The following is a 576,716-nucleotide window of genomic DNA, read 5'->3' on the forward strand; positions in this document are numbered from 1 at the left end:
ATCTTGATGCTCTTCGCAAATATTAGGCAAGTCACTTTCTCTTATGAGCTATGTCTAGATGTTGCTGAAGCTGGTTTCCGTTAGCCATGAGAGCTCACATACACTGGAGGGCTTAAAGTAGTTATATTTGATAGCATGCATCCGCATAAACCACACTTCAAAACCAAAAGTGAATAATATTGCCTGGTAAGTAGAATTTGTCTGTTCTAGTGCAATTCTTTGAACACAGTAATGTTGAACGTTGAAAGTTCTTCAGCTCTTCCAAGTGTCTGCGAGGATGTCTTGTTTTGCTTCTTTTGGTTGGGGGGGAGGAGGTCACATATATGTTTTAATGGAGATGATTTTATTGAAACTGTTTTTCTTTCTCTGGCATTACTGCAATAGTAGATAAATATAGGTAGGAGGATAGGTAGGAAGTACAGGTGATGGTGGAGCAACTTAAGTTGTGGATGTTGGCAAATACAACCTAAGTTCTAATTTTCTGTTGTTTTCTTTTACAATGACCTCAAAAAAGTTTGAAATATATTTAGAAAAGGGCATCAGACTGACCTAGGAATAAGCAAGACTTTTAAAGCAGGATTTAATCAGCCACTTCCCAAACAGGAGAAATATTTGTACCTAGGTTTGTGGTTATTTTACCACCCTTTCTAATTGCACATTCAAAGATGATGTCTTTTTCAACAAACTTCTGTCCACATCCTTGATTAAGTAGATGACAGATGGCTGTGAAGCTGATCCATTATTATTCTGTTCATTCTTTGATTCTTTGTTAGAGGTGTCTTTATTTACAGTACTTTGATCATAGATATGAAAGCAAATTCAGGCCACACAGCATCAAAAAACAATAGGTCCACTGTAGTTTCTGGAAACAGTCAAGATATCATCTATTAAAATTTTTCTGCCTATAAAAACTTCTTAAGACCCATTTATTCAAAGTAGCACAGACAGTTATTGCAGTTAATATCAAGGAGAGGTAAAGGTATGAAGGCCAAGGCGCTGGCTCAGCACTTGCTCAGGCCCTTTGAATGACTCCTCAGAGATGACTGATGAATTTGCACTGCTCATGTCTCTCCTTATCAATCTCTTGAAGCAGTGTGTAAAGGAGGAAAAGCACTGACCCATGGGTACAGCGTTGTGCAGAAGGGAAGCACAGCTGGGCAACGTCACCCTCACTATTCTGCATTCCCCACCAGCTCACCCTGCTAACTGTGTTTAAAGGGGAGACTGGCTTCAGAGGCATGCAAGACTGTGGACCACTCTTCTTTGTGCCTATCCTGGTCCATGGCTCTGCCTCAGGCTTTTCCAAAGTCCTCCTTTCTTGGAGAGCTGACACCCTCCTATGTTACATAGGGAGATTTTTGTCTGAAGAATGACATGCAAGCAGTCCCCGAAACATCCATAATCAATTGTTTATCACAATTTCCTGAAGAAATAATTATTGGTCTGTAATTGCCAAATCCATTACCATTGTTTTTTGTTTGGGGCATTTTTTTTAAATAAGTATGTATTTGACATTTGCGACTCCCCTGGGCAGCAGTATTGAAGACTGCAAACTTACTGGGAACACTGAAACCTTGAATTAGTGTGGTCAGGAAAACTGGCAGCTTTTCTGTACGTTGAATTCAGTGGCTTGAGAAACACATCTTCTTTTGACATCTTTAAACTCTAGCAGTGAGTCAGGTCTGCTTTCTGTAAGGAGCAAGACTGAGCAAGCCTCTCTCCATTATCCTCTGGTGAAAATGGAGGTGAGTAAGTCACCCAGCTTTGCTATATTCATATTGCCTTTAACTGCTCCATTGACTCCAAGACACTCTACTGGACTTGCCATTCTTTGATTTCTACTTCTAACTTTCAGAAAAGCCTATCTGCTAAGGTGAATAGGAGACACTGTAGCAAATTATGCACGTCTTAAGATTCACAAGTTTTGCAAGTGTTAAAAAAAAATCACTCTCCCCACAGTGGATATAGTGAGAACACATTACTGCATGCAAGCTATTTAAGAAAGTGAGGATATTTTATATTACACTTTGATTGATAAGACTTCAAAAATTATGTATGTCCACATTGATAATTTCCTGGATCGCCCTCACGGAAGCAATAGCCAAACTGTCTTTTTTATTGAATTTTGCCTATGTGCAAATGTATATTTTTAGAAGCTCAATATTTAAACAGCCAATGGAGTAAAAGGTATTTCTTGCTAGCTAGAAGAATATGTTACCAGTCAGCCCTGCTTGCTCAACGTCTGCGCCAGCAGTGAAGCCTTGCTGTGCTCTGCTTTCTGCCCGGTGCCTCTTCACAGCGGCTCAGCAGCTGCGGCTGCTCCTGATCAACCCCAACAGGTGCAGAGGGCACAGTCTTGCCTGCATCTCTTCCCTCCCCTTCACATTCACCAGGCTGGTTTTCATCATCAGACCAGGCTGGAGCGATTTGGACAAGCACTGTTTCGCTGTTGCGTGGGCTGGCTTGGTTTCAGTCTCATCTATTGCAGGTCAAATTCCCAACTGCTCGTTCAGACAGGATGCCCGCGGCCCGAGGCAGGTGCCCTGCCCTCACACATGCGACACGGGCATGTACACTGGGTTTTCTTGACCTTGGAGGCCTTGGGTATACTTCTTGCTGCTCCCCTCAGTGACTACTGCTGCAGAAAGGCAGAAATTGGAGATCCGGACCAGATCCCTTCTGCACTTGGCATCAGACCAGCTCCAGAAGAGCAGGAGCCTCGATTTATTTCACAAACCAAGGCTTAGGAATGGGACGGAAAGCAGCGCTCTCCCTGCTGCCCTCTTTGCCCATCCCCAGACGTACCCTGATTTCATTAAAACCTCTCCTCAAAACGAAAGGAAGGAGGTCGGTGTGTCTTAAGGGTCATCTGTGCCCTTAGTACTTTCATTATTTACACTGAAATGGCGGCAAGAGTAAGAAGAACACCAGGTCATACCAGCACTGTTCCACCCCTAGCAGTCTGCATATTTTTAAATTACAAGTTTGAATCATAATACATCAAATATAACTCTTGATAGATGCTTACTAATGTTTTCTTTAGTCCTCTGCATAAAACTATTACAAACACTCTTCTCTGATGCCTTTTTTCTTTTTTTCACTAAAAGATGAACAGAACTCTTCCTGTTTATTCACAGCAATAAAGAAATTATTATATGTATATAATTAACAGTGATTTAAATATAGAAGCGTGTGGATACATGAAGGAAAATATTCCCATTACGTGCCTATTTCTGTATCTCAGTGGGTGTTTAGGTTACTTTAATCGCATTACTTTAAAAGGGGATAAAACATACCTAGAATTTTGTCAATTCTATTGCAGTTATTTGACTTGTATAACTGTACATAATTATGCAATTGGGGTAAATATATTCAGTATTTGCAATACATAAATATCTGGCAGAATGTTGTTCAGAAATGCTAGAATATCATTGCAGCATATACATGCGAGTTGAAATAATGCAATCAAAAAAATTTAGCTTTTTAACTCATTTCATATATGCAATTTACATTTGCTTACTGTAATAGAGCCTCTCTGTCACTTTTGTTCACTTTCTTATATTCATGTTTGTGCTTCTTTCACGTCTGCCAGCACCTTTGTGTAAGTTTCACTACTAATTCTTTCTTTTTAAAATAAGCAAGACCTCAGCAATTCCCAAGCATTTCTGATGTTATCTAATCACACCTTCTTTCTCAGCAAGCCTTCTCATTTTCCAAGAGTTTCCATTAATTTTCTAATCATCTCAGTCTGACCGTCCTGCACAGACAACTAGAGACCGAAACCAGTACTGACTTCTGTCCTTCATCTCAATCCAATAAAGCACAAAAATTGGCCTCTGACTTCAAAACAGTCCAACTTTTTTGTCTGTTTGTATTTTAAATCTCCCAGACCAAAGACCCTTTCCATCAAGACCAAAATTTCAGAAATTAGACTCAAGTCCTGCCTGACCTCTCTCCTTTTCTTACATATTAGATGTGTTTTAGTTTTAATGCAGCTGTTATTAAGAAAAGCATTTGGCCAGAACTGCAGAATTTGGGCGTTGGTGATTAGAAGCCTTTTTAATTTTCACAGCTAAAATTTTGATTCAGTTTTCTCTCTGCTAGTTGTTGGAAGGCCTCAAAAACGCACTGTATTACTCTTACTTAGCTTTTTCTCTCAGAGGACTAAATGTGCCCACACTTTGAGTTAACTCCCAGCACTCTCTATCCCAGTACATTCCTTTTCATCCAAATATTGCAAAAAAATTCAGTCATGTAAGACAGATCCTGTTCTTTTCCCATCATAAAGCGTCATATAACATTTTGAACAATTAAAAGATGTAAGTCCAAAAACAACCTGCACTCCAAATTCAGATTGGAAATACATCTTCTATTTTCAGGGAAAAGAAGGCATCATAAAACAGAGAGTAAGGGACAGGCTAGGCTCCTTAGGAGCTGCAGTCAGCTGCCCTGACAGACACGAACTTGGCAACATGCTTTGAGATACTTGAGTTATGAGGACTAATTTTGCTCTCCGGGTGTTCACAGAGGCAACTTTCTCACTTCTCCTCCGCATCCTAATTAGGCACATATCAGGGGACGCACACAGGTGAAACACAGGGCACCAGGGGGATCACGTTATCTCTCACACTGTCCTCCCAGATGTTCAAATGATATCTCTGACACGAGATGGAAGAGAGGCACTTGGACACACATACCAAGAAACAGTAAAAACCTACAGTGAGACCTAATAAACCATTGAACAGCTGCTAATGGGAACCATTTATTGGAAGATTTAAGGTCTGTTGTCATGAGCACGAAACGCTATTGCTGAGCCTGCAGAGATTGCTGGCATTTTCAGCGATCTGGACTCACAAATCTCTAGTTTGGGATCTTCGGTCCTGCAGAATTGCAGGTTTTAATTCAAAACAGTACTCTGCAATTAATTAGGAATCTTGTTAAGGGAACCAAACAAGGTTTTGCTTTGTAATAAAATTATGAAGTGACCGCATCATGTAATGGGCAGTCACTTCTTAAAGGGAACAGCATCACGTCTGCTCTGAAACCCAGAAAGTTGCTCTTTAACCTTTCAAACACATGGAGATAGCTAAGATTTATGTTTCCTTATCTGTTTCTGCTGTAGACAGTGCTGCACCTGCAAATTTTGACAAAGTAATATATGGATGTGCTCAGTATATTCTCCTAACTCAGAAGCCCCCGTGTTCTTAAAGGTGTGGAGATATTCTTGGAAAGACAGCTTAATCTGGCAAGCATGCACTAGGTACTTGTGGATTATATGCATTGTAAATGCAACTTTGTCAAGTACAACTCACCACTGGGAAGAAGTACATGACACAAGAAAGTAACTGTCATTTTAAAGCAGCTTCATATTGTAGTTATAGATTTCTAATGTACATTTAATTACGGTGATTACAAGCACTCATAAATTATCATCTAGGTCTTTGGGAATATCACTCCTTTTATTTCACTCTGCTTTAATTCATTGTTCCTAAATAGAACACAATTATCATTTACAGCCAGATGCTCCTGAAACACACTAGAGAAAAAGGATTTGTTTCTGAAGCTCTTTCTCAATTGTTCTTTTTTTCTTTTTCCCCACACAAACAGAAAGGTATGTGCTTTCTCTTTTGGGCCAAGAGATAGACCAGTCCTGGGGACTTCATTAGTCCCAAGACTAGTCCTCACAAGTTTCTGATTTGAGAAGAAAATTTGGTTTGTTCCAGGGACGTTTTTTCCCATTTTTTTCTCTTAGGAAGGTACCTGGACACTGCAACACACCATCCACCAGGCCTGGCAACAGGCTGTCCCAGCTCAACTCACTTAGAGGAATTTCATGAATGCGAGTAGGAGGAATGAGATGATTTAAGTCTTCCTGGGCTGCTCCAGAAGTATTCTTGGAAAAGGATTAGCAGATGCTTATCGCAACTGGTATTTGCCTGAGAAGAGCAAACAAAACCAGCATAATATTACTCCCCCATCATCTGCTGGGGCTTACAGAAGAAGGCCCCAAGTGTGACGTGGTTCCTCCCCAGCTACCCAATGTCAGTGCATGAGAGGGGTGTCACAGCTCGTTGAGAACTCTCGAATTTACAGGACAGCGTACTGTGTGAAATAAACTTTAGTTTTATGAGCTCATTAGGTAAAAAAAAGGAAAGCAAACAAGGGGCTAATCCCTTCTCTGTAGACTAGCCTAAATTGTTACTTTTCTAGTTACTTGATTGGCTAGTTCATTAACTTGGTAATTCATCCTTCCTCCTCTGCCATGACGCAGATGGCCCCTGAACTGCCCTGGGAGCACAGGAGCTCAGCAGTGAGGCTGCTGGTGGACCTGCTTCAGAGGTGGCTTGGGAGAGCTGGTGTATTTGCACCTTCCAGCTCGGGCATTTGGCCATACCATGCCTGCTGGTCGTTTCAGTCACTGGGCAAGGTTTTACTGAATTTCTGAGTTTCGGTCTTTTCAGCTGTTAATAAGCAGCTACTTATAAACCTACGAGGATGGCAGACCTCATTCTTTTTTGTCCTTGAATATCTGGCTTAGGCATTGCTCTTGCTTTAGCCTAACGGCACTGCTCCCAGGATGCACCAGGCCTTAGCATGAGCTGCATGCTAGTCCCAAAAGCTGGAGTCACACGAGCAGTCATGGGGGCCAGGTAGGGATGGAAATCAGCAAGAGGGATGCAGGAAGTAGAGCCCATGATGACCCAGGAAGCCTCTCCTGCCCCACCTCCACCTGGACAACCGAGCCAAGTCCTGTTTGGGGTAGGAGAGGGAGCACAGCACCCTGCTCCAGAAAGAGAGACACTCTTGTGTTCATCCAGCCAAGCAGAAGGAGGCTCTGCAACAAAGAGAAATGTTAGTGGGAATTTAATGGAAATGGCAACATGTTGTAGAAAACAAAAAAGAAGTTGTTTATTTGTATACGTTGTTAGTGAGTCTTCTGGTCTGGTCTGTTGTAATAAAACAGCAGTAATAGCATTCATAAACATTTCATCAATTCTCTATTTAATCAAAAAAGAGAGATTTAAAGCCCTGATCCCCCAAAGAAACAAAGCTTAAGTGCAACAAGTTCCTATCCACACGTTTAGGTGGCACGGGAGCATCATGGCCTCACGTGGGCCAAGAGCTGGGCACAGCACAAACTGGCTGAGTGCAGCAATGCACACAGTGACATGAATCTTGCCTGCGCCACAGACCACCAGCTGTCAAGAGAGCATAGCTGAAACTGCCAGAAAGGTAGTTTCTCTCACAGAGGCTACCCCTCACTTGGTCCGCTAAATTAAATTGAGCTTTGCAGTGTCACATGGTTTGTGTTCCTTCCCCCACCTTGTCATTAGGTAAAGCATGTCATAAACCTTGGCAAACTTGAGATATTCATTAGAAAAAGACCAATGAATGTTTTATCTTTATCCTAATAATAATCCTAACAGGCAAAGCTACTGAAAATTTCCTATTGCAATTTTAAATCAGCATAAAGGAGCAGAAGGATAGCTGACTTAACTGTAGATAAAATCTGATTCAGAGAAACGGGGTTGTGGTACAAGGTTCCCGGTCCCCTCAGGGTAAAAGGCAATGCATTTCATCAATTTTTGTTGACACAAAGAAGACCGGCACGAGTGAAATAAGGACAGCACCAACGAATCAAGCTTAATGTAGCATTATCAGTTTCAGTGCTGTGCAAGAATTAGAGATAGGTAACAAACAGCAGGACTGTGACAAGTGTTTGCACTGTACTCATTAAAGCCATCTTTGGTAGAGAAAAGATTAAGTAAAACTGTAAAATACCAGACTTTAAGACAATGGATTAAAGTCCGCCACTGCTTTTGGACACAATGTTGCTTCCTTTTGCTTCCAGTAGACATTGGTCAGCTAACCAAAGGACCCTTGATTGAATTTACTCCTTTGTTAATCATGTACAAAACTGCTTAGACAACCCAAATGGACGTTATTAGCACAGCCTTAATGATTCAGCTCCGCGGTACGGAGAAGAGAGGAAGGTAGAACGCATCATTTTCTCGGAAAGCTTTCTTCCTCTGTCCTGAAGTTAGAAAAGATAATCATGTAACAGAAAGCTGGTTTGATTCCTCCCCCTTCAGTCTCTAATGCTCCCCCTTTTGAAAGTGGGTATCTAAAGGAAGAGCTAGTAAAGCTACCACAAAGGGAGAAACCTAACCATTTGAAGATGGTTTTTAATCTGAGGTTCATACCTCTGAGACTATGGTTCTGTGATCATTAGTGCTTATCAATATGCCATCAGGTTACTCAGCAGTACATGTATGATCCAGAGCAGGCAGAAACAGATGGTCATATTTCTGTTGAATAGCCTCCATGTCCAATGTGGAATTTATCCTAGGTTTATGCAATCAGGAGTGCTTTGTGTCGGCTACAGAGAACAGCTGAAACCTAATCTTGTGTAAAGCTTCTCAGTACAAAATTAGCCCATCCAAGTTTTCTGGAACAAATCTGAAACCACAGGGTGAGTTCATGCCATGTCAGCTCACTGCATCACTTTGGGCCTGATATCAAGAGGCCTGAAGCTGAACTTACTGTACCATCTAACCATAGCCTTAGGTTTGAAGTCCAAGCAAATCCCTTCATAATCTCCAAAAGTTTAATTCACTCATGCCTGCAGCTTTTTAGGTGGAGCTTTGTCCATTAACTCTGACCTGTTTATATCAACACCAATCAAGGCCTAAACACAAGTTTATGAGGTTTCTGGTATATTAACACTAGAACAACCAAGGCTTCTGGTCCACATTATATACTACCATCGGTACTGTATACAGCGTTGTTGCATGTAACTTGTAGCAGCAGCAGGGGCTCCCTGGCCTGGACAGAAACGTGAGACATGATGTCTCCTGCATCCTCACAGTGTGGCCCCCAAGGCTGGACATGCTGAGCTACGCAGCTCACTTTGAGGTCTTCAAAAGTTTTCATAGTGGTTTCATTGCCTGCTTGCTTAAACCCGCTGTTACATGTGGCAGTGTGCTGATGCAAGACCTTGGCAACAGGGAAACCCGCTGCAGTTATCTGAGCCCAAATCGTAACATTTAATGTTTAATTACAGTGTTTTAGGTAAAGCTCATTCCTGCTTCAATGGCCTTTCATGGACTTCTGCTTTTGGATTGGTAGCGTATATTTAAACTTTCCTTGGCCTTTTCATTATTGGCTGATGTAGGTTGGCCTGAGGGGTATATTTCATTATACTTGTACACATATGGGGTGAAATTCAGTTAGAACAACACCTCAGAACCTCGTACATTTCACTATATCCCGTATTTGCTCATTTTGAGGGCAAAGAAGAGACATAAATGATGCCTAAAGCCCATGCCAGTGTGTTTTTCATCACTCTTCCCACAGATGACCAAAGCTCTCCGGCAACTATTTCACAATGCTATTTAACGAGGAACACAACTTAATTCCTTACATTTTGACTTATCGTCCTCGTTGGCTTCTTTTGGTAGGTTTTCCTGGCTCCAGGGAGAGCAGAGATCAATAACACGAATCTAATATTAGAAACATCTTCAGAGCAGCCATAGCCGTGAGTGCACTCCTCGCCTGCGGCATCCCCTTACAGCAGCACGCGACAGCACCTGGGGGCACAGCGCTGCTGACCCATGGGAAGTTGTGCACTGGGTGACGTGAACGCTCCAGCACTCCCTGCCTACAACTATACTCTTTGCAAATAATTTGGAAGAAGACATGGTGTATGATAATGTTCATATGATTTACTTTCAGTCACAGCTACTGTAAGGGTAGCTTAAAAATATCCTCAGAGTTGACAATAATTTTTTTTTAGTATTGCAAGGCCTAAGAAGCTACAGCAGTTTGAAAATAAGCTAGATAGATATTACTTTTTTGTGAGCACTGGGCTCATCTGGTAAACAACTCAGAAGACAGAAATCTGTAGTCTGCTACATGCACATGAAGTTGTATGGGTCTCACTGAGAGCATTTTGACCAATAACATGCCTAGTGCTTTTGTCTTATGTTAAATGTCCAGGTAGGTTTAACATTTTACAGGTTTAATATCCAGCCCCACAACTCACTGAGAGGAGACTTAGATGCCTGTCTACAGTCATCTCACTGTCACCAAGATCACCAAGGCCATATCGTATTTCTAAGTAGAATCATTCATTAATGAGATGTAGAAACGGCTAAAAATTTGTTTCTCTCACCTCGGTTCACAGCAGGAAAGACAGCATACAGGTCTGCAATAGCTACCTAATGCCAAGACAAAACCAATATCCAGCTGTTGCAAGGTTATTTTTGAGTGTCTCCAGTTTTCTGTGAGACCTTATCTTCTATCAACACCTTTCTTAACTTCTTAGTAGCATAAAATTCTGTTTGCAGCTTATTCAGCTCTACCTCCAGTGCTCAAATATTGTTTGATAAAAATAACTGCTTTGGAAACCACACAATCACATTTCTTGTCAGGTAATCAGAGAAGCATGACTTAAGGTGAAATGGCTAATAACATTCCATCAGGAACTCTCTGGTAACCAAAAATACAGATTGAGGAGAGAGACATTGCTTACAGACCTCATCAGCACCAAGTATTGCTGCAATCAGAGAAGACTGGCAAGGATGGAGAACAAAAGCATTCCCTCCTTGAACACCAATTTTAATCCAGAATGCCAAGGATTTTCCACAGACACCCTCTCAATACCAATAGAGCCAACATATTAGTGAGGGAAAAAAATCTGACCTCACAAGTGCCACTTTTAAATTAAAATTGACCGATCACTTACAAAAATAATGTGATCTGAGTTACTCCTAAGAACAATATCTCCAGTTAGTGAAAGAATACTGTCTGAAAAGACATTTTCTAAAAACAGACACTAGAATTAGTGGGGAGTCAGGAAGAGAACAGGGTAACGATAGCAGCCACATCAGTGGAGGCTCCTTTTCCCATCCCCTGTTAATTTGAAGAAGGCAAGAATGATAGACAGGTTCAAAGGGACCAAAAGGCAACTGAAACAACCTCAGAGAAGAGACCAACACTCAAGAAAACTACTATCCCAGTGGCAGCATCCAGCACAAGATTGGAGGAGTAAAGAGGAAAAAGCCCAGTTTATTTTAAGCTTACATAAGGCAAGAGGAGAAATCTTTATGAGACTGAATTCTGTATCTCCATTACATCCACCCACATCTGCAAGGAATGGATATATTCATCTCAATTTACTGGATTTTTCTATCAGATATACAGAGGGTGGAGCAAATGGTGCCTTCTTTTCATAAATCACTATCAACCCACTAATATAGTCAGAGCCTTCATATGTAGTGGGATGCATTTGATTTCCAAAATCTCTATTGCAGTTGCAATAAAATTACAGGAAGAAAAGGCAGAATTGTCTGTATGCAAATAAATGTCTAGCAAAATTGGACGGTTTTAAAACATGTTTCTAAAATGCAGAGCAATAAACCCATGCTCACATTATCATCACTGCTCAGGCATTTAAAGATTTGCTAGACACATTTGCCACGCCTGCATCCTTCTCCTTTTTTCCCCAGTACAAGCTCATTAAATGAGCAGGAGGATAACATTTCCAAAATGTATGCATAACAACATAGGGAAATATGTTACCCCAGATTCTCAGACTGTTATTCCTAAGGTATATAGTGGCCATCTTTGGTTTCTCATCTGGATTGTCAAGAGTCTGGAGAGGAAGACAACGCACACGAAGAATGTCTCTGAAAAGAATATTAGCAGGGCACAATATAAAACATCCACAGCTACTGAAAGATGGTGACACGGACAGATGGAGGCTGAGGGAATCTTGTACTGTAGTCAACACCTTTGGAGAAAGGTGGAGGAAGGCAGAGGCCCTGCTCCCAAAATAGCTGACTTGCTGAGAAGAAGCAAGAGCAGGGAAAAGAAAGGCAGAGAAGGATGTTGGCATTGCTCATGGCCCGCTCCTGGTCTCCCGCTGTCCAGAGACCTGCCAGTCTGAGGGACCTGGTGGACGCTGGGCCAGCTTTGAGCATGGACTTGGGGCAGATGGCCTCCAAGGGTGCTTTCCAACCTATGCGATCCTCTGCATCTGGGAATGGGATCCCTAACCACACGTTTTGTTTTTGTCTCCTTGGATTTTGGAGACGAAGGGGTAGGAAAGAGGTGCCAGTTAAGCTTTGTGCCCTGGAATGGGTTTGCAGATAGCTGTAGGCACAGAGGATCCCCTAATCCTGCCGGTGAAATTGGGCAGAATTGCTCTCTTCATCTGAGCCTGAGGTGCATTTTTCACACAGTCGTGCTGCCCATTAGGGCACACTGCCATGTGTTTCTGGCCAGCGCACGCCAGGACAGATACCTCTCCCAGATGTGTTGGCTTGCACAGACATGAGAAGAATCTCAGCTGCAGAAGGATGGCGTTTTCCATTTCCTCTGCGTTGATGCTAATGCTCACATAGCTCCAAGGAGCCCCCGCTAGGAAAGGGGTTCGCTCTCTGCTGTCTTTTGTGCAATGGGACTGGGAGCCCCGTGTGGGACTCCCCAGCTGCACTGTGACCACCACATCCATGACATACCACACTTTCTAACTGGATATCAGAAAGCTTCACAGGACACAAATAATACTTTCATTTTACAAATGACAGGCAGAGGCATGGGAAAATGGCAGTCACTGTGTGGACCCCAATTCTCCTGATTTCCAGTTCAAGGTTTTATCCGGCTGATGTTCTTCAGCAAACTACTGCTATTAGTCTACATGCCCAGCACTGCTCCAGAGCCACCAACCCCTGAAATCCCAGATCACTAGCAAAAAACAGTCTGCAGCTCAGAGATGCCCTTGAGCCTTAACCCATGAAAGCTGAGCTCCCAACCCAGCAATTTACTTGCAACACTGAATTTTGCTAGGAGATTCACAGTCAGCTTGAGATATTACTGAATACCTGATGATATTTAAGAATTTATATTAGTAGCCTTGTATTTTTTAAAAAAAACTGTTTCTTTAACTTTCAGAAAAATGACTGCTGTCAGAAAGATCATCATAACTGTCATAGAAAGGGAAATGAAAACAACGATGTGCCAGCAGATAGCTTTTGTAGGTAGTTTCTATGGATAAGGAGAGGAACAGGGCTGTTTTAATTCTGGAAGCAATTTGGTTGCTGAAGCTTGTCTTCATTTACATTTAAGTGGTTATTGCATCCTACTTATGTCCATTGTCTAAGCTTTAGAGTCACAGATAGTCCACAGAGGGTCTTTATGTTTTTCAGTCAAAGACTTCTGGAATATTTTCCTCAGATTCTCTGTCACATACTTTAAGCTTCAGTGTTGCACATCAGTTCAGGAGACCTGTTCTCTGCTGAGTGGATTTTTTTGAGGATTTTTGCTACATCTTTTCTTCAGCTTCTCAAGGAAATGGCACCAATTGACTAGCTTTCTCTTTAAAGGGTTCTGAAATCCTTCAAGGGAGTCCAGAAAAGAGGGAGTTTCTCTCCTTTTTGCACTGCACAAACATTATACATTTTCTTCATCCTTCTCCAGGGCGAAGGTCCTGAAACAAATAAAAAGTTATTTTCCTTAACAGACTTACAGGGCTAACATCAGTGCTTTCGATGGAACAGCTCTCAGTGGAACAGCTTTATATAATCCCTGGGCCTTGAAAAGATACCTTGCAATTACTCTGAACCTTTTGTGAGAAACTTAGAAAGTTTTAGTGCATCACTGAACAGTTAACATCTGTGATTTCCTACTGAGTTCTGAGGTTTAAATCAATTAGCAGTAATTGGGGCTGTTTACAGCACGCTCCCATGTGGAACAAGCATAAGCTGGTATTTTAAACCAAATATTTAGGTTTCTGCACCAACTGACCATACTGCCATTTTTAAAAAATATTTTGACCCTATGCTGCACTGTTAACTTAATTATTAACTCATTGCTCTTAAGATAAGTTTTTTAAACAAAACTGAAATCACCAGGTTTGGAGAAATGAGTGATTTTCTGTTTTATTTTTATGTTCTCCATTTCTCAACATCTAACTGCTTATGCTGTGCTAAAATTATATGAACCTGAGTTAATTAAATGTAACAAAACATCTAATTCTGCATGGAGTGGTCTGTAAAATTTTCTCCTGCCTATTAAGGTAATAAACCTACCACATCAAATTGCTCGCAGAAGTGCTATATGCAGTTTTTGTAAGGGCTCAAAGCCGCTGATAACAGTAGTTAGCTGTGAGGGAATAAAGCAGAATTATACTGCACAGTTTTAAATAAATCTGCTGATCTTTCAATATGGAGAAAGTATCAGAGTTAACTAAAAGTTTGCTGGGGCGTTTCCCTGGGCACCTGGAAGTGAATCCCCCGTGGCTTCCCAGGCAGGACACCAGGAGAGGGGGAGAAAGGTGCCAGCTCTCCAGCCCTTCAAATAAGAATGAAAATTGGGTTGATTTCTCAGACTCTGCCGCTTCTCGGTGGCTTTAAGTAGATTTACCAGTGCTAGCACTTCTGGAAACTGTCTTCAGGGGTTGGACTGAAAGTAGGTGCCTCAGCACCTGCAGGAGAAGGGAGCTGCTGTTTGTCCCAGTTCAGGGAATGGGAAAGGTGAAACACCGAGAAGCTGCGACACCAACACAGTGAGAGAGAAACCTCATTTGCATGAGCGATACTTGGGAGCTCTTTCACCTCTACGCTAACAGCAAAGCTAGAGAGCTGCTGTGGATGTAAAAATGACTACTGCATATTACAGCTGAAGCAGAAAAGATTAGTACAAACTCCTATTTCCATTCTGTTCTGTTGCCAAGGAAATCTATAACAAATACACTCATTGCTGCAGAAAGCCAGGTCAACAAGAGAAACGCTTGTAAAAAATGAAAGTTGAAGGGAGACACAATTATATTTTATTCAGGTCAATAAGGACTTTCACTCAACGGGACGATTATCGACTAGCAAACGCGAAGATGCAAAGCCATCGTTACTCTGTGAAGAACCAAGCCTGGAGCTGGTTTAGCAGCTGTAGCCTGAGGACAACACGACCAGCCGCGCATTGCTCGGGAGCCTGCACGCTACCCGCACTTGCCAGGCTTTGCGCCCAGGACCTCCTCCGCCGGCGCTGCAGCAAGACCACGAAGCCTTTGCAGTTTCCCCATGGTAAATTGGGGTTACTGAGGGGCAGAGCAAGAGCTGTCCCTCTCGGTGCTCCTCAGCCCCAAGGCCATATCTCTGCGACGTCTCTGGTCTTAGGAGTGATCATTTATTTTGCCTTGAAGAACGGAGCCGGCAGAGGCCGTTTTCAGCTCTGCCGACACGTTGCAGGCGTGCGTGAGTGCTGCTCGCCTAATTGCCTTGCCGTAATCCAATTCCACCCAGCTGGAGCCTCATTTACATCCCGTGACATTGCAAAGAGGCACGGACGGCTACCTACCCTTCCCGAATCTTTGATCTAGCAAACACAGCAAAGCAGAGGAAAACGATGCATAGTCATCCAGAAGCTTAACTATATACATTTTCTTTCATTCAGGCAACCGTTCCAAGTTCTTTCTTCATGAGTGTTACCATATTTCCTGATTTTTTTTTTTTTTTATCCTAGCTAATCTCATATTCCCCTCTATGAGGTTTCCGGATGAAACAGAGATGATGAAAATTTAAAAATAGGCTTTTCCTAAATTTGTCACAGTGTTGAAGTCAAATTCTTTCACTATGTTTTCCATTCTTAAAACCAAAAATATCTCTGCTTTGAGGAACTGAGTAATCTGTAATTATTGGGTAACAACATATCAGGACAACTGATGTACATTTTTTGTCCTAGCATCTTAGCCAATTCTGATGAATGAAGAAAAAAATGTTCAAATCACCTCTAACCATGTAATTTCATATTCAGGCTTCACTGTCTTTAGACTATATTGCAATGTTTTACAACAATTCCTAAGTCTTCATGTTCCATCGATCAATACAGGGCACATATTAAACAGTTTCAAGTGTATTTGGGAGACTAAAGGTGACAGAACTGATAATTACCTTGTTTCTCATTAAAGATGACTTAGTACTCCTGGGACCCATATTAGAATAAATATTGTGTCTCCTGTTTATTAACCTTTGTTCTTTAAGATGGTAAACGAGTGCTGATAAAGCTATTGCTGTTGTGACTGGCTCAGGAACTGATGATGTTTCCCTGGCTCCTAATATGATTTGGACTCACCTTACCAAAAATAAACAGAACTTGACTCTATTATGCTCCAGACTGTCTGTATTTCCAACACATACGTTAAACCTAAATATACATGCAATATCAACTGATGTCTTACTATCTACTATGAATGAAACCTACTATATATCTCATGCATAGTTTTATATATATGAAGCTGTAGGGGTGCAAGTACAGAAATATGCAGAGTCCTTAAGTTTCCTTGGCCCATGTTTATTTTGGAGTGTGGGCTCTTTTTAATAAGGAATGAATCCAAACTTTGCTATACTGCGTGGGAACTGTCATCTGTCTTGTTTCCAACGGTGGCCAGAACCGGCTACTTCAAAAGGAAGTTCCCAAAATCCTAAATTTGGCTGCTATGGAGCTACTTGTTTGTCTATCCCCAAACTAAATGTCCTGAAGCAGGAGAGTTTGTATAACTGATAATAACTTCAATAGCTGATAATTTTAGATCTGGCAATTTCCCCTAAATGCCAATGCTAATGAAGTATTATTGTTTTGACTGCAGAACCTCAAAGGAAACAGAACAAACAATGAAGAAACGGCATAAGCACCAATTTCATAACAAAACGAGATTGTGCCATGACGAAGAATAGGCAGCTGGGGCCAAGATAAAAGCGAAATATCCATGCGCTACCTTGTCGTATTGGGAATGCTTGGTAGGAGTAAGTGCAGCCAGTGTAAGAAGCAGCGTGCCTGGGATCAAGAGGACTAAACTATCAGTGGTTCAGTCACTATCTTCAGAGTAAATTAACTTGGTGACGTTTATTGCTCTTGTGCAAATTAATACTTTTTAGGCTCTGTGAATGGATAGCAAAAGGATGTTCTTTCTTAAGTCTATTATAATTGTACTTGCATAAAACTTGAAAATAAAACATTTTTTCAGTCCAATAAAGGTGAGAAACTGCTCAGACTTCCTGTGAAGATTTCAAGGCTGCCAAAGGGATTTAGGGTCAAGCGCAGACCTCCTACTATGGGTGCCTGCCATGGACACTGAAATTATTTTACTCATTGCCATCTAATAAGCCAAGACCATGGTCCACAGACAGTGGACACTCAGAAACGCATGAAGTTTCTAAACAGTGCATGTGGGGATGGACAGAGTATGGCTCCCAAATGTTCCTACTAACGGGTCTGGAGAACAGTGAGTTTTCAGTGACACTGAAAAAATCTCAGGAGAAAAATTCCAGCATTTATATTCCCTCTTTATTTTTTGCTATAAAGAATACCAGGAATGATGACAACCATTTTTGATAGGAACTGGAAGATATACCTGAAAGTCGGCTACATTGATTGCTTTGTTACTTTTTAACTTCTCTGCCTGATGGCCACACTGACAGGTTTGACACTTTATTTAGTGGGGATTGGTAGTAAAATCTTCTTGGCTAGACATTTGACACCTACCTTGCCTTATTATGTTTCTGTGCTTCTCCTCCCAGGGCTGATTCATTTTAGTAGCATTTGCTGCAAGCAGAACTCACTGGAACACAAAGTCGCAGATATCCGGGTAGCCGGCTCCATGCTCAAAAGTTACACAGGGAGCTGCGCCAGAGGCAGGCAATCAGGGCACTTGCTGAAGTTCCTGAAAGTTATATGCATCATTGGGTTTGGGAGGGAATACTCAACTTTCCTAGTTTACTTACTAACCGAAGATTATACACTGCGAATCAAATGAAACAAAAAGCAAATCAATCCTCCGTCTCAAGACCTGCTTGAGAAATCCAATCAATTCCCCGCTTCTCTTAGATTGCAGAAGCCCAGTCTGACTGGTATGACAGGTATGCAACTGAAATGAGTAAACTACAACTTCAAATGAAAAAAAATGAAATTTCACACATGACAGTGTGAAATACACGGCAAGAGAAGAGAGCCCATGGCTCATCTTTCCTAGATGAGCATCTTAACTACTAGGCTAAACAGCCCTTCTCAGGCTCAGGGAAATATTTTATTGTCCCATGAGATGTGGAGTGGGATTAACAGGCAGGGTCGTACGTGGTACGGAGGAGCCAGTCTGACAGCCCCCTGCCGCGCAAGGAAGGAGCTCCTGCTCTTCAGCTCCTGCCCCTTTTCTCCCCTTCCAGGAGAAACTTGAACCAAAAAAACCAAGGTGAACATCTTGCACTTAGTGAACATAGCACTTTGCTGTGCAGTCAGCGAGCCGTCAAGGCTGGCATGAGGAAGAGAGAAGGACTACAGGGCTGGCACGGCACGGCTGCACCTGCCACAGAGCCGTTAGGTAAAATACAGCTGAGCCAGCCTAATTTCTGGAAAGAGCCCCGGCTCAGAGACCCTGCATCCTGGTGTCTATTCATCGCATGCCGATAGTCAGACCTCCACAGGCAAAGGTGGGATATGAATCTGTGCCTCCTACCTCCCGGGTAAGTGCCCTGTCCAGTTGGCCAGTATGTAAAAGTGGGACTGATGTCTCCACTCTCGTTGGAAAGGAAGCCTAATATTCACCAATCCTTTTCTTCTTCTTTTTTTTTTTTTACTTTTCAAGAAAGAGGTCAAATGCCTGACTCCAGGAAAGAGTTCAGAGTTGTAAAGATGCAGGAATGTGTCTCCCACATGCTTGCCGCTCACTCGCTCGCTCAGGCAGCAGCCGGGGTTATTTCCCTGCAGAGGGGAGACCAGGGTCTCACCGTGCAGCCCATGGGCTCCATAATCCCCCTGAGCTGCTCCACCAGTGCTGAATGCTGCAGCATCTCATTTCCATCCGTCACACTGGATTTCAGCATGCCACTAGCCCTGAAATAGTTGCCGGGGAGTGCTTTTTTTTTTGCTTTGGAAAACAAAAAGAGGAATGTGAAAAGAATTGGATAAATACTTATGGATGTGCATTACTACATCTGTGCCTTTGCTGGGTTGTCTAAGAGATGGCAGCGATAATTTCCTTTGTTGGTTTCTGATATAAAAGTGGATATGGCACTAACAGATGTTCTGACATGATTGCTGCTAAACTACCTGTATTCCCAGCAAACCAATAGCTGTTCACGAACAGAGAAAGAAACGGAGAAAGAGAACTTCACTCTTTGCACTGAGGTTCACTCCTTCAGAGAGGAATAAAAACCCAGCATGACTCAAATGTATCAGTGACAAATTCCCCCAGGACCACTGAGATTCAGGTATGTTTCTCATTATCCTGCTAGAGATCGCACCTAACGATGCCCCACCAAGGGAAGAGACAACTTGCCTCCTCGCCCCTGGGATACCACCTGCCAGGCTGCCTATTAGGGCTGCAGCAGCCTTTGGCAAGGAAAGTCTTGCTTTTAAGCAGTTACTTTAACTCAGGCTGGGATAAAGTAAAATGCAAACAGGAGTATTTACTTACAGCATCCGAAATAGACAACACAGTAACAAAAGTGTTTTCAGGCTTAAGAAAGAAGACCACACACAGTCTGCTTACAAGAAGAAGTATAAAGGTCCTTTTTATTCAGTATCTCACTCATCTGCTGCAGATGCTCTCCTGGCACATCAGGGCTTCTGTCCCCTGGCATATGCTGTGTTTCCCATTGCTCTTGTTAGAGAAAACCTTTCCTCCATGGAGCACACCAACTTCTGTAACTAATTTCCTTTTCAGGGGCTGGCTCTGAGCAGATTTAATTTTTCCTCTTGAAGCCTACTTTCTTTCTGTCTGAAACTTACGTACTTCTAACTTACTCAGAAGATGATCTTGACACTTCTCCAGTTAAATTAAGAGAGTCTCACTTACCTGGAGATGCATATGTCACTTTGTCAGACCAGCTGCCATCCCCTGTTCTTCACTAGCCAACAAGCAGCTTCTCGACTCAGTGCTGCTTCACCTGCTTAACCTCTCCTTTGGTGACTCAATTGCTTTCATCGTGAAGGTGCCCCCGTGCATTGAAGTTTGTACCTGACATCAGTCAGAGCCCTCATAAACACCCTTGGCACAAACATCCAACGCAACAAGTGAGCACGGCTCGTTACTGTCCCCTGAATGAGATGGTAATACTGGGCTGCAGGCACCTGAAGGAGACAGAGCTGAAAACCTTTCTTCCGAGTACGCCTTGAAACTATCACAAAACATTAACAACAGAACAGCCCTTGGCACCTATAACTGATATTTTCCTGAAAACTGTCATGTTTTCAACTCACATTGACTCTCTATAAAACAAAAGCCTGTACAAACAACAACAGGAGGGAAAAGTCCAAGCCATTTTGCATGTACATTTAAATAAAGGTCAATCTTATTTTAAGACTCCGCTCTTGGGATGATCCGTTTCCTTTAAGGCTTTTTATGTGCTCCTGGATGGGCTGACGAGAGACTGACAGCGGAGCTGACAATTCTATTAGCTGCGGAGCAGGCCGGCGAACACCGCCTTGTATCACCTCTGGGTAATGAGCTGGGTTTCTGAATGCAGCCCAGATTCCTGCAGGACAAGCTGCAACGTGACAGGTTACTGGTAGATGAAGCAAGGCATTCTGAGGACTTGTTCTATATCCAGGGCCTTTACTAACCTACCTGCTATATATAGTGCAAAGAAAGCAGGAAAAGTCATGTCAAATGGCTCTAGGCTCAACCTCACGAGAACAGATTTCGGTTGCCTGCAAAAGGCTTCCCAGAGAAGCCGTTGAGGAAGATGCTTTGGGTGCAATCAGCCACATGTTTTCCCCCGGCAGCGCTCTGCCCTGACGTCTCTGCAACTCAGGTTGCTGATTCCTCACCTGTCCCTTCCTGCTTGCACCACAGCTCACTGGCTCCACGCCAGCGGCTTTTTAAAAGCGGTGGAAAACAGGCAGTTATCTCGGTTCCTGCTCCTGGGTCTCGCCGTTCCTTCACTTCAAACCAAAAAGGCGAGACAACAGCCGCGGGGAGGAGCCAGGCGGTCTTCAAGAGCCTCGGCACGCTGCAGGGATGGGGACTTGCCTGCACATCAAGGGACTAGCGTACAGCATGATAAAATTCACTTGTATCACCGCCTCAAAGCCAGCTGTGATGTTTGTGGAGACCTGGGAAGCACTCTGGTTGGGAATTACTGGTATTCAGTGCACTCAAACCAACTTTGTTCTTCCCCTCTTAAAACACGCAGTTGAATCAAAACAAGCTATCCAGGCATGGGCTGTTGCTAGGGCTGCCTAAAACATTGGTGGTTGGTCTTTCTTGTCTCATCTTGCTCGGCTGGCTGCTGTAGAAGCGTGTTTCTTCCGAGTTTTTCCAGGGAAACATTTAACTGGTGAAGATTTGTTCCCTTGTGCTCTTTTCTTTCCTCACACTTCGCCTGCTACAAAACTCCTAAGTAAATAGGATTTAACAGAAGGGAAAGAAAAACAAGTAAAACCAAACCAAAAAACAAAACAGACATTTTTGGTTGCTTCCTGAGGTGGCAGTGAAAGTGTGATTTATTGACAAAAGTGAAAAAATATCCAAGAGAACTAACATTTTCCAAGAAATATTTCGGCCATTTTCTGTGAGGAAAAGATGTTTTTCACAGAAAGCATTTAAATGTCTTTTATTAGGTCTTTAACATATGGCAAAAGTCCAGGAAACAAATAAAAACTTTGTTAGATTGCAGCACAGAGACAGACATGCACAATCGGCCCATATTCCTAATATTCCCGATGTTGTTTGCCATATTCCCAATTCAGATCCTTGTTGGTGCTAGAAGAAAGTGAAAACCATAGTGGGATTCTTTACATTCTTTCATATAACTTGCTGAAAAACTCTCAGCACTCGCTGTCTCCCTGCATTAACAGAATTCACAACACATTCAGTAAAAAAGTTATTTCCATTGTTTCATTTATAACTTAAGCCTGCAAAAGATGCAGAAGGGCCTCACTATGAAATGGTGAAAATAAATTTAATGGGGAAGCAGAAGGTGCAACTGGTTATCTTTCAACTGTTCTTTTATTAGAGGTACGGAATATACTTCTCAAAAATACTTTCAGATGGAGAGTACTGGATTTATTGTACCTCTGCTGAAAAAGAAGAGGGAAAAATTGCACATTGATGTGAGAAAAGAGGATATGAAAGATGATCCATGGACTAAAAAGTGAAAAGAATTTCAGAAACTGCAAGACATTAAGGAGATGTATCGATTTAATTAGCCAGCGCAACATCATTTACCATGCTAACCACAAGAGACATGCCCGTAAAAACTAGTGTTTGAAGGTCACGGTCATATGTAACATACCTCTGACGCTACACAAATGTTCGGCTGTATAGATCTGTTTTACTTAGACTTGGAAATAAGTCACATGCTACTGAGACTTCTAAGTAGGCAGTTTCTGAAAGATAGTTGTGAAAAGCCTCCACATGAATAAGATAGGGCTATGCATTGTAATTGGATCCATTCATCCTGTTAATAATCTGGAATTTCTGTATTTCCAATGTTTAGTTGATTTAAATGTCAGAGGTAAATAATAAAGACTTATTCAAACAGTGGTATCTCTAACAAAATTGGAATCGTTAAAGTTATGGAATATTTTATTCTTTTATAATAGTAGGTTCAGGCCCACCAGCCTTTTTCCCCCTACTACCTCTGCTTGTTCATTATTCAGAAAAGAACTTAAATAATGATAAGGCTCTGAAAGAATTCTCAATAGCAAAAAGCTTCTTAAGGGCTCATTTATAATTTCAGCTGCATTGGATAAGTCTCGAGTACCCTGATGAAGTGCACAGAGTTCCTGGGGATACACGCCAGCATAAAGGACAGCATAATTCGGCCCTGAATTAGAAGCTCTCTGTCAGCTGGGGGCTTAGATATCCTACAGCATTTGATGCTGCTCCTCTGACTCTTATTCCCTCTAATTGGAATGTGCTTACTTTTAGTATGCAATCACGCATTTAAAAAATTAAGCTTTTAATGTCATTTCCTTTTTCATTTTCTGATTTATAAAGTGCTCCTGAAAAGTGCTTTGCAATTGTTTATATCTGTTTCAGGTTTTAAGCAGAGCATGGGGAGTTGTTATGTTTTCCTGGGCATATATTTCTTTAATCGAAACTTCTATTTTAAAAAGGCACAATAGGGTCCATGTTTACTAATTTCCTCATCCACCTTCCCATTAGAGTTAGACAGGTCTCCTTCCCCCGCCAGGAGCACACAATTTCCACCCCCTGCTTATTGGCCTGAAGGCACAACTCAGCCCCTCATCCGATGAAGCGGGGAAGCTCACGTAGGTTGGAGCAACATAAAACACTGATTCACAAGCCAAAAGCCCTCGTGCACTTAAGGGGGCAGGAAGGTGTCCAACACGAACACCCACACAAGTGACAGTCAATGCGATTCTCAACGTGGCTGCAGCGACTTCTGTTTGCACACATTTTGGATGCCTCAGAGTTGAATGGTGATGTTGGAAATTAGAGCCTGCTCACAACTTTTTTAGTAAGTCTGTTTTCCTCTACTATATTTAAACTTCCTTTGCAATTGGTGCACAGGAGATTCAGTCTGAAGGATGCTTTCTGCTATAGATAGAAGGGGTTTTTTTAATGTTGTTTTTGCTCCATTATGTGCAGAACACAAAGAGCTTATGTCTTAACATAGTTCTTCTATTTCTTCTCTCTCTTTGTCCCCTTCACCCCTGCTTGCTACCTTTTTAAATTTCCTCTAGTGTAATTTAAAAATCTATTTTTTAAAGTTAGAACAGAACTGGAGAACCATTTCTAGCACAAAATGGCCCAAGTAATTGCCCATTGAAGCTGGTGCTATTTTCTGAGGTCGTATGGAGATTGCAAGCTATGATGTTCCTACTGACCTAAGAAATACAGTGCAACAGGTTGCGCAGACATAAGGGCATCTGCGTAGAAGTGTATTTGCAAGGTTCATTACTAGCACAAAGGGAAAATCCCTGCCTGATAGGCCAGTAGCTTTTTAGGGAGAATCAGTCATCAGGGCAGTCATCAGGTTTCACCACACAGTTCAGCCTTCAGCTTTCCAGCCTGTTTAATGTAATAATTTGCTTTAGGATCACACCCTACTCTTTAGCTTTTGTTTCTTTTGCAGGTTACTCAAGCAGCAAGGGAAGATCAGTAAATATATGAAATTTTGCCTCATCCTACCTATATAATGGACAAGGCATTTTTTTTCCTGCCCTCTGTTAAACCTTCCCACATTAAATGGCCCTCAGCACACATAATATAGCAATAGTCAGATTATACAAAAATAGTTTATACTTAAGTCATCTTGTACTCCACGGTCAGTGAAACAAGGGTGGCCCTAAGGAAAGACAGCACACCTCCTCGTTCTTAGCAGCTGCCTTTAAAAGAAGGGATGCCCCAACAGTTTAGCTAGGCATCTGCAGTGCAACGATGAGGTATACTTCATCCACTTAGGGAAAGGGGCCTCCTAGGATCCCTTGAAAAGATAGGATTGTCTCCCTTGCACAAGGCAAGCATTAGATTTGGAGATGGGAGAGGTAAAATTGTATCTTTAATGTTAATCCTTGCTCCTTTATCTGAGACAGGAACTTCCAACCCTATCATCAAACCAACATGCAAAACGCATAACTTGTTTAACCTTTTTTTTAAAAAAAAAAAAAAACAGATGGATTAGAATGAAACAAGCAGTGCACACTTTAAAGGGACCGGATACTATATTAATGCCAACTCTGTGAGAATATAAATAAGCTGCTGCAGTTTAATAGAAAGCAGAATTTCCTAAACTAGCATAAACTAATGGCTCATTGGCTAAAATAGATCTGCAGTCTCCATTTGCTGTAGAAACACAGCTACTCTGCTGATCTCAAAGAAAGAGCAACTGTAACTATAACAAACACCCCGGGATCTTGAAAAATATGGGAAGATGTCAGCTGCTGTTAAACAGTGTAGAAATAATAGAGTAGTGAAACTAATAAATAAATACAAACAGGTTTAAGGCATCCTCTTTGGAAACACTATCCTATGGGTTAAAGATGTGAAGATTTAGCTTTTCACAATTCTGGCACACCAGGAACCCCTCCTCTCCCCTGTGTAAGTGTTTCAGTTCTTGTTCCTAGCTACATAAATCACAGGCAGGGTAAATGCATTACAAGTTAAGAGAAGGAAATAATACAATCTCCCAGCAGATACTGGGAACAACAGCTTTTCACATATATGCCAAAATGCCACGCAATTATTAGTAGGGGATAAAACACACTGCCTTTTACAAACAGTCTACAGCAAATTAATATTTTGTCTATGAAATCCTTGACTGGTACCCAAAATAGCACAATTTGTAACACGTTCCTCCTCCCAACATCTCTTTTAAGGCTGGCCTGTGCTTTTCTCCCATTTTATAACTGCAGATCTGAGACACAGCCAGAGCTAGGTTTGGATCCACAGAAAGAACGAGGTGCCCAGACCCAAGAGCACCAGCTGCAAAGCCCCTGTACGACTACTTAGGTGCCCTGACTTCTTCCAAGCTCCTGAAGTCCTTCAGATGAGCACACCTAGAGTGTCATAATTTTCCTGGAGCCCAATCTCAGCTTTTAAAGGAGCTACGAGACTCACAAACCGAACATCCAAGAGCCCTGCTCCTTCTATGCTCAATGCATGCCTAAAATGCACCCACAGCACCAGTTCCATGTGGAGCAGCTCCATAATTAATTTAATTAAAAAAACAAGGCTACTAAAGGAGTTGCTGGTACCTCTTCTTGTCTAGCAGTGTAATGGCTGCAGTATCGTGGGGAGGAGGAGATAGTTTCACCACCTTCCCCAACCTAAAAATTTGTGTCCACAGATCTCGCTGCAGACCAGGCTGGGGTTGTGGAAAAGAGCCATGAGGACGTTCCCCAGCCTTCCTGTTGAGGCTGTGCCACTGTGCAGAGTCACGGGGAGAAGCACAGGAGTCATGGGGAGCACAGACAAAACAGAGCCTGGCTCCGCAGCTCAGCTACAGGGGCATGTTCCAGCGCAACAGCTGAGGTTTTTAAATGAAATAAGCTCTCCAGCCAAGACCCTGGAAACCTACTCACAGGATTTTTTTTCACAGTCACAGGAAAAGTAAAAGATTGCAAAGACTCAGATAAGTTTATTTCAAAGCACTTCTTAGCCCAAGCATATCCATTACAGCAGGTAAAAGCCATAGTGCTGAGAGATGGGAAAGGTCTCTGCTCTAATACAATTTGACAGGGGACAAGAGTTGACAGAGTCCGTAGACACTCCTGACATGTAACAGCTCCCTCAGGATAGTGGATACACCTGAAAGTGGGTGACCAACAGATAGGAAAACATAGACCACCTTGTCCACATTTTATAATTACAAATCAGTTTTCTGTTGACAAGGCTCATTTTTCACTGCAGCATCTTTGTCTCCCAGCCTTTGCCAAACAGTTATAACTTCATCAGTGCATTCGGGAATACATTTAACAAAATTGCTTTTTGCAGAAGTGAGATAGTACCAATGCAATGCAATTCTGAAAAACAACAAAACAAAGGGAAGGAGAAAAGCTATCGGGAAAAACCAGTGAAGATGGCCCTCAATTTTCTAATAAAACACCCCAGTGCATTGTTGCATGCCTATTATCTTCTTTCTGAATTACAGTAAAATGAAATTACTAGAGTTTTTCAATGTGTGCAACATCATTTCATTATAAGGATAGAAAGTCAAATTTGGCTTTATTATCAACAATCTCAGTATGCAGACTGCTCATACATGACCTTTAATCTTGAATTCTTCAAGAAATCAGATGAACAAGATATCATTCTTTGAAGGAGCAAGCCCAGTCCCCAAAGCTATATAAAAGGCTGTGTATAAACATGTGACAAGCTCAGAATTCCTTAATATTTTCTTCCAAATAATCAAAAGCCTTTTCATACATGCCATCAAAACCTTAAAACCACACTTAGGTTATATGACAAAACACCATAAGGCAGAAAATATCAAAAGTAAATTTGCATGTGTCATTTTGTGCGTTACCATATAATCTTTAATTACAGGATCAAATGGAATTAATAAATTCTAAAAGCCTGGGTTATTTTCTGCAGCTTGTTGCATACATATGGTGTTCCTGTGCATTTGTTACGTGTGCATTAGGGTAAAGGCCATTAAATGTGTTAATCTACAAAACAGTTGATTAAAATTTCTACACGAATTCTACTTCTTCCATCCCTGCTTCACCTCATAAAGCCATACCACTGTCATTAAGCTGCCTGATGTTTGAACAGCACTAGCTTGACACAAATTGTTACCTGAAACTGAATTTAAGCAGGTGAAAACAGCTGGGGTTTGTGGTAGGAAGCAGAGGAACGCAGAATCTGCCACCCTCGTGGCAGACCAACCAACTTCAGGCTGGCCAACGTAGCCTGCATTTTAAAAATGCTACTGCTGATAGGGCTAAGACTGCACAATCCACACTCAATGGACAATGTTTTTAACACAGTTTGTTGACAAGAAAATTCCTTCAAGCCTAGTTTCAATAAAATATGCCTGCCAATGGCCTAGTGTCTGCTCCCCATGATGCTGTCTCTTGGAGCTGTAAAGTCAAGTCCAAGATCCTGAACTCCCCTCTTCAAGACACCTGAAAACCTTGGCCCAGGAGAGCTATCAGACTGTCCAAACTTCCAGGATAAAAACTATGTTAAACCATTTTCTGCTTAGGCACAGTGTAGAGTTATCCCCCATGCATAGGGCTGATGCACTCAAGGAGAAAAGCTTTCCACAGTGGCCAAGGCAATTATGGAAGGATCTCGCATGGAGACATCGGACCAGGACAAACCCAACCACGTTCTCCTCCAAGGCACAATTCTGTCACCTGCCTCTTCTAACAGACACGCCAGGCAGGGTGTACATTTAAAACCAACAAGCAACTGCTCCCTCTTCACCCCACCAAATTAAACCATGCAGGCGTTTCGTAGCTGCTCTCTGACGAGAAAAGAAGGCGGTTAAGTCACACTTGGCAGGTGTTACCAGCGCTACACAATGCACAAAGCTGCTCAGACACTAGAGCACTGACAAATCCACATCCAGAGAATGACAGATCTGAAGAGATCACAGTTAAAAAAAAAAAAAAAAAAAAAAAAAAAAAAAGAGCTTACATAGGACATAATGCATTATCATTAGCCTGGGATATAAATAATATTACATACAGAAAAACTAAAGCACAGATCAGCTAGTGGTCTGTCAAATTTCTCTCTGAAAGTGTATACACTGAGGCAGGAAAAGTATGAATCTCCCAGAGTCCTGTTTACCGCCACAAAGCTATGGAGGCTAACACAAGTGTCTGAGCTCAGAAAAAGCAATGCTTCCCATTAATGACTGCTGGAACTAGACCAGGGTCTTGCTCCCACTATTTGACTTCGGTCTCAATTCATCAATGGGCTGTGTTTAATATTCACAGCTGGAGGGAGGGAATGAAACACTGTTTTTACATGAGCATTTGATCACTACAATGACATTCAATTTGTACCATAGATTAAAATTTAAAAAAAAGCTCCAGAATGCATTTTCTATGGACTAATGGATCCGCAACAGAGACCTAGATAGCAACAAAATAATCTGTAATTTTTGTCTAATAGCAGAAAGATGTAATGCACCAACACACATCTACAACAGACAGGGGGACTCTATTTACTACAGCTGGTATTTGCATTCCTGGTCAGGAACCGTCAGCGGGGTGTCAATGGGAGCTAGCGGACTGATTCTGGATGTAGATCAGGATAGGCCCTGGGATGGAGATCACAGCATAGAGATCCCGGCTCCCACTGAGGTCTTAGCTGAACCCCCAAGGGAAAAATTCTCCGTGGAAACCAAAAAGAGAATTAACTGCCCAGAGGGAACAGTAGTTCTCTCTACAAACCAATCCTGTTAAATATTTTCACTAGTGACTATGGCCCAGGCACAAGGCATGTTTTTAGAATATTTGCTGATGCCACAGTCAGAAGCATTGTTAGTAAAGACAAAGATCAGGAGAACTAGCAAAAGCATAAAACTTACAAAGCACCAAGTCATGCCCTTATGAAATAATGATATTTCCTGCCAGAGAATAATGGTATTCTCTGGGTCTCCACAGCTGGAAATGGAAGAAAAGCTGGGGTATTAGCTATGAACTATCAGTGTAATGCAAATGTGGAAAAAAGAGAAGTAATCTCTGATGCAAGTGAGGTATTTCTAAGAGAAGTAAGGGAGTATAAATGCCACTGTGCTGGGATCCACACCTTGTGCATGATTTGATCACACCTGCACAAGGAAGATTAATTCAAACTGGGAGAGATGCAGAGTGTAGTAGAACACAAAGTCTACCCTTCAGGAAGAAACTATTAATCAAATGAACACTGAGAGGAGACAGGACTGTTCCCTAAATGCAGAATGAGGTTTAAGAACCTAGCAAGAAAACTAAGTACTGATATTGAAGAATGCTGTTGGCACAACAAGAAATGGGTGCAGATTAGCCAGGAATACACTTAGATCAGGAATCAGAAGATTCCCTATCAGAGAGTGAGGCTCTGGATCAGTTTTCCAGTAAGAACAGCAGGACAGAAAAAGAATATTAGGGTGGATCAGGATATGAAAGGAGTCATATGAGACAAAACCATATGAAAAAGTGCCAGCAGTAACAGGATTCAAGTGATAGAAAATCTTCCTGGTTCTGAATTGCAATTCTTTTGAAAGTAACTTCAAATGATGTTCTATACTCAAAAAGAAAATGATTAATACAAATAACATAATAATTGTCTAGTAGAACAAGGACAAAAATCTGCTCTAAAATGTGAAATGGTACACAACAAAACAAATAGCTCATTTAAGGTCTTTCTTACTAGCATTCTGGCAGCAAGTAGCTCTAACAACAAATTATGCTATTGCTGGTTTCTACTTCAAACAAATATTTTCTAAATTTGGTGAAAGCTAATAGGCTCTTGTGTAAATGGTGACTCTTGCTGAGCAAGCGTCAAATCTAGCAGAGGATGAAGGTACATATTGCAGTGTGTACCCTAGTAAAGCAGCAGCTACTTTGAAATCTTTGTAAAATAAATCAGTATTATATAAAAGATGTTCTTTTGAGTTCATGTGAACATTGAAAAAGCCTGATAGGCTAGGAGATATGTTTTCATTTACAAAATTATGATGCCAATTCCAAAATCCCCAGCCCACCAAGATGTTTCTTCACAATGCCTGCAGCAATCTAAAAAGCACTTTTACAAACAGGAAATAATGTCCTCGAGGCAAGTGGTTAATGTATTTTCCCGTATGCCTTTTGCAGAGTGCTCTCCTGCGCAGTGCTCCCTGTATTCTGCTGGGCTCTCTCACGCCGTGTTTACCTACCTGCGTGGAGAGCTGCCAGCCCCATCACAGCTGTGTTTGTTGGATTGGAACAGACACTGTTCTGTGGGTGCTGAAGATAAGAGGTCACAACAGTCAAGCCATGTTTGCGCATCTCAACCCCAAAATATGATTTTAATAATTACTGTGAATCAACTAAGACAACAGCTCATATCTTCTTCGCAATAGCCAGTTATTCAAAAGGCACTCTTCATTTAGTGCATGTTCATTTTGCTTCATGTGTTTGAGAATATTTGTTCCAGCAATTTTACAAAACCCTTTATTCCTCTTCAGCAACAAAGCACAAGCTGTAAATTGTCCCATACCACGATTTTCTTTCAAAGCTCAAACAAAGGACTGTTCTTGCTCTTCTCTTATTAGGTCCACATAAATCAAAGCCTGGTAAAGGGCAAGTCTGGTAATCTGAGAAAACAGCCTACGCTAGCTACACAATTGGATCATTGCATGTCATGCTTCCTGTTAGTCACAGATAGAGCAAAACTTTTGACAAAGTTTGCAGAGAAGTTCAGAGAAGAGCCTTGATGCATTGCATCATGAATAATCTCAATTAGCCTATTAATCTAAGGCTATATCATGCAGCTGTTGATAGAGCATTGACTGAATTTCTTTCTCCCCTCTTCTTGTTTTACAGCTAATGTCCTTCTACTGCATTTGTATTCATGACTTGTGCTGAGCCTTTGCATTACAATAGTACGTCGATGGCTACAGCTATCCCCATGTCTGCCCAGACATGGTCTCAGGCCTTTCTCAGACATGTCCAGCCTCATTTCTATATGCATGCCCATTTAATTCTGCATTCGCAAGTGAGGATGAAAGGTAGAACTGAAGACGAGAGACTTCACCTCCCTCCTGTACACACTGCATGTCCTTGGCTGATGTCAACTGGCAATAGCACCATTAAAGTCAGGACAGCTACAGCAGTTTTATCTTACCTAAAAATCTGCCCCCAGTGTAACTCAGCTTGTGCCCACATGGGGACTTTCCTCACAGTTGCATTGCTGAGTAATGACCTTGTTACTGATAGGAAAACGATGACTCTTGTAGCACAGTCATAGTTCTATAGGTGAGGAGAAAAATGTTGGCAAAAGGCAAGGTATCCAGACAATTAATGTGTAATTAATTGGGGTAATTAATTAAGGCACAATGTTTGCTTCACAATTATTAGCTGATGGAGCTGCCGATGACACAAACAGAACCCGTCTGCTGCTGTCTTCTTGTGTGCACTACAGAAAACCCAGGTAGTGCAGAAAAAGATCATAAAATGCTTGCAATCTTAGAGAAGTCATTAAAAACATACAAATTAAAATGACATTTTATATTTTAAAATAAACACAGTTTCTGTTGTTTGCAATGATAAACTGATATGCGTTTATGTCAACATTGCATTCAAGCAGAGAGGAGGTGCATGTGTCATTCAGGATGCAGTATACGCACCTGCACAACCCATGTGTGCATTACATGATCGGATGGGATTAGAGCATATGCCACTGGACACAATCTGGCAGTGAGACAACATGATCACTGTCATGTTTAAAAGCGCATCCTCCGAACATACTGATCCACAATTCCACAGGATCTGAACACACCAATTGCTGTCCACAATAAGCAAAATGCCATGCTTAGTGTCACAGTCAGATATGGGAGGACACACACACTGCTAGCGAGTAATTAGCACGTGGACCAGTAGAGTTCCTGATATTTTGGGAAAACTGCCGAACACTGCACAGTCTTTGTCACAAGGCAATTTATCCTGCACCAAAGAAATAAACCCAAGAAGCCTAGTGAGGACACAGCTGCTCAATGTTTCCATTAATTTGTCCATTCGCAGATTTTGCAGTGCTTTTATGACAAGTGATACAATGCTAGCAAGAAAACACGTGGGGGAAAACCTAAAGGAATCAGGCAAATGAACTGATGCAGTACTTCAAACAAGTTACTTGCCATTCTTAAAGGAACACAAATGGCTAGGAGAGAAATGAAAGAATGCAAAGTATAAGATTAAAATTATAAAGTGATATCTTGAAGGAACAAAACTGGAGACAGCAAAATGCAAGAAAACCACTGAAACACATTTGCATTTAAACCCAGATTGCTAAAATGCAAAAGTATCTATTTTAAATTTTAATTAAAGTTGCTCTTTATATCTAAAAGGTTGTCTACACAGAATAGTGATATGGAGTTAAGCTAGAATTTGTACTTCAACTGATAGAGTTGTACCAGGAGAGCTCCCTGCATCAAACCCTTCATTATCATTATTCAGTTTATCCTGAAGTACTCTGGAGGAGGATATAAACTAAACTAGAAAAAGTCACCCTAATTTTGGCATTAAAATAACTGCATTGGGACTTAACTTGCTATGCCAGTCTAACTATCCCAGTTAATTACAATGGTCAAACTTGTTTTAAAAAAAGTAACAAGCCCTACAGTAATATAATCACCTACAACCCATTAATGCCAGAAGCAATACTGTTGTCTCCCTTTGTTTATGGAGAGGACAGTACTGGTCTGATAGATAGGCATGTTTTGTGCACCACACCAATAGCCATCTTTATAACTTGATGGCATATTAGAATTAAAGCTGACATTTTTAATATCTTCTTGTTGCCTTACACTATTTGGAAACCGCACATTAGGAAAGGATGCACATCTATCTCAGTTAATGTGAGATGGGGACTTCTTAATGTCATTGCTGATTTATTATTACTTTAAGACTAACATTGTGCTTGGCAATACAGAAAGCAAAAATTAAGACTTTCTGACGTGAAGAATGCCAAGTGTAACAGGCAGATACAAAGTACAGGGGAGACAGGGGAAGCAGTAAGTGGGACAAATCATTTTCTAAAAAACACAGCTTCTAGACCAATGCCTATTTTGCTGCATACTTTTCCATCTGCGTGGAGATACCAAATTTGCCTACATACTTCAAAACTAAACAAGCTTTCTGTTACAGATGTATCCAAACGTGGCATTTAAACTGTATGATGTGCCACTATGGATGCTAAGAGAATAGCACAGTAACCAACTGTACTTTGCACTTACACAACTTATCATCAGTCACTCTCGAAATGCAGATTTCAACAAGCAAATGCTGTAATGCTACTCCACAGACAGAAACTGAGGCAGGGAGCAGTGGGAGGCCACGGCCAAGGAAGGACTGGTGGGTAGCACTCAGGAGTTTTGCTTAATCCAGGTCTGCTGTTTATGGGGTAGTCCATGGTTCACTGCTAGGACAGCCCTGGAAAAATGGCCAAGCTTCCCCTGTGAAGTGGCTAGAATGGGGCTATTGGTAATCTGGGGAAGGAAAATGTCCCCAGGTGGGAGGACAGCTGGAACAGAGTATTTTATTCTTTTTCCTTTGGGCAATCTGCAACTTTCATTTCCAACATATTGAGTAAAAAAGAACAATGGAACATTTTAAGCAAGTGTAGGCAGAATGCAAGCGCCTAGAGAGCTTAGCGGTACAAGCGTACACGCTGGGCTTAGTGCTCTCTCAGCATTTGCTTCTCCAGACCTTTTTGAGCCAACTGCAGCACTGACACACTAGAAGCATGACATGATGCCATCAGCTCCTACGAGTGAGTGATAAACCAGGCAGAAAGGGTTGATTTGTGTTTTTAGTACTTCATCTCTGGAATACCTTTCCCCTCCGTCCCACCCTGAAAAGCTCTATACTGCTGGTGAAACAATTCAAGTAACTATCTGCACTTGTCATCCTGGAACAACATATGTTACTACAGGCAGATTAACTGTTTATGGCCACCACACCAGGTAAGGTAGCACACAACAGAGACTGAAACTGAAAAGCACAAATATTGCTTGACATAAGATCGCTCCATCAATGCAGAACCCCACAGGGGTCATTTAAACAGGCCAGAAAATATTTTAAAGTTGGATTATTTTTGTGTGATATAAATGTTTTCCCCTTGCAAATTGCTCAGTCATATTCTGGGAAACCAAAACTGTCATAGAAATTGAGCAGAATAAACAAAGTAAACTGATTTGGAAAAAATATTTTATTCATAAAATGACTAAACACTGCTGCACAGACAAAATATCTTGGAGCTAGATAATCTAGTCCCTGAATACAAAACTCGGAATATTTTTTTTCTTCCTTGAATACTGAAAACTAAAATAATAACAAAAAAAAAATGGCCAGGATTGGTGCTGAGAGGCCTCAGCTATTTGTCGCTGGATACCTAATAGCTCACAGAAGGTGCTCAAAACTTTGCAGGGTCATGTCCCACATTATAAAGATTTCATCACCAAGTGAATAAAAGGCATGTTAAGTTTCCACGAAATTCAGAAATTTTGGAAGAATTCCTCTACCAAGAATAACCTCCTCAAAATCAGTTCCTTTCATACAGCTGTCTTCCAACAAGGTAGTATCTTTTTGCTTTAAGAGTTCCATGTGCGTGTAAAAACAGAGCTCAGCTAAAGAGCAGCAAATACTTCCCCAATGGCTCAGGCAATAGACTTTGTCAAGACAGAGCTCAGAGCAGCTGCTGAATGGACAGAAATAACCCATTTCTCTCCCTCTCCTTAGCCATTGCACATACACCATTCTGCCTTCCTGGGCAAGGGGAGGTGAAAATTTTCGCTGCCAGCTAACAAGTGAGCAGTCCGCTCCAAAACTGAAAATAGCGAAACATTCTCTTTTTTATGAAAATGTGCTATCATTCCCATGAAAGGCAGGTAAGCCTGCCTCCACAACAGCGAAGGACAATTTAGGGAAGCTGTACTGACTTGCTACAAGTATCTTCTGTCTCCATCAGTTTCTGCAAAGCCACCCTTCACACTCTTTTTTGAAGTTCTATGAAAATTATTCCAAGTAACCATGAAAATTTGATTCTCCAAAACATTATAAATTTCACCAAATTCCCTATGAAGTGTAGGAATATGGAAACTGTCTTCCTTCTCTCTCAAGAGGAGAGAGACACCCTAATGTGGAAACATACATGATAAATATATAATTTTAACAAAAAACACATTTTTCTTATTTTAAAACTGGACCTCTAACTTTACCAGATCAAAAAAGTAAAGAGCCTGCTTTAGCATTCACAACATAAAATATTTTGGAACCTCTCCCTGTAATCAGTTGCTCATCTTCCTTAAGACATGTAAGTGACTATCAACCACTGTCCCATAAGGTAATACTGGGTACACAGATAATAGTATGTATTCTGTTGGCAATGAAGGCATCGTAGTAACAGTCATTCCAGCTTTCTAACATGCCAGATAAGTCACTCTCAGAATGACATCTAGGAATGTACTCCCTGTCTTGAGTTTTCTAATTTTGAAACACATCCAGATGTGAGGAATACCCCCTGCACCCCTAGATTTTGTTTTGTATTGCCAGCAGATTCTTTTCTAAAAAGCACACTATTGGAAGGTAGCTGTATGTTTTTGCTGAAGATGAATTTGAGAACAGTTTTCAACATATGTATCTGGATTCTTCACATCTTCAAAAAGGCAACCTATAAAAGGAAGCAAAAACAAAACCGTAGTTAGCCTCAGCACTGCAGGTAAAACAAAGATATTTCTTTCAAATCATTGAAAGTATATATTACAATCATCTTTTCACTTAAAGAAAAAAGAATAACATATTAATACAAAGTTGTTCAGTACTGTGCTGAAGGAGCAGATGCAATATCTGAAAGCAGCATTACTTTCCTATTACTTTTCTAAAAATAAGTATCTCTTAAAAGTTCCCAAACTCCCTGTTTTTGATCATGCACTGCACTTATTGCTGAACTTAGTCAAGAGTAGAAGTTTTCACATTTTGAAGAAAAAGATTACAAAAACACTCTGGTCTGTAGTCCTCTATAGGAAATTCAAGTACACGCATTTTTCTGCTTGCATGTCAAAAACTTTTTTCTCTCTCAGAATAACAAAGCACAAGGTGTTAATCTTGTCTATCTTAAAAGGCTATTTGACGGTATTTTTAAAGTAGCTTAGATTAAATCTCCAATACATTCCCTGTTTTGCCCAAAGTATTAGCTTGTTTGAACAATGTTGTTGCTAGTTGCTGTGAGTGAAATCCCAATTCTAGTCAATGAAAAAATGCATTTGATTTTGAAGCAACCAGGAACCAATCCAAAACTTTTGCCTTTATATAGAAAAAAATCCTGCTCAAAGTGAGTGTGGGGAAGAAGACATGAACAATTGCATGTGATTCAGAAGATAGCGAATGATCTACCCTTTTCTCACTAGAGCACTAAGTGGACTCTTAGGATTAACAGCTATTTAGACAGAAGGTAACCTACCAAATATAAAAAGCCTAAGGATTTCTGGTGTCTTAACTCATTTGTTCTTGGTCACAAGCATGCAGCAGCTTCCCCTCCACGTTTTGTGTTTGTTTAGCCTTCTTCAGAACTAGCAGTGACCTAACTCAGAAAGTTAAGTTAACCTACTGGAAACTGAATCATGTGCCAAGATTCTGATATGCCAAGGAGATTGCCTCAGATGCTGAATTGGGAGTAACTATTACACTTTGCTAATCACAAAGACAGAAGAGAAGATGACAGATGTCACCACAGAAGGACAAAAAAAGACTACCAGACTACTTTAACAGTATGCTGAAAATGGAACCTGTTTCTCCTTCCCCTTAAAACTCACAAGAAAAAAAAATGATACATACACTTCTCTTTTTTACTCTCCATGCTCTTTTCAATTGCAATGGATCAGTCACTTAAGTGAAGATTCAAATTATTATCAGTATCACTTTGGATTTTTACAGAAGACCCTCAATCACCAGCCTACTTGATACTGTAATTAAAGAACAGATGAAGCATGATCAACCAGAAGGAATTGAATTAAAGTATAAAATATCACCAAGTGTTCAGCACAGAAGGCAAAAAAGAGTAAAAATAACATCTATTTTGGATTCTATGGCCAAAGAATGTTTAAGAGGGAGTAGTATGTTCCTTTAGAGGATGCAAAGAATTAAACAAGCTTAAAATATCCAAGAGATTTCTCAGAAAATTATTCATACAAAGAATCCACATCTAAACCTGAATACAAGGCATGAATGGGACGTGACTATAGCAATTCTTGGCTAAAATGGAAAACAATCGAGTCATCTCACTTGCTTGGTGTCTCCTTCCCTATTCCAATAACAACACCAGTAACCTATTAGAAAGCTGCAACATTACTACATAGGAGAGCCTGTACAGACAGCATGGCTGCGATCCATGAAAGCTTCTGCATTTCTGAATCATTCTGTTCCTGTTCCAAACTGAAGCTAAAAGTCTGAAGTAAGAATTTTCACACAGAACATAAATTTCCAGAAATGTATGTAGATGAAGCTGGCCAGCAAGTAGCCAGCTGGCCATCCATGGAATCTGCCTAGTTTCCCTTAAAAATCTCACACTGACAAATTCCCATTGAGTGCTTTGACTCAGCTTAATCAGCATTTTCCAACAGGAATTTGCTACATCAAAAACATTTCTGTCAGCTCAACCAAGGAGTTCTGTAAAGGCTAGAAACAACTTATAGTGTAGGGAAATTAACCCACTAGGCCACAGACTCCCACTCTCAAAGACACAAAACGAGAGAAAAAACAATATGTTTGTCACCTTTCTCATGATTTATTCACTCATATGAATAGAAACAGACACATAATCAGTAACAAATGTAAAACCTTATCTATGCAGAAGAGGCCTAAGTAGCACAGGCTAGGGCTGAAATCCTGGCCTCAATTAAGTAAAAAAAACAAAACTCACATTGACTAACAGTGCCACAAATTTGTCCTGGCATTGCAAGGCAGAAAAAAAGTCAAGACAAACAATAATCATTTCAATATACCAGGTTCAAAACTTTGGGCAGCTTTTGCTAGCCTAACTATGCTGGCTCCTTTAATATATAGTTTTATGGTATCATTAGAGCAAATATATTTGTTTAATTTGTCCATTTCCTACATATTATAATGCATGAAATATGCTTTTTTGCTCCTTCAAGGGGTTTATTTGCAATATAATGTTTCTCTGTACTGCTAGGCTCCCCTACTGCTCAATAAAATGAAAAACATCAAAACGAATCATTTGTCTATGTCTATACTTGTAATTTCTATCAATGTGAATGAAAAAAGCACACTGGATCATCCCTGCAGTTGATATAGCCAACAATGATGCGTGGAAATCATAAGCTGTTTAATAACCACCTGTAACACACAAAAGATGGTCAAGAACAAAAACAACCCAAACTAAGCCACTTACGAAGTTCCACCTTGATCTCAAGTTCAATATGAAGCATATAAAATACTTATGTTAACGGTTATTCTAGATGCGCTCATATCTCTAAACACCAAAACTGCATAAATTACATTCCCTGGATTATACATTTTGTAACTGTACACCAGTTTCAAACTACAACTCTAGCAAAGTCAGAGAGAGTGGTTCTCCCCCAGTTCTCAAACTGTTAGAATCCCTTCTCTGCAAGATGGACAATTACTGGCATCTTCAAGGTCTAGTAACAACTCTTTCAGCAAACTCCACAAATGCAGTACTTCAATGCTAGTTGAACACTTTGAAAGAAAAATAAAGTCCAAATGGCTATCAGATCCACAAACTAAGGCTTATCACTAAATGCACAACAAATGTCAACCCTCTAATCAATTTATGCAAGGATGTTTTTATTGCTTTTAGCTCAGCACACTGTACCCTTTTTAAGTAACTTAAGACAGCTAATACTAATCCATTGTTAAGAATTGCTTTTTGTACCCTGCCACACTTACTTATATGACAGGAGACATTACTTTTCATTTTCTCTCACTTCTTTCTGAAGATGACAATCTTATTCTATCTCAGAGTATCAAGTGCACCTCTGCACTCCCTCTTGTTAGTTTTCGCAAGGCCAGAAGCTGCTAAGGGAGAATGAATGAACACAAATTCTACATTTTGAAGCCTTCTAAAGAGGTATCTCTATATATAGTACAACTGAACACCAGAGACATACAAATGATACATCTCACAAACTCACTTTTTCTGTAAATGATAAAATAGCAACAACAGCGTTACAAATCATCAGAAACAGAGCAAGTTAAGAAATGCAGGTTATGTTCAACTCTAGAATCAGTTCCAGAATCTGTGTTCTTTCAGATTTCCCAGGAAAACAGGAAAATGCAAAACATTAAATTGATAAATACACTCCAGACTACATGGAAATGACACTGAAAATCAGAAGAAACATCTAGACAGAGAGTGCATTTATGTCAATGCCACACATCAGACCTCTGCAGCACGACTGCAGTTCTCATGATCCTGGGTTATCTGCTGTTGCTTCATGCTGATCTCTTTCATCAGCTGTGCCTTTCCATTTAAGACCCACTGTCTGGCAACTACTTCTCTTTAGCAATGCCCACATCACACACATGAAGGTAACAAAGCAGACGCCCTCAGCTTTGTTTCCCCAGTGCTCTCTGCCGGAACACAGCACTGAGGAAATGCAGCATTCACCTTTCACGGCTATGTGCATGTGTGTGTGTATGCATGTATATGCTTACAGATATAGACATACATATATACCTCCAAATACTTCCCAAATGTGATTCGTCCACTGAAATGGTAGGGCACCCAGCAAAAAATGCAGGACACATGCTTTTTGACCAACTTTTCCAACTGCCCCATGATGCATAAATTGTTGAAGCTTCTTTTTGTTTAAGGTATTGCAGACAATAATACCAGGGCAATCAGTGGCCATCCAATGTTGAGAAAAGAAAAGCTCGCAGCAGATCTTATCAACGCATATAAATACCTGACTGGGGGGAGTAAAGAAAATGGAGATAGATTCTTCTGAGTGATGCCCACTGACAGGACAAGAGGCAACAGTCACAAATTGAAACAAAGGAAATTCCATTTAAAGATAAGAAAACACTTCTTCACGGTGAGGGTGGTCAAACACTGGAGGAGGTTGCCCAGAGGGGCTGTGGCGTCTCCATCCTTGGAGATACTCAAAACCCAACTGGACATAGCCCTGAGCAACCTGCTCTAGCTGACCCTGCTGAGAGCAAGGTGGTTAGGCCAGGTGATCTCCAGAGGTCCCTTCCAACTTCAATGACTCTTAAACAACTTAAAAAATAAAAATAAAAAAATAAAAAAATAAAAAAATAATAAAAAATAAAAAGCAGTATGCCAATGGAACTCTTTTTACTATAAACTCCAGAAACAGAGGCTGGCAATATTCCTTCCTAGATAGGGAGAAGGTAGTGATGGGGTTATAGGTTCAGCCTTCCTGAAACTTTCTAGTAACATTTTACTTTATAGAGTGTTTCATCAAGCTGCATCTCAATGCATTTTCCTACTTCATACAATAAAACTCTCTAAGAAATCAGGGTAAAGGCATTCCATAGTGAGTTAAGCATCCAGTCACAGAGTCAAAAAAAACCACTGAGGAGTAACAGGTGAAAGAAAAAAGTTGTAATTTTAGAAAATACTTGGAAAGCAATGGAGACCTGATGAACTAGGGAGATAAAACAAAGCTGTTCCAGACGGCAGAAGGTGCATGTGTCTACCCAAAATGGTAACACAGTATGAACGGGCAAAGCGGATGACTGGTGTAAAATAAGCAGAGGCGAGAACGAGCTAAACAACGTATTTTAAAGAAATACAATCCGCAAGTCCATTGCACACAATCTGTTTTGTGGAGCTGACAATAGACAGAGAAAGCATAGCACTAGGAGAAAATTATCTTCTCAGCTAAGCAAAGGAAAAAAAGTTCAATCTTTCAATCGGCAGCAAGAAATAGAGAAGCCAGATTCTTATTTCATCAAAGCAGGAAAACAACCCATATGTCAAAAGATGCATTCCCATGCTCTAACACAAACATCTAAATTGTTCTTACATTTATATTCCCTTCAAAAGGAGACCAAGAGAACAATGCACAAATAAAGATACCTGTGTGTGTCTCTCTAAAAGCTGAGGATGCTCAGTCTCTAATACCTATGTCTCTCCTAGTAGTTAAACACAGGTAGGCAGAAGATATACAACAATATTCCATATTACAGGGGGAATTGTACTTCTGTTTACTCCTGCGTAATTATAATGGAAATAGTGGGTTAAAAGTAGTTATATACGCTTCAGTTTCAGCAGAAACTAATAAACCTGTTTAACCTATGAATGCTTCCTGAAATATGACTGCTCTGGATTTGCTTTTCCATTGCACACTGAAGAAAACAACTCTGCCACCAGGCTCAAAACTGAGGCTTAAATATGTAAAAGAAATTTTACAGTCTTCCTGTTCTTTGAACATTAGGCCAATTTTTAAACACTACCACACACAGTTTATAACACTACACTGTACACAGCCTATAACGCTACGTCGTGGAACATAACTTACATGGCTATCTTAAATCATATCTAAGGCAAGCAGACAGTCTCAACATAAACAGATACCTATGCTTTAATCCTGCACATGTGCTAGTGTGAAATCAAGCATGCTTGAATCACCCTGTAGAGGAAACACTGATTATACACCTATGAAGCCACAGCGTACAAGCAGTGTCAAAAGCTGTATTCATTAGCTCTTATAACTGACAGGCCATCAAGCACTGCCATGTGGTGCACGGGTACAGGAAGTGAATAACCTTCTGAGGAAGAAGTGGCCAGCTGTGGGCAGACCACTGCTTCCACATCCAGCTGTGCTGGTAGAAGAATTTAACTGCACAGGTTCAGTGGTATCTCCCTCTGCTGCAAGTTACTGTTCCTCTCTCCCCACAAAACGTCATTTCAAGCTTTCTACATAGCACCTAGTGAAATCAGACATATAGGCTAAATTCTGGTCTGTGCTACTCTGATTGAGCTATCCTGCAAAAAAAAAAAAAAAAGGGGGGGAGGGCTCGCACAAACAATTCTCCTGGCAGATCACAGTGGAGAGACTAAGCGCTGGTGGCAACAACAGTGAAAAGCTGGGAGTAGCATATTCTTCCAGATTTGGAAGATAACATATGCTTCAAGCCTCAGACCAAAGTCTAATTCAATACAGATTTGTATTGCCACAAACACTATGGCTAGGGCTAAGTGTTATGGTTTTACTCTTAATAACTACAGCTAATACAACTGTTTGGGTGCTTGCCATCAAGATGCCATATACATAGAATACACCCATACCTTGAAACAAGAATCACACAGAGTGATATAAACACATTTGTGTGAGACTACATGGAAAAAAACCCTTATTTAATAACACACTGGTACAACTACAGCAATAACGTGCACAAACATGTAGACAAGGCCTTAATCCTGCCTGATACATTTTATGCTGCTGTAAAAAAAAGACAGATGAAGGAGTGAAGGATTAAAGCATCTGCACGATGTTCAGGCCACAGCTCTATAAATACCCATTTTCTGATAAACTCTGCTCAAGCTCTAGTGTTCCCGTGCCTGCTAAGGAGGGACAGAAGTCATCAATAGAATCTGCCTCCTGTGAGGCACACGAGCATTGTTCTGGTTCCTGCATCACCGTCAGAAACAGCTAGGTCTTATGGCCGCTACAGTTAACTTGTGGATCAGCAACTCTTGGCCATATTGACAACTGACTAATAGCCACAGTGAAACTTGGAGACTGCCTGCCTATCCACACTGCACAGTTTACATATTGGTTTTCACCCAGAGGTTAGGGACCAAGTCCACTGAGATGAGATGCACAAATACCTGTTCCAGAAAGATGTTTTGGCAACAGTGTGAATGAACAGTCGCAAAACAGATTGTTTTAGGTGAGCAGAGACTTGAAAGAACATTAACTGCTATATTTGTGCTTGCCCCCACTGAATCCCCAGACCCATAAAAAGCAGCTGTCTCTGCCAGACTGAATGCTACCAAGCAGTTATTTACTATCACTATACCTCTGAAGCTGCTCCGTGGGGAGTGAAAAGGCATTTGTAGATTCAAATTTGAGCGGAATAGGGCATATTCAATACTAGAAGAATAAGAGCAACACAGGAGTCGGGCATGCCCCCACCTTAGCAACGTGGGATTTACTTGCCTCAAGACAGCCTTCCAGCAGTCTGCAAACTCCCCAGATGGACTTTAGCTGCAGAGCTGCCCTCCATGCCACTGACGTTTTATTCTCTTTTTTCTACGTTCCAGGCTTGGCATGATTGCTGAAAATTATGACACTGCATTCCTGTTTCCCTTATGCCACACAGGTCATATAAGGAGACTTCGGTGCTCTAAAATCCCCTCCCCAGTCGATAATGGCAGCCACTTATCACAACCTATCAAAAAGTATTATTCCAGTTCTCCTCCCAGATAGGGAAGATTTCCCAACATGCTTTAAATGTCATGCAGTGAGAACTCTGGTTTTAAGTACGCACCAGAACATGAAAAAATTTTTTTTATGTAAGTACTCTTCCCTGGCATTCCTAGATGTAGAAGGACCACTCAGTGCTCATAGGAGCAGAAGTTCACACCACTAGGCTGTAAGTTTTAGATACTTACCTACAGACGTAATTTGAAACAAAAATATCACTAGAGGAATAAGAGTCCCTGCAAAAGTTCACTAAAACAGTATTATAGATTGACTGAACGGATACAGTTGGACAAACCAAGTTTCAGATATTACATCAAACAAGAGGCCACAAAGTCTAGAGTCAGTATAAAAGCATTCATGACTATCTCTATTATGCTTGAATTCCAGTGGAGATAGAAACTAAAATATTTCCAGTGCACTCTCAGAGCCAAACATGGCAGCACTGCACTGCACAGTACTATGCAGTCACGGTGATAATAAAGCCAACAGAAACAGAGGTTGTGGGACTATGTTATCCCAGTGAGTTAAAACCTTGCAAAACTGGACTGAGTAGTAAGGGAATGTGGAATGGCAGCTTTGCAGTCTGACCCACTAATCCCTATGGGGCTTGGATTTGGGGGTGGAGGAGAGAACATCTTGTGATAGACTCTTACCACATCAGCTCCATAAGAGCTGAAGGTGACCCTTTCACATACGTATTTGCAAGAAATTTCCCATCTTCAAGAGAAGCATCTTCAAGCAGCTCTAAGGTCTTACGGGAAACATGGTTTTGGTCAGTGCCACACTACTACAGCAGCTCAGAGGAAAACAGGAAGCAGTGCAAGCTGGGGAAAACTTGGCTTCAGTAGACCAATCATCTAAACAGCCAAATTCCCAAATGCTTCCAGGGGAAGGCTGGGGAAGGGAAACTCCCCCCTGTACCGTATGAAGGGAACTGCAAATTTTTGGGTTTTCCAGTCTTCACTACACAAAGAAACTGGTTACGAATATGTCATCCTGAATAATTATTTTCTTCTTCTGTCCAAGCTGGGAAAAAAAGTAAAATATAACCTAAAAAAAACAAGCAGAAAGGGAATTAGATTCCTTATATTTAATTGCCAGTAGAAATAATTGTAACCAAGGCAAGGATTCATTTTTTAAATACGATTTCTCAAACTGATGATGCCACTTCAGAATTTAAAAAAATAAACCCATCTATAAAACAGCATGCATTCTTTCACCTAATCGCTCCTAAAAGTTTTAATTTCTCATAAAAATGAAGCTGCGTTTGAAATGTGACACAGACAAAAAGATCCCTCCGAAGTCCCAGGCTGTATATATGCACTGCAGGCATCTTTCTCCTAACGTAACAGTTGCATGCTGAAGCTTGACCAAGCTTGAGGGGGAAACCTATAGGCAGCTGCAAGGACAGGAGAAAATTAATCTCTGGACATTTTTATTTTGTATGAAGACAACGAATTGTCTTGTTAAATTAAGGAGTTCTTGATGTGGAAGAAGAAAGATTGGGGGGGGGGTGAGTTGGAGAATACTGTTAGTCTTTCGTTTCTTTAAACCCAGATAAAAGAAGCCCCAAAACTTCATGGTTTTATTTTATCTTTTGCCAAGCCTTACTCATTAGCATATATGAGTTTTCTTTCCACTGCAGACATTATTTCTCACGGTACACATCATGAAGACAGGCACAGAAACAGCAGTGTTATTTATCTTTGTTAGACTGAAATACAGTTTCTCTCTTGAATGCAAACCACAGTGCAGGTTGGAAACTGGTACCAGTGTTGCACTGTAATTACTGATTTGAATCCAACTGTGATATGAAACCCACAGAATTTAGGAGTTTCTAACTCAACACCAGACGATGTTTGGTTTATACTCCGGTAATGGCCATGACGAACTTCAGCCTTAGCTAACCAGGCAATCTTAGCAGCACATATTCTTCTGCATCAAGTGGTTCTACACTGCTGTAGATATTTGTTTGAGCACATGCACGTATAGGCAGTTGAGAGACAGACATTAACCTAAAACGAACAAGACACTGCAGCTGTTACCCAAAATTTACAGCATGTTAGCTATCCCAAGGTAACTGTCTGCTCTCATCCTATAGTAAATACAAGAAAGCTCATCACTTCAGAGCAAGTCAAGATAAACCATTTACCAAGAAGTCAGAACGTTATGCGCTTACTCCAGAGTATCAGATGAACTGCGGACCCACACACGGCTTCTTGAGAACTTATTCATGTAGTCACATCCTAAAGCTAGAGATACAAGAACAGATTAATCCTTGGCAAGTCAAACTGGAACCTATCTTAAAACTCAACTCTTCAAAATGTTTGAGCCCCACCAAAAGGTGTTGCCCAAGGTTAAATCGGAGAAGACTGTGTTTGCCATCCTTTCAGAGACCTGCATGCCAATGCACAGCTTAGCCATTTCACACTTGCAACTGCGCAGCTTGCTGCCACAGCATGATTTGCTCCAGGCCAATTTCTTAAAAGTCATTTCAGTATAAGGCTCTGCTGTGTTTTCTCAGTTCCAGTATAACTACATTTCTTTGCACTCTTGAGAATCTGTTTGAACTGACCAGTATCGTCAATACCAAAGCACAGCCTTATCTCCCATAGAAAGGTGAATGGAGTGGCACACTGCTTCTCCTGTAGTACAGGAGCTCCAGAAACTACAGCCTTGACAGTATTTAAGCAATGGGCAAAAGAACAAAAAAGCCCTGAACAAGGCACTGCACATAGTCTCTTTCAAAAGAAAAGCCTAAATAAAGGGATTCATGGATACATTTTGGTGACCATGGACCAAATAAGCTGTACCTACTTCTAGAGGGACTAAACAGAGCCAAACGGAGCCAACACAATTTCTACATTACCAGTAAGAAAATAATACTTTCTATGATAGATATTCCACATAATTTGAAATCACTGTTTTCTTGGTTAGTATGTTAGTATTGCTAGACTTTGAATCTATTAATGTTATTTTTGCTTGGAAGGCATCAGTTAAAATACAACTTGTAAAATATAAAGAAATACTAGTGATCCATGAGCTCTAAAAACATCTACAGTGTCTTCAGTCACATGGGTTAAGAATATGGCACTGTGACTGCTGTCTCTTCAAAAGCCAAAATGAATAACTTAATGGTATACATATCAGGCATGGAAACCTTAGGCCTGAAAGACAGTATCATCAAATCACCTCTCTCAAAAGTAAGGTGATAGGGTATGGTGCATGTCAGGTGTGAGATCAGAGGAAATCAGCTCATGTTGGATTTGCTTCTTTCCTGACAAAATGTGTGTTTACAGAGCTGTGTGCTGTTACGTTCATGTGTATGGTTATTGCTCTAAACTAGATGCCATTTGGTGCTATCCTCTGCACATCATTCACAAAGTGTCCTCTCTCAACAAAATACACTGTTATTGTATTCCAACCCTGTTATGCCTTAAAGAGAGTGAAGCATTCACAAAAGTGAAAGAGAAGCATCACTTTTAGTTCCTTCCTACACAACACAATGCTCAGCTGGATTCTAGGCTGCCTTTTTCTCCTTCCTTCCTCTCCTTGTTCTCTCCCTTTCAGCCCTGAAGTATTGTAACAAACCATTTAAAACAGGAAGGAGACTTTCAAGTGCTGCATCATCCAAACCAGAGAAATGAATAATGCAATCTTCTTTTTCCTGCTCAAATCTTTCACCATAAACTAAGATTTGCTCTTTTATTCCCTAATATTGAATCATTCACCCCATTAACTCAAGTTTTCCCTTTCTCCTCCCAAACTTCCTATTTCTAACTCCTGCCCTAACGTTGTTCTCCTCACACCAACCCAGTCCTCTCCCCTAGACCCACACAATTAATGCTCCTTCAGTCAGGATCTACCTCCAACCTCTGCTATGGCTCGAATACTGTATTACAGTACTTACTACAGTAGCAAACTCAGTCCCCATGCAGACTTGAGCAAACTGTTTCCTTGGGAAAATAGAGAGCACTAAAAAAAATTATTTAATTATTTGCAACCAGTTCCAGCAGGTAAGATCTGCAAGACAGAATCACCTTCAGGGTCTGGCTGAAGAAGCCTGTTTCTTGTTGGTGCTTCCTGTCTTTCTTTTCTCCCTGTGCCGTCCCCCCACCCCCATCCCATCCCCAGTAGGAGAACAGCAGCAAACTAAAATCATTTTTATTTTAGAAGTAGTAAGGCAGAAAGCTGAGGAGAACAAGGAACTGCACTAGAAACATAGGGAGAAAGGAAGAGAAAGCAGGATCTCTTGCTAAAAACTGGAGAGTAGACAACTATTCACACTAAATACGGATATGCGAGTGGTACAGTGCATTATCAAGGTACCAAGCAAGTATCAACTAAAAATCTGATCTGGGTTTCCTCATGCTCTCCCCGCAGCCTTCAGTATAATTGCAATACAGTTATCAGCAAGATACAGCATTAGCAAGACAGCAGAGACATTAGATATTAATGTTGCAGGTCAATGCATTTTTGTATTTTGATTTAATGAAAATCTTTCTGACTCTCTTCATCCAACCTCAGCAACTTGCAAGGGTCTGCTTGAGGACACTGGTAAGAACCTTCTCATCTCTTACCAAGATGCTATAGAAAACCCAGAGGATGGATAACACAGATGTGATAGGCAATGGAGTAGCACCAGAGATCATCTGTTCTGTCTTCAAACTGTCACTAAAGAAAAGTTCTAATAAAAAGTGTTGTGGTAAAGTGCTTTAAAAATGAAGAGGCAACAAGGAAACAAGCAACTACTTCTGGTTGAAAGAAGTTCCAGTTTGTTTCTGCTTCAGTCTTCAAAACGTGTTTCATTTATACCCAAAAGTTTGCCAAAAAACAAAAACCAAACCAAAATAATGGTCTATTATCCTTCTCTCCTGCAAAGTTTTAGCCTTAGTGATGACAAAGAAACCAGTACACAGAGGCGAACAGTTTGCAAGAATATCCCTCAGCAAACGCTACACGAACACACTTGGAGGTAATGATGAAACTGCCTACCCCATACACAGTACAGCCACAGGGTGAGAAATGGCCACAGCGGGAGAATGAGCACATTGGTTTCTGAATATACCAAAACTAAATGCTACTTGAAAAACCATTTAAAACACCCAAAGAAGTGGGGAGGGGGCACAAGAGGCATGACACAGAACAGATGCATTAGCAGAAAAAAGATCTGCAGGGATGAATATAAATAACCGACTTTTTTTAATGAGAGGTGTTTGGTTGGGTACTCACATTTACATGGAATGAATAAGGTCCAAACAGCAAATCTACTGTGAGTCAAAAGAAAGGCAGAGCAGATTAAAGGAGAAAGTGACACTATTAGCAAGTACTTTGATACCAGACAGTTTGAACAGGTGTCTTCACTAAGTTATCTTTTGAAAACTTTCCAGAAAAAGCAAGTTTGGAAAATATAACTGCTTAAATTCTCTCTTTGCTTCCTGGCAGTTAAAACTGGAATGAGAATATGCACCTCCCTGCAGAGGTATGAGGATTCATTAGTTTGTGTATATAAAGGCGTATATGAGCATCAAGTACTATTTTATTTTTAACACCTTATTGGGACTACTGCATTCCTACGCTAGAGTTCAGCTTTTGGCAAGAGATTAGGATAGAGTTAAGGTGGCAACAGGTGTTTGGAAGATGATATGGCAGCAATAAAAGCACTAACCAAGAAGAGGAAGGGAAAAATAATTTAAATATGGCACTTATTTGTACCCTGTGAAATACAGAGAGAGACCCAAAAGAAAATACAAAATCATTTTTCAATTAGCTAAGGGTGATTCAGGAAAATGTCTGTGCCCACTGTGATCAGTTCATACGAAGACAAAGTCTGAGCAGGGTTGCCCCTTGGTCTAAGGTGAAAAGGACAGACCACCGATAAACAACAATTTCACTGTTTAATGGTGGTTGGGTAATAAAGCATTTTCAAAATGTCAAAATGGTTTAGGAGTTTAAGACCCCTGACAGTGAGATTTGGGCTCCTAAGTTATATCAGGTATTTCTACAGTGTGGATCTAGCCATTAAGACCCCACTAAAGCCATACTGGGTCAAAATGATTTCTCTTTCTAGTAGGGATCTAGCACAATCCTTGTCCAGCTTCAGTCAAAAGAAAAACTGAAACCATCCATTCCAAGGATCGAACTCAGGAAAACAGATGTTTTCCTGGCAAACAGAGGACTTAACTGACTTTGAAGCTTCATAATAAAATACAATATTCACCTTTTTTAGAATATTTTTCCCTCAACAATGACTAAGAGTAAGATAATTTAAAAAAAAAGCTTTCAAGTGTTTTAAACAGCAGACTATGCTCAAACCTCAACCCCACATGTTAAATCTGTTCTAATTAAGATGTACCAATAATTTCATCCAGTAGTAAAAGCAAATTAAGCAACGATTTTAAAAAGCAAAGATTTATGGTGGGAAGGTGTTGCAGGATTATGGTGTCTATTATTACTTTGTTTATTGCCAAACCCCATGACTGTTTCTTGTAAGAGTAGAATATAATGTATATAATCAATACATTTTAACTGATGAGATTTAGGCAGGCCTTTCTACATCTGCAGCATGGGTCCTCAGCTGTGGGAACCCACAGGCTTATTGACTCTCAAGTCAGAACTTTGAATGAGAGTATCAGAAGAATCTAAAATGGTTGTCTAGACTATATTAAAGTCCCTTGTGTCTTTCACTATTAAAAAGCTTTCCCGTAGCCTGCAGAACAATTGACTGAAGAATCTAGTAATATAATTTCTAGATGCTAGACGTTTATGTTGCTGGTATTAAATGATTTGTGCATTTTAAGCAGGCTTAACTAATTATCTCTGACTTCAATATGTTTAAGGTGCATCCTTTCTAGGTACTTTTTGTTAGTAGTCACCCATGAGAAAACAAGTCTATTACATTAGCAAGACAGTAAGGAAGGTCTTAAAATGACAGACGACGTGCATTCTGTCTTTGAAGAGAAAACCAAAAAACCAATTTCAACCTAAGACAAATTCAAAAGTCCTTTAGGTTCTAATGATTTTAGCAAAAATAACACAGTTACTCAAAAGCTGAACTTGACCTTGTATCATTTGAACAGCTCTAAACAGCTCCATTTAACTCAATTGTCCATAAGAGCCAATTATTCCTGTGACAAAGTGCTTATGGGACTCAAATCTAGATTCATAAATGGGTTGTGAATTCCTGTATCTGATAGGCATCACACAATGTAAATACTTACTCTTTATCAGGATAGAACTGGACAGTTTTGATGAATGCATCAGAATGAATGCTCATTTCTGAAGCCCTTGAAAGAACCCGGACTGGCCTTCCAAAAGGCGGGATTGGGGCAAGGAACCTAAGGGATTTTAAGATGGAGCTTGATTAATTTATGATATCTGACATGTTATCTGCAATACCAGGAGACTAAACCTGATGACACACAAGTTCTGCACAGTCCTAACTGCAAACCACACTGATTACTGCAAACCTCTGGAGTAAAAACTGTTCACGAAATCTCGGGCAGGCATCTGAGAGCAGAGAACCCAGAGCAGGGGGGATGCTGAAGACCTTTCTGAAGAAGTCTTTCCATCGGGTTCATGTGCCAGCCTAATAACACAGCAGCAACAGGCGGAAATGTTAATGTTCTGGAAACAGAGCGTTATGGAAATTAGGCTTGTCAGCCACCATAACAGGGCCCGACCCTAGGTTCCCGCAGAAAAGGTCAGAGCCAAATCAAAGCAAATTAAATAATTAAATTTTAGTTACACGCGTGCAGTAATTACAGCTCGAGTTGGGTGCCTCCTATGAGGGACCCCAAACAAAGAAATCCCTGGGCAATTATAGCTTTTTCAAATTAAGTTTCCCACCCCTCATGCGGTAGTTCACACCAATAGTAATTTTTAGGTCTGGGATCTCCTGCTCCTTATTGGGTCTCATCGTTGTTCCTAGGCAGGCTGTTTTTCTCCCTTATCTTTACTGTTGCAGTTTCTGCTGAGGATTGTACTTTTGTTTCTTGTTGGGTCTTACTGTTGTCTCTCAAGGTCCTGAGGAGGAGGAGGAGGTGATTCTAAATCATAACAATTAACACTGCCCCAGCAGTGAGCTGAGGCTTTGTCCCTCAAGGTCCTAATGCCCTGCACTGGTTTTATTTCAAAGCCTTGCCATCCTCCCTTTCGAAGTGTGAAACGCAGGAATGCAGACTGCTTGTAACTTCCTTATCTTCCCAGCTTGAACCAGCTCTGAGGTCCTTTTCTTACTGGACTAAGTAAAAGTTCATTATTTTATCTAAGTGCAGCCTAAGGCTTCAGCAAATTCAGCTACTGTGCTAAGCGGCTACCTCTAGACAGTTTCAGTTCGCTATTCTTTAACACAGAGGTAAGAATGAACTCTCTCTCTCTGCCACAGGGACAGTAACTTCCACTGTAGGGGCAGGACTGACTCTTTGGGACAATGATCTTTTCACATACCCTGGCATGAATCAGAAGATTCTGAGTCTCAGAACCTTGACATCCATCCTCTCAATAAATCACTGCTATCAAAAAGAGGAAAAGAAACATAGAGGGAAAGAAAGCTTAGGCATTTTATAATTCAAAAACAGAACCCTCACGCTAAGCAGAGCCCTTTTTCCCAAGTCCAGCAAAGGGCTATTAAGATGATTAAGGCAATGGAGAATCTCTCATATGAGCAAAGGCTTAGGGAGCTGGGACTGTTTAGCCTGGAGAAGAGGGGGGATCTTATCAAAGTGTATAAGTATCTGAAGGGAGGGCATAGAGAAGATGGGGCCAGACTCTTTTCAGTGGTGCCCAGCGATAGGACGAGAGGCAACAGGCACAAACTGAAACACAGGAGGTTCTGTCTGAACATAAGGAAAAGCTTCTTTACTGTGAGGGTGACAGAGCAGTGGAACAGGTTTCCCAGAGAGGCTGTGGAATCTCCGCCCCTGGAGATACTCAAACACTGTCTAGATAGGGTCCTGGTCAACGTGCTCCAAGTGACCCTGCTTGAGCAGGGGGGTTGGTCTAGATGATCTCCAGAGGTCCCTTCCATCCTTAACCATTCTGCGATACCTTCCCAAAGGAAACGTCAAAGACTACAAAGACCATAACAGCCCTTGCTGATGTACTTGGTCCTACACAGAAGGCAGCATTTCTTTGGAGGCAGTTTAAGCAATGAGCATATGCTCTTGCAAACTTCCTCCCTTGCTGTACTGGCACAACTGTTTGCACAGCTGCACAGTGAACTGGATCGTGCAGAAGAAGGAGAAGGAAGAGAGAAAGGACAAAATGACATGAGCAAGAGGCCAGGGGAGATGGAAGGGCTGCGTTAAACCAGATTAAATAGTTTGCTGCTGAATGTAAAACTACTGCCCTAGGTATAACAGCAACTGGAGCTACTGTAAAGCAATTAAAGTACTCAAAATAAAGCTACAGGCAATGTCATGTGAATGAACACTGGATGGACACGGTATTAAAATGTCTGGAAATACACCCTGAAGCAGCATGCCCTGTAGACAGCTTTTCATGTCATTCAGCCTTATCCTAGTAAGTCACTTAAGCAATATGGAAGGCAGCTTTCTCTTACGTCATATTCTACTACTTTGGGATGTTACTTTCACGTTTGATTTATCATGGAAAATATAGGCAAGTCATCCCATCTGGACTCCTTGATCTCCAAATAATGCTGCCTGGAATACCCCCAGGCGTTTGCTCTCTCCAAAGATCTCCACAAGTCCTTCTAAACTGTGAAAAAGGGTCCACGTACTTTGCAATGCAAAATGTAAGATGACAAGCATTTACATACATTTATTCAATAACACCAAACCCATATCCCCAAAAAACCCTCCAAGAGAGCGTTTGGATTTATCAAGTTGAGCACAAGCCCATCTATTCTGCTGTAACTCTTATTTGTCTAGTTCATTTCAAATAAGAAAGCTCTGAAACAAGGGGTTGTGTGTCCAGCATTTACCAGAACAGATATTTATTGAGACCTCTATCACACTGCAAGTAAAAAAGAAATTATTGTTAGTAATAGACATCTCCCTCCACAGACACATTATGTTGCTCACAAGCAACCTACTCCACTAGTATTTGTTTTCTACAGTCTCTTCTTTCTGTCCAACTTTTGCCATGCTTTGATTTAAATTAGAAAATAATCTCCTTGGATCATGTACCACACTTCTAATTTTTCAGCCAAGTGCTATGCACAACTTTTGTCTATAATAATAACAGATTGCCCAAGGACACACAATGAGTCATGGAAAGAGTCAGGATTTGCTGGCTCTTAATCCTATGCTCGGACTAGACCTCTCATGTTACTGACTTTGGGGGGCCGGAGGGGAAGTGGAAGAGAAGAGACAGAAAGGAAAAAGAGAGATTTTTTTTAGATAAGCAAATTCCATAAAATAGACAACCAGAAAAAAAACACAAGGTCTTTCCGTTTTTGGTTTCAGATGACTGATGTCACAATAATAGCAAAAACCGCTGAAGAATTTAAATCTGTTTTTAAAAAATGTAACAAAGAACAGAGGAAAGATATTAATGAGCAGCAAAAAGACAGAAAGATTTAAGGTTTCTTAAAGCAGAAACAAAATAACCAGTTTGCTCAACAAGCCTGGAAACAGAGAAGAAAGATTTTTTGGGGAAGCTTGCTCCTTTGGGACAAGCGGGGTGAGGAGAGCAGCATCAGCACTTGCCTGTCCCAGAACCGTGGAAAAATTTGGGGAGTATCAACAGACACGTAGGCCATAGTCAACTGTCTCATGCCTCATTTGAACACGCTTCAAAAATATCCTGTGTGTTACACTAGTCTATTTAACTCAGGAAGCCAGTTCCCTCAAGACCACCTATAATTAGCGAGAGATGAAGAACATTCAGGAGACAAATACAGATCATGCTGAGGTGATGCATCAGCAGCCTGAAAATAATACCCCTCCTAATAATGCCACCTACTCCAAAAGACTGTGCAACAGTTTACAAGACCCATAATGTCACAAAGGAACAGAAAAACCATTTTTCATCCCCACAAAAGTAGGTCACCCATCACATTCTGAAAAGGAATCCAAGCAAAAAATAAATGGACTTTGAGACAAGTTGTACACATTTATCACAGCAAAGCACCGTTCACACGTGGGCTTTGGCAGAACTCTGGCTAACTGGTCAAAATGAGACTTATTTCAAAACAAAACAGATGTTAAAGCAGTTGTGCCAATAAAAGACATAACTGCAAATACACATGCATACACGCACATATAGGATATTTAGGGACTGCTTGTCTCAGTGGGATAGGATAATGGGATTATATAGAGTCTATTGCCGCAGGATACAGAAAACTCAAAGTCCCTGCATGTTATTAATATCTGCATTATAGCAGCAGCAAAAAGTCTTGATTTATTTATGAGGAATATTTGTAGTCCCAACTTCACCCACACCGAAGAGCTCTAGCCCTACATTCGATAGATATTACAGGTACAGTCAACCCTGTGCTGGGAGTATGGAGATGGCCTTTTTGGGTCCCTACTCACCCTATGTAAATGATTAATCACAATAACAGCCATTACCATGACAGCAAGCTATTTTAGCAGAGCATGAGAACCAAACAAGCCAGGAGGTGGCTCTTTCCAGGTTCTCACAGGGGCACAAGCAGCAGGTCAGTACAGCATTATTCTGAACGTATTTCTATTGCACTCATTTTTAAAGTGAACCAACCCATTTAAAAAGATTAGTCATTAGGCATCCTTCAAGAAAAAAAATGTTCTGGTAGTCTTGTAAAACCTCCAAATCAGAATTTTTCCATTTTTAGTCACGTTTTATGCTCTTTTTTAAAGGGGTTTAGGTACATTGCAAATTTCACTTTTCCTCTTCAGTTAGCTCCCTAAGCTTCCTTTGATATATCAACTTCTGTCACTCACCTGAACTCAAGCAATAGACAGGAAATACTTCTAAGCTAAACACTATCTTGAAGCTTTGGTCAAATTTGTCTTCTCTTCCCCCATCACACCCTCTTTTCTTTATATTACAATATAGTATGAATCTGTCCTTTGGCTCATAGTTCCCTGCAGCCCATAGTATTCTTTTTAAGCTTTTTTTCCCCCTCTTTTTTATTTTGCTGTTTTTCTAGCCATTGAATTCTTTCCAGTTTCAGATGAAAATACCAATTAGATTTTACTGTTACAAGACAATGTCCTGTACTGATAAAAACCTTATCGTTCAAAACAAAGCTAGCATGATTTCTTTTAACAATAGGATTTTCATGTTCACTTTTTATTTTCCTTTTTAAAAACATTAATGACCTCAAGGATAATCAATTTTCCATCTTCTTTCTTCCTATTTTTTTTTTATTTAATATATCCAATTTTACCATCAAGGACAAGTATGTATGAACAAATTATACACTAGAGTCATCTCCCCCTTGAGGTATCATTATGGATTATTGAAGTACAATTATTTTAGCATATTCACCTGCTCTAAGACTTTCAAAATACTATTTAGAACTCCTTCCTTAGAGCAAGGCCACTAAAAGATGTTATTAAAATCTAATCTACCTGCATTATGCAAATGAACAAATGGAGTGCATAACAAAATTCAGTGAATGAAAAAGAGTGTATATCATGCAGGTAGATGATCATCAAGAACGTAGCTAGAAACATACAAGATCCAAAGTTAAAGGTACCAGCATGATCTTAAACAGTCTGAATGAAATAACTGGAAGTTGCTCAAAATTTTATCAGCTTTGTAAGATAAATATCAAGAACTAGCAAAGATTGAAAACCAGCTGCTTAAAAACTCTGTATAAAAAACTTTAATTCGACTGCACTGAATTAGTGAAAAAAAAGAAAAAACGTTCACCTCAAACTGTACAAATAATCAGAGTCTTGGACTTGCCAAATTCTTTATAACTAGTTCATAAACATTCAATTTGAATTTCAGGAACTTTATTTTGTCCATCAGTTACAGACAGGCACAGGCACTGACAGTATATTTCCTAATATACAAAACATATGCATATATTGTTAGTGCACAAAAGACAAAACAGAATACAAAGGAAGGACATCATCTGGCTCTTCAGGTGGTATATTCTATGACAGGGTAAATAAACTATAGCTCTTGGAATAATTGTCCTTACTGCCAGTGCAGTTGGGTCCATATTAAAGCCTACTATTCTAAATCCCAGTAAGTGATACATTACTCTGCAGTGTAACTTAACTGTAAAAAAGGCCAGCAGAATACGGCCTTTAAATATTTTCCAGGCACCTGTTATGTTGGTGTCTGAACACCAATTATGCTTTCAAAATGTCTGTATGCATCCATGCATTTCTATGCATTTGGGTGTATAAATAAATGCAAATGCATTTGATTTTAGGGTTTTGGGGTTTTTTTGTTGTTGTTTTTTTTAACTTTGGTATTAAAATGGCCTGTTACCATAGTATCTGAGCATCTCAGAGTCTTTAATGGCTTTACTCTAACAAAGGCTCCATGAGTTAGAGAAGAGCTGTTATCCTCATTTTGCAGGCAAGGAACAGACATTAAAAAAACGCTAAAATTTGAGCAGTGTCACAAAGAATGTCTGCAGTGAAGGGGGGACTCGCATGCCTCAAGTTTCAGGTTGCTTCTGCAACATCCTTCTGTACTAGAGTACTGCAGCAAAGTAATATTCAAAGGCTGGAACCAAAATAGATCTAAATTAATTTTTTACTTAGACACTACTAAACCTTCTACCTCAGCAAAACCACACCAGAAGCCTTTTCTCCTGAGAGATTATTTGAACAGATATTCTTTATTCACTGAACATTTGTCACATTTCACTCATTTTATATCCTCAACTTGAGGACTTCACACGAAATCCTGTTGTACTGCCTAAACATATAAACTCAAAAGACACTAATTACACTTTGATCCCAAACACCCTTACATGCCTAAGCAGGCCAAATTAAATGAGCATGGTTGCTTGTATGTGCAAGGATTCCTTTAAAGTATTAAAAGTAGGTAGGATCAGTCACATTACAAAGATCATTCATTTCCTCTTAATTGACTTTTTCAAAACAGGCTTTTAGCCTTTCAGTCTCAGAAATAAATCCAAATACCTTTTTTCTCCACATTACATATATTTTACACAGAGTCATAGACTTATGTTCACCATGTATTACAAAACCAAGCCTAATTACAGAAAAAAACATTTTGCACCCTTCCCATTGTTTTTTTTTCTCTGGCTGAACTTCTCTTTCCAATGATAAAACCTAAACAAACCCTGTTTAAAAGACAGACAGACAGACTGAAAGACAGAAAGAAAGAAAAGCCTAGACCTTGAACACCAGGAGTGAAATTAAATTAGCTAACTGCTAGAAGCATGAAGCATTAATGAAACAGAACTAGAGAATTTTCCCCTTACGAAGAACATTTATTCAGTGTTAATTAAATTCTTTTATTCAAAATCTATATTCACCCAAGTGTAAAATATTACATCATACCAATAACTGCAGTGTGTAAGCAAATACTATACTATAAGCACCTTTTTTTTCCCTCCCAGCAGAGTAAAGCCTTTAAATCACTCATACTGTTTGAAGTGTTCAAAGAAATGATTAAAAAAAAGAGAAACCTCTGCATGAACCGGCAATCACAGTTGTCAATCCATTTGTCTACAAATAGCTATCAGAGGCTAGCTCAAAGCATTTGCTTGCAAAGTTCATATCCAGTAGTGTTAATGAAGAACTTTCGGAGAGCCTGCAATAATTATTTCTCTACAATATATCCAGCTGGCTGCTTTATTCATTTGCAATCTAGTTCTGCACCACTGAAGCCAAAGAGTTCTGACATTAACTTCAATAGGTTCAGGTCCTTGCCTACAATGTTGAGCTGTCATCACAAACTCCGCAGATGCATTTCTATACTATGACACAAACTAATTAAAGGAAAGCTGAAACTATTAAGGGATCATCTCTAGCAATTTTAAACTTACAAGCTGGGAAAAGGCTCGTAAATCTTCAGGTGGATCCCCTAAAATGATTATCAAAACCACTCAGTGGTTGTTCATTTGAATGAGAACACTAGGTGATCTGAAGTACCAGCAATACTTATTTAGATGACCAAAAACAGTCAACGACAAGTCAGTTTTGCATAAACACAGCAGTATGTGAAACTAAGATAATGCACGAAATTCTTGGGACTTAAAGATTTGTCAAGTTGATATTTTTGTAAAAAAATTTTATGCATTGCTTTGGGAATTATTTTGGAAGATTTCATAAGGCACTCAACTATTTTCTAAATTATCCATCCAGCCATAGGTTGGGAAAGGAATATAATCCAATAGCTGCATTTTCAGGTGCTAGCATCTGTGTTTTTATAAAACAGTATCAGTACTGTTGTAAAAGAGCCAAACTTGACTTCTGTACCGCTCTCTATTAAGAATGCATGCTTTGCCTTGACAGGAAAGGTTGACTATGAAGTGAATAGTTAATAAATTTTACCAGGGTTTCTTCAGCTCTGAGCTACCTTTAAACATATGTAAATAGCATCTCACTTCTGGCAGTTCATGTTAACTAAACCACAGGAGCACAGCAATTTCCAGGTGGAATCAGAGCTCTGCTTCATCTAAATCTGATGTTGTGGTTACAGCACTGGTGACCCCACTGCCCTTAGAAGATGTTCTTCTCCCAGCCTCCTCACATAGGAGTGTCTTAAAAAAACCTACAGAACAAGGTTCAACAGCTCATCCAAAATCAATGCTAGCATCAAGCCATCTAGCACTGCATTTCTCATTCGCATTCCCATTCCACTTGAAATCTTCTCAAATTTTGGCTTCGACAATATCCTGCTTCCTCCTAGAAGAGTAGCAGTAGACTGCTGGAGCAATGGAGTACTTTTCCAGTTCCAGTTCTCCAATTCTAATTCTCCAAAAGCAACAGCAATTGAGCAGAAAAAAAAATTATCTAAAATTCCTACTTACTTATATGGACAAATTTCAGGCCCTGAGTATTCATTAGCTATATGGGATTTAACATGGACTTAATTTTATTTGCCGTTGACTTTCTTGTTAAAGAATTCTAGGTCAAACCCTTCAAACTGAAAAAAATTCTTACTTTATTCACTGGTTTAAGCCCAGGTTTTAGAAAGTGCACTATCTGAGAGGGCAAGAATGGGTAGAAAATAGGAGTAGATAAGGAGAGTAAAAACTTACAGAACAGAACATAGAAGGTTCTATAGGCAATACTCAGTCACATTCTAAATATCACCTTAAAATAGGAAAAGTAGTCACTAATGGAATATATCCCCAGGATACCCATGAGGAATAGACACTTTTGATTAATTTAAATACTCACTAGCTACTGCTCTATAAAAATACAGCTGAAAATGCATTTCCTTTCTGTGGAAGCAGAGAACGCAACCTGCAGAAAGTTTTCTGTGTGCTCAGCAGATCTCACTTTTTTTTCCCCTTAATAAGAAGAAATAGAGTTGATTCTACATTGTTACAAAGCAGATAAAGCCCAGCTGTTTCCCTCTCAGCCTCAGGTTTTCTACCTATCTGAAAAGAGGCAAATACAATCAGATAACCACAACTACCAAAAGATAGTTTCTAACAGCAAGAAGGGATAAGTGAATTACAAGGCTGCCTGCCCATAAAGTTGTGGTGTAGCCAAACCAGTACACCGTTGAGATGTAAGAGGTCACAGATCATGATCTCTCTCACAAATCTCACTAGTAAACTTCAGGAAACGAAAGTAAAATGGTACGTATTAGAAGTGAGAAAGTGACATAGAAACCTATCACTGCAGAAAACCTAAGCACGCAACAAAGAGGAAAACAAGGCATTCCTTGAGCTTAATGAGTTCTGAAAAGCTGGCAGATGATGAACGGAATGGAGTTTGTATGAAAACATCAAATAAAGAGTAAGCAGCAGGCTCTTCGGTGAGTTAAAAGAAAACGAAAACTTTTTAGCTAGTTGTCCCAGATTATACAATGATAGTCTTTTTTTAATTATATAGGGCATCTAAATCTGAAAAAAAAAGGAAAAAAGAAAAAGAAAAAAAGAAAGAAAATGTGTCAAAGATTGGAGCACCACGAGCAAGGACAATGTCTTTCTAAAACTGAATTATTCAGGCAAATAGTTATTGATAAGAAGATCCAGGACTAGACTCAATGGTTGGTGACAGAAGACACTGAACGTGAGAACAACTGAACGGTACAATGTAAGAGACGCAGTAGCCCAATCATGTTCAGGATCGTGTTTTCAGAATGCCACACATTCTGGCAGAACTCCTTACAGGGACAGAGCAGCCAGGATAGTCAGTAAGATTAAGATAACATTTTCAGTTGTCCAAGTTCACAGGCAAGACTCTCTTTCATGCAGCCAAGGTGCTTAAAACTCCTTTTTTCTTCCATTTTCCTTTTAAAATTCAAATTTTCTACAAAAAACAGAAGGAATATAGCTCCCTGATTTCTTTCATCAATTCACAATGCCACAGCTCACAGAGATAATGGAGACTGAGAACTGGCATGCTAAAATAGTCTATATATAGACTATAAATATATATATTTTAAATTTCAGTTGGAAATAATATGGAAATAGTGTTTTTATATTTGTTTTCCATAAGGCAGAATCAACTCCTACTTCACTTGCCAAGCATCTAGGAGACAGATAAAGAAATATTAAGCAGAATGCCTGGTGGAAGTCCAAGTAGCAATCACATTCTGCCTACCCAACACACCCCGTGATTTCACTTGGCTGCAGCCTCTTTAGATTCCTGCAAGTTTTTCTATACACTGTTAAATGGTTGCCAGGTTTCACCTTAAGGCATAACAGCTTTCCACTGAAGACTAAATGGCCTCTCCATTTCAGTAGGCTGTGTTAATACCTAGACGCCTTTTTGTCCTTCTCTTCTCTTTTCCTGTAGGAGTATTCCAAATGCTGTTTAGAGAGCATTAAAATGCATACGCTGAGATACCTTCTCATACACCCATGTGTAGAAAACTTCCTTTAATTCAAAAGTTCCCATGTTTTATTTTAGGTGCAACTATAGCACAAAAACATTTCCACAACTGATCTTTTTTTTACTAGTTAGACAAGTGAGCAATTTAGAAAACCTATTTTCTTTGTGGTCTGTCAAAATTTTGCTGGTTTATGTCAATGGGAACAGCAGCAGCCTATAGAAAAGGCAGCTGATCCATCTTCTCTCTTCCACTTTCCTTCAGGTGTTTCCTGGCCCCATGACAGATAGCAATTTGACCCTCCCCCTCCACAATGTTTCTTCCCATTCTAGCTTTCCTCAACTCTAAACCTAAAAGTTTTCTTCCTTAACAAGTAAGAGCTTTCAAGCACTACCATTTGTCACCAGCCATCAACCACAGATCAGAGACTTACGATTTAAAGACGCAGATTTAGAGCACAGTGCTGTCTTTACTGACACTGCAACAGAATGATGGACTTCTATTTCTGAGAGCAGGCAAACTGTATGTTTCTCACTGGAGGCATTACTGAATTCTTCACCAAAAGATCCATTCCAGACTCATTTTCAGCTGACAATAAAAAGCGGAGAGCTTAACAACCCCTTCCTTTTCGTCCACCATGTACTTTATCATAGTCAAGCCATGGATTCAATTATTATGCTTTGGCTTTGCAGACTTCTGTATATTCCTGCATTTGTCTCCTTGAAGACATCATTACTGTTTCCACCTCTTTAACACATAACACTCTTGAACTCCTCTGAGTGCCTTGGCAAGCTGCCTTGTCTGCTAATACAATATACTATGGTTGACTAGCATCCTCTTTTCAGGGTCCCTCAAAACTTCTGTAACCTGTGAAATATCATACCTATTTCAGCCTACGGCTGCAATCTGATAAGGCTGAATCCATCTATTTTTAAAGCACTGTAAGCATATTAAGAAGCACATTTATAAAACTCTTTCCTCTAGATCTTTCTGCACTTCATGAGTAGCTTCAAAACTTTCATACGGACTCCTAAAGAAAGTAAGAGCATGTTACAGTTTTCCATAACAATATCGATTTAGCAAGCACACATCATAATAATATAGAACTTTAAGGAAAAATGTCCATTATAGAATCATTGCTATCCAATGACTCAGTAATATATTTAAGATAACAACTGACTACCTCGCTCTATGCAGCTGATACCAGATTTCTGCACAATACTGGCTAGCAGATTGGAACTTACTCTTCATGTAACTCAATCCATTAATTATGAACTGGATAGAACTAAGACTAACTTAGAGAAATTAAGGTTCAGGGGGTAAGCGACCTGAAAGAAAAATAAATTGCCTACTGACCATGTGGTACATGCAGTATTATTTGGTTTTGCATGAGGCTAAATATTTATTTTGAGCAGAGCCTGTTTCTCATAGTCACAAATGTGACAAACTCAGTTAACAAACAGAAATGGATGTTCTTGAAGTGTACCAGCCCTCTCATATGAAGCCGCTGCGTTACGTATGCACTCAAGTATATAAAATATGGTTATCTGATTGGTCTCTTTTGTCATAACATATTCATGGTAAACATTCTTTGGGAGTTTAGCGCCTGTTGATAAAGAATGCAAACTCTCGGTTTGTGTCTAATAGCCTGTTACAGACACAAGTACTACATAATCAGGACATTACAAAAAGAGCTTCTTTTTCAGATTTCACAATGACTTCGGAAAAGCAGAACTTTCATTTTAATTCCTGTTTGCTTCTATTGTGAGTAGTATCAATCACACATTTCATTCCTCACTAGTTCTGTGTTCACCCTTTTTGTGTGGTTCATAACGTGGGCCATACCAGACTCTCTAACCTGGAGTTCTGCAATCCATCTTACATTCATGTCTAAATGGTGAATGACATATTTGAGTATGTTTTCTAAGCAAACTGCTGTGAAATGCATTACCAGGTGCTGATGTTACACTTCATCCCCTAGGTCCTTCCTCTCAGTACGCAAGCAAATATTTAGTTTTTAAGAAGCCCACGCAGGTGTTTGCAGCTTGATTCTAGGTAGACAGAACTGCATGCAAGTGGAGTTGATTCCTCAGGCAGGTCTTCCCTCTCAAGCAGCAAGGGCCTTTATTTCTAGAAGGGGCAATTACCTGTGTGCTACACGTACACTACTTCTCACTGGAAGCTCTTTTTTTTTTTAAAAAAAATAAACAAAAACTACTTATGTTTAGGATATGCCCAGATTCCACCTCTTGGAATTCTCTTATACCACAGAACTGTCTTGGGGGAAGAAAAAAAAAAAAAACACCAAGCATTTAGCTCTTCTCAGAAACAGATGACAAATTTTGGATCTCAATTTAGGATCACTGCTGTCAAGGTCCTAACTCTCCATCACTGAGCACTGAACTAATCATAAAATAGTTCAGTTTCAGCTTGAGACCCTGAGAGTTAGCCTTACAAGAAAACAAAAGTAGGTTAGTCTCAATTGCTCAAACAAATACCACAGACCACTTTAGAGATGCTTTTAAAAGATAGCTTACAGTGAGCACAGGGTAATATATCCTGAGTCACTTAATAAACATCACCTTAATAAAGGACAATTAAGTAGCAGATGCAAGAAAAACAGGACAATAATCTCTTAATTGAACCTAGAAATCTCTATCATTCTGCAAAGAAATATTCCAATTAGTCTCTGAAACACTAATTCTTTTAGTATTGCTTGCTTTTGTCAGCATTTGCTCAATATCATTTTATCACTTCTTTTCTACTTTTTCTGCAGGATTTTAATAGAGTTATTATGACTTTTAGTAAATGCAAACAAGCACAAACAAAAAACCCCATTTTTTGTATTGCTGTTCTTTGTAACTTCTTTTATCTTAAAGTCAATGAAATATTTGTGTGTATTTAAAAAAAATGCATCTGCTTGCCAAACACTGTATAAGCCTTGGGTCTTTATTCCACATTTATGGAAAATTATTTGAAATCAAATTTAAAAACATTTCCACAAAATTGTCTAAAACCTCACAATAAAGCACATATTTGCAGATGTAATGCAAAAAGAAATATAAACATTTGGGAGAGGGTTGGGGTTTTTAGATCATTTCCATAGGAAAAAGATTTGTTTTTTAAGGAAATTATAAAAGCATCCTAAGCAAAATTAAGCCATCCTGTGTCATCCTAGCAACCTATCAGAGTTGGTCAAAACCACAAAAAGCACTATAGCAGGCATTTTTATCCTAAATTACACTAATCAAAACACTATTAGTTTAGGGGAAATAGAAACAACTGATAGACGCTGACACTAACTACATCTGGTTTCCTTGCTGTAGTTTTCATTTTGCAAAACTGGTAAGTTAAGTGAAACAAAAATGACTGTATCCCAATAGAGACCGCAATGTATTTGCAGCCATTTCTCCATATTACCATCAATGCTCATTCAGAAATTTCAGAGACAAACAGTCTGGGAGCTTCAGGGGAAAAAAAGCCTAAATGTCAAAAAAGCCCTAAGGAACTTGGAATTTCATCTGTTGTCTGTAAAATAGTACAGAATATACACATCCAAATCTATGTTCCATTTTGTGGGAGATCCTCAGTAACCAACTAATAGAAAGTTTAATTTTAAAAAAATGCTTAAAAAGAAAATAAGCTATTTTACTACATAAACGGACTTACTTTTCCTTTCTGGGATAGATGTACTAGAGACACATACTGTTTTTGAAAGCCCATTATTTCCCTCTCCATGTTTTCATTTGTTATGTCACTGTTTCCCAAAACATTTTGAACAAGTAGAGCTGTTTCCCACAGTGCTCCAAAGACGTGGAGTCCAGCTTACAAGAATCTGGGTCCGTGTCACTTCTGCAGCTCCAAATGCTCAGAAGGGAACAGACGGAATCAAGCTGAGCAGATTTTTCTAAATTTTACTCAGCTGCTTGCTTCAAAAATGACTGTCAGAAGACAGAGGTGCATCTGCGTTGTCCTCAATTCCTGAAGCACATCTCAAGCTAACTTCATTTTGAAAATTTTTGTTTTTAAATAAGTGTCAGCACTGAAAAACCATTCAATGTCAAGGCACGTTTCAGCTCAGACAGTGTGTACGCCTGACAAAGTAATGTTTTATTTTGCCTTTCACGAGTCTTTTGAATCTGACAGCATGCTACTTACACACTAGAGGATTAAATTGTAATGAACATTGCTTTTATTAATTTTTATATTCTCTGAGCAACTTGCTTTTTGATATATCTAAATCTGTCTATTTTAGAAAGTTTTCTGCACTTGATTACAAAACTTCAAATGATGAAGAACTTGATAGGCTGTACTACGGGAAAGCTTTCTTTCTCCTTTTTTTGGAAGCAAGTCAATGACAAATGAGTTTTTCCTTTAGAGACACCTCTATGAATGAATAGTGTAACAACAGAATGAATATCTTTTTGTATCATTGGCTCTATTTCTCTTTACCAAAGTGGACAGTGTGCCTATAAACTCCCAGTGGCATTGGGAAACGCCAAAGAATATCAAGAGCTATTTCAAAAAAAGTTTTCAAACTGCTCTGCCATTCTTAAAACACAATCTCCTCTCAATCTCATGCAACTGTAAAAGTAAAAATAAAAACATGATGTATTTAACTCTGAGAGCGACAGTTACAGTCTGTGGCCTTATGAATAGAGGCTTGATATTGGGAGTAAAAATGCCTGGTTTCCCACAGTAACAGCACTGGGAGAGAACGTGCCGAACAGCCCCATATATCATCATAAGAATTCAATATCCAAGACATTTTCTGTTCACTGTGCCTGAATTCAGAGAAAGACAAGATAAGGTTAGCAAAACACAGCAGAGATTACTTGTCACTTTAAAGCATCTCCCCGTGTTAACTCTTTTGTGTTGGAAGCTCTTAAGTACCAACATGTTTACCCAGACTCTGCACTGAGAAGTAGCAACTGAACAGTTCAGTGATAAAATACATGATAACTCAAGTGGGTGCTAGCTACAAGTGCTCACAAGTATTACGAATAATATACAAAGTGAAGTCCAACCATTCCTAAAGCAAAGAGCTGTCAGCTCGTGTGGGAGGACAGCCAGAGAGATCGAGAGTCTAATAACGTTACACCGCTTTCTGCACAATATAATGGAGCTGAACAGAGAGGGGCAAAACAATGCTGAGAGCAGAAGCAAGCTAGGACACTTTCAAACCTTCGAATTAATTCTGGGAGCCAGGTCCTCTCGCCCACCTGACTTCTTTTTGCATTGCTCCAGGACAAAAATCAAGTGCCTCAGTCAATCCTTCCCTTGATCCTAGGCATCCTTAGTATGGGAGATGGACTACAAGTGTGGAAAGGTGGAAGTCCAGGCTGTAAATCCATGCTCTCCAGTAAACCTGGGAGCAGCCATCAGCCAGCAAGAATTCGTCTAACCCATTTCGGTCCCTCAAAGAGTTTCCAGGCTCAAGCTTGCCAAGATTTGTCTCTCTACACTCTACCAAAAAAATGTCAGGGTCCCTGCATAGGCAAAATGAGAGATGAGCTAAAGACCGTCTACTACCTTGAGTCAATAGTCTGTCCTAACAGCAAAGGGAGGCTTAAAAGTTGCAGAGAGCAGCTGCCCCCTAAGCTCAACAGGGAACTATGTTACATAGTCTTCTGCTGCTCCTCTCTCCCAGGCTGCTCCAGTGAAGCAAACTATACTGAAAAATTTTCACACAGTCAAACTGGAATGAAAAGTGATTTCAAATATTATGTTACTAAGCAGTAGCACACTCTTGGAAAATAAAACGTAATTTATTTCTCAGCGCAGATATGGAGTCTGTTAAGCTACTCCCAGAGAGCATTTCTAGAGCACAAAGCAGAACAGACTTTATTACTGAGATGATTAGCAACTAAGCACATTTTCTTTGTATGCTTTTTACATCCCAAATATAATCCAATGCATATGTATACCAGCTAAAGATTATGGGTCTTCAACACTGCAGTACTGTAATATAATAGAGAGCGAGGGTAAACACAGTCTCAAAAAACACAGGGGTATGGGCAAGATCATTTTTGTCTACCTAGTTATAAAAAAAAGAAAGGGATGTTTTAAATTTGACTAATACGATCTCAGGAATTAAGCTATAACTTTCAGATAACTACATACAGATTCAGCACCATTTATATGATGCAATTTAAAATACTATATAAGAACATAAAAAATGCTGTGCTGGGAACCAGTGGTCCATCTACACCCATATTATGTGTTCAACAGTTAACATTTAAGGAAAGCTCACAACTCTGGCCACTTTCTTCGATCCTTTCCTTTGAACTCCTGCAGCATTTAGAATCACTTGTTCAGCTGCAGAGACCCTGTCTTTCTGCTGAGGATGACTGCCACTTGAAACATCAGAGATGGATACAAGAGCAAACTCTACAGTTCTTTTCAGTTCAAATACAAGTATTATTTTAATGTAAATTTTTAAAAAATTAATACATTTTCCTATACTACTGCAGATCTACTACAAAAGAAAACAAAACTAATTTTTGCCACTGAATCCTTTAAGACACCTGAAGTATCACAGTCTTTGTTTACCGCCCTTTTATAACTCACTGTTTGACTCAAAATATACTTCAATATTCTGGATGTAGAGGAATCTTATGCTCAGGTAACAGCATAGTTTAATACTGTTGTTCAAATTCTCTGCAGATCTTGCCAACTTTTTCCAAGAAAAATAGAGGAAAAACTAGGACATTATTCTAATATTTGCTGTAAAAAAGGTGAATATCAGTACAAAGAAGCAAGCTGGGAAAAAGAAAAAAAAAAAGCCTCCTGATAAGGCTGACTGCACATTTTAAAGAATTGGTGAAAAGCTCAGGCAAATTTTGTTTCTGCTTCATGGCTTTCTTTGTTTGCAAACTTAGATCTAAACAAGGTACACAAGAATAAAAATAAATAATTTTTTTCCTGGATAACATTTGTCCTCTAGGACAAACACTTGATGATACTGTCAGGTAAGGAGAGTAGAGGTTGCAGTCAGAAGGTAATCAAAACAGCCATTTTTCACATCAGAGTGGGTTTCAGAACTTTGCCTTTTCAAAAACTGTGAAACTCTTCCTTGCTTGTTGCTCTGAAAAGGACAGTAACTGGGAGTCATTTTAAAATGATGAATAGTACCTTCAGCGCGAAATCATTTTCTTAATCAAGATTATAACAACTGGACGTTGTATCTACTTTGCCCTACAGACAGGATAATTAAGATCTGAGCAGGTCACTACTGGAAAACGTTCTCCACGGTACTTCAATCCAGCAAAGCACTCCTACATTTGCTTTAAATTAAACCCTCAATGGTTCCACTGAACTTCGAGTTTGAACGATCAGAGAAATCAGAGACCAGCAATAACAAATGAGAATTCAGAAAATATGACGTCTTAAACCCTAATCAGCATTATTAGTTTTTTGCCATCCCAGACAGATACATTTGAGAAACAAAATGAAAACCTCCAACTGAAAGTATTTTACAGGAACCTCAGGAAAAACAAAACACACAACTTTCTCTGGCTCCCAGTGGCAGAAGAGGGCATCCATGATGAGTACAGGCAAGCAAGGATAACACACACCAGGGCAAGCGCAAGCAGACTCCCCAGTGCCAGCTGACATCAGTACAGCACAAGTTAAAGCACTGGATTCAGAAAGGCTCCACAAAGACTCCTGGGGCCACCCCATGGCTGAGATAACACTACCACTGACTTGTGCTTGTGCTAGGCCAAGCACTGCACACATGTGAGATGACAGTTCATTTCCAAAAGCTGTCTCATGAAGCTAACACAATCCAGGAGCGCTCAAGTACAGTCATAAAGATTCTGACACAGGAAAAAAAAATGCTATGGTATTTTCTGTTCTCTGAGGTAAAGAAGCTTCTTGAATTTATTGATTCATATCTGCACAAGTTCACAGGCATTTATCACTTCCTATCTCTGTCCAGGTAAGAATCAAAAGAAATCTCAGCTATATAACCTCAGGCTCACTACATGCAGAAACAATACAAGATATATAGCCCCAGCTATTTAACCTAGCAGAAATAGGACTAGAAAGATTTTACCACAGATTATTAGCAATGTAATGGACAACAAATATGTTCTCCTACATTAGACAACCAAAACGTTCACTTCTTAATAAGAAACACAGATTCTTCAACTGTATGAACAGCTAGTATTAACCAACCTTTGAAACTTGTAATTTTGCGATCTCACTCTGCCGGCATGATTTTATCATCTACAAATGTACAATCCAATAACAATTCTTACCTTGGACACTAAAATATCATTTTGAAATGATCAATACCTGCTGTTTACTCAAGAGTTCACAGTACGCAGATCCCCTGTTTTCAAGCTCAGAAGACACAAAGGAAGCAAACAGTGCAGTTGCATATTTATTTTCTAACATCTAGGTGTGTTTTCTGCAGTTGTACAACAGTGTAACTCTATTAAAATCAATTATTTGATTTTGTTTTATGATTACGGTGTTTCTGGCCCCAGATTCTACAATAAGATTATTTTTCACTAAACATCATTTAGGAATATAAACTAAATATGCTCTTGCCTTAATTACAAATTGGGAGTATGCACAAATAGAAGGCAGTTTATTGTCAAGATCTCTTGCTATAAACTGCTTTAATGACACTCAGTTCTACCACAATGACAATTCTCGTATAGCTGCCAAAACCAACACAGATTTAGGTATGTCTTCTGTCCAACATCTGATTGCTTTAGATTTGTATCAATACATAACTGGCAGACTAAGTAACTACGGAGGGGTCAAAAGTATCATAAAACGGCTGAGTTGCTATGTTTTATGATGAATTAGACATGTCTATATGTTTTGTCTGTAAAAATCGGAAGTGTTCAGAAACATGATAAAACCCACACAAATCAGTTTAACATTATGCCTGTAACAGTGGTTCTATTAGGAATTTTAGGAAGAATGATTTCTGTGATTGGTGAGAACTTCAGCAGTAACTTTCAGTAGAACACTCTGGACAAACTGAATGCTTCACTCCTAATTTTACACACTGGCTTGCACATTTAGTTCCATTCCTCAAAGGTTTTCACCACTGTGAATCTTTATTTTTAGTTCAGCTGAGCACTTTTTTTTTTTTTTTTTTTTTGAAGACAAGAAGGTTTTTTTGTAATAGTGCATTTCAACAAAGTTGAATGATTCTAGCTACTCAGGCTTAAGTTTGGAAATTTGAGGATATCTATTTAAACATATAATTTAACTTAAACAGTGACACTCTGCTTAAAAATCCAGTGACATCTCCTGCCTTGGTCTAAATTAAATATAATTGAAAGAAACTGAGCACTAAAAGAAATTTTCCATTGCTATATTTAATATAAGGCAGAGTTATGCAACTCTAAAATATAAACCTTTACTTCAAAAGTATTTATGGGTATCCAGGGTTCTCTCTTTTTCCTAGAAATAGCACCTTTATATTGAAAAACAGCACTTCCTTACCTGGAAAGAGTTCATGCAGCGAAGTGAAGGTGGCAGAGAGGCGGTACTCAAACCCAGTATTAGCAGTAATTCTAAACACGTTTCTGATGGAAATGTTAAAGGATGAACTCCAATATCATTTTCCCATGCATCAGCAAGGCTGTAAATTAAAAAAAAAATTTTTTTAATTCTCTTAAAATACATCTAAAACCTAAGTTCCAAATAAATATTAGAATGTGGTGTAGTTTGTGATAAAAGATTCTCTTCACATTTTCCCCATAAAAGCCACTGATAAGCATGTTTTGCTGAAAATACAAGCTGTATTTAGAGTACTTCATTCTTACCACCAATTTTACAAAAAGATACATCATGTGACAGGAAAATTTAGCATACATCAGAACAATCCACTCATGTTTCTAATTCCAAGTTTGAATAATATTTCTGAATGAAATCTCAACTGCCACTGGCAATTTCCCATCAGACAGTGTTCAGCAAGATCAGCTCAATTCATAAGCAATTGTTCATCAGACTGGCTTCTTCCTTCATGTGAGAAGTCAGATTGATCAGTGATCCAGATCTGTAGCTAAGCAGCTAGCATCCCATACTCCACAGCAAGATTCTCAGATCAGGTAGTATCACTTTGGAAGACAATGACAACGTTTGCCACTCCTCTATGTCCAAGACTTGGAGATTTCAATACATAATTTTGGCATCAGCTTTCATTTTAAACTCCTCCAGCTCTTCTGGAAACATATTACTCAAACTGACTGAACTGCTGCTGTTGAACTCACCAGCTTGTTTTAGTGTCTCATCTAGAAACAGTTGAATTTTTATAAGCATCTAAAAGAGTAGGCATCACCCCAACATTCACCATGATGAAAACTGAGCAAATATTCTCCTCACAGTATCTGGACGGTTCTCATTCTCGCAAGTCTATCAAACCCACTAATATTCTTCAAAGTCCTGCTTGCATATGTGCTTTTTGTGCATATCCTCCCACTATTAACTGTTCCTAGCCCCTTCTTAGATCTTCCAGAGGTTTTACTTAGCAAAATTTTCACATCTTTTTTCAAAGAGCGGATGTATTTGCACTTTCTTGCATCCGTTTGTCTTAAACTGGCCTCCTGAATTTTAATTGGCTTTTTCTTTCCTAACCATTGTTTCCTCCTCTTTCCTTGTTTATCTCTGGGTAAGCAGGAATGCAGTTCTGTTTCAATACACAGAAGGAAGCCCCAAAACGCACACAAGGTCAGAGGTGCCTCTACCTCCTTAAAAAAGGAGTGCTTTCTCTTATTCTTTTTCTAAATCCACAATAAAAGACAGAGAGAATCCTATCACTTCTAAATTACAAAACATACCATGTCTTTCTCAGGTCTCACCACAGTGAGTGGGTCCTGTGACATAGGGAGCTTTGAACAGTTTGGAGGGAAGGAGAAGGAGGGAGGCTGTCTGGGCTAGGCAGCTTCTGGCATTCTTAATGGCAGGACATCATATAAGGTCTCCACACATAGCTGATACCATACCAAAGAACAGAGGCCAAAGCCTGCTGCACAGTAACAGCCTTCATAATGTGTAAGACGTAACTGGAAAGAACTTAAGACACTTATACCAACTCAGCTGGACCTGGAAAAGCTGCTTAAAGCTACCACACACAAAGTGTCTGGTAGGACAGGAAGGTGAGCAGTTCAGAAGACATCCTGGAGCGTTTTAACTATTGAAGGGTAAAAGCCCTCAGCTAAGCCCCAGATACTTTTTGTATATTAAAAGGAAGCAAGAAATTTAAGGAGAATAGTTGGGTGGCTGAGGCCAAGAGAGGCCGTGCTGAGTGGTTCAGTGATCCTGTGGATGCTCCAGGGGAGAACATCTAGCTGTAGATGACAAGCGCTGAGCAGCCAGCAACAAAGGAATCTTGTTAAGTGTAATCCAGAATTGAGTTTTACCTTTCATTACCTTTTTGTAACCTGATTTCCACACTTATGATTAAAAACTTACCTTTATACGTCCCTCACTAGGCCTTTGTTCTACATTTTTGATAAGCCTGTCTGGTGATACAAGCGAATTCAGGTGAAGCTATCAAAATTGGGGCTTTCCATTTTTCACAGGTCAGCAAGTCTAAATACAGCAGTGTGCAGGCACCTCCAAACACAGTAAGAGAAGCTAAAGACTGTGGGTGATGTGCATTACAACTTAGCACTTACTTAGAATCAGGATCCTGATTCTGTTTTCATGTTTTGACTTACGGATCTTTTGGAGCTCCCTCCTTATTTTAAAGTCCAACTTTTACAACACTGACACTGCCCTATGGCCTGTTTTGGTGACTGTTGTTTTTTTTTGTGGGGAAGGACTGTTTCCATAAAGACATCTAACTTAATTATATTGTAATCCTTGTTTATTAATGGCTTAGCTAGCAGTACATCCTGAAACAATTCCAGTGTATTCCTTTAGAGCAAACAAATGACATGTGTTCTAGCACTTACCAGTCCAAGAACACTCATGTTCTGAATTGGTCTTTAAATCTTGTGCTTTTGTAGCATTTAACATAAGTTTTTGTGGGCAGTTAGTGTTTATTAGACCATATGCCTCTTTGTTCTTCTTCACTCCTCTTATTCACAGGAGTATTAAAATTTTTTTTTCCTGTAATCTTCATTGTAGAGGGAAGAAAAAAAAATCTCTGCCTTAAAAGAAAGAAAAACCTAGTTTTAAATCTTAGTTTTACAGAGCCTGTCTTTACTCTGTATTAAGAAAGCTGTCTCACTTCCAGTACAGGAGAGGAGATTGCTTGTTTCTATTTACTAAAAGAGGCAGATAGCTTGGGAGCACTCCTCAGCAGAGCGAGCACCCATGGAGGACACCTCAGCCCAGCAGCATGGTGCTTCCTCCTGGAACTGCCCCATATGCCAACATTCAGATCTGGCTGAAAGCTCCTCAGCTCTGTAAACAAAACTGCATTTTGCTGTCCTGGTCGTTAAAAAGAGAAAAGAATCCAATCGACTTTAAGACAGGGCAAATTGTGGGAAGACGCTTTTGCAAGGTCTGAGGAAGAAGACTGGAAAGAAACCAGCAGGACGCAGATGTGTGGGGGGCAACTCTGGTTGCTGGTAGGACTTGCATGTGCTCTCTTCCCCTGCTTCCTAATACTTTTACTCAGAAATGAATCCTCACTTCTAAGCCCCCATAAGAGAAAACTGAGCCAAGCCTGCTCCTTTTGCAAGTAAAGGCAAGAGGCAGGACGATTCCCAGAGCATAGAGCTTACTAAACTGGCTGATAGAAGATAGGGGAGGTAAGAAGACTTATCAGCTAGAGGAAGGTGAGGGTTAGTAGAGGTGAAGGAGACAGAGCTCTGCCTCCAGAAATAATTTAATCACAGTGACTCATGTTACTTTGTGTTCCTCCTTAAGAAAACATTCAATTTTTCTACACGGCAAAGCCGCCTTGAGCTTCTGGAACTTCCAGTCCAACACAAAAACACTGTGAGCCTCAGCACCAAACACAATCCACAAACTCTACACAGATTCCCTAAATCATCATGGGCGAAAGACTACGTATCTATTTTGGACTGACTCTGTGACAGATAAAAGCTCACCACTAAATATTGACCTTGACATCTTGACAGTGTTTGAAGGAGATGCGAGTCAGGTTTAGAAACCAAACTTTAAAACAACAAGATGTAATAAAACATAATAAAGCAGTCCAAGCTAGGAACAGGCTCTGAGTTAAGAAAAGGGCATGTCAAAGTGATTTTTTTCACAGGACATTAAATCCACCTCTATAAACTGTCATAATTCAGTTAAGCCTGCCAGCAATCTCATCATTAGGAAAACCCTAATCACTCTAATCATTGCGCCTGTTTGTCCATCTTCCCCATTTGCTCCCTTGTTTCTCTATCCTCCTCCCCTCCCAGGAGTTTTGAAGCAATTAGCCTATTTCAAGCAAATTTTCTTAAGCTCTCACATATGTTAGGCTTTGAGAAGTTTCACGTTTTCCTGAAAATGGGTGTCTGAGTAGTGGAGAGACATCTATGGAGTTACCACAGAAAAAAAGCAGTTGATGGTGATCATCATAACTCACATTGGACAAACAAGCAATGTTTACTTGAGACGATATTAACAAAAACTCAATAACATGACATTTCCTTCTAGCAACATCAGCTACTATAAACAGAGTAAACATTCTTTTCAGCCTCTTATACCTCCTAATGCATGAGCCAGATTGAGAGACTTGGTCCTTTTACTTCAATGCATTTCATTGTCTGGATTAAGGACTACTGGGGGAAAAAAAAAATCTCATGCAGTTTTGGTCTGGGAAGACAGGTTGGTGAAAACAAAACTTATCTCCAATAAGGGCAAAAATCAGAGCTCTTTCTGGTGACAAATGGAACTTGAGATGCAGTCCCTACAGATTAAAGTGATACTTCAAACTCACCCCTTCTGTTCCAACTACAAGATATACCTTAGGTTCGTCCACAAAAATACAATAAACATACATAAGATTAATGTATTAAGTGACATAAATAAGACTTTCGTATAACTTTGATTCTGAGAATGACAGAACCACGTGATGAATACTAATCACATTGCTTAATGTGCTTTTAGCATACATTCCAGTAGTGAAAGGAAGTAATACAATACAGTGAATAGAGTAAAATTCTACTTAAGTGAGAACATATTTGGCTACTGTGCTAAATGCTGGTATAAAACAGCTATGTCATGCTAAGTGCTAAACTTTTAAGATTCAGCATTCAAAACAAATAAGAAATAAAGATGAAAGGCTAAGACTATTTTCCCCTGTGTACTTTTCAATGCTCTAAGGAAAGGACTGTTTGAAGAAGTTTAGAGCATATCATTGTCACGTTCCCATAATCAGCCAAAGAAATACAGCTAAGAAAGTGAGATTCCTGTAGGAATACGTGAAAGAATTAAAAAAAAAACCAACAAAATCAAACAGTAGGATATTTTCAAAGCTACTTAAATGATAATAAAGGAAAATCCAGGGCAACTGGAATTGCCCAGATTTAAGAATTATCAGCAAGTCTTTTGTGAAATTTAACCAACTAGTTCTTAGTGCAGAGTTGAGCAAAACTGGAAACAATTATCCAGATGAGACTAAAGATGAAAGTGCTCAAAACCTGCAGCAGAAGTAATTGATCACAGTGCTTTCAGGTGAGCACATTCGATTCACTGTTCAGGGAACAGTACCTCTCCACTGCTCATTAAGGAACTGATCTATGCCCCCTGAATTGCTGCAATGTCTGCATAAGTCAGAGTATGATTTGAAAGTCCTGTCCTTAAAAGCAAGGTTTGAGATATCAAAAAATCACAAATCATTTATTTCATAGTTCCTTGTCTCTACATACGAGCAGACAAGCAGAGTCACCCATCAGGTCGTGGAACCTGCCCATAATGCCCTAAGTCTTCATGAAAAATACATATTCACAGCATGTCAGTGAAGCAACAGAACTCTTTTTAACTTTCAAAGCCAGGAAAAATCATAGGGATTCTTACAAGATTTTGAGAAACTGCAGTACCCTTTTCACCAGATGGCATTTCTTTCAAAAGAAGCTGAGTTCTCACCTCTTCCGCTAATGCCAAGGCCATTTGTCTGTGACAATCATCCTCCACCATGGATAAGATTCCTTTCAAAATACAACCATCTCAGGAACAGAGAGCAGACAAAACAGTCTGCTTTTGAAGAGTGTCAGGTAAGCCCTTTTTTCCTTTGCAGAAAATCCCCATTACCACCTCTGATTTACCAGGCTACTTCTATAAATACATTAACCTAGGGCAGGCTAAGTAGATCAAAACTGGAAAATGAAAAAGCTCTTACTTGGAGCACTTCTCAATGTTACTACCAAAGCACTGGGTTAATTTGCCTCCAGTAGCTATGACCTAAGTAAATACGCTCTGCATTTAGGCTCCAAATGCCATGAAACAGTTGAAGGAAATTAATGAAAGTTAGTGATGGCTTCAGTGTTTTGTTCAATCACAGCCTTGCTGACAAATCTGATATAAAAGTTGACAGAGGCTCAGCCCTGACTCTCAGAGTTCACTGAATGTTAAAGCAGCTCCTTCCACAAGCTACAGCTCCGATATAAATGACAGATGACTTTACTGAACCAAAGGACAGACTTGCTAAATTAAATAACTATTCTTAAAAATGATTTAATCTAAAAACAATTATAAATTATGGTAGATGATGTGCCTATATACTTAATATGCCAGAAGGCTAAGTTATTTATACTTTTAAAATTTAATTATCCTTGCAGTGATCTGAAAATGACATAAAAATCAATGCACAGTCATTAGCTACTAAACTCTTGCCAAAATTTAAATAACATGGAATACTAAGAAGTGCAGTGCTTCCACAGCCTACACCAAATTCCTTTAGAAAAACTTTCTTCGCAGAATCGAAACACTGCTCCTCTTCCAAAACAGTCATCTGTAGTCTTGTTCTAATGCAGTTCATTATTCATTTTTTATAGTTGGGAGTGTCAACTGATTTTTCAATCAAACAAACTTTCCCTGGGATCTTAACTAATTGCATGGTATCCCAAATCAACAGATATTAAATCTTTCTTAAGATACAATGCAGGGAGGAATGGAAATGTGACCCACTGGTGTCCTTAGAAGAAGATGGGCAAGAGTAGCAGAACATACCAAGAGAAGGAGGAAGACAGAGAGCCGTAATCCAGGAACCCACATGGCGAGCTGCAATTTTATATTTAGTGCAATTGACCACAGTAGCCAACAACAGAAAAACTCTGGACCCTTGCTCCATCGGATTACATCCATTAAGTATTAAACTTTAAGTTTTTTCATGGAATCACTACGGAGACAAGACGAAGAACGCTTGTGTATCTGTGAATTTAGTCTTAAATATTCTCTCTTGTAAAGCATCCTTACAAAGTCACTGATACATACATTTTACACACACACGTGCACACACACACATACACACATTATGTATATACTCAACCATTATTACGAGTTTCTCTTTTCTCTGGGTAATACATATTTCAAATTGAGCCACTGTGTACTTCTGGAGTTTAGCCAAAAACAAGTTATCTAGAAATCCACTATAGAGACAATTCAGCAGGTTTGAAACATCTTATCCTACAAAATGAGAGTCCTGCTTGAACTTTCAGTGTGTCACCATTTGAAAAGGACAAGTTATTTAATACTAATAGGAAAGGCTTATGATGAAAATTCAAATTTAACCTCACCAGAGTACCATCTGCTCCTTGCCATAATATCTTTCAGAACAGCTTACATAAAAAGTATCAAATGTTCCTGTAACACTTCAAAGGGCCCTTTAAGTAAAATTATTCTGTTTGCTCCAATGAGTGCTTCTGTGATTTAAAACAGAGTCTACATGTCATTTTCTCATTTCTAACTGGAAAACAAATCAAATACCTCATGCTAAAAGATACTACATTAAGTTGTTTTGTTTGCATCAGATGATTGCAGGTGAATCTCAACTACATTCATTTTCTTTTCTTTTTATATTTTAAATTATTCTACTACTTCTTAACATATTGCAATTATTTTAAATTATTTAAGGGTAATCAGAGAGAGAAATTAAAGCTGCCTATCTCAACCTGTAAAGTACAGGTCCAGTTCTTTCTCTCTTTTCCTTCCCCCCCCCCCCTTTTTTTTTAAATTGCACGCCCACCAACATTTTTATTAGGCTCAATCCTCCTATATTTACTTAAATACAATTATGCTGGGTTTCATGCACTTCTTCAAAAATTTTATTAGCACAAATAAGGCCTGTGTTTAGACCATGGAACTCTTTTTTGCCTTAAAGCGGAAAAGGGGAAAAACAGAAAACCAAACAAATGCATTCGTATATCGTGCCAACACAGATATAGTTGTTTACAAGTAGATTACTCCTCTGAAGCACAGAAAGCTATCTCCACCTACTGCAACTTCTTGCATGGAAATAAATCTATAGAGTTCAATCCTTTCCAGAAGTAGCTTTGCCTTGGAGCATATAATTTCAGAGTAATGCTCAACATACTTCTCTGGACCAAAGATTTTTTGCTGTGCCCTAACTGCTTTTCTGCGTTGCCCTCCCTCCTCCAGCTGGCTGCTATGCAATTTCAAAAGCACTGATTTTAAGTTGTAAATCCTATCAATCATAAAATATTTTCATCCCACTGCAAAAGAGCCCCAATTGTACAGTATCTGCAGAAGACAAAACAGAAATTCAGCTGCAAGTCACTGTAATAAAGGTTAAACATCACAGGGCTGGATTAGCAGGTGTTCAACTTGACCGTAACCTTTATACTGATGATTCGTAATACCTAAAATAAACATATGAAAAGCTAAACCAGCAACAACGTGTAAGGCAGACTTATGTTCAATGGGCCACCTAGATGTGCAGGACCATACAAATATACCATACTTAAAATTCATGACAGTACTCAAAGCATGCACAGAAGACACTCCAGATGGCCAGTGGGTACAGCTAAGACACTATCATCTTACTTAGTTTGAGCACCAGGTAAGCAAAAATAGGCAGTCATAGAATGAAGAAAAAGAGGAATTTTGAGGGAACTGACCTTGGATATAAAATTCCAAGCCTGCCTGGTACTTCCCAGGACATGTTCTACCAGCAACACCACAATGCAAAAAGGTACCACAGGCAGCTGCATGCACAGAGCCAACCCATAACAGTAACTGCATATAGAGAAGAAAATTCTTTCTTCATTCATCTGCAAAATCAACATTTTGTGGCAAAAACAGAAGCTATAAAAGTAAAAAATTTCAGAAATTTTTCATCAGTTACAATATAGCTCTGCTTTAGAGCATCTGACCTTGAGGAACACAAATCCATAGAGAAGTTTGAGCTCCCTCTGGGCTTGTGACACCCGAGTATATGTAGACAAAATAGAAATCCTGGAAGACAGAATTCAACAGATTTACACTGTGTTTTCTTGAATCCACTTTTAAAAATTCCCTACATCATTTTTGCTTAGCTGGGTGCAAAAGCAGCTCACACTTTGTTTTAATTCAGTTCTCAGACAAAAACACGACAACACAGCTTAGCTCCTGCTGGGCACTGGCTGAAGTCTGTTGTCACTGCTCTTGAACACCTACACCATGCAAAACTGCTGGCACAGCTCCAAAGTACAATGCAATTGTGGACTTCTCAGCAGCGAAGCAATGTGCTCCCACTAAAAAGAGAAGCAAATTACTCTCATCAAAACTGCATGGACAATGCTTTAGAATGTGTCGCTTCAATTTAATGGCTATGCTAGGGTTTTAAGCTGAAACTTTTGAATTACTTATTGCATCCTAGGTAGAAAGATTTCCACTAATTTTGCCTGGGAGCAATAGAATGCCATAGCCAGACTATTGCTGAGGAACAATTCACCACAGTGGACACAGTTCCTCAAAATACTTTTCTTCCTCTTTACCACCTCTTGATTCTTTCCTGGATACATCTTATTCTAAATTAGAACAGATGGCTCATTATTTCCCTAACATACAGCAATAACTGTAGACTATTGTGCTTGGGATGGATGCGAAGGACACAGAGCAGCATGCTATTGGCATATTGCTAAAATCCAGACTGGGGCCATGTCACATACTCTTATGAAATATGAGCCACAACACCACGGAAATAAAAAGCTTCCCTTCCCAGCATGTATTAATGGAGTACTCAAATTCTGAGGTTCCATCTTTTTTTTCTTCCATCATATGCTTCAGGCATGCAGAAAATACAGGCCATGGCTCCAAACTGGGCAAATGGGAGTAAGCCTCCTCATACAGCACTCATTTCATGAAGACTAGAAGTGCATGCTATGGCTGTAGAGTAAAGTAGTACTGTGTAATAGCTACTCCATAACAACTGCTGATGGGAATGTGGTTACTCCATGGTAAATGCAAAGTAATTTAAGACAGATCACACTTGAAGGGGTCACGTAATTTTAAGGAAGTAGTTCCACCTGCTCATGGGACTAGTAACATCTGGCTTCCTATGGACTGATTGTCTTCCTCAATGGATTCTCTAAGGTCTTCTAAAAGTTGTTTTCAGCCTATAGCTATTTCTCAGCAGGGGCATTAACAAGGTTGCCCTCCTCTATGTAGCCATCTGTTTCACAGAAGTTGTGGGAAAAATATCATTGAGACTTTTTACTCTAAGTTTAACTAAAGCTGTTCAACGTGTTTAAAGTTAGTGGTGGGAGAAGGGAGGTGTGAGTAACCAGCAAGACAGCCAGAGTACTGTCACATATACTTCACCACCCAGAGAAATAATATATATTTGTATTCTTTTTTTTTTTTTTAAACAACGCTAAGAACTTATGGAACCTTTCTGGATTCAGATGCTATGATAGTGTGTTTAAAATGATGCCATCATGGACAAACGAGCACTACCTTGCTATTGGTACAGCCAAAAAAAAAAAAAAAAAAATCAGGCAACAACTCTGCTGGCTCCCCTCTATTTACCCTCACTGGATTGGGAAACCCTGTTATGATATTTCCACACATGCAGTAGGCCTCCTTCTACTTGTGTGTACACTGACACAGCATATCATCTCTCAGCCTCTCTGCAGGCATCCTGGTGCTAGACAAAAGCCCCAAAGGAAACACATGCAACATTTCTCTGCTCTCTCCTGGGCTACGTTTTCACCAAACTCTCATAGAGGACTGATTTCATGGACTCTCCCTCCTTTTCCTCCCAAAGGTTAGAATCTCCAATCAAAATACAGCAGGAAGACTCAGGATCAACACATATTTATTGTTATCAGCATGTCTTGAGTTTTGAATGCCAGGATGCTACCAATAACACTATTCTCCAGAGGTGCTTTTGCAACTCTTAATGGAACTACAGCATTTTTAAGTTAAAAATCATCAAAATGTGATACTCTATTAATAGCAGAACATAAGACAAGTGTTGAGTATCTTGTTACAAACACAAGGGCACCTTACCAAACCACTAAGATTCCCTATGCACAAATGCTACCGTCAATATCTGAGAACTATTTTGCACTATGTAAAATGTTAAAGGTTGAAAAACTGGCAATCAGAAAGCCTGAATCCATAATTCAAAATGTTGGCAAGGCAGCTCAGACACAAAAGCTAAATTCTTTAACTAGTTTAGTATGAATGGTTCTAGAAACGTTGAGAGCAGTCTATGCAGACTCCGTGAGGGGCAGAGAGGACTAGTCTCTAATTCACTACAGTTTTTCCAATCAACTTGCAGATGAAAAGATTATTCAAGGAATATTCAAGGACTCATCAGAAAAGTTTAAAGCCAGGAACAGTAAAGAAATCTTAGCTTTCGAAGAGGAATAAAAGTTCCCACAAAAATGAAAATGGGGACAGCTGACCAAACTGCACAACCTTAGCAAAAGAATTTTATGAATAAGTATATTTCAAAAGAAATTAGTATATGATTTCAAAGATTTAAAGACAATAACTATATATACCATTCTGGACCTCCTATAACAATTCCAAACATCACAAATGCAAGCTCAAGAATTATTTCAAGCTATTTCACTTCTAGTTTCAACTGTGATTGACTGATTCTTCAATTTCATCTGTTGCAAGCCCTTCTTTGCTCACAAAGATACCACTGAAGTCAGTTCAAGAGTATCTCAGTTCACTCACCCAAAACAAATACAAGATGATCTCCAAAGTGGTAAATCTGATTAAAATATTTACAGAGTATCAGCAACTAACCTCTTATGTGTGCCTAGTTACAATACACATTACTGATAGAATCTCAAATCTCACAGATGCTGCAGGGAAAAAAAGTCCAATTCAAGAGACCAAAGAAAATTATTTGGGACTTCATCAGATTTACAGATTGTCTCTACCAAGGTTGTTCTTCAAGAATTTTGTATCCAGACTAAATCACTCTACATTAAGTGCGATGAACACAATGATGTTCAAATACAATGTTTCCATTACTTACCACAAGGGAAAAGAGAATGGGCAAGATAAAGCACTCCTGTTGTTCCTATACAGTAGAAAGACAGATGCACATGCTGCTTAAAGGTTAGCAGCATTAGCTCAATAAATAATCTCAAACATCTATGCTTAAACATCCCTTCATAGAATATTCAGTGTCACTGCTGTAAAAATGGGAATATCTGCCCAGTTTACAGGCTTCAGGCTTACATAAATGTAAGTCTAAATACCTACATAAACATAAGCTTCAGGCTTACATTTTTTCTTCAATGCTTTTTGGGGTTGTACAGCTAATTTACCTGCAGCCTGCCCTGCATGGAGTAACCCTGCAAATGATTTTAATTTTTTTTCAAAGGAAGCTTATAACAAGCTCTGAAAAGCTGTACCATAAGAAAGCCTTGATAAATGGGGGCCTTTGCAAGGAAGAGGAAGTGTACTTTCCCAGTCACAGTTCCCAGTAAGGCTTCTGACACTCACCATATAAAATCCACCTTCTCTTGAGTAACATACACCCTTAAGGAATTACAGCAAATAAGCAGCATTAGGGATTTTTCTTGTGCTACCTAGAGTTTAAATCTGAGGAAAGATTCAGTCTAGAATGCCCTATACAATGAGATCTGGACACATCTGCAGAATGTGGGAAGAAACTGCAACATCATTTTCTCTTGATGCTTCAGTAGCCCCTCTGAATGATCTACAGAATGGAATTCACATATTAGCCTTGAATTGCTGGCAGAGAAGCAGAGTAAGTCAAAATCAAGACTTAATTCAAAACAGCAAACACTGAGAATGAAAATGGTAGAACGTTTCCCACAGGAGGATTGAATGAAATAGCATGGGAATTTATCAATGTATAACTTTTGAAACAAGGAGGAATGGCTAATTCCTTGAAGCAGAGAGTGCATTTAAGTTTAGAGTATAAACTTTCTATATACAGAAATTGCTCAGTTTTTCCCAAAAGGAGGGGAAAAAATGTAATCTTTTGTAACTTTTTACCAGTCACACTATGGCTTCTTGTAAAATCCTTTTCCTAAAAATTCTAGCCTCAATTTTTATAATTTAATTGAACCATTTAATTTTAGACCAGATTTGTCATTTCCAAGCCCTTAGAAATTCTTTCGTTTCCTGATTGCTGAAAGAAATCAAGAGGGAGTTGAAAATATAGTACCCCAGAAAAACACATTCCATTTAATTCTCCTTCTATACTTTCCCAGAAGAAGGCAGTAGGGGGATGCTAAAATGAGGTCCCAACAGAGGTATGCACGAGCAAAAATTACCTATAAAAGAGAAGAGTGTGTGACAAGATGAAAGGGACATCAGAATCTGAATGCTGAAGAAGGAGGTTAGAAAATCATATTAATTGTACAGGGGAATTAATCCTTCTGCTAGGGAATGAGGCAGACTTCTTTTATCTTCTGCTTTTTACTTCAGTGTCACAAGTAGTTTCCTTCTAAAAATGGTAACAGTTTTCCACCGCTGGTTCCTAATATAGTAAAATGGCCTTAACATTCAAGAGGTATTGTCACTACATTTTTCTTTTTATACTAATTGTTAATAATACTAACCTTGGCTTTGGGGTAACAGAACATAGAGGAAAGAATCTTCATACTTTTCTCCATGATTTCAGTTCTGCTTTTATCAAATTCTCTTCCTTTTTAAAGTGCACTGCATTGTCTGAAGAGAAGCTTTGCTTTGCATGGCTAAACATAGAAAAGCTTTTGTCTTTAATAAGGGCTAAGATAAATAATCCCAAATCCCAGTGGGCCTCGTTAAAGCAACATCATAAAATTTTTACACTTCCTTCTGAGTTTAGAAAAAAAAATTGTCTACATATCAGCCTGAGCTCATGCTGACTAATGTGGCCTTAGGGAAGTGATTGTTGAAATTCATGTGTCTACCATTAGAAATTGATTTATAGATCCAATTATGATAAATCAATGCAGAGGTTTATCAAGGTTTAAAAAAAACCCCAGTAGTTAAAGCTGAAAAAAGAACACAAAGTTTAAACGCTACTAAGCTGACAACATGTTGGGTCTGTGCATTGTGAGCACCCTGGGAGGTAATCACACCATCCAGTTTTAAGTACCCAATGACCTGATTGATGAGCAGGGATGGAATAGCTGATGGAGACAGAGCCCCCCAACAGTCATCCATGCCTAGATGCCTGACCTGCTTATCACTCATTTCCTGAACTGCCACAGCTGACAGTGCAATGTCTTAAAGCAATCCAAAATTGGCAACAGCTCCATTCAACCATATGCTCTGAATTACAGCGGCTGAGGAGTTGACTGAAAAGTGGCTCAGCTGCCTGTGCTGCCAAGGCAGGGCAAACAGCTGGGACAGTAACCTCAGCAGGCAACCCAAGCTAATGCTGCGACTGAAAAGCAAGGTTGGCTTAAGTGAGACAATCTGCCTAAATTCCTTATCTAGCCAGTGAAGGGAGAGGAGCAGAGAGGTGGTGTGTCCCATGGGCAGGCAGCAAACCCTGTGAGCAATGTGGTATCCCTTTGCCATGACACAATACTAGCAGTTACTCTAGTTACGCCCCAGTAAGGACTCTAGCCACAAACCAGGGGATCATGGCACTAGGCGGCACAAAGAAAATACAGCCCCTAACCCCCAGGGCACACAGCTGAGCTATCACTTATGAGGACAGAGCTGCACTTAAACAAGTCATCCTCAGTCAAGTCCAAGTGCCTGCTTCAGTCATGCACCCCTGCTGAATCTTCAAGGCAAATGATGTGAGCTGCACTCACATTAGATGCCAGTATCTTCCCACCAGGTTTCTCCAACTGCCTGCTTCCCCCTGCTCCTCACCACCACTGTCAGATCAACCAGCAGCCTGAACACCAGTAGCAGTACCAGAGGGAAGGAGTCTTTAAAACCCTGACCTAACGCTACCAGAAGTGGTGTGCATTCAGGCCCTGGACTAGCAAAAAATAGTAAAACTTACTTCCTCAGAATAATCAACTGAGGAAGCTGCAAAGAAAAAAAATTTAAATAAAAAAATCAAATCAAAGTTTAATGAACTGATGTTCTGCGCAACCAACGGTGGCACAGTGTTCCTCTTGCCCTGTAGCTGATATTCCAAATTTCCACGACCACAGCATTAGAGCACTTGCCTTGATGTCCTCATGCAGGTTACTCATACTAACCGTGCCACATGAAGATTTGCACATGCTTCATAAACCTTAATTCCCTTTTTCAGGTCTATTATACCAAGCCTGAGCCCATTTCTGAAGTTGAAATGCATTTTCAGTACCATATAGATGAAAATGTTTTCAGGCCTCTGATTTTTAAACCTTTGGGTAAAACTAAATCATCTCCACAGTACAGTTGATATTCCATATAGAAGTATGCACAAATACCAAACACTCCAGAACATTATGCCTGAATCCAAAGGGGAGAAGTTACCCTGCTGTACAAATAAAAGCTGTAACCACAGTTCACAAAAAAGTCTCAGCTTGCTGCTTTGAAGTCATGTGATGCTTTTTTTGTGATGTACTGACTTTAGAATAGAAGGAAATTCAGTATTTCACAATTTAATTACAAGAACCTGCAGCAAAGTAAGGAATACCACAAATCACAAAATCAGGTGATCCTGAGAATTCATTAACAGCACATACTCATTCAGTCAAACCACTGCCAAACAAAAGCCTAATTACTAAAGCTTTTACGCAAGCCATATTTTTCCTTTACCACCGAGACTACAATTTTTCTGGAACAGTTTCTTTTTATCATCATTTTCCTTATTCACTTATGTAGTTGCAACAAAATTTGTACTGAGTCCCACTCCACACAGGTAGTACAGAACACTGGCATTAAAATATCAGCTGCAGCTAGCTACAAGTCAGATATAAAGACCACCTGAATCCTAAAAAGATAAATAAAAACAGCAGCCAAGCCCACAACTTCCTTTCCTAAAAATAATCTTAAAGTTGATTTAAAACTGGCACAGTAACTTTTTAAATATTGGTCATAAGTGCCCCAAATGAGATTTTACTAACATCCCATAGTCCATTTGAAAACTCACAGCATCCTAATTGCAAATTTAGGATGAACAGCTTTCTCCTTGCCCCTTTCTCCCTGTCCTCAGCCAGTATGTGATCCATCAGGCTTCCTCCGTGCATGCAAATACGCCTCCACAAACAACCCTTCAATCCTCCAGAAATCTGTACCTAGTTAAAAAAAATTTCCTCACCTCAGAGCTAATTCTCAAGTTTTCCTTTCCTACTATCTTGACACAATCAGATCAGCAAAAACAGATGCTTCTAGATGGATTTAGTTTTCATGAGCTTTCTTCTTAGAATTTTATGGATCAAGGAGGAAAATCCAATCTCAGCTTGAACACATGAGGAACAGGAAACATATAGCATGGCAGCTGAGTCCTGGGCATGAGCAAGAGGGGCACTGGCACAAAACAGGAAGAGGGAGGGGATTTAAAAGGAAGATTAAATCTGTGTTTAGACAAGTTTAGTCAATGATGATCCAGGAGGTGATGTTACAGACAGACCAAAATACAGCTTTGATGAAAGTAAGTAGAGTAGGCATGTAAAGACTGATTCGCAGTCACCAGCACAGTGAAAATAGAAGCCTTTGAGTTGGTGAGGTCATTCAAAGAGGAGATGCAACAGCAGAAAGTAAAGCATCTGGAGACCAAGTACTAGAAATCCTTTGCAAAAGAAGTTAATTAGAATGGATTTTAGATACTGGAAAACATATCATAGGTAGAAAAACAATACCACATCTGACAATTATTAAATTGTTGCACAGAAGCCCAAATAAGACTGCAGGGCCAATGTAGCTTTCCAGGCATACACAAACTCATTCTGAAGAGCTTCCAGAGTGCAAGCGAGACATGATGGAGGTGAAGTGGGAAGCCTTTCGGCAGCTCAGTGATAGAATTACAAAACTGAACTAGAAGGCATCTCCAGACAAGAGAAATGGCCAGAAAGCTCATTTCCTTGCTAGAACAGGAATTATGGCAGACCATTCCTTTTACTATTTATCATGCTTCATTTTAAACGCAACTACATTTCTTGACAATATTATTCCTACTAGAAGGCTGTGCAGGAACCTCATTGCTCTGATACTGGAAACCTTCCAATCTCCAGTCTAAACGTCTTCATAATCAACAATATCTGTATCTTCTCTCCAATTTTTCCTCAAGACAATCAAGATCTACAGTTATCTGGTATCCAATACTACATTACGCTCTTGAAGCAATTTGCCATGTTAGAGTCGCATCATACATAATGGGTGATATAAGCAACCCATCTGGATAACTGTGTTGAATTCAATGGTACTACTCATAAAGAAAGCTGCAGAGGTGCTAAAAGTGTCTTTAGAATTGCTACTAGAACTGCTAGAATTGCTGCTGGGGGCAAAAACTGCTTTCCAATAACTGATTTACTCTTGCACAAGTCAGTGACAGTTTCAGGAAAAAAAAATAGTTTTCTATAAAACAACCTCTGTATCCATAAAACTTCTTCTCCATACCAAAGAGCTGGGGTTTTTTAATCATCGTGACATGTTCGAAAAATTAGAGACCTTAATATTGTTAATGACATGCAGCCACTTCTGTCTGAAATACATCAACTGAACAGCAGTTCACAGCAATAACATGCAGACAGCTGAAGAGAGGCAGTAGAGAATATCTATGGGCAGATTTTCAGGTATTATTACAACCAACAAAGCTAGCACTTGGTAACGATACTAAATCCAAAATACACTGAAGCATTAAATATCTGAAGATTCTTATTATCAGAGTAATTTATAAATCTCTTTTCAGAAGATGATTCTTCACATACCAGCATTAATTCCAGCTGGTCAAAACTATGCTGTATTTTTTTTTTTTTTGTAATAATAATAAAAAATCTTCTGGAGGAAGTTTAAAATCTGGAAAAAAAGGCTAAAAGATACTTAGAAATGCTTCCAGATGTCTTCTCTGTAGGCCATACTATTGCTCTCACCACAAACATCAACTCCACTTTTGGACAAAAAGTCCATATTGCTCAGCCATACTGCTGAATAGCTGGGAAGCCAGCTACTAAGGGAAAAGGAGTACATAAGAAAGTGAAACTACAAGGCCTGACACACTTCAAGACATTTCCATATTGAAATAAAACAACTCTAGAGGGTCCAGGAAAATCAACTCTTACTGGAGAAAGAAAAATTGTGTTTAGTTTAAAACCCAACTTCTAAGCAGCTCTGCTACTGATACTATGCTGCAGCCTTAATGAGTACCAACTCAGCTGAAAAGCCCCAGCTGCAGCACTGGGCAGCCAGGTAAAATAAATGCCTGCAGTCATTTCCCTGAAGACTGAGTTTCAATCAGAGACTGTACGATTTTGCTTTCCTCAGGAAAGCCAGGAGGGCCCTTGGGAGCACTCAAGTGATATCTGTATTCCAGAAGATAGATACGAAATTCCTGCCTCAGGAGTATGGAGAACTCCCATTTTTTCCCCTTTTTCTGCAGCAGAACTGAACACATTCTACTGTTACAAAGGCTTAACAGGTATTCTGGCAGTGCAAAGACTCTGGGAAGAATGAGTGGAGATGGGCATGTTCAATCCAAAGGTTGATTTCTAAGCAGTTCTGCCTTGGGCAGTTATTTGAATATATTCAACTGAAATTCTGCAGCAGTCTTATTCCCTGGAACAGTACCTTCCACCTTTCCAGTCAGATTTCCTCCTCTTCTGTCTCAAACATTCATGGCCACAAGAACATCAATTATTATGCCTATTACTCATCCAAACTATTTCATTTATACCTTAAGGCCAGTATTCAGAGGACTCAGTATGTGAACTGATAGTTCCCCAAAAGACTTTGAACAGACATGCTTGAAAAATACCAATGCCTGATTTTCTTCTTTAAGATGTCCTTCAATCTTTGAGGGGAAGTCAAAGATTTCTGTTTATCCTTGATGGTACAGAATTCGAAATAAGCAAATAGCTATGTCCTATTGTTACAACACAGGAATTCAGCAAACAAATGGAAATATCCCAAACAACTTCAAAAATTAGTCTTCCTTGGACTCAAACCTTATGTTCCCAATTTGCTTTTGCCTTACTGACATAAAAAGTATTGTAAGTAAAATTAGCACCCTTAATCATTTCGTTAATCTAAGTACTGTTAGTTTATGCAGCCTGGCATAGAGAAATACAATAAAAACACAAATGTCAATTAATTTAAAACAGACCAAGATTCCAGAATTCTGTAAATCAAGACTGGAGGTTCAAGCAGTTCTCGTCAGCAATCTGCCTAAGAGGCTTTTGTAAGTTTTATTTTTTCACTCTTGGCTCATTATACTTGACCCATTACGTGATTCCTGCTTTTTCAAATGGCTCCTGTCATTTGAAAGGCATTATAGGAGTTGAGTATTTACAGTTCCCAAGTGAACGAAAGAGTCTTTATAATTCTGTAAGAAACAAAGTGTAAGTATCTAAGTGAAAAGCTACTACAATTTGGCTTACAGTCATAAAATCATCTGCTATGGATCATCACTATCACATTTAGGCTATCTGGCTCTCAAAAAGGCAGTGCTACAAGAAAAGCAAAATGAATGTAATACGGATCTATACAGATCCTACAGCAGGATATGCATATATGTGACACTGCTGTCCCTCCAGCAAACTGGCTGGTAAATTTAACTCCTAAATAAAATCTGCAAGAGCAGAGCACTGCGTGCTGTAGTACCAGTTTAAAGTTTAGGATCCCCATGTCCATTTTGCCTGTATGAATGCAGAATTGTTTTTCACCAGATCCCCCAATACTGCATCTAGAGGGAACTCACTCAAACGAGCAGGAGATCAGTTTAAAATAGGTTAAGAAAAGTAGTTCTTCACAGCAATAGTGAACTTCTGGAACTTGCTGTTACAGGAGATTGTGGAGGTAGCCAGTACCAGTAAGGACAAAACGGGGTTCTTCAAACAGATGGTCAACAGACTCATTAACAGATACTAAAGGAAACAGAATAGGTTGTACCCTCTAATGTCCTTAGTACAACTACAGAAGCTGGCCAGTACAAGCGAGAAGCGAGGCTCACAAGCTTCCCTAAATAGCACTTCCTGACGTTGGAGTGAGAATACGGGGCTAGATGCAACAGTGGTCTGAACCAGTTTGGCCTTTCTTAAGTTTTTATGATCTTTGGACAGTGCAGCTGTTTCAGACTATGAATTAGTTTCAGATAACGTTGCTTTCAATTCACAATTTTTTCACATCCAATTTCTCTCACTGCAAACTCTGATACTTCCAAAAGAGCTACAGCAATATTAACTAGAGAGACATGAGAAGTAGTAAAACTGCAGTTACCTGAATTTGTGTTTCACTCATAAGTATCAAGAATTATAATGAAAATAATACACAAGCCTAAATTATATTTTTGTTCTGCCGTATTACAGAATCACAACTCCTACTTCAAAAGCATATTAAACGTGATAGATAAACATGCTATCGAGATTTCCTGTTTTTTCTAATAAAATTAGCACATAAGTAGTAACTCAGCAATATCATTAACAGTCAGTTTCTTATTTTTACATTACCAATTACTATGTATATAGCATTTCACACTTCCAATGAACAATGCAACAATAGTAGTGCAGTGCAAGATGAGTAGTGACACACTAAGAATTTTCTATTCTACACAATGAGAAAGGCAGACTATGGGTCAGATTTTTAAAAAATGATTAAGCAAATCAGAATTGCGGATCCATTTTTAACAAAGCAGTCAGAACCCTCCCTCCTTTGACTTCAACGCTAAATTTCAAAGGCAGACTTCATTTGAGCAAAACCATGCACTTAAGTGACCAGTCCAACTAGAATTACAATATGGTTAGCCTGCTCTGAGCAAAAATCCAAGAGACATCTTTTGGTGGACACGGGCTTTATCCCAACATTTCTCTCTACCTCACTTAGTGCTTCTAACACTACTTATATTTAGAAAGACTAAAATATGACAACTCTGAAGGGTTAGAAAGATGCATCACACCTGTGTTGAGGAACAGTAATGACAATCTTTAGTAATTACCATAAAAGGATGTTGCATGTGGCAGATCTATTTCCAATAAACAGGAGAGTCAGAATGTCTCTCCTGAAAGGTATACTTAGAAGTTGTATATATCTTCTCCTAGTGATGGGGAAGGATGGTACCAGTACATTCTGAAGAACAAATCTCAAGCTAAAAATGATAGCTCTCAGCTGGAGCTTTCAGCTCTTCCTTCAAAGTTCAGCCCAAGCATTCAAAGTTCAGGTGGCTTATAGTTTCCAGAATGTTTATCTTAAATTCTGAAACGTCTTTCCCCCTTCCCCATCCCAAATCTGCCCTCCAGTCCTGACTGGCTTTAGAATGTTTCTCTCAGTAAGCTTTGCTTGGCTGTTCAGTTGGCTCTTTTAAGGCAATTCACCTCATCTATGGTGTCACTTCTCTCCTGTACTCACCCAAGCAAAAGAATGCAAGAAGGGAGCAGAAAAAAAGCAGTCTGAAATAAAAAAGATCCTTTGCACTTCATTTACAATCATATCCACTCAATCATCCCAGATATAGCGCAACAAGCTTATAGTGCAGAAATAATCTTAAACAGACAGCAGAAGACTAAAACAATGGTCACTCCTCAGCCAGTCAGCTCTTGATCTGCCTGCTCCCACATATTTTCTGCAGACGAGTTACTGAGGCACTAGGAAAGAGCATCCTATTTCACACATACAAGAATCAATGAAATACTGTATCACTGAACAAATTTCAGACTGAATTAGAACACAGTTTGGAGCTTTTTTAAGAGATGACTTACTGTACAGACATATACAGAATGAAAGCCATTCTTGGGACAAATAACATCCTGGAATCCATCAGTAACACAGCTTCATAAGCAGCTCAGTATTCACAGACTCTGATGTAATCATAAAACTGTAAAAAAGGCACTGAACTCACAAATTCCAGGTTTTCAGCCACAAACTCAATTTTCTAGCTTTTTCTGACTCTCTAAAGCTAATAAAAACCATACAAACAATTTCTGAAAGTCACTTTTCAACTCTCAAGTGATAAGCAGCAAATTCTTAAACAGGAGAAGGCTTCTGCAAAAGCTGTAAACCCTTTAGAGAGTCTCTAGAAGAACAGAAAAAGATGAGAAACAGAAAGAGTTATCAATGACTTTTTGACAACAAAGCTTTGCCCAGCACACTACTATAAAAGGAAAGGTATGACTTCCTCTCATGTACCTTCACAAATCACTTTCCAAGGTCGAGTTGTGATTGAATTGCCATGCAATTTTATTTTCTTCATGCATTTTTACAACATTCTCACTTCAGCAGTATTTAAAATTATTACTCCCAGCAGTCAAGGCTGTTTGCATAAGGCATTATGTGCCAAGAACCTGTTACTTGACAGGAAGGCCTCTTTTGTTTGCACAGCATATTTGCAGGTGGATAAAAAGAGCCTTGCTGAGAGGAAAGTGGAGGACACCAACATAACATATACATCACTGTAAATGGTGGAGTTTGGAATCCTGTGAGGATGGAGCAGAGCAAAAAGCAAGATCCTGGCCTTCAGGAGAGCAGACTTTGGCCTGTTCAGGAATCTGCTTGAAAGAATCTCATGAGAGACCATCCTGGAGCAGAGAAAGATCCAAGAGAGCTGGCTGATATTCAAGGATTACCTCTCCCAAACTCAAGAATGGCCCATCCCAACTAGCAGGAAATTAAGAAAATGTGGCAGGAGGCCTCCATGGATGAGTAAGGAGCTCCTGACTAAACTCTAACATAAAAAGCAAGTGTACAAGAGGTGGAAGCAGGGACAGCTGACCTGAGAAGAATACAGTGATACTGACCAAGCACACAGGGATGGGGTTAGGGATGGGCTTTCACCCATCTGAAGTTTAAATTAGCCAGGGACATTAAGGGAAGCCAGAAACGTTTCTGCAAGTACATAGGTAGCAAAAGGAAGGCTAGGCAAAATGCAGGCCCGCTGCTGAATGGGGCAGGGGCCCTGGTGACAAAGGACACAAAGAAAGGCAAAGATACTGAAGGTTGTCTTCTGTTGCAGTCTTTAATGATAAGACTGGCTTCAGAAATCCAAGTCCCTGAGACCAGAGGGGAAGCGTGGAGCAAGGAAGACTTGCCCTCAGTGGAGGAGGACCAGTTTAAGGAACACTTAAACAAACTGGACATACACAAGTCCATGGGTCCTGATGGGAGGCACCCACGAGTGCTGAGGGAGCTGACTAGTATCATTGCCAAGTCACTCTCAGTTATCTTTGAAAGTTCATAGTGATCATGAGAGGTTCCTGAGGACTGGAAGAAAGCAAATGCTAACTTTATCTTCAAGAAGGAGGATCTGGGGAATTACAGGCAGGTCAGCCTCACCTCAATCCCTGGGAAGGTGATGCAGCAACTAATCCTGGATACCATTTCCAGATATGTGAAGGAAAAGCAGCTGACAGGGAGTAGTCAGTATGGATTTATGAAGGAGAACTCATGTTTAACCAACCTGACAGCCTTCTACAATGAGATGGTTAGCCTGGTGAATGAGGGGAGAGCAGTGGATGTTGTTTATCTTGACTTTAGTAAGGGTTTTGACACCATCTCCCATAACACACAAACAAGTTGATGAAGTAAGTAGGGGTAGATAAGTGGACAGTTAGGTGGAACTGAAACTGGCCAAATTGCCAGTTCAGAGCGTTGTGATCAGCAGCACAAACTCCACCTGGAGGCCAGTCACTAGTGGTGTACCCAACAGGTCAATACTGCTTAACATCTTCATTAACAATCTAGATGATGGGACCAAATGCACCCTCAGTAAGGCTGCCGACAATACAGAACTGCAAGGAGTGGCTGACACACCATATAGTTGTGCTGCCATTCAGGGGGACCTTGACAGGCTGGAGAAGTGGGCGAAGAGGAACATTATGAAGTCAACAGAGGGAAATAAAGAGTCCTGGGGAGGAATAACCCCAGGCATCAGTACAGGCTGAGGGCCAACCAGCTGGAGAACAGCTTTGCAGAGAAGGACCTGGTAGGCAGCAGGTTGAGCAAAAATCAGCAATGTGCCCTCCAGGCAAAGAATGCCAACATTCTTTGGCATTCACACTCCTGAGCTGCATTAGACAGAGCATTGCCAGCAGGTCAAGGGAGGTGATCCAATATCCACTGAAGCAAGATGTTGCTCATAGGAGATAATTCCTAGTTCAGGAAAACAAAACAAAAAAAGCAAACAGGTTTCCATATCTGAGGGAGTGAAATATGCATCATGTTAATTAAGAACAATGGGCAACTGTGCTCTGAATAAAGAAGGAATAAAACTGGTTTTGGGGTGAGAAAGTAAATCTCTCATGACTTCCCAGAAGTCTTCAAAAGGAAGATTTCATGTATAAAAACTACTATGTTAGCTCTTATACAAGAGAGATTCAAGGGCATCCCAAGGAATCTGAACCTAAGAGTTACCTTGAAAAGGGGGTGCCTGAAGGTGAGTTATTAGAGAACCCCAGTTAGGCACTCTCTAGTAGAGACAGCATGCCAGGGGAAGATTTCACAAAGCCTGAGACCTCAACTGCTACCACAAAAGTATTTATCCCAGAGTAAGCAGACTTACACTTGTGTAGGTAGACGAAGTACAGATTTTCTTTCACTTCTTCACACATATGTTTTATAAACGTTTATGACTTATATTTTGGATGTTACAAATAAATATTTTGATTTCTATTTTATCTTAACCTGTCTTAACCTAAGACCTAGCAGTACAGGTTCCACTGCAGTCCACAAGCAGGATGGCTACTTCCCTTCTCTCTCGGATCAGATCTTGGCACCGCAGGAATTAGATCAGACCAAAGTGTATTCCAGTTAACTTGCAACAACTGAAGCAGCTCTCTGGCATGCAATACTAGATAATAGAGTACATGCCTGTCCCTTGCAGGTATTGGGATCCATATCACAAGTGAACCTTTCGTTGACTCCCTCCTACACAGGAGATATCCTTGCTTACTCCTCCGCTAACAGGGAATAGAACAACGTTCTGGTCCCTAGAAAAAGAAGAGGGGCTTTGAATCCTTCGCAGTCTTTCAAAGGCACATGCTTTTGCAGAAACGAGCAACATAAGTATTACAATTATTATAGGAATGTGGACATCTAAAATACATTTGGAATCTGTACCATTCAAGAAATCAGACATTTTGTATGGAATTGTTGAAATAAACAACATGAGACCTAAACGCAAACACACTGCATTAAGTAAGTTACACTGTTTTTTGATATTTTTTTCTGCTATGTTTGCATTACTGTTCAATACAGAAAGGCTTCAGTCTTACTGCACATATTCAGGCACTACTGCTGGCCAACTGGTAAATGAGTTAGTGGAAATAGACTCAACTGAAGTCCTTTTTATTGCACTTTATTAGAAAGATAAGAACAGGAAAACAATTCTTAACCAACCATAACTTTGGTTTCTGAACTTTATAAACAAAAGAATACGAGATCATACATCAACCAAGGTCAAAAAAACAGTTCTCCTACCCCAAGAACATACATGCATAAGGATTTTTCTGGATACCTAGAACAGACTGAAGATATGCTTGTCATATTAGTTAAATAAGAAAAGGAGGTTTGAATATCTTTGCTTTTCTATCTCAAAGTCCAAAATTATATGTTTATTTCTGTAAAAGCACAACTGGGTGCTGTGTTTGCTTCACAGAAAGAAGATTAGTAACTACAATAGGAAGCTGCCTGCTAGAAGAATAACCAATCATTCCTCAGTTTCAACATCAAGCAGGTGAGTTTAATGGGTGTCCTTGTTTTTTAATTCACCTAACCCCCAGTATATTTGACTGGAGCAAAAAAATCCCCCTCCAACATGTATTTTGGATGACTATTTGTTTTTATATTTCCATTTTCATCAAGTACCACAACAGCAACCCATCAAACAAAAAGGATTAATCAAATCTGCAGGCAGTAAAGTCAATACTGTGCAAATAAAAATATACTGCTGCTAATGCCTATGAATCAGTGCCATTCAATCCCATACTTGTATCTAATCTGCAGTTAACTATGCTCTTTTCAGTTAACATTACAGGAAGTAACAGCAGTTTTGATCACACTAAATTAGATATACTTGTGCACTATACTTAAATTAGATGTAGTTTTATCATTCCCAATAATCCTTAACCTTATACAGTTATGCTAAAGGTAGAATAAATATATACAGTCGATTTAAGGAGACAAAGATATCTTTGAAAGCTTTTTTGAGAAGTACTGTTTCCACACAGGAAATCTGAAGTACTTTGGGGTGTAGTTACTTATTCATCTAAAAATTACAGGCAATTTAAATACTGTAGTCAACCAGACCCAGCCAAAAGGATCCAAGTTTTATTCCTTCATACACTGGTTTTATCACTGTACACTAGTTGCATCATTCTGTGCTCCCCAAAACACTTTGGAATACCACATATATGAAATGTGCTACAGCACAAAATGGTAATTCCAGCTTCCTGCTCCAGCAGGAAAGAGTGAATCAGCATATTTCATAACAACTTGCATACAGACTTGTATGGACATCCACAATTTTCTTCTGTCTTTTAAAATACTTAAGTGGAGCAGTTGCGACAAAAAGATGGCACCACGTACAGGGAACCTGAAGTCCTTGGGCTCAGTTAAGAAAAACAAGACAAAAAGTAACAAGCATTGTAGAGTTTAATCAGGAATAGGAAAATATTAGGAAGGGAGTAGTTTTGCAGAGATTTTATTCTTTTGGTCTGGTTTACAAAGATCAGTATGCTTATCATCAGACTGTGTAATAAGTTCTCCAGAGTTCAATTCAAGCTGTAAGAAGAACGTCACTAAAAAAAGAATACAACATAGTTCTTAAGCAATGAACAGCTCAGAAAGCAAGCAAGCAAGAAGATACAGAGGCTCAGAGACGTTCAGGTCTTATTTTCCTATACGGATTGTGCTGTTTTAGTTTTTCATATTGCACTTACACTTTAAATATATAAAACCCCCAAACAAATATTCTAATAGGAAAGAAATTAGAACAAGCCTTTCTGTTCTTTCTCATCTGTTTTTTGCATTTTAAGCCAGGGACTGGACAGGGAGGATGCCAATTACTGCCAGAGGAGCATTAAAATCTCACTTATGCCTTAGTACTGCTGTTCACTGCCAAATCTCAAAGATAAATACAAAGTAATCTTCAGAAACAAGTGATTTGTAACCAGTCTACCAAAGAAATGGAAAGAACTGAACATAGTCTCACAACAAAATTCTGCAGCTGAAAACTCCATTCAAGAAAAGCATTCTTCTAACACTTCCCTTTGACTTTTTTTTTTTTTTTATACAACAAAGTAGACAGGATCTTGATGTCCATGAAAGCTACTAAGCAGATATGAGTTCTATCTCAATAACACGTCAAAGTTACTAAGTGTGTGTCAAGGCAATTAGCCCTTCTCTGTGATAAAGAATGAAAAACTGAAAGGCAAAGCTGTAAGTTATACTTCTCCAAGACCTACAGTGGTAAATCAGGTATCTTTCATTTTGAGAGCTGGTACTTGTTCTTGAAATATCCCCCATTCTAAGAATAAGATGTTTAAATGAAAATATTTTAAAAGGTAGTTTGGAACACTAGAAAACATTTAAATTACAGAGCTTTTCCAATGCCAAGTTCTGAAGCTACTACATTAATAAAAGGTAATTCTATTCTCTTACAACAGTAATACTTCCTATTATAGAGTAATCTCCTCTGTACATGTTAGAACTTTGTACTCTCTCCATATGTTAGACAGTTTATTTCAACTATTCAGTACTAGATCTGTTTAAAAAAAGGGGGGGGGGCGGCAGGCAGGTACACTAAGCAATATTCAGGACAAACACTATGATGAATCACACCTTCTTGTAAGGTACACATTCTTCCTATGAAAATATTTAAATGCATGTGTGCATGTTTGAGTGAGGCAACATTCTTGTACTTTGAGCTCTTTAGCTATAAATTAGTTGTGTATTGGTACTGAGTCTGGAGGGAATGTCTTCTGAATTTTAAATACATACATACCAGTTTAAAACTGTCATCTAGTTTCCAAAAGCTCAAAGTAAAAACAACAAACCCAAACCACTATTTAAGTGTGACCTATACAAAAACAATGCTTTCTCTATAACTGCAGAGCAAAGAGCAATAAATTATGCTAGAAATCAGACTCTGTCACCTGCAAACACTGGAATCACAGGTGAATCAATATTCTCACATCTGTGCTCTCCAACAGTTACAGGCTTTAATTTGTTAGGCAGTTTCTTTCCCCCCGCCATAAGATAGAGTTCAAAGCTTGCAGAAACCAAATGTTCCATTTATGAGGGCTCCAGCAGAATGGGACAGAGCCACAAAAAAAAAAACAAAAAAAAGCTTCTATGGTATTCAACTCAACCACCTTCCTCACCTCTTCTCTTTCCTCTTCCCTCAGGGCCTAAATTATTTTTGAAATAATGCAACCACTGGGCTGAAAGTAAGTTACAGGTACACACGGAGGCTAATTTGGTAATTCGATGAACCTCCCTCTGCATCACAACCAGCAAGGACCCTCTTGGGGGAGCCCCCTCACATTACTGATATGGCATTATTCATATTCTTCTGCTAGGCTACATGAAATAACTTTTAACGGTGACATTGTTAGATGCACTGTACAGGTATACAGAGATGCTGCACCATGACCCTTCCAGCTTCTGTCAACATAGCCAGAAAAAGGACAAGGCTCTAGAAACGTACAGGTAGTTAATATGTGGGGGGAAAAAAGAATGAATGAAAAAGGGAGCAGATTACTTTACTTCATAAGTGAAAAAAGTTCTTATTTGTATCATTTACCTAGGTTATCTATGCATATGTCAGAATAACATAACTCTTCCACCTACAGTTTAAAATTACTATGCAAAAAATGTAACCACCAGATTCTCTCTGGCTATAACAGCAACTAAACTACTACTTTTCTGGCTTTTTGCTAAAAAAGAAAAAAAAATGTATGCGATTTCAAGATGATACACTTCGAAGATTAATGGACTGCCCCAAAGAACAACAAATATTTTTGACTAGGACAGCAGAAAGAAACAAGGTTCAGAACCTGAGATCAGAAAAGGCAATACTCACTCCTTATTCCTGCTTTTAATGCATGGCTGGTAAAGAACCTTGACAGCATTCCAGGTCGCCACTGGTCCAGAATCAGGCCTCAAACTATCTCCAAACAGTGTAAAAACACTGTGGGAGGACGAACTTCCTAAAGACTCCACCAGCAGAGTGTCAGAATTTAAAAGCCATACCTACAAATGAAAAAATCATTTCTATTACTGAAGATGACATCAATTTCAATTTGTTCTGTTACTCTGACCCTAAACCTGATGTACTATAAAAGAGCTGATACTAAAGTCACTTTCATAGTGAAATTTCTTTACATTTACTTGTACATCACATATTTGTTTCTAACAAAGTATAACCAAACATGAATTGACATTTTACTTTCACTATTATTTAGCACAGTTTGCACAGCCTCTACTGAAGAAAAACAAACTGATGCCTGATTTATCACAATCACTATTAAGATGATTATTTCCATGAAGCTGCCTCTTTTTGTGGCAGCAGCAAATTCCCTTTGATAGTAACAGAAAAAACAGCCCCAAGTCTCTGTTTCAGCACCAAATGGATGATTTTTCTGATTTTTTTACTTTTATTTTTTATTTATTTATTTTTAAGGAATGAGTCGAGCAGATGGTGTTGAACAACTGAGTGCTAAAGACAGAAAGGGAATTGAAAGACTGCCCACTGGAAGAGCCAAGAACTAAAGGGTTTTAAGAAAAAGATAGTTGAGACTGGACAGAGCCAAAACATGCAAGAAAAACAGACGGCAATTAATGTAGTCTAAAATAAAGATGGGATTTACAAAAGGCTGTAACAGAGCCTTACTTGAAAATAAATCTAATTCAAATTTGATAATGGGTTTGGCATTGTTCAGCACTAACTGTTCACACCAACTTTTTGAGAAATTTGAACTTTTTGCATCACATTAATAATCTCATTTAATCTTTGTGCGCTTATTTACCAGCATTCGAAACTGAATTCAGGGCTTTCATGCTAAGCACTGTACAAAATCAGTCAGGCCTTTCCCTTACACACTGCCTAAAGGAGTGGAATGATCTCAGTTACCAACAGAAATCAATTTCACAAGTCCTCAGCCTGTATCAAACATTTATATATGAAATATTTATCATAGAAAATAGGACTTAGGCAGTTCTGCTCACTAGAGACTAATCTTTTGCTTCTCATGACCTAATCAGCTCTAGGTAAAGCAAGTTACATGACATTAGGTAGCAGACGTACAATACCCCTGTGAAGTGAGCAAGTCACTGTTAACAGGACACACAATGCACATCACGTTGCTGAGTGCGACAGTCACAGCTAATCAGGGCCCAAGGCTCAGAACATTGTAGTGAGAGCTCCATAAAGGAGGAATGAGATGTATTGATAAAGATGTCTTGAGAGAGGATGGAAAGGAAGAGAATTCCTCTAGCATATGCACATAAATGATAACAAGGAACCGTACTACAGTGGCTTAGCAAGTTGCGGTTCATCAGTTCTGTTCTGGTAATTGACAGTGCACATTTATAGCCTCAACTGCAAAATATGCCACATTAACTTGGACCACTACACATGGTGCTTTAAGCTGAGTGTTGAAGAAACACTGGAGAAAATGGGGAGAAAAAGAAGTGACCAATGCACACATGCCACTAGCACTAACCTTAGCTTTAACTACAGAGAGTTCCTTACTTTTGCAAATATTAACACTCCCCACCAACTGCCCTTTGAAGGAGTCTGCTAAAATGCTTTTCAGAAGGTGAATGTCCTTCAAACTACTCTAGGGAACAACGCAGTAATATCTAGCTATTGCTTTCAGAATTCTTCTGTAGCCTGCATTAGAGAAAGTAACTAATCCGTTTCATTTACAAGGGGGCACATTTGAAAAGTGCTTCCATCACAAGTGTTGATCTGTGAATTCTGACAATAGCACTCAATCACTGGGTCAGAACACACCTTTGTCCACCAAATACCTGTTAATAATCTAGCACAAAATGCACAGAAAGCAATTAAGTCTTTAGGCGGAAAAGACACTTGGTTATGAGAAAATCTGTATACATTTTAGAACTATCAAATTCTGAACTAAATCTGTTTCTCTAGGCAATATTTTCCATCTCCTCCTCCTTCATGAATTATTTTCTGATCCTGCCTTTTGTCTGGATGAACAACCACACACTAAGGCTCTGATTTAACACATTTCAATATGTTATTTCCGGCTAACATAGCTTCAAATTTCAATCTATGTTCTAAACCATTTTGCTGGCAATATACAACCTTTTCTTCCTCTCTACTACCTTGCACAGCAGAGCCTCTACTACCACATTCCTTTGACATTAATTCCAGTTAAGAGAAAAAGAATCTCTACAGAAGCTCATACATAAAGTTTAGAACTTACTCACTGTGCACATTGTTGACCTTTTCTCAAATGAGAGCATCAGGAGAAAGCGGCCTTTTTAACGCCACCCTGTCAATATGCTTCAAGGATGTTGCTAAAGAGAAACACTGAAACAAGCCTCAGTTACCTTTAGCGGAACTTGATTTAGATGAACTACAGGGGAGATCTACGGTCTGCAGATTAGTTCCCTAAACCTCAACCTGTGTCTTCAGCATCACTTTGTGGACAATTAGGCATCAGTTAAAATTTAACATGGCTAAAAAAAAAGCCCTTGCTCTTTCTCATTAGTTCTTCTTCAGTTACTGCAGACATTACCATTACTTTTGTCATCACACAGGCTAGTAACATAACCATCATTTTTTGTTACAACTTCTGGTCTCACACTCAGACTGTACATAGGAAATGTGGTCTTCCTTATCCTTCACAAAACTAAAACTCTCAACAAGGTGTTCATCATCTCACATCTTGATTGCTGCAACTTCCCCTTCTCCAACCTTGTCAAATGCAAGTTTGTTCTGCTCGTGCCCTCAAAAATGTGACTGAAGAATCAGTATCTGACAGGTCTCTCTTATTTTGTTACTTACTTCTTTTCTTGGGATATCTTCCCATTCCCTCCCAACTTGCTGGTGAAACACAAGCTGCCTTACTTTCAAAGCACCCTACAGCCTAATCCCACCCCCAAAAACATCTGTCATTTAGCACTGGGAGACCAGAGTCAGTATTACAGTCAATTACATCAAACTCCACTGCACACTTTTAGATTTTCACAGCTGTATCTTTGGGGGTTTTCTCATGTCAATCCCATCCATGGATGGAATTCCCTGCATCTGTGCACAGAACAATATAAGTTACCTCTTTCAAATCTATCTTCAATTACAGTACAGGAAAAGAATGACATCTACTAAGCTGCTCCTATGCTGACCAATAATCTATCATTTTGCTTGTGTTCTCCCATCCGACTGTATCCATTTGCTGTCCTCATACTTAGACTGTAGGTCTGCTTTATGTGACTTCAGGGTAGGGAACTCTTCAAGAGTGGAGTAGAAAGAGAAGGCAAGTGGCTCTTCTTTTAGAGAATGTAAACAGAGCAGAGATAAAGTTAGTATAAGTAAAGAAATCTGTATAGGTAAATTTCATTTTTTCTGAGCCAAAAAGACTTTTCTATGTCTTTAAAAAAAAATCCATAACAAGCACATAGCTTTCAAAAATGTGGTTATCAATCAATTAAAGCAATAAACTCAAATGATGATCTCTGCAGATAAAGTAACTGGGTAACGTTCAGTGATACATGCAGAGGAAATCAGTAATGTGAGTATACGTAACACTTTAAAAAAATTTAAAAAGACTTGTGAAATACTTTAACCTTAATTATGATGTACACAGCCAAAGCTCTGTGCACTCAGATATGTAAGCACAAATACTGTGAACCAGAATCTTTGGCTCATTGTCAAAACACCAAGTGGCCCAGCTGGTCCATGATGCATCAGTGATGAGACCACTCGTCTAACTTGGCTATGTAGTACTCACAGCCTCAAGCAGCTGAATTTTTTACTGTTCAGCTATTTGCAATTATTAATATAAACAGTGCTTACATTACACTTGTGTCCACAGGACCTCTGAGTCCTAAGACTTAATCCACTATCCCCAAACATCTGTTGGTGTTTATTCATTTCCTAGAACCTCATCCTGGACACAGCTAAGGGCTTGTCGATGTTAAACAAAATATTGTTATTTTTTATTGTAACATCAACAATATTTCATTAATAAAAAGGGAAGGGATACCAATTAGAACCAGAAGCAAGTAAGCCCCTATGGTAACTCAGTCCATTCCAAAGACTAACACATTGGCAAAAATGCAACTCAGAACTAAGAGTAATGGCAATCTGCTACATAAGGTGATTTTTCTGTTAGAAAATGAAGCAACTCATTCTATATAAACTGCTGGACTTCAGTACAATAGGACGTTGGAATAATAGGTAACTTGGAAACGTATAAGCTACAACGGAAAACCACCAAAATTTTCAATGACTCTTCAACCAGATTAGACGTAATAATGACTATGGGACTGCTCATGAGACCTTATTCCACCATTGCATAAGCAGTATTTCTCAGTGGTTGCATAAATGCTATCCTGGCACTACAATTTATTTACTGAGAACAGGTATACACTTACCTCAGGATCTAGGCATTTGAAAATTATAGAACTTGTAAAATATATTTATAAAACAGTTTATTTAGATTGCCTATCTCACCAGAGTACATCTACAAGTTTATCCAGGAGGAGAAATCAATAATCACATAATTCCGACATCTCCTTCTTTATGAATCACTCACACAAACTGCAAAATTCCCAGTTCTGTGTGTATATTTAGTGCATGAATAAAAAAAGTCTGGTTATACTAAGTGCCTAATGTTAAAATAATTCCAGAATCAAATTCCTATCCATCTTAAAAGTTTGAAAAATTCAGCAGCCACTATTTATGTACAAAGCTTAACCAAGTTTAACAGCATTAGAACATTAAGTATAATTGGCAATTTTGTTTTTGTTTACACTTCATTTTGCAGCGCAATGTATTGACTGTATTAGTAAACTTTGCTGACTTAAGACAACATTTGTGAAATATACTATACAATTTGATGGACTTTAGTGATTACAGAAAAGAAGCACTGAAACAAGAAGCTGCAACCTGTATTACACAAGCCAAAACCTTAACCTTTAACTGTTATCCAAGTAGAAAACTGTTGTTTCTGTGCTGCTTATGGCACTTATGTAGTAATTTTATTACTGTATAAATAGAAAAGATTTCTGCATGTACATCTACTTAGATTTAAAAAATGGGGAAGAAGTTTCTTACGTGAAATGAACTCTTCAGAACTGCTTAGACAAAAGAATTTAGATTATTAATTTTATTATCCATATAATCAGGCATAGCATAAATAGGACATTTTAGGAGTTGGGATTCATAGGCATTTCTTCAAGATAAAAGCTTACCAAAATATAGACTTTTCCATCATCCCCTTTTATGCTGAACCTAAATGTGCTTTTAGCAGAGGAAAATTCCACAAGACACTGAGCTATCATGCTCTGTACGAATTGAGACCTGTTGAAGAATAAACCACATATTATATGTTTTGATAACAAATGCTTGGTCAGCTTGGATGACTTTGCCCACGTAGAAGTATCTAAGCAACACCGCATTGTCAATTCCACTACATACTACAATCATTTTTACAGAGATAGAGTTTTCTTTTTTATCTTTGTCTGCCCCCAAACCAAAGCACTTCCCCTTTCCTGCAACACGAACTCTGAATAGATCAGTAATCTAAACCGCCCCAAGTCCCTTATTTTGACCAACACCAAATGCCAAATGTGGAATAACAGCTTTTCCCTGTTGTATTTTATGTATATGAACACAACAAGGTTCAGAATGATGGCACATATCTCAAATACAGTTTGCAAAAAGAAAGAACTGTAACTAATGCATAGTACATGATGCAAGACAGCTAGAAAAAGTTGTTCCAGCTTAGTCACAACTTCAAATTCGATTACTTCAAAATTCAAAAAACCCACTTCCAATTAAAAGTTTCAAGCTTTACTTAAGTAGTGTAACCTTCCACTTGCATAATTAGTCACCTGAAGTTAAAATTTAAATAATTCAGAATAAATAACTAATTTTGGCTTATTGTCTGAATACTGAGAATCTTTGCAACAAGTAATTCCTACTCTCTTGCTGTGTTATATCCACATACACACACAAGCAAACAAAAATTATATAACGAGTGAATTCAGAATACATTTGCAATTCATAATTCTGTGATAACTGCATAAAGCTTAATAGATTTTAGTATACTTAATTACTCAAAAAAAAATTTTTTACCATATTTCTAGAATCCTTCTGAAATCCAAGCCTGAACAGATTTTATTTATTTATTTATTTTTTTTTACCTGGATACTGTGCTGAAACTTTCCTCAGATGGTCGAATAATCAATTCAGTGACATAATACTTAATGGTCTCTAAAATGACATAAACATTGGATTTTTAAAGTACAGCAACAGAACAGACTGTAGAGTAGACTAAGTCACCATATCACCATACTAATTAAACTTCTGTTCAGTACTCAGTTAAAGAGATGCAGCAGATGGTCAAGTTCCTGTTTTGGTTTGTGGGAGGAGATCCTGGGCAAATGATAACAGAAAGCATTCCTTGCCAGAAGGAAACTGCTCTGAGCTAATTACATGATCAGCAATTTGTTATTTGTATTGATCCTTGTTTAATGCTAGGAACAATCATCTTGAAACAAAGTAAGCAAGATCCAAAACACTTGGACTGAAACATTTCATGTATTAAAATGCTTGCTGGTGCCAATTAACTCTTGCCCATTACGTGCTATTGTCAAGCCAAACCCAAAAGACAAATTGAAAGAACTTTCCTAAAGGACCGAAATCAGCACAGTTTACGTAAGTATCTTAGTATCCTCTGCTGCTCAGTAATTCTGCAGTGAATCACAAGAGACAGTTTTAGTAACAGCACACACAGAGGACTAATTTTCCTCTTTGAGCAAAGAGCAGAAGGGAACTTCTCCAAAAATTCCACTAACTAAATACTAATATACGAAGTATATATTCCAAGTTTCAATATAAATGTTCCCCAAAACCTCCACTAAGACAGCCTTTAAAAATTAAGTGCAAGTGTTTGAGTTCAGAATTTAATTCCTATCAACAAATTCAAGTCAAAGATGATCATACTGAAGCTCTGGGTCTAGGCTACAAATACAGCCTAACCAGAGAGCAAGCAGTACAACAGATTGGGTATATAAAATAATAAATTCATTCCACTAAGCCTTAGCATGTGGACAAATAGGAAAGATTAATTAATTTCATAAATTTTAAGGGTTGAAGGGATTCTCGTCTGATCTCTCTACACACACACACAAACACACACACACACACTAGACGAAAGAAAGCTTTTCAGAAAACACCTAATACTGTTCTAACGATTCCAAAGATCTAGCAAACCTACTCACTCTCCAGTCAAGTATTTCACTTTTTAATTATCCTCACTGCTAGGAAATTATGTTTCACCTTAAAGTTTAATTTTAGTTTGCTCCATGCTGTGCCTAGTCCTGGGAGAAAGGAGGAAAAGCAGCAGCAGCTAGTTCACTCATGCTAGCTCTCCAGCTGCTACCTTGAGGAATTAGTGGTGCTGCTGCAAGTGCATTGGGAATTGAGGGATAGAAGGTGAGATTTCGCACAAAAGAAGAGTGAAAGTGCATGGAGATAGAGTTGAAGGAGGAATAATCTACAAGGGAACACCCAAAGCCAAACCCGGCCTCCATGGCTACACCACCCTGATCCATCTTCAACTTCCAGGCACTGGTATTTTTGCTCATACGAAACTACTACAGCATTACAGTCAAGCCTGCTCATTAGCCTCTTTTCACACAGACAGTTGTGTCAAAACTCACATCATACATTTCCAGTTCATTTGTGTCTGTTCTTTGAACCTTCCCTAATGGTCCAACACTAGTCATGAAACTCGGTCACAAGACCTGGACATGCTATCTAACTTTAGCCATGCACAGAGTTCAGAGCAAATCTCTGCTTCTACACAGTATTGCCCTTATCCCATATCCAGTGATCATATCAACTGCTCTTGCTACGACTGTGTGAAAGCTTTAGATTAAGGCATGTATTCATAACAACCAGTAAAGCTCTTTTCTAGCTACTGTCTTCCAAACACTTTACAACTTACTCGTGGGCTTTCAAAGGTCTTACCTTAAATCTGGTTTTATTAAAGCCTGTATTGTTCAAACCCTTCTGCAGGACAATCAGAATCTTCTGTAACTGTCTTCTGCCTCCTCATGATTTATTTCTTAAGCAGGCTTTGAATTTTCTGCAGAGATTTCATATTCTCCAGATCTCTGAACTGAACCAAACCTCACACTGATGCAGTGGAGTAGAGGGAAAATTAAAGCAAGAACCCTACTAATAAGTCTTATCACTGATACTCGCCTGTTAATAACTGTATTTTAAAAACCATCAGACTCATTTCTACACCACTTCAGATTCAGTATGACATCTTCTAAATCAATAATCTCAATCTCATGATTGCATGAGAGATAATGAGAGAGTTAATGAGAGATAACTTCTCTTATCAATGAGAGATGCTTCTTTGACAAGGCTTACTTTACATGAAATGAGGCTGGCTGCTGTTAATTATATCTTTAGCTTCCAGTTCTTTGTTGATCAAGTCCTGTTTTAACCTTTCCATTATTATGTAGGACTGACATCATGCTAAACTACCTGTAATTTCTCAGGTCACCTCTTTTACTGTAATTCCTAATAAACTGGAATTATGTTGTTGGTCTTCCAAAGCTTTGGAAATAGGCAAACATGCCACAGACACAAGGATGAGGAAAGTTCCTGCAATAAGTCACTTCTGGGTTCTGATAGTGCAAACAACAATCTCATCTATTCCAGAAGGGAATGAGAAAAATACGTAGGCATCAGCTCTATATCTTACTCTTAAATTATTTTTTTTACAGAGTGGGGTTTTTTTTGTTTTGTTTTTTTTAAACCTCCAGTGCTGAGCAGCTGAGGCAGTCAAGTCTAGTTTGGTTTGTATATCCCATACCTGATGATACTGTTTCTCCCAGCATTGTCTTGCAGCGCTTACAAATTACTCTGGTATTTTCCTTTGATTTCTGTAGGACAGAGAAATGTCATTTAAATGTCACTCAGCCACTCTGAACAAGGAATGTATAATTTCAACAGTCTCCAGAGTATATACTGAACTTTGTACTTTATTCTGTTCATTTTATGTTTACATATACAGAGATCTACATCAACTATTTAAGCCCTCTACACTTTTGACTTGCTTGCAAGTTTCATATCAGTTTTAAAATTTAGCAATATATACTGACCATGCAGCACAACCTGTAATACATAACAGGAGAATCTAAAAAACACTGAGTGACTGGGTGATAAAATGACAGAAGAAAGTCAGTTTTAATACGGGCAAAATAATACACACAAGAAATATTCCAAAGTATACATACAAATTATTACCCTACAGTGCAACTACCATCACTCAATAAAGAGTTCTAGTCACTGTGGACAGCTTTTAAAAACACCAGATCTGCAGAGAGCAGAAAAGGTTCACAGAGTGTCTAGAAGTACTAGGAAAGGGCTAAGGAACACAACATACTACAATACTGCAGAAAGACATGGTGCTTCAGTTCTTGAACAACCATCACTCCCTCTATTCAAGCAGAAACAGAAAAAACTATAGATAAAGCATAAGAATACTTAAGGTGCTAAACAGTTTCCTTATGTGGAAAAAGCAAACATAAAAGGAAAAAGCCTGAAAATGACAAATTTTACAGAAAAGCTGAACAGGGAACAATTATTTACTGTTACAACTCATGCAATCAAATTATTAACTTGGTTTTAATGAAACAAAAGGCAGGATCTTTTCACACAAAGCATGACCTAGTTTGGTTCTCACTGCAGGAAAATACTGTTCACACTGAAAACATGAACAGGTTCAAAAAGTCTTTGGAAATGGGGGGTGGGGGGAAACATTCACCAAAAGCTTACTAAACTCAAGTGTTTACAAACACATTCCAGTTTGAGAAGTCTCTGCACTGGCAGAAACATCACTCAATACATGCTTTACTCCTACGTGCCTTCCTAGGAGCATCCATTACTGCCCATTGAAAAAGTCTTCATTTGGGACTGGATGAACTGTGATCTGACCCAACAAAGCCTATTAATTCCCGTACTCAGATTTAAATTCAGTATTAGCATAAAGATACAAGCAAGCATAACTCTTACTTTAATCCAAAGTATAACTCCAGAACTATGAGATTATTATATGCCGGACTATTAGTCTGGATGTAGCACATTACAGCTAAGGTAGCTACATTACAGGTATAGCTCTGGTCTGGAAGCAGTATGTGTATACAAATGCAATGATACTCCGAGTTAGTAAACCCTTCCGGAGCTGGAAATCCTGGAAATGTAATGAGAAGACACCTAATTTAGATTTCTATTTGTGATCTTTGTACAATCAGCTTTAAAATTGTTTATTTGGGGTACATTGCGTATAGTTACCCTCATGTAATTAAAAAAAAAATCAACAGATTTGGTAAAAATCAAAGAAAGTCACTATCAAATCATAAGGCAGCACATGCCTACAAAAACAGTATCTAAATTTAGCATAAATCAGACTCATTGGGGACGGAAAGTTTTTTGCATTTACCTTTTTCTGTAACCTTTGTAAAAGATGGCCACTGTTCCCACTGATTCTAACTGGAGTGAATACACATGTGCTTCTCAGGGAGCACGGTCTTTGTTCATCACAACCATCACACTCCTCAGCGTTCAAATTTTAAAATGTGTGTGATGGGAAACAAGTATATGTGACTGATGTCCAGAACACAAAATGGTGCCCTGTTGCCTGCCACGCTACCCCTCTCCCCACCCCCCCCCCAAAAAAAAATCACAATTAAAGCTATTTTAAAGACAGTTCTGAGCTGCATTAAATAAATGCAATAGTCTTGCCTCTTACCTATGCCAGATACACTTTTCATCTAACAAAGTAAGTTTTATGGTATCTCCACATCACAGGTTGTCTTCAGAACACGGATCAAGGACTTTCAGATTATGCAGATTTCCAAGCATAGTTACGCTTGTCAATGTCAAATAATGCAGTGCTATCTGGTTGATTCCAATTTGCGTGCTTTGAAGGACATCTGGTCTGTGACTAGACCCGTGATGAAGGAGTATAGCCAAGTCAAATATACAGGTTTGGCCAATTTTTTCATTTACTCTATGGAGAAGTCCAAGTACTTACCGCCATAATGATAGAGGAGCGGTAAACAAGGGAGACAGATGAGTCATACACACAAGTCTGCATCACTAGGTAATGTATGCTTAATCTAACTGCATGCACTAAAATATAGCCAAATTCCAGATCATATATTCAGGAACAAAAGAAATAGCCAGTGATGACAAAATAAAGGAATATATTGTGGAAGACAGGGAAAGTAAAGAGGATTGAGATGCTGGTTGCTAACCAAACAGGTGTTACTGAGAGCCTATAGAATGAAGGGCAAATACAATCTTTGAATGCACAAACAACTGAATAGCGGGCAAGGATAAACAGAGAATATGACTTTTGCATTCAGAATTAGTGAGATGATTCCTGAAAAACTGTATCTTTAAAGGACGTTAAAAATTTGGAAAAAGTTTGGAAAATAGCTAAGAAAATAGTGTCGAGAAAATATACCTTAGAGAAGAAAAGTGAGACAGAATTGCAATTCTTAATTTTTTAACCTAATAAGACAAAAAAGATTTTCTCTAGATTCCAGGTGAATTCTTTAAGCTATCAAAAAGTGATGCAATAATATCCAACTGATGAATTCCAAGATGAATCAAACTCTGCCTGAAAAACAGACACATTTTTTTAAGAGTCAGGATGATTTACCTCTGAAACAGCTTACCAAGGAACATGGTAAGGTTTCCGTCATTTAAAGTATTAAATCCATACTGGACATCTTTCTAAAATACATGTTATAGCTCAAACAGAAATGATGAATTTGATGTTGGAAATACCTAACAAAGTTCTCTGATCTGTACTATGTAAGTAATAAAATGAACAGAAAGGAGCACTCTAGCTCCAAAAAAATCTGTAAGCGACCTGGGTGGAATCTGAGCTTATGATCAGAAAGTCCTGACTCTCTTCTCACAAGTTAGAAAGATTGTGATGGTTTCTCTCCCCTCTTCACAAACAAGGAATCGTCAACTAAAAGCTCCAGGGAGGGCCCTACAGCCTCTTCTGAAGCTTCGGAGCACTGACAAACTAAGTTGGAAGTACAGCCCCCCTGTTTCGGGGATAAGAGCATGGACAAAAACATGTTTCACATATACACAGTTATCCCATTTCCCATATCCCACACTGCTACTCCCATAGACATATACAGTATAACTACTTACTTACTGTGAAGAGCAAGGATATGGAGACTGGTCTTTGTGATACCCAACACGTGAGATTGGTACGAATGCTGCACAGTATACATTACTTCTTTGAAAGCTACTACTTGAATGTTCTTTTCCGATTACAATTACAGGTGCTAGCTGAGAACTGTGCAGTATGGTACCTAAAAATCACTGCAAACTCAATGTATCATGCTTCAACAGAGAAGACAATTGTTTTAGCTAGACTAATTAAATCAGTGTATCTATTTGACAACTTGCAGCTGCTGGCAATCTGCAGATGGAAGTGGATCGCCAACCTAATATTCTTCTGTTTCTACTCCTAAAGAACCTTGATATGGTGTCAGGGAAAATATTTTCCCCAAGAGATACTATTAGGATGCTGCAAAACCATGTGACATTTAAAAACTATGCTATACTGGAAGACTAACAGATGTGAGAAACATGTTTGCAGCAGAAAGATGCTGTCTAGGTCCCACAGGAGGTTGGAAAAGACTGTTTAAGCATCCCTGGTACATTCCTCATACTATTTTGGTCATGGGCAAACACTTTTCAAAGAACTGCGACGCAATTAAAAACGAACTTTCATACTGGGGCAGACTGCAAGAACATTCTCTAAAATGAGAACATTTATGCCAATAGCACCTGTCTTGCCTGTAACTTTCTATTACTCATATTATAGAAGAATCTTCTGTTTCGGAATACAGGTTTTTTCCTTATTAGTCCAGTTTCTACTTGATCTTACCGTTTTGCTCATTTGCTTGGCAATTGAGTGATGCTGGAAATAGGCAAACACAGAAATTAGAATTCAGCGCAAGTGTGAAAGATGCAGGAAAAAAAACATTTGACACAAACAAGGAAAGAAATTTCAACTTCAAGGCAAGTTTAAGGAAGCAAACGTGAAAATTCATCACACTGAACAACTACTATGGGCCTCTCACTGAGAATAGCTTCCTCCCTCATTCAGAAATTCTACTGTTATCCTGGCTTGACTCACATCTCAGTCACATCTTTTTATCAAGTTTCTGCCTCAAAAACAACCTTTCTCCAACAAATGCTCTTTAACTGATTTACCAAGTATGTTAGACAGACCGCTCCCCTCTCCTTGTACTGCAATATGAATTTCATACACTATACCTCTTCCCATCTTTGTTCCCACTGTTCTATGGTCTGTTCCAAGACTACAGAGATGTGAGATAATTCAGTTTTGGGACCGATGCAAAAAGCATTGTCCTCTTGGAAATTCAGTGGCTTCTGCCTAGCCTCTTTACTATGAATACTTAGAAGAAATACCTCCAGATGTCATAGAGTTAATCCATATTAATCTGTTTCTCCCACACTGATATCCCTTTGGAATATCAATTCTTCTTTGCCTCTCCTCAAGTTCTGCTTTTCACAGAACAATGGAACAAGAAACCAAAGAGACCATAGCTGCAAGACTTGCAGCTATAGACATTATGACAGAACTGTTCCCAAAACAGATGGGTCCGTGGTATGCATCACACGACCAGCAGTTAAAATGCTACAATCCTTATCATTTAGTCTGGGATAATACAAATGACCAATGATGATAAATTGCAGCAGGGACAAAAATCAGGAACCTCTGGTGTTACTTGCCAACAGATTAAAAGATTTTTGTTGGGAATCTGCGCATAGCAAGTAACCCGTTGTTACAGACACTTACGACTAAGGTAGCAATCATTCCCACAATTACTGAAGGACTTCAACAATTAGGTTTAATATTGGTATTGGAAAAAAAGCAGGCCCAACCTTTGCCAGCACAAATATAGACAAGCAGCACATTAACAGAAAATGCTTTATGGAAATGCAAGATTTGGTGAACTAAGATCAGTTCCTGGATTTTCTTTTGGTGGAAAAAGAATACTGTTGTCCAGATTTTTGTACCAGTGTTAGGACTTCCAAGGAGCGAAAGCAGTGCATTTTCTCTCATCATGAGTTTTATCCCACCACTCATCAGTATCTCTACAAACATGTTTTTCTCCTGTGCAAGAATAACAAACTCTGAGTGATGGATTCAGGTCCTCCCTAGAACACTTCAGGAAAGTCAACATGAAAAGTTTACAGCCTGGGGTGACAGGTCCCTTTTACTAGGCAGAGAGCAGTCAAACTAGTTACTCACCTCCTTCGTTTTATTTTAAGAGCTAAAGAGAGACGCAACTGAACCCATATCACATTCTGATTTTTACAACTCTTTCTAAAGCTAAAAAGAGGAAAAAAGGGAAAAAAAATGCTCCTTCTTTGGATCGTGCTTATAGTTACATATCCAGTCATACTTTGAAACGCAAAAGTATTGTTATTCCAGTTTTCCTTGCTCTTGGTTCCATTATCCTTTGACAAACACCTAACCCATTACGGTTACTATTTTAATTAACATTGTCCTTCTTCAGGATTTTGGGGGGAGGAAATATCTGTTTTTAGAACTGTATGATTAAATGATTTCTAATTCTGCTTATAGGGAGAGGTTCTTCTTTGATAGGTAGGTCAGTATCAAGACTATGTATTGTGCATTCTTCAGAAAACGTAAATCATAGTTTAGAATATTTTCTGGCTTCTATGCTACTGAAGACAGATACTGTCAAAGATTCTGTATGACCTCTAAAACACTGCTGTAATACATGTAAGTTAAATAAGCCAGGGACAAAAATGTTTTACATGGGGGAAAAAAATTCCGAAAACATTTGCTTAAAAATCATTAAAACAAAATACTTTACCAAGGTGGAGCCACTCTGAGAAGTATGACGTCCAGTCTCTGGAGAGTACAAAGGAGATCCTGGCACACACAACTCATTTCCCGAATTCAACAGAAAAAAAGTGTCTCCAAGAAAACAATCATGTTTCTGAGGATGCAATTTGCTTTTGACAAAAGGGTTAGGGTGGCAACACCACTCTTCAACTAAAGCACTCCAGTTTTCGCTTGGTAGAGGAAGAACTCTGAGAAATTTCCTTAGAGGAGAGAGGAAAAAAATATTTCAATATATCATATGCTTTTCTAAGACACTAACAGAGGGCCTGGACTCCTCAAAAAAATATATACATACACACACACAGCATTTTCTCTAAAAGGCAGTACTTGACTCTCTTCAGTCAAAGGCTGACTGAAAGTCAACTTTCTATGGATGAATTCTGACAAAGAAATGGCAGTGTTTCCTGCCAGTATTGTGATGAAGCATTTCCCAAGGGTGAATCTCCAATGATTATACAGCCGAACTTGGCATAACCCGCTCATGAAGTGAATCACATGGTAAAACAGATTCGTTCAGTTGTGAAAAGCATAACAATGGACATTTTGCAATTATTCTTATTACTAATTGTAAAGCTCGCCTGTGCCAAATATCCATATAAAAACAATGGAAACATCAACAGACTGCTGCCATTGGAAGGGAGAATGTGTCTTTTGAAGCCTCTCAAAATCAGATGATCAGACTTTGAAACAAAGTTAAATCCTGGCAAAAATGCTACAGCATAGCTTCATTAAAAAACAAAACAAAAACCCACATACACACAACACTGGCTAATGGAATCTTAATTTAGATTCAGATTCAACTTTCAAAAGTCACATACAAAACCCCCCAAAATCCCTTACTCCTATATGGAGTAAGGAAACCACTGTGGGCAATACCATACTTCGTCTTCTTCATCTGTGCTTTTCTTTAAAAAAAACTTCTTTTCTTTGGTTACCACGGTGTCAGAGGGTTTTTATAAGTCAGGGGCTTGGAACCACCGTTTTAAATTGCAAAATACACTGTGAAAGCTAAAATATATATATACGGCTATATAAATACAACTCCGTTCATTATAATGAATCAATGGTCAGCACTTACCTTCCTGGAGTTCCTGTAACCATTCTGTGATTCCAGGATCCTGTCTACATACTTAAATTTGTTTTAATCTGTTTTCTATAAAGCTATTTTACTAGAGAGAATTTCTGCACCTTCACCAAAACAATAAACAATGGCTTTAACTGTGTGCACTCCTCACACAGTTTTCTAGACAAACGGATCATTAGAGTGATGCTCTCCGCTCTCTTCCTAGTTTCCTTGAAGGTTTTCCTACTGTTCCCCTATTTCTCCTACTGTTGCCTGAAACCTTTACATATGGTTTCTTGATTACACTCCTTATTTAAAACTTGCAAATGCACTTTGCTTATGCTGCTACTTTGCAAATAATCACACAGCCACTGAGCCAACAGTTAGATACCCTACATTCCTTGCAGTTCACAGATGATTATTTTCTGAAAATGCCAGTTCTTCACACCATAGTTTCTTGTGCCTTTTGTATTGCTGGGTGAAACTAAAATCTTCTACAGAAACTTCCTTCTTTCTAGATCCACAATACATTTCAAACCGTGCTTGCTGCATCTGCAGATGAAAGTCGGAAGCAGTTAAAAATAACTGGTCTTCCCAACCAGCTACTGTTTCTAGTAAGATCACCTCTTGGCATTACCCATTATTGTCTTCACTCTCCACAGACTTATATGTTGTCTGAGAAATTATCATGATTCTGCTATGGTAGACCCTTAATTCTGGCGTTGGTCTAAAGACCGATTACTCTTCACAACTTCGTACAGTTAGTCCCAATGCCTGGACTCGCACTGAAAAAAAGTCCCTTCCCATGTGCTGCTCTTCACATTAGAGCAACAAAAAGCTGGTATTGCTTAGTAGTATTTTTTCAAGTGCTACACGCAGGACAAAAAAGAGACAGCGATTACCTTAAGCGGCAGGCCAACACTGTAGTTTCTTTATGCTACTCTTCCTTTACCTTCAGAGCCTGGAGTACCTCTTTGGATTGCAGCAAGATCTTGAATTTTTGCCAAACAAAAGCAGTTGCTACATCCAGTGAGAAGTTCCAAATAGGCTCCTACATCTACGCTATACAGAAAATAGAGCATTTCCATTATACATTAGGTGCTGACTACCCACAGGTGGGAAGCCATACTCTGGATCACAATCTGCCTTTAGAAGTGGAAAAACAACACCAATACAAGTTTAGTTTTCCAGGAAAATAATAATAATAATAAAAAGCTTACTGGGTGCTGACTCATTAAGGCTACTAAATACAATGACAAAATCTGGCTAATAATGGGACTCACATCTCCAGACTAGCCCCTAATAACAACTGGATTTCTACTTTAAGATAGCCATCTAGGCTAACCTCACAGTCAGACAGAGAAAGACAATTACTTTACGATGGGACACTGAAGAGAGACCTTCACCTTCTGAAAGTGACTAATACAGTCTGGCTGAATCCCCCTCTGGAAACAGTTCTCTTGCCTCGGGACAGACCCTAAAGGGCCTTGATGACTAGCTTAATTTTAATAAGTCAAAAGTTGGGCAATAGCTTAGAGAAGACCTGCTATAAGGTTCTAATTCTTAGGTGGAATTTCCTGCTAAGGTACAGATCTGACCATAGAGATTGTTTTAAGGCTGGATTAAGAATATGAGTCCTTAGCAGCATTATTTACTAATATCCAAGAACTCAGTAATATCCTATCTATTGAAAAATCCCCCGAACTGAAAATAAAGTGGACAGATTTTTAAACATATAACCCTTTTTGCTCCATCAGAGAAAAGCAGGAAGAAAAAAGACACCGCTGGATTCCTGTAACAGTAGTCTTATTTATTTATTACTAAAACATGAAAAGCCTGGCTTGACAGTAATTTTCATGCTTGAAGCAATTTCTATATCAAAAGTGTAATTAGAAAACTTCCTCTGCAATCAGTTTTTCAGCAGAGTACTAACAATACTAACACTAGAATATTAACAATTCTGGCGTTTTGGACTAATGAAAAGGGTTACTTCTTAATAGTCAAAACTCATGAAAATTAATTTTCATGACATTCAGCCCTCCAAGAACTTCTGCATGACAGAAATAAAGCCTTAAAGAAGTATTTTATTTATAAGCTACACTTAAGCAGCATAATTGGAAAGAGTAAAAGAAACTACCTCAAGTTCCTTGCAGCATTTAAATCATGAAGGGGGAGGAAAAAAAAAAAAGCATGCCACCTTCTGTAATATGGGTAATGCGGAAGAAGCAGAGAGCATAACTTCAACTGCTAAGAGCTACCAATGTCATGGAATGAAACAGATTAAACCAGTGAACCTCAGAAAATGTATTAAAAATCACAGAAAACAGAGCTGAAAAAACTCATCTAGTCCAATTCCCTGCCTCAAAGCAGGACCACTTACACATAAACCATTCCTGACATATTTCTCTAATCTAGTCTTAAAACCTGCAATGATAGAGATTCCACAGCCTTCCTAAGCAATCTCTAATAGTAAAAAAGTATCAGAATAACGTTGTTTCCATTTTTAAGCAAAATTTTTCTTGCTTGGATAGAAGACTATTATCACTACCTTTGCAGCAATTTCTTACATAATGAAAGACTTGTCTCCTTCACACTGTCTTCTTCAAAGTAAATCCCACTTGTTTTAATCTTTTCCTCACAGGTATCATTTTCTAGCTCTTAGCTTGTTATTACAGACCCTCTCCAAGTAATTCACACTTTATTAAAGTTTTCTTCACACATTATACAACTTCCCTTCTATCCCATCACCTATGCTGTCATTCGCATAATCCCTCTCTCTAGGCTCCTACCTGTGGACCAACACAAGAATACTGCTGTTTCTAAAATTACTGACTATGCCACTGTCTTCCTTTTGAAAAGACCAGTGATGAAATGGAAGGTGTTGGATACACTGGCAGCCCCATTCCTCTACCCTTATCTCAGCCAGTGGTTTTTTTAGTGATAACACCCATGGAGTTCAGGGATTCTCTGCAAGGAGAAACACCAAGTAGAAAGCCATTAACATGTTTCTTTTTCCTTTCACATAAGTTCCAACTGTGTCACATTGTAGACTGAAGAGCCAAAAGATGAAGCCTCTGCGCACATGAATTTGGTACACTGAAACTTAGTAAAATGCCTGCTCAGAGAAATGTAAATCCAAAAGGTCCAAAATCTAATTTCAAGTAAATAACATTTGCTTTCAAACGAAGTTTTCATTATTCTACAAATATATCAAAATAAAACAAGAGTTACTGCAAGAAATCCTGATGAGACATTTCATAATAGAGAGCTAGTAAATCATCATTCATTTACATTCAAGCGAGTCATAAATCCATATGGATGACAAGAAAGTAACAGAAGTCTGAAGCCTACACTACATTGGTATTACCATTTTGAGTATTAGGAGTGACACAGATCATAAAAGGCTGCAATTATGTCTCTAAAAATTTGTATATATTTAACTTAAGCGGTCAAAAATGCTCATCACAAGAGCTAGGAAATGCAGCAGTTTTGTATTAAAATTCTCATGCAATCTGTAAACTTAGTGAAGAAAAGAGATAAGGCTGAGTCACACAGTTAAGATGCAGCTCCTGTACTTTCCAAATCCAGTATCTCTTAACTGACCAGAAGTTGGCTTTGCTTAACAGATAGAAGGAAGTTGTTGTCAGCATCCCCTTTCTGACCAGCCACTCTGTGACCACAGCATGCTGACTGAGGAGAATTTATAGAGTAGACCTGAGAAGGATCCCTGAACTGCAGAGGAGGAAAGAAGTTTAGGCTCAATCTTTCAGTTATATTCTCTTCAACATAACAAAAATTATGTTAAAGATACTAATGGACTACTAAAAATACTACAAGTATTTTTAAAATCATAAAACCCAAAAATGACTGACTTGGACATTTTATCTGCAGTATTTCCAGTCCAAAATACTACAGCTTTTTGTTTATACAGCAAAAAAGAAGCTAATACAATCAGTGCAAAAAGTTGCTGTATGAATGAAAAGGCACAGACTGCAAGGCAGAAATGAGCAAAAGAAACATCATCTTCATTTTACACATCAGAAACAGCCACAAAAGGAAATGCCTCCCTCACAGCAGAGAACCACAAAAATAATCCAGATTTCCCAACTTCCAAAGCAATGCTCTAACCACTGTACAAAACTCTCTTTGTAAGCTACTTCTACTTTCCAGCTGGAATGACATAAAGAAGTAAATGAATAAATACTGAAAAACTGTTTCAAGTAATTTTGATTTTAGCCATCTGTGTGCTTCAAAAGTGTTCTCATCTATTATTTCTAAAATAAATATGTTTTAGCCTTCTAAGTACACAAAATAACATGAAGAGCAATCACTATGGCATTTATTGCTATATGTACAAGACACTGCTGCACTCACCCTTCTTTTATTATGATGTCACCACAGGCTTGACAGTAAAAGACATAACTCTTCTGGGGTTTCAGGCTTTCACTCAAAGTAGAAACCAATTCTACAGACAGAAGAGGACATATTAAACTTCACAGTTCTGCAAAATTTTCTCTCACTTGTACATAAAAATCCTTTCAAATACCTCAAACCAAAAAAAGATAAGAATCTAACAAACAAAGCAAAATGCCAAGACTTTAAACACAGACTTAGTTTATTTACTTGTAGAAACAAGCAGTTACATTCAGGAAAAAATTGCCACTTCCACCTCAGGCCCTGTACTGCTGAATAGGAATTGTATATGTGAGTAGCTACTTTAATACTGCAAATCCCCACAGCTGAAGGGGCTACTGAAATCATCACAAGACTGCCTAAACTGAAATTCAACACTAGTCTTTTGTAATTATAGTTCCGCTAATCAGCATCTCTGGACCATGGTATGGATGATGGTATATCCCAGCATATAACACAGAACAGATGGGAAAAGGAGAAGAAAGCAAGCAAAAAAAAAAAAAAAAAAAAAAAAAAAAAAAGCACTAGTCTTCTAGTCTTAAATTTTCAGCCAGGTAAGATAAACAGCCACTGTGGTGCCACTCAAGGAAAAGAAAGCAAACAATACCCTCTACAGGCCAAAGTGAAAACAGTCTCTCAAAAGCCAGCTCAAGACAACTTTTCCCAATTAAAAAAAGAATCAGAGAAAGCTCTACAAAACATTGAAAAAACATTAGGTGGAAGAAAAATAGAACTGTTAGCCTAGCTCTACATATGAGCAGGTTTGGCATTGTCCACTTCCTGAAACGTAAGGATAGCATATTCTCAGCACCGGCTTTCAAAATTTAAGATTTAGATTGCACTCACAAACAAAAAGTATTCTAAAAGGTTCCAGAATATAAAAGACGACTAGTTCTCCATATTAATATAAAATATTCAAAGTTAACATGAAAGGCTATCTAATGGTAAGGTTATACCAAACATGCAGTAGGAAGGGGGAAAAAGTTTGAAGTTCTATGGTAAAGCACGAGAGAGCATCAAACACAGTTCTCAAACTCCTACATGGCACACTTGTATTCAGCAATGGCATTTCCCTTTTATGTCATTCTTTCAGCTTTGCTTGTTAAAACAGAAGACTGATGAATTTGATTAGGAGCAGCATCAATCAGCTCCTGTTTAAATTTTCAATTCAAAGCTAAAGAGAACCTTTCAGAAAAAGTAAGAGTATATGCCTAATGCACACTATGAACTCCATCCAGTTGTTTTTTCCACTGCAGAACATAAATGGTGAAGTCTGTCTTTACATAGTAGTTAAAGTAATGACATTTCAGACTGCCCAAATCAAAGTTGCCTTTCTTAAACGATGGACTAGACTTTCTTTGCCTCAGAGTTTACTAGATAGCATTAAAACAAAACACAGCACCAGCTCTGATGCAGCCTTACTTGTGTCTGAGCCCGCCTGCACCTGCAGCCTCAGGTGCAGCCCATCACCAGGAAGGCACCGCAGCCCGCGGCAGGAGGACGGGGCAACCCTGACCTCTGCCGGGAGCATCACTGTCGTGCAGGCCTCTCCGCTTCCCACTTCTAGTGAGGTCGATGTTATTGAAATATCCACTGGTAAACTCCCAAGGTTTGCTTCCCTAGAAAAGTAAAATATAGATTTACTTCAGAGAGGAACTGTCTCCATGAGTTATTTCATACATATAGCATTGGCTTAGTCATACAGACCAAAACCATCCCGAGCAACTTTAGCTTTAAGATACATAAGTTGTATTGTAGCTCATGCAGTGCTGTGTTAAGTAAAAGAACAGAGAAATGATTACAGATTTAAAACAAATATTAACACATCATTCACAACACACAGTTACTGGTGTCCGAATTGGTATACATTTAACAAGGGTCCTTTACTCCCTCAATCCAGTAACTCACTCATATGCTTCCAAGAGCAGGGGTTTGGTGTTGATGCATTTTCAGAAAAAAATAAATAAATAAAAAATCAAGGTAGCACACTGCTAGGCGCAACTCCAAACAGCTATATTCCCAGACAACATTAGGCAAACGCCTGTAGTAAACACACTACGCGAGATGAAGGCGAAACGAGTCGGGGGCCGACCCGCAGCGGCGAGCGGCCTGCACCCTGCCAGGGCCAGGCCCGCCCCCGAGGCGGCTTCTCACTCAGGCCGCTCCGAGCCACGGAAGAGCGGGGCACACGCAGCTATATAAGCTGTTTTTCCCCTAATTTGGGGGGGGGGGGGGTGCTGGCCCGGCAGCGGCGCCTGCGGGCAGCCCGGGCCCCACTCGGACGCAGCTATATAAGCTGTTTTTCCCCTAATTTGGGGGGGGGGGGGGTGCTGGCCCGGCAGCGGCGCCTGCGGGCAGCCCGGGCCCCACTCGGCTCCGGCGAGGCCGGGGAGGCAGCGCCCCGGCAGTACCGGATAACCAGCAAGGCGCTCTGCGTCCTCCGCCGGACCTCCAGCAGCAGCGCTCCCGCCATGCCGCGGCCGCCAACGGCCCCAACAGCCCGCGCGGGAACGGAAACGCCCCCAGCGGCGCCGCGGCGCGGCACGGGCAGCGCGGCTGCCCGCCCGCCACAGCGCCGCCTGGAGCCGGGCGCCCGCCCGCTGCTCCTTCCTCACGGGTAAACAGCTTCTCCTGGAGCCTTACACGCGTCCAGCAGCGCTCCCAGCCGTGCTCCCCGCGCCCTTCGGAGCCAAGTGCTGCTTCTGGCGCCTGCGCCCGGCCCGGCCGTCACGGAGGGACCGGCTGAGTGGGTGCCTGAGGCTCCCGAATCAGAAGTTAGCCCTCCCCAGCAGCAGCCTGGATCCAGAGGTCCCAGAAGTGGTAGAAGCAGAGCCTGAAATTGCTGCGCAGACTTGCAGCCCCAGCAGCGCCCCGGGACCACCACCCGCCAGCTGCCTTGCCAGCTGCCCCACCGCTCCCCTCCGCTGTCAGCCCTTTCTTGCCCGATTACAAGCCCACCCAAACGCCTCCCAGTCAATCTTCACCCCACTCACAAATGCTCTTGCACCGACCGCTCCTGCCCCCAATGCTGCCCTCACCGCAAATGGACACCGAGCACAGGCGTTTGGTGCATACGGGTGATGCTTCCCACCACCCTCAGCAGGTCCTCTAGCGAGCAGGTCCCCTATATAAGCCTGCCCAAATAGCCCCCGAGCGCCTGTCACAGCTTGTGAGAGCTGTCACCGCCGCACGCTTCTCCTGGCCACACCACCCCCACCATACGCAAGAGACTGCTGATGGTTTGTATCTGAGGACACCAAGGAAAGCAGCTTCTGCTTCCGGAAGAAATGGTCTTTTGCAATGCTAAGTGTTAACTTTCTGTGGAAAGTTGCAACACCTTAATGCTTTTGTGATTGCAGAGAGTTATATGAAAATGTGATCTGCAAAGCTTCAAACAAATAGGCAAATTTCTACATCTTAACTTTAGAGCAATTTATTATCTAAGCCATGATTAAAGGAATCTTAGTCCTTTGAAGTAATCTTAGTCCTTTGAGTTGGCAATACTGAGGAGATTTCTGAGAAGAGCCTTGAAGAAGTAGATGGCCTAAGTTCAGATTTTTGTAGGAAAAACATAGCAGAAAACAGCCAGCCAAGTTGTCAGCCAAGTAATGTTTTTTAATAATGCATAAATTTAGTCAAATATTGTAAGATGCAGACTACATCCCAGGTGTCTTCATTATATCTTGTTGTAGTTATTGGGGCAGGGAAGAGAATTTTTTTTTTTTTTTAAAGAAAAAAAATACTTAGTCTACATAATGGTTTTCATTTCCAGCTACTTCACAAACCAACGTACATATCACAGATTAATTTGTTCTGAGCAAGCAGATCACATATTAAACTCCACTAAAATATACCTGACCATCCATATGAGAACGTACTCTCAGTATTTGTAAAGTCGGGGCCTGAGGCCTTTTTACTAAGGCTTACACAAGAGTAAAGTTATTCATAACTTTGGTATTCACAGGGTGTGAGCTTCATATATGCAGAACAGTCTATCACAGATTTCTCACCATCTCTGCAGTGAAATATTTACACAGAAGTTAACATAAATGCCCTACAGAGTCAGACCAGTGGTGCATCCACCTCTGTATTTTTACTCCTACAGCAGTGAAAGGAGATGCAATTTAGGAAGAGCTCATTAGCCGGGCCACTTTCTGGTACTTTCCCTGCATCAACCCCTGCATTGAGGATGCTGGAGGGTACATCCCTGCCGATTTCCTTCAGTGTCCACTTATGCTCCTGTTTGAAATCAATTTGAATAACCCTTCCCTGAACCAACAGATAGCGTCTGCATCCCCAACCTCTAGTGGCAATACGTTCAGGAATTTCACTAGGTGCTTTGCAGAAAAGTACATTTACGTGTATTAAAAATGATCTACTGCTTTCAAGTAGTTCTCATACTGCAGGATTTGGTTAACAACAACATTTATCGTTCATGACTTTATAAATTGTGGTCATACCTCTCCCCTACCTCCCCTTTCTCCAAACTGAACAGTCCCAGCCTTTACATCTCTCCCTGCAGGGCAGCAGCTCCATCTAACTCTGATATATCCTTCTTGAGCTGTGAAGACAAGAACTGATACAGTTCTCAAGCTGAGGTTGCACCAGTGTTTTATATAGTTTTATACAGTAAATGACTCCATCTTGTTCTCAATATCCTTCCTGACCATGTACAATGTTTTGGCAGGGTTTTTTGGTTGCCACTGCACATAAAGGTGATGAGATAATTTCAGACAACTGTCTAAGAAAGCTTCATGATTGAGTTGTAATTGCCATCACTAAATTCAGCAGAAGTTAAGCTTAGAAATCTCCTAACATCTTCATATGCTGGAGCATCTGAAGGTATGTAGTAGGTCCCACCACTTTTGTGGAGATCATTAGCATTATATAGCTCCAAAAGAACTTTCGAACCCTTGTTAAGGATTAAATCTCAAATGTATTTGTAAGTATCTTCAAAGAAAAATAAATGTCAATACTCTGTTTTAATTGGAAATAAAAGACCTGTATAGTCATACATAATGCTCCACAGAAACAATGGAAATTGTCAGCTTTCCAAAAAGTACTGTTTCTCATCTACTGAATCTTAAAGTAGTTTAATGAAAAATGGGAATCTTATCTCCTCTTTTTTATCCCAGGTCAGGAGAATAAAATCAGATTTTGTGAAAAGCTGGCTGATAACATAAGTCATTGAGTAGCAAATTCATAATGTTTTATAAATCAAACTTTCCAGTAAGGAAAGAAAATATCCAGTATGAATTTTTAGCACGTCTAATCAGGCTCCTGAAAGAGCCAAAAAACCCTGCTCAGGGCTTTTTTTTTTTTTTTTTTTAAGTCTTCTTGAAAGGTAACTTTTCCATGTTTTAAAATACATGAGTTTTTTTCCTTCTAAAGATTCTCCCCCACCTAGTCCGTATTATGAACACATCTTTCATGAAGGCTTTTAGCCTTTTTAGTGTCTTTCCACTGAAAGTATATACATTCAGTGTATAATTTCAGTATTAAGTCCCTTCACAATCTTTTTATTTTTACTAAGCTAAACAAATTATGCTCTTTAAGTCTCATACTATACATGATTTTCTCTATCCCTGAAATAATTTTTGTGGTTCTTTCTCACTATCTATGTTGCTCTTAATGTCTTTTAGAAATGTCACTGTGAAAACTGTTTGCAGAGTTATTTGTTCTCAACATATACAAGATAATGCAGAGCTCTGTATGTCTCACTGCTGCAACAATTCTGCCTCATTTATGAAACAATGGACAGTTTGGCAAATTCATTGCCTTCAAAAGTCTTATCTCCCTTCAAAGTTAGAAAGAAGCTTTAAACTTTTTTTAATGTCCTTTTTAACATCTCCTGTTCATCTTTTCAAGCTTTTGCCCAAAGAGGACTAGCCACTAATCTTATACATAATGAAAAAGGAGATTCTCCAAAGATCTAGGGATCCCTTCCCCAGGGATCCAACCTTTGCAAGGCTGAAGCTTCAAGCAAAATCACCCAAACTGTGTGCATTCACAAAAGTGGGGGCCACAAAATCAAATCTGTCTAAACACACATAGAGCTCCAAAGAATTTAAGACCACTTCCCCATATGTGCCAGGAAATCTGTTAATGGAATTCTGTGACAAGACATTGCAGGTCTGCTCATAGGCAGCTTGTGATTATTGGAAAGATCACAACTGATTTATAAATATCAGATTTTTCCCTTAGCAATGTTTTAAGAACTATCTTCAGACAAAGCCTGAAAGATTTCTTATTTATGCTAACTGCACATATTTTGGTTAGCATTTACTTAAGCCATTTATAATCAGAATTAGTATTTGCTATTATAAAGCTTATTTAAATCTGAGAACTGGAATGACAACTTAGAAGCTAACAGATTGCAATCTAAGAACTGCACACCTGATCTGAAAGAGCTGGTAAACTGTAAAGGAAATCACTCTTGCAGTGAAGAATTCCTTGCTGTCTGTGAGGGCTCCTTACACAGATCTTTCTGTGCAGTAAGGGCTCAAGAATATTTATCACAACAAATGCATTTATTTTTAGAAAATACTAAATAATAATAGTAATTTTTAAAGTACTGTAACTCTTCCATTTTCATCCTGAGTATATTTGGCTAAATATGTACATATACATGTGTGTGTAGGTGCATATATATTAAAGTTGTTTTCATTATCATCAACACATATGTGCATACTTTTCCCACCTGCAGCATTAAGACCACAGCTTCCATTAGGTCCAAGATCCCTCATGGAAACCTCAAAACCCACAAATACACAACCACCTCTCCCTTTGTGCAACATATAATTAGAAACCAGACAAACAGCTCCCCTGCTAACACCACTGTACCCATAAATACAACATTTTGCATATGCACATGCCAGCAGTGACACATCAACCAGCATAAGCCATCCACTAAGTACTCGTTTACACTGCCTAAACCAGACTTCTGCTGCGCCAGGCGCCCCACATCCGCGCGGCAGAGGTAGCCCACACAGAACCGCTCAAAACCATCGCGCAACAACAAAGGGCCCTGAGGTAAGACGATCGATGACGCTCTATTAAACGGCTGAGGCGTTCCCCCGCCTCTCGGGAAACAGCATATGCGCATGCGCTGGCCGCGCCCGCTCGCCCACGCCCCGCCCACCGCCCGCCCACGCCCCGCCCACCGCCCGCCCACGCCCCGCCCTGCACCCCGCCTGGTGCAGCCGCGAGACTGCAGGGGGCGCCGCAGCGCCGCGCGGGCGGGGCGGAGAGGCGCGGCGCCGGCGGCGGTGGCGCCGGCGCGGTGCATGCCGGGAGCTGTCAGGGGCGCCGGCGGCGGTGGGGCTCTTCCGGCGCTGGTCGCTCAGGTAACGCCGCGCGGCCCGGCCGCCCCTGGCGCGGGGCCTCGCCGCGACCCCTTCCCCCCACACTTCCCCCCACCCGGGCCGCGACCCCTTCCCCCCACACTTCCCCCCACCCGGGCCGCGCCGGGGAGCGGGGCGCCGTGGCAGAGCCGGGCCGAGGTGCCGCTGCCCTGCCCGCCCGGGCCCGGGCGGCGCCGGTGGGGGCGAGGGCCGCGCCGTGGCGGGCCGGGCCGGGCCGGGCCAGGCCGGGCCGCGCCGCGGCGGGCGGCGCAGGCGGGGGCCCGGGTGGGCTTCGCGGCTGCGCAGGGCCTCTCGGTGCCGGGGAGCCGGCCGCGGCGGCTGCCGCCCGGCCCTGCTGCGGGGCCGGAGCCGCTTCCCCGGGGGACCTTTTCCGCCTGGGAGCGAGGTCGGCGTCGGGCGGGCAGAGCTGTCCCGCTGTGACCTTGAGCGTGTGAGGGCTGATCGCCCCTGTTTGGATTTTGGCTTTTTTTTGGCTGAGCCCCTGCTGTTGGGGTGGTTGTGTGCGGTGTTTGGAGGGGTTTGTGGGTCACACGGCTGCCTCTGCTTGGTGTAGCACAGGGTTAAATTTCATCTGTTGATGGTGGGCTGCGCTTAAATCTTGCGATGCCCACTCGAAAAACATAGCATTTTATTCCAGAAGTAGTAGTTATCAGAAATACCATTTGCATACCTGTAATAAATCGAGTAGGCTTTACCGATTATTATCTCCTTAAATATCCTAAAATATGCTGGATATGGAGTGCAGTCTTTGAAGAGCTTGTTCTGGAGGACTCTGCCTGTGTAGTCCTTGCATTTGCATTGCTGATTAATTAGCAGGAACCCTTGCACACCTGCGTTTCCTTTCTGTATGCAGTAATTCTTAATGAATACATTATGTCTGCCAGATTAACTGGTAGCGTGATGCCTGAATTCCAGCTCTGTGAGTGCAAAGTGATGGAAGACTGTTTCAATAGAAATGTGCCTAGGTGTTTGGAGGAAATAAGGGGCTTAACATGCGGTCGAATATCATCGGTTTTAATTTTATTGCCAAGTCTTAGTCTGTTTTTATCTGTGTTAAATACTTATGTTAGTCTGGCTGTCACATATGTTTGTTTTTGTTTGAAATATTGGTAAGCTTTCACAAAGCAAGCTAAAATTAAGTAGTCCCTTTTATGCCAGTTTAATAATAGTGAGATGTCTGAATATTGTAATTATCCAAAAGGTATTTTTAATACACTGCGATGGGTAAATATTCACTGTACCTTGGAAACTGACATGATGTCAACAGCATAGTTCCTATTTTTGTTTTAACTGAAGTGAGAATAGGTGCTTTTGGAAACTACATAGCTGGGAAGTGAGAGGTTCCTAACTTATGCTTAATGTCTTACTCTCCAAGCTTGTTGGTAGCGTTAGTGACAGTAAATGTTTAAACAGCATCTTGCAAAGACTGGAAGTTATCCTATGTTTTTCAGTGGTGCTGAAGTTGTGCTTTATAATACATAATTATGTTTGTAGGTTAGACCGTGTTTACACTGGTAGTGCTCTTCATGTGTAAAAATACTGGCATGCTACACCAGCCACCAGAAACACCCATCATGTGCACAACAAACTAAATTAATTAGAATGCAGTCTGTCTGGTATAGTGGGCTCAGATTGTAGTCTTCTGCCGTTGGACTCCATTTGAATAGGGAGAGGACACTTCTATATGTTCATCTCTGACTTAGCTATCTTGGCCAAAGTTACTGCTGTAGATCTACCTGTAGTTTTCATGACTTCTTGCTTAGCTAGGGTAGACTTGCTGACTAAAAATGCTTATTACCATTCTGCCTTTTTTTTTTGTTGTTTTTAACTTTGGTGGAACCATGTTGATATTAAATATGGAATGTATAGAAGAGGTCCAAAAAAGGTTAAGAACTAAGTTATTAAAAACTATTTCAAAAATGGTTAAGGAAAAACATGAGATTACAAGGAGACAGAATGAAATAATACTAGCTAAAGCATGTAATGGAAAAACAGAACTAACTTATTTGTATTCATGTAAATTGTCTTTCAGATTAGTAATCATCTTCCTCAGACTTGTGGTTGAAAAGCAGTTAAATTGTAAATAAAAGAGTAAGAGGCATGTGTTTCACTCTAAGAGTTTTGGGAAAGGGAGAAGAAATGGTGCAGGACCAACCATTTCCACCCTCTTCCCTCACCCAATAACAGAAACCAGAAATGAGAAGACCTAAGCTAGTCAGTAAATGATTTCACTCATTAACACAATGCTATTTTTATTATTTTTATTTTAATTTGTTTATAAATGCTGTGTTAATTGTTTGTCCATGGTATGTGTTTCATTATTATAGAGATTTCAGAATATCTTTATGGTTGACAGGACACAACTGTGGAGATATCGATGGATTTTTCTCTCAGTAATGTCTTTCTGTATAAACAGGGAAAATGTATCAGAAACTTATACTTGAACGTAAATGTACTTTTTTCTTCATAAAGCTAGTTTTGTCTCATTTGATTTCAAGTATAATTTGTAAAGACTGTAGGGGATTTGACCTTAATTTTATGTCCTTTCTGGATTACTTCTGAGGATAAGGAGAGTGAACAAGTTTTGGTCCAACTGTTGTTTTCAGGACAGTAGAAAAAAAGATTTTCACTGTACAAATCCATTTGTAATCCATCTGCAGAATATGTGAAATCAAATACATTGCAAAATACAGCCACAACCTAGATGTATAGATGTACCCATGGCAAATGACACAATTTCAGGATTAAAATCACAATAAAATTGATAAAATGAATTAGTGATATTTTAGGACTTCAGAGTAAGTAAAAAAGGAAGCTGGACAAACTGTTCCCGAAATACTTGGGTAACCTTTTAGTACAGTGTTCTGCGAACACTGAAAAGAATATCAGCATTGCTTGGAGACAGAGTGTTAAATTCATCTGAAGCTATGTATTATTAGAATGATGAGTATGGAAAAATAAAGGGTTCTTTTAAATCTTTCATTTTAAAATTACTGTGAGCCAGGAATAAATGAATGAATTATCAAGCCACCAAATTTTTGACGTTGGTAGACTGTGTTGTGTATCAGAATAGTAAAAAAGATATCACCATGTGAACTCAGGCTACCCCTGAAGCAAGGGTACTTCTCAGTACATGAGAATAATGCATGTATAATGGCAGACAATGAAACTCATGTAGCCCTTTTTTTTGTTTACAAAGCTGAAATGCACTGGCAAGTAGACGAACTCTCCTTTAAAACAAAGCATAGTACAAATCTAGGATTAAACATTGTCATATTGGTGTGATTTTGTTTTTTTAATGTATGACTATATTAATATGATTTACTAGTTTACCGACAGGAAAAAACAAGCAATAAAGAGTAGCTCAAGATAAGTCTCAGTAAATGCTTGAAAAATATCAAGAGAAGAGGCCTAGCTAGCTAAAAAAGATTTCCCTTCAGAGAGGGTAGGTGTAGTGACCATTTGAAGGAATGAGGCTGAAACATTGTAAAAATAAATTGCGATTTTAGGAGAGCTGTCTTATTACTGTGTGTAGGCTCCTGCAGAGAAGGTAGCTCTTTGAAATCATTGGGATTGATTGACTTGACAGAGAGCGCAGTCACCCAAAAGCCTGGTCTGTGCGTGTAAGAACTGGGCAGTTCCTCTGTGGGACAGGAAAAGCCCAAAGCTTACCGTGGGGAGCAATGTAAGGGAGCTGCAGGGAGGCTGCACTTGCATCCACCCACGGTGTAAACTAAGTTGTTTCAGCCTTACCACACTTTATTTTGGTCCACAGAACAATATATGATGCACTATATACAGTTATACTAAAGGAACTTCTGAGTAAGGATTTGATGTCTCTGTTTGGCTTGGCGTTACGGAAGTGACTGGTTGACTTCAGGAGATCACATGTCGTGTTAATAAATAAATAAATAAATTTTGTCTTTGGAGTTGTTGGGATGTTGTCCTGGAGACTGAACTGAAGATTCTTCTGTTGTAGAAGACTGCCAAAATTGTCTTTACCTGTATTGTTTACACTTCTTTGATAGATGCTTTACTGTTACAATTTTAATTACATACAAAGATTGTGGCTTTGTGAGCTGAAGTGAAATGAAGTACAAGGGGGGAAAATGCAGTGCAAAAATGTCAAAACAGTGCAGGTTAAATTCTGGTATTTGTTTTGTTTTTCTTTTCTTCGAATGTGTAATTGAGTAAGAAGACAGTAGTGACCAGTTCTAGAGCTAGGCTGAACTACTGGTTGCTTCAAACACAGTGCCCATACTGTGGTCAATAGAGCGGAGAGGAGGAAAAGCACTTGTAAATGAGCATTGAAGGACAAGCACAGATTCAAGCAAGCATTTTTCCATTTTTCTCTAGGCTGTGTTATTCTGACTTGAAGATTGCCATCTGTTTTTTTAGTAAGACACTACGGATATTTTGCATAATTTGCTATAACAAATGTTGATATTTGGTGTTTGTTAATTTTATATCTAAAATGCATGATGGTGAAGTTTTAATAACAATACATAGATAATTCAGAACAGAATCATTTGTTAGTAGAAATGAGAAAAATAGGCAAACGTTCCTTTGGGGAAAAAAATTATTTTCAGTTAGTGATTGACCTGAGTGATAATGAAGAAGATACAAGCCCTCATCTTTAATTTACTGAGCTATAGACTGAGTTCTGTCAAACCTGAACATTTGATTTTTGTCGCAAGAAGAATATGATATTTTTAAAGTAAAAACTTTAGTGTAAGTAGAATTTGTGTAGCATAAGAGGATTTACCTCTAAAAGAGATGATACCTGTTAGTTTGAGTGTGCACTTTGTCACTTGAATTTGTTGTATGCTACTACAGTGCTTTTGTTGGCAAAGATATATTTAGTTTGCTTTATTCAGATTTTTGAATTACATTTTTTACTGTTAGATATGGTTAAAAATACTGATTTGGCATTGAGTCAATGAGTATTCTAACAGAGAAAAATATTTCATTACTTTATTACAGCAGTGCTTAGATGTTTATAGTGAACAGAGCTGCTTTTTTCTGATACATTGTTACAAATAATAAGGAAGTCCTGAGAAATATGCAGAAACAATGCACAAAGGGCAGAAGAAAAGGAACCCATACTATTCTTTTAGAGGGTCTGGAATCAAAGTCAAATTTTCAGTCTGATATCTTAAACTGCTTTTTAGTTCACCTATGATATATTAGAAAGCTATAATAAAGTACAAGTGGGTAGAGGGATTTAAATGTCATCCTAAACTCTATTTAAAAAAGGCAATTAGAAGAGATTTCTGTATTTACCAGCAAGGGTGAGAAGTGTTTGGTCACTTACTTTTCCCCTCAAGTAAACATAGATGTGATACTTCTTCACTTATTGAATAGTATGTTCTAAAGCAAATACATTCACTTATAGATTCTTAAATAATTATTTTAATTATTATTAATTAATAAATTTAGAGAAGTTGATTATTGAGAAGGTTTGCAGTATGGCTGTTATGAGTTTTTAAACTAGTTATTTATTATTCTTCATGAACACTGATCTAGTGTAAGTCAGACTCTGGAATCCTATAAAACAGCATTACCAGAAAGAACATTTTATATGCCTTATGTAGTACCACCTGTGTCCCAGACTGCAACTCTGCTCAGTGGTAGACTGAGTCTTTATTCCAGTCATCTTTCTCATGTTGACATCTCACATACACAAAAGAAAAAAAAGTTTATTTTGTTTCTGTTTATTGTCAGTTTGTTTTTAATATAATATACTAATAAATATAAATAAATAATAAACACGTTTTATAGGTTTTAAAGCCAGGAGGGAGTGGGTATCTAACCTCACTTTTTAGTACAGGCCATAGGTTTTCTCTCAATTCTTGTCTGAATGAGAACCAATTTCTCAGAATACCTCTCGTATTGATTTAGAAGTTGCCAGTAGAGATAATGCACAGATTGTTATACTGACTGAATTTGAATTCAAACTTCCAAGTTGTGGGGTTTCTTTTTTTAGTGGGAAAAATTTAAGAAATTGTTCCCACTTGTGAATTTTGACTGGCTAGAAAAGTGCACCGTGAAGTGATTAAAAAAACAATATTAAACCTTATTAGGAAATGCTCTGTACTACTCCAGGACACTGATGAGATAAGGTCTAATTATAGTTAAATATATGGTTTCTTTTTTGGTTTATTTGGGGAATGTATCTTTTTGCATTTTTCATTATTGTGAATACCAATTAGCCAAAATAACAAGCTCAGAATATTCTTATTCTTCAGAAATCGTTAGAGATGCCACTTTAAACAATTCAGACTATGAAAGGACTCTGTAGAAAGTCATTTTATAAATAGAGTAATTAGCTGTAATTGGAAAATCTGCATCTTTGTTGATAGAATATGTGTATTCCCAACATTTGATTTTTATCTTAAGAGACCAAGCTGGGATTTGTGGTATTTATTTTGCTGTTCCTGCTCTTAAGTGTTTCTGAGGGGAAGCAAAATATAATGAATTAACAAATGACAAGGCTTCTGTTTTCCACGTATTCAAATCTGTGTTTGTATTAAGTGTACTAAAATAAAAATGTGTTCTGCAGTTACCAGCTTGGTGTGTGAGCACTTAAAAACAAATAGTTCATTATTGCAATTTTTTTAATCTGCTTTTTCCTTATCTGTTGGTCCTCTTCCTGTATGTCCCATAGTCATGCTTTGATCAGTAAATAAATTTGGAAATAAATCTTGAAATATCACAAAGCTGAAGTTCTGAGGAATTCGTAGGGAGCGAGTATGTGACCCAAGGTCGTTAGGAGAGTTAGGACAAATCATGATAACTCTTAAAGTGAAATAATGCAAGCACAGTTGTGCTCCACGGTGATGAGCCCCTTGACGTGTTCCAGGAAGGAACCTTTCCAGTATGACAAATTGGAGGGAGGCAGCCAGATGTAACAATTTGGTGTGGCTTGGGGGAATATCAGGGAAACAGCAGCAAGTCAAACCTGAAGAAGAGCTTTGGGGTATAACCTGAGAATTTAGAAATAGTGGGGAAATCATAGAACCTGGTGAATAAGTTGAGACAAATTCTAGACAAAAGCTGCTTATAAGTGTAGCTGTTCTCAATCTAATTTCTTTCGCTTCAGTCAGAACCATTTGGAGCCTCTTAAGCAGGTCAATAGTTTGTATTGAAATGAGACATAAAGCCAGAGTTTGGAAAGGATGAACGTTAACTGTAGAAAATGTGGCAGTGAAAGGACCATCTTAACAGGATTCAAAGGAAAGTCAAAATCACTTTGGTGATGAGGGGAATTAAAGGCTGCACTGTGAACATGTGACACCAGACCCGCAGCGAAAGGGGATCCACAGTCCCAGATAACTGGTTGCCTTGTTGAAGTCATACTTGGCGACTTTACAGGCATGATATATCCAGAACTGCTCCAGAAATCCCCTGGAGAAGGTGAAGTAGAAAATAGTAAACATCAAGACCTATTTCAGCAATTACTTGTGATTTGAATGGGGATTTATGAAATAGTTTAAGGTTTATTGCATTTCTTAGGTAGTATAAATACTCCTCATTGATGTTAGGCCTCCCCTCGTCCCCCATCCCCTTTTGTCATCCATGAAGAGAGGCAAGGTCATCCAACAGGTTGCTGATTGCCCATGTCCTGACTCTCTATGAGACTGGGTGAGAAGTTTGCCCCTTCCTTGTCGTAAGATATGCCAAAAGGGGGAAAAAACAACAAAAACAAAGAACACCACTCTTCATCCTTCTGTTTAAAAAGAGAAATGACTGTAAAACATCTCATGGAGAGTTGGCCCTGATGCTAAGTGATGACTGCAGAATGACAAGATAAATGGTTTATCCTCTTGGTTGTTTGATGGTACAACAGAAACCATTTTTAATGGTTTTGGTCTACACATTTTATTATTCATCTGATTTTCAAAGTAGTCCATGAAACAATAAGGCAGGGTGTGATATTTGTAAGGAGAGAAATATTATTAAGCTTTAACATTGTATTGAGGTATCAGTGCTGCAATACTAAATATCGTTAAATCTGCAATTTCATTATAAATGAGGAGAACAGAAAAGTAGCTGTAAGATTATATGGTAGAAATGAGAAAAGATTAATTATATTTTGATGCGGTATCTTCAGACTAAACAAAAGGAAAACCTGGAAGGACAGGTATATTTTTATGTATGAGGACTAATAAAAATGAGAATACTTGTAGCTTTTATGATAGAAATGGTGCAAAGTTTATAAATAATTATTTGTATATAATATTTACATAATATCGCTTCTACGTCCTTGGCCTGTTTTGGCTACTGATATGACTTGGAAGATGTGCTGTTTAAAATAGAGACTCATCATTGTGAAGAAAAATGAAAAATGCAAGAAATTCATTCTTTCTCTATAACCTCACATTATATAAAAGTGATAATTTTTTAGAAAAAAATGAGAGCACAGAGTGGTAAGAAAACATAGAATGTGTTTTTTCTTCTCTGCACAAAACTTCATAATGATTAAATTAACTGATAGCATAGAGATAGCGTTTAAGTGTTAATGGCTTTTTGGCTTACAGAGTGTTTATAAAGAGTAATAAGACAAAGCAATAATGTGGATAAAGGAAAATGGCTTTCTGAGCAGCAGAATAAAATATGTCAGAAAGACTTCATACTTAAAAATATATAATAAACTGTAAGCATAACCATCAGTAAATATAATCAATTACAGGAATAGAGTAACTTCATTACTTTCAGTTGGTGGGCAATAGACTGTTCTCTAAAAATGTAGGTTATTCAAATTTGGGGTTTTTTTGTTGTTTCTAAGTTGGAAGAGAATATTCTGATCTGTTAGTAGGTCCTAAAAGACTACCTGTTTAACCCTGTATTCCTGCTATTTTTGTCTAACCTTTAATAACCCTCAATCAGTTAAAATTGTTAGCTTTCAGATTTTTCAAGCATTTGAAGAAGATAGAACAGTATTCCTCACCCAGCCATAGATGGTTCTGTTGCATTTATGCCTTAGCTGAATAAAAAAGGATGCTGATGCTTTCTTTGCTCAAAAAGGATTATTCGCTGCGTCAAATTCATACTCCATCCTTTGTGCCTAGAAAAATGAGAATTGTGCTGCTTTTGCGTGTTGGTTCTTTCTTCTTTTCTAGTGTTAATATTTTATTTTACTTTTGGAGATCAGTTGTGTAGCTGTCTATTTGAGAAATCTGTTGGCGTCCTATAGCTTCTGAAAGCAAAACTGATCTCTTTCTGGACTTAATCCAAAGCAAAGACGGTTATTTTGAAATGAAACTGCATGAAATAAACTTTTAAGTAAAAAGTGATATAGAAGTTCTTTATTCCTGTGGGGTATCGTGAAATCTATCAGTTTGGTACTCCGAATATACTTCTAAATATTACTTTCTATTTCTGTTTTGCCTTGAAGACAAAGTCTTATGAGTCTGCCATCAGGATCACAGGTGCAAAAGATTTATAATTCTTGACCTTTTTATTTGCTCCCACTCTCCCAGGTCTTTTTTCTCCTTTTTAATATAAATATATACTTATTTTCTTGTTTTTCTTCTTCTCTGTGACTTTTTATTCTGAAAAAAACAGAACAAGAACAGTATAAGGAGCAAGATGGTATAGATGGTATAGAGGATAAGGAAATGAAGAATGGGGAATTTTGATTGTTCTGGGGGACAGAAGATAAATATGAGGAAGGCAGAAAAGAGCAGGCCTGTCTGGTACGTTACAGTCCCTGTTTGTCTAACAGCAGAGTTGGGCGCTGCAGTCTTTGGAGTTCTTGAAAGGTCGGTGGTGAGCGGAGTCTCAGAGGCCCCTCACTGCTACCCACTGTGGCCCTGTGGTCTCTCTGGCTGAAGCACTTTTTTTTTCTTTATGTATATATATTCTACTAGTAGTGAAAACATGATGCTTGGGAGGATTAAAGCTGGTGCATATCACTTCATCTTCAGAGGCCCTTGCTAAGTGAAGGAATGAAAGGAAAGGAGCAAAAATCTGCTAGGTCACTTTGATAAATTAGACCGGATTACTTAAAGCCTGGTTTACTGCTGTCTTTATTTGGATAGTGATGAGATGTTGGATACAGCTCTCTTCCTTTTTAACTCTTACAGTGCTGAAGAGGTAAAACAGTGCTAGTAGTGGTGATGTTTGTTGGCTTTTAGGTTGACCTAGGAATGCAGCAGGGAGTTGGCCTTCAGGTAGCTGAAAAAACTGGGTAACCAGGCCTGGGGCTTTGCGATGTTTCATCAGTGATGACTCCTGATGATAACTGCAGATAAAGTTTGTATATAGCAGCTTCATAGCCATTTTGGGTAGAACTCTGTTTGAAGGGATGGATGGGTGGATACAATATAAATTAAGTAAAAATAAAGATTTTTACATACCATATAAAACATTTACAATTGATGATACATGATAAAAGGCAGAAAAGTATTCATGTTTTCTGATGCATCTTACCCACCTAGAGTGTGTTTATTTCCTGAAATAATACAAGTTGAATTTTTAGTCTTTTCTGACTAGTCCAGAAACATTTAAACTTAATCCTTAGCAGAGTTTGAAGATAAGTGTCTTTAGTTCATCAACTGTAGAACCATGAGAGATGGGAATGTCACTTTCTCTCTGTGAATTCTTCTGCTGTATTATTTCATAGACATTTATCTTTTCCAATATTCCCGCTGTTTTATCATATTGCTTCTCATTGGGAATAGGAGCCGAGGAGGCATGTTCTCTGGTCATTGTAGAAGGCCTCACTTAAGCTGCTGTGTTATGATATGATAGTTATTTATCATGCCTGGTAGGCAGCCTGAGCACAGTTTCTCTATCGTTACACCTGCAGTTTGGTTTGGTTTGGTTTTGACAACCATGCTTCAGCTCGCGGTTGTGCACACAATTTTCTTCCCATTTTCCTTTATTCAAGACAGAAGAGAGCAGCATTTGTTGAGTGTGATGTGTTTTCTGAAGCTGCGTACCAGAGAACTCCCAGGAGACTCCAGTTAAAAGGGGTACAAAAGCTTCTGTCACAATAGGGTTTCCCACTGTGGGTTGTAATTGTTTGGGGCTAAAGTAGCTTTAAAAACATTTTTTTAAATGACGGTTAAATTTCATGAAATAAATATTGTGTGCCCTATAAAAGTATGAGGTCGTGTTTCTGGAACCAACATACCTTAATTACTTGGTGTAGGCTACCGTGGGATGAAAACACAGAATGAGTTGCAAAAACCTCTGATTATAGAACAGTATTAAACTTATACTTCTGTTACGTGTGGACAATATTATAATATTTTTTAAAAAAAACAAACAGATTTGTGTTGCTGAATAGGAACACCAGGTCTTGTAAAAGCAAGTGTTGAGGCCTGAAGGTGCTGTTGAATACTGCGCAGCTGTCCTGCATGTGTCCTTTTCTCTTTTCTTCCACCTGGAAGTGATTCAGAAAGATTGATCCCATGTTTTTCAGAAATGTTCATTTGTGGACAGGTGGGTTAAAGTTTTGGTGATGACCCAGAGGGGAAAAAGAAAGCAAACAAACAAAACCCTTCACAGAAACACAAAAAAACCCCATAGCTGGATTTGTGTTTACTGATTTGTGGCAGCAGTGTGTTAGCTGTTGAATGTTAAGATATCTTCAGACTTGCTGCAATGTGTAGAATAAGCAGAGTTGAGGGGGGTGGTTTTCCTCATGAAGGGCAATACAGAAACATCAAACTAAAAACCAGGCTATTTACAGCAAGCCTTATACGGAAGCAAATGTATTGCATGCAAATACTAAATACACATCAAAGAGACTGTATTATATATATAATCAAGCCCTGTAAAAAACATTGGAAAATGTCCTCCTCTTTTATGAAATTGTTTTAATAATACACCTTCAGTAACAATGTTTTGTTTTGTTTTGTTTTTCTTTTTGAGTAGGTAATGGTTGTACATGAATTGCAAGCTGGTCTCTAGTGGGGACTCTGTGGGAGGATGAACACGGAGGAGCTGGAGCTACTGACTGATTCCAAATATCGAAACTATGTAGCAGCAGTTGACAAAGCACTGAAGAACTTCGAATATTCCAGCGAATGGGCAGATTTAATATCGGCACTTGGAAAGCTAAACAAGGTATGCCTATTGGGTGCTTTTGAAAAAAATTCAGGAATTGGGAACATTGCATTTAAAGACTGGAGTACTGGTGTAGTAATACAGAAAGGTAAGGTTCTAGCAGTCTAATATACTTGGAAAGATTGGAAAATCTAATATACTTGGATCTGTAGAGGGAACTGAAAAATCAGAAACAAATGTCTTAAAGACTTCCAGTAGAACCCATTGTAATCATAAGGGGGAAAATTCTTTTAATTTTTAGTGCAAATAAATGCAACTTCTTTTTTTTTCTTCCAATTACTAACATTTATTTTTAATCTCATTGGTTTAATTTTTTTTTTTTGAGATAATATGAAAAGAAGGAATCAGTATAAATATCAGCAAGATTTTTATATAAAGTATGGGTTATAGAATGAGGCTCAAAACATTGACTGAGCAGAGATTTTTAACATTCTAATTAGTGTTACCACTAAATATGTGAAATGTGTAATCTCATCATGATCTTTAATAGCATTTTACAAATACAGGTCCTGATATCCATAAGAATCCTGTTCTCATCAATTTTGTTTGTTTCTAGGGATCTCTGGTCAGGGTCATAATTTGATTTACATACACACATTTTACCAATGTGAAGCTCTACAGAAACTGGAACAGAAAATGACAGGGCTGATTCACATTCTGCCATTTAAATGTGGAAAATCAGGAGCGATAGTATTGTTGGCAGTGTTTCTGGGACAGTTTCTTTGTACAAATTGCCAGATTCTTTCTTTTTTTTTTTTTTTTTTGATCGTGACAATTCTTACAGCATGTGTGTATAAAGAAAAGGATATGCTATTCAGAAATAAAAATCTAAAGATTTAAATGCAATTCTGTGTTCCAGTTCTGAAGCAATTATGCAATTTCAGGCAGTTGTAAAGTTTTGTATGCTGTCTCACAGTTTCTTACACTGCAGACAGAGTTGTGTTTGGGATAACTGTAATAGTGATCTTTGAGCTACTGGGAATTCATTTTTGGCACCTGGAGATAGTAATTTTTGTCCTGACATATTGTAGCATGATTATGGCATAAAAGTACTAATAAAATGAAATGACAAACTGTTAAGTGAGGAGCCCATTGCAAGTGAAGTTTTTAAATACCTTGACAATTTCAGCTGTGTCAGCCGTACAAGTGAAAGGCATTGCAAACAAAAAGCTCCACGGTACACTTTACACCTTTTTGTTGTGCTGTCTTTGTGACTTAGGTGCATGTTGTAACTTACTGACCATGTTTGGGAACACACTTATAAAATACACATTTAACATTTAACTCATTTGTTTTGTGTTTTTCTTAATGTGTTGATTCTTTTTTTTTTTTTTTTTTTTAACCAGGTACTCCAGAACAATGCGAAGTACCAGGTAGTACCCAAAAAGCTGACCATAGGCAAGCGCTTGGCACAATGCCTTCATCCTGCTTTGCCGGGTGGAGTTCATCGGAAGGCACTTGAAACATATGAGATCATCTTCAAAATTATTGGGCCCAAACGTTTGGCGAAAGATCTTTTCCTATACAGGTAAAAGTAGTTTAAACAACTCCATTCCAAACACATAGTTGGGGTGCTTTTGGCTTTCTGCACTTTATATAACAATATTGCTTAGTTACACTGCAAGAACCAAGTGTTTTCTTTCCCTCATGTTCCTGGCTCTGGTTTGATACTCTTTCTCTGAATGTTGTATATCAGAAGATATGCAGATCACCAAAATTTTTCTTAGAACAAATTCTCTACTACTAGGAAACCTGGAATTTATTATTTTTTCATTGCAATAAACAGTTTTGTGCATGCATGTACAATAATTGTACTACTAACACTTATTTCAATATATTTGCATTACATGTTTCTATTGTGATTTAAATGTTATTGGAAAAGAGTTTGAGTATCATTTGTCTCAAGAAACTTTCTCTTCTAAGCAATCTAAGCAACAAAATAAAAAGCTTAATCGTATGTTTGGCTGGAAAGGTGGGCAAGTACAATTTTTCCTGACTTTGGAATTGATGGTCATGAAAAGAAATAATAATCTAGAGAAGAAAATGTGGTGAAAATATTTTGATTCCTAAATCTCTAATAGGTTTCTAGGTGGGTGGGGGAGGGGAAGATTTTAGGCTATTATGCAAGGCATAAAGGGGTGTTTGTGTGTAGATTTTTATATATGTGTATGTACACATGCATGCACACACAGAGTTGCATATTGTTCTTAATCTTTACTTAGCCCTAGAGATTAACATTTCATCAGTTTGAGAAATAGTAGAATAAAACAGAATTCCAATTCGGTAGCTAAGGTGCGTATTAATGCCTGGAAACAAACTGTATACGTTAAATTCAACTATTCTGTCTTGCCGTGGCAAAACATTTACAGTTAAGTCCTTGGGAGTTTCTTCTTCCAGTTCTGTTTTTGAGTATGCTTTAAAAGATTCTGTGAACTCGTAGCCCATGTTGTTTGCTTGTGCACCAATTCAGTAGCTGCAGTATCTGGTTAACAGTAAGTCTGAGCATAGTGAAAAATGTTACGTCGTGTAATGTTACTAAAGGCATTGTTGTAGATGCTTGGGGGAAGACGAAGACATTTGCATAATGGCATTATCAAAGATTCCAGTATTTTTAATAAAGGCGGAATGAGCATTTCTAAATATCAAATCTTGAAGGATGAGTAGTAGCATTACAAAGAAGGACTGTGGGGTATCGTGTTAGTTATTGAACAAAAGGCTTTTTTTTCCAGAAAAATGACTTGACAATGGCAACACAGTCTTCTAGACAGATAAAAGAAAAATAATTTTTACAAATACTATTGTACTTTGATAAGACTTTTTTCTGTGATGTGGATAGCACCATGTTAACAAATATTTTTTTTTTTTTTAATAGCAGGTATGCAGGTGTATATTTTAAGAACATTGTTTCAAACTTACCTTTTTTACTGTTCATGCATTTTCTCTGTGTATCACGGGTATTCTAAGCTGAGTCCTCAGTGCAAATAGCAGTTGTGTTCACATATCTTTCATTATTGGTACTATTTGTAATAGTTTGTGCTAGTTAATAACAAAAGCAAAAATGTTCTTAGTATTTAGGAAAACTCTCCTTTACTTAGCTGATCACATTTGTAACTTTCATGAACTTGCTTTTAGTTTCATAGTAACCTCAAAAACATACTTCTATGTTTTTTTTAGTCTTTTAAATGGTCCATCATAAACAATAGGTTTATTGTTGGGTTGAGAATATGTTTTCAAATAGAATTTCTGAAGTAAATAGATGCTTTGCTGCTACTGGTCATAGAATTTTGCACTGACACACACCACCATGCTCTAAGATAAAACCCTGCTATTTATGACTATACTGAACATGTCCGTTACAGTCTTTTATGATATAACTGAAACTGTCTCACATGAGCAGCTTCCTAAAAAAAAGGTATACTTTATTGTTCACAGTTCTGGGCTCTTTCCACTTCTTGCCAATGCTGCTATGTCTGTCAAGCCAACGTTATTGAGTCTGTATGAGATTTATTACCTCCCTTTGGGGAAAACATTGAAACCAGGTCTGCAAGGGCTGTTAACTGGGATACTGCCTGGTTTAGAGGAGGGATCAGAGTATTATGAAAGGTAAGGATAGATGTGTTTGTAAGTTAATACGACTGAATTTTTTGTTGCAACTTTTCATTAAACATTTTTGTGGTTTTTTTTTTCTTAAAGATGTATGGTATTCAATTTCATCTAGCCATGTTAAGTGCAACTGAACATCATGATGGAAGATTTCTAACATTAATTATGATAAATTAACTATTATTTTTCCTAACATTCAAAGGGAATTGAAATTATGTAGTCCAAGTATTGTGTTTATATTATGGATTGAGATATGTAATATTTAGGAATTTTCTGCTTGTTTCGTTTCAGTGGGTGTCCTCCTAAATGTTTGTGATGCTAGTCCTGATCTAAAATAGATATCTCAGTTGAATTAAAGATACACAAATCAGGCTTCCATCATTAAGATTCAGTAATAAAAATATCTAAGCTATCATTAACCCACCTATGTAAGAGCCACCTATCTGTATAGGTTAATAGTATGATTCCAGCAGTCTGGCGTGGGAGGTAGCATCTCTTCACATCTAGCACCCTAAGCTTGTCTGAGGTACTGAGGTTGAATCTTGACACTTTGAAGAATGAAGTTAGGCTCCAAAGCTTTGAGTTTTTGAAGCTGTTTATGCACTTACATATTCTTGGTATTTCTTGATATTTCAAACTCTGAAAGATTGATTTTTCACAACTTGCTTGAAAAGCATTTTGATCCTGTCTCTCCCCATTTCTGTATAGATACATATATATACTGTAGTTGGCATGCCTACAACAGTGGACAAGGACTACTGCCTTGCTGTATGCTTTCCATCCTTTCCCAAAAGCTGCTCAGCTTGCCTTCATGGGTCTGCTACAGTGTGTGGAGGTGCTGCCACATGAGTGGGGAGAAATGACAGCAGTGGTCAAACCATTGTTATGCTGCTGTTATGCCCTGTTATTGCCAGAAGTGCTCAGTGTAAAGAATGAGAGGCTACAGGGCTGTCTGCTTCATTCTTTTCTTCAGTAGCCATGCTTCCCTGCTGTCTCTCTGCAGCCTCTATCTGCAGCAAAAGTTGACTTTCAGTAGCAGATGAGAAAGTTATTTGGCACCTTGACCTGTGCTGAATACATAAGGAGAAGCTGTGGACAGGCAGAAGCGTTTTGCAAGGCAGGTTGTCCCACAGGATTGCTAGTTAGATCACTTTGCTCAGGCTACATTATAGTTTGGTATGTAATCAGGACTCCTTTTAGCCTTTCAAAAGAAAGTGTCTTTTCTGTAATTTTTATTTTTAAGGTATTGGGCGGAGGGATTGTTTGCAATGCACAAACTAATTCAATGGACTTGGTTTTCTTCTGCAGAACAAACACGCTGCTGGAGAAGGTTGCCTCAGCTGTGGATCAGTCAGCATTCTACAGTGCTCTCTGGGGTAGTCTTCTCACCAGCCCTGCAGTTCGATTGCCTGGAATCACTTATGTCCTCTCCCATTTGAACAGGAAGCTTTCAATGGAAGATCAACTCTATATAATTGGCAGTGACATTGAATTAATGGTAACGTTTTATTAAAACAATGAAGAGACATTGGTGTTAGACTTATTTATGTAATTAATATGGTTCTAGGGGCTTTTAAATGTCTTCTATATCTATAAACATAGCTTTTGATGAAATAAAAATACACATTTATTTAGCATGGCTCCAGTTAAACTGATACTTTTGTGCATGATGAAAGTGTTGCAAAGCTGAGTTAATGTTTCAGAACTACTTGTGTCAAATGGAGGGCAAATTTAATTCAAAACCCACTTCAGTTAAAAATGATTGTGTTTTGTTGTATTTTTTGAAAAATATATAGTGAATTATTTTGTCTTTTAAATTAAATATATCCATTCATGTCATGAAAAGGTAAAAGCTTATGCTTGTATAGCTCAGGGAAGCTATGCTGATTATATTTTCCTTACTGATGAAATAATTTTTTATTTTCTTGTTTTATCTTGTTTCATTATTTAAAATTTTAAAGTAACTTTGACTTCCTACACATCACTGTATTTGTAAGCAAATGTTCCTATTCTGTGAGCGCTTCAGTTATAGCTACCAACTTAAAATAATACAGCAAATAAATCTTTTTGTACCTGCCCTTACTTCAGGTGGAAGCAGTAAGCACATCAGTGCAAGATTCCAGTGTGTTAGTACAGAGGAGCACTTTGGACCTTATCCTTTTTTGTTTTCCTTTCCACATGAGCCAGGTAGGTTATTAGTATAAAAACACTAATTTGAAAACTCCTAAATGTATTCCATTTCTTAGTCAATAGCAGGCTTAGTTAATCTTTGTTCATGATTTCCTCCAAGTTTGAATAGAGCCATCTGTAACGGTTTCTCTCATAGGTCTGGCTATTCTCATGTCATGATCTTTGCCCATGTGCTTTTTAACTTGATATTTCTGTATACACAAAACTAATGTAAAATATGATGTTTAGGTTATACATAAGCTTTTAATTGGCTCTGATTTGATTAAAAAACAAATGATCTGTTCACGTGCCAGTTCCCACTTCTCAGTGTTCAAAAAGCAGTGAAAGTTAATTCTCTTAGCAGAGCGTAAATGATTCAGAACATTAGAGAATTTTAAATGATTAGTGGTTTTGAGTGAGTAGTCAGCCCCAGTCATAGTGGATGACAGACCTACAACTTCTAGGTCATTTTTCTTCTACTCCTGAAGGAAAATTATATGCATACATCTTGATTCTCACCTTTGTTAGAAATTATGGAAAAACTGAACTTTCCTGTAAAAAGAACTGTTATTTTTGCTTGTGAAGTGGTTTGTTCACATCTAGGGTTATTTGAAGTGTCTCTGTTGAGGTGTTAAGATGCTGAAATTATCAATGCAGCTTTCTGTGGGTTTTTTTGTGGGTTTTTTTTTTTTGAGTATTAACACTTACACAAATCTTTAAAACAGTAACAGATGAAATTTATTTAAAGTTTATTCATCTGATTTTTTTTTTTTAGCTGCATTTTAGCTGAATTTTCTTCCAAGGCTTCTGCCTAAATACTTTCTAACAAAAATGAGCTGTTAATTGAGTTAAGCATTTTTGCTGTTCATAAAGGAAACACACAATTACAACATGTCTGTTCCAAGTAATAAATGTGTTCTGGTTTCCTAAGAGCAAGAATATGTGCTCTTAAGCTATTCTGAATTCAGAAATGTTGGAACATTACATTAACTACTTCTTTTAGTGTACATTAAGCTGTTAGCATAAAATAAGAATTAATTTTCATAGTTAATTCAAGTAATATTCCTGATTTTTCAGGCAACACGTCCAGACATGATCAGAATTTTGTCAGCAGCGCTCCATGTAGTACTGCGCAGAGATATGTCACTCAACAGAAGGCTTTATGCATGGCTTCTAGGTAGGTTTGTGCTTTGTTTGATTGTTGTCTAAAAGTGGAGGAAGGCTCATATGTTCATTGACAGTGTTTTGCCATAATATGGGAAGAGACTCTTGGAAAAATGAAATGCTTGGGGTTTGGTTTTTTTTTTTCATCATAAGGGGAAAAAAAACCCCTCTCTCTATCTCTCTCTGTCTCTTTCTCTCTCCGGACATAAACAATTAAGAATGTCATGCTGGAACTCCTTCCTGTTATATTAATTATTTATGCATTTTTCAATAGCAGCAAGTATGGGCCACAGTCAGGGGTGGAGCCTGTTGCATGAGGCCTGCACAAACAGTCGTTGCAAGGCAATCTTTGTCTCTCTAGAAACGTAAAATGGTAAATATAGAGAATAGGTGTTACAGAGTATAAATGACATTGGAAGCATAATGGGATAGAAGGGATGAAAATAAAACACTCTTGAAATATGTTGATATTATATTGATGAAGGTTTGATTATGCAAGCCTTAACTTTAAGTTTCAGGAAATATTTGTATAGTTGAATTAACAAATCTCCGATCACTTTTTATGTCCCCTATGTCGTTAAAATCACAAAATCACAGTACAGCTGAGGTTGGAAGGGACCTCTGGAGATCATCTAGTCCAACCCCTCTATTCAAGCAGGGTCACCTAGAGCATGTTGAACAGGATCCCATCCAGGCAGATTACTTAAACCCCTTTCTGGGGTGAAAAATGCCTGTGTGACAGGACACACTGTCGCTATTCTGCCGTTTGGTTAGAAGTAAAATAAAACTCTTTTAGTCTTTTATAGTCAACCAACCTCTACTCAGAAGAGAGTAGTAGAGAATAGAAGCTATTTAGAAGACTCTAAGTATCTACATGGAGGATGAGAGTAGTAGAGAATAGTTACTTTTATTCAACCTTTGGTGGGTGTTTTTTTGTTTTTTTGGGTTTTTTTTAAGCAAATGAAATCTGTGATCATATCCAGCTGGTCTGTTACTCTTCTGAATAACTTCCAGCCATGCCTGAGAGAGTGAAGTCAGAATCTCAGACATGGGAGTTCCTAACAGTGTCATAAAAACACAAAGTGGTTTCTGTACCTGAGGAGAAGACTGTTCTAAGCTCAGCTGTTACCTATTTTGTGTGGCCTCCCAGCTCACCAGCAAATACATGTCTTCCCAGGCTACCCAGAACCCTTTCCAACAGGCATCATGTTTTGCCCAGCTGATAGTTAAGACATTGGAGGCAGGTAGCTGTGGGTGATGGGGGAGAGAGGAAGTGAGGAGTCAGGGAATGTGAGAGAGAACTGAAAGTACCAAGGGAGGAATAAAGTCAGCAGCAATGTTTTGGATAAGGGAATTGGAGTTGTTGCTGTAGAAGTTGCAGGAATTTGATGGATAAATGTGGAAAAAAAGCCAGGCTTGTTTAGTTTTGCTGTTCTTGGAATGATGTGGGGGTTTTGTTTTTAATACTGCATATTAAACTCACATTACTTCTTGCCAAATGAATGTAATTCATAAAATGACTAAAAATGTCTACTTCAGCTAAAAGCTTTCCATACCTTTATCATTGCTCAAGACATTGAATTGTAAATTACTTATCTTTTAAAGAAAGACAATGACATGCACTGTCATGTTACCTACATTTTCCAATTTAAGGCTATAATTTCCAGGTTAAACACTACACTGAGATTTCATCTTAATATCTTTGGGGGATTAGATATATCTTTTGCTGTCATTGAAACAGATATTTTATATAATTAAAATATAATGCTGCTTTTTTTTAATTGTGGAAGCTTCTTTTACAGCTATTTTGTGAGCAAAGTCTCCACTTAAAGATAATGGAATTTCAGGAAATAATTTCACATGATGAGTCCTGGTCCTATTTTGTGAACAGCTAATGCTTCCATTTTCTGTTTAATTGGTCAGACTTTCAGGCTGTGTACACATATATGTGTGTGTGTGTGTGTATATATGTGCTGCTTTTACATTACTATGATATTCTACTTGTAAATATAAAATATGGGGGAGTTAGTTATGTTGTAAGACTCTCTGAAGTCTGATTTTATGTACAGTATTATTTAATTCTGGTTTTAGCTATTCCTTCTTACCATTTTATAGCTGGGAACAGTCTTATTAACATTCTGTAGGCAAAAAAATCACATTACATCTCTTTGAAAACAAGTTAGCTTTTAGCTATAGTTAATAATGATTGTTTTAAGTTGCAGCTAAATGGCTTTCCTTCTATTTTTGTCACTTCAGGACAGAAACTGTGGAAAACAGTACTGTGGAACTGTGTGACTAGCTTCTTGTTTCTCTAAGCTTTTCTAGAGTAAAAATTTCACTTGCTAAAAGAAAAGATACAAACGAAACAAAGGTCTATCTCCTTCGTGTAATTTTGAATAATAAAGTTGCTTTTTGTGGAACATGAATGCTTACTGAGTGACTGATATTCTTCCTGTTGAAGTGTCTTATTTTAGTTGTGTTGGTGCATTTTTTTGGTAATCATCTGTTTACATTTAAAATACTGAACTTTGTTCTCATTTATATAAAAAAATATTGATATTGAAGTATTTTTATGGAACACAATTTTTTGACGATACCCTAGGACTATGTAGTTCATACTGTGTTTTTGAAGACTTTTTTCTTTGGACCGAAAAAAAAAAAAATCTGGTTAGTAGTGTTGCATAAAAACTAAGCTATCTAAATCTGTGTGCGAACTGCTTGCATGAAAATGATATCAGTTAGTTTCCTGTATTAAACTCTATAAAATCATCTTTCTCTTGCCAACATTACTTGGACTTCAACTTGGTAAGTTATCAGTGCTAGTGTGTTGATTTGCAGTTTAAAGAAATTGGCAAAAAAATCTATTAAGAGATGAATATTTATATGCCTTGTCTTTTGTTTGCTTGAAGGTTTTGATAACAATGGTGCCCTTATAGGACCTAGAAGTACAAGGCACAGCAATCCTGAGGAGCATGCCACTTACTATTTCAACACATTTTCTAAGGAAATGTTAGTCCAGGTAATTCTACGATGTTTTATTCTAGTATATATCATCGTAAATAATATCGATCAAAGTTGCTGTTTCTTTATCCTTTAACTTGCCATTTCAATGTGACTGTGTAATTTCTATCTTCTTGTGATATTTGTCCTACTCTTCTAATACTTTCTCAATGAAAAGCATAGTGAGAGACATGGGATCATATGTTTCTTTAGAATAACAGTATGGTCAGGACAAACATTAGACTTCTGTCTCTCCATTTCCACAGTAAATGTAGCATACATAGAAGATATTTGATTATGAGTCCAGCACAATGTAGCCTGTTCTTTCACAAAACAGTTGGAGAAGTTCTCTTCTACTTTTGTAGATATGGAAAACTCCCCTGTGTTTTGGGAATCCAAAAAATTTGATCAGATAGTTTCTACCCAGCAGGCTTGAATAAGAAAGGTCTTCCTCACCTCTGGGCAATGGAATGTTCTTTCCTCTGTCCATTGTCTGGCAGGGATAGCAGAGCAAATTGATTCTCATACTCTTTGACCCTTAACTTAAAGCCTTGCTAAGTGTGCTGAGATCACCTGACCTCAAGAACTGTGCTCCTTCCCTCATTACAGTGATTAAAGCATACAGATGTCTTTCAAGATGCTGTGAGCCTGATCTTGAAATCAGGAAGACATTTTCCATTAAGGCAAATTGATGACAGTGGGGATTCCAATATTAGCAGCTGACACAAGAATATTTAGCCATCACAACTTAAAGCTGATGTCCAGCATAGAGCTAGCACTTTCAGTTTTTTCTGCAGTTATTGAGATCTGGTATTTTACTGATAAAGAAGAGAGACCAGAATTCCTTGTACACCAAGGACTTTCTTGGCACTGTCTCTCACCCTTCTCTTATCACACTTCTGCCTCCTGCATGGCAGCTGGTTCAGATATTATCTAAGCCTAAAGGCTTGAATGAGATACAGCTTCACATATACCTTCTATATAAAAAATAGTGAGCTTTTAGTGTCCTCTAGGCAGGTTAATAAGTTGGGCTCTTCCTTTTAAATATGTTCATTTTTGTGTTTTAATACCACTAAAGCCTTTCTATCTGATATTACTTTTAATAGTGCAGAGTTGATATCATCTATTTGCTTTTTTGTAGCAGGTGCTACTGCTACATTAGAATAGAGGGCACCCATTTTTAATAAGAGGGGGATAATTCTTTTATTCTTTGTTTTAAAATATTATAAGGGCATTACAAGCATTGGCTTGCTCTGCTATAAATTACATATGCTTTCTAAAGCCATTTGCTGTCTTCTGAAAGACTTCAAAGATATTGCCCCTTTCAGCTTTTTTTTCTCTAGCAGTCTCCTTATAGGTGTTATTTTCCTCCCCTTTATGTTATTATGTACTGAAAATTCTTCCCTTCTAAAGGCATATTCAAGTGTAGAAGGTGTTTCTGTCAGGATGCTGTCTGATAATACCCTCTGTGTAGCGGATAACAAGGTCAGACCTGTTTTCCTGCCTCATTCCCTCTGTCTCCTCTTTCTCTTCTTTGTCCTTCTCTTTTTAGAAGCTGTAAAATAAATGAACTAGCTTCAACTCGGTGACGCAAGCAGCAGACACAAAACTAAGCAAAATCTGTGACAGTTCAGGGTTTCTTTTCTTTTTTTTTCTTTCTTTTTTTTTTTTTTTTTTTTTTAATTCCGCAGCTAGTTCCTTTTAACTACTTCAGTGTAGGAACTCAGTTTTCCAGTTTGTTTTAAAACTGCTGTTGCTAAGTCTTCCATTCAGCTCAGACAAGACAGTGGTCTGCCACATAGGTAGGTATATCCTGCATGGACAGATTATTGTTTATGTAGCTCTTAATTTCTGTGTGTCTTACCTTCTCAAACAGTTTCTTTATCACTTCTCATATGTTATTTTATTCTCAGAAAATTTTGAGTTGGTATCTATTTACAGTATGTTACTATGCATTCTCTGCTTCCTTATGAATGTTAGTATAATCTAGTTAGTATATCTGTGGAACAGAATCTGATTTCAAAAAGGAAGTTGAGAGACTACGTCAGTGTGGAGAGAATGAGCTGCAGTGAGGTGGGAAAATGACCTCCTCTGCCAAGAATATTCCCTTTACATGCAGCCTTTTTTTTGTATCTTTCTTTCAAAAACTATTTTTCTGTTTTTGTTTTCCTGTTATGCTTTTGCTCTTTTTAGGCAATGGTTGGAATATTACAAGTTAATGGACATGGAGAAGAAAGCACATTAATGCAAGACTTAAAGCCTTTTCGAATTCTTATCAGTTTGCTGGATAAGCCTGAACTAGGTACTTTTCATGTTACTTTTTCGAGTCTTGACTTCATTTTGCATCATTTTATTGACAGAACTTTTCTTTGTTATTGCACAAATTGAAAAAGCTGGGTTTTTAATCGCAGTCTTAGTATTGACAGGTTAGCCAGATTTTTAGATCTTCCAAGCTAATGATTTAATGTTGTCACTAGTTTTACGTTCAACCAAATCCAACTTCTTCTACTTTCAACACAGGCAATCTGAAGTTAAAGTGATAGGGAGAAGTAACTGCATTTTGAAAGAAATTTTGTTTGGATCTTTCCCACTTCTTTAATGGACTAGTGACTTTAACTATTGTAAATTTCAAACGTTGCTTTGGGAAATAATTTGCTCATTCATTGAATATACACATAGAGATGAGAAGTATTAACAACAAAATAATTACTTTTTTCAGAAGAATTTATTGCTAACAAAGCAAGTGTCTTTTTGTTTTGATTTTCTTTTTAATTTTCCTTTCCCTGTTTTAAGCTATTTAGATTCAATTTTCAATAGATAAGCCCAAAGGACTATGGGACAGAAATAGATAATTAAAAAGTATTGACAACAATGTCTTACCTTTTTCTTTGGAATAACACAGCTTTGAGATTACCGAAAATATCAAAATCATTTCCTAAGTGTGTCCTAAGATTTGGAGGCAGAATAATAAAAGCATAAAAAAACATGAATTTTAAGAGTACAATCTGGGAAGTAAGTGATTTACAAAGTGGAATGCGAAGAACAAAATATCTGACAAGACCTTGACTTCTTCCCAATAATTTGTGATTTCTGGGGGTCATATTTTCAGTCTCACTGTGCAAATCAAGATTTCATGAAGCAAGTGGAGTTTTGAGGGTTCTGGCAAATTGAGATGGAGGAAGGTAATAGGAATTCTACCTAAGTCAACAGCAATACTCCAACTGAAGGCAGTTCTATGAGGCTAGGAGAAAGCACCAGAAAGTGAAAGATACTTGAAGCAGAATCATTTTGTGAACTCATTTCAAAACAAGCTTTTTCTCTTAAAATTTAGGATTTGCTCAAATCTGAAAGGCGCACTATTTCAAAGAGTATCCTGCAAACTTTGTCCAGAATTAAAGAAAACACACCTCAGTGTAATGAGAATGAAGATGCTCAAAATATTTTACATTGTACTTTTTCACTTAAATATTTGAGTAAATTTTCTGTATGATAACAATGAGCTAGCTTTTGTGGCTGGATATTTGAAACTGGTCGGTCGGAAATTCACTTTCATCAGGAAACCGTGTAGTCACGTTTAGATGTTACTGAGCTGAGCCTCTTCCCTTGAAGAGGAAGGGTGTATTGCCCTACACATGGGTTAAATTAATGTGACTACTTAGCTTTTGAATGGCATGTGTTTGTATCCAGCCATCATTATACACATAGGGGCAAAGAAGCCTGTGTTTCAGTGTACTCTGATATTGCAATTACCTGTGTATTTTTGGAATGCAAAAAAAAAAAAAAAAAGCACCTGAAATTGGGATAGTTTATGAAGTTGAGCAAAAGGAGTGTTATGGCTTCAACAACCAAAACCAGCTAATGATTTGGTTAGTTTTCAGATGTGGACTGTTGCGGGGCCGTAACACATAAAGTTGTCATTGCTGGTATTTCTCTTTAGGCCCTGCCATCCTAGAGGATGTATTGATTGAAGTGTTTCGAACATTATACACACAGTGCAAAGCAGAACTGGAGCTTCAGGCAGAACCTTCTTTCAACAAAGACCACACACAGCTAAGCAGGTGGATAATAAGTATAATGTATTTTATTTAAAAAAAAAAAAAAAAAAAAAAGTGGAGAGCATGCTGTATCTAAGCCACAACTGTGAAACCTGTGGGACTGTGACCAGGGTTTTAAATGATTGATGTTAATTGCAACTTTGCATTTGATGCAAAGGTCTGAAGGGCTATACCTGTAATTTTTAAAATATTTAGCATACGTTTTACTCTTTCCCCACAGCAGAAATGTTCACTTGATACAGCTGAAGGTCTGTATCTCAGTGGTATAGATCAATTGTGGCATTCTTTACATCTCTGTTCCTTTAAAAAAAAAAAAAAAGGGGGGGGGGAATAAAACTCATCAAGAAAGCTCATCAGCCCGCACTGTAGAGTAAAACTGAGAAATGCTACAGGACAGCCAGAGAGGGGGATAAAAAGAGCGTTAAAGACTTGTGCTGAGTATCTTAAAAGATAGGGAGAAGAAGGAAATGCAAAGGGAGGAAAAATAACAACTGTAAGAATGGTCATGGGAAAACAGATCTAGTAAAAATATGTGGTAAAAAGACAAACAATAAAGGGAGGATAGACAGGAAACCTGGCAACTGTACAGAGACATTGATATGAGAAGCCTGCCAGTATACTGAGCAGCAGCTACCAAAGAGATGAAGGGGAGATGATTCATCAGTGTCAAATAGCTGTGGGTAAACTCATGGTGATGTGTAGTTACAGAACTCAGAAACAAGGTGTAACAATATAACATGTTCTTTTTATTTTCTTTTAGCAAACTGAGAGAAAATAAGAGAACAGCAGAACTGATTAAAACTGCCAATCTTCTCTTTAATTCTTTTGAGCCTTATTATATGTGGGATTACATTGCTCGTTGGTTTGAAGAATGTTGCAGGTAGGTTTTAATGCTTAATTACTGTATATGTAAAACTGAAGTTAGCTTTTGTTTTATAAGCTTCTGTTTTAAAAGAAATTAGTCTGATGTGATCATTCTGGCTGTGAGTCTTTTAGTTCTCCATCCCTTTAATTTTGACCCTTTGGTTACTATTAATCAAATATGATTAGTGGTCTTAGCAGCATGAGTTCTTACAAAATCAGTGTCTGGGTGAAAACAAGAGGCAGAAATTAGTGCCCCTGCTGAAGGAAAGACTCCAGAGTGACCTCAAAGCTTGTTTGTCTTGTCCTCTTTGCCCCGTACATGATTACTCCTTGTGTACCTATCCAACCGGTCATCTTCACCAAGAGTGAGTTGTGGAATATGTTGTCTCTTGCCCTGCTTTTTCAGGGAAGAAGTGTGGGAGGCCTGTACGAGGGAATCTAGTAAATAAGGGAGAACTAGACGTAAAGGGAGAGAGAGAAGGTCCGAGAGACCTACAGGAGAGCAGGGGTTGTTGTGGTGGCAGTGGATAGATGGAGCAGGAATTTCAAATTAAACCTGTAGAAAATGAAGCTTTTGTCATTGCTTAGGGAGCAGCTTAATAATGTATTAAGATATTTGGACACCAGGCTGACTATGAGCCAACACTATGCTGTCACTATAAATAAGGCAAGCAGCATCCTGAGCTACATTAGAGGGAATGTGGGCCACAGATGAAGGGAAGTTATTTTTCCCTTCGCTTGGTGTTACTAAGGCCACATGTGGAATATAGTGTCCAGCTTTGGGCACCTTAGTTGAGGAAGAGTGTTGAGAAACTGAAGAGGCTCCATTAAAGGGCTACTCAGATGGTCAGAGGCCTAGGATACATGACCTGCAAGGAGCAGCTGAGGGAGCTGAGCTTGTTTGGGGCTGACAAAGAGAAGACTAAGCAAGGGAGGGACTTTCATAGCAGTCTATGATTTCTTGAAGGGCATTCACAAAGGTCATGGTAAAACAAGGGGCAGCAATGAGCAGTGATTCAGGAGGTTCAGACTGGACTTCCAGAAAAGCTTTGCTAGGAGGACAGTGCAGCACTGGAGCAGGTTACCCGGAAAGGCTGTGGAACCTCCTTCAAAGTTTCTGGGACGCTGCTAGACAAAACTGCAGCTGACCTTATCTAGTGTTGTTAATAGTCCTGCTTGGCATGGACTAGAATGCCCTTCCAACTAACATTTCTATGCTTCGTTAAATTTTTATGTCTTGAACTGATTCTGAATTCCCAAAATAAAGAAAGCAGCCTACCACCAACTAATAAGGAAGTGAAAATTTGTCTATAAATAACTAGATACTACTGTGAGCATGGATACCTGGTTACCTTATTAGTAAACAAATGTACTTCTGGAATCTGAGAATGTTTATCTACATAAGCTACTGTGCTAGATAAGTTGTTTTCTTCTTGAACAGGATATGCCTTTAAGTGAAAACATACCCAATCAATTTTAAACTGTGAATTTATAAATTATCTTTATAGCATCTAGTCTGATTGCTAGCTCACGGTTGTTACTTTTTCACAACAGATTCTGATATCCATCTGAATTCATCTTAGTCTTTTTCTTATGCTTTTTCCCTAGTAAACTTTTTTCAAAAAAAAGAATTTCTTTTACCTGTTATTTTCTCCCATCTTAGTATCATTCACTGCAACTGAGCCTTCTCTCAAAGAAAAGCTCAGCAAGTTTAAGTCTTCTTTTGTGAGGTATTGTAGCTGAACAAATGTATGAGTAATTTATGAAATAGATCTTCCTGCGTAGCAGCACAGAATTCTAAAAAGAATTCAAGCGTCACATCATTTACACAGATGGGCCATTTCACTGAACTATACAACAGGGTACTAGTTTTAGGAGGAAGTATGTCTATTCTTAGAAAGATACAGTGATTTGTTGGGGTGTCAGTTGAGTACTTTTTTTTTTGAATTTAGATTCCTAACAGGATACAGTTTGAATGTTTTTTTTAAAAAAAAACTTCTGATAAATACTTTTTAATTGTTTTGGTTGACATTTATGAGGCAACAGTGCCAATCACTCTTTTGTCCACTCTGTCTTCCATTCTACGATCAGTGCATATGGTCTTGCTGTCACTGTTTCAGGCTTGGTGTTTGCATTGCTTCTACTGTTTCAGATAAATCCTTTTTTCAGTCCTGGAGTTATATGTTCATGAGCTCTTCCAAAACAGTGAGAAAGGATTAGCATAATTAACTGTTGTTGAAAAATGTGACAGGTACCTTCCCTCCCCCAACCACATATGCAGAATAAACGAATTAGAGAAAGAAAAACATTATTTCTTTGTTCATAGTTTTTGTTTCCAAAGTCTTCAGATTACAACATGATTTCAGATTGTGTTTGCATTCCTCCTAACTTCTCACAGCAATATAACTCCTCAGATTTTGAATTCTTGTCAATAATGAAATAATGCAGTCAATTGACACTGCAGAGGACATTTGGAAGAGCTTGTTTTGTTTTCATCTTGCACAACTTTAAAGCTTCATGGGCCTTTTATTTTGGTTTTCATTGTCTCAAGTGCTTAATGCCTTGGGTTTAGATCTCTTCCAAATGGCTGTGCTTCCAGTAAAATGATTCCTTACTGCTATTATTGGTGCCTATGCTAATGCTAGAAGATATTGCTGTATATGGTGGAGTCACAAACACAATTTTCTGTAGCCTGATTTTGTTTATTTTATGAGTGAATACTGTTTTACAATAAAAGGTGTTACTGATGGTATGCTTTCAGAAGAAGGAGCAATGGAGCCAAATAAAATACTTTAAAGTAAAAGGAGAGACTATTGATTTTTGTGTAAGGATCATCTCTGATATGTGCAGCTTTGCATTAACTTACAGAAACATGGTGAGTGGGGGGGAAAAAAAATTGTGAAATCCTATTTGAATTTTGCAGGAGGACATTACATGCCAGACTTCAAACTGGGCCTGGAGGTGGTAGTGAGCAATCTGAGTTACCCCTGACAAATTTCAGCTTGTTAGTGGATTTTTTATTGGATATAGTTTCTTTGGTAAGAATTTCTTTATTCATTGCTAATAGTGGGATTCTGTATGTTGATAGTCTACAGAAATACTGTATCTGCTTTAATAAATTTTGTTCTCAAAAAGATACTGCCAGAAATTGGTAGGCACCTTTAGAAGAAGTGTCGTTTTCATTGAATAATTTTCAATACTGATTGGATATAAATAGAAATATGTTTTTATGATGCATTTACCTGAAAATTTTTTGTTTGTCTTCAGGTTTTTTCTCTAAAACCTGTATTGTATTACAAGCATTGACTTTTGTAGTTCTATATGCTAGTTTAGATGTGCAATTTTCTTTTAAGGCTCTTTTAAATGTCACAATAAGATACATCTTCTTTCTCTATTGGCATTGCTTAATATAGTAAAAACTGTTGGAACTGTTTTTTCAATACCTGTCTTTCCTCAATTCTTTGCTTTCTCATTTCAAAGCCTACTAGAAGTATGAGAGTGCTTTGTCAGGTATGGCAATCAGCCTGTTTTCCCTTTAGTTATTAATGATTTTTTTTATTATTCATTCTTAAGTTTGTATGTTAAGGTTATTAAAATAATATTGGAGTAGCAGTCTTTAGCCTTATTGTTGCATTTTGTAATGTGTTTGTGGTGTAATGAACAAGATTTAAAATTCCGGGAGAAGCTAGATACATTTGTATTTGTTGATTACCCAGTGAAAAAGTTCCTCTTAACTAGAAAGTTCATTTCATAAAATTTTGGAAGTAAAGCATGCAGTTCTTATTCTCAGATTTTTGGATTTTTGTTTTCCTTTTTCCATTTTTCAGGTGTTTAGAATACAGTTAAGGAAATGATAGGCACTGCTGTTATAGAAAATAACTTGTAGGGTGGAATTTGCATTATAATTCATGAGGTTTACTATTTCTTTATTAGGAGACTTATATTGAAATACAGACAGAACATTTGCCTCAGCTGTTGCTCAGAATGATTTCTGCATTGACGAGTCATCTTCATACATTGCACTTGTCCGAGCTTACTGATTCTCTCCGACTCTGCTCGAAGATCCTTAGTAAGGTTCAACCTCCGTTACTGTCTGCAGGTACAGATGGTATCCTGCAGCTTCCTAGTGGACACAGCAACTCTATCAAAGAATGGGAAGATAAAAAGGTAACTGATTATATTTTGCAGCAGCTTGGAAAAATGCATTTTGTGTGTGATACATTTGTTCTGTGGGAAAAAAAAAGTGGGCTTTCTGAATCAATGTTGGACCACCTACAGGTCTTTCATTAGATTTAGTGCAATATACAGCATGTTTAAACCATAGAGTGCACTGCTGGCTCCTATTCAACTTGCCTATCAGGACTCCCAGATTCTTTATGCAGAGCTGCTCAGTCTGTAGTGTTGTGTAGGGATATTCTATTCCAGGTGCTGGACTTTGTCCTTTTTTGAACTTCATGAGGTTCCTTTTGGCCCATTTCTCCAGCTTGTCAAAATTGCTCTGTTTGGCAGCCTCACCCTCCAGTGTATTAATCGTTCTCCCCAGTTTGGTGTCATCAGCGAACCTGCTGAAGATCCATTCAGTCTTGTTGTCCAGGGTACTGATGAAGTTGTTAAACAAGTAGCAGCCCCAGTATCTACCCCTGGCAAATGCCACTTATAAGTGGCTGTCAATGGGACATCATACTTTTGATCACAACCCTTTAAGCCTGACAATCCAGCCAAATTTCCACCCAGCTTACAGTTCTCCTATCCAAACCACATCATTCCAGTTTGGTTATAAGGATACTAATGGAAGAATCCTTGCTTAAGTCAAGATAAATGACATCCACTGCCCTCTCACATCCACAGAGCCAGTCATCTCATCATAGAAAGCAATCAGGTTGGTCAGACATAATTTGTATTTGGTAGGTCTTTGTGGTCTGTTGTCAATCACTTTCAAGTCCTTTGTGTGAACATGGCTTCCAGAAAGGTTTGCTCCATAATTTTCCTGGGGACTGAAATTAGGTTGACTGCCCTGTAGTTTCCTGGATCTTTCTTCATGCCTTTCTTGAAGATGTTTTCCTTTCTTTAGTCATCAGGAACCTCTACCGATCACCTTCAGTGACATTGGCCAGGTTCCTCAGCATTCTTGAATGCATCCTGTCTGACGCAAGGACCCATGTATAAATGCTTCGCTTCTGTGGTCTCTAACTTCATCTTTCTCTACTGTGGGTAATGCTCTGCTGCTAGGCTCAAAGGCCTTGGATGCCTGAGAGCAGACTGTATGTAGAAAGACTGGCAAAAAAAAAGGCACTGAATGCCCTGTCCTTTTCCATGTTCTTTGTCAGTAGTTCCCCTGCCCCACTGGGCAGGTCGCCCACACTTTCCTCCATCTTCCTTTTGCTGCTGATGTAGCACTAGAAGTCATTCTAGTTGCCCTTCATATTTCTCACTAATTTTAACTCCTGCTGAGCTTTTGCTCTTCTAATTCTATCTCTGCCTGCCCAGGCAATTTGTCTGTATTCCTCTGAGGTAACCCAACCCTGCTGTGTACTTTCTGTTTGCATTTGAGCTCAGTTAGGCTTGCTTTCTTCAGTCAAGCAGGCCCTTCTGCCATGCTTGCTTGACCTTCTGGACATCAGAATGGACTGTTTTTGTGCTTCATGGAGTTTATCAACCAACTTTCTTGGACCTCTTTGCCTTTCAGGGCAGTCTCCCATGGGATCCTGCCAATCTGTTCCCTGAACAAGCCAAAATCTGCTCTTATGAAGTGCAGAACTGTAATTTTGCTATTCATCTTGTTCCTTCTCCCACAATCTTAAAATTCATTACACAGTGACTGTGGCCAAGGATGCATTCAACCTGAGCATTCTGTGGCTCAAACAGGCGTTTTGGATATCTTTTCTATAGAAATCAGGATACGGGGAAGATGCAACATTGTCGAAACTTAAGTCCTGCTTCATACAGAATTAAGGAGTTAAGACACACCTGGACCCAGAAGTAGAACACAGGCAGTTCCTACTTCAGGCAACATGTAGTCCTTCCGGTCATTCCCTTTGTATTGCACGTAGCTTTGAGGTGGAGACTTCCATGTCCAGGTCAACTAGCTTTTTTAACATGGAGCATCTATCTCTCAATTGCTTTACTGTGCACTTTCTGAGAGGACTCATCCATACTTTTGAGGGGGAGTATTCTTGATCTATTGTTTTGATTCACAGTTAATGGGATGTTCCCTCTGAGCGTTCAGCAGCCTGTTTCTTTTAACTGAAACTGATCTATGTGTGTCTGTGACTTTTGCTAGAAGACAGAGTGAAATTAAATCCCTCACATCTGGTCTCTTGTGCATCATATTTTGTAAGATAGTCACCCTTTATGTCTTGCCAAGCTTCTTTTTGGTATGCCTTAACATAGGAGACAGCAGAAGCTCTCTCAAACCAATTTTATTTCAGAGTCTTTCTTCATCTCTGGTAAATCAAGATGTAATGTGCTATATGTAATCGTGGTAGTGTTTTTATTTAGTTATGAAAAAGTTATTCAGATTTTTCCCTGGGAGAGGGAAACATAAATTACACTCAAACTCTGTATTGAGGACTTGTAATACAATGTTGGCCAGCAAGACAGAATTTATAGATTCTGTTAATGACAGCAGATGTTGCCTGAGATCTGTGATATGGCTAGTTAAGAAGTATGTAAGGATGCTATTACCTGCATTTACCTAGTATGTAGGGATGCTATTTACTTCCTTCCCCCTAATCCTTGCGTTTCTGCCTAAGATGCATCCCTGTTCACCTCATGTTCTCGCCAACAAACAGAGACTGTGCTATCAGTTACCAACAGGACTCTAAGGGGTTAGAAGGGGACAGAAAGCCTCTGTGGGTTTGTTTTGGGTAGAAGACATGCATCAAATGTGTGCATATTCTGACCTGATGTGAACCTCATGCAGATAATGCATCACGAAGAACCATGATTGCTGGAGCAACCCTTCCTTCTTGTTTTTAGCAGATGTTTTTTGTTGTTTCTAGATGCAAATGATTAGTATTTTAAAAATAAAGTTTATTTCTTGTTCTATAATTACAAGCTTTTATCTGAAAGAAATCCCCAACTTCAATATCTTAGGGTTGGTGTATAAAAGGAAAGATGCTAGTTACTTAATGTTATACTATACATCTAAGAATAACTAAAATTCCATCCAAATAGAAATTTTGTTATGCAATAATGAGAATAAATTTTATTAGTTTATTAGTATAAGTATAGCTTATTAGTATAAGCAAGTATTAGCTTATTAGTATGGCTTTATTAGTATAAATGTGGAAATGAGAAAAAATTCTTTTAGGTTATGAAATATTTTATTCTTCACTTACAGCTCTACAGTTCACCCCTTTATATAAGATATTTTGACAATGTGTAGTTGTAATATTAAAAGACAATGATCCTGCCTGCCTCGTGATACGTAACTTTGAGTTGTGGTTCTTGTATCTTAGATCTAGACAGTTTTTAGGTTAAATTAATTTAATCTCTAGTGTGATTGTTTACGTGTGCAGTGGAATCTTAAAAACTGTGGTCAGACAAGTGTATACATACCTCTTTTTACCCTCTCAAGTCTTCCCATTCTTCTTTCCTGAAATTTCCTTTTATCTCCTCCACCCAGAGGCATCTTGTAGTTCCTTATTACTGCAGCAGTTTTCCAATCAACAGATTGGAAATCTTTTCTTTTGTAGAAGAACATGCTAAAACCTAAAGTACTCCAGGAATCTTGCTAGCTAAAATGACCACAAGCAACAGAGTGTAGTGTTCTGCTTACTGCTGGAAGTGAGGACTTTTGTTTTCTGACGTATGAGCATTATGATGGCTGTATAAATTAATAATATCCTGGGTATATGTGCTTCAGGACTCTTTACATATTATTGCTTTTAACTTCATATCATAATCATGTCTCTTTTTTAATTGAAGTGTTTTGCTTGGTAGTTTTTTTTATATATATGTATAGATAGATATATAGTTGGCTTGGTCAGGGGTTCTTTAAGTGTTATTTAAGCTCTTTAAGTGTGATTTAAGCTGTTACTCATAAAAGGAAAATACCAAACATTATTTTGTATAAAATGTATTTATATGAATAGATATAATTTAAAACTGGAATAAAAATTTAGAACTTCTGTTGCTTTCAAACTGACAAGGAAATAAAAAATTTCTTACTAGTAACTAAATAACCCATTTTAAAGAATAACTAAACTTTTATCTCAATTAGGTGCCCTCAATTTCACTTGACAATCCTAACGATGTGTTTGAAGATGGTGAAAATCCTCCAAGCAGTCGGTCATCAGAAAGTGGATTCACTGAGTTTGTACAATACCAGGCGGATACAACTGATGATATTGATAGAGCGCTGAATGAAGGTCATGGTGCACCCAGCATCCCTATTATAGGTAGCACATCCTCAGAGACTGAGACAGCGTCAACTGTGGGATCTGAGGAAACCATTGTACAGCTTCCTTCCCTAATGACACAGGGGACAGCAACTCGAAGTGGGAAAACAATCCAAAAGACTGCAATGCAGTGCTGTTTGGAGTATGTCCAACAGTTTTTAACCAGATTTATCAACTTGTATATCATTCAGAGTAATTCCTTGTCTCAGCCATTAGGGACAGAGCTTCCAGTAGACCCCACTAGAGAGCAAGGGCAGACCACAAAATGGGATAGAGAATCACAAGGAGATGCTAAGGTGAAGAAAACAAACAAGAAAAAGACACCAAAAGAATACCTTCCTGCCTTTATTGCTGCTTGTCAGCTGTATCTTGAATGTTCGAGTTTTCCCATTTACATTGCTGAGGGAAACCGTACTTCAGAATTACATGCTGGGAAACCTGAAGTTGGTAAGCAGCACTCTTCTTTGTTCTTTGCTTTTAAAATATTTTCTTTCAAAAATATGTAAAGTAACAGTAGTCATGCTTTTTGTGTGTTGTTGCTTGTTATTCCTCTCAAACATGTGTTTCCTCCTGTATTAATTGGTTTGCTTTTTTGGACTAAACTATTTCTTAATAGATTTTAAGAACATTACTGGTTTTGCATGGAATTTGACACTAATCAGTACTGGGCTGACAAATAGAAATTACACAAGCTGAAGCCTGAGAGTGGAATCTAGATTTTCAGATGTTGCTCTTTACCATATGGATCCAGGAATGTTTTCTTAGCAACACTTTTCCTATGGCACAAAAAATATTTTCAACTTTGCCATATATATGTAATAGTCACAAGGTGATATCAAATATGGTTTTAGCTTCATTTTAGTAATCTTGGACTGATTTGCACATTGACTACTGTGTGGAATTATGGAAGTTATAAGCTTCTGTTGAATAAAGTTCACACCAGCTAAGAACTTCATTAATTTTACTTTCCTTCTATTAAAGTTAAAGTAATCATTTGCTTAAGAAACAACTGATACAAACAATTCTTCTGGCTATGATTGCATCAGAAAATAAAACAAAAAATGGGGGTTTTATGAAGTCTGTATGTGTTCTCAGGTAAGTGTCCTAATTCCAGCCCCACTTCTGGCCTATGGCTTTAGAATTGTTGCCTTAAAATGGTGTTATGGTGGAGGTACTAGATGCATGCAAGGAATTATAATTACAATAACACTGGCTTATCTCAGAGTCTTGTGTGGTTTTATTTTTCTTGGAAACTTGAAAATTGTTCTTATCCGTAGCTTTCAAAATGCGATGGGCACTGCTTGGAGAGGTGATAGTTTTCTGGCATTCAGTAGCAAACGCATTGATTTAACAAATGACTGCTTCTTCTGTTCCCATAGTATTTTAGATATATTATGTATGTCTTCATTACACAGTCAGGAGTAGAGTGTCTTTGACTTTGTGAGATCCAGATATGTCAAATACTTACATGCCAGTTAAAGGCAACTTGATGATGGCTGTGTATTAACTAAGGGTATTGCTTTTCTAAACTCTGCATTCTGTTGACCTTTTCCTTGGGCTTGCTATGGGACTCTGAAAGCTGCATCATCTCTGACCTTCAGATTCACATTTATAAAATAGGCATGCTACCTTTTGTAAAAGATCTAGGATATTTCTGCTTTTTCTGTGATATGACTCTGAAAAATATAACATTTTCAAACACTAGCAGCCTGCAAATGAGAGAACCAGGGCTGATGATAGAGAATTTTTAAAAAATCAATTGTTTGCTTATTATTATTCAGTAGATATAACTCATTCTTTCCATCACTGCTGCCTTCTAAACTTTAAAGCAGGAAGCCTGTAGAGCTTCAGTAGTAATGGCTGTCACCTAAGAAGGCAGTCATTCTAGGAATCATGTTCACTTTGTTGAATGTCTTGTTTTTGCATTGCTCGTTCTCACCTGAACTTTTCCATTTGTGATGTCGCATTTGCAATCTATTAAAGAGCGTCGCTTTGAATGGGGAATGAGCATAAGCCATAGGTGGTTGAAATCAGCTGGGAAGCTTTTGTTTCAGACACAGGTGTCTGGTGTACAGAACGGCAGGGCAGACTGGCATGGCAATGGGCATGGGCCTGCCACACTGTCCAGGGAGTCCTGCTTCACATAACTGCTGCAAGCGGAATGGGGAGTGGAGGACGGGCGATGGCAGTTGCCCTAACTCACACGCCAGCCTCTTCTTCATACACTGATACATTTTTCTGCTGCAGAGGAGGCTGGTTTTATTGAAGGGCTCCTAACTTCACATCATGTTTTTCCTATTTTTTGTGGGTGGTGTGACGCTTGCCTTTAATTGACGGTGAGAATCATCGATCTATTTATAGGAGTGAGTCCAGTTATTCTGATACTGGTAGAACATAATTGTGTTTAAACTTAGCTGTATGCTCAATTTCTCAAATAAATGCCTGCTATTTTTAATTGAAGAAATTAAAAAGGGAATTGAGTCAAGCTCCAAAGAATGTTTATATCTATAAACTCTAGGGCATTAAATTGGAATTGTATTAGATATATTTAGGTTCTAAATTCTATTGAAAAATTATTGTGTATGTAAATTATAAATTGCATCTTTTGGTTCTAAATAGATGCTGTATTTATGTCTATTAAGTAGCACTTTTTCATTTGTGTCTTGTTATGGAATCATTTACTTATTTTAGGATTGCAATCCATAGTCCTTTCAATGTTTTAACAAAAATTACTCTGGTAACACTAAAATAAAAGGGTGCCTTGTGCATGTGACGCACAAAGGGTGATTTGACTGTCAACTGCAGAGAGAATAACCTGCATTATCAGACCATTGTATGGTGATAAGTGAGGGGACAGTAAGAAGAGGAAAGTAACAGCCTACAGTGAAAGCAGAATGTTATCTAGTAGGGATAATTTTCTTGCCAAAACCATCAATTGCTGGAGATACTTTTACTCATCTTATATGTTTTGAGCAAAACAATTATATTTTGTGTCAATTTACACTTTATTTACATATAAAAGATACTGTGGAGTTATTCTAGGACAAACTGCAATGTTAAGACTTGTTTGCTCTTCAAGAATTTCCTGAAGGAGGAGAGCAAATGAAGGAATGTGCAGTCTTGCATAGTGTGCACAAATGTGCAGTTTTGTCTAAAAAATGAGATGAATGCATCTGTGAAAATGGATGCAATTCCATAAAATATATTTTATCTCTTCCTTGGTTAAGTTTTGATATTCGCTTTTAGTTACTAAATATTTGAAGTGATACAGTATTACATTCTTAAGTATATTATTCTAAAGGTAAAGATATAGGCACATCAGTAAGTATTTCTCTCCTGCATACATTTTCCTACACACATACAGTGAGAGGGTTGAAATATGAAAAGTAAAGGGCAATCATAGATGTGGTTTTGAGATACAAGAGGGAAAATGAATAGCATTTAAAATTGTTAAATGAAAATATTTTGTCTGGTTTTCATTTCAGACTGTGAACAAGTGCAGCCTCCACTGTGGCTTCAGACTCTAATGAATGCTTGCAAACAAGCAAGTGATTTCAGCATTCAAGGTGTTACTATTTCACTTGTGATGGACTTGGTTGGATTGACTCAATCTGTTGCTCTTGTTACTGGAGAAAATCTGAATAGTGTGGAAACTGCTCAGCCTCTTAGTCCTAACCAGGGAAGAGTGGCTGTGGTCATTAGACCTCCTCTTACCCAAGGCAACCTGAGATACATGGCTGAAAAGACAGATTTCTTCAAGGTACTGTGCATTATGCATACTCATTAATGTTTTCTTTAGATTGTTTTTTCTGGCTGGTGAAGACTGAGAGTCTCTGCTGTTTTCCTGTTCTTGATGTGGTAAACCAAACTTCCTTGCTGAGTGTTTTGACAAGTTGTAATCCATATTAGGCTCTAAATTAAAATGTTATCAACTTTCCAACTGTGAGTGTTTACTGATTGCTCAGGTGAAAACACTTAATTGAATCAAGATTTTGAAAATATAAATGAAAACTGATTGAATAGCATTGTTAACATCTAGGGGTAGCAAAGGTATGAGGCTGAGCTGTACTGCTCTTTCTACATTTGTAATTTATGTAAGAAATCATCTCCAAGAGATGACTAGCCACAGAGCCTATTAGGTAGTTAATTATATTCCAGTGGAAGTCTTCTACTTCTGGAGATGACTGAGTTCTGACTCCTAACAGGAATGTTCTATGTCATAACTTAACACAGTGTTTTAAAGAGTTGCTTACATTCATACAAATAGCCTGTAGATAGCCTGTTAGTCATACAGCATCATCAGATGCAGTGTCTCCCATCACTGGATATATCTCAAATTAGTTTAGAGGGGAAAAAAACAAAATATGATACTCATTCAGTTGTCTTTCTTGCAATATTTATTTCATTTACAAAGCATATAGCTTTAACTCTATGGGACCAGTTGGGCGATGGAACTCCTCAGCATCATCAGAAGAGTGTGGAGCTCTTCTACCAGTTGCACAACCTTGTACCATCTTCTAGCATTTGTGAAGATGTTATTAGTCAGCAGCTGACTCACAGAGACAAGGTGAGTTGTTCTCATGGTTACTGAAAGATGAGTTAAATATATGCTTACTTCTAGAGAAACATGTTTGGAAAAAGGACATGGTGCTTCAGTGGAGGGCATGAAGAACTCCACTATTTTAAAAATGTTGCATTGTATTTGTAAGACTGTTTCAAACATTGAAAATACTCATCCAACCCTCTGGCATTGCCACTCTTTCCTATAGTCACACTCACAGGAACACTTAACCTTATTTCTGTATTTGATCCCTGTTTTCATGACATCTCATGATTCCTTTTTCCTCATTATGCTTTTTGTGAAGAACAGGGAATAGTTTGTACAAAGAAACATTATCAAGAAAGATGAGGTCTTAATCAAAGCATAAAAAAAAGGCCTGGTAATGCTAGGAATTGGACCTAGATTTCCTAGATTCCATTCCAGTTATCCTAACAGCTCTTCTTTCACTGTGCAGCTCCTTCAAATTTAAACATTTATTTTGCTTTATCCTAACTGACTGTAGTCCAGCCCTCCTAGGTGTTCCCGCCTATTTCATCTAATTCTTGCATCCTGTCAAATAATTAATATAGCATCTATGCCCTTCTGCTTCCTTTCCTCCACAGAAGTTGGAGCAAGAAGTTTTTGCCATTGCCACACCTCAGTCACTTTTCTCAATAGATTTTCTTAAATCTTTACTGTCTTTGTGCCACCACCTCATTTTTACAGTCTGAGGTCTGTTTTGGTTCCTTTCGCTTGCCATGAGAAACATCCTTCTGAGTCTGCTGCATTTGACATTACTGGTTTGCTGCTTCTGCCTTAATTCACTTTCTCTCTGACAGTGAATTTTTCTTTCTGACCATTCATACATTATCTTGTTCTTTTTGTAACAGCTAATGTAAATATCAGACCAAAGAGCCAGTTGTAATTAATCAGATTTTACTTTATTTGCAGATCCCAAGAGCCGTGCTCGATATTTCTGAGCTCCATCCTCTGCAACTTCTCTCAGTTAACTATTTCCAGCTAGAGGGTTTCTGTAACCGTCTTTTCCTTCAAGCTCTCAGTGAAGAGGCTCCTGTACAATTCTTCCCAGTCTCATGTGGCTCCTTTCTTCTCTAGTTATTTGTCCTTAAAAGATTTAAATTCTGACCATTTCTGACCTTCTTGGCAGTTCTAGAGGACAATTAATAAACTGCTCTACAGTAATTGCTATTTTTCTTTGCATCTGCACCTTTGTGGAAATATGCATGCCTTATCTGCTGTAACTGACATGACAGCTGGGTTGCAGGTTGTCTGCACGTTTCTTTGGAGTGTGTTGCTGAAGCTACTCTTTTCTTGAAGGTCTATATTTTCTCTCTCTGTCTCCTGTCAAAAGCCATGGACCATAATCTGAGAAGAACCTTCTGAATGATCCAAGGGCTGCTTCTCTGCTTCTCTGATAATAGTGTTTGGTTTCTCATTAGTACTTTGTAATTTGTCCCAACTCCTGTTATGCAGGCTAAGATATTTGCTCATGAATTCACGTGATGTATTTCTCCTCTTCCTTACTGCTGCACAAAGGTCTCTTATCACACTGCTGGCTTTTTTTCAGAAGTGATCTTGGCTATCCTACTGCCTAGCTCTGTTTTGCTCTCCATTTAGCTAGTGCAAGTGCAGTAGTATTTTCAAAATCTTTTGAAGCTAGAAGATACTCAGATTGATGACAAACAATGTCTATTTAATATCTGTGATATGTCTCTGTACTTTTCTACTAGACAAAGGGAGCTTTTCAGCGTTCAGCAACACAGGCTGTTTTATGTAGGACACTTTTCCTGTATCAAAAGAAATGATCTATTTACCCATATATAAAGCACGTGCTTAGCTTTTACGATGATTAATAGGTGTTCCACTTGTAATGACTGGTGCGCTGTTTTTTCCAGAAATTTGTTTCAGATAGAGGCAGTCGATTTGACATTTGAGTTGAGGCCTTTGTAGTGCTTTAAATTTTAGATGTCCAAACTGTCTTCACAGCCCCTGTAGACTGGATGATACGAAGTTAGTTACTTGTTTACAAGCATTGGCAATTCATGCTTGAGTGGTTTCACAAGCAGTTGTCTTTTCTGCCTTTCTGCCAGAGATTAACAAGGTCAACTGAACTGAATATGAGTCAGCATGTCAATCACTGCAATTCACAGCGTGGCATATTGATAATACTGCTGCTGATTTATAGTTTAAAGTATTATGCTAGTCTGTGAACTGCTGTGTCTGAAGAGGTGGCACTTCTCCTCACCTTGCTGTGACGAGAGTAACTCCTTAAATCTTCACAGCATGGACTGCGAGGGCTCCCATGAAATCTTCTCCATATGTCTGAGAATTGGTTATTTTCTCTCTCTAATCAGCAGATGATGTTGAATTATTTTGCGTAACTGTGTATGTATTTGGCAGCAATTTTTTTCCTGTGATAAGCATATTTTTTCTAAATACGCGTTATGTTTGCTTTTCTTTGCAGAATGCTGCTGTTTCTCTGGTTTTTAGTCTGAGTCTGGTGTGATCTGTCTAGTGTTCTTTTTAAATTTTTCATTTTTTTTAGCTTTGACTTAACATTTGCATTGTTGTGGCACACACTAGTTGTATTAGCAGTTTCCAAACTTTAGCTATATCTTGTAAGTGAAGTCTGGAAGTGCGCCAGATTGTCAGGGACATTAACAGTTTGTGTTTTGGGTTCTTTTTGATTAGAGGTAAATATACCTACTGTTTATTTCCTATAAGCATATGTTTTAAAAACAAGCAAACAAAACCTGAATCATCTCTTTGTCTCCCTGTCTCCCTGCGTATCTAGCAATTTATCTTAAACCCTCATTGTATTTGAAACTAATTTTACTTGATGCTTTATTCAGTATGACCATCTTAATTACTGTGCTTTCTTTGTTCAGTCCTACAGCTGCTTAGTAACTTCCTTGTTTCTTGGATAAAACTGTTTTTTACAGATATACCCATGTATTCTTATCATAGTGTGGCATTTGTTATTGTTTTCAGCCTTCCTGGAATAACTTTTTGCTCTGATATGCCTTTATCTCTTTACTGTGGCTAAATTCTTAATTTAATACCATTTGCAGAATGAAATATTTTGCATGTTATTAGCAGTAATGTGCAGCAGATTATCATCTGCTGCATTAAGCATGTATTATTTGTTACAAAACTAAGCTGTAAGTTCTGGAGCAAAAAATAGCATCCTATTGATGAATTCTATCAATGTGTTATCTAGCTGGAGAATTCTTGCATCTCTCTCTCCAGCCAAACTATTTTCATTCCCTTATTTCCTTGGATATTGTGTTTAATCCCATGACTCCAGACACTACCGCTTGGCTGCTTATATCTAAATATTTCTCTGACAGTTCTTCTTCTTTATACCTTCATATCCCTGAGTTTTCCTCTTCAAAAGCTTGCATGTTTCCTCCTGAACACTTTTCACAATCTCTTCTAATGCCTTGATATTGATTATGATAAACTCACTGAAAGCAGAGCTGTGCAACTGGCAGGAGTAAAATGAGTATTCTTCAAGCTATGGCACTATGTATTCAAAATTTTTCCAAGCTATATTTGGAAACTGAGGCAGGAAAGATCAAGATGGGAGAAGAATCCTTTACTAAAATTGTTACTAAAATTGTTTGCAAAATGCTATTCTTGCCTATTACTGTTTTTCAATATTAAAAGATAAGATTAGAACTCATAGTCAAATATGTGATTTATAATAACTTCATGATATTTTTTAAACTTCTGTGTACCTCTTTTTTTCAGTACTTAACAGAGGCTAGTGGTATTCTGTTTGATCTAACATATAATTTGATCCACAGAAAGTAAGAATGGAAGCTCATGCAAAGTTTGCAGTGCTATGGCATCTCACCCGTGACCTTCATATTAACAAGTCTTCTTCCTTTGGCCGTACCTTTGACAGGTTGGTGATTGCAGCCATGATTCAGTTGAAATAATTTTGCTTCAAAATCTGCAACTGTAATACACTGACAACATAGAATATTTAGAATTTAGAGAACCTCAGTGTAACCATGAGAGCCAGGAAGGAGGGGAATAAGCAAATCTGAGTGTTTGACAAATTTATTTTCATGATGGTGATGTCAGTTGTAGATTTTTCTGACAGCTATAAAATATAGGACGGGAAAGGTCACCTGGTGCATTGACCAGCAGTGCATTGTGTATATTGAGTGTAGTATCTGGGTTGTCGCTGTGACTTTGTAAAAACAAAAGCAAGAGAGGGAAGTCAACACAGAGTTGCATTATATAAAAACAGAAAGTAAGGACAGAGCTAAGAGAATTTAAGAAAAATCTGCAAGTAAGCACTAAGATATAAAAATTATTTTGTGTAGTCTGTATGTTTTTATGTAAGATGTCACCTACTGACAAGCAAGTATATGAATAAGGTATTTCTTATTTTCCATGCAACTGCATGAATTGGCTTTTTAGGTTTGTCTTTTTGTAGTACTTAGTAGTCAACGACAACTTGTTATGCTAGTAGCTGTACAAATATTTTAACTGACTATGCTACTACTACTAGAGCTATCTTAACTGACATTATTTCTAGCTCTTCATGGTTATTTCTTCATTAGGCTAGACTAAAATATAAAATTTGGAGCTACTATAGAATATGTGCTAAATTCATTCTTCTTTTTGTTCTAGATCTTTATTTATTATGCTAGACAGCCTTAATAGCTTAGATGGTTCTACATGGTCAGTGGGACAAGCCTGGCTAAATCAAGTCCTTCAAAGACATGATATTGCAAGGGTTCTTGAACCTTTGCTCCTACTGCTTCTCCATCCAAAAACTCAGCGAGTTTCTGTTCAGCGAGTACAGGCTGAATGTTACTGGACTAAATCTCCCTGTCACCCTGAGGAAGAAAATGAAAAGCACTTTATGCAGAAATTTAGTTGTGCAGATGGTATGTACACTAGAGGACTGTAGGAAGTTTCTTATTTAATTGTGCTTATTATTTACAAGTAACATTAAAACATAGACATTTTTGACAGTAATTCTCAAAAGAAAGTTCTAGAGTAACTACTGCTTATATGTGCATCTGTTTATGCATGCATATTTTTCCTAATTCAGGTCTACCCAGGAGGCTTGATACCAAGTCTACCCAATATATCTACCCAAAGATACCCAGTATCTTTGAAGTTTCATTGCTTCCAAATTAAGAAAATACTCAAATATTTTAATGTAGAGTGTATTATTATGTCTTACTCACTTCAGTGGAACTTAAGCATATGTCTTGAAGTTTAACCAAGAGCTGAAATGTTTTTTTGAATTAGGATCACTCTGATATGAGGCTGACTGAAAACATACTGATCTAGTTTGGAAGTGTATGCACGTATAGTATAATTTTAGTAACATACTGTTAATTTATTTTTTTGAAAACACAAGCTCATAAGATTGCATAAGATTTAATTTGTAAATTACGTTGTTTTGCTAAAGTCTGCTACTAAAATAATCTTGCTTTGGTGAAGTGAACATGTGTGTTAGCTTATTAACATTTTTCTTTTCCTGTTTGGGAGTGAAAAGGAGCTAACTACCAAACCTTCATCTCGGTCAAAGTATTAAAAATACTTTAAATTGTTAATTTTAATTCTAAATTCTTATTCTTAATTCTAAGTATTACATGTATGGTTTTCTGTGTTTTTCTTTAAGCGTTTTCTCATGTGCCTTTAAGCCAAGGACAACTTATACCTAAAGAGAGCAATGAAAAACAACTTGCTATGGATGAAATGGAGAACTTCAGCCTGACTGTCAACCCTCTGAGTGACAGGCTTTCCTTGTTAAGTACCAGCAGTGAGACTATTCCAATGGTTGTGTCTGATTTTGACCTTCCTGACCATCAAGTTGAAACGTTGCAGAGTTCTGACTCTGGCTGTTCTCAGTCATCTATTGGAGACAACATCAGTTACGAGGTAGAAACAGAAAGCCTGAGTGCTCAGGATAGCTCTCAAACTCTGAGAGAAGACTCACCTGATGAAATTGTGCAGCAAGTGGTTACTGATCTAATATGCAAAGTTGTAAGTGGTCTTGGAGAAGAAACTGAATCGGTTGTGCATAATCTAAACTCTGAGGATACTTCATGCAAATTCAGTCCACTAGATAACTCTGAAGAGGTGACTAAAAGTGAAGATCAGAATATTCAAAGTAGCCAGAGTAGTTTGCTCAGTAATGACAGCTCCCAGTTATTATCGGCATCAACTGAGACTGGACTTGAGAGCTTACAAGATGAAATTTCAAGAAATAATTCTTCACCTTGTATTGATGCAAGTCAGCAGTCTCTCTCTGACCTCACTTTTACTTCCATGGAATCAAAGTCTAGAAAGCGAAGCCACAGTAGTATTCAGTTCAGCTTCAAAGGAAAGCCACCAGAAAAAATGTCAGAAAAAGAAACAATTGTTAAAGAGTCTGGCAAGCAACCAGGTGCAAAACCAAAGGTGAAAATAGCCAAAAAGAAAGATGAAGAGAAGAAGAAAGCACAAACAGAAAAGCTTAAACAAACCAATGTCTTCTTTAGTGATGGTCTTGATTTAGAAAACTGGTACAGTTGTGGAGAAGGAGAGATTTCAGAAATAGAAAGTGATGTCGGGTCCCCAGGAATGCGAAGATCTGCCAACTTTAATATCCATCCATTGTATCAACATGTGCTGCTCTATCTCCAGCTGTATGACTCTTCAAGGACACTGTATGCTTTTTCTGCGATTAAAGCAATTCTGAAAACAAATCCTTCAGCTTTTGTAAGTGCCATCTCAACCACCAGTGTCAATAATGCATACACTCCTCAGCTCTCCTTGCTCCAGAATCTTCTAGCCAGGCATCGAATATCTGTTATGGGCAAAGATTTCTATAGTCACATCCCAGTTGATTCGAACCATAACTTTCGGAGTTCTATGTACATAGAAATTCTTATCTCCTTGTGTTTATATTATATGCGGAGCCACTATCCAACTCATGTTAAAGTAACCTCACAAGATCTAATAGGAAACCGTAATATGCAAATGATGAGTATAGAAATTTTGACACTTCTTTTTGCTGAGTTGGCAAAAGTCATAGAAAGCTCTGCAAAGGGCTTTCCTAGTTTTATTTCGGACATGTTATCCAAGTGCAAAGTTCAGAAAGTGATCCTGCATTGTCTGCTGTCTTCTATCTTTAGTGCACAGAAATGGCACAGTGAAAAGATAGCTGGAAAAAACATAGTGGCTGTAGAAGAAGGTTTCTCTGAAGACAGCCTTATAAACTTCTCTGAAGATGAATTTGATAATGGCAGTACTCTGCAGTCACAGCTTCTAAAAGTACTGCAGCGGCTGATTGTCCTGGAACACAGAGTAATGACTGTGCCTGAGGAAAATGAAACAGGCTTTGAATTTGTCATAACGGACTTGGAGCACATCGGCCCACAGCAGCCCATGACGTCCCTTCAGTATTTACACTCCCAGCCAATAACCTGTCAAGGCATGTTTCTCTGTGCGGTGATAAGAGCTCTGCACCAACACTGTGCCTGTAAAATGCACCCCCAGTGGATTGGCCTTATCACTTCTACTTTGCCTTACATGGGAAAAATTCTTCAGAGGGTAGTTGTTTCTGTGACCCTTCAGCTTTGCAGGAATTTGGATAATTTAATTCAGCAGTATAAATATGAAACAGGATTATCTGATAATAGGTACGTGATGTGGAGATGTATAATTTTTTCAAGCAAATTTTATTGTATTGAATTAATTTACCATCAGATGAACTACTTAAAAACTGAATCTTTTATTTTAGGCCTCTCTGGATGGCATCAGTCACTCCACCAGATATGGTTCTTACTTTATTGGAAGGTATCACAACAATAATTCATTACTGCCTCTTAGATCCATCTACACAATATCATCAGGTAAACCTATTTGGGTGTCTGAAAGATTCCTCTACAGTACCCATCAAATTAAGGGGGATGTTTGTATTAACAGTGCTTGTATATAGGTACTTGTACAGATTTGAATGCTTGAGTGGAAAAATACTAAATATGACTATATTGGCTATAAATATGTTTTTCATTGCTAAGATATACATCTCAATTAAACAGAACGATTTTCTACAGATTAGATCTCTGAGAGAGTATTCTTAGATTCTTTTTTTTTTTCTTTTTGTTACCCTGAAAAAGAGCAAAGTAGGAATTCATTAACTTTCAGGCCTCTGAGATGCCACCTTTTAGAGCTGGCTTCATTTGTGGGACCTAACAGACTGCCTTTATTTTCTGGCTGGATTTTGTTCATCTTGCAATATGTCAAAATATCCTCTTTTTGCAGCTTCTGTATACTCACAATTTGTCTTTTTATTCAAGTGGTATTTTTGGATCTGATGCTCTGAGCATAGTGTATGTTAGGAATTTGGCCCAGATTCTGCAAGAAAATTTTTGTCCTGCTATCTTTTTTATTTATTTTTTTTTCATGTTTCCCTTCTGCCTTCTGTTCATTTAGAAATACCTGAAAAGTGTTTACTCTCTGTGCAAGCAAATAATTTTGCATAGAGTGTTAGTTTCCCCTCAAATTCTGAAAAAATTAAGTTTTGCAAAGGTTTTGGTAGATGATATAAAATTGATCACTGTAGACTTGAGGCTTCACACATTCAGAATACATTCCATACTGAATGATTGAGAGTCAAAAGATTCTTGAATTTATTCTTATTTAATAGACTCAAAACTGTATATACTATAAGAGTTATTAAAAATATTTTGAAAAAGAGTTAAAGTTGCAAACTTTGAAGTCCATTAAATTTCAATTCATACTATTTTACTAATGCTGTTTATGTAGACGTTTAATGCCCTTCCTCCCCTTCTTCTTTGAAATCCACTAGCTTTTGGTTAATGTAGATCAGAAACACTTGATTGAAGCACGCAATGGGATCCTGTCTATCTTGCATATGATCATGTCTTCTGTGACTCTGCTATGGAGCATCCTTCATCTTGCAGATTCTTCAGAGAAAGCAACTGCTGCTGCTGCTTCCATTACCACTATTAATCTTGGATCAACAAAGGTCAGAATATCAGGGATCACACCGTTTAAGTTGTTCACAAATACCTTTGTCAAGCTAAATTCACTTACATTCCCTTAAGTATAAGTTGTGCTTCAATACCTTTGTCCTCATCCATAACCATTCACCCCAGAAACAAGGCTTTTATACATGGGTATTGAATCTGCTTTTAAACTGAAGTGCATCACCTGACAACAATGTACCTCCCCTGTTGGCTTTCTACAAAGGAAATCACATCCACCCTGAAGAACAGTTGAAGCCATTTAAGGCTGCCCTTTTATGTCTCAAAGGGTATAAAATATTCATGTTAAATCTTATCAAAACAGAGCTCTACTTTTAAAACAGCTTGTACTCAGACATTTGTGAACTCAGACATTTAACTCTTTTACAGTAATGGCATTATACACAAGGAAATGTCAGAGCAAGTAGAAAGTTAGTAATTGTAAAGATGAGAAGCTGAGAAGGAGACAAGTAGGACTCTACTGAGAACTCTGCCTAGCCCTTTTATTGAAAGCAATTCAGACTTGTAGTACTTCACATTCTTAACTAAGAAATTGTCATTTAAATTTGAAGTATTTTAAAATATGATTTCCTCGTAGTTAATTTGAATATATCAGACACTGTTTTGTGATGATGCTGTGTTACAACCTTTTCAACCTTTGTCATTCGAACTGAAGGAGTAATAGATAACTCCTTATATTGTTTTTGCGCAGACATGATTCATGGTCATATTTGTGCTGCCAAGAAGGCTTTCCACTCACTGATGGGAAGTCTGTACTTGTGAATGGCCTATAAACATTATGCTGCTTCTGTGAAAATAAGATAAGCTTTTGTACTCTGATTCAGCATCAACTTTTTTGTAAATCCCAGATTTTTTTTATTTTGCCCCAATCCACATTATTCAAAAGAGCATGTAGGCCATATATGAAAAATCCTGGTTGAATTCAGCTAGTCAGTGAATTCAGGTAGTCACTTATTAGAATAGGTTTTTTTGCTTTTTCACCTCATGCCTTTTGTGTACTGCTTTAATAGCTGCCTCAGAACTGGTTGTTGTGGTTAAAAACACATGGAATTATATAGAATTGTGTGCCTCATATATGAGCGAGCTTTTTAAGCATCAGTCCAACAGGGCTGCTTTGGCAGCTGCTCTCTTGGCAAGTACATAAAGTGCACAGTCAAGCTCTAGGATCCTGTTTAGCAGTTTCGTGCAAGCTTAGAGAATTCCTACTGAAATATCTCAGATCAGAGTAGAAATGGCTTTCAGAAAATAGACAAGAAATAGATTTTTCTCTGTAATCCTCCTGTCATAGAAAACAGGGCTAGAAAAAGTCTCAGGAAATATATGCTATTTTTCCTGACCCAAGTGTGCCTAAATAACTTCTGACATACTTAAGAAACATAGTATTAAGAGTTTCTACAATGAAAATTTCAGTCTCCCAGAGTAGCTTGTTCTACGATTTTCTTCGTACTTCTTGATCTTTATCTTACTTGCTATAAATTAAGCCCTTCACTGTTTGTAGTGGACATGAACATCATCTTCCTTTCTTCTTTGTAATTACTTCATACACATTTGAAAACTGTTATATCCCCACTAACTCTCCTTCCTTTAAACTATACAAATTCATTTCTGTCCCTTATAGGTCATATTTTCTGTATCACTAATCTTGCTTCTTTTTTTATAGTTTGGGTTCTCTGAACTTGTGTACATTTCTTGAAGTAAGGTGTCCAAAACTGGACATGCTACATGGTATCCTCTTTCAGGGAAAATACTATTTCATGTCTTGCATGCAGCGCAGTTGTTTATGGATGCTTTTTTCCTTTCCTTGTTGCTGACTCAGTGAGTTTGTGATCCATTATAATCCCAAGATTTTTTTTTTCCAGCAGCACTGCTATCTACATAATTATTCATCCTGAATTGCTAAAGTGGTTTATTCCTACCTTTGCATGCAAAGCCCAAGGACATTCTCCCAGTTTGTCAGGTCACTTTGAGTTCTATACCTTTCTATATCAGCTGCTTTTCACTTCATTAACATTTGCAAATTTAATAAACAATGGAAGAGAAAATATATTTAAGTCATTAATGAAATGATTCAAGAGTAGCAGATGTAGAATAGAGCTTTATGAATGCACTGAGTGCATCCTTCCATTTTGACAAAAACTAATGACAGTTGCCATCTGAATATGGCTCGATAGCTAGTCATTTTGAACATAATGTTGAGGTGCTTATTTAAAGGCATACATGTTCTACTTCCATGTTTCAGAATTTGAGGCAGCAGATTCTTGAATTATTGGGCCCAATTTCAATGAATCATGGTGTTCACTTCATGGCTGCTATTGCATTTGTATGGAATGAAAGGAGACAAAATAAAAATGCTTCTAGAACAAAGGTATGTGTATACTACCAAGGTCACTTTGAATAGAGGTACTACCTTCAAGTGATTTAAAAGCATTAAGGGTAAGACTGGGCGTTCCAGTGAAAAATGCACATTACAGAATATGGAACCTATTTGTATAAATTGTGTTTATTAATTAGCAAATGTATGGTCAGGGAGCTACCAATTGAATTTTGAACTGGGTTATCTTCCTGAATTCTTCTGAAACAGAGTAAGTAAGTCCAAGCCCCCAGGTGAACTATTAGTTACTGGCATTTTAGCTGAAACGATGTGCCTCCTATTATGTCCGATTAAAAAAAAAAAAAAAAAAAAACCTGATTTCTTTAAAACCTGGTCTTTCTGTTCTGTACCTGTCTGGAATCTAGGACAGTATGGGTCCAGTCTGTCACCAGGTTTGCTATGCAGTACAGTAAGATGATAATGATGATTTATGGACAGGCTTAGGGGTATGGATGAATACTATGCCCCTTCATAAATAGAATGTATGAGCACTTTTGCTCAAATATAAATACTTTTCACTATTGGCATAACCTCTTAAAAGCATGATTTTTTTTTCAGTGAATTATTTAGTCCAGTGTATTTGTACTCAAATGCCTGAATTTATTCACCATCCCTTTTAGTCGCCTAAATTTGCAGAAATATAGAGCACTTGCAGCCCTTTTGTTTTTGAAGCCATGATTATAAATTTTAACTGAGCCTTTGGTATGTGTATTTTGTTGCAGGCTTTACTCATGTAATTATCTCACACAATGCAGGAAAATATATGTTCTTCACCTCACCACCCTCCCCAACCACTATATAGCTTTTTTAAGATTGTACTATAAGTTCAGTGATGACTTTTAGGAGCTCTTGACTCTCATCACACCCTAGATAGAAATGACTTCTATAAATTCATGTTTGACATATCAAGTATAGAATGTCCTATTTGAAGATAGTGTGAATATTTAGTTAACAGAAAAATCTATAGTGTTTTGAGAAGGAATATATTTCCAAATTAGAAACCAGATAGATAATCGAGGTCCAGCCTAAACTAATGCTTCCAACCTTGTGTTTCATATTTCCAGACTTTTGCATGCTTGGATGCTTGATTGCTCAACGTTCATTGACTGTTTTTATTGAAATATTCTGTACTAACCTGAAAACTGCCACAAAAGTAGTTGAAAGCAGAGTATGTTCTTGGAGGAAGCTTTTAGAGTTTTCTACTGTGACTCTTATGAATTGTCAGAACACTGTTGCTCACTTGGGAAAAGTCTTCTCATTAAGAGAAGGCAACTTCCTAGGATTCACTTTATGGTCTATAGTGACATGCTGCTGTAGGAGGCAGTTCAGATCTGGAACCCAAGTCTCCTCTGTAGCAGCAGATCTCTTTCGTTTTACTTGATAAGAACCCTGTGAGGCAGACTGTCTTAATTTTGGCGCAAGCATTGTCTGTGATGAAAATCTATGACATACGTTTGATTCTTTTAGGTTATTCCTGCAGCTGGTGAAGAACAACTTCTGCTAGTAGAGCTAGTTCGCTCTATCAGTGTAATGAGAACTGAGACTGTTATACAAACAGTGAAAGAAGTTTTGAAGCAGCCTCCAGCCATAGCAAAGGACAAGGTATGAACACTGTAAATGCTCTATTCATTTATTTAATATCTTTTTACAGAAGCTTAGGCATTAAATGATATGGATACTTCATTCACAAATTCAGCTATTCAGTACAGTGTGAAAATCTTGAATATCTAATAGATGGATGAACCTTTGGGAGGGAAAGAAAAGGAAGCCATACTTGCTTAAGTTATTACCATTTATTGAAAAATTCCAGAATCCCATTTACTCCTCTGTAAAAGATCATGTTTCATGAGGAGAGGATACTTACATGAGGGAAACAAACATGTAGCCTGGAGTCAGGTTGACTTTTTTCAGGTGAGAAGGGGAAGTGGGAAAAGGAGGAAGAAGCAAAAGAGAAGAATAGCTTTCTATAAAGACGCCTGAATGGGAATTCATAAGATACTGTTAATGAAATAAATTATCTTCAGTCACTGCCATACCATTTTAGCATTATCATTTTTGCAGTGACAAACAGCAACAAAAAAGTCAGTTGCTTCTTCCTAATCACACGTATTTCATATCTTCTTCCTAGAAACATCTTTCACTTGAAGTCTGCATGTTGCAGTTTTTCTATGCTTATACTCAGAGGTAAGACAAGAAGTTAAATTTTATTTCTGTCATCAAGAAGCAGATGAACAATCAGGACATTTTTATCTTTTATAACTCATAGGATAAAAAATTCCCTGTGTAATCTAAATAATGAAAAAAGAATAGTTTTGAACTGTAGGTATTATAATGAAGAAAGGTATTTTAAGATTTCCCCAGTTCTGCATCACCTTTCTTCCCCCAAGTGAAAATCCTGCAGGAAATCTGCCCCCTAGCTTACTGAAAGCTGAACTTAATTATGTTGTAGCTCACTGGTACTGCTCCAACCGTTGGCTGAAAAACGTGTCTTTTGAGTATACTGTTCTGCCTTCCTCCTTTTCTTGAGTCTGCATACTACAAGCTTGATGTAGCCACCTAATATTAAACCAGGTATTAAACAAGAAAGATCTATATGAATGTTGATTCACAATATCGGACAGGAGAACTGTGAAGTAAAAAGAAAATGGGGGATACCTGAGAGATACGATGCTGTTTTCATTGCTGTCATTACTTTCTCTTTTAGGATTCCAGTGACCAGCTTAGTAGATAGTTGGGCATCACTACTGCTTCTACTAAAGGACTCTATCCAGGTTGGTCTTCCAGCTCCAGGGCAATTCCTCATACTTGGGTAAGCACTTGATATTTGTGATTGCTAAGGAAGTTCAGATATAAGTGTGTGAAATGATATTGAAGTGTTAGTCTTTCCAAATCATTGTCACTTACTTTTGAGTGGAGAGGAATCCCTATTTATTAAGTCTATCAAATTAGTTTCTTCTCTGAGGAATGGTTATATGTATTAAACTGTATATTGTAATATGATGTAAGCCAAGATTTTTATTACATCACTGATTATTCGAGCCTTTCAGACTCTTTAAACAGTAGATTTAAGCTTCTGAATTTACTTAGAAAGTAACTCTAATTACTGTTTGGTAAGTATATGTATATTTATAGCCTACTAAAAAAGATTAATCCCCAATATGGAAACTGTTTGTGGAGTGTTAGAAATAAAATGTTGAATATGGTTTTCTGTATAAAGCATCAAGCACCATTTTCTGGAATTTAATTTTGCTAATAAATTGTCCCTAAAGATATTTTTGTGTGTTCTAGTAAAACATGTATTTGATAAACTATTGTGGTTAAGAATGCTTGGAAAATATTCTATTCTGGTTAAGAAACTTAGAAACACGTTTTCTAGAATGTTAGTAAATTAAAGAGAAATAACTGAAGATTAAGTAAATAAGTATTACGCATGTAAATTTCTTCGGAGTTGTCCTAATTGAATTTTTTATTATAAAAATAAAATCTATATCTACTTGATTATTTTTGCAGTGTTCTTAATGAGTTTATTATGAAAAATCCAAGTCTGGAGAATAAGAAAGATCAGAGAGATCTTCAGGTAAAAAAGAATATATATATATATATATATATATATGTATGTATGTAAGTAGCTTTGAAAATATTGAACAATAAATGCCTCATTTGAGAGAATCATACGAATGACAATAGTGCATTCAAATGATTTTCCCTGTAAAAGTATTTTTAAGCAACTGATAAGTGCTAAACAAGTTTAAAAAATGTTTATTGCTTGTAAGTTGACTGTTTTATTTAGTGTAGTTCCCTAAGGAAATGAGACCTTTGTGCTCTCCCTGTTTCGACACCCCAAAAACTGTTGGTGAATTTTGAACAGAATTTGAAAGATATCCTAAATGATCCTACATGCTTTAGAAAATTGGCAATTATGTAGAAAAGGGAGAAATTACTGCCGCTGCTGAGAGAAAGAACAGATGAAATTCCCCTTTACCTTTCTTGAGAAGGAGCAGCTGGATAGCTACTAGCCAGGTGCTGCCAGTTTTCCAGCCAAACAGCTTGGGAAGTGAGAGGGAGCTGTAAGGATGATACTGTGGAGATAGAACAGCTGAGATGTGCTAGAGAAATGGTCACAGGGCAAAAGTACTGTGGGGTTAGAAAGCAGCCTTTGTTAACCATGCTGTCCATGAAACAGTGTTTTTTGATGTTTAGATTGATATTTCTTTTCCTCTATTAAAAAAGAATTTATATATATTTTGTTCTTATTTAGCATTCTAGTCCCTGCAGTGATTTCTCTAAGCAGAGACCTTGCCTATTCTTTTATGTCACTATTTCTGATTACCAAACTTTTCTCTCTTATATTGCTGGGCTTCCTGAATTCTCTTTTTCTTGGAACAATTGTTTGAAAAATTCTAGTGAGGGCCCAAAAGTAAATTGGGTAACCCTGTCAGTGTTCTCATAAGAAGTCTATTGGCTTCAGAGATGTATCCTTCTGTACAGTTCATTCTGTTGTTACCATATGGTCTTGGTTATATGAAACTACTTCATTTTTTTGATGTGAGGTAAAATGGGAATTTGCTGGAACATTTTTTTTTTCTCTTTTAACAAATATTAGCGATTTAAATGAAACTGAAAGAAGGAGGTGCAGTGGAGCACCATGATAACAGAATTTTCACTGCTGGCAGCTTTGTATTCTGCACTAGATGTTTATAATCAAAGATGCATGGGGGTTTAAGGACGTACTCTGATTTAAACGAGAGTTGGGTGCTTGTATTTTGCATGGATCAGACTTAGGTGATTATAATTTATAACATACTTGGTTAGGATGAAACATCAATTGTGCAAACTTTTCAGTATATATGCTTGCCGTATACAAAGAGCAGGTTACACCTCTCTTCAATAGCAATCATGTTGCAAAATGGTGCAATTTTTGTTCCTTGAGTCTTGAATCTAAATTCCTAATGTCTGTAAATGTTAAGCAGAAAGTTGTAGGCAGAGTTATATATTCTCCACCCATAGGCATTAGCGAGGGGGAGGAACCTCAAGGGAGATTCATTTTGCATATCATAGAAGAGGATAAATCGTACTTTGGAAATTGCTCTCTCTCTCCACTGACTAGATACAAGCTAGATGGCTAATTTAGCTTTACTCTTTTAAAAGCTAGTAAACCAGTCAAGATCTGATGAATTTGATCCTGTGTATATAAGTGATATGATGTGAAAGTTGAATTTTTTTTTTCCAAGTAGCTCAGGATTAAGAAAAAACAGTTGAGGTCCCCAGGGATGTAAATTTCAATGGAATTGAAAATGTGTTTCTGATATGAGATGATATTATAATGCCTTGTTGAAAAACACGACAGAGTCCTGCCCAAGTTAAGCAATCATGTTCATACACAGAATATAACTTCCTTACTCTTCTCCAGATACTAAAGGTGCCTGTGGAGTAAACCTTAGATTTTAAAAAGTATATATATTTTAATACATATTTTGATATATATTTTAACAAGAAGCTGGCTGCCACAACCAGATGCATGTTTAGAACTGGAGTAGATATATTTGGTAGAAAGGACTTCTGCAAAAAAACTGTAGTCCTGGTTATTCATAGAAAGATATACTAAACATTTACAGATTTTTATTTTATTGAATCAGAACCTTTCTTGAATGTATTAGAATTTTCTTACATATAATTTATGTACTCTGAAATGGGTCTTTGGTATCTTCTGTTTAGTATATTTATAATTTGATTTTATCTGTGGGAAAAATCTCACCTTATCTTCTGGGGAGTTATTCATCACTGATAATATTGAACAGAAGTGATTCAAAAAAAAAGATTACTGAATTGCATTCTATACTCTGTAAGTTATATAGACTTCCTACAAAACCATGTCAGGACAACGAATGTAGCCTTCTGCGCAAAGTTCTTAGGATGTTTAGTTGTTGTTTTTCCACCAGGATGTAACGCACAAGATAGTAGATGCCATTGGGGCAATTGCTGGTTCTTCCTTGGAGCAGACTACTTGGCTAAGACGAAACTTGGAGGTTAAGCCTTCCCCCAAGATTATGGTTGATGGAAACAGCTTGGAATCTGATGTTGAAGGTGGTTTTGTTTTCAGCTTTTATTTTAAATAAAGCATTGTAATTAGTTTAATTATCAGGCCAAAATTAATGAAGTTTTAACTTATTTGAATATGTATATGTACATACATATATATATATATAAAGTGATAATACTAATTTAGTATTTTATATATTAAATATTTATAAAAGTGCTTCCATATTAGTATGTTCAGGTATTGGTATCTTATGTAGTGTATCTGACAGAGTCTGTACAACTTCAAAATATATGCTATTAAAATATGCTTGTAAAGTAAATAATGGCTTAAGAAAATTAACTTTGGACATTTTTTATTATTATTTTTGTTTAGATATGTTGTCTCCAGCAATGGAAACTTCAAACATAACTCCATCAGTTTATAGTGTCCATGCATTAACCTTACTTTCTGAGGTAAATGTCTCCTCAGGTGTACTAAATACTGATTTATAATAATCTTTTATATTGTAAAAAGCTTTGGATTAGAAGTTTGGGGAAAGAGATTTGGCTGGAAACATGATGTGAAAAGATAAGGGTTCCTGTCATATAGCATGTATAAAACTAGTTAAATAGGTTATAAAGATTCAGTGAGATGGATGCAAAGTAGTGTGTGCCTTTTCAGATGTGTAGGGTACTATAGGGGATATTTTTGGTGGCAAACTTTCTATGCTGTTAGTGATATGTGTTATTTTCTGCTGATAATCACACTCAGTCTTTGTATTTTTTTTTATAGCTTATTCTGTAGAATGCTTTGTCCAAGAGTTTATGCTTTTGTGTTTTTACCTAAGTTCCTTTTAAAAATGAAGGCATGTTTATACTTTAGATTTTATGTAGTACCTGGAGTTTGATCGCTTCTATTGTAAACTTGAAAATTCAGAGCAAAACACTGTACAAAAAATGGCTTATGGTAAGCATAAAGTAGCTTGGGAGTGAGCAATAACATTTTTTTCCTCACTTTTTATAGGTTTTGGCTCATCTCTTGGATATGGTTTTCTACAGTGATGAAAAAGAGAGAGTTATTCCTTTGCTTGTAAATATTATGCACTATGTTGTTCCCTACCTCCGTAATCACAGGTATCTTTACAATTTATTTAATTTATGTAGATCTTTATAGCTGATTGAAATTTGGTGCCTCTGACACTTCAGTTGAATCAGACAGGATAAGGATTGAATATCTGTTGAAAACTTCTTATAAAGCAACAGTTTAAAATTACCTTGTGTTGACTTTATTTTGTTTAGTGCTCACAATGCCTCCAGCTATCGAGCCTGTGTTCAGTTATTAAGCAGCCTTAGTGGGTATCAATACACAAGGCGAGCGTGGAAAAAGGAAGCATTTGATCTCTTTATGGATTCCAGTTTCTTCCAAATGGATGCTTCTTGTGTTAACCAGTAAGACTTTTCTTCTTGCTTGTATCAGTGGCTGTTACAAGTTTTATGTATGTATACTCTTACACGTGAGGATATGTAATGTGGAGCAAAATTTCCCAAGATATCTCTCTGTTGAGAGAAGAAAAGAGGGATGTTCTGTATTTTAGATTACCACATAAAATATAAAACTCATCTAATATTAATTTCTATGTGCCAGTACGTTTTCAACTTCAAATTTATTTAAAATATGTATTTTTTTAATAAGATAAATAAAATTCCTAAACATTGTATAGGTACAAATCAATCAAACTGTACTGATGAAATGGCACCTATGTAACAGAGAGATTAGATTAGAAGTTTTAGCAAATGGGAGATGGTTTAGTTAAAAGAGCAGAAAGTTTCCTATGAGGATTTCTTGCTCTTCTAATTTGTGTACAATCTTCCCTTCTAGTTGGAGAGCTATTATGGATAACTTGATGACACATGACAAAACCACATTCAGAGATTTGATGAGTAAGTATTATTGATGCAGTGGTGGCTTTTCTCCAAGGGAAACATAAAAAACAGAAAATAAATATCTTGAAAACTTTTATTCAACTCTGGATAATTCAAACAGACTGGAATAATTTTTTTTCTTCAACTATTTTTTTTGGAGATTCATAAGTAAAATCATTTGAAGTGAGGGAATTTGAGACCATCCTGGCCCACAGTGATTTTTGTTTATACAGCAAAGTTTGTTAACCAGAAGGGATTTTTTTAGAACTCGGACACTAACTCTGCTTAAGGAAAAATTGATTCTGCACAACCAAAACTTCTGACCATCTGTACATACAAGTTGTATTTAGAACAAACAAAGAAAAAGCTAGAGAGATTGTGTATATCTAAGAGTTTTCTTTCAATATGTATTTTTAAATCAGTGTGGTTACAAATACAAATGGCAATGGTATTTTCTTAGTGGCTGTTTTTGAACTACATTAATGCAACAAAAGTAAGAATTATTTATGCCGTAATGTGAAACAGAAGAGAAATGTGAAGTTCACCTCAGCACTGCTCACTTTCTCTTTCAGCCCGAGTGGCTGTGGCTCAGAGCAGTTCCCTGAATCTGTTTGCCAATCGGGACGTGGAGCTGGAGCAGCGCGCGATGCTCCTGAAGAGACTGGCCTTCGCAATTTTTAGTAGTGAAATAGACCAGTACCAGAAATACCTTCCAGACATACAAGGTTGGTTAAAATGGGTCATTTAATGGGATTCTTTCTCTTGAATCTGATTGTGGCTGAGGAATATTTTTATGACGAAGTTCTAGTGTTTTGGTCAGTGCCACATGCCATCTGTGAGAGAAATTTCTGGATAACAGCAGGTAAATTTGTCTGCTGGAGTATTTGTGTGTGATTCAGTTTCTATGACTGGATGCCGAGTTTCTGCTGATTTTAATGGGAACATTCTGAACCTTGAATGATTAAAAAGTACCTGCATTTCCCAATTTCCAGTTGACTTTTAGCTAGATTGTTTCACTGATCTGTCATTGTGTACTTCACTTAGTGTTCTTGGGTACCCTTTCAGGTGCTTTTTGACATAATAGCTGCTTATATCTTGAATGTTGAAATGGGGATAAGTACAAAGGCTGACCTTGAAGTGGTTTTTAAATTCTTCACTTCCACAGCTTCTGCTCTTCTGTTTTTCTGTCCTAATTATCACTGAAGAGCATCTCTTCCAGTTGACTTGTTTCAATAAGTGATCGGAAATGGGATATGTTTTGCTTGTTTGTTTTTCTTCCCTAAGATGACGCAGATGGTTAGGGCACCTTCTTCTAAGTATTGTCTTTTGGTGTTACCAAGATGAATACTTTGGTCTCTTCTTCCATATGGAAGGTCAATTGCATTATCTTCCTCATTTCATTTGTTGTAGGATTTATTCTTTGAGGTTCTTTTCCCAGTCAGTCAGTAGCTGGGCTCACAGTGTTCAAGATACCAGCTGATTTTACTGGTCCAAACTGAGAAGTGCATTGTGCTGGCTTGAGTGAAAAATTTCTTTATATATCTGCCTCTGTGCTGAATGCTTAATGATAGTTATGTTTAACTAAGAGGATACTGCCCCTGTGTGATATGCCATGTGATGCAGCCTTTCATATGCTGTGATGATGCAGCCTTTTAATAATGTAAATGTTGACTGTTTGAGCTGTTATTATAGGTTTTGGAATCTGCTAACCTCCTCTTTCTGGAATGGGGTGAAATTCTCCATATAAGGAAAACTTTCAGGTGCAATATTGCATTAATATGGACAACTTTAATCAAAATGTGTATTTGTTTTGTTTTGAGGTTTTTGCTTTTTTTATTCATTGCTTAGTGAAAGTGGTTATTTTGTATGTTGACAGAATCAATAAACTGTAGCAAAGTACTGAAATACTAGCATGGCAGATATTAAAGAAAAAAGTTTTGATGATGAGTGGAGGGTAGGAGAAGATACTAGTTGGAATTATTCTGAACTGAGGAATCTTTGTTCACTTTTTTGTTTCAGAAAGGCTGGTAGAAAGTCTTCGTTTGCCACAGGTGCCCACTCTTCATTCCCAAGTGTTCCTGTTTTTCAGAGTATTGCTTTTAAGAATGTCTCCACAGCACCTTACCTCACTTTGGCCTACCATGATCACTGAACTGGTGAGTTGGCATTAATATTCCTGACTTAGAAGACACTTGTAAATTTGAGGCACTACTGCTGAATGCTTTTAAGAAAATCTGTTACTGATACAAAATCTGTTATTTAATTGCACGCAGTGCATATATGTACAATGGGCACAGTTTGAACTGAATGCTGATGTATTTTCAGTCCTGATGTCTTTTCAAACCAGATAGAATATTTGTTGATTTATGCTGCTTAATTTATTCAAGTATCTCCTGAATTGAGTTTGCGTTTCACCACAGTGTTCCCTACTTACTCCTACTTACCAGTTCAATAGGGTACACGGACCCTTCCAACTGTTCGCACTCCCTCACTGCCCTCACTCACTTTTTCTTGTTGCTACTTTCCTGCTCATTCAGCCCTCCTCCAGCAATGATGATGAGAACCTACATAAAGAGGGAGATAGCATCCATGTTGCATTAGCAACTGGTGGTGATTCCTGCCACGCTGTTGCTGAAATTTTGTAGTTAGATGTACAAAAGGCCCGATGCTTGACTTCGTTTTTTCTTCTTGGGTCACTCTATCATAGCAAGACAGGATAAACATCTGCTTTCAGAACTGCTACCTGTGGAGTCTCTGGGGTTGGCTGTTTGCAGCCGTCTGGGTTTCAGTTTTGGTAGTGCTTTGGGAACGAGTACGGAGGGGGGTGGCTAGTATATCTTGCGGTCCATTTATCCTGGTAGCCAAGTAGTTCCTAAGGGACCAGCTAACTTAGAATGCAAATTAGAATCACTGCTGTGACTTTTTTTTTTTTTTTTTAATCTGCTGGAGGCTAAGTTAGCCCTTGGTTAACTGTTGCTCTAAGCAACAGAAGGAATAAAGCCACATAAAGTATTTTAAAGACTGAGTGCATTGTTTTGGCAATAGACATATCTAAATTTGAGCCTGCCAATGGCATAAATATTAGGAATCCCGTTCTACTCCATAAGGTCTGCTCAGAGCATGGCGCTGTGATCCCTCTGCTGTCCGCTGGCACTGATGCGAGTTACAGTGGTCTAGGAACTACTCTCAGTGGACAAGATGTTGTCATCTCTGGGGGCTCACACTTCAGCTTGACCGTTCCTTTGTATTATTCTTTATCTTGTTTCCTTTAGAGGTTCCTCTCCTTCGGGCTCCCTTTCTGGGTAGTGGAAGGGATTGGCCTGTGAGAGCTTTTCTGCTCATCAAATAGCCAGTTTATGTAGCCCTTGTGCTACTTGAGCTATATATGAGATGAAGGAGTTTCAGGATGTCAGTGTCCATTCATACTTCAGTGGGTTATTTCATCATCCATGAATGGAAAAAGCTCCAAACAGCAGTTCTTCCAAGGCTTATTCCTCAGACATCCCTGCAGAATTTTCTTGTGTCACAGTCCATAAAAAATGGTATTAAAATACAGCATTTGATTTTTCAGGTACAAGTGTTTTTATTAATGGAACAGGAGCTAACTGCTGATGAAGATATTTCCAGGTAAACTTAAGCTGAATTTCTTGCTCATTTAACTTGATAGTATTCTGCAATCGTTTGACATGCCGATGGACAGCTGAATCATTTTTAAAATAGTTTGTCTTCAAAAAACTTTCAAGTTCAAAATAAAAGGACAAGTGAAGAGTTTTTAGTTCAGATTATTTTTCTTGAACGGCAAAACAAACAAACAGAAAAGTACTGCTATCACCTTGCTCAAAAATAGCTAAGGTAAATCATGTAATAGAAGTACGCTAGTTCCTACAGTCCTAGTCTTGTTGGCTAAAATGATACTTTTGCAATTAAAATGTGTGTAGTAAGACATTATAGCTTTTCTGTATCATGTATATGTATTTGGCATAAGGTTGACAGAGTGTTTACGAAAAAAAATCTACCAAAAATGTGGTTTCTTCGAGTGTTATAATGGCATAAGAATGAGTTAAGTTTTTTTCTGGTTTCATTGTGTTTCCATCCCATCCATTCTCTACACAGTATGATCCAATTTCAGTCAATTTTAACAGAAGAGGCAGATTTTGCAAAAGAACAAAAAGGAGTTAGGTGCCCAAGTTCTGTTCTTCATTTTTACTTAGCTTCTTTTTGTTCTTTTGAAGATTCTTTCCCTAAAACACAGTAAAATCCACATGACTTGCAAGTTAGGACTTGCTCTTAATTTGGATGACTGATGGGAATCAGATGCAGCATAATACATTTAAGCATAAACTCCAAGCATAGCAAAGACTTGCAATGTTCTGTTTTGATTTGTGGATTTGGGATTAAAGTGGTTAATAAAGAGTTGTATGTCTATAAAGGCAAATGAAGAAAGAGGATCTTCCCATAACGGCAGAAGGCCATTATGACTCACCTGCCCACTCTACTCTATTTTAGGACTTCTGGCCCATCTGTTGCTGGTCTGGAGACGACGTACACAGGGGGCAATGGTTTCTCCACATCCTACAATAGCCAGAGATGGCTGAACCTGTACCTGTCTGCTTGCAAATTTCTGGATTTAGCCCTAGCTTTACCATCTGAAAACCTTCCTCAATTTCAGATGTAAGTAAAAGAGGCTGTAATTTAGGATCTTTAATGTTTAACCATGTTTTTTTGGTAAAACTCTAGTGTTTAAAAGCTTTATTTTCCTATTTCCTTTCTCTTTCTGGCCTTCACCCCAGAGTAGCCCACAGGGCATTCCCTCCCACTGTCAGTGTGGCCCCCAGAGCAAATGATGCTGTGCGGCAGATGAGTTTAAGCTGGTTTTGTGGCTGGAGGCTCTTCACACTTGTAAGCTAATTGGGAATAGTGGTGATTTACTAAAGTACTTTATTTTTAAAGTATTTAGTTGCAGTAATGTCCAAGAACCCAGAATAGACCCACATGTCTCAATGACTAAGGCATCAGATCGGAAGACTGTATGATCTCAGTATGACTTCACTTAATGCAGGATGACTCCTGCATCATTTTACTGGAAGACATATCGACAAACCTGCTTGTGAAGGGGGCATATGTTATTCTCAGCCAGTAGTTGTTTGTATCTGCAAACTACTTCCCCTTGCCAGTCCTGTTTTGTTGCAAAAATGGATGCAAAGCAACTGGCATTTACTGAAGACCCCAGAAATGAGACGTAGCACAGGACAGAACAACGTATCCCATCTCTTCCCTTACATTGCACAGCAGTGACCAGCTAAGGGCCGCTGCCCTGACACAGGTCTGTAGACATTTAGTCAGCTCTAAGTATCCTGTTACTCAGAAGATTCTCATGTAGGAGGAATGGGGTTGCACACACTATGTCAGTTTGTGCCCTGAGGTACTTCTAAATCTAAAAGTAATCTTGAATGTTCTTTGATTTATTTTATCTTCTGGGGAGTTTGTTCATAATTCTCACTAAACTCTCCATGCCGTCCTGCTCCCAATTATTAGCCAAATTGCTTTTATTAAGATATTTCTCCATAGTCATTACTGCGTATTTCTGGAAAGACCATAGTCATGCTGAATCACACTCTCTTTTATGGTGTTCTCATTGAGGCTTGGACTGAATTATTAAGGAAATAAACTTTGATTCCCTTTATAGTGTATGATGCAACTAACCAATGTTGACAGTGTAGTGAGGGGAAGAGGAGGGATTGGTCCATCTGAGCCTGCTGGCATGTGAATAGATAAAATAAATGAGTTTCTGTTATCAGCAGGGTACATTGAGAACATTTGATCTGTTAGAGTAAACACTGCACTTGTGCAACAAAATATTTTAGGTAACTTACATATTTTATAATTCAGTTTCCTTGTACACAGTAGAGATGTGAATGCTGCTACTTTTAGCTTCTCTGCCCCTTCTTGCTTTTGGCATACTTAAATATTTAAGAAATTCTAAAGGAGAAAGCAAATTCTCCTTTTCTCAACCAGGTTGTGTCTTCCTTTTCAGAATATGGCTTTCCTATTCTATCTTGACAAGGATTTTTTTTTTCTTCTTTCTTTAAAATTTAGCTTGACTGCCTCATCCTGTCATACTCTTAGATCTCTCAGAAAAGTCTGTGTGTTCAGTAAGGATAATGTCTGTTTGTGTTATCTCATGGCAGGTATCGTTGGGCTTTTATTCCAGAAGCATCAGATGATTCAGGCCTGGAGGTTCGAAGACAGGGCACTCATCAAAGGGAATTTAAACCATATGTGGTACGTCTAGCAAAACTGCTGCGAAAAAGAGCGAAGGTATGTCGCTTTCTTCCAGTTTTGCTTTTCACTGAAAACTTTCATGTTCAGTAACTTGCAGCACTCTTTTTTGTTTGTGTTTGTTTTGATGGAAAATGAAAAGGAGGTTATCTAGTGTGGGAGATTCCCACTGGAGTAGCCTCAGGTCAGCGTTAGGCAAAAACCATATGCAGGTATGAAGGAAAAAAAGACCAGGGTCAGTGGCTTTGGAGTATCCAATTAAAAATATTTATTTGAGTAGAAAGTAGAATATGCCTCAAGGTCTAATACATTTTAATGCAAAAATCATTTTCAGATGGACAGATTTCAAATCATATAGGTAGATACTAGTATAATCATCTTTTGAGGTAGAAAAACATTTTTGTTCCTAGTAATCCCATTTAATTATTTAGAAAATGACGTTGCATTTCCATAAATGAGAGAACCAAGAGTTTTGAAACTGTGCAGAGCCAGGGAGGTCTGGATTTCCTGCCCTGAAGCAATTGCAACGAAAGGAAGAAGGCAGGGAGCAGTGAAAACAATTCTGGGGGGGAAAACAGGCTCTATAATTTGTAAATTAGGAGCAGAATTAGAGCCAGCCATCATTATGTTGGTATGTGAGATATTGTCAAAACCCTTGTTTGGTTAGGGCTGGAGGCCCGATCAGCTAATGAAGCTGATGAAAGCTGTCCAAGCCCTGTCCCAGGGAGCACCTTTCTGCTGCCACAAAGAAAGAGAAATGAAACGGGATACTTTGCTGCTCCTTCTGTGAGGACAGAATCTCCCATGCAGGCACTTCACTGGCAAAGGCTGCCTGGCTGGGGCAACAAAAGAGGGAGAAAACTCAGTCATATGGGAGAAGTGTTTTCACTGGATAAAAAAACTATTGCTGACATGCAAGTGGTACATAAATTTTAGCGATAACTTAGCTGCAGGTGGACCTGAACTAGTCAGCCAAGGCTCACAACTGTAGGGAGTAAAACAAGTATTTGATGCATATTGACAGTCTTCATGTATACTGCCTTTGAACTGTGAAAATAAGACTAAAATGTTCTTCTTCTAACAACATGTAAAAGGGGGTAATAAGTTTTAACAGGCTGCTAATCAGGTGTAGCCTCTAACCCTGGTGTTTTATGTTGTGTGCTATACCTGTTAGAAAGTTGTCATGTTCCAAATAATGTCTCTGCATGAATTATAAAATATACATGCTGGTAAGTACTATATGCTGAGATAGAGGCAGGAAGGGAGGGCTTTCACAATATGCTTCAAGAATATACAAAACTTCCAGGATTTCTGAAACCCTATAGTCAAGGCAGCAGTTGCACATTTTGAACCAAAACTGGGGGTATGAGGACGAGATAAAAATGAGGTAATGAATACTGGTTTCCAGGCCATTTCTTCTTTGTGCAGAGGAGGAATATAGCTGTGTGTTTCTCTTAGAAAATACTATTTCTGAGCAAAATGTTTCAGTTGACCTTAATTTTACTTCAGGGCACTCTGACTAATACTCAGACTCGCACAGTATGGTGTTTATCAGGCTCTGTTGTCTGAAAGAAATGTACTTTAAGCCTCCTTTGGCACTGCTGGCAATAAACAGAAGAACAAACTGTCAATGCTATTATTGTCTGATAGTGTCTTGGCCCCACTAGCTCCAGAGTGTGATGATTCTGGATAATGGATTCTTTGGAATGGATGATCTCTTTGCTGAAAAACAGCACCCAGCCAACCAACTGCACGGCCTTCATGGCAAAGTATTACTTTGATATATGAAATGCAGTCTGAAAGTTCTCCTCTTTCCTTCCACAGGACAAACAGGAGGACTTTAAGACGATGGTTTTGGAGGGATTGGAGATGGCCAAGCATCAGGTGAGGGTGGCCTTTGATGCTTGAGTTGTGAAACAAACTTACCATAATACCATCACCTTGCAGCCCTGGGTAGCATCTAGCTTTCAGTGAGAAGTGAGAGAGATGAGTCTTTTTAGAGGACAAAGTTGAGAGATTGTGAAGTGAAATGATCACAGGTGCCCTTATTTTTAACTTGGTTTCCTACATCAAATAGATTACACAAAAATAGTTCTAAAACGACTTATCACCACAGATCATTATAGAATTAAAATGATTTCTGCCACATGTAATCCCTAAACTGGTCTCTGTTAAATTACCTGTTTAAGTATCTGACAAATTAGTCATGTTTTCTAAGCTACTGCTGTGAGGAAATGGCTTGGATGGATTGTATTTCATTGCTCACTTAGAGTGAGAGCATTGGTATTGGCACACGCACCCCGTTTGGTTGGCTTCTTCGTAACACTAACACTTGGTGTATGCTGGAGCTATTCCGCGTTCATCGCTGGGTTGTGCAAAGCAGTGCAGTGAGAACCAGTGCTGTAAATTCTTCTGTGAATCCAGTGCAAAGTGAATCCAATGTGAAATTTTTGAAGGAGAAATTTTAAAAAGAACTTTTTCAAAAAAATAGGCATCAAGTCTTTCTGTCATGGAATGCAGTATTTGTTTTGTTCCAGTTTATTATGTAGCCTTTTGTTTCTTGAAACTTTGTGGAGAATAAATGGTGCAGCTAGAATAAGTCATCTCTCATGACAGGGAGCCAGACAGAACCAAAATACTAACTACATTCATATTTAATACTAATCTAATCACTTTTTGTGAAACACATATCATGAAGGCACCTGAATTGGAAAGACGGTTCCTCTCACTTAGAGGGCAAAAATCATCTTTGTAAAAAAGCAGTTCCCTGAATAAATCTATTTGCTCAAAGGCTGCACAATCAAAAATCCTTACTTTACACTCTCCTCCCATTGGTGTTCTTTTTCCCCTTCATTCTCTTTTCCTCACAACACCTGCTCTTCAGTTTCCCCATCCCCTGGGCTGCGGCCCGTGGCCACAGCCATGCAGCCTGCGGGATTCTCGGGAGCTCCTCTTGGCTCCTGCCTCAGCAGATGCACTGCAGGAGCAGCGGGAGGAGGCGCTGCTCACAGGCACATCAGGACGTGGCTTTCACTGACGTGGCCTTTGTGCTTCCCTTTTCTCCTTCCTCCTGGAATAAAAACCAGCATTGCTGGACCTCTGCTTCATGGCATTAACTCTCTTGTACTGGTCTATCAATAACAGTCCAAACAAGGATTTTCTGGTGTTGATATTATCTTATTTTCTAGATTTGAATGTGATTTTTCAGTCAAAAAAAGGAAATGAGTAGATTGCCATGTAAGCAGCAGGATATTAGTGCGCAGATGTTTTAGTATACAGATATTTAAGGTAACTCTAACAGGATTATAAGAGTGTACTGACACACTCACCGTACGCACTCCCTGGTGTGTGACTGCTGCCTTCACTGGTGGGGTTCCAGAAATCTCTCCCTTGAAATTCTCCGCATGGGTGGAAGATGTGTAACGAAGGCTCTCAGAGAACCCACGATGAGTAACTGAACCATTTTCCTTTGTGAAAACTAATGTCTGCTCAGAGCCTTCGTGGGCGTTAATAGCGATGTCTTCGTCCTTCCGAAAACTGAGAACTCTAGTTTCAAAGCAAATATATTTAGCTTCTATTCTAACTTCTTCTAGGTTTTATTTATCATCAGTGAGGCTGGCAGTAAGGTGAAACATTAATGTTGCTATCGGAAATCAACCTGCTTTAGAAAGCAAGGTAGCCAGCACCTGACTTTTCCAAGCAGCTGTGGTGCTGGGTGTAACATCAGCTTTGGCTGTGTTTGTGCTAGCCAGCGGGATGTCGCAGCAGGAGCAGCTGTGTAGAGCGGCACAGCGGGTGCCAGGGCCTGACGCGCACTGCGGGGGCTGGTTCGCTTTGGGCCAGCTCTGGGCTGAGGCGGTGGACTGCAGTGTCTGGTGGCAGCTGGGCACAGCTTTCACTTTAGTCCAGCTGACCAGATGCCAGCCTGTGTCGTCCTGGCCATGGCCACCACACAGCAAAGCATGGTAGGGGGCAGGAGCAGGAGATCTGCTGCAAAAGCTGTGCTCCAGTAGATGCACATTTTGTTGATAGGACAAATACTTTATGGAATATGGAAAAATACCTATTGGGCATTAGTCTGTTTTGGTTGTACCTGTACTTTTTCTGTTCTGTCCTGTATTGTTTCATATTTCTCTGTATTTACAGAAAAACCCAGAGGAGGAAAGCTCAGGGAAAACGTTAAGTTGGGAACCAGGTCACTTACTTTTGACCATCTACACTGTTCGCAGCATTGAGCAGCTTTTGCCTTTCTTTAATGTACTCAGCCAAGTTTTTAACAGCAAAGTCACAAGCAGATGTGTTGGACACTCAGGGAGCCCTGTCCTTTATCCCAACTCGTTTCCCAATAAGGACATAAAAATGGAGAATCTAAAGACATTCTCCAGCAAAGCAAGGCAAAAAATTGAAGAGATGGTTGAGAAGGATTTTCTTGAAGGTGTCATAAAAACATGAGCTAAACTGGTACTATTCATATTATATGTAATGTAACTATTTAAATGAACTACTGTATCTTTCCCAGTTGTATAGTATTCTTTTCTTACTTTGTATGTAATGAAAGACTTAATGTTGTATTTAATTTAAATATTTGTAAATAAGAGAAGAGTTCTGGATGTGGCCTGAATCAAGTTTAAATATTGGTGGCTCATATTGATTATGGTGCCTACTATTTACAGTACACTTGTTTTGTTGTCTTGAGGTCTGTCTTAAAAAAAAAAAAATCCTAAAAAATACAAGGTGCACATTTTTTCAATTTGTTTCCACTTTATTTCTGTTGTCTGTTTTTTGGGGTTTTTTTTAAACTTAATAGCAATCTGGAAAATGTCATCATACTAGGACTTGATACAGGACTAAAATGAAAAAAAAGAAAACCTTTGCCAGAGGTAGATACCTGCAACTGAAATGTATAGATTTGTAATATGTGTATATTTAAAATATTACTTAGCCCAGCCCCTTCATACTGCTGGGGGGGGGGGGGGGTGGTAACAAAGTTCTCTCTGTCCCTCTCCATCTTAAAAAGCTATGATAAATACTATTATTACAAATTGCTTTAATTTCATATATATATTTCACATATAATTTCATAAAAACAATTTTTCTAATGAAGATATTGTAATAATATGTTGTTTGTTTTCAGATGCTGTTTTTCACTATATTGTCCTCTGAACTGAGCTGAACTGAATCTCAGACCTCTATACTTCCACTAAGTGATAATGATGAGCATGCAGTTGCTGTGGCAAAACTGGAAGTGATGTTTTTTTTCGCAGCAGTAAGGTAGTGCTAAAGCTACTGCAAGTGCAGTTGCAACAGAGCTAGAGTCAAACTCCCATGCCCTCAGTGCACTTTTAGTAGGTGTGCTTGATTTAGGCACAATGTGTCATTAACCAATTAAATAAGCTGGGGATGCAAATTCATCACTGTAACACTAAAATATTAAAGCAATAGTTACCCTGTTAGAGGGCTTGTAAACAATGAATGTGATAGGTATACCTTTTAATTAGTTTGCATTATGGAAAACATACTCTGACTATCAACTGCTGAAAGCAGCTGTTTCGTTACCTGTTTGTGACCACCTAGGGCTAGAAGAGGCATCTGTCTGGTGTGACTTGGCTGAAGGAGGTGGCTTGCTCTCACAGTTTTTTTCGGCTTTCCTGCTTGATAGCAGCAAGGCTTTAAGCTTCAATGAAGCCTCTGCACTAACCCAAACCTGAGTCTGCATGGCTCATCTGCCTTGTAGGCTGTCTGGGGAAGGGCTGGTAACCAGGTTATTGCTAGCAGAAAAGATGAGTCTTCATGCTTAGACTAGAGTTGTAGCCTCCCTTCTGGACATGACCAGGCCACTGCATGTCAAGAAGTGACACTAAAGGCACACATTTACTTGTATCTAGCTCAGCTTTAGAAGTTAGACAAATGGGGAGCAGCCAGCAGCAAGAGGTAAGTTACGAACAAGGTAAGAAATAATAGGGGGAAAATATTGTGCTCAGTCCCATTTAATCCCTTTTACAATCAAGAATGGCTTGGTATGTCCACACTAACAAATAATAAAGTAATATTGACTAAATCAGGTTAGGAACTTTAACTGCAGTTGTATCCTTTGTTATACAGGCTGGGGTGGTGTTCCTACTCCACCAGCGAGATGGTAAACAGCCAGGCTTACTTCATGGGCAAGGGCATCAGCATTCTCCTATGGAATATTAAAAAAGTTAGTTACATTATGTTGCAAGTATCATCAGTATTACAAATTCAGATTATATATGCAGTAGTAAGACAAGAGTTTTCTTGTAAATGCTGTGTTCCCTATATTGCTCTGTCATCTTCAGATATCTTCTGCCATAGTGTCTTGCTGGCAGGAAGACGGGGGTAGGAGAACATGATATGAGAAAAGCAGGACCACTGATTTTGGTGACAACTTTAAGCTCACATATGGACTAATTCTTAACTCTAGACAAAATTTATTTTTGATTCTGCCCCTTAAGAAATCATGCAGTTACTGACTGCCTCAGTAACTTACTTTTTTTATCTTGAATGTCTTTTGACTGTCTTTTCAAAATCCTTTAGTGTCAGATATGCCTTTATAAATATCTCATCTTTGCAGGTAAATATTAAAAACCTTAAAAATTATGATTTTATGTTTATAAAATCCTGAGATTTTTTGTGATCACTTTTTTTTTTCCAAATTTAGGAACAGTTACATTTGATTAAATGACCAATATGTAAACATACTTCTCCCTCCCACACCCAATGCTAATCAGAAAAATTGCAGAACTTAAAAAGATCCACTTCATAGATCTGCTGTTTCAGCTCTGACCTGTTTGTCTGCTTCAGCATATATCCTAACTATATCTTCTGTTCCTGATGGACGGACAAATGCTCGTGCTGATTTGTACTTCTTTACAAGTGCATCAATTTTCTCTTGTAGTCCTGGGGGTGCAACCACATGCCTTTCTGCATCTGTTGTGTCAATAAGGTGCCTGTCTGCAACCTACAACATCAGAAACAGACTTAACTTACTGTTGTGCTGTAGCTGTATGATGAGAGCCTAAGAAAACCCCCCACTGATGAGACAGACTGATGCATTGCATTATCTTGAGCAAGACCTCAGTTTGGGAGCTGCCTACTTAAAGATTTTGGGATCCTCAGGACTCCTGCTAAGCTATTGCTCATTATGTGTTAAGCAAGTCTTGATAGGATTCAGCCACTTAATCTGGAAAAGGGGTCAATTCTGGGATCAAGGGCTGAACTACTAGGCTGACTGTGCCTCCTTGGTTAGCCTCCAAAGTGAAGCTGCAATCAGAATCAGAATGCTTAAACTCTCTTCTCTGGTTAAGTAAGAGCCCAGGGCTCCCTTACTGTGTCCTTAGATCTCACAAAATGCCTCCACATGGCAGTCTCCCTCCCCACACCTGCAGAAAAAGACATGAGAGCTTGAGTATTTAATTTATATTTAATTTTTAAGAAATGACACACCAAGAAAAAAATTCATCCAGTGTAGGAGGTAGGGGCCTCTGAAAAATAGAGTAGCAGAGGTCAGATTTTAGCTAGAACAAAGAAAGAGACTCGAACCTGTATCACTCACACTAATACTCTGATCCTTTTAACCACAGGCAAAAGTGAAATGTAAGCACTGTTTGTTGGTTTGTTTTTTTCCCATAGGAGTGTAACTAGTGTGCATCGTCAAGAGACACATCCCATGTGGAAGTCTGAAAGAAAAGTTGCAGCAATGCTGCAATCCTCTCCCTAGCATTTAGAATTCTTCTCAGCCCACTGGGTTTTGAGACTATAAGGAAAACTCTTCCAATTCTCATTTTCCATGCAAAAAAAAGTCACCTACTGGGATAGAGCATTCCATATCCCTTTTGTGGTCTTGAAGTCCTAATCATTCAATCTGCTAGTTCCTTTGTGTGAAAAGTGTAACTAAGGATAAGAAAAAGTTTCAGATGCACTGTTAACAGACCCTCTTATCACTAAAGAGAGCATGTGAGACAGCAGATATTCTGCCAAACAACAGCACACCACTGTATACAATCACTGATGTTAATCTGCATTCACTCTTAATTCAAAATAAACAAGCCACTTTCCCATCTCAATTTTTTCTTAGGGTTTTTTTTCATTTAAAGAGTTGGCTGCTATTTCATCACATGTATAAGTCATATTTTATTTTACTCCAAGTGAAAGTCTGATCTTTTCTCCTTGTTTTATGCTTTATGTGGCTTATTCCAATAGGCCTTTTAAGTCCTAAAATAAAGGGTTTTTTTCTGAAGAAAGAAGAAAGAGACAGAGAGATTAGATTAGATGCAGGCAAGCTACTCTAGAGCAGGGCTGCATGATGCTGCTGTAACTGAGCCAACACACGTAACTAACCTGAACTTTGAGTAGCCGATTTGGAAGGTCAGTGTAGATGGCATCCCACTGTTGCATGGTAAGACCTTTCAAAGCCAGGATTGCTTCAATAACCAGCATGTCTGAGATAGCATCGCCAACTGTCTATTAATGGAGGCAGGGAGGAGAAATAAGATGGAGAAGTCAGTAGTGAAGAAATGTAGGCATGATCTAATCAGTAAGCTTCCACCTGAAGAGGGTGAAAATGAAGCCAGGCTGACTTGCTACAGTCCAGGTGGGTTTTGTTCCCATTACAGTATGGCAGGAGGAGCGCTGCAGAAGAGGCACATAATTTCATTGCAACAACAGCATAATTGTACAGTTCTGCCAGGGCAAGTGCTAGACATCTTCTTTCCTAATGAGGACTGGCACATCACCTTTGTTCAGGGGTCAGGCTGCTTGAAGCTGATTGTGATGTTTGATTTGGCACTACCCCTGAGACAGGGATTCCCATGGCTGTGTGGACATGGGCACTGGAATACCTCCCTTCCTCCATCCATAAGGGTTAGTGAAAAGCATTAGTTGAAAGACTACTTTTTAGTAAGTCACATATTATCACGACGTTTTGATGCCATCCAATTCCCTCTTTTTTTTGTTCTGAACCCAAAAGGCTATACCAGATAAAGGTATTCTACATTCATCCATGTAGAAAGTATGACATCTTTCTCAATAAGACTGTTACTGATGTGCCCTTTTTCTTGTCCCCTTTCATTATGGCACACTGCTTCCTACTTCAGTGGTCCCCAGCAGTAGCCTCACAGGTACTACTAAATAGGGTTAGCCCATGCCTGTCAACATACTGACTTGTTTCTCTCAGCTTTTACCTGATTGAACAGGTCAATCGTGTTTTCAAGCATCTTTGCTGCTTCTCTTCTTTCATCATCTTTTTCCTCTTTTGCCAGTTGTCTTATTTTAGTTTCAGCAGCTTTACTAAATAATACCTAGAACATAAAGGTCAGAGCTTGTCAGAGCTTGTCATCATCAACACACATCAATGGGACACATGCAACAATGAAGAGGGGAAAAAGCTTTTGCTATTAAGCCCCCCCCCCAAAAAAAAAAAAAAAAAAAAAAAAAATCAAAGTTTGCTTCCACGAACTCCCATCCCCACAGAAAATACAGAGGAGTTGGTAGCACTGCCAGGAAAAAGGAGGAAGGGGGAAAACAAGTCTATTCTCAAAGAAGGATTTTTTTTTTTTTTTTTACAGGTGCTGGCTGCAATTCTGACATGTTGCACATACATACTTACTGTGCCGTGTCCATTTGCCTCAAAGTACACACCAACATCGAACTCCTGGGCCTTGTGATGTAGGTGTTTCACTCCTGTTTTGACACAGTGAACAGGTACCTACAACCCAGAGACATACAGAGAACATATACAATCAGTCACAAGCAGCTGGTAACTGCAGGTGAGGTGACTGCTAAAAAACACAGTAATTCAGAAAGCGCCAGGAACCTAGCAACCAACCCAGGTGGACTGTTACTAACCAACCTCTGTTTCACAACTACTGATTCCCCAAAGCTCAAATTATCCACTACTTCTGCAGCTTGGATTTAAAGGAGGTTTTTCATTTCTTCAAATGGAAATAAAGGCTGATTTAAAAAAAAAAAATCAGAAAAAAAATCACACATATGTACATACACACACACACCATGAAAATCCCTACTTATTTAATGATTTCAGGGAACATAACAATTCTAGCCAAACTGAAATACTTCAGCTCAGTTTTGCCAACAAAGAGCAAACCACATTTCAGTAGCAAACAACATTCAGCCTGTTGCAAAAAATAAACAGTCTCAATGTATCAAAGAGCCTTTACTGACTCACTTCTTTGCAAAGCCATAAACTTCTGCAATTCCAGAAGTAACAGAGGATTTTGTTTAACTTTTGCCTACTTGTTTTTTTTAAACCAGTAAAATCTGGCTGGAACTTTTTCATCTTTGCTCCCATGGGTCTCCTCTACCAAGAATTTAATAACTAGTACAGATTTGAAAGAGTCATTTGAGTCCAGTATAAGTTTTCTTAGTGATCGCATCGTAACAGCATTTATTAAAAAAAGGAAACACTGTTTACACTAAACATCATTTGCAGACAACTACCAGGAAGAGACTGGGAAATACCTTCATTGTTTCCTCAAGGTAGCGTGTTGAACTCCCGTTGGCATATGCCGTCTGTATCACTGCCATCTTCAAAGTCTGTTCCACCTGAGCAAACCAAGAAGTGCTTTACTGTCTGATACACACGTACTCAGAGGAGCGGGATAAATGGAAAGATAATCAGAATTACTCAGTGGTGTGTAAGACTAAACTATGTTCTCTTACAAGATCAAACTCCTGGGCATCAGAGGAAGGTACTAGCTCGTAGACCAAAGAACTTATATACATTTAAGATAACGAATTCCATTTACGTGTTTGTGTATCACATTTTTAGTGTCTGGCTTGAAGCAGCTGTCCATCCAGTCACCTTCTTAGACTTTCCTCACCAGTTTTCAGATTCAGCAAGCTCAGTGCATTGACCAGACACATGGAGTTACATAGGGCCATATTCACAAGCAACAAATTCAAAGCTTCCAGAGCAAGCAAGCAAAGGCTGGTGGTAAGCACAAGTTCTCACTGGCCAGCATCTCCATCACAGTGCAAGAAGTGAACCAATATCGCAGAAACCAGAACCAGTATAACTTGTTTAGGTTTAGTCTTACAGACACCATCAAAATTGAGGAAGACTTCTGAAAAAGAAAATTTCTCTCTCTATCCCTTGAGAGGAGAGGATGGTATGCTACAAATATTAATTATGGAAGATGCCATGACAACATATAAACTCTGGGACCGTCACAAACAAGTTCTCAGGCAAATGAGTTGTTCCATGTTCATAAAGCTTCACAGAAATGCTGAGTTAAGAATTAAATCCAGAAAATTTAATGAAAGGTACCAAAACAAAGGAAATGGTATAACACTAGATTATGCATGGAAACGGGCAAAGTTCTCTCTCACTAAGAAAAGCTTCAAGGTTAAGATTTCAGTGCTCAGATTTTTATTTAGAGCGTGGAAGTCACTCCCTTGTAAAAGCAAAATTTTTGGCACACCAGTCAAGTACAAAAGTGATCTCTTTCTATATCTGACTAAAGTGAACCTAAAGCTTAGAAAGATCACAGATGTACAAACACACACAGCTTCTTTAGAGTATGTTACACTTTACCAAATTAAAAATGTCAGCATTCATTTCATATGTTTAAGTTACCTTGACAAGAAGTTCTTTAAGGAAGATACTAATTAAAGTTGCTATTTTATCTCCATCAATTAGATGAAAATGGTCAGCTGTATCCTTATAGTAATAAACAATCCTATCTGCATCTCCATCAAGTGAGCAGCATCTCTCATTAGGCTTCATATCTAGTCCTAGTGCACAAGTTAGAGACAGAAAAAGATACAAAATGTTTAATTCCAGTGTGGATCACATGCAGAGATTGTTTTTGTATGTGTCTGCACAGAACTAATGCTAAAAGGCAAGATATTGCCTTTACTTGAGTCTCACAACAGGGAAGCTGTACTGAATGGCAACTGCAAAGTACATATTCATTTCAAAAAAATGAAACAGTAAACTCAAAAATGCAGGTTCTCTGAAGATTTGTTATGCTGCACCTTCTCATGAGGTATATATGAAAATCAATCCCAGAATTACAACATATAGGAACATCTCAGTAAACTTTGGAAAGAAGTGGTGGACATCTGTTATGGCAGGAGAATAAAAATCTCACAAAAGAAAAATATCCACACCCCTCACACACACTTATTCACCACATCACCTGCGGCCAACTGCCTTCCTCCACAATACAGCAGAGCAAGCTGATGTTTGCAGAGTGGCGCACAGGGAGCCTGAAGCAGTGAGCAGCAGCTGGCTGACATCAGCCCTCCCCTGCAGCACCTCTGAGCGCAGGCCGCAGCTTGCAGCACACCCTGGGTGCGGACGCAGACTGCACTTGGGCAGAGGAGGGCCGCAGAGCGACAGTCACCTGCGTTTCCTGACACGTGGCAAATCCACTGTAGGCGCCTGATGTCATCCTATCACACACTTCACCCTCCAAGAAACATGTGAATTAACCATTTTTCACTTGCATCAAGAACCTTTTTCTTCAGAATATATTTTAGGCCTGTTTTAATTTTAACCTATTCCCACCTGCTAGCCCCGTGCCTCCCCTTTGCTTTTCACACACGAGACTCACTCTCCTAACATCAGACAAGCATGCATACCCACATCAGTGATGCCATCATCAAAGCGGAGTTACAGCAAGACACGGCAAAGAAATCCTACCATCACCACAGTCCCCATTGTACAGCAACCATCACCACTATATTTCAGAGCTGTACAAAACATATACAAGTGGATCTGCGGAGTATTAAACACCTCATGTTTAGTTTGCTTGATATTTAACGTATACAATCATGTATATGTGTGAGCCAGAACCTGCCTCAGAACTTCTTCCAGTGCTAGTCAAACTGCTTCATGCCAATAGAAAAACAGCCAGGAAGCAGTCACCATCTGACACAGCAATGTCACACAAAAATCATCTGGTCTTTTATTAAGGTAAATTTCGCTTTTCTCCAAAATCCTGGCCAAGATTGTTTCTCATGTCAGCCTCACAGTTCATGGCTCAGAAACTGCACAACTCGCCACCCCACAGGCTGATTTCAGAGGCCTTCAGGAACTCATCGGGGAGCACAAAGGATGCACTGCACCCTGCAGCTGCTTGTTAGAGAAGCATGTTTTAGCACACAACCAGGAGACAGCAAAAGGAAAACTGGGTAACGCCACACTACTGACACCTTCTGTCCTTCAGAGCATAGGAAACTATACCCCAATACTTCCCTCTTTCTTCTCCTGCACACCCACAACGATACAGTTCAAGTGCACTCAGGGAAGTATGCTAACATGCCCCACTACCTTTGAGATGCTCAAGCTGAAGTGTGAGGTAATGACAATTACAAGTTTCAAGAGGTTGCGACTCCCAATGATTTTAAGTTGGGAGCTGTCACTGCTTCATACTTCAGAGAAATCAGCTAGTTTATTTCAGTGACTGATTATGAAACCACATTTTCTTTTCAGAACACAACCCTGCATAGAAACGACAAAGGAGTCTCCCATCACTCCCCGTTCAAGCCAGAATCTAGGTACAATTCACAAGCATCCATTCCCAGCAGGCACTGCCACTGTGCCACTTTTTTTTCCAGCATTTCTCCAGTAAGCAAACAGCATGGCAAAACAGAAATGAAACTGTAGTTTGTTGTTCAGCTTTGGCTAACAGTTGCGGGGCGGATGTAACTGTCCTAATGGAGAACCCAGTTTAGCAATGATCTAGTACTCAAACTAGCTGACTCTCCCAGTTTGGGGATTTTATTTTATGCATTTTCCAGGAATATAGTTCAAGTCATTTCCTCATCAAATTCTGTAAATCAGTCTGTTTGCTAGTACACGGGTGCTATTTATCCCAGCTGTTCCTCAGGAACCTGAAAAAGTGCCTCCAAGCCCAGCCCAAAATTTAAACGTTTCTTGGTAATACAAAGAGAGGTAAAAATTAGTTAGTCCTCACCAATCTTCGGGCTCCACCAACTCTAGCATTCAGACCATACTGTCAAACATATTTCAGGCAGTTGGAGACACACCACAGTCCTCCAAACAATTTAGACTAACTCATTCCAGGGTTGTGCCAAAAACAGCAGTAGGACTCTCTTTTTCCATTTTGCAAGCAGAACCATTCATACAGTCACTTAGTAAGACATCAGGGAATTAATCTAATCTGACAACGATGTGCCATTGCTACATCCTGTACTTTCAGATCTGGAGATGAGGTTAACGGATACAGAATTACTGACTACATACCTGTAGGTGGTTTCTGATGAACTTTTACATAATCTGCACCGCATAAGTGATTAAGCTTCTCCTTGGTTCCATCATTATAGAGGTGAATTAGTACCTCCTTTGGGAAGTAGCGCTCCATTTCCATTAGTTTCAGAGCTCCTATTCCATTGGCACAGTCAATCTTCAGATGCCTTTGACTATCTCCAGAGCTGCTAGAATTAGCCTAAGGGAAGAAGGTGAAAACTGAACTTATATCCTAGCGAAACTGTAAGTTCTCTCACCACACCTACAGACATGCTGAATTCAAAACTTTAGACCTGGTTTAGGCTAACAAACAGAAAATACCCATTTTGTACATTTGCATGAAAACGACAATTAACAGTATTCACCTGTTTGATCAGTTCTACAAAAGCCTTGGACAGTTTTTGGTAATAACCTTCCAGTGTTGCTTTCCCATACTGTCCTTGGGTGTTTTGACAGCAGACCATGTAGTGTAGCTGTGGTGTTGTCACCAGACCATAATCTAACACAAAACAAAAGGCACAATATTCAGAAATATAATACCAAACTCATTCTTCCTGAGGGTCTTACAATATTTGCTATTCTACAGCAAACAGACAAATGAAGTGCAGGAAACCCATATAAAAATTTTCAAGCTCTGTTATGGAAAGAAGTACCACTCTGCATTATGCAATACAACTATCCTGAAAAAAAGACCGTTATAAGCAAAAACAGAAATGGTATCTGGGCTACTGTGTTAGATCTACATAAGGGAGTCACATTTACATAAAAACATGACATCAAACTAGAAGTGAAAGCTCAACATACCATGGTACTGTCCACCTAGAACAGAGATGCCATCTATCACTGATTGGGAAAGTTTCTTGCTGCTTGGTCTAGAAAAAAAGAAAACACTTTATGGACTTTGGAAAGAAGTGCATGTGGCAGATGACTATCTTTATATTGTAGGGTCCTACTAATAGAAAAGTTTAAAAGAATACTAAGGTTTAGAAGAATAGAAAAGTTTAAAAACACTACCCCAGAGAACTGCGGAGACAGGTAAACCTCTAAACACATGGATGTGACACAGTACCCACAAGAAGACTCAACAGCGTATCCAGTTCAGGAGTGCCAAGAAGTTTTCATCATTATCAGGGAAGCTACTGTAGTAACAACATTGGAAAAAGCTTGTTTTTATTGCAAAAGACATTTTCAGACTTGAATAATTACTTTAACAGGTACCAGACTAGGTGTAAAAATGTGTAAATCTGGTTGTGGAGAGCTAAAAATCCAATAACACCCATGAACAAAACTTTGGCACCTCAATAAAAGCAGCATACATCTACAGTATTTTGCAATTACCTGGTGTCTCTACCAATAAAAACCAAAGCATCTTTGTGTAGGTCCACCGCTTCTTTTTGGCAGATTTCAGTCATTACTTTCTGTAATTCTTGCTCCTCTGCATTTGCTAGCTGTGTAGCATATTCTTCCCACAAAGGATGCAACATTTCACCATGAGGATCAATCAGCTTTACACCATTATCTTCCTTAGAAAAAAGCAGAATAAAACGTACTAAGCCTAAGACATGGAAACTAAACAAAATTTCTTTGAAGACAGCCAAAACCTATGGATTAATCAAATTGCTTCTTCAAACTTAGAGCATTTCTGGGAAGAAATGGCTTAGCTACCAAACCTGCATCAAGCCCAAAGAAGTAATGTAATCAGCATATTAAGTCACCTGCCCCTCTCATTACCATTTTGCTACGAAATTTGTTTGACATTAAAATGAGATAATGGGAGGGCCCGTAGCCCGGAATACCCCACAACAGCAGAAGCCTAAATGCCTTATTTGTAACCGCTACAAGTTTTTATTTTCTAAACTAACAGATTTTGCTCAAAGGTCCGTCTCAAGAGTGCTCTAAGCTTGCCAACCTTATGAATTCTCTACATTTCAGCATTTACTTTTCCAAATGAAGTAAAACGACAGTGCTGTATACAAGGAAAAGCAACTTCAAACATGCAAGCGGGGTATCTGCAGGGAGCAGTCTGCAAACATGCTTTAATTAGGTGTATAAGCTGCAGGATCCGGTCTCTGGGTACTTTTTGCTCCTACCGTTACGAAGAGCTTTGGTTCCACCAGACTGATCACATCTGCTTTCTTTTTTTTTTTTTTTAAATAAAGGTTGCTCTTACCTCAGGATTGTGAGATGCGGTGACCATGACGCCAATGGTGGAGGCGGTGGCTCGGGACCTGAGGACCGCCAGTAAGCCCATGCGGAACATGACATGATCGAGCCGCTCTGCCTCGGTGCGGAACCCGGCGGTGCCGTACTGAAGAGCGAGCCCGGCGGGCTTAGGGTGCAACGCCGAGGATTTTTTAACCACTGCGAAATCCATCTCTAGGGAAGGAAGGAGTACAGCTACCAGGGAGAGGGGCCCAGCCAACGCAACGCGTTTTGTGGGTATTTCAGCGGGAAGCCCGTAGGTCTCTTAGCCCGGAGTCAACGCAAACGCCGTTCACACCCCTGCGGGGGGGAGCCGCGCCACGACCGCCCGCACAACGACCGCTCCTCCGCGCGATCCCAACGGCCACTCCCCGCCCGCGCACCCGCCCCGCCCCTCCCAGCGCGCACGCGCGGCCGACACGTGGCGCAGGGCGCCAACCGCCGCGGCGCCGCGGGGCGGGGCGAGCTCGGCGCCCGCACGCTCCAACGGTCGCGCCGGGCGCTGTGGGGGCCCCGCCTCCTCCTCCGCAGCGGGGGGAGCTGCCGCAGAGCGCCGGGCTGCTGTTGCGACAGTGACACCTCCCGGTTTATGGAGAAATCAGGGCAAGTTGTGTGTATATACATGTAGAAATATCTATTTTTTTAATGCTTGGGATTGGCAGGACTGCCCCCAACTCGGCATATTTCCGCCCTTTGTCGCCAGCCGTGACCAGATCTGCGTGGACGCCGGCTTTTCCTCCGCGAGCGGTGCCCGCGCGGCCGGCTGGGGTGAATTCCGGAGGGAGCCGGCTGTTCGCTGCAGCCGCCACGTAGGATGGCTGCGCGTGCCCTGTTGCTGCACTCGGGGGGGCGGGGGGAGAGCTGTTGGAGCGTGTCTTGGAGCTGACCTGACTCCCCTGACCGCAGTCTCGCTTGTCTGGAGGGAGCTTGCGCTCCCTGCAGCGCAGCGGCCCCGCGGAGGCGCGCCAAGAGCTACCGCCGCCCGGCGAGACGTGGCAGCGCCTGTTACGGCTGCTGCCTTCGGGGTCACCTGGTGATCAAACCACTATGAAAAAACGCTCTAGCATTCGTGATTACAGGGGAAAAAAAACCTAAACCGTGGAGTTTGACTCCAGGCTTCTCGTTCCAGGTGTGTGTGGAGGGCAGTGTGTTATGGCTGCTACAGTAAAGGAGTGTCTGGAGCTCCAGCTCCTGGAAGTGGAAATGCTCTTTTCGATGTTCCCGAAGAAAGGTGAAATAAACCTGTGTGATGAGGATGCCGTGCCTGGCATGCAGCGCTATCTGAGAAACTCTGAGGGAGCTCTGCCCCCGCAGCTCGGGTATTCGGTTGCTATCGATGTAGGGGAGTCAAAGGTGAGGACTTCCACTTAGAAGTGTTCATGTGTGTTTTCTTTACTGCTAGCGCAGACGCTTAAAAAACAAGACTTTTTCCCCCCAACTTTGCTCTAGAAAAGGAAAAAAACACATTTTCTATTTGCCATTTCAAAAGTTAAGAGTAACAAAAACATCTGCTGTGTTTTAGTTATTTATTTGAGTCTTAATTTACTTTGTGCAAGAAAGGCTAATAGAATTGCAGATAAGAATAAGTAAGTGATATTAGCTGTACGCACACAACATTCAAAAGAGCTCAGCTAGGGTTGCGTCCATATAAGGGTTGTTAGTTTACTGGTTTACAAAGAGCTGTGTATTATAAAGGTAAAGCTTTCCTCATGTAAATACAAATGTTGCACTTTATACTATTCTAATAAAACCCCTCTAATATTTCTCTCATCTGCCCTTTGCCATGCATGCTTAGTTTCATTGATTTGTTTTGAAAAGAAGACTAATGTAAAAATAGTCAAAAATGGTGGAACACTGTTAAGAGTAACATGAACATTAAAACCAGCCTAGGAACTGGGAGACAACATTTACAGTATAATGAGTTCCATTAGCTTACCTTAGTTGTCATGCCTAACCTTTTTCTCAATAAGTGATGTAAATAATTGCACAGAAAACAGCCGTTAGTGGAGGCCCGGGTATAAAATAGTGCAATGACTGCAAGTTGAAAGTAGACAGACTCAACCTAGAAGTAGATGCAGTTTCCTAGAAATAGCAATAATTAAACATTGGAACAAATTACAGGGTAAATTGGTAGACATCATTATTTGGAAACTTAACTACAAGATTAGGTATCCATCTAAAATGTACCCAGCCTTTTTAGAGAAGCTTAGTGAACTGTGTATGGACAGCTTGTGTTGTAAGAATTTTTTTCCCATGACAGATTTTCAAGGAACTTGGGAAGGAATTAGTCATTTAATGATTCAGTTCTCTCTGCAGGACTAATCATATGGTTGTATAATTTAGTGGAAGTCCCCTAATGGTAAATAAGAGCCTCAAGCACTGAGGGCACGTGAATCCTCTCCTGTTCTTTGTTACCACAGGTGAAGTTCAGTTTCCAGGGAACTGAAGTGTTCCATTTTAAGACACTGTAGGAATAATCAGAGAAATTCAACAGCCCGTGTAGGATCCAGTAGGAGATCAGCCTACGTAACTGAGAGGTTTCCATTTCCTAAAATGCACTTAGGATCAAAATGATTTTATTCCATGTAATTCTGAGAGCACTTCCTCTGTTAGGGTGAATACTTGTTTAAAATAGTAACAATATACAATATGTACAGTCATAAACACTTTTCCATCTAACTCTTGTTCCTGTTTTCCTTCTTGGGATAGCTGGTCATCCAACAACTGTGACGAGTTCATTGATCATATGAATTTGGTAAGGGGCAAGATTCTCAAAAGCCACTTGCCCCTTTACTCTGAGAGCCTTGTAGTTTACCGTTGAAGCAACACTGAGCGCAGCGTATGGAACGTGCAGTAGAAATATCCCTAGAGGATATCTATCCAACTTCTGTCAAGCCACAGTGTTATCTCAGGAAATAGAGCAGAAGCGATCAGCCTTGATAGCATTAGAGATGTTGGGAAAGTCCCAGCAAGGTGCAACAAAAGGAACAGGCAAAAGAATAGGTTATTCGGGCAAAAGGAAAATGGAAGAAATAATTCCAGTCTTTAGCATGTGGTAATCTTAATTACATCTCCTCATAATCTGACAGGAAAGAAGAAACTAGCATGGCTTTCAACAGCTGCAGAATTCATTTTCTTTCTTTGTGTTTGTGTGTGTTCTGTTTTTAAGGCAAAAGTAGAATTGCAGGTACTGTTGCCTCACATGTATCTTCATGTAGCTCCTCAACTTTTTGCAAGATCAGATGCACTAAACAGACAGCAACAGTTGCAGCTCAACACTCACCTCACTTCTCACATCAGCTCTTTGGATTTAGGTGAACTGTGTGTATGTGCAGCTGTCCAATGGGTGAAGGAAAACAGCCTGCCTTATTTGCAAAACAGTACAAGCACTTCTGAAGGTGCTTCAAAAGCAGAAGTATTTAAAGAAACATTTCATCGCATGTGGATCTATAGCCATCATATATATAGGCAGGAACTGAGAAAAAAGATTTTTGACTGTGCAAAGAAGTTAAATCTGATTGGCTTCTGTCTAACAGGAAAATCTGGTGTGATCTGTGTGGAGGGAATGAGAGAAAACTGTGAAGAGTTCTGGCGTGTTATTAGGTATCCCAATTGGAAGCATATTTCATGCAAGCATGTGGAGTATAGAAACTGAGGGAAACATTGATAGTCTTCGTCTCTTTCATACTTTTGAAGACCTACAGTTTCAGGCGCATGGTGATTATGGCCTGAGGAATGACTATCACATGGATCTGGGCCAGCTCCTAGAATTCCTGAAACAACATCAAAGTGGACATATTTTTCAGATTTTCTTTGATGTTGAAGGCAAACTTTCAGACAAATAAGAGAAACTGTGTAAGTTTTAATTTTGGACAGCAGGTGATGAAGCAAACATTGAAATACTGTGCCTTACAGCTACTGTGAAATGGGAAACTTTAACAGGCAAGAAGGACAGTTCAAGGAGTTAATCTTTGCTTCTGTTCTGAATTGTTGCATACACTTGAGAAATGTTTGCTTATTTTCTGAAACCCTAAAATCAGCATTTATCATTCTTGAGCCACATCTCAAAGAAGTAGTTACAAGATGATAAAAATTCCACCGTGCAGTATCCTGAATTATACAGTTCTGTCTCCTCTTATACTATGCTGTATGATACTAACCTGAGGTGCAAGCCTGTAGTTAACAGCTTCCACACAGAGCTACAGGAGACTGAACTGGCTGCTATCACAGATCAATGTGGTTTCCAATACAAAACCATATTCTGCTCAAAGAAATCTTACTGCTGTATTCATGATTTACTTCATGCAGTGTTTTGTACTGCTTCACAAAGCATGCGCTCTCACTTCATTCCATGAAATGCAAAGACTGTGCCCAACCACAACATCAAGCTTTGCTTTTAAATAAAGGAGTGTGTGTGTGGGGGGGGGGGAATCCCACGTTACCCTGTCACTTGTATGCTTTGGGTATTACCTATTCAATTTTACTGCCATTACCGACCATCATTTTCCAGCTGCTCTTTCTACTATCTCATTATGGTCTGTGTATGTTATTAGTAATTTTTCAGCTGCTCACCTCATGACATTTCGTATATATATTGCTAGGCCAAGCACCTTGGAAATGAAAGCATGTAAGAGGTGATATAATAAACAAAAGTTTAATGTTGTCTCTTTTCCTTATATAGTAAATAAAAATGCGTACAACTTTACCAGTCTTTGCTATGTCAAGTTAGTACTGAGATATAGACAATTTTCCAGGAGCTTGTTACAGGAAATAATATTATATTAATGTCTCAGTAGGGAGCTCTTTCCTTTTCGGCAGTGTACAGAGTCTGTGTTCAGATAGTGATTAGATCAGTTAGAACTTCCAATTTATAATGGATCATTATAAATCATATTTCAAGGTCATCGATGTAATATGTAGATGATGAATGCTACTGAAAAGTCCAAGCAGCTGTGCCTTAAAGAACCACGAGCTTGCTGCTTTTGTTGCCTTCCACTTTGTCACTGGAGCACAGTAATATGAAAACTGGTACTGAGCTAAAAACCAGACTTAACTGGTGAGCTGTAGAGGTTAGGGCTGTTCTAACCTAAAAGTCAGACCACTTGGACAGCTCCTACTTAACAACTGTATTTCAGTACACTCAGTTCACCACTATAGAATTAATAACAGAGATCTATTGTATTTCAAATAAAATACAAGAAAGTGTTTAATACCTTTTTCATAATAGCAATATATTGAAATACAGGTGATGACAAAATTTCAGGTTGTTCAGAATGACTGAAATATATTACTGTGGTAAGTATGAATATTGTTTATGTGGCCATAATTTTGGCCAATATTATAAAAAGCACAGACAAAAAAATGTTGACAGTTACCCATTATGTAATGGGGAGAAAAGTGTCTCTTCTTTGTGGGGTCAGTACTTGCAGTCTAGCCATAGCAGAACTGAGGAGCTGGACAAATAAAATTCTTTTTTTTGGTTTTGTAGAGCTACTGCTAAAGCGTGATAGGTTTAAAAAAAAAAAAAAAAAAAAAAGTGCAACTGCCCTTTGTTTCCAGAACTGTACATTACACTTTTCATGGAGTGATAATTCTATAACAGTAATTCTGGGGGGTTTTTTTTTTTTTTAGAACATTAGGTGACATGTCAGTATGCCAATGCATATTCCACATGATGCAAGTTTTATTAGCCCCAATAAAATAATTTACTTTCAGTCTTGGTGAGAAGTAGCTAAACAGTTTTAGAAATAGGCCTTATCCATGAGACTTCAAGCTGGCATAGAAGGTCAGAAAGGCTGTGTAGGAGGATGGTCAAACAATTCAGAGGTGGAGCTGGCTGAAGCTTTATTCTGAGCAAAAGCTTTGTTGTTTGTACATTTTTTCTAAAAGTGGAAATGACTGATGATACAGTCTGGTCAGCTGGTCAGTATATAAGGAAGATCACGGGTTCATGTTTTTTAATTCTGGGGATGCTAATCATGAGTCATGAGTAGTTCCCCTGAATGCTTCAGTTGTGCTTTGCAGAGGAAATAATTTTTTTTATACAAGGATAAGGGTAACTGCCAGTTACTACTAACTTTTCATAACTAGTTGACAAATTAGAAGGGGTAAGAAAAGTAAGCAAGGTATCTTCAAATGAAATTTAGTGTGTAGAAGAAGAACATAACATTCAGAATTAGCAAGTTAAGAAACTAAGGTACAAACAATACCAAAGAAATTGAGCTAAACAGATAATCGGCATCCAGATAACAGTAAGAGAGAAATGTTCAGTAAATATCAAAGCTTTGCTAAACAGATAATCGGCATCCAGATAACAGTAAGAGAGAAATGTTCAGTAAATATCAAAGCTTTAATAAAATGTGTTTGATCCCTCCATAATGATGGATTCTTTTCCTCATAATTATTCAGTAGGCCTTGGCTGGGTGATTTGGAAGTTTGTTACAAAGAATAATACTTTATCACATACGATGTGTGTTTAAAAATACATTGGCCTGTAATATTCAAAGATTTCTATGCTGTTTATAAAAACAGTAAATGCACAAGGTTTAATACATAAAAGGCCTACTAACCAGATGGCTGATGTGTGTAATAAAATACACAGTCAAAAAGAAGTCTTCTCTCTTTTTTTCGTCAAGAACATGAAGTCCAAGTACTTCATGAACTTTAAGCCAAACAATTGCTGAATATCAAAACAGCAGTTATCCTGCAGAGCGACTGAAATCTTCAAGCATCTACATGACATCAGCTTAGCTATTAAGTAAAATTAAAATGGTCTAATTATATATGAACAAAAGCTTCTGCAGATTTAGTTCTCATAAAAGTCTCAGGAATCTACACCACGGGAGACAAATATAAGGCTTTTCTCTGGAGGAAAGATAATCTAAACTTGTATTCTTTAAAGTTTTTTTTTTTTTTAAATAATGATCTGTCAGTTTATGCAAATTACATTGTGATCTTTAATGGTTTAAACAGTGCTCACATATATTTCTTAGATTATTTTCCATTGTATTATTTGTCTGTTTAAGCCTAGTATTGTTTTCATTGATGTTTGTGACAAAATGCTGAACTTAAGTTACAACCAGTTATTTTGATTACAAAAAGATCTGTAAGACTTTATTGTAGGATATCTGAGGTAAAATAATAATCAAAAAATGAACAACACAAATCCACTTCTCCAATTAATTTTTATTTTCTCATATGTAATTAATGACTTCCTAATCTCAGTTTCTAACCAAATATTGCAATTTAGAAAAAGTTTCTGCATCTTAAAAAAATTAACTATTCTTAGGTTTACTAGGCAGAAATGTTCTGAATATTGTAATGCTTTTAACTGCTGCTAGTTTTTTCATTCCCAGTTAAATATTTACATTTGCACTTTCATGGCTTCTTCAGGCCAGGTATATGAGTCAGCCACAAAGCTGTTATAATCGGTGTTGTAAATCTGAGAGCAGATGAAGGCTTCCAGGTCCTTGGGCTGAGGATAGGAGGAGGCGGTATTATTCCTATAGGCTTCTTCTGCGATCTGGAAAGACACGTTAAATTGCTAATTAGTGCTGATAAACTTTTTCAGTACATTTAACAGGATTTAAGTAGGAATTAGTTTAAAATCAGTATAAGACTTCACCTTCTCTAGTGCGGTCAGTCAGATGATTTACCTAAATTTACACTGAATCTGGGCTAGTATATAGTGAATAAGATTAGGAATAGGATGATGTCTGCATCCATTTAAGTCAGTCTTACTCATGCTACTTTTGAACTCTTCCAAGATTATCTGGTCTTTACTGTTACAAATACAGTGACTTGTTCAGTGTTCCTCCTCATCCAGTAATAGTTTTTATTGTGCAGCAGTGGTTAAAATACTCCACAAACCCCAAGCACTAGAGGTACAATTTCTGCTGTTCTGTCCTCAGATTACTCAGATTTAACATCTTCAAAGCACGGTAAGGAAAATGTGATTTTTTTAGAGCTTCTATGCTCCTTGTATATGAGAGAAGCTTATAGTATTTGCTATAGGTAAACTCACAAGAAAAAAAAGGCCCTACACACTAAACAGGTTTGATTCCTCAGATGGCTGGAGAAAATATATTTTGTGTGTGTGTGTTTGTGCACGTGCGTGTGCTTGCTTTTTTCTCCCCCAGATCATATCTAAGTAAGTGAATCAATTATCACAAGTATAGCTAGAATGAAATGAAGTTTTGAAGGGTTTGGAGCCCACTCAGCACATCAAGGTAGCCTCTCATGCCTGAAGAACACCTACTTGAGAAATATGTAACTTTTGATTGGACATTTATCTATAAAACACCCGAAGTTTGATGCCCTGGTTTGAAGCAGCAGCAATCTTTGGTAAGATCTGCTTCAGCTTTACTTGGCAGACAAATGCACCTACTTTGAAATAGAGAAAGACAATCTTCTTCCTGCTCTCCTCAGCCCTCACTTTAAAATAATTGTTTTAGCTTGGTGAGAAGCTAAGTCCCCAAATAGAAGAGTTACTATATTCAGACTTCCTTTCTAGGATTAATCTGAAACCCAACCTGATTTGTCTGAGAAGCACGTAAGGTGTTTTAAAATATAAGAGTTCATCTTCAGGTCTGTGCACATAATTATCACAGTTGAATGAGGTCTGAATTTATACCCTTGATTTGGTATTCCAAAAAATTTTCAAAGTATTCCTCCCCTGGAAAGGGCAGGGGCCATCACTAATGCTCTTGTGCTGTATGAGCCAGAATTGGTATTTGCAGGAAGAAAGTTTAAATAGAGGTCAGGCAGAAAAAGAATTATTTGGTAACATTTTCCTTTTTTGGATTATATGTACACACATGCAAATAACCTTTACAGGGTCAATAGAGATGGAGCCTCTGTTGCTGTCTTTCTGCCAAACACGGGTGGTTTGATTTAGACTGAGGAATGCAGGTAATATTTTGACTTCTACAGATTAGAGCTATTACTTGCATAAAAAAACCTGAACTGCAAGAAGGATTTTTTTTCTTAATACACAGAATGAATAAAGCTAAGGGAACTTTTTCATGCATGAGGGATCTCCATTGTTCTTTCAAAAGAATATTCAGTAAGTGGGATTATTTATAGTAAGGTAACCAAGAGAGAAATCCAAGAATTAGAGTAAAAGAAACATCCGAAAAGACCCACCAGAATGAGGGAAGAACTGCGGTTAAGTACAGTATTTCAAAGCTTCCTCTTCCTCCCCCTAGGACAGCCAGATTTCTTGGTGAAATTGCAGGTTTATCAATTGCAGGTTTAGGTCAGTTAATTAAAATCTATCCACATCAATTCTATATTTGCCAGTTTAAAAAAAAAAAAAAAGCCATAGACAAAAAAGCATCCCCTGCAGTTAGTTTTCTGATAGGCCAGGACAAAATGAAGCAGTGACAGGACAAAGGGCATTGCTTAGCCTCTTCACAGACAACCGATAATCATGGAGGAACAAAACGTGCAGGCTTTCGTGACTGTGAGTTTACACACCAACTGGCATAACATCTCCTAACCAGCAGACAGTGCAGTGTAGGCTCTAGAGACATCATTCCACTTTAACATCGGTAAATAAACAGTGAATCTGCTACACTTCCACCTCTTTCCTTCTTGTACTTGGAATAAATTTGGAGTTATATCTATACACTTGAATTTAATTTAGAAACTACTACTTGACCAAGAGTGATGTAAAACAACTTTTGTGAAGACAGATACATTAGTTCATCAAATCAAATGTTAAATTATGTAGAGAGTATAAGAAAAGAAAAAGTAACAAAAGACTGGAGTGACTTACCTTCACAGCAATTTTCAGTGACACATCCTGAATAGTGACTAAAGGAGGGTACAGACGACCCTCTGTTAAATGCTCCTCTGAAACCTGCTGAGCTATTACCTAGAAATAAAGTAGACATGTTTAACTTCAAATGCAGACACAGCTGTAGCTTTATGAGTGATCTAGTCTTAACAAGGAAAGAAACGGTTTCTCTTTGGCAAATCATGCAGATACTGCTTAATCCACCTAGGTAGTGTTTGTTAACAACCAACCTTACTATTAGGAGTATCTACAAAAGAGCTAGAAATTTAGGGAGCACAAAATGCCTTTTTCTCACTCAGATAAGACTATTTTGCTCTGATTGTATTAAATCTTTATTCATTTATATGCTTGTAGATAGGAGAGGAGAGAAAGGAAGACTAGTAATGTAAAATCTGATACCATTTTGTTAAGCATTTCCACTTAAGAGGAAATACCACTGTCTTCATGATACAAATGAGTTAAAAAGCTGTGTAGTTCACCCAGATCAAAAGAACAGGAACAGGGTTTTTAATTAGTCCATGATACACAAGAGCTGGCAAGTGCTTCACTATGAGATATAAATTGAGGAATCCCTCCAGCCATCAGTCTTAATTTGGGAAAAAAAAAACTTTTAAAGAAACACCTGTTATTCTGATAGTTGTTAAGTCAGCCTATGCAGAGAATACTGTAAGAGCTTCTCAGGTCAAAAGGGCAAAACACTTCAGAAAAAATTACCATTGGCTGGGCATGCTTGTTGTGCATCTAGCTCACAAATCTATCTGTATGGGATCATAAAAATATGATGGTCAACCACAGAACAAAGCTAAGTAAAAGCTGTTGATTCTCTAAAAGAAATATTATCCAGTGTCTTCTAAAGTCCTACAGATCACTGCAGTCAGATGTAGAAAATAGAAGGTCTAATGCTAAATTCTGGCTTGTTGGGACAACAAACCCACCAATGCTAGAGAGTTTGTCCACTCCACTTTAAGGCTGCAGTAAGTCCATCATCTCAACCATACCAGATAACTGAAGAAATTATTTTGCTCTTGGCTTGATTTTTCACCAGACTGACTAAGGGAAACAAGGAAGGATATAGAAGTTTTGATTCACATCTTGTGAAGAGAACGTCTCCTGCATGGCCTGAACCTTTCTAGTAAGACTGGAAATGTTGCTGGAAATCTCCAGCAATGAACAGGTCAGGAAAACATGACAAGATAGAGAAGCTGTTTGTTTGTGTTTCCTTGGTCATATAAAAAAAAAAATCTTTTATTGCCCTGAGATGTGAGGGAGTTCTCAGCAGAGTGAGGAGAGACACTGCATGCACATTCTGCTGTGGATTTACTTCATCAACTTCATCTGTTACTACAGCAGGCACCATTTAAGAACCAAGGGGTCATGGAGCTGCCTTTAGGTCTAATGATATTCTTGTTATCATTAGCTAATACTTATGCTTGTCATTTTGGGATCCTGATGGACATTTGATGAGCCTGATAATCAGCTTGTTAACCTGTCTTCTACTTTGTAATCTCTCTGTTGGACTTGAAGGTTTCATTTTTTTAATTGCCAACCTTTTTATCTTCTAGGGAGCTACTAGTTAGAACCAAATCTAAGTATCTTCTAAACATATTAAGCACAAAATTCATATATTAAACATGGACTGGCTTTATGTAGTTTTTAATAGTTACCTTCACTGTAATTCTCTACTATAGTTCTCAAAACAAAATATTAAAAAAATATTTTTAAGAAAGTTTTGCATCAGCAGAATCCAGAAGTACATTTCCATATGCTGCTTTGGGACAGAAAGGAAATGACTATGTGGAGGAGGTCACTTACCCTTCAAACAGTCGGACACCCCTAACTCACAGTAAAAGGAGGTTCTTTACACAGAGCAACTGCTCATGCCTCTTAAATCTGTTACATTTTATAAACAGTTTCCATTGCACATTGGGTATACGGTCCTGGAGTGCATCCTTCAGTTTAGTATCATCCAAAAGGAAACCAGTCCCCCCTCCTCTCCCAACACCATGCCACACTGTGAACCAAGGTACATTATATAGGGACACTAGGGAGATTAGCTCCAGAAGGACACTTCTGATCCATACCAAAAGACTAATGTAGATGCACCCTTCATGGTCCCTTCAGGAAAAATGAGAAAGCACTTTTAGATACATCTTTGTGTAATTAGATCATAGACAACAAAAGGTTAGAGCCAAAGCACTGACTAGTCTAAGAGTGATGAGGTAATGCTGAGTGATGTGATCCAGAAGGTTACTTTATAGATATGCTGGTCTGGATAATGTTTGGTGGAGCTGTGCATGACCAATGAGAGGTTCTGAAAGCACGAGGAGAGTCCTGGAAACACTGTGAAATGCAACACTGAAAACCCGGCCCAAACAGAAAGTAAAAATTTTGTGGACTTTTGAGATAGCATACTAACCTGAGAGCAAAAACTACTTGCCACAATTCCTGTTGTATGCAGGAAACTAGAGCTTGGGTGCATTGCTTGTAAATAACTAGTACTTCATCAAAAGAAATGCCTGACCATCATGAATTTGTCCTCCTGGCAGAAGGTGGCTAAAAGTTTGAATGAAAGAGAGCTAACGCTACGGTATCTCCAGTTCAAAGAGAAATCTTGCTCTCTTCTGTAATTTACTCAGCAAACTAGTAGTTGTAGTAAGTTTTTCCATTCAAAGAGGAAGTGTTAACAAGGGCAACAAGATGTTATATCCAAGATATAACAAGTAAAGGGTAATTACTTGCTTACATTTTAATCTGATATTGAGAAATACAGCAGTCACAAAAAAAAAAAAACCAGTAGAGGGAGCTAAGACAACATAAGATCTCCTCCCAGTTTTTGCTTTTTCCCATTAACGACAACTAGGTTAATTAACGATGGTTAATCCTCTGATGAAATCAAACAGGATTTGCAATTGAATATGTAAAAAGGAGCTTGTAACAGTGAATTTTGCTGTTAACAGTTTAACAGGGTTCTGTAGGAAACATGAAATCTGCAGAAATCAATAAGAAGTTGCTGTTAATGTAATGCAGCACTGAAAAAAGGTTAGAAAGTAGAATACTTCTTTTTTATGATGGGGATGGTACAAAGCAAGTCAGACAACATTTGAGCAAGAGTCTACTCAAAGTGGAAGCGGTAGCAAATTTAGACTATACAGATGCCATAACTATTTGTTCTGACAAACTCAAATAAAAGCACTTAAAACTGCAAAAGCACAGACAAAAAGAAAACTTTTCAAAGGGAATGACATATTCTTCAGGTGGTCTCTGAAAAAAGTTCTTGGAGAACATCAGTCAATGGGAGAGCAAAAAAAAAAAGATGGGTCAGTGTAGGAATTATTAAGAATAAGAGAGGTCCATATAGAAAATGTAATTATGCCAATGTATAAAACTGTACTGTACCATCACTTTGAATAGTGTGCATTTTTGCTCCACCTCATTCAAACAAGAAAAGGGTAGAATCAGATATGGTATAAAAAGTAAAAAGGATGATCAGGAGGTTAGTTTTTGTACAAGGAGATTTACTAAATAGAGTAGGGAAAGAAGATGAAAAAGAAAAGACTGAAAGAAGATACAAAAGACAAATGAAGGTGAACATTTCTCACGACAATATGGGAAACCCAAATCATCAGGCAGCAGGAAATCATAAAAGGAAGTAAGTTTTTTTTCCTCCAGAACTCATAATTAAATTGTGACGTTAATTGCCAAAAGCCGCTCAAAGTATAATCAGGCTTTAAAAGCCATTGGGCTCATTTATGAAAGAGAAATCCATACAGGGGTAGAGGCTCCAGCTCAGGAAGTCCTTAAAGCACAGGCTGCCAGAACCTGGGACACCATTTCAACAGAAGGATCAATCTATCCTTTCTGCTCACTTGTCCTCTTTCCCTCAGCTTCTGCTACTAATTACTTTCACAGAAGGATATTGGACTGCTTGGATCTTAGGTCTGACCCACTATGGCCATTTTCAAGTTTTAAAGTTGAATTATTTAAAGTTTTTAATAGAGAAATTAGCTTATTCCATGATCTAAATGAACGGCAGCCAAGACTGGGCAAATGGCATAAAGCAAGTACGGGCATCTTGGCTTTTTGAGGACATACTTTCTATAATGAAAGGATTTAATAGGATAATCTCTGGAGCAACTGAACTGTAGGTCACACATGCCAAGAATATTTCATTAGTTCATAATTCTCTGGCCTTTTTGTTGTGTTTGGTAGGACTCAGAAGACTAGGTAATGTCCCTTGTCATCACAGAGAAATTGCCTGCAATTAAGAGGCATTACAGCTTAGTACCTTAGATTTATCAACCAAAACCAAAGTTACATTCTATTTTACTTGGCATGAAGAAAAGAACACCTGAAAGTAGAATTTGTTGTACTTACAATAAGCTAATTGTGACTTTTATCAGATTTACTTGTAGAGGTGGCAAAGCGAGAATTCAGGAGATGCAGGCAAGCAGCCTGAACTGCTTATTTTTTATACTTTTCTTTTTCAGATATGTTACCATTACAAAATGAGAAGGTCTCTTTATTTAAATAATCTGCATGTTTTTGGCGTTTTAAGTTTTGTAGCCTCTTGGGCACTTCCATTTCAAATGGAGAATACAAACAACTTTTCTAACAACTATGTAAAATTACCTTCCTTTTATCTTCCCATTAAAAAATCCAGAAAACAAAAAAAGCACTTTTGCATTTGCTTTGTACTGTAATTTCAGCTAAGGGCCTAAGCTCTCCTGGCTTTCACATTCCTGATACCTTTTCTAGCAAAGCCTTCTTTGAAATCTATCAGTTTTCTCCTTGCTCAGTAGCAGACCTCAACTCACTCAGGATCCAGACATATGACTGACTGCCTCTAACAGAGTTAGGGAGACCACATGTGAATACGCTTAACTCTGAGAGTATTGTGAAGAGCTGTCCATTGACTTTGGAGCCAATAGAAACTTCCTATGCAAGAAAAAAAGAAAAGTGCACATGTCAAACTTATTAGGGACCTTCATGCTTCAGAAGACATTTATGTAGCAAAATCTTTACTGAAAAGAGGCAGGAGAGAACTTCTATCTTAAGAGAGAATTTAGATGCTTCCCTAAGATTTCCAATACCATTTTACTTCTCTGGATTTTTTGCTGACTTTGCATACTGCCACTTAAAACATGCTTCGATTGCCATGTGTCACCTTTCATCCATCCATCAGCATGCCAAAGCATTCTATATATAGGACCCATTTCACCCAAACCAAAATGAAGCAACTTCTAGAATGAAGTAAGACAACTGTTTAACACAGCAGTTTAGAGCAGCAAGCGAAGAACACCATATCCAACTGAAATTACAGGGGAAGACTGGAAACAGCAGGATATAATTACCCAAAGACTTATGAGATGGATCGTTGCCCTCCTAAGATGGTTAAAGCCAGTGGAGACAGTCTGGACTTTTTACTCATTTTACAGATGGAAATTGCAAATGTCTTTCTTATAGAGGGCAAGCTGCTGTCAAACTTTTTTAAAGATGTCACAGTATGCACCTTAAAAAAGCTCTCAGAAGTCCAGCTGGGGTAGCATGCAAGTGCCTGTCCTTTAAGAAAGCTTCATATCACACATATTGCCAGTCATAAGATCACAGAATCAATATTGCCTCAGTGATAGTAAAAGACCATCTTCTTCCCTTTAATCCTTGAAGAGAACACAAGGAGCAGGAGACCTTGAATGCAATATTCATTACAGAAAGCTGGAAGAGTTGAGTCAGGTATTCTCACTTTTGCTTTCTGTGCATCTTGTTTCCTCTTCTTTGAGCTTTCCATAATAGTTGATACTTTCACTTCGTTTTAGGCTTCCTCTGTACGCTACCTACACCACCCATGTATTCTCAAGCACACTCATTCAGCTGCCTTGAGGATTAGGACACTGCACTCTTGTGAAGCTTTGTGGATTGTAAATTGGTATAAATTCTACTGGGTAAAAATCACCAGTGAAGTGAATGTAAGTTAATTAGGGTTAACTCAGTATACTGATGCTAACCTCCCTCACTGCCATCCCCCTTAATAAAAGCAAAAAGAATCCAGTTTTTAATGACCTTGCATGGACACAGTCAAACCATCTCACACTGCTTAGGGCTTTCTGATGAGAACCACTGTCTGTGCTGAACGTGGGATGAGCTTGGGAGTGTGATGCTGACAGCCAAACAAGGAGCACAAGGAGAGGTAACTCCTCCTGCTGTGGGTGGGGGCCAGCTGAGTCCAGTGAGGCTCATTATCTGGATCTCAGTGTCAGCCAGGAGCAGAGTCCCCAGAGGTGAAGGAAGAAAGAGGAACTGCAGGGCAGGGCAGGGCAGGAGGGGGAAGGAGAAGGCCAGGAGGACAGAGTGGTAAGGGTGCAAGCAGATGATAGCAGATGGGGAGCAAAGATGCTGCACCCAGAAAAGCACAGAATGTTACAACTTTCTTAAGTAAGAAATGGCCACAAAAAGATCAACTTATTGTTTTGGTAGATTTTTTGTAAAAAAAATTGAATACATTCAATTTTAACCACAGCTATTAATTTATTTTGCTTGAGCACAGGATTCTGAATAATAAAGCCCAGATTCTTCTCCAACAGGTGTTGAAGATATAATCCTGTGCACATGCGATGTCATGCTGGAAGGGAGTGGGTGTCAGATTTTGAAAAATCACTGGAAGTGGTGAATGACTCCCCAGGACCAAATGTGCTTGCTCTCTGTTCATCTCTCTGCCCACTGAGTGGGGATAAAGGAGGAGAGGGCAAAGTTGGATAAAATCAGAACAGAGATCATGAAAAACTGCATGTAGAAAGAAAAGAACCAATGCAGAAAAGAATAGGAAATAAAATGGGAAGAATAACATGGCAATTGCATCAAATTGTGGTGTGAGGAACCACGGAGTAATACAGCACTTTTACCAGCTGTTGGCAAGGGAGGTCCACAAGAAACATGATGTTAACACCTCTACTCAAAAATAGCAAAAAGCTTAAAGAAATCCAAATAATATTTGTAAGCAAAACACGCACAAGTGTTACCCCAAAGTTACGAGCATCAGGATATAGCTTCTTTCAGTCTAAAATTAAGTTTATGTGCACATGTATGCAAACTGTATGTACTTGCATGCACCTGTGTTAATACAGCACTGAAGTCTTCCTTTCTCTTCTCTCCTTTCCAGCAGAAGGTGAAGTACATATCAGATGTCCTTCTGACCAAATATTAACTATTTAAAAATAACTTGCTCAAAATAGAATTTATGAAAAAGAACATACCTTGCAAATAAAGATCTTAAACAGAGAAAATGATATTTTTCTAATTTAAAAATATTTAGCTATTTCTGTTTAATTGCTCATTATTACCCAGTTACTAAATTAAGGAATTTAAATAATTTTTAATACAGTACCTCAGCAGTTGTGAGGAACACTTCCTCGCCAATATGTCTCAGTCCACATGAAACAACGCCGAGGGCAACTCCTGGGAACACATAGGCATTGTTGCCCTGTCCAGGATATAGAGTTTGTCCACTTGGAAGAGTGACGGGATCAAAAGGACTTCCACTGGCAAAAATGCCACGTCCCTAAATGGTAACGGCAGAGAAAAACAAAGGATGTTAGTCGAGAGAAGCTGTTGAAATATTTTGTACACCCTTTTAAATACCTACCACTGCGAAAGCTGGGTTACATCTATTTAATCATTCTTCTGAGAGGCTGTTAGAGCTATTTGACTGAACATGTGTCAAGAGCAACTACTTGCCTTACTCAGGTAAGGTAGATATTAGTATAATTTAGAAGAGGGAAAAGTGAAAACCAGCATTAATTATTCATTTTGTACTTCCATGCCAGATGTGCATGGGAAGAAGGTACACAGAAAATACCAAAAGTTGTAAAACTCAAAGTGGACAATACTGTTGTGATAGCAATGGGCGATGCTATTGGAATTTTTCCCAATACAGTAGGAGATCTTCCACAAAAACAGTGCCAATGCCAGTAATGTTGACCTGCTACGTTTGGATGAAGGGTCAGGGGATTTCTGAGGGGCTGTGGAGAGGCAGGGGTCTCTGCCTCTACCCAGCTCCCCTTTCCAAGCCACTCTGCAGCTCAACACAATGCCAGACGGGCAAGCTCTGTCCGTGGGACGTCATCCCTTGGTGCCACCTACAGCATAAGCTGACAACAGGACTGCCTCTGCCCCCACCTTTTGGCTACACGTAATATACAGAACAGGGCCAGGGCACTATCTCAGGCACTGGCATGTGATCGTCCAAACTGTCAGCATGCTCCTAGCAGATTTCTGTGTAGTGCCAGCTAGCACTGTTCCTGATAGTGTCCAGGCACCATGCACAGACTGGTCCCAACAGACAGTATGGAAGAGCCAACCTGTTTGGGGGAGTTAGAGAGTTTAACTGTATGGATACAAGTTATGCCACATCACTTGTGCTGAGGAAGGGCCAGGAAGGTGACTATGTTGAAACATAAGAAAATACTTTTTTACTGTGAGGATGACTGAACACTGGAGCAGGTTGCCCATAGAGGCTGTGGAGTCTCCACCCTTGGAGATGTTCAAAACCCAACTGGACACGGTCCTGGGCAACCACCTCCAGCTGACCCTGCTCCAGTTGACTGATGATCTCCAGAGGTCCCTTCCAACCGCAACTATTCTGTGATTCTGTGACCAGAGAACAGGCTCTAACTCATTTTACACTGTTGTTCACATGAGGCCTCTAAATCTTTTTCCCAGGACCCAAATACACATGCAGCTCCACGCTGGCACTGTACTGGGGAGCGGGTGCAGCACTGCAGGCCAGAGCCCAGAAAAGCGAGTGCAGTTGGCTTCCAGGCATTCTCCTGCCCCTCACTGCTGCTGGGGAGAGAGGCCAAGCAGGGCCAGCTCTGGCACTGGCATCAGACAGCTGGGGAGCAGGGACGGGTATGGGGTGGCCCAGAAGTGGAGACAGGGCTCATGTTGCTAATAGCTGAACATTAGGAATATTAGGTCTGGTATCATTCAGTAGCATGCACGTTTAGTGCTGTGATACTATCAAAGTGCTGACAGACAGCCCACAGCACGGCTGTCAATAAGTTTCAAGCCTGATGCAATCTCACTTTTCACTTCAGGGTTGAGAAACAGCTTGCTCTGAGCAGAGGCCAGCACAATCTAGTGCCGTTTAACAGTGACAGAAGCTGCAAGTGATCGCAAGCGATTCATCTGCAGCACTACCATTCATATTTTCCCCATGTCATTTCTGACATCTAGGGAGAGGGAAGTAATTTCTAAACTAGAAATGCAGTTTTAGAATAATAAGGTAAGTGACTTTTCAGAGGCCCAGAGGTCCTGAGCTTTTGATTTGCTGAGGAGGTAGTACCCTAGAATTTAAGCAGTAAATTTAGGTGGGGAAGAAAAGCTCATGAGAAGCCAGTCTCTCTCTAGGCAAACACTGCTAAAGTGATAAATGTTGCTGTTAAAGACTTAAGAAGTGCTTTGTATCAGAAATATCTATGCCTATTTTAGGGAACTGAAAAAGTGCATTTTAAATACACAACTGTTCCTATTCAGTTCTTCAAAGAGTATTCTGTTTAGTTTGGTGTCAGGCAGTATGATCGTGGCCCGCTTATTATACACTTTGGTGACAGATCAAATACTGCAGTGTATCTTTTGCTCCTTTTACCAGACGCAGCTTCTCATTATAACCATCCCTTTATGGAGTCCACTTCCCCGATTCTTGCGTTGCACTATAATTGCGTACTTCTCAGTGGGGAATAGGCATGCTAAATTTGTCTTCTAAACCCTGTGAAACTGTCACACTAACGGCCCTGTACTTGACAAGAAATCCACACAAAATCCACTATAAAATGCATATAGTCAACTACTCATATATAGCAAATTCTAGACTGAATTACAAGAGAATGTGCTTATTGGCACTTACATGTATAATTATGAAATACTTTAAATAAGCAAACACAGTTCTCTTAATTTTCTCCCATGTTTCAGTAACAGAAATCTTTGTAAGAGGGGTCAATCATTACCCCTATTCTTAATAATTATTTTAAAGATTCTATTCCCCATATTGAGGCATTTTCTTACCCTACACAGTATTTATAAAATCTCTAAGGAAAAGCATGCCACTGTGTATTTATGTTACACAGAATGGTACAACTCAAAAATAGCCTTAAGGCTTCAACAATTGACAATTACTGATGCCTCAGCTATAATAAAGAACTTCAAATCTTGACTTACATCCTACAAAAGCTATTAAAAAAATTTATGAGGGTTCAGGCATGTATTGACTTTAGTGAAACTGTGTCTTGATAGAATAAAATCCTGCTATTTAATTTAACTCATTTTTACACATACACAGAAACACAATTAGTATTTGCTTCATCTTTATCCCATGTTAAATTTAGTTTGCAATTTACTTTGCACTACGTATACTGGGCAGATGTTAAACTTTGGTTACCTCTGTATACTTGTAGCACTGCTCAGCAGTACACTCTGCTTTGCTGGTAGGATTGCTGAGAGCAAAAATAATAGGACGTTTGTTGAAAGCAGCCATATCCTGAAGAATTTGTTTAGTAAAAGCACCACCAATTGCAGCAACTCCTAAACAAGAAAAACACGCATGTAAGAAGCAAACAATTGCAATTTGTTCAAAGTAACTCATGAACATCACTTTTAAAAGAACAAAGTTTCTTTTACTGCATACCTCCCCATTTAAAATGTAGTTCAACTCCTTTTCTAACAGTGTTTAAAAAAAGTTCCGCAAAAAAAGATTTTGCTTCTTCAAGTGCTATAAATTACTGGGTTTTTGCATATGTCTAACTCACAGATTATCTGTAAAAATAACCCCTGTGATTCAGCAATAGTGCACATTATGACCTGCAACTAACACAGGGAAACCTGACCCGAGAGGTGCTTTTTCAAGTTCTGTCTCCCCAGTTTCCAAGGGCTCCACTCAGTACATCTGACCAATGTCCTTCCTGCCCCAGCTTTTAATTTTGTATGTATTATTGGAAGGTGTTAATTTCAAGTAGCAGTACTTCTAAAGCAGTGTGGATTACGTACATGCAAATATGGTAATTAGTTAATTCATAAAATACTTTGTAAATGTGTAACAGTGAGGTGCCATGTCATGTTCTTTTAAAAAGACCCTCTTGCTGCTAGAAGCTGAGCCCAGTACATTCAGATGCCTCATACACAACTTCACACAAGGTCTATACAAAACTAGCGGGTACCAGCCGAAAGGTAATTAGGCAGGAGGCCTGGGGAGAGGCCGGGTGCTGATATTCTCCAGCAGCCGGTGGGATCAGAGCCAGCAGTGGTGCAGCCTGCTCTCCAGGGGGAAACGCAGGGACCCCAGCCCTATGGTGCCAGCAAGCATGAGAAGCCTCTGATGACACTGGTTCTTGCAACTCCAGCTGCAAGGGTCACGCTTAGGTGTCGTCCCTGACATAAGGCAGGATCTCTACACCTCTGTGCAGTTTGGTGAATTTCTCACTCTACTTTTGTCAGGCCCTTTATATAACATAGATACATATCATCTAACTCCCAGATAAATCCAATAAAGAGCAGATAAGTGCAACTCTGCCTCCTGAAGTCTCATACAATAGACCGGATCATTTTTCTCAAATCCAGTGTGCCAGGTTTCAATTTTTCCTAACATGAGGAGAAGAGAATGAAAAAAAGTCTTTCTATAGCTCATTATCATTACCATCTCCAGCCTCAACTGATGAATAATCCCAGAGAGATGTTTTGAGTTTGAGAGGCTTCCCTGAGAGCAATCTTTCTGAATAAACCCCTTCCCATCCCACCAGAGATTAAAAATGATGCCTTTCTCTTCTCCATACTGTCCATGCTTATAAATGCTTTGCACAGGGATTAAATGCCAGTCTTGCAGAATAACAGCATCTAACTCAGGCTGGATGCTGCTGCAGCGTAGAGGTGTAGCCAGTACCACAGCTCAGACCTCAGATGCTCCACCAATCGCAAGGGGGCTTCCTCTTTTTGAGATGCCAAGTAAATCTGTATCTCTGCCTGACCTACAGGAGTTGGGAATCCAAGGACTTGGTCTTACTCCCCATTCCTTTAGAGAAGAACAGATAAATGTAAGGTGCTTTATTCCCAAGGGGGCCCCTCTCACTCAGCTTGTATAGAAGGTAGCCTCTTGCTCAGAGTCCCTGATGCCTGAAACCCTGCTCTCCTTTCCACACAGTGGATGCTGAGCTTCAACAGCAGGAAAAAGAGCTGTTCTTCCCTCCCTGGGAGAGCGGAAATGGATTCGAATCCAGTCAGGGAGCAGAAAGCCTGGAGCCCAGGAGTCTCTTGGGTCAGTTCTCAAACCTGTTGTCACTCACGCAAAAATGGGCATCTGGGCACAGCTTTACATGCACTCAGTGTTCAGGTTCCTCATGCTAATTTTGAGGTTGTTTGTATCACAGTGTTCACATTAAATCAGAAGTAATTTAGAAAAGTGATATGATTCTCCATTAGATGTCTACAACAACTTGGATTATCCCACCCGTGAAATGGATGCTTTGAAATGAAAGCACAGCTCCATACTTGGAGAGTTACTGCTTGTTCAGCTGCCTAATAGAACCCACTACATGCTTAGTGTTTTCTAAAACAACAAAGGTAAACTCTGTTCAGAGGAACTTGATCTTGTCTCCAGACAAAGCCACATCCCCATTTTTGTCAGAGAATAAGGTCACTGCTTTAAAGTAAAAGAAATTACCTATTAGCACAGAGGGTTTTATATCTTTAACGATATCTTCTAGATTTTTCATTTCATCATGTTCATGGGCAAAACATTTTTTCTCAGACGTTAATGAGGCACGCCCCTGAGGGAAGGAATAAGAAAAAGCATTTATTATAACTGGAACCATAATATCCTGGGATAATCAGTTACCAAAGTATCTGGTTTAACATGTCATTAAAAACAAATACCATGTCAGAAAAAGTTACATCGCGCATAGCTACCATTTTTAGGACAGCTTAGGACAAATCTATTTCTCTAAGAAGTAGGTAAATCAAATTCACTAATTTTCAACTTGCAAAAGCTCGAGAACACAACTGTAATAGCAATTGTATGAAAAAAATCATGCATTTCTTCTTTGAAGCGTTCTTGAAGTCACCATACCTATTGACATTTGGTCAAGTTCTTAAAGTTACTAATGATAAAGTATTAATAGATTTATATAACACAGCATGGAAGCGCTGGGTGGAAAGGAATTTCATAACTATTATCAAAACAAATGTACTATTCTTCTAGCTTTTTCAGGTTTTTTTCCGGTGTAAAAGTATATAGACTAAAACAGACATTATATGGCTCCACATATTTCACATTTAATTCTTTCCTTCTTAAGGATGAAACAAACTAATTCTAACCAGATGTCCACTTTGTCGTTTTTGCACTATCAAAACTGACTTACTGCGAAACAGATTTCAACCTGATCAATACTATCAAATTTCCAACTACTGCTGGCTAACGAGTGTTTCCAGTGCAACACAATACAGGCAGGACAAAGGAAGGGCTCGAGACTGATTTGCATTCAGTGTCTGCAAACAGGATTTGAGCTGAGGGTAAGCAACGTGGGGATGGGGGGCAAGAAGTGGCTGGAATTTGTGAAAATTATACTAGTTGCTTGAATATGTTAAATATCTCTGTATGCACGCATCTGAAAATTTCAGCAGAACAGTTTAAAATGGGTACACCACTAAGACTCATATTATCCTCATGCCTTAGAAAACCTCACTCAAAAGTAGGCACTTTTCAAACACAGGCCTAAGAGACAGTTCCAGAGCCTCAAAAATCTCACAATTTCAGACAACGTAATAACTGACACAGATGGGGAAATATATAAGGAAAATAAAATGTTAAGAATAATTTTGACTTAATAGCTAGCACAGATACATACCATGGCCTCCCTAGCCATATCTTGCCTGACTGATTTGACAAGAGTTTCCTTAATCTTAGCAAGTAACTAAAACTGAAACAGAGTTCATTCCCTGATTCCACTGAAGGCTATCAATTTGATAACTTTGACTGAGTTTAGAACCAGACATGCTCTTGGATTCAAGCAGGGATTATTCTTTTAATGGTATTTTTGCGTAATGTTAGCAAGAATGAAAAACCTTCAGACAAAGACTCTGTGATGTGGTGATGCGCTGCAGTGCAATTCATGTCACCAAACTTCCTCTGCTGGGCCTCGGACAGCAACCGCAAGAGCTGGTAAATGCAACAGATGGCTATTTTTTTCTAATCTTCGACTGTGAGAAAAGCTTCCACAGGCAGCCGTGTAGGTCTGCTGTGCAGTCAGGACCGACTGAGCTGCTCTGTCCCACAGGACAGCAGCTCCTCTTGACACACCCTTGATTACAAGGAATTTCCACAGAATTATCCTCCTCTACAGATTTCTTACGTGACCAAAATACAGAGTTTTCGAATTAAGAGGGTTATTTCGGCATGTACTTAAACAGATCTTAAGTGTTCTCCTACAACTGCTGCCACAGAAATATTCTGATACAAGCACCTGGTTTCCTTTGTGGGTAAAATGTAAAATCCTCAGCCTCCAGAGAATGCCGCAATATTACCAATTTTTGGCACATTCATGCTGGAATCACTCCACTGTCAACACAAAATTGAAGTCTGCTATTTTCCAGTACTCCGGCAGATGTCACCACAGTCTACGTATACATTTCTGATGCATCTCATTTTAAAACAGGAATTTCCCTTAATATATTCAGGGGGAAAAAATGAAATTTTCTTTTTAGCCACCAAAGAACAAATGCATTTGTTATTTTCAAACCAAAAGATCCTAGCTAGAAATACTTGAAGATATTATAATAAAAAACATTTGCTCTCATTAGAGTTGGCTGGTTTGTCGAAACAGAAATGCTCCACGGAGCCCAACATTGAGGAAGGTTTCGCAGGAAGCCGGGAATGGGGGCAGTGGAGACCTCTCTGATCTCCTGCCTGTGTCTCCCATCCGTTTCTTAACAGCTTCCCAGGCAGATACTGGAGAATCGAGTTTTAGAGCTAGTCTTAGAGGAGCCAGGGAGACTGCCCCAGGCTACCACGAGAGAAGAAGTCACCTCTAAAAGCTATGCCGCAGGGCCAGCTCAGAAAGTAAGCTGGATGTGATCCTCTACAACCCTTCATGAGCCACTGGCTAGAGAAACTAGCGAAGTAAATTGTGCTAGCCAGATGGGTCAGCAAAGCTCAGATACACTTCTTCCCTATCTTAATATCACATAGGACACTCTACCATTCTAAAAAAAAAAAAAAAAAATTAAGCTTTTTTCTTTATTCCGGCTTTGGTCTGAATTAGCTTGATCCCATTAGTCAGAATGAATCATGTCTCCAAGTAAATATTTTTCTAGTATATTAACTAAGAATGAAATATTCAATTCTATGGCTTAGCAAAAATAACAACAGTTATATATATACAGATTTTTGCTTGTTTGGAAGTTTTTTTACATTTTAAATAGATTTTGAAAAAATGATTTTAATCGTTAATTCAGTGATCCTAAAGGAGCTACATAAAACTCCCTAAAAACCGTGACTGAGATTTCGAGACCAGCTAACTGATTTGGTTACACAACTTCAAAAATTTAGAGGACAGCATTTTAGATAGTATTTTTTCTCCCCAATTTGGCAAACTTTTAAGTTCTGTTCTCCACAAAACAGAAAGGCCACAGCAAGAGCCCTGCGTGCTGCCTTCGGTGCACTGCTGACATGCAAGGAAGGAGGAGCTCAGCTCTGTGTGTGCTTAACCTCAAATGAGAGGGTTCCCAGTCCATCTAGTAAGGCTCCCAAATGTCCTCCTCCAAATGGTTATAGCCAAAATGAGAATGAGTTTTTGTCAGTCAGCAGAGTATGGACAGAGCCAGAACTCAAAAGTCTCAATTCCAGATTCCTAAATTTTCTGTATTCTCTCCCTCGTGACACCAGAGAGATGTAACAGTGGTGGATCTCTCAGTGTAGCATGCCTCTAACTAAAAAGATTTTCCAGTAGCATAGGACTGACCTTAAGACATTTGCTTTTCCAGCCCTGGCTTAGCTAGCTTCTGTACTCTGGCTATCCGCTGCTAGGAAACGAGCTGTAGAGGATCATCCCAAGAGAGCATAAATCCGGCGCTGCTCTGCTCTGCACCGCGTGTGTCTTCAGAACTCTAACACACTGACATGGCGTAAAGCTCATTGACATTTCCCTTCTTCTTCTCACGTGAACAGGTAAAATTTAAAACATGCTATACTAAGGAGGAATTTCTATAAACCCTACTGTCCTGTATACATAGCACTGATTCTTTTATGTGGAAACATCACCTTCAGTCACTTGCGTAGTTGTCTTCTAAGTAAGTCCACTGTTTTGCTCTTTTAGTATTATTAAAACATTCATGCAGTCAGGAAGAGCGTTTGGAAAATCAGTGATCTAAAGATGCATCCCTTTCAGCACGCCAAGCCCAATGCATTCTCACTATTTTGGGGAAGCTTGCCACACAGGAGAGGAATTTTTTTCAGAAGTTCCTATCAGAGGATGTTATTGCTTTGTTCAAATAGCAGTATGAAGACTCATCTAGGTCAGACTGCAGTTGCCTTAAGTTGTCTTAATAGTATACTATGACGTGTAACAGGCAACATTCCTACATCAAGCAACACTACCCAAACCCAAACCCAAGCAGAAAGTCTTTTCCCATTGAAATCAACAGATGAAACAACAGACTCTCACTTTCATCTCTCTCACTCTCATACGGCTATTCAGATGAAGGACACAAAGCCACTCAGCAGAAGGACGGCAAAGCTGGAAAAAGAGGTTATACACCCTCTTCTTGCTCTAACTTTCCAATGTATTTTTTCAGGCCTGATAACTGTATTTGTGCTTGATGGACTCACTCTTCAGACTTGACAACAGCATCCCAAAGTAAAAAAAAAAAAAAGGGCAATATTCCATTGTGTAATTTTTCTCATCACCATCTATTTTCATATCATTTTCTTAACTTTCACAGAATAGGTAATTTGCTAGATACTTGAACAAAAAAACCCAAACCAACTAAAATACTAGGAAGGCAACCATAGCATCTTTAACGATACTTGAGCTGCCTAGACAACAAACTACACAACACACCTTCACATGAATGCCGAAGGCAAAGAGTACTAAACACACTTGAAAAAACCAATAAAACCTAAGTTTTCAAAGACTCAGTGAAAATGTCACACACAAGTTCTGGGGGAGAAAAAATACCGTTCCTATCATAGTATCATTTTGTACCAAGAAACCTACTGGAGATTTTGGATCTGAACAAAAGAGAACAAAGCAACCTGAAAACAGATATCTTGCTATATTAGTAGCCACAGTGGTATCTCAGATGTAAAGTAATATGAGCTAAATTCTTTATTAGCAAATGAGTTACAATGTGGACTGTGTTAAGTCAGCAGATGAAGAATGGCGATACAGAAACAATAGCAGCATTCTCTGATGGTGACATTATGCATGAAAGACCTTGGCAATTCTGAAACATCTATACTCCCTAATGGATAAGAGAGGGTCACATTAATACGAAGACATAGATACTCGGATGCCAGGACCTTTCAATTCAAGGGGCGAAAGTAGTACAGGACTCAGTAGTTAACAGTTTTATGAAAAACTGTTTGTGTTTCTGATTTGAACTGATAATTTTTAGACATGTGTTGTCAATAAAGAGCACGACAAAGAAAAGAAATACCAGGATCAGGCTTTAAGTAAATGTGCACCACAATTTTCACAGAAACCTACATCATCATATTACAGAACCAAGTTGCGGGTCAGATAACAAAACAAAATTGACCCATCAATAAAACCCTGAGAAAACTCATAGGAAACAGCTGTAAAAACAGGAGTCCAGATTGCACACCAGACATCTATACAAGATATTAAAAAACAGGCCGTAAATCTTACAAATACTACCAACTGGAAGTTGAGAGGCATGGCCGGTGTGAGCTGGTTGCCCTGGGGTTGCAGCAGGTGCCCATGCTGACCAGCTTTCTGAGAGCACGGCCAAAGGGGCATGGCTGGAGGCTCTCCATGATTAGCTCTTGCCACCACCTCGGAGGCATCTAATGCCTGCACTGTCCTACATTAGACACAGCTCTGGCGCTTGGCCCGTCTCAGAACCAGGGAGGCATGAATCTATATATTCGACTGTGGCAACTGCAGCTCACTGAAACAAGATAACAGAGATCAGTACACAGATAGATTCATAAATGCACACGAGGTTCTTAAATACTGAAGAGATGAGAACCGCAAAAATAAGAGCACTGTAGACCAAAAGCAAAGTGGTTCATTAGTAAGGAGAGTATTTCCAACTGCAAATATTTTTATTTTATTTCGGTTCCTTACTGCAGAGTTAAAAGCAAAACAAACATAAAAAAGCAGTTGTTAAAGCATCATGGAAGAAGGAAGAAAAAAGCATGTAGGTAAGAGCCATGGGAGAAGGTGTTGGAAATACTCTGCATTGGGAAATTTTTTTTTTTTTTTTTTTTTTTTTTCTGCACGCAAATCCATGGTCTAAAGGTGTTGGAAAACTGCAGGAAGGACTGGAGGCAGCGGCTGGAGGCTCTGCTGAGAGTTGAGGGATGTCTCTGGGCACTCCCCCAGGAGCACCAGCAGGAACAGACAAGCCAGGTCTGAGACACACAGAGAGCTTGCCAGAAGGATTGCCAGGCGGCCTTGTAGAAGTTACAAGAAGTCACAAAATATATATATTAAAAAAAAAAAAGTGAAGGTATGGAGATGAACTCACAGGTTACTGAAGCCAAAGGGCTTGCAGGTGACAGGAGCTCTTGTTCAGGAATTAAAAAACAAAAACAAACAAAATCCTCCAACCCCCCCACCGGGGTCCTAATTCCAAACGTTTCACCTAACACGTGCAACTAAGAGTGAAGAGAGCAGATTCAGACCACGTAAACAGACAAGGAAACTTGGACACAGAATTAATAAATATTTTGCTGCCAATTGTGTGAAAAAACACAACGTTCTGAGCAGATAATGTCATAATGGTCAGCAGTAAAACATAAGATTTAGGTAATGTTCTTCCAGTGTCAACTTGAAAACACATTATTAGAAGATTATGGCTGTTATAGTTAAGTCCTTTCATGTGTTCAAAATACACTTTCCATGTATATAAGCAAACAGGGATAACAGGCAGGACAAAGTTTATAAATACAACTATTTCAGCAAGATAAGATCTGAGAAGCAGGGCAAGTTAGGAAGCCACAGAACAACAGAAACAAAATGGAGCAAAATGATTATTCCTTTCAATAATAGAAAATGATAAACCATCCAAATTAAGTTACCATCTCATCAGTATCTCTAATGTATGTCGTGTCCAATTACATGAACACCGAAAGAATTTAAAACCCAAATTTTTGATGGTGTCACTGTTAGAGAGAATAACATGGATATTACCTGACAATACCACACCAGTCACCTTTTTGCCCTGTCCTATCATACCGGTCAACTGTTTTTTATACTACTCTTCCGGTGTAAGTAGTACCACAAGCATTCAAAGACAAAGTATTTCCTCTCTGCAAACTTTATATTTCATATAGAGCAAGATAAATGTAAGATGTTACTGCACAGATTAATTAAAAGACCAGACATGGAAATAACTGACAAGGAAAAAAAGGATTGCTTCATGGGGATAGTACATTAGCAAAACGAGGCAGAAAATATTTTAAGGAACTTTGGTGACTTGGAGAGAGCCGAGACAACCTTTGCCAAAATGGAGGCTTTGGGCTCAAAAAGCCACAGACAGTTACAGTTGGCCATAACTGATCTGATCAACTGGGATTCAGTTCAGTAGTAAGATACATGAGCGCTATAGGCTTCTTCATGCATTATAGAAGAGCTCTGTTGACTGTAATGGGAGCGTCTACATGTATAGGACACTGAAATTCTGGTATCAGTCTCAAATGTCCTCTCTGCTCTTCATCATTCTCTAAGCAAAGCCTGAACCTTGTATCCAGCTTTGACCAGACCATGGACTTCAATCAGGGTCATGTCCACAGCCAGGTAATTGGTTGGGAGGAAGTTTTCCAGATCAGATTGCCAGGAGTCTTCCGGGGGGGAAGGGGGAGGAAAAGGATGATAGTTCACATTCCCATGAAAACAGTTCAGAGGATAACCTATAGGATTATCTGGGACTCTCCAATCTAATTAATCAGGACCACAGGAATTGCTGTCCTCTTGCTGTCCAGTGCTCCTCCTGCAACAAAATTTCATACTCTGAGGCCTAAAGCTATCTGACCTCAACTGATGTTTTTGTGCTTGTTATTCACTTTGGGTTTCACCCAAATGGTCTCAGGTCTTATAGGGGATAAGATCACACATCTAATGAATGTTTAAAACACAAGATATTTGATCAGACACAATAATGATCGTGCTGTACTAGCAAACCTGGAGAACAAAGCCATCAGAAGTAACATTGTTCTAATTTGACAAACTCTTCAAAATTAAGGATTTATCCCTATGTGTAGGGATCCCATTTGAGCTGAAAAGCACATATGGCATACAAAAATCTTATGCTTTCTTGCAGCTTCCAGGTAAACTTCACTACAGGAGAAGCAAATTGTATTTGGCAGCCAAGGAAGACCCCTGCAGCCTGTCACACATCACTGGGGGGAAGGGTCTACTGAGTCTCTTTAAATATCAAAATGCTTTATTATTTGCATGATGTCTCTGGGCAGTTCAAGAGCTATCTTGCCGATTCCCTTACCCCATCCTTGATAACTGCCTTAACAGAAAAAAAAAGAAAAAAAAAAAAAAAAAGAAGAAGGTTTTGCAATACATTACTAAAATATGCCAGCAACAGTAGAAGCTCATTTCTCATTTTTTGGCAGGGTCAGCCCCTACTAAAAGAACATCCTAATACTGTTTCTCACTTTCTGCCTTGTCAGCTACTTGATAAAAAGGAGTTTACTGTCTTTGGAGTTCATGGGTGAAGATTTGGCCACTAATATAGCTGCACATCACAGTGATGGCTTTAAAAGAAGACACAAAAAGTGTTCACCACACATGGCACATTTAAGTATATTTGTGTGATTAACAGAAAAAATGGTAACAGTGGAAGTATGGGAAAGAGGAGGAATGTGGGAGACCTCACCCATTAGTGTATTCATATAGTCAAACACATTCCTCAAGCAGTTCCTATGACAAAATTCAGTTAAATAACAGTCCCAACTGCTTATGCAGAGTCTCCAAGTATACAAGACTGCAAAAGCAAATTAAAAAGTGTAATTTAATTAAACATTAAAACTTCAGTGCAAATGCACTAGTATACCTAAATAGGCATTTCAAGAGGAGTGGTATCTATTTCAAAGAGTAAATTCATATTGGTCAAGTGGCAAAATTCTAATACTATTATGATCCACATCTCTTCCTCATCCTGTTTGGGGAAAAAGTAGTTTCAAAAGGTGTATAAAGCATAATGAACAGATTTTTAAAAAACTCTTAAATATAAACAACATTGTAAGGTCTCCAGAACAAATACAGAACAAAACTATAGACAGTACAATAAACACAACCTTCATCACAAGCTCTTTCACCACAACATAGCAGAAAAGCTGGTCATCAAACTCAGTTTAATGAAGAAAGATGGTTCCCAGGGCAAAAAAATCTCCATCCCCCCAAGAAAAAGAAAACACAGCTGCACTTGAAAAATTTAAAAGCCACAAAGGAAAAATCTGCTATAAAAGCTTGATAAGTGACTTCGTGGCAGTTTTTCGAGGGAGGGAGGGAGGAAGGGGGAAACTGCTCACACTCAGGTCAAAAGAGCTCCAAGGTCATTTTTCTTTGGTTTGCACTGGTTGAGAAATTATGCAGAGTAAATGAAAGGAGAAACAATGGTTAAATCTGTAATCATGTATTGCAACATTATTGATCAAAGGACAAAAGGAAATTATAATGTTATAAAAATTAGTTTATTTGGGCAGAGGAATTGCTGCATAGGAGTCCTCAGAGATCCTGCTATTTCTCAGCCTGCCAATGCAATAGATCCAAATATTTCTAGGACTGGAAGGGTCTCCATGCCCCAACTAAAACTGTTTTAATCAGGAAGTTTTTGATATGGCAAATTTTAACAGACTATCATTGCATGGCTTTCCTTTGATACACATCCTTAGTAGTAAAAAATAAAAGCCAGGTTAGTTTATCCAAGAGATCATTAACAGATGAGCTAGGCCTTGGTTTGATGAACCTTTTCTTTGCAATGGAAAGATTTCTAATATGCGAATTCTTCCCATCATCCAATTTTCTCACAAACCTTATTCCTTCTGCATCTCTTATCTCATTTCTAACAGTTTGCAACGCCATCCTACTCTTGTAGCACTTTGCTGCAATCAGCTAAACCCAAAATAGTTTCCTAAGTGCCCCTAAGAAAGGTGTTGCCTCTCAGACAAGCTGGTGAAAGTAACCAGAGGGTCCAGGAATGGTTTAACTATTTGCATGTTGTAAATATGACTTTCCAGCAGTTATATCATAAGCTTCAAGAGACTTAAGCTATACCTTTCTGTTTTTTGATAATCTTTTGACTTTTTTTTTGAACATTTAGCTACAGAAGAAAACCAAGACAAGACTTACAAAGGCCTACACCAAAGACTATCTTTCTTCTGCCCAGCTCTGGCCATATACTGAAATATTACTACTTTCTGGCTCCAGCTGGCTCCTCCAAAGCTCATGCAGTGCAGTAAGCTGCAGGAGGAGGTGCCCACGCATCCTTGCATGCCACAGGGCAGCCAGACTTGGCGACTCGTGCTGCGAGGCCTCCCAGGATAACCAGGCACGACTTGCAATGTGCACTCGAGGCTCTGACTGCTCACATCAACATCTGGACACAAATTTGCCAGCAAGCCAAGCTGTGGTCAGCCTTGATCTATCTCAGGCAGCTGTTATGTCTGGCCATCACAAACAGTTCACAAATACACTCCAGGCAGGACATGAAATTCAGTGGACTGCTTTTTGGACAAAATACAAAAGAAAACCCCACCAAAAAGAATAAGCAACTGAACAGAAAGGAACTTGCAGGCTATGCGAGACACTGATTGCTTTTGGCCCTGGACAACAGAAATACTTCAGCTTGCCAAAACTCAAAGGTGGTGAGGAAAGGATACAGTCACTGAAGCCACCACAAATTTTGAAACTGTGCAAGAGAACGAGTTGCTGTGTTCCGATAGCAACAACCAGCCTTCTCCGTTCACTAACAAATTAGCAGCAGCAGGAAGAGGTGTCAAATAGGCAGCCAGAGGAAATGAGTATTGGGGAAGAAAGGTTGCTCAACAGCCATAGCAGGCAGACATGCAACTGAGACCTCTTTTACTGCTTTAGAGCTGTGAAGTCCCTATACTTCCATCCTCCATGTCACTTTGTTTCTTTAACACCACCCGAAAGTGATTTTAGTCCAATTATATTATTTTACAATCATTTTCCCAGTCTCTAAGGTGCAGGAAATTGTGCAACAAACCACTCCTTTCTGGCAATCTCTAGGTTTCATCAACCACTGAAGATACACAGGCCTTTGCTCATCCATATTTGGACTGAAAGCACTGTGAGATTATTAGATGAAAAGCAAAAAGCATTAAAAACATTCATTTAAAAACAAGGGGGAAAAATGTTTATCTTAGACAAGCAGCAAGTAGCAGCATTCTTCTGCACTTGATCAGACTATTTTTGTGCTCTCTGGCAAGGGGTGTCCATGATGACCTTTATGACATTCTCCCACCTCAGTGTCTATGATCTCACTATTTTCCCTGTAATAGCAGGAGTGAACCGTGCTGTGATGCAGTTTAATAAACCAACACAGATAATTTTGGAGATTACACATCCTGATTGCAGAATGTAATCAGCTCCTGATGCAAGGGTACGCAAATTACAACATGTCCCAAATATTAGAAAGGTAAAGAAGAACACTGCGCATGGGACAGCCTAAGCCTTTCTTTACCAACAGAGGTGAGCAGAAACAATGTCAACAAAATGCTAGGTAAAAATCTGAAGCCAACTGGGCTCTCATGCATTTCTTTCAAGTAGCTCACAAACTCTTAAATGCATAACCACCTTTTAAAACATACCAGTTTCTTTATTTTGGCACTTGGAATACATATGTTTCTTTATTTTGGCACATGGAAAGAATGAGGTAAGGGTGACTGATGAAGTCTCTCAGCAACTTCAAATTCTGACCAGTGTTGATAGCACTGCAGACCACAGCATCTGCAACATGAGCTGTGTCACTGTGCATAGAAGCTATTTGATGCAATATATCTCCATTCTCACAGAAGGATGACATTTTTGCAACACCAGGAAAATACTCTCTTCAAAAATATTCTTACTCCCTTTTAAAAACACCCTTGAATGTTATCCTAATAGCACATATATACATATTCACCCAAGACTGTGCTAAAAAATAACAGTTATATTTACAGGGGAAATATTAAACCCACAGGTTGAACATTTCTTTCCTTACATATTTTTTAACTGAACTGCTCAAAAAAATCTCCTTACGTGATCACCCCTAATAAAAATGGTGCAGGAACTCCCAGCATAACCATGCTCCCACTGAAATAACTTAAGTGTCTGTCTTTGATCTAATGCACTTAGAAAAGCAAAGCAGCTCGCAACATCAAGAGATAGCAATTGCATCAGTATAAGCAAACAAAAGATATGTTCTTGCCTTTGTCTACAGACTGCAAATAACTATCCTGACATCTAGTGGAATGAGAAAATTGTATTACCTTTACTACTAATCCCTTTGAGTCAACCATCCATATCCTTTTGATAGCCGCATCTTTAGATATCCCTTCTTTTTCCATAGCCATAACAATGAGGTTTGCTATCCCCAGTGCAGCCTGAAGAAAAAAAGAGAGAAGTAGCCTACAAAACTAAAAATGAAAGCAATCCCCTCCATATTTGATTCACTTACCCATTATTTTAAGTTTTTTAGATATGATTTTATATAATTAAGTTTTTTAACTTTATTTAATCATAAAACCAGATAATTATTTTTTCATAAAGTAAATACTAATGAACAAGAACTACCATTTAGTAGTTAGAAGACAAAATGAAAGATATAATACATCCTAAGATGGCATCTGTAATATGGACAGCATAAGAAACAAACTCTAATATAAACTGTTAAAACTAACACTTATTCCACATGATCATGTGAGAATACATTAAGTATTTTTCTCCTTTGAAATTTAATTTTGTTCATCAGACTTTCTGGCAATTTAAACCAAAGGAAACTGCATTCTGCATCCCAGAAAGTAAAAAACAGTCCTAAAATAAGTCTTGCTCCCAATCTTTCTTTAAAATGTCCATCAAGAAGGTAAGTATCCTCTTACCTACTATTCATATGTTTTGTAACTCTAGACTGCTCTTGGCTGTGCTCCTGGTGAAAGCAGGGGCAAGAAAAAATTCACTTATCAATATTTTGCTGAAACATGTATCATTCCTACCAGATTTTATAAAATTTCATCGAACAGATCAAATGTCACACGTGCAAGGATTGAAAAACAGGAAACAGAACGAGCCAACAGAGCACTGAGTAATTCTGATTACTAATTCAGTATAAATATTTATGGGGTTGCTTCTGATTCTTGTTATTCATTTTTCAGTTTCCCTGAGAATCAAGCAAAATTCCCCCTTTCCTGCCTAACAATTAAGAAATACATAGTTTTATTCAATGTAAGCTCCCATGACAGGGATGATATCTACCATTACCTCTTTGCAGTAACAAGCACACTGACAATATTAATGGAAAAAAATAAATATTAGACCATGGATTCATCTCCATTGAGGAGGGAGAAAAAACAGGGAAAGGAACTTCAGAGACATGGACAGTCTTGAAGAGAAAAGCTCTGACACATGGCAGACATGGGTGCAGGTCTTTCTGCAAACTATGGACTCAGTAGCACCACATATAGAATCAAATTTAAAAAATCAGGACTACACAAAGCTGGGGCAGCACAGTATACCCAGAAAGGGGCTTGGTGACCATGAACAGTATTTTTCAGAAGCCTGCGTAGGGTAGCGGACCTCATATAACAGATGAGAGTTAACAGTACTGTAGGTAAGTGTGATCTTCACTTCTATGAAGTTTAGAAACAGTAGCTCAAAGTAACTTAGGAAAGTTTGTACTGCAACAATAATATCAAAAATCACGTGCATATAGATCTTCAGAAATGGATGATCTTGAGACGCAGAATACTGAAAAACTCTAGTAGTGATGGGAAAAATCAAAGGGGGACAGCATCTTATTAAGTAACACAGACACTGATAAGCATATTTTACTTAATCTTTCTTTGGTGACCCGATATTTTTCCTCATCTTACCAAAAAATTTTTGTTTGATTGCTTATATTGAAACTAGCTTGATGATTTACAGCTGAAAAGGAAAACTTTAAGTTTTAAAAAGAGAACAGACCTCCTCAAAATGTCTTCTGAAAAATATGAGGCTTGAGCAGATGATCTAGAGATTTTTTTCTAAGTTTACATTTGAATTAAGAACCGACTTTCAGCAGCTGTTAGTGATCATTGTACCACTTAATCTGCTTGTGAACGGGATACATATAACTTGATTAAATATTAAGAAAAGTCTTGGAAAGTTTTTCCTTAAGTATAAAACACACACCTCTCCAGCTCCCTGGAATAACACTGTGTGATCTGATAACTTGTTCTTAGTGATACGCAGAGCTGCAAGAAGACCTGCAACAGCCACAGATGCAGTTCCTGAAATAAAGAAAGAGTACCTTTGATTAGTCTTGAAATAATTAAAAAGCATTAGGCATACACTTTAAAAAATTTCACAGTATCTTTCAGCTAAAAGATACAAACACTCAGGCTAATAAAAAATATATTTGTTGGAACTAGAGTTTGCTTTACTTTGCTTTTTATGAAAAAGAAATCTAAGTGGGAATATCTTCAGAGTAACATTAAATAAAATATGATTGATTGATTAATTCTACTTAAAGGGTAAACGGCTGGTGCAATCAAACTATTACAAAGTATTCTAGTTAAGACCGTTTGCAGATGGAAAGCATGGGACAGCCCAGACAGAAGTATTTTGAAGGACTCCAGGTACTAAAAACTAAGAATGGTCTTCTTCTGCAAATAGGTATCTGTACTGATCCTACTGAAGGTGACCGACAGCTCTTGCGAGTTCTTGAGAAAGGAAAATCCTATAATAGCTGTAAGACTGCAATAAAATTTGGTGTCTCATGTGGAGGATGTAAACATCTACAGAGGAGCTAAGGTAGCTGAAAGAGCAGGACCGGCTTATTGAAGTCACAGACTGTCCTACTGCACCTGAAAACCACTCTGAACTCCAGTCCCCTATGAGAAGGGAGGGAGGGGGAGGCAGGGAACCAACAACTTCTAGGTAATCTAATGCCCTTTTATTAAAAATGCTATTTTTTCAGTAAAGCTTTTGGTGCAGCTTAAGAGCAATGCTTTTTAAGGAATACCGAGTAGACTGTGCATGGGAATGCTACCATTACAGCACATACTTTACCCAGCTGATTAGACAAAAGTAATAAGCATCAATACAACTTTTTGATTATACAATATACATGGAATACATAGGAGTGTGTGTGTGTATGTGTGTGTGTGTGTGTGTGTGTGTATACATATGTATAAAAAAACATATACTGGAATATAAGTTTCAAAGAGAGGATCTACCATTTCTAGGAACCCCATGTTCAACTTCCATGTTAGAAAATTCATCTTAGCTGTTAGAGCACAGAAGTCAGCCTTTAAGAAAGAAATCTAAAAAGCTACACATCATGAAATGCGTGACTGATGTGTGGATGCAAATCCAAGCGTGGATGAAATGGGAGAAAGGAAAAGGCACATTCAAACATAGGAACTTGTTTTATTTTGGTTTCTTAGCATCTAAAACACCAGAAGCACCTTTTAAATTATCTTTGAGTTATCCCATGGGGAAAAAAGCTTACATTTAGTTTTATGATTTAGCTTGTGGAGGTACTTCTTCCCCAAATTAAGACCTCAAAGAATGAGATATCTGTCTGTCTTTGAACGGAAAGAATTTGGCTCTAGTCATGAAAAAATCTTAATAATAAAAAGTAGGGCAGCATATAGTCCTCAAGGAGTCATCTAACCCAAACTTGTGCATAAAGGCAGGATCATTCACATCTCTTATTTCTGACAGATCGTTGCCTAACTTGTTCCTAATATCTTGCTTTGAGTACTCCTGTGAGTACTCCTCCTCAGGCAACCTATTCCATTCCTTCAATATCCTTTTTGCTGGAAATCTCTAATCCAAATGGTTTGTTTTCTACTACGGCCTCCTCTCTTACGTATCCTTGGAAAATCTATTATTTTCTCTTTGCAACAGACTTATATTGTACTTGAAGACTACAGGTGTCCCATCCCCGTCTTCTTAAGTGCAGCAATCCCCACTCTTCCATGCCTTCGGAAGGGTATGTTTTCCTAAAGCACTTATCACTCATTTCTCTCTTCTGGACTTTATCCACTTGTTTCACATCTTCCTTGAACTGCAGCACCCAAATCTATACACAACACTGCAGCTGAATCCTTACCACTCCTGATTCTAGCTGTCACCTTCTGTCATGCTGAAGAAAGTTGTACTTAGTCCCAGCACCCGATAACTGGCTGATGATCCAACTGTTCCTTCTTCCTGACAAAGACTATTGGGAGAGTGAAGATCTTTCTTCCTGGACACCAACTTCAGGTAATAGGCTTACTTTTTTCACAAACTATCATTGTCACTAAAGTCCAGGCACAGTGTGGGCAAAAAACCAGATTCCTTATTTCTGCAAGGAATTTGGATCCCTTAAGTACTGAAAAAATACCTGAGAAAGTGCAATAGCTATCAGCAAGTTTGCAGACCCTATAAAGGCATCCTGTATCTGGAAGGGATGTGGTAGTGAGATAGACAGTGCCAGCATAAATATTTTGCTAGATGTGTCTTTTTAGAGGAGATTCTGAAAAATTGATAGCAGACAGCACTGATTTTATCAGTAGTGAAAAGAGGTATCAGTCACTGATGGTAAAGAACTGAGAGGGGAAAAGTGGGTTTCAACAGTCCTTGAAGATTTATGATGCCCACCTGATTCAGAGAGAGCTGATCTGCAGTGAGATGAACAAGGGCCCTGAAGTTTCCCTCTTGCACAGTTCTGGGAATGAGAACCGAATTCTCCCCTCCTTAGGCAGCGGTGGCATTGACTGACCCAAGGATACTGAAGGTGAGGCTAAGACTTCGAGAAGCTGGAGAGAGCTTACCGGGAGGAGACTGCTGGCTTCTAGGACTCTGAGTGCCACAGCACTAACTGAAATTGTCTACAAGCCAACTGGCTGCTTTTGAGGTGAAAAACAATACTGATACTGATTTTTTCTTCAGAAAAAGTGTGAAATAGATAACCCTGAATGATGCACATTTGCTATTTACAGGCCTGCTTTTTCACAAGCAAAACAAATTTTAAAGCTCAGATAGCAGTAACCTCTATATCATGCTCAAAGAGATGTTCAAAGCATACATTTATATTGCAGGCACACAGAGTACATAAGCTTCAAATACACATAGCTAAGAAACTAAAAGAATACAAGCAGTAAGAAACACATACTGGTTTGAACCCAGACTCTCTTTGGGCACATAGGAAAACACAAAGTAGAAGTACACTCTTAACGTATTGACACCACTGATTAAAGCTGCTCCAGACTCCTGAGGACCGGATGCTCAGCTATCAGGAATCCACACAGACAGAGAAAAAAATGTAGAGAAGAGTCATCCAAACCCTCTAGAAGATGCTGCTTTATGCATCATCTCTTTAAAAGTAATCAATGAGGAGCTAGCTTAGTGCTTCAGCAGAAAACTTCAGCAATTCTATATCATCTTCTCAGTTATTTTTAGAAAATTGGCAAGTATAAGCTTCTAGCAATAAAACTGGTCTGAAGAGCAGGGTTTCTGTATCCCCATGGCTCCAGGCTACAGTGAATCTGCTGTGGCAGAGGCATGGATTTCTTTATGATTATAACCACAGAGAACTGGAATCTAATTGGAGTTAAGCGAGCTGATTCTTAGGACTGGACTCCATTTATTAAAGTTCTTTAAATTATCTTGAATTTCTCTGCAAATCAAAAAGGCACTGCAGAAAGAAACAGTAAGTAGAAGCTAGAAGCTTGACAACTTTCAGCTAAAGATTGTTAAAAATATGTATTCAAAACAAAGTTAATAAATGATGTCATTTCTCATGAAATGCGTCTCCTTCAAATTCCAACATTTGAGACTCCTGAAATCCAGCTGTTGCTAACGGTGACACTGCCAGTCCCATGAGGATACTCTTCATCTTTTGAGATACCACATATACCCAAGGAAGTTGTTCTCAGTGAAAGTTGTGGGCACTCACCACCTCACAGCAAATGCACAGCAAATGCATGGCGTATATGAGCATATACTGACAAACTGATTTTTGTAATGGATTTTGTTTGCTAGAGGAAAATACAATAATCTAATCAAACCGGAGCTTGAAAGCCATGAGAAGGGAAGTGTGTTCCTTAAAAGTTGCTTAAGAACATGGCAATCATGCTGTGGAAAAGATACTATGCATTTTTCCAGTCATTATACACACACACTGCTGTTTTAAAATAGATGAGACAAATGTATTTTCTACAAATCTAAAGCGCATTAAGATTCTTATATATGCCTCAAGTGACTCTACAAAATCATCTGCTTAAAATACATCAGCTGGGTGTTGAAAGTTGGGTTTTGATTAAGTTGTTTATACATAGGATCTTCTGAGTTTGATAAATGATTATGTTTTTTAATAAAACATAACCCTTTGTAAAATTTAAGAATACATTTTAAAGATAGGAAGTCCCTCATAAATTCACTTTTTGAAGTAGATCTACCTGAACAGTTCAAAAACAAGTAACATAAGGACTAAAAAAGAGAGCTTGTTACATGCTTTTGATGAAGAATTTTCCCTTCTGTCATTGGAAATAGAGGACACCTTGTTCTTAGCCCACTTAATGTTTAGACCATACAAAGTTGTCATTTTTGGTCTTTTTTATTACTTGCTCGGAGAGCTGAGATCATCTACTCTCTTCTCCCCCACTTCTAAAAAAAAGGGTTCCTCTGAGACATGGCTACAGGAACAATGACTGTCCGGCTGAGGCACTTCCACACCGCAATATCCAAGAGCTAGCTTCTTCCTTTCCCAGATGAAATTAAGTCTTCCTCTGGCAAGTGCCAAATTGGCAATGGCCAAAAATGAAGAAATAAAGAAGTTAGACTGTGCTCTAAATTTCCCTTGGTACTCTACCAAACAACCCTCGTAATCTCCAGCAAAATCCCACCTTTTGGATGCCAAATGCTTGCTTCTGTTTTATGTTACCCAGCTGTGTTTGCAGGAGAGGAGGAGGAAGCCTGTGTAACATGTCTTATTTCTCAGACCATCAATCTGGTCCCCTGAAAAAGAAAGCTGCCTCAGAAGGCAGCATTTTAAGGCCGTTTCCAGCCTCTGAAGCCAGTTCTGTCCGCTGGGAGCTGGCCAAGGCGGTGGCTACAGCAGCACCCTGCCATCATCAGAGGAGATCCCGGAAGCTGTGTAAGCTGTCCTGCAAGGTGCTTGCTGGTGGCAGGGACATCCAAAGCTATGCGTACAAAGACTTGAATGTGGTCCTACAGCTGTGAAAATGAATCATTGAATTTATCATGAATGGGAATGCTGGGATCCTACATATCTTCATGACCGATGTACTGCTGCTAAGCTTGTTAGGTAGCCAAATGCACTATCACTACGCATTAACAGTTGTAATACCTATACCTGCTACTTTTACAAATTCTGTTACCACACAATCTTGCATTTTAAGGAGAAAGAAAAGAGATACAAAAAGTGAACAAACTATTACAGTGAATGTCAGTAAGGTTTTGCACTGATTATTTGCATGGAACATGTGCTGGGGTTTCCTGTATCTTCTTTAAGAAGGGGAGTCACAACTAAGGTTATGATAGGAATACATAAAGGCTTTAAAAATATTGCATTTCTTATGAACCATGGTTTGTACAGAAGAACTGCTCTAAAAATGGTATTTTAAAAGTACATCTGTTTTATCCAGCCATTTGACTCTAAAAGCATAATAATCCAGTTTTATGAGAGTACTGAGTTCGCTGTCACTGTTTGCTGCTGGCAGTGACTGTCATCACTCCTCGTCAGCAGTTTGCCTGATTTGTTCCTCATGAAAGGGGGGAAAGCCATCAGAGTGAACAGCAGATCTGTCTAACCGGAACTGCTCTCACTAATGGCATGACCTTAAATTTCACTGTGAATACTGACTCAAGCTTTTGAAAAGAATCAAAATGCAATCCACATTGAACTGCCACAGACTGACCAATTCTCATGAATGTTATGAAGCAGAAACTGCTTCTTCTACTGTCATCGCGACGAGAAGGAGAGAAACAGCTTTCCCTCCCTCTGCCCCAGAGCACAGGTTAAATCTTTTGTGTGCAAAATAAAATGAAGCATGTCCAGTGCTATTATTTCGAAAACTGATTCTGTTTTCTTCCCCCAAATTCTAGAAGAATAACCACAAGTCTAACAAAGGAGGATATTTTTCTAAAGAAGCATAAGCTGCTGTGAAAACAAACACTAGTTTCCTAGGAAGGTGAATCCTTTTCCAAAGTCTGGGAAAAAAAGATCTTAGATGTGAAATTTCAAAGCGCGCTAATCATTATCACCCCTTTGTATTCAGTCTAAGTTTCTTTGGCCTTACTTGCTACTATAAGCAGCACAGCTGAGCGTGAATATGTCACAGCAAATCCTAGAGACGGAGGGCTTTTTTGGGTTGGCATGTTAAGCGCTCTGGAGCACAGCGTTTTCCTTCAGCAGATACGGCAATTAAAGAAGGAGGACAGGGAAAAAGCCCCAGAACACAAAGTACAGAGAATTTTTATTGAATGTAGTTTAATTTAGATGAGCAAGAAATGCTTTATGACTCTGAAATATTTGTCCATTATTTAAAGTTTCAAAAAAAACTAACTTGTAATCAAATACTAGTATTTGCTTCAAGTCATTTTCCCCTCATCACCTTAAAAAGCTATTAAACAAAAAGAGGGGATGAATCTTTGTAGCATATCCTAAGATCTGAGCTATTCTGGACTAAAAGATTAAGAAGTAGTAAAAGAAAAATTCCTATTTTTTAATATACAACTTAAATTGTAACTTAATGTTGCCATTCTTCCAAGTAACCATGCACAGAGTGCCAGAAAAAGCGCCATTCCCCTCTTTTATGCCTACTGGGAAAAAGGTGAGAGTAAAGATTGTATCTAAACTGTGTCATTTAAAATCTAGTGAGGTAAATCTGTGGGTAGCTCATATGGAAACTTCATGTAGAAATTGCATCCCTGCTCTCTTAAAAGGCACTTTCGAGGCTTGTCCAAAACATTGAGCCAGTGCAACTAAATACCAACGCACTATTTTTGCCTTTTCCCCTCCCTCCCGGCAGTTTTGGGGTGCACAGTAGCACCTGCGCCCCAGTCTCAGAGACGAGGGGAAGCAGGGCTGCGGGCTGGTGCGGTGGCCAATGCTGCGGCAGCCCGACGCTGCTGCGAAGCAGAGGGATGCTCTTTTAGGAGACGGGACCTCCTGCTCCTTGGCAGAAACTGCCTTTTCGAAGCTTCATATATGCAGAGCCAAAGGCAGTGCCCCGGTCTGCAGCCGCGGCATGCAGACAAAAGAGCAGGGAAGTTTCCAGCGAAGGGGAAATTGAGCCTTCTTTAAAGATCAGCCCTTTGGTATATTTGCACAGAACTATGCTTTAACATGTCATAGATTTATACTTGACTATGGTTTGCAACTATTTATTTTATGAAGCATGTGTAAGTGGAAACTCAGCTGCGGTGAGATATACGGTAGAACTGATTTCTTGATTTCTGCTGAATTTATTTGCCCCAAATGGAGGCTTTCTCAGGCCAGGACATCCCCCCCAGTGTGATTAATACTGGCAAAGTGTTTTCTGTCCCTTAGGGCTGCTGCGATTAGCATTTGGCAGTCCAAGTGCAAATTTACTGCATAACAAAAGCTCTCATTGATACAGAAACTTATCCATGATGAGGAAAAACGGAACAGGAAAATGCATGGAAAAGTGTACCAAAGTGTTCCATAAAAGCATACAAAAGCTACAATGGGGTATCTACCTGAAAGCATACACATTTTACTGTAAATTTACCACTGAATAATGCCACTGGACAGGTGATATCATGTACATACTTATAGTAAGAAAAATATTCTTCAGGTAACCCTAGAGTAAATGTCTGAATTGGATATTTTTTTTTAGTTATAAAAAACCAAAAGTCTGTTTCACTTGGAAGCATATTTCACTTTATGTTATAAGAGAGGTTTTCTATAGTCTACATTTGGTATCAGAATTTGAGATATAAGATATCAAAATAGGAGTGACTACATATCATCTAACATTGCAATTCCCACATTCTTGGTCAGAGAATGAACTGGAAAAAAACCCATCATCTTGAAAGAAAAAAAATCAAACCATTTTCAAATTGATTTCAAGAACTGGAATTTCCAGATACCATTTGTAACATTTCCAATGTTAAGAAAAATTAAATGCTAAAAAGTTTGTGATAGGGAAATTCTCATTTCTGAGAATTACACTGATTTAAGATTAATATGGTCATAACATAATTTTCAGCTAAAGTTTTCCTAATTATTCAAATGGTACAGTCTGCTAAACATTTAGCATATATTTTAAACCAAAACACCTATGCAAGATGAAATAATAATCTTAAATTGCATGTGCTCACCATTTTTTTTTAGGTCTGTTCCTTTAATAAAATTTTGCTGCAATTAAACCACACAGCTGTTAAAAATAAATGACATCTAAAGTCATGACGGATACTGAAGTTATTTACATGGAGAGATTGCACTGTTTTGGAATTATTTTTGTTGGCATTATAATACGGGTTCTGTGCCCCTAATGGAGGAAAGCATTGCATCTGTGGGCACAGTGAAACAGAGCTATAATGCTAAAATAAAAACTTGCAGAATTATACTGCATACAGAAACATTTTCAATATATTGGCTTATTGTCATTTTCCCTTGAGACAATTTTAACGTACTGGTGGGGAAAAATCAAAGCAATCAGCTGAAACAATTGGCCAGAACAAAGGCAGCAAGGCTAGGGAAAGTTTTGCCACTATTTCATATTTAGCCACGTCAGCAACGCCTATAAAAACCTGCCACGTGATAAGTGTTTAGAGACCCATGTAAACTAAGTACATGGTTACAGAGATGTAGAAACTTGCCTTAAGCCACTGACCGTGCCTGAGTAGCAAAAGCTGCTTCAATGGCCACATCAAAACCAGCCCAGGTGTGGAAAGGCACCGCTGTGGCACCCTCCTCTGCCATTTCCCGAGGAGCAAATATGCCCGGAGCAAATCCCCACCGGGAGCCGGGCGCACAGCTACCAGCCTGCAACAACGGCACAAGCAGAACCGCAGGCACCTGGGTTGTCCCTGAGCGGACATTGCTACGTGTCCCCTGCTTAGGTACTAAGCAAATGGAGTAAGGACCTCGGATGTTGCAATTTTGGACATGTATCTAGTGCTTCTTTAACCTCTTTTAAGAGCTTTCTGCAACACCAGGTAGGAGCCCTGCACAGGGAATGCCACAGGTTCGTTGCCCCAAGGGGATTTTCAACTTCCCAAACCATGGATCCCAATCCCATCTCCCTCCAGGGAGGCCAATAAAGCAGGGAACATCTCCCTTTTACTAAACAGCTTGGTTTCACGACACAAGTCCTGATTCATTTTCTGGGGTTGCTCCATGCCAACGCAGGACTTTGAGAGGGGAAAAAAACATGTCACTTCCTTAAGAAAAGCCCAATACTGTCCCTATGGCTCCTCACCCTAAATATACTAGGGACAAACAAAGTTTACCAACATAATTTAATCCAGGCATTTCTAAATGTTTGAGAGCTTGGCATCACAATATTAATACTTTTTCCATAGAGGAAATTACCATCAAAAAACAATCTGATGTTGGAAAATGCTGCCTAATAGTTAGAGAGAACCAGATAAAGGCATTTGTTTTGAACCCAAGGCCTCCACTGATCTTCATTTCCAAAAATCATATTCTCTATGTTCCAGAAAAAAAGCTGAAGCAAACTGATTTGTGGTCAGAATAAAAACAAGCAAGAATCCAAGAAAAGAAAAAGTGAATATTTTCTCCCTAAAGCAATGCTACTGTTATTGCAATCCTAGAAAGTTATTTCAAAAACATAAACATCTAAAAATGCTCATAATCACAGAGGGGGGAAAAAAGCCACCACTCATCCAAAAACAAAATGCTTTTCAGAATGATAAAGTAAGAGTAATTTGAATACTTTAATACAGGTTTATAGAAGTTGCTCAGCATCTTGTTTGCCCTTGTTCCTAATTCTTTGAGTAAGGAAATGGGTTACAGAGAAAGCTACAACTCTTCTTTCCAAAGTCAAGGATGTGGCCCCTGCTGTAGCAGGGATGGAGACAAAACTCTTGCAGAAATTCTCGAACATATCTATAGGTTACCCTTTGTGGACAATCTCCAGTGATTTTACGCTATCAATACTTTGGTGGATCCTTTCTTTCCAAATGCTCTGCAATGGCATCAATAGGGGCATGCAGACACCCTGCAAATAGTCGAAGACAACGGGAGGCAACTGGAATTGTCCCAGTTACTACTTGCAATAGGTAGTTTGTCAGGTCAGTTCTTCAGCTTGCCATATAATCTTCATATTTATAGTGTCTGGCAGGAATCAGAATCATAGATAAGGGTTTTTTTTTAGTTTTGGGGTACTTAAAGTTCTCCATTGCATCCCTACGATATATAGGAATCATTTGTCTGAATATCCTATGAGAATGCAAAAAGCCTCAAGTCCTTGTGTAAAACATATTAAAAATGCAAATTTCTTGCTATCCTTGAAGCAGCTTTGGGCTGTCAAATATTTAGACCAAGAGGAACTATGTTTAAATCCCCACATGAGCATTATTTTCAGAAGATGGTGGCACAGCAGGTGCAGCATTGTGTTTCTTTGCTTCTATTAGTCTGATGCTGCTTGTCAGATTTACTGCCTTAGGGGCAGAAAATATAACTTGCACGCTGAGATGGGCACTCTTTCAAGTAGCCTTGAAAAATCACTCCACTTTTAGAAATGGAGAATCTCTAAGGATTGCTAAAGAAGTCAGCCCCATCTATTCTCATTAATGCTGTCAGGTTACAAGTAGCGATCCTTAAAGACCTTTAGGCTTCATAAACCTGGGACAGAAAGAAGGACGAAAGATCACTGAACCTATTTTGGGCTGTTGTTTTTCCATTGCCACATATTAGGAGAGATGATGTCCTACAAAAAAGATGCTCAGGGTGTTTATGTGGATATGATGACAAATGGCAGAGAGCAGAGCAGCCTGAGCATCTGCTTCAACTGGAGATCACCTGAAAGTCCTGGACATCACTTATGAAATACCGAAAGACCCACAAACACAAATTAGACTGCAGAAACTGAATAAATTGTGGCTGTGCTTTTAAGGAAGACTGATAGCTGCTAGGGCAGCTGGGGCTGAAAGCCGGACAGATACTTTATAATACTTCTGAATGTGAAGACACCTCTTTCCTAGGTGTATTAGGAAAAAAGCAGTGGTTACAAAATGCATCTGGAGTCATTGAAGACTTTCTCAGCTTAGAGTAGCAACATTTGGTATACTTTTGCTGGAAAAGCCTCACTGCTGTGTATTTAAAACTATCTTCTAGTTGACCATCTCAGTGATTGATGGTCAGAGCAGACCTGTGTCCTGAAGGGAAAGAGAATTCCCTTTGGGAGCCGGGTCTCTGAACAGCTAGAGAAATTTCCAGATGCTGCTTGGTCTGCTACATTTGTATTGAACTGCTGTGGCTAGGGTTACCCACAAACCCTGCAGGGTGACAAGCACCACGCTTGTTATAGAGAGAAATGACATTTTATAATTACTTTATTTCCAATCTGGGAGTTTGCCCTCCCTAATCTGTTTCAGATGCAGGAGCAAAACTCAGCCAGGCTCGCAACAAAAGCAGAGTTCACGTAGCTTGCAAAATCCCTAACACTGTGAAGACAAGGGCTGTTTGTATCGGCGAGCCTGTGCGGCTCCCTGAAACGCAGCAGTAGCCCAGGTCCCAAGCATGACTCAAAAACGACTTCGGAAAAACCCAAGCCCTTAATGCCTGGCTCAGAGGGTCTCTGTAAACCATTAGAAATGAAGGCAGCTAGGCTCCCATATCTGATATTGTCAGTGCGGAGGGTCTCCACCACCTATAAAAACACGCAGGGTCAAGAGGCAGCCGAGCACAAGGGCCTTGGTTCCCCTCTCCAGTTCTTCTGACTTCAGCCTCCTTGCAAGCAAGCAAGCCAGTGTCCACGTTGCCCTACAGAAAGCTACTTCCCAGTACTCTCTTCCTGTAAAAATAAGGAAGTAAGGCAACTCAAAGAGTAGCATCAGCTGTTTCCATCCTGTTCATCTCTTCCTTCTTGGGAGCGAAGAGACACGACACCCATCTAGACTACGTCCTGAGGGCATCGCCCTCACTTGCAGACCCAGACAAATTCCCCAAAGCCACCGCAGAGCACGAGGCGCGCTATTCCTTCTGCTGCTGACTTTTCTCCTCCTGGATCTTTTCTGTACACCAGCTGCTACAAATGATTCAGATGGGAAAGCAGAGTCAAGGGGATAATTTCCCTCTAAAATTAAATGCAGCCCTGAAACTTCAACAGAAATTAGAGGGATATTTAACTGAGTTGTCCGTTTAAGAACTGAAAGAAAGTTTGACACTTATCAAGAAAGCTCTGAAGCATAGAGAAACTGCAGAGCAGCTGTCTCTGTAGTGGCAAAGAAAACTGAGGGAAATGCAGTCCAGGCTTGAACTTTGACCAAAGATCTTAAGTTATAATTCATATGAGAAAGTCATTCACACCCTCTGGTATAGCAACTGAAACTCGTTTTTCTGGCTTGTAAGCACCACAATAGAAGAAAGAGAATGTGTTACCTTGAATGTCATCATTGAAAGTGCAATACTTGTTACGGTACTTATTCAGAAGGCGGAATGCATTAGCGTTAGCAAAATCCTCGAACTGAATGAGGCAGTTCATGCCATACCTAGAAGGACAAAAAAATTATACATTTATATTAAGATAATACATAACTGTACACCAAATACTTCTTAACATTTGCAGTCACTCCCTGAATGCAAGTGTAATATGACTTATACATATAGTTACATTTCTGTTACATTCTGTATCTTTATATTCATATAGACTCACTAGAAGGCATAATCAGACTACTAATATGCCATACTGGGTTCTAAGTTAAGAATAAAAGATTGGGAAAAAGGCCTTCATCTTTTTGCAGACATCTCAACAGAAGTCTTCACTGAGCAATCCGCTAATGAGCAAGAAAACTTTGACTCACACAGAAGGTAACGAAAAGTAACACCTTCAGAACATGGATTTTATTTTAATGTCATTACGCAGGTCAGCAGCATGACATCACTCACAGTAAGCTGCTCAACCCTCCTTCTCACCACAAAAAAAGCAGTTAGCAGAAACACAGTTAATCTAGACAAGTGATAAAAATGTGAGAACAAATTAAAGGAAGGAAAACGACAGCTTTAAATTTGAATTGTGTTCCAGCTGGTTAACATATACTAAATCTTTGGGTGTATAAAGAAACTAGCTTACCTAAATTCCTTACATCTACTCTTTGACTGGATTCTCAAAATAGATTTTCTGAAATTAATTCTAAATGTTTCTTAAACAGTATGCTTAGAATCAATGTTATCATCTGTTTCAATGTTGTTCATCCACCTAATGAAATAATTCAAGCTGACATGTCCTATAAGACTGAAATCTTTTGCAAATACTGTATTTTGAAAATATAAGGTGTAGTTGCATCAGATGAATCTGAATCATTTGTATCATCTAGCTGACATGATTATCAAAGACAGTTCAACAACCTGGGTAAGTAACTCTGGATTAAGGCTGTGATAATAATCTCAAAATTAATGTCAGGCATTATATATCTTTAAAACAATTTGCTTATTTGCATGCACCAATAGTGACCACAGAATCAAAAGCGAACTAAAAGACCACAGAATTAAAAGAGAAACTTGCTTATGAAGGTTTTCAGTGAGAGAGTACTTGGCCAGTTTAATGTACCTGCTGCCAAATGATGCTGCACAGCTACTGCAGGCAACGGCATTTACAGGACGGTGCTACCTGGGTGCCTTGGCCCCACTGCACATCAAGGCTGTGCTATCACGGAGCAAACGGCAGGATTCTTCCAGTATAGTTAGGTGCCTACATTGACTTCAACAGGCATTAGGCACCTCAAACATCTAAAATCATCTAAATCAGGAACACGGAAGTATTAACAAAACAAACAAACAAAAAGTATGGAAACTCCAGACTCGTGGCACTAGATTCTTAATTCCTCCTGTCCTAGTATATCAATATCTAACAAATAAAATATGGACCTGATGTATTAATAAGGTTATTCCTAAAAGGAGAGTTAATTATAAGCAATTTAATATTCCTACTATGCATCCTCAGGTCCTTAGAAGCATCTCATAACAGCGTTTTCTCTGGATTTCTTCCTCGACCTTCCAATATGGCATTTTAAAACACTTGCTTAAAAAAAATCACAGACATTTCTAGACAAAACTATGTAAATATTGAATTCAAGCTCAGGACACATCAGCAACAGAAAACAGGATCACTGGAACACTGTCAGTTTCATATAGAAAAAAATCAACCCCCCAAAAGTTGAAAATTTGGGGTCGATACTAAAACTGCCTACACATGTTTGAATCTGGAAATACCCACATAAAGATTCCATCCTGAATTAACATTACAAGAAAAGTTATTAAAAAAAGTGTTTTAAACTTAAAGTGAATGTAGGCAAGTTATGCAGGCTAGAAACCCGTATGATTGTAACTAAAAAAAAATTTGCATGAGTGTTGCTATAAAAACGTACTACCTACAAGGACTAATAGGGCAAGATCTCAAAAGCACATGCCCTGTTTGTGCTAAAGGAGTTTACCTTTATCTGTTAACTGTACAAATCCAACAGATACAGTCAAGCAGTTTCTGTTTCATCCAGAAAAGCAACACATATGTATACTGGACAATTCACTATAAATACTCAGCTGTGATGTTAATATAGTTATTCTTTAAACCATACATACTTTTGGCAGGCCATGCTAAGCAAAGCCATCAATATAAAAAAAGCACAAAAAATCCTGTGACTAAATTAATTTCCATGGAAATCACATATTTACAGCCTTATTACAATTAGCCAAAACTACTGGGATTCCACTGTCGGAATGGTAATTCCTGCCAAAAATAAATACATCTTCAGGTTTTATGGAAAAATCTGGACTTCTTCAGCAGCATAGTGACAGAGAACTGTTTAAGGGAGAATTTGGCTGGTCAGTAATTCAGTACAGTAAATCACAACTGAGCTCAAATGGGAAATGAAATTGGAGCTACTTTTCAATAATTAATTTAGATTTCTAACCGGATTTACTACCTGACTTAAATTTCTGTGATTCCACAAGGATCCAGGAGTTGACAGTTGGATAATAATTTGAAACTAATGAGATTAACACTCTGGAATCCTGGAACTTGGTTAGAAGAGTTTTTTGATGTCATTAAGCCAATGTCTGTTACTTTATTTTGCCATATATAATATTCCATTTTCTCATCTGCACTTGATTTTTCTCCATTTTCTTACCCCAACACTTCTGTAGTCACCTATCAAAACTCCCTGTGAATTATATTAAATCAATGTTCCTGTAGAAAGCCTTCGTTCTATACTGGGCACACCACCCAAACTGATTTTCTGAGCAAGATAACGTGGCTGGCTAATCTAATTAAAATGGGGAAAAAAACAGAAAATCTAATTCTATGTCTCTGAGGTAGATTTTGGTACTAGAGCAGAAAAATTGCTAAGCAACATTCTTATTCACTGCAAGTGTTATATATATATGACATCCAAGTAAAAATATGAGATTTCAGTTGTACCCAAACCACCGGTACCTCATAAGATTCATGAATTTTAGGTCTATCTCCTCAAAAAAAGTCAATTAAAGTCCAGTCACTGGGTACCCATGATATTCTCAGCTGCACCCATCACTCAAAAACACTAATTTATAGGTGAGATAACCCAGAAAATCCCCTTGTAATAATGAATTGGCCGTAGAAGTGCCACACACTCTTCTGAAAGCAGTGACCACATCAAAACAGCCATGGATTTCTTCATCCTTTCACCACTGACTCTCTAACAAACTTTCTCAGATCCATTCTTCTGTGCCTTCCACATCTACCATCACAGTCACTTATAACAGAAACCTGCACCAAAATCTAAAATGATGTTTACAACCAACAACTCATATCCACTTTCTTTTCTGTATCACTTTGCAATAACCTTCTACTCTTAGAGTTTGAAATGATGTTCTTGGTTTGTGATTTCTCCATGATAAAGGGAAACTGTTTGAATCAACCTTCATGAAAACAGAAGACTTCCTCTCTTTTTGCACCTCACACCATCCTGTCACCACAAGTTTTCAATTTGGAAATCTACCTCTTCATAGGATATGGTCAACAAAAGATTACTGGATGGAAAGGAAGCCCATCACTTTATTGCTTGCCCACCTGAAGTCATCAAATGCTGTTGTGCCTTCCAAAGCACTGCAGCTCCAGTAACTATGGCGCATTGTAATGTTATAATTCATATTGTCTTTCAAACATTACAGAAAGAGAAAGCAGAAAGCATACAACTTCCAAGATGTGACAATCTTAACATCTCTCATCAATACTCTATACAGATATGGCACAGATTCACTTCACTGAATTTCCTCTGATGACACAGACTGACTCAAGGTCCAGAAGCAAGTAACTGAGATTTGCTACAAAGGGTATCAACAGTTTTAAAAACACTATTAAATGGTTGCGGTTGACTATTACATGGCACATGTTAAAGGCAAAAAGCCTGCAGTTGAGCACCTGCAGCTCCAGGCAGGACAAGAAATAGATTACAGGAGAACACAAGGACAAGAAACCCCATACGAGATATCCTTCTGCTCTCTGAGGTTCGCAGCTCCTCTCAGATGTAGGGCTGGCAGTACTTTCACCCTGCTGCATAAGGTCTCCAGTATTCCCTCCTCCAGAAATGGGTCATGCTGCAGAGAGGGACTGCATTTGGTGCAGCTCCCTGCAAGTATCTTGCACTTCACTAGACGCAGTCTTCAACTGCTGGAGGTGACCTATATTCTCCTCTCAAAGTTCAATCAATTAACATGGTACGGACAATTCAGAGAACTCAAGTTTAACCAAACAATTAGCTTGATTACATTCAAATCCAGTTACTAGCAAAAAAGACAGAGTGCACGAGTGCACTGTGCCTTCTATCACTCTAAAGAGTTACTGGTGTTCTTGGAGGGGTAAAAAAATTCACTCCTTTCCTCCTCACAAGACCTAACTGCTACTGATTCAAAATGCCATGTAGAATAATCTCACTTTCATTCTTAAAAGCCAATTCTCAATAACTTCTCTGCTTGCTCTCTGGATATTGGCAGATATGAATCAGGACTTCAGTTCCTTTTTTATTCTCCTAGCTTAAAACCTGTAGTTGATTCCATAGACAATATGAGAATATTGTGCTGAACTTAACCTAAGACCTTGACAAGGGCACAAGGATCAAGGAGACAACAGGTAGGGACAATCATAGCTTACCACTACACATGGTGTCTGTCAAGGCTGCATTCTCGACTCAGTTTTAGTCTGGCATGTCATACGGGTTCTTACGGAAAGGCTGTGTATTACTCAGAGATCAACAGCAGCAATACAGTCTTCACTGGTCTTCCCTATATTGCTCATGTTGCTGTCTTCAGGGAGTCAGCAGAACACCTGGAATTTGTACTTGAATGCACTGAGACAAAATCTGCCTCATTTGGTTTTGTATCTGTTGGACCAGGCTCAAATTTCACAATCTACCAAAAACAGAGTCATGGGAGCAAGCAGACGTTTTATATGGCAACAGTGCTGCTAACATGAGTCACATTTAACATATCACACCTTATCACTTGCCCAAAACAGAGACAACAATTCCCCAGCTATCACGTACTTCTGACTTGGGGATACATAGGGGATAACTGGGGAAATGGAAAAACACATAGCTAACACACATGTTCGTACAGAAAGGTGGTACAAATAAATTGAAGGGAGAACCTACCTAGGGGCCATGAGCTGTCTTAACCCAGAGCATTTGAAGAAATAAAGGATCTAGCCCTAGACTACCAAAACTAAGAAAACAAATGAAAACCAGGAACACATTCTCCCCAGTGGCAACCATAACAAATGCCCTAGTGAATTCGTAACTATTTTCTCGCTCTGGAACACACTTTCCTGACAGCAGTATCTTGGCTTCAGTATCATGGAAAGATTGCTGGGTTCTAGCAGGCACGAGTTTTGTAGCTGTGAATTCCTCTCTTCTGCTTGTTTTGCATCTGTCACTGTGGTAGCTGAGGAAACATAAATAGTCCCTAGAAAGCGATAATCCAGATCACTACTCTCCCTGCTAAGTCCTGTTTTGCCACCCACATCCTTTTGTGTACTTGGATCTTAATTTCTTGCTCAAAGTCATACAAGAAGTCTAAATCGGAACCAAACTGGACAGAAATTCAAAGCCATCTTTCCTTTCTCTGTTGTGGATAAAAAATGTGGACTAGAGTGATAGCAAACATGCAAGTTTATATTTGTCATCAAGTATGGAAGGCAAACATTGGACAATAGATTAAAAAGAACCAGCTCATCAGAATAACGTGTGGTTGCCAGAAAAAAAATGTTTCTAATACTACTCCTGACTCATTACATACTTTGTGTAACAGTCTTAGCTGTATTCATTTAGTCTGCCTGATTTATGAACAAATTTATATTGTCTGTGACAACAACATTAACCTTTCAAATAATTCCATAGATAATATCTGTATGTAACATACTGCAGAAAAGCGTCCACAGCTCCATAACCATACCAAATATACAGTACTAGCATTTTGGCAACCATATGCTCTTAAGAAACTCAAATAGGGAATATCCTAAAGAATCCAAAGGGAGCTATAAAATTTTGGGCATCATCTTGAATTCAAACCATATGATCAGTGAAATCCTTGCTTACTTTTACAGCTAAGGAATTTTTCTGGAAATGTATTTGGATCATTTGTTGTTAGTGCCAGCCATTGTTTTGGAAACCTTCCTAAAGGAACAAGTAGTTGCTTTTTAGGCTGTAGAGCTTCCAAAATCCTACTTGATTATTTTCTTTGTTCATGTGGGCTTGGAGCTGAAAAAGCTTTAAAAACTTCAGAAGTGGTTGCTGACACTCATTCCGAAGAAGGAGCAAAACCAAAATGATAGCAACACTGGAATTCTCTCCCTTTCCTTGTGCGTCAGTCAGCCACGCTGCCAGCCAGAGCCATTTATAGTGTACCAGGACAATGTGGAAATCGGCTCGTTCCTCCCTACTCCGTACACTTTAAGTTTGCTAGTTTCCATATATCCCACTGCTCAAAATAGATTTAAAGCATAATGGTCACTACCATTATCTCCTCTTCGTGCCAAGGCTTTCAGGAAAAGATGCCTTCCCACTTTCCCTCCTGACAGCTATTACGACCTGGATACCTTCTCTTCCTGCTCTCCCTCAAGCTACCCTTAACTTTGTTTCATATGGAAATTAAACTTCTGCAATCAGATCATGCATCCATCTTAGCACCTCTTCTCCCAGTACAATTTTAAATCCTTGGTTAATTTCAACCAAATTTAACAGAGGGGAATAGAGATTTCCACAATACTCACTACCTATATGTTTGGTGAAAAAACGTGGCCAACTTAAGAAACACTCCAGTGAGCACCGCATGCACCCTCTAACACATGTTCCTACTCACGCTGTCTGGGCAACAGCCTGATGGGCCACAGCTGCACAGGACAGAAATCTGTTCAAGGTGTAGTCAGCTCTAGCCAGTGCTACGACAAAAACCCCTTCCCAGAAGGCCTATCATTAAACTACAGATAATTTTCTCTCTCTGTCCGGAATCGGAACAGAAAGTCGGAGACATCACTTTCTTCACAGGAAGAGATTTTCAAAGAACTTAATAGAAACCGTCACCATCTCAGCCTGCCACATGAAAGGCTCTCTTTAAATTTCAGTTCTTTCCTGCAGGCAGCCATTGTTTCAATTTTCTCTATAGAAAGTCTTTTCTTTGTTAGAAATATTTTTCATAGCAATCTTCTGTTTCCAGACTAGTCCCTGCCCTGATGATCTCAATAAATCTCCAAACTAAGAGCAGGCATAGAGAAGACGAGACAGCAGCATTCAGCACCTGCCCTAGTACTTACCATAGCAGACCCCTGCTACATTCACATCCTCCTTAAAAGAAGTACAATTCTACAAAAGTCTTTCTTGAAATTACCAGTCAGACAAATAGGTACTAATGGCATAATAACAGCCCTGCAATTCTAAATTATGCAATTCTAAAATGCATCCTAAATTCCAAACACTGCAATTCTGAAATACAGGCAATACCAAATGATGTCAAAATTGTTATTCTGTAGCACAACAACAGTGCTACAGTGTCTGCAGTGCCAGTCTCCTGCCCAGCCCTGCCTGGTGCTGGTGCTCCAACACCCCTCCGCTCGCGCTTCTCTCCCCAGAACAGGTTTGGTTCTTCCTCACCATGGCCCTGGTAACCTGGAGGTAGCGAGGAGAAAGGGCTGGAGATGGTTCAAAATCTCTTTTTTTCTTCCTCCTCCAAAAGCACTGTTACATTTGTGGACTTTGTAGGTCTTGGAAGGAGCAAAATGGAGGAACAGAGTGGCGATGAATAAGGAAGGTTTTGTGTTTGGTCATCCTAGAAGTTCTCACACGTAAGCAGATGAGCAAAAACCAGATCCTCTGTCTACAGTCAGGCACCATTTACATAAAGGGTTTCTCTTATGCAAAAAAGGGAATTAAATTTAAGGCTTTGTGGTACAGAAGCATAAACAATTATTACTAGAAAAAGATGGTCCATTTTTTAGCTTAATTTTTCATAAACTTGGCTGCATCACACTTTGTATCACAGGACTAAGTACTACTTGCTCTTTAAACTGAACACATAGAATTGCATCCTACTGAAACCTTAAGCTGAAAGCCCTTATAAGATTAACAAAAATGGTATTTCCCAAAGAATTACTCTCTCTCTCCCCCAAGATTCCCATACTAAAATTAGTACTCTTGCTGCAGGGTCAAGATAGATCCTGTTCAGTGGCAGAACTACGGCAAAAGTACATTACCATGTTTACAGTGCATCACAATAAAAATAAATAGACATTTTTGGTTGATGTGCTGTCTAAATTTTCATGCATTTTTAAAGTGCTATTAAAGGAATAATATTGTCACTCACTAGAGAACTTGATTAGAGCAGGTTCCTCTGCTTCAATAGATGATTAAATTAACTATTAGCTATCTCAGGGAGACATAAAGGCTGTAAAATAATTAATGACAAGTTACTATTGATGGAAATGCATTTTATTTCTTACCGTAGCAAAAACACTTATATTTTATTTTGGATTTATATATTTGTCCTAAAGTACTTCACACAACAATGTGTTAGGAACTGGGCTTGATCATAACCTTGACTTTCCCAGTGCATGTGTGTCAAGTCCTGTAGCAGAAATACTAAGACTGGTATAAATGAACTACAAATGGAAATGTATGTGAAAGCATCCGAAGCAACTGCAAAACAAGGGTCAAAAAAATGGCAAGCATCGATAACGAAGGACGCAGCTGACCGCGGTAACTTCAAGGAATTTTACATCAAGAGCAGCAGATCCGAGCTCTGGTAAGACCTCAGCACAGCCACTCGTGAGCAGGACCCTGCACTTTGACAACAGGACAACAGCAACAAGGTCCCGGCACATCACATATGTCAGTCCTTATCCTGTTGGCGCAACAGGAAGCCAGAATACAGCCCAAGAAATTCAAAACAAGGGCACACAGACAAACAGGCAGCTGACTTTCCTAATAGCTATGGAGATGAAGTAAGCAAAATCCTGAGGCAAAAGGATCATGCCAGAGTAGCTGTTGGCTCTTAAAGGTATAAAAGAAGTGTCTAGAAACAAGCTTGTCATTGCTAATCACAAGGAAGCCAGGAAACACACTGCGGCCATGAGAGCGAGCGCCCCTTCAGCCTCTGGGCTGCATGCAAGTACTCCTGGCCAGACCCCTTGGAAATGTACCTCCTGAGGCTTGTGAGCATGCGAGTGTGAGACTAGAACCAGGTAAAATCAACTTGTTTAGAGATTTTGTTACATAAACCACCTTTCTTTTCCATAAATCTTGCACTGCGTGTTGTCAGATTAATTTCCTACATGTGGACATCATCAAGTTGCCTGCTCTCCACTGTAAAAACGATTCAAGTCCCCCAAGCAGGGAGCTACCTGCACGACACAGTACTGCGATACAGAATAACGTGTGTCATACAAAGAAATCTTACTCAGGAAATTTCATTAAAGCCAGACATGAGCCAGAACTCTTACACTCAGTTCTTGACATGACACAAACATCAGCACTAGCAGACTAGCTCTTAGGCATGAAAAAACATATCAGATATAAACTTCCACAAACGCAAAGGTATGAATGCTTGGCTACTGCTCAAGTTAAATTTAAGGAGGGAAAAAAAAAAACCCTATAAGGTAAATTTTGTTTTCCTCTTAAAAAAGAGGTCCGTATGGATGTGCAATAAGCAGCAAATTGAATTGCTGTGATGTTTTCTCATGAATGTGTATTGGCTCCCCAGTTACCTGATACTGACCCCACCTAAGTCAAAAGTAAAACTCTGGGAGCCTGAAAATGTAATTCTATCTCTCTTAGTTATTCTGCTTCTTTTTTCAGAGTTACCACTTCAACTGCTTTAACTGTGACTGCAAGCAAAGAACAATGTCAAATTACCTTCAGTTTTATATTCATTTAAAAGAGATGAGTGCAGATTTGAGACAGATGATCTGAGATTTTTTTCTATTCAGTCTCTTTGGTTCTTGTTTAGAGACTTGGCACTGTGACACTTTTGGCTGAGGGAGGGAAGGGTACTGAACAGATGGACTGGTCAAGTGTCTGAGTAGACTAAATCAGAAAAACAGTGAACCAAGAGAAAAACACGTTTCATCTGGACATAAAAAACAGCTTCATTTCTCATGAATCCTCAGCTGTAGCTAAAGGTGTGTGTCATGCCCTGCCTTCTCAAAATACAGCGGGGTCCTCAGTAAGCCCGTCAGCTTTTGAAATGTAAGAACTAGATTTAATTAAATGGCTTCACACTAAACCAAAAAGAAATTGCTGCTATCAAAAAAAGAGTATTATAAAATACTTTACAGTGTATCATCCTATCCAGCTTAAATCATTTGAATCTGTCTTCAAATAGGTGTTTCCTGGTCACTTCAAGAGTGGAATCTTTAAGCACCTGTTAAAAATTCAATGATTAATAGTAGCTATCCCAGATTTTCAGGAATTTTGTTTTGCCCCCAAAAAATCAGAAAACCTCAGTTCTGAGATTTCTCCTGTGCAGAGCATGCCAACACACTTTAAAAGTAGAACAATTTTAAATGTGCTAAATGTTGACAGGAATTATCAAAAAGAAGCAAGTACAGCAGCACTTGAACAGTGGTCAGCAATAAAATAGGACTGTCACAGAGAAGTCCTCTGTAGATCTTCCAGGATGAAATATGCTATACTATAAACATCACTATTAATAATCACTGGGATTAATGGAACCATATATTCCAAGAAGCCTGGCTGGATTCCTAAATCTGGGCATGAAATTTTTCTCTGCACGGGCTCTCAGATTTCTGTATTAAAATGAGAGCTGCACTTGGAAAATATAAAGGTTCCCACTTAGTTGCACAAATTATATTTGCATTCTCTGCTGTATTTTAAGGAGGTGTTTTGAAACTTAGTCCCTAAAACTACTTTTGCTTATACAAGTTAAATCGTATTTTCTAGAAAATAAACTTTCATATGTTCATTGCCCAGATAGTAGTTTTCTCCACCTTCCAAAAAGAGTGGGGGAAAGTTTGAGGAAAAAAAGAAAGCACTACAACAACAAAAATAGAATGGGATCTTTGGCTGGTAATTTCAAATCAAAGTTTTTCACAGTAATTTTTCATTTTTGCTTATGTATCTGGGTCTAATAACATTTAAAAATGCTTCTTCAATAAAAGCTGATTTATTAAGGTACTTAAACATATGAGAATTCCAGCTTGGGTCCAAAGGATTATTCCTCTTCTTTATGTTCATGCTTTGATACCTTACCAAATTAAGCCTGAGTGATTTATAGCAACTGCAGTGCCTTTTTGAAAAGATACTATACCTTTTGCCAGATCCTAAGGATTTCTAAGTAGCTTCAGCAGTTTAAAACAAGATATCTGCACTTACTTATATTTTTGATTATATTTGCATGAGTTTATAGATATTTTCTCTAATAGAAAAGATGCAATTGGATAGCACAACTGGTATGAAGCCTGGGGCAGCGCAACATCTGCTCTTTCCAGCTGCTACTTAAGGTATAATGAACAGATGGAAATCTTGCTTCCACTACTGAGAGCTTTCACCTTGACTGTTAAAATGCAGAATGTAACGACTTTTTGGAAATGTCAGAGAAGTTTGTAGTAGGAATTCTTCAAGTATTTCGAACGGATTAAATACACTGACATTTGTGTACTGTTTGATCATTTCTGAAGCACTCCACCCCTTCCCCAAACACTTCACTGTATTTCTAAGGCATCAGAATATCCTATTTACAGTCAACACAAATTATACTTGAGAAAAGAGGGAGTACAAAATATTGGAGGTTAGACCACAGAAATGATGAGTGTAGAATTTACTGTTTGACTTGAGGAACTATGAATATTACCACTGAATACTGTGGAACCATAGACTAGTTGGGGTAGGAAGGGACCTCTGGAGATCCAACCTCCTGCTCAAGCAGGGTCAGCTACAGCAGGTTGCCCAGGACCATGTCCAGTAGGGTTCAGAATATATGCAAGGATGAGACTCCACAACCTCTCTGGGCAATGTGTTCCAGAGCTCACTCACCCTTGGAGTAAAAATATATTCTCTTATGTTTAAACAGAATTGCCTGTGTTTCAGTTTGTGCCCATTGCCTCTTGTCCTGTCACTAGGCACCACTGAAAAGAGTCTGGCCCCATTCTCTTGACAACCTCCTTTCAAATATTTATAAATCTTGATCAGATGCCCCCTGAGCCTTCTCTTCTCCAGGCTAACCAGTCCCAGCTCTCTCAACATCTCTTCATATGACAGATGCTCTACTCCCTTAGTCATCTTCGTGGCCCTTTGCTGGACTTGCTCCAGCAGGTCCATGTCTCTCATGCACTGCGGAACCCACAGCTCAGATATGGCCCCAGAATAAGGAAGATAAAATCTAGCTTGCTTGATAACAATGTGTAGGGCATTAGTATTTGAGCTAATTTGATCTATTTCTTATTCAATTAGGTAAGACAAATAATTGCAGTGCGTCAAATAATTTATATATAGATAATGAGACTCAGTTAAAATGAAGTTTCAGGAGTTGGCTTTTTTCAGTGCTGAAGGCACTCACATCTATATTAATGACTTTAGAAGTAGATCTAGGTGAGCCATACTACAATTATGAAGAAAGATCTTTATTATATAAATATCAGTAACTCCATTATGCCTAGATTTCATGCTAGTCTTTATCCAACATCACTAAAAAAGGAAAAAAAAAATTCTTCTGTATACACAGAAGAACCTTTTATCTTTTAGAAAAGCCAGAACAATTACATTTCTAAAGCATCCTTCAGCTTTCTCTCTTTTTGACCAATGTCGACTTCCATGGCTTTCTATGTGCTATGCTAACAGTAAGGTGTTGAGTGCTTTTAAATTTCAAAGACGACTGAATTTGGAGGTACCTGACACATAATTAGATCTTAGGAACACACTTAGTTTTTCCACAGTGGTTTTACAGTAAACTTAGCATGCTATGCTGCACTTCCACTGTAATCTTAATTATGTACGAAACCTCTAACTAGAAACTTCTGTATTTCACAATGGAGCTACTATTCCATCGTGTTGAAAAGATTCACCTTTATTACATTTATTCCAAGATCAAATTCAATGGAGAATTGCTAGAATCTGACAAAATCCTGGCACTTCAGGAAGGACATTTCAGGAGCCATTTGGGACTACACACCCTCGTGCCATTTAATGGTAAAGAAACTCATTTGGTCTTAAAGTCTCTCCCCAAATTTCCCCAAGCCTGGGGGAAAGTAGATTATGACAGACTGTTTTTGTAGGTTTTACAATTATTGATTTTATTTTCAAGTTTCTATATCTAAAAAAAGAAAACTTCCAGTCTACCCAATCACACTAGACATTTTTTCCACAATTCTCACAGTTTTACAGTTTATCATCATTTACTTATGTGAAAACTATTCCATACTTCTAATTAGATAGCAGGGGATATTCTTTAAGTCAATCCTTATTTTTCTCAAGCATTTTCTGGAGGGGAGGGAAGGGTATAACCAAAATTCATATCAAGCATTCAGGAAAGAGATTTTTGAGCACCCCAGCAACCACTGAATTCTGTAATATACCCCACCAGCCGTTGAAAGCCAATATATTATAGCAACTATAATTTATGCTAGAAATTGTTTCAGCATGCAGCCTTTTGAAACCTGGGGAAGCACAAAGAGCTCAAAATTAATCTGGAATCCGTTCAACCAGAACCACTATTGCAGACTCATGAAAAGAGGCTCAGGTATATAAATAGGTGGGTATAGGCATGAGATGAGATCTAAAGTGACATTTAGGTAGGAGAAGACGGACAGGAGTTGAAAGGAAGTGTCACACCTCATCTTAAGCACACTGGGGGAAAATTCCGTCTTATGCCTGAGGTGTACAGCACAGTCTTAGGAACTGCAGAACAAATGTCCTTGCAATCCAGAGTAACATAAACTGGGAGAAAATAACAGCAGTATCTTCAGGAACAAATTACAGTTAGATGGACTTCCGTATTTTGGACAGAAATATGACAGCCTGGTCTCTCACGACACAGTTCCCTTCCCAAGGCAGTCTCCAGGACCTCAGCTTGAAGACATCAAGCTTAGAGGAGATGCTGAAGGTCCAAATCTTAAGAAACTGGCAAAACCTCTTTGTCTATGGTTTATCAGCTTCCCCAGTACGCAGGCCAGATACAATGTCAAAGACTGGAGCCTGGAAACACGGGATTAAAGGCTTCCTAAGAAAATCACTAACTTACACATCCTTGAGAGCACTGAACCTTAGAGGTTTTCTGGTACTAAAAGGGGAGGGAAGATGACCTATTTCAGGCAATTCTATACAGCTCCATTTTGACTCAGAGGAGAAAGAAAGAAGCATGGATCTTTTGGTAAGGTGGTATCAAGATTGCTTATGGCTTCATGCCTAGCACTGCATTAAAAAAATAAGTCTGGCCAGATAAAATCTGAACATGCCCTGAGCGATTTTTAACCTCTTCATAATCATGCTGTGATGATGCAATTTCTGCCACCATCCTGGTCAGAAATATTTTACATATGAAAAAATAACCTTGATATTTACAATTGCCTGAAGTCAATCTCACTGTCTTAAGGGATAGAATTACTCTGGAAAACAGCTGATCAGTGTCCACAACTCTTCTGTAGTCTTGTGTCAGATCTGGGTCCAAAGAACATCAAACCATCAATTTTCCTTTTGACTCTTTTCCAAGAACACCACCTACATGGGCTCTAGGATGCTTTTCTGCAATACATCTTAAGCATTTGATCTTTTTTCCATTCTGCTTTGTTTGCATTCTCAAGGTCACTCAGACAATTAAACTATATGACAAAATCTCTGCTCCCCATGCCATAAAATCTATCATGGCAAGAGAGGTACATGGGCAGCTAGAAGAAAGGAGATGATGAGGAAGGAGAAGAGAGAGTAAGCAGCTTTTATACCTCCAGTGAGCCCTATTGGAATTCATGTTTGGCCACAATGTTATTAAGTATTTTATCAATAACTTGGCAAAATTAAAATCATTACTAATAAGGTTTACACATGACAAAAACTTGGCTTGTTATAAATTGTGAAATTGGTTTTCTCTTGTAATCTGGACAAAGATAGAAATATATTCATTACCATTTGGCCAAACGTAAACTCATAAAGCAGGGAACAAAAGTAAAGAACTCTGTCCTAGAAAGATGTATTTCAAAGAAAGTTAAAAGTGATAGTATGACATTGTTCAGCAAATATCACGGCCAAAGTGTCTATTATATATAAAGACTGTACAGGCAGGGGAATATCAAACAAGGATAGAGTAATCTTACCTTTATATTCTGTACATTACAAACAGTACTATAGTACTCTGACCATGTCTGATGTCTGTAATTCCAGAAAATTGTTTAAAAATGAGAGTGGGCCACAGAAGATCTGTGCAAATTACTATAGGGCTGGAAAACAAATCTCATACTGAAGGACTTACAGAAACCGACAGGTGACTTGATTCTGCTGCAAGGGCAGCAATGTGAAGAACAAAAGGTAGGTGATCAGCATTAACTAAGTGCCCTATTTTATGCAGAAGGTCAGACTAGTTTACAGAAATTTTTTCTGGCTTTATAAACTTGTAGTACACTGAACACAGCTAGAGGAATGCTGGAATAATATACAATAAATCTCACATTCGTTTTAAAGAATGCAATTATGTGTACACACTCAGTACTTTAAGGAACAGTTCAAAGGACTTACAAAGCTAGGCTTAAAAGTGAAAAGTGAAAACAAAACTTGTGTTGCAGAAGTAAAGAGGGGACAGCATTCCACATTAAAGATAAAAGAAAATTTTTCTTTAATAGTAAGTGAAAAAAATACGATGTGGTGGGTAACTGAAGCAGAGATTAGCTGGAGGCAGAAGTTAGGTTGTGCAGAACCACGACAGGATGAACAACTGTTTTGATGTAGTAAAGCAGTGCAGCATCAATGAGGAGATTCATAAAAAGAGGAAGTGCTAACAAAGTGGAGGAAGGAAGACAAGTTTGGCAGCAACATTTGGACAGACTGGAAGGAAACCAGGTGTGTGTCAAGAAGGCCAGAAATAACTGCAATCCAAGAAGAAGATTATTCAAGAGTGAATATATGTGTTTAAATCTTTTCTGATGAAAGACAAGCGTAAAGAACTGCCCTCAGGGAAAGATATCAGAGATACACACAGTCTAGTGAGATGGAGAGCACAGCTAGCTAGCAGAAGCTAGATTTTGTTTCATTAGCTTTGCTAGTGCACACTAATTTTCCAGGACAGTGCTATCAAAGTACTGTGTGACTCGGCGGACACTGAACAGCAATAACAAGTAACACTACTGGTGCAAATCATGCAGAAGATACCCCAAACCAGAAAAAAAGCTCTATAAAGACATGTATAGATGGGTTCAGCCCAACTCTTCAGTTCCTGGGAACAAAGACCTGCTTTTCCATTGACAACATCCTTCCTTCTTTCTGTCCTTCTCTGAGCAGTTATACAAGACAGTGAGAAGTTAGATTATAGTATCCATACCATGCCTTGTCATAAGGGGATCAGAGATCCTCTAAAAATAAATGCATCAGATATTCTTGGGTCATGCCAGAAGATCACCATTCTGTATTAATAAAAAGCTTTTCAAATCTGCTTTTCCAATCCGCAGTCTAAGCGACATATTCCCATTTAACCTGCAATAGTTGATACCAGCATGCTAAAATAAACCAGTATCTTTTAGAAGATAAAACTGACAAATTAATCAAAGCTCAGAAAAGTTTCATAGGCTCTACATAGTTGCCTTTAGGAAAAATTCTCTTGTTCTCATGATGCTTGGCTTGAGCACTCCTCTCTCAACTATAAAGGATTTTGCAGTTCTCTAACATATGTGGTCTTCTGAGCAATCACAAAAACATTACAAAACCAGGTTGCAACTGCTTGGTTGCTCTCTGATTTCACAGGTTATGGAAGACTCTCTAGTTATTCTGGACCAGGAAATTGAGTTCACAGGAAAAAAAAAATCTTAGTCCAATGACCAAGGAAAATGAGTTCAGAGGCATATAACAAATTTTCAAACAAACTTTGTACTGATGACATTCAGTATTACATGTTTAAAGGAAAGAAAAAGATCCAAAACCAAGAGAATACTTTTCCAAAGTGCTTAAATAATTAACTGTTTTGAAAATACTAGTGAGAATTTAAGAGAAACTCGTGTTTTATTACCACCAGCTAAACTCATTTTTCTATGACTTTATTACAGTGGTTTATATGCATCGCAATATTAAGAACTTCACACAGAGTAAACCCTCACAGACTAAGAAAAGCCTTTCCATGGCCTCCTGATACTACAAAAGTTGCAACTACTATTAATATTTATATGAAGTCAAGATTGTATGTATTAATTTCAAAATTGTCCCTAATTGGATTTATACTTGGGAAAAACTGAAGGAATGTTTATAAATTTTGCCATAAAAGTGGAATACTCAAGCTCAATAAAATGGTATATTTATAACAGTAATGCTTTTTCCAGAAGTCATCATAAAGAAATAATAGCTCTTGCTCTCTTGCTTTCATTGCAGAAACAGGAGCTTTCTGAAACCCCTAGAGAGAAAGTAGAAGAATGAACATTGTATTTTATACTGAAAATTGGCAACACTTTCAGCTGACCTACACTGGACATATTACTGCAGTTCGTGTTAGTGGCTATGGCAGTGTTTTATCATCACAAATTCAGCATTCTTAAAACGTGCTTTTGAAGCATGTTCAAAGCTTTCAGTCCAAACTGTCTCACTTGTTAGTTTATATTCACGTACTTCTTAACAATGAGTAGAAAAAAGGTTAATTGGAGACTAAGTTAAAGTCCCAGAAGTGTTCTAACTCCATTTTAACATCTTAAACAGGTGGTTAGAAGTTCTAGATGGCTCCTCCTCATAGCCTCTTCAAATATCCAAGATCCTGAGGATTATATGTATGATGTCACAAGAGTAACATACAGAATTATCGCTCTTATAATTGGAGACCAAGTGAGAAAAGAAAGTGGTTGCACACCTCTTAGATCTGCTTATAATCCTAGCTAAACCCAATGCTGTGCTTTTCACAGGATTATTTAGGCCTTCCTCAGGGAACCTCAGACATCTATGAGGTGTTCTCCCAGTTTCTGGTAGAGTGAAGTAACTAAGTACTGATATTTAACACATTATTTTATATTATAGAGGCATCACACCAATGGGATGGAGGTTTTTTTCTGATTTTATTTCAGGCTGTCCAGAAACTAATGATATATCTGCACTGGAATCCTTGGGTAAGACTGTAGTATAGACACTTTAAGGAATATAAATGTGCTTCAAATTATCTCACTCGAGTACCAACTACAGTGTACTGTGAAACTAGGATGTACCAAATAGTTGAAAAGAATATTTTTATGTTCTTCCTATATTCTCTTTTTTGTATATAACTCCTCTTCACTTATTCCTTGGATTTCTGAAAAACAATCTAACAAAAAAGCTTTATACATATTTCAGTGGATATGGTAAAATGGATTTTCAGAGATGAGCTGCTGAAATTCCTGCTGGATTCAAATACTGGTTGCACAGTATTTCTGAAATTAGCCCTAGACTACACCTTTTTGGAAGGATTGGGGGGTCACGGAGGGAAGAAATTTATACCAGTGTCAGATTCCCTTATTTTGATGTTTGAAGCAAAAATCTCTCTATTACTTGTACTTATTGGTAAATTCTATGACTAATTTTTCAAAGTTACTAATGTATATGTATTCCCAAGACTTTAGAGAATTGCATTACTTTAATAAGTACGTTCAGGACGGATTGTTAAAAAAATACTTCTCAGTTACTTTAGTAATTTTAAGTCCTCTGTCCATGATTTACTGATCAGTGATCCATCTTTTGTCTTTTAAGAGTAGATACATTTAAAATGCCTTTTCATTAGCGAACAATCTCACTTTTGTACTCTGTTATCCTGGTAAATATTAAAGTGTACACACACATAATTACAATCAATAGGTCAACATGCAGTAATACTTGGAGTACTCTGGGCCTTATATGTAGGATATCTGTTGAGATCGGTCATACAGGACCTTTCCCCTTAAAAACAGTGTAAGTATGCCAGTTACAACTTACCCTTTTTTAAGGTTGCTCACTCACAAAACTATAGAGGTGGATTCTCCAGTCTGCTAAGGACACCCTGTATCCCAAAAAGCAGCATCTCAAATCACAGACGAAATTAAATAATTTTGTTTGTGTAGATGAACAGTTCCTGTCACCTCAAGCCAGCCAGAAACTTAGCTTTTGGGGTAAGGAAAAAGCATTTAACAGCTTTTTGCAGAAAGTACATGCAGATGTGGGAAAATACGGCACAGCAAGGCACTCAGTCTTCCACCAAGGAGATACACAGCAGCTTAGTCAAGCACCACTATTGCACAGCTCTGATTTGCTCTGTGACTGAATAATCCCCTAAGCTGGGAAGGCAGTCTCTCCCCAGCCTCTCTTCTCAGACACAGCAGAATTTAAGTAGGCCTTGTTAATGCAGGGAAGGTTCTGCACAGTAAGCCAGGATATGATTTACAGCTCATAACTGCATCATGCTAACTATGCATGCACAAGCTTACTGTGCACAAGCTTACTGTGCACTGGAACTGCCTTTGCATGAGCTAGTTAACTTGAATACGTAGTAAAATATCAAGGTAACTGCATGAACTAATGCTTCATGCACAACAGATGAGCAATTCTTAAATTCATACATTCTACTCCTGTGCGGTGCCTACATCATCTAATCAAGCCCAGAATAAAGAATAATGAAGTTAAAGTAATTTTTCCTTCTTCAGTGAAACCCAGTAACTACCTTCTTGAGAATAAACAAGCTCAGCCTGAGTTTCCTTAGCCTGACAACTATTATACAGGATAAAGTGGGACATCTGAATTGTCTGTATCTTTCTTACAACTGCGAGTTTTCTGGAAGAAGTCTGATAATGTGTTCATGGCATTAGATTACCGAGCCTGAAAAAGCAACCAGTGGTTAATTCTGCTTATTCCATAACATAAATTTGATCTATTTCTTCCAGCTACCTGTCTGAAAGCTGTTTTCCTGGTCACTCACTTAAAATACATGACCTTTTTAAAGGCTAGCAAACCATTACATGTTGGTAATAGCAAGCACGGACCACCCCATGTTAGCAGTGAGTGACCCGAAAGCCTGATGACTGCCAGTACCAGAGTGAGCCTGCTCTCCCTATTCCAGCTGCAATGGTAACATGGCATAACTTTCAAAGTACATATTTTTGCAGAAACACAGGGAGGAAGTAGATGCTTCAACCTTCTTCCTTCCAGTCATGCGCAGAAGCAAATACAAAGATGCACTTTAATGTTCTGGGAAGAAATATTGATATGGGAAGAAGTCTAAGAGGGAGTGTGAGTTAATGGTGTTAAGAAGGCTTCCAACTCGCACAGTATCAGCCAGATGTCTAAACACTCACTGTAAACATTCACTGTGGCATTTGAGGTGGCCCCATCACTCTGTGGTTGCAGTTCAAGTAATGTGTATGATCTGTAACACACCAAATATCATCAGAATTATGGTTCCAAGCGCTGTTCCTCATGTGAAGCCTGTCATGCAGTATCAAAGAAGCTTGACCTGGACTCCCTTGATGAAAAATCACTTACTGATAATTTTTTTCTTACAAAACAGACCTTGGAGTTTGACATCTGTCTCTCTCCTTGGTCCCTGCAACTCCAAATTCCATACCTCTGCAGGTATAAAGAGAGATCTAAAACTTGGTTTTATTAATATTTTAATTTTCTGGTAGGTTTTATTAGTTAGCAATGTAAGAAAGGGTGAGAGATGCATCACAAGATAGACGCGTACTGGCAAGATCATCTGTACATTAAAACAAAAAAGTAAACAGTAAATGTCTCTACTCCCTGTCAACAAACACAATGAAGTCTACAAACTATTCCAGAACCACATACCACATTCAATCATGTGCTCAAGTAACGTAGAAGATAATGAAGAGATCACTGCTTCTATTTCAAGAAGCTACAGAAGAAGAGGCTGACGAGGGAATATATGAGAATGGCACAACAGAGAATAGAATAAATATTACTTTGAAACCAAATATTTGAGTGTCTCAATTGCAATGTTCCATTTAATAGACTAAAAGAGAAACTCATAAAGCAGCAAATGGCTGGGAGTGTTAGAATGTCCATCTTCCTTGTTATTACAGAGTATCATGTATTTCAATAATTTATTTTCATAAACTGTAGTGGTCAGAGAAAGTTATGGTTTATGTGATTTATGTTAATGAAAAGGATAAATTGCAAAAAGCACTTTTCAGAAGCTTTGGGAAAGCTGCCATCTGACCCTCGCCCATTAGTGAAAGCACCACCAGCAAACACTGAGATTGCTTTCAGCAGGGGATTACGTTGCTGTTCAGTATCCCACTTCTGAATTCTGAAGGAAACTCCTATAGAATATAGGAAATTTTCCTCTTACACAGAAGCTCAAGTAATTTTTTTTAACTTGTCTCTGAGCTCTGATAGGCAATGATAAACTGAACTTCATCCAAAAATTAAGATCAGGTGGTGTGCTGAGATTAGCATGTAAACTTCCCACAGTTTGGTAATGCTAGCACAAGAAAGTCTCCCCTCACTCTACTTCTCTCCCCTATACGATTTAAGAAGCTAAAACACCTGGACTAAGCCATGAGCTACTGAAATACATTTTTTCTTGAATTTATTCAGCTTCTCATCCAAATGCCTAAAAGGCATTGACACTGGGGTGGATTTTTGGTCAGGAAATACATAGCCAATAAACTGGTTACCTCCCCCCACTTCCCTAAAGAAGTCCAGGAAAGACGTACAATAACTAGCTGTCTGCAAAGTCTCTTCCCTAGAGATGGGATTAATGAGTTCTTGGAAATGCTTAAAGTCTACTATATAAGAAAAGCATCTAGCAATGATCTGCTAAAACAGTTGTAATGCCATGAGATTCCACTCAATATCTCCAATACTATTATTTTTAACCGAAAAACTAGGGCTACAGCCAATTTTATACTTCTGGAATTACTATTGCTGTATAAATATATATATAAATGTATATATCTTAAAATTTCCACATTTCCAGGCATTCAACCTAGACAGCTAGTGCTTCAAATTTTGACAAAATTCAGCTAATAATCAAGTCCCCACCCATCTCCAAATGTTTAAAGTATGGATGTATGCAAAATAATTTCAGTTTCTCTCTGTTTAAGCTATTAAAACAGGTACAGTTATAAAGACTTTGCAAATTCATAAATACTATATAAAGTTTTGAAACAAGAAATACAGTAGGAAGAGGCTGTCTTTAGAGAATCCTTCACAAGGCTCCTGGAAGGGGAACTTCGGGAGCGTGGACAGTGCTGTGGAAATGGCAATACCATTCAAACCGAGTGAAGAGTTCCCAGCTCACGCACTCAAAACCGGTGCACAGTGGCCAGCAAATATAAACTCCTGCATAACGTAAAGCCTAACAATCACCACACAGAGAAACACTACAAACACCAGCTCTGGAAGTCCATTTGTCATCTTCCAGATGTTGTTTCTTATTCTTCCACAATTGACAAAGGCTATAAGCATCAGGCAAGCTAACATGCCCTAGCCCAGAGCTGGGCTCTTAAATGCACATCTCGGTAGCCAAACATTTCAGAAGTTTGGCTTGAGTTTCTAGCAAAACTTCTGGAGGACTTCTGAAGTAATGCTCACTCATGCCATGACCAGAGCTCCAAAGGCAGCTCCTCCCTGCAAGGAAGAGTGACACCATGGGTTTTACTGTGGTGCTACACAGAGTACTACCTCATTAGCTCTCACCTTTCATCTCTAGTTCAACAAAATCTCTACTGCCTTTTTTGTACTTTAAAGACCTCAATAGTTCAGAGTGTTTTTTAGCTGCTGGAATCTCATATTTTTCCTGAGATTCTTGCAGTGTTTGCTTGATACAAACTTGAATAACATCAACGCAGTAGGTGCTGCTGTAGAGAACTACCCTATCTTTACACTGAGAGACAGGCAACTTGTACTCCTCAAGGTAGAAGCTACACCAGGGCTGTCTGGATCACATCTGCTGTCTGACAAAACTGCATATAATACACCACAACTTTTCAAAATGCAGCACTAGAAACAAATTCACATTTACACTGAGAACAACTCTTCACAGTATTGCATCATACAAACAGAAAAATATGTATTCCAACAAAGGCAAAGCTCATGTAATGTATTTCTATTTGGATCAAGCAATAGCTTGGAAAGAGAAAGAAGCACAGGAGGGCAGAAGTAGGCCTTTACAAAACTTAATGTTTAGCTGGATCCCTTTAAACACATTAACTCTGAATGTCATTACTTGACCAGAGCAAACCCAACTGGGAGAGATCTAGAGACTTGTGAAAAAGGAGGCTGCATCAGAGGCATTAAGACCAGATGGTTGTTAGACAGAACAGGTGAGATCTATCACTGGAAAGGAGTAGCTAAATATAGGAAAAGAGAAAAAAAAACTGACTTTTCCAAATACATTCACATCTATTTACAGCATACTTCACTGATAATGACTATATGCTTTTGACCATAATTTTATGTTAGTGCATCCATGTTCAGGTATTATTATAAATTAGCTACACAACTGCTCCCAAGATTTTCACTTTTTGTTTTTGTTTAGTAGTAGAATATTTGACTAAAATCACTTTTAAACTAAGTATGACAGATTTGGAATGGTACCAGTAAAATTAATAGTAGTGTAGGAGCGGTCCTTGGGATAGCAGGATACGTGGCGAAAGTCCTATGTCAGTATTCACCACACAGTCTTTTTTTGGATATTTTGCAGAGTTTAAATCACAAACAGATGTTTGTGGAAAGAAGCTCTGTCTCCTCTTTCTTACACACACTGTATTAATCACTCTAAAATACGACTATAAAGATAATATCTTGCTGAGTCCTCAGTACTTAGCAAGGCTACTAAATTCTTCATTTACTTCCCTTTAGCACAAAGCCTAAGAGACAAAATTTGAGATGATTCAGTGATCTATAAAAACTGTTTAAATATTTATACTCTAGGGGCTGACAAAGGCATCGATGATGCTCCACTGTGCTGGAGATGAGAAGGCAGAACCTCTGCCTTCAAGGGCTAAGGGTCTAAAGGAATGAACCCATCCTGTGCCCTTCCTGAGATTGCAATATGCAAGCAAATTAGTTTGAGAACAGATTAACACAGTTTAGTTACATTATCACATTCATTTACTTTTAATGGGGATGGTGACAAAAAGGAAGTAGTAAAGAAGCTGAAAAGCAGTAGTTGTTGCTTATCCCCTGTTTAGCCCTCACTAAGTGACTGGGATTTTTTAGGCATTATGGGAGAGGAGAGGCATAAAAAGAATTTGAATAGTGATAAGACAACCGCTGAGTTTCTGTATACTAGAAATGTAAGAAAAGAAGTATACGGATGTTTAATTATAAGGGCAGTACATTGTGTGATCAGTGGTAAGAGCAGATGCCAGCACTACAAAGAAGTTACGAGGTCAGGTAGATAGACAGACTGTAAGCTATGGGACCTGAGGAATACAAGATAAAACATTACACTGACACAAAAGTGGATGTGGTCGGAGTTGTCAGTCTAAATAGCTTTCTAGCAGAAGCAGGACTAGTGGAAGAAATTAAGAGGTAGCTACCTTGCATCTCAGGTTAGGATGTGATCTTAGTGTGTGTTGTCCCCTGCTTGAGACTTAATTTCTGCTGGAAACCTAGGCCCTGGGAAGACCGGGACCTGTGCTGTGCTCCAACAGAGCCAGGCAAGGAAGCGAGGTCGTGGGACACACCGCAAAGCACATCGGTCCAGGCAGCAAGAGCAAGACAGAGAGAGCAGAAGTTAGAAGATCATTAAATGAGGTAATTAAATAACAAAAGCAACATTTCTGGAAATACACAGAATGAACACTCCAGAAGAATATGAAAGAGGGGACAGTCACAATGTAGAAGGAGTAGAGATAACTATGGGTAAGAACAAAAATGTGTAAGAGAACATGTAGAAGTAGTCTTCTGAGAGACGTAGGCAATGAAGGAGGAAGTGCTTATGAAAGTCAATGAAAAAAAAAGGCAGCAGTTTGGTGTCTTCTACAATAAATATGTTTTCCTTGAAGAAGAAGCAAGAGTCAGACTTGACTGTTTCTCTTAGAACGATTCAACAGCTTCAAAGTGACTTCCATAACCCAAAGGAAGTGAAACAGAAGGATTTGACTGATTGTTAATAAAAACTAAAGCTTTAGAGTCCTACTGGATAAAATTTAAGAAAAAAAAAACCCTAAAGTTATATAGTTTATTTGTTATTCATCCTTAGTTTTTAAGTTTTATCTAGAGAACTTGGCACGTATTTAAACATATCTTCCAATTTTGACTATATATTTATCACCTTCCTTAGTTTACATCAGCTCAGTTAAATTATATACCTGAAATCCCTTTAAAACACCTATATAAAAACAATTGTTTCAATGACATAAATACTAAGGCACAGCACATTTCTTAAAGCCCCACCCTCACAAGCTGTATTGCTATGTTTATCAGCCAAAAAAAAGTAATTTAGGTGGGTTTTTCTTTCTTTTTCTATCATAGTGGGATTTCTAATGAAGAAAGAAGGCAAAAATGACAAAAATGGAAGGTAACATTCAATAACTTCCATATATTACAGTATCACAACACTTACTGAAGCTGAAACTAGTTCAGTGGTTTTCTTTGGAGCAAAGACTATGTTCACTGTCAAGGATCTATTTTGTCATATATTCTGTGAAGTGGTTGTTTGACATTGCCTCTGCTCCTTAAGCTAAATCTGCTGCCAACAAGCATCAACTGAAAAAACACTATAGCCCCAGTAACCTTTTCAACTGTTTAAGTGCATATTAACTCCTTGTTCTCAATGATCTGACCTCCTTCCCCCAAACATACAAAGTAGAAACCGCCCGGTTTTACCACCAGCTTATAAAACAGAAATACGTTGCGCAAATACCTGATATCCATGAAATCTCTGTTTCTTACTCCCAAGTTTTCTCTACAACAAGCTTGTATACCAATAACCGCAAGTAAGGAACTCCACTCTTCCGAAACTTTGTAGTAGAATAAAAGCCCAGAGAAGTAGAATGATGGCCTCCACCCTTTTTTGGTGGCAGAACAGGCTTTCCAGCAACACTGAATATTTGCAGAAGACACCCTGAATTTAATGAGGGTATATTGAGATTGACTCTAAAGAATGTATGATTATTTACAAAGTCACTACAACAGGACTATTGTTGAATATAATTTCAGGACAAAGTATGCCAATTTCTTTTTGTGCATTATGCTGGAAAAAAATGTCTCTAGGAAGTCTACATAAAAGCCAAAATAAGGTTTTCTGTGAGCTGGGTAAACTCAAAGTGATTTTAGGCAAACCACTCATTGATATGTTTTAATGTTGCTATTGTTCATGTACAAAATCCAGTGTGTCACCATCATGTTTAAGATATTTTTGAAAATAAAACAAGTAAACAATACCACAACAGAATTTGATATTGATCAAATCTACCTTTTAAAATTTCCTTTATTAAATTTATTAAAGTTTGTGTTCTACTATTAAGGGAAAAAAACATGAACAACTATTTAGTTCTACAAGGACTCTGTGATACTTACTTATTAAACATGAACATCAGATTCAGACCTATCGAACTTGCCCCAAGTCTCTAAATCAAAGGACTTGAGAACCCGCTGTTTCCTGCAACAAAACGTTTGATTTCTATAAACAGCCCCACCTAGATTTCTTTCTTTCTTTTTTTTTTTTAGCATCACCTTTGGTGCAAAGGTGAGTCCTTCTTTAAAAAACATCTACCCCACACTCCCAGTGAATTACCACCACCAGCACCAAAATCATGTACCTCCCCGCTTCTTACCGCCTCCCACCTCAGCTCTCATCCGTGTGCCCCAGACCCACATCAGAGCGTACCTGCCTACACAGCTCGGGCAAGGCGGCATCTCGGACAAAAGCAAAGTGGCGCGCACTCTTTATGTCCGGAGACGGATGCACAGGAGCCGTCCGCTCAGACAGCAGTATCTGCTAATGCAATCAGACAGCACGGCTGAGCCGTGATTAACTCAGGTGGCAAGCCTGTTGCAAATGCACAACAGATTCTGTACACTATTAGCTCTATTTGGATTTTTTTTGAAACGAGTCACTCAAATGTCCTTAGGATGGGGGCCTACAGCATTTGAGGGCTGGTGCTTTTCGTAAGTGAAGACACTTTACAACCGAATCTGACATCAAGATCATATCCAGTATTCTCCATGTATATTATTTCCAAAATGGCCACAGTAGGACAATGAGCATATGCTGGCACTTTAGCAAAGAGCAATGTATGAGCAGCTGGTTCCCATTTTGAGATCCGATTTGGAAAATATACCAACCAGCTGCATTCAGTTCTCTTACCCTGAAAATACTGTTCTTTAAAAATACTTTCCATATATAATTAACAGCTTCTGTAGTTTTCTGGTAAAGAAAATAAAAACCAAATCCCAACGCTGTGTAGTTTGGCTTAAGCAGAAAAATCCTTTTCTTAAACAAATATAGAATCATTAACAAATTTGATAGAGCACTTCTTTGTACTGACATTCTTAAATTAGCTGGTATAAATGTGAAGGATCAATGATCTACTCTAGTTTTTTTCAGTACAAATTCACTAGTATCACTGCAGTCACATGGCTGGAGAACTGAAGTATTACCGAAGTCAAACACATGCTCAGATCATAATCAATTATTCAGAAGAAAGAAAACAATCAAAGCATTTTTAGTAAAAACTCAATACTGTAAAAAGATCTTTAAATGTCTGGACCATTACATCCAGAGAGAAAAATGGACTCCATAGTTTTCAGATGTCTCCACGCCTGACAAATGCAAAGCCTCTTATAAGACAGGCTTTTTACTGTACGTCTACTGAAAAAAGCAAAAAAAAAAAAAAATCCATTAATTTCAAAGTTGCAGAGCCAAAATATATGTAAACAAGTGGACTTAAAAATACTGATAAATTTGAAGATTCTCATATTTTGTTAAAGCACGTGAGATCTGAAATTACTGTGAGAATTCTAGTATATCAGACTGACATCAAAAGTGTTTTCTATCCCTAAGCATGGAACTACAAACCCAGATGACAACTAGAAAAAAATAAGCTGATTAAACATTTTGTAAACTTGTATGCAACTTAAAATTAACACAAGTTAAATTATTGTGGCAGCTAGTGGCTTATTATAAGTGCATTTTTCTTGCATTTTTGTCAATATGCTTTCAGATTTGCAGACTCTTTTTCTGATATTAATTACTGTTAATACAAGATTTCAGCTTATCTAATGCACAGAAATAAGCCTGCTCCCATGCATATGTTTCATAAGAGAAAAGAACTCTTGTGCCTGTTTTCTAGATCAGAGATCTATTGTGAGCAAGAACAATGGCTCAAAATATCCATTATTTGGAGGCCTTTAAAAAAAATGGAAACAAAACAAGTAATTGACTGATAACAGTAAGAAATAATCACAAAGCAACTACACTAAAATGCATTTTATAGTGAAATTTAACTAAGTATTTCTGGAAAGAATATCTTCTTGAAAGAAGCCTTAGTTTTTCTAGTACATACTACTGGTGTAGTTAAGTTTAACTTCATTCTTGCTGAAATCTGCATAGTTCATTTTTTAGCAAATCCTGCCAGCAATCTCTTTCCACTAGCCGTTTAGGCTTGCTACAGACCAGCAAGTAGATGAACGATTAACTTTGATGTTAAAATCCACCAATTCTGAAATAAAGTTAGCCAATTAAGTGATACTTCTCTTGATGTTTCCAAAGTATAATGTTTGAAACAGATAACTGTCTGGTTTTGTACTAAGCTAAATCCCATTTCTACAAGGAGAAATATCAAAGTAATGCTGTGCCGGAGATAAAGCTGTAAAGAATTTCTCTCTGCTGCAGCCAATGCAAGGATAGCAGTAGATATTCTTCTCCCAATTATTCAAACCCTAGCAAAATCCTGAAAGAGTAAAGTGTTAGGGGAAAAAGATCTCTAAATCACTAAACCTTAGTCTATTTTTCAAATATGTGTTGCCTGGATTTTTCTCTTACACTCTCCGAGCTACGTAAAGATGACCTATCTGTTGATTATATCTGGTTCTGGGGATGCAAACAGCAACCCTGTAATACTAGTAATCCAGTTATTGAAATAAACTCACACTAAAATTACAAAAAACTTTATTAAACAAACCCATTAGCTAAACAGATGACATGATATATTCAGGCTTTGTTAGCACTGGCTCCACTGTGGGCGTCAATGAAGTGTCAGCTTACTGCACTTACATATGGTAGTGGGTCTGATGTGTCATATTTCATTTTTCAGCCATTTCCAGGTTAATATTTTTTACAGTACTGTATCAACAGCAGCAATTGTTAATGCAGAAATAAGATGTGCATCTGGTATTTCCAAGAAATGCCAAAAATGTTGCAGATACCAAACATTGTCTCCTCACCTACACTGTAAAAAGACAATGAATCAGTAGAATACCTAAACTGCACTATCTTGTAATTCAAAGCAGCACTCCTGAGCTCCCTTCAATTAAGCAAGCTCTCGGTGTGCCTTACTTCCTTGCAACTGGTATAGAGAGACTGCAGAGTTAGAAAGGAAGAGGTAGTGCTAAGCATTCAAAACAAGTCAAGTGCAAAATCTGCATACATGTGAGAAGGTATTACGGACTCCCCGTTTGGCCAAGACAGTCTTGCTGGCAGAGCCTGTGGTAGTTAACCTGTTATTTTGCCAGGTGCAAGCAATAAGCGACCACTTCAGAATAACTAACAACCATGTATATTTCTGCTCTCTGTATATTTTCTAAACAAAAGAGAAACTGGATAATATCCCAGATTTTATGAAAATTAGGTTATTTGCAGAATTATGCATCTCAATTTACCATTTTTCAGAATTTGTTCTGAATCATGATCAAATGAACAGATGATGCCAGTCATCTCTAGTAACTTCCCTCCATCATCCTCATACATTTGTTCCAAGTAATCTGTCAGGTCCATGAATTATTAAATTTTTAGCTTAGTCCAGGCATGTAATATAATAGAGTGATTTATTAATAACAGAAAATAAAAAATCAGTTTTATTGCTAAATCAACCATTGGCAAAATGAGTTATTATCATCCAGATGATGCACTATGGTTATGTCAGTGATGTTTATTAATGGTATATTATCTGCAGGCAACTGAGAACCTGCAGATTTCCAGTTGCAGACATAAAAAAAAGGGAATTAGTTTTATGAAACACGCAATAATTACATCACTCCAGACAACAAATTACGCTTGGCTGTTCCACCCTACCAAATTCGTGGGGAAGACAGATGCTCTGAATCTGGTTAAATCATGCACCCTCCTGAGTAGTGGATCAGTTGTGCTTAACCAAAAAGCAGCAGGCCCCACCACTGCCCAGGTCTGTAACTATGGCTCCGCTATACCTTTGCTATCCTCTATATTGCACACATCCCTTTTTCTTAGGCATTTTGTATTCTGTGGTTTGCATTTTATCTGATAAATGCTGTTTCCTTTAAAAGGAGAACCGACTTAGATAATGACATCAATATTTTGCCTTATAGAAACTGCACTGCCTGAAACATTTTTCTATCCTGAAGCACAATGGAAAAAAAAACCAAATCTGCAATCTCAGGAGTTTGGTCAGGGTTGCAACACCGAAATTTCTTTCTTATCTCTGTGATTCTTATTGTGTGACAGTAACAAGCAGATTTAATTCTAAAAGTCGTATATGAGCAAGAGAGCAGGAATTTAAGACTACTAACTCTATCTGCCATTTATTAGGAACCGTGGATAGAAGTAGCTGTCGTTCAGGTGGGATACTTTGAATAACACAGGGCAGTGCCTCTGTCTGGCCAAGTTAAAGGAACACAGAAGCAGCTCTGTGGTATCTACTGCTATCAGTCAGACTGACAGTGAATGACAGTTCTTCTGAGAGTTGACATTTGGACAGAAATAATCCTTAACTTTTAATGGAAGAAAGACAGAGATGGCATAAGAGAAACAGATATCGCATTTCATTCTGATGTGAATTTCAGCCAAAATGTGATATTTTACTTTACTGTGGTTTCCAAAGGGAAAAAGAATAAAGCAAGCACTTTTCACAGCCTGGAAAACTACTATACTTCTGTAGCAACATTATAAACCTTGCAAAAATACTATACTCACACAAATAATTCAAATAAATCAACATTCACTCCATTTACAATACAGTTGCACCAGTTAACTTCTGTTGAGCATCCTCCCCACCATCTGTTGGAGCTATAAAAGAGGAAATAAAGTAACCAAGATTACCCAGACCTTTTCCATTTTAAAAGTCTGTTCTTAAAATAGTTCAAGGAAGAAAAGCCTGAGAACAGTGTGTCCTTCACTTGTTGGGTTTTGACTGACTGAAGCAAACCTAGGAGACAGTTGAGCATTATTACAGATACAGGCAATTCTGAGCTCAAAGTCAGTTTTGGCAAAAGAGAAGTAATAAAAATAATAACGATATTCCCCCACTCTGTATTGTCCCACAAAAACAGAACAATACCCTTCTCCCTTAGTACCATGTTTGAGTATGTCATTATTTTTCATTTTCTTTGAGGGTTGAAGGAGGTTTTCCTTTTTTCAAGACTCCTCTGTTGATCTTCACTAAGAACTTCTCCAAGGTCTCACATTACAGACAATAATAGGACTCTTTCTGCAAATAAACTTGATGTGATTAGAGTCAGTCTATTCTGCTATGATTTAGCTTCACTGACAGATTTACTTTTCTGTACGCCATTTACTGTGTCTGAAAAGTTTATATAAAAGCATGTATTTATACCATTTCCAGCAATCAGACATAATTTAACTTGGCCTGCAGCGCTGATTTTTGTTTTTCCTAGATATAACAAGTTTTCAAATGAATCACCAAATGCCTAGGCAGAAGTCTTTAAATCTGTCAAAAGTTACCAATCACAAAATCCCCCACAAGATTCTCTCTCAGATGCACAGTTGCCAGTGTAAGTTGAAGGCTGCTGCTTGTGCTCTGCCCATCCCGCAGAGCGAGGAAAGAGAGGTTCGAGGAAAAGCCTAGTAAAAGATGATGTCATGAAAGAACGAATAACATACATGCAAATAAGACTGGGCTAAGGTTTATATTTCCTATCTTTTCTGGGGTAGATTTTACAAATGGAATGGTGTTCATTGGCATAGTTCTAATAAAACTTTAGCTTTTTTAAAGGCAAAAAAATGAATCTAACACTTGAATGAATTTGCAACTGCAAATCTCCCCAACCTCCCACTGCCGAGGGCTGGAAGTGTGGGCATGTGGCAGGGCAGGGCAGGCTCGCACTGTTTCAGCAACTTACTGGACTATCTGACAGCAGAGAATCTCATTACAAGAGATCCAGAAAGATCTTCTAATTGCATTATAGACGCAGATTCACTCTCCACACATAGTGAAAACCTTGTGCAATGAGGCTTTCATTCCCATTTTTGCCATGGGGTGACCCTTAAAACAAAATGGCTACTAAGGCCTTTTCCATCTCAAAGCAGGCAGCGCATCCCACCTCCCAATTTTATCTGACACATTCCCAGCAGTATCCACTGCTGCTGCTGTTTTGACTGTCACCTAAACCCAGACGCTGGAATATTTATTTGTATTTATTTATTACTGCTCTGGCACGCTGTCAACATTTTTTGAGAGTCTGTAAGAGAAAGGAAACAATGAATCAGAATGGTTTATATCTCTGCAAAAGCTGAGTGTGGTTTCACATGACAAAGTGAAGCTTTCCCCCCCCACACTTCCCCTGCCAAGGACATTGATGGAGCAGGACTCCGAGCTTCTGCACAGAGTATTAGTACGTAGAGAAACGGCGAATGCTTCTCCTGTGACAAAAGAGACTGTCTTATTTTTAGCAGACATGTTGCTATTGACTATGTGTATAATGGAGCCAACCAAAGTCTTAATGAAGCTGAGCTCCATCATGCTAAGCTGTAAAACTGACAGGCCCAGACATGGAATAGAAACAAAGCTACAGGAGAGGATGGACAGAAAACCCCTACTGCAAGTAAGATATATATATTTTCTCAGTTAGCTGGGGCAGCAATCAGTCAAGCAACACCTGGTGTCTGTTTTCAGGCTACAGTTAATCAACGCACAACTGAGTTTCAAGAAAAATTTGAAGGTAGGCAATCTAGTATCATGAGTCAAATGTTTTCACAATTTTAAGTCTAGAAAAAAGAAGAGGCACAAAAGTTTATAGTTGAATTTGGCATTCGAGAAAGCAGGACACAAACAGGTAAAACAGTGCAAGGACTGAAATGAGTTTTTAAAAGAAGGAAGCAGAATTATGATTTCCCGCAGTAGAAGGTCAGAGTGGGCTGCTTGTCCGGGAGTGCCAGACAACCACCATGCAGCAACTCGATCTGGAAAATTTTACCATCAAATGAATTTGCAGAAAAGGGAAGAAAAGAAAGAGGGTACAGACACCAAGATCATAAAAAGAAAGGTGGTTTGTCTATGTTTTTCTTTCTGTGATGTTTATAGTATATCCACACTGGGGGTGAATTAATTAACCTGCTCACCTTTACCTGATGGGATATATGGATGGTCTAGAAGCAGACCCTGACTATCTGATCCTTTTTCCCCCATTTCACAGTTCCCAAGATTTGGCAATAGAATGAGCAGCAAATGTGCACAAAGCCATCTCATCTCAAAAAATGTAGTACAGCAAACTTACTTCTCCTTTTCCCTATATAAACAGACATGGATGACTCCAAGTAGTGTATCCCACCAAGCATCACTGCCTGGGGAAGGGTTCAAGCATCCTTAGCAGACTTCCTAGAGGTGGCATCATCTGGTGAAAATTTAAATGTTGCAAATGGCAATGGTTACAGATCATCATGGTTAATCATAAAAACTGAAAACTTTCCTCAGGCCACCCACTGAAGCCACTTGAACTAGGATAAAATGAACCCTGATTATAAAACTGTTTGACTTCTCTTCTGTAAGACCCTCCACTATCCAAAGCAATAGTCCCTGTTTCAAAACAGCAAAGTTTTTGAGTTTGGGGTCTTTTTTCATAAGCAAACAACCTAAGGACCCTCCTGAATAGCTGTACCTTGTCAGTATACAAGCAAAGTCCACCAAGGATTCTGGGTGCGCAAGCATGTCTGAGCCCTGGAGCCAGGTAGCTCCAGGAGGAACACAATGACATCAGTGACTGGAAAGGAAACTTCTCCGATGGTACTGTAGGAAGGAACTGAGCGTAGGTTCAAAGAGGAATTGTAACTGCAGTGAAGGCAGTATCCAGGGTTCTGCCTAAGGACCCAACTTTCTCCTATCCTGTTATCCACAGTGGTCTTCACTAGGAAGGTAATCTTCACTGAAAGGTGAAAAGAACAGATAGCCACAGGCTTGAAAAAATTGGCTCAAAGATCTAAGGACAAACCTTAAGTCCCACCGAGGGACAAAATCTCTGAAAGGAAAGATCTCCACCGAGTTTGCCATATGAGGGAGTCGGTGCAGCAACATTTTTCTGCACTCTCCCTGACAGCCCTTGCATATCACTTCTAACTGAAACAGTATGGGAAAACATAGGCATAATATGTGTCTTGGTCTCGCACCACCATAGTGCAAAAGAGGACAGAGGCACCAATGTTCTTGTATTCAGTCTCTGGCTGAACTTCTCGTCAGAACTATTGAGGGGTCCAACCATCTCCTTAATGATGCGCAGCTATAATCACCTTTCATGTGGATTTCTTGCCAGTATGTCTTCTTGCCAAAAGTAAGGGGTGTTTCAAATTAATTTATTCATGAATCGAATTACATTCTAATCTAATGAACTAAATGAAAACATTATTAAAATATTGATGTATTTTTATTTTGTTGATAGATAAATCTTAAAGTTGTTTTCAAGGTTACATAAAACTTACCTACCATAAGTTATTGTTTTAAAGTAACACATGATGTGAAATGACACCATCTGTGAATAATGTAATCAGGCAAATGAGGAGTAATGACTACCTCATGGTTAATCCAGTACAGAACATACTGAATTACAATTGTCAGCAGCTTGGTTTACAGCTCACAAACATAAGGAAAGCTCAGCAAAAAGAATGGGGAAGGGTTTATTTAAAATATGATTACAAAATGGAACATAAATGCTAGACGATACTACTTTTCAAGGGTCCACAACTATTGTTTGCATCTTGAAGTGAAACTGAAAATTATCACTATCACACACACAAAAAGGTAATGATTTCGGTGATACAGGGTTGCTTTTGTGCATCAAAAATACACAGGTTTTAGCTTATAACAGAATAATAATTCTGCCCAACCACTTGAAGTTGGAGGGGTGGGAAAGGAAATAATCTATCAGAACTACAACAGATTACTTTGCATTTTCTTAAAGTTTCCTGTCGACAGACCAGAGGTACAAATTAGTTTCATCCCTCCAACTCAGTTGTGGCCATTCCTCTCTGCAGTGCACGACGGCTTCCAGTGTGGATGGTCTGCAGTGGAAAGCCAGCTGTGGGGATGCCGTTCTTCTCTACTCTGACCTTTTTTGGAGGAATTCAAGGCAGGGATATCTTTACCGGATTTGTGAAACGGAAATCTCCCTCAAAATATGGAAAAATTTTCCAGACTCTTTAAATTACTTTCTGCATCAGACAAAGAAAGCTAAGTCTCATTTATTAAAAAGATGCTTTTGTCCTCTCCCCTCATCTCTTGATTAAATCTACATTCTACCTATTTTTCTCACAGCTGTTTCCATAGCTCCTTCACTGTTTTATCTGAATACCTCTCAGCCATTGATACATTCTCCTTTGCATCATCCCAGGGAAGTAAGGAAGAAACAGAAACTGGAACAAAAAGATTAACCATTATTTCCTATGGTTATACAGGAAATCTCAGTGGATCAACCCCAGCCACCAAAGACTTGTTTAGCAATCCCTCCTCTCAGAGTTTCCTCTGTAAACATAGCTATTTCAGAACAACTTGTCATCTGGAAAAATTTACTTCTTCCTATGAAATGGTTTATGATCCATTTCTTCATAGGGCAGAATGTAACATTTCTGAGCAAGCTTTTCAGTTTTATTTAAGTTCTTTAATTATGAAGATATTGGCCCATTTTTTTCTCATGCTGTAAAACATTCCTTCCATCTAGAAGATTTCTGTTGTCCTAAATGATTCCCTTTTACCATACCAACACAAAAGCAAGAAACACCTGGCAATGTCCAGAGAAATTATAGTACATGCCCACAGAGAGGGCAGCTGCTGGCACAAGTAATAAATTCATAAACAGAAAAATACATACAAAGATAAGTAAATAAAAGCTGTTCACTGGATTTATGCCAACAAAAATCCAGATACTTTCCATATGCTTCTGCCTTCCCACATCTGGGAAAAATCACATTGTACATGTTTCAGTCTGTAACAATAGCACATTGGATACTGTATCAAAATCTCTCAGGAATGGACATTTTCAGTTTTTTTTTAAACACTCGCTCTTTCATAAATAATTTGCTTCTGTAAGAAGAGCTTTTTGGGGCGTGAATGACAGGGCAGGCTGAGAAGTAGAAAGCATTGCAGTTGATGAAACTATACCTTCATATGACATGCTATTTTAAAAAGCATTTTTTATTCTGTGCATCACAGCATTTACTCTACCAAGGTGACATTTGAGCATGATACATTATAAATGATGCTGCATCAGCTTATAAAGATCTAAATATAAGATTAAACCTCTGAAGTTTAGTTAGAAGTCTTGCGTACTTCCTTTCTTGAAGTTTTACCATCTTCCCTTTTAATACAAAACAAAACAAAACCCAAAACAAGGATGAATATTCTTCTACTTCAACATGTAATTCACTCTGAAGAGAATTTAATACTATTCTGTTGATCACTACTTTCTTAAATCAGTTTATCAAACTACCTACAAATTGCAAAGGTACCCTACATTCAATGCATTATGAACATACAACTCAGGTGTAGAGGGAATCACTGCACTATGGAGCAACAAAAACAAAGCAGAGGACTGAAGAAAGAAGCTGTTCTAGGAAGGAATCCTGAATTCAATCTAAATAATGAAAAATTTGATTTATGATGCATAACGTAAATAAAAAGGTAAGGATATCGTTTTGCTGGAAGCACGATTTTTCTTTATTTCTCGGCTCTCGTTTACTGACCCAATTTAAAGCTCTTCCCTTATGGGCTACTTGCTATATTTTTCAGCAAACTCTTCACAAAGGAGAAAAAAATAAAGCCTCCTTACTTAATATTAAAATAATAGCTTAAATGCTAATTAAATACTTTAAAAAACGAATTTACATATATTTATATGATTTGCATATACTAATTTCTAATGTACATATGTCCAATGCTAAACAAAGCTCAAAAAACAATGAGCTTTTCAAGAGTTTCAATCTAAAATGCAAATATCAGTCCTACTAATCCACATACTACATGCCTCAAATCCTTCAATTTACACGACATTTTTACTGCAGCAGTTTCAACCATTTCTAGTCTTCTGACTAACAGAACTACTCTTTTTGCGATTCCTGTTTGATCTAACAGAGAAGATCAATATTCAGTTGTCTGTGTAAAAGAAAAAAAGGCAGAGTATTACAGTTTCTCAAAGATGAAAAGAATTCTCCCACAAGATTTTAAGATTCTTCATGTGCCAAAATAGTAAAGTGCCAAAGGCCTTAATTAACATATTCAACAGATTCAAAATCTTCCCATAGCTTTTGAAGCTTTTGCCTATTGTTCTAATACCAGTATTATTCCTTTACCAAGTAGCAGAGTTAAGAGTCTTTCAGGATGGTTTTTCACTGAAAATAAGTTTGTCTCTCAGACTGTACTACAAGTCTAATTTGTGTTATTTACTCATATACCAATATGATACTGTAAATGCAATGAAATACCTCTCTCAGCCTGATTCCTACAGATGCATTCAAAATCTCTTTAATCTGAGGTCAAGTTAGAACATAAATGATGCTGCTGCTTGAATAGCTTCTTCTACCAGAATCTCGCATTGCAATAAAAATTAGCAGTAGCACAAGCAGTTCTTCTAGCCTTAGAAGCTTATTCATTAATTTAAGCAAAATTTTAAAGACATCTAATAGTATTGCCTAGTTATCAGCCTTAACAACATTTTACCTGTCACTGAAAGCTAATCTTGCTTGTAGAAACCAGCTGTACCCCGTTGACATACCCAGGAGCACCACATTTTCAAGAGTGCAACAAGCTGCAGTAAATACTTGGAACTTCAGTACTTTCTGTCACTGTTTTAAACTATTAGAGTGGAAAAAAAGTTGTTCAGCTGGATTGAACTGATCTGCTGGAAATTCTAGTTATGGATGGAAGCTGCAAGGATGTGTAAAGCCGGGATTCTTCTGCCTTCCACAGCTAGAGCTGCTGGCAGATACAGCCACTGCCAGAGCAAAAGGAGACAGCTCTAAGCTGTACTGGTCTGGCCTGACCTGAAAGCCCTCAGTACCTCCTATTTTGTGAACTTCAGTTTATCATAGTGAATTGGGTCACACGTACTATTCACATATATTGGCCACTTCCTACACATTCTGTGGCTCTTCAATTTGCTAAAAAAGAACAACATACTCCAAGTTTAATTGATTTTCAAAATAGTTCTACCTATGTATTTCAGTATGAAATACAGCATAAAATACAATATATAGACACTGGGTAGTTTAAAAAAATACAAACATATTTCTTAGCTGAGGGGCCACTATAATTACATCTGACTATACACATCAGTCCTGTATCATACTTCTAGCCAAGTAGCTATATGACTGCATAGCTATATTGCTTTGATTATTTTTCCACATCACGTCTACTATTTATCAGAGCAACAAAAGCAAGATGAAGCAAGATGAAGATGAACTACTTACTACTAGCCTTGCTCTTATTCTTATCTAGTTGTTAAATTAAAAGAGCACCTTTTAATCAACTCCAAGTACAGAAGCTACTATAAAATTGCTATTGTACACAGGCTGCCTTATCAATACCTTTTTTTTTTTTCTAGTGGTATAACTTATTGACGGTCAAAAAATAAGGAAAATGGAATATATCATTCTTCATCCAAAAACTCCTGGAATTGGACAAGCCTGGAAACTGGAGATTATTTCACAAGTCTACATTTTCAAATTTACAGTCAATCAAAGTGATACGCACGTCTAGGAAGATTCCTCGGAAGCTAATGAAAAGCATGTATGAAGTGCACTGTGTTATATGGCTGGCTGCACCTCCCTGCTCTCAGGCAATGCTGCTAAAACCTGCTTCTCACTTTTATTAGCATTTGGTTTCTTTAGAGAAGTACAAGGGAGAAAAACATATAAAACAGAGATTTACCATAGTTCTCCAAACTGCAGTCTTTTCTCTTGAAAATACTTGTTAATACCTGAAAGCTTGTCTTTAAATTTGCTTATTAAAAAATACACAACAGCCTTGTGCTTTGTGATGTTCGTGGTTATGTATGTCTTGGAAATGATTGAAAATAAATCACTTTAGATAAATAAACCATGGATCTCAAAACACTACATGGATTTCCCCAGGACCTTCTCCCATTCTCTGAATTGATCAGGCAATGTAAAATAGGAAAGCCTCTTCTGGAGTACACTGGCAATAACTAACAATAAGTAGAGCTAACCTAAAATGCAATACAGAGAACATGTATCTAAGAAGAGCAGTGAAGCAAACAGTCCTCTGAAACCGCCAGAGAAGGGTAAGAAATGTGAAAGGAGGAAACAGAAACTTTCAAAAGGTAAAGATGACTAGCATTTAACCAAAGTATACAATTACCTGGAATCACCGCAATGGCTGGCAAGAGAAAACAACACACAATCAAGCAAATCATGACCTGCATCTTCAACAGTCAGGCCCACCCCACCAGACTCGGCTGGATGGGCCCAGTCTGCCTGTGGCAAGCTGAATATAAATTTGAATTTAGGAAGATAAGAAATTACTGAACAAACGGTCTTGATTTACTCCTAGGTACATCATTTTTCCCTACATCTTATCACAGAGTATCATAAATAATATAGCTGTCACACTACAACAAAAACTATTCACAAGTCAGCCATACAAAGTCTGAATTGTCAGTGCTCCACTTCAAACACAAAATAAATGACACCACTGCAGACCATGACAATTTAACTGAGAACAAAGTGATCTTTCAGAAGGTCAAGCAAACACTAATTGCTAAAAATTGTTCAAAATTATAGAGTTTTACAGATGTTTAAGAAAAAAGGGCAAGTCAAACAGATCTTCAAACATTAGTGAAATAAACTTCTGCTTGACACGGATGGTTTTCCTCAGTATAAAGAACCACATGGTTTATTTTAAAGAACGGGTGAATGAGGGAATATATTAAGTTAGTAATTCTAAAAACTTGGTCCACAGAGCAATTTTGAATGCTCCATACCTTCTAGTGGGAAGATGAGCACTTATCAACTTTATCTGAAAGAGAATACTAAAACGAGTAACACACACATTACAGGACAGAGCCAAACCAGCAACTTTCACTGGAAGATTAAAAACAAGGGAGTGTCAGCCATCCAGGGGTGATGGGGAAGTATAGTAACATGTGGAGGAATCTGTGCTTCAGGCAGGTATATTAACACCACCTCCTTGCCCAGCTTTCTTCTGCACAGGAACCAGGGCAGGAGGAAGGAGGCTTGTGCACATTCAGGTAAAGTCTCAACAGGGAAGCAAACAAATGAACACTGAACTATGACTGCAGATAGGCAGCAGAAACAGTCTCTGCCAAGTATGATAAGCGCTTTCAGACTGCTGACATCTCACACATGGAGTCACGGAGATAGAGAAAACCACGCAGGCACTCGGGTAAGAATATATGCATTCCTGTCACACTCACGAAGAAGCAGATATTTGTGATCATGTGGAGTGGAGCAGGGTGAAAATTTCACATTCTCCCCATAGTAAATCTGCACCTGAGTCAGACACTAAAGCAATTACAGAGCAAGAGATCCCAAATACTTCTGAATCTATTCGGTCACTATGTAAGATTTGAGGGAGAAAAAGCCACAGAATCCCAGTTTGAGACACACATGAGGATCTTCCAGAAGCATGGTTCATTCTGGTGCATATAAACAGACACATATGAAAATACTGTGTGTGGCAAATGACAGTTTAAAACAGAACTGAAGGCGTAGAGAATTTCTAGGCAAATACCTAATAATCCAAGTCTTGAAAAAATAGTTTGAATAACTAGTTCACCCATCTCAGGATGAGTTTTATCGCAAACTTGTAGTGAATTCATAAAATTGCAATATCCAGGGCAAGTAGTTGAGACAGTTGATAACTTACAAAGTACGGTGCTCAAAATAAAAAAACTTAGAAATCTGACAGCTCTGATCTCATCAGTCTCTCTTCCTTTCATAAGCTATTGAAATTTCTTTCTCCCAAGATGGAAGTTCACAGTGGAATTCACCAATGAATAGCACAAATGTATCACATACCTTGAAGTCACAGCTTCCATGAATTCATCAAGAAGATCATCATAGGCTTGACCTCTGACTCTCTTGTGTCTCAGCCCAATATACAAAGGATCTTTCAGCAGTGCCTGTTAAGAAAAAGGTTTGAACTGTTACATGAACAAGTTACACTAGTACATTCTAAGCTAAAAAGAAGAGGGATAAAGTGTTTGAGGATTAACCTAAGCATATGAAGGTACATATCCATTTATCCACGTCTATATAAAGACTGAAGAGATGCAACAAAGAGATTAAAGAAACACCCTTTTGTATTAAGGGAAAGGGATACCCTTGTATCAAAGGAAATGTATTGTTCCCAAGTGAAGAAATAAAACCTAGGAAGTCAGGTTTCAAAAGTATCTTTTAAAGCTTTACTTAGTGCTTTTCTCTTTTTCCTTTACATCCTGATGGTGCTCTGACACTTAAGAAAACCTATTTTCTTCACTTTTATCCTCATGTTTCATAAATCTCTTCGAAAGAGAAATCTTTCATTTTTTCTTCCTTCAAATTTATGATGCAGACCTTCCTCTAAGTCCACACAAACAACAGATCTGTATTTATTCCATGTCTTCACTACTGGAAAAATCTGGTTTTGGTCTGTTTTTTTTTCCAAAATATAGCTTATAAACTTAATAAATGTGTTCAAAGTGTTTTGGAAATTTTTTTGACAATTCACTACAGCTATAACAATTCTCTAGCTCTGGCTCTCCCAGGAATCCTCAAATAAAAACACTCTTTGGGATTATCTTTTATAAGATAGGCCTCTCAAAATGAGTAAGATCATTTCTCTCTTGTATCTAATGTACAGTTCTTCCATACATGTCCAAACAGTTTGGAGAATCAGTCAGGAATGTGACTAAACATTTTTCATCTGAAAACAACAATTTGGGGAGCCAATATCACTGCAAAAATTTGTACACCAGTATCAATTAGGAAAATGTCATAAATATAAATGTAAATGTAAATGTCATAAATGTCATAAATACAGATGACCTCTCCTTCCAGAAGAGAGTCTTCTATCTGGAAGATGAGGGAACAAAGGTGGAGATCTTGCTCAGCCTCATTCAAGCTAGGAATCTGAAATCCACTCTCTGTATTTCAGAAAAGTCCCTAAACATTCTTTACAGGTTTTCTATGTTGTAGAACTGAAAAATCCTTCAGGTCACAAGCCACAGCTGAAGAATGAATTGAATCAGCAAGAAACTTGAAGTTTTGCGGGTATTTTGTATCCCCTGAGAGCATTCTAATACAGGCTACTGTGCTGTAGACGTTTGTTTCTTCCTTACTCTTCTCCTTTCAATAAAAAGTGAAAGATGCCAGATTAGAATGTTAAAAAATCCAACACAAAAATTTAGCATGATTAGAAACTGATTTTTCTCAAATTATTGCTAAATACATCACCATTTCAAAACAAAATATTTCTAATATTTTATAGACATTCAGAAGATATTCACTGTTGGTTCAACTGTTTGAACTGGAGAAGATACAAAGTTTAAAATTAAAATTAATTTGTTAAAAATGATGCAGTCATTACATTGTAGTTATTTTGTCCCTTCCTTTCCCCAATTGTGTATAGCACTCATGTTTGAGGACCATATTCTTTGGCTGACAGTTTACTTCTATAGTCACCTTATAGTAGGTATTCCAGCAGCAAAATCAGAATCATAGAATCAGAATCAGAATTATTCCAGACACTACAGAAAAAACTGGCAAGAGCTGTGTTACGGTCATGTTGTCTTTTGTATGCTCTTCTTTTTTTTACAGCCATTTCTAATTCTGTAGGGAAGAACTATCTCTAGAGTAATATTTTATTTCCATTTTGAGTTTGCCTAGTTATTTAAAATAAACTCAGGAAAATTGGAAAATTTTACTTCTCTGGGAAATAAATTTACATGAATTGCAAATTAGCTGCTCAGTGGTGTGAAATCTGAAGTTTGGAAGCCCCGTGGGAGCTGCATGGTGCTTCCCACCAGGCTGAACAAGCAAGGCTGGAAAGCCGAGCTGCCAGGGACGAGAGCCGCCCTGCCGCGCATCTTTGGCAGGACAAGCACTGGGGAATGCAGAAACAGTGAGGAAAATCTCACTGCCAGCAGCTTTCCTTTTTGTTAATCTTATGTTACTCTGCATCCCATGCAAGCATACCACACACTCAACAGTCCAATTCTGCACCAAGTAATTTATCCCCTCTCCAGGTCCCATAACTCTTCTTCCCTTGTCTCTAACAGGCAAATTGACTTGACATTTTAACAGACTTCAGCAGGATTTTTCTTAAACAATCAATCTGTGTTCTCATTTTGTAAAATAATGCCAAAAATGAAAAAAACCAAAACCTTTTGGTCCTTCTATTTCTTAAATTATTAGGCCATGTTTCGAAAATGCTTCAAAGCCAGACTAAGCCATGTTGATTCCATCAAAAAGCCAGCTTCAGTTGGGCTATAATTCTGTGAAAATTCAAGAGAAATACGTGTTCATATTAATACTATAATAAAAGTGCTAAATAAGCTATAGGATTGCCTTCAAACATAGGCTCTTTTACTTCTTTTGCCACTTTTACATCACTGCTTAATAGTTGTGACCATTTTAAATCTGTAGCCAATTCTACACTTTGGAACTTGAAATCAGTTGTCCTTATAAGACCAATGCACAAATTTATTCACATATTTTCTACAGAGAAACTTAATGTGGACTACTTAAACCACAGTTAACTCAATCTTTCTGGGGTTTGTTTAAGCTTCCAGCCTGGGAAGTCTCAGCAGCATGGACAATTAAGTCAGGAATACATCTCTGATGAAAAGCTTGGCCAGCCACACCAAGGGTTTGAAATTCCTTTACAGCTCAGTGCATTCTACTTCACAAACATTACAGTTCGACAAGAAATAACCCAGAAGTGCCTTTATAGTCCTGTTTGGAACAACTTATGAAGAAACTCAGGGTGGAGACAAAAGAATTAAACATTCAACAAGTGAAAAGAACAGTGGTCATTTCTAAACTGTGAGGGGCAAACCATTGTGGAACTTCTCTTTTTCGAAAAGGCACTGGAGAATGAATAAGCTGCTTAAACGCATTATCCTGTTATTCAGGTCAACACCATGCAAACTAGATCCATGGTTGTTTTTTTTTCTTTTTTAGAGTGTTCACACATCTTAAGAGATTAACATTTACTATTGACTGTCTCATGGTTTTCAGAACAATTACTGAAAAGAAAGTTCTATACTACAATCAAGTATGTCAAGCTGACATGATGACTGGGTACTTTTCCTCAATGACTTGGGTTTCTTTTGTTCCCTAGCTTGTTGTCAAAGCTTAAATTTTGTTTTGTTCTTTTGGAAATGGAATATCCTTCAAAATATAACACTGGTTTTTTTTGTTGTGTTTGCTATGCATATTAAATGATACTGAAAAAGTTGATGCACGTTCAATTTTACACACACTTGTTCAAACATTAAAAAAAAGTTATGAATTATATTTGGGCTTAGCAATGCAGCACATTCAAGCTTTAACGGAGAAAAAAAAGGTTTACAAGAATAAAGGGCTTGATTGAGGTTCTGGTACTGGAAAGATCATATAGATCTACTCAGCATTAGCTGTGTAAAATAACAAACAGTTCTCTGAAGCACCACCTGAATGTATTAAAACTGTAATGACCTTTGGGGTTTTAAGAAAAAAAGCAAGTAGTTTAGACTGTCTTGCTATTGCACACTTTTATCAGCAAGCCACAGAAGTTCAAGCAAGTCTTGAGCTGTGCACCTGGCTCTAATTTATCTGCAAAAGCAGTGAGAAACAGAAAATTGCATGCTTATATGCTTCATCAATAGAGACCAAACATACTGAAATGTCATCTATTCTCAAATTTGGCACCAAGGAGTTTTGTCGGAACAGATACATATTTTAGTGAAGCTTCATGGAAAATTGGAGGTGAAGGACCAAGAACTGCATGACACTGAGCCTTTCCACTCACGAGGATGTCAGCAGAGAGCACCCAGGACCTCCTAACGCAACCTGCAAAAGGCTTGGTGTATGGTCATGCTGCAGAGCAGCAACTCCCCCCGTGCCATTAAAAGCTTCAAAGACCTCCAGTTCTGCAACGCAAAATGATTTGCATTCAGAGCCACAGCTATAAAACTCAAGGAAAACTGCATTTGGATGGTACATCAGAAGCCTTGGGACAACGAGGTGCCACATCCCAGGAATGAAAAACATTCCAGAGTATGATTGGTCTAACAGGCCAAACAGGCATCAAGAAAAACAGGGGAACTACTGCTGTCTTTACAATATTAGCATTTTCTTATGTTAATAGCAGCGCAAATGCTTTCTGTAAATCCCATCTCATCTAAGTTTGCACAGACGGGGAAGGGCTGGTCAGCAAAGTGGAATTTCTGTTCTCCAGAGAAAGACATTTCAACTTATGGGGGATTCCAGAAGACTGAAATTTTACTGTATATGAAACTTTTCCCAATAAAACAGTTACTCAGTCAAAAACACAATCTAAACTTTGGTCTTAACTTCAGCTTCTATCAAAATTAATCAATCTCCATTCATTTATATTTCTGGTTTGCAAACATTAACATGCTGAATCACGATTTTCTGTCCTGCAAGAACTGCTTACAGCTGCAAAGTGTTTTTTATGGCACTAGCAAAAATGAGTGAGATTTCAATTCATATTAGACTAGGAAGCCTTTTTTCTTTGACTTCAAACTTAATTTGAAGTTTGAAATACAAGACAATGCCCTTAAAAGACGTGTAACAGATTCTGTGCTTCTAAAATACTACCTGCAAGTCAGACGTGCCAAACCCTGCAAATAACACAGACATTAATTGGGTTTGAGGATGTATAATACATTACAAAAATAGGGTTCATAATCCAACAGCTTAAGAGTTCAAAATTTTTTTTCTTTTTCTTTTGACTACACTGGCCCTGTTACATACTTACCGACCTAAGAAGAGGATCATGGCCCTTCAGATCTGAAGTCCAGACCTTTGTCAACACATCTGCAAAGAAGTAAGGGGCTCCCTGCACAAGGAAAAAGGTGCCTTATCCTCCATTTTGCCCCAAAAGCAGGAGACCACAGCTTTGGGGGGTTCAGCTAACATGTTCTCCAGACATGCCCAAAAGAGAGAGACTGGCCTACATAGTATCTTCGCATCTCTTTGCACCTCCCGGTTCAGTTTCCAGATTCCCATATAGAAAATGTTGCAAAAGATCCCCAAATGGGAGGCCAAAGAATTGGTATCAGTTCGGCTTATTCTAGGTATAAATAAAGGAGGGGGGGGGAACTCACATGAGAAATGAGTTATAAAAGCTGAGTCCAACTGTGTAAGTGCTAAAATTGCCAAACCAAAGTGGCTGCTCTTCTATACTGTCAGTATCTGAGAGACACAGATAATGTGTATACGGATGATGATTGTACTATATTAAATATTCTTCCATCTGTAGCCCTAAAAGCATCACTGAAAACTGTCCATTGTCTATTCAGACAAAACTCTAGACCTGTAATAGTCAGGAATTTGAAAGATAATATATTCATAATGTTCCTTTGGCATCAACCTTAAATGTAGGCCTTGAAGGGAACAATTTCTGTGGAAAATATAGATGCTAAAGAACATTATGCATATTTGGCACAGTTTGAAATAGAAATCTTTATTAATACTCTAATAAAACAATATCCTTATGTAATACAAAGGGAAAAGTTACAGTATTTCAAATTATCTTTTCAAAATCATTTAAGACAGTGATACGAGATATGGAGAATGTGTCCTTTTCCATATGTGCCTAATCATCCTAACGTATGGTTTTGTACAGCCCAAATAGACTTTTTCAGATGCTTCTCCTTAAAGAAAAGCTTGACTTTTCCAATCCAACTTGTTCCTTCCTTCCATACGGTACTATATCTCTCAATTTAACCTTTGCGTCTCTTGCTTGCCTTCTGTTTAGGGAGCTCACTGATCTCCTAACCTGAAGGGGAATTAACAGTTACGACTTTGCACAAACACTTACCCCCATTGCTTATATTATAAAGTTATTTCCCACGCACCCAAGACAGCTTTTCCCAGCAGAAAAACTGTCAATCCCAGTGAACTTTAATTAAAAAAAAAATCACTGTAATGGCTGGAAAGAATGCTTCATGAAGGAATCTGGTAACACGCTATGAAATTACCACAACGTGTCCCTAAGCAAGAGGCCGTACAGAACGAAACAGTGCCAAGAACATTCTGTGGCCGGTTTCCGGCCTGTGTATGTGGTGGCACACAAGAAAGGGCCCAGTGTCCTCGGGCTGCTGGCAGCTGGGCACGACGTGGGGGGAGCAGGCTCCATCGCTCCTGCCTGCCTGCACAGCCCAGGCTGGGCACCTCCCTCCTTCCCCTGTAATGCAGTGTCTGGTATAGAAAAGGCTCTCCCAGGAAGTCAGACTCATTCCTCCGCATGCACACGTAAAGCTCAGGATCATTCGGCCCTGTAACAGCAACATTCGTAAACATGTGTAAAATATACACATGAAATAGCACAATTTATATAATTAGTCGTTGATGAGGGAACATGAAGTACAAGATCCAAAGAGAAAAAGTTACTGCAGCAAGAGGCAATGTACCTGTTTTTCTAAGGGGCTGTTGTGATATCAGCTCTCAATTTCAAGTCATGCAAAATGTTGGTGTTTTTGTCCAAGAGTCAGGTCTTGGAATCAAGTGATTTGTGAAAAGCTCAAGCTGGGGGTATGGAGGCGATCATGGTGTTGCCTTCTGGTTTGAGTCTATTAGGAACATCTGAGTCACTATCTCAGCTTACTTCCAAAATACTGGAAACGTTAAAATACTTTTTAGAATGCAAAACATTTATCTCATGATTTTTAAGTCTAACTCAAGATTTCTGAGCACTTCAAACTCTCAATACTGGTTAGAGCCAGGTGCCAATGAATGTTGCACTTGCCAAAGGAAGGTCCCTTCCGGACTGACTTCTCCATTCCCACCAACCTGGAATTCACAGTGACATCTGAATGCCTTTTCTGCATGGGTTCTAAAATTATAGGTAACACACAGCACAACTACAGTAAATGTTTATCTGACATACTTTATATTGAGGGCTTGGGGTTTTGTTTGTTTGTTTGTTTGTTTGTTTGTTTTGCAAGGGCAATGACAGGAATGATATCTTTTTCAAAACAATGAGGTTTTGTTTCACCTGTTCACATTTCCGGGATGCTATATAGAGATCATAGATGGTGAAACATTTTCAGCAACTCTCCACTTATTCTAATCTTTTTTTACAGTTAACTTAATTGAAGAATCTAGCAAAAATTGCCCTGTGCACCTTGTTCTTTACGGCAGTTTCCAATTAGGAAAGACCGGGGAGTACAGCTGGACATACTCCAGACTACAGCTTTGCTCAACAACAGAGAAAGTAAAAAAGCAATGGTCTTTCTCCAAAATTTAAATGCCACAGGAACTTCTTCTGGTAAACACCTTACATTGACTATTATCAACAAGGCCTTTAACTTCTAGGTACTATTAAAAGCAAATACCATAGAATTGCCATCACTGAACCTGCAATACAAGTTGTGCATTGTTCTTAAGGAGAAAAGCAAATGTTTTCTTCAGGACTGGATTAGACATTATTTATGAAAGTACTGTAATTGAAAAAGACATCTTCTTAGAAGCTGGTAAGTCAGTCTGTCAATTTTATAGGCCAGAAAAATGAAAAACTAAGAGTGCCCTCAAGGAGACACACGTAAGACTATGCCAACATCTTTTAACCGAATGTTAGCTTCAAAACTCTAAAATTTGTAAAATTGTTGTTATTATGTTTTTCTGGTCTTTATAGGTCATTTACTTGATTAGCACTAAGTTTGTTTTCCTAGTACCATGCCTGTGCACCACTGCTACGCAGATGCTTCAGATCCCTTTCTTAAACGTACATTTAACTTCTACACCAAATAGTAGCTATGCCAAACAGGTCATTACTAGGGCATTTGATTGCTAGGAGGAAAGGAGAGGAAGAATAATTTCCAGTCTTACAATTTGCTTAATTTGTACCAAAGAGAAAGCGGAGAATGATCCATACGCTGTGTGACTTGTGCCAATCTGAAATAATGGCATGCTTTGTACAAACAGGATGCTGGCACTATCGGCAGTTTCAGAGCCAACTTTATTACTGGGATGAACGTTAAGAGGACACAAGCAACATATTTACGGTAATACGCTTCAATGATCATTTTCATTTGCCTTTTACTGCAAAGCTCTCATAAAGTGCTGAAATTGCATCTCCCCAAAAAGCCTGAAAGTTTTGTAGGAATAGCACAAAATCTCTTTGAATTTTTTATTTTATCCTTGTTTGTTATTTGAAGGAGCTTAGAAAAATTTTAGTAAATTTTACCAGAACTTTTCTAAACCTCCTCACTCCTCACTACCACCTAGTTATATCCTGTTATTTTCTCTACAGACAGAAATATGTGATTGCATATAAATAATCAAATAAGTTACAAGTATTATTTCAATGCATATTTCTTGGTTGTGCTGAACAGCTGAACACACTCCACACTACAGCTTTGCTGGACAACAGAGAAAGTAATAAACAATGGCTTTTCCCCAAAATTAAAATTTTTAATCTAAAAAACTTTTCATTTTCAGTTCCTCAGCTTGACAATCACCTTTTTAAAGAGCTTTATAAATGAAATAAAAGCAACCCCCCCAACAATTTTCATGTAACAATGTAAAGTCAAGAGTGGCTGAAGCACAGACTTAGGAAGCCCTTAGGAGTCACTAATCTGGAACTCCAAACTAACCATGAGAAAACTCCATTCTGCACAATTTTAACAAGCCCTAAATAGTGAAGTTTTCCACAAAGAGAGTTCAGACAACAGCCTGCTCCTCCCCCTGCCAACTTCTCTCTCTTCCTTAGAGACAAAGGATTAGTCCCATTTAATACTGCTTTCTGCCTCTCCATTTTAAGAGGTTACAAATTATTTTGTACCAAAATAGCATCACCACAACATCTAAAGCAAAACTGTTGCATTAATTCAGGCTAACGGGCTTCCTATGATATGCCTCCAAAAGTATCTAGCAGTTAGTAAGGAGATCAGAGAGGCCTCTTTCATTGTGTATTTTAGGAAAAAAATTAAATAATCAGCAAGATAAATACACTGCATTATGTTTAATGGTCTTGGAGACCTCTCCTAACGTTAACATCTGTATGCAGAAATAGGGGCGATGCCAATTCCACAAATGCCTGTAATTTGAGTTTGAGCTTGGAACATGCTCAGAACCGTGGTCTCAGAGCACCATTTCATCAGACGCAATTTTAGGATGCATAATTCTTTCATACAGTCAAACTGAAAACAAATGGTTGTCTGCATGCCAGTGGCGTTTCTTGAAAAACTTAATCATTTGCCTACTGAGAAAACAATAGTTCTGAAGAATTTGACATTGTTTAGGACTTTAGCAGAGCACTGCTGCATATAATCATTAATATTTTAACACGCAAATAATAGGCAGAATGGACTAAGTCTGAAAGTGTCTTGTATTCTATTCATATAATTATCAGACCACATAACAAGAAATCTCCTAAAAACCCTGTCATCCACTTTCCATAAAAGCTTTTACTCAATCCCAGAAAAGGCTCAGACTAACCATTAAGCTCTCTACAGAACCAACCTTCAATAGGCCCCATATCTTCAATAACTATCATTTCTTCTCCACGAGCTCCAGCAACTAACTGGCTAAAATCTGAATCTGCATGTCCTGTGACACATCAAGAAGCATTTAACAATACCCACAATGCTACATTTCAAAATACATACGACAGCTAATGCAAATGACCTATAGAAATAGATTACCACAACCAAGATAGAATCAAAACTCATAAAGTCTACTGCTCTGAAAAATAAGCAGGAAGAGGCAAATCTCCATCCCAAAATGCTGAAGGAACTAGTACATGTACTTGTGGGCCCTGCAGTATGTGTTTAGAGTAAATCACAAAAAGCAATTTCGACAATAATATTTAGAGCCAAAAGAGTACCTATATTTACAAAACAGAAAATAAGTGATCTGAAGAACTACTGGCCTATGAACAACTCTAGCCTCAGTGACACTTTTTAGACATAGAAGTTGGAGATATTTTCCTTTTACTTTTCCCTTCAAAGTTACTAGCAGCTTAGCTATCTTAATAAATTATCTTGTTAGCTTAACCAAGAGAGTATGGCAAGAGATAGCTGCCCGATGTCATTCAATCACTTTGAATAAATCAAAATTTCCTGCATTGTTTTTGCAAAGCAATAAATTCACATCACTGCTTTTATTTTCATCCAATTACATTTCCAAACATTTTCTTGGGACAGGCAACTGAAATACCTGAATACAAAGAGCTACCTCCAGCTTTCTACAGCAGGAGAAAAGTTTTTTAAAAAAAGAAAAGACTCACAGAAGAGCAGAGACTTGTCCTTTCACAAGGGGACATCAGTAAAGTTTTGCTATTAGATAATAATATTCAGAAGAATACCATCTTAATGATAATTTAAATACTCAATCTTAAAGAGTTCATCCATCTTTAAAACTCTATTAATAAATAAAAAGGATTTTGCTAAATTGCATCAATTTTCAGTTTCGTAGTACACAAGGTGCATCCTGAGTACCCTCCTTTTGTGTTTAAAGCTTAACTTCTAGTCTCTCCTTACAAACTGCATCACATCAGTTAATTAAACAGAATTTTAAAATATCAGCAGATACACTCTTTATTAAACTAAAAATCTAATTTCACATTATCAGTGCATCTGCTTTCCGTATCAATAGTTCTAATATTTTGTTTTGATCTTTCTTCCATTCACATGTAACTATTAATCTCCATCACTGGTTGGGACCTCTTCTTCTCAGATCTATTAAACATACAACTGTTTGTTTCATTTACTCCCATGAACTACTCTCATGTGGTCCACCAGCAAAATTTCTTTGGCCCTGCCATCATTATCTCCTGTGCTGACACTCGGTCGTTTTCTCTACTAGCGCCAAAAGGGTTGGGCCTCTTTCTGCAGAAATAAGTCACACCAGCAATGTTCCTTTGACACACTCTGGTGGTTATTAACCAAGCCTGAGGATATTCTTTCAGTGCTGGCATCTCAGCTGTTGACTAGGTATCTGTCCCAACACCTGGGAGAAGAGGGAAAAATCGTTCTGTGCGCAAAGGAGACCTCCTAGTGGAAAGGCCAGCTTTTGTCAGAGCACCCTTTCACTCCACCGGTGACACATTTTGTCCCAGGCAGGAGGCATATTTCCATGGAGGCACAAATAATGCCTTTTATCCTACATTTTGTAATAGTAAGTATATTTGTGGCTGGTTCCTTCTCTTGTCTTCTCCATTGCCTGTCAAATTGCTGAAGAGGCAGAGAGCTAGCAGCTACTATATCAGAAAGAATGGAAGCCAACCAAAACAAACATTATCTGTTGCTGTCTTCTAAATGTGACAATTGCAAAGGTCTGATGCATCTTGAATTAAAGCCTGCCATCAGTTTGGTCTATGGATATTTATGCATACTATCCAAAACAAGCATTTCAAGATACTCATTTCTGCCCTCTTTTGTATGTCCCCCTCTGTTGAAAAGTGAAGTAAAAAGAAATGAAAGGTACTGACAGAATTCCTGGTAATATCCCACACAGCTCATTATTTTTAATATGAAATGAAACTGAGATTTAAATCCAGTCTCACTATTTATGTTCTGTCTGCTAAACTCCTCACCTCCTAACCTTCTTCTCTGGTCCTATCAAGTCATTGCAAATATGCTGTTTGGTAAATAGGCCAATCTGCAATACCATCTGGCTTCATCAAATTTTCCATGGTCTAAGAAAATAGAGTATTTCACAGAAGAAATATTCATAAATAGCTTATTTCATAAAAATAAATAAAAGCCTCAGAAAGAGAATACCATATATCCCTAGCCAAAATGGCAACATTTAAGGGATGACAATAGATCAAAAGTAGCAGACAATTGCTGAGGTCCTCTCACACAGTAAACAGTAGAATGGCATTTCTCAAAGATACAAAGACTTTGTTCAGTAAGAGGTGGACATATGTCCAAAACCAAGTTTTAATCTCTGTAAAACTCTTCTGAGCAACACAGCAGCATGTTCAATGTAGAGAGAGGAAAGTGAAATGTAGACCAAGTACAAGATTCATGTCATCTAACTCAAGAACCTATGCTGGATATTTCAACATCTAACCTAGTCCAAGCTTTTTTTATAATCCATGGACAAAACCAGGTAGTTTTGAGGTACAATTTGTCTGACTAATTTGAGACAGCTACTCTACAAGAACAAGTGTCTATTCCTCTTCATAAAATCAGCTTAGGATGATAAACTCGGGTTCAGATGGATCTTGAACTCTAAATCTCTTTTTCAGTCATTCAGTGCTTCCTGAGTCTGGTGATGAAGCCCCGAATTCTCAAGACTAATCATTTAAACACAAGATCATAATTGTCCATTCTGTGGAATCTTAGATATGGGAAAGAAAAAAGAAAACAGGCAAAAATATGACGCTTATGTGCATATATTGGAGAAGTCTAGTTTGCAAACTAGTAGCCAGTATGGGAAGGCTGCCTAGTTATAAGCAGACTAACTGGAAATACCACTCTCTAGTTTTTTTTATGAAAGTGTAAGAGGACTTCAAACAGAGGCAAGATAGCAAAATGGCAGAGATTAGTCTGGGGTCTGAAATAAATAATTATACATTAATACTTTGTACAGCATATACTTTAAAAAGAGATTATGAACCTGAAAATCTCCTTTAATTTGGAGAATTGTACTAAAATAATTGGATGGGTTTTCAACATTACAACACTGTTTTGTTGTATGACAACAATAGCAAACTCCAGGTGAAAAACAACATCAGTAATTTGCCCTGTCACTATTTTTCATTTAGAAAAGGACAGTAAGTATTTTTGCTACTGAAAGAAAATGTAAATTAAGACACTTTCAGCCCCATGTCAAGACAAAAGGGGAGAAGCATTGTAGTAGTAATAATGTAAATACAGAACGCCTTTCAATTTTATTTAAAAAAAAGCCCACAAGCAAATACACAACTAAACAGAATGTTAGTGCACATATGATGAAATAGGGTGAGAAAAATACTTAAAGAAATGTTTAAAACCCAAGCATATTTATGTTCAAGTGTTATCAGTAAATCTGCTGATACCCATAGCTACTGAGTTCTGCCTAAAGAAACATGAGAAAAACATCTGCATGAAAACAAGGGAGGTGATGTAATACATTCCCTTGGGAATACCATGGTAAAGAATAGCACATGATCTTCTACTTTTGTAAATGACTCAAAACAGTTAACAGCTCTAAATATGGTGAGGAACTGCTGTTCCCCTTTGTACACAATTATTTCATAAAAGGGGTGGCAATGTTTTATATCTTAGCTCTTGTCACACAGCATCAGCAGAACGCATGCATTAGGAAGTACAAACCATTTATACAGAGAGTCTTCTATAGAATGACAAATTAAAAGGCATAATACAACCAAGGAAATATGTAACTAGGCAGAAAGTACAGCAGAAATTAAGATCAAACTGAATTGTAGAATACTACGGGCAAAACAGAAGACAAGCACAAAGATTCTTCAAAAGGCAGTCCTTTAAAGACTGAAACACACTGCGAACTTCAGTATCTTGGGAAAATCCTGACTCTCCAGGTCCCTTCCCAGGAATGCTACTGAGTCAGCTCAACAACAACACACGGCAGGCACTTAAGGCAAGGCTCATTTTTCAATCGCCTAGGCCACAGAGTGTTAAAAATCTTCCTGACTAAAGCTGTACACAGCTTTGAGGATATATTTGAAAATTTAATTTGAGTATTCCAAAAAAATATTAACATTTCACTGTTCTTAGATTTTCAATTGTGGAAGTAAATTCTGAATTATAGCAGACATTCACTATTAAACACAATGAAAATAATTGTGCAAAATACACAGCTGATACACAATCAGAAAATTCATCTCTGGTTTCTTCCAACAAAATCATCATGCAGGAGGTCTCTTTGAATGTTACTGGATGGTATTTTTAAGACTAACAGACATCGTTGACTGATAAAATCATTTTCCTTAGCCTTCCCTCAAAGTTGAGAGTTCCAACGCAGCAGGACTCCCAGGTCTTACTGGCTCAAGGAAAAAAGCCAAGAGTGAAGAATGAGGTATTTTCCTTTTTTAAGACTAAAGAAAGCAACTGTTCAGCTAACAAGCTTTTGTTTTGTGGGTTTTTTTTTTTTTTCAATGAGTATCTCTTCCTCTCCATGAGCACTGATGCATCTTGTAGTCAGCATGTCTGTACATATCATACTGGATATGTTTGTGGAAAAAAGACAGTCTGTGAAAATTGAATAGAGCTCCCAGAATATATCTGGACAGAAGGTAAAGAAACATATGGAGAAAAAGAAACAGACAAAAGTCAGATGCAGACTGACACATTTTAACAAGATTAAAACAGGAAATGTGGTTTCCAAATAACACACAGTATTCCAAAATACAAAATAGTCTGTGCAGAAAAGACCTCTGTATCCAGTGACAATTTACCATTTCTGTAGAGGATAGGGCCCTGTGAAAATATGGAATTTTCTAACATCCAAGATATATTAACTCTATGTGTGATTTAATGGACACATCTGTCTTAACATGAAATGCTTCCACATAAATGAATGTAAACTCCAAATATCCACGTACGGTTAGACTGAGACGGTAATAACTAGCATTTACTATGACTATTGAGGTTAAAAAAATAAATATAGCAGAATTCAGTAGTATTTCAGTCCTCCTCTCATCATGTTGTAGACAGTAAGTTATTCAAGAAATACTGAATAACTTTGTGAGAAGCAATATAATAGAACCAAATATTAACAGGAGTTTTGGTTGAGGACTTGATCAGAGAGGCCTCTGGAGACTCTTATTGTTCTTACTCATTATTTGTAGTATTAATAACTTCTGTATTAGAATAAACTAGTCAGATATGTAGAAATTCAAATTTTATTTTTTTTCCACAAGATTCAGAAAAGCACACTAAAAATTACAATTTCTTCCATATCTGTGTTCTAAATAAAGTCAAAAAAACCTCAATCCATATAAGAAAACACAGAATGAAAATTCTAAGATGCTAGAGATGATCTTAGGTAAGCATTCACTTAACAATATCTACTACCACCATCATGGTGAGAATTCCAATATTAACTAATACCTTATTAATTATTTATATATCTATATATATAAACTAATTTAGCAATTGTCACCAAAAAGGCCATCACACAACTCTATTCATTCACTGAAAATGAGGGAACACTCCGAAACTGTGATGGAGATATGGGGGGGGTTTCTTATTTAAGTTGATAAAAAATTATGGTTTTGAAACATTAAATTTCCAAATGAAAACTGAGGTAAAATTGTAACCAGTCCTAAGTGTCTTCAGTTGTGAAATGTTTTCATGCTTCCACTCAACCAGTATTGTAATCTATCCGTAAGGCTCCATGCCAGTGCGCATATCCCATGGTGTGTCTCACCAGCTCAGCAAGAAGGAAGCCATAAGGCTTCTTAGGAACACAGTCAGGGAAAAAAGTCTGATCCACAGAGAAAAAAAGTGAGCCATGAGACACCCAAAAAAGTTTTGGAATCAGCTCTGGTATTTAAATAATACTCCTACCACCAAACACACGAAGTAAAACCCCAAAGTGGTCTATCAAAACATACTGGTGTTTTCAGAACTCCTGATAGATGTGAATGCTTTCAGAACATGCAGATTGTGCTCAAGTTCACAGTGGTTTGTAACAGAAGGACAGAACCCTTTGACTTATTAAAAAAAATTAAAATAAAGTCTATTATATCTTGGGAAATAATTACCTCATGCCCACAACAAACTGAAAACTATTCATGACATGAGAATACTAATGAGACTGAAAACACAGTGATAAGCTACAGCTCACAAAGGACAACACTAAATTTTTAATACACTTGAAGAAAATACAAAGAAGATATGTAAAAAAGCCTGAAGAAGATCTGAAGGCCATTGGCATTTGCCAATGATATGCTTCGAATGTGCAAACACATGAAACACTAATATCTAGCTAAAACTATACTGTAATTTAACTGAAAATGCCACTCTATTGAATATTTAAACATAATATACATGCATTCCTTCAGTTTTTCATGAATTACCTTCCCAGCATGTATACTACAAGGCTGCACAATTAATGTCCTTTGCTGCATATGCCTCCTAAAAATTATTAACAAGTGTCTGGGGTGTTTCTGACAGCAACCGAACTCTTAAATTAAAGAATGGATATTCATGACAAATAGTAAATATTTTTCTTCACTATTTTATACTCGTTTAAGAATAACTGTATCTCTAATAGCATGTATAAAGACTTCTACAAGCTGTGCTCTAGTTCTGATAATATTTCAAAATTTTTATCAATATTTCCTCCCAAGACTACACTAGCCTTGTGAAGTTATTGATTTGGATATACACCATGAGACCACAAATGTAAATCTTTCCTTCTTGATTTATTTCAAGTTTCATTTAAAGAAGTCTTATTTAAAATAATTGCTTGTCTGTTGACTCAGAAAGATATCATTTACTCTTCCTCGTCTGTTTTATTACTTTCAATGATGTGCTTTATTGACAAACCAACCTGGCTAGATTACAAGGCTCAGTAGTTGAGACTGAAGAGACTAACACAAAATAGTATTTTTGGACAAAAAAAAAAGCAAGCTATAACTTAGTCGAAAGACTGTTTGAGCTCCACATGTGTCAATAACAAACCAGCAGAAAATATACTGAGACAGTAAATCTAGATTTGTCATTACACTTATAAGTTCTTGACACTTCTGAGTTAAAAAACTTAATCAAAATAACTCCCAAAACTTTAAAGGTGTGGTTGTTTCTGAATGTATTATATTGTAATTATACATTAAGGGAACATTAAAGAGCAGGAAAGGAAAACTCTCCAAAAACCTATGAAAAAGATCAGCTGTCAAATAGTTGTGATCAACTGAAGCAAATCATTCAAAGGTCCTTGCAGTCCTGGGGGAAATGGGACTGTTCTCCGTACCATCCTTCCCCCTAGACTTTCTTTAGGTTTGCAAGTGTAATATGGATGTTGGCAGTTTCAAGCATTCCTGTTCTACAAATAAAACATGTTTAAGAGTGATGGGCAACGCCATATTTATTTTATGTGGAATTATTTAAGTGGAATCTCCTGTAACACGCTGGAAAGACAATTATTCTGCACTGAAACAGACAGGCTCCATATGTGACTGTTTTGTTCCCTTTTAAGTTTCCTATCACTATTGATCAAAAATCCCTAACTGTGGTCTCCACTAAAATCGCCATTTGAAGGACAAGTTCAGAACAACCAGCAGCATGCAATGTCCCTTCCTGCATTTTGGGGAAATGTCAGATACGCCCATATCTTGCCTCTTCTCCCCTCCACTGACTACAAAATCTAGACTTGAAAATGTTCCTCTTGCTCCTTGTTTTTCCCTCTCCCTTTGGCCTTTAGACAGTTAAATGCACTAATTATATACTCTGTATCTTTTCCACAGTACCAAAATACCGCTCATCTTAGAAATCGACGCATCTATAAACACAGATTGTACTGGTGCATTCCCCACTGGAATACAGGCTCAGTGTGTCACTTCAAACACCTGAATAGATTTAAAAGGAGACTACCAATTCTTGCAAATTAAAAAATATTTTCCCCTTGTGCACAATGGGCTAGACAGAACTACAATTCAGAACTGACCTTCCTTTTCAGTACTTCTGAACACTGAAAAGAAACGAGAAACAAGAAAAAAGGAAGTGTTAAAACGATTCATGCAACTGACCCTCAGAAAAGTCCCATCCTACCACAATGTCTTCTGGCCAACTGGAAGGGAGGAAAGGGGAATATTCATGTATTTTCTCATTTGTTATAGAGCTGGCAGCGTACTACCAGGGAAGGATCTAGCAGCAAGATCCAAGGCAAAAAAAGACTCCACTTGTCAAATAGCACTATATTTGTGAAAGACAGTGCAAGAAAAACGGAAAAGGCCTGGAGGTTCGCCCAATTATCTCATACCAGAATGGCATGGATAGGTAGCAGCTGAACCATCAAAAAAACAGAGAAGATTTACTCCATCAAAAGTTTAACAAATTTTAACATCGGCGGTTCAGTACAATTGGGCCATAGCATTACCTCAGAGCACCTTGCCTGGACTTTGCTTTTTGGACACTGTCTTATGGAAGTAAGTCCGTCTTAGCTGACCAGACTAATTTGACCGCTGACGTTTTAACATAGCTAAATGACAAGCTTAGATCGCACCTAGTGACATCTGTATTTCAGAAGTACTCAAAAATACTAGGGAACACATTGGAGAGCATAAACTAGAAATGAGATTCCCACATATGCACCAGCTACAAAACGAGCTCCTTTTTATATGGCAAGAGCAATTTCTATCTGTAGAATTCAGGAAGCAGTGTTATTATTTTACAGCAAAACTATTGCTGAAGTGCTGTTTAGTTCAAGCAAGCTTAATTCAGTGGCAAGGCAAAAGGAATATCACCTTTTTAAATTCAGAGGCACTGTTAACCTTTCTACAATACAATTGTTAAAAAAACAACGGTCTGAAAGTGCAACTGATTTACACATGAATGCCAATTGTGGCTATCTTCTAGTTAGAAATCCCTACAGCTGTACACAATGTACATGATTTGTTTGATACGTTTACAGGTTTTGTTTGATAAGTAACCAAGATTAGAAATTGCAGTGCTTCCCCATACTTAGCTTTTTTCTGCCTAAGTTTCTGTTTTGGTTGGAACATGAATTACAAAAGCAGGTTTGTCTCTATGTTTTATCAACAGTTTCCATTTTCATATTCACAAGTAGATCCTTCTCCGAGAATACGAACCTTGAAAAGCCGGTACCATTTCTTACGACATTTGGCAGTAACACGTAGAAATGCAGAGAGTTACCTATAGAACAAAGCTGAAGAATTTGGCCTGAATTTGCCCCTCAGCCTCTCTGGGTTCAGCCTCCTGGGAGGGACGCCTGTCGCTCCTCCCGAAGCCCAACCTGCCAGCCCGCCAATGCTCACTGACCTCTTCAGGGCAGCTGTGAGAAATGTCACATTCCTGCATTTAAATATTTGTTAGCAAGTTCAGGAAAAAACATTCCAATGCAAGCATGCAGGAAAGCGTCCAGAAGAGGAACTAACAGCCCATAGTTTCCTAAAGTCCCTGAAATGTGGCAGATGCAGGAGCAGTAGCTGCTCTAATTGCTGCTCACTATGTTTCTCCCTCTCACACACACACAGACTTTAATGTTTAAATTTGCAGTTGTATGACTAAAGGAACAGCTTCAGATATACATTTGCAATCAGTGAATTGACAGCTGGGATTCATGCACACATTAATGGCATACATATGTGACCAGCCAGCTACTTATTTCGCTGTGTCTGTCTGCTGCAATAGAAAGTCTACGCGTCCAGGTGCTTTGAAGCTAGCAAGAAAGCAACTTGAGGGGCTCCGGACACCTGTATCAGCCCATGCGCTGGTGGCCCTGCTGCCCCAGCCAGCAGAGAGCTGCCTCCAGGATGCTGAGATGCCTTCTGCTGCTAAAACATCCCTATGCAGAAAGTTGTTACGATGCCAGCTGTCTTGACTGTTCTGGGTGTTGAGAAAGTGACCTCCTACGACTTAAAATAGTGAATGCTTTCTACCTAAACTGAAGCTTATGATGAATGGTTTAGGTTTAGATGGTAACACACAATCAGTCTTTGAAGAGCTCCTACAACTGGCTATTGCCTGAAATTACACATGCAATCAGACCAGCGAGCACAGGATTGCTGTCAGCCCATAGCTTTTATCATATTTCTTATGCAAGATACTCACCAAAAAAACGCTTTCTGATTTCTCAGCTAAGCATACATTATTAGATTAAAATTTTATGATCAGAAGAAACCCTTTCACCACTAATTTGACTTCTACATAACACAATCTGTCAGTCTTCCCGGAATTCATTCTGGTTGAGTAATTATGGTTGAGTAATTATACTTTAACTAAACCAGGCTTCATCTACAACCCATGAACACTAATAATGTTGCCTCCAAGTCAGTAAAGGTATTAAACATTTAAGAGCTGAAAAAAACTCTGAAATACCTCAACACTGCAACTATTGTATTACTCCTCACAGAGATACATATTTTAGGTAGTGTTATAAATATTTAACACGAGCCTGGTTCATTTTTTTGTTGGTCCAGTTTCTTAAAATGAATAGTATGATTTGAAATGTGTTACTAAAGCTAAAGACAAGAGTCAACCAAAACTTGTAAACTCATTTCAATATTTAATTCATTTAAATCTGTTTTGAATAAGCCCATGCTAATCAGTAATAGTTACTTTACCCTCAGTTTTGATCAGTCCAACATTTTGTGACAACCAACCATTCCAATATTTTACTCAAGCTTTATGTCAGGCTACAGCAACCAGGACTTATTTAAAATAAAAAGCCTCTTATTTTAATACGGTTTTATTAATTAAATGTTGATTTTAAAATTTACAGTACTAAGTACATGTGTTTCAGGTAGGTTTACATTAATTAATCTAATTAAAAATTGCTTGTACCTTGACAACATTTTTTTTTCTTCTGCAATCACTTTCTTTAACAATTGCAAGGAGATTAACATACAGTTCAATGGCACATGAACGTCCAGAATCCAGAACTCTTGTCTCCTCAGGATTTCCAACAACAATTTTGCACCATCACTGAGACTGGCCCATGGCTTGAAATCCACCTGAGCAGGAAGCCCTGTCCATAGATCCAACAAATACATGGCTACTGGGTAAGCCATAGTTTTTACTGAGATTTTCATCATCTGAAATACTCCATATAATGACCTAGTAATTCTCGATATAATGTTTTTTATATATAATGATGTTTTAAATTCTTTGGGTAAAGATGTCCTAACAGTTAAGATTACTTGCCTACAATTTGTCTTTGACTTACAAAACAAGCATATTATTTTTGGAAGTGGCCAGCACCACTCCTTTTGGACACTCAGTCATTCCTACATTGATTATACTGAGTAATTTACTAGTTCAGTCAGGCAAGTCTTTCCACTAGGTCAATTTTTACTCATAAGCAGGCAATTTCCATTTCTCTTGCTTATTATCTAGACAATTGTATAAAAACGCTTTATTTGTTTCTCTACTCATTCCTTGGCTTTATGAGCAATGGAACAATTCCACGACTAAAAATACCTTTGCTAAAACTAACAGTAATGAAGCATTTAATACTTGCCAGAAATTGTGTGAGTAGCTGCTCAGAGTTTTTGTTTCAAAACCTGAACATAACAAAACAATACAGGATGAGAATTTGTGAAGTTTTTCCTGCAATCTGCTTTACAGTAAGATTTAATCATTCTGGAGAATTTGCAGGTTGTGTGCAACAGCATTATAGCTGCCAAAACACATATTTTAAAACTGATTTTAAAGCAGTCATTGGGGCCCCCACAGAAAGGGAAAAGGAACTAATCTAAATGGAAAACATCTGTACATTTCAAAAAATATGTTTAGCAAAATTATTTGTATGTGCTCAAGTTATGAGAGTGTTTTCTATTGTATCCTAATATGGAAAATCCTGGCCTGAATAAGAAAATAGAGCACAAAAATACAGTCATTTGTCAAAAAGGTTTAGATTTTAGGTTAACGAATTCCACAGCAGCTTGACCTAACATAACCAGCTTTGCCAGCAAAAAAAAAGTGATCAGGTTTTGGCCATTTCAGCTCCCTGAAGTGTCTCACCACCTGGTTGCACAAACACCGGTACAAGGGAGGCAGCAGGAACGTGGTGCCAGGGAAGAGGATCGGTGGAAGAGGGGTGAAGAAAAGGGAGCTGGTGCCCCACTGACTACAGCTGCCAGGGAACTACTCCCAAGCGCCAATTAAACACAGAATATTAGCAGACACATTGCAATCTCTCCAGTCAAGTAGTACAGCAATAGAGCCCAACCCATTAACACAATTCAGAGGTCTCATTCCCAGTTACAGCTCCCCTATGATAAAAGCTTAAACATACGAGGATCCACTCCCCACTGGAAAAAGCAAACGGACCATCTACTTGTTCAAGGGCAGCTCAGCACGACCCTGAAAGCCCAACTGTGCTGTCTCTGGAGCAGACCACAACCCAGCTGTGATTCAGAGCCTTGATTTCTCACATGTTCTTGATTTCACCTCACCCCTGTAAAAACCCAGAAGAACATAAATGGCACTGATCCTTATACTATTATAGTTTCTTGTGTCTGCTACAACAGTGGAAAAAAAAAACAGCAACAAACCTCTTTACTCAGCCTGCTACTTCTTCAAACTTAGTTTAAGCTCTCTCACACCAGTAAATTTACCTGGGGCGTTTAGGCTCTTGGGCTGTGTGTGCACATCTGAGCTTGATACACAGCCGGCCAGGAATGAAAAGCAGGCCAACAGCAGCAGTTCTTTCCTACGCTGCTAACCACAATGTTGTCCTGGGACACACGGAGCCTCTAACAACGCTGTATGATTAAACCAAAGTTGTTCATCATATGGTTCTAAAATAAGAAGCCATATTAAACAGTGAAACAACAAAAGGCATCCGAATGATACAAAGGTGAACGTCTAAGAGCACCACCAACCCTGAGCTCATGTGATTTTTTTATGCATCTTGTAATAGTTTAGATTTGCCACCTTTTCAGACACATTCAAATCATTGTTTACTCACAAGAACAGTGCCATGAAAGTTGAAATACTGGTACATGGATGCTTTTTTTTGGTATATGTATTTCTATACATTTGATACATTTAAAGAAAACAATACCCTGTGAAAAATAAAATTGATAACAAAACTAGGGCATAAAAGCAAAAATCAAAGACTAGTACAGTATCAGAAGTACCTGATGTAATTAGAAGCATTCAGCAATAGATGAAATAAGTGGTTCAGCTGGACAAACAAACCTGGAATAGAAACATGCTAGAGCTGATGATGCTTGTGTGTGACCTGACAGTGCTCGGTGCTGCAGCATTCAGTTACGGTTCACAAGTAAGTCTGTCCGCTTTCAGAAGGGTTTTTGGTGGGGCAGAGAGGGAGGGTGGCAGACTATTTCTGCATTCATTAATGCTTTCATGATGTACTGTCTAGATTATCCACCTGGGGCAGGGGTGGAAATGCATGCTCCCAGCTTAACAATCTGCAAGTCCCAGCTAAATTTACTTGTACAGGAGTGCTTTATTTAGCTTTGATTTTTTTTTTTTTTTTTTTTTTTTACTTAGCTCTGATACATCTATGTGGTCTCACACACAAATTTTCATGCTTGTACCATTTTTAGTCTAGCATTTGTTTACTTGTATTAAATCATGATGGTATTACTCATGATATTTTGTTTGTGGGTAACATCATTCAGTCTCACTAATTCAAGTTTTCTTTCAGCATAAAAAGAAGAACAGGGGCCAAGCAGTTCTTAACTAGTAATCCTGTGAGCCCTGGAAATAACAAAGCCATTTTTCAATGGCTAGCTCTCTGTAAATTCTCTGTTTCATACAAGTGGGAAGCCAAGTTATACAGGGTAAGGCCTACTTACTTCAAGCACTAGGAATTCATTTTGGGAAAATTCATAGCATGAGAGTGCTTTCTACAGCTGAAGTCAATATATAGCTGAAGTACATAGATGTGCATTCCCAGCACAGATCAGGCTACAGCTTCAAACTCTTCCTCAAAAATGAGGCACAGAAATCACATCTGAAATCACTGCAGAAGAATTGTACAGCAGAAATAAAGGAATGCTGCCTTGAATTAGACTTTTAACTATGTCCCCCTTCTTCCCGAAATACGTTACCACTTTCTAACATTTACAATGTATGCAGCACATTTTCCACAGACTACAGTTTCCATAACTACTCGAGACTTACAAAGCACGTCTACACCATGCACTAGGATGAGAATATCTACACTGTGTATTAGGGTCAGATATTTTCCATAAGACTTATTTATCTGCACATAATCAAAGACAGTATCATAACAAAGAAAAACAACTTTTAACAATTTAACTTTTATAGAGAGTTTTCTTAAAATAGCTAATATTCACTACACATCAGAAAAGTATTTACCTCATTTTCCGTTCCCACATCCAGCATCACCGGTAGACACTCATGAGGTTTTACTCCTCCGCATGCTGTATAAAGTGCCAATTTACCAACTGGGATGCCCATTCCATAACAGCCAAGGTCTCCAAGACCCAGAATACGTTCTCCGTCTGTCACCACGATAGCCTGGAGGAAGAAATAAAAGCACTGTAAAAATCACTTCTTTGCTAAGATGATACTTACATGTTCGAAGCATTTTATCGTCTTACCATCCTTCTTCATTTTCATTTTAAAACTGTAATGGGTACAAATTAATTGATAATAGAAAAAAGGCTCTGAACTGCTTTATTATATTTCACTGTGTTTTTGTTTCTCTATTTTAAACCCTTGCTTCACTGTTAATGGGAACCCCATGTAAAACTTTTAAGAATACACAAGAGAGGTATTTAGTGTTACATTACAAGGGAACTGGCATTGTTCCCTCTTACATTTTCTGTCAACAGTTTCAAAACAGAATAGGAAGGGAAAGGCAAGTTGCCTACTTTCTGCCTAACAAAGAACAACCCTGGACTCCTGGGTTTTGCCTTAACTGTTTCCAGCAGAACCAGAGGCCCCTATTACTGCTGGCCTTTGACAGGGCTGTCTGCAGCCACTTAGTTCTTGCCCTTCTATAATATGTATTTCTTCTTCTTTGGAGCAAATAACATACTTCACTAAATAAGGAATCCATTATATTTACACATATGAGGAAGTAGGTGTTTTCACTGATAGAAATACAAGAATGCACTAAAACTCACAAAACTGCACTAAAACGAAGATTTTCCTAAGTAATGGGCAGGAAAAGCAACTGCCCTAGCTTGAGCCAAATTGTCAAACTCTTGTTTTAACATTTCCACCAGCAACAAAGCATGTAGTCCCGCTGAAACGCTTTGTAGTAAGAGCTTGAAGTACACCTACTCTACTAAAAAAAGACCTGGACAATACTCAGAGAGCAGGTGAAATACCTGCATTCCTTAATAACGAGTTGCCAAATTCCATGAAAAGACCTCCTCAAACTGAAATATTGTACAGCACATTCAAAACGCAATAAAGATTAAGCATGACCAGAATCTGAAAATTAACCTCATAGCCTAGGTAAGCTGTTCAAAAATGTACAGTGGCTACTGCCAACAACCACTTTTTTCATATACAGAACACACTTTTCTAACTCAGTGGAACTGTTGAGGGACACTTGAGTCTATATATATTTCAAAATTCCATATACTGGTTACAAATGGACTTTTTTTAGAAGAACTGCGTACCATAAGCACAACTTCTAAATTCCAATTAATTCTAAACCTCAAAATCCTAATTAATTGAAATTAGCTAAAACAAAATCACATTCTGGAAGAAATAAAATTTCAGTAAAAGCTCTCTTTCTGATTTTGACCTGCGAATTTCAAACTGTTTTTATGAAGGCAGGTATGAACTCATTATTCTTACACAGCATCTGTACACTTCTCTCACTAATACCACACTCTGTATTCGATGCCAAACAAGACCCCAACTATTACTCACTGATGCTGCTGTGGTGTTTAAGATAGATACTAATCTTGTACTTAACCGCATGCAGCCCAGCACCACTCCGCACTTGACCACAGCACGCCTCTGCCAGCACACTCCCCTGTCTTTACGCAGTGCCCGAATGACACTGCTGGCTATATTACATGGCCTCTTCATTTCAGTAGTGGAAGAGAAAAAGAAAGGGGGATGTTATGCTCTTGGTCTCCTTCCTTTTCTCCTTTGCCCTTTCCCGCTCTCCTCCTGCACAGCCCAACGCCCGAGGAGAGGAGAGGTCCCGTAACCAGGGGGTGCAGGGGCCCCAGGAAGGCCGCGGGCTGTGCCGAGCAGTGGCATGCTCCGGGCTGCCGGCACCAGGCCGTGCTGCCGCCTTGCTGCCGGTGCCGGCCCCCACGAGCCCTCCAGCCTCCTGTTAAGTTCTGTCCAACATGACACTATAACCTCTTGACAGGCTGGAGAGTAACAAGAAGATAAATACACAGAACAGAAAAAGAAAATCCTTATTTACAGCAATGATTATTTCCCAAACCCAACTGCTTGTCTAGATCGTGTTACTCAGCAACCTGGCGTCTACCTTCAAAGCACAGTGTGGGAAGGATCTGACGACACAATAACTTCCTTGTCATAGTCTGTAAAAAGCAGCTTTAGTTGCAAATTTAGTGACACAGCTCATTACGTAATGTATTTGGAGAACTATTAATCCAAATGCAGCAAAAATATCCAGCTTTTTTCAGGATGCATAATATTCAATGTAGCTGGCCAATTAAATCAGTAACACAGTGCAGGATGCCAATAGCAAAACAAACAAAAGTTTAAAAGCCTCAAACTGTAGCTGCATCAAAATTGTTTCTATTAAAAAATAAGCTAAGAAATCACTGAAGTCATCTAATCGGAATAATATATTTGGTAAAAAAAAGGAAAAAAAGAAAAAAAAGAAAAAAAAGCTCATCAAAACATCTCAGTCAAATCAATCCAAACCAGTGTCAGCTTTGGCATGGAAATTAAACTGAACTTACCTTGATGACACTCTCTGGCCAGGACTTAAGCATTGTAGCGATGTGTCCTTGGTCATGGATAGTGATAAAAAGTCCTCTGAAAAAAATAAAAAAGCTTTTCATATAAACAGACAATTAAATATTTCAGTACAAATTATTTAAATAAGAAATTAACTCTACGTAAACATTTCCAAAACACATAGATTCAATTCAATAATAAGTGCTCAATTTTGTAAGAATGAGTGAATTACAGATATGCATTTTGTAGAAGTCAGAGAAAATGTAACTCGGTAAAGCTTCATTGAGCAATAATCTGTAAGAGTCATTTCTGAAATTAACTAAGTTCAATTTCAAAGCTCACTGAGTGCTTGAAACTACAGGGCCAAATGCGTTAGAACTATCAAAATACTTTTATTAAATGTACTGGTTAATTTTCCCTGACCACAAAACATGTCTAGTCTTATAACAGTGACTAATAATGTCTAAGCAATCCTAAAGTCTATACACAGGAATAGGCCAAAGTTGTAATCTATGAATCAGAACTGAAATACCCCATATATTATCATTACATAAAGTAACTGAAGAGCATTCAGTTCGGCATTTCAAAAACAGTTTGTCGATTTAATCAGACTCCCCTTTTGGTACATAGAAAAGTGGGAAATTATCTTGTCTGTATAAAAATCCCCTACATTTCAAAATGTATAGCATATCATACAGTGCTAAGCATACTGAATTTTTGCTTAGAAGGGTATTTGCAAATTGTCCCACTAATACATAGAGTTTAAAGCAAAATGGCACAAAAATTTGATTCTCATTTATTTTTACATGTTTACATACAGAAAATGAACATAATATCTTATCCTACTCATCAGCCTTTTATTCTTCATTTATTATATTCGATGCATGCAGATATATACCCAGATCCACTTAGATTTAATTTACTTCTGCACCTTATCTACATTTCTCTTTTGAGACAGTGGAAAAAATTCTCCCCCTAAAGTCAGTCTCTTCAAAAAACATAGACAAAATGATATGTAAGAAGTGCATGCCAAAGATGACTTCTTTTAAATGAACTTTGCACTAGTAGTTACAAGGAGTTATCCTCTGGGATTATTCTGAACCATTTCATGCACCTATTTCTAGGTAAAAATTATAAAGTAAAAATTAGAGAAAAGTACAGAAAAATAACTTAAATCTAAGTCTACTGCAGCATCTCCACTCATCCCATCATATTCTTCGAAATGGGTGCAGGTCCATGTGGGTCAATCCTAAGGAAAATTAATGATTCAAGGAAACGCTTGCCAGACAGGACTGCAAGTATTCCAAGACAAGCAAAACTTTCCTGCGTTGTTAAAAAGTATATTAGTCAAGCTATCAAAATGAGTCCAAAAATTATATCAATTCATAAACATAAACACACTTAATATACAACTGTCTTCTTTCCCTCTTTGATATACAACATCAAAACACACAATTGAAATTTTTTATTATTCTGAAGAAAAGACAGAGTGGTCTGTTGCAATTAACCAAAATACTTCTTAGTCTAAAACTAGTGATTAAGAAACAAAAACTCCAACCTGAAACAGCTAACTAAAGCATGATAAAGACTGTCATGTTCAGAAAGAAACATGCATGCATACTATACAAAGGTTAAAAAAAAGAGCAGCCATTTGTGGTTAGATATTTTAAGCTGTTTAAATTTCATTTTATGCCTTTTGTGCCAGCACTGGGAATCCACTGTTGTACAGCCTAGCCCCCTTCAGCAGAGCAAGCTGCTTCCTTTCCCCACACTCAGAATGAATGTACCAGCCTCGATGATTATGTCCCTCAGTTGGCTCTTAACTAAGTAATGCCCATCAATAAAAGATTTCCACCATCCCAATGGCAAAATACAGGAGGGAGGGTTAATATTTACAGCATTCATCAGAAGTTTTGGTATTTACAGACTACACGCTTTTCTAATTGCAACTTGGTTACCTAAAAAAGAAGGCCCTAACAGTGAAATACTGTAAATAAGCAATGCAGAAAAAAAGTAAATGCTTCCTTTCTGATGTATTGTAAATTATTTTATAAAATGCTGTATAACTATTGACATAAATCATAAATCGTGTATAAACTATTCACATAAATCATAAATACAGCTTATCAAAATGCTTGCCTCGGAGACAGTCGATCTTGAGAGATAATCATGCTAAAGAAAATGAAAAGTTTAAGAGAAGAGCTATCTAGAGACATCACCCTTGTTTTTCTCCCCGCCCTCCAACTGACACTGACCTAGTAGATTAGTGTTAAATGAAGCAAGATTTTGTACTGATTTTCTAAAGAGCCCGAGCCCAGCCCAGTGTGGTTAAGTGACCTCTTTCTTGCAAACTAGGGAGAAAGGTCTCCATGGAATAAATTCCACCGCACAGGAAAATAAATGCAGCCTGGCTGCTCAAGAAAGAATTTTGTTAGAACATTTGTAAGGATCTTTGAATAGGTATTCAGAGCTTATTTCAGAAATCTGTCCAAGCAGGATCACATTCAAATAACAATGAAAAATAGGGGTTAAAGTGTAAACAGAGTCATGTCTAAAACATTTCATTCCCTTTCTTCCCCGCTCCCTCCATTCTTTCTATACATTAGTAACACATTTCTGGAAACATTGTCCTGAGTGACAAGATACCCCTGGTTTTAAGGGTCCAATTTCCTAATCATTTATTCTTTTATCTGGATCCATTTTCCCCATCTCTCACTTCTTTCATTAAAACACCTTTCTCCTTTAAGGTTTCCTCTGCAAGAAGCTACATTGACCTTGAGGAACATCAGGTTTACAATGGCGTAAGCCACAAAAATATTCAGCCTAAACTGCTAGAATTGAAAGCGCTGACAACTGTATCTGCAAGCAGCCACTTAAAGGTAGTACTAAAAGCACCAGCTGCCCATAGCTGGAGTTTATTATAACTGGGAGAGTCTCAACAAACTGACAAAGTACCCAACTATTTTCAAGCTTCTATCCAAAAAAAGCTTACCTGGAAATGACTAACATCATGGGATACACTTAACACCATTAATATATATGGCTTCACCTTATATGCTAGCATAGATTTCATAGTAAATTAAAGCTCCACAATCTCCATAAAAACAACATTAAATAATTTTTAAAAGGACATTAGTCTTACTTAGTCACAGTAAAAGAAATCATCTCAAGAAAAAAAACTGCCCTAAACAAGCAGTCAAAACCCATGTGTTCACTTAAAACAGCTAAATACTGTTTAGATGAAATGTCATCATGACAAGATTTTTATCTTCATTAGGACCACCGTGGTGAGGAGGATACAAGTTCAAGTGTCAGACTTTAGAAGCTCATGAGTTTGGGTGCATGCACAGTTCCACGTATGCTTTATCTGCATTCAGTTTTAGGGAGACCTCTCCCCCATCCAGCTGTCTGACAGTGTTATCTTCTCACAGCACTTATTTACACAGCAAACCTAATTGTTACAAATTGTACATTTTATACTCAAACTTTACAAGCAAAAATCAGAAAGTAGGCCCTGCAGATCTCTGCTTGCAGTCACTATGAGTTCCCTGTGTGAATTCAAAAGCGGGCACACTCCCAACTCACCCTTCCTGCAAAAGCTTGGTGAGCCCGCTGTTGAAAGGCTGGAGTCCCATGAAGGCTACTCTGAGGAAACTTCTGTGTATAATTTCATCTGCACTCACAGTCGCATCCCTAAAGTGATCAAATTCTATCTTTTATGCCCCTATGATCAATGAGATTGACTGGCTTGGGACTTAGTCTGGTGAAGAATCAGTACTTTGTACCATTTAACATAGAGCACAGGTCCAGACTATAAAATTGCTGACAAAACAGAAATAGCATTTTGCAGCATTTTGGGCCATGCGGGTGAGCCTCTTTGTCACAGACATTATAGTTATTTTTTGGCTCTGGGATAGGACAGCCATGAGAAGCATCAAGAAAGGAGCATGGCATCAATTCCAAGCCACAAAACACTGCAGGCTTGAAGCTACACTATTTATCTTGGATCAGTATATTATGGTCTACGTATTTCAGCCTAGAAATAAGAGAGAATTATCCACTTGACTATAGTGTTAGTAATAATGGTGTCAGTGATGCACAGCACCCAGGTCTCAGACCCTATTCCGTCAGGAACCACACAGACTCAGAACAAGAGACAGCCCACGCGATGCAGATATGTGGTGGGACACAGCAGATCAGAATGGGGCTGCTACAGCAGGCGAACAACTCATACATTTCAGCTGGTGGGTAAAGATGCAAAATTCAGAAAAAAAATGCATACAGATTTGCTTTTATAAAAAAGCTGAGGAAAAATAGTTTCTGCTTGTTTTTCAGCATGAACATGTTCCTGTGGTTTGAATATCTAGTTAGAAGAGAATCTTGTGGGGAGTAGGAATGAGCTCTCCTGTACACATTTTAAGGGCAGCCTAGGTTTGCAAACTCACTGTAAAAGCATGTATAGGTTTTACAACATACTATGCTCCTTTCTACTTGAATTGATCCTGTGAAATCTCAGTTACACATATTATCTTCTCTTGCAGGGCAAGACATCAAGACTGCTGAGACTTAAAAGGCCAGTCAACAAAACAGTGAGTTAAATCTGACTCAAAGCTTGCAATAGCAGATTAGTGTTCAAATTAGTGTTGACTTTGAACCTGGCATGATGTAGATCCACGTGGAACACATTGGAGCACATACACACAAAGACTCACCTTCATTCATTTTGGCCCCAATTAGACATCAGCTCAGCACTCATTTATGACAGTCTAGGCAAAGGGAGCACTTCTACTTCATGCCCACTTCAAATAGTCAGAAGATATACGAAACTACAAGTTAGGAATACTTATGCAAAGTACTTTTCTTCTTGTCACAACACCAGTAAAATCAGAGCTCTGTATGAGCGAGATCCACGCCACAGCATTGGGTGGATCTAAGGAGTGGATCTACTTTGGGCCACCGAGTTCAGTATACTGTAGAAGATTTTACCAGTTATGTGGAGGTCGTTCCGTATCACATAATTTGGCTCTGTTTTATTAGAACAAAGTAAACAGAATTAAATGGAGTATTTGTTTATCACACTTAAAGGAAATAATGTTTCACTGGCAACTTATTTGCCTATTTTCTATCAAAACATCGTTTAGAAAAATGTGTCACAGAAACAGAATAATCCTTTTTTTCTCCCCTCTTATAATAACAGGAGGTACTTTAACATGTCTCAGAAAATGCCAAGCATTTTTCAATGAAAAAAGTTCAAATTTTTCTCACAAACCTTCATATTCAAAACCAGTATTTGAATTATGAACTGTATATAGAATTATAATAGAGGTGACTTAACTTCCCCATGCAGCCTAAATCAACAAGCTTAAAAATAATAATAATAAAAAATCTTAGGCAGAAGCTTCAGTTTATTTCTGAGCCTGCACTTTCCCAAACTCCTGCACTTCACAAGAAAGAGGCAAGCTACTTCCCTAGTTCCTCTGTTGAAATCCACTCATATTTGTATCAAAATTAGACAAACGGGGCAATATAATACAAATGCTGTACTAGAAACTAGGAGTATCTATATCCGCACAAAAGAATGGTGTGCACTTTTTTGACTAAGAAAAAATAACCTTTCTGATCCTAACTGTTCAGTAGGCCTTCTGTCATCATATAAAACGTACTCAAACTTTTAATTTCATCCTACCACATTAGGTTCCTTTTTTTAAGTGACACCCATTCCACACAGGTCACTAGACCTGTGAGGCCTAATACTAGCAAGGAATGAAGCTGCACCCAGAATCTTTTTTTTTAACCTTGCCCTCTCCACAGGGGTGAATTTCACTACTTTACACTGCACAGGTATTCCTTTCAATAAATACAATACTCTATGCTGAAATTACAACCACTACTGACTCCCATCCTAAATTCAGCAGTATGAAAGACACCTGGGCTTGAAAAGTTTCTAAACAGCACACGCTCAAAACATATTTAAACACAGAGATTTGTAAGAAGTAAAACAAAGACTAAATCAAAAGACAACATCAAAAACTGGGAACAGCAGCATTAAGAGAACAGTACATATTACTAATACCTTTTAAAATTCGGAGTTGTTTATGCATAAGATATTTCATAAAACAGGTAGGTAGTAGTAGTATATGAACGACAATGGAATATAAAATATTAACAACCTGGGAAAGACGTAACAGCTTATAACTACGACATGTTATTTCATGTTTGAGATATGATTTCCTAAATGATCCATTATATATAGTTACTTTGAGAAGAAACTAGCTTCAGGTATTCTGGAAGACAGATGATAAAATCTGCCAACTCCAGTTAGTTAACCTGAAAAGAATAATAGCGGCATCTCTGTAAATTTTTATAGTGACTGAAAAGCCCCATTTGGCATAGGAGTGTAGGGAGAGAATTAAAATAGAAAAACAGTACATATAGCTGGTCGTAATCACTGTAAAGAAGAACTGCTGATGCGGTGGGTCTGAACATTCAATCTTCAGATATAGGAACAAATGAGCATTTATTCTTATTTCAAGGCTCTGCTTTGCAAACACAGTTTCCTGATGCTATTTACCCACTGTTGGCAGCCTGTGTAGCGCTCTTGCAAGTGCCCAAGTCCATCAAAGCTACTTATGAATCCCTGTTACTATGTGGACTGTTTCAGCAGTTACTACAGTTAAAAATAACACCCGCAGAGCGGAGACTACAGTTCAGAGCACCTACCCAATGTTACAGCCTACAATGTAATTAAATATAGTCTTGAAGAGCAGAAAAGTGATGAAATTAACCTGAAAGACTACAGCTGTAAGTCAGTCATTTGAAAACATGACCTCAAGGGGGCTCAGAAAGGAAAGTATCACTTTGGGGGAGTAAAAGGCACAAAACTGTGGAAATGCAATGATTTAGATGTTGTGGGATTTTTAAGCATAGATGTTACATATTTAAATATAAATAATAATAATGATAATAAAGTCAACTGGGGTAGATAGCTACTTATCATTTTTTCTGGTGCAAGTGCTCCAGCTGCTGAGCATCTGGGGACAAAAGTAAATACAATATCCATGCTACGCTCAGGCCTTCCCAAGAGTTCCCATGGCTCTGCCTTGTCTCTTTGATGACGGACACTGTCTGCTTCAGAAAAGCCTCAAGCAGGCAGCACTGCAGTTAGAAGAGCTGGCCCCAACAGGCCCATGGGTTACACGAACTTTCCAGTGGACTCCCTTTGCCCACCAGCCATGCTGGCATTCACTTCATGTTTCCTTTCCAGCAATTTTAGTTGGAAAAATGTCCCAACCCAGTTGGACTGAAACTTAGGAATGCATCAGAAAGACATGCATTTTCAAATATATCTAGGGCTGCCAAGAGACCTGACTTCAGGTCTCAGCTCAGCCCCTCTTCAACCCCAGGAGAAGAATAGGGAAGTGGGGAACCACCAGCTGCTACTCAGTCATTCAGTATTTGCCACCAGGGCAAATCCTACCAGCCCCGCTCCATCTCTAGTCAGGGGACAGATCACGTAGACCATTGCCCCATCTACCCTTCACTGTCCAAAATGGGCTCCAGAGCTTGCATACAGCATTTATTTTACATATGTAACATAAATAGAAGGCAAATGAGAAAAGGAAAAGAGAAAAAAGCTGCACATGGGATACCGTCCTGTTACTTTTCTCCAGCACATCGACTCTCCCAGCTCTCTGAGCGCCTGATTCTTGCTGGCAAAGCACGTAATCTCTACATTGCTACTTCAAGTGTGCAAAGACTTGCACAAGGTACCCTTTTTGCTTGAAACATACTGCCTTTACTTTTTCCAAAGGCCAACTGGATAAACTCTGGCTCCATGACTGTGCAAAGAGCCCAGATGTATGAACAATAAAAGTCAACACAATGAAGTAATTCCTCAGCTGCTCTCATTCAACACAATAAATGTTTTATTGTAAAAATAGTCTGAGTAAAGCATTACAAGCCTTACACAGAAACATTTTAAAAACAAGCATCTTATGTGGTAGGTAAAGCAGTTAGTCTCTTTTGCTATATAATTCAAAATTCTCTGCTTAACTTTGGAAACCATAATGTGAATTGCAAACTATGTCAGATAAAAATTAAGAGCTGTTCTGTTCCAGAAGGTACTTAAATTCTTCTGACAGCTGCTCAATAAATAACTTAATTACTTACACTCTAAGAGGCACAAATAGAACTATTTGAAGATTGTGAACGAGAGAATACTTTACCAGAGCTGGACACATTCATTTTTAAGACAAAAAGTAACCTGCTGTTCTTCTTGAATAGCTTTCACGTTTGTTTTATTTTATACTGATATTAACTGCGTTGAGAACCACCAACAAACAACATCAGCCATGTACCTACTAGAAAACTTGCCACGCTAATGATGTTTTCAAAAAAAACTTTTAAATGTTACTTAAAAAGTGTGAAATACTCAAACAAGTGAGGTCACTATCCTTCTGTTTACTTCAGTGATTTGTGCTGCCCTGGCTCACTGGAATATGGAAAATTTCCAGCATTTTAGACAACGGTCTCATTTAAACCAGTTTTCGTTAACCTTTAAATCACCGTCATTTGCTCTCAATAACCACTAAAAAGGACAAAGTGAAGACTTATTCAAAAGGCTTCTTTTATGGCATATCCTACTCAATTTCCACTTTACTAAAGAAGTCATTCTGAAAACAGACCAAAAAAATAAATGGGAGTTGGTATGACACTATCTTCCATTCATAAATCTGACTTTATCAACTGAAAAGTAACCATGGAAGCTACGTTTATGTCACAACGCCAAAACAGTACTCAATGCGGTGAGGTCCAGCACTAAGGGGTAAAATGGCAAAAAGGAAGGCAGACTACAGTAGAAAGTATACAGGTTAAAATTGTAATGTAAGACTGTGAACGGGCTCACAGGCACAGAGCAGAGAGGTTTTACCCGCGCTCGAGCTGTCTGCGTGCTGCAGTCTGTAACACCCGCGGGAGAGGCGTTCACAGGGCACACGGGTCTGCCCTGCCTCAGCTCGAGCCACTCGCTATGCAGGGGCACAGGCTGCTCATCTGACCTGTCGGCAACACGCTTTCACTACTGCGGGCAACTGCATCATGCCATCTTTTAGATGCTTTTCATCTTATACAAAAAGGTTTTGTCCTCAAATGCCTGTATTCTGTAACTGAGTTGTCAGATGAAATTTTATAGAAGCTTTATACTCCCAAAATAGCAACATATTAATTTAAATAAAATGTTTATTATCTAATAATTGAAGTTGCCTCCAGGAAGTATTTCCAATTTTCTCCATTTATCTGCTTTGAAAAGTTTACCAGCATTACTGCTATCAATGAAGCTGAAAACTGCAGTATATTTCCCCCTTTTTTGATGTGCTTTATTGTAAAAAAATATCCTTTGCACGAATACCTTTACTTTATGTCCAATAAAAGGCAAAGCATCACTTGGTAACATATCTGTACATTTATTCTGCCCCATTTAAAAACAGGAGGTTTCAAAATAGCTTCTTATCCAATCATGATGTATTTTCCAAGCAATAAATAAAAAAAAAATGTTATAAAAACCTGTTCTTAGAAGCAACTAGATCATTTTATTTTTTTAAGTGAAATTGAAACTGATTCCAATCTGATTTTAAATAGTTAAAGGATGATTACAGAATACACAGCTTTAAAAAAAGCAATTTGTTTGGTCTTCTAATTTTCCAGAATTAAGTATTTCTGTAGACTGGCAGAAATTGCAGAAGTTTTATGTTGCCAGGACAGTCCAGTTCCTCCCCTCATCTTAAAGCAACCAGACAAACTAAAAAGTGTTTCAAATCTATTTGAGATTTTGAATAAGGTGCAATCACTGGGTTTTTTTTTTAATCATTTTTTATCAATTTCTCTTCTCCATGTGAGGACCACTGCTGTGTATTCCACATGGAGATTTCTGGTCTTAAAATAATTCCTGATCTCCCTGCCTTTTCTCCAACCACCATCAGGACAGGAAACATCATTCCAGTGGACTGTAAAGAATTATTATTTTTAAATGATACAGCTATTACGCTGTTTAAAAATGTGAACCAGAGGTTTCAAGAACTGCAAATTTATAAATAAAAGGGTTTTTTTTACTACTACAGCAAGTATAAACAATTGGCCAGATATGAATCATGAATTGTTACAGATCTGCGTATTTGGAAGGATGAAACACAAACAACTAACTGTGGGTGACACAAGCTGAAAAGCTACTGAAATATAGTTGCAGTTCCACACAGCAGCAGTGTAGTAGCTCTGTTGCCATACACACATGCACCCTAACTCATAACAACACTCAAAGTTATTTTGCTTTGGCTTCATATGAGGTAAATTTTGGCACCCCACTTGTATTTTCTCTAGTTTCTAGTAAGAAGTGTTAGTAATAAAAAGAAAATACTGATTCTAGTGCAGCTTACTGTTCCTAAGAATAAGGTTTTTGGATTCTGCTGTGCTCCAGCATACACACAAATTTATTCCTGCTTTCAGTGGAAATAGTATTAGCAGATATATCAAAAATAGGTCTCTCATATTTTATCACATAAAGGCAGGCATAAGAGTCTGAGAAAGTGCTGATTTTAATTTATCATTTGCACATTTTAAGGTAAACTGGTTAATCTTAGCACAAAGCAAAATCAACTTTTGCATAATTACTTTGAGTAAGAGAAGTAACATCAAATGCAATAATATATTTATAGGAAAAAATACTTTCTCTTTGCCGATGCAGTCATACTCTGTTATTTTTGAAACAGAGAGACAGTACTGAAGTTAATTGACACCATTTTTTAATATCCTTGCAAAGTGGACATTTTCTTCCATATAAACTTTACCACAAATAGAACTGCATATAGTTATAGTATGAGTCTTATGTCTTTCAATCACTAAAATAGTAAGGATTAAAAATAATGCAGTGTGAACTGAAAAGTAAACAATAATTCAGACTCAGTTGCTTCACAGACTATTGTTTTATTATTCACAGAAACAGCATTCAAACCATTTTCTGCCCTAAAGTTTAATTTCTAGTATTTGGTAACAGATCAGTTTCAGTCTTCCCATTCCCCAAAAAAAAAAAAAAAATTGATGGGCTTGAGTTTAGTTGCCTGCTAGAGCATGCAGCTTCTTCCTCAGGATCTCCCCGTGAATCAGGAGTTTCTTAGAGAATCATTTGAGGGAGAAGCATAAAGTCTTGCTAATGCAAAATAATCCATATGATTGAATTCTCATGCGTTCCACTGTTCTCATATTTGTTGCAGTGATTAATATTGTCGGCTTACCTATATGTGTCTCAGCTCACATTGTACAAGGTAATGGCAAACCTGCAGGAAATGTAACTCCCGAGAGAGCAGCAGCAGGAGGCAACGAAGATTATCTGAACTGGGTTTCAAAATCCAGCTGGTTCTGAAAGCAATTGTTATTTTAAACAGCTGATTCCATCAAAAAAGAACAAACTGCCTGCAACGCTGCTCTGATCGTGGGATCAGATGCCAGGAACACAGTGGAAAGGTACCAGCAAAGTCATCACGTTTCTCCCTCTCTTTCTGCCCCACTCCAGCCTGGGGCTTGCAACCGAATCTCCAGGGAGCACCCTGCGCTCAGCTCAGCTTTCTTGGAGCTGAATAGCTCAGGAGTACAGCAAAACGGGATTTCGAGGAGAGAGAAGAGAATTCCCTTTGGATGTTATTTCATTCAGTTGCCCATCCCTGGAGAGTGCGAGTACAGCACACCAGTGTATCCTGGTCCACTTTGAATGGTGCCGAGGGCATACGCATTCCCACACTCACTCCCTGCATATATCTTCATTCAGATGTTCACATTATCCTTATCTTGACCACAAGAAAATAATAATTTTCAGTTTCTCAGGATAAATAGGTGGTATTTTGTGCAAGACCTATAGCATTAACCTTTTATATGGCTAGCTGCACAAAGGGAGGGCATTTGAAAGCAAAACAATTGTTATAAAGAGGTGACAAATGTAATTTTCAGTTACAAAACTGTGTTGCATTGAATATAAATATCTTTTTTCTGTTGTAATTAACAATGTTGAGAGAATAGACGTAGTTTACTTCTGATACTAAAAGAAATTCATCCACTTCTTAAAATGGCATCTACAGATATATATTCAAATTATATTGTTAAATGTTCACTAACTATGAAAACTGTACAAAGACCTACTTGCTTATAAAATATAGTTGACATAAAGACAATGTTTCTGCAATAGTAGTTCCACATTTTGGGACTGCATAAATTGAGACCACAAACTCCTCTGTGGCAACATCATGATGGTCATTGAGCTGAGTCTTGGATATGTCCGATCCCATATTCTCACACACTTTTCAGTCAGCAGTCTAGATTTTTACCTCTGACTTTGAGGGACTATAAACTATTTGGTTTCTGCATAGGCTGAATTATAGTTTAAAATTCAGCACTTTTACAGTTTTGAAGAGGCTGGCTAGTTCTTGGAAGTTTTCAGATAATGCTTGTCCAAGTATTTTGTTTCCAATTCCCATTTTGCAGCCAGATAAATAATGATGTTCTGTCCTACAGTTTTGGCTTTGTCCAATTTCTACCAATCAAGACTAGGTATTTTTAGCAATCATAGCAGGGTTCTGAAATACAGATTTGTCCACTCTTGATTACATTCTTAAAACTGTTTCCTTCAAATGTACAGAATTCCTAAAAATAACCATATCATTTCCAGCCAAATATGATATGGTAATTTTCAAACAAAGATAGCTTTTGAAATATCACTAATAACATAAATGTCAGTTCTAATGCAGTTTACATAGTCAGCTTACAACTCTGTTGTATATGCACCATGTTATGACATTTATTTGCCTAGAATAAATTAACACAATAATTCAGACCTATTCTTCCAAGTTTGAGTTGCTTCTGTTGCTCTGCATGTATGAAGAACCTTAAAAGCTCATTTTGCTTCTTTCTGGAACAATACTATATCAGTTAGAAACTGATTCTAGAATTACTGCTTCTTGGTGTCTAACAATTTATGTTTTAGTCTCATTCTAGGTAAAGAAAAAAAATGTCTATGAGAAAATATGGCACTGAATTGAAACTAAGGCCTCAATGTTTTCATAAGTCAGTTTCTTGCTGATATATTTATGCCTCAGCTCCTCGGTTTAAAAAAACCTCAGAGCTGGCCAGTTAGCCCCTATTAGGTGAACACCAACAGCAGATAATAACAGCAGATAAGAGCACGACACATGAAAAAAATGAGCAAGCAAATAAATGACTATAAATATCAGATTATGTTATAATGCACAACATAGAGTACAAATCCAGGTTTCAGGAAATCAATCAAAGTTAACAGAAACTGCTACTCTATAAATAAATTTGAAACTAAGGTTTCTATGATTGCCAGCATTCTTTTAAAAATTGCCAAGTATTTTTCTCTGTGGCAATTTTTTCCAGTCTTCTCAACTGACAACCTGAGTATCAAAGAATATTCATTCAAGAAGCATAAAGATGGATCTCTTGAAAAATATTTTATTACACTTCTGCATGAGAATTTATTCTGTCATTCTGCCCTCATGACCAGCAAATCAGGTTTTGATAACCCCTGGGAAATACAAGCAGCCTTAATAGCAGATGTGGAATTTCAGGCCTGAGTTAGTGCTTTAAAGTAACACAAAGTTTCTCTGCTAACAAGTAATCCTATCACAGAACTGACTTCTCAGGTTAGCAATTTTTTTTTTCCACATGAGTAGATTATTGTTCATAAATGCACATGCAAGAGATTAAAAAATCATTGTCTAGCAACAATGTGACTAGCTTTGTACTAAATTTAGATTCCGATTCATTATATTATTCTCACTATAAGAAGTTAGACCTTACAAATTTTTTTTTAATGGTATCGTATTCATTTGCCTTTTGTTATTATTTTAGGGTTTGGTGGAGATCATTGAATGATTTGATAACATCATCATGTGACAAGCTTTTTATGAAGCTTAAAAACTGAAGTAGCTTTAACAATAACGGTTTATTTAGGCTACTGATTGTGTATCTATACATATCCAAAAAATACTGTATTTTTTTTAGTATTTAACTGAAGAATAATCAAAATGTTACAATCCTTTACTATCACTTTTTGTCTACTGAAGTATTATGTTATCAAATAAATACTTTTCTTCTCATTTCATGTAATATTTCTCATAACCTCTTTGATTGTCTACTGTAAGAAATAAAATGGAAAGAGAAGCTCAGAGTCATCTAATCACTAGCAGGACACATAGCATGTCTGTCCTGTTTTATTTCACAAAACCAAAGGCTGAATCATAGCCCTGATGAACACACAGCCAACCTACTTCCTAATCAAGCTAATCAATACCTCAGCAGAAACTACCCAAAGGCCTATTTCACTTGACACTACAGCCCTATTTCAGTTGAAGCTACAGCCCAGAGCAGACAGCAGCCTGGTGGTGAGGGCATTTGTGTGGAGCATGAACTTCGGGCTCAGCCAAGTTGCCGCTCTGAGTAACATCTCTCACTCCAAGCATGGCAGGTGTCTAGGACTCCTGGCCAACTTTTTTCTCCATAATTTCTCCTTCTGCCCAACCCAGGGATCCAGAACAGAATGAACTTCCATGAACAACATTTGTACAGGAAAAGTTTCAGCTTCTGCATTCATGATTTTCAAAGAATTGTTCTCCCGAGAGGTTACAGACCACAGCTCCTGGAGTCCAACAGGAATATGCCCCCCACTTCCCAATTACTGCCAGCTGACTTGAATTTTAAAATTGCTGCTAACAATCTCAAGGAAAAAAGTAACCTGCCTTCTCCAGATAGAGCACAGTGTACTAGAGCTAAACCTGAGGTAGTAGATTAAAAGAAATTATCAATCCAAACATTCAAATGATCCGATACATCATCTTCTAATACCAAATTTAATAAACACTGTATGTCGCAGTCATGTAATCTACGTAACACTCAGCAGCAAAGTCAAAACAATTTCTAACTTCATTTTTTAAATATATTGCCCTTCAATTACTGTAGAAACTGCATTTTCTTTTTTTCAAGCTGAAACAAGGCCAAAGCCAAGCTCAAATCTAGATAGCATAAAATCAGCTAAATCAATGAAAATGTTCCTTTTTAAAGTGTTTTAATCCTTATTAAAGACTCAGTAAGCACCTATGAAGCTCAGTACAGGATACATTCAAAAATAAGTTAGGCTTTAAAATAACAATTTAGTTTCCAATCTTATATGTAACATTTGTGTGGAAAACTCCAATTGATTTTGATTGAGACACTCCTCATTAAAAAGGGTATAGTAACTAAAATCTCCTAGGTTAGAATCTTAGCTAAAATATGAGTTAAACACAGAACTTAAGCTAAAAAATGGTTTATTTTAGAAAATTCAATGGAATGCCTGAAGAACTGATCGAAATGCAGATTAATTTTGTTTTAATTCCAGCGAAGAGTTGTAGTAGCCTGCCTTTGGCATAAGAAGGGTTCAGTCCTACACCCATCACACACCCAGCTTTTATTGTTTCCTTTGGCTTCTCAATTTTAACCTATTTGTTACAACTACTGTGCCTATACAACAGCTGCAGTGATTTCTGTCATTTTACCCCCACATTTTCCATTATCAAAAATACAAGCAAAAGAGTAAAATGCAACCAACCTGGCCAGCACTATTACTGCTCTTAATTTCCTTTTATCTGATGTTAACTAAGTTCCACCGGCCCTTCCCTGAAATACACTCAAGCATAAAACAGAGAGAAAATTTTAACATCGAAAAAAACAGGAATAGCGAATTTATATTATTTACATAATGTGTATTTTAATTATATGTGATCAAAACTATTTAAGAATAAATTAGTGATTTTCTGACCCAACTAAAAATTATCAGATGCCTTTATGTAAAATTTCAGGAAAAAAAGACTGAATGGAATTCCAAGGTAACATTTTTAGCATTAAACATCTGGAATGTATCTGGCTCACTGTCAATAACAATTAACCTCATATGTTAGAGAAAAATACTCTTATGCTTTCCCTCCTTTTTATATAATTGCTTCATGACCACAGATAATGTTTTTCATTTCATAAAGTTAGAATCAACAATTTGGAAAAAAATGCAGCAAACAATTACATCAGCTGACAGAAATAGCTAATATTATTGCAAGCCTTTACTATAAGCCTACATAAAACAAAACAGCACAGGATATGGAATGAACTTAGTGAGGAATCACTCAAGGCAGACTTACTGGGTGCAGAGGGTATTCAAAAAGTGTCATCTAGCAGTCACAGTAGAAGTGTTTCTGAAAGCGCTATTTGTGAACTTCCTATCTGTTCAAGGGACTTGGAGGCTCAAGTCCAATGTCAAGAAGAGGCATAGGCATACCTGAGACCATCGCCGCTGAAAGTCTATAGGGCATACGCTCACACGTCTTTCAAAGACAGACTTTGGCTTCACTACAAAGCTTGGATGCAATGTACCAACCACACATCAAACATCATCAACAAGAATTGCATTTCATGCCTGGCACAGTATGTGCACTGTGGTATTTTTACATTCTGTCAAGTGTGTCAAGGAGCAAACTGAATATAGAAACAGGTACGTTGCCTATAGCAAACTGCACTCAAACAGAAATAGGGCAGATTTTAAATCTTTGTACTCATGCTATTTACTTGAGAATTACAACCTCCCATGCTCATATTCTAGTTATTTGTGAATTAAGCATTAATGCATGGAACAGCATGCAAAAAGTGTTTTGTGTTTTCAAAAGCACACATGTACACATTATGTGCATGGATCTCCTCTGAATGGCGAAGGAAAACAGTCAAAAGCATACTGTTGCCTACAACTGGCAGCACGGACAACCTGCAACAAATCTGAACATTTATATGTGCTTAAGTTAAATCTAAAAACCAACTGTAGGAAAAAAGGTAACTAAAACAAAACATTCTCTAACATAAGAATGCTGTAACATGGTGAGCTTTTACTGTAAATGGACATGTGTTGCTGTGAACCTGTAAGCTACATTACTGCTTTATCTCAGCAGCAGTAAGCTGTTCCCCTTAGATGGAATTCTCCCCCACCAAAAAGCCCAAAATAGTAGTTAGAGTTCCTCAATAGAAAATATACTAAGATAAAGTTTGTGAGACCTCCTAAAGTCAGTAAAATTGCTTTTTTCCTTGTAACAGAAGTTCAGGTTAAACTTAATTGTTTAGGGAATAAAAAGGCAAAAATGAGAGCTGGCTTTGGTCTGTCTTTGTGTCAAATGCATAGGTCCTCATTCAGCGGAAACTAAAGCTTGCTTTCCGTTGTCAGTACATGCTTCGCTGGAGTCCAGCCGTTGTTTCTGCCAGTTGTTTTACACCTTCCCTATCAACATCTACTTCTGACTTCATTCAGATCAGTTTTAGCCAGCACTTGTTTTTCTTACCAGAGTTACTTGCTTTGTTTGGTTTATATGCATTCTTACTGTTTTGTCTATTTGACCTATGCTCCCAGCTGTCTCTCATATACTTACAGCTGTTTTTTAACAAATACTGTACTTCCTGCTTGTGGTTTAATCACTCAAAACTCCTAACCAGAAAAAGGTTATACAAAGCAGAGCTGGCTTGTAGTGCCACCACTCTACTCAGGGAGCAGTGGTCAGGATGACAGGAGCCTCACCCAGCTTTCTCCACCCAACTGCAGATCGCTATGCATAACGCCAGGTCCACCCTGGATTCGGTAAAGAAGTCGAAGTCTGGTCTCTGGTATGTCCATTTTAATTCTATTGTAACTCACACTTCTGCCATTGCTTTTTCATTGAACAGTGCACATGAAAAAAGTTTTATGAATCCAAGAAACTTTGCCAAAAGAGATTAAAATATCATTCAAGAAATAAAAGGGTTGTTTCTAACCCAAAACTTTTGTAGTTTGCAGAAGCTTCTTAACAGTACAGGCATATGGCTGTCTTGAAAGCAATGTGAAAAGTCTTCAAAATAGATAAGCACCTAGTAATAAATATAAAGAAACGCCATATATATTAAAGTACACAAGTTCGATGGGAGATAATCCCAGTGTTATGCTTTTGAAGACTGAAAATCTTTTTGCCATTTCTTCACTTTAAATTGTCCATTTTAAAACCTGACTATTTACTCTAAGTATTTAAAAAGTTGGTTGGTTACACAAAACTATGATGGTAGAATATCCAAGTTATTGGATATTCAGAGTAATTCCTCCGGGGTTTTTACTTCCTCTTTTGAACTTGACTAAATATGAACAGTTACAGGAATAACTGATTTTTTTAAAAATCACTATGACTTGTTTTAGAAATGCAACAATAAACTATCCTGGACTGCTGAGTAATTGCAGCATTTTTGAATGCAGAGGCTGCTGGATAGGTAAGCAGGGGATTTAGGTGATGCTGAAGGATGTGCAGCAAATGTACAGAAAATAAGAGGTGGAGAAGTTCCAACATAAGCATACCCTTAGAGAAAAACATCCTCTGGAAGTGTGCTAGGATGTACACGGAATGAGCTAATAAAAGCATTATAATGTTTCTCAGTTACCGGTGTTCTCTCATCTGAAATAATGTATTACTTGCACCTCATTTTAAAGGATTTTGCAACACTAGGAGCTAGCAATGGGAATTACTAGGAGCTTGGAGAAAGCTCTCTGCACAGAGGCAGAGAGAGCAGGATTCCTCTGCCTCAGAGAAGTTCTCAATACAAAGGAACATAATAAACACTTATCAATCAAGTGATACCAAGCAATAGGGTTTTTTCAAGAGAACAGAAATGCTTTTGATAAGAATACTTGATCTGAACTTGGATGTAGGTGTCTTGCAGGTCAAAAATCATATATCAATCTTCCCTGTGGACTAAACGAATCATCAACACTAGAACTGAATTTCTACTTTTGAGTAAGACATTAGGACCCCTTAAACCTAAAAATCTGCTATTAGCATAACTTTTTTATAACTAAATTACAAAATTCCTTCCCTCTAATGACTCTAATTACTTAATATTCAATAACTGTTGTGTTTCCTCCTAAAGCAGTCTGATTCAAAAGGGTTCCCAAAAAGGGATGTGAAAGGAGGTTCGAGAGGCAGCAATTCCAAAACCACAAGTCATACAGTCCCAAGGAACAATGTCAAAAATTTACATGGGAAGTTAGACTGCTGTGTTTGCTGAGTTTTATAGTCTTCTGTCCTTGGAAAAGTGTTAAACTAGGGAAAGTCATGGTGCTCTTATTGATGCAAGTGACTCTTAAAAGGTTTTAGGCTGAATGATGTTGACAGTTAGGGGGCTGTGTAAATCTGCCAGGTTGCCAGAGGCTGTTTCATGAGAAGAAAAATATTGCTTGTAGAGGAGAGGATAGAGCCAATAAGTAGACTTCTTCCTTATTGCACTACCTGGTAATTTAGTGTTGCTAACAAGTCTTTGGCCAAGTGAAGGTATGAAGACGGAATAAAATCTCTGCCCTTACAGTACATTTCATTAAGAGATACACTACTTCGGGAAATCGGAAAGCTTGTAACTAGAAAGCAGTTTGTCATGGGCCGGCATAGAGTCAAAAGCTTTCTAAAAATTCAGGAAAAAACAAAGACACCAAAGAGTAACATGGTTATACGTTAGTACAAGTGTTAATTATCAATATGAAAACATAACTTGCCAAAGTAATATCACTGTTTTAAAAAGGCATTAATATGTTCACAGTGTATTTGTTGAAAAGGATACGGCCTACCTTTTTATGTGATGTTGGCGCTAGAGAGAAAAGATTAGTCAGAGTAAAGACATTTAACTTGGGATCATGTACTTTCTGTCCAGTCTTCTGCACGTAGATCCACAAGATGACTGTTTTACTAAATCAAATGAGAAGAGTCTAATGAGCACTGCATTAATAAACATCACTCAAGCTGTTCTTCTCGTGCAGTGAAAAGCATCAGTTAGAAAACGCATTGTTTCAGAGCACTCTTTTAGTAGGATGCTTAGTGGGGAAGATAATCGTCATATGCCAAAACCCATAGAAGTGTAGTTCTCATTGGCTTAGAGCACAGATGCCCTTGAAAAGATAAATTTGAGTCCTCCTAATTTGTGGAGGACAGAGAACTTTCCCTAGACTCTAATCCTGCACACGAGATAGTGGAAAAGTGTAAAAATCGACAGTGCAAGCCAAAAGAGGGCAAAGATCCCCTGAACATCAAAATATCCAAGATGACGTGAACAAGTGGAAAAAGGTAAGACAGGCATGGCCAGTACTTTAGTATTGGCACTACAGTAGTGGTAAAAATGTGAAGGCAGCATAACTTCCAGGGCCCAGTTGAGTTTTCTGGGCTCTTGTGACAGTCTTCAATAGGGTCTAATGACAGTTCTTGCACCGAAACCACCAAGGATGGCTTTGTAGAAGAGCCCTGAGGCTTGCTAACAGTCTTTCTCATAAGACTATGCTCAGAGGCGAAAGAAAATGACCCAACTTTGGCTGCTGCCAAACATTTCGAGAAAGTCATGTTTGGAGTAGGGATGGCCTCATTTCCTCCTGCTCACAGCCCAGATGTACTCCCTCCAGAAAAAACAGAGTAACGCACTGTAAAGAGGTATGAGCTTAGGTCTGGAAGCCAGAAATTCCAGACTTCTGATGTGTTTTAGGACAAAGCTTCTTTTATGATCATGAAGAAAAGGCCCTAGAAGACTACCTGCACAAGGAAAATCATCCATACAGCTACTGAGGTTAGGAAGAAGCTAACAAAATAGGTAATGCTCCAACTCACGCTAGACTAAATGCAAGAATAGCTCAAAGCATACCTTTCTTCCAGTATTGCTGTCAATACTACTTACAGGCAAGCACTTAAATGCATACCAAAAAAACCCCACATCAAGGACAATGTACTTCATAATGCTAGATCAGGACTATATACTCTCTGCTTTGCATAGTTCAGTCATTCCTGATTTTATGTTAAGGCGCAAGTTTAATAAAAAGAGAAAAATTCACACTATGACCAAATGGTGAAACAAACTACTGCCAAAATGTCACCAAAAGCCATGAATTTAAGACAGTTCAAGAGAGACTGGATAACTACATAAAAATAGAACTTAAAGAATATCCTAATGTTACCAAAATCAAGATTTAATTTTTTTATACATCTGTTTCTTGGAGTTAGAGATTGGCTTAACATTTACATAGCACTGCAAGATGAAAATAAGGCCAACTGACATCTTCTATGCAAGACTCTCACACCTTTCTCTGCAGCATTACTGGCTGCTGACAGACTGAGCTAAGTACACTTTGGGCACAAGCCAGCATGGTATGTTTCTAGAAGACAGTCTAGGAGAACAGAGGAATTTAATATTCTCACAACTTGCCAATTCTCTTTTTCCAACTTTTCAGAGCAGGGCAAAAATATGCTTGAGAACCTACTAGCCTTACTTTTGAGCTGAGGAAGCAACAGTATGCTACATTTTAGCTTGATGAAGGTAACAGAACAGAGCAGAATCATGCCAAAGAGTAGAATTACAGGGTGTGATTAAATATCATGGTACTTCAATTTAATGAAAAGGCTATACAAAAAACAAGATAAAAAGTTGTCTGGAGAGTGTCAACAGTTGTCATCTTCATAAAAGAGAAAAGTAAAAATCTGACATACCAAAATCTGTTTCAAAAGTGCTTTGTGAGGGGAGGCAAATATCATCATCACTGGACATCTGAAGTCAATAAGAAAAAGATTGTCTAAAATAGGAAGAAATGCTACACCCATATTAATTCTCTGTCATAACACCACAGAACAACTTGCCACCTGAGCCATATTAATAAATACAACCTATACCACAGCCTGTTGAAGACTGGATCTCCAATGTTATTTTCAAACAGTAAGTCTGCTTTATTTTATGTCTTTATTGCAGTTTCAGTTTCAGAGACTGCCCTAAAGATCCAGCCATTGCAAAAGATCAGGAAAAAAACTCACAGATTTTTTATTTCACTTCCAGAAGAAAATCTTGCAGTAAGTTTTCAGAGAAAATACTATTAACTATCCAATCAGGTAACAATCAGATTAATATTAGCTCTAAAAGAATCTGTTCTCCTTGGAAGATAATATCTAGATGCTCTGAAATACCTAAGGAAGACAGTCATACTGGTGAAGACGTTAGGTCAAATAAATCCAGACCTTTTGATCCCAATCAGGAAAATAACACACAACTCTGTAAAACAGTCATTCACAAACAAGTACCAGGAATTGAACTTTCTTGGCTTTTGTAATCCAGGAACGCTTAACAAGCTTTTGGCCTCCTAGAAGCCAAATCTGGTTTCTGAAGAGACTTGGATGTCAAAGTCATCCAGTGGAACTAAGAAAAGGAAAATCACAGTCTCCAGCAAAAGCCTCGTTAAAAGCACACTAAAAATTATTAAATGTACTGCAGGAATCAACCTCCTGCTGGCAAACAGGCTGCAACTTCTGCCTCCAAGTTCTAAATTTTTCTAAGTTCTGCCACAGAAACAAATATTTTTCTCCTAACTTAGTTTCCTTATAAAAAAAGTTATACTATCTTGCAGCTGACAGCCTCAATATGTGTGGTAAACATTATTATATCGACAAAAACAGCTCACACTTAGAGTGCTTGTATTCAGTACAGCTCATCTGAACCATCAGTAAATGTAAATGCCCACCGTTCCCTTGGAAATACAAGTAAAGTATCTGTTTTCAAATTGGTACGTGATGAGTCAGACGCATTTCCCTAAGGTGGCAACCTAGTACAAAATCAGCACTTACAAACTGGGTATTTTACATGTTAAGCTGACTTCAGGCATTTTGCTCTGGCTTCTGAAAAGTTGGGGCTAACGACCATCAATAACACTCTACGTGTTTTTCAAAAATATTAAAAGAGCTAAAGCAATTAAATGTTTAAAATACTTCTAAAAAGCCAATTCAATAATGTAATCTTGCTTAGATTCAGGCAGTATAAGAGACCTCTAGCTTTGCTATTTCAAGAGCCATTTGTGAGGAAAAAAAATATGAAAAAAGACAAAGTTGAAAGAATTATTATTACAGATGGAAACTTCTGCGAGAACACTTTACTGAGCAAGCACTTTGAAGTTAGCGATGATCTGGTTCTATATGTTAAAAAAAAATCTTTTAAAGCTCAGGCTGACATACTTTTGCTTTTTAAGATACTACATCCAACTCTTCAAGATGAAGCCTCAATTTCAATTCAGAAACTTTTAAAAAGGTTCCTGCTCAGCTTGACAGCATGTGACTGCATCAGCAAGTTCTTTCAGAGGCACTTTGATATGCCTGGGTGGTGGCAATAGTTACTGGGGCTTGCTTTTTGATATTCTGTTTGAAATGGCTTTTCCTCCAAGGAATGGGAACATGTAAATAGTCACCTAACATTTTAACAACATCCAAAGCCCTCAGCATAGCAATAGTTGGCAATTTTTCCTCCTTTCTCTGAATGCTGAGTTTACACAAAAACCTTAAACACCTGGGTGTTCCATACACTATGTAAAAAGTTGATTTTGGATTCTTAGAGGAAATTTCCATCAAACTTTGCAATATTTATACTTTCTGGATGAATAAAGAAACTGAAAGAAGAGTTATATTTAAAAAATCCATTTATAGAAATAGATTGTTTCTTGGCAAATCAGCAAAAGTTGTCATATGTACGTACCTGCTTTTGTACAACTAAATAATTTTTTACTTTAATGATTTTTTGTTTCGAAACTCTTCATCAAAAAGTTACCTCATAGAGATTCTGAGGTAATGCTCTTCATGACACAGTGATTGCTGCAATAAAACCATGACTGTATTACATTTCCAGCACAGGTCTTTGAAATTTTCGTCTCCACCTTTTTTTAAATCACTGGATATGCACACACACAATCATAACAGTAGTGTGTGGGGATTCCTTACATGGATCCAAATCCCTCCTCTGATCTGTCCTTGGAGGAGCTTCTTTCCTACCTCATCCTCCTCAATTAGTTGTGAGGAAGACCAGAGAGACTGGTCTTCTAAATTATGCTTCTATAATTATGTGGTCTGTAGATGCATGTTGTACAGATCTGCTGTCAGATCTGTATTATTTATTACTAGATTATAAAAGCCTTATTTATTAAACTGATGGATTTTAAGCTGAATATTCACAATGAGCATGATGCAGCTAGAGTTGGCAGTGTTAATTTAACAAACAAATGTCAATTATCCAAATGAGCGTCGAACCAGTGAGTCAATTATTTTGCAGCTGGTTCACTTGAGAAATGTTGCTTAATCACACAGTTGGCTAAGCAGCCAAGAATGTTCATTCTATAATTGCAAAATATTGCTTCAGGACAAAAAACATTTAGTCTTAGATACAGCATCCTTCTACAGTTATAGAAGTACGTCATGTAGGCCTATATAGTCTTCCAAAAACATGTAAGGGAGGCATAGAAGATGACCTCATTTAATGATCCGATTAAACACTTTTTTTTTTTAACTTTAAATTAATTTTCATTAATTCCTTGCCTGAAGACATTACTTGTGAACCAAGGGCTTCAAACTCGCTTCACAACATATAGAAATCTAACTGAATATAAAAAAAAACCTTAAAGATTTAATGTGGATATTAAAACACCTTCCTGCAACTTTCAGTGTTATAAATAAGAAATATGATGTGCAGCAATTGGTAATTTTTAATTTATTTACCTATAGAGGCAAGTCTGTTTCTAATGGTATCTTTGTCTGACTGTGAAATAGCAAACATTTTCTGAGCTGTTAGAAGGGACAGTAATAAAAATAGCATCAAATTGAGAGATATTTTGAGAAAGAAAAACATTCATTTGACAGTAGAGACAGTATTTAGATATAAGTCTGCATAAAACATACACAATTCTTACACTTGAGCTTCTACCTAGAAATAACATTGCACATTTTTACTGAATTATAACAACTAGAGAGACTATGAGAATGTATACACTGGATTAAAATATAGCATCTTTTACTCCTTCTCTATGTTAACCGAAATCTTTATTTTTCTTCTGTCTTTATGCTTAAAAATAATGGGAAATGTATACATACTATCTCACCAGACTTTTCTCTTTTGAGCTAAAGGAAAGAAAAAGTATGAAAAAAAGAGCTGCAAGAAAAGACCCCGCTAGATTTAAGACATCACTTTGAAGTGCTTTAAGCATGTCATACACTAACTTCATTCATTCTCCTCTTACTCAGAGGCTTTCCTGAAAGCACGAAGTCTGCATGTAACGTGGCGAAGAAGGCCAACAGCATCCTTGACTGTGTTAGAAAGAGTGTAGCCAGCAGGTCCGGGGAAGTAATCCTTCCCCTCTTACAAGTGTTCAACACTTGTAAGACCATGTCTGGAGTACCACTGCCAGCTTTGGGCTCTCCCCAGAGAGAAGGATGTGGGCCTATGGGAGCGAGCCCCACAGGGCACCACCACGCTACTCAGGGCTGGTGCATGAGGAGAGGCTGAGGGAGCTGCCTTTGCTCACCTGGAGAAGGCTCAGGGGACCTGACTGCTGGCTACAGTAATGGACACAGGTTAGGACATGGGACATGGGAAATCCCAACCAGACATTAAGAAATCTTTTCTCCCCCCGCCTCCCCCCATGAAGGTGATTAAATACTGGAACAGATTGCCTAGAGAGCTTGTGAACTCTCTATCCTTGAAGGTGTTCAAGACTGAACTGGACACAGCTGTGAGCAACCTTCTCCAATTCGACTGTTTAGAGCAGAGAGTTGGACTAGGTGATGTCTGGAAGTCCCTTCCAACCTCAGTCATGATTCTACTTCTACCCCCTTAAAATAGCTTCTCATGCCATATACGGCCACTGCATCTGTAAAAGGCCCTGCCATACAGATATTCCAGAATAGGGAGGACATCTTTTTGTATTATTTTTACAACTTTGCATAAATATTTTTAAAAAGAAGTAACTCATCATTCCTTAGGCAAAAGAGTTGAATATATCTCAGCTCTCAAACTGAGACTGTGTTTCTGCAAAGTAGCACTAGTTCAGCCCACAAAAGGTGCTGTTCATGAGGGACACCAATATATAATGCCTAATACTAAATTAGTCACACTCTTGAATATAATTTCAAACCATCTGAAACTGATGACTATGCATACTTGCTTTTGGAATAATTTATAAAAGGTTTTTATAAGAAAACCCAGATCTGTGTTGCTCACAGAACACAGTGGAAGTTCACAAACTTTTTTAGTAGTAATGAATCTATCAAAGGTAATAATCTTTACAATCCTTTCAATCCTTTTCTTTTTTTTGTGATCTCTAATGAGTACTGCAGTCACCTAAGTGGTTTGGGAAGATAAGAGACAGCAGGTAGTGAGACAACTTGCAAGTAATAGTAGAGAATTTTCAGGAGAGTAATAGACATCCAACTTGGCAGATGATTTTTTAGTTTAAGAAAAAAACATGTTTATGAGATCCTTATTAGGCAGAAGAATATTGTAGATGATATTCAGACATCTTTACTTACATAAGTCATGAAAATATTTATTTGAAAGCAGTGAAAAAATCCAGCAGGACTAGAACTAAAATAGACTTTTATAAATATCTCACACACATCTTAAGTCAGTCACATATGTAAAGCACACATGTAGCCAGGGAAGCAACAGACAGCTGAATATAGCCAAAGCCGATTTCAGTAAATCTCAGTAAATACAGTAACTGAATATCAAAGACACTTCAGTTAAAACATTATTTAATATTGTTTACAACATCATTCATACATTAGTAACTCCACTGCAATGGGGAAAAAAAATTGTGTCAAATACCAAATAATGGAATGTCTTGTAAAGTTATGTATTTTTTAAGTTAAAAGATAAGTGAGACAATTTGCCTTTAATTTGCTTATTTTCACTATGGAAATGAACACTTTTTGGAGGAAAAAAATCAGACTACATTCTAATATTGGTAAATACAGTCATACTTTTAACAACATACAAGTGTCAGGACTCTTATAGAGCACTTGTTTCCTTCTCCTTCCTTGTATCATCACTATCAGTGTTTAGAATAACTAAATATACCATCAGAATGGAAGCTCATTATCTGTGTGCCAGCCTAGTAAGTTTTAAGTAGAACAGAAGAAAATCCACAGGAACACAGAAACTTCGTAAAATGTTACATATAATATCGTATGTAATATAAACTGTTATGTTTATTATTGCAGTCATTTGCTGAGTTGGGAAGATTCCGCTTGCTATTCCGAAGACTACACAATACATGTATTATTCCTACTGTGCATGGCCTTTGAAAATGACTTTGAAAGTTTTTTATGTCATACTTGAAATTAAAGGGAAAATAAGAAATAAACGTGCTGTGACATACGTAAGCTATGCAGACAAACCCACAAAGTGTTACAATCTTAGTCAATTCTCCTTGCAAGTCAGGCTAGAGAGTAGCCTAGTTGCATAGCGGAGAACTTGAAGTGCTTTTATCCTAGTATATTTTTGTTAACTATATGTCTTTAGTATAATTTGCTTAAACTAAACTAGATACAACCATAAATTTATTAGTGACAGAGTGATCTGAAGTAGGAATTTAGTATTAATATCAAAAGAAGTAAGATATAGGCAATCTTTCTAAGTACTCTGCAGCCAAAAATTGTACCAAAAGGAAAAAAAAAAAACAGCAAAAGAGTTTAAATATATTCCCCTTCTCCTCCCCCCAAAATCAGTTCTTTTTCTGTGCCTTAAATGTGCTTATTATCAGACTGAAGAATGGAGTTCAAGAGTTTGGAAATCTCTGAAGGGGCTGATGGGCTGTTTCCATTGATGTTGCAATCTGTGTCTCACCAGTTTTCAGACTGATGCTCAGCTGAATTGTCCTTTTTTTTTTCCTGCATAAACTGTCAACAAGTCTGGACAGAAATTGAAAAATACAGTATTTGTCTCCATGATCTAACATGGGCAAGGGTGCTTCTCATGCAATAACCTATATAGCAATGGATACTAAAACAAAGGCCAATGAGGTCAGCTTAACTCCAGAAAGGAATCAAAGACTTAATTTACAGACACATCTAGCACTTCCTTGGAGACTCATAAAATCACCATGGTGATAATACTGATGGGAAAAAAGGAAATCACTTCTCTAGCTAGGGGAGGCACCTAAAAGCTACCAATTGTTAAACAGGTTTAAGTATGCATTCTTGAGGTCTTTTTGAACTTGAATAATGAATATAGCAGTGGGAATTGTTGTTTTCTGTACTAGGCCAGAAGGCCTTGACTCATCCTGGTCACAAGGCCAAAATGATTTTTACATTAACAACAACAAATCCTTGAATCCATAAGTCTTCTCCCCCAGATGCCTCCTGCTGAAGAAACTGTGAGCAGTCATTTGTTCCTTTCAATCTTGCAAGCTTCTTATTTTTGATCAATGCCTTGAATGTAAAAAACCATTTCTGTTAACAGAGCTATGCACATACAGCTCATTTATCTCTTCCTTTGCCAGAAAACAGTACTGAATGCTCCCAAGTATTGTTCTACTTTGCTTTTGGAGCGAAAACGCAGCATCCTTCACCCTCTCCAAACCTCAGAAACTGTTTCTGACTGAAGCAAAAATATTCTCTTCGCTATACAGACTGCCAATTCCCACCCCCAAAGTCTGAGTGCCTTCACTGGTATACACAAGATTCTCAAATAGCAACCACTATAAATCTCAAACTCTGTGGGTTGATGTTGAAGAAGCAGCAGACAGAAGTTACATGTATCCCTCTTTCATACCACTTCCTCATCACTCTATAAATACAGATACTGTATACAGAATAAATGCACTCCAGTAGCCTATGAAATAACATTATTAAGCAGTGAGACAAGTGCTCCTATGATTGCTTATTTTTAAGATGTCTGTACATACATATCTAATATATATGTAACATTTAGCTTAATGTTGCAACTGTTATATGATTTTGCTATACAATAGTCACAGAATATTATGTTCATGTATGTGCTATACGTGTGTGTGTATGTGTGTATATATATACACATACATATAATACCTCTAAAATGAAAATGTATACAGGTAAAAGTCAATACTCTTTAGGTTGCTAAGATAAATTTACATTAAGGATCCATCCTTCTGTGGTCCTACAACCTGCAGCTAGGATTCTAAGAAAGTCAAATTCAGTTAATGAGATTATAAATTTATCCATGTCTGAATATAACTAAAACAACCATTTACCTTCTTAATGCAACACAAATTACTGTTTAATGCAGGCTGCAAGTGTAGTTTCAATTATCTCAATTATTCCAGTTTTGGCTTACATTCAACTATGTTAGAAACCCCCCTGCAGAAATCTGCCAAGAGGAAAAAAGATACAATTACTTTTACTTACATACCTTGGCCTCCGAAACGCTAAACCATATTGTTGGCAAGCCAGTCCCACAGTGGGAGTATATACAATAGGCATGAACCTTTCAATGTCAGAAGTCAGCACTTTATAGAAAAGCTTTTCATTTCGATCCTGAAGACTCATTAGTAGAATATATCTGTAAAGAATTAAATATAATTAGACAGGCATCAAGTGAACATATAAAGTCAATTTGAAAATAAAAAGATGTTTAAATAATTAATTAAAGTTAACTTAGTTTAAGAACAGCCTCTTTCTTGTCTAGAATATTTAAATTCCTCCACATCTTAACAAGCACAAATGTTTCAGACATAAAGGATAACAAACTGGCCGAGACAGACAGAAGTTGAAACCATCACAAAGCTGACACACTCTACACGCGCAGGAAGCTGATCTCTCTCAGGTATAAAACACTATGCTGCAATGGAATGATATTTGGTCTGTCAGAACCTAAGCCATACATACCAATTGTTCCATCTGAAATGGTATGGTTATTAAATTAAAATTAAACAAATGTACTCTCTTGCCCAAAAAACCCAAACTAGAAATGTCAGCTTTTTCTACTCTTGCCTCAATAGAAACTTCTCCCAAAGCCAGACAAACACTACTTTAGGACTAAGGTTTCAAATACAAGGCGCACACATGTGCCTTTCGACTCTGAAGTCTGTGTTTTTAATGCAATCTGCAATACTTTATCTGTTAACAGAAAACAATACTGGATAGCATTTGAGTAAGTTTCCTGTTTATTTAAAAATAAAAACAATGCAAAAAAAAATAAGAAAAATGAGAGTGGAGAAAGTTCTTGCTTCGTTTGAGCTACTTTTGTATATCATCACTCTAATTTTGAATAAATACTCTACTGCTCCAAATCCCAACCAGGAAGCTGAAGAGTAATTTCAATGCTGAGGATGACATCCTCAAATAATACAAGTCTACAAATCTAATGACTCCAAGCTATACTAGTTTATACCAGCTAGGAATCTGGTCACTGTCTTCTCTTGAGCATTTAATATTTTGGAATTTGATAAACCTAAACCTCATCTAGTAAGGTCAGTATTACAATTTTCAATGGATTGCCTATTCAAAAAGTTTTCAGTGTTCACCATTTTATTACACAAGCATTCAGAAAATTTACAGGACACATTCATCCCCCAAACCAGGAGGTTTGTGTGTTTAAATATTATTCATGTGAATTTTCCTTCAGCACACTGAAGCATCACATGCTAATGATACTAGTACATCTTTCCCCTCACACACAAAGTGCAAGTGAGAAAGATTCACATGAGAAAGACTATATGCATCTATATATAAGCTATATATCTTTTTGATACTTTTGAAATAATCTTTTGCACAATTTCCCCCACCTTATTTCCTTTGAAAGGAGATGAAAGTAATGGAAATTAGAAAGTTACTTTAATAGCACACTTCAGGTTTCACTGTTAGAACTGAAGGCCAATATGTTTTTAAATTATCGTTAAAGTAGCCCTCAGGTAAAAATGCTAATTAATATTTTAAAATACTAATTAATATTTTATCAAGACAAAAATACAGTAAGGTAACTATCTAACAAAGAAAAGTTTAGCAAACCTGCATTGGTTTTGTTAAAGCTTAGCTTTATATTGTCTATTCTTGTCTGTTCTTTGCTAATCAGCTATATAAACATGTAACAAGCACTGTAAGAAAGGGCAGTACAGCAAGTTTGGCAACTGGTTACTGTAATGGGGAATCAGAAGTGAGAGGCAGAGCAGCGTTCCTCCCCTTGCATTACTAAGTGTAACTTAGATCCTAAACAGAGAAAGATTTTGAAACCAGGGCTGAACAAGCACTCTAAATAGCATCATTAGACATCCTGAATCACCTCCCATCACGTACATAACTTTTGTATGTGCTCCAAGGTTAAATTATATCCTGTACTTTTTGTTCTCAATTACAAATATATTTTCTAAATTCTTCTTTCATATTATTATATTTCCCTACTATCCTTTAATTTCCTCAGTATTTTATCACAATATAGCATGTCTTTCAATGTTCTTTGTTCTCGGAGACTGAGAAAATTATCCCAACATTTACCTTGAAATACGAGCTCATTCCGATATAATTGTGAATACATTTGGAGACATACATTTTGTTTCCAGAGTATCCTGGAAATGACTGTAGAGAATATCATGCATATTCTGGTCTGCTGTCTTAGAGACTGCAGCCATTTATGCAAGCCAGATGACTGACTATATTTCCAAACAGTTTTTTTAATTTTAGGACTTTTAATTTAAAATGTGATGCTGCTATTAAAACCTTTAAAATACTTTTTTGTCATCCTGTCTTACCACTCAAAGCAATGCTGGTTTTTAAATGCGGCACAGCAATCTTTTACAGCAGGCAGGAATTAAAAGTTTAACGAAAGGCTTCTTCAAGGCTCCAACTCCAAAAACTACTTGCCAGAACTCTCTGTTTTGCTTTTACTATCTTGTAGCACAAAGTTAGGCATTTATTTTCTTACTTATATTTACAATGCCGCTTCTATACTCAAGATATGCTAAAGCAATTACAAAGAAAATAACAGCATAATACCTGTAATCATATCTTCAAATATTATGCACTTGACCATATCCAAATCAGCATAAGAAATGTAATTATAAGGTGAAAAATATTTCTTGAGAAACTTAATTTTGATCAGAAGGTTAATTTTCAGTGACAGATATAAAGTTTTTTTTTTTTTTTTTTTGGCACAGTGTCTCATTCAAAGCTTGGCTAGAATCAGCTTTCTCAAAAATTTTCTTAAGAGGAAAACCAAAAACACTTCTTCCTCAACATGGAGTTGGTTATAATGCACTAGACAACAACTATGCGTCCTTTAGCAACATCCTAGTGATCTACAGAACTGAAATCATGAAGTAGTTTTCAGCATTGCATTTTAAAAAAGACCTATTTCAAACATAGTAGTCCATGAAATCTTTTACTGAAGCCCTCATCTAATTGAAAACATAGTGAAAACAAGCAATAAAACAGTGAGAACAATCATTTGTGCTATAAAAAGGGAGAAAACTATTTTCTGTCCTCAGACAAGGAGTCTTGAATGAAGATCTCAGGGAAAAGGCTCAGAAGAGGAAAACCAAGAACTGGCAAGGGAGACAGTGGGGACTGCCAAGCATTCAAATGTCCGTATGTCACTTCTCTGCCTTGCATTTAGTTCACCTAAAAATTTTTAATGCTAGTCTGCTATTATAAAGGGAACTGATTACAGTAGCAATAAAAGCATATAAACTAAGTGTCATCTAAAACCCCAAAGAAAACTGATGTGGCTATCAGAAATTTACTGATAATTTCTTGGGGTGACTGGTCCTTACTACCATTGACGTGTATTTCACAAGGCAAAACAGAAAGATTAAAAAAAACAAAGTTGTCAGAGGCAAATAAAGTAAACTGGGAGGACACATTATTATTTTTCACTTGTATAAGACAAGTACCTCCATGAGCTTGAATCAGCAGCGTCTATATAGAAGTATGCTACTTAACACAGAGAACTTAAAAAAAGAAAAGAACATTCTCAGGAAAAGTGATCTGATGGCACTGCTCTTAATGTTCACATATCCAGTAAAACATTTTTACCAACATGACTCTTTGGAGGAAGAAAAACCCAAATAAAAGGTATGTCTGTGTCAGGCACAAATATTTCAGTGTCAATACAGAGGAAAAATAAAGACAATTAGGAACATAAGGGGAAAAAGAGATCAAATTACTTGCAGAATTCACTGCAGACTTTCCAAATTAAGTTAGAAGAGTAGAATTATTTTCTGTTATTGGCTTCCTTCTTTTTGCCAAGCATATCAGGCAATATATTTGCTGCCATATCACATTTGTTTTGTATATGAACTCTTGGCATTTTAGAGCATAGCAATTCCATGCTCCAAGTCAGCAAAGGAGTTTCAGCCATGCCAAAACACGTAATGCCATAGTACTGATAGCTTTGTTTTATGAATTTGCACACACCTTCTTTCCAATCAAAACCAGGGCCACAATTCTGTCAGTTTAAGATGCTGTCTTACACAGCATCAATGTTTCATCAGACACAACCCTTCTATCTAAGGCACTTCAACAGCTTCCACCTCTGCAACATCCAAATGCTTGTACTTAATCTTTTGCAAAGTATTTTGACATAAAATTATGGAGGAAAACAACTCATGGAAATGACACCAGACTCAGGTTTCCATTTGGTTTTGTCCTCTTCCATCCACACCTGCCAAACACACAAACACACACCCACTATCAAATCAAAGCACCAAGAAGAAAATAGAGCTTCCCTTTATTTCTTTCCAATCATTGCTCCTATGGGAGGGAAGGCTATGCCAGAGGCATACTGGAAGAAATTTTTTATTTCTAGAATTAGTGTATTTACATACACCAGAAGGCAATAACAGCATGCTTTTACACGATTGTCCTTGAGCACATTGTTGTACAGCACACAATGAAGTTTTCTTCAAGTTCCAATTAAAATAGTGAATGTCTTCTGACCTTCTCCATCAGTAAGAGCACTCAAGGAGTAACCGAGGCAGGATCAGAGTCACTATTCCCTTTAAAATGTTTTGATAAGAATATAGAAGGCCAGAGTTTGCATACTGCCTTGAAGGACAATATTTTTTAATTCAAAAAATAGTTCTGAGCTCACACACATATAATGCACATATTCTTAGTGCAGGATCTCTACTGACATACTCCAATAAAATTTTCAGACACTTATAAACACAGCTGCAAATCCCATTTTGCACAAGTATTTGTGCACTCAATTCACAAAAGCATTTTTATCTCTGAAAATTGGCTCAAGATGTTGCAGCTGCTAATCTTTGAAGGAAGTATCTTCTGCAGGCAAATGCAAACAAGTTTTTGAATCAGTGGTCTTAAATGTACACCTACACATGTAACAAACAAATTTATTTTGCTAAAAGCTGAGGAAAACAGCACAGCAATATAATGCCCCACTAATATAAGAGGAAAATAATTTTTTGTTAAATGAAGCATAGCATGATGACATGAACACTCAACTTAGACCTGCTGGGCATTCACACAGAATACAAATATGATTTCTCAATGGAACAATTTAATTGTTGTGGGACTTGTAGATTTATATAATTTTATGCACTTAAGGACCAACTTGTTTAAGTTTACACAAATTTACATTGATCCAAGATTACCCTTGCATGCTTAATTATCAACTCTGATAGATGTGCGTTATAAAATCATAGAATAGCTGAAGTTGGAAGGCACCTCTGGAGAACATTTAATACAATACCCTGCTCGAAGTTAACTACAGCAGGCTGCCCAGCACCGTGTCCAGTCGGGTTTTGAATATCTCCAGGGATGGAGACTCCACAACGTCTTTGAGCAACCTGTTCCAGAGCTCACTCAACGTCACAGTAAAGAGGTGTTTCCTGATGTTTAAATGGAATTTCCTGCTTTTCAGTCTATGCCTACAGCCTCTTGTCCCGTCACTGGGCACCACTGAGAAGAGTCTGGCCCCATCTTCTTTAACCACCCATCAGGTGTATTCATACACACTGATCAGATTCCCCCTCAGTCTTCCCTTCTCCAGGCTAAACAGCCCCAGCCCTCTCAGCCTCTCCTCATATGAGAGATGCTCCAGTTTCTTATCATCCTCATGGCCCTTTGCTGGACTTGCTCCAGTAGGTCCATGTCTCTCTCGTACTGGGGAACACAGACCTAGACCCAGCATCCAGGTATGGCCTCACCAGTGCTGAGTAGAGGGGAAGGATCACCTTCCTCCACCTGCTGGCAATGCTGTCCCTCATGCAGCCCAGTATGCTGTTGTCTTTGCACGAGGGTGCATTGCTGGCCCATGCTCAACTTGTTGTTCACCAGGACGCCGTAGGCCTTTTCTGCAAAGCTGCTCTCCAGCCAGTCAGCACCTAGCAAGTGCTGGCATGTGGGGTTATTCCTCCTCAGGGGCCAGACTTGGCAGAACTTCATCAGGTTCCTCTATGGCAAGTTCTCCAGCCTGTCAAGATCCCTCTGCTTGGCAGCACAGCCCTCTGGTGCATCAGCCACTCCTCCCAGTTTTATATCATCTGTGAACTTGCTGAAAGTGTACCGTGTGCCATCATCCGAGTCATTAAAGAAGATACTAAACAGTACTGGCCCCAGTATTGACCCTTTGGTACACCACTAGTCACTGGCCTCCAGCTGAACTGCAAGCTGCTGATCACCAACCCTTTGAGCCCAGCAGTTCTGCCAGTATTCAGTCCACCTCACTGTCACTGTTTACATACAAAAATGTTTAACATAAATATCTATTTTAGAGCCATCTTTCAGTAGGAAGTGCTGAGATGACATCTAAATGTTAAACATTGTTATTTCAGAATTGCCCACTTGTGAAAATTTATCGTGAAAATTTTGGTCTATAAAGTCAGAGCCCTCCCAGTGATACAAATTCCTGCTTTCACAGAGTCCCAAAGCACATAGCTGTAGTCCCATTCCTTAACTTTCTATCCAATCCTACTGCCTTGATCTCAACAACAGCTGAATTCCAACTTATCTCTAACACCTTTTCATCACAGCCTCCTTAACTCAAAAGCATTTTGCAGCTTCTGCAGCTCTGTTTTCTTAAACTCTTTCCTTGTGTACTCCCCTCTGCACCTCCACTACCCAGGGAAATGATGGATCAACCCTTCTCTCTGTGCCTAACGTTATTGCCTACATCCACTCCCTCCCAGGGTTCTTCCCATCCCATACAGTTACACTGTCTGTAACCATTTTTCCTCCTTTCTCATCCTACTTTTCATCCCAGTTACCACTAGCTGCTAAGTAACCCACAGTTCACACCAGCAGCAAGATGCCTCTATTCCTTCTAAATCCAGACCCGACAGTGGGACTCTTCTACACTAACTCCTGAATACCACTGTGTGTATTGCTGCAGGCAGTGAAAACCTAACCTAAACCAGGCCCAGGTCCAGGCATAGCCATTCAATGATCTGTACTATTACATGATTTTGACCCAGGCTAACTACCACTCACCCAGGCCATGCCTGGGCACAGTTCATGATCACAGGCCAAAGAACGACTCCAGCTGGCAATTTATGTGACCACCCAGTTGTGGGAGAGAAAGGTGGAAGAGAGGAGGTGGGACACAGGGCTGAGAGATACGTAGACTAAGCCATGCTGAGCCAAACCATGTAACACCCACTGGCTTCAAAGTCAGGTAACAGCTCCCAACCCCAACTGTCTACCAGCACAAATGCAGCCACACAGTTTCTTCAGTCTGTACAGGGAATAGGGAAAAAGAATCAGATAAAAATACCTGGACCAAAAATCATGTTTGAGAAAACACTACTGCCACATGCCGCAGAGTAAAACTAGATAATAAATACAGCTTTTCAATTTTGGGGAGGATATTAACTAGTAAATTCTTTTGTAAGATATTTTGACTAGTGATCAGATTAGCAAGAAAAAAATAACTTTTAAGACAGTTGTAAGTTATTTCTATGAACTAAAGACTGACTAGTTTTCTCAGCTGAAGTATTTTATTAAAATCCTATGAACAGCAACAAATTTGTACTTCAAACCTACACAGTACAATACACTCTTTATACTAAAAACATAGCTTATTTGGAAGCTACAATCCTCCATCCACATGTGATGTAATCTTGTAAGGTTTGTCCTTTTCTTTTCAGAATGGCTGATGACAGGAATAGGAAAAAAATTTTTCTTACCTAACTAATTCTTTGGAAAATAGAAACTGCAAAACAAGACTCATAGGTGGGAAATAATGAAAATGAATTTTTGTTTAATTCATTATATACAGACAGTAAATTTAACAGAGTAAGAGACAGATATGGAAAACTTTTTTCTGAGACAAATGGCTTCTGAAAACCCTTTTTATTTGTATTTATTTGTAAATATATCTATATATGTATTTATTTGTATCTGTGTACTACTTACATATATTGTATGTGGATTAAGTATACTTTTCAAAAACTGTTTCTTCCTTCCCTCACCCCCAAGATGGATAGATCTTTGTCTTCTATCTATTAACACAATAAAGCAAGTTGTCTGCAAAGTATTCAAACAATACTGACAATTGGTTCTTTTTATTTAATGATGCCCATTTCAGTTCGGTATACCTCATTTTCCTATGGTTTAAATGGCATAGCATTCAAACTTCTAGTACTCTGTCATTTAAAAGTGATAGAATTTTTTTCTTTTCCTGCAGAAATTTTCCATTTTGGCAGAGTTATTTAAATACCCAAAATTTTTGGCTGAAGAGCAAAGAATTAAGATTTGGGAATACTGTTACTCTCCTCTTAAATTCCACATACGTATACCAGTAACTTTCAATCTCTGTTGCCTTGAGAAGCACGAGTGCTCTTCTCCTGTGACCGAGCTAGGTGCAACAGTTCTTTGCTAGTTAAGATGCAAGAGAAAGAAATAGGACAACAGTACAAAAGGCTTTTTTTTTCATTTTGCTTTGAACATACAGAGGAATAGAAAATACAGCAATTCAAGTAGAAACAAACAATTTATACAGTCTTAAAGTCTTAAATGTGTTGTCCTGTGAAACAATGATCTGTCATCATGAATGAACTACTTCAAGACAGAGCTAAAGAGGGGATGGGGACAGAAGGATAGAGAATGTTTTCTACTAAGTAAATTGTCAAAACAGGTGGCTTGCTGAAAGTTTATGTCTTGCAATATGCAGGAAGTCAGACTAAAACATTCTAGCCTTAAAAGTTACTCCTCTGTGATAACTGATACTGATCTCTAAAAGGAGGATTGTTCATCTAGAAAAGGTACTCCAGGAAATGAGCTCTCTGCTTACACTGAAGGCTATGTTTGCAGTATTCTACCTCCATAAAAAAAAAAAAAAAATACAGAAACGTAAATAAAAAAAACCTGGCATCATCAGACAGATATCTAAAAGCCATTTATAATACAGGAATATATATGTAACAAGACAGCACACAACAGAGTTAAAACAAGACAATGGGAACAAACCTAAAGGAACACTCTTTTGTTCTGTGGCTTACCTAACACTTAGAAATAGAACCATGCTACAGGATAGCAAAGTACATATGAGTATCTTTAAAAATTAAAAGCCTCTTTAAACTTATTTCCTTTAAAAAATCTGTATTACATTTATAATGTTTCATTATTTTATACATTTCTTATAATTTATGTATTTTTATGTATCTATATATATATGACATTGATCTGTTAGTTTCACATCAGTTTGATTCCACTGAGCCTTCTACCATTTAGTCATTGAAAAAAAACAATCATGTGAACAGCACTAGAATATTACAATTTAAAATTAAGAGTTGAAATTTGGAAGAAAGCATTCTAGAAAAACCAAGAACCAAGACGTATATTATATATTTAGCTTAACGTTTCCCAGTCTTCAACTACCACAGCTCAATAAAAAAAATGAAAATCTCATTTGAGCTACCACCAAGGGGCAGGGGGGAAAGAAGTGACTCACAATTTGGTAAGTAGGATAAATTTTCATAGCAGTACTTTACCTGTCTAGGTCAGATGTCAGCCTTTCAAAATTCTGAAGAAGGCTGAAAACCTGGACATCTTGACTGAGAATGCAAGGTGGCAATAACCCGTGGATATTCAACTGTTGCCTCTCCTCCAAGGTAAAAGCCATGCCCTGCAAAAAAAGTAATGGTATTACTTTTAAGAACATTCTGCAGCAAAAAAAAGCACAGGTAAAACCAGTATTAAAAAATTATTAATATTAAACAAAATTAACAATTATGCAATGGTTTTGCGAAAAGATTTTATTAAATTACACAAGAACTGTATCCATCCCAGCACTGAATGAGTTAAGATCTTCCAACGCTGCAATACGATTCCCTGCAAAGTTAACGAAGATACAACTGAAGAGGACAGCAGCAGCCTGTGGGCTCTGAAAGAGCAGTGAATATTCTACAGGTTTCAAACACCCATTTGCTTGGCTGTCTTCTAAACACAAAGCACTGAAAATGTTCATTTAGGTCGTAAACATTATGCTTTGACTATTTGGAAGTACTTTGAGATCTCAAAGTTATCTCAGTTCTTGGTTATCTCAGTTTTTCACATGAATTTTAATGAAACACATTGGTGCAGTAAGGTCAGCTCTAGCTTTTTACAAAGGGCCTAATCCAGCACCTAGTGAAGTCAATCAACAGAAACATGGCCATAGTGAGTTCAAGGCAAACTCAGGTTCAGGTTTACTTTGTTTTGCAAATTCACCTTTAGTTATGCTAAGAAAAATCTTTCTACAGACTCACTGGATTTCTTTTTAGCATCCAGAAAAGATGTTTAAGAGTATTTAGCACATTCTGTGGATGGTCATAAAACACTTAACTGAACACTGTTAATTTAACTCGCTGACCAGTACGGATGGTAAAATAGCTGTTTTTTTTAATGAGGTCTGTCCATCCGAAGCATCTTCAGTAATTCTTCAAGCTATCATAGAAAACTGTGTGCTTTTCCAGTAAAAACATTATCATGTGTTTAGTACTTCTGAAACTCATATCAATCATTCTAACTGCTGAGGTTTTACTTTGCTATAATAACTATGGCCAGTCAGGACTGACAGATGAAATCACATCTCTGATAGTTTTAGGGTATAAAAAGGAATGTCAGAAGAGTTTCTTCCACACATGACCTACCAAATTTACACATTTGGTTTAAACTATAACCACTAGTTGGCAACTCCACAGACTTAATATTATGTTTACATTCTAGAATCAGTATTGACAATTCTGCAAGCAGCTTGGGATCTCTGTTAGGTTAACACCAAAAATGTCTATAATGTAGTATCTTTGTAACATGTTTATCACAAATATTCAAAAGTTAATGTACCACAGGTTAAACAGCATTTATTACTTTTACACATGCACACATCACTGCTGCTTGAAAAAAAATACAACCCCACCACACTATCTGCAATAAAATACCATTAACAAAGTTGGCACCCTTAACTGAAATGATGACCAAAGGAAAAGGAAAAGAAAAATATCATGAAAAACTGTTTACCGAACCCCCCAAAAATCTCAGTCTATTGAACACACTCCTTGCATACAAACAAATGGAGTGAAAACAAGCTTCATAAGGGTCAGTGATTGTTTTGCTATAGTTCTCCATGTATACAGCATTTTCAGAGGTGTACACAAACCCTCTTTTTTCTTGACCTTGCACGGATTTTCAGCGACCCTGAATGTCATGAACGTCTCGAACTCCCATTATACTTTGAAAGACTATGAAGCAAAAGTCAACGCTCCTCAGCAGTTTATTCAAAGCTGACTCCTCGATCTCCAATAGACCTTTTTTGGCTAAAACCAAACAAGTAAAAGCTGTGTGCAAGTGCACGCACGCACGCGCACACACACAATTCAGCACCAATTCCAAATGACTGGAATTTAGAGAGCTGCATACACAAGCAGATCTAACAGCACTGGCAATAAAGTGGCAATACAGTTACTCCCTTCAACTCCCTTTCTCCCATTTCTATTAGTCAAATTTTCTGAAATAACATTTTTTAAAAGTCTGTGTTTTCCTTCCCTTTAGGAATAAGATACGGACTTTAATTATTACTACAGGATTTGCCCTTTTACTGGAAACTATGCATTTTTTGAAAAGAGACACATGAAAGTTAATACATTTTGCCAAGCACCTTTTTTAGAAATAAATTTGTCTTGGAGTAGTGTCGCGGCCCGAAAGGAGTCGTTCAGGACGACCTCCCTCCCCTTGGGGCCAAACGACCAAGTTCGTGATGCCCTTGGACTGAATTAAGGTGAAACGACACCAGCCAACCAGTTTTAAGATTTATTAACACAAAGATAAGGCATGTGGTCAAATAGGATAATTCAATGGCGAATACTGCAACTAGCTAGACAAAAACAGATCTTACCAACATTCAACAAAAGAGAGGGGGAAAGAGAGAGAGAGAGAGAGAAAGATATCACCACCCGTGGATCCAGCGGCGTCCTGTTGGTCCTCTTCCTTTGGGAGTCTCGGCAGTGGGGGGGGGCTCCCGTCTGGTGGTAGGTGGGTCCTCTTCACCCTGGGTGTAAGTTTTGGTGGTGCGCGTGCAGTAATTACAACTCGAGTTGGGTCCGACCCTAGGTTAGCTCGGAATGACACGCGTGCAGTGGTTACAGCTCGAGTTGGGTACCTCCAAAGAGGGACCCTGAACAAAGAGATCCCTGGGCAATTATAGCTTTTTCAAATTAAGTTTCCCACCCCCCCACGTGGTAGTTCAGACCAATAGTAATTTTTGAGTCTGGGGTCTCCTGCTCCTTATTGGATCTCATCGTTGTTCCTAGGCAGGCTGTTTCTTTTCTCCCTTATCTTTTCTGTTGCAGTTTCTGCAGACAGGTGTGTCTTCCTTCCTATAGGTGTGTCTTCCTTCCTCGGGTCCCACCATCATCTCTCAAGGTCTTGACAAAGAGGTGGTAACTCCAGCAATTAGCACTGTTTCAGCAGTGCACAGGAATGCAAATTGCTGGTAACTCCCTTATCATTCCCGCCTGCACCAGCTCTGGGGCCCTTTCTCACCAAACTAGGGAGTGCGGCCTAAGGCTTCAGCAAATTTAGCCACTCATGCCAAGCAAGTTTTATAGAAGTTGTGCTAAAAACAGATCCCAAAGTCTCTGCCCGACTGTGGTCTCGTTCAGTGCAGGCTCGGTGTGTTCCGGGTGGTCGCAGGGAGACCATCTCAGGGGTCGCAGCAGCCCAGTCCTGTTTCCGCCAGGGACAGATGGCTTGTTCGGGGTTATGGCCTGCCTGCACCCCATGCACCAAGAAATGTTTAAGGCAAAAAATTCATTCATCTGTCCGCCACACCACCCCGTGACTTAAACATTGATTGGTACGTCTCCTTCCTGAAGTCTTCATCCACAGTGGTGATATGAGATAGAGAGAGAGATATCAGAAAGAAGTATAGAAAGGGTAGAACAAGTCATGGGAAGAGTAAAAGGAACGATACAGGTTCAGGTAAAAGGTGCTTAACAGTGGTTACACAGAGGTGTTGCCCAATGCAAGCTCATGCTTTAACAATTTTAGCAACTTTTAACTTCACAGAACACACATCAAAATTGAGTTAACGAAGGTAAGTGATTGTTACAACAGGTATAACAGCTGGCAAATGCGGTATGGATGTCAATATGCAATTTCCTCCTTCAGGGTAAACTGGGAATGGGTTTAAATGATGGGTACTGTGGTTGGCTGTGGCCAATAGATGGCACGGATTTTCTTTATGCCGTCGGGTGAGGTGGTAGGAACAAATTGCATGTCGGATTAATTGAACAAAGCAAGGAATTGTACAAGGTAAAAACATTAAAGCGGCAACTGCACCTAACAAATACAATATTAACTGTTTCACCCACGGTGCCCCCGGTAACCAGGACCACAAATTGCCACTCCAGCCGTTCCAGGTTTGGACGGGGACATGGGCTATTTTTCTGATATCTTTGGTTAACTGGAGAACTACCTCCCCTACATCATCTATTTCTAAACAACAGTTGGAAATATTTAATTTCCCACACACCTCTCCCTCTTCAGCTAACAGATAGTCTAAAACCATGCGGTGCTGAAGGATTGCCGTGCGCATCTGTTGGGACTGCAGAGTTAAAAGATCTTTTGCATCAGCGGTTTTGTTGGTAATAATTTCTAGAGCCACTTTTAGGTTGTAAATTGGTTCTCTTGCCCCCGATATTAGTTCATTAGGATTCCAGGTTGCAGGCCCGTAATGTTGAACTATTCGTTCAGGAGGCCACTCATTATTTCCCCATTTTTGCATCTCACCCAAATCTACCTTAATGGATCGCGTCTTACGGGCAACCCTTCTGTCTCCGAGGTTATCATATACTTTTATGCCTAACCAAGGTCTGCCTGTTTCTGGTAAAAGGAAAAACAAAGGTCTGATAATCCCTGTATAACAAATTCCCGACCACCCCGCGGGTAAAAATTTATATGCTGTGTGTCTGCAGATCCAATAATGCCCCTTCTTAGCTCCAATGCCCTGAGCAAATGGCCCGTTTATCCCTGGTGGGAATTGAAAGTAAGTTGTGTCTCTGTCGCCCAGAGGGCTGAAAAATGTGGTTGCCCCATCACCTATTTGGCCGGTATAATACCAAGCCCCAGAAGTGCCTTCCCATTTGCAGGTTTGCTTGTAAGGGGGATAATTGGGTCGTTGGAGAGTTAAAGTTTTGTTTTTGTTTGACCAGTATCCCTCAAGTCCCCGATGACACCCCGTTTCATTGAGCCACATCCATAGGTGGAGATTCCTGTTTTTGTCGAGCGGCTTATGAGTGAGTGTCCATCGACATTTACTTTCCCCCACTTCGATCCCTCCCTCCTGGGTACGAATTAAACAATATTGCTCCATGGCTGGAAACTGAATTGGCCAGGTCCCACTGTCGTCCCACATGTCGTCCACGGTTTCGCTGTAATTGCTTACGATCTGGTCTGGGGTGAGGGGTGTGGACGTCCACGGCCAGCTTGATAACCCTAGCGGTCCTCTGCACACCCAGCAGTGGCTTAAATTGAAAGTTTGGCTTACTGCTTTCACCAGCAACACGAACTCGTTGTTCTCGAAGAGATTAAATGAGTCGGGGGAAGGTAGAGGGAGTGGTCGTTCGTTGCCCTCGTGGATGCATCCTTGAATCAGGATGGTCCAGAGTAGTAGGTGCATCTTGGTCAGACCACCACCCTTGAAAACATAAATAAGAACAAACTCGCTCCTCGGGTCAGGAGGAGGGAATAATCCATTTTGTGTGAATCTTGTGGGTTTTCCCACTAGCATCTTTTGCTCTCCAAGTATATTTATTATTCTATTAACCTCCCAGCAGTTTTGCTCCCAAAAAGGAAGCCATTCCGGGCAGCCTTTGAACACCATATATGAGTCCAAGTAGATGTGTACAGGGGAGGTAGCCTGGCCTTTGCATTGGGATACGCTCCACACTGCAGCCAGCTCTCCCACCTGCGCACTGCCCTCTCCCTCTGTAATGATCTGCTCCTTAGTCCCCACTTGCAGCGCCACAGCCTGGTATCTCCAGGTTTTCCCTTTCTGCTTTGAGGAAGCATTTAGGATCTGATTGGAAAATGGGGGAGCTACTAGAATTACAGAGGGGAGTTGGGGGGTTTCTTTATTCAAGTCTGCCTCATCTTGTATATTTAAAACTTTAGCAGCTCCCTCTGTTACGGAGAAGACTTTGCAATAGTGCTGTATTTGTGTGTACCATTTTCGTACAGAGGCTCTCTGAGCCACCCCGTCAGGGGGCGGGGTCCCTGCCAGGACCGCTTTGGTCACCTTGAACGGACCTTGGAGAACTATGGGTTGCTTTCGAATAGTTCGTTCAGCCTCCCTTAGGGTGAGGCTGACTACAAACATCCCCTTCTCCCACGTAGTGTACTGTTTTTCAGCGTCATATAATGGTCTGGCAATAATTGAAAAATCAGGAATGTGCTTCCTCCAAAATACGAGCAGCCCTAGAGCATGTTGCAGGTCCTTTTTGGACTCCAGCATTTTAATTGAGTCTAATGAGGACAGGGTATCCGGGGGAATGCAGGTCATTCCCCCCCTCCACCAGATTCCCCAAAGTTTTACTTCACTGGTGGGAGTTTGGATCTTTTCAGACGGAATTGTCAGCCCTGTCTGCTCTAGGTGAGCAATAATGTTGCACTGTGTTCTCTCAACGTCCTCTACCTGGCTCCCTCCCATGAGCACGCCATCTATGTATTGATAAATTTTGACTCCCACCTGTATGGGGACAGTTTCGAGCTCTTGTGCTACCGTAGGGGGATGCTTGTACCCCTGAGGTAGTTGAGTGAACTTGTATTGCTGTCTCTCCCACGTGAAGGCAAAATGCTCTTGGTCCTCAGGCTGCAAAGGGACCATAAAAAACATGTATTTGACATCGATTGTTGCCATCACGGGGTGGGACTTCTCCTGGATAGTCGCTATTAATTCAGCAATATTTGGCACAGCAGCTGTCAGTGGGCCTGTATTGTTATTCAGATGCCGATAATCAATTGTCAATCTCCACTTTCTGTTTGGTTTACAGGCTGGCCACACAGGGGAGTTACAGGGTGAGTGAGTGGGAATAATTATCTCCTGTTCTCGTAATTCAGTTATTACAGGGGCAATTCCCTCCCTTGCTCCTAATGGCAGAGCATAGGGTTTGACATTGATTATTTTTGAAGGAGGAAGTGCGGGTGCTGACTGAAGTAGCCTCGTCGAGGCTACAGGGAGTCCAAACGTCCACTCTTTTCCTCCCAAGTCTACCCAGGTACGGCCTTTTAGTAGGTCAAGTCCCATAATATTTGTTGGCAAATCTCCTAGTATCATTGTGGTTTCAACTGGAGATTCATCACCTGGCAGCCAGCATTTAATTCGGGCTGTCAGTTGTGGTTTAGAATTACCAAAAACATCAGTGACCCAGATTGGTTTCTTATCGGCCACTATTCCATTGTTATCAGCAATATCCTTCCGAAGAGCTGATATCTGGGCCCCAGTGTCTACTAAGAAAGTAACTGGAGTTTTAAAGGGCCCTAGTGGGAAAGTTATCAACAAGTCTCCTCTGCTGTTTTCTGTGAGCCTCCTTAAGTGGACCCACTGGCCGTTCCCCGGCTCACTTAAAAGGGACAGCTTGGGGGGTTTTCCCGACTCCGGGCTTTTAAAATCAATCAGATCAATGTCCTGGGGTGCAGACGGGGTTACTACTCTAGGTTCTTGGGATAAGGGAGCAGGATCTTTGGGATTTGAGGAAGATGGGGTTCCCCTTATCCTGTCCCAACTTCTTACCAAACTTTCCAGGTTGGGAGTTGGTAACCTATCCATGACTTCTCTGGGAATTCCCTTTGAAATGCCTTCTGCCCACAATAATTGTCTCCTGCTACCCGACACCCGTACCGGTTTCCCAGGATGTGGGGGTCGCGGCGATTTATGTTGCCTCCCACCTTCCTCAACTCTTCTTATTTCTGCTTTATGCTTTGTTTCCCCCTGGCCAGTGAACCCCATACGCCTTCCGTAATTAATTAGTTCCTGTGCCACTTCCCCCCAAGTCATGTCAGGGGAGCCTCCCCTTCCCCTCGGTCGGAGAACTCGTAATCGGTCTTGCAGCTGAACAGCATATAGCTTTAAAGCATCAGGAAGTCCCCTGATCAGAGGATGTAACCTCTCGGGGTCTGCCACACACTGCATGGGGGAGGGCTGCTGCGGAAGCAGCAAACGGTCATGCATCAATTGGAGGCAAGCAGTTTTCTGCACGCTTTCCAAAATGTGGCCCGCTGTGGGTGTTTTAATAGAAAAAGGGTCTCCTCTTTCCATTGGGTCTAATCCTCCTGCCCAGTAGGCTACCCTCTGGGTCAAGGACCATGGTTCCCTATTATCATTTGTGGTTAGGAAGACTCCGGGTCCCCAATATCCTCTAGCCTCATCTTCGCTCAGCAGAATGCGATCCCCCCCAGTGAGGGAGACTCTCCACACATACTCAGTTTCAGTTTCCCGGGAGCCCCGGGAATATTTTTCCTGTATTTTAGCCAAGTCCTGAGGGGAATAGGGGATAATACGCGTGGTATGTTGTTGAATACCCCCTTGACCATTATCAATGGTTTCAGTTTTAATCAAGGGTCTCATTACTACGTTCCCATCTCCAGGATAAAAGAGGTTCCTGCTCTCTTCTAATTCTTTAATTGGATATATGGATTTTAGATCAGATGCCTGTTTTCCGTCTAGTTTTGCCAAATTCGAGAATCCCAGTTCACTATCATCAAACCCCCGCCTGTTTTCTTCCAGTTCAGACCGCAGGATTCTCTCTCGGTCTAATGAGTCCGATAAGATTGTTTGAAGTCGCTGAGTATGGTTGCGCTCAGCAGCGAGTTGACTTTGCAAGTTTCTCACCTGTTCTTGCAAAGACTCAATTGTCTCTTTGTCTCGACTCTGCGAGTTTCTTATCTGTTCTTGCAAGGACTCAATTGTCTCTTTATCACCTTGCCTCTCCCTCTGGGCAGCAATTAGTGCCGCCCCTAAAACAGCACAAACTGTTGCTTTTCCTTTCCCGGTTTGTAGTTTTCGTTCCTTTGCCAAAAGAGTGATCCTATCTGCCACCGCCTTTGAGTCATGCCAATTGTTTTGGGCCCAAGCCATGCCAGGAAGAGAGGGCAGGGCTTTATAGCCCTTCAATTTTTCAAAGAGAGGATTATCCTCCATTGTCGGATCCTCAAATCGATCCCGACAACAACTATCACACAACACAAAAGGAGACTACTCCAAATTATTCAGCCTACTGTGGGTTCACGTACCCAGTGTGGATCTTTACAACAAGATCCTCTGTTCTCCAAATTATTCAGCCTACTGTGGGTTCACGTACCCAGTGTGGATCTTTACAACAAGATCCTCTGTACTCCAAATTATTCAGCCTACTGTGGGTTCACGTACCCAGTGTGGATCTTTACAACAAGATCCTCTGTCCCCGCTCCTGGCAGGCACTTCCCAAGGAAGGGGCCACGCTAAGGGCCCTGGTCCCTTCTGGTAGGTTCAGTATCTCAAGGGCATCCTGCCGACTACGCCAATTATGTCGCGGCCCGAAAGGAGTCGTTCAGGACGACCTCCCTCCCCTTGGGGCCAAACGACCAAGTTCGTGATGCCCTTGGACTGAATTAAGGTGAAACGACACCAGCCAACCAGTTTTAAGATTTATTAACACAAAGATAAGGCATGTGGTCAAATAGGATAATTCAATGGCGAATACTGCAACTAGCTAGACAAAAACAGATCTTACCAACATTCAACAAAAGAGAGGGGGAAAGAGAGAGAGAGAGAGAGAAAGATATCACCACCCGTGGATCCAGCGGCGTCCTGTTGGTCCTCTTCCTTTGGGAGTCTCGGCAGTGGGGGGGGGCTCCCGTCTGGTGGTAGGTGGGTCCTCTTCACCCTGGGTGTAAGTTTTGGTGGTGCGCGTGCAGTAATTACAACTCGAGTTGGGTCCGACCCTAGGTTAGCTCGGAATGACACGCGTGCAGTGGTTACAGCTCGAGTTGGGTACCTCCAAAGAGGGACCCTGAACAAAGAGATCCCTGGGCAATTATAGCTTTTTCAAATTAAGTTTCCCACCCCCCCACGTGGTAGTTCAGACCAATAGTAATTTTTGAGTCTGGGGTCTCCTGCTCCTTATTGGATCTCATCGTTGTTCCTAGGCAGGCTGTTTCTTTTCTCCCTTATCTTTTCTGTTGCAGTTTCTGCAGACAGGTGTGTCTTCCTTCCTATAGGTGTGTCTTCCTTCCTCGGGTCCCACCATCATCTCTCAAGGTCTTGACAAAGAGGTGGTAACTCCAGCAATTAGCACTGTTTCAGCAGTGCACAGGAATGCAAATTGCTGGTAACTCCCTTATCATTCCCGCCTGCACCAGCTCTGGGGCCCTTTCTCACCAAACTAGGGAGTGCGGCCTAAGGCTTCAGCAAATTTAGCCACTCATGCCAAGCAAGTTTTATAGAAGTTGTGCTAAAAACAGATCCCAAAGTCTCTGCCCGACTGTGGTCTCGTTCAGTGCAGGCTCGGTGTGTTCCGGGTGGTCGCAGGGAGACCATCTCAGGGGTCGCAGCAGCCCAGTCCTGTTTCCGCCAGGGACAGATGGCTTGTTCGGGGTTATGGCCTGCCTGCACCCCATGCACCAAGAAATGTTTAAGGCAAAAAATTCATTCATCTGTCCGCCACAAGTAGCGTATTTTCCACAAGTTGCCACAGTTCCTACAGTAAGTGTTAATTTCTTTTGGGCAGTACTACAAAAATACACCAGCCATATATAACTAGTATGCTATACATGGTTTTAAAAATTCTTTACTTACATACTCTTTTCTTTGGCATAGATATTTTTATTAATTTTTCAAATTTAAAGGATAGTTAGACATTAGTTCCTTTCTTCTCTCAGGTACCATACATGGTCATAAGAAAAGAACCATCATTGAAACATACTGCATAATAATTCAATAAAAAAAAAAGAGAAATCCATTTTAGTGCAATAGATGTATGCTATTTCATCTGCTTATAATAGGAAGAGCTAGGCTATGTTAGTTTAGTGGTTTAAGTGGCAGATTTCTCACGCTAGCTTTTCATATTCTCTTTCCTACCCCAGATTATTTTTTTTTAAATATTCAAAGTGTTGCTTCCCCGTCGTCCAGCAGAGAGTGCTCTAAGTTCAGCTTGGCTTACATGCTCCATTATCTGCCCAAGAGCCGATTTTGTGCACACCTAGATGGGACAGACATCTAAAGTGTACCTCAACTATAATAAAAGATACGGACATTTTTATTTTGCACTCTGTATTACAAATAAGTTGTCCAAGAAGAACAGTAGTGTAACAATCTAAAAGATTAAGAGACTTGCTATTATTACCTATTTTAAACTTTGCTTGTGTTTTCTCCACTGATTATTCCTTCAAAAGATAACATATACATCATAGAGATTAGACAAATTGTTATTTTTAAGTCTCCCAAACAAGTGTTTGCAGGTTTTCAAGGGTTTTGTTTTATATGCTTCTTCATACGTGTTGCTCTTGGTAAAAAAATTCTTCAACCACCTCATTACCTTCCTTTCTCAAAACCTGTTGGTGGAAGTGGTTTTTTTTTTCCTTTTAATTCCCCGAATACAAATCCCTACTCCTATTGTCTCTTGTACAGAAAGCTCACTGTGTTTGGTTTTCTCTTTTTCATTTTCAGGAAGTTCAGTTCATTGCAAATATATTTAATTCTGAATCCATCTCTCCGTTTGTAACAAGGTGAAGTTACATGCTCATAGAAGTGATATCTCTACACGTTTTATTAGTATTCTTTCAATATTTGTCTTTATCAGTTTATCAGCTCAACTTTTAGCTACCATTTATCGCCTGCGAAGCCTCTCCCCTCTCCCCCCAAAAGCCTCCATTACATGGTCGTTTTATTGCAATGACCCATACATCAATCCTCTTGTTCAGTTGCATTACTGAAGAGCCATAAAACAGAATAAACAGCACAAGATCATTTTGTATAAATTTTTGCACTGCCAGTTTTTTGCACTGGCTTTTAACTGAGTCCTGAAGCAGTGCTTGAAAAGATAGAAAACACATTTAAAATATTTCAAGAGCTGTCTCAGTCTCAGATCACAGCCAAAGAGACAAGTCTTATCTCTTAACACAAATTAGATGGCATTGACAAATTTTTTGTTCAAATAGGGTATTTTGAACTAAGATTATAGATTATATAAGATTATGATTATGAGATTCATTGCAGGAATCCTCCTTCCATTTCCTAAAGATGTTACCCTCTTTTGTTCTAATAGACCAAGATTTCCATTTTTAGAAAATCTAGACCTCCTTCAAAAGCAGGAATGAGTCAAAGATACCACTACTCATCTGGGAAAAAAGCCAGTTTCCATCTGTAGGCCTTGCTGCAGGCACGTCCCAAAGCTACTAGCTTGGCAGCATGCAGGAGGATGCTCTCTTAGAATAAGAAACCACGTTCACTTCCAAGGCCCTCACAGACTCAGTGACTCTTTCCTCAGGCCCTGGTAAGGAGAGGACCAAGCCCAGTAAGACTTCAAGACTTCAAGTCATCCTCCTGGGACTCAGGAGAAAACCAGTAACAACAACATTCAAACTCAAGTACCAGTATATATATTTGAGCAGAATGGATCTAAGCAGGGTGGGGAGAAAGGAAGGAAGAGGAAGGTATAAAGGTGTAGCAAGGACGTATACCTAGAAATACCATCTATTCTACAAGAAAAAATGTCTATCTTAAACATTACAGCTTTCCTCTCTGTATTGCTGATCTAAGACAAATACTCCTGGAGAAAAACCACAGGCCCTGACATATTTTGAGGACAACCGGTAAGCAGGTTCACCACTGTCTTAAGTCCATCAAAACGTAAAAAAAACAACCCTCTCATTAAATAACTCATTACAAAGATTACATCATAAAACTGCAGTGAACTACTTTTAACAATATCTTGGAAGAACCACCCAAATCTGAGGGACTCAGATATTCACAACATCTGCTGCTGTGGCTGGAAGGAGGATAGCTGGCTCCCGGCCACCTCTTGAAGCCTCCTTCTGGAACAGTTGGTAACTCTGAACGGCGTACAAGAGGCAGGGAAGTGCTCTGGCAGGCAAAGCTCAGAGAAAATCCCACAGCTGTGTGAAATACAACCCTGATGAAGATTTGAATAAATTCTTTGAACAAATAATCTTACAGAATCCTGCAATTTCATACCCTTTAAGAAATGGAAAACAAGGCAAATGTTTTTGGTGAAAAATCAAAAACATTCTCCAGTTGTTGGAAAACAGCTTTTTCTTCAAGATTTCCCAGGTTGCAGCATCATGATTAGGTTCCAATTCCACACCATCCTAGACTGGTCATACCATTGTATGCACAAGATTGTTTCTATGAGAAATTCAACAGAACTACCTTGAATTAATAAGCTGCTGCTTAGATGCAGCCGTTAGGAAAACATGAACTTTGGTGTATATATAACTGTTCGTAAGCAAATCTTTTGCTGTTGAACCTTTTGCCTTTAGGAAATTTGGCTTGTCACACTATTCTAGTACTGTTAGTGAGGAATCCAAGTCAAAACCAAAAAGCAATTTTCTTTTTCTTTATCTTAAGGAAAACTTCTTATGCTGAAAAACAGGAGAATGCATAGTCCTGCTAGGTATAAGCGCCACAAAAACATCTTCAAGCACACAAAACATCATGAGCCCCTTTGAGATGAGAATATTAAAAAAAAAAAAAAAAAGCAAATTTTACACATTCAAACAAGTTTTTATTAAAAACCCCATAAAAATATGGCTCACATGAATTTTCAAATGATTTTAAACTACATTTAAGAGTCTAATGATAAATTCTTTCTATGAAAAACATGGTTCGTGGCAATATATTTGGGTTGGATCACTAGGTATGGCAAGAGATGCTACTGCTAGTTCCCTTTTCCATTCTTGCCAGGACTGCTACAAAACATTGCAAACACAGGCAATTGTTACACAGGTATCTCAAGCAACACCTCTTTTCTGGACAGCACTTTAGAACAGACTGGTCGCAGAGTACCCCTATAAGCAATCATCTTTTTAATGCTACAAACTCACAGTTTTCTGTCATCAAGGGTCGTCTTTCGGACTTCAGGGAAAAAAAGTCCCTACAAAATGTCAAATGACATTAACTTTGAGACCTACATTTATTTTTAGGAATGATTTATTGTAAAAAATATATGCAAAAGAAGGGCTTGAACAGAAGACTCCAGTTTTGATAAAGAAAATTCAGAATGATTAAAATTTGGAGAATAAATATAACCCTTTTAAAGGGTACTCATGAAGATAAGGGCGAGAAATGAGAAATACATTTGCGAGTTGGTAAGAGGGATGCATATGATCACCAGCAGAGAGGAAGCTACCACCCTTTGAAGATGTGTAGCGTGAAGTTAAGAGATGAATACTGAACACGAAAATATAAACTTTCTGTTGCAACCCTCTGACGACCCACACAGATCAGCTCAATGAATTTTCAGAAGCAAAGACTTGTAGCCATTTGTAATGCAGACAATACCTAAGCTAGCGTTGGACTGCAAGCAGAAAAGTCACTAATGAGACAGAACTGCTATATTTCAAAAAAGTGCATCTGCCTTCCCCCCAAACTTAGCTCAGATCTCAATTTGTGCATTTATTCAGGCACACTGGTTAGCTCTGGATTACGCATTTTGGATTAAGATTTAAAAATCAGTATATAAATCAGTGTTTTACAATTCATTAATTTATTTGGCAGAAGAACTGTGTTTTGGTTATGTCTTTATACAGTACCTAGCACAAAGGTACCTCAGTTGAGATCCCTAAGTTGAGATCCCTAAGCACAGCTTCCTATGTACCAGTAAAAGCAGCAGTGAAGACTGCTACTGAGAGTCTACACTGGAGTTTCAAAAGCCAGCCACATGCAGGCAACAGTTTCGGCTGGAACAGACACAGAGAAGGCAGCAAAAGAAGGGCTAACAGAACTCGAACAGCAGAATCCAATTTGGATAAAGCATTTGCACTCTTTTTCATGAGTACTTGTGCACAGGCATGCATCAGGATTTGTGATATTCTAAGACATACTGAAGGTAAATGAAAAGAAAACTACAGTTGATGGATACAGCATTAGCATCACCCATACAAAAAAAGAAGAAACGGTCCTAGTTTCTGCTATAAAATGTCAGAGGGACAAGGTTTTGTTTTGTGCAAGTTTTTAAATGTAGCTTTTTAACAACTAAATTAAAGAACTATATTCTGACATTTAGCGTTTCGAATTTCATAGTTGTTTTTCATAATGGTCCTAACATCTCTGCTGCAGCATATTGCATGTACAATTTCTTCAAGTTTTAAGGAAAGCTGAGAGACCTGAAGTATATTCATAGTCCAATTCTAAGTTAGTATGATTTTCAAATTGCAAACTTAAAAAGAGAAAAAAAAATTAAATCACGAGGGGAAATTGAAAAAAAGGCACAAACAGCTTCCAACAAATAATTCACGAATAAATACAGAAGCTAATAAACACACTCAGGACCTTATGACTCAAAACAAATGCAGATGGCCAGGAGGAGATCAGAATTCTCTTGGCAAGTTCCTCATGGGAATGTGTGGGCAACTTGGCAGCCACGCAGTGAGCTGGTAACGGTGATTGCATACAAGCATGACTCAGGCCAGCACATTAGAAAGAACACGTCATGGCATTTTCATTTTTCCTTTAATCTACTGTAAACAACTATCTGAAAGCAAGCTAGAAAAACTATTTTAAGAAAGTTATTGTATATATTCATTATACATACACACAATCAAATGCTACTGAGTTGCAAAAACTCTCATCACCTTAAGTTTGTGATGATGACTGTACTACACAAACAGCAGATAATAATAAACTGAGCTGAAGTCATCAAGATGATAATATATAAAAATATGTAGCATGCTGAGACATAATGTAGGATGGGACTGAGTCTGGAGTAAGATACTAAATTTAGGTGTTTATATGCAAGCTAAGATCCTCTCATTATAATTAATGGATATATAATCTTTATTAAAAAAAAAACCCTAAAGAATGATCCAGTTCAGCACAGAACACATACCTTGCAGCTGGTAATCCAAATTGCTCCCAAGACTCCAATGACTATATTGACTATAGACTGAATTCAGGTGCACACACATAAGCACTTACTATTATCCGGGAGACCCAAAGGTATTGGAGCAATCAACATGGCATTGCTTGACATGGCAATGGTGTCAACCGTAGTAAGCTATATAGGAGACTTGGGAGACTCCTATAGCGACAGATGGAAGCCAGGCAAAATACTCCTGTGTATCTCAAACGGCATAAGTTGCCTGTATGTGGACCACTACATCACATCCCAATCTCCTTTTGACTCCTCAACACACATCCCATTAAAATCACCTTTCTTCAAATCCCCCACATTATTACAGGAATTTCTAAACTCGAAAGCAACCAAACAATTGCTGGAGCTGGATTTGTAAGCTTTCAATCAGAGCCAGGTGCCTTAAAAGCAGGTTTAATGTAATTTTAAAGCCATAAGGTCATTTACAAAGTATAACATGTAAAGGGGCAGAAACCCCCAGCCTCCCTCCTCCCAAACCCATAGACCCTTATAGCATACTTAACAGCACCTGCAACTGAGGATAATTAAGATGCTCAGGGACAGTTGTGTTTGAGTAAGATCTGCAGAGATACATACCCTCTCACTTCTAATGTGAGAACATGAATTCTGCAGTTCAGCATATTGCTACACAGCAATTATGTTCTAGAATGAACTCCAGTTTTTAATCACTTCCTTTCCTCTACCTGTCCTTTTTACAACAATTGTAGTATAGTGTTGTCACAAAAGGCACTTCAGCATGAGTTGGAGCGAACGTGCTCTCTAGGTCCCTGTGACTGTCGATAAAGAAATAGTTACCAGGAAACACAAGGACATAGAAAGGAAAAGTAACTGCCAAGAGGTAGTGGGCAGTCTCCCAAGAACTGATAAGGTCCAGAGACAAGCTGTACTGATGAATCTGCAAGAACTGATACACTCAGGACACCAAGAGTCGCCAAATCTGTACAAGGCCACCTGCACAGGCTCGCATCAATGAGCTGCATAACTCTGGCCACATCCAAAAAGACAGTGGCTGCTACGTGCAGACAAGCCTACAAAAACAAACATGAGAGGGAACAGCTGGAGGCACCGCTCAAACAGGAACCTGCTTTTAACAGTAACAGCTGGGTTCTACTAATAATAACAGCCTAATTAAAAAAAGTTATAAAATAACTTTTAATAATCATAAATATTATAAATATTAATAGTAATTTGAATATAATAAATAATAATAATAAATATTTAATAATAAAAGTCTAACAAATATTCGTTGTGACTTGTGTCTCTCTGAAGTCAATCCACTATCAGGAAAATTTACAACAGCGTAGACAGACTTGCATCAGTTTGCTTGGTTGCTGCTGGCAGACAAGACCAAGCACGGCAGCATGAAACTCAGTTCAGACTGCAGACCCAAAGAAGCTGAATAAATATTCAGCTTTTTTTGTCCCTTCCTAGTTCTAAGCCACTTTTACTAGTTTAGAGCTACCTTAGGTATATCTATCCTCAGAGGTGGATCAACGGCCTGCTTAGGAAAGCTCTGGATATTGGAACCAGTCCAGAAGGAGACAACGGCCATTCATAACATTGCTTTTAAATTGGCTATGTTGTTGTGACAGGTGCCAATTATCAACACAGTTTACCTACACTATAGATTAAAAACAGTTTACAGGCCACTTACAACCAAGGGCTCTAATCCCCTGGTTGAATCAATGGTACCATAATTAATCTTGCTAATTACTACCTTACTAATATCATCTTTCTTCTACAGATGCATCGATGTATAGTTGTACGTTTAGATGTATAACTTAGAGTAACTAGAATTAAAATTTAACACATATTAGTGATTTTTCTTTTAATAAAGGCCTCACTAAGTTTTACTAGACCATATCTGAAATTCTTACTCCACTTAAGAAATGAAGTCATTTGTACAGTAGATGCTGTGACGCAGTACTGGTATAGCTATGGCAAAGGACACTTGCAGTGTTATCAGGGGAGTAACTAACAAGGAATCTCTATTTCTAAAGAGAATTTAGATAAGCATAAGATCAGCTGACATCTGACATACTGCCAACCAGAATGATTCCAAATGAAAATGACAAATAAAAGTTCTCTAAATATAATTATTTTATAAATATAGTACAGTACTGTCTCCAAGTATGCAGTCTCCAGTATGCAATATTTACATTTGCAAAATAATATATTATTTGAGATTCAGTCAAGATTTCCATGTAGGTAGAAGAGGAATTTCAGTGAGTGCCAAAAATTCCATCTGTTTAAAATATCTCCTTACCCAAATACAGGTTAGTAATCCATGAAATCCTGTGGGGATTTGATAAACCTGATATGCTTAGCAGATTTTACTGTTGCCTTTCAGAGACTAAACTGATTACCAGCTACTGCATTCTGTGCTTCTGACCAGACTAAGCAACACGTTTCTCTTCATCAGCATGAGAAGTAATACAAATAAATTTTTTAAATACTGTAACATACAACTGCTTAGCGGAAGACAGAAGACAATCATAATACCATGGACTTTGTCTTCTAGTACTACAATAGTAAAAAAGATGAAATCTAAAGAAAAAAATAGTCTAAAATATGTAACACAAAAGGAAGGGAACAAAAAGAAATAGCAGATGGCATATTTCTGCAGAACTACTGCAAAGAAGGTACACACTTGCAGGTTTATTCGGTCAACAGTTCCAAAAAGATAAGGTTTTCACACAGATTAGCATATTTTAAATTTGTATTTTTAAAGCATCTTCCGGATTATGGCAACTCCAGAAGATTCACTTCTTTCTCTGATGAGCAAGCTACTAAAAGTGCCTATTCGCTATGCAGTTGCTGACACAACTGAAGTCTGACTTCCGTTTTTCTTCTTCCCCCATTTCATCCCGGGAAGATGCTTTTCCTTGAAACTTTCCACCGCTGCTACTATTAGCGTGGTACTAAAGCAGGAAGATTAGTGCATTAGAAGGGCTCTTTGCACACTTACAACAATTGCAACAACAACATTGACAACAGCTTCTACCTATTTCATTGATACGGTGACAGGAGATTGGCCAGTCTGAAGAACTAAAAAGATTTGACCTGAGAATTGAGGCCACTGAAATGTGCTGACACTAATGAGATAGATTAGATTACTAATGTTTAGCATACTGCTTCACTGTGTCCATAAGTTATGTGCCTACTCTATATCAGTCCTCTGGGCACTCTCTCCAGCCTATGGAGAAGAACTTTCAGGATAGACTCATGTGCCTCTACGAGGTACCTCTTTCTCTTTTTTGGACTATGAAGTAATGTAAATAACTGTTTCAGACAAAATGCTTGAATGAGGTGAATACTATCCATGATCATAAATCACCAAGGATTTCTATTACCACAGTTCATCATATAGCATTTGCTTTAAAAGAGATTAACTAGGGGTTTTGGCTGTAGTTCTGTACAAGTATCGCAGTAAGAATTAACAGAAACCTTAAGAATTAACTTAAACCTTATTTTCTTTGATGCGGTATGAAGAGTTTTATGCTTGAAAATTCTGTATTTGGTAGCATTTATTTTCAGTATGCCAATTTCTAACCAGGCTTTAACCAGTTTTTAACAGGCACCATATGCGAGCCTCTTATTGTGGCACATGGTACAATAAAGTATCTCACCAACATCTGCTATGTGTTTCCTGGTCAAACCTGAATTCAAATGCAGATACTGAAATAGAAGAGTTACTCAAAAGTAGCTGCTCCATGCCTTTGACATAAAGGTATTCTTAATGAGACAATTCTGTCCAATATTTATTTTCCTTACTTGATTTTTCCATTCCTTAATTAGCATCAAAACTCACCAAAATAATGTGGTTCCATGAGCCGGGCTCAAGAAAAATACCATAACTGCTACAGAAATGTAGCACAGTCAAACTCTTCATGTTCACCTGTGACTAGGATTAAGGTGCAATTCATTTCCTGAGCAGTAGGAAAGGAAAAGGAAGGCTTCTGGCCAGGACAGACAGGAATCGCTGCCTGCTCTCCAGACCTCCCCAATCCTCTGTGTCTGAGCAAAGAAGCTACAAAAGGAGCGCCTCTCCCCTTCCAGCTCCACAGATGAGACTGGGATGAACTGTGAAGCAGAGCACAGGTGGTGTGCTCTGAGTCCAGCAGGGCAATACAGACAGTATGGCTATAAACCATAGATAATATAAATATATATAATATAATAATATCAATATTATATATGCATAAAATATATATCATATACATAATATTATAATAATATAAATATAATATAAAACATAAACAATTCAGAACTAATACTCCCCTTTCATGAGATATTGCCTATTTTCACTCCTTTTACCTGGTTCCTAATGAACTAAATTGAAACTAACTGATCTTTCTGTTCTCGGATAGGAAATCAAAGATGATTACACATTTTGCTCTTTAACAACATGAGCATCACATATAACATGTATTAACTGCTCAAGAGTTAGACTGTCTTACAGTTTACATGCATTACACATTAATAAAAAAGAGATATCATACTTTGTACTGGGTCATTCGCGCTAAGCAACCCTCTGCTCCTCTTCTTCCTCTTCTATGTGTGGTTTGTTTCAGGAGGTAGTTCCATTCCAACAGTATCATAAAACAACATTTCTGGCCATGGTAAGATCTACCCACAGAAATTTACATTTTGGGGTGGAAGTCAGTTTGACCTTGATGTCTAGGTGTCTTTAGGTGTCTACATATACACATCTACGCTCCACCTCCAGTTAATGTGTTATTGACTTACTGACTAGATCTCTTTTGAGAAATTCAGCTGACCAGTCACTTGATGTCTGCCATTAGTCCCTTTGACCATATAGGAGTTTAGATAGCTAGAATAAATGCAGACATGTACGTTTAAACATCTTAATCTCAGATAAGTCTTACCCTTTACTCTATATGGCTTTTGCCCATTGCATAATATAGTAGAGCTGTAAAGTCTTCAATATCCAATCAAAAGATGCCTTTATATCTGTTAAAAGTTCATTGAGCATTCAGGGAATTGATGCCACAATTTTTACCACTTAAAGCAAGAAATGCAACACAGCAAGAAGTAAATAAGCACAGTAAATAAAAGACATCTAGCTTTATCCACTGTGATTTTTGTAAGGACTTGCATACATTCTTATGTGTACATCAGCAAGTACTTCCTATAAAGGTTAATGTAACTGTGCATGTGCCTGAAATTAAGCATATGCTTTTTTTAAGTTCGGAAGAACAAGATTCATTCCTTGCATGTAAATTTTCTATTTGGTCACTTTTGCATGCAATTCTAAGAATACTGAAACTAAGGCATTATCTATCTTTCCAAACATATCTTCTTACTCAGGCAGACTCATTTCTAATTTCCAGTGTGGAGCAGCTTTGGCTTGTAGTGAATCTTATTCAAAGATCAATTTAAGTTTTGGCATTCATCTAAGCTTTAAAAATGCTTTAATTTAGTCTCCTTTATGATGCATTTTTGTTATTGAGAAGTCTGTAAAAAAGTAAGACAAAGCAGATTCTACACAGTGACTCAAAACAACAACAAAAAAGCATGGAAGTATTTAATAAAACTTTATCAGTGACCAAGCTTTCACTGCCTCTGGCTGAATACACACTATTCTAGATGTCTCAGATTTTTTCGGTTAGCCGAGGAATACTACTCAACCATTTCAGAAGTCTTTCCCCAGTGAAGAAGGTCATAGTCAAGTCACTTCGACTTCATTTTGGCTATGCTATTTAGACTGAGCTCCTTTATCAGCTTGAAAAAACGAGGCTTATAGATCTTGCTTAACCTTTTCAAGAAAATACAGACAACAGAAGACTTCTATGTTCCAGTAATGTCCTCACTGGTGTTCAGTATAGAAATATCCCTACTCCTATCCAGTATTTTTCTGTCTCCAGGGATAACTGCTTCCTTTGCCATCACCACAAAACGGAGCTCCTACAGATGATCCCCCGAATTTCTGTGTTCCCTTCAGCTTTCAGAGGTATGGTTTACGCTTAGTTACAATGCAAAGCACTAGTCAAGCAAGTACAACACACCATACAATCCAGATGACTCGATTATGCTGCCACTGTTACAGACATAAGTTTTCAGACCTTACAAGAACAAGCTAATATTTCTAGCAGTTTTCTTCCACATAACTGATGAAGTTATTAAGGGTAAGATTCAGCTCCCAGATTCAGATGCCTAAACTTAAGTGTCTGCAAATGATCTAGGTATCTAAGTTCCCATTGCAGTCAATGTAAAATGAGACAATAAAAATTGGGCTTAAAGACTGTGATTTACCTCACCTTCAAGTGTAGGCATCTGGGGCACAACACCACAACACATTTGAGATGCCCTAGAGTATCCTGTCTGGGTACGACCACTCCATAAAAGCACAGGTCCTGTGTCATGTATGACAGCTACACACAGACTTCTCAGATACCCTGGAGAATCTAAAGTAACATGATAATCTACAATGTGACTAACAACCTATGGTCCTTTACATATACCAAGGTTTAGGTGTCTTGATCTGTGAGAAGAATCACAGCCAACATTATTTCTGGTCAACAACTGATCCAAGACTCGATTTAAGAACCTTCCCAACATATCCAACCCCAAATTCCTATGTATAGCTAAGTAAAGTTTGTCAGTTTTTATTCAAACAAATTGATTTTTGTAGTAAAAATACTGTGTAGTGCCAATGCACTTTTTACTTTTATTATCCAAACATATATTTTGTAACCTGCATTTCTATAAAAGTCTCATCAAACTGGTATCCAGATTCTTAAAGAAGATCCGTTTTCTATATAATCCAGATGACTTATTTTACTAGTTCACGTATTGAATAGGAATGGACTGGGTACAACATAGACTTTTTCCCACTGGAATTTCCCTCATGTGAAACATTAACCATAGGCAAAATCCTAGGGATAGGGAGAAGAGAAGAGAAATCTTTTTCTTCTGGACATATCTAGGCTATGCAACTCATGAGCAGAAATGGCAGGCTCCAGTGATATGCATGTGGAAGCTAACATCAAACACCACAGACTAATAAAATTTATGTACAACTGATTTATTGTATAAGCCTCAGCATAACATCAACTATCCTAAAAATGTAACTAGCATGTAAGCAAGCAGTGCAGTATTGCAGTCTAGGAACAAAAGGGAATAGCTTGCAAGTAACCAGAATATCCTGCTCTCTAAAAGAATCATCCACAGCACCTATGTATTTCCCTTACTGTCAATGCATATTTGTCAGTCCTGAGAAGTTGACAAGATACAAATGTGCCTATGCAGTTCCAGACCTTTCCTTGATACTGTAACCACCAACCAGACTTTTGTTTCCCCATTCAGTGTCCCCAGAATTTACTAGCACTGCCACTCTGAAGAAGAAGATTTTCCTCTCTCCTTCCCAGGCCTCCCCCAACTGAAAGGGCTCTGTATTGCATCTGTGAAGAGAGAAACAAAACTCGTTGCAATTAAGACACACAGTAATGAGGGACATGTATGATGATACGCTGAATGATCTTGGAAAGAATCTATGTGTATATATATGCAGTATGCAATTATAGTATTGAACAATTCTACTAACACAGTTAACTTATATTACACTTGACATTGTAAGTCAAAGCAACCAGCCAGGTCTTCACACCTGCAGAACAAACTCCAGGCTTATAACCTAACAGGTTATTCTTGGACCAGCATTAGGCAGCCATTAATTTCTCTCTTCTTAAATGTAGTATTACATAACCAATAACTGCAAACATGAAATTGCACTGCTTTCTTAATTTGTAAGTAAAAAGAATTGGCTCATACAGAAAGAATTTTAAAAAATGATGAAAGATTATATTAATAGGTCATTATATCTTACTACCTGATAAACTATGCTAAATAGGCTTGTATTACCTAAATTCTCTTAAAATTTCCATGGTCATAACTTTTATTTTCCAGACTACATCAAATAACTACTCAAAAATATATAAAAGAAATCTATGTGGATATTAATTGTGAATGCGTTTATCACGTTTAAAGCAAAAAACCCTAAACTTTGTGGTAACCCTTTGCAAAATATTTAATCCTTGGGAGCTTTACAAAATTTTGGCGTCTATCTTACCACTTTTTCTCCTTTACAAGTGGAATATAGTGTACGTATAGAAACAGATGGCCAATATAGTCAAGAACGCAAATTCTAAGAGAAAAAAACAACTTCAGATAACAGACCCATCCCTAACGCCTCTGAAAATGTGTATTATGAAGAGCCTGGCAGGATTCTTACCATGCATAAATCAAAGCATTCACTAATGAAACAATTTTGTTATGAAGCAAGAAATTCTTCACTATATATACATATAGCCAACATAAATATAACAAAAACTCTGCATTTTATTTGCGTAAGCAGTTGATACCACATTTCCATGCTCCATTGACAGTGATACCAACAACTAGTGAAAAAATGTATGTTGAGTCAATAGTTTTCTTTTCTTTACATACATTGTCTGCCAGCCATGGTAGCTATGTAATAATGAAGCATTATCCATTTTTCAGCTTGAATACAGTTATTAAAACATACATTTGTTCGATATAATAGGTTTCTCTATTATGTATTTGAAGGTGTATTAATGGAACAAGAGTGTACATGCAACCCATCACAGTTTTGTTTCACAACAGGGTTGGTTTTTCCCCTTCTGAATTCTCAAACATTCAGAGCAGTCAGTTAACAGTAGCCATCTTCATTGCTAGAATCACAGGCAAAGACTATCTCAGCATCAGAAAATAGCAGTTAAGTGTGAGACGAGTGCATATAAATCTGTCATACAGCTAATATTTATACAATTAATACTTATACAACTTCCTCTAAACAATAAGCTAATCTGAATTTTGCTAGGCTGAACATTGATTTTGTCAGGTTCTATCAGTCTGCAGTTAACACAGAAGAAAAAAATCAAGGGCCAGATTTACTAAGGCAAACTCTTATAATGTAAAGTCAACAGAAAAAAAAGGATACAGTGACGCTGTTGTGCAAAATCAAGGTTGCTTGGTTGTTTAACATTAGAGGTACAGCCCCTTCCTTGCTGCTCCTGCCAAACAAAGTTTAGATGTTGGATACTCCCAAAACCTTGAGCTGCTGTTGTGGATCTCAACAAGCTGCCTCATGGCTAAAAGACTAACAGCTGATGAAAAACAGGAAAGCCAAATATAAAAGTACACTGTACTTTTAGTTCATCTGCTGCACCTAAGACAGTCGTGGCTACCACTGGGGATTTTGTTAGCTTCAGCATTTCTACCTTTATTAGAAAATATATCTTATTTCCAGGCTGGTAGTAGATAACCTTCCAACGTATTGGTCTCATCCTTTATGAGGGAAACTTGCACATGAGTATGTTAAGGATCTGTATTGCCTTCAAGGGCAAGAGAAAGGGAAATAGGAAAGAAACAAAAACAAAAAAAAACTAGCACATATTATTGCACAGCACATAATACAGCACATATATAAACAGCACCTAATATTGGAGGACACTATTCAACCACTTCATATAAAGGTATATGAGCCTTCAGATATTCGTAATTAATTTCTGATGACTAGGTACCTGGAGTTTGAAGGCAACCAAAAAATTTTTCTCATTTCAGCCTTGTTCCTGACTGTTTAGCCAAGTCTACTACTATTTGCTGTGTGAAGTGGTAGCGGGAATCTTCCAGAACAGCACGGGTATTTTCCAGAAGGGGTGGTCTGGCTCTTAATCTTCCAAAGGGTCAGCCTCAGAGAAGTTTCTGGTATTGTACAGAAGCAGCCACGTTAAGCCTCCCAGCATAGCAAAGGAATCCTTGCAGGAACAGATTTCCTCCATCAGTACTGGCACTCAAAACACCATATGTCTAAGCTATAATATGCAAAGTTTTCCAACTGCAGTTTGTTTTTCTAGTAGAAAATGTGATTTACATAGACTGAACTTTAGGATCTGCTTACAAGATTCATGAGAAAAACTGGTTTCCGTATGGTAAAAAAACACTTCTCACTGCTCACAGGAAGCAAGCTTTAATACTGCAAAGTCACTAGCCTTTCTGGGTACACGGATCCAGTTTAGATATGTCTATTTTCCTCTCAGAGGAGCCAAGAGAAGCTGCTGGCTTGTCTAGCAAGAAAAAAAAAAAAAAAAAAAAAAAAAAAAGGAGAGGCAGAAAAGATACAGTATGCAGTTGTTGGAAGCTGCCAAAAGAGCACTGCAAGAAAGCAGTAGCAGAGAATGACTGCAGAACTACAGAGAAGTGATGTGATTGAAAGCAATGGAAGTGGAAAAGTTAAGCAGATGGCTTAAGCAGAAGGCTCAAGCAGATGCCTTTAGCTGGAGAGTGAAAAGCCAGCTAAGCAAGTGAAAAAGTAGCAGGATTTATTTTCTAGGGATAACCAAGTGAAAGGAAGCTCAAAGGTAGGAGTCATGAACAATGTGGAGCAAGTCCAGCCTGTGCATAGAAACACTAAGATCAGGGAACAGGCAAGAATGCACATGTGAAGATTTAAGAAAATGAGCTCAGAAGAATGTAAGAATGAAAAACACGTGCTGTGAATAAGTGTGCAAAAAGAGCTGTCGGGCTGCTGCACCGTGTTTCACACAGAACATACACACAAAGCAAGGCACCATACTTCGCTGTTTGCTCCTGATTATGCCTTGAAGAAAAACTTGAATCACACCATAGCAGGCAGCTTTTCCTTTCCTAGACATGAGTAGGCAGCCTCAGCAGTGCAGGAGCTGGGCACTGCATGGAGAGTGAGGTAGGACTCTCCAGTAGCACTGAAGAACTGCAGCCTGGTGGATAAGCAGTTACATCGATTACACTTAGCTATAGGCATTTATGGAAACCGGAACTGAACTGGGCCTTGGCCGAGTTGCTTGCCTACCTCTCACCACCCCGTAATCATGGTGTAAGCTTTAAATTCACCACTATCAGCATCCTCCAATTTTTTTTTCATGTATCTGGACAGAACAAGTGTTCCGGGACAAATTTCAGTTTACATGTACACGCACCCTTCTCGCGCTGACTCTCAGTCGCAAGGTTCCGAAACAACAGTGTAACAACAACTCTTCTCCTGGCACCATACAGCCAAGCTACTGACTCCAGGCCCCCAAACGCAGCATCTCTGATGCTAAAACACTTCCTAAATTTGGCAAAAGCAACAAACTACTTTCTGAAAAGGTACCTCGGAAACAATTCCCATGGGTTGTACTATCCCACTGAAAGTTCACAAGGATGAACCTTGAATCCTGTGTGGCTTTCAGATGGAATTACAAACCAAAAAACTTAGAGGGAATATGACGGTGTCTTAACCAAAGCAGGTACCCAGAACATGCCATCCACGCACCAAAGTGTCTCCCAGCTTAACACATTTTTAAAGCTGGCACCTTTAAATTATTCCATTGAATCAGAACTATTTACTGGTCCACTGCAAAATGCTTTTGTCTATTGGCTTAGACAAATCTATTATTAGTACTGTATTTTGGAAAACAGAAAAAAAACCCTCTATTAGATATACTCTCATCTCTCCCACATGTGGGAGAAGGAGCTGAGCAGCACTCAGGGCATTCTAACCTTGCGTATTCCAAAGCAGGATACAGGTTGTGAAGGGTACGTATGCAACTCCAGTAAACATGGCTAATTAGAAAATTCCAGATTTGCATGCATAGAATCCACACCTTTATCCTGTAACATATACAGATATATTCTTGATGAAATAGATAACTAATTCCATAGACTTGTGTAATTTGCCAAAAAAAATCTTCTATTACAAATCAGAAAAGAAGAATGCAATTTTTTAGACTGCAAAGTATTTAAGTCCTGAATGTTTTGTTTGGATTATTACCTATGGTATCTAATGTCTATCATGTCTAATAAAGGTCAGCTACATTCAAGATATGGTAGTTAAAAGTGGGTCATCAAAACCTTTTTCCTGGGCTGGCATATTTCTTTCCTTTCTCTTCCCATTTTCATTCCCAGTTGATCTTGTATATGAAAATGCCTTTTCATTCTTTGCTATCAATGATGCTATTAAGGAAATCTATTTATTCAGAATTAAAGAACAGACAACTTACCTTTTTCTAAAAGAAATTCTGCATTATAGGAAATTCATAATCTTTCAAAAACAAAATTATTGTTTATTCATTTCAGATGAACACTGCATGAAAAAAACAGAACACTGGCAAAAGTCCGGCAACAAAACCCCGAAGATTTCAGCACACTTCCTAACCCATTAAAGCAAAACATTTACCTAGACAATCAAGTATCTTGCCGCAAACTCTTCTTCAGATAAATACACAACGGGTACTATTAATGGCCACTATTTGTTTATTTGGTTGAAAAAATTGTGCTTATTTCCTTCTGCTTTTTGCTTTCCACCAGCTTCGCAACAATTTGTATTGATTTTAGATGTATGATTTGAGTTAAGGCTTTTTTCTAAGAAATGGATTGGTCTATTGCATAAACAGTATTGTCAGTCAGCTTGGATAAAAATCTGCTTTCTAGATTATAAAAGCCCCCTGCCCCCACCTCCCCCCCCAGACAATCAAGTAGTGGATTCTGCGATGTCAGACTGATAATATCTGCTTAGTTTAGCAATATTTGATAGATAAATATCACTGGAGAAGGAACAGGTCTAGACTGCTTTCTGTTGTTTGGGTTTCATTCTTTTTCCTTCTAAAGAGAAGGAATCGCCAAAATAAATCCTGATCTTTCTTCAGAATTGGATGCCAAAAAGCCCACTTGCCAACATAAGATACTTTTAAGTGGTCGGCAGTTCGGATGCCTTACATACGCCTCGTCCTACGGGCATACATATTAACTGAAGAATAACTGGGATATACTCTTCATTTAATTGTGCATATATATGGCAGTCCTCACTGTGTGTATATATATGGCATCCCAGCTAAATCAGAAGTGAAAAGAGAGAAGCTGTTTTTAACCAGATAATTTAGAATATTATATTCTCATGCATAAAACCAGCAAGTGTATATCTAACAGTCTAAATAATCTTATCTGCTTAGTCAGTTTTTGTAGCTTCCTGGAAGTCAGATTTAACCAGTTTTAAATATGAAGAAATTTGATCAAAGTTTTTTAAAAATGACAGGAAAAAGTTAACTAGATATTATTTTAAAAGAATAAAATTTTACAATCCAGCTAACCATAAACCCAAACGATTATTAAATGCTTACAGTTTATGACAACCATGAAGGAAAAAGAATCATGCAGGTTGGAAAGGACTTTGGAGGCCCTCTGGTCCAATCCCCTGCTCAGAGCAGATCCAGCTGGGTCAGGCTACTCAGGGCCATCTCCAGGCGGGTCCTGAGTCTGCCCGAGGATGGAGATTCCACGTGTCTCCAGGCAGCCCGCCACAATGCTTGACCATCCTTGTGCTAACATTTTTTCTCTTCATACCCATTTGGGATTTCCCACATCATTTGGGATTCCCCATGTTCCAACTTGCGTCCCTTGTCTCTTATCCTATCGCCATGAACATTCATCTTGTCTACATCCTCCAGGTGGGTACTTGTAGACAGCAATAAGGTCCCCCCAGCCCTTCTCTCCACTGTTCCCTATCTGTACTGTTGCATGGGATTAATCCATCTGAAATGCAGGAAACTTCATTTGCCTTTGTTAAACTTCACGAAGTTCTTGTCAGCTCATTTTTCCAGTCTTTCTAGGTCACTCTGAATAGCGGCCTGCCCTCTAGCACATAGTCCTCAAGCTTGCTGAGAGTACACTCTGTCTCGTGATACAGCTCATTAATAAAGATGCTAAACTGTTCAGCCCATTACATTTTAAGCACAATCTTTCATTAATTGAATGAAAAATAGTTTTGTGCCACTTCCCACTGGAATGGAAAACTAAAACTCTAAACATTGTTCCTATGTCTCCTCTCCCACAGTTTGAAGTCGGGACAAGCCACATGTAAGTTACGCCCCTGTGATACGATGTGAGAATCGGACCCAAGATCATCCCTTAGTACAAGCACTTTTCAATTGGGAGCCCTGTAAAGCTGCTGTGGCTTACATCTTCTATGACTAGGAGTTAAGATTACCAGTTCTTCTCCATCCCACAACAAAATAATCTTCAGACTGTTTGTAACTTTGTCTTTAGAAAACCAAATGACTAGACAGTCCATCTTGGAATGCAGTCCCTTGATTCTGCTCTCCTTTTCATTTTGGATGTTGAGGGTTCTTTTAGTCTCTCGAAATCTATGTAGTTCCCAACCTAGATTTTTACTCTTTATTCTAATAATAAATGAGAAAAGGGATAATGTTCGCTTTCTCTTTGTAGGCACTTCCCATTCTGATGACACCTATTTTCTCTCCTTCTCTTCCCTGGATTTGGTCTGCCCCTTCCTTTCATCTCTAGTCCCCTGTGGCCCTTGACAGGCCTTCTGCATCCTGTTTTTCTTCCCCCTAAATACAGGTTTTTAGAAAGTGAAAAGATCAGTTGGCAACAATTTTTCAAAAAGGCAGACAAATGAAAAAGATGTAGAAATATTTGTGCAAAGGCAGTTGGAAGTGTTTATTTTCACATTTTCATTTTAGAGAATGAGTAATAGGTTCGAACAAATGCTTCCTCTTCTAATTGCATCATTTTCTGGGCAGAATCTAACAGCTCATTTGTTTCTCTGTTCAAGGAGCAAATACTCTTTGTAACCAATAAACAAAAAAAAAAAAGCGTAATGACTATCTGCTAATATAGTACTGGCAGCTTTTCTGGTTTTACTTGAACTGAACACGTTCATTTTATGATCACTGTTTGTAGTAGCATCTGCTGGTGTTCCATGGGAAACTTTTAGACAAGATTATGAAAGGTGGAAAGATTCATCTACTCTCATTTTCTCTAATTAACGATCTCATTTTATCCATGGTATAATGTGAATGACTAATGGCTGAAAGATAGTCATCTCTTTTTCTTTGGACTGCCCTAAAAACAGTTACTATTGTTTCTAAGTTAGATCACAGAAATATTTACAGTACCAACATGATTTTTTTGTTTCAGCATAGCACAGATAATCAGAGACCGACAGATATTTTTTCCTATTATTTCTAGTGTGTTTACTCAGCTACACTATTTGGCAATTTAAAAACAAAATCTGGAAGTCCAACCTTTTCAAGAAACACATTGTCAGGGAGGTTTCAATTCTCATTCTCAGATACTTCTTAGCAAAATAACCCAGAGAAGCCAGTGGATATTGCAGCATCTTTTATGTACGCTATAAGGGTCAGCAAAAGTATACATATTCTGTTGTTAAACAGCTGAATTTTTCACAGCTCAACACTTCCCTACAGTACATTTGTCAATTGATTAGTGTGAATCAACTTCTAAGGTAAACTAAAGAAATGAATTCCGGAAGGGATGATTCTCATTGGCATACAGATATACAGAAAATTAATTCAAAAATCAAGAAATTTTCAGTTTTTAAAAAATGCAAAATAGATGGTAAGAAGTGGGGGGGCAGGGGGAGAACCCTCTCTCTCACACTGTGTTTAAGCTTGAGCTTTTAAGTACCAAGATCCAGAAGGCCCCTATGCATTCCCCGACAGGCAATCACCAGCACTAGAGCCAAACAGCTCCTCATCGGCCTAGGGCCAGTCTACGTGAAAGGAACAGAGGCAGTCGCGTCGCCCTGGATCACGTGAAGCAAGACACAGGCTCTGGGCAAACAGTCATGCGGGCAACAACCCTGATGCAGATGCCAGCGGAGACACGCTTCCGTCAGACCAGCCCGCGTGGTCTAGGAGAGCAGCAGCGCTGTGCTGAGAGCAACCCCCCGCAGGCATACTCCCCATCTCCGGGAGGGGGCTCTCCCGGCACAGCTGCCTGGGCAGCGCCTCTAATGCCGCTCCCTCAGTCGCCCCCATCCCTCCCCAGGAGGGCCAGCAAGCGCAGTCCTTCACATCGCTTCCAAAAAACATCTCTCCGGTTAAATAATTTTGGTGAGTGTAGCTCGTTTGTGTTGAGCAGTGTGTACAAGCGGTTCTTTAAAAACACATACACGCACACACTGAAAACTGTTTCAGTTTTCAATCTGATCATTCATTTGTAAAATGTTTTGTACCAAATGGAATGGAAACTAATACACAACCCTGGATATATAGCACCAACGCTGATATTTAAAGTGTTCTGTTTTTCTCCTCACTGAGCAGTAGCAGATAGCAAGGTCATGCAGGTCCTTTCTGAAGTGGGGATGGGGAAAAGGAGAAGGGGAAGAATTATCAGTCAGGAACTATCCAAGCAGAACATATTTACAAAAAAAATGTGTTACTGTTCTTTGAGTACGGTGAGTCGTCCATGCACTTCAACCACTTTCTCTTGTAGAAATACAAGAGAAAATGTAGCTACTCTTTCAATATGAAATCTTTCTGGGATCGTCTCAGGTTGTGACATCCCAGGAATGCTAAGTACACTATTCGGTTTCTGCCTCGCTTTTTAGATCTACCTCAAAAACCCTATCCAGGCCTCTTCTGTACTCTTCAAGTTAACCTTTTTAATTTTGTCAAGGATTAGTGTCTAGTCATCAGAAAGATTCACATAAACATATAAAACCAATTTTCCAGGTGGTACCCACATACAGTTCTTCTAATGCTACAAAGTGTTTCTTCCTATGTACATACGCATCAGTGAACCATAATAAAAATCAGGAGATACATCACTGATGTTAATGAGCAAAAATACTCACTACCAAATGTTCTTTTCAATATTTTCTGGGAGAATTTATGGAAAAGCTGTCCTGTGGATGTTCTCATAAGCTATCAGGAGATGCTTTACCTAACAAACCGGTTCTTTACTCTTCATTTTCACATTCTGTAAAACAAGCTTTAATGAACTCTCTATTAATTTGCTTTATAGGTTTTGTGCCTTGAACACATACACAGAAAATATATAAAGGGGAGGAGTGGAAAAATTCTTTCAAAGCCAGGGAAGTTATGGCATTTAAACGATGCATCTGTCCGCTGGCATCACAGGCTGCAAAAAGAATAGCACCCTGGGTAGCAGCTCAGCCACAGGTAACGCTGGGAGAATCCGCCCCTCATGAACTTTAGTTCGGGATGCAGTTGCTTGCATCTTAATCAGCATCGAGCAACAGCATGAGAGACTTCGTAACATGACACTACTACCTTCCCAGCATAAAGGTGGATAGCTAAATTATTCTTTTTAATTCTTCATTTAGTATAGCACTTTATTAAAACATGACACAGCCACAGCCACAGGACAGTAGGAACAGCCATAGGAATTTCAGCATTAAACTTTGTGACTGTGTCACCTGCTCCATAAAAAGCACTTCTAGTTTGTTTTTTTCTTCCAAGTATGACTGGACTAAACACAAAAAACCACACTGACCCGAGAATTATCTACCCAAAGTGATTAGATAAGAACCAAGGAAAGGAAGCTGAAAATACGCTTGCTAGGGATTTAATACACATTACACACAAAAAAATTGGTCAGGGAGGAAACAGAAAAGAACTGTCAGCTCTGCTTTTCTTGAAACTGAAAGAGATAGGGGAGGGTCTGCTGGCACCACCAATCTCTAAGCTAGTCCTGAATCCTCAGAATCCAACATAACAATGCATTGAGTTGCACTTAATTTTTAGAACATTTGGTAAACCAAGCACAGGAGAAATACTTTCAACAGTGAAGACTCTGAGCGCAAAGTCTTTTCCTGGCTATTAAGAACTAGACCCTGTCCTCAGTCTATGCATACAAACAGTAAGCACTGCTCCCAACCAACTGAAATTCCCTAACCTATTCCTATTTATAAAGGGAAAAGACACAAAAGGCAAAAGCATGTTGCACATAGGCTGGTCCACATGTCAATTTTTATACTCTTCGGCTATTTCGTTCTATACCAAACACATTTCTATCTCAATGCACATTTGAAGGGGCAGGGAAATGACAGGACACTCCCAGGAAAGTGATACCTGCCTTTTGGTACATATCTAATCTCACTAATCTTATTTATTTAGAGGTGAAATTCTCTCATTTCTTTGTTACAAGCGTGTGGAAGTAAAATGGTTAATGCCTGTTCAAGTAAAACAGTTAATGCCTCAGGCCACAGAGGACAGAGTGCTCATTACTTGCATATAATTTGCACATCTGGGTAAGTGCATTACTTCAATTAAGGTGAAAGAGACTGAAGCGGAAACTACACTATTCTAACACGAGCACAGGGTATTGCAAGTGCTCTGCTTTTCCCTTCAACGGAACACAGAAGAGAAAAATGTCACATCCTTCTGTATGGTGTACTTGCTGTATTTTCACTGACATGTTAACATAAGCAAGTATAATATGATTAAATTATTCTGAATTGTGCGGTCATAAAGAATTACAAAAGACTCAGAAGAACTGCAAACTGAAACAGCACAGAATTCCAAGAAGAGAAACAGCAGAAGATTTTGGCTTTCTCCCTATAAAGAGGTTCCTGCTTAGTCTACATTCTGACTTACCAAGATGTTTTGTGGTATTTCTACTCTATTATCATTGATTAGGTCAAGTGCAGCCCCAATTTGTCATCTTTATCATTAGCCAAGCCTTATGGTTTCTGCAGTCGTTCTTACCTCTTGCAAGTTCCATAGCTAACTAGCTTCAACAATATCTGTAGAATGACAGCCCGTAGAGTTCCAGCACTGCTTGAGCAGGCCAAGACCACAGCAGGGAAGGCAATCAGTCAGCTAGTCAATGCCACAGAGATTGCTTTAAACCCTCCTTGAGGTAAATGGCATATTCAGCAAGGTTTCAGTGCACTGGGGCATGCTTTTCTCAGGAACCCAAAAAGTAAAAGTACAGGGTTCCACGTTTCCTAAGAACCGGAGGTTCTGCAGATTCATTTGATTCGATTTCATTCCATTCATACAAGTTGCAGTATTTTGAGGTCAGTCCTGCTTTGAGCAGAAGACTGGACCAGATAAGCTCCAGAGGGCCCTTCCAACCTAAATTATTCTGCAATTCTATGCCTCAGTTTCTAGGTGACCTCTGAGATAACTACCCTTCACAGATGGCTATTAGGGCATCCAGAAACCACTGCAGCACACTTAGATTGTGGCTTCCAGTTTAGTTTCTGTGCACCAAAACCTCTCAGAGACCTGAACCAGCATGAGGAAAATAAAAACTAGGGAATGAAAAAAAAAGTTACATCTAATTTGCTACGCAGGCCCAGCCAGAAGGTTTTTATCCTGAGAAGTAAATTTCTTTAGCAATGATGGGATTGTGCACTTAAAAATTATTAGAATTCTTTGAAATTAATATTAGTAACTTTGCTTTAGAAGCAGTCCCAGTCTTTTCTTAGGTCAGCAAGAATGGGATGGGCTCAGAACTACGGGGTTCTGCTAGAGCTTTCCCCGTGACAGTTGCTTATGCAAACACAATGAAGCTCTGAAGAGAAAGTACTCTTTGGTTTGTCTGTCTAAATATTTCCCAGTTTCTCAAGGAGCTGTTCTTGTTGCATTATCCTTTCTTTACAGAAGTGTTGATAGCTCTTGGAAAATTCCAGAGATAAGCAACAGAGAAATCAGAATACAAGAGCTTCTCTTTTTTATAGTATTCTACTTGTACAATGTTATCAAGAAACTTGTATATAATAGAATTTATGAGTTTGACAGAGGTTGTGTGCATGTGCTATTTGTACGCAGATACTTCCTCCTCCTCCTGTTGTTTGCATGTGGAGAATATAAATGGTTTAGCTGAATAACAAACAGAAATCTTTGACTGTTGTATATCCTGACAATAGTAACAGGATAGCAGGCTTACCAACTGTCCTTGTCAGATTGTAAATGAGCAATAACCACGAGACAGAACCTTCTGTTCCTCAAATTAAATCTTCTAGAAGCTTGGAAAAGTCTTATTTCCTGACCTCCAGTTGCCTCAACTGAGGGATCTTACCCCCAAGGATCATTTTTATTTAGTGTTCCTTCTGGAAATATCTTGGTATTGCCACAACTAACTCCCTCTCACAGTTCTAGGGCTTTCCCATAACAAAATTCAGAGTGCGGGTTTTTGCTGGACTGGTAGGCTGTTGGCTGTCTCTTTCTATTACTGATGCTAAAGGAGAATCAAACAACAACCTACTACATTTTCCTATATGCAATTAGCTACCATATTTTTTGTTCCAATTAATACCTACCATGCAAATGAAACAGAAAAAAAAAAAAAAGAAATGTATTGCCTTTGATTATGGTTAAAGAGTAATTCTATTACTGCTGTGTGAGGAGAGCTTTAAACTAGGAACATCAGAGGAGGCAGACTACAACCCACACTTAAGTGCAGAAGCAGTGGACAGGGTGAAGAGCAAAGGCTGCAGGCTGACAAGAACAAGAGAGACTTCAGGAATGATAAAACAGGACAAAAGAGGCCTGCCTCAAATATATGTACACAAATGCATGTAGCCTGGGAAGAAAGCTGGAGGAACTAGAGCTCTGCATGCATTCACAGAACTGCAATATTGTTCGAATAACTGAGGCTTGGTGAGACAGTTCACACGACTGCAGTTCTGTGATGGGTAGGTACAAGAACTTCAGGAAAGACAGGCAGGGAAGATGCCCTGTATGTGAAGGAGGAGCTCAAACGTACAGAGCTCTTGTATGGGACAGATAACAGGCAGGTTCAGAGCTTACAGATCAGGATCAGTGGAGGCACCAAATAAGGATGGCATTATGGTGGGAGTTTGTTAAAGATTTCCTGATCAGGAGGAGAAAGTAGAACACTTGAGAAAGTTCTTATGATGGACTTTAATCTCCTTGACATCTGCTGCAAGGCCAACATGGTGAGATGCAAACAATCCAGAAAATTACTGGAGAGTGTCAGGGATGACATACAGATACTGAGTGGACCAACCAGGGGCTATCAAGAATAAAGAGCTAGGCTGTCTGCTGCAGTACATGACAGGAGAACTAAAGACAACGGGCATAAGATGAAACATGAGAAGGTCCAACTGGATATAAGGAAGAACTTCCCCATGAGCATGGTTAAGCACCCTAACAGGATGCCTAGAAAGGTTGTGCAGTCTCTATCCTTAGAGGTTTTCAAGACCTGACTGAACACAGCCCCAAGCAACCTAGTCTGATCTCACAGCTGTCCTGCTGCTGTCCTGCTTTGAGCATCAGGTTGGGCTAGAGACTTCCTGAGGTCCCTTCCAACCTGAATCATCCTATAGTTCTATGACAGTATTCCACTCACTCCTAGCGATGATATTACAAGCTCCTTCTACTAAGTAGTAGTCGGAGAGCAATCTTCTTCACAGTTTAAGAAAAAAAGCATAATTCCCAGACACATGCAGTTTTTAGCCCTACAGCCACTGGAAATAGAGAACTTCATGTTGAGGAATGCCAGGTACTCTCATTTCAAATGGTTTGTACAATTATTGCTGATGTTGCTCTTTGAGTCAGGCGGGAAGAAGAAGTGAATATACATTTGAGACAGTTTCACGCATTGGTGTGTGCCAACTGAATCTGGGCCAAAGCATTTGAAAGACTTATTAAGACAGGCTGGTTGCAGTGTAATTAAAACACACAAAAACTCTTCCCCAAATTAAACAGGCTTTGACAAAACTTACTAGACAGATAAAATGTTAGAACACAGACTAAAATGGGTAATTTCAGTCATGGAAAAACCTTATAAAAATACTTTGAGCTCTTTTGAAGGTCCCTGTCATAGGGACCTCCTAAAGGAGGGGGGGTAATTTTGTTTAGAAGGGATTCTTTTATAACCCAGGACATGAGGTTGTGATTACCTGGAATATTTCAGCCTCATATGCTGGATCTGACAAAACCACTCAGTCATTACTTTTATTTTCCTTTAACTGCTCATTGCAAGGCACAGAGTAGAAGAGCAGCAGACATGATCCACAGAGGATGAGGTTTCCTTCACAGTATTATTCAAAAGAAGTTTCTAGCCAGAACAGGTTTTACTGATCCAGATATGTATGTGGTGTTGCAAACAGAAATTCTTTTGCCTATAGCAACAGGTATTGCCAACAGAAAAAACAGCCAAGAGAGGTAGGAAAACTAGCGTTCAAGTCATACATCACCTTCAACCCAACATAGATTTCTCACCCACAGCACCAAAAAACATTATTAATGAGATTTGCTGTAAATAGCAGATTCACAGACTCACAGTAAGAGATCCGACCTTGGTTTTCTATAGCTGTATGGGTAGATACTGCATTATTGCTCTGCCCTGCACACAGCAGCTTGGCCTATATAAAGTACTGAAGCGTAAGTAAAAGTCCAGTACAAGGTAAAAGGGGTTACATACATGTGCCACATTTACTCATAGTATCTAAAAGGCTATTTCTATGCATTTAAGTAAACAGATACATATAAGTATTTTCATGGCCACAGAGTGCTTATCATTATATACTTCGAGAACTGCACTGCTAGCAATTTGGAGCACAGACAGACAAGCACTACCTCTCTGTAGCTACTTAATTAAGTATTTTTAGGATTAGGTTCACAGATACTAATTCATCACGTAGGCTTTCTGTTCACTGTTGAAATCTCATATTAGAAAACAAGAATACTTTGAAATAATAGGTTATTACAAAATATGGGGGTATTAAGATATAACTCAATATTTTGATGTGGGAAACTATTGATTTTTGCTAACACTTAGACCTTAAGTTATCTTTTACAGACTAACATATTAGTTTGCATATTTACTCTGCATGAAGCATAATTTCTAAGACTGTCATAAAAATTCATATTAAAAGAAAGATGCTTTATGCAGTGCCTTCTGTTAGAGGACATAACACATGTATTTTTTAGCATATTTTAGGAAAGCAAAATAAAAAGAGAGCTCTTTGAGAGCAACAGCCACTTCCCACTACATAAAGTATGGCAAGAGTTTATTCAGCCTTTAGAAATACCAGTGCAAGACATTTTCTTTACAGAATCAACACCAGAATCCTAAATGTGCAAAAAGGAATTTACTTCAGATTTGTACCACCTATGCCTATTCAATATCCAGCAAAGTTTTCAGATAGCTAAATATTCACTTAAAAGGTCAGTTCTCATTCATACAATCAGAGGAATTTAGGTCCCAGAGGCACGAGTTCAAGTTTCTTGAAGAAATTAATTTTCACTGAGTTAAAAAGTACCAAGTAGTGGTTAGGTGAAGGTTGCAATACCTTTTCCTATGTGTAATGTATTGATCTGCCCTTCCTTCCTCAGGTATTCAGCTAACGAATACTGAAGACTTCCTCATCTCTCCTCCCCAGCCAGCTGGGAGGGCTGTAACTCCTATTAGCACTGCCCAGGAGCAGAAGACTCAGCGAAGGCAGTCAACTACCACTTCATCTAATTGGAACTAATCTTTATGTGCCACAGTCTGGCCTGAAGCCAGGAGCAAGTTTCGCTAAACAGATGGATGATCTCTTCCTGCCTATTCAGATCTTCCTTTCCTCTCACAGCATTCAGCACTGACCATGATTGCAGGCCTATCTAACGGATTTCCATGGCTCGAGGAGACTGCACATTCACTGATAGATTCTCTACTTTATTCAGTTTCTATGAAGAAATACAGAAGTAGGCAGGAGGACATTGATTTAGTGCATTAGCACCATACAGATCAGACACAGGTCTACTTAGACGTGACTTTAAAAGAAACTGCAGCCTGCTGATGATTACTGCAGAAAACGGAAAACAATTTCCCCCATCAAGGAAAAATACCATAAACAGAAAGCAGGGTTTAGTAGTGCAAAGAAGCAAAACATTATCTAAAAAGCTAGGAAATTTTGTAACAAATTTAGGCTTTCTTTGCTTTAGATAGAAGGTTATTTGAACTCTTTCTACATCAGATATTTCTAGGTATTTTAGGATTCATTGCATTTGTCAAAACATAACTAAAACAGTTTGCACAGCCAAAAATAAAAACAAAGGTAATAAAAATGTACAACATATTTAGCCATAAGTCATTAGCAAATAAGATAAGAAAGCATGGCATTTCTAGGTGCTGTTCGAGGATGGGATAAGAAAAAGACTTCTGCTACAATGATGTGAAAAAAATAAAACAGAAAAGCAATGGAACTCACTGGAAGATGAGGACTGAAATATAAGCTCACCTCACAGTACCAAGGACTTTATACTGTTTTTTCATCCTCAAGCTTTATAAAATGATGTTTGCTGATTCAAAGGAGAACACTAAATTACTAAGATTTAATAATCACCACAAGTACATGACCTAGTTTCTAGTCTACTGTCCAATATTTTGTCTCCCTTGCAGTAAATCCCTCTAATTAAAAGGGGAAAACATGCATGCTCATTCTCATTACATAGACTTGAAGTTTGTTATTGTATGACAAAGAAAGCTTCAATCGTATGTTTAAAGATTTATGAAATATACTCCAAAGAAAACCATTAAGGGGTGAAGAAGTAATGCTGGTCATATCCTCTGTTTATATTGTTATATGGAACGTTATGACTAAACTGTACTTTCCCATAGCCATCTGTTCTTCTTACCTGTATTCTACCTGCTGCATCTTTATTGCAAAATAATATTTAGGGGACTCAGCAATTACAGCATCAAAAGTTATTCCTTGAGACAAACTACACACAAGTTGAGAAGTTTAAGAAATACCATTAGTTTGAAGGGTGTGTTCCTCTATGGTATAGACAATTTTTTGGTAAGAATTACCCTACACCTCAAAAGGAAGCACTCAGTTTTTATTTTCCATTTTGAGTTTACCTGCACCTTTTACTCCAAGAAGCAGGAGAGCATGGTACTTAAAGCAGCATTTGTCTCCAGCCTGGCAGAAGAGCAGAGGCTCCGGTTTCCCGCAGCTCCCTGACCTGGAATGCTTTTGTTCTCCTGGCAGACACAAGGCCAGTGGCTACAAGGCAAAGCCGGACTGGTTCTGTTTCCACAGGTGAGATGCAAAACGAGATGTTCTCTTTATCCAAAGCCTAGATGAAGTGTTCCTTTCAAACAGTTGTTGAGCATGTGTGGAGAAAGCCACGTTTAGAGCAGAAACAAAGCAGTATAGTAAGATAAATTGACTTTTCTGATACATGTTTACCCAGACTCACTGAATTTATTTGTTCTCATCTACAATCTGTGTATTTAGTTCTCCCACTGCAGAGGAAAGTTCTAGATCCAAGAAAGAACTTGTACGTGCTATACAAAGTAAAAAATGTTTCAGAATTACCAAGCTATTTTAAGGGCCATGGCTTATTTCTTTATTTGACCCTTGAATGACCTAAAAAATAGATGACCATCGCAAATGCCCTATCACACTGAACAAGAGGAAGGCTTTATCTGGCCAGAGAAAATATGCAATGCAATTGAGAAGCCTCATCCTCAAACAATTTAGCATGAAATCTTCTCTTAAGAAAAAGCAACTACTGCAAAAAAGACAGACCACACTGCTTTTGCTGTCGTAAGACCATATAAATTGTGCATCTTAAAGAAGAAAAATAGCAGGTATGTCTTCATGTGTAAAACTCTGTTAGAAATTGTATTACCACAAGCCTGTGGTTACACCTACTTTAGGCATGGAAAGAAAACACCACGGTTCGTTGGCTTCATGAACAAATGTTTGTTACACCAGGACTCAGTAAATCTGACTGCAGAACTTCCCTGAATACACTGTGCAGAGGCAAGGTTTTGAAGCATCGCAGTGAACCACAACTCCTTCACCAGGCCTGAAAGCTTTAGATGAAGTCTGTAAAATGGCATCCACATGGAGCAGCCTGGAAAAAGGAGGACTCCAGTGGGACAAAGGTGGAAAGGGGGCATCACTAAGCTTTGAAGCGCTCCTCTGAGAGTAGCGCCGCCAAACATACCTTGATAGCGGCAACTCAAAACAACCCAGAAGCAGTTACGTGTTGAAATTAGAAAGAAGGCCGTCCCATTTGGGCTGAGGACAAGAACAAGGTAAGAGCACTGTATTTTAACACCTCCGATTTTTAACCTATTAACTAGATACTATTCCCTTCAGAGCTTGAGCAAAGACAGAAAATGGAGAGGAGTGCATTTAAAGCGCAAAGCTGCAGCAGCAGCATCAACACCATCAACCAAACCAACTATATACCAACTACTTTAAACCGGCCACCTCTGCTTCAGGTGCTCAGCCCCTGCCCTGCCCTCAAAAATCTCAAAAAATCTTATGGAAGGTGAGCAGATCCAGAGCAAGTGAAACCAGCATTCAGTGCCTCACAGATTCAGGTACTCGTTTTACTTCAGGGATAGCATTCCTATCTTTTGACTTCTATCTGCAACTCTTGGCTCTTTTGTATTACTTAGGTAAAGATGTTTACTGCCTCTTTCTTCTGCACACCTCTTATAATAATACACGTGAATTTGTCTTCTAAAGTTAAATATCTGTGCATCATTATTTTTCAACTGGCTCTGAAAAACAAATTAAATTATTTCTACAGTGTAAATTCAAGCACTTCCAATAAAGTTGACATAATAATCATTTAGTTTTCAATTAAAGGTGTAATGCTACTTATAAAATTGGCATTGAGGGGGACAGAGTGGAAGGCAAAGAAAAGTAACTGACATAAATGGCTCAATCTATCAGGGTTAAATAGAGTCAATATGGATAAAAATGATTCAGCTGTATTTTGACACTTTTTAAAATGATTAGATGGTTTCTCATGTATTGCTTGACTTCCTCCATGACTTAGATATTTTTAAAAACAAAAGTCAGTTCATAATTATTAAGAACAGGACACCCACAATAAACATCACATCTTAGTACGCTGATTGGATAAGGTGAATTTTTCATGTCTGCAGGTCCTACTAGGAAGCGCTGTTGCTGACTGCACTCTACCATTCCCAGTAAACAGCAAGGAAGAATATTCTAGCATCAAGCCAAAGTCACCTCCTTGTTTAAGAACTGCGGACTAGAAAGCTTCAGCATCATTAAATAAACAGCATATTCTTGCTTTGAATTATCTATTTCAGGTAAAATACTAGACACAAAAAAGCCTTAGCCTGACCTCTAACAAGTTAATGCCTTGTCTTGCTATTTCTGCCTGTTCTTTAGGAATTTTACTTCAAGTCTCATCTATCATATTGCCCAATTTGCAGACATACAGCTAGTATTCCAAGTTTGTCTGCAGCTCTGACTGCTGTACAAGAGTTTGGCTGTGATACATTATAAATTGCTAATCTTACAATGTTTTATATCCTTTTTTTCTATGCCAGATTTGGCTCCTTGATATGGTGTTTAGCTGGACAATGGAGCAAATTATTGTAGGACTTTTCCCAGTCATGGACCTGGACTGCACTGCCCTGACACAAAATAAAGAGAAAGCCCTCCATGAAAGAGGACATTCAACAAAACAAGATAGCATCACTCAGCTCAACAAACAATGGCCTACCGCCACCAAACTGCATTACGGTTTTTAATCATGGCAAAGGAGAGAATCAGAAAAACTTATAGGAGATGAAAAGGCCTCGATGCAGCCAGAGCCATGGGAGGGCAGCTATAGCGTCGCACAGCAACGTGGCACCTCACCAACCACACACATGGGCTACCCTAGTCTATATTCTAATACTATACATTTAGTCTAATAAATCAAACAGCACCCAAAAACTAGCCTAGACACTGGAATGCAATTGCCTGCACTAGCAGTCTGTGAGAACAGCTCCAAGCACATTTTTGGCCTGTGCCAGCTACCATGGTCCCAGGTGGCTTCCAAGCATAGCTCTGGAGTCTGAACAAGGTCTGTTCACACAAGGCACGAGACCTCCCTGCTCCAGGAGCTGAGAGAGGTTGCTAGCAGAGGTGGGAGCCGTGTCATGCCACACAGCCGCAGAGCTCAGGACACTCCAGAGGACAGGCATCTTGCGCCAGTGGGACACGCAGCCCACATGCCCACTTTTACATAATAAGCTAGCTCTGTGGGTGTTAACGGGGTACATTCTCAAAACTGGCACCTTTCTTGGTTACATGACAGCTTTGGTATCCACCAGACTTCCTGCTGAGGACAGACAGCCGCACGTGTTCAGCGCCAATAAGACTGAGCCTTGCAAGGGCAGCCTCAGCAGCTTGATTGAAAAAGTCTTCGTAAAATAAATTTATAAGTGAGCATATCTAACAAAAGGTCACATGCATATACAAGTGTGATCAAATACCGCACTATCCATGAAAGTTCATGGAGCAGGGTTACTTTATATGCACTTACGATCTAATTAATTGATGTCTGAGACACCTCTAGTACCAGTGCGATATCATAGCAATCACAGAGAGAAAAATACACGCAACTCTTGAAATTCAGTTCCATATACTAGAGCCTTGCAATAAGGCATGTACACACATCCCTGGGTCAGGAGTTCATTGGTGCATGTCTCAACAGGACAGATTTACTCAGTGCAGAATGAAGACTGAATACATATTATTCAAGCTGACACGTAACAGCTTTCAGTTCCATCCTGACCCTGTAATTGTGCAGACGGCACATAACTGGGTTGCTCATGTTTTTTAAAACATCCCACCCCATCCAACATTACAGCTCAACAAAATTAAAAAAAAAAGAGCACTACCAGTTCGAGCACACGCTAAATGTTCAACTCCCATTACTGTTCACAGAACACAATTTCTTAGTTCCTTGTTCCAGGTACAGGGGAGTGAACAGACTATCATTACACAGGCATATGGCATCACCAATAATCTTATTTCTGCTTTCTCCCCTCTCTCCTCTTTTGACACTACTCTGCCAACCACAGTGGCCCACCAAGAGGTCAGGCAACCATGGTACATTTGCTTCAGACAGGGAAGCCCAAAAGACCCTTTACCAGAGCTCTGCTGGTTTGAAGGGAGCACAAACCACAGCTACTGTGGATGAAATCTCAGAATCACGCTTTCCAGCAAATGCCTCTTTTAACACTTCTTTGAAGCAACTGCTTCACTGTAAAATTATCTAACATAAACTGGAAAATCCTACATGAAATACCTAATTGAAATTAATATTCGGTTTTGGATCATCATCGATAACCTATTTAGCACAATAGCAGTACATTGCTCCCAATTTGTAATTACAAATATTTACATCTGCAAATGATAATATTCTTAAGAATAAAGTGGCCTGTATCCTAAAACTTCTAAAGTTTGTGTGGAGCATTCACCTATTAAGTCAAAATATTAGTCAAATAATTTCAACAGTTTAAATTTAGCAAAAGTATATATTCCATATGTATGGGGACAAAAGAAAGACTGTATCTTCAGACTTACCTGTGGAACCATGAACCTATTGAGAGTTTCCCTCACCTCTGGAATACGATATCCAGATCAACTGACCCCAATCTATTGGAAAGCACAAAGCGTTCCAGAGCGTGAAGTTCATATATGAACACATATTAAATAAATAAATCCCAGAAGCATTAACCTCTGAACAAATTCACAAGTCTGAATATTTTTTTATATATGCAAATCAGTCTCTCTGAGCCTAGATTTATCGTTCATTTGTTGTTATCTGAGAAGCAACAATTTCTTTGTTTTCATTAGGCACAGGCTAACTTTGCTGACAACCTTTCACATCAGTACCTGAAGCAATGAGACCTTCAACATGAAATCCCTGCAGCAGTTACTACAGGCCTAGGTTACAGTAACCAGAAGCAAGTTATGTACCTGCTGCCTAATTTACTTCAGAACTACTAAGCAAAGAAGGAAAGGGTAATGTATGACAAAGCAAAGACTGCACATACAGCAGTGCTGAACCAACAACTATATTTTAAAATATATTTGAACCAGCAATATACACTGAACCAGCAAATATATTTTAACTTGGGGTCAGAGGTTATTAGTAAGTATTACTATCACATGCATTTTACTTCTTCCTTCCTTCAGAGAGGGAAGCAGGGCAGGAGGAAAGCAGCTTGTGCCTGCTACAGCCATAATTTCTTCCTTTTACAAAGACAGCTCACTACGAATGGCTGATACAGCAGAATTGAATGCATAAAATGAAAAATGCAAAATGCAAAATAAGAACTTATGTACTGAGGTGTGCTTTCTGCAGAAAAAACAAATACGCTTTTCTCTTTATTTTACCTAGACAGAAGCACAACTTCTCAGCAAGCTCTTACCCTACTTGCTATCAGCATCCATCATCAAAAAGCCCAGTTTTGTGCCATCCCAGGATCCCTATAAATCTGAGTGTAGAAAAGCACATTTAACCCACTTTAAAAATCCCATTTGCATGGCACTCTGTGCTAAGACTAACGTGCCTATTCAAGTAGTATTTATAACTAGTGAGCACAGGATTCCTCAACCTAAAGAAAAAAGGTCAAGTTTATCTGTTTGTTTTCAATTACTGAAGTTCACAAGAACAAGTAAACAACTGAAAAGTGTTCCTAATCCCTGAAACAGCTTCACAGCAAAACAACTTTAAGTTTCAGTTCCTCGTGAAAATTCATATTGGTTTTCAGTTGCTAGCATTTTATTGGTATATAGCTTACTACATAACTTCTTTATTTTACTTGCTTTTTATTCAAGTCACAGAACTTTGTTCCCAACATGCTGTCTCAGCATTTGTTCTCATAACTGCAAGCAAAGAACGAGGCCAACAGGAAGCAGAGAATATAATACTAACCACAGCATTTTACCTACTTGGTTAGGAATAAAATTACCAGGGGGCAATGAACAGTGCAAGCTGTATGCATAAGATAGACTATGATGGTAAAATAGTCTGATTAAAACATTTTCTGTTTTCCCCAAAAGACTTTTTCCTTATTAATATATTCTTCCCTCTACCACAGGCATGTTACTTCCCCTTTTGAAACACTTCTCAGATTTTTGTTGACAACTTGCATTCCCACAGTGGCTGCTATTCACTACCAGCCTACAATACACTTAGTGTAGGTTTCTACTTATAAATAATTTCTAAGTCACCTGGCCTACATTACTCTCGGAGCTCTTTCCTCTGCGACCCTTTGCCTGTGTTTTGTCTGACCTACAGACAACAAAGTTGTAGCTAGAACAACCAACAAACCCCCATCTCTATTCAGTTTATTTGATGCCAAGAAGAGTTCCTATAGGTCAGGGAGCCACTCTAGCAGACCCCTGTGCAAACAGGCAGGCGCTGCCACATAGAGCTTCCTGGAAAACTTTTGCTGTATTAAAAAAACGGACTATCAGGATCAAATATATGTCCTCAAACAGATGTTAACAAGCTTTTGGGAGCACGCCATCTCTGCCCTCCTTGTCCCTTTTTGTAGTGATCTACGTGCCACACAGTCATACGTATGCACCCTACCAAGACCTTCCCTAACTCTTTGTACTCGTACATCTACCAACTTCTTACCTTCCTTTGGTACTATCTATCTCCCTTTCTTCTCCAAAGAACAGGCAGGCTCTGTCCAGCTCAGCTGTCTGGACTATTTCACCTTCTAGCAGAGACTCTCTACAGCAGAAGATATGGTGGGAAAGGCACTTCAGATGCCAGCAGGGCTTCTGCCATATTATTTCTAGTTGCCAAGTTCATCTAGGAGAACTGCACCTCCAACTATGGCTGGCTCCTTGCTCTAGCAGGCAAGCCTCATTTCCCTCAGTGAGTGGTGCTGCAGCCGCTCCAAGAGCCCTCTGCTCTCAGCTCCATTCAACTCACTGCAGCAAAAGGAACAGCAAGTTAGGAGACAAGGAAGCACCATACTCAGGCCAGCCAGCCACTGCTTATACACAGCTCACTCCTCACCAAGCCCAAAACACAAAACAGGCTTTCTCTTGGCCACTGTTAAAGGCAGGATGCTGTACAGAAGAGCCTAAGGACAGGGTGCGTTTGTAGTTTTGCTTCCTCAAAACATCCTCCCAACATGCAGCTTGCAAAATTATGTGTCATCCCTCCCTCAGAAGTTGAGAAGTTTCAGAGGCTGAAAAACAAAAAACTGGTCCTGGCCTAGCCCACCCCTCATTCCCCAGGACACCTTCACTGTGTCCCAAGCAGAGAGGTTGTGTCTCACCTTCAGAGAGTCGTTCTGTTCAGGATGCGAAAGACCTCCTGATTCGGGTAAAACAGACACTACAAGACATCTCTGCTCCATGATTTTTAGTGTTGTACTAGAATAAAATGGCAGTGATAGAAAGCTACTCATATTTGCATGCATAACAAGTTGCATATGCAAAACAAACATGCCTTATATAAAGATCCATGGAAAGAAGCTCAGAACTTCTTTTTAAAGCCCCTTAGTACGTACTCTAAATAACAGCTCTCATACAGAAACAGTCCTGCATCAGAACTCCTACCCTACATCTCACAAAATTCAGTTTCCCTTAACTGCAGTAACATTGGGCAGGGAAAGATCAACAGAAAACAAGGACATACTAATCCCGTATGATTAGAGATCCAGGAGAATTTTATCTGCAGAGAAATCAGATTTCAAGAAGTATGTTACCGAAAAAACATTCCTTAGAAGTAAATTAAAAGGCATTATTTAGGAAAAATACACTGATAATGTCATAACCCCTTCACTCTATCCTATGATATCCACTGATAAGCCATCACTGAGTTCACACCATTGCCCAAAAGCCAAACACATTTTAAGTTAGCTGCAATTCTGTCAGTCTACAGCTTATGGCCGTAATTGCTAGAAAGCAAAAGACTATGATATGAATTAAATTCACATCTAAATAACCTCCTATTTTAGGTTGCCATTCCATGGAACAATAAATCCTGTTTTAGAGACTCTAATAATAGATCAAAAATGGAAAACTCATACAACACGAAGGACAGAATCAATACAAGTTCAAACCAAGACTGGACTTTATCTAGCTTTCTGTACTACCATAAACACTGTATCATTTACTCTTGTGAAGGACAGGAAAATAACATGTACTTATCCCTATCAAGATCAGAATTGTTATGTTAGGTGATCTGATGGAGATAAGAACTGATATCAACTAATAGGGAAACATTACTGTTAAAAAATAAAATGTTGTGAAAGGCAAAGGGACCACAGGAAAAAAGGAGGTAGAAGACAGAGTGATCAGCAACTACACTAAAGAAATTCCCCAACTTTTACCTTTACTTTCACATGGAGCTGATCATCTTCCAATCTAAAACACATTATCATGCCTACTGGCATTTAATATAAAATGATTCCTTGCAGTATTAGATAATCTCCAGAAAAGCTATTTTACAAGCTAATACAGATACTTCAAATATGCTATTTTAAGGAGCGTTTTCTTCCCCCATCCCCGGATTCATCAGTTTCCTTCTCAAAAGATCTGTTTACAAGGAAGGCAAAAGCAACACTTACATGAGCACTGACCAGGGCAGAAAACCTAGGCAAAGTTCAGACACATTTATGAAGTGAGAATATTAGCAAAGGAAGGAGAAAATATTCTACCACTCAGTGTTTGATATGAATTTATTTAGAGGAGCTTCTTAAATGTGTATTTTTCATCCTAAGGAGCTTTTTTCTCTTTTATCCAGCAAGTAGAAACCTCATAGGATGCTTTTGATTCTTTCACTGAGGACTGGTTTTTCTGATGCCTGTTACACCATTACCAACAAACACCAAAGTCATAAGACCTTTTTATATGTCACCCACACCAATCACAAGATAAATTGTTACACTTTCTCAAACTGGATTTTAGTGAAGCAACTTACTGTACGCAGAACAAAACATATTTATATTTCACAAGCATTCTCTTCCCATCGCCCGAGATTCAGAGGCAAAACAGGAAGTAAACACTTCTGCTCAGCTCAGATAAAGATTTAGCCCGAATTTAAAAAAAAGGGGGGGGGGGTAGTGAATTAGTACACAGATTCTCTGTAACCTGAAAAGGGAGGGTGGGTGTAATTTGCATCTGAATAATTGCCTAATAAACTGCTTGTTTTCTCAGCCTGGAATTGATTACTCTGGGAAAGTTCACTACAGGCTTGCTTCACTCTTTTACACATCCTGAGGCATCGACTTTGGCCACTGCCAGAAATAAAATTCTGGGATAAATGGACCTTTGGTCTGTTCCAATATGGCTGTTGTACAGTAAGTTCAGTAGTGAGTCTATGGATTCACAGCCAACAACTAACATCACTGAACAGTAAACAGTAAGCTGAGGATCCACTAAGATCCAAGGGCACCACATATAGGAAGTAGTAAGGATAAAACACCAACGCCAGCACGGGAGAGACTGAGATCTGGGACTCTCAGATATTCAGCAGCTCCCTCGCACAATCTGTTCCGATATTCTCCACTGCTTTAGTGTAGCTTGAATCATGGGGAAGAAAGAAGAGGGACCAACAGTTGCAAACATGCTACACTTAGTGACGATGACAGTGGGCAGTCAGAGGAAAGTGGTTAAAAATAAGTGGTTGGGGGAGGAGAGAACGCTCCAGCCCTTAGATTAAATAGGACCAGTTCTGGTTTCCCATTTGCTGAATTGTTCTGCAAGAATACGAAAGCAGTATGGAAGAACAGCACTTTCCAAATGGCAAAGTTTCTCAGTCAGGGAAGCATTCTGCCTTGGCAATTAATAAAGGCTAGTTGAAGAGTTCGGTATTGAAATATGTGTTTCCATATCTTCACAGCAAGATTCTGAAAATAAGCAGCGTACGGGAAACTATGATTTGTTTAAAGAATACAGAAAAGTAAAAAGCTAAAGATGAGATGCAAGTTTAGCTTTAAACATCTCTATGATCTATGTGCTTTACAATAGCAAATTCATATATTCAGTAAAACATAAAGATCTACACAAAACTTGAATAGAACCAATTACTTTTACATTTCTGTAATTCAACAGCTTAACGAGCATACAACTCACAGCCAAGAGTTTCTTATGCAATCTATTTCAATGAAAAGAAACAAAACTGTGGTTTGTTTGTTTGTTGCTATAATTCCTATTTACATTGTGTTTATTTGCCCAAGAAAAAACAAGGCAATTACCAAGAAGGTTCTAAAGACATCTGTAAACACTAGCGACCTAAGAAATCTCTGATAATCAATTCAACCATGATTATTGTCCAGAGATTTGGACACGTATCCTCAAGTAATTAAACTCAGCGTGGTCAGATCTGTCGTACCACATGCATCACTCCACTGAGCAGTTTGCCCCAGCTCAGCAGTTACCCTGTAAAGGCTGCAATGGTTTCATATCTAGGCAAGATGCCCAAAAGAAAACAAAAGAGACATTTTTCAGTAAGCTTCCCCTCAGTGAAGTTTGTACATGTTTATGTATTATTTACAAAGTGAAACAGAAGAGACCTAAGAACTACATTGCCTAGGGCTTCAACATACTTCAGTGGTTAATGTGCTGCTTCTTGTCTGGAAATTTTGCCCAGGTAGAATGGGAGGGGAATGTGGAAAAGAGGAAACTCAGCTGTTCGCCCTAACATTCCCCCAGCCATTTCCCCCACCCTCCCCAGCCATTATGGTTGAGTATAACAAAGTGGTATGTATACTGAGTGTGCAGAAATCCAGCTTTATTATTGAATAGGACACTAAATGCAGATAGATATTCAAAAAAAAAAAATCAAGCTCCTTATTTCTTCTTACATCAATCCTCAAAGAAGGCCAAGTATAAGTTTTTCCCTGTACAATTTTTCTCTAAACTTGTCTGAACTGAAGAAATAATATATTGAAGGAAAACATGAAGGAAATATGAAAGAAATAATATACTGAAGGAATATATTATTTGAGGATGCAAACACCAAACTTCCATGTATTGCATGCTATCTCAGTTTTGTCTGCTTGACAGGCCAACTGTCTTGGCTTAAGAGTCCCTGAAAATATCTTCTGTAACATTCAGTTTTGAATTGTTAAAGTTTTCTGCAAGCAAAATTCAGTGTGGGTAATTTATAGTGCAAAGGGGAAAGATTACAAGCATCAGACAGGATTCAGGTAGGGAGTGATTTGGCTCTTTTCTACAAGCCACCGCTAGACACCACTACTTAGTATTTGTATATACTTGGCAAAAGTTAACTATAAGTAAGACTATTAGAACTGGCACGGTATCTAAAACAAAGTGCTGATACCAAGCAATTCTACCTCTTAGAGAGGGCCTGTGAGATAGCAGAAAGTTCTGGCAGTTCTTCAGTCCTGCAAACGATCCCTGTACTTTAGAATCATTAAAGGAGGTAATCTGTCTCCCTAAAATTGAATTCTGTACAATCTGATATCTGCTTAACAGACTTAGCAATAGCAAGCAAACTGGGAATACCAGTTCCCATGCATGCACATCACAATTTATCAAACTGGCAATTGGCCAGTTCTCAGCACTTTTTATTTCCCCCATAGATATTGTAGGGTGTTATACATCCACACCCACCAAAACCAACCTGTCTCAGTCAACAAACTAGCTTAAGTGTGCTTCACTCTCTCCCCGCAGGCATAAAGACCAGAGATTTCAGCTGACCTTTCCTACCCCATGCAAAACTTTGCATCAGCTGGGTAGATGTGGCTGGTAACGAACAATTACTTTTTCCTGCTTCTCTACTGTACAGCACAAATCTTCATTCACAGCTGAGGGGGGAGGGGAGAGAAGAGGAAAGCCAAAGCCAGGAAATCAAACAAGAGCTTTCCTCTTTAACATCCAAACTCCAAGTACACTGCTCAGGGGCAAGATGTAAGATGCTTGAGGGGAAAAAGGTAGCAATGAGCTTGTTTTGCCTCTGACTGCTCTTTAGACATTTCAGAATATGGCCTACTTATTAAAACAAGCTTTTTTGCTTGGTTGGCTTTCCTTGGTTATTCTAAATCAGACTTTTTCCATGAATACTGCAATTGCTTAAAAAGAATCCCAAGTGAAAAAACTTCTCACCACTTTCTTCTTGGACTCTTACTTTTTAGCTTTCATTTCATCTGACCTCAAGAGACCTTCTCAGGCCTACACAGACTTAGACATATGACAGCCTCAGAGCAAGCTCTGTATTCAAGCACCAAGACTAATAAAAGCACTATTCATCTAACTAGTATATGGAGGTTTTAACGATGAATCAACCTACCCAGTAAAAATACAGAAATAATTTTTGTCAATTTACACATCTTGGCAATAAGTAAAATGATTATATATGCATTTTAATGCAGAGGTACAAATCAGAGCATAGACAGAAGCTAACCATTAAAAATCATGTCCAAGAAGCTGGGGCTAGGAGAACTTAACCAAGGCTTCGTGTGGATTATCACACCACCACATCTACCTTTGACTTCACCCATCTCTCCTTCTGGCAGCAAATACAGGGCTGGTCATGCCAACAGAGTGTTTCACTATCTGAACTCCGCAGTTGTATCAGAGCTGTGCAAATACTTACTCAGCTCCCCAGCTTCTTTTTTTTTTTCTAGACAGATTAATTTAACATGCTTAGAAAGTTTTATCATGCTGAATTAGCGTTCTTAAGTGAATTAGAGATGCGATAAAAAGGTTTCACTGTGCTACCGCATCTATTAGCAGCGGACTGCACTGGCTAAGCGCGGGTGGGGGGGGAAGGAGAGCCGAGTCTCACAGCTCCAAGTGGACAAGCGGTGATGAAACACCTCTCCTACCTGCCGGGGGGCAGGACAGGACAGGACAGGACAGGACACCCCACCGCACCCCCAGCGAGACCGGCCCCCAGGAAACAAGGAGGAGCACGCAGGGGAGGAAGGGCAAGCAGAGAGGGAAGGCATCGGGAAAATAAAGACACGGGACTGGGAATTCGCGCATCGGCTTAGGAACTTTTATCGGCATCTTTCCGCAGACGCTGCTTCGTCCTTTCTCTGGGAGGGGGGGGAAGGGGAGGGTTACGCCCGCTCTCCGCGACGGAGCGCGGCCTCGCCGGCCAGGGCAGCGGGCGGCGGCAGGAAGTACCGGGCTCGGCTGCCCGGCGCGGCGGGGGCTGCCCGGCCCGGGCAGCGCGGCTCGGCTCGGCCCCCGCTAGCGGCAGGCGGAGCCGCCCCCTCCTCTCGGCACGGCGGCAGGTGGCGGCCGGAGCCGGGGGCGGGAAGAAGCGTTAGGCGGGTGGGTTGCAGGCGGGGCGGGCAGGGCAGGGGGCTCCCGCCGTGCCTGCCTGCCTCCTGCTTTCCCCGCCGCCCGCCCCTACCTTGTTGAGGTGGGGGTCGCGCAGCACCTCGTAGCCCCTCTTCATGGTGAGCTGCAGGGGCTTGCCGCCCTCGCGGCTCGCGGCTGCCTTCCCTGCCTGCATGGCGCGGCCAGGCTCACTGCCGTCAGGTGGCCGCGGCGGCGGAGGCAAAGCGGCGGCGGCGGCGGCTCCTCCTGCTGAGGTGACCGCCCGGCGGGGTGGGATGATCCTGCCGGGAGGGAGGGGGCAGAGCCACCGCAGGGTGCCGCCGCCGCCGAGCCAGGGGTCACCGGCGCCGCTGAGTCACCGGGGGCCCCGCCGGGGCCACGCGGGGAGGCTCGAGGGGGCGGCGAGCAGGTACCGCCGGGGACGGCCTTTACCGCCTGGCCGCGGCCGTTACGGCCCGGCCGCTGCCAACCGCCGGCCGCCTCTGCCTCCCCGGAGCGGCCGTGCCGCCTTTGCCGCGTGAGGCCTAAGCCGGCCGCTGGGCGCTGCGGCTGGCGTAGGCGTGCGGTTAAGTCATCCTCCGCTTTTGCTCTGGTTTCTTCAGCGTCCCTTCCCCCCGCCCCCCTCCCCTGTGTGCCAGGTAGAAACGAGCCTAATCATCTCCTCGGGGAAGAGTGCACCAGAGCTGCACCCTTTTCACAATTTCGTGCAGGGCTTTCTGTTGTGCTGTCTGTGGAAAATAAAGTGTAATCATAACTGCTTCAGACTTAAAAGTATCCTGATGCTGCTGTTGGGCGTGAGAGCCCAGCCCAGCACGCTCAGGTAGGACCCCCAACCCCCTTCGCTCAGCCAAACGCAGGACCGGGGCCTGCACCTTCTCGCGAAAGCGAAATTGCGCTTGCTCTGCTTTATTAAATGGCCGCGAAGTCTGAGCTTCTCCAGAGGAGACGTGTGGCGTGGCTGCGTGCGGTCGGTGGTGAGTGCTCGATGCGGTTGGCTTGGGGCTGGGGCGCGGGTTCAGGCTGCGCCTTTTGGCGTTGTGCCTGGCACGTCTGTACCACCGTGTGTAAAACCTGTTCGTAGGCAATGTGATGTGTGCTGTGGCTTTACTCCTCTGAATTCACCTATATACGCAGAAATCGTTTTCATACAGACGTTGCAGCCGTGCTAGAGAAATTGCACAGATTGAAATGTGTGCCTGGAATAACACTCAAGGATAGCGGCTTTTGCTATCTGTCACCCGTATGTGTTGCAGATTAATTAAATGCCAGGCAGCAACATCAAAATTTTGCAGCTGCTTTAGATTTATCTCTTTACATTTAATCTGTCGGCCTTGTATTTATTCCACTTCCTCACGTTTTATAAAGAGGGCTTCCTCAGAATCTGGCCTTTCCTGAATTTGTTGTTCAGTAGCTTGAAAAAGTTCATTTGGGGTTAATTAAAAAAGGAAAGTTGGAAGGGTTTCAAGTCTCTATTTCTAGAAACTTGATTAGCAAGTCAGCAGAAAAATCAGTAAATAAACCTCTCCATCTCTCCGCCAATTTAGCAAGTATTAGGAAAAGCAGTATTAAGAAAAACTGAACAAAATTCTGGCCAGTCAGAGCCTGCATCCCAGTAACTAGTCAGGTGCCCTTAGATTTGTCCAGGATAGCTGAATAGCCACCTGCACAAGTCCTGAATTTTACCTTAAATAAAGGACAGGGATATCAGGGTAGCATTTTGGGCTTTTCATGATAGAAGTAAAAAAGCAACCTAGAAGCATTATCTTTTTTTCCTTTGTGGGTTACATTTAAATTATTCTGATAGAATGATAACCTAAGTGCTGTACTTTTGTCCAAGAGAGAGCAACGTGTATTGATATAATTTTTATCTTGGTGTTGCAACACTCTCTATAAAAAAACTCTCTGATTTGTGCCAGAAGTCAGAGAAATCACCATGAATACCTGTTGCGAGGTCAGCCAAGTAACTCAGAGTCTGACCCCTGCTAAGGACATATCCTGACTCACCTTGCTCCTGTTACTAAAAGTATTAGTTAAAATGGCTAATTCAGATAAAGTCAATTTGGAGATTATTTTTATGTAATCAGGCTACAGAAACAGTTTACAATAATACTTCCCATACAAAGGAGGACAAATTTACTCTTCCCCATCTTCCCAAAAAAGAATTTATGTTTGTTATGTTCAAACACTAATAAAAATCAAAATCATAACTATCTGTTATGATAAATGTGTAAAATGTAAAAATGTGTCTACTTTGGGCCTAGACCTTGACAGCTCAAAAAAAAAAAGAAGAAAGAAAAAAAGCAGAGTATTGTCTCCTGTCAGCTGCAGAAGTCTTCCAGTTGAGGCCTGGAACATATTAGCTTAAGACAGAATTAGCAGGGCTTAGCAGAGTTTATAGCCTCATGTGAATTTTGTTGCGCATTTGCATCACTTTAGTGGTGTATGTTTGAGCAAGATACAGAAGTAGCACTGAATGTGCGGGACTTCAGAGCAGTGTGTGGAAGATCTGGTTCCAATTCTTCTGTCCATATGAAGATGAATATCTGATTGCTAATAAGCATTTGATAATTATCTCTGACTGTACAGAATTTTAGAGTGATTCTTATGTGACCACATTGAGGACTTAACAATATTTGACCCGCAAAAACAGTTCAAAATGGGTCATAGGAATAATTTTCAATAGTTAGAGCTGCAGTTACAGGTGGTTATTCCAAAGGAAGACTGCATCACGCTGTAAAGTTATAGTCGCAAGTCTATAAATAAAGCCTTTGAAAGTGGCAGAATTATTTTGTTATGGTTGCATATGTGAGACAAGTATTTTTGCAAATACATTAGCCCACATTCAGATAAATGAGTAGTGATCATCTTAACATTGTCAAAGTGTTTCTGACATAAAATACAGTGGGTGATTTTGCTTTGCCCCTATGCCCTTCTGGCAGGCACCTTATCCTGTTTCTCAAATGGCTTTCATGTGGAGCACTTTTAAGACTCCTACTCCAGAATTTTCTTGTGTGCCTGTACTTAAGGCTTCCTCCCCCCCCCAACCCCCCCCCCCATATTTACAGTCAAGTGAATTCATTTAAAATTTTACTGGTAACTTTTTGTCTGTGTCAGATCTCCCCAGATTTATGAATATATGAAAAGCTCTGCATGAAATAGCCCTAGAAAGACAGACTAGAAGGAGCATTGGAGGTCATCTAGTTTACCTTGGGGTCTCAAAGGAAGATCATCAAGTTTTCAACCATTCCTGCTGGCAGTTTTCAACTAAATTTAACCGATTGTTAAAAAGCTCCAATAAATGAGACTTCCTGCTTTGGCAGCCTAAAAGGAAGGAGAAATAAGTACAGGGAAAAAAAGATCCTCCTGTTGCTGAAATAGTTATTTAAGAGGACTGATTTAGTTTAAGCGGTAAGAGTGGATCTTGTGGAATGCCCCTGTGTCATGCTGTGACTGATCAGGGGATTTGGGCCCTGTCAAGCCATCGTTTGAACCACTGCAGAGTCTGGGGTCCCAGTCTCCCGCAATCCTGGCATGGCACTGGCGAGAGGTTAGTTCCCAGGGCTACAGGTTTAGAGGAAGAGAAATTCGACATCCGGGTGGAAACAGCCCGTTAACTGCTTTTTTAAGGATGGTGCTTGTATTTTATGTCTGACTTGCCCCTGTCGAGATCTGTAGTCTATCTGTTGCCAGCTGATGTGGGCATATGTACAAGAAGTTTCTTCCTCTTCGTAGCAACCTGACATTTTTAAAGACTGCCATCCACAAATGCCATTGGGTCTTCTCTTACCAACAACCTCCCAATCTTTCAGTCTCTCCTCACAAATCACGTTTTCTACTTCTGACCAGCCCTGTCATGCTCCTGAAGCGCTGTCTGGTGCTCCATACAGGTCACAGTTCTCCAGCCAAGACCTTACAAGCCCTGAATCAACCGAGAGCCATACTTCACGTTTTTTACCAATGACAATTCTGTTTGTACTTCTCAGTACAATGTTTGCTTTTTTTTGCAATAGTGCAACACTGTTAACTCATGGTCAGTTTGTGATCCAATATAACTGCATGTCCTTTTCTGCGGAGATGTGGTCTGAATGAGTTGGCAATATCAAGTCAAATTTGGCAGAAGTACAAGGTTAGCTTTAAAAAAGCAGAATTGCTTAATGATTTAAAAATAGAACTGAAACATCTCTAAAGTTTGTATTACGTAAACATTTTACAGTAGCATTAGTAAGCCAGACCTAGGAACAAGTCTAATAGACTTGTGCTTGGTAATTTGAATGCAGAATTGATTTTTTAATCATTGCGAAGCATATTTTTGATTGTTTAACTTGAAGGAGAAACAAAAATTGAACAGACCCAGGTCCCCCCATCTCAGCTACAGCCCTGCCATGGCCCTGCCCCTGCCTGGCCATGGGACCCCTGGCCCTGGCCCCTGCCCCCCGCCCCAGGGCTGGGGCTGCCCCACGGCCCTGCTCCCGTGGGGCGGGGGGACGGGCCCTGGTGCCACCAGGAGCCCCAGCTGACACCGGTCCCGGCCTCACAGCACCCCAGTGTGATGGAGGGTTACAGAGAGGGCCGAGCTTCTCTCTGCTTGCAGGTGTGGAATGAAATGACGGCAGGCAGCAGTTGCAAGGTGCAACTGGAGAACATCCAGTTGGGGAGATAAAGAAAATATTTTTCTCCAGAAGGGTGGGTAAGCACTGGGACAGGGTGCCTAGAGAGGCTGTGGCATTTCGGCCCTGGAGATTTCCAAAACTTGACTGGACAAGGCCCTGAGCAACGTTGTCTACCTTTAAAGTTAGGCTTGCTTTGAACAGGAGGTTGGAGCAGGTGACCTGCAGATGTCCTTTCCAACCTAAATTTTTCTGTGATTCTATGAGTACTGCAATGCTAAAAATGACACATACAGACATATCTACAGGAATTTTATGATAGCCACCAAAGGCTTTTCCTCCTCATGAATTCACCAAGTTTCTGTGATCTTGCTTCTCAGTTTCTGGCTCTTTTTCTACTTAGGCTTATATCCCTTTGGCCTGTGGGATTTTTACCCAGAACTGTCTTTGTGTACCTTAACTTTACCCTTCTTTCAAGAACTTTATCCTAGATACCTTAAATCTAAATAAACTGTTTAATTTCCTACAACTGGGGAGAAATACCTTAAGAAGACCCCACAATTTTGGAATCTGATACTCTATTATTGTAAATACCAAAATTATTTCAGTACAATATATACATAAAACATATAAATATAATAGAACAGTACAGGTAGAAATGCCTGTTGCAACTTTTATTGGATGGCATTGCATAGTTTAGGCATTGCAGGAAAAAAGCCATACCTGGCCAACACATCTTGTTGGATGCATTGAAGCACTGTAAGGGAATTTCTACTTACAAATAGCAACTTCTATCACATCTCAAACTACTGTAAAATAGGGAGACATTTAAAGACAGAAAGACAAGTGGAAGTAGTTGCATGGCCATATAGCTATGATTGAAAATCTCAGGTTAAACCAGTTAATTTGTGCTACAAATTACGATTGTGGTAAAATGAGAATTCAGTTCTCCCACACCTGAGTAGTACTCTTTTGACTTGTAGACCACGGTCTTCTCATTGTAGTCATAGAAATTGTAGCACAAGGTAAGAAAGACATATATGTACACACCCACCCCCCCACCCACCCACCCCAGGGCAGCATGTTCTCAGATGAAATTCTGGCATTTTACATTTTACAGATTCAAAGAGACTGAATGAAGCCCTCAGAATAAGCATCCATACTTCTTTCATTTTTTTCCAAATAGTACAGAGTTCCCTAAGAATTATCCTATTTCTACAAAAAACAAAGAAATGTATTTAAGCTGTAGAGGCCTAACTATTGATGGTTTTAGTCAACACTTAATCACACAAGAATAGTTCTAATGTGAGCAGAGGCCTAACTATTGATGGTTTTCGTCAACACTTAATCACACAAGAATAGTTCTAATGTGAGCAGTAATAGGTTTCAAAAGCTGATGTAAAAAACTTCTGTGCTGATCATACAGATACTTCACAGTTATTCAAATGACCTGCATGAAGAAGTGGAAAAGTGTGTCCCTTCTCTTCAAACTTTACAAAAAAGTTTGAAGCAAATCTTCTTTGAAATATCTTTTTCAATTTAATTTCCTGAATTGGCTGGAGATCAGGAATGCAAAATATTTCTAGATTATTAAGCCCTCTTATCAGAAAGATGTGAAATCTTGTTAGTGCTATCTTTTCATCAGTAATGCAAGCACCTTCATTTTAAACTACACATACTTTTAGAAATCTAAGTGTACTCACGTAGTTCCATGTTAGATATTTTAGAGATAATGTGAAAGAATGTTTCAGATTACTAGAATTAGAAGTTTTAGACTGTTTTGTTAAGTGTCCAGGAACAAATGTATCTTGGCTTCATTTTAGTTGCACTAACAATGAATTTGGAGCTGAGGATTGTTCTGTGCCAAAATGAAATTGCTATGATTTTATGGCATGATTTGTATCTTAGTACTAAGAGTTTGCTATGTCTTGCTAGGAATAATAGGATTTTAGAAGAAGGCCCCAAACAGCATTTTTACTTAAATTACTGTATCAGATGTATGTTCCAGCAATGAGTGGTAATTCTATGAGTCTCCATCCATTGTTTATAAAAATGTGGTGAATTCTTTTAGCTCTACCAGTTGTAGGCTTAATACCAAATAACTTCAACACCTTTAGGATAATTTTGGAATAGTATTAGTAAATGTATTATTTCCATTGTTTGCTTCCATTTGCACCATGGTTATGTCTGGCACAGTAATTTTAATAGTTTAGCAACTGCCATAGCATGCTCAGAATTTCTTTTCTTTTAACTACTTCCTCTCCTATACAGAGACAGATGATTTGGAGAGCCTGTTAAAGCTTTTTCTTTTCCACTTGTGCTAATTACCTTAAATATTTTGTATTTACCACAAAGTGCATTTTGTTTTCCAGATCATTAGCAATGTTAAAAACAAACCTTCGCACAAATATGTTGGCATAAGCTCAAGCACAGTTCCTAGCTCATCAGAAACTCTTCCTTATGCAAGAGAAATTGTGTGGGGTCCATTACATGCAGTTCACTTGCCCCAAAGCACTGGGGGTTTGGTGCATGAGCTTCCAGCAGTGCTTTAGTTTTTTCATATACAAAGCATGTAGACAAGACCAATTAAAAGTTTAAATCAGCCAAATCAGCAGGGAAGAAGAATGAGGCATAAGCTTCTGATATAATGAATTGTTCCCTTCCAATTCAGATAATGGCACTCTGCTTTAACAAGAATCTATAGACTAGGTACAAGGAAATCATGGACATCACTGTCTATGATGCCTGATTTGTTAATATCTGTAAAATGCCTAGACAGCTTCAGAGTGAGTAGAAATGATCAGGAAAAATATTATTTATACTTTTACCAAGCTTAGCAGCTAAACAGAGAACATTTGAGTAAGGGTCCATGAGTAGTCCTGACAGGTGACACCTTTTAGTTCATACTTCATTAGAGTGAAAAGCATAGCATTTCTGTCAAACCTCTTATGATATCATCCTCAAGCTTAGTTTGCGGTCATTTGCGCAGTAGCAGTCAATGGCTCATGAATTTATTCACTGATGGGCCTACTCACCTTGTCTTCCAAAGAGCCATTGTATGCAGCTTTGCAGAGGCCCTCAGAGGTATAGATGCTATAGCTTTTATGAAATGTGTTATGCATACCCTAATTTCTTAATATGCAGGCCACAAACTTCTAACAAAGATATGTCCATCTGACTCCTACACAGAAAACAATAACCTGGCATACCAAAAATCCAACACAATGCAGCATTTCTAAGATAATATTTCTAAGACTAGCTAACTCAGTCATTTCAACTATGGACATTATTTTCCAAATAACATTAAGTTATGCCTTTTTACAGTTTGTTAATGATACTGCTGCTAAAACTTAATTTGTAAAAATTTGCATTTTTTTCTACCAGGCCAAAGAAATACATAATAGAATTTGTTTAAGCAGCAATTTTTCTGGTTTAAAGTAGTCATGCACAAGATATTTCACCATTAATGTGGATTTTCAGTTACAGGACAACGATAACAAGATTTCAGAGATAATGCAGAGTTGTTGCCTGCGCACAGCAATTAGTTAGTGGCCTAGTTCAGATGAGAGTTTCAGTGTTTTATAAAATGTCTAAAGAATAGCTGTCCCAGTTAACATAATTAACTGGGAGGAACAGTTGAAGGGCAACATTTGTTTATTTTAAGAAAATAATGCTGAAAAATTAAATGAAATTTGCTATAAACCAGCTGTAGGGAGAAGTAAGAGTACGTGGGAAATTCTAGATCGAGTACATGGACTAACAATAACATCACTATGCAGCACTAAATATCTTACCTGGCAGATAATCAAATGTCTTCTTAGTGAAGTTTGTCAGTTGTTTTATTGATTTGCACAAGCAAGAAGAGACACACTTTGTCAGACTAACGGGCCATCTATCACAATATCCTGTTTTTAAGAGCAATGGGTAGTGGTTGCTTTGGGAAAGATTATAAGAAACATAGCATTCCTTGGCATTCCCTCTCAGTTCATGGCAATAAATTGCAGGGACCAGGGACTTCCTGAGCCAGAATTTACAACTAGACCATCACATTTAAAGCCATGGATTTCATCTGATTCCTTTTTGAATCCCTTATGCTTTGGCCTGTATAATATCCTGGTGATACATGTTTCATAATTAATGACATGTTTGAAAATGTATGGTGTTGTGTATTTTCAGCTTTTGCCTGATAATTTTGGCAGATGACCCCTACTTTTGTGTTGTGAGGAGCAATGAATAATCATTACCTATTTATACTCTCCACAACCATCAGAATTTTAGAGAACTGTGTTATCTCCTGCTGCAGTAATTTCTTTTCCAAACTCAAGAGTCTTAGCCTGTTTAAATCTTTGTTTTATACCTCAGCCCACCCTTTACACTTTTTCTAGTTTCTTGCTAAAACTCTTTGGGGATGAGATGACCTCTAATGCAGGCAGTATGCAAGATGCAAGTATACTACGACTGTATACAATTTCACAGTGATAGTCTATCTTTTGTTTTCAGTTTCTTTGTCTAAATTGTTTCTGAAACTCCACTCACCTTTTTCACAGCCAGGCTGTGACACTGCCCCTAAAGTTCTGTGCCAGTTTTCAGAGAATTATCTACAATGACTCTGTGGCCTCTTTCTTAAGTGATATTAAGTAAATTAGGGTCATTCATCGTGTATGTGTAGTTAAAATTATTGAGATTAAATTTCATCTGCCATTTCATTACCCACTCACTTGGTATTGCAAGGTCTTTTGAAACTGCTTCTCACTCAATCTCCCTCCTGTAGCTGGTGAACATGCAGTCAACTTTTTTTTTTTTTCCCCAAAATCTCTGACATCAGGGCATAATTTTGTGAGTCAGAAAAGACAAGACCTGCTCAGCATCCTGACATCATGCATCTTTTCTGTAGTTCTCAGATCACTTCTCATGAACCTGCCCTGATGGTGAACAAAAGCTGCAGGTAACACACTATTTGTGGTAACTGAACTATGGGTACAAGTATTATCATTGTTCCTTATGAAATGTGAGCTCCCCATTCTCTGAAGGCCGGAAATCATTGTATTTCTAATGTCCATGATCTTCGGTCAAACCACACAAACCTCCATTGCCACAGCTGTTCTGGTGGTTGACAGGCCAACACTAATCTGGATTGCAGAAGACTTACAGAAGTTGCACATGACTGTACTTCGGAGCACAGCGGCAACTTACTTCTGTAGTAATCAGCTGCTCTGACACTTAGGAATCAACTGGTCATTTAAAGTCAGTATAACGCTGTGATCCTACTATATTATGCTCATTCTGCTGTACTAGAGGTACTGTGGGCAGTTATGAACTCATCATGTCTATCCAGCCTGTCATGAATTATGAGTTATCATTCTCAAGTCTTGTGTGTTGGTTAATCCTTCTGAAAGGCCATTCGTGGTCTCACCAGGTGCTTATTCCACCATAAATGTGTAAGCAGGAATAGCTCACGAGAGAGTTTACTGGTTTACGCTCTAGTAGAAACTTAAAGAATCAAATAGTAAACTGAACACAGGGCGATCTGACAAATACCTAAAAATACACCTGCTTCGAGGACTAGGAAGGACAAAGGAGTTCTTACATTGCTCACCACTCCTAAAGCAATTCTCGTTAGTGTAGCACCATAAATGTGGGCTATACTCCCTGATGTCATAGCATAGCTGAGGTGTCATGGCAGGGCATGGAAATGTAAGATTTAGTGTGTACCTTGCTTCGTAAAGCAGGCTCCAGGTGGATTTGCACATATGGAAACCAAAAAGGGATATAGGTAGCACTATTAACATATGTTTAAGAGAAATGTCATTATCCCATGTCACATGAAATAGTTCTCCATTGTACAGTGACAGATCTTGCCTCCCAAAACAGACATCCAGAGTGTTTCAGGTCCCCTCCCCCCCCCCCTTTTTTTTTGTTTCCCTTTGTCACAAGAATATCCATTAATAAAGAATTTCATTACTTCCAGTGCAAAAGTCCCAGAATTTAATTTTTTTTCACTGCATCATGCAGACAGAAGGTTAGCTGGTGAAATTTAGAGTGGATTGGCAAGCAGGTTTGCAGACAGCAGGAGGTCAGGATCCATACAGTATATCCATGAAACAGATACCTGAGTAGGCAGCATCTTTCTCTGTAATTTTTATTCTTGTAATTGATTATTCAGTCTTCCTTCTAATAAAGTTATACTATATATTTGCTTTGACTTCTTTGATCATGTATGTCTCAAAACTGAGCTAATTTGATTTGTTTCCTGATAGAAATATAGTTATTCAGACTGAGTCAAAGAGAATATTGTGTGTGCCTAAGAATTCAGATCTAAAAAGATCCAAAAGGAATTTTTTATTCTAAGAATTACCTATGTGGGACATGCAGTAAGTCCAAAGTTGGGGCTTTTAAAAAATTATTCAGCTAAAATGTAGGATGGTAATTTCCCCCATATTACAAGATACTGATTTTAACTTCTCTTTAAATAATTTTTCATATAAAGAAATCAAATGGTATAAGGTGGCTGCTGTCAGGCCAGACCATTTTATATTAAGTTTTAGCCTTAAGAACATTTTATGGTTGAGTCAGAAACAGAAGCTGCCAGAAATTTAATCTCCATGTCATAAGAGCACTACTGTAATTAATGTCATACTATGACAACACAGAGATGCAATGAGAGCACATGTTTGAGTAACACATAGCCTTCGCATAACATTCAGTCTCCAAAGTGTTTTGCAAAGACCAAGTCTTCATGTCACCTCTCTGGAAACATGTAGCTGCACATTTTTACTTCCATACTGCAAGACATCATTCCAAGTAAAAAAGTGCCCACTGCACCAAGTGCTGAGCACCCTGAATTTCTTCTGATTTACAAAATGAGCCTATGGCCCTCCTAGAAGCCTTTTAGCCACTGAACCTTTAAATGACTTAGCAGCTTTCATAGGGAATATTTTAGTGACCTTTCATTATTTATTTTAATGTGGCATCTAAAACCCTGATCTAGAGTCAGGGATGTATTGTGCTAGTGCATACTAAAAGACATAGTCCCTGCCCCACGGAGTTTTCAAACTGAGGTCCCAATCCGGCCAACATTTGTGTATTATATTTTTACATGTTTGAGAATTTCCCATTTAACTTTCACTGGGCAAAATTTACAGAAAGACCACACCTGCTGAGCTCCAGCATGCTGGCAAGCGCAGCACAGAGGCCGAATGGGAATTCACAGGGAAGAGAGGTTCTCTGGATTTAAAAAGGGTGTGAACCTTCCAAGCTCTCAGGGTATGTGCAAGTTTATATTTGGATAACCTAACAGCTATGCGTATAAATTGTCAGGGAAAATTAATGAATGGTGCATGTGCAGTACATCAAACGTCTTTGTGTCTCAACCAGTATTTTCACATGCACCAAAGTGTACATTCCTTACTGAGGGTTATATACAATGAGATACGTTTGAAGTTTAAAAAGTGAAATGATTTGAGAGTATATGAATGCAGAAAGCAGTAACTCACTTTTTAATATCTGGGAAGCACTTTTTGTGTTTAGTTATGGCTTTTGAAAGAAAGTAAAGGATTTCTGATCTAATAACAATCATAAGACATTTCATACTAGAATTTAATTTTGAAGTTTAAAAGGAATAAAACGGAAGTGCTGTCTCAGTCCTGGTTTTGCTTTCTAATGTGTTTCCCTTGGCTGCTTTTTTTTTTCATGGAACCTATTGCAATGTGTTTTTAAGCAGCTATGAGATGTTTTATATATGAAAAACACTATGAAATAAGTGTATATCCTTTATCTTGTCTGATGGATTCCACTCTGCAACTGAGTCACATATTTCTTCTTTATTAATTCTTTCTGACTGCTTCGTATTAATGTCTTCGTAGTAGCCTTAGCATAGTAGGTATTATTTATGCCTTAAAAATTGTTAGCAGTTGTCTTAACCAGACCTGAATGCTTTTTAGGCCTTGTCAGCTTTACAATGGCTCTCAATACCTCCCTTTCCCTTCCCACCCTAAACTCCTTAATAGTCTGTGACAGCTCTGTTATTTCATTTGAGGTTAAGGAACAGCACATCTCAGAGGTTTAGCTTCTGAATCTTCACATTTACACCTATAAGTGGTATTTGTACCGATTTATACCATGAGGACCTTTCCCTGTGCTTCCTAAAAATTTGTTTGTATGGTACTCAGGGAGACAAGATTTTCAGGAAAGGAACAGAGTTTGATCATCTAACTGGTGTTCAAACATCTTTCTAATGCAAAGCCTGAGCTTCAGAGAGAAAGAGGAACCTCTGTCTTTGCTTTGTTCTGCCCTGGAGTCAGGATCTCTATATCCTTTCCTAAGGAGCACCTGAAAACCCCAGTTTTCACTCCAGCACCCACTACATTACTCTTGTTGCTGCCAAGAGATGAATTCATCCTCCCCACGCAGTCTTGTAAATTGTTGCCTGCAGAACAAACCACTGTTGCCCTTTCCCAGGCCACGAGGGGAGGAGTGAACGTTGCGCCCTTTTGATAATCTCTAGAAGTGATCTACCTCTATAGGCACGCACTTACAGAATAGGTATATACTTATATAATAACGATGGACAAAAAGCAGTAGATGCACTAAGTATAGTAACTAAAGCCATGGTTTGCCATGCAGCAGTGTGGGCCTAAGCATCGTCCACAGCACCGCTGTGCTGCCAGAGCTGTTTGTGGGGCTATGCAGTAAGCTGGATCAGCACCTGAATAGGATTAAATTAAAAAAAAAAAACATTTCTAGGGAGAAGAGCTTTGCAGTTCAGGCCCTGAAAATGAGCTGAGTTGCTGCCACAGATTCTACCTGTGACCATGAGCAGTCATTCAGCTATTTTCTGCCCCAATTCTTTACCTGAAAAGCCCTCATTGTACACAGCCTGTTGCAAGGATACATTTCTGAAGTTTGCAAGGTACTACAGTGAGGAAAGCCAGCCAGACAAGAGGAGCTGGGATGGAAGGCAAAAACTGTCCAAAAGCACTCAAGTTCGTAAGGCATAACATAGTGCTGCACAGGGGTTTGTTTCTTAGGAAGCGATCTGCAGCTGGTTGCAAATATTATTTACCAGCTGTTCTGTGGAGGTGGCATTTGTCTCCTAACTGACTAATTTCAGTTTTCAGCTCAGTTTTCCAGTGATTCAGTACAATATGTTGTTAACAAGTCCTAATTTGTTTGCACCCAATAACAGATGAAGTCTCTGGAAATACTGCACTTACTATTTGTTTTCCTGTAAGTGCCTAGGTAGGGTCAGGCCTGCTGAGTATTTGGAAAACCTTTCTTCTATGGTAGCCCTAAGAGGCGCGTGAAGTGCTGTTGGTAGTCTTGGTGGGTAACATTTTCCTTTCTGAAACTCCCCATTCTGTAATCGTATTTGCATACATTGATCCACTTATCATTTCTATCTTATTTTAAGTGAGACAGCTCGGAGATGTAAGGTGTGGGTTTGGTTATCCAGTTGGACGATAAGGCACAGGGCTAATAAGATATTTTGCAAGTGTAATCTTAGGGCATATGACAAGAAAACATTTGTAATGTTATGCTGACAATTTGTAGTCATTTGAAATCCTATTGTAGTTCCTGCTTCTCTAGTTATATGATTTGATTAATGTCCAACAGAGCATTTAAGATTTCATTTGACTGAGGACAACTGAATTTACAGCTAGTAAAAAAAAGAAGTAAGGTTTTAAGAAACCTGTCAAGTTCATTTATTTGACAAATGAGTGTAAAGCTACTTACGAAAACATTTCATAATATAGTGACACCTGGATCGTAATATATTTTGTAGAAGCAATGAAAATGTGATCAGTTTAAGAACTGTGAAAACAATGCCAGGAGGTATAGCTGAGATGTAGCTTGCTGGGAATGCAGAAGCACGCATGGGCTTCCAGCTCGCTCCACAGTAACGCTGGATCCCATCTGGGACTGACCTGGCGGCAACAGCCAGCACTCAGAGGAACCAGCAGGTAGGTAAGGTATAGGGATATGCTGTACTTAAGAGCGGTGGCATGGTTTTGTGTCATTCAGCCTGGGTATTGGAGCGTCTTGTACAAGGGGATTGTGGTAGTTCATTTGTGTTACAACAGCAGCCAAAATCCTTAGCTATGTTTGAGGCTTTTTTTGGACGAAAAGGGCAAAACACATAAGATACAGTCCTTGCCTTAAGGCTCTTGAAGTGAACGGTCTTGGTTCAGCAAAATGCTCAGGTGTGTTATTCACTTTCTGCACAAGCTGAAGTTAGATGAAAAGGAAGCAGAGCAGCAGAGATGAGATGAGTTGGCAGAGGTGCACACCTAGCCAGCAGCAAAGCTGAAAGGAGAATTTAGAAAACTCTCTCTTCAAGAGCACCATAAACTCCTCCTCACATCCAGTGCGTACCTCAGCTCCTTGACAAAAGTGTATGCTATATGCATATACAATGAATAGGCTGTTATGTACTTTCTCAACATTTTTATTTGAACACACAAAGTATTTGATCAAAGAAGAAAGTAATGAAGAAAAGATCTGTTTGGGAAAACACATTTTCTTCATGTTCCAAAAACTTAAAGCTTATTCTTTGGGTTTTCCCCTTAAACTTGAAACAAAATTTATCTCTAGAATAATTGAAAACTGCCATTCTCACATTTTTTTGTCAAAGAATCTTCAAAGTTGAAAAAAGTTAACCAGGAAGTTAGATGCTGATTTTCTGTAGTACAAGTAAAAATTGAAGCCATAAGCGTTAATCCTATAACAACTATTGCGTTGCAACTTTACATAGGGATTAAATTAAGGAATTAATTGATGCTTTGAAACTGATGGGTTGCAAATGCCACGCTTTTAATATTTTCCAGTTTAATATCAATAATACTACAGTAATGTTGACATCGTTTTTTTAAAAAAAAACTACATTTCCTTAATTTGTTTATATTGGCAATATTTGTCATTTTGCAGATGTCTATGAAACACGTAGTGGTGACTGATGTAAACCACGCGCTGAGTGTTTCAGTTTGGTAATGATATTGCTTTGTCAACAGGATTCAACAGGATCCACAGCCTAACGTGCATCACTGCAAACTTAAGAATGCTATTCTAAAGAGTCTCCAGTCTGACTCTGCAGGTGTCATCTGTATCTATAGTCTGTAGATATTAGTTAGCTTAGGCTGTTGAGTTCAAGTGCTATGAAGTGTTCATATATTCCACGTCTATTACATACTTCACATAGATATTAAATGTTTGTGTTTTATAGATTTTGGCAGTCCTAAGCATTTTAGTTAAACTTCTGACTTTGAAGTAAATTGCTTGGCTGCTGACCACACTGAAGGGGGAAGACAAAGAGACAATAACCCACAGAGCCCACAGTATTGGATCTTTTCTTGCTTCCATTAAGGACAAAATGACTTTATCACTGACTTCTTCAGTAGAGGGGTTGTTCCCCCTATAGTTCAGATTTTTTTGAGTATCTTCTTAGCAGATGGGAAAGACATGCAGATTATGGGGAAGACAGTATAAATGGAGAGACTAGTTAGTCTTCTAACCTGACAAATAAACAAAGCCTGAGTTTTCCATACAGGCAATCTCTGCACTGCTGTTGGTCTCACTGCATTGTTGGTCTCCCTGCAAACACAACTCTGAATCTGTGATTCTCTTTGCAGGCATTGAGGCTTAATGACTGTATTTATTGTGACTCCCTAAAGAAGGTAGCACTTCTTTTTTCAATCCTTGACTTTAGTGGGAGCTGTGTTGCCAGGAAGGATTAGAAACATCTCTTTCATTAAAAGAGCTATGCACAATTCAGACTGTATCTAGCGGCTGGGCCAGATATTTTTCCCTGAGGTATGTTTATTTATTTATTTTTATTTCCCTAATCTTTCCCATATAGTTCTCCCTATTAATAAAGATAAAATGATAGAGATTAGTCAAAGGGTTCATACCAAAAGCAGACATGAACTGAAGTGGGAGGCCAAAGTCCTAAACTGTAGTCTGACTCACCCTCCCATGTTCAGCTTTTCCCTCAGCTGGTCAGAGCTCTCCATTAAATCTGTGCAGGGCACAGGGTGCTTTCTGCCTTCTCCCAGAACTACACCCCTCTGCCCCTGGGGATACTCAAGGATGTCTGGGAACCTGCAACGAGCCATTCCTCCACTGAAATCCTCCAAATCCACTCTGACCTACAGCTGTGGGTGCTCATAAAATGGTAGATACTGTTTTGAATGGTGCTAAGTACTCACCATCCGGATAATATCCTAGTGGTTACAGCAGCTACCAATGCCCTGTGAATGCATGGCATAATGTATGTTAAAAAAAACATTAAAGGCCTCATTCTGGATTAAATATATATATATGACAAATGGTGGCTTTCTTTGGAGGTACATCTTTCAGATTCATAGGCCCTCATCAGGACAGGTGGCTTCTGCGGCAAAATGATGTGCCCTCTCCTTCCAGAGTGGTCTTTTTATGCAGCTTGTCCCATTTTTGAGAAAACTCACTGAAATCATCTGTCTCAGTTTATGTTTCTATTGAGTGAAGTATTTTAATATCTAAAATCTATATATGTCAACAGACATCTTCCACTTTAAGAAAAACTCTGCTCTCTATCTCTCTTCTGCTGCCAGTAAAAGTCAGTCCAGGAAAAAAAATGAAAACAGTGCCTACTAGCAAACACCGTAGTGATACTTCCCAGGAAACGCTCCTGAGTGAATTCTGGCTCAGGAGCTAACTGAGCTTTTGCATTTAACAGTCTGTGACAGATTTTTCTTCCATGAATTTGTCCAAACCACTTCTGATTCATCTTGAACTTTTAGCATCTACAACATTATGTGGCAAGGAGATTCACAGGTTAACGATGTATGCATGTAAAAGTACTTCCTTTCAGTTATTTTGAACGTGCCACCTGCAAGCTTCATGTCATGTCCTTCCTCTGGGAAAAGACAGTGAAAAATCATTCCCTTTTCCCTATCTCCATGCATTGCAGGATTTTAAAAACCTTTACCTTTTCTTCTAGAGCAACTGTTTTCTAGATTGAATTTTCCATTTTCTCATATGGAACCCATTTGATACTTTGCATCCTCTTTCTTGCCATTCTCTTGTTTTATTATTTCTGAGATGGATGAAGAGAACTACATATGGTGTTCAAGATGTGGGCACATCTTAGACTTACTTTATTTTACTGTTTTCCATCTTTGCTCTAGTCTTTCCCAATAATGCCTAACATTCTATCTGTTTTGACAGCTGCTCAGCACTGAGGTGACATTTTCATAGCAGTATCTAATTAAATTGCAAGATTTCAATCCAGAAGGGTAAGAGTTAGCTCAGGGCCCATCACTGTATATATAAAGCCAAAATTGTTCCATCCCATACATATCACTTTAGAGTAATCTCTGCTGGATTTTATCCACCATTTTATTACCTGTACGCTCAGTGAGTACCATTCACTTCACACTTGTTACAGCCTTTTGCAGCTCTTCATAGTGGCCCTCATCTTTACTTCACTAACTCAGTATCACCTGCAAACAATGTCTGGGGTACCTGATTTGTTCCTGATGCCCATTCTTGCATTTAGCTTACATTGTAAGGGTTTGAAAGAAAAGGGATCCTGCTCATGGAAGGAAAATGTTCCCCTTCCCCTTCCAAGCTGGACTTGGGCTCCTTTTACAAATGGAAAGCCCCAGGGAAGCTCAGAGGAACATTCAGCTACCACTGGTAACCTTTCCCGTTTCTTCCCTAGGTAATCAGATCTCTTCTCAGGCCGGAGAGACCTGATACATCGGTCTCCAGATACCATCTCTACGAGCTAAATTGCCAGAAAAGTTTATGATCTAACTTCAGAAAAATGCCCCGAAAAACACAAAATTTATTTTTACAGATGCCTCCAGCTGAGAATGAAGAATGCAACATTCAGAGTATGTAAGCAAAAAGCTAAAAGCAAAGGCAACATTTAAACTTGCTCTCAGTGATTTGAATGGGAGTTTGGCTGTTTTCTTTAATGGATGACCAAATGCAATGGTTAACCTTGGGAACGGCACCCTCTCACATCCCGGCACCAGGGTGCTGGACTGCTCGCTCTCTCTGCAGGCACTCAGGTTCCCGGGCTCCTGGCTCACCCTCTGCAGCAGCCCTCGCAGCCCTTGCCCCTTCTGGCATGGCAGGAATGCTGACCTTGTGCAGGGAAGCTAATTCCTCGCTCCTTTTCCTTCATTATTCATACAGCTTGGCAGCCTCTAACCCACAACAATAGGGCAGAGATTTCCAGTACTACAAGTCCTTTTTCTTCTGGGGACAGGGGACAAGGGGGAATTTCCTACCTCTTCCTCTAAAGCAGGCCTGCTTATGGGCTTTAGCCTTTACTAATCCCATCCATATTCTCAGGCACAGGATTCCCAGACTCATTACTTTTCTCTGACTCCCTTGTGCTGGGCTGTGCCGCATTCAGTGCTTGATCCAGTATCTAATTTCGTTATCCACAGTTTTTCTTGGCAAACCTGAAAAGGGTCTTAATTTGCTGATGTAATTTGTTTGCTTAATTACTGTACTATTCTTTTTTTTCCTATCATTGACAACCGTGCTAGAATTTCTATACCTATTAACAGAATTATCGTTACTCAGTTCATTAAAATAAAAGTTGTTGAAACAGTTGAGAAATGGTATTCAGCTTTAGGCCTTAATTGTGCAAGTATTTTCATATAATTTCAGATCATTTACTATTATGTGAGAAACAGTTTGATAGCCTGATACAGTGAGAATAGGAAAGTATTCCAACTTCAGATTAAAACAAATGCTGTTTTCGTTTGAAACCTGAAAGTATTTTTGAAAGTAAATTTTTTGAAATTAAATACTGATTTGAAATTTTTGAAAGTAAATACTTACCCACAGAGATAACTAAAGGAACAGTTATTGTGTAAAACACTTGCATGGTTAATACAGCTTATGAAACTCTCTATACATACTCATATTGTGCCTTGCTTTCAGCTATGATATATGTATTGCTACAGCACAAAGATCTGGTTTCTTTATTTGTAAACACAGTCAATTCTTAGCTTTTTCTGATGGAATGGCAAAAAGAAGAGTCATTCCTCCTCACAATCAGCTGTACTATGGGAAGAATTACAGGTAGGATATATTACAGATTTCTGTATTCAATCTTGATCATATTAATTTCTGTAAGAATGCATCAAGCATATGTGATATTTATGTGGATTTTTTGCATTATCCAAAATCACATGACTGCATATGCCTATCAACTAAAGATTGCTATTTGATTTTCTTTTTTTAGCAGCTGGATGTTATGACATTTCTGAAGTTTATATAGACCTTTCACAGTTCACAGCGTAACATCTGCAAAAGTTATAGTATCATGGGAAGTTCTACTTTTGTTTTTCTTTTGTGCATAGGATTATCTTGTACGGGAATTCCACAACAGTGTGAAACAGAAAGATGCAAATGCAATACAAAACTAACATGAGAAATGTAAACAAAAAAAAAAAAAAAAAAAAAGGAAAGTACTGCCATTTCTGCTAAGCTAGAAAATATGAAAGCTCAAAATTTCAAGGCCCTTGCAATGAATTTGGATACATGGTTTGATAAAGAGTACAACAGACAGCGCAGAACACTGATATTTCACTTTTCTCTTAATTAAAGAGAAAGGAATTTGTGTCTTAAGTACTGGAATTTTTCTCCTCTCAATTAGCTCTTTTTTACTAGAAATAGAAATGTAAAGTAATGGCATGGGAAAGCACACCAAATCTTTAAATTTATTATGGGAGATTTAGTCTCAAGATACAATCTCTGCTACATGTTTTTAAAAAAGATAAAGACCTGCAGCCTGTCTTCCATAAAAGACAAAATTCCTGGAGAGAGAGATTTTATTTTATGTAAAGATCTTGGTTAAAGCTCCCATTAACAGAAATGGGTTAAAGTATCCTAAAAGCAAATGAAGCAGATCTTAGGAGGACAAAACTGAGCTTTTGGACTATAATTAAAATGTCTTTGGATTTTAATCCTTTAATTAGAGATTCATAGTCACTTCTCCGTAATATCACAACTATCTCAAACTATTAATAATCTAAACAATGACTATCACCTTGCTGCTTTGTTTTCTTTTAATCTAGCAGGAATACATATTCTTTATGAATCTCTTAATGCTAAAATTTTGATATAATTTCAAGAAAACAGGAGTTCAGGATTTTCCTTAATTTATTCATATCCCTGATCCAGCAAAAACCTGTTTATGACCCTCTAATTTTCATCAGTGGGAGACATGTGTATTAAAGTAGTTCATTATTAAGTGCACTACGGAATTGAGACCATACTGAGAATTGGATTTACCTCATCTAAATTTAACCACCTAAAAGTTTGGCATCTATGAAGGGTACTCAGAAAATGTAACTTTAGCCATTCAGACTAATCTTTCTAGGCTCCCTCTATGGTTTTTGACAGATTCAGAGCCAAAAAGCCTAATGTAACTACTCTGCACTGACCCTTAGAAGCCTTGGTTAATACCTCTCCTCTGTGCCATGTGCCTTGCTATCTTTCCCTGTCTCTAATCTAGTCATAGTTTCCTTTGATAGCCACCAGAGAGAAAAAAGGGACTATCCTCTCACCCTACAACAGATGGAAGTAGACAAAACTACAGAATATTGTGAGTTTTCAGCATGAGTCACTTTTCTTCTCCATTGATAAATACAATTTCTGGAGAAAATACAGAGAAAGTTGTTAAAATTTAACGAAAGATATGGAGAGTCTTTGCTGCAATTCAGGATGAAGACAGCTCAGGCATATGGAAAGTTTGCATTAGAGGTATTGACAGTCTTGATGTAGCTTATGTATATATCTCTCAGATTTTCCATCTTTCAGTTTTTCAAGCTTTCAGTTTTCACAAGTTTTCAATCAAAATTGAAAAACTGGGATTCTACTGAAGGAAAGGGTTTGCAATACTGGATTCTTGTTTTACCAGAAATACATAAGCAAATGGATGGATCAGGTTAAGGTTAAGGGTTCGTTTGCACTGAAATAGTTGACTGAGAACAATCACTAGAATGAATGATAATACCAGTGAGGAGTCTTATATTGGCACTGCTTACTTCCATATATTCGTATTGATGCATTAAAGTGGTATAAAAACAGTCTTAACAAAATGGGAAGAGATATCTGTTGTTAATTTTTAAATGAAGCCTACTGCACACAATTAGTTTTATTATATTCATTTTCAAGACAATCATTATGATACTATTGGCTCAGTTATTTTAACGTTTTTATGGAAGCTGTGATTTATGACACATATATAAATTCTATAAGCTTTTATTCTTTGATGCTAAAACTATTACAAGTTCAATCCATGTGCAATTTCATTTCTAAAGAATGCACTGGAAAACTGACAGTTATGATAGCAACAGGCTGTGAGAGGAATAGCTCAAATGAGAATCTTTCCTTGGCATATACTTTAATGATTTTATATTATATAGAGCTTATGCTGATAAAATGTAAAAGCAGATCTTTGCTATTAGTTCATTGTTTTTAATTGAGTATAAACCATACTGTATAAAGATAAGTGAGGCTCCCGCAGTTTTCATGCCTGGTGCTGTGATAGGGCAATTTATAGTGGCTTTGGTCAGTTTATTCGCAGTGTGTTTAGAGAACATAAGGTGCTTTTGGGGTGAATGACAAGACACAAGGAGGCTTGCAGCTATTTTTGTGAGCTTGTGAAAGCCCAAAACAGACATTAACGCCCAAAGTAGATCATATGGCCATCAACCAGTAATTGAAGGCAGGAGGCCTTTTTCTGCAAAGGCAGCTCCAGACTCCCTCCATCTCTTTTTTCCCCATGTTCAGAGACCAGAAGATTGCAGTAGTGAATGTCCCAGATGAGTCACCCGGAATGCAACTTTCCATAACTACTTTCTATCTCCATGAGAAGTGACAGTCTCAAGAGCTCTCCAACTGGCCTCTAAGATACGATTCTCCCTGTAAATAAGGGCCTGAATGCTCTCTTGATCAGTCAGCAATGTCTGAAACATTTCAGATTCATCATATAAAACACTTGAGAAAGACAAAGAAGTAGCTTTGTTTATGCAGACTTGAAAGCGTAATGTGCTCCATTGCAGGCTCACAGTCCTGTAAGATGTAGCAGAAGGATTAGAAAACCATAACACACAAAGCTTTTTTTTCCCTTTTCTTCTCCCTCTCCTCCACCCCATTCTTTATCTGTGTTTGTATTTGACGGAAAGTTATTTCGTTGTGAAGACCAGTAAAATACGTAAGTATTTTTAAAAAACTGCCTTAATAATGTCCGTGTTAATGGTTCTTCTGTTGAATCAACCAGTACTTTCTTCACTGAGGAAAGTACAATCAATCAGAGCTTCTACTGCAAAAACATAAGCATTATTTACTGAAACATCTATTTGGGGATAACTTAGTCAGCTTACATGCAGCATATATAGGAAAATTTTAAAAAAAGGTTTAATGCAAAGGTGTGATTTAAGAAGTAATTGTGTAATAGCACTGAGTCTGTACTTTAAGAAACTCCTGACTTTGTAAGACTAGCTAAATTGCTTTTATCACTTTTGGCAATATCTGATGCTGGTGCCAAAAATCAACATGGGTAGAAATGACCTCTGCCAGCTACTTCAATTTCACTGCAATGTGTAAGATGGAAATGAAAGAGGAGGAAGGTTTCGATTTGATTTTCTTTGATCATCTGATGCAGGGTTAATAATAAATAATTCTTTTTTTCCTTTTCCTTCTGTGATTTGATTGCCTCCTTTTTTAGTTTGGTGATCTGGCCAAATGATGATGTAACCATATAGCATTTTTAATCTACTGAACTACCGATTCAATATCAATTTAAACTTGATTAAAAAAAAATCTTAATTTCTAAGGAGGCTATTGAAATTTCTAGTGATGCTGTCAGTTTAGTAAGGTTTGCTTATTACAAAGCAATGGAATTTACTTTTTGCAAATGTTAACAAAACTGGATTATTCTTTGGATAGCAGAATAGGCTTCAATAACAAAAAAATAGGTGAGTTAGTTGAGAAAAGTTTGGCTCACTCTACAGGTTAAAACCTTTATCCAAAAGTATTTTACTATTTTAGTAGCTCATGGCAGTAATTCATTGATTTTTATATCTTTTTATAGTTATATGTTGAAAGTGAAAAAGAATCATTTATTGAAGCAAAATAGGAGCATTTCATAAAAAAAAAATTTCACCTCAAAAAGACCCATTTCTAGAATCAACAAACTGAGACTAACCAGTTGCAATTCTATACATTTTACTAGAAAGAGCTGAGTCAGTGGAACTGAATCCAGTGTTTCTAATTATTTCTGGCAAATGAAAGGAAAAAAAGCAAAAAATGAAGTAACTACTACACTATGTGAATACCATAACATTTTTCTAATAAATCTCATTCAGGAAAATATTACTTGAATATTTAAGAGTTAAGATAATAATGCTACTAAGCAGGAATGCAATTTGCTGAAGTCAACAAAGTATGCCTGTGCTAAAGTATGCTAGAATAATTAAAAGACACTGCATTTGCCCATCGGTTTTATCTTATTCCCTTTGGTTTGTATCCTCTGTGCTTCAGATTTTAACCTGAGTCACATTTATGTAGTACTAGAGAATTCCTAACAACGGCTGTTTAATAAACTTTACCTTCTGAATCCCAGTGAATAATCTGGATGAGTAGTGTACTTCCCTAGGGGAATTTTCCTATGGAGAAGGTGGTGTGACCTCCATTCCATTTGCATACATAATTGCATCTGTGATGGACTCTGCTTGTACACATAACCTGAAAATATTTAGAGGGCTGTAGTGAACTTTGTCTGCAAAGTTGACTCATTACATTTGTTTCTTTAGTTTCATATCACTCATGTTAGTAAATGCATAATATATTTCTGCGCCATGGGAAACTGAAATGAACCAAATGGCTTAATTAAATTGAGCTCTTAATGTTCTTACAGATAGCATATGCACGCATTATTTGGGTTTCTTTGCAAACATACACATTATATGCATTAAGTGTGCAGTGCTCCATCTATACATACAGCTAGGCCAACATGTGGACAGTGGTTTTCCTGTTGTACGCCTGTGTAACCATAGTGCTTGGGGAGTTTGAATAAATTACTGAAGAACTTCAATGGGGATTAAATGTATGTACAGAAGGGGGGTGCCCCCTTTCTAAATGCTGCTGCCTGCCATATCCCCATTCAGACTTTCAGCAGGTTCCAGGTAGCAAAGCAAACACATTAGTTCTAAATCAGATGCATCCAACCTTGGAAAATTTGGGCATTTAGCAAGTCTCTGGTCATGTGCTAAGTCCATGTCAAGCCAACCAGCCCGAGTCTTTCCTTTTTTAACTTCTCCCCTGTGATTTGACAGATCTTGCAGGAAAAGTGCAAAAGGGCTGAGACTGTACGAGCTCTGTAGCGTCTCTGGGTTTTGCACAACTCATCACAGGCTGCAGTAAACACTGTTGGGGCTTCCAGGGTTGAGAAAAAGGGAAATAAAATTGAACAAGGAATTACAAATGAACAGGGAGAGGAGCTCACTGACATGGGACCCTCGCCTTCTGGAAGAGCTTTGCAATGTGATGGAAGATTCCCTTTCGTTTATGTTGTTGTTAGCAAACGGGAAGCCTTTCTCCTGGCTAAACGTTTGTTTCACTTGGAAGGCCAGTGGCATTTTGTTCTGCTGTAAGCCTGTAAATTAGGCATATAGTCTTCAGCATTTATTTGCCAAAATAAATCAAAGGGACGGGCATTGCCAGATGCTCTTGGCATTCTGAAGTCCTTTCTTTAACCTATGAGACTGCAGCCAGTGACTTCAGCTGCTCATCGGCACTAACTGACAGAGGGCAAGGAAATGCAAAGCTGATACACAGTAAATAAATTCTATTTTTGAAAAGCTGATATTAGAGATAATTGAAATTCAGAATAATGTCATCAAAGTCAGTTTTGAACATGCAAAAATGAAAAAAAAACACTCTCTGGAACAGTAAAGGTATCTTTTGTGTTCTTAGATAAAATATCTGAACTAATATGTCTAAACAGGACTGCTCCTAGGCTGTAGTTTGCACGCCAATTTTCAACTGAGGACATATTTTTAGAGGCAGTTCATAAATTGCTAAAATCAAAATTTTCAAGTGGAAATGCAGAGTTTTTGCTGCAACAGAGTCCTATCAGTATGTTATGATTAAAACAGAATAGCTTACTGGCATAAGCAGAGTAACTGCACCTATTTAAATCTTTCCCAGAAAACACTATTGCGGCAACTGAAACAGTGTATGTACATGGGATATGGACAGAAAAGAGTTTACAGAGAGACAGTAAAATGATAACGGTCAGTGTGCTTGGCTTCAGCCCATCAATAGCCTGTGATGACTATTCTCAAGGTGTCACAGAACAGGGGAGCAGAGGAAGCATGACGGTGCTTGCTCAAACACGTAACGAGTGGAAGCTCCTGAATGATGTTACAGGCGGAGACGGAAGGCAGCACTGCAACAATCATCAGCGCCTTAATGAAAACGAAGTGGGGAGGCACAAACCGCAGATGAAGACAAATAGCTTATGCCTACTGATATGGGGAAGGATTATCCAGTGAATAGTTCCACAGCTTTTAGTAATAATCTACATGTGTGCAAATGTTTGCCTCTGCTGAAAATGAGGTGAGGTCTGTACAAATACAAGAGACAGGCAAACCCCACCTCAGGGAGTTTTGAGTAAACACGCTGTTAATAAGGATTTGGTAACTGAGTCATGTGCAATTGTTAGTTTAAAAACCTTGGCTGAGCAGAGGTATGTGGATGGGTGATAATTCTTAAGATGAGTATCAGTTTTCCATTACAAGTTGTGGCTATAATTTTCCATTTATTTAAACTTGCATGAAATTCATACTGAAGTCAATCTCCTCGCATCTGTTTTGCTTTAATATAGTCAAAGTATGCAAGGAGACTGGAGTTAATCAGGAGCCAAAAACTGTAATGGGTAGAGGAAGAGAATCTGTGCGGTTATTAAATCTCCACAACCATTTTTCTCTCTTGAGACCTGACACAAAGGCCTGTGAAGTGAACAAAAGGCCTTCCACTATCTTGCTTTGGCCTTCGGTTTGTCTCTCAGAGTTCATTAGTTGCACCAGCAAGCAGACTAAATTTATCAACCTGGATGAATCTCACATTGGTAAGAGATAATCGAGCTGTGTAAGACATCACCAAAGATGATTTCTGTGGTATGTTTAATTCAAAATGAAAAGCATGGGTGCGCTGGAATAATAAAAATACCAATATACTATTGTTGATTTGATGTGGTATAGATAAAACCTCTGAAAGCACTAGTCTGATGTAAACAGCCTCCCACTATTATTAGTGCCTTGCTCTGCACTGCTTGCATTGCATGTTTCACTGAGTGTTACAGCTCAACAACTTTACTAGAGAGCTTTGAGGTAGGAAGGATAGAAGCAGAACTTCAGCTCAGGTCGTGGTTAACTGAGCTCATTTTTCTAACCTGCCCCTCCAGATATACTCCAGAACTTACAGTTTTCCCAAGCACCATCTGAATGGGACAACAATCACATGCTTTCTAATTTTTATCTCCTTTTTTCCTAGGGCAATTAACGTATTCTGTCAATTCTTTGCATGCTTCAGGGGAAAAAAATGTGTGCTGTAACTTGCTCCTTTTGTCCTTCCCTTGTCACAGTACTATTCCTTTGAGAGAGGCACCAGTAAGCCTCTTTGTGACTGCAAAGGGTTGCACCTTGCCTGAACCAAGGGAGTGTAACAAGTGACAGTGAAAGAGGATGGGTTGCTGGAGAGTCTTAGGACATGTCTTGACTAAGATAAAAGTCAGATTTAGGTCAGGCTTTTCAAAAGCATGCTAAACCAGCCCTCAGCATCCATTCATGTTTATCCATGGGTTCCCTTGGAGGACACTTCTGCCTGTAACCTCTTGAGAATGACACTAGACCTTCAGAAATCCTTAGGGCAATAGCACAGCCCAAATGACAGACAGGATGCGGGCTTCTACGCCAATACTACTGCAGAAGTGGGTTTTGAGAAGGTGCAAAGGAGAGTCTGATCAGGGTGAAGCATTTCTGCGTTCCCTTTTCTTGTTGAACTATTCACTGTGTTGTTAGCATGTGGAAATGATTCCAACAGCAAGCTGAAAACGTACCAACAGCTTTAAAACTATTAGAAATATGTAGACATTTTTGAGCCAAAAAGGACAGTTATGAGTATTTGCTTGAATCTCCTGCATAGTATCACCCACAAAAAAGATCCCCTATTATTTTAGCTGCAGCTGTATTTCCCCTCAGTTAACAGCACAGCTGAACCCTGGATCACTCATCTCTGTGTAATGCAGTGGATGTCAGTGAGCGTATAGGAACAGAATAAACAGGAGAAAGCTATGTGAGGTGGTGAAACAAAAGATGTATTGCTACATTAAAAATGTGTCCTAGATGTTTTTTGGCCCTAGTTTCTCATGCCAGCTTCAGAGACCAAAAGATAATGTACACTTAACACCTTCTGGAAAACAACAAAGCATATTTGGCATTCACCGCAGCTTTTGGCAATAATTATAGCGTTGTTTGCCTAGTCTGCAGATAATAATTATGGTTCTGAGAGGTATAAAATGTCTGTGCTCACTTCAGTGGAATATTAAGTTTGAAGTCTAAAGTGAAACCTTATAAATTTCAACATTACAACCTATTAAACTGTTAATAATTTTAGCAGAAACATTCAGCTATATTGGGGTTGTGAAAGGAATCTTAAAATGGCATCACCAGATTTTCTTCAAATCTTAGTTCATAACTACAATTTACTAAGAATAAACAAAAAGATTTGCCTTCTGATGCAATGCTATTCTGCAGTGCGGTTAAGTAAAAGGTTCTTTTAAGGTGTGTTTTTTCTCTCGGGTTTGTATTCAGTTTCTAAATCATGCAGCTGTAGCTGAAAAATTAATCTTGTATGCTCCTGGCATGTTGGTGATGGTGGTAAATGGTTTACGGTCACCTTCAGTTAACACTGGCCTCACATAAATAAAGACAGTATTTCTTACTACCCATGGATTTAGGCCAATGTCTCCATTTCTTTTTGAGCTCTTGAAAATGCAATTCCTGTAACTGCTCCTTTTGACCGTACTTCTAGAGGAAGATTGCTTCAATCTCCTCTTTGGAAATACCTCTTTGGAAGCAGCATGGACTTGCCCCATGTCACATTATCTCAGGTAACAGATGTTGCTGTTAAGTCCTCTGATTTCACAAACTCTCTTTAAGATGTGCATTTTACTCACACTGAACCTCTGCTAGTTTGAATAGTGAGATTAGGAATCCCATACTCCTCTGTTCGGTCCATCATGCTGATAGTAACGAAAATCTTACTTTATCTAACATGTCAACATCACTCTATTAACTTTCCTCTGAGGTACACTGTTTCCATTATAAGAATTTAGAGGCTTGGGGAGAGAATTAGTGTTCAGCTTTAGCCAGGCAAAATCAGGCTTTTTCCAGAGTCTCTGGTCATTCTTTTCCCCTCACATCAATGTGTAATTTATGCATATCTTAGAACTCTGTATACCATCCACAGTTCACTGTATTTTCCAGTAAAACTGCCTGTGTGCTGTGCACAATGAGAATGTCAGTTGGAGGAAACCGTTTCTTTCAAAGTGGTATGCTCACAGAAATGTTTTTTTTTTCCTTAGAGTACCTGCCTGCAACCTGCCAGCACATCATGTGTACAAAAATATTTGCCATCTGACATATCTCCAAAAATACTTCTCCTTGTGGAAATTTTCCTTCAGGAAAATATTCCCTTTATATATATTTATATAATTTCCACGATGCAAAATATCAGGTAAGAGTTTTAGTTTTTGCGTTTTTTTAGCAATGATGAGTGAAGAACCCATTCTGCTCTTCTACAAAATATATGAATCTCAGAACAACAAGCCTGTCCAGCTGCCTTTTTAGCCCCTCTTGTAAGGGGAGATGAAAAGTAAAAAAGACAGGAATTACATGTTGGCTAGGCTCTTAATTCACTTCCACTGTTACAGAGCCTCTCTCCTATAGGTAGTATCCTTATACGTTTCCACATTTATTTTTGCTTGCTGCCTCTCTAAAGAAATCATTCTCTTGATCTCACCCCAAGCTTAACAAGTTTTAACTCAGAAATGGGAACTTCTTTTCTTTGTACTATTATAAAGTATTTTCTTCTAGTCTGTTATTTACCCCAAAATCTAGTCCATAGACTCTCATTGTGAAACTCAGGTCACAACTAGATGCCCTGAGTTTCACATTCCACTTTTTTTTTTCATCTGTGAGTTCTTGTGTTGACTACTTTGCAGTCATTGCTAATATCCCTGTTTCTGGCACCACGTTCCCTTGTACACCTATACCCAATTTAAAATCAGTAACCACCTCACCGGCCTGCACTGTGATAGTCCGTTGTTCTATGCACAGTTCTTCTGAGCTAGTGATGCTGTTACCGTCCTCTTTGTCCTCACCGGGTGCACTGTTAAAAAATGATTCAATTTATTGCAGTTCTTGCATCTTTTCCAAGTTGTCAAAGCCAGGGTCTCTAACAGAGGTCTGCTTCATTCAGTATTTTAGTCTAACTGGTCAGCATGGTGTCATGGCATCCTCCAAACAGCACAATAACCAACTCCAACTGGTCCACATAACAAAAGGGCTTCTGTGGCAACAAACTGCCACAGAAGAGACACTACCATGGAGACCATTCTTGATTTTCTAAGAAAGATCTATTGTATTTCACATCCCTTTGTTCTGCAAGCAGTAGGAATTATTTCACATCCATTCATCATGAACCAATGAGGTATCCCAAGAATAGTGTTTGGTGACTGGAAAAAAAAATAGTCTTGGGACAAGAGAAGAAGAAAGGAAGTGAAATACATATGATATCAGCTGAGCTGGAAAAGTACCCAGATCTAGCTTGAGAATTAAAGTGTGAAGGAAAGGAAGTTACCTGCACTGCCCACATCATCACTAGTTTTGGCATAAAGTACATGTGTGGAAGATAAGGGATTGAATGAAAGGAACCTGAAACTCACTCACTCCCTAATCATGGCATATGGTAGGGACTAAGCACTGAACTTTTAATTTGGTTATAGGCATTTGCATTCTTTTTATGATCTGTGCCCTTTTTTATGTTTTCCTGAATTGCACCTGCCTATTTTCTATTCCCATAATTCATATGTGAAAGCATATTTTGTGGGTCATTATATCTGCCTGCTGAGACATAATGCACTACATAGAATGCACTAATGAGATTGTGGGCAAGGCATTTTCTTGCTTTAATCAAACATTTCTCGCATGTGTGTGAGAGCTACAGTAAGAGCAGAACATGTTCATCCAGTGCTGTAAGGCCAGGCTACATTCCAGGAGCTGCTGCCCAGCCAGCACTTCCACGCCCTGCGTATGGTGCCCAAATGGAAAGTCGAAACTCTATCTCAAATTACTACATGTGAAAAATCTAGCAGAATCTTATTTGGAAACATTCTGTAGCTTGTTTGGTGGATTATCTACTTTAAGCTAAGAATATTATAGTTCTGTGAATTCACTCAAATCCAGGGCACAAATCTGATGGTAAAAACTTGCTTTACTCTATTTTCTTTTTTGATACGCAGGAAGAATTCTGATAGAAAGTCAATAGATTCTTGATGTTAGTGCAGCTTTGCTTTTATTTTTACTCTAACTTTATTTTTTTAGGTATCAGTCAAAGCTCCCTTCCAAGTGAACATCTTCCAGTTGATACATGAAGTTAAACTTATTTTTGGAACATGTAAAAATACCAAAAGGGCTTCTAATCTTCTAATGAGATAAAATTACTTCTCAAGGATAAAATTAGGATATTGGAAGCATTCCAGCAACAATTATATTTTTACAGCCCTACCATGCTTGTTATACAGTGTGTTTCGAAAAACTCAGTATTCTGAAATACATACTCTTTGTGCTTTTTATAAACTATGGTTATTTTGAGGTAATTTTTTTACGTGATTATTTTTTTTTCCTAAAAAATGGTCTCTAAATTTTTACTAAACTATCCAAAATGTATAATCTTATTATTACAAGAATTAAAACATCAGCAGAAGCAGTAAAATAGAATTCACGAATCCTGCTTATAAATGAAACAATATAAAAATGTGTGTTATGTTCATAAATGTGTTCTAATTTTTCTGAAACAATTGTTTTTATAGACTTTTCATTTATCTTGTGAGCTCTCACTGAGTAGCATCTGGGAAGAGATAGGAGTGTGAAGGCAGGAGTCAAATCTATTAGTATTAGCCAGTCTTTCAAATTAAAAAAAGAAAACATAAAATAACCTACCACAGATTCCGAAAGCAGGAGGGAGCAGAGTGATGCAGCAGAAACACACTGGGCCCATCACACCAAATTCAATAAACAGAAACAAATCTCTGTTAGCCTTTTTTTTTCTGAAAGATAGGAAACAAAAGATAGGAGTAAGGAATCAATTCTCATAGGTGGTAGGTTACCAGTAACAATCTTCTGGGTCTTGCACTATTCAACATATTGATAACTAATCCAGAAAAGGAATGAGTAATCAGATCACAAAGTCCGCTGAGCCTACTAAGTTATTTAGGGCAATAAAGACAGGAGCCAACTTTGAAGACCTGCAGAAAAACTTTATGAAACGGGGTGACTGGGCAATAAAATGGCAGACTAAATTCAATGTAGATAAATGTAAAGTAATGCACATGGGGAAAAGCAATCCTTATTTCACATATGAAAAGACAGGTTCTGATCTGGTCATTACTTCTCAGGAGAGAAAGTTTTGGAGTCATGGAAATGGTTTCATGAAAACATCACCGTGGTGCTCAACAGCTGTCAAAAAAATCAAATCAAATACTCTAAGCGTTAGGAAATCAACAGAGAACACACCACCTTTATGCTGCCACAGAAATCCATGTTTTGCTTGCATCTTGACTATGGTGATGGAATCATAGAAATATTGGTTGAGAGGGACCTCTGCAGGTCATCTAGTCCAGCCTTGTACTTGAAGCAGGACTACTGCCAACACTGGATCAGGTCAGCTGTAGCTTTGTCTAGCCAAATGTTGCAACTACAAGGGCCGGGCGATTCCACAACCTCTCTGGGCAATCTTTTCCAGTGCTGCATGACCCTTTCGGTGAAGAAGTTTTTCCTGATGTGCAATCCGACCCTCCCCAGCTGCAGTTGTTGCCCAACACAGCTGCCCAGTGCAAGTGGCTGTTGTTCCTTGTTTTCCATTTGCCGTTACCAAGAAGAGTTTGGCCCCATCATCTTTTTGGTGCTATTCTGGTCCCTGCATGGCAGCACTAGGACTGAAAAAAAGGATGTCTTTACACCTTTAATGTAAAGCACACCTACCTTAGACTCCTTCAGTGTGGGAAAGAGGCAGGGCATATGATGGAGAGCTATACATTTGTAAGCGGCATGTAAAGGATGTCTCTTCTGATAAAGAGCTAGTGAGCATCAGGAAGCTAGCAGCTGCCAGGTTGAAAATACACAAAAGGAGGCAGGTTTTTGCACAACGTGTTTGTTGACCTGTGGAACTTGTCACCAGTGACAGCAGGTTGTAGATGCTAAAGGTTTACACAGTTTTAAGGGAAGATGGACAAGTGCCTGCCAGAGAAATCCACTGAAGGTTCCAAAAATGTGTAGAAACTACATCTGCCTCAGAAAATCTCTGAGTTGGAAATCATCGGTGGCAGGGAAAGTGCTCAAGGGGACCATCACATGACTTTGCCCTGTACTAATGTCCTTTCATAGACCTCTACTTTTGGTTACTGTCAGAGACAAGATATCGGTGTAGCAAAGCCTTTGGTCTGACAGGGTATGGAAGCTCTTATATTCTAGAAATTGCTTATAAAACATAACTACCTAGTTATATTGTTTTCTATCTTTCCTTGGCTATTAGACTGGGAATTCTCCAGCTCAATTTCTGGGCACATAATAGTTACTATATTTTGGTTTTGAGTTGTACATATCAATGTTGTACATATCAATAACAAGAAGAAAGAGAACGGCAGAAAAATTTGCATTTTGAAGAAACCTACTTGAATATTTGAAATGAAGCTGTAGGGTGAAGTTGCTGTCCTTATTTCAGACCTATTTATATACTTGGGTTCCACTAAATTTCAAAAGTTAAGTCTTAGGAAGGATATTCTTACGGTCAAGACAACTAAATATCACTCTGGAAATCTGTTTGATCTCTAGCAATGCCACAGATTTCCTGCTGTTTTTGGCAAGTCAGTGGCCACCACCTAGCACGGGCCGAGGTTTTGGCAGACGAGCTCACGAAGACCCAGCCAGGTCAAGCACTCAGGTTAGATGCTTTCTGGGTGGTTTATCTGTGTTGCAGTGTGGGGGGTCTCCTGGGGACGGCACCCCGTGCAAGGGGGCACGGGGTGCCAACTGGGGCTCCCAGCCCCTCCAGGAGGCCCTGGTGCCCCAGTGCTGGGATCTGCAGCCCACAGACCACCAACCCACGGAGGTTTCTATTTCGGGAGGGGGCCAAAGCCAGGCTGCCGCAGCTTTGACGCTCAGCCTCCAAACCCCACAGTGTCTTCTTCCCGGCTACAACCGCACCGGCTGAGGGAAGCCCCTATTTCTGAGTGTCCCGGCCCACGCTCGCTGAGGGCCCGCCGCAGTTTCACGGTGGCCATCGGGTGCCGGGGGGGCTGCGCCAGGGAAGCGCGGCAGAGGGAGGGCGACGAGGTCTGCGAGGCAACAACGGCGGCGGCGTCTCTACCCTGCCCTCCGAGGCCGGGGGCGGCGGGGGCCGGCGGCCCCGGCCCCACGCAGGTGGCGCGCGGCGGGCGCCCCCCGCCATTTCGCCGCCGCCCCCCCGCCATTTCGCCGCCGCCCCTGCCCGCCCGGCACCCCGGCGGCGCACCCTTCCCCGGGGCGAAGCACCTCCCTGCCGGGCCGCGCTCTGCCTCGGCTCCCCCTCGGCCCTCCCCTCCCTGCCTCCCTTCCTCCTCCCTTTCGCTGCCTCTGCCCCCTCCTCTCCCCCGCCTGGGACGACCTGGCCGCTCCCCCTCCGCCGCCCGCAGTAGCCGCTGGTGCGCGGCGGCGGCGGGCGCGCTCAGCCGGCGGGGGAGATCCTGCGGCCGCCGCCGTGGCCGCTCCGCCCGCCTCTCGCCCCGCGGGGCAGCAGGTATGAGGCGCCTTCCCGCGGCGCCAGCGCTGCGGGGCCGCCGCAGCGCCGGGCGGGGCGGCGGGCGAGGGCGGGAGGGCGGCCGCTCGCACCCCGCGGCGGGGCAGGCCGGCGGCGAGGTCCTTTTTTTTATTGTTTTTCCCCCCTATTGATGTGACAGCGTCGGTGCGGCGATGTACTGCTTTCCACGCCAATTAACAATGCTGCGGCCGAGGGGCGTCGGTCGCCGGGGTCTGGCGGCTGCCGGGTTTTGCGTCGCCCGGTTTTTGGTAGGACGAAAAGGTGACACGTTTCGCCGCCGCCTTCCCAGCTCGTTTCACAGGTCGCTGACGGGGCGGACGGAAGGGGCGCGTTGACCGGCCCCTGGGGCTTTGCCGCCGTGCGGTGCCCGCTGCGGGGAGATGTCCGTCTGCCCGCGTTTCAGACCAGCCTCGCCTCTGATTCTGTTTCATCCCCTCAGCACTCGCGCTACCATCCCCGCTCTCTTTTGGCGCTGACGCTAATCTTATCCAGATTCGCCGCTGCTGGGAGCAGATTTATCTGGGAATCGCCAAAAAGCTGCGCCAAGGCATTTAATTCCCAGCCTCGGGAGAAGGGACGCTCGTTTGGGGCGGGGAGGGGAAAGCGGAGCCTCCCGCGGTGGCCTCCGAGGGTGGCTGAAGAGCTGTAGAAAGTTACGGTCTTCCCCTCCCGACCCCAGGCTTGGGGGGGTTCACGAAAGAGGCGAAGCTGAGCTGTCAGAGCCGCCGCGCTCCCTGCCTGCCCCGTCGGGCCGGGCCGGGCCGGGCCGTGCGGCCGCGCCGCCCAGCGGCGGCCGGGATCCCTCTGCAGCCGGGATCCCTCCGCAGGAGAGCCCGGCTTTGGGGGGAGCCCTCTCCTCCTCGCCATCCTTTCCTTTGTTTTTCCTTCTTTTTTTTCCCCTCCTTTCGGAACCCCCTGCGAGCTTTGTGCCTGCCTTGCTGCTTTTTTGCCTTCCTTTTTTTTTGCTTTTTCCTTACCGCGGTAGCTTGAATCTGGTGAGAGCCAGGGGCTGCTGTGGTCGTTGGTAGGTCAGGGTGCAGGATGTGCAGAGCAAGCGCCTCCGCGGCAGGGAAGGGGGCAGTGGAGGATAAGGTTAGGGTAGAGGTTTGTCCCCGGCAGTCGGAGATTCCCCAGATTTGTTCTCTGCTTTGCTTTGTTAGCGTATAACTGTTAATTCCAATTTTCAGGACATTTCAAGAATAAGACCCAAAGCAGTTAAGGAGCTGGTTAGTGTAGTAGCTGCTCACATATTGTAATCTGAAGAATGCACTTAAAATTACTCAGTGCGCTGACCTTCCTACAAGAAGCAAAGCAAAATACAGCAGAGAGGCTGCACTGAGCAGACTGAGATATAACAGTGTCAGATAGTTGGACATCACTTTTCTTCTGTCTGAGCTGTGCTGGCAGGTAAATTCAGCCCTGGGTAGCCTGAACAGAAACATGTTCTCGGACTGCTTGACTCCAAGCCTTTCCCTGAGCATTGGAGATATAGGTGCATCCTGCTAGAGTAGGATAAGATATCCTGGCAAAATAGGATATGGAGTATATTTTGTCCTGTGAATGCAGAAAGGTTTGTGCTGTTGGAAGCCGGGAGTAAGAAGAGCTGAAAATGCTTTTTTAACTATATACATATACATGGCAGCTGGAATACCACCAAAAAAAAAAGAAAAAAAAAGAGACCTCACAGTTGTCAGGTGCGTTTGGAAACTAGAGGGAGAGTTTGGAAATTTCCTTGGGGCCAGGGACCTCTCACTTCCTCTTGTTTCCAGCTTTTTTTGTCTTCTCCGAAGCAACTCTTCCTACCACAAAGGCAGAGCTAACTCCAAGCTTCTAATCACTGTAAGCCAAACCAAAATTTGTATGGGAAAGGAGCAGGGAAAAAGGGAGGGCAGAGCAACTTGGGGTTTGGAGGAAGGGTAGAGAATAGCATGGCAGAAAGGGTGAGTAAGATTTTGAGGGTCTCTTCTTGCTTCCAGCCTGTACCCTTTGCTGGGATATTTTTCCTTCTTCTGGATCACAAGGCTGTATTCTCCTCTTCTCGCACCCTGCAGAAGTGTCTTTGCAGCCCTCTACACATTTAAATCCGCACCCTCAGATAAGAGGAACCCCCCTTGCCAGCAGCCTGCACAGGGCCATAGGAGCTGCTGATTGCCTATACTTGAAGCTGGCCTTGCTTAAGCAGCAGAGTTCAGGTTAGTAAGCAGAGAGAGCTTAAATGTGTTCAGCTGTTAATGACAATACTGCCTCCTCGGACCACTGGTCTGCTCTGGAATGGGAATTTTCATCAAGTTCCTTGCCTTGGACTTCTTCCAGTTCTCGTGTAGTCCAGTTAATTCATGGGAAACAACAAATGGTTCATTATAAAAGATGAAAATCTTGGCTTCCAAAACTGCCGTTATAAGAAACAAGCACTTGAGTATAATATTTCAAACAGGAGGCTCCAATGCATCTATTGAAGATTTTTTTTAAGGAGCGGCTGCAGGGAGCCACAATGCTCCACCCATTTGGTTGCAGAAAGTTGCTATATAAAGGAAGGTTAGTTATGAGTCTAGCTGGGAGGACTTCAGCCATCTTGATGGAATCACATCAACCTGGCCACCTCTATGACTTTTTATATGAACTAGCAGTTAGAGAATTAACTTGCCTTAGTGCTCACAAAATTCAGCTACAGAAAAATATCAAATATCCAGATGCTGAAGAAGGGCTTAGAAAGGAAGGAGCATTCTAGGAAAAAAAGCCTAGAAAAGGCATTCTCAGGCCTGACAGAAGAACTGGGTTTCTTAATAGCTTGTATCTCTTCAGCAGCTATACTAGGACAAAACAAATTAAATCCAGCTTTTCCACATTAATACCACATTATTAACCATCAAAGCATGCTAGTCTGTGTCAGGCTAAAAATAAAGAAGAGGAGATGCTTTCTTACACATGTCGTTAAGCAGGACATCGTGGATACAAAATTTTATATGGGTTCAAGGGAACACTGGGCAACTTTGTGGAAGAGAGATCCATTGAGGTTTACTCACGCCATAGAAACTACCTCTGACTTACAGTCAATGAAGTGCAAATAGTTGTAAGCTAAGAGATTAAGGCGGGGGAGTCATATATAATTGCCCTATTCTTGTGCTACACCGTAGGCATCTGTGTTTGGACAGGATTTTAGGCTAGGTCAACTTTTGGTCAGGCCAAGAAAGCTATTCTTATTTTCTCCTCACAGTATTTCTTTATTTTTGACTTCTCACCACTTATCCACGAACATGGAAAACGATCATTCCTCTTCAAATTTATTACTAATTAAGCAATAACCAAAATAACACTTTGAAAGTAACTTTATATAGAAAAGTTAATGTTTAATATATGCATTTTAAGTATAGCAATAACCTAGACCCAATTGGCCTAGACTGGCCAATCAGTGTGTCTCGGGAAAATCTGGCTTCTGGGATGACTCTGCTTTGCTTTCAAAACCTTCAAATATCTTTTAGTATGACTGCATATACACAAGAACTTAGGCCTGTGAGTCACCCTAATCTCCAGATGTCTTACAAAAGTCCATATATCGTCTCAAAAACTGTCATCTAGCCGAAAGCTTCAAATGGGAGGGATAGCCCAGTTCTGAATCAGAGAAAACCCAGTCAGTGGTGCAGAAACAGTGAAGTACTGATGTGTTACTGGAAATCCGGTGTTCACTTCCATAGAAATGAGGGGAAAAATCAAAACCCTGTGGGGGGGCCTGGGTGCTGAACAGCCCAGCTCTGGTTTGGATGGCCGTGCTATAATTGCACTGGAGCTTTTCTACTCCAAACCTTAGGCTTTTTCTTAGAGCCGAACAGAGAAATACAGAAGACAATGTTAGGTGGAATAAATTAGAATTCTTTACGCTCCTGTATACCTATTTACACTCATCTCCCAGGAAAGAGAAAGAAGTAAAAAATGTTGTAACTTGCATATTAATGGCCTGGAACAAATTGTGCACTAAAGCAGAACCTGGGTAACCTTAAGGTTCATTTTCTCAGAGCCTCTTCTGTCTCTCTTTTATGGCTAGACGTAAGGATCAGTTTACGCTTGTACATACTTATGCACAAAGCGGTTAAAGAGAAGTAAAGGGGTGAAAGTGTTCATTGATCCAAACTTACTCTGTATCTATAATATTAAGATGGGAGTTCTGTCGCTTAATACAACTATCAAGAAAATGGATGTCTAGTCTTAGCTAATCACCTGTGCTCTTCTGTACTTGGAGCACAGTGGTGCAGAAGGAGGCTCAGTCCATTCAAAGCAATCCTCAGCAACATCATCTGAATTGTTTTTCTAAAATCTCTCTCTTGATTCATTACAGAGGAAGCACAAAACAGGCTAAGACAGAACCATAACTTTGAGATGTCTTAAGGTAGGTGAAAATAATCCTGTGCAGGACCTTCTGTGCTTTCAAAGCTGGGTAGATGAGCCTGCATTAAGCTCTGTACTAATATTCCTAGATATTTTCCAGAACCTGAGTTAGCTACTTTGAAGCCATGATAGGTATCTTCATACTATATTGTAAAATGTGTTTTACATATATCCTAGTAAGACTAGGGGTCAAAGTTGATGTTCCAAGCCAGCCAAAGTAAAAATTGTCAAAAATGCCACAAACACAAAATCACTAATCTGAATTTGGTGTCAAAAGCAACAGCTTGTGTTTGAACCATAGTGCTAAGCTAGCTAAAAAGTGATAGTCATTACTTGTTATACACAAGAGCTTAGTCTGAACAGTGCAGATGCCTCAAAATTATAGGAGTTAGTCCATTGCAGACCCTCTAAAGTGATCTTATCACTTACTTATTTCTCCATGTTACATAGATACTACTCTTTTTCATGCTATGCCTTTAGCTAGCCTGTAACCAGACTATTTCACTGCATGGCAATACTTATATTATTCCAAAAAAAACATAAGAAATGCAAAGCAGTTATCTTTATCCTGATTTACTCTGCCATTACAGTATAAACCAGAAATCTTAACCACATACATATCCTTGAATTGCCTGGATTTTAAAGTTTAATTATAGGCCCTTTCTTCCTACACAGCTGAGGTTTCTGTGTAATTGGAATAAGGGTTATGAGAATGAAGCTCAGCTTTCCCAGTGGCAGCAGTCGGAAGCTGGTTAATGCTGCTGACATCACTGCTGCCAAAAGAGGAAAATGGTCTTTTCAGTAGTGTTTGGAGCTGAGAATCAAGAGTTCTGGGGTCAGTTTCTGACTCTGCCACAGGCTTCTAAATTTCACATTCTTTCTGTGTGTTTCTCAACTGCAGATCGGAATAATACTGCATTTTTTTCTCTCTTGCCTATTTAAAGTGTTAGCTCTTTGTGTGGTGCATCACCCCATCTAGGTGGGGCTGTCGGCATGTGACCATAACCCACAGACAGCACAGTTTCTGTAGCCTTTGTGGGATCCCACAGGGGACGAAGCAGGCGATGATTCATCACACTTGTCCTTCCTGCTTGGCTGGGCTTTCCTGCATGTGTATAACCAGGACACTCCTCTAGACCACCCACCTTCTTCTTTTCTCACCCTCGTGTCCCCTCCGAACACAGCTTTTGAGGGCATCTGACATCCTGAGAGTGTTTGGTGGCTGCAGCACGTAGGGAGATACAACAGGAAAGCTGCAGGAAACCCGTGCTTTTCGCAGCAGCAGCAGCTGAAGGTACCTAAAATGGCACTGACCACCTTGTTCAGGTGTCCAAATTGCTCCATTTCTCACTCCCAGTAAATACAACTTTGAAAGAAAAAGGAGATCTTTTGAAGTAGGTTCCTGGGGAGAGCAATCATTGAAGTACCATTTTCCATAGTTGGCAGATTTACTGATCTCAGCTGGATGGGTCATGCAAAACCACTAGTGGCTTTTAGGTCACTTAAAGCTGCTGCTTTTTGGGCATTATGTCAAAGGCTGTGATCAGTGTGATTTCCTAAGGGAGTAAGTTTAAGGGGCTTAGTCTGTTTGACCATCTTTGTCTTCATCCCATCTTTTGAATGAGATTCTTGAATATATTGGCCATTTTCAACTATGTTCTACCTACAAGTAGTAGTTAGGAAAAGAAGCAGAAGTTTAAAAGATAATTACATTTCTGTGGGATAAATAAAAATAGGGGACTGTACGGAGTGGAATGACTCAGACTACTGCCCCCCTTGAGGGAAAAGCAGGTAAAACTCAGCCATTGCCAAGTTACAGCAGGTAGCGCAACATGGATGCTGGCTGACTGGTCTGCACCCGTCTTTTTAGAGACTGGTAGGAGTGTCAAAGGCAACACAAAAATACTTGATGCATTTCTGTTTTTTTAGCCAGAATTCTGTTCCACCAATGTTAGTGTTAATATTACATGATTATACTTTTAAGATACTAAGATAATTGTGTATATTGCAAATGCATATTTTTAAATCTTTCTTTCTTGTTTTAGAAAAAAAATAGACAAAATGGAGCACGTGTTACTGCTACTCATGTTTTTCATACCTATGTTGGGTCTTGCTAATGGAACAGACACTGAACAAGATTTTACTTGGCACTTAAAGAAAGTACCCCAGATTGTGAGTGAAAGAACTTTCTCCCTTGAGAGCCCTAAATTTGAAGCAAAAACCAAATTAGAGCTGAACAGTGTATGTGGAATTGAATGTCAAAGAAAATTGCCAGTGCCAAGCTTGTCTGACTTGAAGGACATCCTGTCCTATGAGACTGTTTTTGAAAATGGCACACGGACCCTAACTGAAGTGAATGTCCTTGGACTAATGCTTGATCCATCTGAAAACATGACTACACGAACATCTTCAAGAAAGAAGAGGCAGATATACGGAACAGACAGTAGGTTCAGCATCTATGACAAGCGGTTTATGACCAGCTTCCCATTCAACACAGCTGTGAAGATCTCCACTGGCTGTAGTGGCATTCTCATTTCCCCCAAGCACGTGCTAACAGCTGCCCATTGCCTACATAATGGCAAGGATTATGTTAAAGGCAGCAAAAAACTGAGGGTGGGCTTGATGAAGATGAAGTCCAAAGGTAATGGCAGAAAACGCAAAGGTGCTAAAAGAAGTAGGAGAGAAGCTTCTGAGACCCAAGATGATCCTGAAGTTGTCACAGAACTAAGACGGCACTCCAAAAGTGTTGGGAAAAAGCAGAGGAGATCGGGGAGGAAGCAAGGCACATCAGATGGCATGCCTGCCTTCCAGTGGACCAGGGTGAAGAGTACCCAAATCCCAAGAGGCTGGTTTAAGGGTGTGTCTGGGGATATTGCCCTGGATTATGATTATGCTGTTCTTGAGCTTAAGCGTCCCCACAAAAGGAAATACATGGAGCTGGGAATCAGCCCAACAATCAAAATGATGCCTCGGAGCATGATCCACTTCTCGGGTTTTGACAATGATCGCTCCGGGCAGCTGGTCTATCGGTTTTGTAGCATTTCTGATGAATCCAATGATCTCTTTTATCAGTATTGTGATGCTGAGTCTGGCTCCACTGGATCTGGAGTCTATCTCCGTCTTAAGGAGCCAAACAAACAGAAGTGGAAGCGCAAGATCATTGCTGTTTATTCAGGCCATCAATGGGTGGATGTCAATGGTGAACAGCAGGATTATAATGTAGCAGTAAGAATTACTCCTGTCAAATATGCCCAGATTTGCTTCTGGATACATGGGAATGATGAGAATTGCACACAAGGCTGAAGAGAGCTGAAGCTAACCAGAGCATCTGTATTACAATAGAGTGAAAATCTGCTGCAGCAGTTACTGAGAGAACATCATTCCATGTCAGGCTCTTTTTGAACTCAAAGCCCCCAAGTAATATTTTGATGACTTGCATAATGTTGAATTGTTGGGGAATGGGTAGAGTTTTCAGATGAATTATTTTAAATTCTAATCAACCCTAGATATGCACTTAAAAATCCCAAACTGTATTTATGTTTGCAAATGTGATAAATTCTAATAATTCACATTAGAAAAAAATGACTACCCCATCATTTTTTTCCAACAGAAGAATTGAAACTTCTCAAACTGATATTATTAAACAATTATTAAGCAACACATTTTTCCAATGGATTTGATTTTCTCAGGGTTCTGTTCCAATTCTTCATATGCGAGTTGTGCATACATCTCTTCAGTGTATGTGCAGAATGATCCAGGGAACTGGGTGAGAGCAACAAATGCCAACAAATTACATTGGCATTCTCTAAAGACCACATCTCCATGTTGAGATACAGCAATCTAGTTCATGCTTGTTACTTTGGAAAGCTTTCTCTTCTGGTTGCTGTAGGAACACTTCCATGGAAATCCCAAATTTCTGTAACTGACAACTAGACCTAAAAAACGAGTTTCACTTCATTGCTTACCAAAACAGCAAAGAGAAATTAATGAACATAAAAGTTTCCATGTTTGGAAGAAGGAGAAACATCAGAATGCAATTTAATGCTTTTAAATATTGTTTGAGAAGCTACAGAAATCTTGGGAAGGTTAAACATACGCATTTGCTTCCTAATTAATATTTGGATATCCATAGGTTTAGTTTCTAGTCAAACACTTAACTTTACTTTTGGGTAAAGTCACTGACTTTCGAAGTGGCCATTTGACAATCATTTAGAGCTTTACATCAAAGCCACAGATGCTAGATTTTTGGGTGCTAACCATTTTTGCAGGTTTTTAAAAGTACTTTTAAAAGAATTCAGCTTCACAAATAGGATACTATGTATTAGACTGGGAGATGGAAAGCAATATTTTGGTTTATCTGTATACAGTTCTACAAAGTGGTGGGTACTTCTAATAGTATCAGACTCCACCAACAGGAGTTGCAGGGATAAACTAAAAATTTCTCCCAACTAAATTATATTATACCACCTCCTGAATGGTAGAACTATCCTGTAAGTTATAACATATCTTGTTAGGTAGGAGCAATAGGTATCAAATAACTTGGTTCAATACTTTTGCTGAACCACACTTACTGGAAAGAAAGTGAGCTTGACTTCTACACATTTTTATACATGCATCACCCTTTTTTAATTGTTTGTTCTTGATTGCTACACAAGTTTTTATATCTTGTATTTTATATCAAGATTTTGAAGCACACAAGATTGTTATGGTGCTATGTTAATCTAATAACATAAAATGATGCTGTGTATTTCAGATCATACACATTGGGTTTCATTACTGTTAAGGTTTTTCACCATTCCAGTATGTAATTTTTTGATTATAAGTTTATACTGACTGAAATCCATTTTCTTCGTGTGCAGAAGAAAAATATAACATGGTTTTAAAATATTATTGGTTTGTTGGTATCTTTAAAATATGCTTGTAATATATTTTGATGACATATGGTCATTTTTAATAACCCATTATTCTGTAGCTGATTGAAGGTCTAAAACCTGGCTCTTTTAATGTGCAGGTGACTTTTTTGTCATTGTATTGCCAAAGCATAAAAATTTAAGACTTGTTTCCATACCATAACTCTTGCAATATTTCCTTAATTGGAAGAGGTTTCACTTTAAAAGAAAAAAAACTTTTTTTTCACTTCAGCCTTTTCAGGCTTTTGGGTTTTACTTGTGTGATTGTTTGCAGAAAAACTAGTAATAATTTCTAAAGTTTAGATATTAACTGTCTAAGATAGATTTCAAGATTAATTAATTTTTTTTGTTGTTAACATTCTATTAAGACATATGACTTCATTGACAATAGCTTTAAATCACCTCAGTTGAGTATTTAATACTCTTCCTCTATGCAACAGGCCTACAATATTCTTTAGCATGCTCTATAATGTTTTTCTTAAGTGCCTTTTTCCATACTTACTGTAACAAATACGGTACCACATTCTTAATCAGTATAGGTCAGCATAAGTCTATAGATTTTTTTAATAGTTACTCTCACTGTTGATCTGGGTCCAGAATTGATCAAGATAAGGTGACTTAGTAAATGCCTTGTTTTGGTGAGTCTCATTTAGGTGTACTCGTTAGGAGAAGAAATAGGTTCCATTTCTTTTTTAGTCTGGGAATCGAGGACAAGGTAAGAATGAAAAATGTTGATAGCACCTGTCAGGTGTCTTTTTATAATAATAATTTGCTATAATTACCTCAAGAGATTAAAGATGGCCAGAGCAACAGAAAAATTGATCAGAACTATATATACTGAAGAAACCGTGTCTGAGTGCTTGTGCACGAGCACATGCAAAAGCATAGGCTTGCTGAGCAGAGACCATTCTGCTTGAGTCAGCAACTTCAGGCAAGGAAATGCAGACAGAAGACATGAATGGACAAAGTGTTGCTTCCTGTGGTACCCCGATGCCATGCACCATTTAAATCTGCCACTTACTTAGCATAATAAAGAAGGAAATGCTTCATGTAGGTATGGTTACTGCTTACTTCAAGCACTTCCTAAATAGGTCATAAATCAACTATTTTCACACTGGCATGCACAACCCCAAAGGGTTGATGTACTGCACCAAGCTTTTGGCACCAGCAAATGAGACAAGAATTTCCGAACTGTGATAATCTCAGATTCCCTTAAAATAACTGCTGCTGGTATCTACTGCTCTATACAAAAACATAGGGAGAGATCATCTTTGGGAGTGGATCAGATCCACAGTTGTTATATAATACACAGGCTTCAAGGCTTGGTTCCCAGCAGAGGCAAGGGCAGAGCCCTTGCAATGCTTCCAAAAGGATTTTGTCTCTCTTTCAAGTATTGGATTATGCATCATTTGTTTTCATACTAACACTTTTTCCATACGAGCCGCCATAGTAGAGCTGGTTCTTTAACTGTGCTCCTGGCATTAGCTAAAAATAAACTCAATGAAATCCTTTTCCTGCAAAGGGGCTAAATAGCAAGGGGCTATTGGCAATTTGTAGAGTTAAAAAAAAAAAAAAAAAAAAAAAAAAAAAGTTTTCCCAGGCCAAAGATAAACCTCAGATGCAAATTTGTAACATCCTGGGGCAGCTTCTGCAAAAAAAAAAAAAAGTTGTGCATGTGTTTAATTTGGGGCTCTGAGAAGCACAGTGGAAGTCAACAGGATTATCTCTGATGTGAGAAAATAAGTTCAAGACTGTATTATCTTAATAAAGGAAAAGCAACATTAGACAGCAAAATTATTTCTGCCTTATGAGTTATAGAGTACATGAGGCTTTAAAAGGTGCTTAAAGAAACTCCTTTGCTCAGTTTATAACTTACTATTCAAATACTGCACTGATTTATGAGTCTGTATGGAGTGTGAATCAGCACAGAATATGGTCTTAAGTAATAAAATAAATCATCTACATGTGGAGGAGATAAGCAGCTGGGGAGTCTCTCCTGTTCTGCTGATCAGGAATCAACTTGCAGCAAACAGCAGTTACTCTAGAAAGAGCAAAATAAGTTGATATTTTGAAAGAATGGGAAGAAGGAGATAGTACACAAGGAATAAAGAAAGTGTGAAAAGTAACAGATGAAATGGCTGTGAGGTAGCAGAGGGTCTTACTGTAAGAGAGAGTAGGAAGCTGGCAAAGGCATAAGAATATAAATTAAAATGTAAAAATCATCAGTTACACCAGCAATCCCACTTTTGCTGTTAAAGATGAGGCTTCCCAGGCTCATGTGAAGGGCTGGGAGAGGGGCAGGTGCTGGCCGGCGGCAGGGCCCCAAGCAGGCGGCTTCCTTGGCCCCGTTGCCTGTCCCTGCACTGGGCGCTTGCCAGCCGCGTGCCCAACGGCTTGGAAACACAAACTTCCTGGCACGCTGGTCAAGCGCGTACAAAGCAAAGGAAATTTCTCTCATTTGAAAGTTTTGCAAACTTGATATTTTGCTGGGATTCCTATAAGGGCTGTTCCCTACTGGGGAGGAAAAAAAAAAAGAAAGAAAAGAAAAGCAACCCCAAACTTGAAGTTTTTAAATGCTGGTTCCCTTGTTTTGCATGTACCTACAAATCCTAGCCAATAAAATTTTTCAAATACTTTCGATTTTTGCTTGGTGTGTTTGTAGAAATTTAGTCAACTACTTCTAATTTTAAAACATGGAATATCACAAATACTTTGGTCTACAAATTCCTGGATCTACAAATAACGAATGAAAAAGAATACTTTTAAATTAAATTGAAAGCCTAAAATTGGAGCGCAATCCCTAACGATTTGGAAGTATATGAGCCCCATCGCTTTTATCTGTAACAGCCTTTTGCTCCCAAAGAGAGACAGCATTTAGGCTGGAAACTGCTCACCAGCCTCGAGAGGTTGCTTTTATGACTTTTTGTGTTAAGTTGTTAAAGAGCCACAGCAAATAGCCTTAAAAAAAAGTGGTTTCATAATATTTTAACGACACAAAACAACAGCTCATTTGAGAACATAAATGTAAACCTTTGCTCATAAAGATACCATACAATGCATATATCAATAAAGATGGTCTTGTTTTTTTTCTAGTGTTTTCCTCTGTCATGATGTAGTTTGTTAGCTATGTTGTTGGTGCATAACCTCAATTCTGTAAAGGTTTGTAGCAGGTTATCATTGAACCCTCTGGACATAGTCTTACAAGACGTTAACGTCTCTTTAAATTTATTCTGGAAAGAAAAAATCCATGTCTACTAATTTCTTCAAGATAATTACTTTGTGAGCAGATTTGATGAGTAAAAAAATTGGTTTAGCAAGGAAATGACTCACAGAATATCCCACAACTTATTAATATCCAACCAAGTCATTAGCTCTGTTTCTGCTGTTACCTGCGGGTGTATCTGCCACCCCGGCGTGTCAGCCCAGGGCGGGTAATGGGGGACCGAAATCCGGCCCCGTCCGCTCGGAGGCCACCCTTTGCCACAGTCCTGCAGAGGGGTTTGGAGCCTGGGAAACGTTTCGCTGGCCCTATCCAAGCAATAAAAACTGACTCGGATGAAATGCGTCTCCTCTGCAGGCCGCTGCTGAGCCGGGGAAAGGATTTGTTTGCTCAGCGGATGACACATTTCAGAGTGGCCTGGTGGGGCACCGGGGGAGCTTGAACTGGCGTCCTACCCACATAGCCAATTTGGGGTAGGATGGCCTTTAACAAATGCTCTACACGACTTAATCAAGTAATAGCGGCAAGAGTAATCTCAAGATACGACGTTGCTAGTGAATTCACGTAGGTTATGACTAGTATTCCTACTGCAGTGGTCATTCCTCTCGCTCAGAATAGCTCTTCGAGCCTCGGTGCTGGCTTACCATTCAGCCATGACTGTTAAGAAAAAGCATCAGATATACTGGAAGAGTTACACAGCTATTTTATAAAGATTGTGCCTCTTGGCAATTATATACACACCATATTTATTCTGGTTGCTATGGCTCTACTTTTCCATGCAAAAGAGTTTGAAAACATTGAATTAAACCAAGCTGGGCTGTTTTTCAGACAAATTACTCAGCTGCCCTTTGGCTACATTTCCAGCCTTCTCCACCCTGTGCCCCGCACCCCCCAGTTTAATTTCCAAATTTATGGATTAAATTCTGATTTCAGCTTTGCTTACTCAAAGGCAAAAGCAATTGAGAGACACCATTAAAACAAAGAAGGTGGCTCTACATTTTTGCTGGTATACATGAAGCAGGGCAGGCTCCAGAGGGAAAAGAGGACAGGAAAAAAGCGAGGTGAGGACCTCGACTGCAAAAAAAACCCCACAGTGCCTTATTCAGCTGAAGAAAATATGATTTCTGTTTTTTCTACAGTAAAACGCAACCCTAGTTTTCACGTTCCTTAGCCTGTTTCTTGATTGATTAACTCATCAGCTAACTATTGTTGGCCCTCGTTGTAAAGGAGAGAACAAAGCTGTTCTGTCCTGGAAACGCAACACGGGCTCTACGGCCAGAAGGGGTTTCCCCCCGCGACAAAATTCCTGCGGGGGAAAAAAAAAAAAGTTACCCAAACGGGGATTTATAATATGAATAAAAACCAAAAAAAAGAGTCTATATAAACAGTGATCTCTAAGACAAGTACCATATTTTTATTTCAATAAAACTTAGGGCAAATCTTTTGCAAAATATGTATGTATAAAAGCAACGTAGAATTTATAGAAGTGTGGCAAATGGGTTTTTCTACCCCCCTTCGCTATGCAGTCGGTGAATACCTTCCACAATTGCCGTGAGTGACATGGCTAGAAGAATTATAACTTGCTTGTTCTCTATCCCACCCTGTCCCTACAGGGGCAGTGATTTATTCTGCTATCAAACACTGCTTATTGTGGATTTGGGTTGAAACAGTCATCTTCACTGGTAGACAACAAGCAGAGGCTTCCAGGGACATGACAACTGATATTTTAGTTTTTCTTTTTTTTTTCCTTTCATCCTTTTCTAAGTTTGTCTCCAGCTTGCCCATCTTTCTAGTGTATTAATCTCTCTAAAAACAATTTTGTTATATATCCATGGAGGGTACATGAAGCCATTTTAAACAATGGTGTCTTGAAACTGAAGCTCTGTTTTGGAGAGTACTGGAGCTTTGTAAGAGCCAGTAATCAAACAAAGACTGCATCATACACTCTTCTCATTTACAGTGGTGAACACTAGAGGGAAATTTGACCCACCGCATATTATATGTATTTATGTGTTATAGAGTGTTAGGTACCGGCCATTTATGATCTATAAACAGATTTCTTTCTTTTAGGAAAAAGTGAACAGGAAAAAAAATGTTTAGGAAGCCACAGTCCAAAAGAAAAGTAGCAGTTTTGATAGTGCTCACTCTAGATATGATATCTTATTGCTTGTAAACTTTCTTAACCTATTAAAGCAGTGACCTGTGATCAAATAATGCTGCTTATGACTGAAGTACTTGCGTCCTTCACTTCTTGTATATTGATTTTTTCATTACCAATTAGGACCAAATAAAATCCAGCATCTGGGCAGTAATCACTGTGAGATTAACTTCATTTCTGTCCACTCTGTGCAAACAATGTCCACAAATTAAACAAAAAAATAGAGCTGACACTAATTGGATTTTATTTCTTTAAACTGTAGAGAATTATCTTTATGGGATTATGGCTGTGGATGCAGTTTTTGCTTAGTTATTTTGCCATACAAATCCACAGTTCACCACACACACACGAGGAAGAGCAGCTTCAAACTCCTCCTCTTCAGCTTGAAGGCTCATGAGACATTGCATTAGCCATCTCCAGGTACTAGTATCAAAGATATGCCATTCAGTATTTGTATGTTCCTTCTCAACTCAGGCTTCCCCTTGGCATCCTTCACATTGACATTGGCCTTGCCCCCATCCTACGCCCTACCCACTTACCTGTTTTGCTAACGCAGCATCTCTTCTCTCTCTTTTGCCTCCCCGACTCAGAGTCATCTTCTGAACTCTGCTGATGTGCTCAAGTCTCTGCCTTTGAAACAGCTTTTCACTCCTTCACCTCTTATCACCCTTCTCTATTACAACTATTTTTATAGCCACGAAAAGTCCTGGCTCTCCTTGTTCCAGTAACATATGGATGCGATACTGCTGGTCCTCTCCTCACGTCCACCAAGACAACTGTAAAACACGCGTCTCAGCCCTAGAAGCAAAAACCTTCATCGAGTCCCTGGCTGGCTCTGGCTTTTGCTCCAGACCGCTTTCCTTGCGGTCCAGCTGGGTCACCTCCGGGTCCTGCCCTCTCGCAGCAGCGCTCCTCTCCCTCGCATTAGTTCAGCTATTTTTAATTCACTCTTTGCAACATCATCTCTCACCTCCCTGCCCATCTTGGGTTCCATCTTCTGCTAACTCCACTTTTTAACATTTTTACTTGTGCTCAGTTTGGGGTTTCACCTCATTTTCCGTTTAATACACACCAAGTCTAAAATTAAATAAATAATTTTTAAACTAGAGCTAGACGCTGAAGAATTTGGCTTTGTGCCTGAGGGAGACCACTTAAAGTGCTATTAAGGTAATGACTGCAAACAAAGAACTATAAAGGCAAAATAACTGCAAGCAGAAAGGATTTGTGCTTCCAAAACAACACATAAATCTGGAATCAGCCTTGTGAAACTCTTTCCTAAGCTCTGAGTCAATGTAAACACGTGCTGCCAGACAGAGGAGCAACCTTGTGACAGCCCTCGCAGAACAGCTCCGGCAGCGCCGACAACTTCCCCTCGCCGCGTTCGCTCTCTGCTCGGACGCATGCGGAGGAAGAGGTCTGTCGCGCCTGGTCCCTCCCGCACGCGCCGTCTTCGGATGTTTAATCCTGTGGATTAAATGGCCTGGGCACCCCCCGACCTGCAGCGGTCGCAGGGCACCAGGACCAAAGCAGCAAGCTCTGGGTCGAGCCTCGTAGCCGCTGCCTATTCCCTGGGGGCCCTGAGAAAGCTTTATTTAACTTCATGGATTTAATTGACTGCAAAAATAAAAATGTGAGATTATTAATCAGATTATAACTGGACTGTAAAGGTCTCAAGGAAACAGGGCCCGATTCCCAGCGGGGCTGAGCAGCCGCAGCACCTCACACCTTCGGTGTGAGCCACATCTGCTCAGCACCTGCAAAGAGCCACCGAGCGCTTCCCAAGTTAGGGACCTTTCTGGTAGCTGGCTGCAGGTGAGGTTTGTCACACCAGTTATTGAAGCCTGCTGACAACTTAATGAGAAACGTCTGGTTGCAGCAGTGCAGCCTTCTAGGGCTAATCCAATGGCTAAGCCTGGGAAAGCAAAGCTAGAGATGCTGCAGGTATGTCTTATCTGCAGTATTTCTCTCCATATCACTCAGGAAATAGAAAATCACAACTCTAGAAAGCTTTCAGACCCCAGGAGTGTGTACCAAGAACAGCACCCATCCTTTTCCCCCCTCAATCCTATTTAAAAAAAAATGTAAATATCAACTAGAGCTTAGGAAAGGCACCCTGCATTCTCCCAGGCAGTTGCAAAGATTTTCACCAGGCCTTTTTCATGCAGATCCTTTATTTTTTCCCCAGTCAACTCAGCTGTGCTTTTCTCTTGCAGCAGCTACAAATGCAATTTCTCTTACGGCTGAGAGGCCAAAAAGCCTGCGGGGGGGAGAGCAGCTGACGCAGTAGTGCCGTGCACCCTTCAGCAGCCAGCGTAAGCCGAGCAAGCACATGAAAACCAGGCAGGCAAGCCTCATAGGGAGAGGTAATACTTTCTGTAAAACTGGATGACATATAGTTGGAAGAGGCAAACGAGCTTTCAGATACATTATGCAGATCTCCCTCCTTGCCTCATTATATCCTTTAGCCAACACTTCTACTTAAATCGGCCCTTATTTTAATGTGCAAGGTGGAGACAAGACTGTAAGGGCAAATAGCTTGCCGAGCCCAAACTGGCCCTCATGTGCTTGTCTCTAACCACATCAGTCACAGCCTGGTATACAGAACCAAAATTACTGAGTTCTGGGACAGATGGGTACAGCCACGTAATTTCTTTCTGCAGGCCACAATGAAGGCTTTTTTTTTTTTTTTTTTTTTTTTTTTTTTTTTTTGCATTTAGCAAGTGTTAAGCTTCAAGGCAAGTATTTTTATACATACAAGAAGTTGCATTTCTAGATCTAGAAGCCAACTCCTTCCTTATAATTTTAAAGCAAACTTTTAATAATTTTTTTAAAAGTTTATCTGGCAACGTCATTGTGGAACCACACATATCCTGGTAAAAATATGATAAATATGCAATTCAAAGATACAAGACCAGGGGAAAAAGGTAATCTATGAAGCAGATTACTGCTAACGTAATTGCAAGATTTAAAGTCATTCTTAAAAGCAGATCTGAAATGATTTTTTCCTCCAGTATGTTTTATCTACGTGTGTGCAAAGAACATTTTGAAGCAATGGGGGGTGATTTTTTGTTTGTTTTTTATTTTTATTTAAAAATGACATTTGCATCTCTTATCTCTCAGCAAAGGCAGCATTTTAGGCAGCTATACCAAATACAGAATTAGGGATTCAGCAGATAGTGCCATGTGCCCCGGGGTAACACAAAGTCAGTATCTCCCATTGGTGATTACAATCAAGCTTCTACAGGCGACAGGGTCTTTTGGCAGAGATCTAAACAAGATCCAGATTACAAGGTCATTAAAACCCACAAGACTTCATGAGAGCGGAGCAGTTCATACCTGTGACATGGCTAGATTACAACTGATAAATGTATTCTGCCTCTCTCCATTGCCCCTTGTAACGGCAGCGGTATTTGCAGATCAACTTTACTTTCTTCATTGCTCAAAGTTCACAGCATATGATGGCTGCTCAGCAGATCTGCTAATACTACCACTATCTGTATTTGAGATGCACCTACAACCCTCCCTTCTGCTATTTCCAGCTACTTGCATCATTACGTCTTTGGCAGACCCCTCTGGATGGGCACATCTGTCAGGCTGGGAGTGAGACCGCTCGGTGACCACCACAGCAAGCATCACAGCATGCACAGAGGGGCATCTCGCACCAAATGCACTATTCCACATGCTTTCGTATCAGGGACATCATCAAGTTTGCACCAAGCCACCCAGAGAAATTGCTGGTATACCAGCACTACCCTGGACAAAAAAAAATACCTAGTTATTGAATAAGCACAGGACTTTTATGGTTTCCAGCCTGCATGTAGCAGCTTGGTCACAAAGCACGCACACATTACTGTGTCTGGTGCAGAGCTGCAAATTTCAGAGACTGTGCTAAAATTAGCTATCAAGTTTATCTGTGTGTGTGTGTATATAAGTATATGTGTGTGTATATATACACACACACGTATATAATGTAGTCTGTCAGTGCATATATTTCATATAAATACACACACTGCATATATAGTAGTGTGATCATAAATGTTATACCCAAATAGTACCTGAAGAGGACATAATGACACTGTCACAGTGCCTAAGGCCAAGCACTGCACTGCCTCCTCCCTCACCTCTCTGATCCCCTTCTAGAGACCTGCTACTGCTTTTCTTTTCGTATCTCCTGCAAGGCACCTGAGCAGGGCTCCAGCAGGCGGGAGAAACAGGAGCTTGAGGATCCTGTAATCAAAGGAACGAGGGAGGATGGGCAAACCCATCTCCTGCAGGACCACCTTGAAGTGCAATCTTTGCCAGATGATGAATTCCCCCGAGACAACTCCCCATCCCCACAGAGATCAAACCAGCAGAGAAGCCTGAAGTGGGGAGACATTCACTCCCTGGTCTCTCTCCTCCCCAAACTTCTTCCCTTGCTCGGAAGATTTACTAATGGGCTGAGTCTTGTTAGTGTCACAAGGAGCCAAACAGCTCAACATTGAAATTCTTTAAGCTGTCAAATTTCTTCTTTTTTTTTTTTTTCCTTTCCCCTTCTTTTTCTTTCCTCTTCTGTTTTTCTTTTTTCCCCAAACAGCTTCACAATATGCATAAACATAGACTAAAGGACACTTGCTTAAACAGCAGTTCTTCAGGAAGGGCTTTGAGAGGACAGAGCAGCACAGGCTCACCATTGACCAACAGTGCAATCACGCTGGGAAAAATGCAGATGCCACACTTGGATCTCTAAATGGGAGCCTAGGTCATAAGCTATGAGGCAATATTTTGGGTGTGTCCTCGCTTGGCTGCTGTGTCCAGTTTCAGATGCCGCACTTCAAGGGAGGCAAGGACCAGTTGAAGAGAGTGCAGGGAATAACAAGATTGATCGGACATCTAGAAATCTTCACTATCAAGGAAAGATTTAACAAACAGGGACTGCTTGGCATAAGACAAAAGAATGATCATGGTAACTGTCTTCAAACACCATCTTTGCTGCTGCTGCAGAAAAGAAAGGAAGCATCTCCATGGATAGAAGAAATGACAGTTCAAGGTGCAGAATCAGGTAATACAAGAGCAGGAGGAGCTTTCTCAGGGTGAAAGTGGTGAGGCCCTAGAGTTGTGTTTGGAAGGGCTGGGTATCATGATTGAGGGAGGTCTTTGAGAAAAATCTGTTGGCAATTATATAGTTTTTGCTTTGGGACAAGGGAATAGAGTAGATGGACCTTAAATTTCTGTGATATCTATCTTATGATCTTGGCCAGCGCTTTTAACTGGAAGCTTCACGTTCTCTGCATGCAGGGCCTTTGCAGTGGAGCTGCATCAAGTTGCGCTGGTCTTGGTTATTCGTAGCAGAGGGCCAACTTTTAAGTGAAATAACCCACGAATATAAAAGTTCTGTGTAGCCATGCAGTAAACTGTTTTGGTCAAGAGAAAAATACTGTATTTCACAAACAGCCTGTCCCAAGACAGCATAGACTGAATCAGCTTAGCTTTTCAGTTTGGCTAGGGGAAAATGATTTCATTTTAGTCACATCTCTTCATCTCTGACAGATCTACCAAAATACCAGACTTATCAGTTAAAGTATCCAGCTCCTACTAAGTTCAGTCTTAAATAACAAAGCCTGCCTGGCAAGCTGAACTGCACAACTAGAACAACACTATTCTGGAATCTCTCCAGCTATTTTAAAAGGTCATTAAATGAGAGAAGAACGTCCACCACAGGCTCTTCACGAAATTGTGCTGAACTATATTGTGAAAGGTTCACATGCATGAGACTAGCTACTTCATTTTAAAATTTCCAGACAGATCCTTTGCAGTACTATGTTGGAGTAAGTGGTTTCCTTAAATTTTAAGTTAGGGCTATTCCTATGAGTCCCCAAAGGAGTGAAGGTACAGCAAATACAACATAGCAAGGGAAATCCCTCATCTCAAACCTGCAAACAGCTAAAGGAGTTAGTGAAATACATTCTGGTGAATTGCTACGACCTCCAGTGTTCACAATTTTTTTGCAGTTCTCTGTTCCTCTGAAATTTGCATTAAAGAGAAATATAGATGATTTGTTCGTTTTTCAGTATAAAGAGAGATGTTCGTTGTGATATGTTAGCAAATTCTTTCAGGTACTTTTAAAAATTGTTAGAAGCACAAGCAACCCAAATCCAGCCCTCAACAGTTGTTGGCAAAAAAAAAAGTTGTCTGAAAAAATCCGCAAGCCGGATCCGCAAGGATCAGAGTCAATCCTGGTGATCAATGATGAAGCCAAATGTCTAAAGAAGCAAAGTGGTCTGAGAGATACATAAGCTGCTATATTACAATAAGCGTTAACCATCTTGGATGAAAAAACATTCCATCCTGGAACAACAGAATAGCGTTAATAATTTAATAGATTACATTTGGCTATACTGATTACTTACGTGCAAGACATACCAAAAGCTAATGTTACATCTTATTAATAAAGAAAACAATCCGTAAAGCTATGATTTAAAAGCTCCAGAAAATAATTACCTCCCTTAGGAATCATATGTAGGAGGAGGAATAACTTTACTTAATAATGCTTTAAAATAAGCAGTGTGCTGTGCATTACAGACCCATGTGCACACATTAGTTTTATAATTACTATTTATAATCCTAAACAATAGCCAAGCACTTAAACAGATAAAGTAAAAATATAATTACTGTTGTAGTGTAATTTATTTACATTACTTTGAAAGAGAACAGTATTTTCGGTATGGTCTTCTTGCAAATAATTGGGAATCAGCTCTGTTTCTAATCCTCATGAGGACTGTGGTAAAAGAACATGTGTTTTCATCTGCATATCTTGGATTTTAAAACAAAGGGGAATTTTAGCAAAGACAGATTATTAGTTGAATAATGAGCTTAACTGAACTTCAGATAAGTTTAGGAGGATGCTTAAAAACAGCCCATGCACACAAACAGGACTACTACTGGGTGATATGTATGCAACTGGAGTTAGCGGAGCTCTTGTTTCAATTAAAAATTGGCTACAATAACTTGAACCCAGCCCTGCCTCTCTCCCTGTCCAGGATCAGAGCATGCTCTAGAGAGCAGAACATTTGAGCCATCCTTTAGGCTTCTCAGCAGGTCAAATACTTTAAGAGAGAGGCAAATTTCCAGCATAACTTGCCTTGGAGCCAAAAGCTCGGTAAGCAAATTTTGCATTGCCAGATCTTCAAGGAAGTATAATAATAAGATAAGCAGCTTGCTTTTCCACAGATAACATTTCTGAAATGAGAGCAGGAAAGTGTTTCAGTTGTGCTGCTGCAAAGTTCACAAGAAGAAACGCTGCCGGAGCTGTGATGCTGGTGGCACAGGACCTATGCAACAGAGCCAAGGTGCCACTGGCTGGCTCCACCAAATCTTTTATCAGCACAGCTCATGTTCTGCAAAGCACAGGGCTGAGCAAGGCCTGGCCTGTGTGTTCATCCCTCAGCAGCAGGCTTGAAAGCAAACAGATGCTAAATATTGTAATGATGGGGTGGAGGTATGCTGGGAACTGCTGATTTTAGCACACTGCTAAAAACTCATGTTCTTCCCAGCACAAGGAGAGAAGAATATTCAAAAGCATAAGCCCACAGAAAAAACAGACAGATATAGCTCCTAAACATTAGATTCACCTATAAAAGTGGCAATACTGGAACCTCACAGGGGCAGAAGACTTGCAAACAAAAAAGATAGCTTGTGTCAAGATTCAGAAAATATCAGTAGATTCAAAACAGGTCTAACACATGGGCCAGTATTTGTGTAGTACAGCATGACTTTATTTTACATATGCTAGTCTTAATATTAGTAATTTCCCCCATTTTTTAACCAAGAATAACAACCTTGCTAATCTACAAAACTCTGTCTTTCCACCTTTAAAAAGAAATGATCTCTTCTGCTCCTTGATTTTTCAAAATACAGCGAAGTTTTCAGGGTTTTGAAACTGCTCTTTAGGTAACCTAGAGAGACTGTGGGATTACTCCAATGGGGTTATACAGAAGAATCACTAAAAACTCTCAAAAACTGATTGATTGGGTACAATTATAGATATGTTACATACATAAAGTTTAGTCTTAAGACTAACTGTAGAATTTAGCTTTTTCTATACTTGGGTATTGCAGAAGCCCACGTTATTTATGTATAGACACACAGAGACACACAGTACAAATTACTGCTTCTTTTGAAGCCTGGTACCTGCTTGCACCTGCACCCTGTTCTTGCCAAACAGATTTTTGTACACATCTAAGTTGCACGCCTGCTGCAGCAGCTCCTTCCCCAGCTCCCAAGGCTGGCGGTACAGAGCTGCCCACCCTTTGGAGTCACCCTGCAACTTCACCTCTCAGCCGCCCACCCCTTCCATCTCTTACAGGCAATCTGCAGCCGGAAAATCATACCAGCTGCCCTCCAATTTCGGACTAAAAGTACAGCCAAGGAATATGGGAGGAAGCAAGATGATATTCCTAAGAGAGCACGGCAGGCCTAAGCCAAGTACAAGGAAGCTCCCCCTCTTCTTGCTTCCACAGTTCCCTAAAAATCACTCCAACCCTATGCAGAGATCCTACCAGCCTCTGCAGTAATTTCACAGCTCATCAACTAACCCGTCTCCAACTACCAACTTAACTCTAAGACTGACTCATCTTTCCATCTCTTCCAAGATCAGTTTTCCTTGCATCTTTGCCTGTAAAAGGGGAGTTTACCATGGAGAAAGTCCTTCCCTTAACATGTACCTTGAATGTACCTACTGTTGCTCAGTGGTATGAAGTTTCTGCTTCCAATAGAGTGGGTGAGTGTTTTGGAAAGACCTTTGAAAAGGCCTGAAATAGTCATCTTTCATGGTACTGAGATAAACTGAGCAATCTCTTCTGTCTAATATGACTAGAAGACAGCTATATTTTAGAAATGTGTCAGGTTTCACTTCAGTGACCCCACTGTGAATGTTTGGAAGTAGGTGCTTTATGCTGTCGCTGTGAGGTAGACATTCATTATACCCATCGCCGGTTCCTCTACACAGCCACAGAAGAGATTTACTCTACCTCATCTTAGCAGTGGATGTTTTATCCCACACCCCATTTCCTCATTTGTTTCAATTTCTGCTTCTTCTGCCCCATCACCTTTGGTAACTTCCAACAAGAATAACTATTCTTACATCCATAATAGCATCCAAAGATGCCTTGTGCAACAGAACAAGCATCAGGCTTTTGCTACCCACATGATTTACACAGTTTACTTAAGGGGAAAGAAGAGGAGGTGATGCTTTAGCAGCTTGAAATCTGGAGTAGGAAAAAGTAGCAGTGCTGGCTGCTTTAAAATATGTATAACCCACTCTCCTTCTGTAATCCCATCTCTAAAATTCTTACTTAATCCCCCCATTAACACTTAGTATCTGCCATTTCCCACATTGCTCACAGCACTAGCAATATACAACACATGGGAAAAAGTTTTTTCTTTTAATATAACTGCTGATAGATTTCATGTTCTAGAAGAGATAGACCAATAACTCAATGTATAATCTTTGTGTCACTGACACTATTTCTGCCATAGGAAGTTTTCATTTGTTTTTTTCTAGGTATTAAGAGTTTGTAGATCTGCACTGCCATTGCTGGGACCTGTTTTTCATGAAGAATGAATTGCCTGAGCAGACAGCTCTTATTTTGGTGGGAGGGATGGGGAAGGAAGAGCAGGAACAAAGATTCATATCAAAAAGGCAAAGCAATGTCAGCTATGGCTACTGGCCATTTCATGAATGCTGTTATCTACCAGTAGTACCTCATATCACTAAATCTTCAATTGCATTTGCAAAGCAAACCAGTTTTCCTTTTCAACCAATTAAAATGATTGATGAATTAATGGGGAAGAGAAGAGACACTGTTAACCCCAAACATTCAAAAGATGAATTGTCTCTGAAGAAAAACAAAGTTTTCCCTTTTGTTCAAGCCTCTACAGCAAACTGAGTTGATGTTCTCCAGCTCTTTGCTACCCCCTAAAGCACAGCTGCAAGATGCTCGTGTGACCAGAGGTGCCAGCTTCAAATAAACTGCAGCAAAGCAGAGCAGCAAGAGCTTGGAAAGGTTCGATCAGCTGGTTGAAACCTATCCTCCCCTTCTGAGGAAAGCCCCTTCTGAGGGCTTTCTCCCACAGACAGGAGCCCTCCCCTTCCTCCCTCGCTTTTTTCTATAGCTTGTACTGAGAAGTGTTTAGCGATAGTAAGACACAGATGCATTCACACTTGGATGGTGAAACTCGGATGATAACAAGAACATGTTCTAATCTACCTGCCAAGAGACAACTGCTAGTTTTCCTTGTAAGCCAGATTTTATAACTTTTTTTCTGATGGAAGGAACAAGAGTCATTTTTGTTCCGCCTCACACAGCATACAGGGGAAATGCACTGTTTTTACTTCCCATGGTGCAAAAACACCTTGCTCTCCCACCAAATTTGCTTTCTGTCCAGGCTTTCATTTTCTCACAACATACCAAACGCCATACACACTACACACTCGTACAACGCTGCATGCCACGAGAGCTCCACAAGACTGACAAGAACAAGAGCTATCCTTTTCTACAACCAGGGGTTGCAGACCTCAAAGCGGCAGATACAGAAAGGCAACTGCTGCACGGGTAGAAGTGTAGCTGGCAAAGAGAAGGCTCTCACACTGAGGTTTTTTCCCTTGAAACATTTAACACTGTGTCCTGTGTAAAACACTGAAGTTTGTTGTAGCAAGCATCAATTGCCTACTAAGTGCTTTAGTTCTGCATCATCTTAATTAGAACAGAATACTAATGAAGTGGTCTGACTGCACTCTTGCAACCAGTGTTTGGTTATGACTGTCCTCTGAAAATGCTCTCAATCATAACTTTGAGTGAGAAAGCATCTACAAGATGGGGATAAGTTTAGTGCTCCCTGCATTCACGTAACATAGCACAAAAGAAAGGAGAACAAAAAACGATTGACTAAACAGAGCCTGAGAACACTGTGAGCCCTTCTGGATATGCATTTAAGAACTTGATCAGCTCTTAGTGCCCTTAAATAGTGAGAAACAAAACCATAGAAATCTGCTGAGAAAGCTTCGGCTTAGCCTTACAGGTTTCTAACCCCGAACAGTCTGGCTTAACAAGGCACTCATCCCAAGGCTAAATGTGTATGAAATCAACTTTTCAAAGGCCAAGCTTGATAGATGCAAAATATCAGTGTAACAGCAAATAAAAAAACCAAAATAACACAAAACAAACAAAAACCCATCACACCACTCTTAAGCAATGGCACTCTCCTACTGGTTCAATTCAAAATTCAGAGCTTACCAGAGAGTGATCCAGTGTCAATTCTTTGTAGTTTATGCAGTGCTTCAAAGCAGCCCCAGGTGTGCATCACTGCTTCATCCCTTCACTTTATGAAATCAAGAATGTCTTCTGTAGTCATCTATCATCAGAAAGACTTTAAAGTAGCTAAACTGTATGAAGGATTTTCTCCTCTCTTCATGCTGCCATAAGATGAACCTTAGCATATGCAATTCCTATAGGAACTTAGCTGTCCTAGCTCTCAATAACAATCCCTAAGAGGAAAGAAATCAGGATGAGTATTGTAAGCTCTTGCACAACTAAAACTAATCCAATACTACTCTGGTTTAAGGAGAGCAGTAGCTTTAATGAGACCTCATTAGGTGATGACCTTATAGGCCACACTAGAGAATTCTCCTCTCATTCCCTCTACTTCACTTGCTTGTGGCTCCATGCTTAGTTTGACATTGCATGATTCTTTCCTGCACTGCTCAAAGATCAGCAAAAAAAGGTTGCGGCAGACTCAGCAACCTTAGTGCTAGGAACTATGCGCTCCCCCTCCCCTTTCGAAGGGTATTACTGTATTCAACATGTTAATGATCATGAAACCAGCAACAAGACATTTACTTTCATCAAGGTGTTTATTGCATCTCAGAGGGCACACATGCACTGGGGTTTTTTTTGTTTTTTGTTTTTTTGAACTGAAATACAAAGAAGAGCCATTTTGAAATTAGCTTTTTATAGAACTTTCCCATTACGGTGTATGTTATCCCCACAGCAAATTCAGATACAACCACTTTTAATGGTACCATACATTGATTAAATAGTTAATTTGAAAGACTTGAGGTGAACATCTTTCCAACCCAATATGCTTTTACAGAGAACTGCCAAGCCACTTGTAACACTGATCAACAGTGACCTCATTTAAGAGTCAAGATCTTAAGCCAAGCCATCAGCAGAAACAGTATGAGAACAAACTAAAAATTAAAGAAACACATTATGTACAGTAAAGGGCATGGTTCTCTGGATCAGAATTAAATCTAATCACCAATAGTACAAAAGCTACTCACAGCGCATTTGAGGAAATGGATAAAACACTAGCCTAAGGCATACACAGGTAAGCACTAAATTAAGAGATGTACATAAGAACTAAACAGAGATGAATAACACCACTTGTAATGTTTTGACTACAGATATACCAAAGAGTGCTCTCATATTTGAAATCCCTTAATGCCAGCACAACTATGGTTGCTTTTTTCAACTACATGGAGAGAAACTGACCCTTTACTTATTTTCAGTGCATTTAGCAAGAATTGATAAATATGCCAATTTTAAAAGAAAAAAACTTAAATAATTAAAATATATTTTAAAATAAAACCAGCAATAAATATGGTATTCTTTCAGATATGATTTTTCATTCTTGGTAAATCATTGAAAAGTATGTTATGGAAGTTTACCTTTATATTACTTTAAATCATCTTAACATATACAGTGCCATAAAAATAAAACATTTTTTCATGACAATTGAGATTCCTGTGATTGGAAAAAAGTGTATTCCACACAATTTCATAAGTGTTTTCCTTACTATCATCTGGTATTATCACACTATATTTTGTAACAGATAAAGAAGGAATTGAGTCTTAGGGAAATTTTAGGTGTCCTTGAAAAGTTATATACATTGAAACCTTCAAAAAACACAGACATCGCTCCAAATGGCTCACCAAACAACAGCTGCATAATCTTCCTCCATGGGATAGGTTCAGAAAAGCACTAGAAGGCATCAAAAACATACATCCATTGTTTAAATTGTAAAACACAAATAACCCAAGTACACAAATTTAGAGAGAGTAGGGATAACAGCTAAGGTAGTACACATTCCTAATGTTCACTTTCACAGCTGTGCTACACGTTTCAGGAGTAAGAGAAAGTCTGAATAAGCGCTGGGTTTGGTACTGGTGGCTCACTTTGAAACTCTGAGCATCAATTTGTAGACTCCAAACTCACGTTTTTACTATCCAGTCAGAAAAACTGCATCTGTGAAAACAGAAAGCATTAGATGAAAACCGGAATATCAAATCAGATAAAATATCTCCTAGAAAAAATAAGGAAAAGAACCAAATATTCTCTTCACTTTAGACCTCAAAGCAGTTACGAATCATTACCGAAGCAACAGTCTTCCCACAAACAGTTATGATTCTGCCTACCATGAACCCAAGCTGAAAGCAGTGAGTCCAGCAATGGAAGTGCATCTCCTCTCCTGGAAATCTCCACAAAGCCCTAGGTACAGTTACCCCACACTGAGATTTGGAAGGAGGAAAATGGAACTGGGTGCCATGTACTAAGATTAGCTTGATCCCATCCACTGCTGCTAACTCTAGTGTAGAGGAAGCTTAGAACAAGTCTTAATTTTAAGCTACAGGTACACAAAGAAAGAGGACTTCCAAAGAAGCTCTTAAGGATACATGATTATTGTCCTCTCCTTACTTGACAAGTTTTGTTCTAGCCTTAGTTTTAAATGCCTATCTTTTCTCTGCAATTTTTTTTTTAAAATTGTCTGAAGTGTTCAATCTGACATTTCTGCCTAGCCCTCCTCAAGCTCTTCTCCAAACCCTCATGGTAATACTTCTGCTCCCCCTGATTGCCCTACATACTACAGTACTCCTTTTTTGATTCTCCTCCATTTTTCATTTTATTTATTCCTTCCCTGCTCTTCCCCGTTCTACCATGGCATTGCTCAGCAGCATCTCATGCCTCAGCATTCAGAAAAGCAGTGTCTTGAAAATTGTAAGCTGGGGGAAGACATGAGACTGGAAGCAGTAAGAGATGCAGGCAACTTTCCCTTGATGCTCAGGATATATGAGTTTTTCTCTTTTAACCTCTTCATGCTCCATACACCTATCATACAAAATCTGTTTCCACATACAGAAGATTGGATTACTGTTTATGATCTACCACAATTTAAAGAAAGCTCCCATGAACAATATACCTCTGCTTGGGACAAGGTGGAACATGGCTTTTCAGTATGTTTTCTTCCCCCAATTGTAATTTATTATGATTTGACTTGCGTCAATATTAGTTTCAGGGAAAGAAAAAAAAACATGAACCCTTGGATTCAGTGGAAACAAGCCAAATCTGAAATTACAGATCCAAGATAACTTACCTGGTCAGTCACTTTAGGCCAAAAAGCAGCCAAAGTCAAGCTTTCAGATTAAAATAAAATGGTAGATAGGCAATTCAGCTTTCTGTTTAAGGTACCACATTAGTAGTGCATGTTTCTACCCATCTTTGAAGCTACAATTCTGTCAGATGTATTTCATTTTTTAAAAATATTTAACATCTACTGGACTAACCAATATCTGTGTGTCAGATAAGTATTACAGTGCAACATGCTTAGTCAGGCAGTCACAGAATACCTTATTGTTTACAAGAAATCCTTGATGTTAAGATCCGCTAATGGGTCCTTTGTTGGAGGTTTCTTGGGACTCTGAGTAGCAGGAGTTGGGCTTGGAGAAAGCTAACAGATGCCAGCCAGGAAGGCAGAAAAAAGAAAGCAAACAAGGATATACAAGCATTAGGTAAGTGCAGCAGGTACACACAAGTGCCTTGCAAGCACATAAAGTTGTAAGTTGTCTGTTAAGTTCAGCGTCTTGCCATTTTGCTCAAGCATTGCCTAAACTCCATCCCTACTACAGAATTCACAATGTTTGGCTGATACAATGGCTGAGGATTCAGACACCGAGTATTCTAGTTAGTGTAGCATTAAATCACTCTCTCCTTGTAAGACACAAATTTGTTAGAATCATTAACTCAGAAAGAAGTTAAGCAACGGTTAGATGCTAAATGTCAAGGTTAAAAACAAGCAAAGTGCGTGCTGCACAGTACATCTGAGAATCCCTGCCATTGGCAATTAAATGCAAGTTGTTCTATATCGGTAATGAGAAAAAAAAAGACTGTACTGCATACTTGGCTATATTACACATCATTCCGCCTGGTTTAGGTACCAAAAAAAAAAAAAAAAAAAAAAGAAGAAAAAAAAGAAAACCCAAATAATCAGTAGAAAGTGACCATTTTTCAAGTTCAATGCAACTCCTTTCACTCTGGACCCAAATATGTTTCCCCCTTCCTGTCCTTATCCCTCTCTTACTCAGGGCACTGGAGGTCTCATGCTCTTTTAGGTATTTAATATGTAGCCCTAGCACCTTGATGGCTACCCCCTTCTCCAAGAAAAAAAACTGTTTCTTTGCGTCTTCCACAATACTATTCTTGATACTCTCTGAAATGAAAAGCCCATTTAAGGCATGAGGAAAAGTAAAACTAAGCATCTACATATCAAATGCAGAGCTCTAGCATCTACAACCCAACTTCTCACTTTAAAAATTTCAAGTCCTTGCCATTTCTACAAAGCAAACGCAAAGATACTTAAATGGGAATGTGTTTCCTTACTTAAGGAGTATAGTTTGCTACCGAGTTTGGTCATCTGACTTAATGTTTGCAAAAATGGGAAGCGGATTAGTTTCACGTGTTACAAAGAATATTTAAGAGCCATGGCACCAGCTTGTGTCTGCTATTATTTGAAAGTCAAGAAGGACTTCTGACTTGTGCAGAAGCAGGATACCATAGGCAAGCATTCTCTGCCCCTCCCTCCAGAGGCATTTTCTGTGCCTTTCCTATTCAGAGCTATTATAAACTAATAGCTAGTTTCCTGGTTATTAGCTTATTGTGTGATGACCAGGGTGATCAAATAGTCACCACAATCTGCTCTGGAAGATTAGCCTAAACTGCTTTTTTTTTTTTTTTAATCCATTTAGTGCAATTGTCCTTAATCAGGTGCTACACAATTCTTGCCAAATTGAGCATTTGAGGCAGGAACGCTCAGATACTACTTGAAGTCTGCTGTGATTGTACTCCTCAGTGCAGCAAGACGGTAGGTAGGCAGCCATGCTGAGCTGCATGATGTGGACCAGTCAGTAGACAGGCAGTTGTCTAAGTGGCATAAGCAATGTGCTAATACTACAGAAGTTTACTACTTTGTGCTGGTAGCTGGAGACCACTCTGCAGTCCTTTACCATTTTCTGCTTCCTGAATGACAATGGTCTTTTCAGACTAATCTGTCCTGCTTTGAAGCATCACTACATGCAAACCTGCAGAATAATATCCAGAAGTAACTTCTATGTATGGTGGTCAAGCATAAAATAGGATAGGCTTACTCAGAATTGCTGCTAAGCAAAGACTTCCTCATGTAATGAACAGGTAACTTGCTGTATATAGCAACTACTATAGGATTCTTATGCACAGAAATTTATGCTGAAGATTCTACACATCTGCCAAACAACTTAGAGAATCAGCCCCGATTTTGTAAATACCATGCTAGTTCTTTAAAAACAGGCTTGCTTTAGCGAACCTGCTGTTGTTAGTAGCCAAAATTGTGTCTCCTTTGGGTCTACACATGTGATTGTCACAAAGTCATAGTAGGGGAATGTACTTTAAATACATGAAAAAGGAAGCTGTGCCATCTATCTACTGCTTACAGAAGATCACAGTGATTGAAGATCAAGACTAATGTTTATTTGCCTTCCTCCACATTAGGTAGGTTAGAAGAAATAAATTCCACTTGGTAGTATTTAAATTGGCACACTACAGTGCCTCCTGAACACTTCAATATTATATACATTATAGTAACTCATACTTGAATATAGTTATTTTGAAATAAAGCCAGAAAGCTACTAGCCTAAGATGGTTAAACCTGCATTCACTGAGAAACAGCTGTCATTCAAGAACTTAAGATCTTAGCTCATTCAAAAGCAGAAGGTGGGTTTTCCAGAGAATCTGTTCAGTGGACTGTGAGGGGAGATGCAGAGTGCAACTCCAGTAAATTCTGACAGGCTCTGGACAAAACAGGAATGCCAATCAGCTCCATTTCAAGCTTTCCATAAATCCCCCTGCAAAACATATCTTAGAAGTTGGTAGATGTGAGAGACTTTTCAAACCTACTCTTTCAACTGGTCTCATATAAGGCAATTGAAAAAAAATTCAAGGTGGTTGATGTGACCTGTTGGAGGTCAGGCAGAGCAGAGAATGTCACCGAAACACAGAAGAGTTCTCACTGAGTTTGTCACCGAAATCAAAAGCACTTCAACGTACTGGCTCTTCACTTGCCTGAGATCTTCCTTGGTCATAGCTGGTACTATAAGAAATCTCACTTGCAGATCTACAGCTAGAATCAAACTGAGATACTGAATACAAAAGCCACTTGCCAGGGAATCAGAGATCAGTAAAACATGCATGTAACAGTAACACTTACCTGCACACCAGGGCCAGTGGCAGCTCCGAACGGTGGCCTCATCATAGGCTGCCCGTACATAACTGGCTGCTGGGGCATCATGGGTACACCTGCTCCTGCTGGGGGCTGCAAATTAAAAACAATATGAGTAGGTTTCCAGATGGAAAAGGGAGAGCAGCATAAGAAAGATAACTCACCATCCCAAATGCTGCTCCTGGCTGTACAACAGGTGGAGTACCTCCTGCGGCAGGAACAGCACTTGCTGGAGGCACAGTTCCTGTCTAAATAAAATGCAAAAATTTCTATAACATCAACTGTTTGGAAAGTACAAGGTGTCTCTAACAGTCTCAAAGTTGTTCTGGAAAGTACCACTGTTAGGTAGTAGGTAATACCTAATCTCAAAACCACAATGCTACTGCAGAATGAGTTGAATGACTGTTGAATGACTGTTTGGAATAATGCTTAGTTTATTTTGTCATAAGAAAGCTAGGGTAACAGACTAAGTTGTCTTCATGAGTGGAGTCCATTTGCAGCATACAATTCAAAATGAGACCAAAATACTTTCTTCCTCCTTCTACAGAGTAGTATAACAGAGCCTACTGGCTTTATAACTGATAGCCAACATGCTATTGTGCTTATAGCATTGTACTTTACTAAGAGCTATAGAATTATGCCTAGCTTAAGCAGAGTGTAAAGTTAATTAAGGGAAATAATTGCTATAGTAATTAGTTTCTGATAGAAATTAATTAGTATTTTTATGCAGTCACATTCATTTAACTATACCTCATTCACACACTTAAGCCACAGTTACAACCATTATGTGCTTTTGTCAAAGAGAGTTAAGCTCATTTTAACTTCTTATGCAATGGATTTTCATTCAAGTAACACATAAGGGAAGAAAAATGACTTTCTGCTATGATGCACGAAGAGAGAACTGTTAGTTTAGTAGTCTGACTGGATGTAAAGCACACAGGTAAAAATGCAGCACCTTTAAACACGGCCACCCCACTTATCTAGTAGGACTTATACATCACGCTTTTTGGGTCGCTTGTCTGTCATTTCCCGTGCGTAGTCTTCCTATGACCTTGAAAGCACTGAAGTCTCTCCCTTTCACAGAAGTATATTCAATGCAAACAGTATTTAAACTCTAACAGCTCTAAAGAGAGGCAGGAAGCACTCAAGAAAATAATCCTACTACCATTTGGAAATCCTTAAGAACCTCATTATTGCTATTGTGTGTCCTAAATACTGGCACAATTTCTCAAGCTATTGCAGAAGTTGTAAGGTCTTGCCTGAGCCTTAAACTCCTTACTGTTTACCTGGAGTCAGTTATACCCCATCCATGCTTGGTGAATAGTTACAGTATTTTTCGGTTGAAAGGAGAGCGTGCCTCTGGAGATATGCAGTAATGACTCACTACAGAGTCCACTTCTGTGAACGTTGCATTTAGCGACCTTGTTTGGTCCTTGCTTCCAGGCTAAAACAGGCCAGTTTCTTCAGATTTATGAAACTAGTCAAGATAGCCTGTTCCAGATTTACTGGACAGCATGCACCCTACACATTCTGACCAATTATGAACCTCTTTACAGGTAGCTTAATAGGTAGCATTTTTATTTGTCTCTATATTAAAACTAACATCTGGATGCTCAGATACGGAAAGCAAGAAATGGAATGACCTGAGTTAGTGACATCAAATGAGCATCCTAAACTGATCTGACTGCAGCCAAAGGAAAAAGTCTTAGTTCCAAATTCAGTTAGGCAGACACCAAAAAAATGCCCCTATGAACTGAATCTGCTTTTGCTTCAAGATACTAGGGTCACTTGAGGAGAAGGATCTCATGAAATTCTGTTCTGCTTTTAATCCATAAAGTGAGAAGGGTCACGATGAAGGGAAGAAGTGACCAAAGCTTAAGTGGCTCAAATTCAGACTTCAGCAGTGATGTGAAGAAATGCTTCATTGCAGTATCCATATTTGTTTTTTCCTGTGGCTCTACTATTCTCTGGTTTCAAAGAGCCCTAAGTGCATGGATGTAGAAGAAAAACATAGCATCCATGTTTCATGAAATGCTGTCCCTCCACCCAGCTTTCCAGAAAGCCTAGTTACTCAGATGGCAAAACCACTACCAGACTGAATCAGTGTTACAGAAGTCAGAAAGTCCACATAGTACAAGTCACTAGATCCTTCACATCGAAGCAGAGCAGAGATATTCTGAAGCCATTGTTTTCAAACTTTTAGCACAGAAATGATTGATCACTATGTACTGTCACATTCAACACTGCCTGAGAGTGCTGCTGGACAGACATCTGAAAACAGTCATACTAGGTAGTTTCTAGCTAGTTTTAAGCCGGCTGTAATAACTGCAAAGCAGGTGAGGTGCTGTTAGTATCTTCGTGTTTAGTAAGTAAGTATAATAAGAGATCAAAAAAATTCACTTACATAGTACAGTATTGCCCAACCTTTCTATTAAGAAAAAAAGTTGACATTACAACTAATACATTCAATAAAGTATCAAGTTCGGTGAATTTGTACATCTACCATAACATTAAGAAATATGCTGGACCATGCTTAAAGTTATATTAATGTTCAGCTGTGGTAGTAGGGAACTGAACTGGTCTGCTCTCTCTCAACAGTCTCCCTTCGCTCTGTCTGCTGCCACCCCCCCTACCTTTTATTTATTTATGTTTTAAACAAAGGCTGTTCCACGACCTTGCTACTTTTATGAGGTATGAACTTTCTCCATATTACTATTATAGCCTACCCATGATCAGCTTTTTCTTGCACCAAATTCATATTTTAAGCTCAATTTAACTCCCTTCTTTCCCCCTAATCAGGGCCTTCTGATGTATTTTATAGGGCAATCTTAACCCCTTTCCAAAAGACAGTTTTGCTGTGCTAGACAAACAACACTTTTCTAATCTAACACCCAGTCACCTCATTAGTCCGAATACTGTGTGCTCTTTTGATCTACTGTGTTCAGGAAAGGTTGAATGAGGAACAAGCCTGAGAAAAATTGTTTTTTCTCACCCCAGTACCTCAGCTTCACATAACTACGTTTGTTTCTGGACAGTCTACCTGGACCTGATCAAGACCTATACTGCTACCTACACACTTCACTTTCTTAATAACCACTGATAGTAAGTGTATACATAGAGTCAAATCTTGGTATGTAGGCTACTGTATTTTCATAGACCTGAACTCAGTGATTTAGTTATGCCAGCTGAATATCTGGTCTTAAAAATTTGACTTGAAACAATGACATTGTTTATAAAAAAGCAAACTCTTTAGCAGAAATGGACACAGCAACAAATACATGTATGCTTGCATGGTCTCAGAAAACAGTGAGGTTTCAATACTGGTCTGCATGAACTACCTACCAATGGACCACTTGGCACTCCACCAGTTGACCATGTTGCAGGTGCTACTTTCGGCTGCCAGTTGGCTCCTCCTGTCAATTTTTTCTCTCCAGCGTTCCACTGAAGGTCTCCCCTAATAGACAGCATCAGAGATGGAGCTATTCTTTACATATTTTCACAGTGTAAAGGAAAACCAATTGCAGTGCATATTAACATTAAATCTGCAGGTACATTAGTTTATGGTATATACAGCTTAAGTTATTAACAGAAAGATACACTTTTAGTACCACTCAGTTTCAAGGGTTGTTAGCTGTTGACACCACTACACTCCACACTGAAGCCAGTTACACGGTTATGGCCTTCGTGGTGAGAATAAAGGAGAAGGTTTGCTTAGCATTGACTGAAGGTAACATATTATTGCATATACCCTTGCAAAGTAGGAAGAAGGACTGCTACAGCCTATTCTACTGGGACCAGGCAGTAAAGCTGCCTGCTAGAAGTCTTTGAACGCACACTTCATTGCTGGAAATCTTGTTCAGACAGCTGAAGGAGGAAAGCATTCAGTCTGAAAAAAGTCCACACATATGACAGAAACAAATCATTCACAGAATAAAAAGGGTGTTTCCAAACCAGGTTTTGCTAGAGGCTGCTCTATGATGAATAAGCTATACCTTTTGAACAAAGGAGACTGAAGAAAGGTAAGTTTTGGAGATAAACTTCATGATGTGTTTACACATATCCCTCCTATCACCTCCACAGACTCCCATCATATTTTCAAGTGCACACATCATAAACAGGTCTTGTACATAGAGGAGGACTCAATGCTGAAGCGAGCAATCAGATTAAGAAGATACATTTGAAAAGAAATATAATACTGCAAATATTAAAAAAAAAACATTTTTGTTGCATGGAATGAACTTCTTTTCTATTTTAGAAGTATTCCAATACCTACATAATAAGCACATAAAAAGCCATAAACAGATACACTGAACTATTACTATTAGTCTAGCTAACTCAGGAGAACTATGCAATATCATCTGGACTATTATTTCATTTTATGTTGTCTGGGAACCAACCTTCCAAAATGATGACAGTGATTTACAGAAATGTAAGACTCAGGTTAAAGGCAAGTTTAAAAGCTGTGTCAGGAAGAACTCACCTTCATTATTCAGTGAACCTGTAGAAAAATAATGACTACAATATTTTTTCCAGAATTTTTCTGAATCTGTTTTTTTTGGGGGGGTGGGGGGGCACGACTGGTGCATGTCCAATTAATTAATTCTTAAAAACACAGACAGATATATAAGATGGCAAAGCAGAGTGGAAAATCTTTAAAAAAAAAAAAAAAAAAATGCCAAAGCTACACTTACTTTTTTGAAGTGGTACCAGAAATTCCAAGATCTGAAAAAAAGAAGAAAAAAGGGGAAAAAAGGAGTCATGCTTAGCAAATTAAAGCATGTCAAAGTAATAGCTAATATTTCACTGATTACATATAATAGTAAAATAAAGTTTTCACCATCTTTATTTAGACAGCATCAAGGCATTGGCCAGACTTACGCCTTCTTTAGGACAAACTTTTCAGGAACCTAGTGGTTGTCTCATACTTGAGAAAACCAATTTTTTCCTCCACAAGAAAACCAAGGTGACAGTATCTTCAGCTCTGCAAAATGCTAAGTTATTTAAGAGCATCAATAACTATTTATCCCAAGTGACAACACTAGTTTTTTGTTCCTCCTTTTTTGCATGCTGAAATTAAAAGTTATTTTAAACATACAGATAAACCTGAAAGTTATCTGTGAGATCTATAACACACAGACACTCTTAAGTAGTTTCCTTAATTACTCTCTAGAAGGAGTTTCAAGCTAAATTTTGAAGAATACTCTTCTCATGCAATCAGTGTAAATCCTGCAAGCCAAAAATTGCTAAGTTTCACTATTATTTTCACCTTCAAATTTGGATATACCAACAGTCTTGCAGAAGAGGTTTCAAGTGATTAAGCATGAGAGTCCTGATTACTTCTACACATAGTAGTTTCTCCCCAACAGAAGAGTATGCATCTTACAATCAGTTATACATTTGCTGTGGTTTATTTACCTACAGTAACACGCAGAGCATTCTACTCATACAACCTTCCAAAGTACAACTTCAGTATTATTATATCTTAGCCTAGGCAGGCCTACATGAACATTGGGTTTGTATGGGGGCTAGCGCTACTGATCTCTAGTTATAAAGACTCTAGCAGTCTTCCTGCTTCTGCTGAGAGGCTGTTTTTTGTTTAGCATTTCAAGAAAAATTTTTGGCAAGGTCACTATCTAAGAGAAGATCTGTTTCTTGGCTATTGTGTACAACTCATCCCATTGCTACTCTGTTCTCACTAAGCAAAAAGTCAGTTATCTGTCTCCACTAGCTTTATTCCTGTTCAATGTTAAATTCTACTCTGGTACCAGATGCTTTGGACAATAACATACCATCCTTTTATTACACATAGGCAGATCCATTAGTGAATCCGACTGGTCACTGAATGTACCTGGCATATTCATATGTTACAAGTCGTAATTACCAAACAGATCCCATTAGTTTTCTCAGATTCTGGCACAAAGAACAAGTTAGGACCCTAGAATACAAGCTATCTGAATCAGGGCTTATTCCTGCCCAAAGCCTGGGCACTGGAAGGCACTGGAGGCACTGGAAGAAGAAAGCTAAAATGGACAAGTATTTGGCCCCACAAACAAATAATGTAGCTGTACACCATGCCACTTAAAACAAAAACTTGTCACTTACTGCCTACTAGGTTTGCAAGAGATGAATCAAGGTCACTTCCAAGGCCTTTGCTTGCTGCTGAAGGGGTGACTGTTGGTGCGGCCGAAGGTACTATAGACTGACCAGAAGGAACCATAGTTGGCATAAGGAGATCACCTAAGCCATCAAACACTGGAAGTGAAAGAAGAAGTGGTTTAGGATAGCAGCCGTGGTAAGCAAAAGCACTACTGGTCACTTTGCTGCTATTTGCAAATATAGCACAGACAACCACGACACAAGTCTTACCAAAACATGGCTTGACATTAAAAGTAATGCCAACAAGGGCATGCATGTCATTTTACTAGACAATGAATGTACAGTAATCCTGAAAGAACTATATTGATGAGAACTAATATGACAGGGCATGCCTAAAAGCAGTTTAATTGGAGAGCTGAATCTACATAGATAAAGCACTATTTCCACATATCACTGTTTTTCTTAAAGCCATCCTTACAGAGATGTCAGATGCACACATTTGTCAGGAGATATTCATTTAAAGGCTTTTAAAATGAACATCTTGCAGCAAACACCAGCCAGAATTACGTGGCAAGAACAGCCTTAGACATTGACAACTTATGGCAATAGGATTAGAACAGTCTCAAGATGTTACTATTCAGTTGCAAGCAGCAGCAAGTTGGGAAGCCTACTAACATCTTAAGAGATCAGAAGGAACTAGAACCATTCACACTGACAAATCTAGTCTCTTTAGTCCAGTCATCTCAGAAGTTCATTGTTCAGATCAAAGTCAAATTGCTTGGTACATCTCATTCCAGCATTCTACATTCTGATCTGTATTTGAGGTACATGCTAAAGACAGGTCAACAAAAAAGGGTGACATGTGCACTGGCAAGCAACCAAATAACTGAACAGCAGTCCTACTTTGACTTTCTGGGTTTTTTTTCTTGTACAGTTGCAGAACTCACCAATAGTAAGTTTGTAGCAAGGACCCAGCATGGAAAGTATAGAATGGAAGAGATACAAACAAAATGATAGCAGTGATGAAAGTTTAAGCTTATAGACAGGCAAAGAACACTATCTCAGCCTCAGTTCTGTGTACCTTCAGGTGCCATGCAAGCTTAAGAACAACTTCAGCAACAGCAAGAAGACTTAGCTATATACTGGATTTACAGAACAGTGTTTTCTGTGAGTAATGCAGTCAAGCACATGCAAGGACGATGTCCACACTAGTTCAGTTTCTACTGACATGGCAGAATAAAAAATGGGTACAGAGAGCTCTTGGGCACACACCAGCCTAAACACAACCCTGAGTTCTTCCAACAGGGAAAAAATAGGGAAATCACTTATCTCTTTTATTTAGAGCCTAAATGTGATGTCATTAACTCATCTAATACAGAACATATACTAGAAAATTCACGGGAAAAAAAACCTTTGGCTCACCTGATGCATCAAACGAACTTCCACTCGTTGGAGCTGTTGTTCCAAAAGCTGCATCAAAGTTAGGCTGTAGTAAGTTGGTTTGAGCTGGAGTGACTGGGGATGGTGACGGAGAGGGAGCAATAAAGGAACCTCCAAAGCCTTAAAAAAGTCACATAAGAGAGGTGTGGACATTAGAGTCAGTCTCGACAGGTTGTGTTAAAAAAAAAAAAAAAAAGAGAAAATTATAGAAGGCAACATGATAGAGAAGCTGCTTACTAAACAATTTTAAAGAGCTCAGTACTACAATGCACTTTAAAAACCAAGCATCCTTCATATGCCAAGGATGTATGTTTATCCTCTAGATATCTACAGCACTTTGCAGGGGCAGATCAATAGTTGAAAGGACAATTCTTCCAGTATTGCATACTATAGCTTCAGGCGAGTAAGCTCGCACGTAGAACGCAACAATAAGAATTAGTTCAGAACAAAGGGAAATAGAAGACTAGCTTGAAAAAGCATATGACGACGGTTTTATGGATGTAACTAATCAGGAATTCCAATTAAGAAGGTATTGTTTTACTAGTTCATTTTAGCCTTTCTCACCATCTTAACAGACCCTGGTCCTCCAGGCCAAGATGTCATCAAGCACCCCTTGCCCCACCCTCCATTCCAAAGCAGGATTGGCAGTATATAAAAAGTATAAATGATCCCTAATAATAGTAATTCTCCAACCTACAAGAAACTCACTCCCACCCTATTCTTAAAATCCCTCCCTCACCTACCATAAAAGTTAATCTCCCTTGCAATTTAACCTTGGCATTTGTATTATCTATAGACTCTGGAAACTGTTTAAATTGGAAATTCTGTAAAGACTCCATCAAAAAGAAATCAGACATATGACACCTTCTCAGTTCTCTTTAGCCTACAAGCCAGCCCTCTTGTTCAATCTCTTCTTGACAGTGATGCCTGAGACTGCTGCACACTTTCAGTATCTCAGCCTTGTTTTCTCCCAGATGGTCTACTCCCCTGGCCTTACAGGGGCCTCAGATCTGAGGCCACCACACCAACTGTATGCAAATACAGCAGGAAGATTACTCTGCACATCTTGCAGGCTGTAACTTTCTTTTTCCTGTTTATCACAAAGTTTATTTTGCCACAACTGATTGAAAATGAGACTTTGCCATGCCAGCATCCTACCACTATCCTAAGATTCTTTGTGAAGAATTTGCTGCCTTAGCAGTCTAATGTCCTTATTTATACAGCTAGTTATCACTGCCTAAGTGCAGAAGCTTGCACTTCTCTCTGTTTGAAATTCCTGCTTTAGACCATTTTCTCTGATTTGTAGTGATATTTTGAGTTCTAGTCTTGTCCAACATTAATACAATTCTTTTCATGTAGGGGACATCTGAATATTGAAGCATGCTACTCAGTCATAATGTTGAAATAAAGTATCAAATACAACCCACTCATTTAGAAGACATTATCTAATTACATTAAACCCTTATCACCACTTTCTCTCTTCAGTGAGATAGTTTGTGCCACTCATGTTTAAGCAGTCAACTAATTCCTGTCTTCCTTTCACTCATCTTTCCTCAGCTTTTCTTTAATTACCAGTTCAGTGGGGAAGTCAGCTTTCTAAAAATGACAAAATAAAAAATATTCTAAAGACTTTCCAACCACTTGTTAATTCTTATCTAAACTGTTTTCCATGGTCACACGGTATAACAATTACAGCACATGATGCAGATATCTTAAAAACAGTGACAACAGCACATTTCCCACTTATGAAATCAAGCATCTGCCAGACATTTAACTGCCAGACAAGCTAGTGCTCAATGTAAGGAATTTGCGCTCAAATTGTGAACCTCAATTATTTCAATGTTACTGCGAGATCTCAGATTGTCCCCCTCTCAGAAAGCAAAGCTCTTCAGGGAGGAAGTGAAGCTAAACAACGACCTAAAACTTGTTTCAAGCCCTCAGGACAGCATGACACACTTCTGTGTTTTAATACTCCTGCTTCTGAGCATCAGCTCCAAAGTGATCCTTTTTCTAAGAACTATAGCCATCTTAGCATTTAACAAAAGTAGAATGAATAGGAAAATTTTCACCTGTCAGACTTATTTGTGGATAAGGCAGATGCATTTTAGAAGAGAACTGAATTAATTCATTATTGCTAATTCTATTCAAACCAAAATCCTCATCAGGGAGACTGGAGTTGTGTGCTATCACTGGAGCCTGGACACTATACCAGCAACTTGCTGTACCATCAGAAGATGGACTTTAGCTGCAGAATGTCTCACCCATATTGACAAATAAATTGGTCCAAGACATACCTGGAAATGTGCAGCAAACCCAGCTAATCACTACACGTCCAGGAGAACACAGTTTGATCAGAAATACCTCATAAATTATGTCCTTCAGCTAAAGCTTGCCATGTTGCAGGCAGTGACTGAGAACACTTAGATCATAACTTAAACTGGTCCCTCTAGATGATACTGACCAATTGCACTGCCTGAAGCCAGGGAAGCAAGGAGGGAGAAACAGAGCAGCCTGTTTTCCTGCAGACTCAAGTGAAGAGCATTTCAAAAGCCTGCATGAGCTTCCTCATGCTTATCAGACCCACCTCAGGGTTCTGGCACCAAGAAAATCCTATTACCCAAACCTCATTCTGTAGTAAGCCACATGATCACAGCTGTTAAATCAGAATCTGGACAAACATACCAGGACCAGAGAGCTCTCATCAACTCTCCAAGGTGTGTTCTTGAAGTGGGAGGGAAAGACTAGTAAGTCACTGAATAATTTAGGTTAGATGGGACCTCTGGAGGTCACGCAGTCAACCCCCCAATTCAAAGCAGGTCTAATCACTAAGGGACTTCTCTAGTCCTGGACACCTCCAAGGACAGAGATTCCACAATCTATCCGAGCACCGTTCTAGTATTTGTCCGCTCTCATGTTTAAAAGACGGACTGCGACAAGTCTGACCTCTCCTCGCTCACAGTGCTAGTCACTTCATCCCAGAAAGCAACCAAGCTGGTCAGGCATGATTTGTCCTTGGCAAATTCACATTGACTATTCCCAATGACCTTCTTGTCCTTCATATGTCTATAAATGACTTCTAGGAGAACCTGCTCCATAACCTGCCCAGGGACATCAAGAAATTACCTCCAATTAATTCCAGAAATTTCCTGGATTACTTGCAGCCAGCTCTATTGCCCTTCTAACCGATTCTGGGATGGTTAAAGTCACCAATGAGTGCCAAAGCCTGTGATAGTGAGGCTTCCTCCAGCTGCCTAAAAAAGGCTTCTTCTAATGCCTCTTCTTGATCAGGTAGTTGGTAGTGCACAGCTACTACAACATCACCAGTGCCGCTCTGTCCTCTGATCCTTACCATATGCCCTACCTTGGTTCATCAGCTGTACCAAGGCAAAGCTCCATGCATTCAACTGTTTGCAAAATAGTACTAATCTCCAAAGAATCAAACCAGAAGTGGGATGACAAAATATGGGGATGACAAAGGCAGCTGACTCCAATTCCTAAAGCACCAGAATTACCATTGAAAGATCCTATTCTGTTAGATGCACTCAATTTTCCAAGCCAGAATGAGGGCCTTGGCAGCAGCATACAACACTATTATCAATTTGTAAGATTCTCTTCAGAGTTATGTAAGCTTTTAAAAAGCCACACAAAGTCTCCATCTTTCCAACCACAGGAGAGAGTCCTCCCCAACTTCCATGAAGTTTACATGAGGATTAGTCTTAATTCCATAGGTTTTGCACAGTCTAACAGCAACATCAGGCACAGAAGCCATAAAAATGCTTTAAGAGATTAAATTCCTACTCATCTAATACTTGCGCAAGATCCAGAGTCTGCAGAAACAGCAGCAACTGAATTCATGAGATGTGTTGTCTGTACATCCCCAACTGCCTGACTTTGAGGTTGCTTTTACTTAGAGTAAGGCTTCCTGTAAGAACATCCAATTAGAGTACATACCAGGGTATGCATGTATGTAGTCTAATTGGATACAGAGATCTAGAAGTGGAAAAAAGCTGGACTATGATATTTATCAGCATAATTCTATTCTTGTCTGCAGAGAGGCTTACAGGAGTATGAAAAAAAATCCTACAACATTTTTTAAGTGAGCCAAGAATAGTTTAGCAACTTATTTCACAGCAGAACATTTAGGACAATGACCCATAGTAAGTATACTCGTAACATTATGCATATAGACACTTAGTACAACTAAACATTCACTAACCATGAAGGACAAACCTTCAGCCACCATATGAAATCTAGATAATCTTAAACTTAAAACTGGATTACACTGCAGGCTATCCATCTGCCATTATCTAGGGTGAACAAATGCTTAGCAATATGCTGTGATGTTTATAGATTCTGTGTCTGTCAAATAGAGATTCAAACCTACTTGTGGCCATTTTAAATGCAAATAAGCAAAAAAAAAAAAAAAAAAAATCTATCCTCCCCAACAAGCAGGTCAGCTTGAGATTTTAGGCTTGTAACATCATTTTTTTGCAATTTAGTTTTTATATATATGATTCAGAGAGCACACTGCTGAAGTTTAAGCCACCTGAAATTAATTGTTACTGTAACTTAAGTGCAGTTACAGATCAAGACAGAAAATATTTTCATTTTTGCATAAACTGGATTAGCTTCTTTTTGACAACATCTTTGCACTCCATCCCCTAACAACACACACAATCACAAAGGGTAGTGACCAGTATTTTCCTTGCAATATTACTGGTATCGTGCTTCAGAAACTAGTGATGAAAGCTTGATTTCCAACCTAAAGCTATCCATAGGCTGCTTAACCAACACACAGAATTACTGAAGCACTATTAAAACAAAGAAGGACTTCTAACTTAAGATCCAGAAACTCTCTCTACTAAAATTTAGCATACATTTATACATTATATCCTACTTTAAGTAGCTGGCTTGCTGGTATTCAGACAGGTTCAGAACAGACATACACATTACTCTCTAGAACACTTGTACTTTCTTGTAGCATGATTAGGAGACACCAAAAAATCGATCAGGTACCAGCAAAATTGTTCTCTTCTGAGATGGTTTCTGAATGTAAGCACCATTTGTAGCAGCTCACAAATACTGAGATATCTCACTTGAATTATGTGTTTCTCATGTAATGGAGGATCTCTCAGGAGCTTATAGAAGGCAAAACATACACTTCTGATACACTGTAAGTTGGCACGAGAGATCTTTGGACATACAGGCAGCAAATGAGGCCATGGTCCACTCCAGCTGGAACAGTTAATAGTTGCATTAAGGGAAGACTTTTTAAATTAAAGCCACAAGGGCACAAGATTAAGTTTTCAATCATCTTCTAGCTTGTGAAGGGCAATTCACTGACAAATTTACCTTCTGGAAACATGAGGAAGAACGATCCTAGTCCCTTCTCAAATCAGAAATGCTTTTGTTTTCTTCAAACCTGAGGAAGACATGCTTGGGTCTTGTTCTCTACAAATTTCAATTTTGGGGCAGGGAAGAGTCGCTACTGTTTAGCAAAATCACTATAGCCACTGAAGTATGTGGCGTGGCAGAAAGTTCAGAGAATGGCAGAAACAGAATTCAGCTGAAGCTGCTCAACCTGTGGGATGCAGACTAGAATATACAAATACTCAACCTTCAAAATAAGCAAGACAGTCTGATGCCACATTCAGCACTAGCAGGGGCCTCACTCTATCCAGTATAAGGAGAGGGGCTCTATCTCTTCAGTGCCCTTGTGCTCAAGAACTGCTCTCTCCTCTCACGCCATTTTCCTTGGCTAAATCCAAGACAGTTGCTAATTCACTCATTCAAACTTCTAACAGGTAAGTGTGTAACCGGCCTCAATTAAATGAACCAAGAAACAAAGATGAGTTATCAGTGTGGAATAAATAGCATAGCTTGGATTACTATCCTGCTTAAGTACGGCTGCAATCAGTCACAGAAACTTTACGTAAACACCTCCATTCAGTGCACAGTACCGAAAAATAAGGCTTATGTAGGAGGTAGGAAAATGAAGAGCATTCGATGAAGATCATTTAGGAAGCTAGCCTGCATGCTTAATATAATGCTTTCATTATAAATTGCTATGGTTTTAACTTAAGAAGTCTAAAAATTAAGAAATCTTGTGAACAAGTATCTTATTCCACTGCAAAAGTCCATTTATATCCAAGGAACACACAGGATTTCACAAAGACTATTTCTTAGATTTCTCATTTAAACAGCAAATTAAAAAAAAAAAAAGTTCTTTATTACCAGCCAGTAGGTCTGCAGAAGCTGAGGAACTAGAAGCAGCCTGGGTTGCGGGCTGGGGTTCAGAAGCACTACTTCCAAAAGCATCTAAAGGGAATTCCAGAAGGCAGCAAGAAAAGGTGAGGAGTTCAACATTAAATACACCTATTCATCACTGTTATTTTAAAAAAAAGATGGCAATAGGATAGCCATTTCATTCATCAGAAGAAAAAAAATGAAAGTACTTGGCAGAGCAGTACCATGGACACAAAGCTCAGGTGGAAAGAAGGAGAGGTAACACACCAGCATGTCAAAGAAATCTGTTCTTCTGTAAGGAAGAGCAACATGGAAGAGGATGATATCAATACCAATCAGCAAGGCTTGCAAGTCCTCTTAGTTGGGCGTCTTCTCAGAAAGTCCATAGAAAGAGTAGGATTTTAGGCCAGAGGGTTAAAGCCCTTTGGAGATGAAAGCATTAAGTAAAAGACTGGAGTAATTCCAGCCATAACTTACGGACTCACATTAAGTTTTTTTAGAAGGATATTTCACTGATGTTTGAAAATTCACTACTTTAAGTAATATTCCTGTTCTACAACGCTTCTAGAGTTGGCTGTGCCCATCCTAATTTTCACCATGTCAAATCTGATAGAGATCCTATAATTCAGATAGCCAATTTCAGAAAAGCCACCCTGAAAACTTCAGCTGCTTAGAGAAACAAAACTAAGAGAAACCAATGTGAACATGGAGAGTTGCAAAGGTGGAAGGGAGGGAAAGGGAAGCACGTAACACACTTTCATCAGACCTCTGAGGTAGAGTCACACATGCACTGACTGAAGATAGAATGGCAAATGTAATGACAACAGAATGGAAACACTGACAGCTTATTTGCAGTTCATTATTTGTTGTGCAATATGAAGAGCTGGACAAGTTAGTCTTAGCTGCAATGCTGCACAGAAAAGCCATCAGAGGGGGAAACTGCAGCTTTAGCAAAGCGCAAAGGTAACTGAAATGAAGTGATTCAGCTCTGAAGTAGTAAGGAAAGAAAAATACCCACCACCAAATAGGTCAATCACACCTGAAGAATCCACCTTTGCTGGAGAGGCAGTGAGTAGAGGAGAAGGGGCTGCAAATGCATCCACTGCAGTAAGCACAGGATAAATAATATTTAGTATCAGCAAGGCAACAATGATAGCTAAATATTTCAAAACCACATGGGTCCATCAGTTAGAACTACAGAGTCAGTAAGTTCAGGTAATGTCTTCAGAACTGCAAACAGAAAGTGTTACATTTCTCACACAGCAACTGAAAACCACAGTACTTTTCAAAAGCCATTCTTGTTTAATAATTTCCTTATGTTTAAAGAAGGATTTACTCTCTTAACATCCACATCACTTACTCAACTTCAGCGTCAGCCACTTCTGGTTCACATCTTCAGCAACTGCTGATCTTGTGACTAAAGTATCAACAAATCCACAACTTGGTGTTTCAGCTTAAAGATGTAAGTTGGTAACAAGTCTTATTTTTACTCTTGAGAGAAAACCTGGAAGCCTGTAGGATGTCCTGTGAAAATAAGCACTCACCAGATAAGAGATCAGCAGTGAGAGAACTCTCAGGCACAGGAGAAGCTCCATGTGGTGGAGATGAAAAAGCATCTTCCAGAAATGAAAGAAAAAAATCAAGGAGAAATGAGTATCATTAAAGTCAGTTAACACCATAACAAAGCATCAAAGCAGCAGAGTATCTGAAGATTGTTCTCTTTACCTGTACCAAACAGATCTATGCTAGGTGTAGCATCTGGTTTAGGTGCTGCAGGTACCTCGGGAACAGACTCAAATAAATCTAAGACCAAGAACATATATGTCTTTAACTCATTTTCGAAAGACAGGACTGAAAGCAGAACTTCCAACTTTTGCATATCACATTTGGAGTTAACAGGCTTTCTCATTTGAAAGCCTAGAACACAGCATGCATACTACAATGGGTTTTTTTTTTTTTGTATTCCTGACAGATCAATTCACCAGAATCAAAGAGTTAAAAACAAAATTACCACCAAAGATATCTAGAGCAGGAGGAGCGGAGGTGGTGGCAGGAGCAGAAGTGGTGGCAGTGGTGGTGGTGGTGGCAGTAGCTGTAGTAGCAGTAGCAGCAGCAGCAACAGCAGCAGCTGGAGAAGGAGTAGTTGCAGGAGCTGGAGTGGCTGCACTAGTTGTAGGGGTAACTACAGGAACAGCAGACTCTGTTGGCTTCATAGCAAAGAGGTCCAGCTCAGGAGCAGCCTCTGCACTACCTTCGGATGGGGCAAAGGGGTCTTGTAAAAAGGAGAGGGGAAATATATGTGTGCATATTTAGGATCAGTAAGGGAGGAAGTTAAGAACAAAGCAACTACAGGCAATGCACATACTGCAAATACACACGCACGCACACAAATGAGATTGGTCTAACATCTAGGCTACTTATCCAGACACATTGCTTATGTTTTTCCAAAACAAAGATCATCTGAAAGGCTGAAGAGTCCAGATAATAAAGGGCAGGATTTTAAAAGACTGTTGGACAAGGCCAAAAAAAGATAGAGACATGATGAAAAAAATATCCAGTTTAACAGATTACTGCTTACAAAACTCAGTGCTGCCAGAATCATTCATTAGCACTATTGAATAAGCATAAAGTTACTGGCACTCATAAACTGGCAGTTTTGTTAAACATGCTCTTCAGTCTAAGGTTTGTTTCGACCAATTGTGAACATGATTAAGAAAATTTCAGAAAAACACACTGCCATGTAGTTTAAACAAAAAACAGCAAAACAAGAGACCATCTAATGACATAAAACCCACCATTTCCTGAACATGCATCAAGAGCTGCTGCTACAGGGGTTGGGGTAGCTGGTGCTGCTGCCCCTTCAGTTGCTGCAGGGGCTTCCCCAGGAGAAGCTGCAAAGGCATCTTGGGTGCAGTTTAAGAACAGAAATTAAAAAGAAAAAGGATAAAGAGAAGAAAAATATAGTAAAAGAACCAAGTTAAATTGCACAGGTAGGTCCCCTTATACAATATGAATGCTGCTACTCTGACCGCAAGACAAGTCATGCAGCACATTTCCTTTGTCTCCCCCAGTCCCACACAAGCATGTTCAAATAGGATTTGAAGACAGAACTTTTGAGGCTGCCAGCAGAAAGTTCAGTAAAGGGAAAAAAAAAAAAAAAAAAAAAAAAAAAAAAGCATGATTATCATTGTATAAGGGTTCAGAGCAGCACGCTCATGTACTACCCAAAATTAACTAATGAAGGACAGAGGTATGGCATTAAGTTGGTGTTAATAAAGATATTAAATTTTCATGCTCAAAGCCTGTAACACATGTATGATTACTTGGTAACTGTGAGTTTACTTGCACAGTGCTTTGCAAACTTAAGCGCTGTTACGAATAGCAATCCAGTTATATTGGCAGAGATCTATTCCTACCATTTCTAGCTTTTAAGCCACACAATATCTGAGAAATGGAACTTACTAGTTTCTTAAGAGTATTACAGTAGGATCCTTCTGAGGCCAGAAATCCCAATGCATAGGTTATATTTACTCAGCTTGCTTTTGAAAGGTCAAGAACACTGACCATAACTACTGGTCAGCCATAGCTAGTCTGTCTCTATTTCTTTGAGAATAACCTTCAAGGCCGACCAGCCCAGCCAATTCAGAGAAGGTAACTGTAATTAATTCTTGGGTTTTGCTTGGCTGGTTTTTGTTTTCCTCTTCCTAAGTGATACGTTTGAATTGCAAGCTCTGAACATTTACAGCATTATTCTTAGACTTAAACCACCATCTGCAGCTCTTAATTCCATGAAATAGTCCTAATGGACAGTAACCATTTGGACCACCCCTCATAAGCAAGCATTTTCTTCACAAAGAGATTGTGCAATCAAAATGTCATGGTTTAAGACATTCATAAGGCATTTTTCTATTGCTTCAAAGATAGCAAGTTCAAAAATTTCTATATGCAATTGCACTGTCAAACTAGCACAGGAAAAAAGCTTAGCATGCTTTAATTTGAATCTCAATTTTAAAATGAAAATGACCATTTTAAAACAAGTTTGTGCCAGTTAATCTAAAAAGCTCAAAAGGGCATGCATCTAAACTTCAACAGAAGAGATGGAAGCTGATTAGTCTTGTCCAATAGAATTAAAATGAGTTAAAAGCAAAAGAAAGGGCCTGCTAATAAGCCATTTCAAATATAATTCTATTTTTCATGTAATAGGGTTCAATAACAAAACTGGATGGCAGTTGTCCAAGTAAAATATCATAAATAGTCAAAAGTCACTGTACTGTATGCATACCAGGCACTGACATACTGGCTTAGAAGAAATTCAACAGAGAATTGGACTGAAGAGTTTTGAATTCAAATACTTCCAAATACACAATGCACACAGCAATGGGTTATTTTTTGCTCTACAGGGCTAGCCTTCACATGGAAAGTCACCCTGTATTCTTTCAAAACAACATATTTCTATCCATATATGCCTACAGGCCAGCAATACAGAAACTGGTAAACACTACTTAGAAGTGTTTCTCCAGATGCGGAGATATACTCAAGATTTCCTACGAAGTGGAATTTCAGAATACATAGGCTAGTCACAAGCCCTACATTCGACCACTGCACTTCAAAATAAGATCTATTCCTGTCAACACGCAGTATACTGAAGCTCTAAGGGCCACAGCTATAGAAATTCCGGCAGGCACAAATTCCTTTCAGCCCTAAGATGGAAGGGAACAGGTAGCTTGGCACTGTCTAACTTGATACTGGTTTTATTACATATAGCTAGAACCTTATTCAGGAGTAGCAAAGTATTATCATTTTCTTTAGCATCACACTTGGTTTAAATGGTAGGTGGTGTAAACAGCTAAGTTCATAATGGAATTTAAAAGACCACCACCACATTGTGTGCAGAAAAACACCACTCTAAGGAGTTCAAGAAACTCTATTAGCTTAGAGACAGACCCACCTCAACAGCTCACCCTATAAAGCACAGTTCACACCAAGGGTTTTAGATAAGTCCTTCCTGAAACTTGTCACAGAGTTAATGCTTATTAAGATTTCCATAGCCTTTCAAAGGCTCTGCTGTATCTGCACAGACTTCAACTAAAATCTAGCATCACATGCAGAAGGGAAAACAACTGCGTACTGCCTATTTCATTAGTCAAAAAAACCTGGACTGCTTATTTTCCTTTGTTCTGCAAAACTGGCTCAATAACTCTACATCTGTATATTCAGCATTGCAAGAGATCTTTTCCCTTTAAAGCAGTTACTGAATTTACTTAATTTATGCCACTTTCCTACACTTGTGCATCCTCTGCTTCAAAAGTGAATCTAACTTTTTGCTTCAAGAATCAAGCAGTCCATGTTCTTCAGTTCGGTTTATAGTCAGACTAGAAGGAAACTTAGAGAAACACTGCCAAAACCTTTGCCAGTCCATATGACATGGAACATCTGTCAGGGGTGATAGGTATGTATTATGTATTGCATGACACTTGAGTTGTTAACAGAAAAACAGTTCTTATTGAGACGATATGTAAAGAAAGGCATCTCTAAGTTCTGACGTACTGAAACAGTGCTTCTGTATATCTTGTCTGCAGCAAAATATATGTCACTGAAAAGTGATTTGTTTAGTTTCATAAATTCAGGCTTTTTATTTGATGCCATGGCATCAATATATGCCAAAGTATTTTGCTCACACATTATGATACAGCTGAATTACAATCATTTAATGTAATTTATTGTAATACTAATACACGAAACTTCACGTAAAGTCATGAGTACAGAAAAAAGAATCATACAACTAAAATGTGCAGGTAAAAAAATTTTTGGTTTCCATATTTTTTTCTTTTAAGTCACCCTACATTATTTTTTTGACCTGAGCGAACACTAAATATTCCACTAGGCTCAGTGCCAGCAATCATAGAAAAAAAATATGATTTTTTAAATTAGCACTAGTTTGCCTTTCAGTATTGGTACAGTAACAGCATGCTCCAGCTTAAAACAGACATTCATTAGCCCTCAGGTGCCAAAATAGTCTTGATGACTTTGGCTTTAGTTTTGTTAAAGGGAAAACCATAGTTCTGCTGCCTACTTATGATGCATGTCATCTGAATGCCTAATAACTGACATTTGCAGTGTCTGTCATTACTTGTTACTTGCACTGCTTATGGTATAAGCACATTACTGATGTGATCTTGCCTTAAATGTATTCAGTCACATCCAAAAATACTGTGTTCAAGTTCTTCGATTGAGATACAGGTCATATCCAGATATTTCACCTTTCTTCTACCTTTAGATTTCTCCCTCTCAGGATTGATCCCAGCTGCACTTTGAAAACACACTCTTGTTTCTCTTAGAAACAAGATAAGGAATTCCTCAATTTGGACCAGTTAATTGAAACTTGCTCATTAATCAGACTGAATCCTTCAAAAAGCTATGCTGGATCAATGCTGAATTTCTCATCTGCTTTCCAAGTCCATATTAGACAAGGATGTAATGCAGAACTGCTGCTCTTCCTAAAGACACTGCAAGTCCAGTCATCAGAAGCATATAGACTCCTATCGGCTAAAGGGCCAGGGACATAGTGCAGGAGAATACAAGGTCACGCCCACTGCTGCAGTCTCCTCTTGCTGCCTCCATCTACTTGGCTGCCTTTTCCCCGCAGCTTTCAAAGCCTCCTTTTCCTACCCTGACACTCCTTGCAGGCTGTTGTCATTCCTTCTCCAGAGATGACTCCTCTTGTTCCTTCCCACACTACACCTTATTAAGATAAGGGTCAGTGTGCCTAGCACCACAGAAGCTAGATAGCGACAGTGCCTGCCCCAAAAGTATCATCTCTTGCACTGTACATACACTCTGAAGAAATAAGGAACATATTGCCACAGGGCATTACTGATAGCAAAGTGTCACTCATCAGTATGGCACTCAGCAGACAGAGGAGGCTTCAGGAAGAAAAAAAAAGCAAGACTAGAAGACGGAAGTTCAGTACAGACTCCAGGATTTGAAAAGGCTCTGATCTGTGGGTGTCTAGAAGGCATTATATCACTACATCATCATACACACTGCTGAGGGTGTTCAGAGATTTTTCTTCTAGAGAACCAGAATTTTTCAATCTAGTAATTAGATGCTATTATAAATAATAAAACCTTGCCTTTCCCTGTAGTGTTCCAAGTAAGATTCAATACTCACCTAATATGCAACCCCCTGGAGATTTACAGTATTTGAACAACTAAATACATTCTCTTTAAATTAAGACATCTAGTCACTGAAGTTTGGATACCTTACTGCAGAAGTAAACTGTCTTTCCACATTGGAGGATGAAGGCAACTTAGTTCCTAATAATGATTTCATGTGTGCCACTAAATGGTCTAAAGAGCAGTTAAACCTTTAGATGCTAAAAGCATTCAGCTCTTCGCCACTTTATAAACACAGCAAGTAGAGATGGTATCTGGTAGTAGCTATTTTTCCAATCACAGGATAGTGGAAAAACTAACAAAAATTGAACATCTTACTGTTGTAGGACTAGAAGAATAGGCAAGGGCAGGAGTTTTTCTAATCCACTTTAAAATTTACAGTAATTCCTAGCCATCAGACTGCAGTTTAATTTTTAAAAGGTCATATATCTATGCTAAGTTAATAATGCAATTTAAAAGTGTTGTAATAAAAATGGGCTCACCTTCCAAAGCCTACACACTTGACGTTTTACATGCCATGCAGTTGAGCAGGTGCTAATGAGTACAGGCCTCAGACTCTTAGTAACATGCCTCAACTTCTGTTATACAGGCTTCTGACAATAATCCACATAAGACTTCCTAGTGGTGTACCCAGCTTCTCAAGATACCAGTTTTTAATTAGCCAGAACTGCTGCCCAAGTGGTAGATGATTTTAAATTGCTTCTCAACTGCCTGAATCTGTGGCACTCGGTCTATTATTCATCTTTATATAAGGAGGGATTAAGTAGCAGTGCAGCCGTCCTACTCCCTTCCTACAGCTTCTCAGCAATTTCACTGGGGATATCTCAAAGGTCAGTCCTAAACACAGGTTCTAGCTGGGAACTTTCAGGCTTTAGGAAACACCTCTGTAGTCAAACCGTGCATGTATTAGATCTCTCCTGTACTTCTGTCCTTAGAAGCAATAGATAACAAGCACACCCATACAGAGAACATACAGCAAAGCTCTAGAATTAAGTTTTGACAGCAAGCAAGTTATTACTAAATCTAGACATCCACTGTCACACTGGGAATAAGCTTCAGAGACAACCAGTTAAACAGAGTAGTCAGATAATCCTAAATCTGAAGTAAAATATGTTAGTTTGTAAATCAGAAGGTTTGCCCATCAAGCTGGGTTGGTATCATATTGAAAAGAAACAGAGGCATTTCTGACTTGATGTTGAGAAGCCTTATACTCCAGTAGAATAAGAATAAAGCTGGCAACAGACAGGGGAGACTTTATTCTTACCCAAGAGTTTAGCAACTAGCATTAGAGACAGAAAGAGCATATATAAGAAAAGTTGTAAGACAATGATGCCTACACATTAGCTGTATAGTTGGCATCCAGTACAAGTTCATTGTAACTTTAATTTACTGTTAGGAATCCTGCAAAATGGAGAATCCTGAAAGACAGCAATTTCAGGTCTCTCAATACCAAATTTCAAGGAAAGATCCAGAAAAACACAACACATCTGTGTGACAGAAACATGACATATAAGAAAGGGGCAAGAAGCTGCCAGGCCCATCCTCTCTAGTGCAGTAACTAGGAAAGCACAATTGCTTTTCCCCAGAAATTCCAGTACAGTATATAGTCACTAAATAAGGTGGAAAGAATACGTGCTTAACCCAGTGTGGACCTTAAAACTGATTTTCTTACTTAGCTGTTTGTCATAATGTACCTCAGTCTGAAGTGTACACAGTTTTTCATTTCCTATAATTGGAAATATGTAGAGGTAAATGCCGAATATGCAGAGGAGCCTATTAGCTAATAATACAGCAAGCAAAAAGCTAGTTGGTTAGTTTACATTTCCTGCTCAATATAGTATCCAACACACAGGTGTGTCTGCTTGAGCAAGTAAAACTAGACGCCTTATTACAAGAGTGGATCTCAATATTGCTTTGTCAACCATATGAACTGGATTAGATCACTAGAGCAACCAAACTAACCTCCGAAGAGATCCACTTCAGCAGTGGCAGCAGTAATAGTTGTAGTTGTAGCAGCAGCTGAAGTAGTTGCAGTATCAGTAGTTGCAGCAGTAGTTGCACTAGGCTCTGGGGCAAATGGATCTGAAATCTGTGGCTCAGAGGTAACACCGGGAAGTGCAGCCAGATTATCTATATGCAACCATATAACGAAGATCAAACAGGAAAAGTAAGGGGAAGAGGGAGAGAGACCACTAACACTCAACTCCAAGAATATGTAATAAGGAGTCTGAACTTTCAACAGTCTTAGAAATTAAAAATATTACTCACCCTCTCCCAAGAGGTCTAGTGATTGTCCATTAAAATGACAGCAGTATGAAAAAAACAGAGCAATTAGTAGAATGGCCAGGCAGAAGGTGTTCATTAGCTATACATTCATTCTCTAAGTGACGTGTCTGGATTAAATAGAATTTCTGCATTTAATTTTCCAATAGTCAAACAATTATTGCCACATAACAAAGCTCATGCTGTTTAATAACTCTATTCAAATCAGAACCAGTGCACAAGTCCTATGCATTTGATCTCTAATCAGCAAGTTATTCAAACACTGGTAGTATCTATTGCTTCTGTTTCATACAGCTGGACTTCATTCCCGTTTTTAAGCTACAATACAGAGGACAAAGTATTAGACTAAGCATTGACAGGAAGGTCTCCTACCCTTCACTACCCTAGGGTAAAGCCACGAATCACGTCTTTGGAATGTTCAATTTAACAGCATAGTAATTCTCCTTTTTCCCTCTCCCTGAACTTGCATTTGTCTTAGCAATGGGGGAGTTCCACCAGAAGCAGATGGACTACTTTAAGATCTAAAAATAGCTAATAGCATCCCCTAAGTACACTGAAAATTTTAAATTTACGTCTGTGGGTCTAACTACATGAAGATTCAAGACTTTCACAAAGTAAAAGTTTACATGGGAAGAGCGAGCCCCAATGAAACCCAGTCCTCACACATAAATACAGCAAACAGACAGAAGTAATTGAGATTAATACAAATCAGTGAGCAACTACTCAAGACTGTATGCTGGTAACAAAGCAAATTTCAAGATAATTCTGTTTAGTTACAAGTATTTTCTACACTAAAGTAAGGAGCAAGAAAGTAGTCAAAGTTATCATTAAAGTCAGTAAAGGTAGTCAGAATTTAGCTTACTGTTTTATCAGAACTGAGTTGCTGTGATCCACATATGATCCCTAGAACCACTCCCAAAACTGTTACTAAAGCCACTGTACTCTAGTAGACAGCAGCTTTCAAATACAGTGTTAAAGTACTTTAGGATACAATTCACAGCATCCCTACTGCCCCAAGTATTTTCTGAAAAACAAGTAGTTTGCAGTTTTTATATCTGAGATAACTGTATTGAAAAAAGATTTGAAAAAAAGAAACAGTTCCTCTTTGAGAGGTTTCCCTACATGTGTGATGGAATAAGCACAGTGTGCAAAAGGTACAGCCTCTGTTAACACTTGCTATGAAGACTATGAGTGATTGACAAGCAGGTTGGCGCTATTCCAACTACACTTCACTAGTTAACTGTTTTCAGAAACCAATGAGCATCTTTAATGTTAGGCTTCTCTACAAGTTGATGCCCTCTGAGAACAGTCAGATCGAGCTCAGACAGAGGAAGTTTTGCCTGTCTCCCTAATGTATTTACTAAACTATTAAATCAAAATAATTATTACTACCATCTCTGAGGAAGCTATCACTACATTTTAGACTCTGCAGAGTTTCATTATTCTGAAAGATGTGCTCAGGTCCTTCTTTTAAAGTGCATGCCCTTCTCTTGACTGAACAGTTGTTCTACTCTCATGGAAGGCAGGATTCTGAGGCATTGAATACTTCAGATTGTAGACCACGATCAGGTTCTTTCAACCACTGCATATATGCAATCCTATTCACACCTGTAACTAATCCATCTCTATGAACTACTTTGGAGATGACAGAAATATGCTAAGCTGCAACACTACAAGCACCTTTTTCCAGACAGTCCTTGACGTACCACACGGTATTATTTCAGGCTCACAAGAACTTGCACTTTGCACCTTAGGAGTATTTCAAAGATCAGCAGTCCATTCAGAATGACAGAATATGTAGCTGTACTGTTCTATTTGATACTCAGAATCTAGCACACACAAACACACATTATAGTTTTTTGCTGAAGAGTGCCGACAGTGGTCTAAATTGCATCCCAACCTTGCATTACCCTCAATGACAGTGTGTATGTGTCCCAGTAGGGAATATTCACCCTCCAATAGAATGCAAATCAGTACAGTGCTATTGGGGGGAGTGGGGGCACACGTTACCAACAGGTATGATCTTCAGTTTCATTGCATTTCACCCCTTATGTATGCCTCCAGCAGCACAGCTATTTATATTAAATGTTTGAATATTTCTAGAACTATTAGCATAGGCGACACAAAAGTAGCACAAAACCCTTTAGAGGTTGCAAAAACCTGAACGAACTAAGCAGTTTGGCCTACTTCATGTTTTATACTGCAGTGAAAGTAGTCTAAGCATGACAGCTATGTATTTACTTACCAGTAGCTTGATATTGCTCTTAGATTCATTGTACATCTAAGGGGGTCACGGGTTCATCTGATTCACACTGAACAGCAAGCTCAGAGTCTAGACATTTTACTACAGGTCAGTGTCTAGGAAGCAAAATGCTTTGAGCAAGCACAGCTTAACCTTCATGAATTTGTCTTTATCTTCCACATTTGTTAAAAAGGCACCGAAGAACATGCGCAGGTATTTTAGTAATTGGTCCCCTAAGAGGGCTCTACTTGAGACTCGCTGCATGAGCTCAGGTAAGTCAACATACTATTCCGAAAGAGCGTAACAGTGTATTAAAAATGCAGCACTCTGGTATCTCATTACTGCACGCCAGGTGGAAGTCTCACAGCTAGACTGAAAATACACAACTGTTAGCAAACTTCTACCTTCTATTAGCTTATCCTTAGATGTATTATTGTTTCCAGTTATGTTATAGATCACAACAGAGTGAAATTACAGTTATTCAGCATGGCAGTCTACAGTTACTGTTAATATGGGAAAGACTAAAATCAATGCTTCATTGTATACTAATACTAAAGAAAGAATACCAATACCAAATCCATGTTCTAAAGGCACACCACAAGGTAGTTCAGTATAAAAATTCAAGTCAATTTACTTTCACGTTTGAGTGTCAAAACTTAGAGGATGCAGAATTTGTCCTACTGTATTTTTGGCAATGCTACAGCCTAACTTGCCTGCCAAATGCTTATCTATTCACCTTACAATACACTGCAGGCAACTTTTTACCCTAACCTAATTTTCTGCTTTTAGCATAGAAGTGTATATTTTTCTCAAGTTACAGCTCATATGCTAGACAACTCATGTATACACAGAATCTACATGGCCTGTTTATACAGCTTATACCACAAAACACACAGTATCCTATCCAGAATATACAGCATACGTCAGAATATGCAGAATCCACACTGCCAGTGAGACTGAGAAGGCAGTATCATTCATTAGTGACAGCTTCCTCAGGTTGGCATGTGACATTCAGACTGCCAGTTGAGGCTGCATCCTGAAGTATTTGAGATTTACATTCTCATAGCTATTCTGAACTGAAGCAATCCTTCTAGCTTCCTCCTACTACAATTTCTTTCCCATGAATTCCCACATGAACTTGCTGTGTGCAAGAGCAGTTTTGCAGCTGAGAAAGAAGCTTGAGTAGCAGGGAGCCGCTGTTACACATTCTCACAAATGTCCAGCGTGGAAGGGAACTCGATGTCTTTAGTTCAAACTGCTGCCCGAAGCACAGCTAGTGCCAACACCAGAGCAGGTCAGCCATGACTTTGTCTATTAAAGCCTTAAAAAAAAGTCTCCAGGGATGGAGATTCCACTAGCCCACGTGAGACCTGTTCCAGTGCTACCCCACCCTCCAAGTGAAATAATTCTTCCTAGTGTCCAATCAATCTCCAAAGCTGCAATGTGTGGCTGTTGCCCTCATTATACCAACCATCACTATCAAGAAAAGTCTGGCCCCGCTGGTTTTGTAAGTCCCCTTCAAGTTGTTGTAGACCACTATTTAGAATCCTTCTTAGCCTTTATTTTGTCAGACTGCAGAAGTCCAGCTCCTTCAACCTCTCCTCCCAGGTAAGCGCTCTAGATTCCTGAAAATTTGGTAGCCCTCTGCCCACTTCTGTTTCTCAAAAGTTCCTCTTGAACAGGACAGCCCAGAACTGGATACAGTATTCCAGATGTAGCCTCACCTGCACTGATTAGAAGGGGAAAAACAGCTTGTCTTTATACCCTGGCTGTGTTCTTCCAAATCTAGCTCAGCACATAGCTTGCCTTAGTTGTGGTGAGTTCGCTGTTGATTCATTCCACTTGGCATTCACAGTGCCCTCCAGGTCACCTTCAGCAAGGTGCATTCAGGTAGCCACTCATCAGTTACAAGTTTATACTGCTAAATGCATGGTGTCATTCTGTCCCAGGTGTAAAACTCCGGGCTTCAACTTCAACAGGTCTCTGTTGGTCCAGTCCTTGAGTTTAATCAAGTCTCTCTTGATTGAAACTTAACATTTCCTTGTCAACCACTCCTAATTTAGCATCATCTACAGGATTTGCTAAGAGTGCATTCTTTCTTACCCACTAGGATGAAAGTGAAGATCTCAAACAATGAACTCTAATGGTACCAGAGGTCCTCTGCACATCAGCAGCTGCCAACCAGACATCAAGTCTTTCATGACCACTCTGAGACCAGGTGTCCAGCCACTTTGCAATCCATCTAACAGTCCAGTCATCCAGGTCACATATTTCAAATGAAAGCACTGTGAGATGTGTCCAAAGCTTTAGAGTCCAGGTATATTATTTCACTGCTGTCCCCTCACCTGTCTTGCGAGTCATTCACTGTACAAGGCAATCAAACTGGTCAAGCAGGATTTGCCTTGGAAAATTGTGTTGCTTATTTCTGACTACCTTTTTGTCCTCTGTGTGTTTGGAAACAGATTCCAAGATTTTGTGCTCTACAGTCTTTCCAGAGACCAGGGTAAGACTCCATAGCCTACAGTTCCATAGGTCTTTCTTGCCTTTAAAAGATGGGTCAGACATTAGCTTTCCTCCATATTCAGAGACTTCTCCCAGTTGTCATTTCTCACAGATGATCGAGAGCAGCCTTGGAATCACATCATTCAGTTCTTTCAACACCTCTGTGTGAATCCCATACAGGCCACATATCTGAATACTTCCAGTCTCTCCAAGCAGTCCTTAACCTGTTGCTCCCCCAATGTTACTGCTCCTCCATTTCCCAAACACAGAGGTCTGGAAAAGTGCTTGGCCAAGACAAAATGTCAGAGTACTACAGTGTTTTCCACAGGCTGTCACTACGTTGTCTCCCCCACTAACTGAAAGATGCACATTCCTCCCTAAGCTTCTTTTTGCTACTAGAATATGCATAAAGTCTTTGTCAGTCCTAGTGACCCTTATTAATCTTGGCTTCAGGTGGGCTTTGGCCTTCCCAATGTTGTTGCTAAGGTCCCAAACAATACTCTTGTTGCCTTTCCTTGCTCCTACTTCAACTAAAATACTTAAGTCCTTTACTTAAACATTACTGATTGAATGGAAGATGCTAGCATGTGAAGATTTACACTGAACAGTTTCTCTGCAACCATGAAAGATTAACATCAGTCCAACCCAACTCTCCATGCTTGGACAGTAATCAACAGGACAACTTTTTCCTTTTTGCTTGAAAGGTCCTTCTGTCTCTGCAAGGATTCAAAAACATTTTTGCAAGGAGAGTTTTCTACAGGCATTCCTTCTTGTTTTTCTTCAATCAGAATCACACTACTCTCCACTGAGCCGTGCTCCTGCAATTCAGTCTAACAATTCAAATTAATGGCACTGTTAAAAACTGCAAAACAAGAGTTTTGTTTTCCTGACGTTCCTTCTGAAACTTTCAGATGGAAAATTTCTGGCTTTCTCATGTGGCTCCCAACCCAGTCGGACATATGATCTGCAGCCACAATTCTTCCCTATTGCTCCCTGTCTGATGGACTACAATAAATATTAAGAACCTAATGAGAAGAGAAAGCTAAGAGGACCCAGAAAGAGAACTGCTTGAAGCTGGTTGTATGCAAAAGGCTCCACAGTACCTACGACAACATACAATTTAGAATGACTACCAGCTTCATCCTGCAGATTTAGCTTAAATAAAAGAACTTCACACAGGCTGCAAGGCTTTCTCATTACTAGATGAAAGGTGAATGGAAGTTTCAGTATTTTTACAACAAAGCCATTACAGTTCTCAATTTATGCATATCTAACACTGTGTTTGGCAATTACTGAACAGGAGGAGGAAAAAAAAAATTCTGATGCAGTAACAGTTCATCATACCTGGACTCCTGCCAGCAGCAAAGCTGACAAATTTGAAGCTTACTAAGTTAACAAAATGCTATTTTGAAAGATAAGACTGAACAATGCTTGATGAGGTGGTGATAACTCTGGCCAAAGGAAAAAAAGTTAGCTGCCCTTTTCCATTGTGGAGTAAGAGGAATAGGTGCATTACCAGGTGATTTTAAAAAGTTTTCAGTAATTCAAAGAATACAGATATAACATCTCTTCTAAAACACCTAAATTACAATGAGAATCAATACTTTAAGATATTAATGGTATTTAGTCTGTGTGAATGAGCAACTACTTAAAAAAAAAAAAAGTGAGCTGAGAAGCCCGAGTCCTTCCTGAACGTCTCAGAAAAGCTTGTGTTCCAATACTTGAGAAAGAGGGAGCGGGACAACAATGTAACTACCTGCTGCTAAAGCCAAATTACACAGAAAGGTCAAACAGGATGTAATCAAAACTGCAAAATAATTAATCGGAGGCACCGTAGGAGAGGTGGTTCCAGAAAGAACACTTTCTGGACAAGAATACAGTGTGGTTAATAAAACTGACACTTCTGCAAGAAAACTCAATTCGACAGGCTAAATATGGATATGCAAAACTCAGTCTATGTTAAAGCAATAGTTATTCTTTCACAATGCTGAAAGACAGACAGGCTGAGAGACAACGTCATCCTTGATGAACTAAATCTAGGAACAGAAATAGGGGGTGCAGAAGTCACTTGCATCCAATATTAGCATTCAGTAAAGCAGTCATCATGACTCAGTGTAGCATTCCTGCCATAAGAGGACTGATGAGTTCATTAAGGCATCACACAAGCGAAGATCTCTAAACTGACACCACAGTGGGTTTACTACTATGTAAGCTAAGTAATCATTTAGTGGTGTAATTCCTCTTCTTCACAGGGGAGAAACTTGCCAACACTGAATGGTGGTCCTCTTCAGATTACTAACAGCCAACGCTGTCTGGAACAACTAACCCAGTTTGTACTGCCTGGCTCATAGCCTGTTGGACTTTTTTGTTTGTAAGAGAACTGTTGATCCTTCCCCTCCGGATCTGCTTGCTTTGCTTTATGAATGGAAGAGTTGATGTCTGCCCACAGCCTGTCACACACCTTGCCAATAAGCACATAAACAAATCTAGTCCTACTTCCCCGTCTGTTTAAAGATGTCTACCCTACCTGTTCACCTTCAGACATCCTCTCCCCGCTCACTTTCAATTACATAATCCTGCTCCCCTCAGCTTTGCAGTCTGGCCTTCATAGGCAGCTTATACTGCTATGTGTATCCCTAGAAAAAGGAGTAGTCTTGTGCTGCAAAGGAATGTCTGACTGTCAGGTCAGCAGAATCCAGAGAGTGAGCTGGGAACATCCTGTGCTAGTACAGAAAGTGCCAGATTTCAGTTCAGCCAGCCTGGCAAGGAGAAGGAGATTGCAAGAAGAGATGCTCGTAGTGAGTTTCTTTACCTCCCCAGGAAGTTGCTCCAGCAGGGGCTGCTGGAGCCGCTTGCCCCGCAGATGCAAAATCTGGCTGAAGATCCAGAAGATCACTAGATGGTTTGGAAGAACTGCCAAGGAAAGGAAAAAACATCTTAATCTTGGAATCATTTGTCCATTTCAAGAACAACTAAGAAAAAAGAGGTTTTTCAGGCCTTAATATTAGAGGAATGACCATAAACACCTGCACTGCAATCAGTGCCAAGAATACATTACACCTCAGGATGGGACCTTAACTCATTTCTGTTACTAGATATTGACAGCAATGAATTTGAGACACTAAACTGCAACAATCCTGAAAACAAAAATGGACAAACTCCCCCTGCCACCCCCACATCGCAGGTGGTTCCTAAGAACAGAGGAAATAACTGCTGTCACTGAAAACAGCTCCATGCTACTTAAACACTTCATTGCATCATACCAGAAGGCCAGAAATATGCATCTACAGGCATTACGTAAAGGAGAGTTGGTAAAAATTTGACGACTTTAACCATCCAGACACTGGCTTAGGGGCCAGTGAACAAAGTCTTTTTTATCTGGGATGTTTAAATAGTAAACAATGAATCTTGAGGCTGTTCCTTCAAAGTACTACATCTGACATGCCAAAATGTTTAATCCAATTCTGGAATTATCATAATGAAGAACAGTGGTTTCTTCAGTTTTTGAGTTGAAAGTAAAGTTCAGAATTTCTGACTGATCAAGCTTAAATGTTTATTTCTTATTTTAACCATCTAAGTTCATCACATTTTTCTGTGCGTCATTAACTAATTTGAACAGCAAAAAAAGAGGAGTCTCAAATCAGCAGTTTCAGAGAGAGATCAGTAAAGGTCAGCAAAGATTAATCTGGCTTTGTTTTTACACATTACTTCAGTCTATTTGACTATAAGTTTATGCTGGGAACAGCACAACTTTGACACTTCTTGATACTGAAAGCAAATCAGAGTAGCCACAGAATTTTGTTTTTTGGCTAGGGCTCATCAGTGATCTAGACTTACAAATCTATGTAACCCACTCAACACTGAAGTACATTACTGGTAAAGTAAGCAAAATCTTTCAGGCAAGTCTCCTGTTACAACTGTGATGGTGGTATCTGCATCAGGCTCATATTTGCTGTTTAACTTACCTGACTGGAGCAGCTGTAGATGAAGTTGCAAAAAGATCAACTGGAGGAGATGTATCAATACTTTTTGCTGGAGTAGCATTAGGAGATGTAACAGTTGTGGCTGGAGAAGACTGGAGAAATATTTTAAGTACACATTCAATATACCATTATTTCATCACAAACAACCAGTGCATAGATTTGCATACTTAAGTTCAGTTTTGACATCAGGTGTTCTCAATGCAAGCTATTCTCCCATTTTAGAGAATTTAAGGACAACTGGCTAAGTTTTCAGAGGGCTAGCAAGTCAGAAGCTCTGAAGATTTGGTTCCTTTGCTAGAAGTCACAAAGAATATGTTGCATTGTCATGGAATATTGACAACTCGGTGTCTAAGCAGCCCTAACTCAGAAGTGAAGTTCACGATCTGGGGTTGCCTTACCTACCTTTTAAAATCTCAACTAGGACAAGTAACAGTTCCTATGTGTCAAAAGTATCCTCAGTAAGTTCCAGGAAAATGGTTTGCTCCTCAGCTTCTCCCTACTCCTAGTTTTGACACCATCCTGGAGATGGGAGTAATGAAATATTTTTGTGGTTTTGTTTCTACATCTGTAAGATCACTCATTTTGCCCAGGAGATAAAATAGCTATTTGCTAGTTCATAACAGCATCTTAGTATATTGATTGAAGCAGGGTGGGAGAAGAGAAATGTTCAGAAACTAAATTAAGTAAACACATAAAACTTCAGCCTGAAGAGAGTTTAAGAACCAACTTTTACCACTGCTAATGGCTAAGTCCTTGGGAAAGTATAAAACACAGCTCAGCCTATGTTTTTTCTTCATTAGCTCTACAAATTCTGGAGATTAGGTGTATCTTAAATATGGCAAGGTCAGACACCAGGATAGTATACTGCAATTGTTCTGTGCTCTTGAGAATCAACCAACTTTGAAGAGTTTCAATTTAAAAGACATTACTAGCTTTGTTACATCATGTCATGCACACCAGAGAAATGCTTTTCCTAATGAACAAAACCAACAAGAGTCCTATATTTAGCACTATTTACCATTCTGATCTTTCCAAGAAGAAAAGGAAAGACGAACTGGAAATACTTTCCTCTTAGTTCTGCTACTGCCATCCCACCATCAGAACTCTGACTGGAGATGGATGTAAGTTGTCTGGACTGTCCTCAAACCTTTACTAGAGTCTGAGACTTGTTTGATGTAAGCTCTTCATATAAATTGGGGACCAGGGGGTTACTCAGGGCTTTAAGAACACTGGCTGAATCATAAGGTAGTCATCTCACCAGCTGCAACAGCGTTGGACAAGAGTAGCTGTTTTTTTTCTTTCTTTCTTTCTTTTTTCTTCCCCCTTCGGACTAAGGGTGGTTTGGAAATAGTGTAAGAACTTTGACTAGAATCAAGTATTGAACCACCCAATTCAGAAGTTTTCATTTAGTTTCTCCTGCATAGCACTTGTCATTAGGCATCGAATGCACTGGTACAAATACCTATGGCCTGTCAGATTAGCGAGGAGCTTTCATGAGGCCACTATGAAAACATTTAAAGACGCACATTGTCACTTAGGTACCAGACAGAAGTCTACAAAGCAGATACACAAAAGGAAATTTAACTCTTTATGCTCTTAAGATGTTCAGAAGCCTGTCACCTGAGAAGGAGTTAGTTAGCACAACAATAGCCAGTATTTACCTTGCTCAGAGGAGAAGGAGCCCCAGATCTAGAAAAAAAGGGCTTGAGATAAGTATGGGTTTGGAAACTGTTTCCAGTCATCAAAACTCAGGCAAAAAAGACCAATAAACTGAGCATGACCATTTTCTGAAGATCTCTGCAATTTCATGCCCTCCCCCCAATTCCCAAACTTCCACGTGTTGCATTAGACAAAAACTGAAAATTACTGCTTCAAAGCTTAAATAAGTCTTTTAGGCGAGCTGATACCACAGGCTTATTCTGCCTTTTAAATAAGCTCTACTTAATGCAGGAAAGGCAGACATGCATACCAAGGTCTCACACTAAGGCCTACAGGAGCCAGTAGGAATGAGTTATTCAGGCAAGATGTAGCCAGGCTGTATGAATCTTCTGACAGCAGCAGAGTAAGACCAATATGGAAGCAGTTATCTAAGATGTCTGGGGATGCATCAGCCAATTTTCAAAGTGCATTGCTCTTTTAAAGAAAGTCAGGTTACTTTAAAATAATGAGATTTAAAAGTATGGAAACAGTTGTAAAATCCAAGCTAAAAAGTCGCTCACATGCAAAAAAAGCCATACAAACACTAAACTGCAGAGCCTTAATCATAAGTTAGGATGTACACGTCAGTGCACTTGTTTGCTTTCATTACTATGAGGTATGAAAATACTGCTATGTGCTTTTACAGCTGCTTTGACTTAAGAGATGAAAACTTACAATGGCACTGACTACGGAAAGAGAAGGTGAAGTTAAAACTTCATTGGTATTGAACTAGAGTCTGTCCTATATGTTAATTCAATTGGATAAATCTTGGAAGCTGCAGTACTGATTAGAAGATCTGGAGTCAAGACAGAAATGACTAAAAATAACTCAATGACTATATACAAAAGCAAGTAACAATTTAGGTACAATTTAATGAAGATATCTATTTCTAATTGTTCAAGCCATCTAAAAAAAATAAAAAATAACCATGTCTGCATGCAAGTGATACATAAATATCTGTACTTACCCTTCACTAAATTACAAGGAAAGCAACGGCGAAAGAAAAAAAAAAGAAAAAACAACACAGTTTTAGCTTAATCTTTCCTAGAGTTAGCCATGACAAGTATCTAGCAAGAGGATATAAAGCCATTAGAAAACAATTCAATTTTGAAAATAAAAGTCTCTGCAGCAGCAAAAACCAGTTCCTTCCAGGAGTGTTCATTAAGCCACAGTTAATTTTATTTCATTTTGGAAAGCGTCTAGATGTTTGTTTCCATTCCCCCCACTGCTTTTGGTAAGCATGCCATTAAGACAATTCTGAAATGGTAAGGAAAAGTCTAATCTTACCACAAATTCTTTTCCAGGTAAGTAGCAAAAGCAGGTTGGGGGAGATCAGCCTGAATATCAGCTAGTCTCAGACTACATTTTGACTTACGTTTCACAATATATACCTACCTGTTGCCAGGTTTTTTTCCTTCCAATGAGTTTAGATGTTGCTCAAGGGTCTCCATAAGACTGCTAGGAGCCTTGAAAGCAAAGACAAAAGATACACTTCTAAACACATTACATTAAACCAGTAATTTTTAGAGATCCAGCACAAACTTCCCTGAAGTACATGCTCATGCTGTTACTTTATCTACCACACTGTGAAAATAGTGTATTTCCATGCTAGAAGTATCCAGGCAAAGAGAACTTTTGAAGGATATTAAATGCTCGAATTTGCAGAGAGAAAACATTAAACTCTACTAAACAGAGTCTGAAGCCTAAAACCAAGATATGCTCATCATGCTTTGAGTCAGTGCTAAAACATTGACAACAGCACAGGCATCCACTGGGTTGAGTAACAGTAACAGGTTCAAGGTCATCTGTCCAGTTTTGCTTTTAGTCTGATCTCCAGTATGTCATTTACAACCAAAGCGTTCTATAATATTTGCAGTCTAAACAAAACAAATTGTCTCCCTAACTCCTGCAAAAGCTGTTACCTTAGTTTCAAGACTCTCAACAGCACAGAATCTCATAGCTATTATTTGTTCTCAATATTAAACTAGGCATAGGTTATTAAGCCCAGCAGCTAGAGTAACTCAAAATTCAGAAAAATTATTATTTTGGGGATTTACTTTTAATTAAAATTAGGCTTTTTCAAGTCTCACTGATCTTAGGTTTTACTTTAAGCAACCTTTTTGTGGCCAGGCAACATCCCCAGGCATGCATTTGCTGTTACAATGGCAGTTAAGAACAGTAGTAGTAAATACAAATGACAGTGTCTTTAACAACCCCAGTATAAAAATACTGCCCAGATAAGTAGAATCCTGTAAGATCAACAAGCAAGGAGGAAACCCTTGAGAGCCACAGTAGCAAATAATAGTAAAATTTTTTATCAGGGTTACCGGTTCATCAATGGTACAGTCTTTAAAAGGGGAATTCTCTTTATCAGTGTCTTTCAGATCAACCAGAATTCCTGACAGCAATACCTATGGTGTTTTCCATAAATAATGTCTTTAATTTCAGGATATACACATGCACCAAAGACATCAGTTTGCCATGACTGAAAGTGGAATTCCCACTGCCAATGTGTACAGTACACTGAAAACTCCAGTCATGCGGCTATGTTGGATGCTTCAGGAAGCTCAGTACCTGCTAGTGCCAAAGCACAGCTAAGTATATTTAGTGTACAGTGTCCACATATTAATTTTGACATTAAAACTGAGCAATAAAGTAACTCAACACATGCAGAAATTCAAAAGCTCAAAAATTCCTCAACTGATGAATTGGGTTCAAACATGTCCCATGTATATAAGCAATGCAGAAACAGCTCAACTGTTACTGCTATTTTATCAGCATGTTTACTCATTTTGAAATAAAGCAAGCACAAGCAAGAATTAAGTTAAACACAAGTGAGTTAGTTACAAGGATTCTACAGCAGCAAGAAAAAAAGACGACCAAAGGCTCTCATTCGCTAAAGAACAGATTCAGACTTCTACCTGTTCTAAAAGGCTATATCAAAAGACACAAGCTGTGCCTACTTAAGCGTGTAAGTAAAAAGCTGTTTCAAAAACTTCCACTATTATTTCCTCTTTGCAACTGCAGTTCTATACTTCTTAACTAACTTTCCAATATACTGTTCAGAGGTTTCTTAAAAGCCAATAAGAAAATATGAAACTCACCTAGTAAACAGAATTTGTAGAGGCAGCTCCAGAAAATTTCTACTCAGATACAACACTTTGTAAATTAAATACTGTATCCAATTTACAACTCTGAATATCACTTAATTTCTTCTAGACACTGCTTCAAAGTTAGCTTAATCTTTTGGTCAACATGGTGGTGGAAACTTAGATATCAGTTCCCCACTAGCTATCTGGGCAAAAATGCTATACTTCAAAAATTGCTTACTAAAAATGAGCCAAGCTCTCCAAGAGCCAAGAAGCCACCACAGCTTCCAAAGCCTTGCAGTCAAACTAGAAAGACCAAAGAAGGACAGCTGTCAACTTCTATTTCAGCTCCACAACTGCTTTTTTGGATCTACAGAGTATGTATACACACCAAACATCAACACAACCAAAGCTTCTTGTGGAATGCTATTGCCTATTTCAATGACTTGCTTTAGGCATTTAGGAATATCATCAATATTTCAGTTTTATTAGCTGAAATTACTATCATATCATAATTATATATGATTTATTGGCTGAAAAAAATTCAGCTTTATTAGCTGAAATTCAGTTTTATTATTCGGCTTTTATTTATTTCACTGAAATACACTGCCTAGGTCCTAGACACAATCTATGGTGTGTCAGAGACTAGCCTTAGGTAAGTGATTCCCAGCTAGGTGTAGTCTCCCAGAGTCTATGAGGGACTACGTGAGATTTAGTTTTGATATAAAATGCAGGTGTGGCAGTTGTGGCATCGAAGGCAGTGCTCCTGTATTATAAAGAAGTGTAGTAGAGTAGCAGTCAGCATACTCAGAGGAGCTTGCTCTGGCAACTCAAGTCAGATGAGAGCTTTGGCAGTTAGCCCAAATTGGGAGCTCTTGGTCAAAGTGTTGGTTCAAGAAGTGAAACACAGACCCTCATGCAGCAGTAACTAAGGTGTCACTGAACAACTGTAGCATTCACTGCTGTCGACCAGGGCTTGTGCAGTCCTAGCAAGCAGCATTTCCAGAAGGCTGAAGCAACACAAGCAGAAGCAAACAGAAGTGCTACAGGAATTTATAAAGCATATTTCATTAACTGAGCTTAAGTTGAATTCTTTTGGTTCAAGGACTTAGTTCATGAATGATTGGATCTTGTCAAAAAAAGAGAGCCTATTATATAAAGAATTACCAGAACACACTACTTGAGCTATTTAAGAATTATTTGGTATTTCATATGCTACTGCTCCAAGAAATCTAAGCTTTCGACAACTGCAAGAGACTGACACAGGCTTTGTAACCCTGTAGCATCTGAAACCCATAAGGATTAAAGCCCACCATCTTCACACCATGTCAGGGCTTATTTTGATGCTATTTTAAACCAGACTTTCAAGAGGTTTTACAAAAACTACACATTCACAGGCTAGTAACACTTAGGATTTACAACTGTCCAAGCAGGCTTCGATTACAGTTTTACTGGCATTGAAACTGCCATGAGTGCAAACTCTTCAGAACAGACTTCCTCCTCCAAGTAAATACCTTTTTCACATTAAACACAAAGCCAGACAGTCAAACCAATTTGCAATTGTTACTGAAGACGGACCAGAACAGAATTTAAGCAACTACAGCATTAATGAATCTTGATGTTAAAGTTTTGATACATAATGACAGAGGTTCAGCAATCAAACAATGACTTCTGGATTTAAACTTCAAGTTCACTGTAGCTAAATCAAGACAGCAGTGCTATCTACCACTGCTCTGAATTTCATCTCTGGACAAAGATAGTGTCAGAATGAGATCGTGTGGCAAGTCACAATACAGGTTTTGTGCAGTCAGTTGTCAAAGACAAACTTGTCCTACAAACTGTGGAAGTCTGCTCTTTAGCAAAGAAAGGGCAAGATGGTCTATTTTTCAACTACATGTTGGAAGCCATCAAAAAAGAAGTTATTCTACCAGTCTTCAAAAAAAAGCTTTAGACAGTTTTCTTCTTTGCAAGTTGAGAGGGCTCTAAGGCATTAGGTGGTGCCTACCAAAACTTAGACTCCTGGTATACTTTTTGATTACTAAACTTGTAATTATTACATAGATTTAAAGAGACCACAGAGAGGCTTACCTGCGTAAGATCAGGGATATCACCTTTGTCAATTCCAACTTGCTGTGGATTTAAAAGAGGTTGTAAAATATGAGTGTGCTATTTCCACTGCAGCAGGCATTGTTTGACTAGAACTGTAGAATGCACTTTGTCTTTAAAAGAATTTTTCAAAGGAGAAAAAAAAGACACCCCCCCCCCCCCCGCAAAGTTAGCACATGCAGATGCCCATCTTTCCAGAAGCCATTCCATTTCAGCAACTTGCAGCAGTCTTTTTCTCAGGTTCTCCTCCACCTTGGTAAAATTCATACCATACTCCCTACTGTAAAATAGGCAGGGTTTTCTGGTCATGTACTATTGTCTCAGAGGGCAGCATTAGTGAACTGCGATAGAAGTACTATCCAGACACTTTACTATCCTAGTGAACTTATTTCTGAATTCAGCAGTGAGCAACTTCTAGAAGAGACTGCTGAAAAAAGCTAAAGCTCAAGTCACTTCGTTTTTCTGCCCTTCTCTCCTGTCATTTCAAGTACAGCAAGATGAGGTGTCAGTCTGTAAACTTTTATGAGTTGCCCTGTGGCTTAACTGTTGGCTCTTTGTAGTGTCTGTTGGTCTAACTTTTGTAGAAGAGCAAACTCCACATTTAGTCATCCTGAAGTATAATCAAAATAATCCCGAATCCCCTGTACTGTAAAGCTGACCTATAGGTGCCTGAATTCTCAAAGACTCTAAGTTTCTAAGTTATTACTCCCTCAAGTCCAACATTCACATCAGACATTACATGCCATTCAGAAGCCTAGCAGTTTCCTTCAAATAAGCAGGTATACTACCAAAGGCATAATCTTGCTATCTAGCTCATTGTTGCTGCCCTTGACAATGAAGCATGAAATACAGCAATAAGTTCACCTTGTGCCTGGGAGCCAACCACCTCAAATGACAGGCCAGGAAAACAGTTAATTAACCAAGTAATATTTGCATTACCTACATAAGAGGATGGCAAAAACAACCAAAAATGGTAAAAATTCACATTGCAGGTAAATGCTTGTAGTTGACTGCAAGGACTTAAGAAGGAGACTTAAAATTGTTATACTTTTGTTAGTAATTGCTGTATTTTCCTCTAATGCTCAACCCTGCCCTAGAAGCATACATTTATTAAAGCACTTCCAAGAAACACTGTTGTGGTTGAATTCCTGTCATCTGTTAAATTACCAGGAAAGTTGAGATTGGCTGCACAACAGAGATATCTTGAAGGTCTAAGCGGGGCTTACTTGTCCAAGAAGTGCTGATCAAGCAGATCTATACTGCCTCACATTTACACATAGTGAGTCAGATGCTTGACAAGTTCAATTAATATTTTATATCAGTGCTAGAGAAATTCATATAAGCTTAAATGCCAGACTCCAGAAGACTGGAAGTCACTTACCTCTGCAACTTTAAGAAACTCTGATACTCTGGTCATTCGAGTAAGAAATCGTTTGTAGATTTCAAGAGCATCTTTACATTGTCCCTTTTTCATTTCAAAAAATTTCTCTAGAGAGATAATTTGTCAAATTTCAGTTAAGGAATCTTACATATGTATGTGTGCATTTATCACAACTCTAGTTTTCAGGAAAATCGTATTTCAAGAATATTGCGCTCCATTAACATTCTTCTACTTGGACTTTTTCTAGTGGCTTTCCCTTCATTAGTTGAAATTAGGATTTTGGCCCCCTGAGAAGCTAAATATTTACACAGACCGGAAAACTGCACCCAAAGCAGTCACAGCATTACATGTGATGTAAACTAGGTTTTAAAAGGCAAATGGTAAGCAGATGAAGTATCTATTAACCTTGAAATTAAAAGTAATTAAGGATATTTAAATGTATTTATACATTTCTTCCTCCAAGTTGTCCTCACACCAAAGAACAGTACTTTTTCCACTTTAGTAACTTTCTAAGATTGGTTCACACCCAGCATTACCAAGGAAGACTGCCATATACTTCAACCTGAACTTATGCTTGAAGTAGCTGTAAACAGTGAAGTCTCAATCCCAATTGTTACGCCCAACACGTCTGTACCTATTCAATAAACTTTCTATGCCTGTAGTTCAGTTAAAACACATGGGAGTTAGGTTTATGAAATTTCACCATAAATTGTTGTAACACACCAAAAAAAAAGTCCAAGTTTTACTGTTCGAGAACTTAATTTTGTCTATGTTCAGTCTTTTCAACTTCTCAGATTCTTCCTGTTCTCATTGCAGCCAGAGTTTTCAGTCAGTCATGCTAGCCAAGGAATCTGAGTTTCCACCTATCTTTACAGACCTGCTGAAGTGCTCTGAAGTTTTAACAGGTAAAGCCAAATTTCTACAAGATCCAGCCATGGCAATCATTCTTTCAGACAAGCTGGGAAGGCTATTCAGGAGGATGTTACTTAATAAAAGGCTATTACATAGCACATAGAACAAAAAGAGGAACCTGGACATTTTGGATGAGCAATCAAATAGCAAAAGCTGTTTTGCTAACCTCGCAAGACATATTATGCTGTACTTTTTTTTTCTGCAAGCACAGACAGCCTCACTGCCTGGCAGTAGGCTTCTTAACAATTTTATAAGCATATGACAACCAGCTTCAGATACGCACTAATTTAAAAGGTTATGACTGTGGCATACAGTTTTTCCCAACTTTTCACTTCAGTGAAAAGTCAAAACAATGTATTAAGTTTTAACGGAAAGATTTTTTTTTTTTTTTTAAAAGGTAGATTCGAAATTCATTTTTCACTTGCTTGTGTATGTGAACTATAGACATCAGGCTACTTACCTAGTAAGTTAATAACCCCATCATTGTAGCAAGCAAAAAGTTTGATAAGATCTTTAAATAGAAGCATGAATGCAGCATTTATGACGCCATTTGTCAGTTCGTTTGGATGAACCTACAAATAAAATATCAGTTATTTAGAACAGCTTTACTGAATGCAATCAGAAGTTTTAGCTTGCAATAGGAATCTGATACTGTTATAGATGGAACCTAGCACTGAATGCAAGTTTTTGCACAGAGAAATCAAACACAGGTAGCTTCTGTTTCTGTTAGCAGATTGAGAGTCACTTTTTTCACCACTTCAAAACAATACACTACAGGGGAGGAGTAACCCCATCAACAGTAAATGTCTTCGTCTCAACTCCTTCAGGCATCACACAAAGGTGGAAGGCAGAGAAGCTAAAAAAGCTTTAAGGAAATAAGTCTGAACAAAGCCTCAGCAGTCTACTACGTAATACAGTTGAATTAATGAAGTCAAGATCCTTCCAGTTCTCACACTAACTTGAGCAGAAAGTAAGTGCTAGTTTCTTAAAAAAACAGAAGGAGAATCTTTTCAGAGACCAGTATCACAATTTCTAAGTTGTTTAAGTAGGAAAAACACACTAGGGAGACCCTATACTTCTAAGGCTTTCCTCTGAAAGCTGTAGTGGGCCCTCTCCTCCCAGCAGGGAATGGGTCCTTCTGTCCACACAGAACACACAACCACCTCACAACTAATTCTTTCAAAGACCTCTTTGCAATGTTCCACTCTACCTTCTATACCAATTCACTCCTGGTTTTGTCCTTGAAATGTATAAATAATCTCACTGACATTAATGAGATAGATTATAAGTACCTTGTATACATCTGTATTTCTATTAACAGTCTAGATTGAAGTTTTTAGTCTATTCAGCTTGCAGTTAAAACACTGGATGATGTCTTTGGGGAAGCAAAACAATGTACATATGATATTTTAATGGTTTCCCCCCATCCAAGAAGTTTGTTGCCAAAAGAAAAGGGGGGCGGAGGGAGGCAATTCTTCTGTCTCCTCATTTTGCTTTGCTTTTACCCCCACTGATGCAAAAAATGAAAACTCCAAGCTCAGAGTCAGCATTCCCCAAGAACCCTCATTTCCCATTCCATTCCCCTACTCTCTCTATAAGAAAATCTGCATCTAAGCATTTTGTACATATAAGTGCCATCCTTCACCTTACCCTACCTCAGTGGGATACCAAAAAGGTTGTGGGGTTTTTTGCCCTCCAACTTAATTGGATGATCAGTAAAGCATTACCTACAAGAAGGGGAAATGTTAGTTTCAACGCAGCATTTAAGTCCCTGCCTAGTGTTCATGCTTTGTTTGCTGGGTGAACTTCAATACGTACGTCAAATTCAAGTAGTGCATCAATTTGTTCCTGTAGTATTGGCATGCTCTTCAGTAGCTTTTCTGGAGCCATTGTTCTCATTACACCATCAGCTCTGCAAGAGGGAACAGAGATTACAAGGCATGGTGTTCCTCCTCCACCTGCCAACTGATTTGCTGCCTGATCATAAGCTTAAAGCTGCTGTAACCCATTTCCAATATTTGGAGCACTCTCTGATTCTCCTGCCTCCCACAGCACCACAAGAGTTGGCATGGTAAATACTTCATTCAGCCGCCCTCCCCAACAGTAGGCAAAGAAGGGTTCTGTGTTAAAGTAATCGATGCAAGAGATCGATCTCTTTGAAGACAAAAGACATCAAGATTTTAAACAACCTGACAAGAAACAGTATTGCAGAAGTAGTTAAAGTGACCAACAGTCTTTATGCATGAACTTTAAGTGTAACTAATGACAAGTCATTGCTAGGAGTACTTTTTAGTCACATGTTTATGGTCACTGAAGACAAACTCGAGTTTTCTCCAGTAACTGCCACTGCATATGCCTGTCAATCCAGTGACAACATAAGTCATAAGACTTCCATTGACTTTGACCTGCCTTCATGAGTCCTGAACTATTGCTCAAACTAGACCATGCAACAGCCACAGATGCACAGCATTCCTTACATGCAGCTCACATGTCTTATAGCAGTCTTCATGTATGCCTGGTTTTGTGTCAGAGTAACAAACCTGCACATCTGTTATGAATTGCCCCATTCTGGCCACTAACAGATGTAGTATCTCTTCTTAGGGAAAGTATACTACCATTCTTACTTATTTTATGCTATACTATGAGGCAGCACCTTGTTCTGAGAACCAGAAACACCATACATAGTAAGGCCTTGCGTGAATTTTCAGCAAACCAAACCCATGTTTATGTAACATGAAGTGCTTGAAATCGCTAGGTGAAAAAGAGAATTTAAGATGCTAAGACTACAAGGGCCTGCTGGACCAAAGCCTGTCTAAAATATTGATCCAACTAGATATTAGTCTTCACTTTGAAAACTTCTTAATGATTCATATTCAAGATAGCTTAAAGAGATAAATATTCTGGTCCCTATTAAAGAATGGCATTTTGAAAACACAACTTGAAGGGACTCCAGCTACACAGTTAAGCTACCATAATAGGTCCTATTTGCCTAGCAGTTTGAGACAGTAGGAGCAAGAGGAAAATCCAGCAGTGATGTCTGTGTTAATAGCTCAGAATCCAAAGCCACAGAATACAATGAAGTCACCAGAACAAACTCACATGTAGACTCATTATTATTAGAAGAAATATCTTTAGCAACCAGTAAATTAAACTGCACCTTCACCGGGTGCTAAGCCGCTTGCTGTGTAGTTGATGCTTCAACAGAGATAATCTAGAACTATGGAGGTCCCAGTTACAGGAGTTAAGAGATCAAAAAAGATGTTCTGACAAATATCAACATACTACTCTGAGCTGAGTCTTTTGGGGGAGGGTTGTGGGGTTTTTTCTTTTTTTTTTTGTTTTTTTGTTTTTAACACAACCCTTATGGGAAACAAAAATACTAGCTTATAGCCTTATTCTGTTAAGTTTATAACTGTTTGCTGTGTTGCCTCCTGAAGAACTTCAGCTGTCCATTGGAATTTTTCTTCATAATTAGTCCTAACAGATCTAAACTATACGTTGTGTTAGGTATCTATATGGAAATGCAAAGTATCATGCAGTCTAGCTGCAAATTGTGATAAAAACAGGGAGACACTGTGACATCCATAGGCAACCTGGTATAGAAGAAATTCACTTTTAAGCTAAAGGGGAAAAAACAAGGTGTAATCTTGATATGGCTAGCTAGTCCTTTGATGTGGGAACAGCCCACTAAAGCTGCCGGAAAAAAACAAAAACAAACACAGTGTAATTAACCCCTCTTAGAACTTGATTGAGGACCCCCCTCTTTTACCCCCAGGCCACAAAAAAAAAAAAAAAAAAAAAAAAAAAAAATTACCTACTATTCCATTTTAGCTAAAGGGACCAGCAGTTGAAGTAGGAGAGAGCATGCACTAGATAGTCTTCAGCTTCTGGGGTTTTTTTCTTTCCTTACTCTGGCTCAAAGCAAGATGAGCCCATGACTGTATTTATTCAGATCTTTTCTTGGGGAATAGCTTGTGTAGACAAGATTTGTTTGACCTGAATTTTGAACACTAGTTTCCAAGTATCTTTGGTGAGAAGTGTTTTGCCTAAGTATCTTCCGCAAATTAAGTATTCAAGAACATACATAAAAACTAAACTGTTCACAGAGCAAGATTTATCATGCAACTTAAACATACGGCATGGCCAGAAGAAGCTGGTTGGACTATTTGAGTCTTTTTTAAGACTAGTCATTTATTACTTCATCATGCTGGACTAACCATTTTCCTTAGAAATCTGATGTAGTGCTGACTTGCCCTCCTAGGTAATCAAACATTAGAACTTAGGGTTTCCTTCAGGACACTATAAACTCCCCTAACTTCATTAGTTGGCTCTTGGTGTCATGTGTGCCTTCCCCTCCCACTGCCGCCTTGTTCTGTTACTTCAGAGGAACAGCTTTATTCCACAGACCTCTTCCTTCTAGAAGTTTTTGTTCCTTTTCTTATAGAAAGGGTCTGGAGACTAATGAAACATCCCAAATAGATTCAGAGTGTTTCCTTCCCCAAATTCTAAATGCAGTCTCCCTGCAGCATAATTTAGTAAGAGTCAGATTTAATACATAGCACTAAAAGCTCTCAATTCTGCCAGGCCCATTACTTTAATCAGGTGATATCCAATATTTGCTTTAGCACCCATAATCTTTCTTCTTCCCCATGTGCAATTCTTAACCAATTACAAATATTTAGGAAACACAACCATTTTCGTGTTTCAGTGTAGCTAAATAAAGAACTTAAGAGTAAAGTCATTAAGACACTAAAATTAAGCTTAATGCCATAGGCAAGATTTTATGGGTCAGGAAATCCTATTGGTTTATATATGTAAACTTTGCTTACCCTTTCTTCACCCTTGCAAAGTCAAATGCCATTTGTCTGTAGGAAAATGCTTTTTCATTCAAGTATCTACTATAACGCCTTATAAAGGTGGACATGTCATAACCTGCAAAAAAACAGTTACATGATTTACATTAATTATTATGCTTGTTTGGAGGTTCTTTAACAAAGGATAACATCCAGTCAAAACATCCCAGGACTGTGTGATCTCTATTACACTACAGAACTCCACATACAGAACGGGTACAACAAGTCATCTTCCAGCTTCTAAAGAGAAAGCAGTATTGCTGCATCAAAACAATCTACCAAGCTCTCCACTTCCAACAAATTCATCCTATGCACTAATGGCAGGATTCTTGTGGAAACCTACTAGTGGCTCCTACACAGTTATGTGGTGACATCATTTGATGGCCAAAATAGTTACACCTCTGTTAGCGACAAAAATATCAGTTTAACAGTTTATACTTAACTGGTACCTAGCTTGCAGGAAAAAGATTGATTTCAGCTTAAACACTCCCATTATTTTAGGTCACTCCCTCCAACTCTTACATGGATCCTCAAAATCCCCCTGAGTAGGTTTACTGGAACAAAAAAATAACGATTGTATTCCTAGAGATTATTGCCTTCTACAAATTGTTACCTCAGAAATCTTTAAGACATGCAACATTGTACAAGCAGCCTCAAACTGCAGCGACCTTATTTCAAGGCTATAAAACTTCTAAACAGCAGCATTATTACAGTCTATTCTTCAGGCGTCTTTCACAGTTGCTTCTTCTAAGTCTAAGTTACAGAATTATGTGCAAAAAGCAACTGATCCTCCTCGTCAGTACGGGCCCCTTTTTGTTACCCTCATTAAAATTCATATCTCAGTTGCATTCTTCCATAATATATCTGAATATTAAGCATCTCTGCCAACTCAAGCTTACCACTACAGTCTCTGACATCTCATCATCTGTAACACACTGATGTGTTATCCATTAAATGGCAATTTAAGTTTTAAAAAGTGGCAAAAAACACGAAAGCATGTATGAACAAATTTCACAGTCACCAAATACCAGTATCTTTGAATACGCACAGCACAACAAACACAGGTTTAATATTTGCTTGGTTTTGTTCCTGCCCTGTGTTACTACTTCTAAGACATGCTTAAGTCTCTTGGGTGTTATGTGTCCTCAAGAGATGGAGTAACATGGCATTGCTTTGATCTTGCCCATCACTGTAGGATTCATGCATTTTGCAGTTGACAAATATTCTCAAACAGCTGCAGAAGTGGAAGTTTTCTTTCTTCTCTGCGAGAGAGCTACCATGAAACAAGCTTCCCCTTCAGTAAACGAAGCATCAAGGAAATTCGTGAGTAATTCCAGAGTCAGACTGGAAAAGCAGACTTAGTAAGCTTTAGAGAAAATAAGTCAAGCCCTCAACTCCTTCACCCCTTGCTCCCCTTCCAAATTCAGTAGCCAAATCAAAAACAGCTAATTCTTTGGGTGTCTTTTTGTTTTTTCAAATTAAGTACATAAGGACAATTCTGAAAAAAAAATTAGTGTTCCCAAGTAACCAAATTACCATTTAAGACTGAGTAAAAACAGAAAAAACAAATGGAAAGTTGTCCATTTCATCCTTAACTCTGTAATAAAAAGTTAAACTGATAGCTGACTTGGCCCTGATTTCAACCAGCACCTTCCACAGGAGTTGCAAAGTGTCAGCTTTTGAGGGAAGATTTTGCAGGAACTGAGAAATACTGTTTTGAAACCGTCCAGGTGTTCCCATTTCACTTTAGCTCCAGTATTCATTGAATACTTATAAAAATGTGTTACTGAATCCTTTTTACATAATTTACATTATTTGTTCATCCATTCATAAGAATCAATGCAAATTAGCAGTAGTATCTCATTTAGAATCTTGTTAAGATAATAGACATGAGTAGGCCTACCATGAGATCCACTTTTGTCCAGAAAATTGCTGAGGTTGAACAATGTGTTTCTAGATGCCAGGTACTGAATGAATCTCTGCAACACAAAGTTATTTTCTTATCAGAGGCTGTATCTGCAGACTTGCTACCTCCCTAGCAGGAAGTTTACAAATCTAACTCCAGCATACAGACACAAAAATCCAGATTTTTGTCTTGGCCTCCTATAGCTTCCTCAAAACCACTTTCAGCTGTTCATATTCATTATGTTCGCCTGAACCTCTACTAAACATCCTATCATTTACATAAAGATAGATTCTCTGCAAAGTACTATGTACATTGTTGAACAAGCAGTAAGAATAGCTAATTATGGAAGGGATTTAAGGAAGCACAAGATTTATCTCTTTGCAAAGCACCATACCGGTCCCAGACTTTTCCTTCTAGCAGCCCTCAGTTTCAGCCAAGCTCAGGGCCTATTTCAATAATGAGTAGGTCCCATATCAAGTACTAGGACTAACAGACCGAAACAATTAAGGAAAGCAAGTCAGAAAGTTGGCTGAAAACTTGGAACAGAAAAATTAGTCAGGAGTAACAACTTACGCTGTGATATCAGAGAAATTCATTGCATGAAAACATCTGGTATATTGCCAGGGAGGAATTGTTTCATTGTAATACTAAAGCTCTTCAGGTATGCTTTTTATTTTACACAGACACACTAGTCTATTTAGGTCAATAAAACACAAGTGCTTGGAAAACATAACTAAAAAGATACCAAGTTGAACCTACAAGTCTAGGAAGATTTTAATAGTAATACAGAAAGGGCAGCTATCTGGATGGCAGCACACATATGCTAGAACAACAACTTTGACTCTCACTAATCTCAAGTATTTAAGGCCACAAAAGGCTATTAATACCAGCACCAGTTACCATGGACATGGAAGGCAAAGACAGAGAGAGAGAGAGAATCAAGGATGCTAAAGCAGTGTCAGAGCTGCTTTTTTTTTTTTAATCAAAGTTCTCCCTAGAGGATTCTGTCAGTCATTGACAGAAGTCCCAGGTAGTCTTTCATCCTGCATAGCTCTGTTTTCAGATGGTGGATAAGTTCTGCCAAAATACTGAAATAGGTTGCTGCTTGCTCCTACACTACAGCTAAGTAAATGAAGAAACAGATAATCAGCACCCTTCCAACTTAAACCACATTGGAAAAGGTAAGTTTGGAAGATTGTTTCTCATCAGCAATTGTTCTCACCCTTTGTTGTCAGGTCCTCCAGGTTCAGAAAGGTACCTTTGCACTATAAAGTTTTTCAGCTTGGTGTTTGTTCAGTGCCAATATGGTCTCATGAAAAAGCTGATCAAACTTACCTCATTGCCATGAACCATTAGATGATGCGTGGTAACTAAGGCTTTGAAGACAACCACCCAGCTACTATTTGTTGCTCGCTCAAAAAGTGTATCAGCCATCTGAGGAATATTCACATTTGTTTCATTAGTTGCTTGGATCAAGTCTATAAGAAAGACAGAAAGAAGGTGTTAGGTACTACCAGTAAGACAAAGAAGTCTGCAGCAAGGCCAGGCTCTCTGCCTACCAGTCTGCAGACCATGATCGCACCAAATAGAAAGCTCAGTGCTTAAGTTCTACATTTAAAAAAAATCTTTGAAATTATATGAGTACATGCTAACAGCAACATTAGTCTGTCTCTTTTGCCCAACAGTACTGACTTTCTAACATAAGCTATGTCCCAGCCTCTTTCTGTCTTCATCCCAGATGCTGTTAGGGTACACGACATCACATAAATTTACAGGTAGTGAATTTTCAAGTTGAGCGTGACGGTTCCCTTTCTCTAGGTTAGATTAATAAGTATTACTGAATTCTTCATTTATAGATAATACTTCAAGCATGTGGAACACAGCTACATCAGCAAAAATAGGTACCACCAGAAACACTCTAGTCATCTCACAGGCGAGAATTTCATTAACATGCTGCAGCACACCTTCTAGAGTCCCTACAGCTCTAGGCAGCAGCAGAGTGCCCTTAGGCATGCAAGACGGCCACTTCAACATTGAGAAACAAGGTAAAGATAGACATTAGTTTATACTGAAGAATAAGAGTCCTTTGCCAACAACTGCACCTTGTGTAGAAAGAATAAAAGATTAGACTGCTTTCAGAGAAAGGGAATGAGAAGAAAACACGGCTTTGTATCCTGTACATTTAGAAATTGTAGACTTGCCCAGGAGAGTACCTGAAATGAAAGGTAAGTCCTTGATCATCAGCAGGACGGCAGCAAGCTTTCCACCAGCTTCTCTTTCCCACATCTACTGTGGAACCTTCAACTTACTACAACACCAATTGCCTATAAACACTAGATATCTGAAATCAGCTTTCTACAAACTATTACCTACTTTTTTGGACACAGCTGGAAACTGCATACTGCAGCTGTATGACTAAACCCAGTGTAGTGCCAGACAGCCCCAGCAAGTCTTTGGTAGAAGACATCATGCAACACAAACAGTGCAGAACACAGACCTAATTATAGGGCTGAGGGTTAAACTTTCAAGACCTATGTAGAAAAAGTTAAAAATTAAGAAGTTTAGCTAGAAGACTAGTCTGTATTTCTGTTACAAATGAGAACATTCATCTTTTACTTTCCCTGAGATGGCAGTAACCACTGTTAATTATCTTTCATACATTTCCTCACGCTCTCCCAAAACTAGAAAGGTTCATCACTACTCAAATCATCCAATGATGACAGACACTCTACATTAGGAGCAGATATGCTAATCTGTGACTGATCCTTACTCAACCTAAACTACTTGTGCCTGCTGCAAACACTCTACAGCACTTCAGTTCACTTGGTTAGGCAGGTCACCGCTTCACACACTCGCTTTCCCTCCCCAACACAACACTACGCAGTAAAGGCCATTAATGCTACTAAGAGAGCAGAATGCCAAGATCCAGGTTGCTGTGAAGCTGTTGAAACTTGCAGGGCAGGCAAAGTCCAGAGACCTGTCCAACAAAACAGACTGATGAGTCAGCCTAGCTGTTACAAACCACCTTGTATGTTCAGATACCGATCATATCAGAGGTATTCACAAGTTTAGTAAATATTTTTGAAGTGACAGCAAATGATTTTTTACATATATAAAAAAGACTCATTTAGAATACAAGAAGTCTATAGCTTAGAGCCAGAAGCCCATGAAAACTGCAGTACCTATATTTAAAATTGTCTTTTGTATGAGCTTAAGACCTGCAAGCTGCCTTCAGTTTCCGCTCAGTGAAATTATTTTCTGCAGTAAGACAGAAAACAAAAAAATTACGTGACCTGTTTGCAGCTACAGAGAAATAAACTATGATTTTAAGGTGTTTAATTTGGGGGCGCAGGGTAGAACACTTTGTCTGATATACAGAGGTAACATTATAACCTCAGTAATGCTACTCTTGAAAGGAGAAGTTCAGCAGCTGAAGTATTATATTTGTAAAGACATGCCACTGAAGGACAACAGCTCTGCGGAGAATGATCTGAGGGTCCTGGTGGACTGCACACTGATCATGAGCCAGCAATGTGCCCTTGTGGCCAAGAAGGCCAATGGTATGCTGGGTTGCATCAGGAAGAGTGTTGCCAGCAGATGGAGGGAGGTGATCCTGCTCCTCTGCTGAGCCCTGGTGAGGCCATACCTGGAGTGATGTGTCCAGTTCTGGGCTTCCCAATACAAGAGAGACATGGCACTACTGGAGAGTCCAGCAAAGGGCTACCAAGGAGGGACTGGAGCATCTCTCATATGCGGAAAGGCTGAGAGAGCTGGGACTCTTCCATCTGGAGAAAAGACGACTAAGGAGAAGCCTATCAAAGTATGTAAGTACCTGAAGGGAAGGTATAGACAGGATGGGGCCAGACTCTTCTCAGTGGTACCCAGCAACAGGACAAGAGGCAATGGGCACAAACTGGAACACAGGAAGTTCTGCCTGAACATGAGGAAAAACTTCTTTCCTGTAAGGGTGACAGAGCACTGGCACAGGTTGCCCAGAGAGGTTGTGGAGTCTCCATCCTTGGAGATATTCAAAACCCACCTGGACACAATCCTGGGCAACATGCTCGAGGTGACCCTGCTTGAGCAGGGGGGTTGGACCAGATGATCTCCAGCAGTCCCCTCCAACCTCAACTGTTCTGTGATTCTAATTCAAGCTCATAGAGCCTATAATCATTATCCTTCATCTTTTTGTAACAACAGGCTAATATTCTTTTTTTTAATTCTGTGATGCTGATTAACGCATTATGGAAGAGTACAGTTAGTAAAAGCCTAAAAGCAAGTCACAAGTGGCTTGCTCACAGCCTACCCCCTTCAGAGGGTTTATTTCAGACTAGAGCATTTGTCCTTACGACAAGGAAATACAGATCAAATTTGCAAGCTTTCAGTCCTGAGTTTCAGTACTTCAGCTCATTATGAAAAAGGGGTGGTATAAACTGTGTATTTTATTTGCAGATGTGAAATAATGAAACCCCAGAGGAGTCCACCCACAGCAGTGCTGGCAATGGAGGCTAGAATGCACTATTCACATATGCTACTGTAGCATTGTTTCTAAAATCACTCAGTTATTTCTGCCTCCCCTCCAAATTGCTGGAGGGTACAGTATCTCAGTCTGCAGCTCTAAATGTTTTAGGACATGAGCAATTATAGTATGCTGAGCAGGGAGGCATGATTAAGTTTAAATCTTTCTGCTACTTTCAGCAAGCAAAAAAACCCCAAAAAACAAAAAACAAACAAAAAAACCACACACACAAAAAGTATTTTAGTCATCTTCAGAGGAAACAAATGGTTTTAATTATCGCACGGCTGGTTCCTGTTCAGTCATATCAGACCTAAGGAATTTAAGCTTCCCAGGCTTCTTTCCCCAATACCTTAGAGTCCCGGGTTAAGTTACCAATGTCTGGAGCAATCAACAAATGTAGCCAACTTTACTGAACTTTGAGCAGCAGAGCTTGTTTGGTGGCTAAATGGAACTGTAAGACAGAGTTGATAGAACTAACTTGCCTTCACTGTGGTAGGGAAAAATGGATCTGAGAAAAAAATAATAATCCAAGTTTCACTCCAGTATATATGTGGGCTAAACATTAACATACACAAATTACATTTTCATAAGCTACACAGATTCAGACATTTACTGGCAGGGCATAAACTTAGTTTTCAAAAGAGACAATGAAGTTCAGACTCTTCTAAGCAAGTCTCAGGTAGACTCGTTAATATGAAGTAGAAGTGTATTTGTTCATATGAAGTACATTAATATTAAGAACTACTGTATGAAGACCAGTCCATCACAAGCTGTATTAAATAGTCTTCAGAGTTGATCTGGTTTGGGGTATACAACAGTAGGACGAACAAGGATTAAAGTATGTTCCTGATCAAGTTTCTGCTGTAGTAGGCAACCATATCAAGTACACTGACAGATAACCCCCAAACCCAGAAATTGAGTTCAAAGCCCAGGCAGAGTAATAAACTGGGAATTCTATAGCAATAGCAGCAAGTGTTTTCATTGCTACTTTCCTACAAGTGCAATAGATGGAAAATGAAGACCTATACCCTTCATTTTAATTTGTTCACTGTGTAACTAAATTATAATTGCCAAATCACAGTATATGATTTTCCTATTTCCTCTCTTCGCATCTCATTGGCTGCTATTTTGAACACTTATTCAGTGTAGAGATCCTTGTTTAAACTGCACATTTAATTTGGACTTGAATGTATGTTTTCTAGTTAAGTTTTCAGATGCAAATCAATGCACATATACAAAAGAAATAAATGGATGTCAGTTCTTTAACACTAACTCAAATCTAAATACCTGGCCTTTAAACTCCCTGATTAGCCAACTTTTTGACCCAGTCTTAAGATAGCTGCAACATATTCAGCAAAGAAAAGCAAGGCTAGAATATGATTAACTTCCTCAGCAGTAACAGGACAAACCTGCCAGTTTGAGAAAGACGCATACAGTACAATGAGAAAGACAGAAGAAAGTTAATACACACTACCTCTTTATGACCTTTTAGAGACACCATTAAAAGGTGCAACTAATTTTGGTGTTCATTTGTTAAGTTGATAAGAAGGGGGGGGGGGGAACAGCAAGAATGTTCCACTGTCTTCAGAACTTCAGATTTCTTTAGTCTCATTAAAAACTACTTCTTGATTTTGAAATTGTTCTTGAATGAGAGAGTCTACAATACCTTAAAGAACTTTTCTTATACCTTTACCTTTTCAGACTGTATTTTGGAACTGAGATTTTTTTTTTAATTCAATTCTTTAATAGAACTGGGGAATCGCAAGTCTAAGTTAGTTATTCAGAGTTTTCACTCCAGTATGCAGAGAAACTGAAGCAGAGTAAAAGAATTCTCTATTCAGAGGGCTATTTGTGCCAACTGTACAGCAGCTGTCATTTCAGGTTGAATTAACATTCAAGCTATCTCAAAATTTGAGCTGTCTCATACATTCAATTCTTAAGCTTCATTGATTCTCTCCAAGAGTAAACCCCTTACAGACCTTCATAACTATTACACCAAACGTTAGAGTAATCTTAGCAAGTGATTTTTCTTGCTTGTATTTGAATAAATTATTGAACCTACTGGAAAGGAAATGCAGGATTTGTTCTGAATCTGGGCTGTTTAAGAATGGAAAGAAAAGGCTTAAAGTAAGGGTTTAAGAGCCTTCAACTAAAGAAATTAATTGGACAATTAACAGAAGTCTTCCTTTGCAAGAAGTGAGAGTCATATCAGGAAGCTATTGCACTGTTATGCTAGCCACTGCAAGAGCTGAACTTCCAGTTCAACAGAAAATTGAGAAGAACTGTATAAGAAAGCAGAACAAAGTTGCCTGTTTCTGCTTCTACAGTACTTGTTTGCTAGAACATTAAATGATTTAATGTTGTTGGCTTTGACTATTATGCGGTTCTGGAAAGGACAGTCTGGAATTTAAATGCAGGATAAAGTTTAGCTTTTCCTCGTCTTCCCCCAGTTTGCCTCATCTCCACTAAACATACACCATGATCTGGCTTGCAATAATCTCCCTAGGCACAACAGCAACCCTTGCTGTCTCCTTTCTCCCCAAAAGCCTGCCCCAAGACCTAGTAGCTACTAGGTCTCATCTTGACCCAATCAAGACTACCCTTTGTCAAAGCCCATCATCTCCCACATATTCACTATGCACTTTCAAGCTTGTACAAACTCTACAAACCTAAATAAAATCTTCCACAAAGCACATGCTCTCTAGGCACTATAAAGATTTGCCCTTTAACACAACTACAGTCATTGTGCCAATGACACAAATTCCCAGGGAAACTGCTACCTGCTCTCTCCAGCTTTACCTCACAGACATCCTCCTTCCTCAAGAGATCTCAGACTCTTTAGTCAAGACAAATCTTCGCTGCATATCCTGAAGTTTGAGTACTCATGGCAGTCAGTCACTGAATGCACAATTGCAACGTACACCAAAATCACCTTTGTTTACAATTTCTTCCTCTCTGCCAACACATAGTATTAAGAGTTTTTCATAACAAGAAAAGAAAGTTTTTTTCACTATCATCCACCACATGAAGAGGTGGAGGATAGGGCAGTAGTTTTAGAGTAGCAGCAGACTTATCTTGGAGCAATTATTTCTCAAATTGAGAGTTTAATCAGTTTTAGAATCATCTTACTCTCACACTACTCCTTTTTAAATACAGCAGAGCACAACTTCCTGTATGAAATACCCATTTTGAAAACAAAGCTGAAATCCACCTCCCATATATATTGCTGCATCTTATTCCAACTCACTTTGATGTTCTATACCCTTCCTTCCCTCCCATATCAAAGCAAGATATTTAGCCTTTAAGTCATCTGCAAAAACCATCCAAGCTCATTAACAGTATTAAGTCAGTTCAGTTAAATTTATGTTCCTTCTGGTCCTTAGTGATTTATATATACACACAGTTTTTCCTCATGAAAGGTTCAGTTGAAGCTCACTTGCAAAGGGGAAAATAAAAGATAACTGTCAAGCAGTCTTCTATTGGATCTGAAAGGGTACAATCAAGGCAGTTGCTTCCCTAAGTGTTAATAAAGGTGAAAAGTGCGATTATCCATGTTAGAAAATTCTTACCATAAGCAACTCCGTGAAGTCCTGTGAGTTATGAGTAGTTTTTACTTAGAAGTTCCCCAAACTTAGCCTCACTGACACTGTAGGAGAGTATATTTCCTTTAGTGTTCACATGCAAGTTCCCTCCTTGAAGGTAACACAACTGAAAGATGAAATTCAGGCCAGCTGCAGAAGCTCAAGTTTAAGAAGCAGTCATTGATGTACCGAGTATTGTCTTCAAGACTGCTAATTCATTAGTGATGAATATATTCTATGAATGAAGTCTGAGACCTTACTGACACCCAAGATCCAACTATTCGGAAAGATAAAAGCCTCAATTCTACTCAGGAATTAAATATCTGCAACAATAGGGGGGTGTCACCCAAAACATCGGTCAGAGGCAAGCTCTCTAGTGCAAATGTACTAAGGAAAGCAGCTTTTTAGCCTCTCATGCATGAAGCCAGAGCACAAGCAAACAGGAGAAGGCCCACAGTCAAAGGATACTGTTCGTTTTCTTCCTCACAGTAGCTTTTTCAGGCAGCTTTACTGTGGGGAAAAGCCATAGTTATTAAGCATGGAATCTTCTTCCCCGCTCACAAAAATAAGCTCAGTCTTGAATGCAATTTTTACAGAACTTTCTCACTTTGAATACCAAAGAATTTCTCTCAAGCAAGAATGCAGGTTCAGCAAAGGAGGGGAAAGAACAGAAATTCCTGCTCTGATGCTCCCCTCCTCACTTTCAGAGTCCCAACCCCAGACCTTCTCCCCATCCAAATCCTGTTGCATAACAAGGTCAACAGCTAGATGTATTTTTATGCTCAAAGACAAGAATCAAGTAGTTTTACTTATGCTGCTATGAAACATCAAGTAATTTTAGAGCCTGAAATGCCACTTCTATATTATACTGGTTTGCAACAAACAACTAAGCAACAAATCACCTTTTTACTAGACTTCTTGGACAGCTCTTAATAGTTTAAGAAATACAAAACACCACTTAAATTTGGTGGACACTGAGTGATAGCGACAAAGTTACAATATAAGAACAGTTGCCTTGGAGAAATGCTGTTACCCCTCCTATTTGAATATGGAGTCTTAAACTCCAGGCTCAGTATGGAAAGGGCGGCATGGAAGAAACCTTATCATTAGAAGAAGAAAGCTTTGTGTTAAACATTTGACCAATAACTTTTTGAATAGAAGAGTAAATTCTCTAGCATAGCAAATCTCAGACTTCATTCTACAAGTTCCTTCACCAGTTCAAACCTGGAAGCCTTAATCAGAATACATATTAATTTAGAGAAAAAACACAAAGACATCTTCTGGTTTGGGTAGTTTTTCTTATGATACCTTTTTAAGTGAGCTGCAGCCATCAGCCAATCTTCAACTCTTCAAAGCATTTTTTAGATCTGCCCTTAAGTGTCAAATTGCTCTCTCCATAGCTACAAAAATTAGAGCCACAGTTCCGTTGATCTCTGCACTACATTACCCAGCAACTTCGCTCTTCCTGTATACAACAGAAACAAGTTTAAAGAGGGTATAAATGTTGTAAGATCATCACTTAGAAGGATAAAAGCCAACATGTTCTAGTTAACTGACTGCAGTAAGTGGATACCAGGATTCCAGCTGTGGCTTGTGATTATCTTTCCATAACAATGAGCAACACCTAACATTATCTATTGGTTGTATCAACTCATAATTCTTACCATTTAGCTGTTTACTGGAGTATCAATAACAATGTTATTGAGAACAGCATTGCTTCACTAAGTAAGGATGCCATTGTCTACCACAGCAGCATGCGGTAATTTACAGTAATCTCTGAACTACAGTATTTTCTAATTAACTTTTACATTTTCTGTTGAGCTTATACCCCAACTACATCTGGCAGAAAGTGGTAATTGAGGCATAGTACAAAAGCTATCTGAGCTGCCATGCTGTTGTTTTTATTCTGGGAAGAATGAACTCTGTTTAGTGCTTTCCACCCCCACGATGGTCTGCTTTGCCAAGAAGAGTTTGTTTCTAGTAAACCTGTGGAAGTGAAACTCTTTGACCAGATTATCAATTCTGTCTAAAACAGCTGTCTGTAATCCACTACAAAACTGAGTTAGACATACAATGGATGCAGTCTGATGTTTTAGCCACATTGCTTAGCTGTTACACATTGTAAACACAAATCTGGGGGGGGGGGGGGAATGAGACAATATGCAGGCAACTTCAGCAATATGTCAATTAGCTGAGGCCTGCATGCTAGAAACAGGTCAGCTGTTGAGTACATGATCTCAGTGGCTGACGGATCTAGCTTTCAATATCTAAACAACCACCCATATTTGTGCTACTGCCTCAGTAGGATTCTTTTAAGAGTCCAACTATTTTGTCAGTGGATGTCATGGGAAGAGATACAGTCAGCCTGAAAAATAACCAGACAAGTTGTGAGAACATATGCACTTCATTGAGTTTACAAGCCACTAAAAGCTCAAAATGGATTGAAATGCTTAAATGAAAATGCCTACAACAAAAACTACATAGACAGTCCTGCTGAAAAATATTAGCACACCTATAGGAAAAAAGATACCAAGCATAATGCAAACCTGTCCTTGCAGACAGTATAAGAGTATGACCTTCTACTTTTCTAGAGTCACACTGAAGCAGTTTCAGTCAGCAAGCACTTTATAACATGGATGCAATGGTTTCAGTCCATTTTGTCTTGTATCTGTAACTCACTGCAGAGTTCCTAACTCCAGGATGCGCTGTCTCAGGTGTGAATATTGTACATAAAACAAGTTTTACCAAACTGGCCCATGTCCAGGGTTAGGAGGAGCTTTATTCTCTCCCTGCTCAAACCAAATACAGCAGGATGAAACTAAACATGCAGTTCCTTGACGTTAATTCCCTTACACTGAACAAGAAGTTAAGCAAGGACCCTTTGCTTCTGCCACACAGACAGCTGAGCTTAAGTCTCAAACTTTGAGAAACAAACATCAGCTACCAGAAGACTTTACTACTCAACAAGAGTCTACAGCCTTTCATATACTGCAGATTTCTTAACACTGCAAAACATTCTGCTAACAGATTTAATGGAACATATGCCTGAGAGCTGGAAGATGCTGTTAGGACTACTAACATTTTAAAAAGTGACAATAATTTGCTACCCAACAGTTCCCAATCACCACTGCATCTGGAAGATGCTTTTACCACTGGCAGTAGAAGCCCCATTTCAAGCTATTAATGAGCGGGAAAGTGTGATTCTATCATACTGGCTTACATCCAGTCAGCAAAACTTTATACAGGGTCAGATCTCTAGCCTGGAACACCAGGAAGTGGCAATTATGCTAAGCATATTTTCCAGCTTCCTGATAAACAAAAGGAAGTTCTTTAAGCTCACCTACACCAAATACAGTAACTTTTGTTAACACTCTTGCCATTCTGCCAAATAGCAGAACTATTCAAAGTTTAAATAAAGCTTAGCAAAACCAGAAAGACTCTACATAGTTTAGAATGAAGGAACGCATCAAAAAGTCACAGGCAGGGCTCACATGGGAAAGAAGTGTTCTGATGTTTCATTTCTGCCATTTAAAACACATTATAAATTGTGCATATTTTCAAACTACTTGCACACTAGATATGCTGACCTCCTCTGGCTTGCAGTCCCTTAGCAGAATGTACATTCTCCCATAACTAGGCTTAGATGAAGCTATAAAACTTAGAGTGACCTATAAGCACCACAACTGTACTCTGAGTTCAAAAGTCATGCAACAAAATCCAAACCCAAGTCTCCATTTGAGAAGGCTGGGTTTTAAAACTCCCAGGCTGCTAAAGAACTGATGCAATGATACCTTAAACCTTGTGTCTATATTCAACCTCTAATGAGAAACAACAGCCTTCAGAGCCAGGAAAAAAGCCAGCTGGCTTCCCCCCTTCATACAAGTCCTTCCCTTTCTGAAGTGAGAGGTGAAAAAAGAAGAGTCCTTTTAAAAGCAGTTTGAACTCCCACTTAAGTGCATGTATGTGGGATCTTTGATTATGTGTGAAGATGTATGTTTTAGCTGATGGAGTCCTGCTTTGTGGCAAGATAACAGATCACCGCCTTATTTTGAGACCCTCCCCCCCCACACACCTCAAACTTCTAGATGTCCATAAGCATAAAGTGGGTGACAAGTTGATATGTTTTGTGCTTTGAGCAGTCACATCTTCCTTTCATTTCTGTGGAGTACCATTTTAGAACATTCTGTAAACTATCAGCTAGACTTAAAGAGATAACGAAACTATGCCAGAGCAACTAAGAGCCTGCCAGACTCTGCAGGCTAACAGCTGACCATCTGTTATGGAAGCATCCGTTGCAATTGTGTCATCCATGCTTGTGCCAAGCTAAGACTCAGTTTGAAGTGATCAAGTACACTGTCTGTTGTCATTCCACAGTCTTGTCCCACCTCTTTAGGATAGCAAAGTTTAAGACACTTTTCTGCAAAAGCCTGTTTTTGGTCCCTTCAATACACAGAAGAATAATCTTAGCTGAAGTGGACACCAGACTTCCCAGTCTAGCCTAACCAATGTCTCAGTCATAATCCTAGTCTCCTAATACCTAGAAATAACTTGCAAACACTGCTTTCTTTCTCATTCCTTCTTTGAGAAAATAAAGCCACCTTGGCAAAGTACATAGCTTTGCTGTTTTGTTAGAGCTCCATGGCCCAACTACAGCACTGGAAGTTCCTGCCAAATTGCTTTCTACCTGTCATAGTTCCACGTAGGCAGCTCCTTCCCTGGTCTTAAATCAGTATCACTAGTCAGACCCAAGCTCCAGGCATTTCTTGACAGCAGTTTGCGGTTCTCAGTGCATATATTAGAAACCAGGTGTATTTTCTTCATGGCCTTCAAGCATGAGCATACCTGTGTATTCCTACTAGCTCCTCTGCAAGTTTCGAGTTTTATCAACAGCAAGAAAAAAAACAGACTCTTTATGAAAGGCAACTGATGCTTTGTCCCAGCACAACAGGCCAGAGTACAGATTACACAAATACACAAGACTAGCACAACATCAGGACTTTTCAGTGTCCAGTTCCTTTCATTAAACTAAATTAAGATACAGATAGAATCTAAAACAAAGCATGACATCACGTTATCCTGGACAGGGAGGAGAAATAGAAGGGTATTTAGACTTGGTTAGACTGGAAGTCAGTGGCAATATAGTGTGTTACCAATTGCTATGCTGTGCCTATAAATAAACTGTGAACCTCAGGTGCCCAGTGGATGCTACCATTTACCAGCAGCACAGAAAAAAGCACTGTTCTAATATTCCACCTACCTCTAAGGACACATGGTCAGATTTTCAAGGCTAATGTCCAATACTATTTGTGGCACTAGACCAGACTGCTGATATATTCCCTCTCCTAGTGGACTACAACTCAACTGCTTCAGCAGCTATGTCTCACAACCTAAAGGGATGAGCTTGTGGGCACAAGCGGCTTACTGGCAACTAGCTGTATTTGTCAAATAAATCTGAGCCCATCCTTGAAAACTTAGTTTGCATTGTTTCTCAGTGTTTTCATGCAGCTTTGCTGAAATAAATAAGATCAAAATATCAAGATTAAAATTATTAAAAATTGTTTTAGGGTCTATCATGAGGTTTGTAAAACTCCAGAAAAAGCAGGCATAGCATGTGAAATGACAAGCTATTCTCTGCCAAGTATTCTGATTACTTTCTAGCAATTGCCAACATCTGTTTTATTCAGGTTTTGTTTAACCTGTCAAGCTCTCATCCAAGCCAAATTTTAGCCAGTTGGAGAAGCTAAACCACCATGCCAAATCTCATGGTGTGGGAAACTCTAATGTCAACATACCAATGGTACTTCACATTAAGATCTTACTGCTACTGCTGAACGGGGGAACAAGACTACTGTAGCAAATGCTGTGCTGTGTATCAGCACTTGAAAAGCTGCTAGGAAGGCTTCCTGTATCATGCCATTTAGTTTGAGTTCAGAGTTCAAACTAGTGCTGGATTACTCATTCTTACAGGACACTACAAGTCCTGTGCTAAGATTCTTACCCAGATTGGTTTTAAATACCATGAAAACTAAAAAGCAGGGAATAATAAGCCAATCCTTCCAATCCAGGCATAATATTTTTCCTATTGTGCATGCCATGTACTTGAAGCCCGGAAAATCAAGTTTCATCAAACAGTTGTTGGTGATGCTACTTTTATGTCTGAGGTATATGTGCACATGCAAGAACTTGTGCTCTTTCACCACTACCCACGTTCTGATCTGTGCCTTGAGAAGAAGCTCCAAAAAGGAACAGCACATGTTAAGATATTGATACTGTTTGGCAAAATTGAGTGCTCTGTAGACTACAGTAAGACTAAGGGAAGGGATACAGGGTCCTTGCTTCCTCTCCCCAAGAGACTGGAGCCAGCTTCTTCCACCATGCTATGCATCTGCAGCTGACTAGGGGAGGTTCCCTTTTTGTGTGCATTTTTGGGGTGTTTGTTTGTTTTATGGGGTGGAGAAGGGAGAGAGGGCAGGGCTGGGTAGGAAGAGCATAAGTAGTCTCAAGTACCTTGAAAACAGACAAAAAATACTAAAGGCAGGTGTGTCTCTGGTATATTACTATTTTGTTAGAAGTGAAGACTAACCTGGCAGCAAGTACTCTTTTTCACTTAGGGTTTCATCCCAATTTAAAGAATATTCTTGGAAAGGAAATTCTTTAGACTGCCAGTGAGCCTCAAGATACCAGAGGTCTCCAGGAGGGAAAGGTATCACACACTGCTGCTCATTTCTCCATTCAGCAAGCACCGAGGACAAAAAAAGCATCAAAAGTGCTGTACACCCTTCAGAGTTACTGTGACTGCCACCTACTTTTAAGCACTTCAGAGAATCCTGCACAGGGCAGACACACAGAATGACCGATCTACTACACTAACAGAGCACCTTCTCGAAGGCCTTACACAAGTCCTCACTAATGGGACAGGCCCAGGTAAGGTACACAGTGGAGATGCAGGGTTTACGAGCCAAGCTAGGGAATCAGATCCACCGACCAAATTAAACCACAGGAAACCAAACTGTAGATCTTTAAAGATGTTCAGTTGCTGCTGCCTGGGATACAAGGCAGCAACACTGAGACTGTGATGAGACCACACTCAATTGCTAAATAGAACTGATGAAAACTATAGATAGGTCACTATTATTGTTCTACTCTTCCAGAAGAAAAAAATCCTTTTCATTCTTTCAACCTGTCCAGAACAACAACAAAAAAAGCAAGACTGTATTTATGTAAAGGAAAAGTAGCCAAGTGTCATGCTGACCATCGCATGTACAAGAGCCCTCAAAGAAAGCAGAAAAGACATGGCTACTCCATTATCAAGGTCCATGAATGGAAGTCAGCACTGCAGAAAAACCTGACTTGCCCCCACATGTCATTCATGCCCTTGGCAGAACATTTTTAATGGAAAGATCCTAATGATTATTAGAAGCAGACTAAGAATATATATTTCCAGCCAAGGAAAACCTAAGGGTGGAAGGTAGGATTCACCAACCTAGTTTTATCAAGTTGCACTTTTTAGTGTCATATTAAACTTGCTGTTCTGTCATCTAACTACCCACTGTGCTATCCCTCTTTTCCTTACACAGTATACCTTAAGTAGGCTTAATACAGAATGGTTTAGATGTACAAGATCAAGTGATCCCACCCAAGTTTCAGTCTTTAAATCCTAACACGAATTCTAACTTCTAGCCAGTTTCAAACATATTTTTTAAAAACACTACTTAGCCAAGTAATGCTTTTCCACCATTACTCACATGCCACATTGATCTATTAGTCTCAGTTTAATTAAAGGGCATCCTTCTGTTGGTATGATCCATGCCTTAAGAATAACACTTAAATGGGGCAAGGGTGGGAATTGAGAGTTATGCCATTGAAATACTCAAGATCAACTAACCCAAAAGCTTTCTTATTAGCTCCCCTTACCCATGACAGACATTTTACATTTGCATTTGGAGGTCTGCACACTCTCAAATGAAGCAAGTTTCCAATACTATTTTAAGCAATGATGTGAGGGAAGTCCACAGAAACTGAAAGCTACTCAACATGGAGACTGATGGCAACTCCTTACACAAAAAAAGATGTGCTGATCCATTAGTAAATAAAAAGAAAAAAAAAATCACATGCTTGTATTTTTCTTTTTTCTTTTCAGGTGTGAGGTGAGAGATTCATTCAGGTGACAAGGAGGAGTTAGCAATTTAGACTATACCCCAGCTGTGACAAGATAAAACAAGACACCACATTACAACTAATCTTCAATGATAACTTTTAAACAGTCTGTTGTCTTGTATATGGAAATTGTGACAAATTACTACAATACAAGATATATTGAGACATGCAAAAGTAGTTTCATTAGTAAAAATCTACAGAGATTGATTATCTTTTTTGAAGGTACTTCCACAGCCATAAAGACAAAGTGTAGCTTGGACTGCAGAGCAATGCAGTACTAGTATGTCTGCACTACTCCAGCTGGAGAAAGGACACAAGTGCCAACAGACTTGGAATGTTCTCCAAATCACTTCAACAGCAAAAAAATTCCAAAATACACATTTGAGTTAACAGTAGAGTCACTGAGCCTCAGTGACTCAAGACAGAGCCAGTGGCTCCCACCTTTCCCAACAGCCAGAGACAGAACTACAAACATTCCCAAGAATGGAGATAGATGTTTCTAATGCTGACGTATGGGCCCTAGTACCTTTATCTGTACTAACCCTTGGGAATGAAGTTTAACCCATTGCTTTTGGTCAATAGGCCCTTCTGATTCAACACTAGAGACCACAGTAACTCAAATATGTTCAGCCATTCCTACAATTTGCAGGACCAAGGCAAAACACTGCAAGGATAAGTGTCTGCATCAGCAAAATACTGGCACCAGTCCTGCATTTCAGTTTCCAGCATGAATTAAACTACGTATTTCCTCTTAGGGCCTTTGTCAGCTACATCTCAACATGCAGATTTAGACTTCAGATAGAAATATGCTACTACAACTGCTTATAGATACACAGGTCAACTCCACAGTCACAGAAAATTGAGTCCTGATCTTCAGCTGCTCTGTTTCCACATTTCATGAAAATCTCACAGCCTTCGGTGAGGCCTCTGGAAGGGCCTTCTACCTAACATGAATTATTTTGAAAAAGTAAAGAGGCATTACATGGTCTTCTTAGAGTAACCACCCCAGAACTTCCTCCTGCTTCACAGTAGTTCCCTTGACAAAGTCAGTCAAGGAAAAACCCAGCCATTTTGAGCATTTTCAGCAACAGCAACTTGTGTTACAACCAACTGCAGATTTAACAGCCTCACTGGTTTCCAATTCACTCCTCTAAATGAAAGACTGATGATCTGTTTCTGAGTTAGCTCCTTTATAAAAAACAGTGCTGTATTCAGATCTACTTATTTCTCTCATGCAACTTGTGTTCTGTCATCTGAAAGTCTTCTTTCCTTTCTCTGAAAGCTTTGCTCTATTGATACAATCAGAATCACTAGTATTCAAGGCTGGAAGATGACTTTTACTTGCACCACACAGTTAAACCCTCAGTGAAGCCTTAATACTTCTTTCAGAACAACTCTAAGAATAAATCTTCTATGCTATGTACAAGGACTGCCCTCCCAGCTGGATCACCACAGGTCAGATATCTTTAACATAACCCATATATATCTCACTCACTCTGCAATGGCCTTTTCACTGCACAAAAATTAAGTTGCTAATCCCCACTTCTCCATGTAAATGCCTTCCTTACATGCCCAATCTTCCTATAATTTGTATATCACAACACGGTTAGCTAAGGGAGATGAACCCATACCATTGTGGTAACTAAGACAATATACCATACTTCTCTTAGAATGAAAAAATTATAGTAAGGATTATAACAGTTTGGCAAGTCCGAAAGCATCAGAGCTCTAATGTGCTAACTGCAACGGCTTGCCCCAAAACATCACAGTCATCCTGTAATTACAGTCCTCCTCTCCCCATAGAGACCAGGGAATTCATGTAACATCATGCAGCACTAACTTCCAGCATTTGCTGGAAATTCACTAGTATGAGAGCTAGAATTCAGAAAAATGGTAAGTCATACTAACAAGTATATGATAGCAACCTAATCATGCTTAAGGACTTCTGCTTTGTATAAGGAGTCTGGTGTAGCACCCAGAGACCACAGTAAAAGACAGCCACTACTCTGCATCCATATTAAAGATTGCACTCATAAGCCATGCAAGTACAAAAAAAACCCCACAACATACAAAGGTAAATACTTAGCAGATCAACTTCTGTTCGTAGAAGGCACTTAATTTTCTTGTTTTCTCCCTTATACTCATGCACACATGCTCTTATCATGCTTTGTCTCCTCAGAGCAAGTTACTCTAATTAGTACTCACCCAAAAATTAACTTTTCACCTGTCTTCTCTCTATAACCCTCCAGAACTAGTGTTTTCTGTAGAAAACATGTGAGGACAGACTCATTGGTGTCCCATCCTCACCAGCTGGACACATTGCTATGAGTTAAATACATTCACCAATCTCTCTCCATTTAACTCACAAAGCCCAGCTGCAAACCAGGGCACCACAAGTAGATAGGTTATATGACATGATACTTGGCCACTAAGATACTAAATAAAACTACAGAGTTCCTTACAGGCTGCAGAACCACCACACCATTACTATAATTCTGAGTCTGACATAAATAGCCTTTAAATGCAGTGCTCCATTTACTATATCACACCCTTACCATTCATCTATTACAGAGCATAAAAGACAGCTTAACACTCTAGTACTTGGTCCCCCACATCATTTTTTCTTCTCCTCTTCTCTTTTTGTCTCTTTGTAGAGCATTGCTCCAACCACCTCATATCATCTTTTCAGGTACTTCAAGTTTTAATCATCTAAATCCTTTGCATCTCAACTCAAAACTTATCTTAGGCCATCAAAAAGTTTTACCTTTCGGTCCTTTCTCCACATTTTCAAATGATACTTATCCAGCTTCAAATGCAGTCAGCCATGTGACTCAAAGATCTACCTGCACATCAAGTAGTACTTCCTGCATGCACTAAGGTATTACTCTTTCAGAGGACAAACTTTTAACTTTACTCTCTCATTACAATATATATATGATCCATTTCAATTCTTGTTCACAAATAGGATGTTAAGCAGTTCCTTGAACTCCAACAACTGAGAGTTCTGAGGAGATGTCTCAGGTTCAAAAACCTGAGTCTAACACATACCTAAGCAACTTGGCTCAGGTGTCATTTTTTACATGTGAATTTGCCTTTCATTCATAGTCCACGATTTTGAACATGCCATATCTCCTCCCACTGATGAGATCATTCTGTCTTTAGTGATAAATATATGTGATATTACGACAGACAGTCTGTTTAAATAAAGATTTAGACCCACGTAAGTCTTCAGTCAATGCTGCTTACATTGGCATCTCTTAGACATGCAACTCCAACAGATTATTTAGATATACTTGAAAACTGGTATGTCACATGTCACTTTAAGGGTTAGCTATGAAGTCACTAGCACTGAAATCTGGAATTATTTTCTAGAAGTAATACAACCTGTTTTTAAGAATTACATCTTCATTAGAATTGTACTTACCTGCACCTGCACCACTTTTACTTAGCAACAGACAGCAGCCAGGAGACTGCTTGGTGTAAGACCCTCTTTAAAGTGTTTTTTGCCATGTGTCAGCATTTTTAAAATAAAAATAAGGAAGGGATCGAGAGTAGAGTGGGTTGAAAAGTAGTAAGTAAAACTGTCAAGACAAAACATTACCAACACATGATAATTTCAGAAACACTGTGACCTCAAGCTTCTTTCATGAATTAACTAGTTGATGCAAGTCCAGAATAGATTGAAGATCTGAGCCAAAGCCACAAGCCATCTTCAAAAAAATGTGATGCAAGCCACCAGACAGGTCATGAAGTTGTTCTTAGACATCTGGGACCTCTACAGCAGCCCTTAAACTCTCCAGAGGCTGATCCAATCTACAGCCCTACAGTTGATCCAAGTGCATTACCATTTAAAGGTACCATCATCTAAACCTCTTCACAAGTCTGCTGTGGAAGTGGCCACGCTCCTGTCAGTACTTGGCCAGCTCCTGGCATAGCATTTGTGTCTCTGCCTAGCATAATCATGACTGAAGTAGGCAGTGACAAATGCGTGTCCATTTTGCCCTGTGGCCTCCTTGTCTCAGAGCCTCTGCTCTGCAAGGCACACTCTGCACTGCCTCCCCAGGGAGGAAACAAGGGGTCAAGACAAAAAAAAAATGGCTGAAAGAGCTGTATTATGCAATAAGAGAAAAAAATGCAATAATAACTCATCCTCTCTCAGAGATTTCTCATAACCCTTATGATTTGCCCTCTGGATTACAGCAACCACCACTTAAAGCCACATTAAAAAGCCCTGCAGGCAGCTTCCTCAGCCCCGGGTCTCCGCTGCCGATACAGAAAGCGATGCTTACAGTCCAGGTGCTTTTTCTTGGGCCCCATCACTTCATGCGTGGTGGCTTTGCAGACGGCTCTGGCTACAGCTGATCCCGTAACGCTGTACTGAGCAGCTGCGATGCGATCTGTCAGCGTCTGACCCGACATCTTCGCCTACCGCCGCCGCTGCCTGCTCTGCATCGGCGGAAAACACAGGAGAGGAAAGGGATATTCGGGGTTGAGCGCCGAGGGGAGCCGCACGCGTACACACGCGCAGACAGACACACGGACACACACCCACCACCACCATCACCACCCTGGTCCTTGCAGCAGCCCGGCCCTCCCCACGGCGCAGACCTCCCCCCTCCCCCGCGCCGTTGTGTAAGCAGCTCCCTCACAAGACAATTCACGAGAAGCTGCCCGAGGTATTTTAGGGTATTTTAGACACTGTGGGGAAAGAGGGGGGGGGGCTGGAAGGCGAATCGGCACACAAATGATGCAGAAACTCGGGGGGGGGGGGGGGAAATTAGCCACCCCCCCACCTGCCCCTGGCCCGCGGGGCCCACGCAGAAGCCGCTCCGCCGCCGCGCAGGGGGCAGCGGAGGCAGCCGGGGGGCGCCGCCGCCGCGCAGGGGCCCGGGGTCTGCCCGCCCCCGGGCGCCGCCGCAGCCGCCGCCCGCGCCGCCTCATCGCGCCATGTTCTGCCGGCCGGGGCCGCTCCCCGCCGCCGCCAGGCCGCCCCCCACCCCCCCAGCACCCCCGCCCCGCCGCTGCGGCCCCCCCCGGCCCCGGGGCGCCTTCACGCGGGGGCGGCGGCGGAGCGGGGGGATAAAGCGAGCGGCGGCAGACCTGTCAGCGCGTCCTTCCCTCCCGTCCTCCTCCTCCTGCCGCCGCTCCGGGGAGGGCACAGTCTCCGCCCGCTGCCCCGGCCCGGCTCACTGGTGAGGCGCCCCCGCCCGCGGTAGCCGCAGGTGCGGGGCGGGCTGCCCCCTCCCGCCGCCGGCGATGCGCTGGGGCGTCCACGCCCGCCCGCCAGCCGCCGCCGCTATTTCGAGCCGGCGGCTTAATCCTGCCCGCAGCCTAATCCCCGCGCTACTGCCGCAGCCAGCGCCGCCCCCTCCCCCGGTGCAGAGGGCGGAACGGCCCGGCCCGGCCCTGCCCGGCGCGGCCCTGCCGCCGCCCCCCGCAGGTTGGTGCCGGCGCGGTCAGGTGACGCGGCGCGGCCGGGCCCCGGGCCGGGGCGGCCAGCGGGGGCCGCTCGGTGCGGCGGGGCAGAGCAGAGCGGAGCAGAGCCCCTCGCCTGCCCCCGCCGCGCCTCTTAAAGGGGCCGCCAGCACCCGCCCCCAGCGGGCCGGGCCCGGCCCGGCCGCCCCTCTGCGCCTGCCGGAACGGGCTCATACGGACAGTCCTCCGTAGGGGAAAATAGATAAATAAATAAAGGAAATAAATGAAATGAGAAAAGAACCGTCTCGTACGAGCGGGGAAGTCCGCTGAGGCCGAGGATGCTTCCTCTGTCTGCAGTGTGGTCCTGTGGTTAAGGTTAAAAATAATGTGCTGAGCGATTCCAAAACTGCCCAAAAACAGATGTCCCCGTAATATATATTTTCCTTTTTTTTTTTTTTTTTGCTAGGTGATCTAAGGCACCCTAAGGATCCCATGGCAGCCCAGCGTCGCTGCAAGGCACGTATATTGCCCCTTCCAGCTCGGAAAACTTAAGTGCGTGAGGGAAGCCCAAGCCAGCGGGGCGGGGCGCCTTCAGCGGTGGGGCCAACATGTAGTAACCGAAATCCTCTGAACCCGACTTTGGAGCGAGTCGCTGAGGTGGGTGGGGGAGAGGTGAAATGGTGCCGCGAACAACCCGCTAGGCTGCTGCTAGGACAAATTTAAGCAGACGATTTGAGGGTGTGCTGTTAATTGGCTGGAGAAAGCAGTGTGTGGTCAGCGTTGAAGGGTTTTGCATATGAAGCGGTAACTGAGTTGCACACAAAGACATACAGCACCATTTATTATACCGTGAAGATAACAGTAGGGATTGTGCTGTATGGAACAGTCTGAAATATGATGCTTTTTATGACTTCCTTTTTTTTTTTTTTTTATACCAACCAAGAGATTTTAAAGTCATAGGTAGCCTGAAAGATTGGGAATCCTGTTAAAGCAATGCTTAAAAGTTCACATTACTGTTTATATGAAACATCTCTTCCAAAACAGCTGTTCAACGGTGCCTACGACCGCTGAAGAAAGGTGTTGGAATTTTCAGGCTTTCAATATTGGTTAAATTTACTTCATTTTTGCACTACAGAGACATTCGGATTTAAAAATTTGAATGTTTTCTCAAATGCAGTGTTTGAATACAGACAGAGATTTCATTTCAAAAAAGATATAAAGTGCACATTACCAGCTGTTAACAGTAAGTGTCGAGATTTGCACGCTTTGAATCTTCTGAGAAGTGAGACTAATGTATTGCAATAGTGAGAATGTATATAACCACAGCGTCCATGGTTGTTTGTCACTTCTGTTCAGTAACGAGTGAATGAATAAATGTTAGAGTTGTACAGAAGGATAGTTTAAGACAGTCTTCTTTAGCATTTCTTTATGCAGTTCATATACAAGCACATTTTACTCATTTTTAGAAATCATGTTCTGTTTAGTGTGATGCATTCGCAGAAATTCAGTGTTAATGGAATGATTTGGGGGAGCTAGAAGCATGTATTAGCAGAGGCATACAAATATTTTTCTGTGTATAGTTCACAGTCTGTTATTCATTTAATAGTACCAAGTGATTTGGGGAGAAGAAAGAAGTTAGGATCTGCAGATACTTCATGTTCCTTTACTGACATTAAGAATGATTACGAATTCTTCATGGTAATATGGACAAAAGTTTAGAATGGATTGACTTTCAAAAAGACAGTAAGTTTATTTTTAACTATTACCAAGAAAAAAAAAATACATTAAATGTGTAAGAGTTTGCTGATTTCACCCAGCAGGAATTTAGAGTGGCTTTACTTGACACAAGCAAAGTAGTTTTCAGCTTTACTGTAGGCAAATTACTGTAGTGATACAATTTTCTATTAATGTTCAGTGCACATATTCTGAACCAAGATAATGTGAGAGTCTGGACACATTCTGAACTAGTCCATATTGCTTTCAGTGGTTTCTGTCACTAAGAGTCTCAGCTGTATAACCAAAAACCATGTTTGTTAATACACAGTTCATTTTATGTTTTCATATTGTCAAAATATTTAAGCAAAAGATAAATTAGACAATTTGTATTATTGCTTTCAAGTTTATGTATTCCAAATGGAGTTTAAAAGAAAGGAGAAAGGGATCCTCCAATATATTCTGTTATAAACCAGGAGATTGCTAGGTCGTGCACTGGTTTACGTAAAAAGAACAAATAGCAATATTTTTTAAAAGCAAAAATACAGAAACATTTTAAAGATGGTAAATTAATTTATCTTCTGTTGTTTGCATATTCAGCAGGAAACAGTCAGTTTGAATTCAAACAAACCACTAGGAAAAGTTGTCATATTTACATCTGTATGTTTGGTCAGTACCAATCCATATGGCTTCTCTGGAGTCAGGTATATTTCCTGTTACATTTAATGGATGGACTTCTATTGACCACTGCATAAGAAGATCTGGTGAACAAAACCAGGATCTCTCGATGCTGAGAGGTGTCTGAGGTGACGTGGAGGTAGCTCAGACAAATTTCACTCTTGCCAAGCTTGTCGTCTGAATTTTTGGTGGATAGTGTGTAATCTTTCCAAAAAGCTGGTTGTTTAAGAGGGGAAGACAAGAAGAGGACATCAATACTCCAGATATTCAGAGTAAAGGGATGTGACCTATCAAAGTGGCATTGCTTTTGGATTAAGAAAAAAGATAAACAGGAGTTCAGGTTTGTAATAGAAGCCGCACAGGAAATAGGAACCATCCTGAATAAGAAAAGACCACGGAGGGAGATGCCCAGGCCTAAGTAGATTGGAGTTGCCATTTGACAAGGTAGTTGTGGACTCCGGCTTGAGAAGTCGCCAGCTGTGGTGATTGTGGGAATCCCCGATCCGCAGCTGGGCTGGTGGGACGCATTTTGGGTGAGAGGCAAATAAGCCATTAGAAAGGGTTCCTGCTGTTAAGGATAATCCAGAATTGTGTTTTATATTTTGACTTTTTGTAACTCTGCTTTCAACTTCATAATGAAGGCCCTAAAGGAGAAGATATGCTGATATCTGCAGAGCTGAACAGCCGTTTTGAGACAAGTGCTCAAAAATAGTTCTTTACTGATTTTGAAACACTGAGAAAAAAAGAGTTGATGTGTATTAATCTCACCTTCAGACTCCTAAGTGGAGGCATGTCTAGAGGCTGGTTCATCCCATCTGATGCCTGAATTAGGCACCAGAGATGTTATAAAGCATGTAGGACTCTTACTTCATGCACTTTAAGTCAGGGCTTTCTCGACATATTCGTGCTTATTATTTTGTTTCTCATCTGTTCTCCTGTTTCCCACTTTTCCTCACAGGTCTTCCAGTCCTGCATCCAGCACTGATGCACTTTCTTCTGGCCTTCACAGCCCAGCCAAAGATTGCAGATTCACCTCGCTTGGGCCCAAGACTGAGACGGGCCCAGCGCTGTTGCCCTGTTGTTGCCAGTTGCATCCCTGTTGCTCTTACAACCAGCGGTACAAACAGATCACCTGGAGAGGCTGGCTGTAACCATAGTGACAGTAGCGGTCCTGAAAAGATGTGTGTAGCTCTAGCAAGGGGAGTATCAAAGGAGGTGTATCCTCCTGACTTGGTAGAAGGAGCTGGCAGATAGCAATATTCTCCCTGCACTGCTACCTGCAGCAGAAGTGTAAGTGGCAAAACACAAGTGCCTTTTGGTAGCTGCCCAAATCATGAAATGCCCAGGAGTTTCTATGCTTCTAATGTTAAATATAACTCCTCACTTGGTCTCATGCAGCTTCTCTCCATGCAGGTCTTCATACTTATCCTCATTAGGCCAGTTGTTCATTCCAGTAGTTCCTTTGCTTCCTGTGATAATTAAGCACCAATGAGAAATTAAAGGAGGTGATCACTCTTCCAGTCAGAAGATGGCCTGAGAAGGAGGTAGCCTGGGTATGTTCATGCATACAAAGTAGATTATTCATTAAGTTTTGGAGACCACTTGAATTACTTTTCCTGCGTCTGATTATCAGAGAATAACAACACACAGGATTAGAGTACAAGCTAGGATGTGGGAGTACATACTCTACATCCCATATGAAATGCCTTTTTGGTGTTTGAAGAAATTTAAAAATTAGAGAATTTAGATAGGGAAGAAAATTAATGTGAGAGAGAATATTATACACAAAATAGCTGACCTGTACTGGTCGGCTAAGCCATCTCACACTGAGATAATGTTCTGTAGAATATAAAGTGATTGGCCCATGTCAGACTTGATGATTACATGGAAATGGTGATTGTCATATGTTGTACAGTTCTGTACAGAGCACGAGGCATGTTCATTTACCTTACCCCATATGCTGGTTCTCACAAGGACAACCTTAAAATCTGTATTGTCTTAGAGGAGATCTCTGTTGACTGATGCATTGGTGGACTTCACAAGAATAACTTTTGCTGTCGGAGTAGCTTTTGGATTGGATCTGATAATAACGCCAAGGTTAATAGAGCAGGAATGGGACAGATGCACATATATAGCGGAGTGGGACAGAAGTCCTGCAATCATGAAAGTGAGTGCTGGAATTCCATGAAACTCTCCACACAATTCAGTATTTATTTTGGTCATTTAATTTTATACTCTCAGTACCTCCTCTGCTGCAAAAGACTGGAGTTATGCAGTATATTATACTTCCAAATATCAGACTCAGACAAACTAGGCTTAAAATACTTTTTTACCTTTTCCTGTATAGAATGTACTGATAAGTAATCTTATTCTACAGATTTATTTAAACAAGTCTGTAGACCAGATGTCACCTAACTTGCTGCTTCTATAGATAGTGTGCACTCTAATATATTCAAGTGTGGAAAGGGCAGCTTTATATTGATATTAGGCAGATGTAAGAATTAATTTGAGAAAGTCTACAGGTCAACTTAAATACAAATATTTAATATTCCATTGAACTTGTTGGTAACGGGAAGGGGAACATCTGTTAAACAATTTGGGTGAAGTCATGCTAGATTTCACGGGCATTAGCATGGAAGAGATTTGAAATAGTATATAGAATTTTGAATACAGATAATTTGCTATTATTGACTTTTTAGATTTATTACTCATTAACGGTCCTGTCTTAGAACACAAAGCCTATAAGTAATACTGAAGAAACTGATCAAAGCTGCATCATACATTCAAAGAGGGAAAAACGCTGTCCAACATAGAGTCCAAATCTCATTTTTCTCTATGCTATATTTAACAAGAAATTGTGATCCATGGAACAGACTTTTCATCTACGTTGGCTTTGCAATCAGTAAGTTTTCTGCTCAAGGAAAAACTGTTCTGTTCCTGTGGTAAAGGTGCATCATTTAGCTATTCAGACCATAAAAGTGTCAGTGTTTTTTCTGGCAGTGGCGAATTGCTGTTGGCTAGAAGATGGAGAGGAAGCACTGGGACGGAGGCACACAAACTCTGCTTGGGTTGGCCCTTTGTAATTCTGGCTATGGCCATCATGTGTAGAATCAGGGATGTTATTTGACTCTTACTTGTCCAACTGTTGTTTGCTTTGCTAGTGCAAGCTCTAAGCTGCTGTAACTTGAATTGGGAGGAGGCAGCACAAGTGGATGAAACTACGCCTGAGAAGATGCAAAAGTGGCATCCAGACAGAAAGCGCCCTTTTTGTCTCTGACCGTTTTCCTTCTCTCTGTCTGTTCTTCCTGCAGTGGCAGTAGTGTGGAGAGGTGACATGAGAGACCTACATTTTCCGTTTGCTGAATTGTTTTCTCCGGTGATGATTGATGGTCCAGCCAGATTATGCCGTGATGCAGACCAGGCAGCTACAACATACAGACATTTTGGGCCCTTTCCCACAGACGCCATCAAAGGCAGTATTGCCGCAAATAATAAGATAAATCCCCCATGGATTTACCTGAGCAAAGCTGAAATGTATGGTTTCTGTGGATCAATTTAGCAAAGACTTGTCAAGGAGAAGGCTTCTCCATACTGTTGCAAAAAGAAAAGCCTGTCAGAAAAGGCAATTTCATTTCTTTACTGTGTTAAGTCAGTAAAGTACAGCTGCAGTAACTCCTGAAAGCTAAGCCTGGTTTCTCACTTACTTATCTGGCTCTTGACAGCAAATCAAGGCAACAAATTCACAAAATCACAGAATAGTTGAGGTTAGAAGGGACCTCTGGAGATCATCTGGTCCAACCCCCTGCTCAAGCAGGGTCACCTAGAGCAGGCTGCCCAGGACTGTGTCCAATTGGGTTTTGATTATGTCCAAGGGTGGAGACTCAACAGCCTTTCTGCGCAACCTGGAAACTGTCCATTTCTGTAAAAGGAGGGCTGTTGTTAAGCAGCAGCTATAACATACTAAATGCTTTACTGTAGATTATGTGTCCTTAAAACATGTCTTGATTTTACATGTTATCTGGTATCTGTATGAGCTGACTGACAAGAGAGTGTGTTAGGCAAAAACTATTTAGAAAGTGGGCTGGGAAGGACAACATACATACTGTTCAAGAAGGAAGAATGAGCTCTGCCATGTGATGCAAACTGTTCATTTAAGCTTTTCTGTGTCCTGGAAGCAGGTTTTAACGAAATAAGAACTTGACGTTTTGTAGAAAGAAGCTGAACTACAAGGAAGAGGTTATGAGGATTCAGCATAATGCAGTTTCCTCACAGTGAGTGGAAGTGTAATAACAGCCACGCTTCAGGACTACGCTTTCGACCACATACCGTACCCCATCTGCTGCTGCTCTCTGCTCAGAAATACACAGCTGTAAAGTAAAATGACAGCAAAGTATTGCCAAAGTCAGTTAATAAATTTCTGAAGTTATAATTTCAGTGACAGATTTGCTCAGCAGAGGTTCAATAGATGTCAGATACATGTCAAATAAAAGTACAATTTTCAACCCAGAGGGCAGAATAATTTTTAAGCAAAAAAATATAAGCATGCATTTAGAAGGGGAGGAAAGTTATAAGTTGTAATACTTTATGACCAAATCACACCTCTGTTCACCTGAGAAGCAGGAGGATTAGGCAATTAGCTACACGAATATATGCTAAAACTTATGTTTTTAGCAATACTTAGTAGCTAATCTTTTAATAGTTCTGGTGTCTTCAGTGTACAGTCTGCTAATATAAGACCAAATCCTTCAGCTGTGCTTCTGAAGCGGTTGCCTCACTGGTTTGACTTGCTATGCTCCCACTTCCCACACTTCCAAGCCTGAGGTGGCTCTTCAACCTAGCTAGTCCACCCACAGGAGGACACTTCCGATTGTACTGGCCCTCAGTGGCAACCTAAAGGCCATTTTGGCGATCGGATGTAATCAATCAACTCTTTCCTCTTGACTTCATGCATTATAAATTCCTTTGGTCTTGCACAATGTTGACTATGTCATGGCCATACAAAAGACTAAGCCCTTCTGATTTTGGATTGCTTGGAAAAACTGGGATCATTACTAACACTTTAATTCAGTCAAGTACATCTATCCAGAAGCAAATCCTATAAGATTACATGCTGGAAAGCTTTTGCCCTGAAAAAGGATTAGGGGTCAGAGCAGGCAAACAACATATTTGGACTTCCAGTGTGATGCTGTGAGGTATGACATAGTCAGACTTGTGGCTTTATAATCAAATGCCATCGACAGGACCAGAGTATGATTTTCATCTCCTTGTGCAGCATGGGTGAGACCAGTACTACAAGACTGCTTACATTCTCATGTCCCTGTCCTTTTTAAAGCATGTTGAGAAAATGGACTAGAGGGCTAGGAGGCTTCCTTTCCTCTTCCCCTGTCCCTTGTTGGTGGAAATGTGCTCCATGACTATAGGCTGCTTTCCAAGAAGGGAAAGCATTTTTCTGCTCCTCCAATTTAGTTAAATTATTTAATGACTGACTTGCACAGTGGCAAGATTGTAGTCAGGCTATTTGCAGTCTCCAGTTCTGATGCAGAGAACTGTAATGAGCAGTGTCAAATACGCTTATACTTGAATAGAAATATAGGACACCAGTCCTCAACTTCTTGAAAATCAAGACTATAAAAAACAGAGTCATGGATTTGGCGCTGAGAAGACAGGCGAGCTCACTGTATTCTTAAAAACAATCTCTGTGCAAGGGGGAGGAGTGATTCCTTGTAGCCTGCACTGTTAGGCTGTCATAGGGAAGAATGATACCCACAGCAGATGCAGGACCTGGCTTTAGCTGGTAAACTCAAATATTACTTAAAGAAAATGTGTCAGTTAATATGTCCTTGAGTTTAGTCCAGGTGCGTAAGCACAATGTTGAACTCTCACTGTGATCAAAATAAGAGTTTAACAAAGGGTACTTAAACATCATTCCTACCTAAGCCAAACTATGTTTATCCTGCTACTGTAGATTAACTTACTCTAAGAGGAAAAAAGTTTTGTGCTAATTACTTTGAATTTAGAAAAGGAGCCAAACATTTCTTGATGCCACGTTGAGTTCAACCTATAAGAAGGAAGAGGCCAACATTACTGAGACTTTTTAAAATCTTTATTTAGCTATCTGAAGGGACAGCCTATTTTCTAGAAGTGCTGCATACCAACTCTCTGCTTGAAAGCAGCAGTACTTTGAACATTTTGCACCTCTGAAAAGTGTTTCTTTTATTTTTTAAGATCCAAAGATTGACAGGAACAAGTTATTGACCCTGCTTCATATTAGAAATGTCATATGTGAGAGCTGATAATGAGCTAAATTTGGATTGAGATAGGGAAGTCAAGGCTAGAAAGTAGAAAATGTGATATTATTAAGACCTGTACACTTCCATATGAAGCATGCATGGCTTCCTCAAAAGAAAGTGTAAAAGAAAGCATAGTAGTACCTGCAAGACTAGGAGACTAAAGACTATTGAAAACACCTGTGCTTAGAAGACAGGAACAGCCCCTAGAAGCAAATGTGGAACAAGACCAAGATGTGAACAAAGATTGCCTAAATTACCAGGTTTACTGGGCTACTTATTTATATTCTTGGATATATAATTAAGTGCCTATATTAAAGACTTCAGTCTAAAATAACAACTGATTCCAGATCCAGCATTGATCTCATTTCCGTGTGTTGCTAATAGAAAAATTATGGCTATTATTGAATGGTATTGTTTGTTGACATTTTTGCTTCACAATGTACTTTGCTTTATCCTTTATTTCTATGGTGCCTTTCATTCAAAGTACTCCAAGTGGCTCACAAATGCTAATTTAACCTCACGACTTCACTGTGTGGAAGGCAAGTATTATTATCCCTAGGGACTGCCTTCTCTTTGTGTCTAGGAAGTGCTTACCACGCTGCTGGCACTGTTAGAGACCTTAAGCTGTTTGTGGCGCTAAAGACCTAAGGAGCAAAACCAATAAAGGGCTATCTTTATTCAGTGTGAAAAAAGTCTGCTGGTAAATCTCTAGGCAGTAAGTTTGAAAATGGGCAGGAAAATCTTTCTCAGTAAAAAAAAAATTTTTCAAGACATAGCAAGGATGTCATACTTCATTTATTTCAGTATACAAACAGTATTAAGTACATACATACATGTATCTTGTTCAATGTATGTGGCTTTTAACTGTGTGAACTGCAGTTATAAGTCTTACTACTGTGCTTAACAGTGGATATAGAAGTTTATTCTTTTGCATCTTTTTTACATTTACAGTGTCAGACTTGGCAGATCAGGGCAGAACACTTAGTATTTGTGGATGTTTCATCCTGATGGATTTGAGTGGGATTAAAGTAGAGGAAGGCTAACAAATTGCATGATACTAACAGATTTATATGTCTTTTTGGTAATTAGTGATATAAAAAAACATCCCTTTTGGTGTAACATGGAGGATTAGAGAGTGCTTTTTACTTGCACTGAATTTTGCTGGGATTGTAAAACTATTTGATAAACACTCATCAAAAAGGCAGAAGTTCATAGGTGCTCCTATTGTTTCCCAGTGACAAAAGTATTCTGTGCCTAGATGTGGTTAGTAAATGGTGTCTTTCGGTTTGCTGAGTTTGCAGAGTGCTGCACACAATAAAATAGAAAAGAAGGGAGAAGACATTGATTGACATATCTGGTATATACTACGTGTTTCTTTGCTGTAGACAAATGGAATATGTATTTGCAATAAGCGTGCTGAGCTTGTCTCCATTAGGAATGGAGGTCTACGCTGGACCACTGCAATAACAGTATACTTTAATATTTCTGATTGGTGGTGCTCTTAATAGTGTCACAATTAATAAAATAACCAAGCCTGATTAACCAAGTCTCCCGGGCTTTCTTTTCTATCAAGAAAAAATAGTGGCTTATCAGTAAGGAAATAGCATACCCTTCCTTTAAACCTGAAATGCATGCATTTTATATACATTAATAGTAGTATCAACATTAAAGAAATTAATTTCTTGATAGGGATGAATGGTTCTTTCTCAAGACTGACATGGGAGAGTTCACTGAATCCCTAAAAGCTTGAGATCCAGAATGCCTGATAGTCATCCTGATCTCCAATAATGACTTTGGAGTAGAAGTAATGAAGTGGAATAACTCATTTAGATTGCATCTTGTCAACATCATTATTAATTTAAAACACCCACTTCTGAAGATTAAAACTAGTTGTTTACAATCTACGTCAGCAAACAAAGAACAAAGCATAATAGTAGGACTGGATTTCTAGTCTGCTTGGCCCTTTTGTTCCACTCTGGTCCCATCAAGAGTCTGGAAACCTGCCAGAATCATCCCACAAGTGACTACTTTTACTGGCATAAAAGTAATATGGGGATGGCGCACTGTGTCCAGCCAGCCCATGGATAGGAAAGATGGCTGATCTCAACCATGAATAATAGTACGGGGACCCTCCAGACTTGCGTCATGGTTATTCCAACATACGTCAGCCACCAAAAAGAATTGTAGTGGTCACTGGAAGGCATCAAATAGACCATAGCTCAGCCGTATTGATGAAGCTAGGCCTAAATTTTGTGATAAGCCTTTTTTCTTAAATGTCAAAGCAGTTTGCAGTGTTCATTCAAACCATTATGGATTCCTGTGGCGTTTAAACTGTTCGGAGCAGTGTCGTAGATGACGTGAGACAGCGCAGGAGTGCCCCAGCATGCCCTCTTTTCAGCGTGTTGGTTCTTCACAGCACTTGCGCACCCTTGAAATACTATTAAAACTGCCACAGAGAAATTTGGAAGGAAGAAAAAGTAGTTTGCTCACAAACTATGAAAAAAGAGCCTGAACTCTTTGAGCTTACTTTCCTATTGTGCATTGTCAGCAAAAGATCATGAGCTAACCCCTGTTTATCCAAGTGCATCGGATATAGGCAGCCCTGGCTGTGCATTCCTCACGCACTTAAAATTCTCTGCACTTGTTAACTTGCCTTGTTTTATAGTACAGCCATACTTTGACCCACTGTTCCTGTAGAAAGTTATCATATAGATGCCTTATGAGAGCAAGGAATGTAAGAAGAGGGTATATAAAAGTACAGACCATGACATGTTAAAATCTGACAGATTTTCTCTACATATTTGATACAGATGTAAAGCAAGAAGTTGGGTCCTCTGGGCTTCATTTGCAATGGAAGGTGTGAATGACAAAAAGTGTAAAACCTTGCACAGTTTTATAACAGTGACTTGATTCTTCTGAGACAGTGTTGGGTTAACTACGACAGAAATCCTCATGAAAATCAAGCACATTCTCTTTATGATGCAAAATTCCATACAAATGCAGGAATTCTAAGAACTCAGATACAAAAATGTTTTTATTACAGTTACGTCATTTGAGGTTTTGATAAACCTTTCAGAACTTTCTTTATTCACAATTCTGGAAGTCAGTTTTAATACCCTTTGCTGTCAAACCTGACACTCAAAGCTATAGGCAAATAAAAATTCTCTCTGAAATTCACTGAGTCATCTTTAAGTTTTGCACATAAGTTTGCTGGTTCTGGACAGCTGGATGAGGTGGTTTCTTTCCAGTTGCTAAACACTTCGAGTTTGTAAACTTGGTTCTGGCTCATGATCAATCCACACATCAAGTAACTTCTTTTGGTATTTTAGAGGAAAATTAAATACCTGAGATATCATGCCCTGTGCATATACAACCTTCTTTTTTTTTTTCTTAAAGCAAGTATAACTATTTCTTCTCCATATAACATGCACAGTAAATAAAGAACTAGATAATATTTTTGAGTGGCTTTGGATATAGCTTGGGCCACTATATTTTTGTTCTCCAAAAAGGACAGTACTAAATTAGAAAAATTCAAAGCAAAGAAAAAACAGTAGGATATTCATAAACAATAAAAACTGCAGTGAACTTGCCTCAAGCACCCACTCAAGGGGCAAGTAAAAAAACCCAGCTACTTAACATTTAGTGACCTAAAAAAGATGAGTTCAGTCATACTCAGCTGGAAATCAGTTACTTTGGGGATAGTTTCTTGAGAGGAGGCTGCCTAAAAAAGGAAGACTCTCATACTGTTTTTTACGGTACCTAGTATGTAAATATTGTCTTCAACAAAGTAAAGAATGTGACATCTTCTTAGAAAAATAATCTCTGGAAGAAAACATGGGTAAAACATGGAAAGAAGCCAGACGCACATGTAACTGGAGGAACGCAAGAGCACTGCTTTAAGTATTCTTCCAGGAGCACTGCTCCCCAGTCCTCATGCAAAAAGGGTGATGGTAACTCTGTCCTTGTCTTTAGCTGTTTCTATATTCTATAAACATCAGTATTCTATAAACTGCAGGGGTATTAGTTCACATTTGCACACCTGTCATCATTACAGCAGGCTCCATTGCCCTGGCAGCACCACAGGTCCGAAGAGATGGAGGTACAGCTCTAGAAATTGGATTCATCTGTCGAAATGTGGACATCTGGATCTGGGCTATGTATCTAGGCTTGCTTTTTAGCCAAGATGTGGCACTTCCAGGATGCAATCCATCTTATCATAAAATAGACACCTTGATAAAGGTCAGATGAATCCTGCTTGTTTCTCTCCCGTGATAACAACAGAAAGCTGGGTAAGTGGCTCACCCGCAGCTATCCACGGCACGGGCAACAGAGGTTACGTATGGTTACTCTTATTCCTGCTTTCACACACATCACCAAAACTCTGCGCCCTTCACCTCCGAGTTACCTCTGCCGCTGCTCTCCCTGCATGCACGCTGCGAAGCGGAGCCGAGGGGCTTGCACCGCTGCAGCTCTGCATGGGAGAGCGTTCGAGGCAGAGAAACTCTTGCCAGGCAGGAGATAACAGAGCCATTCAAGTGCCTTCACACGCTCTCACGGGGGGTTTCAAGGGTGCAAACGCTTCCTCACGGCTGACGGTTTTCAAGGCCACCGAAGCACAGCGTGAGCACCTGGGCTTCAGCAGTAAAAAAGCCTTTGGGCCGAATCCAAGGTTGCAAAACCTGTGAATCGCTAAGCCTGCTGCGACCACTTCAGGTCATCCTTCTTCGCTGTCTCCTTTCAAAAGGCAAACAGATTTTGGGGCGGGGGGAAGCAGAGCTCTCTGGAAAGCGTGAGTAAATGGGCTTTCATATTCCTTCTGGAAGCTGAGTGGGAGAGGTGGGGAAAGCGCAGGGCGAGGAAATTCCCTCCGTTTCGCGCTCCCAGATGGATGGAGGAGGAAGAGGACATCTGCTCTCAGAAGCAGCGAGCTGCAGGCACAGCTGCTTCCTTGCCATCAGCAGCATTTCTCACCTGTTTGTGCCATGTCCTTTTATCTCTTGAGATGTAGAGGACCTCGGTAATACCAGAGCAGAGAAAGTAGCTGGGATGAAACAGCTGTCCCCACATACTGCTCCTTCTGCACCGCATAAGGGCTTGTGGCCACATAGGACTGGCAAAAGAATTTTACCTTAGTAACACCTTTCCCTTCCTCCAGAAAGTAGGCTTCAATATTACACATTTTACTAGAAGTACAGCACTAAGCCCTTCATCCCGTGTGAATCAGAGCGACGCTGCTGAGAGGTATTTTATCCCAGGAGAAGAATCTGTCTGCAAGCATTTTCAGAAAGCTCCGTACTGTCGTCCCAGTTCAGCGAAACTGAGAGCCGGTGGCAGCTCCAGGGCTTTCTAGCTAGTGGGGATCACACCACAAAATTTCGTGATAGACTTGTGTGTACATGTGCGTGCACACAAGCGTGCACGCATGCACACACATAATACAGCAGAGGTTGAAGAAAACAGTATTGCACGAAAGAACAGCAGCACAGGTTATTCGTTATCAGCAGAATACTTACAAGATGAAAGAATTAGCTGTCCTACACTGAAAAATTAGCTGTAGTACACTGAAAAATGCCATGCAAGCACGTGCCGGCACAGTGGCCCTTGGTAATTTTACTAAGTTCATAGAAACTTGGAAAAAAAATCCTTCTCTGAAGAAGAATAGTATTTGTTAATACTATAAACACACACACACACATATATAAAATAATACTATATATATATACACACACACACATATAAAATATATATACTATATATACTACGAAGCCTCTCATTGTGTAAGCAGGCCTGCTGACTATGAGACTGCTGGGGGAATACTTTGATATAAATAAATATATTAGAATCTGAATCTAGGAGGATATCCTGAATGTCTGTAGATTTCCTCTCCCCAATTTTTGAACTTGCGAAATAGTGGAAGACTTAGATGATCGCAATTTAAACTGCTCAAGCACTATCGCAACGAATAACTAACGCATAACCTTGCAGAACTGAAAATAGTCTGCATTTCATTCTCTCTCTAAGATCCTCTGTGACTTCAAAATGCATTTGATTGCTGACTAATGTAGATATATTATTGATATTTAGTCATTTTTGTTTAAAAAATCAGCGCATTCAGTTTCAGAAGTAAATAGCATTTGATAAATATTATTCTACGTCCTGACAAACCTTTTTTTGTGTACTAACAGATGACCAATAGGGTACAAATTTAATTCCAGGTTATGGTGTCATGTTTCTCTAATGAAATAAATGGGTATTTGAACCCCAGCTAGCCAGCAGTCTTGCTACAGGGTTTGAAGTCCAGTTAGCCTTTGTACTAACTCTGCTCTCAAAAAACAATTATGGAACAATTTATCACCGTAAGCCCTGAATTCAGCCCAATCTATGCACATGTGGGAGATGGATACAATTTTTTCTTTTAATTAAAAATCTGTAAGACCAAGGAACAGAATTAAACATGACATCGATTTTATATGCTTTTTTCTTGGCTCACTTGTGATGGCAGTGCTCAGAGCATGCCAAGCAGTGCTGGTTTAACATGATTTACATAGTTGTTCTTACTGATTTTTCCTCTGAAATCCTGCTTGTCCTCTCATTGGTAGGACAAAATATTAAAAATGTAAATCAGTGCAGTTGTTAAAATAAGGGTATATACATTTAAAGAGCTATTCAAATAAAATATAATTTAATTCAGCAGGGCTAGCAATCGATAAAGGCTAGGTCCTATTTGCCTTACTTACATGAGTTATTACACTGCAACAAGATTAGTCACCTAACAAAAGTGGGAGTTGGTCCTGTAGCAAATCTGCAAACACAGAAAAGAATTTGGAGTTTATACTGAAATGCCATTTTTAGCTTGCTCTCATTGTGTCTCTTTAATACTACAGAGGTCTCCTTATAGTGACAGTTTTAACCTTGGCTCTCTTGCTTCTTGAGAGACGAAGTCAGACCTTCATCTGAATGGCTTTTTCATAGGTTATTCTTCTCATCAGTTTTACTTGAAAGCCAGGCTAAAAAAATGAATAATAAATTTAATGAGAGCTGGTTAAAGAAAGCATTGCATTGAACCTGGATTACTCCCAGCTATCTTAATTGAATAAAGGGAAAGTTTCCAAATACACCTTCTGTATTGGCTGACTGCCTTAAAAGTCCTCTGAAGCTAGGAAAAAATATCCTTCCTCTCCAAATTAAAACACATGCTGTTAAAAAGTCCTATTGAAATCTGTTGTATGAGATTAGACCAGAAATCATGTAAAACAGATTACTTCATTACAAGCTGCTGCCATAATTAAGCTATTGTAGTATGTTATACTATTGATCTAGTTTGGCATCAGACTAGAAAACAGTGTTCTGATTTTTTTGTCATTGCGTAATTTTGCGTACGGATAAAGAACTGATTTTTAAAAGCAAAAAGTCCTGCTCTTATTTGGATAGGGGTAAATCACGAAAAATCCTGGAACGACTTCCTTGTGAGGAGGAAGCCAGCCTGCAAAGTCTGGCCCCAAGCTAAAACAGAGGCTGCCGATACACAGACACAATTGAAGGGAGCCAACTGGCGGCGTCCAAGAATTGCCTGGAGCTTATTTCACCGCCTGGAGAGGAGATACGGCTGGAAAGCAGCGTCCCAGCGAGCCCCGTCGGCACTTCAGAATGTTACCGCTTAATGTGTCGTCGTCACCCAGCTGCATAATCCGGTTTTCAAGGACCAAATTAAGGGTGAAGCAGTAGGTGGATTGATGACCATCATCCCCAAATCTCCAGCCTTGGCATTTTATTGGAGCTTTCTCTTCTGGGCTTTTTCTTGTGCTGTGCGATGGCGGCAGAGCTGCTCTGAGCAGGACCTGACTGAAGTGCCGGCCTCCGAGGGGCCGCGAAACCTTGATTTCAGAGGGGCTGTGCAGCACTGCCGGCGAGGGAGGAGCAGAGACTGGAGCTTCGGGCAGCCAGGGCGGGTGTCTGGGTCCCCAAAACTGCCAGGGAGCCCCCCGGGTGAGGGCAGGGGCTGTGGGGAAGCGCCGTGAGGCTCCTGGGGGCAGGGCCATCACCAGGAAAGGCGCTGGTGCCTTTAAAAGCAGCACAAATGGCTTGTTACTGCCTCCAGGTGTGGGAAACCGCTACACTGAGCGAACTTAAAAAGCATTACACTGATTTGCTTCCGTTTTTGTTCAACGGTGTGTGCCCTGCCTGACTTCACGAGTAGGATGTCAAGGTCCTTACGCAGATGGTTGGGTGCTGTTGGGAGCATGGGGCTTCTGCCACTGAAGGCAGAGGTTTGTGTGTCACTGGGCTCCCAGCAAAGACTTTTCCGTACAGAAAGTGTACCCGCTTCTCAGGACCCGAAGCAGTTGATTATCTACACATGATGTTTCAGTGTGCTCGTAAAAGCAGTCTGGTTTAGCTTTTGTGTACAATTCACAACATTTTTTCACACAAGCTGCAAGCTCATGGGAACTGCTAGTTGCTGTGGGCCGTACGAGTCAACTAAAAATTTAGTACACGCAGAATTTAGTGTGCAGAGACACCTAATAAAAGAATACTAATGCTTTTGAAGCGTTAATCAACCACTTCAAAGTTAGGGAATGCCGAAATTAAGAGAGTAACTTTATTTGAGCTCACTGGTGAGTGCAGTCAATAATAGCAGACTTCAGGACACAGTCACATCTTCTCCCCACCGAGCTGCTGCCTCGTTTTGTCTCAGGGATGGGCAGCTCTTACTGAGCGGCGTGCTAGTCAAACACTCCATGCTGAGTGGGCTCAAGCCTTCCTTACACGTTATTTGCACATTATTCCAGTTCTCTGTTGAATTATTTATCTCCCCGTGAGATTTACTGTGATGATTCTTTGCATTATCACTGTTTAGCAACATTAATTAACGTACCCCCCACAGCATTTTTTTTTGAGGTTACTATTACCTCCATTTTATGCACAGGGACCTGAGACCTATAGACCTGAGGAACTGCTGTTAAACCCAGAATTATCATGTAATGTTTAAATCTGGATGCCCAATTTTAGAAGCTCAGACCTTGATTTTTGTTGGTATATTCAAATTGCAGCAAGTAATTTTAAGTGCAGCTGTGAATGTTCAGCACTTTTGTAATGTAGACCCAGATGTCTCCTGTTGGGCCACAAGAAAATGAAAAATGACAGAGGCCAGATAGAATCAATCTCTCCAGGGTGGCATTCAATTGCCTGCAGTCCCCTGCCTTATTCACTGCACATCTTATAACTTTTGGAGCTAGTGAAGCCGGAGTCGCACTGACAATAGCTAGATTGGCTGCATGACCCTGAAACACTCTTTAATTACATGATTGCATATGATTTTTTCCAGTTGTGTCTGCTTTCTTACTGCACAGGAAGGATGATCTTCAGGAAAAATGTTATAAGGAAAACAGACCAAGTTGCATGTAAACCTTAATTCTGGCTTGACCTTGCAAACTCTGCTTTCTTTTACTGCATGCTGCCTAAGCCTTCTCTCTTACATTAGCACACTAACATTTTGGGGTGTGTGAAGGCATCTGCACACACAGTATTGAAATTATTTCTTAATAGAAGGAGTGATTTTTTTTTTGCAATGTTGTGCTCTTGAGAGAAGGAACAGTCTTGTGGTGAAAGCCCAAGGCCAGGAAGTGGGCAATTTAATTCCAGAATTGGTTCTGCCATAGACTTTCGAGGTGACCTTGGGCACTCCTTACCCTTTCTGTCATTCCATTTCATCATCTAAAGGCTGGGAATAGCACAAGGGCTGCTTCAGGGGAGTTTTGTGGAGCTTGACTCATTAATCTTGGTAGAGAATCAGATTCTCAAACAGGATGGGCTACGGAAGTGTGAAGTATTACACAACAGCATGCAGCAATAGAATTCAGGGTACAAAATACAAATTATGGTGTAATTTTGTTAGGAAATGTTAGGCCTTTATGTATTGGTTACATGCTCTACTAAAACTATTAATATCACTATTCCTCCTTAAACTGAGGACAAGGACTGGCAGTATGGTAAATGTAATAATGAGGTAAATATAATAATGATAAAACTGTCATACACAGTGATGTGAACTGTATGGTAAACTGCACCAAAATATATTTTAATACAGCCAGCTGGAGTCTTATATGTCTTGGAACAAGATGTTCAAGCCCTGTTCACACAAGGGTGAGATGTTCTGGAAAGGCTGTAAGGACCACACTGGACCAGCAACTTAACATGAGAAGCGGATACCAGGAAAGGTGTATTTGGATGGGGTTGCAGGTAGCAGAAGTGTGGGAAGATAACAATGCTGGAGGTAGAGCTGGTGAGATGGATATTGAAATACCACACTGAGTCCTTCGAACCCATTTTCTAAAGATATCGGAGAATGAAAAGAAATGCAGGCAAAAGCCACAGAAATGAGATGCTTTCTGGCAAAGTGCAGAAAGTGTAGTCATTACTCATGGTAGTTAAAGATGTTAGAATTTTTTAAAAAGATTTGATTACAGTGTATCAGCACCTTTTGGGGGAAAATATAACAGGTAGGAAAGGTCTCTTTAATGTGGGAAGGTAAGCTATAACAAAAATCAGTATCTGGAACTTAAAACAGGGCAAGGCTTAATAGGATAAAAGATACCATTTTTTTTTAGTGGGATGGTAACTAATCACAGGAACATGCCACCACCAAGGATAGTGGTGGAGTTTCTGTCCCTTTGGACTCGCACCTTGGATGCCATCTGGAAGATGGCAGTAGTCCAGTGCAACATCAATATCAATGACATAGAGGACAATCTAATGATCCCTCTTGGTCTGATACTCAAGAAACTGAAGTTTGCAGCAGTTCTGCCATTGACTTCAGTGAAGGCAGGATTTCATCTTCTGTTCCCAAGGCTTTAATAATAGAAAAGGTATTAATTACCTGTGCTCAGTTGAATGGAGACAGAGTGATGTGCAATACCGTGGAGGAAAGCTGGCAGCAGAAAGCAGCAATGATGTAACTTGAAAACAGTTTTTTATTATTATTATTTGCTACTTTTCAGCTGCATAGTCTCTTGAAGCACATCTGTGTGGTCAGGTCTAATTATACACTTCTGACATGTAACCCTAGAGTACAGTGTGCACCAGGGCTGCACTAGAGGCTCTGGAAAGCAGCAGATGACAGGGGAGACCCTAGCCATCCAGATTCCACAGCAAGAATGGATGCAATTTTGATAACTGAAGATGAGCAAAGTTGTCAAGGCTGGGGTAAATCGAAGGTCGTCTGTGTTGTCGGTGAAGGGAAGCAGGATTAACAGCAGTGGATAATTCTGGGCTTCAGAGATGACTGCATCTCTGTCAATGAGCCAAGTGAAATGATAGATATTTCTGCTTCAGCAGGGTTGACTATTGCTTCGACTTCACAAACTGGCTTATTCGTAAAGCTGCATATAGATGCCTCCCCAGAAGTGAAGCTGCTGGCTATGTACTGGTTTCCTTTAATAAAGAAATCTTCAGATGTTACAAATCTGCAAATGTTTCTTTCCCTTCTAGCTATGCAGCATACCCCCCACACAAGAGGCTGACCATTTATTTAACCTCTTCCACACTAAGAAGAGTTAGAACATTTGCTACAATAAATGATATTCTAGGCTTAAAGTTCAAGTACAGCAAATACTCTGATAAGATTGCAGTTATGGAAAGCATACTTTTGATTTTTCTGTTTTCATTTAGATTCACATTTTGATGCACCTGATCATGAAATGTAGGAGGTCCATCTCAGGCACAAACATGGTGCAATAATATAAATAAATATATAATAATAATTACACACACACACACACACACACACACACATATATATACAAAATGAATTTGCACTTACAGGCAATACCAAAACTGTACAACTGATCAGAAAGTCATTGAAATTAAGTGTTCCCTAAAAAGATTTTATCAAATATTTCAAATATTTTCGTAGCAAATGAACCCATCAGAAGAAATATTCAGACAAAAATGATCAATTTTATGTTGCAGCTCCTTAAAAATACCAATTCCTTCTATGAGCATGAGGAGAAAAAAATTGTATAAATGAGCAGCTTCC

General features: G+C 39.1%; 7 protein-coding genes and 1 long non-coding RNA gene across 39 annotated transcripts; 4 read left to right on the plus strand and 4 right to left on the minus strand.

Annotated features, from left to right (window-relative positions):
• Positions 1 to 34,345: 34,345 nt before the first annotated feature.
• Positions 34,346 to 123,117, minus strand: UBE3D (ubiquitin protein ligase E3D). Of its 10 annotated transcripts, none has more exons than XR_010388266.1 (14): positions 122,990 to 123,117; positions 122,001 to 122,197; positions 120,540 to 120,630; positions 115,071 to 115,302; positions 113,084 to 113,116; positions 108,974 to 109,043; positions 106,284 to 106,353; positions 105,330 to 105,438; positions 99,964 to 100,133; positions 70,962 to 71,100; positions 50,813 to 50,929; positions 48,825 to 48,862; positions 45,745 to 45,844; positions 34,346 to 35,824 (listed from the first exon to the last, which is right to left on the minus strand). XR_010388266.1 is itself a non-coding variant. In XM_026121069.2 (12 exons), exons 1-11 carry the CDS (start codon positions 123,049 to 123,051, stop codon positions 50,852 to 50,854), a joined length of 1,251 nt encoding a protein of 416 aa, XP_025976854.1. In that variant the 5' UTR covers positions 123,052 to 123,117; the 3' UTR covers positions 34,346 to 35,824; positions 50,813 to 50,851. The 10 variants fall into 10 exon arrangements, 4 of the variants coding, with proteins under 4 accessions (XP_025976854.1, XP_025976857.1, XP_025976858.1 ...); XR_010388270.1 differs by lacking the exon at positions 122,990 to 123,117 and adding an exon at positions 122,487 to 122,983; XR_010388267.1 differs by lacking the exon at positions 113,084 to 113,116.
• A 4,681-nt stretch (positions 123,118 to 127,798) lies between these two features.
• Positions 127,799 to 203,832, plus strand: DOP1A (DOP1 leucine zipper like protein A). Of its 7 annotated transcripts, none has more exons than XR_010388272.1 (39): positions 127,799 to 127,924; positions 139,829 to 140,020; positions 141,367 to 141,548; positions 143,453 to 143,623; positions 144,932 to 145,121; positions 145,712 to 145,810; positions 146,870 to 146,969; positions 149,866 to 149,975; positions 152,150 to 152,258; positions 153,894 to 154,014; positions 154,772 to 154,891; positions 157,799 to 157,913; positions 158,809 to 159,042; positions 163,100 to 163,724; positions 166,763 to 167,037; positions 167,692 to 167,844; positions 171,648 to 171,748; positions 172,486 to 172,745; positions 173,492 to 175,496; positions 175,598 to 175,709; positions 176,669 to 176,848; positions 179,107 to 179,232; positions 180,706 to 180,840; positions 181,367 to 181,422; positions 181,943 to 182,047; positions 182,749 to 182,815; positions 185,178 to 185,322; positions 185,651 to 185,730; positions 186,281 to 186,390; positions 186,556 to 186,705; positions 187,136 to 187,197; positions 187,752 to 187,904; positions 189,199 to 189,335; positions 190,751 to 190,806; positions 191,686 to 191,850; positions 193,368 to 193,497; positions 195,283 to 195,342; positions 198,593 to 199,657; positions 203,043 to 203,832. XR_010388272.1 is itself a non-coding variant. In XM_064508714.1 (38 exons), exons 2-38 carry the CDS (start codon positions 139,883 to 139,885, stop codon positions 197,908 to 197,910), a joined length of 7,443 nt encoding a protein of 2,480 aa, XP_064364784.1. In that variant the 5' UTR covers positions 127,799 to 127,924; positions 139,829 to 139,882; the 3' UTR covers positions 197,911 to 198,208. The 7 variants fall into 7 exon arrangements, 4 of the variants coding, with proteins under 4 accessions (XP_064364784.1, XP_064364785.1, XP_064364786.1 ...); XR_010388273.1 differs by having other exon boundaries at positions 198,593 to 198,729; XR_010388274.1 differs by lacking the exon at positions 195,283 to 195,342.
• On the minus strand, positions 199,430 to 210,333 carry PGM3 (phosphoglucomutase 3). The gene is made up of 12 exons (XM_026121036.2): positions 209,883 to 210,333; positions 209,051 to 209,235; positions 208,517 to 208,584; positions 208,078 to 208,211; positions 207,710 to 207,911; positions 205,073 to 205,230; positions 203,956 to 204,039; positions 203,084 to 203,182; positions 202,659 to 202,775; positions 201,817 to 201,939; positions 200,264 to 200,437; positions 199,430 to 199,639 (listed from the first exon to the last, which is right to left on the minus strand). Exons 1-12 carry the CDS (start codon positions 210,084 to 210,086, stop codon positions 199,553 to 199,555), a joined length of 1,635 nt encoding a protein of 544 aa, XP_025976821.1. The 5' UTR covers positions 210,087 to 210,333; the 3' UTR covers positions 199,430 to 199,552.
• A 202-nt stretch (positions 210,334 to 210,535) lies between these two features.
• On the plus strand, positions 210,536 to 214,617 carry RWDD2A (RWD domain containing 2A). Its single transcript, XM_064508721.1, is given in 4 exon segments — positions 210,536 to 210,682; positions 211,044 to 211,267; positions 213,084 to 213,556; positions 213,558 to 214,617. Coding segments are annotated over 3 exon segments (876 nt in total). The 5' UTR covers positions 210,536 to 210,682; positions 211,044 to 211,066; the 3' UTR covers positions 213,760 to 214,617.
• A 2,462-nt stretch (positions 214,618 to 217,079) lies between these two features.
• Positions 217,080 to 419,997, minus strand: ME1 (malic enzyme 1). The gene is made up of 14 exons (XM_026121035.2): positions 419,507 to 419,997; positions 365,931 to 366,064; positions 356,396 to 356,545; positions 327,100 to 327,175; positions 324,548 to 324,709; positions 300,408 to 300,511; positions 258,753 to 258,862; positions 246,338 to 246,435; positions 244,441 to 244,554; positions 232,414 to 232,519; positions 230,143 to 230,285; positions 227,092 to 227,265; positions 219,693 to 219,791; positions 217,080 to 217,436 (listed from the first exon to the last, which is right to left on the minus strand). Exons 1-14 carry the CDS (start codon positions 419,606 to 419,608, stop codon positions 217,278 to 217,280), a joined length of 1,731 nt encoding a protein of 576 aa, XP_025976820.1. The 5' UTR covers positions 419,609 to 419,997; the 3' UTR covers positions 217,080 to 217,277.
• Positions 419,998 to 453,961: 33,964 nt separating this feature from the next.
• Positions 453,962 to 466,574, plus strand: PRSS35 (serine protease 35). Of its 4 annotated transcripts, none has more exons than XM_064508719.1 (4): positions 453,962 to 454,166; positions 456,164 to 456,379; positions 458,518 to 458,568; positions 460,613 to 466,574. In XM_064508719.1, exon 4 carries the CDS (start codon positions 460,629 to 460,631, stop codon positions 461,868 to 461,870), a length of 1,242 nt encoding a protein of 413 aa, XP_064364789.1. In that variant the 5' UTR covers positions 453,962 to 454,166; positions 456,164 to 456,379; positions 458,518 to 458,568; positions 460,613 to 460,628; the 3' UTR covers positions 461,871 to 466,574. The 4 variants fall into 4 exon arrangements, with proteins under 4 accessions (XP_064364789.1, XP_064364788.1, XP_064364787.1 ...); XM_064508718.1 differs by having other exon boundaries at positions 456,239 to 456,379; XM_064508717.1 differs by lacking the exon at positions 456,164 to 456,379.
• Positions 466,575 to 480,726: 14,152 nt separating this feature from the next.
• Positions 480,727 to 556,170, minus strand: SNAP91 (synaptosome associated protein 91). 13 transcript variants are annotated; one of them, XM_064508722.1, is made up of 31 exons: positions 555,687 to 556,170; positions 554,876 to 555,032; positions 535,665 to 535,807; positions 534,327 to 534,402; positions 532,400 to 532,502; positions 529,389 to 529,482; positions 528,031 to 528,142; positions 526,659 to 526,765; positions 525,260 to 525,301; positions 522,410 to 522,493; positions 521,478 to 521,548; positions 520,046 to 520,073; positions 518,367 to 518,476; positions 517,214 to 517,314; positions 509,643 to 509,657; positions 509,337 to 509,504; positions 502,995 to 503,102; positions 502,211 to 502,471; positions 501,925 to 502,002; positions 501,744 to 501,815; positions 501,218 to 501,301; positions 500,188 to 500,271; positions 493,936 to 494,073; positions 492,520 to 492,669; positions 491,109 to 491,139; positions 489,760 to 489,871; positions 488,822 to 488,845; positions 486,582 to 486,665; positions 486,406 to 486,510; positions 483,518 to 483,618; positions 480,727 to 482,138 (listed from the first exon to the last, which is right to left on the minus strand). In XM_064508722.1, the coding sequence occupies exons 2-30, from the start codon at positions 555,003 to 555,005 to the stop codon at positions 483,526 to 483,528; spliced, it is 2,808 nt and encodes a 935-aa protein (XP_064364792.1). In that variant the 5' UTR covers positions 555,006 to 555,032; positions 555,687 to 556,170; the 3' UTR covers positions 480,727 to 482,138; positions 483,518 to 483,525. The 13 variants fall into 13 exon arrangements, with proteins under 13 accessions (XP_064364792.1, XP_064364795.1, XP_064364797.1 ...); XM_064508725.1 differs by lacking the exon at positions 522,410 to 522,493; XM_064508727.1 differs by lacking the exon at positions 502,995 to 503,102.
• Positions 555,101 to 566,215, plus strand: LOC112995852 (uncharacterized). 2 transcript variants are annotated; one of them, XR_003262274.2, is made up of 4 exons: positions 555,101 to 555,262; positions 556,468 to 556,658; positions 559,351 to 559,945; positions 561,704 to 566,215. It is a non-coding gene; the product is annotated as an uncharacterized LOC112995852 (long non-coding RNA). The 2 variants fall into 2 exon arrangements; XR_010388275.1 differs by lacking the exon at positions 559,351 to 559,945.
• Positions 566,216 to 576,716: the final 10,501 nt, after the last annotated feature.

The sequence above is a fragment of the Dromaius novaehollandiae genome, chromosome 3, assembly GCF_036370855.1.
Source record: "Dromaius novaehollandiae isolate bDroNov1 chromosome 3, bDroNov1.hap1, whole genome shotgun sequence".
NCBI classification, from domain to species: domain Eukaryota; kingdom Metazoa; phylum Chordata; class Aves; order Casuariiformes; family Dromaiidae; genus Dromaius; species Dromaius novaehollandiae.

Coding starts and splice junctions, on each gene's coding strand:
- UBE3D (XM_026121069.2), bottom strand. CDS start 123,051: ATGGCGGGAGCGCTGCTGCTGGAGGTCCGGCGGAGGACGCAGAGCGCC. Junction 122,198..122,989: donor AGCGCCTTGCTGGTTATCCG/GTACTGCCGGGG, acceptor TTACTTTTCTAG/GGAAGCAAACCTTGGGAGTT. Junction 50,930..70,961: donor GCTGCATGAACTCTTTCCAG/GTAAGGAAGTGC, acceptor AAAATCCCTTAG/GTTCCTTGCCCCAATCCCGC.
- DOP1A (XM_064508714.1), top strand. CDS start 139,883: ATGAACACGGAGGAGCTGGAGCTACTGACTGATTCCAAATATCGAAAC. Junction 146,970..149,865: donor GCTTTATGCATGGCTTCTAG/GTAGGTTTGTGC, acceptor GTTTGCTTGAAG/GTTTTGATAACAATGGTGCC. Junction 182,048..182,748: donor GGGCAATTCCTCATACTTGG/GTAAGCACTTGA, acceptor TTATTTTTGCAG/TGTTCTTAATGAGTTTATTA.
- PGM3 (XM_026121036.2), bottom strand. CDS start 210,086: ATGGATTTCGCAGTGGTTAAAAAATCCTCGGCGTTGCACCCTAAGCCC. Junction 204,040..205,072: donor TTAAAGAACTTCTTGTCAAG/GTAACTTAAACA, acceptor TGGTTTGCTCAG/GTGGAACAGACTTTGAAGAT. Junction 200,438..201,816: donor ATCGGCTACTCAAAGTTCAG/GTTAGTTACGTG, acceptor CTGATGTTGTAG/GTTGCAGACAGGCACCTTAT.
- ME1 (XM_026121035.2), bottom strand. CDS start 419,608: ATGCAGGCAGGGAAGGCAGCCGCGAGCCGCGAGGGCGGCAAGCCCCTG. Junction 366,065..419,506: donor GCGACCCCCACCTCAACAAG/GTAGGGGCGGGC, acceptor CTTTTTTTGCAG/GGCATGGCTTTTACCTTGGA. Junction 230,286..232,413: donor AAAACCCTCTGTGCTAATAG/GTAATTTCTTTT, acceptor TTTCTTGTTTAG/GAGTTGCTGCAATTGGTGGT.
- PRSS35 (XM_064508719.1), top strand. CDS start 460,629: ATGGAGCACGTGTTACTGCTACTCATGTTTTTCATACCTATGTTGGGT.
- SNAP91 (XM_064508722.1), bottom strand. CDS start 555,005: ATGTCGGGTCAGACGCTGACAGATCGCATCGCAGCTGCTCAGTACAGC. Junction 501,816..501,924: donor CATAGATCTGTTTGGTACAG/GTAAAGAGAACA, acceptor CATTTCTGGAAG/ATGCTTTTTCATCTCCACCA. Junction 491,140..492,519: donor TCTTGCAAACCTAGTAGGCA/GTAAGTGACAAG, acceptor TCTTTTTTTCAG/ATCTTGGAATTTCTGGTACC.